The sequence below is a fragment of the Calliopsis andreniformis genome, chromosome 12 (assembly GCF_051401765.1).
Source record: "Calliopsis andreniformis isolate RMS-2024a chromosome 12, iyCalAndr_principal, whole genome shotgun sequence".
Lineage (NCBI taxonomy): Eukaryota > Metazoa > Arthropoda > Insecta > Hymenoptera > Andrenidae > Calliopsis > Calliopsis andreniformis.
The window spans coordinates 4,752,930-5,329,645 of record NC_135073.1 but is presented as its reverse complement, the minus strand read 5'-3'; the positions used below and the strand labels follow the sequence as shown (position 1 = coordinate 5,329,645).

The window sequence follows — 576,716 nt, the reverse complement described above, 5'->3', positions numbered from 1 at the left end:
ATCGAGATAAAGAAAAACATAGTACGCTTAAGTTCACTTTTATAAATTAGAATTTTCTTTGAAATTAAAAATTACAGTTCCTGTTTTTTAAATAGAAGTATATTTTATAAATATTTTTTTTATTAGAATAAACTATAACAGATTTAATGTAAAGTTTTGTTTTATACATTTTAAGGGTACAAAACATTCACATCACTAAGAAACAATAAGCAAATGTATCTCTCGCGATGCTAAGATTTTTCACATATTCCCCTTTACAGTATATTCTTTCTCTTAAACTCTAGCAAAAAAATGTTGAAATAATACCAGTGTTATTTAAAAATCAAGAACTGATATTTTTATCTTTGAAAAATGCAAGTGAAAATATTCTGGTTTACAAAACTTACATCGATCTAAATATAGTTCAACTTTGGACTAGCACAATGTTTAGTAAAGTTTTGATATTTCATGGTGACATTTACATGTTACACCATATAAGTTTCGAATGATAGCATTTATTGGAAGCGTATAAAATAACAAAACCTATTTTATCGGATGATGCATCTAAAAAAATATAACATCAGTAGATTCGACAATTTTAAATCTGATAGATCAGACGAAGGTATACGACTAACACCCACGCTAAAGTGTTCTTTTACCTTTCAGTTGTAAAAGGATCTATAAATCCTGATCGCGGACGAAGACTGAGTTTATGAAACAGGTCCAATCCAAAGTTATCGGGTCTTTGCGACAAGTCGTATTAGAAGGGCGACTCTAATTGGTTTTATTGATACGTTAATTGCTTATTGCCTGGCAGCGATCGTAAAGGAACGGTTACGACGCAGAAGGAAACACACAATCCAATAAAACATTTCGTCCGCTGCACGATTTACGATCAACAGATTCCTTCTGTCATAGTTATTTTTAACTTATTCGAACTGTTACCTTTGATTAACGTATGCACGGTACCTATTGGCCTGAAAAGCAATTTTATTGATCACAACTTGAAGTGTAATGAATTTTATGGTCATCTACATGAAGAAAATAGTGCTCATCTTTTGGTTAGTCGTTTTAATTACGTAGAATACTACACATCTTGAAAATACATGCAGAATGGATAGACAGTTTTTACACATCCCTGACAATATTTGGAAAATATTCAATTTTTTAATGAAATAGTAACTCTCAAAGATTGTATAAGAAATTTGATCTATTTATACATTTGTATAGGTAAAACTACATACTAAAACTACTAAAATCGTGGAAATGATTGTTATGTTTAGTTTTATTTTTTAAGGATAATACAATAATTTTGAATTAGTAATAAATAAAACTTAAGAAAAGTATAAACAAACAATTTTTTCACGTATTATACACAATTGTATCTCTGTCAAAATCTATCATTCTTGTAAGTTATGTAGACTTGTGATAGTCAATAAGTCGGTAGCTACAGTGGTAATAAAGAAGCCAATGATTCTTAGAATTAAATTTGATTCCTACAACGGAATATACTTTACGTTTTACCATTTCTTAGTCCTCAAAGTGATGAACACAATCCTATTATTCCCTGTGTTTCAAAAGGTTAATTTACAATGTAACATATTAAATGAACACCAAAAGTGCATATACAGAATACTTTAATAACGTATGCAATTTCTTTCACGGATAAATATGTGTTGATACTAAATATAATTCGAATTAGTTTATGAAGATGTACGTGAACAGAACATCCAGCGTGAATGCAATACAATTCCAGGTAAAAGAAGGATAAAAACAATGTATTAAAAATTGAAATCACGTTAATGAAATAAATAATAAGTGCAATAACTTCTGAGCACGTAAAGCCCGAGGCGATGGTACAACGATATTTTACGTGAAGATGGCGTTCACCGCAGGAAGAAAAATGACGGTCACTGGCAACTCCCAAGCGAAATTCATTTTGACAGATTCCATACATTGAATTGACGTTTATACGTCGCGTTTGCCAAGATAAGCCAGTTGAAAAAGTGTTCTCGATACAGGTCACTCGACTGGAACGCCGAGATTGGACAAAACTTCCACCGTCCCATAGTCTGCGATACATATAATCCGTCCAAGGGATCAAATTCTTATAAAGGACCAAAACCGGGTCCAGAACAGAGACAGTCCTTGGAAGGCCAACTTTAAGGGGTTTTCATCCCTTCCTCATTGAGCAACGTGATTCCCCAAAGAATATCGACCTTCTTATAGAAAGAACCTATCCTTTATCATACTGCGTCGGTTCTTGTCAAGACATGAGACGCTTAACTCTCCTTTGACGCGGTTTAATAATTGCAACGGGACGTAGATATATTGGAAATCGGAAGGTGAATGTGGATCAGAGGAGTACAGGCTCTTATTAGTCTCTGGAACTGATTGTACTGTAATAGTTGGAAGAAAGAGTACATACAAAGTAGGACTTCGATCTGTTTAAACCTAGATTCGAAAAAATAAGTAAAAATGTTTTTCTCGAAATACGAATTTGTTGAGTTCGTTCTTCTTACCCACAACGTCTCAATTAAGAGTATAGTTGCTGTAAAGGCGTAAGGTTATCTCAAGTTCTTTTTGCGGACATCAGTCGATATACTCTATGTTTAAAAAAACATATTTTTCCCAAGCTTCATTTCAATATCTTCAAAGTTAAAGGAAATGAAGGATTTTGAAGCACAGCTTAATCGCTCCAATTATCGTCTGAAAGTTGACTTCTGGTAATCAGGTCTTTGCGCTCATGCCCTTTTTGCAGAGAACGCTCCAATTGCAAAGTACAAAAGGACTAGACTTACATCCAGAAGCTTCAAGGAATAAATTACTTCAGACTGTCAAAGAGACTCCAACAATTGAAAAGTGATACTCCAGTGTCCAGAGTTGCTAACCCAATAACTGTGACAGGCACGATTCGAAAATATAGTGGTCCTTAAGAACTGAACACGCACGAAAGCCTTAATTCATTCAGTCGCTCAATTACGGTTTCCCCTGAAGGCAAGCCGCCATTATTCAGATCAAAATATATTTTCACCGTGTTCTCGGCTCACTTTCCCAAAGTTCATTTCCGCCCGCGGCTCCGAATTAGACGCTAACGAATCTTTACGTCCCGCCTTTCGTCGTGCGAGCTGTGTCAACGCTGCTGGGCAGATTTCTAGCGCTGCCAGCCTCTTTCTCTCTACCCAGCACGCTCGCGTGAAAATGAGAAGCATTTTCGTGGCTGCCGTGAACTACCCCCTCCCCACCACCCACCCCATCACGCGCTACTACGAATTATTGCGTTAAACCGCGTAACTAGGGGGCGAACGTGTACGGTAACTCGCAGCGTATTAACACGAGGCAGTTTCTTGCCGAGAACTTTGGAATCAATCAGCGCCCGGCGCGGATATATGCATTCGAGAGAATTAATATCAGCGTCGTCGTCGCGGGCGACATCCGCGTCGCGGCGTAATCCGTTTAGCGCCAGCCTGCTACGCTCCGCTCGAGCTCGTTCGGGAAAGGAAAAGCGATGGCGAGACTCTCATCCATTCAGACGAAACTTTACTATCGATTTAACTACTGCTTTCTTCATTTCTCCTTCGGTGGGCGCTGATATTTCCACGGTGATCATGATTTTTGGGGAATTGGAAGGAGACATTGTAAAACTAGTTGCTTTGCGTACTACGTACATGCATTTGATTGTGGTATATGAATAAGTAAAGATCGGTAGAAGGTACAGAGGCCAGCAATGAAGGGTCAACGAGTTCTTGATTACTTACATTCTATGTTACTTGGGATTTTGACTATTCTGAGTGTTGATGATAAGAGTATGATTGAACTGAAAGTAGTAGTAATAGCATACGATTTGACCTTTCAACGACGGAGCATTTTTGTCTGTAGAAACACTGTGGAAACGGGAATAAAAGTTATACTATTTAGAAGCTTGTATATTGTTAATTAAATGGTTCATACACACTGTACAATTATGAAAAAAATTATCAACAAAATAGTAGTACGGAGCATGCAATATCCCTTTGATAGCATTGTAAGAGAAAATAGGAGTTCGTATAATGGTAGAGTCCGCCACCGAAGAGTCAATTACAGTGTAACAAAATTTGTCGACTTATATTGTGATATATTATGTGTTCAATCAGGTATATAAAACTTTTTCCAATATAAATGAAAATTTAGATAAGAAATTGGAAAATGTACAATTGCCTTTGTGTCATAAACGACCCAGATTACTTGCGAAAGAATAAAATATCAACTCATTCAATTCAGTAAATTCTTTAAGACGAAATTGCAAAAAGAGACTGGTTTTTTCTTTGTTTCAAAAGACCCTATTAATTTCCATAGTATCAAACTTCATAAAAAGTAACCTAAACCATAAATAAGACTAGGATACAGAAAATTTACGATACAGACCCAAAATTTCATTCATTAGGAAACCAGCTTCGTGAATACACTTTAGAAGTTTTGTTAAATATACGTTATATCAAGGTACCGCAAAGAAAGGTAACCGCTTGCGCAAACAATAAAATATTTCACATGACTGTTATAATAAGTCGTAGTTATATTAATTTTCTATAAAGTCAACCTTTCCCAAATGAACCCTGGCCCCGTTCAATTAGCACCCTTCCTCCAGTGCATTTCTCGCTTTTGGACATCTTTTTCGTGATATTAATAGAGTAAACAGAAGGCATGTTATGAAACGGTTCCTCGGGAATCCCGTCCGTTGCATCGGAACGAGCCAACCGAGAAATGCATATAAAAATGGAGACAAACGCAGGTGGTAAAATATTGGAGTTATTTTCCGAAACCTCTCACTGCGAACGTTCCCGATTCCAAAGGTGAATATTACTCCAATCGCTTTGTCTCCGTTCACATCCAGACCTTCCATCAGCGACTTTCAAATATTGGAGGTTCAAAGGGGCGAGGAACGAGGAGATGTCGGGACATAAATGTAACTGCTAGCGGGAATGAAAATTGACAGAATGCTAGTCAGAAAATGTCGAGTGACATCGAGGAAGACAATGAAACTCCATTTTTAAATAAAAATGGCGAGCACGAATCATTTCCAATATAAAGATAAATTACATTCCTGTGCTCCTTGTTCGGTTACTATTAGCAGAGGAATTACAGGATAGGTATATGATTATTCCAGTCTGCCTGATAACAGCAAACGAATATTTCTGCGTAATAAAAAGCGGAAACGAAAAGAGGAACGGAATATGAAACTTCCGATTTTACAGCTTTCAATTTCGACACAATAAATTTCGTTACCACGTGAGCTTACGACTTTTAGTTATGCCAATTATCGTGAATGAGCCGGCAAAAAAATTCGGTCTGGTGGAATATCAAAAGGAAAAGTCCATGCTGCATCGATGTAACAGCGATCCAAAGGGAGGGCTACACTTACTCGACAGAAATCGTATGTATACGACGTGGCAATAACTACTAATACTCGTGAAGCCAATTTCGAGGTGTCAGGAGGAATGGCTTCTATATCATTCGACCGTCGCGATGTACACTTCCAATTTCCAATTTCATTGCCACGGCACGCGCGGTTCTACGTTCCTACGTAGTCTCTGTCGCGTGGTGCGAATTCGTGAACACGAGCTAAATGATCACCGCGCATCAACACCGTCCGATAAATATTTAATTAAGCGTCGCGGCAATGGCTGGGATTAACCGTTCGCGTGTAAACCGCGGTAATTCAATCAACTGCCGTCGCGTCAAACTCCTGTTCCTGGGGATCGCTGTAAAAAATGTTATTTTATACCATAACGAAGAGGACACAATGGGTTAGAGTCGAGCAAACATATTGTTAAATATTCTGGAGATAGAGAATTGATCGATCTGTTTTAACTTCGATGGTAGAGTGGGACTGTGGATATACCCCTTTGGAAACTTTGATTGGCCAATCAATCCTCCAACTGTGACGTGCTTTGAATGAAAATTGACTACTGTGTACCCTTTCATAGTTTCAGATTACTGCAATAGGAACGAAAAAATGTAAGAGTATTAGGATTGAAAACTGTATACTGTGTATACATATAGATTGAGCTGTAAAAATCGTTGCGAACTATTTTCAATAATTATTCGAGATTAAGCCTAATTTCTTTTTCATCAATGTTTAGAGACTTAATGGTGTCTTTTATGTGATAGAGAAGAGTATTTTTAAATGAGATGATTGGTAAATGTCTCTGCAATGACATATAAATATTTAAAAATTTAAGTAGTTTCTCTGGAAACAAATAATGATTGTTTAATGAACAGAAATGTTAAAATTGTCTAATAATTTTGTAATGCTGAAAGAAATCTGACTTGTCTTTTACATTACATCTGGAAGAGGTAGTCTCTGTAAAAATAATTGTTAAGTACTCAGAAAGATCCTAAAGTTTTCATTTTTTGTTTCCTTAATATTTACGAAACAAATTTTATATATTTCATGTCTTTTAAATATTTGAAGTAAAAATATAAACCTTCATATATTCTTCTAAAATAGAATATTGATGCTACATAAAAAACCTGTAATTTGGTTTAACTTTGAGGAAGAGTTGAATACGGTTTCACAATTTTCAAAAACCAGACATAAAAGCCAGCCAACGTTGCATTACGCCAAAAATTTTGTTGAACAAACTCAAATATTGACAGTATAAATACTATTATAAAAAGCAATTTTTATCCCCCGTTAGAAGTCATAAAAATTGAAGAAAATTCTCCTGTATCTAATTCCACCCTATTCTATACGCACCTTCGTACAGCAATGTTGATCATCCACTTTTGCTGAAGTACTTCTCCTAACGCACGAACAGTTTTTCCCAATAACATCTATAACCGAAGATAATGAAAGAAGAGATCAAAAGTTCCGTCTCATTGATCTTCAAGTAAAAGTAACTTGCGTCTGGGCTACTCCATACAACTTTCCTCAAACAATGTCCATCTCCCCACAGAAGCCATCGAGTAGAGGGGACAAATAGTGGTTCACACTTCAGGGAAGGGTCGCGATCACGCGGGTTTTTCCGTAGGCGTGTTCTTTCAATGGACTCTCCGGGTCAATCCGCGATTGATATAAAAGAGTTCGGTAGCCGCACCGTGCCCTCGAATCCCTCGGAAAAACCCGCTAAATCACCCGTGCCGAGGGTAAATCGGGCCAGAGATTTGTGCGCTTGTAAGCCCAGCTACCCTGATGTATCGCAAACGATTGGGCGGGATAAAAGGGATACTGCTCGTCCGCTCTACCCCTGAACCGATATCCTTTTTCTACCGATCAAGCCTCCTCTTCCTACCACGCTTTCCTCCGACTGTCTCTATTCGATTGACAGAAGTTAAGAACAACCAGTGGAGTTAAAGAGTGCAGATAAGAATGCATGAGAAAGATTTATATTCGATTCGAGTGGTATAAAGGAAGAACATTTTCTATTTTATAGTTGAAAGTGCTTATTGACAGGATTAAGAACTTGAGATCATCGGAACATTTGAGGACGATAATAATTGATTTTATTTTTACTGCGACCCTGCTGAGAATCGTGTATGAAACGATCAACAATTTTTATCGTTAATCAGTGCATGTAGATAATGCATTTTCAACGTAAGGCATAGGTCTAAAAAGAGGTGGTCACTTTTAGATAGTCTAAGGCCATAGTGATGTCGATTAATTTGAATAAAAATTTCTTTTTAACAACAGAATACAATTAGTACAGTAGATTTTTTGCATTAGTTACTACTGTATAATGAGAGTTTACAATTTTTGCTCAATCTTTAAAAAAAGATATTAGAATGACATAAAAGGAACTGTTTTCAAAGAAAGTGGCTTGAAAATATGCAAATCGTTTTTCCGATGTAGTTCTAAAGACATTATTACTTTGTAAAAATTGTTAGAGTTAATCAATTGAATTTATCCCAAGAAATACTATACCCAAGAATTGTATAGGTAATACTTATTTTAACAAATTGAGATGAAAGAAATAGCGTATCGAAAAACGAATTTAGGAATGAAACAATAATTCTCTACATTGCAGCGAAGTGTAACAATGAAGATTACAAGTTGTATCTAAATTCTAACATCAAATGATAATTATGAACCACGACTATGTGGCCTCGTCTTTAAATCAGTAGCTGAAGAAACCTCCCGTTTCATGAGACGAAGAAAGCAGGGGAGGCGGAAGTGGATTCGCGGTTCTGCGGCCAAAGATTATCCCTTGACTACTTCGGTCTAAAAGGCCAGGTAATCCTTCGATGTCTGGAACGAATTTATCAGGGGCTGTATACTTCGGCAGGAGGAACGAGAAACGCCAAAGATTTGCTTTTCCGATTGAACCTGCTAGCGTTCGCCGAGCAACAGAGACAAGAAGCTGTAAAGAGAGAGACGGACCATCGAAGGCAAAGCTGGGAGAAGGTAAAGCGTCTTTCGACGCCCGAACGATCAAAGTCGAAGGAGCTCGTAATCACCAAAGGATGCTCCCTTATGGATTTCTTATTCGGATTCAATTTGAAGTCAGCGAGCTGCGTGATCCATGAAAGAGAATTGGCATTATCACGATCAAAATCGAGGTTCCCTACCGATAGAGGTTAATTAGAAGCTCTTCGAGTCTCTGAAATCACTGCTATTCGCATTAGCTGTGAAGACTTTTTAGACACCAAAATTTTGAAGTTCCATGTATAAACAATATCAAGAAATAATTAGCTTTACTTACAGAACTTTTATTATTATTTAACATCTACTATAGTAAGACCACATTTTGGGTGTGATCTGTAATTTGATCCTCATCTTTAAAGATTTGGGAATGGTGGAAGACTTGAGAGTGTTCAACACAAATTTTCAAGAATAATCACTTTTAAATTCAAGGTTTGTATCTTTATTCAATAACATAAATATAATTCTTGGCTGTCCAGATTCGATTTGGTAACCCCTCAAAAGAAGAAGTATTTGATTAAATACGAAATTTGAACATAATGTCACTAATAACAGTATAAATAGTCCAACCAGTCCAGAAAAAGAAAATTTCTATGTTGTTTTTAGAAATCTAGGATGTAATCATTTTTTTAACATCAAAGGATGTATAACATAAACAATGATCGTATATAATAAAATAATAAATTTGAGCTATTTAGCTGTAATGTATAAATTCGAAAAGAAATAATCAGAAGAAACGCAGCACTCAGTATGTTATGAAACTAACAATAAGTGATCTGTATGTATACTGTCTTTATTGATATCGTCTTAAGCACTTTGTTTCTACGTTGCTATTGCAACGTAGTGCTCTTATTAAAGCACCTGGAACTGTTGAGAATGCAAAAAAGCTCAAGCTCAAAAATTAATATTTCGCAATATTGTTTTCTCTTGTTAAATTAAACGTACAAGCTATGGCACAGTAACTCAGCTCTAAAGGCCAACATCAGCTTAATACTATTCTCTTCAAAAGCTGGGGCATATAAGTCAATCATTACTTAATATAATTCATGCGCCCTATTCTCGTCAAAACATGCGCAACGTAGCTACAAACTAATCAAACCGTTAGTACCTGAAACTCGTTCTCTCTGAGACGTAGATCATCAAGTTCTACTGGAATGATAAACTATTGGATTTCCGCGTGTGTGTCTGTGGAAGGAGGACAATAAAGTTAGATGCAGGCAGGGAGGAGATCAGAAAACTCGAGGAAACAGAGAATATTGTCACGGTGCGCTCTCAGAAATGTATTCGTGGGCAAGGGAGAGGACAGGCGAGTAGTCATGATGGTCTTTCGTGGGGCAAGGTAATATCGACGGCAACGCCATATTGCTGATTAACATATGCATCCAATACTCTACGGTTCGCTCAAATGCAAACACATCAGACGGACAGAGCTATCTCTCCTCGTAACACTGTATAAAGCTACGATCCAAACGGCCATATTAGAGGTCGACTTATCCGGCCGTGAAGCGTTCCGCGAAACTATCGTCCCCTGCGGCAACCACCGCCCCAGAATCACCCCCATAAACGATAGATAAGGTCCAGGATTGGGTCGAGTGGTAGAGCTTGAATTGATAGCGGTTATTGTATTCGAAGTTTCTTCGACAATCGCTCTACTGTTTTTTTCTCTCGTTAATCGCATTTATCGAGTCAAGATTTATTCCCAGTAGGTGCCTTGTTTTGTTAATTCATTTACACTTCCTGCAGTGTGATTTTTCAGTTCGCTCTCCCTTTATTTAAAATACTATTTTATTAATCTGTAGCACAGAACACCCAGTTTTTGGTTACGAAAATGTAAAATATTTATCAAAATGAATGTAACGTTACTTATTTAATAGGAATGATACATAACAATTGTTACAAATTTCTGTTGAAACATACTTGATCTAGAGAGACTGAAATCTATGGTGGAAGTCACAAAAAGAAATGTATTATATCGAATCTGGAAGATTCTGTATCAATAGTTAAAGAAAATGCGAATCATGGCAGTATGGTAGATAACTAAAAATTTTAGATACAAACTAATTGCAAGTATTAGAGAGTACCTACTCTATTAGTGTCTGAAATGCGTACTTAATATACTTCCATGAATCTTTCCCTAAAAGCGAACAAGGAAACAAGGAAATATGAGATTAATCTGAAATCTGTTGAAATAGTTACAAAACAAAAATTGTCAAAACAAGCTGATAGTCTTAGAAAACGGTAGATAATAACGGATTATGAAACATTATCGATCATTAATAACAAATTGATTATTAAAAATTGAAATAATACATTCTTAATATAGTGCAAAATAAAATGCAGCTACAGAATAACAAAAATAAAGCTCAAACAAAGTAAAGAAGGATGGTGTTAAAAAGGGAGAAGAGTAGTACGTGATAATGAAGAAAACGCAAAGAAAGGGAGATTTTAATGATTCATTATTCGCTGAAATTGGACATCGCAAATGTCCCATAAAAATAAAGAATTGAAGTATGCAATGCCGAAACGAATACAGTACATACTGGCCGAATAATTATCAGAGAAAAAAGCAATTTTCGTGTGATTCGAAGCTGGCCAAGAACCACTCACAACGTATCACTGCGAAACTAGCAAAAGGAGCAAAAGTATGCGTACGATGAGATGGAAGCGTATTTAGTTCTCGCACCCACTTTGAACCAACTTCGTAGCTAGCTTTGACGCCCTGCTAATCCAGGCGTCCAGCATGCATAGAAGGCTCCCTCGGGGTAGCTTGCTTGGTTCAACGGAAAGAGAGACACAGAGAACGACGGAGAAAAAGGAAAGAGAGAAAAGGCAGAAAGAGGGAAAGAGAGGCAGCGGGTATGGACGAAAGGCAAATGAACGAGTCGCTCCATGAAAGGAACTCGTACAGAATCCGGGAAACCCCATACGAGGTCCCCCACGACATGGGCCACCCGGCGACTAATTGGAATTCGTCTGTGGTAGCCGAAGCAAGGCTTTCTATAATTGAGACGTGGCCAGACCGGCAAAAAATCCAGAAAGGGGGAAAGGATGCGCCAGGCTGCTGTCTCGCGGAGAATCCTTTTCCTCTCTTTTCAACGGAAGTCAAAACTTTCCGGGGGATGATCCGGCCTGGACCGTGCATTCGTTACTACCTGACCATATACGCGGTATCTCTCAATATCGCCCTGGATGGAAAATGCGCTGAAAAACGGGACCGGTTTCAGAGAAACTTCACCCCGGCGAATTAAATACGAGAACTTATCCCTGAACGTGGATCTACCTGATGTTAATTGCTTGTTACGTTCACCGATAGATCGCATTACCTTTACAGAAAGATAAATGCTATCGTAGCTTACGGTGTATTGGATGATTTACTCAGGGTATGACAAATATGCGATGATATATTTTGATGAATTTTAGCAAGGCCCAAGTAGAATACAAAATAGCTTATGGTACTCTGACCGCTTCTTCATATTTTCATAAATTAGTGTTAGGAAGATTCAAGCTTGTTCATTTTCCAAAACTATTGAGAAGACGAATTTAAGTTCCTAGAGTATTAATCAGATCCCAGAAATTACTTTCTTACGATTTCTAAACTTTGAAGTGATTTCAATTCGCGAAATTGTACTGGGGCAACACCCTAAGTCCTACTCATGAGTGCAACTAGCAGGCCCGGGACGAAGCGCATTTTTCATCTCTCTTGTCTGTCTTTCTCACATATTCAATGTAGCACACTTCAACATAATGTCCAATCTTCTTATATTTTTGCAGTAACAGTGTCTGAATGTTAACACGTCTGTATGCTAAAATAATAATCGTTTGATTTTGTAATTTTAGGGATTTATTGAAGAATAGCAGTAAAGTAAAAAAGTTTTAACACATTCTGTCGTATCTCTCAGAGTTTCATTATCTATAGCCTTAAAATTTATCTAAGATGTCGATAGCAGTGATCCTTGCTACTGCTTCCCTGGCTACTGATCTGAAGTACTGTCAAAATCCCTATTTACAATTAATGGTACTCTGACACGTCCAACTCAGTCAGACGCATTGTCTATGAAAATCTTAAAGGCCGTCTAGGACACGATTTTTTTCGAACAATTGGAAGACCTAAGTCAACAACAAATTTCAATGTATTAATCTCTCCCGTATACCAAGTTATTCTTCAGCCCGAAATCGTACTGTTAACTTCAATCCACTATAATTGCAAAATAGACGCAGATACGGCATTGTGTCATAGGTATTTCGTAATCTTATTTGCATTCCTTTATCATCCCTTAAAATACTTCAACCTACATTTATTATATTCTGTAAAATCAAATTCCTATTTCAAAATGAAAGTTCCTTCTTTCAAACAAACTGTTGCAAAGAAAAATAACGGATGTTTGAATATTCAGACTATGGCCGACCAAAAATACAAGGGAACACAGAAGGCTCCTAACTCTCTCTCTCTCTCTCTCTCTCTTTCTCTTTGGCGCCCCATCCCCTTTGCAACCCTTTCGCGCATTGTACTTGTTTCGTACATCCAAGGAGAGACCACGATAACAACAGGAGAGGCGAGAAAGACACAGGAGCAATTGTAAAATTAATTAAGAGACTCGGGAAAATAATTAATTTTTCTAATAATTCTTTCCATCTCGGTGCTATTTTCCCAACGCTCTGAACTCCCACCCCCGCTGGGGTGAGACGGAATAATTTCATAAGGGGCGGTCTGAGAACCGCACCTACATTTGCGAAAACATATCCCCTTTTCCGCCGCCTTCCTCGTCTCTGACCACGTCCGACCGCAACAAAGATCTCCGGACCCCTCGCGATCCACCCCCTGACACTCTGCACCACCCTCCTGCACGTGGAAAATTTCTGCATCAGTTAATCTGAGGCCTACACCGCTCGTTTCTTGTTAGAAAGTTTTCAGTATCACAAAAACGCCTTATAGTTGTATTTGTACACTAAATACAATAGCATTTTGTGAACATAGTTCTTCCAACAACATCTAGAAATATTTGAGCTATAAAGTATTATAAAATCATTTGTACAAATTGGAATCGATTTTGACAAAGACAAAAAATCTTCTGTTGCTAAATAGTTAAGGCCTTAATAATTTCCTATCAGAAGAAATTTCAAACTAATTTCTTGACAGTTTTACTTTTCTTACAATTAAGTACGTCACTTTTCTGATAAACCGACGATATGATCGTGAAGCAAGGCAAACGGAAGAAATTTCAGGTTCATCGATTTCTAGCGGCAATATTTACCGAAAGTGTAGGCTGTTGCACGTGAAAAAGCACAAATCCTTTACCTCCAGCTGGCTTTACGCATACGAGAGAAAAATATTTTACGAGCAGATCATCCCTCGACAGGCAACTTTGGACAGCCCCTACGGAGCATCCCTTGCTCACATACAAATTCAATAAGCGATAATCAATGCTAGGTGGCGCGTAGTCGACCGAGCAAAAGTCGTTCAAACAGTCAATCAAAAGGCCTCACTTCTAGTCTATTTTTTCCTTTTCCCTTCCTGCGGGACGCTCCTCTTTACCTCTTTTTTCGTCCCGTTCGAACAGCCGCTCTCTGTTTGACGTAACCGGGGTGTCAAAGAACGACAGAATAGTGACGTGTTCTCCCAATGAAAAAGGAAGAAGGTAGATCGTTCGCTCGGGTTGGGGTGGTTCGGCGCGTGAAAACGTAGAATCAGACACATACGGGTTGGGGGTCGTCGTTTCCTCGTGCCTGGATCTTCTCTACGGTGCATTCAACGTGTAAACAGCAAATTGACGCGTGTACCACTACTTCGGATTGCGTTTAACGATTTACTTTGAGATTCGAGAGACCTTCCCAGATTTTCCCCCGCGATGCTTATGTCTAAAGTAAATAGATTGGGCGATTTCGAAATTGGACTACTATTGATTTTTTTAACGATTTCTAGAGCTATTCGTAATTATCGGCAAACTTAACCTTTGGGTGGTATGATAGGGTTATAGTACTTATTCAAACTAATTCAGGATTTAATATTGACTATGAATTATCCACGAATGAGTTAGAAAGATTGATAGATTAAAAAGTTGAGAATTTTTTTGGTAGATACTATTGGATAACCAAGGAAGTTCTTCCACGTTTGAAGCTGAAATAAAATCGCTCATGCTTTTTAATTAACTCGTAGCTTATTGTACAGTAGAGTCCCAGCAATTATGCTAATTGATATAAAAGATATTGATAAATTGGAAAAATCTGTGGTTTCTGTGTACTCTTATAAAACATTTTTTCATAATAAAATAGTAATACCCCTACCATATTGCATGATAATATTAATATCATTGCATGTGAGAGTTAAAATAACTTTAATTTTCCACAAGAAATTAATTGACAAATTTCATTTTTAACATCGAAATTTGTCAATGGAATATCAGTAATTCTACATTATTACGTTATATGTATCTTTACCACTATACCAGCTGAGGATTAAGAAATATCAAGTTCCATCCGTCTCCTGTGTCTCCAATATTGTCAAAACATCCCTCTAATCGCAACATAGTCCTCTCCTCTGTCAATGAGATTTAGGCTGACAACAAAGAACCGCGACGAGGTCCAAGTGCGCGCGCGTCTGAAGACCTCGAGGGTCTGGTAATAAAGGGAGACATGCAGGTCGTGCGCAAATTAACCCGAGTAATGAAAACACAATGAAATTATAATAAACCAATTGCCAGGTTGATTCGCAGCCAGGGAAGGAGGCCATTCAATAATAAAACACGTACCTACCTACGGTTCGCGTTCGCGCTCCACACCTGTACGGCTCTCCGCGTGTGTCCACCTGTATGTACACGTGTGCGCGTACCTATGTGTCTGCAAGAGAATTAATTTCTCGAGAGCCTTTATGCTCTCTGACTGGCCAAACTACGGGTTCCTACGGTTCCGTCCACAGCTGCAGGACGTTTCCGTACATACAAAAGGGTTCCACGTGCGAACACGCACTAACGCACGCACACCTTGAGGAACCGCCCCTGACGTCGACGGCGCAGCGCGTTGCGAAAATACGTTCTCGTGGAGGTGTAGGCGGCCCTCCTACCTGCTGGCGGAAGATTATTACAACGAGCGAAATTTCAAAATACACTTATGGCAAGTGTGCGCCAGGGGAACCGTATAACACAATGATCAAACACGCGGAGGGCTGGACGTCCCGGTGCACTCGACCGATGTTACAGTCGAATTGCATCGAAATACGTTAATATCTCTGCCGTTCTTGTTGATTTTGCAGAATTAAACTCCTAATAGTTGGGTCTATAGTTTAACTATTCAATTCTGGAAGTAATCCATTAAAGGGTTACGCTATCCTCGTGGCGTTTCAATGAAGGGTATTTTTACGAATTTATACTAATGAAGTTATATATTTGATTGAAATTAATTTTTTGTAGTGAATAGGATGTTTGTTTGAAAAATATAGAGTAGGTATTATGCATATCTGTAAGTAAGAAATGAAAAGACTACATCTGTAGCTGTGTCTCCGCGCTCGACATATTCGGATCAGCAATTCTATCAGCAATAGTATACGAATATCAAAACTGAATTAATACTACTAACTGTATTGGTTGTTGTAAGAGATTGGGTATATTTTTTTTATAAATTGTAATAATGATAAGGATACAGATGTTTTGAAAAGAAGAGAGGAAATAGAACAGTACTACTTAACAGTACTACTAAATTTTATAAATCTTGGTTGATCAGTAATAGAGAGATATCTATTATCTGCTGCATGTAAATTTTCTGTATATTATTCTGGAGACTCCAAACTCTCATAGTTTTTATGAAAAAAAATTTATCCAGCTTTTTGAACTGTCATGACGTATAGTAAGGTTCAAAATGGAGATATCTATCCCCATTTTTCCTTGTTTCACGATTCTATAGTCTAATTATATTCCTTTCGCCAATATCAATAAAATTATTGAAGTTTACTATATATAACGTCACGATTCTAAAAAAATGTGCGACATCATAGGAGAAAGAAAAGCCTTCACCTGGAATGAAAATATTTTTATCCATACGTTGTTCGTCGTAAAATCATATAACTTCTGCACAATACATTTGTCTTCTGAAATATTGAAAATGGAGGAAATATTTCAGGTGATAAAATCAGACGGGACAGTCTGTATATTTTCATTCGAAGGATGAACGAACATTTCGTTCGGAACGAACCCCCTTCCCGATTTGTTTTTTCCGACGGGAAGTCCAAAAATATTTATAGAGGGAATCAATATCGTAGTTTGCGACGCATGACGAAAAATCAAGATGAATAGGACGGCGGGAGGAATCGCTCCATGCCCGTCACGCGCACTTTCCGGCAATTTGACCGGCAATATGCAATAATATTAAAATTAATGGCACAAGCCTTCGTAAAAACAGCAGCCTCGGTCGTTCTCCGAGCTTGCACGTTGATTCCACTCGATCCGGAAAGAGAGAACGCGCGCGTAACTCTCGCGCCGTGCAGAGAAAGACAAACTGAGAGTTGCAAGAGGGTGTGATGGAGCAGACGGGTTGCAGGAAGAGAGGGACACCCGCACAGGTGGAATCGAGAGGGTGATAGCACCGCGAGAGCCCACTCGTAATAATCTCCGCTAATTTAGCTTCTGGAATACGGCAACTGTATCGTTAATATTCTGAACCCAGTTAATAATAGATGTTGATGCGCCATTTGGGCCGATGAGATTTCGGGGCTGGAGTTCGAGGATGAACCGGGCCCAAACCGTTGCCTTTTGGTTCCCAACCTGGTGGACGCTGTTTCTACAATATATCCTACAGGATTCGGTCGTTTATAAATATTCCATCAACGTTTGTTAATTACTACGCACCTCGATGAAAGGATCTTCGGCGGTTCTTTGGGGATTCATTTCACTTCACGTGCAAATCCAGTTTTAAAAGATAGGTCCTCCGTTTTAGAGGGACCAAAAAATTGATCTCCTTTTATTGCACTTTCTTAAAGTATATCATTTTGAGAATGTACACCTGAAATTTTACATTCTGCGTCTGAATTTGGCAAGAAGACGAAATTACGACACCAGGCGATGACTTTGAAAACAATCTTAATGCTCGTACTCCTTAGTACTCGAATTATACATCAAAACTGCGAAATTAAAATCAAAATATATACAAGAATTTTTTTATGAAAAAAGGGTTCCTTTTTGTACAGCGAATATAAGAGATCAGAGATAAAGTCTCTAAAAAATTGGGTTTGAAAATGACAACAAATTACTTAATCGAAGTCTACAAAATAGAATTTCTGTTTCTGACAGAAGCAAATTAAAAAGAAAGAAACATTTTCTTAAAGAACGAGTTCACAATTAAATGCAAATCTATAATCAGGAATTAAGATCCGAAACTTTAAAGTAAAATGGCATACAAACTTCGTTATGCTTCCTTGAAACGTAAACAAACTTATGAAATACTCCCTTAAAAGAATTCCATTACGTCTTTCTCAATCGTACAATATCGATGTAACCCTAAACCTGTTTGTGTTAGAAATGGGTAAGCGAGGCCTTCAATTTTTCACAGCGAACGAGTGTACCAAGTTTTTCGGTCCACGGATTGAGTGATTGTATATGTAGCAGCGAAGGTCCAAATCCCTAATTTTTGAGCCAGTGATTGACGTTGTTTCGCAGAATTTAGTCGGTGCGATATCGAAGAGAGACGCTGCCTTTGGCAGGGACCCGTTTCGAGATCCGCGCTTGATCCCTGTGTCGCTCAATAATTCAGGGATACGTCGCGAGCTGGACGAGGCATGTAAGCATAAACGCGAGAGGGAGCGTTTGGTTGAAGGAAGAGAGAAAAGGGACAGAAAGGGGTTCGAGGAACAAGGAATGAGAGAGGAAGATAGGGGCCACATGGGTTACCTCTTTGGTCAAGCAAAATATTTCTCTGTGCGATTGTATCGTTGAGTCTCTCGAGGGATCAGCCTGGAGCGGCGCAATTTTCCGAAGAGTTCTATTCTAGTGAACGGTGAGCAAATGGGACGTTTATTGGCATGATGATGCCTTGGTCGATTAAAGAAGAAGCATTGTTCGTTTTCTCTGTATTGTACTTTTCATAAATACCATCATTCATGGCCACGTCCACTTTAATTATTCAATATTTTTATTGGCTTATTAAAATTAATAAATCAAATCAAAATGTGGAAAGTGAAATTTAAGTATTCAATTATTATTTAGCGTATTATCAGATTTATAGCTACAATAAACAGGAAATTGTGAAATTAAATATTTCTGTAATCTTATACCTTCTGTATATTTTAAAATTATTCCGAGGCTTGTAACTTAAAGTAACATCTCACGATCGGGAATGAAAGCTCGGCAGTATATTTGTAGAAACATTTTTCTTAATCTTGAGATATAAAATAGATCTAATATTCCGAAATATAGATATCTTTAGATTCGCCATATACGTATGTATCAATTTCAAAAAACGTTTATGTCTCAATTCTGAAAAATAAGATACCTAAATAGTTTTATTATTATTACTAACAGGATCTGTTATTAAACAAACGACATTTTAACACAAAATGCTGATACTAATCTAGTAAGAGAAATAAATATTTTCAAAAACGGTCCTTAAAAATATGTATATTTCACGGTTATCTTGCAAGTAATGTTCTCATTCATCAAGACCACTTGTTTCAACCAAGAAAGCTGCAGTTACCTATAACCAACATTCTCCAATACCCTAATACTCCGAAAAAATAACAAACAAACCTAATCGCCAGATCATAATCTCAGATCTGAAGCATCTGCCGATATTCCCAAACCGGTGCCACACAAAACTGCCCCTAAAGGATTCTCAGGCAAATCTAACAAGACGTATATCTTTTTCCCCGCGGCAGTCGATGGCGGTAGCTACCAAGTGGCTTTTTATCGAGTCAATGTGCCACCCCCGGCCAGTTATATTGGACGAAGAGGGTGGCATCGCTTTTCCCGTGTTGAATTCGGCTTTTTCATAGGGGAACGAGTCTCTCTCGGTTATACGGGAAATGCTAGGAAGTAGAAAAGAAGGACAGACGGTTGCAGGCCCCCAAGACCCCGGAAGACCAATTCCGCGATACGAATACGAGCAGGAGAAATATGGATAGTCCGCTTTAAAGGGCATAAAATGACCCGGAGATGGTGGCCTTTATAGACACGTCGGGACGCGGCACCTCTGGCGGTCCATAAACGTGATGTACGCCCGCAGATTTTGTCCTGGCATCGAGATTGGACACCGACATGGATGGGAAAGAATGTACCTATATCTTCAGAGACAGAAAATTTCAGTCGAAAATACAAGGAAAGATAATACCCAATTCTGTGATATTGCATGATTTGTCACTTTCTTGGGTCTAATAGGAACTCGTCTGTCGACCCAGCAAGAAAAAAATCTGTTTTTGTTCTCGTCCGATTCGTAGTCTCAATGCTCATAGAAATGAAATCCATTTTGTTGATTTCTTAATCAAACTACGTAGAGTAAATTTTATTATCGTTACACACTACCGACTAAAAGTTTAGGGCCACTTGCTAATCTTCATTAAAGGTATACTGTGTAACAAAGTAGTTTTGACTGAGAGTGTACACTTGTAATATGTAACATGTAAACAATTTCCTGAAGTTAAAATAAGTACTGCAACAAAAATTTTAGATTTTATAGAAATAGAATTTGTAAATTACCTTCATGCTAGAAAAGGGTAGTTCAATGTGAATGTAGTAATAGGTGAATAAAATTATTCCAATTAAGAAGAAAGAACGACCTTATTTTAACTTCAAACTCAGCAGAATTTTCTTGGATACCTAACAGAAAATAATTTCAAGTTCTTAGTCGGCAATATAGATCCAAGATTGTCAGTATTTGTTCATCGCTGAGCTTTCTTAATCAGTTGATCCACTAAAAATTCAATTAAGACACAACTCTTCCAGTTTTCTTATCACTCAGCTGATCAGAGAAAACCTGCAACTATTATAATAACCAATGACTTTTGATTATCTATAAAGGAGGTGAGTTTCAGTTCCAGCAAACGGGGTGTCGTCAACCCTTGATTTTTAGCGTCCCGCTGCGAGGCCAAGAGCGAAAGCAAGCTCAGATTTATTCCCCGTGGTTGCCTCTGGAGGCCCTCCATCTCGCTCGGCCTTCTTCACCCCAGTCAACGGTCGCTTCTCCTCCTACGTCAAGGCCTTTATTGACCCTTTATACATCTATTTGTTATGCCGTGGCCCTTTGTGCGACGGTAGACACGAATGGAGGCAGCAGCCCCCGGCGCAACTCGCTCACCCCTCCCTCCTCTCCCCTGGCTATATTTGACCAGTATTATAAAAATCAACCGACCGATTTCCTACGTAAAATATTACCCCCGTGCGTCCCTGAATATTTTATCGCTGTCCACCCCGACGATCCCTCGACTGGATGTTTCCTTCCACCCCGTTCTCGCGAGGACAAAAGGGAACGGAAGGAGAACGTTGGAGGGGAGACACGCGATTCGGTTTTGCTTCATCGCGCGCCCTTTACAACGCTCAAGAGGGAGGGATTCTTTGCGGTCGATGTGGAATTTTCTTGTGATTCGCGCGACTGGAATGCGGCATGCGAAACGAGTAAACAGATAAATTGCATTCTAAGATTCTGTCGCATGAACCATTTTCAGACGAATTAACCTCTCAGCGATGGGCTTCCATGCTTGTCTTACATCACTATCAAATGCATACAATATGCACTATACTATGGTCAGGAAAATTTTCTGAAATAATTTGTCAATACTTAGTACATATGTATTATTTAACTTGGAAAATATAAGTTTTTACAATATGCTTGACAAATAACAGATTCGACGATCTGCCAATTCAAGCAGTAATCATAGTAGAAAAAATTGTTCATTTCGTTTGAATATTGTCCCTTCAGAATTAGTACAATGTTGGCTACGATCAAGTAAAGATTTCTAGACCTATTTTCCAAAACGTCTTGAATGTCGTTATCAGGATTGCTTGTCTTGTTGGAATGTCATTGTCATGAGTTCTTTCCAGTAGAATTTAGAGTTTTAGAAATATGAAGTACTTATGGGGAGTAAAATCATAACAAGGCACCAGTTATTATGACTTCTTCTTAGAAATATAGTACTCATAGAAGAAATACGATTCAAAAAAACAGTTATTTAAATTGCACCTCTTATGTAGCATCAAGAAAATTCTCATAAATACCATATTTTCAAAGAAAATGTTAATTAGTTATCTTGAATGTCATTGATACAATATCCAATACTAACTTGTGAACAGCTTAATTCTAAGCACAAAATACAACCTAAAATATCGCATCTGGTATTTAAGCATCTTTCTAGTACACTCGTCCTGATCTATGGAGGATATTAAACAGACTATGAAATAAGATACATCTGTTTCGAATCAATTTGAGAGCATATCGTGTCAATCGTTTGATGAACATGGACGATGGTTTCACAGTTTATGGTTTTCTGAACTGTGGATGCTTCTTAATCACTCATCTCACGATACAGTCTCAGATCTCTACGCAGAAGCTTCTTATCGACAGAATCTTCCGTGAACCAGGTCATCGTGCATCTAGATTCCAATCTACCAGTCGTGTGTTGCCTACTTCAGAGAGAACAACCACACGGACTCGCGCGGAGGAGCGTATTCCTGTAGGACACCGGGGCTACTAATCTAACAGAATTATAGACGGTGACGGTAGCTAATTGTCTATCTATATCTGGCCTGACGTAGGTGTGTCTCAATGTTCCCTCTCTTGTATATGCGTATACATTGTATTGTGGCGGAGTCCGAGCGTGGCTAGGACCGTCCGTCAGCTCTCTCGGACCGACTCCCTCGCTGGCATAATGGCCAGCCCGCGTACGTGCATTCCTAATAATGAAGACAACGATAAATCAACGCGGAGAATACGGCCGCGGATGTGCGCCGAATATCCTATGCATAATATCGCGTCATTATCTGCGGCCACTGTGCTCCCTGTCTACGTGTGCACCTCTGACTTTGCCCGCGCTCCTGACAATCGGATTACGCAGGAGCGCATCGGGTTGCAATCCTACCAGCAATGTACTTCCTTCGAGAATGCAGGAATCATCCATAAGTCACACGAATTACTGCAGTGTTCTGAAGAAATGTAAATTACCACGATAAATGGTACTTTGTGCGGTGGGAGTACGGGTTGACCTTATTGCAACTGAATAATGAAGTTGAATAAAGACTTTACGGTTGAATTAGTGAATATATATGCAGAAATGCGATTAAACGTGTGATTGAATATAATGTATGGATTTATATATATATTTCTTTCAAGAGTGTTTTAATAATGTCTTTCTGATGAAGCGACTAGGAGAAGATGAAGAGCGGAAAAGAGAAGATGATAGGGAAGTGAATGTATAAATGGAAGAAGAGTTGGAAGTAGGTAAGAATAAAGAAATTTAGTAAATATGATGAGGGTGAACAAAGGGGAGAGAAACTAGACATTGTATAAAAAGAAATAGAAAGGTAAAATAAAAGAAAATGAATTCATTATTCGTCTTTTACTAGCTATTTGAGAACTTGTGAATAAAATAAAAAAATATTAGGATTAGAATAATAATATACATATAATAGTGTATCTCAATTGAATATGCAATGAACTGTTGATACATGTGTACTCAAAAAGCGACACATAAGTTTCGTTATTTGAATAGATTTAAATTATTTATCTGCAGTGTACGATACTCGCGGAACTGAATGCATACTGTTAAGACGTTTGAGATCTTCTAACGAGGATAAGAAAACGATTGCACGCAAAAAGGGCTACGTATGAGGCCATAGCTAATAGATATGGGAATGAACATGTGTTTAGAGTCATATAGATATTCTTGAATCCATTAGTATCTAATATGCTCACAAAGTTTAGTAAAAAACATAAGGATTGTAATTTGCATTAGTGAATGACATAAACATGGCAAAGAACACGTACTTAGAGACTCAGAGATTCGTTTCCGTGTATTCAGAACATTAGCTAATTGTAAAAAGTGTGATGTACTTTCTCTTCTGTTTGCCACATATCAAGCTTTTACATGTAGTTTTTGCCTAATTTCCTTATCTTTCATACAAAATGTATAATATTTGTGGAATTTGTGCGTATGAATTTAATAATCCATTGTGAAAAATTATAGTAAATTCTATTCATTCTATATATTCATTTTATATTTTTCGTTAAACGATTCTATTTTAACAAAAATACTATTACTACAATAATTATTTATGAGAAATCGTCTAACCAAGTATTCATTCGATTAGAGACCAGTCATATGGAGCATCGATCGACGGAACCTTGCAACAGGCTATCCGTGGTGCCAATACTAATCTGTCATTCTGCCAGTGTAATGACATAAACTGACGTTTGTCAACTGCTGTAGGACAGGTACCGACAGCTTTAAAACAGCACGTTAACAAGACCAAAAAGGTGACTGCTTTTTTCCATGAAGTTACTTAAAAATACATAAGAGGATAGAAAACCAGAATCACATACATAGCTGTCACTTATTCTATAACCCATGAAACAGCGATTGTAATGAATAACAATTCATGAAAATAAGCGCTTTAACACTAGGCTCGTTTTTAGAGTAGGGGAAGCTTAACCGTTCAATGCACGATTCTTTCAGAAATAGTAAAATATTTTCAAATTGTCATATTATGTGCCAAAATATGACAGAAAAAGTATGAGGAATTATCACTCTATTCTATCACTGATGTAAAAGCACGTTGCCAAGTATGTAGCTACATAATACACTTAAGAAAAAATAAATCATTTTTCCAGAACCCAGAGGCAAAAGTATCTCAACCACTGAGCATAATCCAGCACTTAAGAAGGAAGAATCAAGTTTAAAAGAAATTCAAGACCTAATCAGTGAAGCGTCATCAGGGTGATTCCCCTTCCTGAAAGTCAATCAACCATTATCGCTGTGCAACTCGACCGACCGCACATCCGATATTCACAATTAGAGTCGCGAGTCTTTTGATGGAACACGAGCCCAGGATGTGGGATCCGCGAGGCGAAATCCGGTAAGTGGAATAGGGAGTCGCGAAGAAGTGAAAGGAGCGAGAGGAGGAATAAAAGAGCAGCCTAGCAATCCGTGATTCCGTGCTCCCCAGATTGACTCGTAAGACGTGCACGCAGGTGGATATCGGTTACCAGTGATCTCTTGTTTACGCATTTCCCTTCGCAGAGGCGTTCCTTCCTCCCTTTCTGCTCATTTACCTTTCCATCATTTGTACCGGAGACACGTTCACTGTCACGCGGGATTGTTTTACTTTTAACCAGGCACGCGGATGAAAAACCATGGATACTCTTGCAATAGAACGAGTCTCGTCTTTCGTTTCCATTTTAACGCGGAATAGAGTGGTCGAGCAGCCTGTCGTCTTCCTTTGTGAGTGAACTCGAACTACCTGCAACTTCTCCGATTCCTCGCTAACATGACAATTGAAAACTGTTAGGACTCGGATGTCTTTGTGTCTAGATGCTATCTAAGATATACTTAATCCTTGGTTGGTATGATGAGATCACAATGCTTGCACTGACTTAATTTTTTGCATTTGGCATGAAGAACATCCGTGAACATACAGAAGATATTGAATTGAAAAGTTAAGAATTTTCTATATTTGATTGCAGTATCATAATATTAATACCATACCACCTAAGGGTTAAAAACCTTAATATTTATTTCATAATTACTCCTAACCAATTCATTGATACTAACAGTATTCATTTTCTTGCAAATTTCTTAATTCTCTTTTCAAAATTAATTCAGTAAGAGTTAGATATCTCTCGTGTTCAGTTTAGTTCCAATTCATTTGTTTCCTAAAAAAATGCTCCTTTTAATTTTTTACGTTGATCTGATAAAAGTAAAAATCGCTTAACTACGCATAGAACAGACACATATTAGCGTTCCACGTTATCAAGGACATGGCTATAACTTTGCCAAATGACGTGCAAACTAAAGGAACATGCATCATGATCCAATACTAACGCGCATCCAATGTGAGACGCCGTAAGCTCCTGCTGCTATCATCGATGCAATCAATCCTACTCAATTAGTCTGATCATTGATTATTCCGCTATATAACGTTACCATCTGTGTCCAGAAATGTACGAGACAGTGACTCAGATATAAAGAATTTCGATACAGAGTGTTGATAAAAAGAGAAATTTAAATCATGAGTTATGATAAAAATAGAAATCGTAAGTCAATAAAATGGTGTATGGTCCACTATGCCACAATAAAACATAACAATTAAAATTTATTATATAGTATTATTTGTATATTTAATTATGTGTAACTTTTATTCAGATTTAGATTTTAATCTAAATATTTATACAGAAAAAGTGTAGAAAAAGATGATCTGATAATAATCACTAACTAAATAACTTTCGAATCGAATTTAAGCTGATAGAACTGTATAATCGAGCAACCCCTCGCTTTAAAACAATGGCGAAGTGGGACTCGAGTGTCGTAACATATTTCACGCAGTCGGAAAAAAATTGGTGAACACGAAGTTAAATAAAATCAGACCTGAAAGTGAATCACATGCCCGCGGGAAATTCGCAGAAGTGTCGAAAAAAAGGATCGAAGACCAGCATTTGATATGTGAAAGAAGAGGAGGAGGAGAATGGGATCGAAGCAAAAACAGGATTGACCATCGGGGGTCAGGAGAGCTTTTAATAAAAAAAACCGAAGCCACAAGTGGAAAATTCGATAGAAGCGAAGTGCGTGCAAATATTTCCTCTCGCTCTCGTATCGAGCGACCGTGGCAACGTCAACACATCAAATCGAGTGTGTATCGTTGGCGGCAGCGCGCCGGTAATATCCTTTGATAACCAATTCATGCATCCAGCGAGTGCCGCTGAAATATGTATATCTATCTATAGATTAAAATGGGACACCTTGCATGTACACATGCATATATGTTTCTTCTGCATATTCGACATCAACGATCGTTTTCATATAATTCTAGATTATTTCGCTCGAAACGTTTCGCTGCTCTTTGCTGACGATTGTTCGAAATAACGCGAAGCTCGTTAGAATTATTTTAATGAGGAACTAATGTGTAAAATCACCGCGATAATAGAGAATGCGCTGCTGAATTTTTTCTATCTTTTTTGCAATTCGCAACGCGTTAGTTATTAACCATAATTGCTAACTGATCTCATGGGCAATCGCCGTCTACGTGCAAACGGTGTGATGAAAACTGGCCAGATTTATTTCATCTTCAATTTAAGTATGAGGCGATTCTATGCATAAGTCTTGAGAAATTATAAAAGTAGGTATAATTATTTGCTAGAGATACGATAAGAAAAATGTTAAAATGGCGATAAAGGGAATGGTGCATAAAGACTACTTTATAAGTAATAAGTACTGTACATATGACATTTCTATTATCCAGAAAAAATCAGCATGAATAAAATTATTTAACTATCATGACCGAACAGTAATGATGCAAATATTCCAAAAAATGTGAATGTAACTTATATTTTTAATTTTCTTCAGATGATATTCTCCAATCATCCTCTACTCAAATTTTAGGTGGCGGAAGGATCATAAATTTGGTCATTTTTTACTGTTCTTCTATAACAATGAAACACCTACCTTTCATAAACAACCTAAAGTAACTACAAATCACTCGATCAAAGAAATCCGAAGAAACTTTCGAACAAATTTTGATATAAATGTTGGCAAATTTCGTCTTCTTAATAAACGCGCTCACAATTTAGAAAACAAATCGTAAGACGATTTATCATACAAAGTGTTCAGATCGACATAAATTTATTTATCACTAGCTGTATGCAGCACGCGTCACTTCTCTGTTTCATACATATAATAGGAATACGACTCACGACCTCCACTTCTGCTCGTTCGCCCCGTCACGTTAAATCGTATTAGTCAGATAAATTGCAACGGTCGGATTTTCACGGACCTTTTTGCGTCACGAGCGATGGAATTGTCTTCTACGGTATACGGTAATTTCCTAAATGCGAGACGGCCAACCCCCGCGGGTAGAAAGGACTTTTCAACGCGGAACTCGAATATAATATAAGGACCCCGCGCTATTAAAGCCGATTTTCCGCCTGTCTGTCAATCGTTCCTTCTTTGTCTCTGCCTGACGTCATTATTTTTCCATTGACATAATGAAAATGTTCATCTGCGAGTCGCTGATATCTCGTCCGTCAATTCGCTCATACGCGAGCCCTTGTTTGGAGCTTTTAATTGACTTGAAATTCGAAAATTAATTTGGCATTAAGTCTGGAATTTAATATTTAAAGAGGATATTTGGAACCCTTAGGTAGAACGAAAGATCGAATGATATAGGCTAATATAAATACAATTACTGAAATATGATTTAGAAAAATCTCCTAAATAGTACTGCGGATGCTACATGTATACATTTAACGATGATATACCTATCATCCTATCCTATCCTATCCTATCGGAGTATCCTATCTCCGAGGTGATAAAGGAACTTCTCTTTTAAGTACAATAACACAAATAAGACGAAATCTTATCATACCGAATTCAGATACTGAACTTCGATCATCAGTATTTCGAAAATAAAAATATTAAATTTATGTTGTTTTGCCTTACAACCACAGACTCTGTATTGGCTATTAAATTTCAATGCCTAAGCAGAACAGCACGGAGTGAGGGAATGCTCGTTACATCGTCTACTGTTCGACTTGCCAACACCCTGCAACGTGGTAGAAGAGCCGTCAATCGAATCCGCTAACAGGGGTATCACTTACATGCAAATTTAGAGCTGAAATCCTGCCAGTTTCGATGAGCGTGCAAGTGGTACTGCGCGGCGGGTCGAGTGGCAGGACAGCACGGCAGAACGGGGGTAACAGGAGGAGGAGGGAGTCGAGAGGCGCGATGTATTAATTACCAGTATTGATGTCCATTTGCAGTGAATTGATGTGTGGTCAGTGTTGCATCACGCGCAGGGGTCGACCGGCCGACACGCACACCGTGTGCAAGCCATGCTCGCAGAGGGATGAGTCCGCATTGAAGCGGGGGTGAATTGCAATGGCCAAATGCATTCATGGTTGCGAATTTAACCGACGTCGATCACACGTATTGACATACACGATGGGGACAAATACGCGACGCAATCTGGAACGATTCCTTACACAAAAACAACCCGGAACAACGAATCGCAATGCCTCGATACCTTCGGATTCTAAAACCTCTAACAACTCAAACCTTTTTAGAACCTTAGATCATTATATAAATAGGTAGCGTTGTAAATATGGACCTTCTCGATATAAGGTTATTATAATTATTGCATCGTGAAAGTACTCATAGCAAAAAAGCTCTGTTCACAGCTAGTCACTTACATCTTTGAAAACATTAAAATAGGCTACATTGATCAGTTGACATCAAAAACGTGCCCCTCGCCTTTAAGTTTGTCTTTAGACTGTTTCTCACTAGCCCATATCGAAGGAAAACTGTATCTTCAGGTATAAGATTTCTTGCCGAAAATCCGGCAAGATGACCATCGCGTCGTCTGCGTTCCACAACAAGTAGAATCAGCCGCCGAGATTTATGGTCAGCCTAGGCATGGTCTCCGGTCTTTAGCCGCTTATTAGCATGCGGTATATCACGACGACTGGTCCGGCCAGGGTTCGCGACAATAATTAGATAGATACGAGACATAGACGTAGCGGGAATGGGACGTAGGTGACGCTACCTAGGTAGCTAGGTATCTACGATCCCAGAGAGGGCGAGAGGGAGACAGAGAGGGTGAGAGAGACAAAAGAGGGGGAGAGGGCAGAGGCAGTTAGGCAGAGGATGAAACTACGAGGTCGCAGAGAAGTGGGTGGTCGGGTGGTGGACTGGAAACAGCCAGAACGGGTGCGTCGTATGCAAATGATGACGTCATACAATACCACTCTCCGGTACAAGGGGTTATAGACAATGCATCTGCACAGATAGGTCTCGTTCTACAACCCTGTGGTGTATTTCAAGCTTCGTGTCCTGACCGAACTGTAACTCTAACGTAGTATCTGGCACTGTTTAGGCAGACTGTGTAGAAGAATTTGGTATCGACAAGTTAGCGGGGGTGATATAATATAGTAGTTCAGGGTCCAGCTAAGTAGGTGACAACAGACTGTACCTACAAGGAAGGACGCAATAAAATCATTCAAACACAACTTCTTTCATTTTTTATCTTAATATTCATTATCACCTATAATCCAAAGGACTTCAAATTTTGTAGGAGTTGTACTGTCACTTAAGCTCTCAGTGACCTATGTGCTCTGAACAAGATTACTTAATGACAAGCTGTGGCTGATTTTCTTGGATAAATTCTAATAAGTTTACAAGAATACTTTCATTTCTAACAGTTCCTTATTTGATAAAATATGCAAAGAATAATTTCTCAGTTCATTGTTAGACACTAATCTAGGTCTAGGATAGTGTAGATAGTATAAACTGTATTAATTGTATTAATTCATGATAGCTTATTTAGGCATCTGTACAGTCATAAAACAAAGGAGTTATAACACTGAAAATAGCCATGAAATGGTTTCAGTAAGTTAAAAAAGTAAAAGTTTTCAGTAACACAAAAAAAATTTAACAACAGTCTGTACACGTTAATTTAGGAACAAAAATGTCATAACTTTGCATATCTTAGCAACAATATTGACGTTGGCAAAATATTTGCTTATTGGTTCAAAGTATTGTTACCAACAATATCACTCCGATTAACCGGCGGCACTTTAGGATCGCCCCTATCCTTTGCGGTTTTGCGAAATTCCAGGGAATTTCGATGAAGCGCCTGGACAGAAAATCAGGCGCAATCGAAGGGGAGGGATAGGTGGAGGCGATCTTACCGCAATGACATGTGGTCGAATCGGCCCGGAATGAAATGACGGATCCTGCTAGTGGCATTCGATATCACGAGTAGCAACGGCTACCCTGGGAAACGGTGGATACGAGCTACTAGACTGTTCAAGCTTTCCATCTATCTCGCGGACACTGAAATCTGTATTAATCGTGGTCAGCATACGTGCATATCGTCCTGAATCTGCGAATTGCGGTGTATAAAAGCTAACCAACAACTATCTTGTCCATCCCCTTCGCCTTATTTAATTTTGCTGATGTATTTGCTGCAATACTACCCCTTTCCTTACGATTCTTCCTAGGATATGTGCACCAAAATTATTTAAAAAAAATGGAAATATATAAATAGTCTAATTTATAGGTAAACTATTATTACAATATAAGTAAACAAAATATTAGCTAGTTAAAAATTACTTAATTTCTTCTCTTTTTCTCCTTCTGATGATGAAGGCAATGTAAGTACTATGAATGTGACTTGTTTTTATAAGGCAAGGAGTTAAGACTCAAAGACTTCTCGCTTACTTATAAAATGAAGATACTATAGAGAATAGTATGTTAATTATTCATGCTTTTATAGTCTTTTAAGTATCTGTTCAGTGCAAGTTGTGCCCTAATTGATAAAGGAAAAACTAATTCTTTTTGCTTATTTTTTTATATGCTCTCGGTAGATTGCAACCTTTATACGTCCGGTATAGAATCACCTTGACTTAGTACATAGTTCAGGACAAGGGACGCGTGTCACGTCGTGATCGTACAATCGAATCATTAATTGATTCGATCGATAGTATCTAGGCACGTTGACGGTTGCACATGTTGAATAGGGAGCCGTATCGCTGGTTCTGCTGCGGTATGTCCGAGAGGATTCGTACGTATCCAACCGACCACACCAGCATACCACCCCTAAGCTGACTGTGTGGTACTCAAGCGCGTACACGCACGCATCAGCGTGCCCGTACAAAGCGGCTCGAGGTGAGGGCCAAGCACGGGCACACGTGTACGCCGAATGTCATTTGTCATCGCGGCTAATTTGCCACGTTCTGAGATACGGTGACGCCTCTGACGTGGTCATTATTAAGATGCGAATTAGTAACAATTTGCGCCGGATTTAGTCTGGACTTGATCTGTTTATGGCCCGCACGGATTAGGCTTCCGGACCTCGTGCGTAAATCAATATTAACCGGCATGTGAGTCCGTCGAGTCCCGTCGTTATCAAATACACGAGACCGCCGAGGTACTCTGATAAGGACACCGAACGACTGAGCATCTCATCGTACGGGTTCCAAGTAGACACTGATCTGTGACAGAAGTCTCCTTAGGAGAACAGTTCTTGCCTTGGTCAATAATGAACAGAGAATGCTCTAACCCGAACAACATCCTTGCCACGACAATAATATAACGTCTAGGTTACTGGTTTGAGAAGTTCGATGAAAGAAATGACCAAGAAAGAGTTAAGGAGACAGTTTTGAAAATCAAGATTCAGTGACTTTCATCCTGTAAACGTCTCTCTTCCCATTAAGGCACACAAAAAATACACAAAAATGATAGAAGGAAGAGCAGGGGTCTCATAAAAACCGGAAGCAGGGAGACGTGAGAGCAGGCCGATAGGAGGTGTGAGACGTGCCGCGTACCGTTGATTCCAAGGGTAGCATTATATTGCGGGTTGTCTCGCTTCAGAAACTTTGCACTGTGGTCGCAACGAGGAATTGGACTGGCGAAGGGAGAGGGAGCAAGCGTGAGCGTGGCTAACTGGAAGGGTGGAACAGGAGTGGTGGCGGACTTTGAATACGACCATTCTTTACGACCGCCCCATGCAAAGATCGCCCGCACGGTGTCGGTATTTACCCAGCGACACCGGCTCGCGGACCGTTTCGTGAATCGAAGCGAAACAGACGAAAGGAGAAAGGGGAAGATGGACATCGTCCTGGACGCGATGGAGGGGCCAGGAGAGTCGTCGAGAAGTCCAAGAGGGCGAAACGGGGGCTGGTTAGGCGAAACAGAGAGGGTTCGCGGTGAAACGGAGAGGGAAAGAGGCTGGAAAGAGGGGCTGTGGAAAAGGAAAGAGGAAATACGAGGGAACGGGATCGAGGGAGAACAGTTCGGAGTTGGCGTTTCTCGTTCGTCGACCGGCACCATCCCGCCTAACGTCGCACAATACGCTCTACCTACCTTCGCCAGCGTCCATAGACTGGACGCTGCATTGTCTCTGCTGAATGGGGTCTTGCAAGATTTATTTCGTATATTTCACTTGCCGTTTCAATAGCGCGATAGCGGCTCGCGCTGCAGCTCGAGAGTGTCGCCTTCGAGGTCGACCCCTTTCTCTCCCCTTTCCTCGTTATTAGCTTTCTCTTTATCGACCCTCCAAGAAGCAACTCTGTTGCACGTCTGACCGACCTGACGCTTTGTTGAAGGGTGATGGAGACCCCCCTCCCAAGCTGTTTTCATGAAAGGATGGTTCAAACTTTCAAATTGATATCTGTGTTTATTTGCATAAGTAACTAATAAACTGGGCTGTATGCATCATGGTAGACGGTCAGGTATATTTTAGAAAATATTTATATGTTTATTACAAGAGGTCCTATTAAAATATCACCCCGAAATTTCAGGACTCTCTTTAAACTTTAAAAGTTATTTAGCAAAAATTAAATTATACATATTCATATGACGTAAGTTTTGTAAATCGAAAGTTTTTAAGTAAATTTTGTAGGAGATAAGAATGTTAAATTTCTAAAATTCTAATTCTCCTAAATAAATAGTTCTAGTTACACCGACAAATATAGTTCAACTTTTACTTAATACACCGTTTTGTAAAGTTTAGGAAAAGTCCAAAATTTTATTAATATAAAAAAAAGGAAACCGTATTTTCTTATCCTATTCCAGAACCTCTTTTTAGATTACATACCTAATAATACATCTTACGTAAAAGAGATTGTAAAACAAAGTTTCTATTTGTTAATTTATGACACTTTGTTTAACATTTAGGCTATAAACTTTCATCTAATTACAACCATAAAGGAGCAGAACTTACACACTTTCTTGATAAAGTAATAGATCACAACCTACATCAAAAGCACTGAATATTTTACTTACCAGATGCGATGGTAATTTACAATTGCGTCTTCTGGTGTAAAAGGTCCACGTGAATTCTGTCGCGGACACTGAAAAAAAAAAGGAAAAAGAAAAGTGAGTAAAGTCATCGTTTCGGTCTACCTATGAGAAATGGTCCGTTTAAATATTTATAGTGCTTAAAAAAAATTAATGGGGATCCACGTCCTGTCGTGGAGTGTATTGTCGAGGGGTGTCGCTGTCTAGGCTGCCAAAGGGCTCTTCCGTTATATTAGCTATGCCACCGAGAAGGGCTCGTAATCCAGTCATCGCTCTCCCTCTTTGGATCTTCTTTTTCTCATTTAAAAGCTCATCCCCTGTTCTCTCGTCGTCGCTGCACGTTCTTTCTAGTTAACCGTTTGTGTTGCATCCAATTTTGTAATCGATAAAATCAAATTAGCTAACTAAAGAGTGTCAACAGCCAAACATGCGTCAATCTTCCTTTTCAACATCACATCTGTGATCCATGAGAATATTTTGTTCAGAGAACATTTGACAAAATCAACAGTGCATAAAATTGCATGACCAGCAATCATCGTCACTGTTTGGCGCTACAAATCTGATACGACATTTGTTTCCTTTGAAAGTTAGCATTTAAGATAAACATGCACCCTTGCTAACGGTTGCATGACAGAGCGCTTATAAAATACTGGGCATAAGGTGTTATGGAATTTCGAGAAGAAAATGTTGGACATTTAGGAGGAAAAGTATCGAAAATAATGAGATGAGTGGGAAGCACGAGGATCAATTTTCGTTGCCCCGCTTTATCGCCCCTTCTGCATCGGTGGAACAATAACAGTCTTATCGTGGTCACAAATTAAAAATAATTATTTTTTAAGGTTGACTCTTAATCGAGAAAGGGGTGGATACACGCAATTGCTGTTCTTTCTGAAAAGACTGCCGGTCACTATCCCTCCAATGAGATTCTTGTCAATGAGTTATAGGCGTTTTTTTACAGATGTAAGAACCTTCCCTTTATTGCCCATCAACCCCTTTCTCCCAAAGCTCCCGCTTTGTCAAACTGCTTTTATTTTTCGGGGGGATAATACCTCTTGAGCAAGTCCCGAGTTTATCTTAAGAAGAATCCCTTTTATTCAGTTCACAGTCCGCAATTCGTAATTGATAGAAATGAAAATCAATAGGTATTCTTCGATAAGAAACGCATGAAAAGAATTTGACAGATATTCGAACAATTTCTGTCAGTTTTTGCAATACTTGTGTCAATGGATACACAGAAAGGATTAATAATTAAAGATGGTCCTCCAACGGTTTGTCCTTTCCCCTAGGTAGCCATTTCCGTGGCATTAGCTTTCTTATTTATAGACTTCCATTAAGATAAAGAAAAGTTAAAGAGAAGGGTTGCGATCGCCAAACACCATGTAATTATTTTCACGACGACTAGTACTGTCTTTCTCGATTCTTTTCGAAAGGGTCGCCGAAAAGGGAACCGATGCAAATAAACCCGTCGAATAAATTTCGATATCGATCTTCCCTAGACTACCATCAAGAAAGGGGTGTTTGCAACCCTTCTTCTCACGTTTATCGACTTTTGGTCTCGAGGAGAGGCTTTGCAATCATAGATTGCTTTATGAAATTTATCTTTTGACATAGTTAAATACAATATAAACTATTACTGCCATTTTTATGTTATAGTACTACAAATTACATAGTTACTGAGAGAACATTTTTCAGTACTGTTCATGAGTAAACTGTTTTACATATTATCATCTTTAGAAATAGATATTATGTGAACATATAGAATCGTTATAGGTATATTTCCTATTAATGTACATACTACTGAAATTGCTATGCACGAAGCATAAGTACATATATTTATTTTTTCCTTCAGTGTCTTCTTTTTGATCGTCATGCATTAGCGGTCATACTCGGTAAATATTTAAGAAACTTCACTTTTTTTTACAGTCTTCGTAATGATATCAAATATTTCGCTCAAATAAGGGATTTATAAAGATATTTTTTCTTTAAACAGTATTCGACCTTACTATATCCAAATAATATCACTATAAATTGCCTTATTTTTAAGGAATTAATATTGACAATTATATTTCATTACTTACTGATACGCTGCCCATTATATTCATCTTTCAAACCTTTTCACAAACATTTCAACTTATTCAAGTCATTCTGCAAGTCTGTTCACAGACATTTCTAGTCATTTAAGACAGAAACATTACATAAGAGATGGCTTAATATTGTAGAAAATTTATGTAAACAGCACAGTATAATTTTACTACACTTTTACGGCGTCAACGTTTCAAGGAACGTTCCATCGTGACCCAAGCAAGTGTTCGAACCCTCCCGCTGCCTCTCGATGGCAAGTTTTCATTTGTCCCAAGTTACGAACAGGTTCAGCGATTGTTCTCAGGCCGGGTCAGGACGTAGGTGGCGAAATTGAATGCGAGTGGCGGAGAAGGGGTGTGGGAAAACGTTGAAACGGAGGTGACGTGAAGGCTGGCAACGCTACCGGACCCGTCAACCGTATCTTCGGACGAACATTGGTCAGCACTAGGTGTACACTCGACACATAGACGCCTTTCCCTCTCGTAGCCATCTATCTACCATCAGCCAACGAGAGAGAAATGACCAAGGGGATATACGTACGTCCATTGTCCCGTGAACTTTGGGGCAACTTTCGACGAAAGAGCCCCGCCATCGGAATGCAAGAACCGTGACCAGCCTGTCGTTGGAGGAGCTTGGCTTTTAAACAGCGTCTAGCTGAAAAAATTGGGCACACCGTCTCGAATGGCTCGGAGACAATAATATTGTCAAGTTACTAATGTAAACTTCTTTCTTCTGCATTTCCTTTTTCGTATTTGTATAAAGGTTATTCACGATCACGTTTGTGAATCGAATCTGCTTGATTTGTGGCTCTCGATTCATATGCTCGATATTTTGAATATTCAGATTTAGATACACTTTTAAATATTTAAAGGGAATGGGAATGCTACTTGTAATGTAAAATGTTTAGAGATATTTTAATTTTTGAAATTTAATGTCATGGTATTTTTCAGCATTAATTAGAATTTTTACAGTAGAAAGTTCAGAGCGATTTAAGATGAACAAAATAATGGTAATTTTATAGTTTTTTAAGTGAAGTCTTTCTTAGTGCTATTTGTGTACAAGAAAACTTGAAAATTGAGAGTTATGCTTGAGAAAAACCTAAAAGGGTATGAAAGATGATGTGTAAGTCCAGTGCTGTGGTTCAGTACAGTTCCACTAGATGGCAGCATTGCACGACGCACATCGAATTCGTTATTACTATAATACACATTTGCGTTCCTTCACTGGCTATTGTTTCAACATTGAATATTATAATCATTTTTATCGCATTTTGTACATGAAAGTGTATATCTCAATTAATTAAGTTCCTCGCTTTGCTTCCTATAGCCTCTATAAACTTCATATTGTACGAAGGAAATGGTGCAAAATGAAATATATAAAACAAAAATTTTACGTAATTAGTTTCGAAGCTATTTCATATCATAACTAGAATAACAGTTGATATTTGTTTTATTCTCCACATTATCTATTAAAGTTCACAACTGCGGTATCTTATTTTTTTTAAATTGAAGAAAACTCATTTTCCAGAGATACACGTATCTCTTCTCGCTCTACGTGCCTACTTAATTACAGTCTATATTGAAGCTGTAAATAAAATGGATGTTCTATCGTTACCATAGAGGTCTCATGCAGTTTCTGAAAGAAGTAACACTTTGAACCCGAAGTGAATGTATACGATCCTATACCAGACATCATGTATTCGTGGTCGTCACTTATGCATACAACTTCGCTAAAAATGTCATTCAATTAGAGTCAACGGCATTTTAAACTAGTATGAAAGACTTTTCGATAAAAGGGGCCAACGTTTTCAATTTCGAAAGAATCATTCTATGAGATAAATTTTTTCGCTATCTCGCATGTCGTTGTTAGAAGTATTCTAGAATATTTCTGAAGACATAGAAACATCTTTTTTAAAAAAAAGCATTCATTTGATTAACTTCCACTTTTCATGAACTCGTTCACTTATAACCACATGTAATATTGATTTATAATTATTTTTAACGCGCTTAATGTTTATAAAACTGTTCGAACAATTTTATACGCATAAAGTAGGTACTTTACACAGAATACGTTGTAATCGGATTATAACGAGATATTTTCGAAAGCCACTGTATTCCCCGCGGAAACTGGCAATTGAATGGGTACCCAGATCGGCTACCTCATAGAGTGCTGATAAGTCATTTCGAAATAATAGTGATAGGCGGGTGTTAGGCGAGTTTAAGGTCTCGGCCGGTCCTTGCACGAGGGCGAAGGTGGCGAACGACAGTTTAGGGGTGTAAGACGGGCTGACCTCGGGTCGTGACCCCCATTTATACTCTATTACCACTACATTAGTCTCTACCACAGGGATTTATGATCCTTGTTCGAGTTCCAGGTTGACCGAAACTTTACATCGATCGTGACGCGTTCGCCTATTTCCGGAAGATTTCGAAAACGTAAACATTAGAATACAAGGAGAATACCGATTATCCAAAATCGTAAGGTGATGAATTTTGTCATAATCCAATTCTCAAGCGACTAAATGAACAGTGTAAAAGTTGAAAATCAGAGAGAATCTAGTGTTTTAAATATACAGTCACATATACTAAGAAATAATATGCTTGGTATGTATAAAGAAATAGTATACCTTTTGTCTTCAATGTTAGAAGTGTTCTTAAAAGCGTATAAAACACATATTTAAAAACCAATGGGTTGGTGACATTTCAAAATCAAATGGATTTGTGATTGCAAACAATTAATTGATGAGAAGTTGTACAATAATTTACAGTTGATATTCATGAATAAAGTAGATCTAAGTGAGTTTATGTTTCAAAAATCCATTGAATACTATGAAGATTTAGATTAGGTTGTCATGCAGAGCTAGTTTGCATAATAAGTAATACAAGGCACTGCAAAAAGTATTGGACTTTTTTACAGGATCGATTATTATCGTCTACTGGCATCAAAATATGGAAAAAAGTTCCTGAATACGAGTCTCAAGTAATGTCTATTTCTTTCCATACAAGCTATACTTACACAATATTCTTCGAAATACCAATCAACCTATCGATCGGTCGTTTCTTGCTATCAAGAAGGTAATAGCAAGAATTGTAAGAATAGTAAACGGATGACTGTCTTGACAAGGATTTGTGGTCACAAACTTAAACTTTTACATGTATTGTATAGGCATACCCATGCAATATGTTACAGAAATTTCAATCTTCGATTCCGAAACCTATTTGACACCAGGAAACAATTGACTCACATTTGTTGATTGATGTCTTATGGAAAAAGGTTCTCAAGTGTAACATTTGGAGTTTAGAAAATTCAACAATTTTTTGACTTGTAAATTTCACAATCTGAATATTAAGAAATTTCCATTTACAGAAACCTACTACGAGTAGGAAAAACTATAATTTGTTAGCGATGTGTATTGTATATCAAGGATATATCAATGATATAGAAAAGAAAATATCTACTTTACTTTCCAAATTGCATTTTCTCCATTCCGATCAGAGGAAAGAAAATCACGCTACAAGATCATGCACGGCACGAAGTCGTTGCGCGAAGAAACGTTGAATTACGAGTGTTCGCGTTAACCTCGCAGCATCCTCCAAGGCATGAAGAGGGGTAGATTGCTTTTCGATAAGGAATAATTAAAAATTTTCTCGTTTAAAGTAGCTAATTCCATTTCTGCGTCGTCCTAGGGCGACTGGGGCGGGCGGAAGTGGCGGGAACCGGAAAAAATAACCGCTAAAATACTCGGGCAGATAAAGAAGATAGAGTCTCGGGCTTGCTGGCGGTAATTTACATCGGCGTGTGATTTCGGAGTGAGTAGCGGGGCAGAAATATTTCAGGGTGGCATGCCACCCTCTCAGATAACGGTAATTAAAAATTACAGAGCGGGGGAAATACGGAACACCTGCAAAATAAGGATATATCGATTTTCTTCTATGAATTATTTTCTTAAGGCTTCTGACGTGCATTGCCAAGAATTTTTCTTAATGTAACTTTAGAATTGTGATACAATCTGAGAAATTAAATATGATTTTAATGTGACCTAATTGCAGGTTTTTAATTAAGTTCTGTGATACAACAAGGATTTTACAGTTTTATTATTCATAAATTTGAAACTGAAATTAAAAGTAAAATTAATGACGACTTATACATATAAAAATAGAAAGTAATTCGAGTTATGCAGTAGATGTATACTGAAACATTTTGCACATTTTAGAAGAAATCTTAACGTCTCTTCTACCTATTTACTCTCAAACTGTTATTCAATCGAAACTCGAGTACAGTTACTGTATAATCATTTTTTTAAAAATTCTCCTGTATTATACTTCGCTTGCACGATTCAATTTTAACCAAGCTTTATTATTTCCGTAAACAGTCACTTGCTCATTCTCCTCGTTTCAATTACATCATCTAACCACGCAAACCTGCAAAAATCACCGTGTTTATCTTCAGGTCATCAGATATTGGCGCCCTAAATTTTCAATAATGTTGAACGTAAACCAGATTCAAAATTATTCTACGTTACTACAATACTACTAATTGCTCTAATAGGACTGGTCAGTTTGAACTTATGTTAGTATTTTAGTATTAAGCTGTGCGTTTTCCACTGCATGTGATCATGTAGATCGTTGTAGATGGACAATACATTTCCAAATCGTATTTCCATACTCAGCGTATAATTCTGTATAAACGTGATATTTTCTTGTTGATAAAAGGGCTCGGTCAATCTCCCTAATCTGTGTTTCGAAGAAATGCACTCAAGGGAGACTTTTATGAACGTTGGCTGATACTACATGTACAATGTACAGGCTGTTCGACTACAGGTGGCAGGTAGTTTGAAAGGTGATTTTTGAAATCAAAACTAAATGAAAATACAGAATAATGAAACTGTAGTTGAGTCTTCAGTTATTAATTGTAAACATTATGAATTAGTACAAACCGCATGAAACTTGACAAATAAAAGAAATAAAGAGCAAATAAGGGAGCAGTATTTTTATTTTACTTAGCTTATGTCCGTTTCGAGTGTCGAAGAATTTCATTGTGGTCGTGTGAAGCAAGTGCACGTCTATGTCAATGGCTGAGATAGCCACTCATTTATTTCAAAACTAATTAATAAATAAAGAGACAATAGTAATTTTATTATTATTAATTTCCGTCTTATTTTGGTGCTTAGAGTCATCCTTTAAATTTTATCCCACTTGCAGTCGAATACCTCATAAAATTAATTAATATGTCACAAGTAATCTTGTAGATTTGAATAAATATTAACTTAATTTTTAATACTGGATAGATAAAAAGATCTTCTAGCATTTTTCAAAAAAGTTTAAAGACAAGTTTCACTGTATTAAATTAAACTTTATTTAATGCATCGTCTATTTTGTTCCACAACTTTTTATCGTCTTCGAGGCAATTTCATGATATTCTCCTTGAAAAACTTCCTCACCATATACAGCGCATATCTTTTCGTACTATGGTTTGCAGTTTCGTCCTTGCGATAATAATACAACCTGAACGATCGAAAATGCAATTCATACACTTATGCACTCTTTTCTATTTCATAGTTATTACACATATTTACATTATTATTATTACATTTATTCGATTGATACGTTTTTATTTCTAAATACTACATTGTTATGTCTAGCTTCAGATATTGCTCACGTTGGTAAATTTATTCATAGATCTACTAGTTTATCGTAACAGAAATGCTATATTAAGTTAAAAAAATAAAGAGTTTTCTTGCCCAATCTCATGTTATTAGCAATAAGTAAATATTTAAAAAATTCCACGAATCTCGATGTACATTTCTTCAATCCTACACCTGATTCCTTTAATCAACACGTCTTTTCGGTGAAACTGTGTCAGCAATTATTTAGGTTACAGTTTCTCATCCACTAGAACTCGAGTTCCTCTCTGCGCGTGTTCTATTAACCACTTACGTAACAGAAAGAAACAGCAGTCGAAAAGTTTTCTCTGGAAAGTGTCGAGTATTAAAATCAACCTGGCGGAAAAGACGCGTCTGCCTTTAATAATTCAGCACGTTTGATGGAACGCGAAGAGACAAGGGGACTTATTAGTTCGAGAGAGCTATAAAAAGGAACTTATTACTTATCCAGCTCTTCCAGCATCATTCTCTTCTGCCAACGAATATTCATCAGAGTGCTTACGTACCAAGAAAGGGAGAGAAATACTGAGAGAGACAGCTCGCAATACATGACAGAGGGGAGATTGTTAATTTTCAAGTATCCGTATTGAAAGGCGCTGATAGGACAACATCAAATATTCACCACCTTTTGGGCCCCTTACAGGGTTATTCCGCCAAGTCGTTTGTATATTATCGAATAATGGAACGCATCGATACACAAAGGAGAAACACAATTCTCGTTCCTTCATTGCTGGATTGTTTTATTGAGTTCGATGCTTAAAACTTTCTAAATTTTATTATATCTACGAAAAATTGTTAAATAATCTTTCTTCTTGAAATATAAATAATATAACGATTAAGCAACTTTAAAATTGAAATAGAACAAAATATTAAATTCAATTAACTTTAGAAAAGTAAAATAAAATCGTATTTCACATAACATGTCACAGATGTATGTAGGGCAATAATATTTTCATTGCAATTTTTTTACTTTTGATTATTTTAGTTTTATAATTATATAATATGATACTATTCATACTATTTTATCCTAGCAAGGTTAATTATTAATTAATATTTAAATTACGTATTCATAACTTCACAGTATCACACAATATACAACCTTACCTAAATACTGTACAAGACAAACTATTTTCATTTCGTTGTGGCAATTCTTTACCGCCCCAGGAGGAATTATTCAGCAGAGTTCCCATCGAACTGCCGATGGAGGTTTTAAATAATGAAATACATCGCCCAAAAGGAGGAAAAGATGAGGTTGGGGGTGAGGAGGGACGTAACTCCTCTGGCAATCCATAGCCATTTAGAAGTTTTAATAACATTACGATATATAGTATGCATATAACGGTGGCTCCCCCGAGTAAGGAAGTAAAAAATCGACAAGAGAATGGAGGAGAGCTCATTCCGTTCCTAAGTCGTTCCACTTGTCCATATCCCTCTCTGTTCCGTCGTCGTCACGGCTCTCCTGAGCGATTCCTGGGGAACCGGCGGGGCCAGGACGAAGAAGAGGAAAGTTTATAAAATATTTAAAAGTACGGAAACATCTCCTATCGCCCGGGGCGATAAATTTCCACTTACATTTTATTTTCGTTTCGTTCGCAACGCTCGACAACGGAGAGTTACGCGGTGGGAAACGAGGGGGTGCAGGGAGGGCGGAAGAGGAAGAAGAGACGAGACGGTGATGCCGTAGGGAAAAATGGCAAGAGCGAGCTTTTCTTTCCACGAGAACCGCGGAAAAAGCAGTGCTGTATATTTAGGGAGCATCGCGTGCTTTGGATTTAACTATCAACAAGAAAAATCGGAGAAGGAATCACAATGTTAATTGAAGAACTAGACTTATACTGTTGAGGTTATAGTTACGCTCTTTGGGAAATTCTTCGCGAGGAAAAGACGATTCTGCACCATAAATTGTAGTCCAGTAGTTGAAATAAATGAAGTCTTTGAATATTTGAAATTTGAAAAATTTTGAATGTATGAATATTAAACAATTTGAATATTTGAATATTTAAAAGTTTGAATTACAATATATGTGAAAATGTTCGTATTAGGATATTTGAAAATTCGAATATTACTATCACATATTTTTTCTTACGTACTAGTCATAAAGAACCCCCGGTCCAAGGCAAACGAATCCGTCTTCGAGGTCTCGATGGATTTCCATCGATTTTCTTCGCAGACTGAACAACAACATTTTTCCCGCATGAGAACGAACCGGAGCCTGGCTATATGTACATTTTCCGGTTGACGATGCGAGACCTATTTAACGGATACGAGTTCGGGTAATGGGATTCGAACTTGTTGCCCCTGGGAGCCATTCAGATCCGTTTGCTTCGTCTTCTTTCACCGCGTGGTAACGAGAAAACGGGAAATTTCGATGGCAATGGCATCAGTCACGTGGGCTGTACGATCAGAATTTCAAATTTCTCGAATTTTTCTTATTTACAGTCTCCAAGCAGTCTACTCACGCTGGAGTACCAATGCTCCGAACACCCAGTCAGGAAAATGTATTTACATTGGCTCATTTTGGAAATTTATAATATTTTTGGAACTACAAGACTGTCTTTTATAATGTTACATTTTTGTCTAACTGGATCTTGTAAGTGAATTTAATTTAATATAGCTTTATCTTAAATATTTTTACCCCTAACTATTACAGGATTAAATATATTTCTTAAATTTGAATGTTTCTCTACATCTTATCTTTAGATATTTCTAAATACCTAGCTGTATATTTATGTGTACAAATTTGGTAAAATTTAATGTATCTATAAAACTTGTATTATGGATTTTGTGATATATTGTATTATGTACTTATTTTGTTCGAATCAATTTCTAGAAGATAAATTTAATACATATTATTTCTAAAGTATTATTTTAATTTTTATAATAATATCTCAATTTTGTGACTATGTAGTGAAAGAATAAGATACTCTCATATTTGAAAACGGTTAGTAATTGGAGAAAACGTACATGCAGGATTTGACGACACAGAGGCAGAATGGTTCACAATGGTTTTCAGGGACAAACTAATTCCAGATTCGCGGTTCCTTGAGACGTACAAAACAATAGGTGGCTTTCAAACGTGGAGCGACTATCCCGAGCGGTTTTGGTCACAGCTCGGTTTGTGGTTCATTTGTCAGAGATCTGTCTTTTCGTATCAGTGGTCATTTAAATCAGATTGAAACATCAAGCACATTGGATTCATCTCTATTTCGTTAAAAATTAAGTCTCTTAACATACTTGCACCATCTGTAAAGACTAAATCATAATCTTGCTTTCCACCTATGTAGAGTAAAGGATATTGTCACACAGCAATGTTTAGTAGAAAAAGATCATACAACTGCCATTATTCAGATTACCTTAAAGGAAAAATAACTGACTAGGTACATGAAATTGAAAAGATTGAAAAAATGGCAGACTAACAACACGATATGCGGAAGTACATCCAGCGATATACTTGTAACAAGAATAATATGTGATAACTTACATTTTTAATTTTCCTAACAAGAGAATAAGGAGAAGGAAGTTACTCGAGTGAACAAGGGAACGGGTGAAACTGTAGACGCAATAAGGTACCAAAGTGAAACGAACCCTTTCCTCGCAACCAGCTCTTCCTTTGGCGATAATTCAGCGGTCAGCGAAGATTTAACGGCAAATTAACTAATAATTACCGGGGAGCCGGACGTTGCCTTAACTGGAATGCGATTGTATTCCTCGAGTTCGATAATGGGAATGCAAAAGCGGCGAGCAGAACCCGTCCCGCCCTCCATTATCGAAATAGCAATTAGAATAAATCAAAAGTGCGGCAACTTGTGCAATCGAGCCACTAATTTGCAGGGAATTAGAAAGAGACTTGTTTCGGATACGACAGACGAATTAATAAACGTTTTGCGAACGACAACTCTGAGGAAAGTGAAATTTCTTCTTATTTTCACAAGGCGCAATTGAAAGAAAAGTATAATTTACATTGAGTCAAAAAAGTATTTGCTATCGAGCTTTCGTTTGACAAAATTATGGGAAAATATAGTATATTACTAGAGATTATTTAATTTAATTGAATATTGTGTATAAGCATGCTTTGTGTATCTAATATATGCTGCAGACGGTATGCATATAATAAAAAAAGAATAATACTTTTAGACTTACAAATAATTACTCTTCTTATATTATTCTTTATAATCTCTTATCATGTTGGATTGAGTTTTCTATATAGAAACATTATTTCTGTGTATACAAGATCAGGTGGTCTGGTTGACCATCGACTGGTTGGTGACTGTTGTCAGAAATTTTAAGATATAACAATTACACGCTAAAGTAAAATGAAAATCAAGACGAAAATGGGGTCAAGACGTCGTTTGAGTTATTAATTCTTAAGAAACCGCCTAAAATTCGCATAAAATGTGTCTCACCTCAGGCTCATTCCACGGCCGATGTGCACAAGCTAGATCCGACACAACTAAATCACTAAATAAGTCTCAGGTCAGACACATTTAACGTGAATATTAGATGTTTCCTCAACATCTTAATTTTATCATGCCTGATTTTGTCATGCTTGATTTTCGTTTTATTTTGACACATAGAATCATCCTTCAAAATTTCTGACACCTATATACAATAACCTACTAAACAATCCTTGCTAATATAGGTACTATATTTTTTATGCAATGCTAGTATACATAAACTAGATTAATAAATGCTTGTTTGATTCATTCTAAACATGCAAACAAGAAAAAGAAGACAGATAGACTATACTTTAGGAAGAATGCTTCCACAAGACTACTTATATGTAGCTACACAACCAATAAGGAAGTATCGACATGTGTTAGGGGCAAATATTTCCTCAACCACCCTGATAACATGAACTACTCGTCACGACATCATTTCGACGCGCTGAGTAATCACGTTTTCTTCAGAAGCTGACTACAAAATTCAGGCAGACAACCTCCATTCGATTAACCTAATCGAAACGTTGTCAACTTCGTAATCATTTATTCAACACGTTGTCGCTTTAATGTGGCGTGTCGGAGCTGAATATAGGACATCGAAGGGCTCTCCAGAGTGGTGTCCTGTTTCTCGAAATGCACTCCAAACACGATCCACGAGGCTATCCAGCCACTGTGTTTCAAAGTCGCTTCATCTTTCGTGAGAACGACATCGTGGCACGGGAACGACGGTCGCGTGACCCCGTCGAGTCATCGGGAGTAAGTTGACTGCGTCTTTCGACATCCCATGGGCAACATACTCGAAGTCGAAGAATATTGTGTTAACTTGAGGAAAACTTGCTCGTGAATCCAGGTGGTGGAAGGAAAAAGACCGAGAGAGGGATGGAGACTAATGGAAAAGGAAAGAGCAAGATTAAAAGGATAAGCGGCGAAAAGCAAGAGCATTGTTACATTGTTACAGGATGTGTCCATCGGCGTTGACCAAAGATCGTGGTAATTGGATAGAGGAAATCGAGTAGCCCTTTGCAACTCTCGTACTCCCTTGTGTGTTAGAATAAGTTTATGATCATTTGGTGCTTTTTCTGAATTACCTTTTTCGTAGATCCTTGAAACGTAAAATTAGAAGAATCTATAAACTGTTGGGAGAGAATTGCAGCAAATTGTATTTACAGTTTTTATTATTTCTAGGTTGAATTAAAATTCACATAATTTTTTTCAGTTATCAGACACATATGCCGTTTATTTAAAATTTGTTTATATGTATAGAGTGTTCGATACCAGGTGGAAGAAATTTCAGGAGACGATTCTGCACTGCAAAATAGGACGATAATGAAGAATGAAGAAATTACATTCGAGACAGACTTCGTTTCGAAGGTATTAATTGTTGAAGGTGGATACCTAAAGTGTGTGTGAAATGCGTCTAATTGTAAACTAAAACCTTATTCTACTGTCTGCCTGCATTAAGTCAGACGTAACAATGCCAATTTGGATGTATTCTTAACAATTAATACTTCAAAAATAAATCCTCAGATGCAATAAGCTTTCAAGTAAAATCATTCCTTACTAATATATGTTATCAGACACCTCCTGTTATTAGTTCCAATTCTTCTACTGCTATAAATGGCAAATGGAAACACATAGATATTTATAAATCACTAAATATCACGAAATAAATTACTCGGATTTCTGATACCTATGCAGTGTATTTTCTACAGACGAAACAAATGACAGTCTAAGAATTAAAAATTTTCAAGCAACTAGCAATTATGCTGACACGTGACATTGAAATAAGTTAAAATTCTTAAAGTCTTATATTAAAACGCTAGGTAATACTAATAGCTAATATTAGAAAAACTGTAATAAAATAAAAGCAAGTAGACTGACGAAAATAAATTTGCATTTTATTCTTCTATGTAATTTCCTAAATAGTTATTTACCTAAGGAGCCATAGTTTCCATGCATTTGTGGGAGAAGGAAGTTTAGGTTGTGTCAGTTCCATGAACTTTTCCTTCTGATCACTAGGCGTAAGTTTTCCTTTTGACAGGTGGGAAAGGATAAAGGGTCAACACAGGAAACCAGGTCGAACAGTGAGATCCACTAACTGGACTCCAATGGACAACCACAAGAATTTACCCAGTGAAGAGGGACGGGGGTGGTTGGTTTATCAGTACACCCTTTCCTGAATGAACGTTAGAGGGGTTGGCTTAGTGCTGGACAGCACTTGATCTTAGTGTAGCGGCCGCCACCGGTCGGCTCAAACTACGCCAAACCCTCGACGTTGGTGGTTTTGCTGGTGCCGAGAGGGTTAAAGGCTGTCGCGCCAACGAGTTGAATAAACGCTATTTAATAGAGGGTACTAATATCATCTACATCGTTCAAACACAATTCCATGTGATTTTGTTTCAATGTGCAAGGACAATCTTCGAATTCAATTGTTGAATTTTTGAAACAACTATTCATTCAGTTACAGAAATTTATTTTTCAATCAGAATAATTTTAACAATCTTGAGAAATCTTCACTTTTAAACTGTGCAAGAAACACAGTAATAAGTATTTAACACTTTTTATTCTGAACGTACGAGATAGTCTCTGAGAAAAGTTGTTTGAAAATTGGTTAAAAAGTATACAGAAAGTGTAAAGAAGAATGATTAAGAATGATTAAAAAATTACTCTTTGGTTATTCCTATTTTTGATACTTAGTGAAGAATATTGTTGTTACAACTTGCATGAATATTTAGGTATAAAGTAACAATATTTCAATTTTATATTTGACATTTCTATTTCTATATAACTTCTCTATTCTAGTTTAGATAGTTTTTTAACATATACCTACACATGTATATTCTAAAATAACTTTCTTCTTTAAAAAAAGATAAGATTTGCTATTTTCTGAATCAACTGAAATAGGAGTGAACACCGTCGATATTAGTGGAGCCTAAAAAAAGTAATTTCACGAGGATAACAGCACGGGGTTAAGTTTAAAAACGGAATCCGAGCAAGAAGCCGTTCAACGCCTGATTTCATCAAGCACAGACTCGTCAGTAACGCTGTGACCGCACTTAATTCATTCGATTACAAAGGGGAACGCTTGTGAATCGACTGGTGGAATCGTTGCTCAGGAGGTGGCACCCTGACGGAAATCTTTTTCTATATATATATATTGTCCGTCGGTAAATAACGAGACCACTCTGTCATTCCCTCCAATTTAAGTGTAACGAGCCACACCGATACATTCCTTTCTCATTCTTTTCCTTCGTGTCGCTTTTCCTCGACCGTCTCTCCCGATGTAATCCCACACAATCCGAACATTTTTCACCATTACACGGCCGGCCGTGGCGATGCCAGGGCAAATAATTAATTTCTCACAAAACTAACGAGCGTCGCCTTTCTTTTTCGAGATCGTGTCTCGCGCTGTAGGTGATTCAAAGAAAGGGATGAGAAGAAAAGAATATCGCTGCAGATCGGAATCGAGCTTTCGTGGGAGACTGCCAGTTTAATCAGTGAGCTGTAGGTGACGTTGTTGGTAATTCCCAGAGTATTTAAAGCTCGAAACAATGCGATGTAATTAATGTAAATGATGAAGACATCGCAGATCGCAATTACAAGTAAACAATGAATTGATACCTAAGTTTCTTTATTGACAATCTTCAATGATTTGATAAAATGTAGAATTTCCTTGCTATAATCTCACTACCTTCTTCACCAATTTCTGAAACTATTTGGAAAAAATGAATTTGAAATAAAGGGAACCATTGTTACAAGCTAGGAACTCGAAAATGCAATAAAAAATAATAATAAACTGTTATATTACTGCTCTAGTATCTAATCCCATGATGTATTTAAATGTTTATGTAAATGAATTTCAATATAAACCTGAGAATCAAGTATGGAACAGAAGACAGGAAAGTAACAAGTCTGTTAACGAAGTCTTCGCACGATAAGCTCATAGCGAAGAAAATTTTGCGCTTATTATGAACTGCTATTCAGAGGTTTGTCTTATTATCAATTAAATATGAAATACAAAGATACGAAAGAGTAATTGGGTTTGTAATAAAAAATGAAAGAAGGAATGATGCGGCCTTGGCAACCACATAAATTTGTGTGGTGTGAACGCAAGACGAACTAGTAAATCTATCTTTTCTGGTCTCTTAGCGAACTTCAGCTCATAGATCGTCTGAATTATCGTGAAATAGCTCCCTCCTTAAACTGGCACTTTAGAGCTACCCCATAGTAGTCTAGAAACATCGTAGGGGTGCTATATTCCGGTTGCTTGACTCTCAAAAAGCTTCGATTATGCAAACCGTATATTCGTAAATTTGTGGACAAACCAGAAGATAGAAAGTAAAAGAGTAAAAGATTGAACTGACGATTCACAATCGTTTATATGTTATAATTAACTATTATTTTATCTCCAAAGACTATCCGTAACGTAACATCCAAAGCTCCATAATACTGCCAAAAATATCTCCATTATATGTTTGATATTATTTTATAATCACATTGAAATGAAAATTAAAATAAAAGTTTACGTTTAGTACAAATTCTTGGTAAAGTTCAACATATAAAATTGAAGTGTTCAGATCTGTCATAGTTTCAGGTGGTTTCACCATGGCGAATTTCCTAGTAAGACAAATTAAGCTGGGAAAAATAAGCCAGCCACGTACGTACAAAGTTGCAGCAACATTCAGGGAATAAAAGTTACAATCCGTCTGGTTCGTGTGATACAGCTGGAAGAGCTGCTCCTGAGGCCCGCGTAACTCCCTGAATCCTCGATTCAAAATGTGCACTTCCAGCTCGTAAAAGCCGGCATAAAATCATCATCTAGCGACGCGGCCCGTTGCTCGACTAAAAGACCAAGTCATGGCTACGTTCGATGCGACTACGATACTTCCGGTTGAAAAATATGGGAAGAGGGATGGCAGAGGACGAAAAGAAACGATCTTGCTCCTTCGCTACGCGAATTAGCATAACTTGAAACGCCGTACGAGCATAAATGCGGCTCCTTCCGCTGACAGATACGCGAAAGAATCAAGCTTCGTGGCCTGGGAACTGGAAGTAACTATGCTGAAATTAGTTATATTTACGAGGCTCTAGTGGCATCTGTTTACCTTGAATGGGATAATAAAATGCTTTTATTGAATGTTAACTCTCAGATATGAAGGTATTATGTAAATTAGGACCTAAATAAGGCACGTGTTAGGTGTTCATTATGTGAAAAAGAACATCCACAAAGTGTTCTCCCCCAATTTTAATACAATTTTGCACATATTTTTTTGTCCCATAGTTATTGTTAAACAAGTGTTTATCTAATTAATTTTGTTTTTAAAATTGTTACATATATGAAAAGTGTTTTATTTGTTGTAGAAGATGTTTCAACAATGAGTATTATTTTTTTCTTCGTCGGCTCAACAAGGATACAGTTTCAATATTTAAGTTTGATTTATTGGAAGTGAACAAATTTATTTATTAAATTTAATATCGATTTAGTATTATATGAAAAATTTTACTACTGTGAATATGGTTAAATTTTAATAGAAAACATTACAACAGAAAATATTAATAGAAAACAAACTTCAATTTAAATGTTTTTTTCAGTGTAGTCAAATTGTCAAGAACTGGAGGTACCCCCTTATTATTGCAGTCTCTTTGATCCTTTTCCTATCCTGTTTCCCATTGTCGATACTAGAGAAGACATGAAATCAGGCTTTGAAGATCGTCATTAGAGGCTCGATTTTTCATTGCCGCTACGTTTCCTTCGCACGATCCACATCGTTCCACGTCCTTCCGCCTTCGAGATGCTAATGGGTACGTACAGATATTTCATTTCTTGCCACGAAAATACGAATACAGAGAAACCACGTCGTCCTGTCGGGGTGGTGGCAGACCGAGGGGATATTTAATGACGCGTGGCGATATTAAAATGGCATAAAAATGAGCTGTAATTTGTATCTGGCTTCAAAGCCAGCCCCTCCCCTTGTCGTAACCGACTTACACTCCCTCCATCTCCCTTGGTACGTCGTATACTATTATTGTTATTAATCTCAAAGGTCGCGAGTGCACTTAATACCCTGAGAAATAGCCGTATTCCTGTATCAGCGGTCCCACCCTCCACTGAAATAGAAATTTCCCCGGAAAAGGCACCTAAGTCACCTCTTTGGGAAATCCTTCCAACCCTGTGAAGCGCAAGACTTTTGATACGAGCCCCCTTCGACATCCTGATCATATTTTTTATGATAACGGACCTTCGGTATTTGCTTTAAAATATTTGTTATCTGAAGTAAATTACCTCACACTCCAATGAAATGTGGTGTCGTCGTAGGCCAAAGTGATTAACTCCACTTTTTGAATTCTTAAAGACCTTAGTGCCAAAACACTTGATTAATGCTTAAGTTTTTCTATTTCAAATAAATATAATTATTTCTGTTTTGTGGAATTAGTCGATTTGACAAACAAGCGACTTATATATTTATTAGCCGTAACTATGTGGACAAATTTGAGAAAACTTTACTAATTTGAACTTATCGTCACAAATGAATAACTGGAATTTCGTATATGTAGAGCTTAGATTTTAAAAGCTTTAATGTTAACTACTATGTCATATATGTATATTCTCCTCTGTTACCTTATTAATTTCACTTTAGAATTGATTACAGATTTATGTTCAATAAACATTCTACGTACATTCAGTTTAATAAGAACTGTAAACCTATACATTCCTGAACAATTTTTTTTTAACGCTGTGTATAGTAAGGCTTAAAATTGCCTGCAAATTAGCATTAGACATACAATCCTTTACGATTAGTGAAATTATTGACAGATGTCACCTCACTGGAAAGACAATCAAAACGATGTAAAAGTATTGTTTTACATTTGTATCAGCAATGACAACGTTCATCTTACTATTTCGAAGAAAAGTTTGAAAAATTTATATTCAGCAGGAATACTGTCTAAAATAAAACAACATTAGCGGGGCTTGAACGACAGTGTTCTTCTACTTCATCCAGCGATTCTCCAGGATACTTCCGCTCGGAAGGAGCCACGGATAAAACTACCATTTGAATATTTGGCGTATATCCTCAAGCATCATTTATAACGCGTGACAATAAAGTCTCCGGCTGGTAGTAATCTTTATAGAGCGATACGAAAGGCATATACAGCGTTCTTTCCTTTCCCTTAAAGGTTCTGAAACGCTTTTACGGTATGCTGAGTGTCGCCCTCTCAAAGAAATTCGAATCTTTATCGCCCCTGCTTGAATGTTTTCCAGCCCGTTGGACATCGAATTAACGATCTGTACTAACGAATAAACTACTTATGCGGCATAGTGTTTCGGATTCGCTGCATGTAGAAATTGAATCGTTTCAAACACAGTTCACGTAAAAAGGGCAGAATAATCTATTGGAAAATGGTTGTTTTTGTTACAGCCCTACAATTTAAATAACATGTGATTCGAAACTAAATCTAAACTAGAAGGGATGTAGTACATATGATCTTATGTTAAACTTAAAATGTAATTGATCTTGATTTGACCTAAATTCTGATAGTAGGATTGAGTTCGAAGATTCTACAGACAAGACATCGATGGCTAACTAATTGAGTACATGCGTCAAGGTATAAAATCAACACCATCGCCTCGTTAGAATGTTCAAATCATATTAGCTACATATTTTTAGAATAAAATCTAGAGATACAAGCTTTCTAGTTTTTACTATTCTTTTTGTACAATTTTTATTATGGTTACTGCAATTGTATCTTATGTGTCATAATCATAAGGCTGTGACTACTGTGGATGTGATGTTCTGACGACTGTGCCTGAACTTGTCTCGTTCATGCGATAAATAGTTCAGACACATTCGTCAGGAAATGCAACCAGTATAGTTGTAGCCGAAATTTTTTGAAATTGATAAATTACGAAAAATATAGTAATACTCGCATAACTCTTCGTCGAAATTTTATTTTCAATATGTGCTCTACCTTTAGAAACACAGTACCGACATCTATGTCTAGGGATTCTGACACTAGGGAATTAAATTCAGATGAAGTAGAGAATTTATGTTTGTTACTACATTTAAATACTTACGAAATAAAGTCCCTTTTCATATTTTTTATTTCTATATTTGCTAATTATAGGTAAGTAGAATAATACTGATTTCTTAGTATAATTTGCCGTAAAGTATTGAATTTTCTCCTTTTTGGTAAAAATGATCCACGTAAAGATATTCATTAATTTTGTCCAAGGGATGTCTTTTTTCAGGTTACTGTACAACAGACAGGGCATCTTGAACGACCAGTTCGTTTCGCTCCGATTATAGGTTCTGGGGTCTCGATATTAATGAAAGATCGTCCGTTATCCGAATCTCTCGGGTTTGTTTATGGCGCGGTGACGTTAGGAAGCGAAGGAAGGGGCCTGTGTTACTCAGACCCTGTGAATTGGCTTTCATTAATCCGCTAACCCTATCTGCTTCCGACTCTAACCGGAATCAACACAAGAGTCCTTGTGTGTATTCACGTACACACACTGTAAATCGTGATACAGGCCGACGGAGATTCTGAGCGCGGTGGTCGAGTCAGAACTTAAATATTTCAGCGCGGACTCGCATTAAAGCTACCCTCCTTGCGCCGCCTATTAACCTCAACACCCATTCTAGCCGGGAATCCGCCACCATCTGCGGGCCAGCATCCACCGAACCACGAATCAACTGACTTTCGACCGTCCATCACCTGTACACGCGTCTCTCTGCCTGTAATTGTGCGACTGAAACGTACAGACCGCGTTCCCTGGACCAGCAAGTCAGCATAATGACGTCCCCTGATACGCAACCGGCGGTTAACAAGCGTTCCGTCTCTTTTCCCCTTGAATGGTAATCTTTCGCTTCAGAGAGTGTTAACGATTACAGTTTTCACGTCAAGAATGTGAACTGAATCGTCTATTGTGTAAGGATTCGAAGTTTCGTAAAGCTTTGGGACTAGCAGTCGATGAATCGCGTCATAAAGTGTGTGTCAGGATCGTTTGGTAGCTTGAACCGTAAGCAAAAGTAGTTCTAAATTCTTAAATTAATCGGGATATGGCTGAAGTATCTTGGTAAGTCAATATTTTCATCAGATCGTTAAACTGGCACCCTCGGCTACCAATTGTACAAGCACCAAGAAGGTCATTCTTCAACTCTTTCTCTTGCGTTTGCCGATCGCTCTTGCGAATTAACGACTCCGTAAAAGGGGGAGAGCAAATTGCACAGTGGGTGATGCTAGAGAAATATCATCGAATAATGAATATTCATGTTGATGAGTCGCAAGACCATAGCCAAAGTTGGAAGGGAACGAAGCAGCGTTATGATGTTGCTCCGTAGAGGATCGCATCAACTGCCATATTTCGTTGGGGTGGCTCTTCGAACTGGTCTATACCCTGTGTTTCAACCCTTCGACTATACGAATTGAATAAATCACATAGGCGTATTTTGTGATTTAGTTGAAACAATCGATTTCATTCAGAGGATGTCATTGTCCAGCTGAATTTCAAACAGCCATTCTCTGTGCTGAACTACCGTGAAAACGTTCAGACATGAAATGCCCGATTGCACCAGGTCATCATGAGAATTATTCATTATTGAACTAATTAGGCCGTTATGCCAGCGACATTGTGCAATATAACAGTGTTATCGTTGTGCCGCGGCATACTAATTGCGCCAGGGAATATTTGTCAGCCTCAGAAGTGTCTGGCTCTTGGAAAAGAATTTTCTTTTTTCTTTCTCTCGAGCATATCCCTGCTGCTGCACGGTAAAACTCGAGATTTTATGGGCTAATGCCGGACGATCCGTCGTGGATCGTGATTTTATATAGAAATATGTTTTATGCATATACTGCGTCGAGGTAGTACACTCCCCTCAAACAAAAGGGGTTTAGATATGTCTATGAGCATTTCTGCAACATAGAATTTGAATTTTTTGCGTACTCCAAGAGTATCAGAAGTTGAATATGATTTCTACTTGTAATATTGGATTCTTTCTATTGGAATTTGAGAGGAGAACTGCTTTATGTGGCTCTCATAGACCTCTCATAGGTAATAGGTAAGGTCCAAGTGACCGAGACTCTAAGTATTGTATTGCACGAATTAGGATTTATGCATGTGCAGATAAACAATTGGAGAAGACTATTTTACTCACAAATAAATCGTGGACGGTACTGATGTATACATTACGTATTCAGGGAGTTTCGTAATATGTGTAAAGGGGTTGCAGGGGTGGAATCAATGTGACTTTGTTTTTGAGTTTCAGTTTGTTTTGTTTTCTGCACATAGAGAGAATATAGATACTATTGTACTGGCTCTCGGGAAAGGGGTCATTACGTCTAATACATAAACTGAGAACTAGATTATATCAAATATACATTCACATCTTTCTCTGCAATATTTTCTACACACTACAACGTACCTGGTACGAACTGTGACGATAACACCATAACTTATAAAAGACATAACTTTGAAACTCATCCACAGCTGTCAGTCACTTCCATTCCTTTTCCACTGTTTATGTTAGTAAAATAAAGATCAACCTTCCTCCTTATCCCAATTGGTAGAATTTCAAGGAAAAGAAAATACAGGAATCCAAGCATAGTCTACAAACACGACAAGCGCATAACGAAAAAGATACAGCGGTGGCACTAAGAGGACTACCCTGTACAGATAATTCCGTGTTTGCCCCGAAATAAATTTATCTCCAAAATGAAGTTCGTAAAACCCTTCCGCGGAAAAGGTAAAATATCAAAGTCACCAACATGACGCAGACGGAGCTGCGTCGATAAATCAACAAAAATCCTGTGTCCATTCTAGCGCGCGTTTCATTCGATCCCTTCCCGCTTGTGGAAACCAGAACCAGAGATCGAGGAAAGCCGGTTTCCCATCCCCAGAGGGCAGCGTGTAACCCGAGGACTCGCGTTTCACCGTTGAAGGCAAAGGCAAGGCAAAGGGTTAGCGCAAGGAGAACGAAGGGGATGAGAGAGCACGGATGGCGCCATTATCCGGCGAGAATTTCAGAAAATATTCCAAGGCAAAAAGTATAGAGCGAGGCGTTTTAATTATCATTAACAAGGCCGGCGTATAACTCAGAATTACGCGTTTATACGTAATAATACGTAGCTGGGTGGCGGTGTAGGTACGCGCGGCTCGACGCGTATATATATGTTCATATCCCGGACGGAAATGGCGCGAGGGCCACGCGTACGTTTACACACGTACGTGTGGCTGCATACCTACGGCCGGTCCGACGGAACGGACAGACGGACGGACAGACAGCAAGAGATCTGCAACGCGCTGACTCCAGTACGAAATGAGATGCGCCGCGGAGGGTTTGCGCGCGCGGGGGTGGTGCCGCGCACCGAACGAGGGTTCCAGGGGGTTTGGGATGGCCGCGGCAGTCGGGGCGAATTCCCACCTTACCAATCCTATTATTAACAATTAGCTCTAAACTACTCTTTGCATATAAAATCATCCCACGCACCTCGTAACGCCGGAATGGAAATATACATACTGCATGGTCGTCCGTCGGCCATTGCCGTGGAAAATATGTCGCGGACCGGACTCGTGGACTCGACGGGTTCGAGATCGAGGGGCTGCCACGGGATAAATCTCGCGGTTCCCTTTGTCGATATCTGAGATGGTTAGGAAGATGTTGAATGGGAAGCAGCTGCGAAGGTTGATTTGATTCTTTATCGGAATGGGACTAGGATTGTGTGTTCATGTAATTTGCGCAAACTGGCTTGAGCGTGTAAATGTAGATTTAAGGGTGATGAGGAAAACGTTGGTGACAGAATAGGATAATCAAGATTTACGGTTATTTCAATGTTGTTTATAAGGAGTATGAAAAACATTAAGGATGTAATAACTTCGGACACTATAATGATATTTCAAAGACTTTTCTACATGAAGGTACCTAAATGATGTTTTAACAGTTGAATGAATCGTACTGTATCAACGATAATTCATAGAATAGCACTTCTTGGGTCCAATTGATCTGTACAATGCATTTGCATATAAGTACTTGACGAGAATCAGAGTCCAGAAAATTCATTAATGGATTAACAGATCTGTTTAGATATATATGCTAAAAGAAATTAAGAAATAATTTGAAAGAACCAAGTCCTGAATAAATACCTAGGTATTCTTTAGCAAGACTAAAATATAAGGCTTGCCCATAAACAGGTTCAAGAATAATAATTCAGCTTGTTCAGAAGGAGCAGGAGTTACAGTATTAGAAATAAGAAACAGTTAAAAAATACGATTTTAAAACAGAGGAATTTAATTAATTTAAGAATAACAAAAAAGTTAATTTGAAAAGTGAAAAATAAACTGATGGAAATCTGACAGAATGTGGGTAGACATAAAATATAAAGTAAATAACTCAATGAATGTACTTAATGAGCAAGTTAATGAGTAACAGCTAAAATCTTAGTGAGTAGTGTAGTACATTCTTTGACCTACCTACATAGTTCTGTAAAATTCTGCTTTTGTGTTTAATACTAAAAAGTAAAAAAAGTATATCAATTCTTATAACGATATATACTTTTATAACATAAGAAGTTATAAAAGAATACTCTTTAAAAAATCGTCCTATTAAAATAAATGCAATAAGAAATTCCAGTCGAGTGCATCGAAACATTTTTGACCCAGTGTATTTAACTTGTAGAATCATTAAAAACTTTTCCAGAATAATAATAATTTACTATTCTTGTTTAAGAATATTGAGAATACATAGAAAAAATTCTTCAAAAAAGAGTCACTGGAAATGGATAATGAAGTTACAGAAAGAGTGATTAACGATGATTAGTAAAATTTCAAATAGCATTTTGACATATTTCATGATTAAAATATTAAAGCACTACCTACAAAGACTCATCAACAAATCACGCGTACAAGGAAACCCTATACCTGGTCCATCATGAATTTTAAGCGCGACGTCCAAGCATTGTCGTCAAGCAGCGAACATAAAAGGGCAATTCAGGGGGTCCAAGGAAGTCGGTGGCGAAGCCGGGAGGGGGAAGGGGACAAAAGTAATGCAATGCCGGAATATGTCACGAATTAAGCGGGGAGAAAGCGGGAGTGCTCTTCGCCGTCGTCTCGGTAGTCGTCGCTTTTATTAGAATTATCTTTGTCACTTTCCCAAGTTTATATTTACTCCTCCTGCGAACCTCTTAAAGCCGTACCCGCCCCCGCGGCATCCACCTTTCTCCCTCCTCCTCCTACTATCGCCTGTACGATCCATCCCCCGAGTCACCCCTCTCTACGTCGTCGAAGAGAGGCAACGAGAACGCGAGGAACGAACCAGCCCACTTGCTTATTATCTTTACGACCAAGAAGATGGAATTAAACTGAGTGTGCAGCCGAAATGTAATAATATTCATTACTATGCTAATATCCGCGCGGATCGCGAAGCTCAGGCTTACGGTCTCCGAAAACTTGCCTCGTATTTTTGTTATCTGCTGGTGAACAGAGAGGGGGCTTGACTTCGTCGATGCCCACAATTGACGCTGATAACTGACCGAAATGACTTTTAGAACCCCTCAGACCGAGGGTTTCACGGTGAGGATAATCTTTGGCCGGTCTGCAAACTATACTTTGGGAACAAATTTTCGGCACAGAAGTATCAGTATTCTGTTTCAAGACAGATGACTAAAGGTTCAACTAGAGTAGGTTTTTAATTTGTCGTTCTTTCAATTAGTATAAATACTTTTCGTTAATTTCGAATCTTACTTGTTTAAAATTCAACAAAGATAATCGTTCAATTAAATTTCTTTATTAATTGAACGTTTTCAGAAACTATTGCACCACATAACATCAGTTAGTGTAAAAACTGTTTCATTCGATACGGTAATTAATATTTAGCGAAGAAATATTAGAACACGTTTATGAAATGCTGTAGTAACTGTAGTCTATTCCACTAATATATGTAATATATGTATATTATATAACATACATAAATTTATACCACTTCAATGACATACATGATGTAGCTTTTGAATGAATAATGAATAGTGAATGATCCAAGGCATGGACACGTTTGGAGTCATTACTCTAGATTTCGTGTCTTTAGAATTATAAGCTTTCTTTAAAAAGTACGTTTATCTGCACTACTTTTAAAAATTGTTTATACTTACATTGCATAGATAATTAAAATTAAAGTTTTCTTACCAAGAATATGTATCCTGCCATCAAATATTTCAGCTAATAGTCAAGACACTGAGCATAGAATTCTTTCTACTCAGTAGCAAATTATTATTTACTATAGTTATACCTTCCGTACACTATTTATTTTTAAAATGACCCAATTACTTTGCATCTAAAAGATTTTGATACAATAAAAAATAAAATTAACCTCCAATTATCCTTGGGAATTGGCTAACTAAATAGCAGAATCTATAAATAATTTTCTTGCACTACATAAAGTTGTGAATACTTCAACAAAAGTTAAGCAAAGAACAAAACAATAATTATAACATTAAAGAAACCATGTAGGTTGACGTTTGAAATCCCTCTTTCGCAGAAATATTGCTTCTCAAAGTACAAAACGTTTCCTTCGAACCCCTCAAATGCACAAAGATCCATTGCAACTACTAGCTGCAAGACTTAATGATCGTAAATCAGAAATGTTGCAAACAAATATGGTCACATCAAAAGGTGACGAAATAGAGAGGAACTCTACCATTGGCCATGCAAACTTTTTTCTTAAAAAGCGTTTCACGATCAAAAGACAATACATAAAAGCGTAGAATCCATTGTGCTCAAAAAAGGTCACGGCTTTCTAAAGGTTCTTCAAAGAGTTCTAGGAAGAAAGAAAGAAAAAACAGATGCGTGCACCTTGAATAATATTGTTTCTCATTTCGCTACGACAGAACGATGATTGTGCGGTCCCTGAGAAAAAAAAAAAATAAATTTTAGCAAAGTTCGGACGTTAATTAAGGAGGGTCGCGTTCTCGCGTTTTACACGGGGAACTTCATAACGCGTGGGATATTTCTCCGCGGGCATCATGTACGACGAAAGTAAAGCCGACGGAAGAAGTATTTAATCAAGCGATCACCTCTGCCTGGTCTAAATAAACCAACCCCGTGAACGATGGGGTCGGAGATTACGGCGCAAGAAGGGAGGTGATAAGACAACACGGTGGGGGCCTTGCTGGAGAAGGGAACCCGTGAAGACAAGACGACTCTAAGAAGGGTTAAATTACTCGGCTCCTCGTTATAACTACAACAACGCGTTCCAACCACTCCCACCACCCACCTTTTCCCCCTCTTTTGCTCTCTCGTCCAAGTCGTAAACTTTCATACAATCGCCGACAATCTTCGGCCGCGATCTTTCAAATGTGACGTTTTCGATGAAGAAATTAAAAAATTCGGGAAAATATAGTTATCACATTTTCATAGAGCAAAAACAAAAGGAAAAAGTACGAAACGTTTCAGTGGTTTCCTGTGAGTAATAGTAGCTTTAACTCTTTCAACTTTATTTGAACAAGAAACAATATTACTCATTTTCTTAACATCCTATATGGCCATTTAATTAAGTTCTACTCAATTAACAAATTAAAATTGCGATTTTAGTAAAAACCACTTACCCTGTGACAGCTACTGTCCTAGGAGATCGTTATGGGTATTAATTGCAACAGGTTTGAGTTCAGTTTAAATGCAATCTAAATTAGGTCTAGATCAGATTATGGTTCAGGTTCTATTACCTGTATTTGGTTTCATTCTATTTACGTTTCTTTGATTCCTTCTTGCTGGTAAGTAAACAGAACCGTCAAGAAAATACGCAGTGTACTCGTTTGTGCGTGTGGCAGAAGATGCTACCGCTCGTAAGTTGCCTACAGATAGGGGACTTCCTCGGGTACACCCGACTCCACCTTATTACAATTAGGTTCCTTATATATCTAATTAGCGAGATTCTTGGCGCGCAGGGTTTCGCTGCATAGTGAAAGACGGCAGTTGCCACCGGAGCTCTTCGTTCCTGTCTAATATAACTCCGCCTCGCTGTTACACCCGCGTCCCCGAGACGTAATATGTCCCATGGATGTTATATGTTTGCTCGTTCTACTTCTCTACTTGGCGGCCCTGAGTGACTTAGATGGGGGCAACGTATCGACGATCGAACAGATTGGAGGACGAGAAATGTGAGTGGAGACTAAGAATGAAATTGGAAAGTTAGACAATTATATGGGACTATTTAACATGTTTGAAAAATAACAGAATTTATAATATATTAATTAGAACACTGAGCACGTTTGGAAAAATCGTTCATCTTATTTGATATAGATTCCATAGGCATTAATACGACGTTGGATACACTCAATTAATATACCTATGAATAGATTTCTACCTTTGAGATTAAGGGATTAACTTAAATATTCTTGTCGGTGCTGTTTGTGTGGAGGGAATGATTACACAATGGCCTTACGTGATGTGGCCGTATTCATCTGATTTGGCCGCTAACAATTATTTCTTATTTTCAGAATTCAAAATTCCAAGTAGATTAGTAGATTTGACATTATCAAAATCGACAAAATGAGTTATTTTTACACATATGATTAAAGCTTGAAATAATATATTATTAATTTGGTTACTTTTTGATCAAACTTTAAATAGATATGTACATGTTATGAAAGAAATGTCTTCCTTCCTTCCGTTGTCATTCATTTTCAAAGTTGTAACTGTCAAGATTGACTTCACTTTAAGACAGTACAAATTCCCATGAAGATTGTCTTCTTAAGGAAATTTAAAGAAATAATTATCAGTTAACATTAGCTACCAACTTATGCAACGAGGTCATGACTCAGAAAAATACAAACTAAACGACTTGTTAACTACAAAGGCAAGCGAAATTTCTTTCCAAGAAAAGGAAAGAACACAGTCGTAAGGGATGAAGCAAGAGGAAGGGGTTGATCTACCCCCCTTAACAGTGATTAACGTTCATTAAAATCTAATTTTTTTATTTCTGATTCATTTCTCGATCTTCCTTCGAACCATCTTTTCCGAAAGAAAGGCACCACGCCCTTTATTTGCTGTCCCCCGAGCAACAACTTGTTACGGGACGAAAGTTGCCGGTTTTTTCCTTTCCTCCCCCCTTCCCCCCCTTCCTGTAGTGGCCCGCCACGAATGACGGATTAAAATTGGAAAAGTTTTTGCTACCGGGCCATATTTTTCTGCGGCCGGGGCCCTCGTTAAAAGTAATTACGCGCTGGCAGTATCTTTGTCCCGGCTTGTTCTTCCGTTGATCCACGATCCATGCCTTCGAATTTCGAGGATGAACTCCTGTGCAGGGAAACAGGGAAGCCCTTCGACAACTGTACAAAACCGCGTCCTAATACTGTCTACCTAATAATGGCGGACTTCCAGGTACCCCCTGTTACTTCATCTACCGACATTAAACGTACCTATACAATTTCTAGTTTCCAAACTATTGCTTCTGGCTGAATTTCGAGACTTTATCTTATTTCTTAACACTAGATTGCCTAAGCAAGTCATTTTGACTGCTTTTGAATTTCAATTAAGAAAGTAATGATTTAAATAATGACACAGCTTCTTATAATTTTGTGACTTTTTCTACAACATATAAATGGGTTAATTAATCATTGTTGTTGCCCCCCCCCCCCCCCCCTCCGTCCTTCACTTCCGGAATATATATGTGTTATACCTATATTGCCGAAAAGCAGTCATTTTGACTGCTTGGAAAAGACCAGTTCGATAACATACAAGTTCATGATAAATTGTCGATTTCGACATATTCTTGATAAGTTGCAGTTGTTCAATAACTAAAGTTATTGTTATTGTCATTGTTATTCGTACTTGTTATTCGAATCTTTATGCCAGGCCTGGCCACGCGCTTTGTTCCCTTTGAACGCGCTGTAACGTCATTTAGATGGGAAGGAGGATCTCTGAGTGTGAAATACATTTTTTTTATTGTTAATACTTATTAATAACTTGTTATATGACTGTAAGGGATATAAAATATATTAAAAATTACTGTTAAACAAATTTCTTTGCGCATTAGTTATTTTTTCACAATGCAGTCATTTTGACTGCTTTCAGGCAATATAGGTATATACTAAGCTCCCGTCTTTCTAGTGTTAATTACTAGAGATCAAAATGTTTAATTGAAATAACTTTTGACCTACCACTGGAAAAATTGTTTCTATAAAAGAAGTTAAAAAGGGGACTTAAGTGCGTATGAAAAGTAAATGCTGATATTTACTTTCATTTGTCTAATTATAAATTGGTAAATTTAACATAATAGTAACATGTCTTCACGATTGATATTGATCTTGAAAACTTGGATAGAAGAAAATTTTGAGAATTATATTTATTAGTAATATTTATGATATTACAGTAGATAAACCTAATAGTAGTCAGACTGTGAGAGATCTTATTCTGTGACCCTCGTACTTCCGTACACTCGCACCCAGTCAAAATTCAAACTCAATTTTCTCTAAAACGATGGAGTCATATAAAAAGGGTATTGTTTTCATCAAGCTCTTGTAAATATATGTGTATGGATGCTGTATTCTCTCGTAATACGCTTATAACTTACTGATTAGTTTATAATGATGGAAGTGTTTCGCTTTCGTAGTGTGCTATTAAATATTAGAGATATTAGTAATAATATACTTAGTTTAAATAGACGTATACATAAATTTATATTTGAATTAAGTATAATACAATAAGCAATACTGTACTATTTAATCTATAAAATGCATTTCTACATAGCCATCCCAATGAACTGCAGCTATTCGTAAAACGAAACAATGCACGGATAAAAAAATACTGCATTCTGACTAATAAGATCGACATTACTTCAAAATACGAAACCAATTATACGTATGCAGTACCTCTTCTGTTACCTACATATCTCGAATTATAAAATATTCAGTATAAACTCTTTACATGCGCGGAAACAATCTACGCGAAACCCCATGAAACAGACTTAAACAAGAAAGAAACAGCGACCAATTAAGTTGAGAAAAATCATCGCGGTTTCTAATTTCATAATACTAGCACCGACCGAGGAGAAAGAGAAAAGAGAATGTTCCTTCTCTCGTGGAAAAGAATAATTATTCGCGTGTACGCGAATATGCGGAAGACTCCTCTGACTCTAGAACCAGAGAAGGATCGATGTGGACGTAGAGGAGAGACCGAACGAACGCGTCCACGTTGCCGGCGGGTCTGCACATTTTTAATTGTAGCTAAAATAATTACACTTTGAGGAGAACCTGGCCGCTTTGACACTATGGACGTTGCAAAGGCAACGGCGGAATAAAAAGTATGCTTCGCGCGCACGTCTCTGCGCGGCCGTTGCGAGGAATATGTAATTCCCCGCTCGGAAGAGACACGCTGCACGCCTAAATAATAATAAGTACGTCCACCCGTGTCCTTTCACCCCCTTTTGCCCAGATTTAGGGGACAATTTTGTCGTTCCTCGTCGTCCAGTATTAGTAAAGCCAGCCATCTGAGAATCAATTCGCTTGCTTTTACAGTCGTTTGATTGAAGTTCACTCACTACTTCGAATAAATCATTAAGGAAGATGTTTCTCTTGGATTTTGCTTACTTTTAATTTTGGTTTCTCCTGCGTTGCTTCAAGATTTCATTTCTTATTCAGTATGCCACTATTTCTGCGATCTGCCTTCAAACAAGTGGTTCCATAAAAAAATTTGAGTGTGTACAAATATCGTATATAATTATGTATATTTATATAAATCGTGCATAAATATTGCGAGAAATGATAGCTATGGGTCAACAAACACTTTTAATAATTTTGTTGAGTGACTGAGACCTCAGAGTTCTCCATCAAGATATTATATGTCGTATAGCTTTCGGTTGTTTGACTCTGCGATACTCAAACGAGTCTCAGCTTCATTCATCATGTATACGTAAGCATCAACGATGAAACGAGAAAGTCCTCATAGCTGCACCGTGTAATCAAGCGCCTTTGAAAAAATATTTTTCGAGGTTGGATTTTTCTAGAATTAAGCTAAACAGATTCCCCCTAATTCTTTGGCGAATGCTTCGTATTTTATTTTGATGTTTAATGATTCGTGGGATCTTGTATTTCGGGCGGAGCATAACTCGATAGGCGACGAAATTTTCCCTGAGATTTCCACAACGACCACTTAAAAGCACCGAGTTGTACTACTATACGATTTTTTCTCGGTGTTTTCCATGTGGACGGTGTCAGGGAATTGTGAGAAAAAAGGAGAAAAATCCGGGAAACTCTTAAGCTCAGTACTTGGCGGAGCTGTCTTGAAAAAGCAAGTTTTAAACCGTAGCCAGAGGATATTCAAATAGACGTGGGTAAACTATAGTTAAAACAAAATAAAGTGGACGTTCAAAAACCACTTGATGGTGTTAAAAACAATCACACGCGCATATAGAATTGAGTAAAGTGTAGCAATTAGGGTTTCTTAAATTGTAAGAAATCTGTATAACAATTACAACGAACATAATGAATCTTAAAATTTCACTAATTATACGATACCTATTAAAAGAAATGTTTTTTTCTGAGGATTTGCTTAAGAGAAGATAAAATTAATGAGCAGCTTTTGAAAAATTCAACTTCTTTTGGTTATAATGTCGCAAACATTCCTTTCTATACATAATGTGAATACCTACTCAAAAATATTAATTAGGTTCTTTAAAAACAGGCTAAGTTTTTGAATAAATATGGAAGAATTTAGAATATACATAAGAAATGAAAACTTCAAAGCCCAAGATCATTACCATCAAGTGGAAATTACTCACCTATTAATAGGCTACTCTAAACTAGCATATTCAAATTTGCAAGTACAACATTTAAGTGATATTATCGATATGATTAATATCGAAATCGTAATCGTATCTTTGAAAGATATTAACATGTAGGTACCCTGATGATGAACTTCAGAAACAATTCCATATCATAGATTATGGATAAAATAAGACGAACATTAATAAAATTCTAATGAAATATTGCTTATCTGTAGAGAAAGTATTTCTCCGAAAATATTGTTTATGTCTGAAATATTTTCAAATAGTTTAAATTATAATATTAATTAAATATTAATTAAACCACTTATGTTCTTTACATACTGTAGTCTCCATGCTAAACTTTATTAACCTAAATTGTGTCACGATACGCAATACTAAATAATTCCGAATACCATCCTCCTCTCGTTATCATTACAGCATCTTGTATATTCGTTCCCATAAAATTTCTGCAGCTGCAAGCAACAAAAATTTCATTAGACCGTGGGTGAAACTTGGTTTTCATCCCTCAAAAAGTCTGCGCAAACGATCTCTAGCCTCCGGTCACCCGGTAGACGAAAGACCGAGAGCTTAATTAAGATATGTATTTATTTTAATTCCTCTCGTAGTGTGGAGATGGCCGACTGACGACTGGCTGGCTGCACAGGATAACACGATTTGCTTACAGCCGCTGTTCCGCATACATCTCTCAGAGCAGAAAGATTTTCAATTCAGGCGTAAGGAGAGGACCGCCGCGAGTATAACATAATAAATATGGGGGATGGTGCGGACCCAGGAGCTGAATCTTGCGTTTTGTTTCGCAAGAGGGGGCCACTCGCGCGCCGACGCTTTTTTCAAAGACCGACGCTCGGAAGAAAAAGTGCTCTCCTCGAAATAAAATTAGGAAACTGTATCCTTCAACCCTTTGAGAAGACACGTTTATACTCTCCTTTTCGTTGTTTTCCTGGTTCCATCTCGTTAACCCCTTTATTTCCGTTGGAGTCGAGCGAACGGAGTCTGAAGGATTTCCCTGGCTTTTTTTTCCTCTCCTTTGTGCTTTTCACCTGAGTCGACTGCACTCGTGGGCCCTCTGTCAACGATCGTCGGCCTGTGTCGCTCGGGCTCGCAGTTTATGTCTACCTAGCCGCGATTCTAACGAGTAGTTCCTCGCGATTAATTTGCGTTACATCGAGTCAGAGCTGTAATGAACTCCTTTTAATTAATTTCCCGAACGCTAGCCCGACTTGCAGGCCGCTAGAGTAAATACAACGCTATTCAAAGGAAATTTTTTCATTTTCGCTTCTTACATTATCGACGATAACAAACAAAATAAAGTTCTAGTTATAAAATCTGAACTTTAACACCAGATTCATGGTTACATACTAGAGGTCTATTTTGCATCATATGTTCCGATTCTGTACAATTCAAGTACAAACAGATATACATTAAATATACCTTCTACGCATTATAGTAAATCATTAGAATCATTGCTAACAATTTATATACGCGGTTCACGGGCGAAGATGATTCATTTTTTAATTAAAACCGAAGCGACCATTAAGCCGTAAGAAGAACACGACCGATAAGAAGAGCGTCGAAGAAGTTTCAGTAGCAAGTGCTCATCCCGACTCCTTAATCCTGCAGTGTGAAGGACGATAATTGATACGAATGGCCACGAGACGCGGCAGAGGAAGCCTCCCTTTAAACGTGTTCCCTGGCCTATAAATTAATAAAGTATTCTAAACTTTATTACGACTTTAATGAAAATAATTATTAAATATTATGGCCCGGTAATGTCAACACGCGCTGCGTCGCGACGCCGTTAGAAACAGCGAGTAGCGAGGGCTCGTAGGAGACGCGAAGAAGAAAGGGGTGGCCCGCGGGCCACACCACCGAGCCAGCCAGCCACCAGCCAGGGGGTGGTTCTGTCCGCAGAATTAAAATACGAGCTGGCCGTACGTTCTCATTCCGCGACAACCGTGACAACGAGACTGACGAAACGGCCTTATATACTTGCCTCGACGTTTCTGCCTCTTCTCTGTGCTTCTGCCCCTTTCCCGCCCGCCTTTTTTGCCGCGAAATCGTCTCGCTAGTTTCCAGGATCGTCAGCGAGCGCTAGCGTTCTACGTGTCGTTGTAGACCAGCGTGTCCTGCCGCTCGCGCAAAAAAAAAACCAGCGACTCTTTTATGTTAACAGACCGTGTTGTTTGTCCAGGTAAAGTAGTCGTTGTTACGACCAACGTCGTTGTTCCCCGTGGACACGGATGACTATATATCGATACATGTGTTACCGAGCTTTTTGTTACACGGAGTGATGCGAACCGCTTGAAAGATGGCCGTGTTTCGGGATTTCTTGTTTTCCGAGAATTTATATCCCGAGGTGTTCGGGAGCACTGCCTAAGCTGGTTGTGGATTTAAAAAGAGCATGATGAAATAGCGAACTTTTATGCGCATGTACGAAGAAACTCGTTAGAAGTAAACGTACAGGGTTTTTTAACCATAAGGACATAATATTTATAATCATAAGGAGTATCTGTATGTGAGAAATTTATATGTAACTTTCTAATATAAAGAAATATATTACCTTCACTTCAATCCCGTCAAGGAATAACTGGCAATGAAAAATATCAACACCTCCGCTAAATGAAATAGTAGTTTTAATTTCATATGAAGACCTCATTAACCGAGGAAAAATTATTATGAGAGAAGAATGGAACAAAATATAGACTAGAACTAGGAGCACCCGAATTTATAATACCTGCATTCAAGCATTTTTATCCTGGAAACCAATGCCAGTCTGTAATGTGAATACAAAACAGGAAACAATAATGTCCCAATTAAAGCTAATCCAAAGTTACACCATTTTGAAATCCGTACTATGTAGAAAGTAATATAATTTGTAACTCGAAAGTAAAATTGCCATACATATTAGAACCTTTTCCTTAGGTCTGATTTGCAGAATACAAGCACAAATTTACCAAAATTAAGCTGTGATGGACAAGATTGATGCATTGATATATGGTACTATGATCGAATCGTCATATGCGATTAGCAAAGTTCTGGTTCAGAGATGATACAAAACTGAAGTTGATTCCAGCTAACATAACAAATGATAATAATAATATATACAGCTGTTAGAACAGTATTTTGGAACGATGATCTTCTGTAGGTGTTTGGCAACAGGTATTAGAAATTTTCGGGAGTGAATCTACATGCCAAAAATTAAAAATGACAAAAATTGCGTTCAAGGCTTTGTTTCTGAGTTATTAATTGTGAAAAAGTATATCTAAAATTAGCAAGAATTGACTGCCTTGGGACTTATTCTACTGCAAGCACACATTAACCAGGTCAGATTCAGCGGAGTAAGTAGAATAAGCCCCAAGGCAGACACATGTCACGCGTATTGTAGGTGTTTTTTCATCAATCAATAACTCAGATAGCTCAGATCAGGCATTCTTAATTTTTCTCTTAATTTAGCATACAGAACTACTTCTTAAAATGTCTGGGTCTGTTTCGAACACCTTATGTTTGTATACATATCCTACAATATGCTGAATCTTTTTCCTTTCTGATCCTTGTCTAGAAGCATATACAGGGTGCTCCTGAACCTGTAGTACAAGTGGAAAAGGGGTAATTCGACATGAAAAAATAAGTCGAAAATATAGAACAAGCTTCTTTGATATCGTGCTTTGTTTTCGAGAAAATTGAGTTTAAATTATGATCGGATACAAGCCTAGGGAAGTACAGTTTTGAGTGTTTGAAGGCTACATGGAGTAAGGGGAACACTCGGTCTGACCATTAACTATCTCTACGGTAAACTAGAAGTATTCCTCGTTTACCCCTCAAGTGTCGAAAACTGTACTTCGGTACATTTGTGCTAGGTTAAAATTCAAAGACAATTTTCCTGAAAACGAAACATTATATTAAAAAAATTTATTTTACATTTTCGTTTTATTTCTTCATGTAGAATCACCTCCTTTCCGCTTGTACCAGCAGTTCTGGGAAACCCTACATTTTATACATATTGTACACAGTATATTTTAAAATAACACAGTATTATGAGAAAGCTACCTTATCTTGAGCTACTTGACGAGGATGCAATGAAAATAGGTTTTGTTGTAGAGTGAAGATAAAATTTCAAATTATTTTTCTAAAATAAATGATGAGAACTCCAACCATGATTACGGTGTAAAAATGTTATCCTGAAAATATGATTGACTGCTAATTCGAATATCTTGTATTCACTTTTTACAATAGGTAGCTTGTTAACATTTACCTTAACGAAAATATACAAAATTTACTTTTTAAACTAAAGGTAATAAGATTCTTCTTCAGCTATCATACAACTACTGGTTCCTAATCTCTCTAATCTCCAGTTTGTGTAATCTCCAGTTAATGTGTAATTCCATATTTGGTGTGAAAATATCCATAGATACCATACAGATATCAACAAACTGAGAAGTTGTGATTTCCTGTACCTTACTACTATAATAATAATTTTTCGTAACAGGCATTATCATCGCATTGTGTCATAATACTGACACCATACCAATAGAAAGTTATACCTCGAAAAAAGTTAACATGATCGACCAAGGGAAATTAGCAGTACGAAATCAGCAATGCCGGCCATTTCCACTGAGAGCACAACTGCCCCTGGCGGATTTCGAGTAGCTAGATGGAGGATGCTGGAAGGCGTCATCGTCCGTTGAGGTATAATTTACAACACAACGTCCCCTCTCCCCCCTGCCAACTCTTTGCTGAAGAGGAGTACCTGCTAGTCCCTAGCCGCTATCGCGTACGTAGCTCCGCCGGGTACGACGTCTACTAACGCGCACTCGGGGGCGTAGAAAATTTCATTCCCGCGGTTGGTTTCGTCCCGCGAACGAGTGCGCGGGTGCCGCTTGCATGTACGCGTGGAAATAATGCAGGAGTGTGCCGCGAAACGAGTACGAATGCGAGTTACCGGTACCCCGGGTACCCAGAGCCTCTCCGCGTACGTGCTCCACAGCTCTAACACACGTTCTTCTGGCAACCTACCCCCTCCCCTAACCCCGATCCACTCGCCCTCACACCCTTATTCTCGTCAGGAGCGCACCAAGGCATTTAGAGACCTTCCCCCGCCTCGTCTCATCAGCTTTGTGCTTTTGCCGCGGCAGCATAGCGCCAGCATGCGCCAACGAGTAATAACCGGAGCTTTTGCGTGCCTCAAAAACATGAATTTTCACTTCAACTTCCCGTTAACTGTGCCCCGGCGAACAGCTAAGTAGAAAGTTAATTTTTTAATTATCCCCGCGGTATCACTGGAGGATACGCCGCGGCGTTACGGCCCGATGCGACACGTCGACCAATCGGGAACTTGTGAATCTCGCCAAGGAACGCAGCGGGCTCGGGCACCCCGATCCCCCAGCTTACGACGGTCGTTCACGGTAACTCCGCTGGCTAACGGCACATCGTAAATGCAGTCGTATTGGTCTTTCCGCAGGCAATACCGTATAGACTTTGGTTAAAGGAAAAGCTTCTTAATGCTTTTACAGGATTCAATTGTGACTTCGGCCAAGACAATTTGTACGAGTGTCCCCTTTTGTAATAAGTGTTATAAAACGTCTTTCGTAAATAGGCTACGCATCTATAAGAATTCTAATAATAACGTTGCGATTATACCAAAGATGTTTAATCCTAAACTAGTATAACGGAGCCACAGTGTTTATGCTAATTTAACTTTTAATATCTGCTATGGAATATATTCGTACATAACTAACAGAAATTAATAAATTTTAAAATTGAGAATTTCCTGTATATTGTAATAGATCTTTTTTTCTAATGAAGTAGCAGTAATCCTGCTGTACTATGTTATAATAATAACATCACACCAGCAGAGTTTACCGAAACTTAAGCAACCAATGACTAGCATGGGAGCAAAAAAGATTCTGGGTTGAAAATAATGAAAGTTGCTGACACCCCCTCTTTGAACGCTGCTAGGGTATGTCTCAGTTCGAGACACCCCTCAATTTTAACTTCAGAAACGAGACTTCGTTGTGGCCGCCTCGTCTTTGTTAGTTTTATCGTTGTTCGCGTAATAGGATCATTTGGATTCTAATACGACGTTACGGCGTCGGTACCGTCACCAGCGTCATTTCGGCATCGTTACCAACCTAGTCTTTTTGTACACTTTGCACCTACCGATCCTCAACTTGCAAAAATTAGATAAACGTGTAACGAAACAAATGATAGAGAAAATTCATATGAAACTGACGAAGCTTGAATATTCTTCAAAATCGTTTACGAAGTCCTGTAGAGGATCAAGAACACCGCTGCGGAGGAGAGTCAAAGCTAAAGCCTGGGGTCTCGGGTCGTAAACAAAGCGTAAGTGGAAAGTGGACGTCAAAGGTGACGCTTCCACTCTGTATTCTTTCCAACGGGATCTAACAATGGCGTCTCAGGGCTTGCATGAAGGAGACATCAAGCTCCCCTGGTGTCCCTTAATGCTCAGTTGACGTTTGTACGGGAACATCATGCACCACTGATAGTCCAAAGTGGTCGTAGACAAGGCAAACGTAGACCTCGCGATACGCGCGCTTTCATGACTCGAGAAGCGGTGAAAAAGGAAGAAAGCGGGATAATACTAAATGCCCAGCATTTAACGTTTAGCGTTCAAGGTTCAGGCGGGGTCCAGCACGCGGTTGCACGAGCCGCTCGTTTTCCAACAGGCGTTGAAAGCGGCCCACGCGATACACGTCGCATTACCCCTAAATGCATTTTGTGCTCCAACTCTTCGGGTCTCCGCGTTCGAAAGAGAGCGAATCCCGTTGAAGAGGAGACCGAGAGGATTGTGGGGAACTCTCGCGCGTTCTATCTTTCAGGTGGTTATGACGTAAATCGTGAAAGAAACTCGTGGCAACGACACGCTCGAGAAGCTCACAGAAGGGTGGGCTAGGGTCTGCGTAGTCTGATAATTAAGTGCTAAACGGTGACTTGCGTCGCTCAGTTTTGACGGTAAATAGTCCAAAATTTTATTCGTGGGGATTCAAGTGAGTAAAGTTGAAAGAAAAGTGTCGAATACAGTAGAACATTCATTATCTACTTTAACAAGATGGCATGATGGATAACAAAACTTTTGAATAATAGAACAATATTCCGATATTAATAAACTTGTCGCTCATGTACAAAATAATATGTATAAGTATTATAGATACATACACTGGTTACAAAAAGAAAACTTAAAAAGTAAACGAAAAATAACAACATAATTTTGTGGAGAACATTTATGAAATATTTACGTTTTATGGGGTGAAGAAACAGATTAGTATTACTATGTAAATGAAATGAAGTATATGTGTATAGCAATATAGAAGTTATTAATGCTTATATGTACAAATGCAATTCTAAACTTTCTTTTGTCTGTCACAGAACATATCAGACAATAGAATGTTCTAAACACTTGCCATACATTCAACCATGGTCATTGACCTCCTTCAAATTATCCACATATTTTATAGTTAAAGTGTGAAATCACGTCACATAGTAGTGTATGTCGGTTTCAATAAAATGTATAGACGAACAGTTTAATGAAATAATTGAAATAATTTGACACAACCAAAAATACAATAAAATATGGTTTTCAAAATTTTCAGAAGAAATGTTCAAAAACTTACTCATTTCTCGAGGGTTTCTTTTCGGATTGAATACAGTCTTACAAAATGGACATCTAAACCTGAAATACAAATAATTAAAAGTGAGAGAATGAAATCACATTAAAGGGAGAGTCACTCAAAAAGTACTAGTATTATAATTAGAACCACTTGACCTGACTAATGACGTTAACTATGCAAGAATGAACTTACCACTCGATTTAATTAATTTAATCGTTTTTCAAAATATCGTGTTCTTTCTTGTGCAACTGAGAAAGAGGGATCCTTCGTCTACTCTGAGACTCTATACTTTGAAGTTTTGTGGTCGCATGATACAGCGACGTTAGTTCACGTATAATAAGGTGTCGTCTTATCTAATGGGGTCGGCAACGCGGGCTCTGGAAGAGTGTATCGCCGTGTATAATGGTAATTACGCGTTATTAACAAGCCTCCGGGGGTGTCGAGGGGTGGCGATGGTTGCCTCTTGTCTAATTAACTGAGTTTACCGCGACACCTGCCCTCGTATCACGGCATCTTCCACAGCTCAACCAGTAACTCAAGATTTACGCTAGTTTGGGGAGCATATTCAATGAGTCTTAGCCAGTTTTAAGATCTATCAATCGATAGTATTCGATATTCCAATAAGAAATGTTCATAAACTTTTCCAAGAAAGAAAAATACGATATCTCTGAATACTTGGAAAACAAAATTATGAATCTTATTCTACGAAGTTTTCGATTTATTCAAATACAATAACTAAATACATTGCTAAGATATAGTCAGTAGATGATTTACAAATTGCAATAAAGGAAGACAGTATAACTCAAACCTCAGACACGTGCCTGCCACCTCCAGCTGAAAATGCGGCTTCGTTACCGCGATGGTTCGAAGAATACCGATAAATCAGGCACTGTTACAATGCCACAGAAAGGAAAAAAGAAAGAAACAGAGACAGAAACATCAAAGTAAGGTTAGGAGCGTCCCCGGGGTGCCAGTCCCTTCGAACAGGGTGCAAAAGGGGGTTGATCCGCAACCCTGGTTGCGGACCAACTCTCCCCGACTCATTAAGTACGATGCCCTTATCCTTCGGAAAAAAACGAAGGGAAGAGGGGGTGGTGGATAAAAAGAAGAGGGAGGTTGATGGCTACGTATATGCAGATATGTATTTTAAAGCATCGATATCACCTATACTCCGACGCTTCGTTACGCGTGGGGTGTATATTGCGTTACTTTCGATTCACAATGGCTTCTGCCACCCTAGTTGATACTCAGGAGAGGGGGAGCAATGAATCACCGAAACATTGTGCGGAATCGATAACACGTCTGGCGTCGTCTTCGATTATTACGTAGACCTTAGTGTTTGATTTCTTGGTTGACTTAAAAAAAAATAAGATTAATGCATTTTTTAAGTTCCTATATGGATCTTTAATATTTCGAATAGCAGAAGGAGTCCTTATACTCCGATAGGTTAGAAGAATATGAAAGTTGTTGCAAAATTCTATTCACTGAGTATACCTGTAGATCTGGTATCAAAGATTCATTATACACAGTTTGAAGATTTATGGAAAACTCATTTTGATTTTTGGAAGAATGCTAAGAATAAATTCTCAAATTTCAGTGGTACTCTGTGAAGTTTATGATTACTTATACATTTATCAATTCACTCATTAATCTCATTAGTTCGTCACCTTTCAGTAAATTCAAGTGTTCCTACCGAACTCTCTACATTGCCTACTCCAAATAATCGTTAAATATGTAATCAAGCTTTTTAAATTCAAAACAGGCTGGCACAATAACAGATTCGTCGTTAAAGCACTACTCGAAATTAGTACCCACCGGTGCACAAAGGCGTCGTCCTTTCAACCGTCATTTCCAACTAAGAGAGACATCCCCCCAAAGTCTCGCGTCAAACATATTCAAATACGCAATAACGTATTATGATTTATTTACCGATACTTTATACGAGGCCGCGAGTGTGCGACGCCGTGCTTCATGGCTCGTATGAATATTAACGAGCGAGCGATATACACGCGTACAAACACATACAAACACATGCCTGTCCCTCTCTCCGCGACTCTACATGCGTCGAAGCAACCCTCCTTGGACAAAGTGCGTGCGTGCATGCAAATATACATCGAGTTAAGTGTATTGCAGCCTCGTGGAAATCCAGCGGCCGTGTATCTTCTCGCTCTCCGTTCGCTGGGAATCTGTAGGCAGACCGCAGCCAATATTCGAAGTATCTAATATGGTTTTGTAGTCCCTCCGCTTTCGCTTGATATTTTGGGGAACGATGGCTGTTGTTCCCAAAACGTATTCCATTTCAACGACGGTAGGATATTATGCGGGAATTCGGTCTATGTGGAATTAGATAGGTGGTACTTTTGCCTTTTCCAATTTGAGTTAAATGCCATCCGAATGATGAAGGGATAAATATCTTTAGTACGACGTCAAGGATAATGAATGGAAAATCTTTCTACTAACCCTTAATTGGTGCAGTGAGGTTCTATACATTTGGAAATTACTTTGTTTTACGGTATAGTAATTTGTTCAAAAATAATTAATATCCAGCTACTGATTACAAGTTTGTATGTATGCAGAGATTAAGATATCAATTGTGTACAAATTTCATGAATAACCATCTCATTAATTAATTGTTAAAATTTTAAAACTATCTGTTACAACTAATGATTTAACCTCGAGTCCAAAAAATATTCATGTTCCATCTAGAATATTTAACAGCCATTCTCTCGAATAATAAAATATCGCAATGGACTCAAATAAGAAAAAGTATCGTAATCAGTTGAATCACTCTTTATCTCAAGAATGAACTAATAGTACAAAAGCCCCTAATTTTTAATTATAAAACAATCAGCGATTTCAGCTGTGATTGTAACACAAAATACGGTATCTCCTATTCGGGATCCTGAAGTACGTTCTCCATCCATTCGAGGCATCTACCTTCGGATAAGGAGTTGATCAAACGACAGGACCATTGGAATTCACCACAACGCAACGGCACGTCGCGTCGCTTTTCCGTGCAATTGCCTCCTAATTATCGCCGTCAACTAATAACTCGCATTAATTTCGGGCGATTTAGTGGGGGTGGCGCGTGCGCATTACCGATCCCCCCCTCTGATCCGGGGACCAACCTCCTCCGCGAGCGAGTCGAAGTTTAAATTGAATTGGGTTGGCATGGCGCGGCGCTAGTTCGCAAAACTATATCACCCCCCCTCGCCCCTCTATAGATATACACATAGCACGTGTAGAGCTGTGTTTCGGGGGGAGGGCACAGGCGCCATCGTATCCGAAGACCATCGACTAGGAGAATAGTGCTCCCTGTTTATGGGACAAGTAACGCTATGGAGATACAGTTGAACTGGCAACGAGCGCCAGGAACGTGCACCCAGCTAATACTCCCTTCCGAACGCTTTCGCCCTACGACACCCTCTTCTTCGACACCCGTTTCTCCACCTGCTACCGACTTCGGGGTCTGTCTAGATCCCGGGCTTCCTGTGTGTAGGTGGACGTGAACGAGCCCGAGCATCCAAGTGGACCAAAGAGGGGCTCGGAGCACGTCCCGAGCGAAAGAGAGATCGGGAAAGGAAGTGGAGAATGAAACAAAGAGGGACAGAGAGAGGGTGTATCGAGCAGCCAGCGAGAAGGTATCGGGGACTGCTTCTTGCGCGTAGGGCTGTCGCTTATCGGGATTGTATAGTGTGTTGGTCAGGTCGTTAGCAAGTTGTCGAGATTAAATGCCTTCCAGCGTATTAGAAGCTGCACTAGCTTGATTAGCCCCCCACCCCCCCCCCCCCCCCCCCCCCCCCCCGCCTCCTTACGACCCGCGATTCTCATGAAGGAGACGGGGGTGGCATCGATCTCCCCGCCGAGGTCGTTGTTGTCGCTTGGACTGCGACACACTCGATATCTGAACGGAAGTGCATTATCTGCTCTCGGTTTAAGCGGTAACCGATAGCCAGGATGGTTACGGGCATTATGGTTAAAGGGCAGCTTGACACAGAAGGTTTTTAATCTTTAACTACTGATGTGGAGCTTGACAAGCTTGACAAGCTTGACAATCTTGACAACTTTAATATATGTATTTCTTATTGTTGCTGCTATCGTAAATTGCTTTCTTTATGTAATGGAAGCATTGGTGGGTCAAAATTTCTATGTTGCACTGAATGCCATATTAATTAAGTGTATAAATATTTAGGAGCAACATATTTCAATTGAAGTCCAAAAATGTCCAAAAACTGAGTGTTAATAGTTAAGAGTAAAAGGTGTAATGCTACCTGACAGGACTTTTGAATGTCGAAGGGAACTAAAGACACACTGGCCTCCAAAAAGTTCATTGAAACTTCAAATCTGTATGAAAACATATTCCACGAAGTTAAGAAGTGTATGTAGTTGGAGTACCATTTGTGAAAGAGGACTACATTGGCTGTATAAGAATACTTCCTCCCCATTGCTATTTTAATTCCGTGCTCCTATTACTTAGCCGTCTTTTTGAGAAGCGAAACGCATGTATACACATACAAGCTTGTGCTTCATGTCTCTTAAATGCGATAAGTACAGTAAAGGGAGAAGCAGTGGGAGTAGCGAAAACATGCAACTGCGGATTTGAGAGACCAGTTAATTTTGTCCTCCTATGTACAGATTAGCAGCGAATGAAAATTTTACGAAATTTATAGGTATGATCTTATAAGAATCTATTGGTCCTTTTACTTATAGTTCAGAATTATAAAAAAAATCAAATTGGAATCATACTCAAACTTCAGAGATTATCAACCAAAAACAAAGCATTCAGATTTAATATAAAAGTGATCGTACTGAAAGTTTTCAAATAATGCAGTATTTCAAACTTATGTAAGTACTGAAAACCGTAAAAAGTTATTACCTATAAAAAGTATAAGATGCTTAAATTGATTAATCGGGACACTTTGTTAAGAATTTAAGTACCTATAAGGGTGACAAAACGTAGTCCCTCTGACTTTGTTTCTTTCACACGAGATTTCTTCCATACCTTCTACGTAGGCTTGTTACTGCCTAAATGAGTAAACCAGCTAAAACCACGTCGATGCGGACAAGAAAGCACCCTCCGAACGGTTGCTTAGCAACATATACGAGCCTTCGTATACATGATATCAGTAGGACGAGAAAAGCTCCTCGTACGAATGGTTTGATCTTGCCAAACAATCTGATCTCAACGCGTGGATCCAATAATATGCAGATTCCTACGCTGCTTGTGACTACTGCGTTCCTCCGACCAGATACTTAAGGGGTTGCACGTGGCTCTCAGGGTTAAAAAATGATCTTGTCGATGTCAGAGAATAACAGACTGTGTCAGTGGGGTGCAATAATTATGGAAAGAAATTGAAAAGTAATACCTATCACGCCTGTGAATGTTCATTTCAAGTAAAATATTAAAAAATATGTGTAACACACATTTCTTGTCCTCCCCTTTCAAGAAATTAAAATAGAGTCCTAATATTTTCGTAAAAAGCTTCCCTTCTTGCGACTGCATCGTATTTGATGCTTCGTATATTGAAAATTCGAGAGAAAGAATAAAAGTGATCGCGTATGCAAGAAGGGAGGACACGTGCGCGGTTTCATTCGTTCGAAGGGGTAGTAAACAAGCGATATAGCTCGAGCACGCTATCCAATATTGAGATTGCCGTCTTTTTGGAATATGCTAATACGATAATACATACAAATGTTCCCATAAACTATAGAATTTTCATAAAAGACATGCAAATGCTCGAGGTATCGAGTGGCGTCGCGCACGGTCGAGAGCTGGGGTTGCTGGCCCTTGAAAAAGATTGATACATCACGATCAAACGTCCCGTAGTCCGATTCGCAGACCATATAAAGAAAAAGGCGAGCAAAATTGTATGGTTCTTTCCAATGATACTACAGGATATAGAATAGAAGTAGCTAAGGGTAGCATAGATTGCTGCAACAATATCAATGAAAATGCAATAGTGGTGGATGTAATCGGAACTTGCTCAGAACTCTTGAAAGAAATGTATAAAAGGCTCGAGCATGGTATCTTTTCCCAAAACACTCTTTACAGTATTAAAATGCCATGAAAATCGTTATGAAAAAATGAACTGACAGAAAACTCGAATATATCAATGGTCCCTGAAGGCATTTGATCCTTATTAGGGGAACGAATGGTCTAAATCGGGATTCCAGAGAAGAGGGCACCGATTCCGATATAGTATAAAGCGAAAAAAATCCTTCCGTAATAGAATTACCGGACCCTGAGCGGTCGTAAACGTATTCCCAGGGCCGATAGCCATTTTTCTCGGTCAAGGGGCGAATTGGCTAAACCGCACGCGTTTACCCGAAGACAGATAGTGGAAAACACCAACACCGGCTCGTGCTCTATTCTTCGTTCTGTGCAAAGCTTACTCCCTCTTATCGTAAACGCATCAATCAAGATAATATTGAATACGCTCGATACCCTAGATAACTTCTCTCACCTTATTATCGCCGTGACATCGAATTCAAAATGAACAAAAGATTACGTCTCGAGAGTATCCTGTAAGAAAAAATTGAATGACATTTTGTTTCGAAGGAGATCAAGTTTCGAGACAAATTTCAATACTCCTGCGGGATGGCACTGTTTGTTCGCATCAGTGGGGCAGGTAAGAGCGATATATTTTCGAAGATTGTTTTCTCTCGTCAGGTAGCCACATACGTCACGAGGAATCCCTGGAGGAAGACTGGGCGGGCGGCAGGAATATACAGGGTATAGATCACAACTCGCGAAGCGCCGGCCAAGTCCCACGGCGAAACGTGGCGAATCAACTTCCGTCATTGTCCGCCGTCCCAATCCTAATGCCTGGTATTTCTCTTCGGTCTCCGAACAACCCACCAACTCTACTGCTCGCTAGTGTTAGTAAAATGCAGGTGTTTGAGTTGTGTAGATGAGGGATCAACAATGTTTGAGGGATCAAATTTGGAAGCCAGAAATTGAATTAATCAAAAAATTTGGCAGCTGAAGCTGCTGGTTTAGTGCATTTCAAAAGTTAAAAATGTTTCACAGTCGAAGACAGAACTATAAATATGCATAATTATTAATAAGTATTTATGTCCAATTCATTCACGCATAGAAAAAAGGAATAGATTAAATGGTTTGATAAACCTTAACCTGTAAGGTAGGACTATATATATTTGAAACTTACTCATCTTACAGATTATAGATACAGTCAAATCACAGTGAATCATTATCTTGTGGAAATTTGTACACTATGTGTAAAATATTTAAAGACATTATATGAAAAGATATGAAAAGATAACACTTAAATAATATCTGAGAATGTATTGGAAGTTTGAACATGCACAGAATATTTGAAAACATTGTATCCATATTTTACATACGATTTAACAACAAAATCCACATTAAACAGGTATGTACAAACACCCTTTAAAGTTGGCAATGAGAAATCTATATTTTATAGATGATAATGTGGTTTAAATAAAAATTTCATTTCTCTACATTAGTTTTACACCTAAAGGTATTGTATGTACACAAGAATGTAATTGACTCTTATAAGTGTGTCAATCCAAATAGTGGTTTAGTAGGGAAGAGGACGATGGGGTGACTGAAGAATCTACTATTCCACTCCCTAAACGCCTTAAGCACGTTACCCTGAAATACGTGGAAATAACTGATACATGATATTTAGAATCAACTACAGAATTTTTTGAGAAACTGATCACAGTAAAAAAAATAACAATTCGTTCAAACATTTAACAAGATTATTACAACGAACTATCCCTATTTTACAAATTTATTTGGTTCGTGTATTAATACGACTTCCTTGAAGTGAATCTTGATTGATAAAATCATTTGATCTCGTCATCGTGATGAATAAGTAATGAAATTACATTGTTACACTTGAGGAATATCGTTCGAGAAAGAGAGTTACTGTATAACTCGATAGCGTATCGTTTGAATTTAACGCGGCATAAATCGAATCACGGCAAATTGACCTTAATCGCGTCGCTTTAAAATCTACCGCTTCGCACTTCATCATGTTCATTCGAATGGCGTGCATCATCTCTCTTTCAGGCTAGGCGTTACGCGCTTCGAACGCGGCTACGAATTGAAGTGGCGCTTTCCGGGGCAAATGGTACGTAGGATAATTTATCGGAGTATCGGGAAACGACAGAGAGCGGATCCATATTCCAATTAAAGCTCATCCTGCCGGAACGTTGCGCTGGATATTACTTCTCCGACTGCTGCTGCCGCGCGCTCTCTCTCTCCCTCCTCCCTCTCTGTCTCCGTCTCTCTTTACCCTCCTTCCTACCCTTCCTCCGTGCTTTCCGTTCCACCCGCATTCACCCCACCAATTTCTCCATCTCTCGCACTCTCGAAGCTGTTTTTTCTCTATCGCTTCTAACTCCTCTCCTTCTCTCTTTCGCTCACCGACGATTCTCTGCCCGTTCATCCTGGTCTACTCTCCGGTCTCTTTTTCGCTCTTTCGAACACCCAGGCCGCTCATCCTTCCGCCATTGCTTCCATGCTGCGCCTCCTCGTTGCTCTCGTTTTTTGCGCATTTTGCTTTCCAGTCCATTTCGCGTTGTAAACTCGAACTTTATGGCCGCGCAAACTGGATGCGCCGCGAGAGTTCATATACGTGACTGCGTCCCACGTCCGTGAACTTTCGCACAGGATCGTTGGTTACTGTCGGTGTCAATTGGTGATGCTTAATCGGTTACGGTTGATCAAGTATGATTGATACTGAATTGAGGGGAAATGGAAGTCAGAAGTTTGGGTATATGGTAGATCGGGGTCACGAGTCTTGACACAATATCGTAAAAAGTATTTTTATGTCCCTAATCGAGGTTAGTGAACCATTTCAGTGGGCAATAATTAGGTCAATGATTGACTGCTTGTAGCCACTATTCGCTAAGAATTTATTTTTAATTCGTTTCTACTCTCCTTAACTGATTACGCTGGCTAAACTCTCGCAAGGTCTCTGAACTTCCTGGCCAGGGAATACTGACCATCCTTAAGGAAACTTAGGCTTACACATAGTATAAGCACACATTCATCGTACCTACTGAGTTCCCCTCACGCACACATTCCTTCATTTCCCTCTACCCTAGAAACTTTTCTAATTGCAATTACGACTACTAAGATAGTTCGATGTCCTAACAGACATCAAATACGAATATGATCAACACGTTAGTTACTAAACTCGGTTAAGATAGAAGTCCTATTAAATAACATAATTTTCTATATAAAATATAGAATTACGACCTAGATTCAATTAGAATCTTTCAGGATGTAAGAAACTCGTTTCTACTTGAAACATCAGTTTACGAATCCACAACTTGAATATGTAGCTCTATTCGAAAACGAAGAGTGATACATAAAGTGAAAGAATAGTTTCAAGAAACATGAATATGTCATCGAACTTATATCGAAGCCATGCCTTACATGTCCTTTTGTTCCCTGTTTCGTTTGCTCAATTTCTTAATTCGGCCAAATTTGAGTGTACAAAGAGGATAATCCCTTCAAATATCTAAATTCAACAACTAAAGATGTTAATTCCTCGAATACCTTCTTCTAAGGAGTTTGGTGTCACAGATTCGTCTTCATTCGAGTTCCGCGAAACCGAGATCGTTGATCTCCGACTCTCAGCAGTGGCAACGCTAGCTGGAAAAGGCAAAGACACACGAGGCAACGCAGTTGATTTAGGATTCGTGTATAACCGCGATCGAGCAAGGCCGAGCGCCGCTCGAATGGAATACTAATCAAAGATACACAAATTCCACTGGCTAATACTTCAAATCCCCTTTAGCCGGGATCCTGAAATTAAATTATTGGATTAGACGCAGGCGACGCCAACCCTTCTGCTTCGTGTTCGCCGCGAAATATCCACTCCCTAACGGAATAGTCGCGGAAAGCCGTTCGGATTTATTTACCGAGCACCCTTTGATCTTGACTTCTTGGCTCTAATCGTCCTGGATCAATGAGGGGGAGACATCGCGAAACAAAAAAAGTAGGCTCTAGAAGACTTCGTAAACCTCTTTCATTCTCGTCGAGAACTGACGAATTTGTGAATGATCCGAAGATAAGTGCTCACTTACTTGAGATAGATCCGACACCTATTTTCTCAAAAGCTTGTTTCGAAATTTCTTACTTGAAAGTAAGATATTTCACGATGTCGAACTACTGTTGCTACATACATAACCCTAAAGTGGGTCTGGTAGAAGAATGAATGACCCATTCCCTAGATTCCAACTAGGGAAAACATCTTTACAACCAAGGAGCTCAAAGAAGTCTGCCCATTCTTTGGCACAGTGATTTTATATTTATGTAGATGAACTTACAACTTACTCTCCTGTCTAACCCCTGTTTTTACTGATGAATATAGGGAGTTCGTAAACTTCTTAATGAGGATATGTGATCACAAACTGAGTAGTTGACAGTAGAGAAAGTTAGGAGTTTCAAAACTAAAAATGTCATGAATGGAAATATGGACGTATTTTTGTATTAAATAGTTTAGACTAAACCATTAAAGTGATTGTAACTAAATTTCTCTTGCATATCCTGTACAATACCATATTAGGATTTTGGACACCTGCTAAACCAATACCTTCAGGCTTAAGAGTTAACTATGTTTACCACTCCAGGTAATTTACAATTTCAAATTTTCTCTGTCGTCTAGTATACATTCGCGATTGAGTGGGGAAAAGGACCAGGGTCGATTTCACTTCACGAGTTCGAGGCAGAAAATCGACATTAAAAGAAAAAGACAAGTTTTCTCCCGGAAATCGTGCCTAGGGGCAACGAAACGAGGACCGCCGCTACGTCTTCCCGGTCTTCCGCTAATGGCATCGTTATTTTAAAATACCACGATCATATTTCCCCTGGCGGCCCACCAAGAATATGCCACGGCGAATCGAACTTAATCTACGCGAGGCATTTTGTCTCTTTCATCCACCGTCGAATCTCTCAACCGTTCGTTCCCGAAACGGCCCCCTGGAATCTAAATCATGCAAGGATTACGGGTGGTACGGAATTGGGTGGAGTGGGCAAGAGGTGGGCGGGAGGGGGGACGGAAAACGATCCATGCTCGGCCAACTCGCATTTTGGAAACATTTAAATTCTTATACGCGAATAAATAGCAAGAATTTTACGCGCGATAAAATATAGATTTCCTAGCGAGGGCTCTTGGTCGTGGAAGGGTGGAAGGACGCGGTCATAAAATCATTGATATGAAAATATAGCCTTTTCACCCCACTTCCTTCGTGACGAAATCGTCCAACTGAAAGACTCCAGCGAGAAAAACGGAACAAGGTAAAATTATTAACCCCTTGTACTTATTTTCCTACTTAAAGTGATATGTAACCTGAAGCATTAAAATTGGTAGTTTCGTATTTATTAATTTGACTCGTTTTGTTTTATACTCGTATACAGCAAGGTCATGAAAAGCCTAAACTTATTCAATAACACATTCTAAGAAGACTGAGTAATTTTCTAAAATTGAGATAATCATGAAGTATTGACAAGGATACGAAGGTTCTGACTGAAATACATTGTTATTAAATATTCATAACATCAATATAGCATTAATAGTTACATAAAATCAAGACATAAGGGATATTTCAAATCTTTAATAGAAAATCTTCCACAGTTAGGTTAAAAAAACAATATGTGGTGAATCTATCAAACTCCGATTATAATTACTTCAAAAACCACATTTTACACTTTTTATATAAATTGTATGAATCATATATTAGAATATGTTAATAGATTCGAAAACATTTTTTTTTAAACAATTATTGTAATACATTGAAACAATTTACTAGAAATAATTGAATTTTATCGTTAAGAATAAATTTTTGCTAGAAATATTTCATGTAAAGGTGTCTTTCATTTTGGTCAAGAAGTATCCCTTCCCAGACCACTCTACACTGTATAGACTGAAAACAGGAAGGGGTTGTCCCAATCTGGCCTCCAGCTTACATTTCACCGATTATCGTCCTCGCTGGGAAATATTGAACAAAGATTGAACCGTAAGAGACAGTGGTTTCATCCTCGCGATTTGCTAACGCCCGGAGCAGGAATTATATCGGTGAGTCGGGTTCCTTGTATAAATCATACATATTCAAGCGCCGACAACATTTCCTCGAGTAGCTACCAGTGATCCGTCTAATTTATAGTTTAACTTATCTAAATGCGCACAGCGCCTGGCTGAAGAGGGGTTTCGGGGCGGTCGCCTAAACGGTTTGGTTGATGTCGGTGTGCACTTCAACGAACTGCCGACGACACGAACGCCGTTCAACCCTTTGGCTGTTTAGCATTCTATCTTCGATTTGGTTCCCACAGGGTGGAAACATCCAGCCGTTGTGGGATTTTTACGCGTGGAAACCGAAACAGGGAGAAACCGCAGCGATAGGATTAGCGGGCGATCTCAGTACCGATAAATCATTGACGCCTCGTGTGGAACACCGTACAAAAGGGACAGAAAAAATTCCGATAATCGGGCGAACGTGACCTGGAGCACTTGTTGAGCTGATCGATCCAAGCTTACTGCACTCTTCAATAAATAATTATTTCAGCGGTTCTATTTCGTCTGTAATGTAAATATGAAAGATTGCTTTGTCTTCTATTTGCGTTATGACTAAAAAAAGGTGATGCTTCAAATTGAATTTTTTATAGGATTGTATTGGAAATCGGGTGGCTCGTTTCAAAAGAAAGTTATCAAAGTTTACTATAAAAGTATTCAGTTATAGATATAATTATAGTTGGAGTTTAGATTATAGTTACTCGTAACATCCTCACTGCTCTTTTCTTATTTCCAGAGTCAGCGATTTCTAATTTGCAAACTTTTAAATATTCAAATTCTCCATTAGAATGAAATTAATTATCGACTATAATTTACACAAAAATACTACTAATAAATAGTAAGCAGAAATTAATAACAAATAGTAGAATAGTATTTTGTTTGCATCGTGTAAATCTGTAAGGCTACGTCTGAGATGTACTCGACTTAATCACTGGATACAGTTAAAGTAGATTAGTACTATCTAACCTCAGACATGCACCTTCCTAGATTTACCAAAGATCACTAACTATAATTGGTAAAATAATTGACGGTACAGGTGACGCTATAAAGTTTACATTCCCACTGAAGATTATAATTTAACAAGTTAGTATTTATGGACTTAAATGTATACGTAGTGTATATTATATAAACACACGTAACGTTCCTACTCATTGTAATACAATCGATATAACAAATTTCTAAATATAAGACTATCTAGAAACAACAGAAGAACAAACACTTGAGAAATTGAACATTTCACTGTGATTCTATCGAAAACCCGAACTATTTAGAGGAACGATGACGAATGCTCGATAAATTTCTCTATATACGACCGGGGTACTCCATACATTTCCGCTTTCGTGTCGATGATGCAGTGGTTAGACAGCCGCTGGGGGATGCCGCGTAAAACCAGTGGTCTGTTTTACAAGGAACGGGGATGACGAATCGTTTCGGAGATCGGGGGAAGGTTTCATCCCTTGATATATCGACGCGAAACGGTGAGCGATTCCCACGAAGGATACCGCGAGCCAATCTTTCGGAAACCAGCCCCCGAGATCCAAAGGAGCGTGATATTTATAGGGCGGATTTAAAGTATAAAGTTGCAGCTCGGGGGCTGGAAAAACCTTGGTCTTGTTCCTATTTTCTGGAAGATCGCGGTTACGACTCAGAATTCCAATCATGTGCTCGGTTCGTGTCTCGAAATCCAACGTCCACGAGGAAAGAATGTCACTTGTACTCGAAACCAGAGGACAGTAATGCGAACCGGCACGACCACCCACCAACTTCTTCCCTTGCTTCTTGCCCAATGATGTTTGTTTCAACGTCCCCTCCGATCAGGATAGATTTCTTGTTTCGCCAAACGAGACAACGCTTCTCGTTTTTATCGCGCCTTATCGAGAATTTTGTAAACAACTTTCACCATTCTGGATTTACTTCCAAAGGAACGTCGCCCTTTATCGCGACGAAATAAATGTGACAACTTTTCATTCGTTTCGCCGCTCCACCCCCTCTATCTTTTCACCCCTCTGCAATAAACACCCATTTTATCACATACACGTGTCTCTTTTCTTCGTTGCCCCGTTCTCTCTCGCGTTCGCCGCTTTTGAAATCGTTGTTCCCTTTACAGCCCGCGTCATCGCCTCCCCCATACCGCGAACTGGGGTTCCCGAGGACAGGTAAGTAGTATTGGCGGATCGCGGAAATGGAGAAGCTATAAGTAAAAGCAAAGTTCAAATAAATCGCACGTGACGAGCCTGCGAAATTTCAACGGCGACGTGCTCTTCAAGGAAGGTGAACTTTGAAACGAAGTACTGTAAGAGAAACGCCAATGTGATTTTCTACTTTCGCCTCGACATTCTACGGGCCCTTTTACGAACGAACTTCTTCAATTGCTTTTGTTGCTACTTGGTGGCCATCAATGGCAGTACTGTGAAGCGTCCAAACCAGTGTTGGGTATATTTCAAATGAAAAGTATTAAAAAGTTATTGAAATAGTCTTGCTTAAACGAAATTTAAGCAAACTCCTTACTATAATCGATAAAAAAATTAATGTGTACTATTATACCATTAAATCGAAGTAGAAACAAATAACAAAGATTCACTTTTCACAAGTCACTAACTTCTATTTGATATTCATTTCTCATTCGCTTTATCGTATGTAATCATATGTTAAGACACAGTCACTGTTGCTTGACAGAATATTATGAAAATAATATCCAAATATTTCACTCCAGGTAAAATCAGAGAAATATATCTACATTTCAATTAAGAATTTCAAGTTAGTTTCAAAAATAATATAACTAAAATACATATAGCACATTCGCAAAGTCAAATAAATATTTCAAATAATATTTCAAATAATATTTCAAATAATATTTCAAATAATAAAAAAGCATATTATTATATCATATTAACCAGCTTTATTATAGTTACGGAAAATAGTTTATACAAACACTTTTATTTCTTATTTTAAATATTATTACCCAGACCAGATCGAAGCAACATGTGCAGTGTACAACCAGTGGCAGGCGTTATTTGAATAAATTGTCATTTGAATAAGTTTTTTTGAGTTAATTCTGTTTCGGATAACGTCCAAATAAAGAATACAAATAAAAGGAATTATTTGTGACTGGAGAATAATCTTGTATTTGACTGAAACTGTATGTCGATAAATATTTAGTTGATTAAGCACACAGAGAAAAGTATTAGACTTAACATAATATAACATATTCTACTGAACATAAGATTGTATGGTAGAAAATGTTCGTTTAATCTAATACTTCGATTATGTTTAGTTTAATACAAACAGTAATTGTAAAAGATGAGAAAAAATGAGGGTACATCAGAAGAAAGAAAGTAATACCTGGTTTAGTTTCAACCTGTAATAAGGCTAAGATATGCTTGTATTAACAGCTGCATTGAATTCGATTTTTGCTTCAATTAGTCTACCTGTCTAGATCTGCTACTTGATTTTAAATTCAAATCGCAACTCTTAATTCTGAAATATCGATTCACTTTTAAAATACTGTAGACTTAAGGATAAATGTCAAGCCATGAAAAATAGAGGACTGCTTCAGCGAATTTCCATAAACTTTAAAATCCCAATACGTGCACAGATATGAAGAGATCGTCGATATGTTAGGACAGTTCCCATCGCAGAGCTTGAAACGTAAGAGTGGGACTACCAGGGGAAGAGGGGCAGGGCGCTCCCAAACGGGGTGAAAATCCCATTACAAACTATCCTCGCCTCGGTCGACGTCGTCTCCTTCTGCTGGATCCTCGAACGCGAGATCTTTGCATGAATATGTAAATCCTTATTTTCGGATCGAGTGCACTCGAAACCGAAAACGGACCTCTGGAGAGGAACGTTTCGCGCCATCGTCCTCTTTCTCGTCTGGAATTGATTTATTAGCTCACTCGACTTATCCCCGCGAGGGTGGCTTCTTTCGCCAGAAGATACCCCGTAAAGATACATCCAGCACCCTCGATGAAATTTCCTAACCATGGGATTAAAAGATAGGCTCCCGTTTAAACTCGAAGAAAGGATTAACGATACAATAATAGAAAAGTATCGGGGCAACTTGAGATATTATATATACACAAACTGTATTACCCCCTTTTCCATTCGATTGTTAAATATTTATCAACTAAAAACAGTGTAGGAATCGGTGAGTCCTCTTTCAAAGCTTCATGATAGAGCCCTGATGAAATTACTGTTGCCTCGATAATGCACTTTACCGAACTCGATGGCCTCGTCGAGATACTTTCGACAAAGGGACCCTCTGTAGCGAAATCGCGTGTGGTTCGAAAATATGCAGTTAAAAATTGCATTACAAGTAACGTTACTTAAATATTGCTTTATGGTAGTCAACGAATTAACCAGAAAGCCACACAATGACATAAACGAGCAAAATACTTTAATTTATTCTAGTATGTATACTGCACTATGCTATCACTGCAACATATTGGATCGTTTATTTATAATATACTGAGCCAACAGTGAATCTAGTTTAGTGCAAATATCATTTAATAGAAAAATGATTGTTACGATAGTAATTATCATTCAACTATATAGGTAACTTGAAAAATAAAATGTACCTCATTATAGATAGATACTATTTAACTTGTAAAAATGAACAACGAATATTTACTATTAAAATTCATTGTTTACATGAAAATAAGACATCTACTTAATACTGATTGCAAACAGTACTAAAATGACAGTACTATTTCCAATTAGCCAATTACTATAGTAATTAATAATTAGTGAATTCAGGCTGTAGTGAGACTGCATTCATCTATCTAGAAAAGTGGTCAAAACATTCAGATGTTATATAAGAAGGAATCAAGAAATAGATGAAAGAAAAGACACGCGCAATGCCGGACATCGATAGCAGAAGATTCGAAAGTGGGGTTGGTGGACGAAGGACGCTCGCGGGCGTCTCGTCCTCTAAAGTTTTAATACCAGAGCAAGGGCTGGCAGACAACAGGAAAACAGAAAGAGAAAGGGAATATTTCGGATGATTGGTATTGTCGGAGCTCCGCGAGATGCGAACAGCCTGTGGGGTGGATTCGGCTGTATTCAAATGGGGTGGCCATTAGAGTTATGTTAGAATATATTGATTATTGGGGGGATCAAAGAGTAGGGGACGACGGGATGACGCCAGTGAAGGGAAAGACGAAGGTTTGAAACAACTGATCCTCTTTTCTGCTGCTTCTCTCGCACCTACGATACCCTTTCACTATTTTCTTTACGTTCTGGCAATTGACAGATACTGTCCGACTTTTTACCCGCTAATTTTCGAAAATCGTGAAAAGTAAACTTGGTACCTTACGAGCACTTTAAATAAATGCATCATCTTACATATTGCTAGACATATATCAAATTTGGTCACCTAGTTTTTACTAAAACAGCGGGTCACTTAATTTAGAGAGAATAAATAGTTTCTTTTAAATCTGTTTCTAGAAAATCTGAGAACCCGAATATATTGAATTTTGTTATATATGCAATAGAAAAATTATCTACAATTTTTATAATTCAAAATAATGTATAGTTGGTATAGGTTTGAGAAGTCTCTTATTTAAATTATTTCTACTTCTCAACTGGAACCACCGAACAGAAGCAAAAAAATGTCGATATGAAAAATTGTACTAACATAGGTATACAGTAAACAACAACAAGTAGGAAGAAATGAAAATTAAAAGAGAAATATTGTATAAATAAGCAGAAATGCATTTTCTTACATCCTTATCTCGGGCATTGTTTCTTGAAATTTCACAGCACTACCTTCAAGAGAAGTGTTTTGAGGTTTATATACACTAGAAATGTATTTTTAATATTCTTTTTAAATTTCAAGTCTATCCATTGAATCTTTCTTTATACTGTATTTGAAGAAGTATTACGAAAACGTTGTAAGAAAAGCGCATCTATAATTTTCACTGAACTTATTTTCAAAATGAATACCTAGAAGAACAAATCATTCGATTCAACAAATGTTTTTGGACAACATTTAAAAAAAGGATCCAAATGACTTTATCCTAAGTAGGTTTCATTGTTAATGTGTGATTTAATATTTTGTTAAGAAACAATTTCGAAATTATAAGAATATTAAATTCTTTTCACTAATGATAAATACCTAATATCAGCATTCAAATTGAATTCTAGTAAAATGAAAATAATCCAAACTTAATGTACAAATTTCGTAACACGATGAATCACAAACGTGACTCAAACTTCTTCCACCTTCTGACCTGCAATAAATTTACAGCACTGCAATATGTTATTAAACCCTGTAAAAAACGAATCAGCTTCTAATTACACAGCAGAATAACGAAGGTAACATACTATCAAGCAGTCAAAATTATCCGCAAAAATTGAATTCCAGTCTTCTAATTTAAAAATCTCCTTAAGATTAAAAAAATACAAGGTCTTTGGGGATCGCGAATAATCGTTGAAAACGACGGGACCACAGACGCGCGGGCCCGCATAACAAGGGAGGAAATCACAAAGACAGAAAATATAGTGAACGAGCAAATAATTTCACCGGTTCTAATTAGTTCAACGCAAATAAATGGACAGTGCGAGACCAGCGTCATTATTTATGCAAGAGCATCGCCGTGGTCGGCGTCGTGAGCAGGCAGAGACCGCTGGAAAATATTATTCGTGGATACACGTCGGTTTTCCCGCCACCCCCTGGTTCCCGGTTAGAAGAACAAAGGCATGAAAGGAAAACGCGCGGAGGCGAAAGGGTTGGGCGCGTACATTTCAAAGATACGCGAAAAGAGCGGCGAGTTCGAGTAGGAGGCGGCGATTCGTCACGACACTGGAAAGTCGAGAAAATATTCGCGTGAACAAACGCGCCGGGAATTATCGAGCATTAGTCGATGGCTGCTTTTGCCGCGCGCTGAACACCCTGTGGTAGGGGGACAGGGGGACAGGGGTGGTGGGATACGAAGCGAAGGGATAAAAGGGAGCCAGAGAAGTACAATCGATGAAAGGGTTGGACGTCAAACCCCTTCGTGTCGCGATCTTCTCCACCCTCAGTCGGTCTGCCACCGCCACCGTGCCGCGACTCACCCCCTGAACCTTCGTCCCTTCCACCTAACCACCTTCCACCACCATCCACGACCACCCACCCACTCCACCTTGCCGTCATAGCTGTAACTCACCGCCACACGGTAGCGCCCTTGCCGCGTACACATTTACATAAATTATTGATCCCTAAAACACACCGCCGCCAATGCCATTGCCACTGCGGAGAGAGCAGACCTTAAGGAAAGCCACCATGCCACTGTCTCTCCTTTCGCAGGATCGACCTAGGATTTCACTGATCATTATCCTGTTCCTGACGAGACTTTCCTCACAGCTTTTAAAACCGTATGATCGTTATAAGTGGAAAAGATCAATCCTTTTTAGAATTTTTGATTGTAGTTAATTCCCTGTTATCTTAGGAAACTTTCGTCTTACCTAAAAATACCTAACACTTTCTGAAGCTTTATTTCTTAAGAGTTTAGTCCTCTTAATAGGTTTGTAGGTCCTTTAATAGGTTTCATATGTGTCTATATTCAGTCATCTTCTAATACTTACTCTTTGCTCAAATAATTAGGCATAAACGTTGCGATTCTACGAATCCTGACTGGACTTTCAGTAGAACTCGGTTGATAAGATTCGACTTTTGTCAGTTTCAAGAGTTAAGATTAATTTAGATCGCTTGTGGATTTCTGAGGGCCTAAAATTTTAATTATAATATTTTCCACGACGAGAGAGGGGGGGAGGGTGCAATGGTATTCAGGACATTTCTGGGGGAGAGAAGGATCGAGATGCGCAGCGAATACGGGTGCTGCTACGTCATTAAGCTACGCATTGTTCGCAGAGGGCTGATTGTCTTGGCCGCTCGTTTTAGCCGTAGCTAGAGAGACAATTGTTCAATATTCCCATTGATCTGTGAGACACCCCGGAGGCTGCTTCATCTACCGTCAAATATATATATGCCTATGTGTGTGTGTAGCCTTCGAGTCTTTTGTCAATATCTCTATTTTAATGATATGAGACGTCCCTCCCCTCCTTCGCGATGCTCTCAATGGACCAAAAGCAACAGAAAAGGAGAGAGGGAAGGCGAGGGTACATGCGCGCGTGTATGAGAGAGAGAGAGAGAGAGAGAGAGAGAGAGAGAGAGAGAGAGAGAGAGAGAGAAGGTAACTGGACGGAGAACAGATAGATGTGACTTTCACACGACTTTATCTTTTACGGTTGTGCCATCGTTCGCGAAAAACGACACGCATGCAGTGACGCATTTCGTTTCGACGACGATTAGTGAGAAGGAGCCTCATTATTTTTCCCTTTTGCTTTTCCTTTTTTTCGGGAAAAAGAAAGCGCGAGGAACGAGCTGAAATGGGATCACACCGGCTGGCGAGAATCGCGCTTAGTCCCAGGATCGACAGACGACAATGCGTGCTGACGGACTGCGCGATTCTTCGTACTCGATGCGAGACTATTATATCCTCTGTTCGTATACTGGTGAAATGCTCCTGCAGCGCAGGAGCTTTTGTTCCAGTTACTGTTGTCTAACGTGCCGTACACGCTAGCACCATGCAAAAGAACCTTGCAAACAAACGACGTTTTGCTCGCTATACGCGAGTCATTATAGTACGGTCATGATTGAAAACGTGACGAACGATGGGACATCGGGTTATCGTGAAATGTTACGTTGCATCAATTGCCAAATCCTGAGAAGGGAAAATGACATATTAATTTAGAACAATATCCAGAGTTCTGTGTTCCTCAATTTTGATTTTTGTATCAACCACTATCGAAGTTCCTACTGGATTAGAGAAAATAAGAAGGTAATACAGATAAATTAAGCTCGCAAGCTCTGTTAAACTAAGATACTTCGCTATTTCTAGCGAATATGGTAGAAATTGGTAACAAGTACCTACTTACATACATACAGACTCTAAATTCTTTAATTCGTAATTCGAATAACTATAAACATCAAGGAGACCATAAAGAATCATGAGTAGCCTATTCACAATTGACATCTTCACACTCCAATCGTAAGTATAATCCGTAGTCTCGGAATCGTGATTACGCGCATGGTCAAATACCGGACGCAAGACCGCATGGTCATAATTAACAGTCATAAATTATCAATCCGAACATCAGTTAGCAGCGCAGCTTGGCGCTGGTGTGTAGCGCACGACGTTAACAAAGACAGGGAGGCACAGAAAGAGCAATAGAGAAGGGTAGGAGATGTGGATTAGGATGGATGCGGGGGTAGTAGTATGCCGTGCAGAAACAGTAGGGCGAACGAAGGGCGATAGTCGAAGGGAGGCTACGGGATAGCCAGTGACCAAGTGATTGATATAGAGCCAGCCAACTGCTACTGCTGACTCTGTGACGCGCGAATCTGCGAGCACTGCGAGCCGTCACTCTGTTGTCTCGCCAGGAAAGAAACAAATACCTTCCCAGGTCGTTCTGCAACGAGATCTTGGAACTGGTGACTAATTTCAGCCAAGATTTACTGGATTAAACTGACTGTTTGCTTTCCGAGCGTAGAAGTGGGCCTATTCCATAGTGGATCATCTTCCACCGAAGCAGAGGACTACAATCGCAGAATAATTTTTGCAAAAATCCCACAGACGAGGAAAAGCCGGAAGTAGCCGGCCGATAGCGGGGTATCTGCAGAGCAGCTCAGATCGTCCGACAGGAATACGAGAACGGATAAACTGGAGATCCAGAGAGGTAGACGGACGGACAGACACAGCTCAGAGATCCGCGCCATGGTTATACGCTTTAATTCCTTCGACGGCTTTAATTCTCATATTCGTATTCCGCCTTCCCCAGATTCCTCCTCCCTGACCCCTGAGTCTCGGTCTGTCCACCCTCCTCTTCCCCTTAGTCGTCTCTCTTCGAGCCTCAACCCTTTCGGCGCCTCTTGCTCGCTGCTTTGACGACACACGCATTTCCACACCGGCAAAACTTTATTGGTGGAATCAGCCATCCAATTTCGAATGTTGCGAATATTAGATGGTAATGAAATATCAACTGTAATCATTTGTGTATATTAAGATACCTTTCGATGCAGGAGTTTTTTTATACGTAGCGCACTAACTTGTAACGAATGATTAATTAATTATTGAAGTGAATGTTTTCATGGTATTTGATGATGTCGGTTGCCTTCGGCGTTCAACGTCCTAAATATTTGGAAGAACGATAGAAGATTGTGGGAAATATAAAAGAATAGAACAGAGTTCGAGCATTCAATGGAATTTATTCCGGAAATACGTCCTCAGCGCGCAGAGGGATAAAGATATTCTGGTTTTTGCATGGATTAGTAATGGAAGCTTTCCCTCGGGGGTGGGAGCTCTTTCAGAAGGGAGTCGTTCGGCGCCGCAGTAGCGGATGGCCAGTATTTCGTTTGCAAAGCCTTTTCCTTCCTTTTCCTTTATACTGGAAAAGTTATCATCGGTGCCTGCAATTGGCCATCTATGACTTACATAAATGAACAAAGAGAGCAATCTTACAATCAAAAAGTACCCATAAACACCATTTTGACGTCCAGAAATAAGTATGTACAGGTAAGCAAGGTTTACTAAAACGTACATTGACTGACTTAAGAAATTCAGAAAATGATTGAGAGAGGAAAATATCCAAGTACAAAAGGAAGTACCATGAGTCGCAGAGGCAAATGAATTTTTTTAATCCAAAATCCATCGAATCTCAGTTCGGAGATACTCTGGTTCTGGAACTGGGTGTGGTCGTATAGAGAAGGGTTGATGTAAGCTTATACGCATGCAGAAAGAGATGCCCACGGGCGGAGGCGCGGGAGACGCGAGGATGGCGTGGAAGAAGGGTCGAAAGGATAACGAATATGACGTCAATTTTAAGGCAGGCTTGGGGGAGAAGCAATCACCGTCGGCTGGGATCGACCATCCCCTAGTTCCACCCCTACCCGCGACTCTCACACCATGCACCCCCGCGGACTTTGAACTTTGACTTTATCAGAGGTACAAGAGAGGGCCTTCAGCCAGGTGGAAACGCATGTATTATGTTACACGAGCCAGCCTCCTTTGACTGGGCCTCGATTCTTCCGTTCCGTGCGGAATTCGACGGGAAAACGGGCAAAAAATCGAGGGATTCATCGCATTAACCAGACAACGCTAATTAGCGGATACTAATTATCGAGGATGAAAGTTGCCCGCGTAAGCATTCCCAATACCTGTGCTCATTTAAGGTACACAATTGGGCTTCTTCCCTTCAGCAACCGAATCGTGCAATTGGTTTTCAATGACTGGGGTTCGATGTTCGTGCGTTAAAAGCCTCTCGCGTGTCAGCCAAACTCGCGATTTAAAAAACCAGTCGCAAAGAGGGGAAAACAGATGGCTCGGCGAGCCAGAGTGTCCTATTATGCCTCGATGCGATAACGAGAGGCGACGAGAGAACGCGTAACGATGTAATGATGCGGGGACGATGGAAAAGTTCACTTCCTTATAACAATTACGTCATTAATAATGATCGTAATGCTAACGACTCGCCCCTCTCTCTTTCCCTCTAGCTCATTCGCTTTCTCTCTCTCTTGTCGGAGGCAGAGACTGTCGCGATAAAAGCTCGGAAGTACGTATAGGCGCCCGAAGCCACGGATATAGAAACGCTTAAGTGGTGCATTGGAATCCCCCAACCCCGTTGAGCTACTACTACCATCATCCCCACACCCCCCATCCCTCTGTAGCCCCATCAGTCCCATCGGGCGGCCGACGACAGCCTATTGTTTCAACGTATTAGTCATTCGACGTATCGTAAAGTGTGCTGGCGAGGTACTCGCGGTTCTCCACCTCCTCACAAATCCAGCCTCCACCATCATCACTAACACACAAGGGACGCTTGCTTTAATATATATACGTACACACACACCTTTCGACCCCGAACGATAACGTTGATTGCGAAGCTCGCCGCTGTGTGTCGCTATCGGACGGATGGTGCAAACTACGCTCAAGACAAGTTTTAAAATCCTTGAAATTTTTAAATAAATTCGAACCATATGAGCTCGAAAGCCTAATATTATCATACTGAACAATAAAAAGATATATACTCTTAGGACATGCTTTATATATTTTTTTCTTTCTACTTATTTCTTTTTCTTTTCATTTTTCACTGATATAAGAATATTTTTTATTTCTAATAAGGAGGTGTATCTATCTAGGTTGTAATAGCGATGTGACTATTCAAGAAAAAGAATATATTTTATCTCTTCTTACTAATAGCAGCATATGTCAGTTTTGCTGCGAGGGGCAATCTACTTTAACGTTTCGCCAGGAAACTCACATTTGGGCATTTGGTAGCTCGTAGCATGCGTTTTTCGTACCAAATCATACAACTGCGCTTTTCTTTGCGGAGGAAAACGAACATGATATTTTGAACCACTTCGAAGACAAAAATGTGTACTTTTTCGTAAGAAACTACTTTTTATTTTTGTAACACACGTCGATGTATAATATACGTATACCTACTTATATAATGTGTAATATTCATAAGAGTGATATATGTCGGTTATTATGAATGTGGTGTAAGCCTACAATTTTTTATGAAATTTATATTTTCATTTCTTATCATTTCGCTCATTTCAATGTAATTCAATTAATAAAATAACTTTTTAAATGTTGGATTTACATCACTTTCATAATAAATTTCAAGTAAAATAAGACAGGTGATGGAGTAATTCGCGACTTCGTATTAATACATAGTAGGAAGGCGATAAACTATGAAACTTGAACAATATGATATAGAGTACACAATAACGTCAATTCATTAAAATTTCAACTCCAATAATTATACACTCATTCCAGAAACATGTATCGCGTGACCCAATTAAGCAAAAAGGACATGATGAATTTATTTATGTAAAGTTTCAACAAGAAAAATCCACGTTGCAGTTAAATTAAACTGAAATTTGTACCCGTCTGGTTTACAATGCACTTTATCACGGACGCGATACCAAGATTTATTGAAAGAAACCAGTACCGTCATACAGGAAGCAATCTTTTGTTATACGTCACTCTGTAGCCTATCATTTTCAATACAAGTCTTTCCATATCAGTCAGCCGATTCTTGTACGCTCGTTACTTTACACGCACGCTAAAAATATGAATGCACTTTGCCGCGGGGCAGATTACCCCGAAACCGGAACCACGTGCAAAGTGCAAAGTTCACGTCGATAACCAGTGTATCGTGTCACGCCATCGCGATACCTTCCCTGGTTGAGAATTTTTCGAGGCAGCGTAATTATCGAACCAGTATATAAACGGCATGTGAGCTCATTTCTAGGACGTGAAATGAGATTTCTACGAGCGAGAACACGCAAAATCCTTCCTGCACCGAAGGCAATTCATCTATGATCTGCTTTCATAGCCGTAACTGCATCGGCATTCGACTTTTAACTTCAGTGTTCCAAGAGGAACTTGAACGCGGAATACCTGCAACAGTAAAATCAATTTCCTTTCCACTGTAGATCTGTTTGCAATCAATTCACGGGACGATAAGTCAATGCAAGTATCAAAACATAGGTTTCACAGACATTTACAGCGATGTTTCGTGTCTATTCGGATGGCCGACTAATCGAACGTGTAAACAGCCGCTGAAAAATGCGTAGAATGTTGGAGACAGCGAACAGGCATAGAAGAGAAACTCTTGCACGTAACGAGCATTTCCGTGGGTTCGGTTTCTTAGACGGCAAGTCGCGTTCCAGGCTACCATCGATCGGTTGATCACCGCATATCGTGACCCGCCGATCGTACTTTAATCCGACGATGCAATCGAGCACCGCATTGCGCCCCTTGTCGTGCGACTGCGACACTAGAAACAGTTACACACGATTGCCTCGCGGATTTCACCACTGATATTGATTGGACGAAGTTTAGCCGCATGTACAACGATGTAATCGTGATCTTTCTAATAAGAAAAGTACATACGGGCACTATAAACTATCGCTGAAATTTTTTCCTCGTAATATTAAAAGAACCTATAGTTCCTTACAAAAGTATTCGAACATGCGTTACTAAAACCCTAAAGAATGAAAATCTGCAGGTATGTTAGACCTAAGTCTAGAAAATAACATTATAAATATTGAACATAAAAATCAAATTTATATATTAGTATATGTGTACGTATGAAAGTTTAAGTCAGTCACGTAATGTCTGCAAAAGTCATGAAATGTTCATTGTAAAGCTAAAGCTTTTTGTAAATGTTTAAATATTTCATGGAATTTTTATTTATAATTTCAATATTAATTTTACACTTTCGAAAGAGACTGTATATTTTTACAATGTTCTTATTATAGCACGCTTGAGTACTGCTAACAACGTACGTAACATGTACCTATTTCTGATCAACAACTTTACTCATTGATCATTAATTTCAATCCGTGTACTTTAACAACGTCAACTGCTTATAAAAATGAGATATTATCATTAAGACTTAAACAGGGACTCGAAAAACTATCAATTCCACAAGAAAATTCGCAATAGGTACAAATGCAATTTTATTTATCAGGTAAATCAGTTTTCAAAAGCGTAACAAAAGGGGCATAAAAATGTGCAATTCAATTTACTAAAATAAAGCTGACATTCACATTTTTATGAATAACAGTTACATGAAACATTTATGTCATGAAACAAACAACTATTGTCTAAACAATCCTGCTGTGCTATGAAGAACTGGAGAAATAAATAAATAGGGATAACTAGGCTGAAACTGGACATACTAAATATTTCTTCCGAAATCGACTTTTTCTAAAACTTAATTTTGTAGAACACAGATGACTGCTTTTCGGCGCAGTAGATACGGTGCCAATGAGAAATTAAAGTCGACGATCGGTCATGGGGGTGGGAGCGCCCCCTTCCCAGTGGTAAAGTTGGACTACGTACGGGCGAAAGGAATATGGCTTATTCGCGTGCCGCCAAAAAGTTTCTACGAGCAGGACGGCATTGCATGCCCCGGCATTAATAATTACTTTACAACTGATTCCTCCTTTTTTGTGGATTTTATTTCATTTTTCAACGGGGTTAGAGTCCCCATGTACGTGCGTACGCGATCACCTTTTAGCTTCCCATTAATATCGTCCGTGTTTGTTGGTTGTTAGTTGTTCCGGCTCTGATAAGAATCGCATCGTCTTTCGCTTTGCTTAGCCAATGGGAAAAGCTCGTCGTAATTTTAACGGCGAGGTTGCACGCACTAACGAAGTAACCATGTAATTATTTATGCAATATCGTTGCGAGCTTTCGAAGCGAATTTTGTACCCTTAGGCCGTGTTCTCACATACGCGACACATGCCGTGAAGTACACGAATAACGTTGCTTCCGACAAATATATCATTGGGAACGAGAACATATTTTGGAGAACACATTCTTAAATTCCTGCACCGGTTCTGATACACTGTGTAACAACTAAAATTTACTAAATATATTTTCGAAGTTTAATAGTTCTTTACGTGATATATTTTGCAGCAATGGTAGATTCAACTGTATCAAAAGAATTACATAAACTGATGAGAATAGGTACTGTTTCATGAAATCATAGTTATGCATAAACTCGACCATAAAATCAAAAATCGAAGAAATTAACAATTTTAATAAATATGTCTCGTCCGATTACCAATTAACGCTTAAAAGGATATACCTACGGCAGTAAAGTAGTAATCTTCAAGATAAGATTTTATAGATTTGTACTTAACGTTGATTTAAATGGTGTGAAAATTAATAGGTAATGTTACAATATTATAATACAAATTTATATTGTGTTAAAATTACAAGTATAGGAAAAGGAATTTTGAGAACATAAAACTAGATGTAGAGTAATCACCTGTCTCATTGCTTAACTTGAGCCATCATTAAAGAACAAGTGTTTCATAAAACACGAAAAGCAAGGGTTAAGGTCAGTGCAAGGGGAAGAGGAGCAAGGGTTTCGGTGCGAAAACCAAAAGACTTGAAACACCGTCAGGTATGGGCGGTAGATTTAGTCACGGTGGTGATTTCCTCAGATTTTCCGCTCGCATTATTTGTTCGACATTGGATCGGCGGAAGAAAGCGGCCGGGGACAGAGGGAGTTCCGTTTCTTTACACTGCGAAGAATATCAATTGTTAGAAATACAAAGGGTACGAGACCGGAGGGAGAAACAGTGGCGAGATAGAGCGACGAAGATGGCCAGAAAAAAACTAAGAGAGCGGGAAAGAGAGGAGGAGAGGCCCGTCGCGTCGTTTGGGGTAAGGAAGAACTACCGTTACGTTCTATGTAGAGCAACGTGGGGTAGCGAAAGGAGGGTGCCGCCTGTGGCACACCGCCCCTGTACAAACTAAATTCTTAAGAGAATTTAACCGTTTGAATAGCTCGCAAATCCATTGCAAATGTTTACATGGGATTTGCACAGCCGCCCCTCCTTTGGCCCGCGAGCTACCTGACTCTTCAGCTTCGTTTTGTTCGAAGAAATCTCGAAGGAGCCAATCATTCTTCAATATTTTAAATTCTCGCGATACGAATAAAATACCAACGCGTGGAAATGATTTGATCAGAGAAACGGGATTCACGATCAATACTGTCAGAATTAGAGATCAGCAAACCGAGGATAGGGTCTGGAACAAAGATTCCTTCGCAGAGGGAATCGATTTACAGGCGCATATCAAACTAGCAGAAGGTAGCTCCCCAAGGCGGTCGCGATGCAGGAACTTTACTAGGAAACTTCTATCAAGAACAGAGCCGAGACCGCAACGATCAGTAGTCCTTCCCGGTAGCAGTTCGTCTCCGGTTTACGGACGTATGTAAAGTACCGACCGAAACAGCCCCCAAGACCTCCGCGCGACCGCTCCCTTACCTGCTCCTCAAGACAAACAGTGGCGGTGTCTTAACAAGTGGACCAAGCTGTGCCCAAGACAAAGGGTAATTGAGGGCAGGGATTAATACCCCTATACACCCAGAAATCCAGCTTGTCTGCCGTTGCTCCGAGTTCCTCAGACTATATCTCTCCTTTCTGGAAGGAGGACACATTCTCTACGGGTGTCTCTTACTCGCTTTCTCTGTTTGTTTCTGTCCCTCGATCTGACCGTATCTCCTTCTGGTTCTTCGATTCCCTCGTACCCTCTTGCCATGTCTCAGCGTAGACACTCGCGTTCGCTCGCCTTAAGTTCTCCAAGTCCAAACCCAGGTCCTCCGAGACAGTCCGGTCATCTTGCTAATTAAACAATCAAATACGGGCAGCCACTGGTTTCCCATTTCCTTGACCAGTTCTCACGAGTCTTTCCCAATCGATTGATTAAGCTCGGTGGCAGTCCGATTGTCCCGCGTGGGAATATACACGTTTCATGACGAGATACGCTTGATGTTCAAATAACAATAGAACTATGAAGAACTTCTTTACGTCGCTATCAATGAGACATTTGAAGAATTGTTTATCTTCAAGAAAATTAATTAATAGCATGATTAAATATAAAAACTGTTATTTTTGGAATAATAGTTATTGTTATTTAAAAGATAGATATTCAAAAAGATGAAAGGGATAAAAGGAGTATTCTTACTCCTAGTAAGAGTATATAATAGTATTCTTAGGCAAAAAAAAGAAGTAGTCGATATCATCATGGTTAAGTACAATCAGAAAATGATTTATACTTCTTTTTCTGTGAAATACTATGATTTATATTCATTTATTAACGATTGTTAAACATTCTTACATTATTCAAACTGAGGTTGAAGAGAACTTATGTTTGGAGATGTATCGGTTCCCAGTGAAATAAGTAAATCACTACACAGGCACGCTCAAAATTCAATCTGTTCTGTCCTCTATGATTGAAGTTTCCGTTACATAATACAACTCCGTTCGTTCACAAATTAAAAGATAAATATTACTATCATGCAATAATATTAACAACTCAATGAAACTGAATGTTTCTTTCTGCAAAACTTTCTAAATATCCAGTAACTTAGAATGCTGATAAATACATCAAGATACGTGTCCACAAATTCTTCATGTTTCCGTAATCAAAAATTTGTCCTGACCTTAAGAACTGTTTAGGGAATTTTAAACAGAGTCAAAGACACGGTAGAAAAGGTAAGAAAGTAAAATGGGGGTTCGAAACGGGAAAACGAAAGGGAGGAGAATGAGAGAAAGTGAAGGCGAGACTCTACCCTCGCATGGAATTATAATACAAAATGTCATAACTATCTTCCTAATCACACTTTATTCTAACTAGTCCCTCCGTAACGAGGTGGCATAGTCCTTTGTGTCGACTGCAAAGCACGTGGACAAGCGGATCGTAAAGTAGAACCACCCCAACGAAGGACTCACGGGGGATGTTCAACGTTCTTAGAAGCACGGAACTCGAAAGGACGCATTTGGAAGGCGTACGAATATTACGATTACCCTCCTAAGCGCAGTTCATTATCATCATTTGCAAGGGGGGCGAAGGGAGATACAGATAGAGTCGAGAAGTTCGTGTCGCACGATACCGCTGTTCGTTCGCCTTGCGATAACGATAACAATGTTTCGAGGAGTATCGTAAGTATTTAGTCACTATCTTTCGGGTATGTACAGGGGCATAGTTGGAAGTTGCTGATGCATCAGAATCCATGGAGAACTTTCCGCCAATGCTGAACAGAGGTGTTATTCGATCTCAAAGTGTATTTGAATTCATCCTCGTTTATTGTAATGTAAAAGAATAACATTTTTTAAACTGAACAAAACCAGTTCTAAAACTAGTTAACTGGTCAAATGTAGGACATCGAAGACGTGTCATTTTAATTAGAAAATCATGAAATTTTCTATGTTGTAAAATTAAATCAATAAGTTAGAGAACAGTACAAATCCAAAATTAGTCATTTTCAAATAATCTCAAAACTACCTCAATGTAAAATACATAGAACTACATTTTATTGTAAATTGTGCAGAAATTTCCATTCACCAAAAGAACATGAAAATTAAATGCAATTTCACTCAACTGAAGTTTATTTCTGTCTTCAATAATATGATTAATTTCGAAAAAAGCGTAAGAAATTTGAAGGACTCATAAGGGATTTACTGGTGGATTAAATTTTCAAAGTTGTAGGACAAAGATACCAGGTACTTAGTGTGTCAATCGCCTGCCAATGATAAACTGTCGCCAATATATTAATTATTGAACTGCTGGGGACAGTCACCCGTAAAATAGTACGTAGAGGGGCAGCAAAGAACTAGATCTGACGGCAACGTCACTCAGATACACGACATGAGATAATTGCTCTGTTAAATTTTACATTTCATTGCCGATCGACCGTAGGCGATAGGCGTTATTGCGTGCGTTCGATTGTAAAACATTATCCTCCACTACCTAACTCTGGATCGTGCACCTCACATTCTATCGTTCGATCAGACTTTACAACGAACGACAGCTGGCGGCCTACAAACATGCGTACGTTTATTAGAGAGAGACACTTCTCATGATGATTTCCAATGATAGACTAAGTACTTGTTGAGGAACAGTTAGATACCCCACTACTGATACACGCACATATGTATAGAGAACTGTACTATCAGCCAACGTTATTAATTCACGATACTAAGAAGCTGTAGATCTAGATCTGCAATTGTTCGCCTAGTAAATAGTTTGCTTGGATTAGTTTTTAAAATAAAAAAAAAAAAAAGGGAAATACAACATACCTGAAATATTCGCTGAACACAATTTAAAGGACACATAGCGCTCAACACGTTCATTCGAATAACACACTTAACCTTAACTTTACCGTACGATAATTTACGAAGTAGTTAGCTGTGCAACCTTTGACCTACGAGCGTCTTGCATGCAGTCGTTGGGCGGTTGTGGGTGGCTGAAAGGCAAGACTACCCACCGATGCAACTTCTACGGAGGGTGGCGAGGCGCGCAGGGGTGTAAAGGTCTTTTCGAGACCGTACTTATGTACATGTACCTGGCTGCGTACCTGGCAATGCCACTATCGATTATTAGTTGTTATCTTGGTGAAGTATTGTAACCCCGCCGACCAAGTAACGACCACCAACGCGACGAGGAACACCGTTGAGCACGGTCAACGGGTGAACACAGTACCTCCCTTCCATCGTGGCACTGGGCTCGGCCACTTGCATACATCACTCGACACCGAGATAAGACTCGGATGGATCGTTATACTGCCCGGTCTATGATTAATAATTACTCGCGAGCCATTATCAGATGCCAGACGACGCTAGAGTTACCCCGATAACGAGTAATCAAACCCCGACACTAGCAGGCTTCGCGCTCACCAGCAATGAGTCCTACGGGTAGTGTCGACGTTGCCTAAAAGACGTCTATCCGTATTCGCACGAGTGAATCGTCGGGCTCTTATCAAAGGTTTCGCCTTTGAATAATTTATAGCGTTGGTTATGGGAACATTTCAAAGTTCTGAGATCAAAGAATATAATCGTTAATTCATTTCACAGAAATGTCAACTTTATAACCTCATACCGTTACTGTTATATTATTTAATTAATATACAGTTGGATATAGGTATGTCTTAACATTCAGGAGAAGATTAGTACTATTTCATCTGAACTGAATGTTACGTATAAAAAGATCTCTAACTCGGTAAAACTAAAAGTTAATGCTAAAGTATTTCAAATAACATAAAATTGTAGAACAGCCAAGTCAGGGGAATTGTCGGTTATGGATTGGCTAGCGTAATCACGGAAATCCTATTTAAACGTGCCGACGCGGTCTTTCGTCCCGCATGTCGTGCCGCGACACTTTCTCGCCCTTGTAAATGCAAATTTTATTAATAACGAGGCGGTTATATTTCAAATTGGCTCGAGTTTCGCGCCAGCCCAGTAATCGCATACCGTAGGGTCACGCACTAGCTATCGTCCATTACCATTCTTCTATAATAAAACAGCAAATTCGCCAAAATATCTGGAACAAATTTCTTAAGCGACATTTCGCGAAAACGTCCGTGTTTCAATAAGACTACAATACCTAAACTATTCGCTAGCCAATTCTTCCGCGCGAACGTAAAATGCACAGCGGTCGTACAAAAGGATCTCTCATGTATTATATTTGCAGACCAGTCGGGCCATGGGGCGTATTGAATTAACCGCAGTAATAATAGAAAGTTGGAATACCATTTATTCTCCGTTCGTTCAAGCACGGTGCAGAGCTCGATAAATCTACCGGTACGTATAATTTCTAAAACACGTACGTTTGATAAAAGGCTGTTGCGTAGAGTCAACGGGGGTCGCGTTCTGTGTTTCGAATTCTCAGAGGAGGATGGAGGTAGCGGTGTGCATACATTAATCGTGAACTACCCTGCCGTGTTCTCGTTTAAAGTTCGAACACTCGACCAATTGAAATAACCATTCGAATGGCATCGTCCAATCGGAGCTGACGACTGGTCACGCGGCTATGTCACGTATAGTCTGGTCAATTTACCGCTAACCACGGCTAGCAGGACGTGTACATTCCGTGCGCTATCATCAACCGCGATCGGATATCAATAAATTTGCATAAAAATCTATAAACGTCGCCTGCAGCGAGTCCAGTGCATTCGCAGAACTATGACGATAAAATTCTGAACTCATAATATCAATTAAATACTTCACCTAGGAGTTGATCTTGCGTAACAAGAAAGGAGAGATTTCTTAGACTCCCAAATAAACAAGAGATACATGAAACTTTCAGCAAGATTAAGTTTTGAAAGTCTTCTTGTAATCAGGATTTAGTATTTTCATTTTAATTCAATCGGTGAGTTGAAAAACAGTAAAAGTCCAAAAACTATATTTTGAAACATTTGATCCCAATGAGTAGTTCTATGCGTTTTACATGTCTGGACACTAGAGCTAGAGTGTATTAGGTAAATCCCGTTTTTCCGTATGATACACTTTGAGTCTGAGGTCCAAATATACTTTTACAATTTTTTAAAAATGATTGAGTTTGAATTTGTACTGTTCTTCAACTCACCGAATTCTGTTGAGATCAGAAGCTAAAAGCAGGTACTGTTATATTTTCCATCGCAGTGAACGAGGCATTAAACCTTCAATACTAGTTTTTATTCTAATATTAGGACACTAATTTATGTATTGCTTTGAATGAAAATACCTAACTAGAGGAAGGCATACAATGCATGAACAAGGATCCCGAATTGCTCCCATCACGTTCGGTGCATGTGTTTTGAAGACCCCATCTAAGCGTCTTCCATTCCCTCTTTGCGCCGACACGCGTGTCGACACACTCGGAATCGAGGCTCTCATACAATTTTAAAGTGTAACGCCAAAGTGGGAGTACGGCACGAGAAGTGTTTCTAACGTATATAAACGAGCACCTTAAAGACTAGTTCGCGTGGCCCTTTCTATATTTTTCGACCTAAAAAACGCAATAAAAGGAATGTTAATTTCTCAAATCAACTGTTGTTTTAAAATCTATAGGTCTTTACAATCCTATTGATCGATCCACTAATCAAAATTCACAGTTAATTTCTTATTACAAAACGTGAACGCGATACTCTCACCACTTCGACGGCAGTTAACCAACTTCCTTTTACGATTTCGAACTATGTGATTATCTATAATCGAAGTCTATAATTGAAATCTTCAATATTCGTTCAGAACTTTGCCATCTCACCTCTGCAACGAGCGAATCTCTACGAAAACGGTGTATCGTCTATCCTAGTAATTAATCCCAGTATCCGAATGGGAAAAAGAATGAAACGAATACGTATTTACGTCGAATGCACAGAGCAAGGAAACGAAACCTCAATCAAATGGGAGGTGATGAAAAAAAACTAAAAAAATGCATGCTTTCGATTCGTTACATTGGTGAAGTGAGCGTGAGCACAGAGACTGGGGGCACACGGGGGGCCTACTATGAAAACGTAAAATCGTTCGGAACGAGTAGTCTGCAGAGCGATGCGGGAAAAGAAAAAGATCCAAGAGACTACCACGCCACGACCTTTTTCTCTTCCAAGCCAGCAGCTTGCGAGGGGTTCGGTTTAAAGGCCGTTTTCGGCGGAAAAAAACACTGGCCGCCTCGGCGGTGCACGCGCCGCGGCTGATTTCGATTGAATAATTTATGTTTCATTACGGCTGCCCGTGGCTTATAGACGCCTTGCAAACGGCCGCCGTTCCGTACAGGCACAGAAAGGCCCTGAGCCAACACTGGACCGTCTGAATCAGACGGGCTTTCACCATATTTCCTATAGGCATTCAGGGCATACGGTGAAAAGAATTTTGTATCGAGGTTATTGAAGGGACGGCCGATACCCGCGCGATGCCCTGCCGTCGTTGGTCCCTTTATCAATATAAGAAGGCTTCTTTCAATGGGTACCTTGCATCCAAGAGATACTATTTCCTCGACAAACAACCTAATTATCAAGTTTCTACATGATAAATGTCATGCTTGAACCGAAATGTTTGAGTGTTAACATAGAATTTCTTTATTGAAATAAAAAATACTTGTATTATCAAGATAATAATAATAATTCTTGTTTTTCACTGCTTCCAAGAATTACTGCATAAAGTCGATGCATTTGTTCGTATTTCTTGAATGCCTTCATTCAGAACAAAATATGTTACATATTTATTTTTCTTTAACCCATTAAGTATTTTTCACCGTCAAGAAATAAAAAGTCTACTAATTACTCCTAAAGTTAACTTCAACTTCAGTACCCTGCCCGATTCCTTTTCAACCTAATCATAGTTTTAATTCTTTTAACAACTTGTTCAATCAATCACATTATATCCACATTTTTGGTACCTTGATATATATTAAAAGTTCATTAACTGAACAGAAATGTAACTATATATTAATATTTTCTCTGTATCTGCCTATTATAATCTTTCTACTTCCAACTAAAAAGTGAAACATATTTTTTAAAGTCGTCTAAAAACTTTCAGTAGTTATATTAAAGTTGAAGAAAATAAAAAGATATGAGCTCAAGTTAATGTCAAATCACTGATAAAAATATTATGCTTGACATTTTAAGAAATATTTCTTGATATAAAAGAACATAATAATTAATAGAAACAAAATCTCATTTATATTTCGTAACTGTAGATACTTATAAACATGAAACTGTAAAACATCGTAAATGTTTTAGAGGCTTAATTGTAAAATATAGTATATTTATCACTTTTTTCTTGCAAGAATCAATCATTTCAGTTGTGTGCATAACATTTGAGGTCAGTTTTCATTTAAGAAAAAGAAAACTATATTTCACATTTTGACAAAATAAATATAGCAGTCCATGTCATTCAATAATTAAAAGGAATGAAACAATAATCGAAAAATATCTCCTCGAAAAGAAAGAAAGCTGAAATGAAAAAAATTCCAGGAAAACCTGAAAATTGTCTGTTATATTATTAAAGTTGCCCTCCCATTGAGCTCGTCGTAGAGTTTTGCGTCATCTAAAATATCCACGCTGAACGAAGTATGCATGTCAATATTTTATAATACGACAAGACACATAAGGGATCCCGCCCCTTTCCTCCTAGGCACTCGATATCTTCCCGTTTGCCAGATATTGTTCGAGGGTGGAAATTGATAGGGTGGTGCTGATATAATCTACGATACACGCGAGCGTAACAGTGGTTCCCGTTTTTCTTTTTTAATTTCACTGGAATCAATAACCTACAATTCGAACCTTTCCAAACCATTGAACTGAAGCAAACGGCTAAGAAATAAAAAAAGGGGTGTACATCCCTTTGAATAGTCAAAAGGTAAACATTAATGAGAATTTATTCAGAAGAGAGCCTAACTTGATTTGGGGAAACATCATGAGGTTTAGCAAACAGTATTCCGTTTCCACACTCGTATCGAGACATCGCCAACTCCTGTTGGCCCTTTCGAAGCCGAAACGAATAAAACAGCAATGATTTACCGGGTGAAATTTGAGTATCGCGAAGCACGCGAAATGCGTATCGCGAATCCAATATACGGTTCGTGGGGTCTCCCCCTATTGGATGGCCATAACTCACAGTGGGATTCCATAACAAAAGAAATATGCGTGTGCAAGCATTTATCTTTGAGCAACTGAAACCGATTCGGAGATCCTCAGACAATCGAGGTGAGATCGAAGACAATCTTCAGGAATGTATCGCACAAATGTCTAACAATATTTAGATAAGTTTATTACTCCTAGTACAAATAATCTACTTCAAGTATAAATGATGGATATAAAATAGGGACTTTATAGGTTACCGTTCTTTCGAACGAAGTCGAAACGACATCCGCCTGCTGTACAAATCATACTTTTCAGCGAACAACGGAATAGTCTCGGAAACAATGGTCACGCTAAACTGCAATCTCGCACGAGAAGCAATGAAATTCCTACGATTCCTTTAACATTAACAAACATAAAATAAGACACAACTGCTACTTAAACCGTCTAAGTGTAAGGAGGCTTTTCAAGCCTCTGGGAACGATATTTCAATACTTCGTCGATACTATATATGTCTAACTTTACTAGGTTTCTGTTTCGTAAGATCATTATAAAGTTGTTCTTGACACCTATTTCTCACACTGTCTTTGTGTCGTAAATTTGCAATTCTCAATAAAAAGTTCCATTGATTAGCAACACTAGCTAAAAAAGGAGAGAGTATTGCATACGTGTACACAATCAATATTCTTAAAGCGAATCTCAAATTTTTATTTGGATTTCTGAATTCTGTATTTCTCTCAACTTTTTAAATAAAAAACTTAGATTTTTGTTACTTCAAATTTAATCTGTGAAGAATCATTTCTACTGTTTCTTTACCTATAATAAAATTACAATGACTTAGAATACCTACATATTCAGGGAGCAATAAATAGGCTCCTTAAATATAATAAGCAAATAGGATTTACTTCTCTCGTACTCATATTAAAGATGCATCAGAATTTACACAAAAGAGTTAACAGCATAGACTTTTAAATAACTCATTCTATCAATAATAAGAAGAAAAAATTGCGACACAAATCATACATAATTACTATTAATTACAAATGTTTGATCAAAGAGAATAGTTTTAGATTCCTTTCAGAAACAGTAACAGTATTCAAAGATACACATGCGTTGGTAGCGCTTATACGAGAATTCCTCAAAGAGGGTTGAAGGCTCGGGAAAGACGCTACACCAGTTTGCAGCTACCCCTTTCTATCGGGGATTCAGGGAGCCGTTTTGCGTGGTACTTCCAGTCGATAAGAAGACGGTCGGCTAGCGACCCTTAACCTGCCATCGGCGATATCTACCGTACCGACTCAAGCACGGGCTAGTCCTTCGTTTGATCAAAGTAAAGACGCTAATATTATACAGCCTATGATGATACAATACGTATCAGCACCTTTGCAAATTGGTCAGACACTTGTTATCCTAACATCAAAGGCACACTGCTACCATCTTTCGCTTTCACAATTAGTCTGCTGCTTCAAGCAGGAAAAAACACGAACATGGTTATCAGTGTCTTAGATATTGGAAAGGAATTTATCAATGAGATTATAATTACTAACTGTAAATACTTTCGAGGTAGCTGGTACAAAATGTTGTCCATGTAAAATGAATCGGTAGGCACAGTAACCTAGTAATTAAACACGTATCGTTTTATACATATGTATAAGTACATTTAATCTTAACTTTTAAAGATCCGTCAGCTTTTCAAAAATTGCAGGTTGTTATTTTATAAAGCCACCCTTCCTCTACAGATATTACATTTGTAGAAAATAGCGAATCTCCAAGTTTTAATTCAGTTGAGAGAATAGCAGTCAGGTGAGAGAAGAAACAGAATACTATAAAAAGTCGTTGAAATTGTTATTTAATTAGAGTTGTGTTTTTTTCTTTATAGGCAAAATATAATAAATAGTCAATGTAATAAATAATATTTACTGTAGTAATGGTACCATATTTCAAGTAATTATTTCTCATCCATTATCAATTTCTTGCAAATTTACAATCCTTTTCAGGTTTGTTTTATTTACGAAATATTTCGTAGTTCCAAATTGAGATTGAATATAAAAACAAAAATATGTGACTCCTATTTTTTTTAATTAACAATAAAATTTAAATAGAACAAATCAAACGATGGATATCTCGAAAGTATTCCTTGCTAGTATTAATATTAGTTGATCTCTATTTACCCTAGACATCTAATTGTAAGTAAGTAAACTTAATTTTTGAAATGTTAACACTGATTTCCTAGAATCCACTTTGTATTGGCAAATTACCCTACGAACCGTATTACTCATTACATGCCAGCAAGATACTATGCGATCATTATGCAAATTGTACCAAGTAATGTAATCAGCTGCCTCACTAGATCGCTATCACATCGCCCTTTCGCTCTAGATGTCACTTTTCCTTCGACACGCATATTATTCAAAGTATACCAGAAATGATGTATCCCATTAAGATTCAATCGATGAAGGACTTCAGAACGGTAAATCATTAGATAAACGTATAACTTGAAATAAAATGAAGTAATTTTCTTTTTCTAAGTGAATCGTCAAAAATGATTGATGATATCTTTTATGTAGTATTTTATTTTATATACTATATTCTTCTACTCTTTGGATGGCACAAAAAGTGATAGACTTTTTAAAGCTCATATATAATTTAGCTATAAATATGCATAGTATATTATTTAGTATCTTTTAACAAAGCAAAAGATCATTAGATCCGTCTGTTTAAATTCTAACGCTATTTTACTTTTTTATTAAAAGTAAGAAATGGGTAACAGTAAGAGGAAAAACAAAAGGAAAAAGTATAGCACAATAGCTTTCATAATTATCCAATGAATGCATGTGAATGAATTCTTAGCTTCTTAGTTCTTTGTTTCAGCGTGAACAGAAGAGCTTTAAAGCTTAATAATTACTACTGAAGACTAAATTTATAACTGATAAATCAGTAAATCTGGACTATTTAAAGCTTTAACAATAACTAACTTTAGTTTTAAGCTTTAGCCAACTGAATTCCGTTTCACAAAACATAACTTCAACTTCTTGGTATTAAGCAAAAAAGATGTTAAATCTTTCACTAACAATGAAACTACATAAAAGTAATATTTAGAACTCTGTTACGTAAGAATCGTCAACTAATTGCTTCACTAACTCAAAACTAAACGAAAGCTACCTATATAAAGTGTTCGACAATAAGTATCAGAGATGATTCTACGTATCAAAACAGAACAAAATTGCGTTTAAAACTTCGTTTCAAAGTTATTAATTATTGTAAACATCGCCTAAACTTCGAGCGAAAGGTGTCTGATTTGGGACTTACCTATTCTACTGACAGCGTGCATTAGTTCAGATTCAACCAGCGAGTAGAATAAATCCCAACTCAGGCACATTTCACGCGAATTGTAGGCACTTTCTTAACAATAAAGAACTCGAAAACAAAGCCTCAAATGCAATTTCACAATTTTTCTTTTTTGCCTCACTTTGACACATAGAATCACTTTTTAGAATTTCTGATATATATCGCCGAATACCCTCTATAACTAGGAAAAAAAGTTTATACGACTAATCTGATGATAGATTAATCTTCTACATATAAATATACTTTTCCAAATCCTTCGCTTTCCCCACTATGAACCGAGGAAGAATAGAAAAACTGTGCTCACTTCAGATCATCCATCAACTCCAAAAATCAATTACAAAAATACCTCCTACGACGTCTTCTTACAAGGTCCTCCCAATAATTCCCCGAATACGTGTCTTTCCTGTGCCCAACGGTGACAGAATCGTTCTGGTCGGAAATAAATCGACAGACAGCCAGAGACCATTCGTTTCCGTTGGCGGAAATGCATCTGTCCATTAATGTTTCGTATTTCCCGGATAAGATAGGCGTCCCGGGAACGCGATTCATTTATATTGCTCACTGCGTGCCAATAGTCGATCGACCCTCCTCGGATCATTTGTCATACGTACGCGTGCGTTAAGTATATTCCTTCAACTTGCACGCTATTCCTGCATTCGTCATAGAATCGCACGACAACGGTTCGCGATCGGTGTAATTACCAGCGAATGTAATTACTTCAGACATAGAAGAGTAGTGCATAGTCATTTGGAAAATTACTATGTCAAACGCTGCAAAATTTTAGCATATTTGACACAAAGTTTATAAACATTTTCCTGGATTCTTCTTCGAAATTGTAGTCTCAAAAGGTTTCACAGGGAGGTCTGTGAAACTACTAGATTTTAATTAGTCTTTAGTTCCTTAATTCTATTCACGAGTATTCAATTACGTTTACAGTAAATTAGTATATCTTATTAAAGTCAATGTATGTAGAATTCAATATAAGACAATAACTAAAATTATGTATCTATCTTAGAGCCAAAAGACTTGCCTGTAAACTTGTAAATGGAGGTATATTTTATGTCTAGGCTAAAGGATATTTTAATAATTTTGGATGTACCACTGTTTTATACACTAGGTGTAAAAAATAATGATCCAAATTTCTAAGATGTAGAACTTGAAAACGGAATCAATTAGAATCTTTTTAGTTAAAATATGAGAAGATTGTATTGTGATATGAAATATCGTAATTTGGAATAACTTCGAGAAAAAAATCATAAATTAATAAATTAATCATTTTGAAGACAGTTTTTATTCGGTTTTAGAAATCATGAATAATAAAAAAAAAGTTCTACCTTTATACATATATGTACATTTTGCTCTACCCTACACAATATACTAAAAACATATGCTGAATTATGCAAACTTCTATATTACAGTCTATGAATTACATATTCTCTACATTCCTTTCTAATTAGTAATGTGACATTTGTATCTTTTCAAGATTCTCTCTAATAACGTTTAATTCAATTTCCACAGAATCTTAGCTACCTACGCTTTGTTTAACGCGCAAGTCGGCCTGTTTCATGTAACAGTAACTGAATTACAGCTCACGTTAACTGTATTAGCACTGTTTCAGTAACGACCGTTACAAAATCTCGAGGAACAGTAGGGAAATAAATTCTCGGTCGTAAAAGGCGAGCAAAGACGAGCCCGAAGGGCCACTAACAGCACGCCGGTGACGTATGCACAATATTTTTAATTGTTGACATTAAAATGTGCCCCCATGCTTTTTCCTCCGGTTAATATGACATGCCTACAGTCGAGGGTAGGAAATCCTGTCACGTTTTCGGTCGAGCCCTCCGAGTTATTTATTTTACGCTTAAAGAATTACTTGGCGTCCATACGCTACTGTTTTATCCGCCATTGTACGCGGATGACTTTTAGCGAACTGTCTTCTGCAAGCATGAAGCTGTCAGAATGAGATTATGAATTACATAAATATGAATTTGCAACGGCTTGAAACAGGAATTCTAATTTCGGAAGAATGAAAAAGACGCTTATTATATGCATTACCCCAATCAGTCTATTCTACAAACAAAATATTGTAAAACTGTTTTACAAAATTTTATTTAGGACTAGATGTTCATGTCACCTTAACGTCTGACTCTAGGATGTTGTTATCTTGCTGGCTTTGCAGAAGATATTTAATAAACTTATTATTAGACATTAATAGGTATTTTAATTTATATAACCCTGATAGAAAAATATAATCTTAGTGTAGCAAATTTGGAAATATGAGTAGTTTGAGAATTCACAAGATTGTCCACATCGTACCTATACATAAATTGCACAAGTATGTCTAGAAAAAGCATATGCAGAAATTTGATGCGTTTTAAACACCAGTTTATTTAAAAATATTTCTATATCTAATAGTGTATGCATAACAGAATGCTATCAAATTAGTATTAATTTATATGTAACACATAGAATCCACGTGTTTTGAATATTTAAGAAATACCTACTATTACTGTCGTTACAGCTTTACTTTTTACTAATACTTTCTTTGAGAAAATAAGAATCATTACAAAATTAGTAGTTGAAGATATATAAATACTTTTTGTTCAATCCTTTTTTATATATTTTAATAAACACAAGATTAATCTATAGACATTAATTATATGATAGAAATAAAAGTTGATAGAAAAAAAATTACATAAGCAAGCCTGTATGTCATCATCATTTACTACATTTCCTTATACTATTAGCCTATAGTCAGTTATTTTCTTGAAAATGATAAACCGAAACAGAATATTGTTTTTTAAAAACTAAACATTGAGAAACTTTAATAAATTGTAACGAATAACATTTTACGATACGAAAATTCTTTTCCGCCATCAATGAAAATTAAAGTCGTTCGAAAGAATCTGAGTTCAGGAAACACCATGTCACAAGAGTTCGTGTCTCATTTTTATACATACAATTTATGCGCGACTTATGCACAATACGGTCCATCGGAAGTCGTCGTATACCGCTTCCGCTATCTGGCCGTGGCACGTCTGTCTGACGATATATACTCCCCTTCATGTTTCGTCTCAACGATATTTATATTCAGCCTTATGGAAACGTACGGCAGTCTTTTTCTGCGAGAAAGTGTCGCATGGGAAAAAGGAGTTCCATTCGTAAAGGAAAAGGGAACTAATCATTTCTTGTATACTCGAATCGAATAGAAGACGTTGAGTAGTGTGATCTCCTTTTAACTTATTCAAATTTAAAAGTTCGAAGGGCTATAGAACGGCACGATAAATTCAATTTTAATTTTTAATATGATCGCCTAACATAGATATTGTAGGATAGACCCCTTTATATTTTTAAATTAAATCTGTATTAATATACTCTTTCAGGAATATAATGAAAATTTTGTGGATGCATGTTCTCAAATCAGTAAAATGGAAAATGAAAGAATTAAAGTTAAAGTTTGTATTTTGATAGCAGATAAATTAGAAAAATTCGTATAAAAACAAATAGTGAAACAGCGCCACAGCATATCGTCCGATTGAATAGAAATCTCTTTTCATTCTATTAATGACAATCGCTGGTCTGAATAATATTTTAAGAACATCATCTACTGAAAATATATACATTACATGTGCATAGAGTAAAACATTAGAATGTAGAATTAATAGACATCCAAATAACTTTTTTGATTTTCTGGTTGCTTTTTGATTCTCAATTTTCCTATTTCATACTTTTATTCTTTAACCCTCGAAAGACAAATATTTTTGAACGGGCGTGGAAAACGAATGCAGGGTCATTTTGACCCATAATAGAACATCCATTGCAAGCTAGATTTGAGAAAGAATTATATAGAAAACCGCATTTTTCTTGTTTTTTAGTTTTCTGTACACCTGACACATGAAATAAATGTATTCTTTATAAGATCCTTATAAATAAATTTATTATACCTTTCACATCTTATACTGTATTTGAGATCAAATATGTAATTGCTTGATTTCGTGTACTAGAGAAAATGTCTCAGGAAAGTTATTAATGTCTAAGCAATTTGCCATTTTTTGTTTCTATAGATAAGTTTCTATCATGGTAATGTTTTAGCAAGTAAATGTAGTGTAATGTATAGAAAAATTATCACATAAAAGAAAAAGGAGATGAAGATGAAATTCGTGCTGGAAACCTGGTCTATCATATGTGATATATTGCCTAATTTTCTTCAATGTAGCACCACCTTAACGAATGCTGATAAACGATAAAAAAAAGGAAGAGATAAGACGAATTTACGGTGAATCAAATTGATCGTTCCTAAAGCGAATAAAGGGAACATTGCATGTACATTAAGTAGAAACGAAATCGTGGCAATAATTAGACCCAGGCATTTGTCTTATGCTTATCTGCTGCATTTCATTAGGCACGAGTGCTTTTACTGAATCACTGATCAGAATCAACAGAATCAATTATAGCCAACACCTAACGAATTTTAGGCTAATTACCTTATTGCGAATGCATTGCTGAACGCACTGATCGTGATTCAATATTTGTGATCACGCAGCACATTATCATGCCCTATGTCGCGGCGAAATTTGTTTTCTTTAGGAATTTATCTAAATAGTTGATCACATAAAAAATTAATATCATTCCATATATCACAGAGATGTTTTAAAAGCATCGAGTAAAATCTTAAAAATATTCAAAAATTGTCTTTGAAGCATCCCAAGTTACAAATCAGTATATCTTTAGGATGTCTTAAAAGACATTTATAAAACGTCTTAAAGACGTCTAAATTGCGTCTATAAATTATACGTTCACACCACAAATGGACGTCTTTAAGACGTCTTTGAGATGTCTCATGGACGAAAATTGCGAAATTGTCTTAAAACATATGTTGCCGGATGTTTTTAAAAAGTCCAAATTAATAAAATAGCCATAAAACAAACGTCTTCAAGACATCATGCGTTATCTGGGATCATTGTATTTAGAACTAGGTCTAGAAATATTGCTTTTAAGCCATATAAATAATATAGAGAAGTAACTAAAAGCAACTAAAAGCAATTCCTGCGATCAAGCAATAAGCAATGTGTTAATCCTACCTTCACTCAGGAACAGTTTCGGAAGCCGAGAAAAGATGAGATGGCGTGGCTTTGACGTATGGAAGATGTCCAACGCGGTTTCGTATGTCGGTGTCGTCGATTCGTCTTCCCTTGCCTTCCACCATCGCCGAATCCTTTTACTTCTAGAATTCTCCGGCACATCGTATAAATGGTGCACGTCCGTTGGCCACGATACATCGTTCTTGCACAGTAGATTGCTCTACCGCTTTCAATTTATCAATTGACTTCTTCAGTCTTTTCGTCCTTTTATCGTCACAGAGGAAATTCGATCTTCTCTTGGATAGAATTCAGCACACCTGAAGTAGAACAAGATAAAAGTTTTGCTAAATGTTCGCTCTTATATTAACATTAGGTAATAAATGTCTGTTAGTCAAAAGTAGATTGGTTGAATATTTCTCAAGATGATTATCTAATATATCATAAGGTATCTTTTATCTATTCTTTTATATCTATTCTTCTTCTTCTATTCTTTTATAAGCTCATTATTGTATTCCAAAGTCATAATCTATTTCAGTTACTATTGAAGTAATTTGGATATTTCTTTAAATATATGTATAGTAAATCTATTGGTATACCAAGCAAGTTTGAGGCCTGGACATAGTGCAAAATTTATGTGCCCAAGCCTCAAGTTTGCTCGGTATACTTACACAAATCTTAATTATTATTATCTCTCTTTATTCACAGATGTTCCCAAATTCTTAATTGTTTAGGATGTAGGTAGGTTTTCTAGAGAATTTTTTATAAGGAAATTCGAAACATATTAAAAATGATAGAATTTATGAGTCTTATTTTCACAAAAATTTGCTAAGCTTGAGGTTAACATGCCTGATTTTTCAATTGCAAATGTCGATCCAATCACTCGAGGTGGTATTATTAACGCAAATTACATCTTTCGAGCAAAATCATTTCAGGGAATCCTGATTGCTACCGCATGCGGGCGCGTTTAAAGTTGTACTAATTAACACGGTAGCGATTCAAGATGTCGGCACCTTACGGCGGAATGGGTCGAAAACGGTGGAAGTCTTAAGGCGGCGTGTTCTCTCCGGGGAGCCAAGTGTTAGGAGAATTAACAGCAACCCCTGATCTTGGCCCTCTATGCTATCTCCCTAATAATAAACTGGTAATTCCCAATGCCCCTATAAGTTACTCCCTTTCAACGCCACAATAACCTACGAGTGTTAAGACGTATTGTCTAACGGGTGCTCGCTGTTTGTTCTGACGTGTGCACTGGTCTAACAATGATTAGTTGATTGATAGAGGAAGAGGACCTGTCTCTGATGCAAGTTCGAGGACTTGTCTCGAAGAGTAAATCCCAACCTTAGTAAATACTTGATTAGGCTCTGAATCAACTAAAAATAAGAAGTTCTATAAAAATCGCAGCGAATCGCAGCGGGATATAAACTTCACTGGAGTTTATATCACCTATATGCGAAAATTATTTTATGAATACAAAATACAATATGAATATGCAAAGCGTAATTTCTGAGAAAGTAACATTTTTCATAGAACTTCCTATGTCATTAACACTACAAAAATATTGAATTTATATCTTTAGACATTGTTTTCATCAGAAATCTACATAAACCATGAATACAGATTATAATAATGTTTAAAATATTTCTTCATTTACTTTGTAAAATTATACGGTTCAAAATTACCCGAAAATACAGTTATCTAACACAAATTCCACGTATTTTGGAAAAAGCTAGCAATACTTGCGAACACTATATGTATAGAATATGTGATAGAAAATCGGGATACAGATGTGAAGGATATAATACATCAGTGAAACATACGTCAAAGTAACGAAGAAGCGAGGTAACTCGCGACTAACGAACCGGAATTGTTGATTAATCGACGGTTTCTAATTTATCCCATGAAGTAAGCAAACATACCATGGAAGGAGGCAAGACAGAATTTCCAGATTTCTGAGCGGGGTTTGCCGCGATAGAATATTGATGATCAAGCGTTTTGCATATGTACCCTCTCTTCCGGACATTTAGCGAAACTCCGTCGACCGGAAGGTAATTTGCAGTTCGAATGAATTCGTCATGATTCCGTGAGGAACGTTCACCCGTTACATCGTTACAGGCCCGTGTTCGCACCTTCGTTATAGACATCTACCGTGGCTTACAAAGTACCCCGTTTTCAAGGCGAAAACGACAGAAAGAGCAAAACAGAGGGTGGTAGAGAATCAGAGTGAAAGGGAGGGAACGTGGAGCAGTAAACTTTCGGGGTGCAACGCTCGAACTCTCAACGGAAACCGCTTAGATTTATGGGCGTAAATTTCTATCCAATAAGAAGCAAGATCTGTACAGCTTCTGAACATAGTATTACAAGACCCTTTCGCTTAACATACCTAATATCCGAAAGTTAAGTACAGAGCTGTCTTAATTTGTAAACATATGTGTGTTGATATCTATCAACATTGGCATTATTTCCTGACATAGTATGACAATATCTATACCAATTTCTTCAATTCTCAAGGATAAATGTTATACAATACTTTTTTTCCAGAAACGAATAACATTTTTTATTTCATTATGAAGTATTATAAATATTTGGAAATTTTAACTTCGACTAACTAATTTTTATTAGAAACAATTACTTATTTGGAACGACTAATACCTACTCATTAACGTTCAGTGATAAGAACTTTATCAGTTGTAAAAATTGACGAGCCCTTATGTTTTAGTATTAATGACAGGATTCGGCATTATTGGAATAAAATCTTTAAAAAATTATTATTTCACTAACATATAATTTTATTTATCTCGAAATTATTCTAAAAAATAATTAAGTTTAATGTATTTAAATAAACAAATGAAAAGATTTTCTATTTTATTTTATGTTTGAATAAATGCTTCGTGAAATAGTTTCTCAAATAATTTCGGATTCTATGTCAACTGCGTCTCAAATACAGACTTCCACGTAGTGGTTCATACGCGCAAGTTAATATATTACTATTATTTTATTTATAAGAGTTAACTATAATAAAAAAGTGTTTGAAACTGGTTTATTGGATTATGACATGATACAAAGTGACTTTGATTTAATGTAAGCCATTGTTACTTATGCATTTTTGGTTAATAATCAGCCATCAAGTAGCAAATAAGTTACGAGATCAATTATGTACATATTGCTAACTAATATGTAACTATCGAAATGTTTAAAAATAAATACTTGAATACTTTATTTACACCTCTTATCTGTTGAAGTAACAAAGTACGAAGTAATTATCTTAAGTTCTTAATGGGGCTAATCAAAGATAGGACACACAAGTTTCTGATGAATTCAGCTCCTAGTTCGAGAATAGGCACCAAAAAGGAAGGCGTCTCATTGCGGGCGAAGGAGTTGCTCACCCGTGTTTAGATACGAATACCTGCTTCGTAGACTAGAAACGAAGGGGATAGTAACGGTCACCGATAAATTTCGCGGCGACTCTCTCTTACTTGTAATTAAACGCACTATTTAAACGCGCCGTTAACGTCAGCACGACCAAACCGAAGTGTCTTCTCCTGAGTACGTGTTCTTAGAATCTTAGCCTAATGCTGGCATCAATTGGATCAGCTTACATAACATCTAAACAAGAAGGAAACCGCCATTTAAGAAACTATCCATTCTATCTTTGAGGTAGAAAATTTCCTATGAAACCGACAAATCATCTTTCTAGGGAATTTACAAACTTTAAAATATATTTCAAAAAATTTAAGAGAGATTTGTACAGTTAGAAACTGAAACTAATTAAAAATTAAGTTTCTTATATACTTCCTACTATATATTTTGTGCTATCATAAAATTAGATCTATTAGGAACTGTGTTTGTTTCATAAATTATCTAACATTCCAAATGAACAATCATATCTTCACTCGTATATTCCAATTCAAACGCTTCTAATTTTCTACTTAATAACACATTTATGTCAATCTTGAAAAAATGAGCTCAACTTTCAATAAAATCGTTAGAAATGACTTCGTGATGTGTATCATCAAAATAGAAGAACTAAAACAAGAAAACATTCACGCAACGGAGTTATAGGTCCTCAAATGGAAGATACCATGGACGTTGCGTGGCAATAATAGGAATTATCGGCGATCTATCATTGAGGAAATAAAAAGAAGGGCAAATGATTTCATTATGCATGCATATAAATGAAATAACGCTCCTAATTACAGCATTGTGGCGACCCACGCCATGTACCAGTCAAACATCTGCGATCCATCGTGACGGATAAATCACCTTGGGACCACCCTCCAATCGCGTCTCGGCCATCGCCTTGCATATAGACAGTTACTAATGAGCCAACCCCATTTAATTAACCCTATATAGCTTCGACACAACTGCCAGACTATTTCCCAGTTAGTACGCCATACGCGTTATCGTCCTCTTCCAATAGCAATACTTCTTTATGGAACCAATATCTCTCTACCAATAAGCTTCTACGTTAGAATATCGTACCCTTGTATTAGATACCCTTGTGTTAGATTTTTCAGGAAATCTCACGCAGAAAATAGCTGAAGAATTGATGTTTGAAATAAAAATTCTAGAGAGCCTTTATATAACTTCAAACCTTCTTACAAGTTACGATATGCCGAAATTATTGTATACTTTTACGAAGAACAGGCTTTCGTTCTTTTTTATACAAACAGATATATTATTTTAATGTTAATAACGATAAGAATCTCAAGATTGAAAAGCAATAGTCACTTATGCTGTAAATATAAGTGTTCAAAATGCATAGAGTAATGACTACTCTATTTTTACTACGTAATGTTAAGTCTCCGAAAAACTAAAAAGTAATCTCATTTGCGAATTGTACTGAAATACCTATAAAATACAGATATCTTAAATTTTCTTTTTTGGCTATGACCCATAAATTATTAAATTTAAAACACATGTAACCAAGGTAAATACACAAATATATTATATGTATTAAACTAAAAAAGTAAAATAAAAAGTAGATAATAATTACTGTCATGTAGTACAGATCAGAATTAACAAGAAAAGTTAGAAATTCTCTTTAACTTCTTTAAAAAAAAAAAAAAAAAAAATACTTATTGTATGTAATCAACTATGAATCTGTACTATAAGATAAAAATTCAAAAATGTTTCCAATTAAAGAATTCAAAACCTTTCTCGTTAGGTAAACTAACACAAATAAAAATAAATAACTGTATTTCTGCATTACTATTGAAAGAAAAAATAGCGCAATTATCGCTAAAAGTATGAATTCCCAATCAGAACCAATTTTATTACACAGTGCCGATTTATAATACTTATAATATTATAACTAGAACTGATGACAACGTACTATTTCACAATAAATTTAGAAATACTAAAGTTTCAATATTTAGAAATAAATTAGATTTATGTAGTCTATATATTGGAATATTAGAATATTAATTAATTTCAAAATTTCTATCAGTACTATTTTAAAAAATCGATTAAGGCACATTCGAAAATCAGAACATTACATTAAGTTTATTAAAATAATGTTTTAAATGTCATTAAATATAATTATTGTAACAAATACAATAATGATATTAAGTAACATATTATAATAGACATAATCGTAAATCAATAAAAGTTATCAAAGGTATTGTCATAATAGAAATATTTGTTTAAATTTATATTTCAATTAATATATGAAATACTTGCATTCACACATTACATTTCTTTCTGAATGATAAATATTTACTGTAAATTACACAAAATTATGAACTATAGCATGTAGTATAAAAATACATAAATACTGTCCCATTTTAAACCACCATTGAAAGAAGATGCCTCCGTGGCGCAATCGGCTAGCGCGTTCGGCTGTTAACCGAAAGGTTGGTGGTTCGAGCCCACCCGGGGGCGGTTTTACTTTTGTTTTTTGAACACTTGAAAAATGTTGATAAAATCTTTTTATGGCAAAAACAATTACATTTCATGCAATTTTTATTAAGTTTAAAGAATTTATAAAGGAAATCCTTTTTGTTTTTAAAAACTAATGAAAGTTGAAATTCTATTATTCAATATTACATTCGTATAGTTAATAGAATGAAACGTGCACATTACTATTTATACTTTACATTAACAAATACCATATATTAACCAATCTTATTTCATAATATTTAAACAGAAATCGTTCTAAATACCTTTAGTTACGTTTATATGATTAATTCAAATTAGTAATACATTTGTGGTCATACCTTACGATGCTTTTAAACCAAATACACATAAAAAAATATACATTTAATGGTTTAATCTGTGACAAACAATTAGAATATTACAAATGTACATCCAACGTATATTTTAACGAACGTATATTAAAATTAATAAACCTACCGAGTTATTTAATGATTTAATGTTTCGAAATATAAAATTACTCTAGTATGCAATAAACTTTTTATTTTTAACTTCAACATTTCCAATTATATTTGCACCTTATAAAAAAATTAGAACAATCTGTTATCCTTTATCCATTACACATTCATAATATTCATCTATAAAACTATAAAAACTGTCCAATTGTTAAGCATTCTTTAAATTGCACTTTCAAGCAACGACATAATAGTATTAAGAATTAAATGTGTATAAAAAACGTGAAAAATCGAAAGTACTTGTGAATGAAAGTATGTCTTTAAAAGGTAATTACAAAAATATTAAATAAGAAATGATAGCTTTTTAATGATTTAAATAAATTAAAATTATAGATAATAGGTCAATGAAAAACATAAATAATGTTTATAATTAGTAAATACAAATTATTAAATTAGAGTATACGACTGAAAATATGTTTGTAGAAGGAGAAATTTCAACGGCGCCGTGGCTTAGTTGGTTAAAGCGCCTGTCTAGTAAACAGGAGATCGAGGGTTCGAATCCCTCCGGGGCCTAAAGTGGTTAATTTTTTGATAATTGCTTTCACGATTTTATTTTTTCCTTAATAAAAATCTGAATTTAAATTAACAAATCGATATAAACGTTATCATATAATTTTGTAATATTATTTCCTGAATTAACTGAAATTTTACTGTTTACATGTTCCAATAAATTTATATTAAAAATTATTGAATTCGTAACATGAATATTTCTGATCATTTGAATCTTTCAAATAATTAGATTTAAATCATTTAGATAATTAAATTTAGTCATTTAAAGTCGTTACTTCCGTTAATAATAAGTGAAATAGCAAATAAAATATATTTTTAAAGTTGCACGGGGCATTAAGAAATGACTATTTTTGTAAAAGAGGTAATACTGTTACTCATTAGGATGTACCATGTTCTTGAACAAAAGTGTAATACAGTAAAAATTATTGAACATACGATGTTATGCACATAAAAAAATTAATTTTCTAAAGTCTTTGTTAAAAAATGAACTATTGACAGTCTTTATAGGTTCAGTCAAATTTAATTTATTTAATCTTACTTTTACATTAGTCATGTATTCATCTATTAAATATTAAAGATATCAGCAAAATTTACTAAAAAACTTACTAAAAACTGATGCTCCTCGATGAAATATACTCCTTTTTCACGTCTTGTGACAGCAGTTTCGAAAGACCAAAGGCGAATACCGCAGATTCGCAGATTTTTCAAAAAGTAACAAGCTGAAACAGAACTGAACTCTCTTACCGTATCAGTGTCGCCATCCGTTTTCAATGTTACGATGGTGGCTGCCTTGTGCATCACGTTTTCGAGTCGCGGAACTTCGTTGTTGTTGTTGAGTATTTAAGTGTGCTGTTTATAACCTTGTTTCGGTGAAAAATGAATTCATCCACAGATCCGTTGCGCTTAAACGAAAATAGTTTATTTCGCGAACTAAAAAATAACTTACCGAAAAACATCAAGGACACGCGTAATATCTTGGAAATACGTGACAACGTGTTGTATGTATGGAATGCCAAGGATTTTTGTGTAGTTACTTTGAATCTTGCGGTAGCGAGCGGGAAAAATGAAGAAGATACTCCTTATCAGGTAAGAAATTAATTATTCGTTAATTATAAAAAGTACTCATGTATCAGTAAATACATTGGAGATGACGTTACAATATAATATTTCGGCTCATGGAAACATAACCTCAACGCTGCTTTCTTAAAGCCGTATTTACGTTTTGCCGCGTTATTTTCCTCACTTTTGTATATGCTCAGTTACAAAATATATGGAATTAGGAAAATGAGCAAAATTGCTTGTACAATTTATTCTATAAATAGTGTTTATGTGCATTTATTTATAGTGGTAAATAAGAATACATGTTTGTTTAACGTTATTTTGAGTACTTTAAGTTAGTACTGTACTAAATGATCTTTTATATAGATATGACTCATGATTAATTTTATGCCCATAAAGTGTCATATTATTTATTGATATTTGATGCGAGTTTTGATATTATTGAATATTTGACAAATGTGTTGTATACTATTACCAATGTATTTGAAAACTAATCATACGGGTAATGCAATATATTAAAATCTATTGCAAACACAAATAAAATAGAATAGAATTATATAGTATTGCAATATTAATGTATAGCTTAATAATAAATGTATTATGTGTAAAGCCTTACAACTTTGGGAATAGTAATTTGGCGTAATATTCAGTCTAGGTTTTATATGGACACTCTCATAATATTATTATCCGAGATTCAAATTTTGTGTACACATGGCAAACGTATATACACAAAGTAATACATACTAATTAAGTTAAAGTTATTCAAAATATAGGGACTACCAATGCCATATACAATATATATTTCAAAATTAATGTTTTTGCATGTACGTTCAAACTCAGTCACATATTATTAAGAACTAGAGTATTTCTGTCATTGTTCATGCTTCTTACCAATAGCAGTAGTTCACGTAATTTATAAAGAACATTTTTCAATAACAATTTCAAATATTAAAATGATTCCATAGATATGTTTTATGCAATGTTTATTGTTTATTTTATCTTGTAATAGTCTTGATAAATTAATTTAATTTCTATATTGGAATCAATAATTAAAATTAAATCTTTTAGAAGTTTTTATTTTTTACTTCGCATAATTTTTCGTATAATTTTTTATTAATTGTATTAATATAATAGAAATAATTGAAAATATGATTAATAACAAGTATCTTCTAAATAATTTATTTTTATATTAAGTTTGATAAAAAGAAATAAAAGAAGAACTTAATATTTCAAGAAACGAAAATAACTTTTAGTTACAATTAACATAGAATCGTAATGTAATATTTCAGTATAAATATCTTAATGATACAAGGAGCAGTAGAAAAAATTAATAAAATAACAAATCAATCTTTTATACAAGAAATATTTTCAGTTTTTGTTGAATACGTGTTTATTCATTTATATTTCGATTGTATAGACTTTAAAATAGATTTTAGTGTAGACTGGCATCACTCCAATACTGTAGAAAAGTTTGACAGCACTACTTGATAGGCTTATAAATACGATCTGTATCATAACTTATGTATCTGAATCAAACCTATTGTCTTTTGCTATTAATATAAGCTCTTAGTAAGTTTGCGTTGTATTGTCTCTACGTATACGAACAGACGATGCATGTATTATGTGTATGTACCTGTAACGTTTCTGTCGCATTTAATTATGACAAAGACCAACATCCTGATGCAAAATAACTTTCGAAATTATATGTCTATCCTAGGTATTTTGTAACCGATGGTAAAAGGGGAAAGATGATGGTTCTACGTGAAAAAATAAGTCACAAATATAAAATAAATTTTTTGGGAATTTTAGATGATGAATTTTAGATTCTTACGGTTGCACTAAAGTACAATTTTAGAACGTTTGAAAAGTACGTACATAGGCAGAGGAGAACAATAATTGTATGGAGAGAATTATTCTCCTTTACAGTAGATAAAATCAGTAGACTAAGAGTATTCCACCTACTCCGCATATACCCAAAACATCTAAAATCGTACTTCTATACATTTTTACTCGATCAAAATTCGAACTCAATGTTCTCGACAATGAAGTGCAGAATCAAAAAATTATATAAGTACTATGTGTATCTAAATATATTTTGGAATTAGATACTTTTTCGTATAGAATCACTACCTTCCCGTTAGTACCACCAGTTCTCGGATACCTTATAAATTTATTGAACTATATATTTAATGAGTCTCAAATATTATTCACGAGGAGCTTTAATATTTAATAATTTTGTAGATATTTACATACCTAAGCTTTAAATATAGTAGGTACATATCTAATCAATGTCAAACGTTCCACAATTGGAGATCATACAACACGTAATTATTTATTTCTATACTAGTTAATGCTAAATTTTATAGTAGTCAATCTTGTTACTCAAATTAATTACCTACTAAAAATAAACCAACTCTATTCTACTTCGTTCGTTCACTTCGTTACTTTTAATTTTGCACGGAATGGGTGGATACAAAGAAACATCTTTACACAAAGAACAACTCGAAAAGTCTGTCCTTGTATAAGGTGTTAACAGTCACGATAAAAACGACAATGGAATTCCGACCTTCGTCAAGTAGAAGTTGCTCGATAATCGGGACCATTACCTCGACACGGCGCGTTCGCTTAACGACGATTACCGCGAAAGCGTTTTCTCCGGCGAACTTTTGATTCGTGGCGATTAAGCTACGGTTAAATTATGGTCCACGATACCGATATACACGGTCACAGAAGCGTGGGTGTGTGCCGCGTCCCGCGAGTTCATCGGTGCAAGCCCCTACACATACAAGCGTGCCAGTGGAAAATGAATACGTGGTAAATGAAAGGGAAGCGGGATGGTAGGATTGCGCGCGCGCGCTCGTCGCGAGAATGGGCAGAACGTTTCGTTCTCCTGCCTGTGCTTTTATTTCATTTCAATGGCACCGTGGGATCAGCGGGTACATTAATGCCTGGCCGCGTGAGCGCGCGCGGGCGCACACCAGAGACCAAAAGACCGGTGAGGGGATAATTTATAGGAAATGGGTTGTTCGACGCTCCGGAGTAATTTAATTAAAATAAATGTCCGTGCCGCGGAGGAACGTTACCCACGGACCCGTGGTCCACAACGGCGAATAAAATGCAAATTCAGACCCTTCACCGGGTTACGTATGGGTACTCGTAGCTACGTAGATAAAGAGTACGCGACCAGGGGAAGCAGAGGACTCTTCAGCTCCTCCCTCCCTTTGGGGACCGATCATCGCTCGCTCACCCGTTGATTTGATAAGGGAAAATCCTGAGAAGTCCCTCACTTGTTCTATTCGCCACTTTTTCTCCAATTTTACTGCCTTTCTGCATTAGCTTGCTGAATTCTAAGCCATTATTCAAATGACTGAAAGCATGAAAGGTTATTAGCGAACATGCTAATTGAAGTGCGGGCATTAGAAGTCTCTTGTTCAAAAATTATTTGGATAGTAGCTCATTAATTGCAACAATGAAAGATCATCGCAGTTTTAAATGGTAATCATACCACCTATAATCAACGATGGAGAAAATTCGAGCTGGGCCATAAATAGAAGCAAAGTTTTCTTTTTGGGTTAAGTGTTAAAACAATGCTGGTTATTGTTTCTTCTGTTTATACAATCTTGGGATCTAATAAGCCAATTCTAATAAGCCAATCTCTTAAAAGATAATTCTGTTTAGCACCTTGAGTACTTTACGACTCCAAATTTGCTCTACCATCGACTATATTTAATTTACTGCTACACATTAAGTGCTACCATTTTCATCTCTTGAATTATGCCTCGTGCATCTAGTTCCTGTTCGTCCAGGTGATCTCTCATATCTTAACGCTGACAATACAAGTTGTATGCATAGTCGCCAATATGATTTAGGAATCCGTTTCTTCCTGGCAGTATCCCACTGAAAGAAACGTCGAAGGATGTCCCCCATTTTCTCGGGCTCGGTCTAAGGGGGACAGAGAATAATCAATTGAAGGTTCACAATCGCCGTGGCTCCCAAGGGCCACTTTTACGGCCGCTACGTGCACGCGCGCGTTGCCCGACTGAAATATCGGTCGTAAATAATAAAAGTTAGCGAGGTTCCTCCCTGGCGCGCACGCCGGGACTTTAAACCGGAAGATAGGTGTCGCAGGATACGGACGAGGCACGAGGTAGAAGAGGGGGGTGGTGGGCGATGAGGAGAGCGAAAGAGGCGACGGGGATAGCGTTTGGGGGTGTGGGGCGGAGACAAAGACGCGCTATTGTCAACCGCTCCGCCATCGGAACCACCATCCGCCGCGGGAAACTTTGAATCATTTTTATTGCATAGAGTTATCTTTGTTACCAGCGGAACGAACGTCTAAACGCGTCCTCTCTGTCCCTTTTCTCCTACCCCCCATCTTCCTTCCCCCGTTCGTACAGGTTATTCCCTCCCCGTGGCTCGTCCTGGCCTTTCTGCCAGCCATCCCATCCCAACCCTCCACCTGCACACCCTTTTTGTTCTTCTCGCTCGACGCGAGATAATACGAACGAGGAAGCGTTCACACCCCTTTGGTTGCCCAAATGGAATAAGTTCTTTAATTCGCGAATTTACCGCCGCTCTAACGAATCGCTACCCCTGTCGCAAAGATAACGGGAGCTACTTCTGTCTAGCTGTGCAACTCGCGAGTCTTCTTTCTACTGTCTTGAAAGGACCAACTTTGACGATGATCTGAAGAAAAAATTGGATCCTCTTGGCTGACGTTTCAGGTTCAGTCGAGTTCTGTCCCTTGATTAATTTTCTTTGGGAAAATTCTTTCTGTATTCTTCTGTGTCATTGTTCGAACATAAGCATTCTATAAAAAGAATATTTTCGCAAAATGATAGTATCTTCCGTCCTTAAATAAGGTTGAAAATCCTTTTAATTTATGGTACAGCAGCAATTCGGTCAGTCTACGTGAGCTTTTCTATATGCCGTCCAGTGTGAAGGGACTGTCTTATCTAAATTAAAAGCACAGTACGCAGGACCGTTTCCCAAGGTCAGAACAAAACGGGAAATCCCGTCTCAGGCAACTGGAAGAATGGAATATCGCGTAATAAGCAAAATCCTCCCGACGATAATTAAAAAGCAATTTTACGGTCACATTTGTACCTACCACGCTACTTTCTTTGCTGGGGGTAAATACTACGACGGGTCCTCTGAGTTTGTGTAGATATTTGAACACAGAAGGTGCAGAAAACATCTCTTGCAATTTCATTACGTTATTCTCACTTTGTAATTTGAAATTTTTCTTAAAAATTGTAGAAATATTTTTAATATGGAATTCCAATCACTTCTTTCCAATTGCAAGCAAATGTTTTGTGAACTCGTGTCATTTAAAAACGGGTAAAACTGAGCTAAGATCCACTTTGAAGCCAATGTTACTAAATTACTCGTTCGTCTTGTGTGCTTGATCCAGTGTCCAAAATCCCATAAGTAAACTTAGGGACACAGAGTGGATTCGTCAGTTGTTGGGGGTAGGTTAGGTGGCTCTGCACGTGAAAGAGCAATAAAATTTACGGGAAGTGTTTTACATCGGTAACGCGGGGGTTTCTGCGTTGTGGACAGGGGTGCCAGGAAGGGGAAGTGAGAGGAAGCCTCGACGAATTCAGTAAGTGGCGGACAATGGCTTTTGTGGTAGACATGAGCCAACTCGTACCCTTTTCTTCTCTTTCCCTCTCCTGGCACGTGTGTTTCGTTCTAGCACTAGGCGCGCCAATACATTCTCCCTTGTGTCGGGCTTTCTTTCTCTTTTCATTGGGGACACTATAGTCTCACGTGGCTAGTGATGAACAGAAACGAAAAATGCAACCGCTGAAACATGAAAAAGGAGAAGAATGTATGTAAGGTTTCTTTTAACAACGAATGTTGTTTGATATTATCTATTAATATTAGAAATTTGAGTGTTGATTAGAGAAAGTTTTAATACATTATGGGTAGGATCAAGGCTTTTCTAGAAAAAAATTGAAAGTCTGATTTTGTTTAAATTGCACTAGTTGATGTGCAAAATGATATTTAGTAATATATGAAAAATTCGGAACTTTCGATTTGTCAATCTCTATAAATTATTTAAGTCGTCAATATTTTCTCTACTAAATATTACAAATTGAAGTAACATAAAGACTGTAACTTTATCATACTTGCTAAGGTAAAATATCAGTTGTGGTTGAACTTGGTTTGAGACAGAACGACGTGACATGATCAGTCAACATAACTACACATGTTCATTGCAATTTAAGGACCCTTCAGATTTTATTGTCATCATTACGGATAGGGGAAAGGGAATCCCAGGTTTTGGTACAACTTATAAACTGTAAGAGTGTGTAAACGTAATCCTCGTCCAAGATCCAGTGCCTTTATCTCCCTGTGGAAGTCGTATAGTCGAGAACAACGCAGCCCATTGTCAAACCAGCTCGTTAAAATACAGAACGCCCTTCGCCTTGTAAGAAACTAGGCGTCTACGCAGTCTCTCCTTCCTTTGATATTCTCTATTATCTAGCTTGTGTAGTCTATGAACGACGAATAGGGCTGCAACTCCCACAATGACGATAATTCCTAATAGCCCCTTGGGCAGGCTTTTTAGGTCCCTGTCTTATCCTTTGCATATCATCGCATTTTTTAAACTAAAAATAATTGTTCAACATCTTTTTTCAACCTATTTGTGCCCTAAAATTAGTTTCAGTTTTCCCCTTTTGTTTCTGGTATTAGTTTCCTCTACATGTTCTTTCCTGCTTCTCTTTTCTTGATCGTAACTTTTAGCATTAATAACATTCATTTTGTGCCCTAATTTCACCTAAAATATAATCTGTTTGTAAGATATTTGATCGTTATAGGATCCAAAAGAAGACCAAGTCATCTGAACTGTTTTCACGAATAACTGTAAGAGATTCTGTTGCTTAATTAAATCATAGCAGTATGAGATAGAATATTTGCACAAAATATCGAATGGTCTTCAATAAAGATGAGAATGCAAGCAAAGTGATTCGCATTTCGCAGGGAGTGGCTTTGTCAGCTCCTGGAATACCTTGCCAGGCTAATGCATTTCCTTTACAGTTTTAATGGGCATTCATAACTAAGTTTAGTAATGCTGGTAGGAGGCCGGCCGTCGTGGTTGCATATCTAATAATTCCACGGCGTTGGCTTGCGCAGGAAGTGGCACACAGCGTGGATTTTAGTGGTGGTTCTTCGAGTTCATCCCCCTGCTGTTCTCTTCTCAGAGCAGTGTTCGACCTTTTTTTCTCTTTCACACCCACTGTTCTATCGCTTCCGACTCTCGTTGGAGTGAATTGAACTGATGCATTTATCTTTTTATGATTCAAGGTAATGGATGTTTATGAGTAATAATTCTGTGGACCCTTATATATAGGATCTTGCGACTTCTTGTCGCTTAAGCCTATGTTCCGATCGATTAGAACCAACTAAATAAAGTGGACTAACTTAATCACGGCGAATCAAGTACAAGGGAAGTCCTCGAAACTGGGATCCTTACGGCGAGAACGGGTTTCCGGCCCAACCAGGATATAATGGCGTTTTGGTCGTGGACCGAGATATAAATCCCGACACCGTGGTGTGGCATAGAGCACCATCTTAGCTTGGTCTTCAGCGGCTCCGTCTCCTAATAAATAACCTCGAGACAATGGACATTGTCCAAAACACGGTGGATCTTACGCCTTTAACTTGCCTCGACGAAGTCTTAACCCTTGCCCGTTCCTACCGAAAGCGCCCGCCTCCCTGCTTTTCTTCGCTTGCTGCCACCTCTGCGGACAGCCCCTTCCTCTTCAGCCAAAGAGCCACGACTCCCACCTTCGCCTCCTGGAATTATAATGTTTGTTTCTAACAAATTACCATGATAATGCCCGGCGTCGCGCGGCGAAACCGTGTCTTCGGTGGCACACTTAAATTACGCAAGAGTAGGAGAGTACGATCTACCAAGAACGCGACCGGAACATCAGCAATGCTGCCTCGACAGAGGGAGATTCCTGGCGAGTAGTTGTAATGTTAATTAGCCACTTACCTTAACTACGCATCCGTAGACAATCGGACGCCTTCACCGATGTATTCGCAAGTTTCTCGTCTTTCAAGGGAAGTCTGTTCAGAATGGAAGAAAAGAGAAAGTCCAGCGGTACAGTTGGAGCCGTTGTTTATGAATTCGTGGACATTTATTATTATTATTATTATAAACGGATGAACAGTCTTCAGCTATATACATAGTTGAAATTGTAAGGTGCAAATACTTCCTTCTTTTCTTCTCTTTGTGTGTTTATATTGCATAAACGTCAAGATTATTAGCCACATCATGGAAACACCATGAGAGACTCACCACTGGTTGTATTTAGTTATATTAAGTTATACAATTTTGTTGAACAGTCTGGTTTCTTTAAAAAATCGAATGACTATCGAAAATAAGATATCCATTTGCGAAAAGAAGGTTGCGTTAAAGATTATTAATTTTCTTCCGAGTAGTACACACAGTTCTGGTAGCTGAAAACTAGCATAGACGAATCGATTCGAAGGCCAAGATTCTGTCGAAACGTAGCGGACACCTCTTGTTTTCCCCTAGGGTCCGTTTGGGTGATAAATCGTTCTAAAGAGCTGTAGATTTCCATTCCCCGGAAACGTGCCTGCCATCATTGTATTCGCGGACACGTTAAGCTGGCGCGGCTCCATAAAAATTACGCCGAAAATCTACGAGCAACGACGTAATACTTTTCACATTTTCGAGCGCGACAAGCCATTATGCGGAGTGCTGGGAGGGCCGCGAAGGCGATAAACTTTATTTTCCAAAATCGTCGGGACCGAGCGAGCACACGTGTCGTTACGATCGCGATAACGTGCGTCCGTAGAAACGTACGAGGGATGCCAGAGGATTCCGAAAAAAACACGCGCGCACACACACGCGCAAAATGTCGCGCACGTATTTTTATCTTTTTTTCCGCTGTACGAGGGGGATGCAGCTTTCGTCGCTCTTTGTAAAAACCGTGCTCGCGACCCGCAGCAATGGAACGCATAATGACGGGACATAATTCACGCATTCGACGAGCACCATTCACCGTAGCAGCAATTTAAATACATATCCTCGTTGCTTTCCTAATAAATTGAGTGTCCTGTTGAACGACGCGTCGTCATAATGTTTATGAATCAAATTGCGACGGGATTGTTTATCACGAATTTTGTCGAATGCGCTCAGCAAAGGTACTTGTAAAGTTGATAGCTTTCGTCTGTATCTAAACAATTTATAAAATATAAAGTGATACGATATGTACTGAAAATTATTATAGTCTACGATCTTGATAGTTTGTAGCAACTGGATCGACGTAACTTGACTGTCTTAAAGACCATTACATATTCTATCGTCAAAAGTTGTTTAAATAAATACATAATTTAAGCAGTAATACAAAATACTGTAATTATTGTTGAAAATAGTAACTTTAAGAAAGAATTTTACGGTATAATATAATTTTAATAAGAATTAACGATACATTTAACGAGGATAATGAATTAATATTGCTAATGAATAGATTAAAATTTAGATCATAAATTTGAGAAAAAATTTGAGATTCAATAGTCATTTAGTTTTCCACTTTTGTGCTAGTTCATTATAAAATATTATATAAGGAAAACCTCTAGATTACCTTATGCTGCCATTCTTGTACGAAATACCTACTCATTTTGGTTTCACTTGAGATTCTTGTGTATTGAGATCTTCATTTAAAATTTTTTACATAAAAATTTCTAATTAAAGTGTCTTCTAAATTTGATTAAATTAAGCCTAAATGATTAAGTGACTTCTTCAGATTCATACTGCATCCATCGTGTTTCGTTACTAAATTCTGTAAAGAACAGCGTCATCTAACCCATAACGCTTTTATATCGCATACTTTGACAGTCGTAAAAGTCAGGTTAAAGTCGAGCGGCTTGTGTAACTGCCGTAACTGGAAAAAAGTCGACAAAGTTGGTTACTTTATCGGTAGCGTTTTATTGAGGAGGCAATGTTGCTGTGTAGTGGTACCTTTATTAGAAATCCACCACATTACAAGGAACTTTTTCAATACCACCCTTCATCACGCTTACGAGAAGTTGTACACTAATGTAGGAAGATTAAAGAAAATACCGAAACGTCATCTTAGTTCCTTAAGTCGTACTTCAAAATAATAACATGGAAATAAATTTGAAAAGCTCGTTTTGATCGAAAATGTAATCTCAGGTGGACAAAATTTAAAGCAGAGTCATCTTTAAAATATTTATTCTTTTCATTACGTATTTGTACGATATGTACAATTAATTTCTCTAAATTAATAACTTTATGTTTTAAACATGTGAAATTTTCAAACGCTTTGAATGGGAAAATATACATTATTATATTATAGTATACATTGACTACCAACATTCTGCATCTGCTCTAAGATATAATCTGTCTCGTATTAGTAGACTGATGTTTTTATATTAACTAATGTATTTGATTTGTTAGCTATTGAATGACTTAATACTACCCAAACTTTATATGAAAAAAGCAGTTGACATAGGATTATAAAAATTACAATTGGGTAATAAAGTTTTGGGGCGCGTTGATCTCTGTCGGACCAAACTGGTTCTCGTTCCACTTGCAAAACAATCTCTAGAGACCATCACCACTACCATTATCAACTATCAGCGTTCACTTTTTCAAACATTTTTTAGATCATGATAGGCATTAAAAAAAATTGTACTAATGATAAAAAAACTAATAATATAAAGATTCATTTATTAAATAATTACAGTATCATTCTATTGTTTCAACGTTCCAAATAATTATAAAATGTGAAACGACTGATTCTATTTAATTTCTCATAGAAGTTTTTTTCATGTATTTACAGATTTGAAAAATTATAGTCTAAATATAAAAGTTAACATCATAAATATCTAACATATAGTGACTAATGAAATTTATCTTATGCATAATTATTCAATACAAAATAATAGTTATTCAATACAAAATAATAGTAGATCCAATAAGCTATTCAAGCTATTCAATCGCTTTTAAAAAAATGCATGTTTCTCAGAAAAAAAGTGAAAATTTTACAAATAAAAGAAAAAGAGCTGTACAATGAAGAACGTTATTATTATGAATATAAATTTATTGTATACTGAAAATTGAAATTGATCATATAAGTAATTTCTAAAGTTTACTATATTTTACCGCAGTATTCATCGGAAATAAAACTGTCGTTAAGCAGATAAGCGCTCTTTAGAATTTCAGTAATCAAATAAAAAGCGGAAAAAATTGAAATCACCACAGATTTAGCTGGACTGTTACAGTATTTAACATTGAAACACCATAAAAGTCGAGATAAACAAATATCTGAACGTGATTATTTTATCACATTAAAACCAATAAATTCGTAATAAATATTTGATTCAAGATTTAATACCATAAAACGTAAAAATAATTTTGTCCACTGGAATTGATTGATCACCTCAAAGAAATTAAGCTATTTAAATAATTTTCTACGAATTAAAAAATAATGAAAAACGACTTGCAACTGAATTTTGGTAAATTGTGTAATTATTAAGAATAATTTATTAACTTCATTGTCTAGTTATAATAAGAGTGTTTATTATATGACTTTCCATCTTCATTTAAGTTGAATTTTTTGGACTTCGATTACAGAAGACACTTTTAGTATTTATTGAAAAATTTCCTTTTTTCTGTCTCTTATCACCGAGAAAGAAAACATTTTCAAAACTATATTTATAAATAAGTATATATATGCAATTTTTCTTGATTCTGACCATAAAACTCAAAAGGTCGACCTTTTTAATATGTATATGCTATAGGTACTACACTTTGTCCATTACCGAATATCTCGTTTCAAGGTTTGATCCCTTTTCACAAGAAACATTGTGCGTACTGTATTACTGAATTTCACCGTAGTATTTTAAGAAATATTCTTTGAATTCGAAACATTAATAAAATATTAAAGTTTGATGCAATGTTTTCTCATAAACCATTAAGTAGGTGGAATGCATGATGAGCAGGTGTGCTAGGAAAGTTGGAAAAGGAAAAGATGAAATTATAAGAAAACGAAGGAAAAATGACGCGAGGAAGGAACGAACGAGCTGGTGAGGAACGTCTGGCACGGCCATGAAGCAGTAAATCCAGAAACGGTGTTACCCCCGGGAGATAATGCGCAATCATTTCGGAATGGAAATTAAAATCAGATGATGAATCCTAACGATGCCGTTTATTATTTTAATTTTCCGCGAGGACCGCCGCGCGGCAACGCGCTCGCTCCTGCAGACGTCTACGCTGGTAACTCGAGTTCGAGACACTAAATTACCTTCCTATTAGCCGTATAATTACAAGATGGCCCCGGTAATTTCCGTTTATTCCGACTTCGTCTGCGCCGAACGGGGCTTTATATTACGCCGCTATGAGCTACGGGTTTTCCTTATCACCGTTACGTCGTTAAGCGCGATTTTTCTCGCTAAGAATTACCAGCAGCATCGATATTACAAATATAGGGCACATAAGTCATCTTCTTGGTGGTTGTTAAGAAAATACTACATCGAATACTACATCGAAGCCAACAATTGGTGTTTCAGCATCATATTGGAGACCCAAATTTTAGGAATGTTTACTGAGAATATTAAGATGAAATCTGATAATAGTGTAAATAAGTAAAATGGAAAAATTCAAGCCTCAAGTATGATATTCAATAATAGACTAAACATATGAATATACCAAAAGGGCTGGTCCAAATTTCAGATCAAGTTCTGTGGATTAAAATAAAAAAAGGAACTCGTATGAATGTACGTCCAAAAATATTTCTTCTCTACATTATAATTGCAAGAAGACGGAAGACAATCAATTCTAGGAATATCTTTTAAAATTATTTCGTATATTACAAGTACAGAATAACCTTCATTAACAGTAATAATTTTCCTGTGTTTTTGATACAGGCATTGCATAGAAAAACGGAACATACACTAAATTGAATGTAACATGCTTACCTTATCAGTGACTTCCATATCTAACCAACGAGTTAGGACATATAAATATAGCTGCAAACGTATTTACCAGCACAGGTATAGAAATTAAAGAAAAAGAGAATGGTATAGCAAGAGAGTAATTATTCATATTTAAAGAATTAAGAAGGATTAGTTATTTATGTAAGAGAAGAAGAGAGAAATTAAGATAAGTCCAAACTGCTCTCAGCTGATGCTTTTTATCATAAAACAAAACGTTCTCGTCAAACTGTTCCCCGAGGATCAGAAACCACAACTTTCGTGAGGTTTTCACCCCAACACGTTACGAGCCCTTAAACACGCCAATAATCAGGACTTTCCCCTTTACGTCGCGATAAATCGTTGACTTCTGCCGCCTTTTTGCACGCTTCGAGGGAATTTACATCCGCTTTGATGCGTATAAACACGAGGTTCGGTCGTTTTCGACGTTCAGTTTCCTTCGTTTTTTCCTCCGCCAGCTTCCCCACAGCTTATTATAATGTAACTATAACCTTTTACGATGCTCGTAACGCCGATACAACTCGACATCGTATTCACGAAACCGTAGCCATCGGCTTCAACGACGTTCGACACATCTGGCGGTTCCGCGGAATCCGAATAGAGCCGTTTCAAAATGTTTCTACGATCTCTTTATGCGATCGTTAAGCGCAATTCGTGTATCTGGTTAGCTCTTAACACTTTCGCTGCGAATACCATCAGCTTTTGATACTGCTTTCCTTTACTGTTTTAGAAATATGTTAGTGCACTGAGGCCACGTCAATTGATACAATTTTAGTTAGTAATCAGTAAATACTTAAGTAAGCCAAGTAATTTTGAAAAAATATAATTTGGCAAGATAATAACAGAAAATATAAACATTTTAATTTTAGAAATTATGCCTTATAAAATTGTAGGAATTTTAAGATATTTGTAAATTCAGTAATTCGATATAATTTAGGATCTTGTTAATTTTCATAACTTACATGGAACATCACTTTAGTATCATCTTCCGATTTTGGTGAAACTTTATATACGAGTGGAGCAGCGAAAAGTATTAGACACGTTTTTTTTTACTTGCTGATATTCATGTTTAGGGGCTGAAAATGACATTCAAAGTTGGAGTAGAAAATATATTTGCGTAAATATCTCGAACACTAATGCAGGTGGAAAAAAATGCTAAATCTACAAAATGCCTGGGTTTTTGTAAGTAATAAGATGACGTAAACGAAATCTGAGATATTTACAAAAATGTACTTTCTACCCAACTGTAGGGGTGGTTTTCACTCTCTAAACACGAATATCACCAGCTAAAAAGAATAAGAGTCTAATATTTTTCGATGTACCACTCATATACCATTTTTCACCAAAATCGGAAGATGACACTAAAGTGACGTTCCTTGATAGGTAAAAGATAACATATTAGAAGATGCTCTCATATTTGAAATACATTTTGATTCAAAGGTTATTAGGTCTAACTTTTTAACCGTTTTCTAATGTTTTATTAAATACTAGAATTATTTTCTTGTATTCTGTATTTTTTGCACAGAATTAACATAATTTAAAGGAACCTAATTAAATCTTAAAGAAGTATGCTGATGCAAGTATTTTATTCCACCATCTTCAGTAACATAAGAACGTTTACTCCCCTGCTTCGAATATATACAATTCATATAAAAAATGTGATTTAATTTTCTATTATTATAGATATTAACAAATTAACTTTACTACGTTTCTTTGAAAAACTTTTTATAAAAGTATGTCATTATGAGTGCATGAGTTGTTAACAAGAATAAAAGCCATGATTGAGTTAAAACAGATCCGTGTAACGTACTAGCATTAAGATATTTTCAGAACTTTGTTTCAACCCTACACTGTGATCTTTACTTCGACTCAACTGTAAGAAGTGGCTGAATGATCGAGGTTTCTGGTAATTGACGAATTCTTAGCATTCGCTTACACCAGGAGGAGAAACTCACTTCCACGGAATCGCCGTACAATGTTCCGGTTTATAAGCATCCAGGGCCATTTTCCTTTCCACGCGGTCCGTCCCCTTCGAGGTCAGAAAATCCACGTTCCAGCGAGCAAGAGGTGCGGCATTATAACGAATCCTCGCGGAAATTAAAGGAAGGACCTTTATGTATTCTCTTGGGAATTCATACGTAGCCGGTTAATTACGAAATTCAAATTAACACAAAAAATGGGTGGTAGATCTGGAGGAGAAGGGGACCGTGGAGATGTGGGGGTGTGGGTGGCGGACGTTTTTTAAGGATCTCCCTTTTTAAGGCTCGCCTACTTATTACGTTTCTCGGTAGTTCTCCGCTGGCGGTCTGGCAGTCGGTTATTTACCTACTCGAGGTTTTAATTACCTACCCCCTAGCTCCACCAGCCGGACAGAAAAGTAATCTTGGAAGTATGTGAAAGCGAGCACGGAATTTACGTAACGGACGTTAGGAACAAAGTGGGTATATATTGGCCTTAGCCAAGCACTTTTCTTCGTTACCGTGAAATAACGTCTGCGAGAATAATAATAACAATTTCATCCTCCGCCCGTATTACAGCGTTGCGAAGTAACCCTTGAGTCTTTTCAGACGAATGCGATTCCGTGTGGTTTTTAAGCTCGAGGTACCTTTCCTTACGTACTATCGACATTGAGACCATTTTAGAAAATCCTGACAAAGAGCTCCACGTACTGTCGGATGGAATTCGTCTGAAAATGTAGAAATCTCCTTCATGGTGTAATTCTTATTTATACTTAGGACTGCCACACGCTCTGTCTATAAATGTATGAGGTGATCGTGAAGAACATAAGAAACGTTATAATCTCTAACGAATCAGAATTTATTAACATATGATATAACGAACAAGATTTAAGACTCCATAATAACTGAGAACCCATATGAACGTGCATCCGATATGACCCTATTTTTTAGTTAAAACTAGTTTTATGTTATAATCTGTTTACGTATGTCTACAAAAATTGAACACTTTATTTCACTGAACAAAATTTGTCTGCTAACTTTCCTGTTAAGAATAATACGTTATAGAGTTTTAAAAAAATATTCAGATATTATGGCAGTTGTTCATAATTTTTTATTAAAAATGCCATGTTTTATACTTCTCTGGTCGATTAACTGCATCGAATCTGGTTGAGAGTAAAACTGCTTCTTCTGAAAAATTGTACCTTCTTATTCTTAATGGAATGGGGATTTAAAAAGAAATCGAAATCTCCGTCTAGAAAAGTAATCGAGAGTAGAATGATTGGGGTGGTCCGCCAGTAAAAGGAGTTTGTCGTAATTACTGGGTATTTTTCTCGCCCGTTTCTCCCCTGAAGCTGATTGATATTTTGTATTCAGGAGCTACTGCCTCCAACCAGTACTCCAGGGGTGATTTCTTTGAGTAGACTACGTGGGAAAGGAGCATGAATTTCTGTCTTCCAATGAGAATTAACTTTCGACTTTTTTGGTATTCATAAAAAGTTAACAATCAACGACTTCACTAACAGTTAAAATAATTTCGTTTACTTCTGAAGATAAGAATTCAAATTGAAAGGTGCTTAAAAAAATTGGTAGTCAATTTGAATAAATTATTGCTGAGAATCACGAAGTTTAGGATGAATAATAATTTTATTCAAATTTTTGCAATTTGAATAAATCACGAATTATTTTTGCTAACAAAGTAAACATTAATAGTTAAGGTTCTGCATATCTGAAAATCGCTTCTTTGTCAAATCTTAGGGTCCAACTAGATTTTACTGTGGTTATTAGAAGGAAATTGGAATGAGTACCAATCAGTAATCACTAGTTTCTTATGTAGACACGTGAAGATTAAATTGCTATTTGTTAATAAACTTTGGAGGACCCTGGAACCTCACCTCAATAGTTAAGAGTTGATAACAAAGTGAAAGACAGAACGTGTAATAAAGCTAGTAAAACACAAAACAGCAATGCATTTAAGTATTCCACAGTGTACAATTACCAAAGTGATTATTTCTAGCGTCCCCAAGTTGGTAAATACGACAGTCAATCGCACACATGCGATTCCTGTCTCCCCGTTTAAATTGAAACCGAAATTGATACAGCGTCCCCTAAAATCGAAAGCGCGCCTCATCCCCGATGCTTAAATCGTCTTTCATTCGTATCGTCGCTTCCTTAATTCGATTTCCACCAGAAACTAGAGAGAACGGCCAGTGCAATCTCCCTTCTGCGACTTTTGCTTCTCCTCCTCCTTCTCGATCGCGTATCCGATTCGTTCGAATATTGAATTCCGTATTGTGTTCTCTCTCCCTCTCTCTTTCTCAGGCATGAATGACACGCTAGGGTGGTATTACAGCAAAATATGCTCGTTTTTTTCCGTGCAAACGCAATCTGCACTTTGTATTCGCAACCCTTGGGACAGGGACAATATTCAAACGGTTGCATTCGATTCAGATTGAAGGAATTTTCATTTCAATAAGTAAATGATTCATAGATTTCAGGGGGACTCGAAGTCTTTCGTTTAAGTCGTAAGTACATATTTGCAACCTCTAATCTATTGAAGACATGTGCTTGAATATATAATGTGGTTGAAAATGTGCTGTTTTGTGCTATTTTATTTTTCATGTTTCCGAGAAACTTGGGGATGAAAAATTATGTGGATTATCCCTGGAACTATCTTTCAGCTATAGTGATCTTGAAAGAAACTAGTAGAAGCTCACATGTAGTGAAAGGGATTTATTATTAGAGATTTATGGATCAGCACTTTCTGAGAAAAGCTAATTAATCCTTAATTAGTAGGTATTATCGACATCATTTAATAGTTAATAATATTAGGTACTATAGAATATTCAGAACTATTCTGTTTATTAATTTTTACATGTTATTTGAGACTTTGATATTTTTTATACTAAATAGGTAAATGTAGAAACTGGAACAGTAAAAGTTGAATTTGGGGATAACTTTGATCTCAATTGTAGAATTTAAACCTTAACTACTGAATTCCTGATTTTGTATATTTAATATCTGGTGGTGTCACGACGTCTTGATTTTATATTTAAATTTTATTAACAACGATATTGCTTAGAGTAGGTACTGATCAATTCCACAGTTATTATATTCATTGTTATGTTGTTATGTAGTTGCATTTAGTACTTCATTTGGCATCGTGAATTTTGTTGAAACTAATAAAGTCTTTAAAAATTACGTTACTAATGCACAAGATATCACCAAGATCATCAAACGACATTTGCACTTCACAGCTTCCATGGCTGCGAATGTCAGGGCTTTTCTACGACCATGATGAGCAGGAATGCGACTTGAGGGTGGAAAGGCCTGACAGAAGGCTGACAGTCAGATTTGTACGTTTTAAGTAGCGAACTTTCTCCCTTCGGTCCCTCGTTTCGCACGATAAATAAGGTTGTAACTTTGTCGTGGGAGTGATAATTAAATCGAGATGCTTCAAGCCCAGTTTTTGTTCTGAGTGACATTGAATTGTCTTGAAGTTCCTTAAAAAATTAGAGACACAGATTACGATACAGGAAAGTCCTGAGTGTTGGAAAAGATACATCAACTTTGTACTACAATCTAGAAGATTCAGTGACGCCAATAAGTACAAAAAGCTATTTCTACATTAATAAATGTTAAATCTTAAGGCAACTACCATAAACAATCGTGTATATCAAGTTCATATTCCCCAAATAAACGCAATATCCGGTAAAAGTGATGTGTAGGTATAGAGAGCAAGTTTACACTTTCTTCTCCTTATCTATTAAATATGAAAATTGCGAAATTTTTGTAACAAAATACAAATGGATTTCTCGTAGTGTTTTCAGCTGTAAGTGAAGAAAACTTAACGAACCAACTCTAGACGTTAAAGTTGAAACTCAAAAATAAATAATAGAAATTTAAAATTTTATAGAATTCGTCTTAAGCTTGGCAAACTCTGCCACCACCAGTAGCACAAAGCTCATGGTAGAGAATAGGCTATGACAGAGCAATGACTGTCACATCGTAGTCACTGTCCAGGTCAAGAGTCATATAATCTCGAATTCTAGGCACTTATAATTAACAAATGAACTGAACCATAATTTCCAAATTCACGATTTCTATCTTCTTTTTAAATTTGGAATCACATTTGCAGTCATGACATTCTACATGCATAATATGTATGAATTTCACTAATTTCGAAGTTCTTTCGTCATTGCGTATCTACGTAAAAAATTCCAAGAGCATAATCATCGTTTCCCCAAAGGCAATAAGTCGACTCTGAAATCGTTGTCGTTAAACGAGTAAAGAGTATTCCACGTTCCACTGGTCGTGCTAGAAGATCACGTTCGTTCGTCGGAAGGCAGGAACTGTAAAAATAAAGAAAATTTATTCGCGTAATTTGAGTAGGCACCCTACCTGGCCCGAACGCAGACCAGCAGCACTGATGCGCTAGACCCACGGGGTTTGCATCCGCAGACAATATAGCCTCCCTAATGGGGCTTAAAAGAAATTTTAAAAAGACGATATTAAGAATGTGACTACACCGGAAAGTAGTCGAGAGAGAAGGAACTCGAGGCTGGAGAGGCTGGCTACCGGTGGACGAGGAGAAGGAAAAGTACATGCCAGAGGGTGAGACCACGTCCCACGGAGGGGGTGAGTAGGTCGAGAGAGGTACTCCTCGGTGGTAGTACGAGCTTGGTTAATCGCCGTGAGACAACCGGAGAAATGAGCGAACAGTTACGCGGGGGGTTGAGTCGGTTCCTTCTTTGCCTCCTGAGGGGCAAAGGAGAGGGGGCCGGGTTACGGGGGAATTTAAAGGAGTGTCGAGTGTCGAGTGTCGTGGCGCAGTACGGGGGGGAAAAACGCGAAGAAATTAAAGATGAACCTTCAGCGAAATGGGGCGTGAGTTTATAAGTACCCTCCGTTTTCGAGACACCCGCTTCGCTTCCTTTGCAAGCATTTTATGGTCTGCCTTGATCGGCACGACATGAAAATGGAGCGCCTTTATATCGTCGCAAACACGGAAGCATATTATTGGGGAATTAAGTTTTGAGAAGTTGGCAAATTGAAAGAAGGGTTTTTGATTTATTCTCTCTTTATTTAACATAATGGTAGAGCATGTAGGTAAAACCATTGAATCGAAAAATATCTTTTATTTGAGTTCTATGATAATTAGATTATTATCTTCTTCATTCGGTAGGATATCAAACTGTAAAGTAAATTGTAAATTACTTTCAACTTTTAAAACGTTTAAAATAATCAATTTTTATTCAATTTTATGCATAAAGTTTTATTCGAATAATGATTTGGTCAAAGAAGCATATGAACAAATATATCAGGTTAAACATGTAATTTATACTACTAAACGATTTTGTAATCAGTAAGATATGTATGTTTATTCTAAATAATTGTTTGTTAGTCAATAATAATTAATTTCAGTCGAATATTACTTGAAGCAGAATCTGTGTGAAGAAATTTTTTCGAAACTTTTTCCAAATAAGGATTTATTAGAATAACGTTTAATCCTTGCGATGAGTTCTTACAAAAATTACCTAGAAATAATATTTTTTAAAACACGATTTCTGGAATCAAGTAAAGTTACAGATATCTCACTGAAGAGATATTTTACTTTTATGGAGTAAATAATGATATCTAATCATTAATGAATTAAGTATTGTTTAATAAGGTAAAAGAAAAACTACTATTGAAGGTAAACTATCAAGTGTATAACCTTTATTAGTTTGTGGATGCGATTGGCTTTTTTGATGTACATTTTTACGACAAAATTTTAGTGAAAAGTATCCATTCTTCCCTTCCTTCTTACATCTACTTGCCATCGATTACATTTTACGTTTTTTTAAATCTTCCATCTGAAATTTGCTGATTAATATTTGTATTCTATTCTATAATTACATTTTGCATAATTTTATTGTTACACTTTCCCGTAATTACACCAAGCTAAGATAATAATATTAAATATTTAGAAAAACTAAGTTGCTCTTAATAGATACAGTATTTATTTTATATCTCATCTCACTTCTATAAACAATTGCAAGTTGTGAATGAATGAACTTCTAAACATGAACTGAACTTCTAAAATATTAACTTCTAAAACGTGTATTTTACACTCTAAATGTTTATTGCCGACAAAAAGTCACAAGAATATAGCGAATGAAGATTATAATAGGCTTATTATTGTCACTGATATATTCATTATATATATGTATATAGTTTTATTACGAAAAAGACTTCATTTCTCAAAGTATTTTTTTAGTTTAGATAAAGTTTGTTAGGGAGGAATTAATACAACATCAATTGGTAACTATAACAGAAAGTAGGCAGAGTTTAGTTATAATGCAATTAGAATTTTTGACAATGCCTTTTTCATAACAGTAAATATAGCTAACATTTTTAAATAAAGTACTAGTTTTAACCTAGTAGATATTAGAAATTACATTACTCATTTTTGATGGTGTTACATTATCAAAACAGTGCATATGCCAAGATTTTGAATATTATCAGCTTTGGTTCACCTCATGCATTTCTTCATATTTTTTATTTTTCTCACACTTTCTAATTGAATCATTTACGAGTTCATGCTTACCTATCTTTTTTATTCAGTGTGACACAACATTTAATAAATTATGAAGCATTTAACAAATAAATAAAAGCAACTAGCTGATTCGTAATAGAAACATTTACTTAAAAGAAATCGATAAAAGCCTTAAGGTCCACAACAACGACCACTTCCAATTAGACTTTTTAATTTTTATTAGCAACACCCGGCGTCCGCCTAAGCGTATGCATAATGCCATGAATATTTTCGTCGTAACTCTGCCAACTTGTCTCCTAAGGAATTAACCCTTAAATTAGCAGTTAGCTTCACTCGCGGACGCAAAGTCCCTGCATCCTGGTAAATTAGAGCCCCTCTTAGGATACTTCTTCCTTGCTCATCTTTTCCACTGTTTCTCTTCCTCTTCCAGTCCGCGCTGAAACTTTTACCCGTCTCGGCGACATCGAATCAACCCTAGACTACATTTACTGGTCACGCAGTTCCCTTAAAATCGTTGCCACTCCTCAATCATTAATCTCTTAAACGTAAATCTCAACGTATATAGAGATCACATTAATATAAAGTTTATGAGATTCAAACAATCTAAGAAGAATCTCGAGTATCTCAATTAAGAGCCAATAAGGTTATCTTCTTTGTTGTATTTTCATTCTTATTAATAATAACTTATATCATAAAATTGCCAAGGGAAATTAATCTTGGTTTTCTCTGCCAACATCTTAAATCTGTTTTTTAAAATTTCTTTTGAAGGAGGTCTTTTTATGAACCTTAACAAAACTGACTGATATTCGACAAGAGGGAAAATTCGGAGCATTTGAGGCTCCAAATGCATCGATCGGATTGTTCAGAGAAAGAAGGGGAAATCACCGAGACAGATCAGAGACTTCAATGCCAGAATCGAACGGCAATGGCAAGGGATCGCTCGCGATGCACGGGCTCTTCGAACTATATATTTTCTCTACTCATGACCAGAAGGTTTTCTTAATCATTGATTAGTCGAGTACTAGGGATATATACGTAGAAAATCGCGAAAATATGAATAGTTCAATGTTTTCGCAGAAATATGACGCACATTTCGCGTACAGTTCTGCAGTAGCAGAACTTATTAGACTTCGTGCTCTCGGCGCTTCCTGGAGGTCCCAGGGCTTATTTAAGACAGCTTCCTAAGCGCGCATACTAAATATGATAATATTGCAACGGCAAAAAACGTCAGCGGTATTTAGCCGCCTAATTAGGGGTTCGTGACTCGTTTGCGAACGTTCCACTTTTCGTTGGTTTTTGGTCTTTTTCCCCGTCTCTTACGCTGATTCCTCCTGGCCTTTTATTGCACTTCCTTTCGTTTCCTTTTTCCCGTCTGACAATAAGTCGTGTAACAAATGGTCGACGTGACACTGAGAACTCGCGAAATTACGGACAGTTTGCTTCGCTTGTTTCGTTGCGTCGTCCGCTTGCACTTTTGCTAAGGAAGTAATTAGATGCCTGAAATAGTTTCCGGCAGGCGTGTTTGAAATTTCGGGAGTTTATGGCAGGCCAGTTTTGCATATAACTCGTTGCGAGAACGGTACCGATTGATTATAATATGCTTTAGATATCACTGTTATCTCTCGTGATTTCATGTTGCAACATCATTGTATCTTGCTAACAAAATATTATATAATCAATTGAAAAAAGGTGTGCTGTAATAAATACAAATGCATCCTCAAGTTAATCGATTAAACACCTAACTGAAACGTGTTGAGTAGTCTGTAGGTTTTACTAGTAGTGGCATATTTACATTAAATTGTTTTTACCATTGGTACCATCAATTACATCTATAGTAATATGCTTAAAATTTATAATGTAATAAGCTTCTTGTACAGGGTATTCGACGATGTATACCAGAAATTTTAAGAGGCAATTCCACACGCTAAAACAGAACGAAAATCAAAAATGACAAAAATGTGTTTAGATCTTTGTTTCGGAGTCATTAGTTGTTGAGAAAACGCCTAAAATTCACGTGAAGTGTGCCTGATTTGTGACTTACTCTACTCATTACATTATGTCTGACCTGGCAGTGCACGTCGGCAGTAGAGTAAGTTGCAAAACAGACATTTCACGAGAATTTTAGACATTTTCTCAGCAATTGATAGCTGTAAAACGAAACCTTGAACGAATTTTGTGATTCTTGATTTGTGTCCTATTTTGATATGAAGAATCGCCCCTTAAAGTTGTTGACATCTGTTGTCGAACACCCTGTATAGTATAAGCTTCTTATATGGCAAGCTGTAATGTTACTTTGCTTGTTTCCTTTTGTCTACTTCCTTAATCCTAAGGCCCTAAGAGATATAATGTAAACAATTTTTTTTCTAATATCTTTTGTATTATTTATTAATACAAAGGTAATTATTTCTTCTAGTAATCTCGCAAAATTTTTCCCTTGTATGTATTTTTCATTCTTCCTCATACCCTGTATTATTCAAAATTGTATTGTGATATTTTATTCATTATTTCAGAAAGCTATTCTAAATGAGAGCATTACTACAGCGAATAAAAAATATCCAAAGTAAAATGCACGTTCTACATTATGTAATATGTAGAAAGTGAAGTAGATCTTTAGTTAACTTTTATTTCATTAATTATGCTTATAAAGACATGACTTTTTAAAAATACCTGCGGTCTAATTATTATATTGTCATAGGGTATTTAGATATGAATGCATATGATAAATCTTTGAATGATTCAGTACTGTCATTAAGGTTTAGTAAAATTTATATCCTGTATGTATTTTAATTTAGTTTATTTGTTTATTTAGCTAATTACTATAAGTGAGATTTTCTCTTTATTGATTGAAATGAATATATATTTTGTTATGGTAGTTGGATTATTGAGAAATCAATTAATAGATCATTAGTTGAATCAATAATCATTATACGAAGCCTATCATTGATCCTCCATATTTCTCACTCTGCATAATTATTCAAATTAACAATATATTTGCAACAGTAGAAGACTATATCGTTCGGCTAAATGTAGAATTAATTTAATCTCAACAACGAAACTGAGTCACAATTTTCTTAAAAGCTAAATTTAATTTGAATTGCAATTGGACATGATTTAGGTACTCTTACCGATTTCAAAACTGAAAAAGTACAAGATTTGAACAGTTTTCCAAATAGACGAGTAAGATATGCATAATAAAATATAAACAAAAGGAGAGACAGGCTGCAAGAAATCATCTCTCGGTAATCCAATTTAGAGTGATACAATAGAGCATTCCCTTGTTACATACTGAGTGCTATATTTATTGTAGCTTGAAATTATTTAGAATTATGTGAAACTACTTCTGCTTGTGTATAGCGTTACTCTTGAATAACACCCAAGATTTTTATTAGGAGTTGAATGGAGTATCAGGGTCCAATGTGCTTTCAAAAACGTGTCCTGCTCTAAGAACTTCTCAGTTAATCTATATCAAAGTGAAGCCTCATTTAAATAAGGCAAAATTATTGAAATAAGGAATACACGAACTTTTGGATCTGATACGAAGCATTCGTTATAGAGGAGAATATTCAGCTATTACAAACGAGTTCATTATATCAGAGCAATCTCTGTAACAGCTAGTGCGAAGATCCGCATAATATCGATATATCATTCGCATACAAACAACGCGCAACAAAGAATGGCCAGGTATCCGCAATGCTGACCATCCTCCAGCAGGCTCAGTACCAAAGTCGCTGCGCATGGTATCCTTGATTCCTTAACGAATCCACAGGAGCCACTCGATGACTGGCCGATCCCGCCGTAGGAGGACGATGTTGAAGGGTGGAGGGAGGATTTCACTCGAGTTATAGCTGGTATGAGAAAATAGGAAAAGCTCGTTGCTGGGCGGCCGGACCGGCGCGATGGACTCTGTGGGTGGAACCAGTTCGAATCCCGCGATGCCTCGGTAGGTTCGCATGCCCACCGCCCCCATCCTCCGACACTGGGAGGTGTGCAGAACTAGCTTCCACCCTCTGAGAGAGTACCTCCACCACCAACAGTGTCCTCCGTTTCTCTTCGATCCTCACCGTGGCAGAGACACTCGTTCCGTAGCGGTGCTCGACATTTTCTACGACCCGCTGAATCCACTTGCACCGACAGCCACGTGAGCAGGTCATATGAATGTCGCGAAGGAAAAAGGTTTGCCATTGAGAAACTTACTTTTCGTATTGACTTTATCTATCAATGCGATGTAAAGTAAACTAATAAGAAGTTATGTATCTCACGTCTGTAAGAGTAAATTGAGGAGTTTAATTTTTGAATTTAATTGTACCGAGAAACTCAATATAGATATGATTCTTCAAATAATTTGTCCAGTGTCTGTAATGGATTTCTCGGACGGTACAGAAAATAAGCTGTCAGTTTGTTAGTACAAAATTTAGTTGATCAATGATTAGTTCAATTTAGCGTTTTAGATCCGAGACTAACCCAGACCTATAACGAAGTTTCATTGAATAATTTTGAAACTGATATTGCTTTGACTCTTCTGTTCTACAGTTTAAAAATTTAGATCCTGGAAATAATGTTGCATTGATCTAGGATAAGTCTAGAACTAAATCCAAAGAAAGTGTAACAACATTGTAAAGCCAATTTTAAGTTCCTTTATTTAATTCAAAATTAATTCCAAATTTATTAAGACCATATCAGGTCCAATGACGCAGTAGTTAAAATGATCCAAGGTACAATAATACAGATATTTATCTAAAATATAGTTATTTATACTTACCCAACCCGTACATGTCTAAAATTCGTATCACCTTCAGGCCAATTAGCTAGCATTCTAAAGTCAGTGACCATAGCTTTATATAGGTCAGGCATCAAATTGGATTCACAACTGGAAACTCCGTCCCCTCTGTAGCTACAGAACGATAACTTCACTCCGTCAGCGACACAGCCAAAAAGGAACAAGTAGTAATACACACATTCATGTTGACCGCTTTCCGAAAAGGCTATCCACATAAAATTGTACAAGTACACGAAATGCGCGAGATTCCTTGAGCGCAATCCTTATCGTCATACACGGTCACATAAGTACGTATTTATCACGAATTGAAAAACCGAGGTTGGAGCAAGGTGAAGAACATCGACGATCCCCTCCTCAATGTCTCTTCCCCCCTTTCCCGTCATTCTTCTCGTTCACCTACGGACGCGAAAAACATCAAGGTGGTGTGCAGGCCGAGAAGGAGAGAGAAGGAGAAATAGAGACAGGCGATAAGGGGATGAGCGTAAAGAGGACCGGGGGTGGAAGCCGCCCCGAGTCGACACAGCCGTAATGATTTTGTTTTAAGGGCGTGTTTAATTATGAATCCGCATCCGGTTGAGGCTCCACCCCCCTTTGCACGGCACCACCAACTCTGCAAGAGGCTCGGGGTAGTGGGAAGCAGCGAAACCGGGGAGTGGAGAGTGGGTAAGGCTGCTTTTGCGGCAACTAGGTGGCCCTCTTTCGGCCTTAATTGCAGCGTATATTATCCATGCGGTATTTCTAATTACTTATTTTTGCTCGACCGGCCACTCGCTCGGATGACTCTAATATCTTTGGCAGCCAGGCTGCATACATTTAATTGGTGCGTAACGAGCCGGCAGTGACTCTCTTCACTCCACACACGCGCGTGCTTACTCATTTATAACCGGCAACAATTCCGCGGGGATTCTACTTTGAGAGTTTGACACGAAAGGCGAGGTGATTTCGTTTGGGGGCGAATATTGACATTACGGTATCTGAAGAAGGTAAATGAGGAATCTGGATGCCGAATGGGAAAAGAGTTGCAATGTTTTCGCCCATTCTGCGGATCTTTCATTTAAAGGACAATTGTTTCAGTCAATTTAAAATTGTTATGGAATTTATCCTTTTACTTTGAATTGATATTTCATGCATAGTTTATTTAAAATGTTTATCGTCTCTGAAAAAATCTGAAATTTATGCGTGCCTATCTTAAGCTTTTATTTCAATGTAATTTAAACTGCGGTACACAGCTTCATATAACGGAATTTCTCTAGCATTGATTAAGCATAGAATCCTTAATTTTCCATTTTTTGTGCGCTGTAGAATCTTTTTCATTCTCTTCTAAATCTTTCATATTAGACTGAAATTTTAAATCTAGCAGGTAAAATTCCATTATTGAACCAGTAATTCCAAAAGGCATCCCCATTATTGCCTTTTTAGAATTAACAGTCTCTAAATCTGATGTTTTGCTTAGCGTAATGACGAACCCCAAGAAAGCTGGTAACTTAGCAGAACGATTGCTCCGACGATTACGGGCTCATTCTGCGAAAGGCACGAGCCATTATGTTCACGCCACGCGACAACGGGAGCCCAAGAACCAGACTGTCGTCTCCTTTCGTGGTTGTCACCGCAGAAAGATCCTCTCGCGTCGGAAATCACGCTCTTCTTTCGACCCAAAGAAGCCACTGAATGCCGAGCCGAGGCTGCTGCACACCGGCATAATTCCAGCTGGCTTCATCTTCTCTCTCTCTCTTCTCCAACGCGCGACACACAAGGAGAAGGGCAGCGCTTCGTTGATCACGCCAGAAGACGAAGAAACGTCGAGGAACGATGCACTCCGCGATGATTCCGACGAGAGCAAGGTTTGGTGAATGAAACGCGCTCCGTTGTAAAACGTGAACCACCGTTTGCGGTAGCTTTTGACGAGGTTAACCGAGAGCTCCGCTTGGATTAATCTCAACCATGGCTGGGTGTTCGTAACAGCCGTCTGAGCGATAAACCTTTCGCGCATCGCTCAACTTAGTCTATGGGAGCCTGGCAGCGAGACCGACGTCTCCTGTTCATACTTCTTTCGCGTCCAGGTTGCTCTTTTCAGGTGCCGTTGTCTCGTTTCTGCAGGGAAACGTTCCTTGGAAATAAAATTCATGATGGTGCTTTGAGACTCACCGGTTGCCCCCGCCAATTTGTCTACCTAGTTTAAACTGTTACTAATGGAGTTAACATGAGTTCCACCGCGAGTCAAGCGATTCATCAAAAGGAGCACGTGCTCGGTGTTTCGCCACTTACTTTCTTTGTGTGATTCTTTGCGCAAACGGACGTATCTACTTATTTTGTTGAAAGTTTATATGTATACTTATTTATTGAAAAGTATCGGATTTTACTCATTCAGCAGCATACAGAAACCATTAAACTTCATAAAATTATTGCTTAAGAATCAAAATTACGCAAATCCTAGCTACAACATCACACAGAGTACAAGGTGTCCAAAATCCTCTTTTCTTCCTGGTCAGGAAAATTACACTAGCCTCTTTCATTGTTCACTTCCTCCCCTGATGCAATCACCCCCTGGCCGGTAGTAATTCTCGTGAGCAAAGCATAGTAACGTGGCCACATACTCGAGGTTTTCGAGCCGTGGACTGGTCATCCTACGGGAGGACGACACAATTAAAATAGCTATGCTTACCAGAGCTACCAGCATGGGTAGTGGTCGGGGGTAGAAGCAAGAGAATAAGAGGAAGTGGATGCTGGGTGCAGGAAGAAAGAGGAAGAGGGTAGCACCCCTGGGGTACCCGCGAGAGGGTGCTGGTAAGTTCTTTCCGCTCGGCTGCAAGCAGAAAGGGAATTATTTTAATTGCGGACAGCCTCGGTCGACCAACCCCTCCACCCTGTGTCTGATTCCCGCTCTTTCTTTGGACCATGCATGGTGACTCTCGGCCATCTCTCTCCTGATGCTTTCTCTTTCTCTCTCACATTCGTTCCACAGAACAAATTCCACCCCCCCACCCCCTACGTGTGCTTTAGAGTTCTACATGCATTTACGAACGGGCTTAAGCTTACACCCTACTGGCTAGGTGGCAGGATCTGCCTGGACACAGCTCTGATGGAAAAATTCCCCCTTTTTCTCTCATGAATCGACAATTATATGAAGGCCATTGCTTCATGTCACCGTCAATGATTCATTATTTCTGGTTTATACTTGTTGAATTTACTTTTGTAGAGCAAAAATCTGAGTTGGAGAGAATATTCTTCCTCTGTGACAAGGTTTGTTTCAACGAAATCCGTTCACTCAATATTTACCTAAGGAGAAAGACTGAATTTTAGAATGTAGCTCTAATGGTCTAGATTGTCTAGCTTCTTACAAGCTTAGAAAATTGAAGACAGAGCTTTGTATTGTTTATGTTCTTTGTACCACTATAGACTCTGTTAAGGAGTTCAGAAATTACTAGTATTCCTAAATAGAGATATTAACACAATTTATAAAAATTGTTTGAAGTTCAGTTCAACTTTTTCTGATCAACTTATAACTGGTATCGCTATTAAGTGAGCGAGATTCCATTAAAGTTCAGGGGAAAGCCACTGTCCACATAATGTACACCATACCACCATACGATACCCCAAGTACTCTTAAATTTGTCCTTCATGGTCCCTTTACGACAATGTAGTACTCAGTAGGTACAGCAATTCACCGAAGAATGTGCCCAAGATATGGTACCCGATTCAGTCGCAAATAACACAAACCCTCCCTGTTCCGTCTGACGTTCTTGTCCTACGCTTCCGTTCCCTTGGAAGCCATGTCCTACCGAAGTTAACAAAAGTACCGGCATTGCAATTCCTTCCTAGCTGAACGATGCTGCAGACGATTAGTGTGTAACGAATGTTTGCCTCTGTGGTGTCTTAACCGTGTACAGTAGCTTCTGCCTCTCTATTGAAATCGATTCGCCAACGTGTGATTTCTAACTAGTAGAAATCCATCTTTGCGCTAGTTTGTTGGCGGAGTAATTCTCAGTACTAGAATCGTATTAATTTTGTTTTCGGAAATGGAATAATCATAGATCACGACTCATTTTGTTAAAATGGAAAAAAGAAAATTTAATGCAATTTTTTGTAGTGAGATCTAAGAAGATACGGAATATACTAGGTAAATGAATTTTTAAAATAATGCCTACTTATGCAGTACAAAAGTAACTATTCATAACTTTTTGAAATTATGAATTTCTATTTATTGATGATTATGTAACTGTTCTTTCTTTAATTTATAAAGAAAACGTATATTCAACTTATCTAAGAGAAAATGGGTCATAGAGTCCAACAATTTTCCGTATAGATAAAACTGACTTTAGGGTTCCTTTAATCGGAATCTGCAGAACTCCTTACCTATATTAGCTTTCAAAAAGTGGCTGTCAGTATTCAAGAGTTGAAGTTCAGTACTCTCATCAAGCGAGCCAGCGATTATCCCTAAATGAAATCTCACGGCTAAGCTAGCGATTAATGGACAGAGAGGCCTGAAATAAGATGAAAAACAAGGGTTCGAGCAAAGAGTGCTGGCGCTGAAAGAATCTAAGCGGAAGCGCGCGGTGTTGGGAGCGTGCAGGCCGGCGCGGGTCGCAGTTTTCAAGCGTCCGCTTCCGGCCAGGCCTGAAAAGGACGCGGTTGGCTTCATTGTTAAACGGCGAAGCCGACGTCGTTGCTAGTTACCAGCAGTCGGGGGGCCAGCGGCGATGACGCAATTACCCGCCGCGGGAAAATAATTAATAACAATTAATCTCTCGTGTATGGCAGCGGCTGGTCTGGCGGTCCTCTCCGCTGATGGTAGGTAGACGATGATGACGGTGTGGTGGTAGGAACGCGGAGGAGGCGCTATACTGCCCGCCCAGTAATTATGCTCGGATTATAAAGGTCGAGAGCCACGGCGAGCACTGAAGGGCTGTTCACTCGAACTGTTCACTTGGCATTTACACTTGCGGAACACCCTGAATCGCTCGAGGCCCCTTTCGTGTGTTTCACCCTCTCTCTCCCCCTTTTTTAACCCGCCCTCCTACCTACCCCACTAGCCAGTGCTTGTTGGCTTCCTATTCCAGGACCAGAACTGTTAGCTGTTAGCCCACCTTTTACACCGTAGAAACAATGAAGTTTACCCCCCTTTTCTGTTCTCCCGGCCCCTTTTCCATCGAGAGCCTTCCGGTCTTCGAGAGCGAACTTTTTGAGAATCGAGCACCGTACCCTTTGTCTCTCGGCCAAATTATGGGGTAGAGAAATATTGCTTGATCGTGATAACTCCCGTTTGATCCCTTTACGTGTTCGTGACAAGGTAGTTGTCGCCATAAAGGGAAGATTCGTAGAGACCAGTTTGATCATTCTATTTAGTGACCTATAAAAAAAAAGCGAACTTAGAATATAATATTATTCAGTATTACAAAATTGGTACATTGTGGTCTGGTAAATTTGACAGTCAGCGTTGCGGGTTTGAAATTAATTGCAAAGTACATTACGATGTTAACGTGCAACATCGCAAGTGTAGAGAATATCGAGCTGATCGTAAACAGCGTCAACATTTCGCGGTTGCGTTAATTCTTGGCAAATATGCAAGCTCTCCCTATCTATCTCACTCTCTAGATATTGTCGTAACCTCCGTATAGTCTGTACATGCGCTGCTTGTGGCTCGTAATGATCATCGCGCTCATGTAACTCATGTCCGTCACCTTCGTCCTCAGCCCCATCCCCATTCTCAGATATTGCTACATGGTGTCTGTGCAAGCATTGCTTCCGTGTGAGAACAAAAATTTATGTGTGTAGCAGCACGTGAGCTCTCAGAATCTCGTACTTGACACTTTATACCAAACACTTGTAGACGTACTTTTTGGTTAGGGTTGTTAAAATCAGAAATTTATGAACAAAATAGAATTCTTTACAAGAAAAAATGGTTGATTAATCCTTGAACCCTTAACTTTTCATAATTTATGGAACAGAATATTTGGATTTTCTTAGTCTGATCTAAATTTTTCTCACGCATCACAATTTTTCGAATCATTTGAAATAAATAAACTGAGAACACATAAGTATGCCAATGTAAATAATTTTATTGATTTTTGATCTCAGTTATTTTTTAATCCCCTGTTTCTTATGTAATTTCTTCTGTACTGTTTTTAGTATATTTTTAGTTATGTCTGACTGACTTTCTTTTTAATATGCTTGATTCGGTGATAAGTCAAACGTCCAAGGACGAACAAATATTTCATCAACATTTTTAATTTCTTAAAACTTTTTTCAATAATTTTACATGCCACCAAGTAAGAAAAGAATTTTCAAATTTGAAGAGTACACGAAGTATATCAAACTTGTAATAAAAGAAAGTAAATGTGGCTAAATAAGTACGCCACCTGAAATGTTATACTCTTACTAGACAAAATGAATCAAGTTATGGGATTAAAAAGAATCTTGCTATCATAATTAAAATTTAAAAGAGACAGTAACACACTAACAAACTTCTACTGAGCATAAACATTATACCATAGAAGTCCATAATCCATTGATAAGTGTTCATGGCAATTCATCGCTAATCATGGAGAAGCTTAAAGACCAGGGGGCTAGCTTATTTATCCAGATAAATAATAGGAAATAAAAACGGGTCGGGTGCCTCGGGACGGAATGAACCTCGTGGAGTCGAGCCTCGGTAACAAATGTCCGCCACTCGATCTAAATTGAGTTACCTACGTATGGAAGAGAGCTGGTCCCCCTGGTCGTTCCTCCAACCAACCCCTCGCTTCCTCCTTGGACCCTGGGGCGACTATCCCTCTCGCGAAGACAGGATATCGCGAGAGATCCGAGTCAGGACAACGGCCATATTGCTGGCTTTCTTTTTCCGACCTCCTCGAACACTCGGGAGAGGTTGGATAGATTTTTCTTAGCGGACTTAATCTAAGCCTCGAGTATAAAGCGACGATTGGGGAAGCTTCCCCTGCCAGAGTCTTTTTTTATTTTGGATACCTTTGTCGGAATGTTTCGTGAGATTGCTGGGGTCGAATGATATTTTGTCATTTTCGATACTGTGTAGGATTGGTTCTTTTTTAAAACTATTGACCAGCGTTCAAGAAGAATTGAAGGACGTAGAAGTCTGAAATTTAATTCATAATTCTTTGCACTTAATTGGCGCTACTACGAGTGATCAAATCCTCAGACACACGAATTACACGAAGCTGGAAGTTGCTGGTTAAAAAATGCTCAAAGTGTAAAAAATTAGCTATTTACTTAACAGAGTTGTTATAATATATTTCTTACCGCTACTTCTATTATACTACAAATTGTAACTGTTACTACGCTACCAATTGCGTAACTATGCAATATTTCCTATTGCATAATGCTTATTATGGATAAACGAAGTGTATTTGTCCAAAATTTGGCTATCAGTAGCTAAAGATTAAATTAAATCTAGACACATCGTAGTAGATACTCTAGAATTACCACGTTCAACATAAAAAAAGTATACAACGTTTACCTGAAGAAGAAAGAAGACCTATCCATGATGTAGATGACTTTTCTGACTAAGAATGACTCGCTAAATTCAATGGCAAAGTTTGCTGGTTGCCTTGTAAGACACCCTTTATTTAGAGGCTCGGATCTTTGATAAGAAACTGCATTGTGATTCTAGTCGCATGCCAGCAGCTAACGATCCTCCGCAAGCGTCGAACGAACAGACCCTTTTCCTTCTCTTTCTCTACATCCCTATTCGGTCGTAAAACTCTCTTTCTCTAGAACCCTCGTTCTCATTTCTCTCGACTTCTTAGCCAATAGGCCACAATTAGCTTATCCTATTAAACTCCGACCTCTCTTGCCTCGTTGAATTCGTTAAAATTAACCTTTCTAGCAGACAGCAGGTTCGACGCAAACCGTAACGACGTTCCTGCCTCTTATTTCGTTTTCTCTCGCGTCGAGAAAGAGTGCTAAATAACGAGAAGGATCGCTAAGTGAAAAGGGTTGTCCACCCAAAGTCCCATCGGGTGAAGATCGCTTTTTCCACTTTCCATTCCACTTGCTGAGCGAAGACAGTTTTTGCATAAAATTCTGGGTGGTCACGGAGACCAAATAAGCCCAAGGAATGACAACCCGCCGAGTCATTTTTCTTCCTGACGAATCCGGGAATCGATAATTCAAAGCTAGAGAGACACACAGATGCGGATCGTGTCGAATCGCGTGTATACGCACACACACGTGAATATCCATGCTTTTCTGGGCGATGGCTCGCCAAATCCCTATAGAGTTTCGCCAGGCAACGTTGGCTTTCACGTAGGAGGCCATTATCAAAATGGGCTCATTTCTTTCACGGCCTTGTCTCCACCCTCTTATTGGAATTTCTTTCCTGTCCGCAGTTATTCTCTGTTCGTTCCTGCCGCGCGCGAATCTCCAAAGAATTAGGTTGATCAATCGTCCTATTAATATCGGAGGCAAGAGGAAGCTTCTTTCAGTGATCGTTGGCGATAATGGACGCCAGTGAATTTTCTTTTTCCATGGGATAGGAATTGCTTCACGAAACGATAAACTTTCGAAGCGCAGGCACAGGAAATATTCAGTGGACAATGAAAGATAGAATAGGCGTGACAGAGACGTTAGTCGTGGTCTTCGTGGATGGATTTCCGTGTCTGCATTCATTATAAAACGTAGAATACATAGAATATTTTAAGTACTAAGATTTTATCTTTGTAAATACTTAAAACGAAAAATTAGATAATTTTTAATTTACTTCTATTCATTTTATTGGAAAATACTGAATATGAGCAGATTCACTGCTACCACAATCACCGATGATCAATACTTTGTACTTACTTCAATGTTTTCTGAATCTATTTGTAATAATTAAATTTTAAAATTTATCAATCAATATAACTAAATGTTTATGAAAGATGATGGGTGGTTTTCCTGTTTTTAGTAATATGAAATTTGCATAAATGGAACTCGAAAAATATGGAAGAAGAATGGCTTAGCGATAAACATACTTTCTAAATGCATTATGTAATACTTTCTTTTTAATGTAAGAAAATAAAATTGAAAATTGATTGCTTGAGACAGAAATAAATGATTCTTCTATTATAGTAACAATTTACTATTTTTATTATTATTGTTGAAATTGAAGAAATTTCATTTACTATACTTTCTTCATAATTCTGAATAACAAGAACAATACAATACAAGTCTATAATATATTAGGTACAAAATATAGAACTAACTGGTTGATGTTTGTTGAATGTTTAATTTTTAATTCTAGTTGAGTATTTCAAGAAAACAGTTCACGTTGTGCAGTCCGCGGAAACAAAAAACTTCAAATTGTATATATAACTGGTTTCTATTAGTGAAAAACCTATTTTAATCTCCTAAATTAATAGACTATCGCCTTAATACAATTAATAGGCTTTTATGCGAAATTTGGTTTCTATGAAAATAACTTTTGCAGTGCAGAAAAACGATGAATTTTTAATTTTTGTTTCCTTGATACATATATTTCTTGAAAGTGTTATATTTGTATTTATTTCAGTATACTCTTAAGGTAAAAAGTCAGTTTTCTTCTTTTCTTTTAAAACAGAATTTATATAGGAAGACAATTAAAATTTTTTTAATATCATATTCTTTAAAATTTTTTATCTTATTTCATACTTTGCAAAAAGATTATATCGTGTGACGAAAATTGTAAAAATTTGGAGTCACTTTAAAAGAGAGTTCATAAAATTTTATAAATAAAAAAACAAAATAAGAAATGTTCACCAAATCAAGAAATAAGATCATTGTTTAGTAGCTTGTGAGATCTTAAAAAATTTGTTGATCAATTGTAGATTTAAATAATTTAAATATCATTATAATAAAAACTGTTGGTCATTCTTAGATGTCACTAAATACTAAAAAATAATTGTACCCCGATACTTCATTCCTCTCTAGTGTTCAGTCCATTGTCTTCGCGATCGTGTATTCCGTCGCATCGAGCTTCTATTCCTCCTCAATTTTTCTCTTTCATTCAAACATAAAGAACACTAATGGTTTAATTGAATTCCGATTATCTGAAGAGACGATTTTCTCGTTCCCCTATGCCTCCAGGCATCCTGTTGTGCTATGAATCAAAAGCAGGGTGCGTCTGCGACTGACGTAATTATTGAAATCTCGATTTCGCGAGGATATCTCGCTTCTCTTCCACCGTTCCGCGACCGCATTAAAATATTAATGACTCCCCGTATCGGAAACAGACTTCGGAAAGAGCGACCCTCGAGACACGGCGGACATAAATCACTTCCAGAAGCTCGATTTCTTCCTCCTTTCGTTTTCTAATCGTTGGAAAAACCTTTTGACGTCTCGTACCAAATTATTCTTATTCTCTCCACCGATTTATCGTTTCCTTAATTCAAACGCGTTCTCGATTCTATTCCTGAATCGAAAAGGCAGCAAAAAATTTTGTTTTCGACGTAGACTGATGATTCCACTGATCAGAAATAATCAAGACGAAGGAAGGGTCAAGAAATGAAACGATTCAATAGTTAAAATAATATTAAGTTATCCCATAAATAATGTCAATGATGATTATTTTATTTTAATGAAAATTACTTATAGTACCTATAGTATTATTTTGTACGATAATCTTTTATCTTCCAGTAAACTTATTAACTATTATTTAGTTTTGAGCCAAAATGTGAACTGAAAAACAACACTAGTTTTAGAATGACCTAATGCATTTTTCGACAGTTGAGCTTCAGAACTGCGTACATCCTGTTTAAAAGCACATAGCACTGTCCATGAGTGAAGTCCCTTACGCAGCTTTGCTCCCCTCTGTACACAGTATTTCGTTTTTGTAGGGCACACGCACAACGCATCGTCAGCTGGCATTTATGTGAGTAGTAGTGGATACAAAGTAGGAATGGAAGCTGTTTTATTTGCAAGTGAAAGTTGGACAGCATTGATATGAAATGAACAAATAAAAACTGTAAATATTTAATATTTTTGATATTGTAGAATTTACTTAAAAAGAAGGATATAGAAATATTAAAAAAGAACCACTTCAATACCATCCACTTTGCAATATCTATGAAATAAGAAATTCCAGGATTAAAGTGCACTTATGAACTCTTGAGTAATTCCTACAAATCTTTTTGTTAATATTCAAAATCTCAGCTCAATACCCACTCTAATTGTTTAATCCTTGGTTTTCCTGAAATTACAAATTGTTTAAGACATCTCAGTTTATGAAATAGAAACGCATAGAAAAGATATTTAGAAATATACATAGGTATATTATCAGTTGGTTAAACTATTTACGCATTTACAAATTTATTCCTTCATTTAAAAAACAGAATTTCTTAAAAAGTTTCCATCGATAAATCGTTTATTTATCTTTCAAAATACCATACACGGGTTTCTTTACTGAATATTGTAGTGCTTTTATACTCTGTTACAATGCAGCGATAAAGAACTCGATTTGAGGCTCAAAACCAGCCCCTTCTCGTGTGTAAAAAGTGAATTATTCTCGCGAATCAGGGAAATGCAGGGGTGCGAATTGGTCCTGGCTGAGAGCTATCGAGCAGACACGATGCAACACGGCATATGGGGCCGATATCGAGAAAGGATCACCTGTTGCATCAGGAACGATGGGGTTGGGAGCCGCGAGGGTTACGGTTCGAAGGCTATTCAGGAGTTCAGGGGGTGGAAACGACCCTCGATCGCTGGTGTAGTGGCCAGCGAGTGGCTATATCTCCTCGAACGTCCCGTAATAGAGCTACCTTCGCCTCGTGCTTTCTGTCAAGACACCGCAATCGTTTTAAAGGGGAACTCTCGTAGTTCCTATGAACTCGATTCCTCTATGTCTCATATTTCCTTCTCCTCTAATAGAAAAACGAAACGTATGTGAAAAAAATATTGGGGAGATATTAACGAAACAATATATTAATTTTTCCTAGGAATTTTCTAATTTTTTTAATTCTTATCTGGTATAGGAGAATCTCGGTATTTGTATTAATTTACCTTTCTGTGTCTGCTATGAAAAATACAGAAATTTACAGAAATTAATAAATCGGAAACTCGTGAATTTTCTGTATCTTACTACTGTAAATAATTTTTCATGGTGAAATGGCAGTATCTCCATCGCGTTCTGTTACACATAGACATATGCCATACCAACTAGGTGAACCTGGTATAATTTTTTCGTAAACACTAATAATAAAATTCAATTACATATCTAAAATCTTTAAAGTTTACAATTTAACAACCCTCCAATTTAGATTTTTCTGTTCAATATTATAACACTACACTATTACCTGAGAATATTCCAATTTGAAAAGTGACTTCCACTAACAACAGTTCTACAATTTACTAAATGTTTGTACAGATGATAAGCATTCATCTTTCAACAGCACGTTCCAATGCTGTCAAAGTGGTTTGTCTTAGAACCCAGACAATTTAATTATTGATATTACGGTATGAGAGAAGGGTTTACTTGCCACCCTTCAACTATGTGAAACGCAATTTTATGCGTGGAAGGTTTAATCGTACGATTTTCAAGCGGTCAAAGTAGAGGAAAATGCCAGAAGAGAAAAAGGATTCGGGCGAAATGGAGCATTCGAGGCTCGTCCATCCCCAACCAGGTCTTTTGTCGACGCAGGGGCTACCAGCCACGAAGCGTAGCAGCAGCTAGATTCCTGTGGGATTGTCGGAACGATGCTGGAATGTTTTATGAGGGAGTGACCGGCGCCTTACAGCCTGGCCAATGATCCATTATTCCGCAAACTGAATTACCACACTGCGTCAAACGATCCTCTTTCTTCGCCTCCACTGGTTCTTCTTTTATCGCGATCTTTCGACGCGAATCATACATCACGTATATGTCTGTTCTGTTTTAATCCAGTAGTTATTTTAAATGCTTAATCCTGATACGGTACTTTTAAAAAACTTCTATATGTATAGTAGCATAGTATACTGTGTTTAACATTGCAGACGAATAGTATTCAATCTCTTAATACACGTCATTGCTATTTTACAACATAGTTATGTTGAGTCACCCTATAAGTTGTGCAAATATTATTTTTACTTGAAAGACGTGAAGTAAAATTATTTATAGTGTATCATCTGTCTGTTAGTTTCGAATTACTTTGTTACAAAAATATATATGTTTTATGATATCTACATAGGTATACCTTTGTTACCTGGCAGATATACAGGATATTTGAAAATCGGTGATACAAATAAAAAGCTAATCATTCTACATGAAAAAATAACTCGGAAATATGGAATAAAATTCTGTGACATCGCACTTCGTTTTCAAAAAACTTGGCTTTAAATTTGACCTCATGCGAATGTACGATAGCGAGGGAAAAAGTTTTGGTTCGCAGTAGATGTGTACAGTTGGCAACCAGACTAGTTTCTAAAAACAGTATTTCGGTGCATTCGTACTCGGCTAAAATCCTGAGTCAATTTTTTAAAACACGAAGCAAAATATTAAAACATTGTAATCCACATTTTTAACTTATTTTTTCAGTTAGAATCACTACTTTTCCGTTTGTGATATCAATTCTCAGACATTTTCTATTTCTTTAGAATCTTTGGTAAACAAAGTTATCTTTAATTCGTCAAGCATAGTTATGTATGCAGCAAAGAGAAAATTTCCAATTGTACATGTAAAGTAATAAAATGAAAGTATAAACTTCAAATTCGGTTTTCTCAAAAACAAAGCTTCGGATGAATATAATTGAATACCAAAATTTGTCCTTATTTTTTTACGTAAAATTACCTCCTGGCCAGTTGTACTATGATTTTCCTCCCACTTTGTACAAGGTTTACAAATATGAATGAAAACAATTTCTAACATCAGTTATTATAAATAAAAAACTGTACTTCATACGTTTTCAATAATGTCAAAATATTTATGCGTAATAGTGTACCACGACCCCATAACTACAGTGTATTATGTCCACTTATTTTCTGTGAAATTTAATACACTTTGGTTCTAAGATCCAGATATAGTTTCAAGATTATTTGGAAGTGGTTAATTTTGAACTTATACTGTTCTTCATCTCACTCGTTCGATTCAGGTTTCAGAAAATCTTTAATAGCCCCCTAGCTATCCCCAGCAAACTGGGCTCGACTAGCTAAGACTCGACATCAGTGTCAAGCTTTCTTGCGGTTCTCTGCAATCTACCGTTCCTCGGAATCCCAGATTAAGTGACAGCGTCTCGATTTCTTCGATTCGTCAAATGACATTTGGTGATCCAACGAAATGCCTCCTTAAGGGATCTCAGCTTAAGTCAGCCCCAGGAACATTTTCCTGCAGCCACGCGCACGTGTTTATACGTGTTTCTCCATGTGGCTAGGGGAGCAACGGTTTGGCAAGCATCAATATACGAAGCACGGAATTCCAGGGAGAGGAAAAGACGACGAGACAAATAGAACGAGACGGATGCCGAAAGCTAATACAAAGAAAGGCAAAGGAGGGGTAAGGAGAGGAGACGAAAGAGAAGGACGTCCTCGAGGAGGGTGTATCTCGCCGTCCACCATACATCATGCCTGATGTCGGATCCGATTCTCATATTGTACCTTCCAACGTGGATAGATAGATTTCTGTCGTCTCTGACGGGTCATAGAACCGCATTCATGCATTCAGCACAGGTCTCCTTGGGCGATATAATAGATTGGCAGGACGCAAATCGAACCTGGTTTTTGCTGTCATTTCACTCGACCGAGCTGCTTACTGTTTTGATCAAAACTTGGATGATCTATAGGATGTTCCATATGAATGTTGCTATAAAATTTTAGGACTTTCCTCGAACGTTAAACAAGATTGCGTTGAACAAAGCTTGAATCAGATATATTAAAATTTATGTAATTTTCATAAATTTGAGTTCTTTTATCTCCAGCTTTTTAGGGATAAGAATATCAATTTGCATTTTCAGTGAAACTGTAATACTTTCTAAATAGATATTTGTTATCAAAACAAATTGTAATAAATTTAGAAACCATGCATATAGACAAAAAAAAGTAAATAATATATGAAAATTTAAAACTAGTGGTCCATTTGCAAAGATTTTTAAGTTTTGTAGACATCAATAACATTCACTGATGACAATCTATTTAAAATCATTTTGTTTAAAACGGAGATATGAACGTTTTAATCAAGCTTTACCAATGGCAGTGTCCAAGTGTACTGTACTAATGTGAAATTTCCTGCATTTCTTCCTGAATCGCGTAGGAAAATGGCTCGTAAAGAATTCAGGATTGCTTACTTCTCTGCGATCAGTTTCGATAAAATAGTACGTCGCCTACTTTACTGAGAGCTATTCAGAACGCAAAGTGATTTGAATTTTACGACGCGTATGAAAACAGCTTCGAAATTGAGATATCGGAGCTAGGAGGGGTTGCAATTTAAATTACGCCGTCTATCTGTACATAATTTATGTCCTTGTTTTCTTGGCGCGTACCGCGGAAAATCCGCGTCCCGCTAGAACGAGCGTCTCAATTTAAATTATCCTGAATAATTCTCGCAATATCCGATCTTTATGGGTTGGAAAATGCGGCCTATAACGTCACGATTTCCGCCATGGCGTAATAGTTCTCGCAGTACCTTACCATTCCCTGTACCACAAATCGACATTCCAAATGAGTTACTGTGCTACTTAAAAACGATGAGCGTTTAAATTTTACGCCAAAAGTTCCTGAACGAGGTGAAAAATGTTGAAGATGTGTAAAAATTTGAGGTCGTTCTTCTTAAGTCTTATTTGAAGTTTAATGTAGGGAAAAAATTATTAAAACTGAGAAATTTTTCAATTATTTATCTGACTCTTATTTTGTTATTATAAAGTAAGAAAGTGAGGTAGAAATATCTGTAAAATAGTTCCTTCTATTTGTGTATTAGTAACCAACTGGTTTAGTAAACATTTAATAGTATCAACTAGTATCTTCTTTTTAAGTACATAATATTAAGTTGAATGGCAGCATTAGTTTTAACAGTAACTGTTGTGGGCTTGATCTTATTAACAGTCTTAATAGATAAATTTACAGGTAGTGACTACTAATAATGATGGTACTACAGACAGATAAAACGTCAATGTGCGACATTCGTGTTGTCTCTCATGGTTGCCAAATAGTTTTTTTAAATTTAAGAAGCTCTGTGTATTATTTCATGGAATATAATCAGGAATTACATTAGAACATAGAACATCATTATAAAGTAGAATGCAAATACTTAACAATCAAATATCAACTTAAACCATCAGAGGTCCATAAATTGCCTGCATGAATCAGAAAATAATCATTCACTGATCAATACTTCAGCTTCCATCAGAAGAAGGAATGAATTTCAGTTTCAATTTATGAACATAAACCGGGATTGCACCGAATCTCTTTTGGATCTCTTTTATTCATAAAGTTATTAAGAGAAAAGAAACGAGGAAACAATAAAATTGTGTCTCTCAGAACTCCAAGATTCCAATAATACTGCATGAACACATGTTAAATGTTTAAGCTCATCAGGTCCATAGATAAGATTAGATACGACCTCGCGAATCGATGCGTGTTTACTCGAAGATAAAAAAGGAGAGGCCACGATGGTCCACAAGAAGACAGAGAAGGGGTAGTAAAGTCCGCCACAGGAGAGTAGTTTGCGAACCCCCCGATGGTGCAGCCGAAGCAGACCGAAGTTAGGATGTGTCTTTGATTAACGACCGCGACACTGGATATATATACACTGGGAAGGCCAAGAGGCAGAGGGAAGGGAATGTACGTACCGATCAAAGCCCTCAGACGCACTCGGTAGCACCCCGCTAACAATAAGAAATATCGCGACGGGGTAATTTATTATCCATAGCAAAAAGCGTCAGTAGCGCATCCGCCGGGACGCAGGGCGCCGCTGTCTGCAGCCGAACGGTATCACCGGCCACGATATTACGAATGGCTCCTATTTATTAGGTCTATGACGATCTTCTGAGTCCTCGTCTGCCTTCTTTTCCTATAACCAGTTCGCTGTTCCAGCATCGGCTACTTGGTTGTTGCTCGAATGTTCACCCATTTGCGTGCACAGTCGTCCAGTAGCTAAACAAGGATAGAAAGCTTATTAATAATCATAATTATAAACGGTAACAAGTGTAGCGAGGTTCCTACTAAATTTTAAAAGAGAAGTTATTTTGTTTGGACAAACCTCGAAGTTGCAACGTTAGCTTGCTTTTTGCACGGTAGAAACACAATCACGAGAAGAATAGAGAATAAAATGCAACTGGGTTAACTTGATTTAGCTAGAATTTTTGTAAAATCAAACATTTAAATTTTCCTTGACTTTCTTAATATTTTATTTGCGTGCGTCTTGTGTTTATTTCTACCGTTACCTATGGACAGCTTCTGTATTCTGCGTATGTCTTTTCAGAGTATTGTTTAAGAAATGTATTCGTTGGCTTGAAGTATCTGGAATTACGTATAATTTAGTAACCGATATTTAAAAATTTGAATTTAATACTTTAACAAATTTTTATAACTACGCTTTGGCGTCGATATTTTCTTGTGAAGTTTGCTATGTACACCATGATGGTTTTTTTGTCAGTATTTCCATGAATCTATTTAGTAATGCACACATAACTCGCAAAAGTAAAAAACAGTATTAAAGAAAATCTCTCTGTAAAAAAGAGTAAAGTTATTATTACACAGAATAACCACGTATTAATAATTCCTTGGTACAAAAAGAAGGTCTGGAGGTTACTCTATGATATGCTGTACCACAGATAGTAGAAATCTACTTAATATAATATGAATGGAGATAAAAAATCTTGTTCTTTCTTATTTCAGTGCTTTGGCTCAATCATGAGAACTCTCGTTTTAAATATGATAAAAAAGAGTTTATATATTCATAACAATCCTTCTGGTACTAGTTTCTCCTTACTTAGTTACTGCTACCAATTGTTAAAAGCCGGACTAACTAAGCTTAAGAATTTCTTAGTACAGAAGAATTTTGAATTATATTCAAAATTAGAAATATTCACAATTAATGTAATGTCAAGAATACAGTAGAATATCGATTGAGATATGAATTTAATAGTAGTCTACTAAAGCTATTTAATTTAAGTATCAAGGAAGTGTGAAAAGTCTGAATTTTGTGTTAACCTAATTAATCAAGACCCTCCTGAAATCGTCACTTCTATTTATCGATGAAAATCTCTTACTATTCAAACAATGAGAGTAAATATTTATCATAATTGCATATTTGGGGCAGTATTGTACTCGCATAATCACCTGCAATCCATTGATAGAATGAAATTCAAAGCACGAAATGTGCAATGATACAGAAATAAAATGTTAAGCGATAGAAGAAAAGAAGACAATTTTTCTGTACATTTCACATAAATTACAAATCTATTAATATAAATAGAGATTTATTTCAATCTCCAAATATTATAACATATATTTACTTTAGATATTTTGTACATTTTCATATAGTATATGCTTTCCCAATTTTTTGCACATTAAAATTTCCCATAATTGCGTAAACATCCGCAATCTGGTTATTTGTTTGCTCTTGAAAAAACTTCTCGTGTCGCGGTAATTTTTGCTCCAACCGCGAGAGCGAACTGTCGTTTCAGGAGCTGGAGACGACACTCGAATTCGCCTCGAATTTAAATAAATCCAGTGTGCGGCATTCGGTCTTCCGATAAGGTTCCATCCGTCAACGGATATTACGTTTCCCGGTAAACCAATGATATATCAGTTTCCCCTGGCACAACGAACCCGCAGAAAAGACACCCTTGCCATGGTAAACGCGTCTTCCTCTGGAATTCTCGAAGAAAACGACCCCGCACGAGATTACATATCGTCGGGAATTTATATTTTAAATCGAGTCGCATTAGGTAGCCCCGTTCAGACCGTTTTAGAGCTGAAGAGAATGTAGGCGCGCGCGCGCAAGTATGCTTGGTCTTCACGTATCCACATCAAACGTAATAACGTAATAAATAGACACTTTAAGCGACGACCACCGCTGGGACATTCTTGTCGAGGGGCATTATGCTTAATGTTTGACGTCGTTTCTCTTTAACGCCTCTGACACATCCCGCACCACCTACCGGCACACACGCGCGCAAGCTTTTAGCCTCTGTTCTCGCTGTGTCTCTACCACGTTACCCCTTTGTGTTTGGATTTCGGATTATGGGAGCAAAGGATGAGACGTTGCCTGGTGAATCGTTTAATCGTGTTCTTTTCGATGGGGCCAGGGTTTTGCCGCAAATTTTTAAGGAACTCTCGAATGTATAGGGTGCTCGAAAGATGTAAATGGAAGCTTTGTCAATTTAAAAATGCAAAATTCAGACAAAAGTAGGAATTAGTTTGTAATTAAATGATATTTATGTGAGGATTGAATATATAAATAATTCAAATTCATAACCTTTCCGATATGTGGAATTTGATATAAGAATTGGTGAAAGCAAGTAACTAAAATATGACTTCAGAATCCCTAAAAATTTATAAAAATTTTTTTTATTTTAATCTACTTCGTAAGAATCAGAAAATAAATCGTTTTCTGTCGTTCTTATTTTCCTTTTTTATTAGTTCTAAACAATTATCACGATAAAATAGATTATTATTTAGAATAAGATCTAGAAAGTATGGTTCAGTAAACCATTATAACATTCTATCTCTAAAAAAGAATTAAAAAGGACATCATAAAGTTGTCCCTCAATTAATTACAAATTCACCCGTATTTTTACTACCTTTATAAGACTGAATTCATAGATTTTTCTTCCCATAAAAAGTCATCATGTATCATGTACATATATCAATCTCATATCTCGACATAAACGAAGTACAAAACTGACAATCTTACAAACAGTATCTTTGATCAGCTAATTTACTCTTTGGTCGATGGCGCCAAATTGCAGCTGCAATCTAACCACTAAACGGAGGCAACGGAGGTTAACTGTGTTACTTCGCCCCCCACCTAATTGACCAGCCTGGAGTTTTCCTATGTAAATGTTTGCAAAACTTGTTCTCAAGCAGCTTATACCGGTGACAACTTTTAATCAGTTCCGGTAACGAATTCCACTGTGCTGTGGCCCCGCTAAAACTCTTATAACCAAGATAAAAAAAAAATAAGATGGAAGTTAAAGTTACGGGACGTAGAGTATATCGAGAAAGTCAAAACAAAGAAAAATCTACGAAACACATTCAAAGACTGGGGCTACTTGAGGTAAGCCATCATAAATGTTTCATAAGAATCAAGAAACAGACAAAAAGCTACTTGTCTGAAATCTCAGCGTGAAACTTGGAATCAGAGGAGAGAAATAAGTCGTTAATCATTTTTGACCCATGGAATTGTCCGTATACAAGCAAAAATGGAACAATTTTGCGAGATGTAGTGAGAAGAAATCAATCTTAGAATTGATGTTTTTTAAATAAAATGAGATATGAAATATAAGAAACAATTTATTAAATAAGATTGCGTTTATAGGAATTGGTTAACACGAATAGGATACTGACTAACTATTTGTATAGAAAATAGTTTCCAATGTTTATGTCTCTTGAATTTTATTAAAATTCTAGAAATTCTTAATTACCATAGTAACCGAGATATAGGGGTAATTATGGTAAAATATTTTTATTGTCTTGTACATATTACTTTACACATATTTATCGAATTCTAAAAAAATCATCCAGTTTCTAGACCTGTTATCTTGTTAATTTTAGACGCAAAATTTTAGAATATACTCAAACATATAATACATAAAAAACTGAACTAATAATAGAAAAAAATTCTGTAACAGAATAAGAAAGACTCCCAAGAAAAATCAAATCAAAAAACTCATCAGATATGTATTAATTCAGTGCTGTTATGTCTCATATATTATAATTTCTAGCAAGTGAACAAAAGTGATTTGAACTTCAACAAATTTGAGAACACATACACCGGTACATGTATGATTAAAGCCATTTTTCAATCGGTCTCCCCAACCCTTGCGCAATCTGGTTCAAAAAACTGAAGAATTTGAAGTGCAAGGCTTCAATCGCCACTGACAATAAGCTCGTATTTTTTCACTCATAAAAGCCGTACGGCTCGTCTGTAAAAGCTCTGAAGCGCGGAATGGTGACAAGTACAATGTCTCGTCGTCGGGAGCCTCGCCGAATTTTTATTCCTACCATCAGAACTCACCCTTTTCACATCGTCTGCCCTATCTCCCTTCCCTATCCCCTTTGCCCTCGCCTCCATTCAATTTGCGGAGTTATTTTACAGCGTAGACTGTACTTAACGGGGGCGTGCCTCCATGTGGACAACTTTTTAGTGACGCAATATACGTATTACGTGAATTCGCATTGCTTGAACAAGGAGAACGTTGCAGAAAAAATCATTTTTCGTACTAAATTGAGGAAATTGACTAACAATTAATAACTCTGGATAAATGGAACTTGTAATGGGTCATTCTACCACAAATCGATCATCTTCTCTATCAGTGTTTGGGAATTTAATTAAAATAAGATATGATATACTCGATAAATAAAAATTTATAATATAAATGTATTTTTAAGAAAACTGAGGAAATAGCTGGAAAATTTAAAGTTAACTTATCAAAAATGGCAAGTTAATTTTTAGAAGATCGTTGTAAAAGGCAGGCTTCCTCCTACAAATTCAATATAAAAAAGTCGCAAAAGAATTATTAAGGTTCGTACAGTCGTTAGATTTATAAAATTCATAGGAAAAAAACACCTTCAGTGTCTCACTTCGTCTCCTAACATAAAAAGTCTTTGAGAAAATTCACAAAATTGCAGCAATTCAAATAAAATTGATTGATTCTTTAATTTTGTGAAATATAAAATAATTCATGCATACTTTTTATTTCTTCTATTTTATTTTTACTGCCTTGTTTTCTACTCTGTATACTAGTACCTACTAAGGCTGTTTAGTTTTTCTTTATTTCAATAAATACCATTACCATTTACAGTTTCTGTCTGTATTTTTGGAAGACCCTATACAGTGTCTCGCTGACACACGAAATTTAAAGCGTTTCGAATCAGAATGGCGGACAACGCATGGAAGCGTCTCTTTTCAGCTTCTCTTCGAGTAAGCTGTCAGCGACACAGCTCACGGAAAACTTGCCCTGAAATTAACGCTGGTGTAGCGTTAAGGATATGCGCGCGCGTGTCCGCCAGCGAATGCACACGTTCGCGCGCGCGGAACTCGCGAGATATTTTACAATTACCGCGAAATCCATTAAGGCAAACCGAAACACTGAGTGTACGTGTGAGTACGCGCAGAAATTCAGAACGCGACGAGAAGTTCCCGCGAAGTTATACGAGGCTTCCTCTTCGTCCTGGTGTAAGTCCCGCCTCGGGATACTCGGGGTAAACACGCCCCATGTGTTATTTATTTATTTGTTTCGTGCTGCGATGAACGCCCCAGCGAATCCTATCTTGCGGCTGCTGCCTTCTTGTCTCATTTGTTTTGCCCCAGTTGCAGTGTTAATATGATTACTCTTTACTTTTATATTCGCTAATTGGACAGAAAAAGTTTTGATACGTGTTGATCTATTTAAATTCAGAAATTCAAGCACCTGGCATTGCTGTATCAGTTGTTACTCCCAAAAAATTGGTTAGGGTTCCTGAGTTTAAAAAGTGAACTACAGTTTATAGAATATAGATTTTATACTTTAGGATTGGGAAGTCTTCACAGTATTTATTTTTGGCTCATTTGAGATTCATTGAATTTTGCAAAATTAAAATCACTGTTGTTTATTAGATATTCATTCGTTTTTAGAACTGCTAATAAACAAGGTACTTTACTCAAGCTAAGACAATGAGCTCATTACATTTAAAACTTAAAAGCCATGAATATTTAATTAATTCAATTGAGAGGCTTAACAACTCTTGGCAACTTCTGTGTTTTTCCAGCAAAACAAGGAACTACTCTAACTTCAACATTTTTTTAACAAAATATTCAGTATATTACGCGTATTATATTTTTCATGGCATAGGTTCGTCCGTGTTGTGAGTCTCACCTCTGAACACTAGAATGTGTTTTTATAAAAAATGATGTTAAAATGTGATAAGAGTTTGTTATATTATGAGCCCCCAATTTGTATTAATATACTTTCGTCTAAAGCTAATTTCACAGTGTACTACTCATTTGGAAACTGGCAGTTCCATCGCAATTACCCTACACAGCGACCTGTTCCTTAAATATTTATACTTCCATAACTATCACCCTGTGCAACGTCTCACAAAATCAGAGCTTTAACGAACATAGTCGAAAGGAGTCCCTCCTACTCTCTCATTTTGAGAAACGAAACTTAGACTGATAATAATATCCAACGTGGCCCGGAAAACGAGAGAAAGTTTCGAGAGTGGGGGTCTAGAGGCCGCCTAAGATACGACACTCGTGCTGTGGTTTTAACTCCCAGTTATGAGATTGCCAGATTCAAGGAAATTCTATCCTACACCCCCGTGTACGTGTACACGTTGCTGAAAAGCGAGACCATACTTGTGCGTACTTGTACGCCTACCTGAGCATGTATTACAAGGAATACATGGCACTGGGCATGGAACTCCGCGCACCCTTCGAAATCACACGGAGTCGCTCCCTGGGAAACTAAACTGCAGGAAATACCGAGGGTCGTCTAACATCCGAAAGATACAGAGATAAACTCGTTGCGTGCGGGAGGAGACTATGGTTACAAAATGTGTGTCTGACTACAATTCTCCCGTTGCTTGCAGATGAATGCTACGTTAGCTAGATAGCGTATACTTCGTTTGAATCCCGACGAAGGAAATTCAGCAATGCTCGAAGAACTTCAGCTGTTTTTCCTTTTATCCTTTCGTGATTTTACAATGATTATAACTTTAGTGGTCCCATAAAAACTAGAGAAGGTTTCACATAGGTCAAAGTTGTTAGGATATGCATATGATGTCACACCCTCGTAGGAGAGGTGTTACAGATTAAATATTCTCTATTTTCATTGAATTAAGTGGAGTGTCTTCTAATAGATGGATTTGATAATTGGGTTATTTGGCTAACTTTCTTTCTTCTTTTATACATATTTATGAAAATATAAAAGCATTTGAAAAAGTTCGTGGAAGTACTAATGCAATTTATCGTTGCTTTGCAAAATTTAAGACTAGGAATTTTTAAAAATTCAACACGACTTAAATAGGAAAATGAATAAATGGGTTCTTTATAAGTCGAGGAAATAAAACTAGGAATCTCAAAAATGACACAAATTGAAATATGAAATTTTCTAATATTTTCTTATTATCATGATTTTATACTTACTGACTATTATATTTAGATCTATAAAATGTATAGAATTACATAAAAATTATTTTGATAAAATATACCGTATTCTGAAGAAACTACGTACATATGTTAGAAGTCCTGTTTAGGAATCCAACATTCTATACAAATCAACTTAATAATATAGACATTCAAATACTTTCCGCCAATATGTGATCTGAAGCTTCTAGGCTTCGTCATTTTCTAAATTAAGAAAACCAAAGGTTACCGTATTAAACAATTATATTAAACGAATTAAAGTGTCAATAAAATTGATATAAATAACATTATAAATAGATATTATTAAAAGTACTTACTTCAAGTAAAAAATTCTTTACTATATAGTACAACTTTAATAACTACTTGTAGACTTCAAACTTTTAATTTGTAATGTATGGAAATATATCCCTCCACTTAAAATTCTTATAATTATTTTATTTCAATTCCATAACAGAAGATTAACTCTCGTAATACTGTCCATTCGATCATTTGCATAGTTAGTATTACGCCTAGAACCACTTGGACTCAGACACTAGTCGACGAGGGTTAAGCTAGCTCGGAAACAGAATTTTAAAGGTATCGTCTGCTGCAAACGTGGTACCATCGATTGGTCAGTGACAGTAATTCGAATAATTGCTCACGTCACATCGCAGATCCGTAACTCTGGCCGCAAAAGAAAGATGGAGATTAGTTGAGGTCCAAGGGAAGCCACAGGAATAAATGTATGGGAAGGAAAGATCTAATTTGTTCCTGTCGGGTCTGTTTTCGGTTGGGGATGGCCACGTTGGCGGGGGTAACGAGGCGAAATTAATATTCATAAGCGTCCAGAGGTCTCGAGGGCGGGGTCAACTTACATGTATCTTTCGCTACTGACCCTGGCTACCGGGGCGATAACGGTCACGAATTAAAATACTACCCAGCCTAGGTTTTAGCCCTTCTTCTTCGTGGTTCGAGATACGCGTATGGATGCGGTTGAACCCCTCTGTGTAGCTGCCTGATCTCATTTCTTGAAACTCCGCGGGTCTAACCCGCTATACTCGTTGGTTGTTCCTCGAAATGTAAATCCAGACTAACTGCGCCCCGGGGGGAATAATTGTGGCCGTTGCGAATTTGTTTCGAAAAACTGAATTTGTACTTTTTAACTGTGCTGGAGGAAATAGTAACACTTTTCCCTTTCGAAAAACCTAAGTGGAGCAAACTTTGCGTGCCATAAAGATTTGTGAGCATTACCTATATACTATCAACAAAGTGAATGGATGTCATTGTCTATGTACAACAGACGCAATGAAGGATACTCAAGAATGTACACTTCTGGACCGAATTGTAAGATCATCCACCTTTCAGCTTTTTTTGTAATTTATAACCAAATCTCTTCATTCCCTCTTTGTAACATTATATAAAAATACGAGCAAATGATTATAGCTATTTTAGAAACTGTTTTTCTGTTGAACTCCAGGATATTTATAGAAAATAATTTATATAATACTAAATTAGAGGCGGAAAGCATATATTGATCCATCTCTATTAGTTAATTTGAAAAATTTTTGTTTTCATATTGTTACCCTGTTTCTCCTATCTCACATAGTCTTACTCTATTAAAGTCCATTAAAACTTTTTTCTATTCGTAAATCGTACCAATATGTACTTATGGCATGTGGAAGACAACAGGAGGATAAATAGTTTCAGTGATAAATAACAAAAGAGACTAATAAATGGACTGAACTTATCACTCTCAAGCAGTGTATTAGTCCTAAGAACACGAATTCTGGAAGTCGTAGAAATCGTAGCCTATAATTTATTCATTTAATTATGTTCTATCCATATTATGTGTTATGTCTAAGGAAACGTAACATTGAAATGAAACAAGTGTGAAGAAAATCTCGTGCCAAAGATTACTTTTTAAGCAAGATTAACTCTGGAGTACCTACCTCTGAAGCAAACGCAATGACATCAGCCATGCAAGAAATCCGAGAATGACCAACCGATCGCTAAAGCAATTAATCCTGTTCAATACGTCAGTAACTATGACGCGTACGACAGCAAATATCATTAATCGAGTGAGTCATTAGACGTAAAGTGACACAGCATAGGCAGACCACGAGGATGTCTCGAAGACAGAGGCGAAGGTGGATGAGCTGGCAGTTCCTGGCGGTATACAATTAGTCGTCGGGTATTAATCCTGCCCGGTAGCCGTTACCCGACAGGATATTATGGTCCCGCAGGCAGTAACAATGAGGATTATATGGGGAAAACGCTTCGATAGCGTTTCTAATACAAGCTGGATGGCGGTGCGGCGGTTAGAGGGCGAGGCGTTCTCGTAAACGTTCGCCCACCGACTGACTTAACTTGGCTGGCAATAATAAAATGATATAGGAGGCGAAATATGCATTTAAATTATCGCCCCGCGATAATAATTTGCATACCGCCGCGGCACCTCTCCGCCACTTCGATGCCGCCGCCGGTTCGCTTAGTTTAGCCCCGTTTAATTTAAATAATACTTCTCAGCGCGGGGGGAGCCACGGCTCTGCGCCGAGATATACATAAAATCGCCATAACATTGTAAATTATAACTGATACGGCTTATATCGTGAGAGAAAGGTGCCCCTACTCCTTCTTCTTTATCCCCTTTCTCTCATCCTTCGAATTTCTCACGATCTCCTTCGCTTCCTCTTGTTGACCCTTGAGCCACTCGTGTGCCGCCTAATTACGAAAGCCCGCAGAGTTCGTCGGTTGCAGAACAATCTACACGAAACGGGTCCTATCAATTTTCTATCAATTATTTAGGATACTATACGAAAGCTTTTATCGAAATTATTTTTATTCCCTGCTGTACTTTATTCGTGTATTTGTAACTCTGATCTTTGACTTCTAAGAACTGAGAAGAATCACAAGAACACTAACATAAATTAGTGATATAACAAATTGATTTGTCACGCGATTTGTTGGCCTGATTTAGCAATCTTAAAAATTAGTTATTACTGATTCTACTTTCATATGAAAGAGAAATAAAAGTGCAAAGACACTAATCATGGTACTACTGTATCTATTATCGGTTAATTTACATGAGACTAGATTTTATATTGAATACCATAAGCAAATTTGTCATCAAATTATATGTACGTTTGCAAAAAAGAAATAAATATAGCATGTTCTATAAACAAAATAATTAACCGTTAATTAGTCGTATGAAGTTTCGGAGATCCAATGAAATTTTTAAATAAATAGAAGAATTTTTTAATAGAAATTAAAACTATGAACTTTTAACCAGTATTTATTTATTAAAATTACCGTTCAATAACCACCATAAAATGGTAATCATCTTCCCAGTTAAAAGATAGTAAATTTCTACGTCGATAAATTACCCCCGTTATCAAGTTAATATAAGATAATGCACGCAGCAAAGATTAGCAAAAAAATGTTTCTATAAATTGCACAATAAAGTGTCATGAGTACGTGATAAGTCTATCACGATGAATCTAATAAGTTAACGAAGGGAATTCTGAATTTAAATATAACCATAATTCCGGTGAAAACGACGCAATAAAATGCCACGTATCTGGTATCAATAAAGAGAGCATATTCGTCATCTGGCCGCGCTCACGCCGACATTTATCTCGCGAGGGTAATGACAGCCGTAAGTCACTTTCCCGCGTTCGAACCGATTACACATAAGCGACTGCAAATTCGAGAAACGTGTCGTGGAAAAATTAATAATCCTCCATCGGGTGGCCGAAACTGAAATTCTATGGTAATCAAATGGGGACTCTGGCAAGCCTGGAAGGGGCGTGATACGAATTCCGTCTTCCTTCTATTGCATCGTTATCAATATATTCTCCTCGTGCATGCACCCCGCGACCACCATGTCTCAAAGGCTTCGCGCTATTATTATTTCATTAAATCGTTATACAGTGCGAGCGCCGAGATGTTTGAAGCGTGCAAGCTGCTACAAACGGCGGAAACGGCATGAGAAACTGCGCGATCGTTGATGAAGCTGGCTGGCCATCGTCGTGCCAGCCGGACTCACGCAATTCCGCAAAGTATGCAGATCTAAGAATTCAAATGGCCGCCCTATAGCGGCCATAAAATGGCGGACAATCGCGCTCGTAAACCACTATATTAAAATTCTATATCGTCCCTCCCCCCTACAGTGGCCAGACACCACCGATGATATCATTCTCATCTCTCCTGCTGCACTTCATCCTTTCGTTCCTCTCATCGTCCAGACCTTCCCTCCTACTGATCTTTACATTGTACGGCGTTTGCGAGCGTTTATGTACGTGGACATTGGCGCCTCGAGGTATAAACCATGGACACCATTTACTTTTCGAAATACAGTTAACCCTGGAGAGGGGAAAGACTGAGGAGTTTGAGGGCAATACGTTCATATAACTATGATTACCCTTTCACGACTCCACTGATTCTGTTTCGTCCCTGCGAACAGTCTTGCATTGAAATCACTTTCGTTTATTGATCATCGTAAAAGAATATTTTCATCTCTACTGGATGTCCTGCTGTACGTAAGAAGTATATTATATAAATTGATTTAGAGTATAAAAATAATACACAAACTTTATACAGATATGTGTCACATGTGACCTTATTTCGGAGTTACAGCTAATTTGTTTGACTAGTCATCTTGAAGATCTATGAGCCATTAAATCTGGCTAATCGATAAATTCTCCTATCGGTACACGAACTATGTTTAGTAAAGCAAGATATTCAATTTCTGTAAAAATAGATCAACTGCTCATATCAGACGTCCACGTCTGACGTTAAATACAGAATCATGTCAGACATATGGTTTTCAATAATTTTCAATATTCAGAAATCTAGAAAATCACTTATTTTGCTCGAAGATGAATGTGTGATCTCGAAAGTTTTTATTGGTTTCTTGTCTACCGACTTTAATAGTCTTCACGAGATTCGTCACTATTTACCGGATGTGGACATTCTCGTTTATACACACCCCCTGTCCGTGCATATGAACATCGGCGCCAAGGATCCTAGTACTTGGACAGCAGCATAAAATGAACTATTATCTCTTGTGGAAGTATTGTTGTACGCTTACAGCGATGTTTGAAAAAAATTCGGTTTTAATGTGTGACACTTGATGGCCATGACTATAATAAATTCTGTTGTAACAGAATCGATGCACAAAGGAAATAACTAGAATAGCACGTTGAAGTATAAAGTAGCTTTTAATAGGCCTAATATACCTCCATCGGGAAATTAATACAATAGTAATATTTTCAATTAATTGTTTCAATCTCTTGTTTGACTTTAAAATATAAATATATCTGCTACCTTTTCTTCTAACTTTTAAGTTACTTCGAGCATAAGAAGGAATGGTGACAATCAGTTCAAAAGAATAAGTATGTAGTGAAATCAGGTATCCATGAATAAAAATTGAAATTTTGATCTTTCGTTAGATTTTCATAGAGAAGAATTATTGCATTGCCTATAACTGATTATTTACATCGTATGTTAATTATTTAATAGAATCAGAGAAATTAATGTAATTGATCGGGAGTAGAGACTCCCGAATCCGAATTAACAGGGAGACAAAAGTTGCCGGATAATAGAACAATCATTCTCTTTTATAATAAACTTCATTTATTGAAGTAGAAATGAACAAAATTGATAATTTAATTCAATATTTAAGGATTCCATATCTTTATTGTTGCTAAATCACATAAACCTGCAATTGTCATTATTACGCTTTGATTTTTTAATGTCTGAGATTGCAAATTTCTCAGCACCATGTATTCTTCCCAATTTCGTTGTACTTTCACCACTTCGAGGTTTTTCAACAGTTAGAACTAGACATTTCGGTTGCTTGTCATTATAATACATACTCTGTCAGTTTCATATTGTATTTCAGATAGCAGAATACCCAGATAATAGAACGTTCGAATATTAAGCTATTTGTATAATAGGTGTTCGGATATGGGTGTCTCTACTGTACAAAGAAACGAAGATCATCTGCGGTTCAAACTTTCCTACTAGTCTTGAAAATCGATATCAATCAACTAAAAGCGAAGTGTTAAGTCACGACAAGTGTCCTAACCGATTATTCAAACGACATCGAGTTTGGCTCAACTGTCCCGTGTAATTATCTGCGAAAGTCGTGAAAACAGTTACGACACCTTTGACGATGAGAAAGGGGAAACTGTCATGAGCGTTTAATTAGAAAGCAGCCGAACGGCCTGCGCCCAAATGATTCGTTGAAAAGAGTATGGTAACGCGACAGGTGGGTAAACGGAGAGAAACGAAGCAGCGGGAAAGGAAGTGGCCAGATAGAGAGCCCGTAATGGGTATTGCGTTCCCGTATCGCTGATTCGTGTCTCACGTGCACGGAATGACGGGAATACGCAATAAGTTAATCGCGTTAGCGGCTCGGTTGATTAAACGAACGATCAGCCTGATGGTGGATGTCGTACGCGCCGCGCTGGGACCATGGGCGCGGCATGCACGGGACGCATTAATACAAAACTCGATTGTCATTCGTCGCTTGACCCCTGCGCCTCTGATTACCGTCGATTCATTAACCGACAGCCACCCCAAAAACGAACTGCTATTTCATAGGAAACCATGTTAGCTTTGAACGTTGCCCTACCCAATTGATCCCGCAAGGCTTTGTTTACATACTCGCGCGCCTTAAAGGATTGCATAACAGCGTGAAACGAAAGAATAAAAATTGTGAGACTATTTTATAATAGTGAAAGAAGATTACCTGGAAGACTTTAGGTAGTCTTTTAAATTAAGCCTGGAAAAGCTGATTTTTGCGAAGATACTTTTTTTCAGGGCTGCAAAAGTCTTGAAGTTTTCATTTTTTTTGTTCCCTTGAATATATTTTAAGAATTTCAAATCTTCTCATTTATTATACTCTAAATGTCAAAAACTTCCTGTCTCCTTTTAAAACAAAATTCATATAGGAAGATGATCAATTTTATTTTTTGAGTATCTGCATGCTTCTAAAATTTCCATCTTTTCTTAAATCTTCTAAAAGAATCATTGTAAAATATCATTACAATTTGAAGTGACTAGAAAAAAATTTGCAAAATTCATTCAGTTAAATAAATGAATACTCTTTGAAAGTCAGTTTTTTTTTAGAAAATCGGTCTTATATTTTGTGTAGTAGAAAATTAGTAATTACTCAACCATTAAGAAGTTCAAACATTGTTTTTCTTTTATAATTTAACTAATACTCTTTGAGTCTTCAAGGTTTCTAATAAAATATCGATACAGTAATACTAACTTCTATTATAATATTAAATTAAACATTAAAGTCTTTCAAAATTATAGTTATTTCTTATAGATATCTCAGGATTGGCGATCTTTTAGATGTGCCACTTCTCTAACGCATTGAAATAACATACATGAAACCTTTTGGTAGCTAATCGTTTTCTAATCAATATGTAATGCCATTTCTGATACAGAACAATTCGTACGCTATCATATTTACTTTGTACATTGTCTGAAAAGAGCGAATTCAAATTAATAAAATTATAAATTGAGATTCATATAAGGAAATTAAGCTCTGGCCTATATCGTATATATTATCTTACGAAGCATCACTGTCACAATCATTTTACCCTTCTTTCTTATCTACCAATATACATAATTACTAAACCGATATCTCCATCTATCGAACTTTCATAAATTAATCTGAATAAAAGCAAAATACAAAACGTCGCCAAGCGACATTTATAACATGTCTCTTCGACGAGAAACGTGCCAAAATTTCCGTGAAATAGGAAGAGAGAGAGTGAGTATAAAGGGACGATAAAGGGTGTCGGAGGACGACGTGCGATGTAGGAGGATGGGAAAGCGAGCACGAGGAGCGAAAAGAGGGGCGGGGGCACGGGATTCCCTAGTACCGATGCCGACAGCGGCGGCAGGCTGTAATGCGTTATTAATGAACACCAAGAATTTCATTAAAGATTGTTTGTATATCAAACTGTCCACTAAATTATGCCCTATAACCCCCGTGGCGCCTTCCCGTGCCTGGAAACTATTGGCTGTGGCCGCGGTAGGCACCGCCATTCGCACCTACTGTTTGCACGCGATTCTTGAGCCCTGCAGCATCGAATTTTATTTTCTAAAAAGAGGACGCTATAAGCAGATAAAAACAATCACGAAATCTCACCGTGAGCTATTAACGAACACAGAGAAATCAATTAGTCGACGACTCGGCGAACAAAGTCAGTTATTTCGCGACCTTTGCAGCACACGTTATCGGAAGGGGCGATATAGGTAAGCGCGACGAGGAGAAGAATGCATGGAAGAGAGAAGGAATGGCAGGAAAGGGTGAAAGGGACAGAACGAAGAGGCATGACGCGTCGAATGAACGGCCAGGGGAGAAAGACAGGAAGAGGCTGGGTAAACGTGGTGGGTGGGGAGATACAGTTAATCGTTGGGAAGCTATTAACTTCGGACTGGAATGCCCCATAGCGCCTCATTTCGTTCAATGCAAATTTACGCCCGACGTCGCCCACCTAACGGGCCCTACCTCCACCTCTTTCTCCCTGAAAACGACGCGTATACCGGGTGTATCCAGTCCTCTAGTAGAGTCTGTTCTGAATTTGGCTAGACCAATGAAGACTTCCTGAGATTACTAGATAACATAAGAGCATTCATTACAAGAGACTTATTGTGATCGAAGTCCAGGAAGGTCAAGATCAAGTGTAGATCAAGGTTTGAGTCCACAAGTATATCAAATGGTATTTTCTCTGTACTTCTGTAAGCTGTTAAATTAGTGATCATTACGTTTTCTTTATCAGTAGTGACCTAGTATGCAACACAGTTCGATTCCATAAAACAGAAAAATTTGAATAGGAAAGAGCTCCACAGACGATAGGATGCAGGTAGTGAAGGACTACTTGTCGTGAAACCAATGAATGAAATAAATACCTATATGTAAATTAAGCACAAGTGTAATAAGAACATAAAGTGATGAATCATAGTCTGATCAATGACTCTATCTACTGTAAAGCAGACACGTTCCCCTCATTCTATGTACCCATTAAACACCTAGAACTGAATCGGTAAGTTGAGGAACAATTCAAATCCAAAAATCACATTTTAATGTATTTGACTAGAATTATACACTAGAATTATAGTGTATTAAGTCTACTTGTTTTCTATGTGACTTAATACGCTTTGGCTTTGGGGTCCAGATATTGTTTTAGGAATATTTGAAAATTGTTATTATTTTGGATTATTTTGGATAATTTGCAGAATTAGAAACTTTTCTATATTTTGAACTTGTGTTTACATATACAGAATCAACAATGTTCCACTTATACCATCAGTTCTAAAACATTCTTTATAGTATACTGTAATCTTCTTATTCTTAGAAAATTTCTATTTGTCGAAAAAAATATTACCATGATACAAATTAACAGGTAACAAGTGAATAAGTTTATTTGATTGAATTGAAGTGAATTGTACCTATTAGATGACAATGATTATTTATTCGTTTCTCAAAAACTTCCTCTGAAGTATTCATGAATTTGAGAATCATACCTAATTGAAATTCCTAGAGGGTAATGATGTAAGTAGTCAGTGAAGAAGCTGCTCCAACTTATCCAATTTGGTTGTTTCTCGTAAACGATCAACGTCGTAATCGGGTGACCCGTTTTGTAGCTGTAGAGCGAAACTTGGACCGTATCCATGGCTGTTGTCTTATTAGTTTAGAACTTAGGCTTAATATAAAGTTGCGTGTGTCGCTGGCGATGGAAGCCTGCCTCTTAGACTGCAAGCAGGAATTTCCCTTCTTGGACAAATATGCAATTACTCTTCTCTAGCTGAAATTTTACGTACCAGTAATCAATAAAATCCCTTTTTTGTGCTGAAAAGTTACTAAACAAATTGAGAGATAATGTGACAGCTTTCGTTGACAATGAGACGTTAGAAACGAGACCAGTACGTCTTAAGACATGTGGAGAATCTCGTTGACAAATAATCGGATAACGAGTGCTCAAGGTACACATAGTTAACGCAGGAACGTTGACTAACGACGACTGATGTCCTCGCTATGTAATTTCAAAAGCACATACCTGGATATACGCGTGAAATGAAAGTGCAGGCTGTTAAACATCTTAATATGGACAAATGCTGGACTATATCTCAGATGAGGTTTGCTTTGCATTATTCGGCTAACGTCCTCGTTTACTATCTTTGCGAGATTTGCATTGTAGTCACCTAGAACTACTGCAGTTCCCTTTTTCACTCCACCGAAATCTGACAGTTTCCTATTGTCAGAGGTTGTAGTTTGGATATTAAACAGTTCTACATTACACAGAAGTATTGCTTTAAAATGTTTTGAATGTATGGGCACAGTAGTAGACGAATGAAGGTTTAGAAAGTAGACGAAGTGAAAAAGTGTTATAATTTTGCAAGAAAATTGAATACTGAAAATTGCAACTATGGAACATCTATGACATATTGGACAAAATGAAAAAATATCCTAGAATAAATACGTTGAAAAAATAAAGTAAAATGTGCTATACCTATACAATTGTTTTTGTCCGCCACTGTATATGTATAATAATTTTAAATATAGAGGGTATTCAACAGCAGGTATTAGAAATGTCAAAGGGAGGGTTCCATGGGCCAAAATAAAACGAAAATGAAAAATACCATAAATAAATTGCGTTTGAAAGTTTCGTTTCGAGAATATTAATTATTAAAGGTACACCTAAAGTGTCCGTGAAACATGTCTGACTTGGGGTCTTATTCTACTGCTTACGTGTACTCATTAAGTCAGACATAGCGATATCAGTATTTTTCACAATTAATAATTAAGAAATGAAGCGTTAATTGCAATTTTGTCATCTTTGATCTTCATTTTAGTTAATGACCTAGAATTATCCCTTAAATTTTCTGACACTTGTCGAACGTTCTAAATTTCAAGCTATCCCAATAATGTCACTAAAGATTGTCTTACCTCTAAGAAAATTATAGATCATCTTATAGATCAGTTTTTAACCTCTTTTTCAAGAAACTTCTATTCTTTTTTTTCACTTGCTGTCCAAAAGACAGCAGTGAAACTGACAAGCAGTGATAGTACTTCAAGCAACTTCATACTTAAAAACAACGAAATGATATCTTTATTAAACTCATGTAACAAGAAAATCCCGCAAGTCATTGGAGTATACCGTCCCATTACCTCAGATTCGGTCTTAGCGTAGATTTTGAGAGAATCTCGTCTTGAAGCTCGCATTAAACACGAAACCTAACAGAACTGGTAACCCCCAACAAGGAGGAAGAGCGAAAACAAAGACTGGGGAGAAAATAAATGTGTACGTCGGATTTTAAGAAACCGTGACAGGACTGGAGACGTCCAACTGACTGACATTTAGCAAAAGCAGCGTGAAACGGTAAAGCTAATGGTGCCGAGTCGGCAACGAGTACGATGGGAAGAGCCTCTGGAAATGTGAGAGAGGGTAGCGGGCGAAGAAAGAGGGTCACGGAATGGATGTGTTCACATTATACCCTCTGTTCTTTTAATTTCTTCAAAGGGTCTCTCTCCGCGACACCTTCCACCTTCTATCCTCTACTACCGGATTAATAAGGCGTCGACGATGTGACGTCTTTTTTCTTTCACCCCCCGGCCGGGACAGCAGACAACCGGCAAAGTGAATGAGAGAACTCTCGGCAAGAGAATAACAGAGGGAGAGAGCACTCTCTTACCGGTACTTAACGGCGGGATGAGATGAGCTGCCGTTAATAAATGTGTTTCTAACTGTGCGAGAGAGAGAGGGGATGATAGTTGCATGGTGTCGAGATCCCAGGAGAATGAGACTTAATGAGAAGAAAACTTTTAAACGCACCTAAACCTTCCTTCCTTCCTTCCTCGGTGCCAAGGCAAGCTTAGCTTTGCGCTTTTTCCCTGTAAATCGAATATAACGGAAGAAGGGCATGTCAGTGAAGAAGACAACTGGATTTTATCGATGGACTTCGGGGTGAGGTGGGGTGCAGATGATCAAGCTTATAAATAAACGAATTATTAAAGGTTATAGTTCAAGTATAAATTTTAATCAGTTGTTATTGTCTTTCAATACAGTTTGTTATTACCTTTCTATTACAGTTTATTAAGTGAACATAATTATTTCTGCTTGTAATCCATTTTAGTCAAACCAATAGTACCAACTATACAAAATTTTATAAATTTACATTTAGGATGCACTACTGACCAGAAGCTTGAACTCATTTTCTAAATTAAACAAAACGAAAGTTACCTTGTTAAACATACAATGTATGTAACAATTAATAATTGTATACATTTTTTACATTGTACGAAAACAAAAAAGGTTGTAAATATTATTATTACTATCTTACTAGCTTCAAGCCAAAAATACTTTGCCATACAGGGTGGGAGGAAAATCGTAGTACAATCGTAGTACAACTGGCCAGGGGGTAATTCTACATAAAATTACCCCCTGGCCAATTGTACTACAATTTTCCACCCACCCTATATAGTATAAGCGATAAGTGTAACAAGTGATTTCAAACTTTTGGTCCGTAGTGTATCTACATAGGTATATTTCACTACCTGCTAACACTTTAAATGCCGCTATCTTTTGATGTATCTGATCCGTTGCAATCAGCCAGGATCCTCACATCCTTCGATCTTTCGTCTTTGAAGATTTACAAAGGAAAAGGTACATTCGATATCATCCAGAGTTCGTCAGGCTGTTGGAAGAACTACCCTCCGGTGTAAAAAAATAATTGCCCCTTGATACGCGCCGATACCACCCCACCTGTCGGGGGATGCCGAGCTACAATGATGTTCGCATTCGCGAACTTAGTCCGAAATTAAATATCGAGGCAAAAGAGGGTGGCCAGGGACCCGTGGCGAGGGAATGCTAAAGAATCCCTCACTGGAAAAGGAGGGAAGGGAAAGGAAGCTCGTGGTGCACCTGCCTTTTTCCCGGGACCACCGTCGTGATAAAAATCAAACTGGAAAACAAACGAGGAGCAGGATCGTATTATAAAGTTTATTAATCGATAGATGATGCGCGGCGAGGGTGAAAGTGGAAGTCGAGGGGCTGGGAATATCTCGTTACGGAACTGGAAAATTAAAATTACAATGCTGGAGGAACGAACGATAGAACTTTTCTTTAATCCTACTTGTCTGTTCAGGGAATTAATGAATTAATGCTCCTTTTCGCTCGTTCACTTTATATTTGGGCCTATTATGTGCTAAAACAATGTGAAACTACCGCTCGCAAATATGGTCAACAGCAGATCTCCCATAAACTTAGGAGCTATACAGGCTGCAGCACTATACAATCTCAGATAACAATACCTTACTCAAGATACGAACTAAAATACTATTATGTAAAACACTTTGAACCTACACATTGTGTATTTTTTATTTTCTGATACCTTTGAACACTGCCTACTCTATCGTTATTGCTAACATTGTCATACTTTTTTAACCCTTTGCGGACAGCATATATGTGAAAGCACATGTTAATGTGTCGCCATTGTGGCGAAATTCGGCCGCAAGAAGATTGATGCAGCTCTTCATATCCATTGTTTTTTATATAAACATTTTGGTAGATCATTTCTGACTGTAGTTACAAATAAAAAGTTCAGCACCTACTCCAGTTTCTTATCTTTTAAACTTAAGTGCTTACTTCCTCCAGATTCGTAAATGTTTTACGACACAATCAAATTAAACGCTATAATAATATATGGTAATTTGCATTTCAGAAACTCCGACCAACCGATCCTCCGATCTTCGAAATCAAGAATTTGGAGATCAACGAAACTGGAACGCAATTGGCACTATGGGGCAATATGGGCATAGTTCTGATGGAGCTGCCCAAGCGTTGGGGCAAGGAGGGCATGTTCCAAGGTGGAAAAAAGGAGATTCTTTGCGTGTAAGTAGAACTCACTCTCGTGTGCATAATTCTCGACCAGCAAATGACGAAAGAATGTTGGTTTTGGACACCTGAAATCAATTTCCAAGATATGGAGCGACGAGTTTACGGGTCATTACAAGAAATCCTGCCGCTAAAAAGCGAGATAAGGCAGGCCGCGGATAATAAATCGCGCTATCTGGCTTGCAGCACCTCCGCGGCTCTTGCGGCCGCGTCCTAATATCCTGTAATTAAGAGGGTGTTACGATGACGCCCGAACCCCTTTGGCCTCCCTCTCTTATGGAATTAAGGTGGCTTTACACCGGTTAGTTTTCAAAAGTTCCTGGGGGCCTGGAGGCACTGTTGAATACTAACCGCCTCATCAACGACACACGCCACCGCAGGACTCGCGTAACATTATCCTTCGCGGCTCCGTCACGGCGTCTCTTCGTACTCGCGGCTAATCTTTCGGGTGATTAGAAGCTGCCGCAATTAGCCTCGCGATTGGAGGGATTATTGCCCGATGCTTCCACACGTTTTTCTGGCGAACTCTTCTCTGCCGCCCGTTGCCAACAATTCTATAGCGTCTCGTTCACGTGATATAAATACTAAATCACTTTGAAAGATATTGGTAGGTTTCTATATTTCGTACAAATTGAGTTGCTATAGCTGTAGATAAATACTTTATACGATTTTAGGGGCAACGTTTTTTACAAAGGAACCCTTTGCTTTATGAATTTTGTTGGACTACTTAAATTAAAGATGATTTCAATAAGAAAAAAGTATATAAATTAACTAATGTTTAGGTTACTAATTATTACAAGATGAACGATTTGTTACCTTATCAAATATTCTAGAATTCTTTATTTTTTATTAAGTTCTGTCACATAAGAATGCTACTTCAATATTTAGAATATAAGATATAATCGCGAGTGTAATTAGCCGCTATGAGATTAATGCATATTTAGACTTGTTTTTCTTAGTCCCTTGTTGCATCTTTTCTTACAAATTATAATACTTTTTCCATCAGCATTTATGTATATATTTATTTATATTTCATTAGTATTCAACAATTTTTCTAAGAAAAAATTAAAATCGAGGGCAAAGTAACAGTTCGAATACAGGCACCTAAAAGGAAGCTCTTTTTAGAAAATGATAGGAAGACTATCATGATTTTAACTGTTCTGCTCATGTGAGAGAAAATCAATAGCATTCTTAATATAGATAAATTTGACCATCAAGAAGACAACATTTAAGGCCTTACGACTTCTTTTAAAATCTGTCCACAATCCATCAAATACAGAGTTTTTATCCTTCCACTTCCTTTAAATGTGAACGATGTGAAAGAACATCACAGTAGCTGTTGCAAGTATTGACAGAGACATGCTTTACTGTAATTGAGAGTTTTAAATTCTTAATCTATATCTATAATGTATTGGTTTCTATAAAATACTCAGACTGTCTATTTCTTTCATGGCAATGGCAGCTGTAAACAGTATTGAATGAGACATATTGATCCTACATCTGCAGTTTTACTTCCGACATCAAGTCCAAGTCAACGGACACATGCTATGTGTTAATAAGTAGAAAAAGTACAATGTAATACTTAGGGTGCTCACAAAAGTACAAAAGTACAAAAGTGACTAATACTAAATTTAACAAGGAAATTATATTAAATTTCAAACAAAATTACAAACCATAAAGTGGAAGCTAAGAACGAGGCAGAATTTTTGCCTAATATTTGCTTCAAAGAAAAGTATACAAATAGCAAAAATAAGTGCAATTAATTACTTGAAGTTCTAGTACTCTCGGAAAAATAGAAAATTATCTTTTCTTCAGTTGTGGATTATATACATCATCAGAAGCAACCAGCTACTATTTTGCAACGCATTAGGTACCATTTCATGAGAAGCATCATTTTCAAAGACACAGACAGTAAATAAAAGGGGAATACTAATTAATTTGAATATCACGATGAACGACAAGATGCCACTTAATTCGCCGCGGTAAAAGGGTGCACCGGTTCGTTCCAAGTTGTGTCCCTCGCATTATAATTTCATAAATAAGTAGAGTCCGACTTCCTACCGACTTCCCGCTAATTCATAATTCCGCAAGTTTTTCCGGAAACGAACGAAACGTTTAGCTCCGGCGGGCGCGAGACCCGAACAAACTGGTCAAATTAAGAGCGGCAGTTTACCGCCAAAGTTTTTTCGTTATTTCACTTAAGCAATTTCAGTTCGCTTCCGACGACCGCACCGTCGCGGCTAGAAATTGAAGGAATTTATAAGAACGCGCGTACTCGACCGTGCACTAAAGACTCGGATACAAAAGGCCATGAAACAGTTTGTAAGGGAGATCATTAGAACGAATCGCAGAGATTCAGCGGCTCCTTTCTTCCGACTCAAACAAGTCTAAAGGGAGTTTATGTATTATTTTCCGCAAAATATCCTACTTCGCAATACGTATCTTGTATTCGTGAAAAGTTAGAATTTCACGAACGAATCGTGATTCATGCATACTCTCTGCTTATACGATTAATTCAATACCTCGTAACAGCAATTTGCTAGTACGTCTCAAGTGGTATTCTAACAGCACTATGGAAACAGTTTCGATACAGTACCTAGCTTTCACATCGGCCAGCAGATCTAGAACCTCGAAGCGTGGAAAAGCGAGCGGCCGAGCATCGGATTAAGCAAATGGCGGCAATAATAGTGATTATTCGGATTATGATATCAGAGCGCGAAGTGGGTTCGCTTGGACTTACCAGCACAGCCACTAACTGCTGCGCCACCAAATCCCGACTTCAAGACACCGGATTAAAACTATTACCACTTCGCGCCGCCTCTGCCCACCCTACATACCCCAAAATCTGCCTCTTTCTCTCATCCTCGTAAGAAACTCCTTCAACCTTCTCTAAAAACTTGGTTATTTTAAATGCCAACGAGAATCTGAAACTGTATTAGTCTCTCCAGCTGCATTACCAATGCAAACGTTGTTCTCTTAATTCATAGAGAAACATAGACTTTCATTGGGATTTATGTCACATTATTTGACTGAATTAGCTCAGTTCGAACAATGCTATATTTTTCTTGGAATTTCTTTCTTAATTTCCGAAAAAATGAATGATGATGCGGACCTACTTTGTTCAAGTCCCCACGTGACGCAGTAAATGCTAATCTACAAGTGGATAATGAGTTAGCATCAACAGAAAACGCGGGATAACATTAGAAGCATCTATTTCGTCAGCCTTCCTACGCAACTGTTTGCCATTACTTGGTGCAAATATTCCGGTGGATAATCGTTATAGGAAGAAGGTGTAACTTGGAGGTAATAACTTGGATTGGAGCGTAGACAAGTCGTGGTATTAATTCGGTAACGGACCACGAAACCGGCGTTATTTCGTTGCACCACCGGAAGATCGTTGCCTCTTAGTTGGCCCTCGCGGCTAATTATTGTTTTAAGGATTACCGTTATGTGTTTATTATGCGGCCCGGGAAGACCTTTCCTACCTTAATATTCGGTAGATTTCAGCTTCGGTCTCTGTACGTGGCATGCCACCAGAGAGGCCCCTGCACTCACCCCTACCTTCTCACCCCTCATACCTCACGTCGCAGGCCGGTCTACGTTTATGAATAATTTTCACCACTCGCGTTACCTAGCTACCCATGCCGTTCTGCTTCCAGCAAACGTTCCTACGAATTGTCCCCGGAGTATTCACCTTGTAAACCCGCGTAATGCTGTGTCCTCGTTCGAGGGGTGACTTCGGTTTCTGATCTCTGCCGTTTGAAAGAGAAAAGAATACGGATGTGCAGCCCAACATGTCTTTTCTTACACTGAGATTGTTTCTTTGAGGATATGCATGCCGTGGCAATTGATTCTTTTAGAAATAGGGTGAACTATTTGATACACTTGCATTTTTAGCAAGGTGCATCTTTGCACTTATGACAGCGATAAAGTTGTAAGAGAATAGATCTTTCTGTCATTTGATCTTTTTTTTGACAACTTCTTTTGATCTCTAATTACAGTCGAGATATAATCTGGCTTATTTATGTGACCTATCCCATAAGAATATAACAACCCTGGAATAATCTCGACAGTCTTGAGAATTTTTTTTAGTAGTTGTTTATTTACAATTACTACAGACTATTAGGTATTTATCAGTCAGTCCATTATGTAAAAAATAGAATATATATCAAGAAAACACTCACTCGTATAATAACTTTTTTTTCTGTGTGTAATTCTGTGAATTTTATACGTTTTTTGTTAAGTCATATGGTTTAAGTCTCTTAAATCTTTAACGTTGAGTTGCTTGTTTGCAGCGACTATTATTCTGACTGCTTTATTGTAAGAACCTATTATACCAATATTCCACTTTTTGGCACCGCTCAGTAATTAGCTCGCGCTCCAAATGGCTATTATTGCGACTTTGCATAATAATCATTTATTATACATATAGTGATTTTCACAAAATTTCTGACAATTCTGAGAAAGATTTCTTTTGTCCACTATCACGTTTATCTCTTCCAAAATAATTAGATCTCAGATTAGACATAATGTTCCCACACGAAGCTAAGTGTAAGAAGCAAAGCGGTGAATCAATAGGTAGTACCGATGTTCTTCGTTAAGGAAAATTTACACTAGCTGAACATTTGCAATGTTCCGGGGTTATCCAAACCAGATTCGGTAGAGTACGAAGGAGCGAGGCAAGGGTGACAGAAAGTGGCTAACAAAACCGTCGACCAGAGTGGGAGCGAGAAGGACCAGGACAGAAAGGGGGAGGCACGAAGAGGTAAAAGGGAGAAGGAAGGAAAATATAAGGTTCATGGCAGGGTGGTCCGTGGCCTAGCACACGTACCGCGGTAATTAAAAGAACCGACAGATGTCCCTCTTTTACCTCTCGGGTTTTATTTCGTTACGACACGACAACGACGATGTCCAGGACAATGACGGCCCGGTCTCGCGTATTTAAATTCTCCTCCGGCGACGGCCACTGCCGGAATTCTTTGATTAGAAGAACCCGTTGCAGGTGCCTACAAGCGCTACGCGATTACCCAAGTGCGTGCTTTTCTATGTATGCTGCATCAAGCTCTCTTCTTCTCTTTAGCCTTTCCACGTTACTGCACATTTGTACACAGAGAATGTCGTCTCTCTCGCGCCTCGCCGGTCCAGAAAGGATGTTAGGACCACAAAAAGAACCTGGAAAGGCATTTGGAATCCGTATTATTCACGCTTGCGATCTTCGACATTGGTCCTTGGGTACACTCGTGCTTCGTTGCGCTCAGGACAAGGAGACGACGGTGCAAAGTGTTGGTCGCAAAACTCCTGTGTAACTGAATGCATAGTACATTACTGCATATCGTTATTAACGCTTGATTAATATGATTAGGTCACAGTATTTCTACTAACTCATATTTCAAGAACTCATCATTTATTGTTAGAGAAATTCATTAACTGGAAAGTTGGGAATTTTCTATATACAATTGTATTGGATAGATTGGAAAGCTCCTAACGATTTCACGTAGATAGTATCTAAGTTTACCGAAACAAATGAAGTTGTTAAACGCTGATGATTTTTATACATATTTCAAAAGTAACTTTTCCGTGCTTATATAATAAAGAAATAGTAATTACACTATGATATAGGTATTCCTTATTTATTTAATAACTAAGGTACTAATAAGATAAGATACTGGTTTAGAACTTTCTAGACATTCCAAAACATTATTTTTGGTAACGAAATCACAATGATCTCATCACATAATACGCGTATGTTGCAATACTAACACTATACCATGTAAAGTTCAATAAACTTCACAATCGTAAAATTATCAAGATTTTAACAATTAACGGATATGATGACAGTATTATAATATATTTGCTTCAGTATAAATATGGTGAAATATTTAAAAGAATGCAATTACACTTTCTGTATGCATTGAGACATTTATGACGTTTCTATATCATTCAATTTGTGCATAAATAGCTCACTGCGATTTTTTAATAAAAATTTGTTAATAGTAGTAGGTATGCAGAAAATTTCTAACTTTTCATTTTATTAGTACCAGTTAGTTGTCCATGAATATTTCTTGTATACTTTAATACACATGTTAATATAGGTAAATACTAGGATTCTTCTCCAGCTTCTAGGATTTATTGCATAACTTTTTAAAAATAAAAAACAGTGAATATTAACCACGGCCAAAATACTCAAAGAACACTAAACAACTCTTGAAACATCCCTACTCATTGATTCTCTATTTTCATTCATCTCCTTCGCTTCAGCTCTTGTTAACTACTGCTTCTATAAAACATATTCAACCGGCAATAAAGTTTTCCTGCAGGCTGATAAACACAGTACACATACAGGGCTAGCTAGTCGTAGCTTCTATATTTTTCTCCTCGCGTTGGCGACATTTTTCAAAAGGCGCGGATATCATCGGGAACCATCTAAATCATGCGTCGCTCGAGCACAACGCACCCTATGCTTCTCGCTTCGCAAATACACTCCCCTTACCGATCTCCCTCCTCGAAAGCATCAGGACGAGACTGGTGATTTTCGTTAGTGCTTGCTCATCGAAAAAAGGTTGGAAAAAGGGAGGCCGGGAACGTTGGACAGGTCCAGCCAGGAAGGTGAACGGAGCAGAGGGATGAGAATGGTGGTCGTGTGCAGAGACACTTGGTATGGGTGGGCGCGTATGTGGATTAGTGGACCGAGAACGGCTACGAGAGTGCCACGTGTGGTTTTCCGAGATTAGCCTTGGGTTTATATCGGGATTACATATGTAAAACCATTAGGTTAAATCATTTTTTAAATAAACGCATCCTATCCCCCTTCACTGCGGCTCAGGACAGATACGAGAGCGGTTGCAGCAGTCCTTCCTGCCTCATGGGGTGAGATCGGGGGCTGGTGCATGCTAGTGAAATATTTTGTGATACATGCGGTACGTGCTTCTCGTTCGTCGGTAATCTCTCGTTGGAGATCCTTAGCCATTCGGTAGCCGTAACTTCACAACTTAAATTTGATCGAAAGAAATATTGTCAGCCTATGATCTTGATAACGACAGAGATTTATGTGTTCATTTGTGGAGAATAGGATTGCGGTAAGTTTTTGTCAATTTAGTTAGGACCGAATTCGAAAACGAAGTACGCTTTTCATATTAAATTTTCAAAATTTCGCTAGACTCTTATCATTAACTATCATTAACATACTGAATAATTGAAACCCTGAGTAACAGGAAATATAAAGAATAGGTGTTCTACTGTATTTAAGTATCCAAATTAACCACTTAAGAACTGCATTTTTTCGAAAACACATTGGGTTACATTGCATCAAAACCAAATTAACAAAAATTATTATTCTGAAGTGGTTAAGTGCGTAACTTTATTTTCTAAATTATACTTACAGGTTAGTTCGCAAATATTCCTTGCAATTCCGTGATATCTAATTGATGTAGCTAATCTTTCAATGGTGGAACACTTTCACATACAAAAGCGCTGTGTTACATTTAGAAAGTCTCAAAAACCTTCTGTCCTCCTTTAGCACTTTAATAAGAGCAGCCAGGACATCTAAGCTTCGCATGAATACCAAATGAATTAGTTAGATTTAAGAAGTCCTGCTGTTTACCATTTCCTTGTGTCTGCTGGACCATCAGAATGAGCGCTTCCCAGGGTTTAAATCGAGAATATTTACGATTCAAGTGTGACTGCCTGGTCCAAGACGTGCCCTGTCGCTTAAGGAAGATCGAGAACCAAGGCACGCAGGACGCGGAGCTGCAAAGTAGCAGCAAGGAGGCGCTCCTTGGAAACCGATGGCCGCGATGAAAGTGCGACGCAACCTCGAGAATTAACGGGCTTAGTTGCCGACGCAGGTGTCGTCGGGAAGGCGAACGTAAGCGAGAGCCGGATGAATTACGACAGGAGCGTCAGCCAGCCCAGCAGAACGTTGCTCGTTATATTTTGCGTAACATCCCGATTTTATGGGCCACCCCTCACACCATCGGTCGCGTACTCCTCGCTCCTGGCCCATCCATCTGCCTTAACAGAGATGCCAACTATCGTTCTCCAAGAATCTCACTTCCGCTCATCTAAATATCATTAAAATTCAATGTATTAACCCTCCAGCGGTGGATCACAAAAGGTGGCGTCTTGGCCATTTGTGACCCGTACTAGCACGGTTTAATTGTTTTCGAGTTACTTCTTAAGTCTTTCCCAACCACGTATCTCTCGATTCAACTTCGCGGTGATCCAGTTTGCTTCAACCTGATTTAATCTGTATCTCCAATCTCGCTTCAATCCGTTCCAACCCGCGACCTGCTCTAATCTGCGTACAGGGATGTCGAGTAATTCAGGTATCTTTGGCTGACGTTCAAAGTTGCATGGTTATTAATGAGCAATACAGTCTGAAGAATCCTCTAATGAGATCGTATAACATTATTCAGACTACTTATTGAATTTATTCTTAATTTTCCAATGATTTTCGAACTTTTTTGTTACTTTGTTCTTGTTCCTTAATTGAATATATGGGAATAATTACAATATTAGTGTAATATATAGGATACCAGGGTAAATAAACACGATAGCAATGTGTAGATGCTGAGTGTCCCATTATAAGCACCATTGAATTATACTTACAGTGATAATGCAATGGAAAAATAGTGTAGAAGAAATCTGTATGTACTATTTTAAATATAGCTTCTATTGGAATAAAAACTAAGTTTTTTATTGTAAATTTCATGTCATTTAAAAATCAACTTGTTTTTCTTAATCTTCGTCATATGAAGCTTGACCTAGATGCAGGTGGATCCAGATATAGCTAGTCACACATAGATCTTGAACCTATTAGAATTGGAAAGGTTAATTGGGAATTAGATGAATTACAATATGTACTCTAATGTCGCTATTTTGTTCGATAAAAAAAGATGAATAGAAACTGTAATATCTTAAAAAATAATAGGGATGCGTTTTACATAAGAAACTTGTACATCAAAGTATTATACATCAGTTCTGATTCTGATTGACTCACACGGTTACATCTATTTCCTACAGCATTATACAAATTGTTCAAAAATCAGAAATTTTTCTTTAGGGGTGAAAGGGTGGTAATTGTACGTAGAAAAACTAGTCTAAAATATAGCTAAAATTAAAAAATATAGAACGGAATCAAAATTGTGTAAAACCGCTTTTCACTTATTGTAGACATAATTCTGTCTAACTAAAAATGTTATCCTTATCCTAATATGTCTCGATTATATTAAAACTTTCGATCCTATTATTCAAATCTGCCTACTCTTTTTTAGTCAAAATATGAGATGAATATTAAAAACAATACTAGTTGTAAAATAACAAAATTAAAATATCTACTATATAATACTTAAAATAGTATAGTAAAAATATTTTATTTATAAAATAGTAGCAGTAAAAATATTTGCAATAAAGAGAGAAAAAACCTAATTCTCTGTCAAACAAAGATATCTGTGACCTCTTGATACATTGTCTTTCATCGTAGACCTCGAGTACAGCCCGTTTAACGAGTTATATCTAATCTATGCATCCGCTTATCATAATGGTTCTCGTTATACTGTGAGCATAGCTTCCTAAGGCCGAAGAACCACCCCCTCAACTACCAGTATCACCAAACCACCCTTCTTCGCGTGCCATGCTGCCGCGGCAAAGTAATAAAAATACTCCGAGTTACTGAACGATATTACGTCGTTACAGGGTCACCAAGCGGAATTAAGTGCAATGGGTTCGTTCTGAATATTTACGTCGATTAAGTACCTGTCGTAGATGGGTTTCTTTGTTGAATCTCACATAAAACCTCAAACTCGAAGCACGACAACTTTGGCATTAATCTCGAACGTATTCAATTAGGTATAATTTTCTGCATATTTTTAAACATGAACAGTTTGATGAAAATAATCTTGTTTTAACAGAGGAAGAACTCTTGAGCAAGAAAGTCACTTCTTTTATCTCCTTTAAGCATAAATTTTTAATTACTTATAATTTCACTCTCCTCAATAATAGATTATATTAGCAACATACAAGCTATCTGTCTCACGAGTTAAAACTTCGTTCTGGAATTCTCCATAAAGAAATTTTAAATCAACTCGCTTGTTCAATTGAACAGCTTAGATAAGTACACAGATGTGTTTAAGTAATCAGTCAAATCCCAGCAGTGATTCAAAAATCCAAATGTAATTAAAGTTTTACCACGGCGGCCTATCGACCCGACTCTGAATTCGGCTAACCGGAAGAGAAATCCTATCACGCGGATGAGCATTAATGGCTTTATGATCTAATGAATTTTTAGGTTAAGCGGCGAGAAGACCAGCGGGAGATCCGGATAGGTTTTTTCTCCGGGATTTATTGCCGAGAAGGAGGAGTTGAAACCGAGAGAGGCCGCTTATCTGTCGTTTGGCGTTACTTTTAAAACCAATGTATTCCTCTAGAGTAGACTCTTCGTTTATTTTCATAGGAAACGAGATTTTTTGTTCCTTACTTGTATAGCAGATTATTTCAGTATGCAGAACGAAACATTGTCTATCCCATTTCCTCAATATGTTTCTTTTCTTCTAAGATACGTTATATCTTCATTTCCCTATAAACCTCTACCTTCACCTTATCATTGAGAGTTACTTATTTTATATTTAAATTTTCTTTTACCTTATTTTAGTGTTCCTCTGCTTTTAAAGCAACTTTAGCAGAAACTAAAAAGGTTATTTCATTTACGTTGGTGTAGATTCGTTCGTTACAAGAATATAAATTTTTAAAGTGAGCGTTATTTAATATCATAATAAAATCATTATGCTACCTAAGGTAACTTCCCACTATTAGTAATCATAAGTAATAAAAGTAATTTCTGTCTGTAGAGTTCCATTGGAAGGCCACTTGTACTTGATTCGCATCAATCAAGTACCTAATCTTCCTCGACATTAATAATAATCTTCTTACACAACCTTGAAGTATATATACTTACCTACTAGGTATACTACTAAATCAATTCTTCTGTTTGCATTGAATGTGCTATAAAGTGACTCACTTCCTATATTAATCGCTCGCTAAACATTTTTTACTTCTCTCGACGAATAGCATAAACCGCTAAAGTTCCAGGCCCTGTTTTAAGCACCCTATGTTACTCTGATTTATTCATAAATTGTCAGAACACATACGTAAGGGATTAAGAACTTGGTAGGGTTTCCTTCCCTATCAGACAAATTTGAAGACAACATCATTGACGGGGCCTAGAAAAAGGCAGGTAGTGGACAAACAGGCCGCATAAAATTATCAAGGAAAACGAAAGGTTAAGGGTTGGTGAAAAGCCACGACGAAAGCATGGGAAACTTTAAGCGCAACGGGAAGGGAAATTCGCGATGGGGAAGGTCTTTCTGGAACAAAATGATACGACACCGCGTAAGATCCGCTTTGAAGTCAGGCTCCGCGCGCCATTCTTTGTACAAATTGGAAGAAAAGCGCCGCGTAAAAAGCTCCCCGTGTTCCGTCCGCTCCGCCCGAGGGTTAATACATTTACGTAGGAAAAATTATTTTTAATTTTTTCTAGACTGCTTCCGACCAGAGAGTGAGGTGGCACGAGGGTGTGCCAGAATGCGCTGCACCGCCGTGTAAGAATTTCTTAATTAGATTCGAGCAGCCGGCTCCGCCGCTTTTTCTTTCGTTTCGCCAAGAAATTCCCCGTAGCGTGGCTCGAGTCAAAAAAATTTGAGCGTTATTAGAGATTTTCTCCCCCTTTGAGACAATACAGACTGCCAGATTCATAGTTTATACCTTGCAGAGCCACGCACGTGAGACTATAGCCTCCAGTTTCACGTCCTGAAATCTGTTTTAAACGTTCAGCAAGTGTGAAGTGTTTAATACACATTAATTCATTGAAAAATTGCTGTAAATTAACAGCTAATATTAATAGGTAATTTTACTTACCCAATTATTTAATTTGTACTATACATATACATACCTACTACATTGGTAAAATTAAAAATTATATGCATTTTATTTCTATACCACATTTCTTGTATATTATTTGATATTTAAATCTTCACTCATCCTGAGAAAAATATAGGCTACCATGAAATTTGTAGTCTCCCTACTGTTACTCCCTAATTTCATCCTCTTGACACTGTGAGAATTTATTTGCATAAATGTTCATATTCTAGACATAAAAAACCATAGAAGTGTCATACAGTTTAACCTAATTAAACAAAGTTTATTTAAAAATCAGGACTACAAGCATAAAAAGAGTAATTTTATACGAAGTAATAAATTAAAAATACAGAATAAAAGTTGTTGATACCGCGTTTTGTTGTTGAGTAACTCAACGTTGAATTTTTACCGAATATCGAAATACAGTGTCACTAGTAAAGAGTACACAAGTGAGAAAGAACGCTTGTAATTGAAGTAGATAGAGTCAATGCTCAGATCATGAGAGTATCCCTCATTTGCTTGAAAATATTCTCGGATATTAATTTTATTATATATTTTCGACTCATTTATTCATACAAAGTCATCATTTTTTCGTTTATATCCCCAAACGTGGGACGGATACTGTATACATATACATGTCTATAAAATTTGCATAAATTTAACTATTCATCATTGACTGTAAATATCAATATAAAAGACTACCTATTAAAGTTACTAATATGAAGAAATCATCTAAACATCATTCGACTGTAACTATAAGCACAAAATCATCAAAAAAAGTCGATGCATCTACTGTTCTACTAACGTAATACTTTTGTAACCAAAGTCTCTAGCCATCTGCCCTCTAGTTTCCCAAATTTGATTAAAACCGTCTGGACAATCACGATGAAATTCAGTAACTAGAAACACGCAAACCGGTTACTTGTTGGTGGGAACACAGGACGCGCGTACGGTCCAGCGTAGTGCGCAGAGGTGGTCATAAATTTTGATAATTCCGAAATTGTGACAGAACGAAGAAAAATCCCCGCGAGGCTGTGGTGCAAAGTGCGAATAAATCGTTGCGTGTGCCTTTGTCAACGAAGCATGAAAGGTCGGGCAGTACAAAGGGAAAAAGAGAGGAGTCCAGCCACCCACAGACAGAGCGAGGAAGAGAGAGATCGAGAGGGAGTAAGAGAGGACTAGGAGGTAGGGGGTCAGAGGCGCTGGGGGTTGCCCACGTCGTCTGGCTTTCGACCGGCTCTCTCTACTGGTGCGTGCATGCGTACATTTTTATCAATTATTAAGAACTCGTGGCGTGCTTTTGCAGCGCGGCCGCTGGCGATAGTAAAGTTACCTTCGTCGTTGGTGTAACCAGTCGTTGCCGGCGATACCCTGTGCCCACCGACCTTTTTTTGTACCTCCTCCAACCCTTCTCCCTCTCTCGTTCTCCCTATTTTGCGTCACTGGCCTCTCCCTCTCGCTCTTTCCACGCGACTCTCTCTCTTCTCCTTGCCTCCTCACCCCCTTCTCGTTCCCGGTGCCGCGGACATTAATAACGGCCACGGGCTAACCACCGTCAACCCCCTTTTGCCAGCGTTACTGTGTCCAGCCGCGGAAAGTGTGAGAGTAATAATAAAATATACGAAATGTAGGCGACCATCGTCGGCCGCCAGACCAGCCTCGTCCCGCTGAAAAACAAACACCGCGACACGCTTTGGTGTGTTCCTTCGTTATTCGTAGGGTTGCTACGATCGTGAAAGATTACGGTAATTGGCGTTAAATAACGACACGTCGCGGGAAGTAAATAGCTCAGGAATCGAGGGACACGAACAATGTTTTCAGTGCTTTAACGTTCGAATGACTGGTAATGCTCTTCTGAGAACTGCACTCGGTTTTTGTCTTATGTTAACCCTAGGGCAACACCCTCGGGTCGCTGACGATCCCACCAAACTTTAACCACTTGGAGATTGACACATATGTGCACGTTTGGTTTTTCTTTAATTCATGCATAGTCACGAAAGGTACAATGAGAACTCTTGGGGATAGATGTTCCCCAGGAAATTCTCTATTGCCTGTTGTCTCTAATTTGTTTGAGTCTATTTTAAACGAATCCTTTTTCAAAGTAAAATACAACTGTTCTATTTGACTTATAAAAAAATTCCTCTCTCAAGAAGGAAGATCTTGAACTTGAAGATCTATTTATCATGCACTTCGAAGTAACCTAAACGTAAAGTTTCTCTTGCATAATGTAATATGAACAATAATTGTAAATTAATTGTGACATAGACGTGGTAAATTAAATGAAGTTTACTTTAATTTCTTTGTTTGAGGACCTTTTGTTCTTTTATACTATTTCAAGGTATAGGGTAAATTTACTAAACTTATATTCAGAACGACACAACCCTCTTAAGCATAAGATTTCCATGTGTCATCTTAATATTAACATCTTTTAAACTAAGGTAGGGGATCCCAATTTTTCCAGTGCTCTCAAATTCGTCACTCATGAGGAATTCATTACATCATAATGAAAATCGAAATATAACACTAGTGTAGGATTTATAAAAAGAATGAACTTCATTTTATAGCATTTCAACCAAAAATTACATTATGCTGATGAATAATAAACATTTTTGTAAAAACGCGACATGACCGTGTAAGGGGTTCAAGATTACTTACACGAAGCTCTCTGTTTAGTAAGACTTGTCTTGTTTGCGAATTTGGTACTAGGGCAGACAATTCTTTCAATTTGACTAGTAAACTCTGAAAAAAGAATTCTCTTAGACCAAGTTGACAGCATTTTCCGCTACGATATGGCGAAATTGTGCACCCCGAATATGGCAATTTCGCCAGTTGCAGTCTTTCACTATTTCGTTGTAAACTATAATTAAAAATCCCTTTTATGGCAAATAATTTATTGTAGGTGTCAGATAAGACCCTAAGCTTTATGAAATATTCAATAATTTTACTATATGTTTATTTAGAAATATTATAAAGCGCTTCGACATTCTAAGAAATGAAAAAATGTAAATCTTTTAGTATCTTATACTTTCTTAATAATACTTTAAAGGCGAAACGTGTTCTCAAGATTCTATTGAAGTAAGTGTAATTTGAAAACTTTATCTTATTCCTTTCCAGAGTCTACAAACTCGATCACTTCAACACAAACGTGGAAATTAGAAAAACAAGATGGCATCCTGGTTCCACGAACGATTCTCACCTTCTAGTTCTCACATCCGAAAATACATTTCGGTAATTTAAATTCAAATTATCTTCTTCGACTCTAGTAAAACCGAGCCATTTAAAGCTCATAAAAAAAACTATTATAAGCAACAATAAGATCATAATACACATAATACACATTAAGTGAACCCTTATAAATTTAATATTTCAAAGATTTGCACCATGTATAAACTGCATGTTCTTTTTACCTAGTCTATACGAGTGTGACCTCGGTAGTCCACCAAAATTACTTAAATCCTGGAAAGTCGGTCGTATGCCGTATGGTTCACCCTCAAAAATACCAGATTTCTCTTCCCTTGGCGATACTGCAGTGGATTTTGATTTCGCCACTCCTACGCTTCGCAAACCAGAAATGTTTGCTGACAAAGACATCAATAAGGTATCATAACAAGATCATTAACAATTCGTGAAAAAGATTCATAAAATTTTATGGGTGATCATTTTCAGAACAGCCTAGTGGATTGGAGCCAAATTGAATGGCCCATTCTAGTTCTTCGAGGTAACGGAGAGGTACTCATTGTTCGTGGCAACGTTATACTCGATACGTATGTAAAAGCAAATTTTATTTATAAACTTAATTGATTTTGAATTTCAATGAGAACTGTGTGCATGTTTGCCGTAATCTTATATGCTGAAAAATTAACTTAAATTTTCAGTAGAACCTGAAATTGTCTAAACTCTTTCGATTACAGTTTGATTAGAAAATCAAACTTTCTTTGTAGAAACAAAGAGCGAGCAAAATGCCCCATAAATGTATAAAATAAAAATGCTACTTGTAAATAGTTTAACTTAAACTATTCTCTCTTTAAAGATCAAATAATCTATGTAATCAATTTATACAATTAATCTATAGAAAATTAGAAAAGAAAGTCTTTATTATATAATATGTACAAAGATGCAACCAGTTTTACATAATGTTTACACGATAGAAAAACAAAGCAAATCAAATGTTTGAATTTTCGTTATTATTCATTTTGATTTGTATTCGCTTCGTTACAATTTTATACAGGATATTTCCAGATAGACGATACAATCAAATAGAAAATGGTTCTAAAAGCCAAAATAAGATGGAAATAAAAAATGAAAAAATTACATCTAAGATTTCGTTCCTGAATTATTAATTATTATTGGAAATGTCATTAGGAATCATTAAAGGCCTAAAATGCACGTACAACATGTCTGACTTAGAAATCTATTTTCCTGCTATCGCTGCAACTGAATTCACTAATGTGCCACGACAGTAGAACAAGACAACGTATTTTACGTCCATTTTAAACATATTTTAACAATTAACAACTCAAAAACGAAATGTCAAACGCAATTTCGTCCTGCTTGATTTTTCTTTTACGTAAGATCATAGAATCACCTTCTATACAGTGATACCACCTATTTTGAAATATCCCGCGTGTTATTATCGTGAAAGCAGCAACAAAAATACCCACTGCTATTACTACTATAATAATTAATTATTTTTGCACGTGTCTGTTAATATCAAGTCATGAGAACCCAGTTGTATCAGGATCACTGTCGATGTATCCTCCAACGGACGACAATTACGGGATAGATTCTTGTTCTATTATGTGTTTGCAAACCACCCCACCAATAGTGGTTATCGCCATGTGCAGCGGAAAGATTTACCATGCGATATTATTGAAAGAAGAGTTTCAGGATGATGACGACGAAGACAGAAGAGTAAGTTTCTGAACCATTCTTCTCATTTGAATAATTCAAGCAACATACAAATCTTCAGCAAAATAATTGCAAACTTCAGTTTAATAATACCAAGATTTACGACATCGATTTTTGTTTCAACTACATTCAGCTTATATTATCCGACTTTTGCACTCTATACAAAACTTACTTATATGAGCAAACATATTTCACGTAACTACTTTTTTCACATTTTTCGGATACCTATTATTTCTAGACATGGTCACAATACGGTTCCACTTACAGTCTCCATACACCAGATGAAGCATTGTACGTCTACGAATGCGTGGAGATAGAATTGGGACTCTTCTTTACGAACACTGATGAAAAGTACAGTTGTCCCATACACCTGCGTTATGATAAAGGAAACAAATCCAGGTAAATAGTAAGAATTCTTTCTAGATAAACTGCATTGTGATTGGTTTCATATTTTTCTTTGTAGATATTTCTGTTCACATAATGCTGGAATCCACATGGTTAGTCTACCGATGGTCTCTCAATTAGAAGACTACATCAACACACCAGAAGGTAGGAAAAATAAACACCCCTTACTTCTGTCTAGTTAGAATCTTATAATTACGAAAGATCAAAATATTTCATACTTTCATTTGTTGAAAATGAATTACAAATTTGATATGTAAAAATATCTCCCAAATTCAGATATGATATATATTCTTGAAAAATAACTTTGAAGCTAACTCTACTATTACCGATCACTCTGTCGATCTTACCTTACAATAGATACTCAATTTACGAATAGGACAAATTTTATTTTTCTTATCAATTTTTTTTTTTAAAGTTCAATGAAAATCGCACTACAATTTTGTTCTATTCAAATTAAAAGCTCTTTCTGGGGGTAAATTTTTTCAGAAAACGATGACACCCGATTACCATTATTATCGAACCAGTCCAGTTCACAGTATTTAATTTGTCGGAGAACCAAGCACACGGGAACAAATGAAGCCACGCCAATCTTAGGTTTTGGACTTCTTCAAGAACCATGTGTCCTAATTGCTCTATTACACACTGGCGACGTCGTCACTCGGTCTGTTATTGATCTTCACTATTTTGCAAAAATCGAACTTCCAGAGCCCATAGTTAGTGAAGAAAAGAAAGTGAGTAGCCTTCTTAGAATTAATTCACTCTCTTCGTTACCTTAAATAGTATCACGTATTATTTTAAATAATGTTATTTCACTGCTTTCGGTATACAAATTTAAATAATAAGCGTCTCACTATATTATATTAATCAATGTTTAAATTACACATATATATTTAAGGTCAACAAAGAAGCATTTGATGTGTATATAAAAAGGTTGCTCAAACGTGAAACTTCGCAGCCAATCATTAAATTTGGATCAAAATCAATGTCACCTCAAGAATGTTTGCAGGTATCCCATCTTTCAAACGTATAACAATGACCAAAAGAAACATTTTGGTATTAGAATTCAGTATTCTCTACATGTTTAGATAAAAAACTTTAATGTTAGGCTTTACACTTTTTGTTAATATCCCTGATCTCTCTAAGAAACTCCGTTTTATATTATGGAAATTACAGAATATGATTACATTTATGTACTTAAATCATTGTTCATATTTACTTTTAATTACATTAATTTATGTGCATAAAAATAACAGAAATGCCTTTTTTATTAGCTTTTGTATCATGCAACCGACATATTCCGCAAAGAACATTTCGTCAGGCACGATACCGTAAGGGAGGAAATCGGTAAAAAGGTACGCGCATTGAAAGTGATGAAGATGCATTTACTTAAAGAGCTGGATACTCTAATAGAAACGAAGAAAGAATTAAAGCAGACTGCTGAACGTTTAGCTGAACGTTATGAGGATATCAAAGATGAACAAGAGAAACTAGCACAGAGGTAAAAAAGACATCACAATACATGTATATGAAAAGTAACACATTTAGCGGCATTTATTTTCTTTCCTATCAGTAATTAAAGTTATTTTTAAACGAAAGTATCACAAAAAATCATTATCATTTATTTATAGAGCAAAAGAAGTGTTACGGCTAGTAAACTACAAAGAACCTTCCATGACTCCTATTGAAAGAGCAGAAGCCGAGGAATTAAGGAAAATGGAGATAAAAATAGAAGAAATGAAAATTAGGCTGTTAGAGCTTAAAAAGAGATCGACTCAACAAACTAAGCTTGCAGAAACCATCGAAAACAATGAGAGGAAACAAGAAATCGTTTTCAAAGGTGATCAAGAAAATACCATCAGAAATAGCCTCGGACAAATGTATGTACTCCTACCGCTATTTTATAAAAGTATATGCAGTCAGTCTTTAACAATGTTTTCATACTGTTCTGCTTTTTACAGGTCAAGAGATATAAAAGCATTAATCACAGAAGTTAAAAGGCTTGAAGAGGAAGTGAGTATTTAGTTAATGACTGTTAAAGTATTGTTAATATTACTTCTAAGTGATTGTAATTTTGTATTTTACTTCAAAGCATAGGATTTGCTTACAATAAAAAATGATTTTATTTGCAAAATAATTTATTACACTAGCTACACTCATATCCATGTTCAACCACATTGCTCACTCAAAGAATACTTACAATATTTTCTTATCTTTAGTGACTTTTATAATCATTAATGTACAAATCATACAAAACATACATTCTTCAATTCCAATGAAAATTACATTTGTGAGGAGATTATTAAACAACAATAAGAATGATTTTCTGATTACTTTAGTTACAAAAGAAATTTGTAAAATTTTTACAAAAATAAGAGAAGCATCCTAATAAATTACAAAAGGATTCTTGTATAACGATCATTACATAACGTAAAGAAATTGAGTTATTGCTTTCGAACATGATTTGACTAATAATTTTGGTTTAAACAAAAACAAGACCCAACACTTGTGTAGTACTTGTGTTTTACGGTAATACAGTCCTGTTGTAAGAGTGGGTTTAGACTTGAGCACAATCACGAATGATGCAAGCCGAGATTGATGACATGAATAGAGATGCAAATGTGGACACTAATCCAAGACGTAGCAAACTGTCGCGGGTTGTTCACCGCACGATTTCGTATGGCCTTGGGTTGATCCATGAACTGTCAGTGCATCTCACCTAAAGAAAAATTAACTGCCACTTTACGCTTTCTTACGCCTGGTGATTTCTTTACCGATTTCAGGATATCACAGCAACTGATATCGACAATAATTCCTGAAGTGCACCAAGCTCCCAATGGCCACGAACGACTGAAGCTCTGTCGAACAGTTGCCTTGCCTTGTCTCGTATATGTATTCGTGCGGAGACTCCATAACCAGGTACAGACTAGAGCACTAACACGATTGAAACGAATCGAGGCTGAGCCGAATGTCTCGGCTCGCCTTACTCGCGTTTACGCTCAAGTCTGTACTCGGCCTAACATGATGCTCAAGGCACAAAAATATAATGAGAAACATCATTGGAATCTTCCATAACCTTCGACTGTAATAATTTTATTTCAAGTCTTAATTTCTCTTTTTCCATTTCCTGCTTTCGTATCTCATTTGAGTAACAATTTATCTGTAACTTTAACTTGTCCTTTTTCAGTTTCAACATTTCAGTCTCATGATACAATTTTCCCTTTTCTGCGCGCAGCACTGCCAACTGTTCCTGAAGCAACTGATGACTAGCCTCATCCGATAATATAACTTCGGGTGCGTCGATATCGGCTTTTGTAGTTGTTGCAGATTTTGAACCATTTGCTTCACTCTCTGGTCCACTATCAGGTTCTAACTCCGCATTTGTAGCTTCTTTCATAATCCAAATTCTGGAGTCTGCAGATTCATGAAAAGCATTTGGTGACTTGACAGGTTGTTGAGATTGTGGTGTAAGAGACCTATTCTGTTGCTTAGGTGAAGATGTTCCTTTTATTTTTTCAATCTCGGTAGTAGGCGTGATTGTTTCGATATCTAAGACTAATATAAATTTGCATGATAAATAACAATATAATACAGTAAATAAAAATATATTCTCATAAAATTAATAGAACAAAATTACCTCTTGCATTAGGTGATTGACTACTGTCCACTGTATGGGACAAATGATTATTGCAATAAGTATTGAATTCCCTTTCATCCACGAAAACAGAACCGTCAGCATTCACAATGGATTCAACAATTACAGATGGATCTCCGTCTTGCATTACTAATTCTCCTACAATTTCACCGTTCGCTGCTATTATATCACCATCGTTATTTGTTCTCAAAAGTTCGCCACCTGTTGTATCAATTTCGTCTACTACTTCTTCTTGCGCTAATTGACCACTATAAGAGTCGTCGCCATCGTTCCCTTCGCTCACTTCTAATTCAGCTGGTAATCTCTAATAAAACATAATTCATTTAAATATACTACAAAATTATACAGCGTGAAAGTGAATATCTTACATCTTGACCCCAGGGAGATTCTTGCTCTTTCTTCATTCTCTTTATTGTTTGAGCAATTTCATCTTCAGACTCTGAATATGTCTTCTTGTCATCTCTGCCTTGCATCTTCTCAATATCATGTATTTTTTTAAACAACTGATATGCTCTCTCTGGTGTTATATTCCGCTTTTGTTTATTGGCTGCTGCTATGTTAAATAAATCTTTGGACCTAAGTATCTTATTTGTTCTTAATCGTACATACTCTTTCAATCTCTTGCGATCAATGTGTAATTGCATAAGATCTTGTACTTCCTGCTTAATTTCACCACATAGTTTTCTTTCTTGTGGAAGATTCTTAAATAGTTCCTAGCAGAAATTTAAAAATGGAATTAAGTTGAACATTAAACTTTTGGTGTTGCTTTGGATTATTTACCTCTGAAATTTCATGATTATGTTCATTATTAACACTAGTTACTTCTAACTTTGTACCATCTTTTGATGCTCTTAGCATAATATGAGCAGGACAATTTGTTCTTATTGATCTAAACAAAACAGTAACAGATATGAAATGATATATTCTGAAATAAATTTTATTATATAAATTTTACTATATAAATTTATTTAAGATATAACTCTGTAACAATCTAATGACAACAATACATAATCTTATGAACTAACTGAGACTGTCTCCTGCCGGCTCCACGTGGTAAGAATTTTTGACCACCATAAATACAAGCATATTTGACAGAATAATATTTCAATCTCTCACTAATTGGACGAGCAGTTTTCATATGAGCCCCGCTAACTGTCCTGCTGTCTCTTCGCCAGTAATGGACTAAACTATGCTTTGAAAATTTCTCCAATTTATGTTCTAATTCTTCATAACTGTCAAACATTTCTCCCAAATGGAAAGATACATCTTCATCCTCCACTGTATTAACGTCCATTATAAAAGTAATGGCTAACAGTCTATTTTGTAATTAAATACATATTACTCATTAATTAAATATTGCATGAAACATCAATAAAAATTGTAATATACATAAAATTACTTTTGCATCATGTTACATGACATTAACATTACAAAAGTAGAAAATATGCAGCAGTTCTAAAATGTTTTTATACATTTTATTAAAATATTTCTAATGCTATCTAATTTTAACTGTAATAGAGGCGACTCGTAATAATTGAATTACGAAGTCAGAACTATTTATTATTCCAATTCGCAATTAAAATGACGTGATGTTAAAAAATATTCCTATAAAATGTATGAAAACTAAATATATTGCAAGTGGAATGTTAATGTCAATAATAGTAATGTTTATAGTATATGTATAATGTGCAATAATACATTTAAAAAAAGACGAAAGGTTATGTCAGGATAAATTAAATAATATCGTTGCAACTACTGTCAGCATTTTTCTTTAATTTTCCATCAATTTTCTACTTGTTGAGGAAGTTTCTAAATAGCAATTAAATTTAAGAATCAAGCATTGTTCTCATCGGCTAATATTTCGAGGTTAGTTTTCGATTTGATTGGCGTGGTAGAAGCCAAAGGCGAAGAAACCGTGAATACAGCCAGATAGAATAATTCAGAGACGGGACGAAGTCGGGCGGGATTTTCTGTTCTCTATTAATTTCCAGTGTTTGCGACAGTAACTTACATTCTGTCATATTTTTTGTGGCATTCCTCCTTTTCATCGATGTTTTATTATACCCAATTGTCACAAAAACACGTACTGCGATTTTGCGCCATTTCTGAAAGAGGACAAATGACTGAACGGTGGAACTATTTTAATTTATCTTGTATGCAAAAGCTTTTATACTTCGAACACTTTAATTGAAACAGGAACTATTTAACTCTCTTTTTGCACTGATGATTTCATAATTTCAGATCTTGAATGACGACTCTGTCTATATATGTGTGTGTGTGTGTGTGTGTGCATGTGTGTGTATAGTATATATAAATATATATACATATATATATCATGTATATCATGAATCAGTAAATCATGAATCTACAATAGAATACATAAATTAAAAACATAATAACCTATCTTTCATCTTTACCATAAGTTGAAGATAAAAACAGTAAATCAGTGTCGTAAATAAAATGATATATATTTTTTACGCAATAATTAATTTTATATCAAATTCATTTATATGGGGGTATAAATATATTTGCAACAAATGTGTGAAAAATTATTAAAATCCTTAATTTTATGAATAAGTTTTTGTTTGCATTACAAAATATTTCTATGAATCGTAACATACAATTACCAGGATAACCAATCACTATCATCTTCTGTATCGATAGGAGGAATGGGTGGTGGTTCATCTCGTAGTAATACTGGTGATATCTGTTAACAATGGAAATTTAAAATTATAATATTTAAAATATATGTCAGCTACATAAATATAGAAAGCAAATATTACATTAATATTTTCAGCTTGTTTTGGCAATTGGCCCGCAGTATTATTTGAATCAGAAGTTGACTCTGCAGTGATAGCTTTTGGAGCATTGATTTCTGCAGTTTTAAGAGACTCTGACTCCATTTTTTTACTGCTTTCTCCACTGGTATTATGAAGAACTTGTAAAGTGATATTCTAAAAATGATTAATATCATTGTAGTATTCATCATTACAAAAAATTGATTTGCTAAAATTTTACCTTTATTGTACTTGCTATTGTAGATTTAATATAACTAGTAGGGTAAGACTCATTTACAAACTTATCCATTAGAATATGATAAGTTTTGTTCATTATGTGTTTGATTTCTCTGTTTCTATGATCATCCTAAAAACAATAATATTAACAGTAATATGTACAACAAAATTGAAGATATGTAAATAGATCATAAAATTATTTTTTTTACCATTTTGGAAGGTAAAGTATTACATTTTTCACGAAGATCAGAGAGTCTGTTTTCCAATGTCAGTTTTTGTTCCTCATGTTTACTATTAAGGTTCTTAGCTTCTTCTAAATCTTGTTTTGTTGTAAGGAGTACACTATTTACATCTGTTAAAGATACTTTTAATTCTTGAATATTTTTACGTAGGTTTTCGTTTTCTTCTGTTAAAGATTTATTTTGAGCTTCAAGGTTTTTCATATCCTCCAAAGTAGCACTTAATGCTTCTACAAATTAATGAAATTAGTATACTAAATATAGAGTGAGACACATAATTTGAACTGCTTTAATAACTGTATAAATAGTGATTTTGGAGAAAAAAAAAGAAGAAATACATAATGTACTATTCAATTTTTTTATTACTTGTGCTTTTCAAGATCTCAAGATTACCTTTAATTTTTGAAATAGACATCAGATTTATTATCATAATCAAAGTTATAAGTAATATTAAAACAACTTTAATTATGTTAAAAAAAAAACTAGGTATTAGCAAGATTAGTTAGGAATTAATATTGAAGAAGAATGTGACTGATTAATCCTCGGACAGCATACCTTAAGCGGAGATTCGTATAAGGTGGTCTCAAACTCCGAGGACTAGCAGTGAATTAAAATTAACCTGGAAAATTTGAAAAATCCAAATAATAAAAATAATTGAAGAGTGCATTATATAACCCTCTTTAAAGTATGTAACATTAACTTGATTCAATTTTTGCTAAGATCATTGTTCGCAAATGTATTGAACTAATTTCAATTATATGTCCCATCCTATACAATTAATGAGCCATATATGAAAATTCGTATTACTTTTCGCTTCTTGGCATTCCTTCTTCATTGTGCTTATTATGCTTTTCATTTGATTCTCTGGAGAATCATCAGTAATTTTATTGTCAGTACTTGTCTGAGGTTGACTATCCTTTTCTCCACTCTGAGATATATTCATAGATAGTAACATTTTCAAAGCCGCATCCAAAGCTGTCTTATCTTTTATAGGAGATGTAGCATTTTGAAGTTCAAGAACATGAAACTGTATATGATACATAATGGCATCTTTGTAAACAACGTATGATTTCTTCTGTATGTAACTACCTTATCAAGCAATTTCTGCACATTGTCAGCTATCTTAGACATTCCCATTCTGAGCTCTGCATTTGTCATTCTACTTTCCGACAAAAACATATTTAATCCAGGATCTATTATTGATGATATTGTAGGAGTTACACTTTGTGGTTGTAATGAATACACTTGACCGTCCAGTGTGACAAAGTTTGGCTACAATAAATGCAATTATGAATACATTAACTATAATTAAGTAACTAAGTTTGTGTACCTGCATTTGTGTAGGAGACCATTGAGAAGCAAATATAGGTGCAGGAACAAAGGATTTACAAGTGGTATTTGTTACAGGTACATTGCTTTTTGGTTTCAATATTTTGTTCGTATTTCTTGACGTTTCATCCACAGATTCTTGTGAAGAATGTTTGTTTTGAAGTCCTCCTTCCAGTGGTTCTATCTGAGGTATACAATACAACTACATTATAATCTCTAGCAATGGCTAACTAGCAATGTATATATAACATTACAATGTGTATAATAGAATTGTTAGTAACAAACCAAAATAGTCAACAAATGCAATGATTTACAGATATCCTTCATTATCCAGTTAAATATAATTTTGAAGATTTTTCTATCTGATTTTTGAAGTTATATAATATACTTGTATATTTCTTTTGGTAGATTTAATAATATTTTCTATGTAATTACATTTTTACTTACCTTTTTATGATGAGGTGACTTATGAGGTAAATCATCCTGAAAATAAATATAGTTCATAAATTACTTATATTATTTCATATAAGTCAAGACAAGTTTTGAGTACCTCTGTATCTTCAGAGTCGGTTGTAGTAGGAATTCTTGGTAGCATAGATTGGCCCATTTTTGCCATTCGCGATATAATAGAAGCTTTACCGCTTGCAGTTTTATGAGAATAACTGGTTTCTTCAGGTGCTTGTATGTCTATTATTTCTATGTCCAATACAATATCCGTTTCTTTAGGAAATCCAGGACCTAAACTAATCTAAAGAATAATTATATTCATGGCTTTTACACTTATTTGATATGTTTAAGTTATCAATTAAAATTATATAAGACGTGCAAGATATGTAAATTATTCAATTTGAACCTGTTTACTAGGAGGCAAGAATAAAATTCTTTTCAATCCTTTACTGCTTCCTATAAGTGTTTTCTCCCAATTGTCGTCAGTAGATATTTCCACTACCATTGTTTGCAATGTTGCAAAATTGCATTTAAACGGCTGTGTTATTTCTGAAGCAATAAAATATTTAATAGATACATTATTTCCTTCTTTTGCTACTGTGTCTTTATTGATTGGTGACAAATCTTGATAAAGCACATTTTCTAGTTTTTTGTCTTTCGAAAAATATCTAGCCAATCCTATTTCTTTTGCAAACTCTACACAAACGTCATTATTTTCAAACAAAATTGACCAATTATCTTTATTGCTGTCATAATAACTTGAATAATTGTTTGCTTGCACTATGTATAAAAAATCATAGGTCACAGTAACAGTTGAAACATGTTCTTGTTTGCTTTTGTACAAAATAATCTGATATACTCTTGTTCCAATATTTCCTGTAAGTGCCATACCCAGTTTGCCGACTGGTACATATGTTCCATTTTGCCTACAAATAATTTATTAGTCAATCTTTATGTAGAAACACGAGTATTCAAACTAATAAAGTTATGAGATTCACAATTTAAATGCGTGCACTGCTTTAGCTATTATGACTTCTGTTTTACTTGAAACTGTTTGGCTCACATTACGAGGACTACTTGGTTTCTTGGAAACTTGTTTTGATAAAGAATGACTATCAGGAGGTTTTACTTGTAATCCAAAAATAGCAGCCAAGTTGGACCTAAAAATACTTACACATTACTTTGCATTGCATTACATAATTCATTAAATACTACAATAAAATTAAAATCATAAAAACAGTTGAAGAAAATACAGTGGTGTAAAGAAAGAGCTTAAGGTATAACCTTGTATGATGTTACATAACTTTTTTGCTTAAAAATAATTGTTGGTATAAGCACACGATACAATATATATTATACATATAATACATTTAAAGTCAAAATTTATTTAAAAAAGTAAAACAGACGCACCCTCCCGATGGTAAAAAATCCGGTTCATCGTCGTCTCGAAAAATTTTATCTAGATTCGGTAATTGATTTCCCGAATTCATATTTATAAGTAAAATATTTTAAGTGAAAGTGATTTATTAACATAAAAAGCCGGTGAAAATCTCAACTTAAGCTACCTGCACATAACATCACTGACATTTTGTCAGATTCTGTCACTTGATAGATACTTACACTAGACTAGATATTATCTAGATAAAAAAAGTATCTAAATAATCTTTTACTTGACATTGGAGATTCTGATCTAAATGTAATCAACCTCTTTTTTAAACACCCTCTCTTTCTAATATAGTTCAAAGAAGAAATTAATAACACAGAAATATTAGATTTTCAGCTCTTTGAATATTTAATTAAATGTTTTATACAGTGCTTGATACTAGAATTTTTGAATAATCCCTCGTATTTGCCTCGTTTGGTTACAAGTATAATATATTAATTATTCTTGCAACAGATGTTCAACATAAATAAAAATAAGTGTACAATCCTTAGTATAATTTATTACGCCTATTTATAACTATACATTGTTGATACGTTTAATGTGCTGGTTCAAAGGTGTAATGCACTCCTTTCCCTGGCCATTGTTTCTCTGTCTGAAATAAAATACACAACATTAAAATGATGAATTTCACATATTCTTCATATTATAAATTAAAAATGAATAATTACTTTCAATATTACAGTGTGCTTGAACGAAGTAAGAAAGAAATAAGAACCAACAAAAAATATTACAAAGATTGCAGCACATTTGTATCCATTAAGAAATTGTCTGACACCATAATCATAGCGATCCTCCCCCATCATGTCAAATTGATAATGTATCTATAACATAGAATGTACTATGAGTATTTAATCAAACATTTAATAATATTATAATCTTACAGGTTCTCCATAATTTCTTCTTATAGCAGGCATATCCCAAGGGTAATAGGGATCTCGTGCTTCTACACTTATCCATGGCAAATCTGGATAATCTCCAGCACCAGTTTCATCATGTGGAAGAGGTTTATATTCATCTGGATGCATACCATACTTTTCCGCAGCAGCACGTCTCTCTTCTTCTGTTGTTGGATAAGGACCGGGCATCATCTTCCTTATTTCAAGAGCTATAGGAAATAACAAAAGTTGTAATTAATTTATTCAAGACAATGCATCGAACAACTTAAACATTGTTTTCGAACAATTCTTACATAATAGAATCTAACCTATTACAGAAAATAATACTAGTCATTTTTATACTGATATATGATACTCACGTTTCATTTCTTGTAAGAATAAATCATACTCTGATGCATATCCTCTGTTAAGGCAAATGATCGGTCCATTCTTTGATAATAATTTTCTTGTTAGACTTCCAATATTTTTCAGGACAGCCATTTTTACAAAGCGCATCTATAGCGCGTTCGAATCAGTTCGAATCAATGACAACGTGTGGAATACAGGAAGAATCGATGTCAGTGACTGATTCTTCTTAGTGTAATCTAGAAATATAGAAACTTTTGTATATTAATAATCATGCAAATTGTAAGCAATATTCATTATTATACATATTTCTTTTCCATTTTGTATCATTGAATTTAACTATAAATTAAGGGAGTTAAAACATAGACGTAGGACACAGTTTTAAGACGACGGCCATGTTAACATTTCGCACGGTAGAACTAGGGACAACGGGACAAGAGGAAAATGGCCGGTAGCGTGTATTCATCGATGCTGTTAAGTTTAGTGTAATTTTCGATCAATTTTTGTTCGAATACATGGCTACAAGGAAATTTGCTTTGAAAATAGAGTGAATATTGAATCGGTAAGTAATAATACATCATTTTCAAATATGAATCAAAATTTTGAACCTTCATATTTGCCTAAAAGCCAGAATGAGTTGTCAGATTTTTCGTCCTAAGCGACTACCCTTTAACAAACACTGTGTAGCATGCTTTTAAAAAAAAATTATACTATGTAAAGGATGGATTCATGAGCAGTTCTATGATTTAAGTACGTGTAACCATGAGTTCCCCTATACATATTAACAGGATGTATACTATATGTATTGCTGTAATATTTATATAAGCATTATTTACTATGTTTTGCTATTATCGGTTGTGAGTTTACTTCCAATAATAATAGTCTAAATTAGTTGTACAAACAAATGATAAATTAAACCTTTTATAATTGTAATTATAGAATGTGTTAAAGTATTGGAAAACTATTTGTCATTTTACAATGTGATACATATACAAATATACAGGTTATTTCCAAATGTGGGACATTTATGGAGGATAGGTTCTAAGACAAAAAGCAATGGAAAAAGTTATGTGTACACATGCTCAGAAATGTATAGTTCTTTAGTTATGTTATATTTAATATTACCTGAAACGTTAGTCAATTAATTGTCTTCACAGTGTGCTATCCTATTTAGGGTCATACTAAGCCCAAAAATATTCCAGCCCCATGAATGAGTGGCTCACAGCCATGGATTTTAAAGAAAGTGTTGTACCATACACAATATGAAACAACTTATAACTAAAAAACTGAATGTTTCCAGCATATGTGCACACGAACGTTTTTTATTGGCTATGTATGTAGAACCTATCCTCCAAAAATGTCCCACATATTTGGAAATACCCTGTATTTAGATAAAGAAACATAATATCTTTTTGTTATTGAAAGTACTTTTCATAGAATAAATGGTATTAGTTTCTAATCTGTATCTATTTCAGAAGGGAACTTTTATATATATAGAAGTTCTAACATAACAGGATGGCAAGCCCTTCACCACAATCATCTCCAATGCCTCCACCACAAGCTCCAAGTCCTATGGGACCTCCTCAACAGGCACCATCGCCATCTAACCCACAAGGTAGTCCAATGGGTCCACCTCAGCATCATCCTCATAGTCCTACACAAGCATATCAAGGTGGTCCACCAATTCCACCTGGTGGCCCACCTATGTCTCAACCACCTCAACAGCCTCCGCCACAGCAGCAGAATTATCCATCGCATTCGCAACAAGTGCAGCCAAACATGGGTCCGCAGGTAATTAAAATTTGAAAAATATTATTTTTATTAATATGCATACAAGGCTCGGGTTATTTTAATATTAAATTAGTAAAACAATACTCCAGTAAAAGCAATCTGATGAGGTAAAGTAAGAATTTAAAATTTAGTTATAAAAATATTTTTCATAAACATAAATGTTTAAGATTTCTGTTACTTTTTGACAAACACATTTTGGTCTGCTTTTGTCTGTCAAGCTTATACAACCTTTTTTTATATTATATAACTATACTATAAACATAAATTTGCATAGTCTCTATTCTGTTTAAAGCTAATTGGTAAGAAATGAGACTTCTTTATTACTAGTTAGGTTTATTTGTGTATTATACAAAATAAGCTTTATAAAATGTTTTCATGTACTTTATTCCTTTGTGGACATATTGTATAAGTGTCAGTCTTAATAAGAGGTTTTAGGAGTATGTTATAGTGAAATGGCATATATTTAAACATTGCATTATAAAAATTATGAACTTTATTTTATATCTACATATCTATTTATAAAAGAAGAAATTTTGTATAACTTAATCTTAAAGATATGTACATCTGTACTTTGTGGTATTTGCAAAACAATCATTTATATGCAGTTCTAGTTTATACAGACATATGTTATGATAGCATATTGTAATTTCTAAAATAAATATAACAAACTTCATTATAATACATAAAGTTTACAAAAGTACAAATTAATTTTGAAGCAAAGCTTTTCATTTGATACATTTTATATGAAACTGATATATTTCATCAAAAATATACTTTAGGATGTACATTATCTGATTAAAGAATCAATGTTGATAACAGGTACAGTTTGTGTGACAAATGTATCTTGACTTGTCTCAAAAAGTGTATAAATATCAGGAATTAATTTGAAACGAATTATGCATCTATATCTATTTTAAAAATATTTCACATATCTGGACAGGTTCTTGCAGAGATCTCTTCTCAAAGGATTAACAATATTATACGAATTGAGAATATTTATCTTAAATTTCTATCAACTGCTTTTAAATCTGCACTTTTGAAAAGATCAACTAGCTGATCGGCAATTTGATGATTACAGGCTGCTATAACTCTTGGTGTTATTAAATCTAATTCTCCACCTAAAATTATACAATTTTATTATACAAAGCTATAATTAGTTTATGTAAAATGTGATGTTTAGGGTATACATACCAGCTGTATCTATTACTATTCCTCCTGCTTCTTCTATTATCAGTTTTCCAGCAGCAACATCCCAAGCTTCTATACTTTCAACATGATAAGCTTCTATAGCACCCATTGCAACGTAACACAATGTAAGCGCTGCAGTACCCAATGATCTTATCCTACACACAAAATATTATTTTTAGTAATTATCATTTTTTCATTATTTGGTCATTATGCATAAAATAAACAAATGAATTCAAAGTAGAAACAGAAGATTACCCATGAGTCCCTTGAATTAATGCGTGCATTCTACTATATATAGTGACTAGATAATTTGAATCTTTGGCAATCCAAGGTTCCATAGCAATCAATGTTTGAGACAGGTCTGAAAAAGATTTTAATTATACACCTTAATATACATAATAAGAAATGACATATTGGAAAAATTTATGACGAAATTAGTATTCTTTATTTAATACATTTTTCAATTTACCTGTTATATCTGATGTCTTTATAGGACGTCCATTTAAAAATGCTCCTTTACGCCTTTTTGCAGAAAAAAATTGTTTCATTATAGGATTATACACCATTCCAATTTCTATCTTTTTATTTATGAGTAGTGCTAAAGAAATACAAGTGTGTGGGAATCTATGAACAAAATTTGTTGTTCCATCTATAGGATCTATGATCCATGTAGGATCATCAGTTAACTTTGGTAAACAATTCACTTCTGCAGTTGCTTCTTCACCAATAAATCTGCAAATTAATATTTCTTAATTCCTTCATTCAATTTCCTGATTTTTTCTTTTCTATGTTACATATACATACTTGTGGTGTGGATACATTTCTGATAACTGTTTCTGTAAATCATCCTCTATCTTACGATCATATTCTGTGACAAGATCCCAATCAATTCCTTTGCTTTTTACATTTTTATTCAAATTAATAGCATTTTCTATTATCTGAAACATAACAATGCACATTAATTTTGAAAATACAAATATGATAAGCCTTTTGATGAATTACATTGAATGATATAAATGTTTTTTAGATTACTCCAGATAACAATTTTTTGGAACAGGTATTGCTTAAATTGTAGAGAAGTTTTGTAGTTAAAATGTATCTAATTTATTTTGATTAAGTTTAATAAAACATTTATTTATGCAGAAAATATTTTATATTTAAACTTCATTTTTAATTTTAACATAAGATCATAGTAATGCTATTTCAAGATATTAGGTATTGTAAGTTATAACTTCTTCAAATTATTGATTTTGATTTTACATATTTTATTAGAATACTACTCAATAATATTAAGAAAATAAAATAAAAATCTTATAAGTGCTTCATATTATTACTTCCTTTATTCCATTTTAAGTATATGAGCATTCTTTTGTTTAAACTTTTATAAATATTAATCAAATTTTTTTATGTATTGAATTTTAAATCTAATACAAAGAAATTTTTCTTGTACATGTCTCTTTACAGTTGTGTGAAACCAAAGCTAATCTTAAAATGTTTAAAATCGAAATCATGCTTTGGAAAATTTCACTATTTCTTAAGATAAAGAAACCATCTTGTAAAGCACACAGCAACAATAGCCTTGAAAAAACAACTAATTTCTATATTTAAAGTTTATTTCAAATAAAATATGCACTCGTACTTTTCCCGCGCTTAAGACCAGTTCTTCAGCAACGTTGTAGTACTCTTCGAGATTATGCGATTCGATCATCCTTTCCTCCTAGGATTTGCACTGTTATAGTTAGATAACTCAATTAAAGATAACTCCGTTTCGCGCGCGTCAATTCGAGATTTCTTACAGACTGAACTGACACTGCAACGATGCATTAGCTAGCCTATATACCGATCAGAATGGAAGAAAGAAAAGAGCGGGGCAAACGAGAAATAGGTGGGGTAAAAATCCGTAGTGTTTGATTTAACGAATGCATGTATCGTTGCTTCTAATATCGCAGTCGTGTGACGCAAGCAATTTCTTCAGATGGAGTATCAGAGTCTTGATGGGGCTTCACAGAATTTCCCAATATTTTCCATCTCACGTCACTAATACTGCGTGAATTTCAAAACAAATTTTCTCGATTTGTCATATGTTCGCGTACTTTTGTCTTAAGGTTTCCATTTTTTAGTATTTTAACTTTATCAAGAAACTAACACTTAATTTGATAAGAAAATAAGATGAACAATTGTATCGATTTTGCTTTTCTAAGTTGACGAAATATTTTATATTTTAATCTTTGAGTTTTAATATCGATATAAATTCGAGATAAGATGGGTTTTTTGGAATGTGTTATAAGGTGAGCGAGGCTTGAAGTATTTTAATTTCTATGAATTGCAATCTACAGATATTCTGTTTGAATTGCAATCTATGGCAGATTTTGCTTTTTGCCTAGAATTTTTAAAGTAATGATATATAAATTCTATTTATTATTTTTTCAAAATCTGTCTGTTATGATTTTATGGTTTCTTAATTTTGTATTAGGTATATTATATTTAGAGGTAGAAATAAGGTTTTTTGATAGAAATTAAGTACTTTATTTAACTTCAATATCATTATTACAATAACAATTGCTTATTTAGTACTTTGATCTACTCTTTGATCAGCCTCACGAATAAGTCCAACAATTTCCTTTGCAATTTTTTCATTACATGCGGCAACTGCCCGCGGTTTCATTATGTCGATCGTTTCCCCTACAATTTAAAAGAGATTAATATAAATATGAGATAACGGAAACCTGAAGGGAGGTTTTATATACAAAATAATCTACCTGTTTCTCGATCGAGAACGACACCACCAGCTTCAGAAATTATTAGTGACGCTGCAGCGATGTCCCATGTTGAGATTCCTGGCCCCTCAATGTAATAGGCTTCTATGATTCCTAATGCAACGTAGCACAAAGATAATGCTGCTACGCCAAGTGTACGTATACTAGCAAGAAAAAGAGCATGAAGAACTTGTACTAGAATATGAATAAATTAAAAAGAGAATAAAATGAATATCCGATCAGAATCACTTATTTAAGTGATGTTACTTAAATAATTACGGTTTGAAAAACCAAGTTGAGTCCTTTTTCAGTTTAAGCGGTCTTAAAGCAGTCACCCATTGACTAGAAATTCGAAATGCAGTGCTGGCGTAAATATGATAAATTAGCTAACGAAAGAATCATCTTGACAAGAAAAGCATATACTCTTCCAAACTTTACATTTTGAAGAAATTGAAATATAATAATGTACAGAATATTCGAAAGCTAGAGTACAAATAAAAAAAGAATTACACATTAAGGAATAAGTCCAAAATATAGTATAAAACGTTTTGATACTTTATATGTCACTCTGAAAGAGTAACATCGAATTTTAACTGTATACGCCTGGACTACACTACAGTTTTGAACATTTGAGGGTTACATAGAGAAAAGAAAGCTTCTACTTTTGTATTTCTACACGTTTACATTTTACAGTAAATAGGGCCAATAATTGTGGAGTTCTAGGAAAAGAAAAAAAAATAGTTTACAAAAAGCTTACCCTTGAGTCCTCTGAATAATTGCTCGCAATCTCTCGACAGTCTTTTCCCTCAAGTAATCTATCTTCATGAAGTTAGTTTCCAGGCAGATTAAAGATTTCGACAGGTCTATCGGACATGAAAACCCTCTCTCACACGTTTGTCTTTCAAGTTTTCTAATCTCTTCTTACATTCGAAAAAGAATGTTAAACTACGTCATCTTACCTTGAATTTCAGATACTCTGATGGGCTTTTCGTTCAGAAACGCTCCGCGTCCCTTTCTCGCAGTGAATAGTTGTTCGAGAACAGGATTATAAACAATACCAATCACCATTTCCTTTTTAATCGCCAGACCGATGACGATGCAAATTTGTGGAAATCCGTGGATAAAGTTTGTGGTACCGTCGATAGGGTCTATGATCCATGTGGGATCATCCGTTAATTCTGGAAGCTCCTTCCCAGTCGACTCTTCGGCTATGAATCTAGCAATATTTTTTGGAATAATGTTTCTTTTTTTGTTGTACGAAGATTCTTGTTTTACACTTATGAGAAGTTTGAATTCTTATTGATTTCTGGTTTAATAACACTCTCATGGAAAATTATCGTTGGAGAAAAGGTATTTACCTATGACTTGGAAACTTCGCTTTCAGTTTGCCGATGATGACATCCTCTATTTGACGATCGTATTCCGTTACTAAGTCCCAGTTGCCTAGTTTCTCATCAACTTTCTTTAAACCGTTGATGGCCTTTTTGAGAATCTTTGGTGGGAAATCATATAATAAATTTACTAGTTATCCCGTGACTTAGGTACTTAATAAAGGAAAAGTTCTTGTGAATGTACAAGCAGTTTTTTGTACTATGAGTTGCTTTCGTCAAAAGTCTCGGAAATTTTGTTGTGATAAGAGTTACAAACAGATATATAAATTAAAATCTCCTTGAAAGAAAGGAGATTTTGTTACTTAAAAATTTGCCTTTCTTCAGATTATGTGACCTTCAGAAACCGCAGTCTCATTATCTGTTCATTTCTTAAAGAATTACTGTGAATTATGCAAAATGGAATATTTAACGAGTTTTTTTTAAATATTCATCGCATTAAATGAAGGGAGGTTTGGGGATATCCAACGAAATTTCGTGCTCTTGCAACTTAAAAGTTATTAGATACGTGGTTACACCTTCTAAACGTAACCTGGGGAAACCTGGATGACAGAAACCTACGCAAACGACGACTACGTCACTACGATTCATAGTGTTTTCCCGTACTGTCAGTGAATCCTGTTTCTTCCATTCCTCATTCTTTTATATCTTCAGCAGCTAATAATAGAATTCTAAATTTTTCTGACATTACGATGTTGAAATTATCGATAGTTAAGTATTTCTTGAAAAAGTAATTGAGCTTTCTGGATGATATTAAATATAGGTATTTTATATTAATCTGTGATTGGATTTTCATCAAATTCTCAATTTATTATAGCACAAAATTACTTAAAATGTCAAATTTTTATTGAAAAATGATCTCGATTATGAACATTTCTTTTTTCCATAATAAAGGTGTATTGTTATTTTAATTGTCTGAATGACATTTTTAAAACATTATTTGGAAGTGAATTCAAAAGAATGGATAATTTAATATTACCAAATACGCCGTAAATAGTAAGGATTATATAAATAATCGTTAATTGTGTTTTGTACGTCACTCAAGAGTAATCGCCTGAAAATCTAGAAGTTCTTCAGTTCTTATTGAAGAAATTCATTAGTTTCTGGTTGATGATATAATTAGATGTTTTGACACTAAACGTTTTTCTTATCTACTAGTAGGGATTCATTCTTTTATCTAGATGTAACAGTTGTTCAGCATTTTAGGAATAAAGTTTTTTTTATGCAAACAAGCTTAAATTATGGAAAGCTTGAGCACATACTTTTTATCTTTTTTTCTGATAAATGACTTAAGGGATATAAACACTTTTTAAATTCAATTGAAACTGGTATTTGTAAAATCAAAAATTCTTTTGAAGAAAAGTGATCCAATGTTAAATGTAAAACATAATATGGAAATGAAGAATTTCATACTTGTGAATGTAAACTTTTTAATATAAATGTTACTTATTTACTTATGTAAGTAATATCTAAACTTATATTCATAGTGTAAAACATTTTTTAATTATCATTTTTTTTTTATTTCTTTCTAACTCTAATTAAATTGCTTTAAGTAATAGTGTTTGTAGAAGTGAAATAAAATAGACATTTTTACATCAGACACGTATTATAAACATTGCCTCGCAAAGTATGCATATTTCACGTTCCAAAAATTCCCCACTTGTTACTGGTTTTATCAAGTCAAAATAAATTATATCAAAAAGGAATATTGTTTAAATATTATATTTAGTGTGTTATTGGTATTAAGCATTAGTTTATTTTGTGATATTATTAAATACTTCCTTACATAATTAAAAATGTTTCACTCACTGTGCAATATATCAGTATACTTTTTTAGTTAGTTGTAAAGTGATAAATGAATATTTTATAAACTATCAAAAGTGAAGTATGTTTTTAAACAAAATTTCTTTCGTTACTACAAATAATTTATGATTAAGCACTTATTACACGAATTATTTCTACTGGCAAACTATGACAGGCTGTTACACTTTTTTGAACTGTTTATTAGTGAACACAAAAAGTCTCAGTACTATTATCTAGTAATATTATTCAGATTTTCATCAAATTGAATGAAAACAAATTTACATTTTCACAATGTTTCCTCGTGAATAAGTAGAAAAACCACAGGAGATGTTCTTCGACTCTGTTTGTACTGCATACTTAATTCTTACAATATTTTAATTTATATCCATTCTTTAAATAACCAAGAAAGTTAGATTTCATCAAATTAATGAAAATCGATGTTTCATCTCAGTTTATGAAGTTAACAGTATAATAATTTGAAACTATCTTGTGCAGAAGTAGTCTACATATGTAGTTGCTTACTTGTGCCGCATCATGGGTCAGTCTGATGGCAAAATCATAATAGACGTCTTCAGCGTAGCGTGCCATGTCCTCAGAGTCTTCTGATAAACGACCAACGCGAGATCCTCGACGCGGAAACGCATCAACGGTTACTGCGTTCAACAAACCAGCACCGTATACTTTTTATTCGAATTGGCTTGAAATCATGTAAGAATGACTCAAGGTTGGCTCAATCCATCGATATTTGCTTTCTCCAACGCTACACGCAAATGTTTTCGGTTGCACTTTTCGGCTCGTCTGTTTTGCCTAGATGGGATGAAGTCTCTTTCACTCATCTGTGATATTATGCTTCGATACCACAAGGTCGGTACACGATCATATGATTTGACGTCGCGATTAATTTAGCAAACAGACGAATCTTGGTGAAGACATGGGACAGGTATAATTTATTCGAGATAAAGAGGTCTGACTGATAGAGCTGTTATTCCCCTTGTTTCTCAACCGATCCTTGAGTAATGTATTATGTTTCGAAATTATTAGAATGCGGGTTTGATAACACGGTTTTGGAATCGAATGTATAGATAAGTAGACACTAAAATAGAAGGTATGTGTAGGAAGATTCTGATTGCATGCTTTTATTGCTTCGTTTTCATTTTTATTTTACATTAATTCTGTGTTGACTCTGTGTAATTAATGTTCGGCTCTAAGGAGAATTAAAGCATCGAAAATTCAATTTATGGGTTTGGTATTAGGTCTATGTCCTTGTTAATAAATGTTATAAACTGATCAACATTGTCGCAATTAGAGAACCGAGACAGAGACAATTCATCGTTCATTTCTACTTCCTCAAGTTGTCGTAGATAAGACATTCTAGGATTCCAATCTTTTTCATGTGAAATTTTGCTTCTTGAGTTGCAATTTTTCATGAATTTTCTTGATACGAATCTATGAACATAGTGTATAATTATTTACTGACGTTCATATGTCAATCTTCGGATGTGTTGCAATATTTTTATCAAATTTATTCTTAATATTAACACAGCAGTTTTTCAATTTATTAGCATCTACATAAAATTTATTACCATTCTACATAAAAAGAAAAGGAAATAACTTAACTTCAAAACATACATAAGTTTTCTATACTATTATAATTGTAAAAAGTCATCTGATTATGAAGTCAAATGAAGTCTATTGAGTGGAATTCGACCTTAATCAACTAAGTTACTAAATTGCTAAAATACATTGTACCAAAGTACATGAAATTATTCTTCAGTAATTTTCTATAAATATTGTTAGCTCATGTATAGTAGTTCTAATGCAAAAAATATATTTTAATGTTTCTTATTTATTTATTCTACCATAGTACCTTATTCGCTTTAGTAGCCTCAAATAGTTCTCATTAGTATTATTCGCAACAGGTGTTAATTTATTATGTCCATTGCTAACACAGCAGTAAAGTATTAATACATTCATTTATTCGAAATTGACATTATTTCACGAGAATGGTGTCTTTTAACATTTTAGATTACATCTTCACTTTTATTAATGTATGATATATAAGACCATAAGTCTTTGTCGCAGAATATTTCACAAAAATTACTCTTACCATAATAGTATTTTCCTAAATATCGTTTCTTCGCAATAAGACTATTATGAAAGCATCAAGATCATTATCAACGTGTTCATTAAATTGCCAAGGAGGTTTTATTCAGCAACCGATGTCTAAGGGTACGCGGTTAAAAGACTGTGCCAAGGTAAATCACTGAGACTCGAGCGCACTTTCACACCGTTGATCGACTGCACCACACGTTTATTTAAATTACTGTATTGGTTGTTTCTACTTCAGTCTGTGGATACTCGTAAAATGGTTAAGTAATACGGAACTACCTGATAACATCTGAATGGAAAATCTAGGATTAGATATACCGATATTTATTTGCATCAATTGATATTGCACACAGAGAAATCGTAGGCGTTGCTACTTATTATACATCCGCGATTTATCGATAGGCCTTAGCCTGATTTACTTACATTTAAAACATTGTATTTCCTGAAAATATAGAATCTAGAAAATTTTCTTACTAAAAAGTATAGAAGGTATAGAGTCAACTTAAATGACGTTAAGTGGATGACAATTTTTAATTTACAAAACAAGATTATAGCATTATTTTATAATTTTTATAGATGTAATTAGCAAAAAGGAGTGTAGAATAAAAGCATCACAATAAAGATACCTATAACCTGCAATAAAGAGACTAAAACAGAGCAACAAAATGAAAAAAATTAAAATTATAATTAGTTCAGTTAATCATTTTTTTAATATTTCTTGTTTTATAGTATCTCAAACATTAAAAGCAACGTCTCTCGAATGCTATACTTTAAAACTTAGCTATTTTATAACGTAATCCCTTCATTAGTCACTTCATGTATAACGTAACCCCTTCAGTCGTTAAAAGATTTGATCTCCTAATTATCTCAGGCAGTGCATTAACTAATAGAAACGTAAGCCTTCATTCACTCATTGCGTAAGATTTAGGTATATTTACCAAGTTTTTATCGAACCTTTAGAATCGCCTGTGATTCTTATTCAACCGTAAAATTTCGCAATAACAATTTAAGATACACCTTGAGAATTATTTCACTTCCTTAAAGAATCTTTGATCGCGCGTTCATCGTGTTTATTTGTCATTGTTCCTGTAAACTTTTGTTCGATGTATTTTCCTTCGAACTTACGTTGGTCGAATTAGATGACTCATTCTCTACATGTATATCAAGCACGGAGGCTCGACTCGATTCATACTCGTGGGACTTTTTCCGGATCTAATACCGAATGTTAATTAGCCATTACAAGTTCCAAGATGTTGCCTTACGTTTCTTGAAATCTATTCTTCTAGTTACAAAGTTATGCAATGGAAATATTGAATATTCATTTATTCGAGTGCAAAAATAATACCAGTTGCAATATACATGATTATGTTGTTTAAGAAGTAAATTTTTATTATTCAAATTATCGACAGGTATTGTAATTAGTTTCTGTAAAAGATGCTCACAGCTGTAATTATTCTATTTTGAATTTGATTGTATTTAAATAATACTTATACCAATTGAAGTACCTACATAATATTTCTTTGTTAACAGTTTGCTTGAATTAATTCTAGAAAACTTGTTTGACACATTCATAATAAGTGACTAGATTTTTTATAAACTATTTGGACTTGTAAGACTCACTCACGACTTATGTAGATCAGTTGCATTTATGTGTAATCTAGATCTTTCATTCCCAACTAGGCTATAGTCGGAACAAAGTCGAGCGGCTGTTCAAGGTTGTTTAATAGTGCTATCCTCGACACTCCACTTCTTATTTTTTGTAGAAAATAGATAATAAAATCTTATATAATAGATAATAAAAGATTAATTCTTAGTAAGAATTTGTATCAGTGTTTTTTTATTAATTAAAATTGAACTGGAAATCTTTATATACTCATATCAGTAATGATTCTGTATAAAAACATGTAACATATAAAAGTTGCTTCAAGTAAGTTTTCCCCTGTTTTCGAAAATACAGAAAATAATTGAAATCCATTATTAAACAATATTATTAAAAATGTAATAGTATTTTTATTTTTGTATAATATTACAGTCGGACATTGAATATTGCCTTTTGTTTGTTTAATCACAAAATTCGATTCTTTTCACCTTCAATTCTTTTCATTTCTTTATGTCAGTCTCGAGGATCAGGTCCTTGTCAATCGTTTTCTCAATACTTTAAGATCAGTATCAATAATTAACTGTTTTATTTCTGTGGCTAGTTTGTCGTTTGCTGCTGCAATTGTGTTTGGTTTCATGACATCATATTCCTCTCCTGGTAAAATAAATATAAAAAATGACAATTTATATTTGTTAAGAGTAGATTTTACAACATAAATTGTCTTTCTTTCAGTACTATATTACTTGTAAGAGCTCTATGGTAATTCGAAGAAGAGTACATTTTTCAGAAATGTTCTCTTTTTATTTTTCCTTCGTTCGCTTTTATGTACCTTTTGTGTCGATCACAGTGCCTCCTGCTTCTCGAACAATTAATACTCCTGCAGCAACATCCCAAGGCTGAAGGTTGTCCATATGCAAGCAGTCCAGTGCGCCTTTCGCTACATATGCTAGAGCCATTGTCGCTGATCCTATAAACCTAATCCTTAAAACGTAAAAAAGAAAGAATAATTTCATGATACTTTATCCTTACTAAATTTTACAGATTCAACTTTTCATCTCTTTAAAAATAGCCTTCAGAAAATTATGTTATTCCCTAGGATACCCTAAGATAAATATTTTGTAAGTGCAAAAAACAAGTTCTTACCCTCGTGCAACATTAAGAATTGCCTCGAATCTGCCCATTCTGATATCCCGATTTTTCCATTGTAACCTCAAAGAAAATAGTTCGAGTTCTATCAAAGCCTTCTTCAGTTCTGCAAAAGGAATAATCGATGTGAAAAAGGTCGATTGATTTCGTTGATCTTTAATAAGATTATCGTGCTTGTTTTTCCACGCGGTATGAATAATGAAAATTACGAAAGGAAGCTCGTAATTAGTCTTAACTGCTCTAAAACAATTAGAAACTACGATTTAGAAATAGACAATTAATTCTACGTCGCGTCATTCAATAGCGCTGCGTTATAAATGTCTATGTAGTCTGTAAATATTATCGACTTTTAATTTCCTTTCCTAAAATCATTCTGTTGCTTCAACAATTACTCAAGTTCCATACAATGAAATTTCAATTAAATCATGTGAAATGAAAAATTACCAGTAACACAAGTGGTTCTGATAGGTTCGCCATTCAGAAACGCGCCTTGTCCTTTGATTGCCGTGTATAATTCCGAAGACAGCGGACAGTAAATGATTCCTATTACGATTTCTTTAGAAATAGCCAGAGCGACAGAGATACAGGCGTGTGGATATGAATTTATGTAATTTGTAGTTCCATCAATAGGATCTATGATCCAGGTTGGTTTGTCTGTGAGTACTGGCTTCTTTTTCGTCTCAGCAAAAGTCTCTTCACCAATGAATCTGCAATTGAACTTTTCATCTGTAGCATGTTTTATTTATATAAATAGCGATAGAACTTTCAACAAAATTATGGAATATTAAAGAAAATTTAAAGTAATAGACACATTTACTTTATATATAAAAGTTATTATTAAATTTTGAAATGTGTTAACGTATTTTCATTAATATTGTATTTGGCTATTTTGAAGGCACAATACTGAAAAGGTTTGAATTCAATTTTTTTTAAAGATGATTCCTAAATATCGTATGTTTTCATTAGCAGGGAAGTCATTATCATGTTTTCTTAGATGCCTTTCAGTTTTCGTGTAAAGTATTTTGTAATACAAGATATGTGTACAAGATGTAATACTAATGAGTACTAGTTTTACTAAATAGCTTTATTATGAACCAATTTTTTTGTCTGAAATTTCGATTTAGAGAAAAGTAATTTTTAAAATTTATCAAATATACGTGTATGTAACTGAATTTTTAATTTATAATCGTCCTTTACAAAACATAATGAATGTTGAAGATTTTAAAAAGAACTTGGGTATACTGTGTCAATAATAAAATATACATTAGATTTAGTAAAAAAACTTTATATCATTTTATTGAACTGGGTACAGTATTGTATATTGTTAAAAGGCCATTTTGAGTAATTTATAACACAATGAAATAAATTTTAAAAAACAAATATTTTAAGTTATACTCTACTTTTACTTAGATTAATGTTAAGATGGAAGGACTTGAAAAACCAATACTATGTATATTCAAATTGTGCCCTTATCAATTTTTATACATACAAAAAGAAGGAGTACACGATTTATGAAATTAAAACTTAATTAAGTGCGTGTATATTAAACTAATTTTCAAAATTAATTTTCTCGGATATAAAGTCTTGAACAAAAAATCTTATTGTCTTGTATTTTACATTTTTAATTTAATTCAATTTATCTGTTAATATTACATTTTGCGCACGTCCTATATAACTAATATTTTTCTCATACTACCATTAAGTGACTACCATTGAAAATTTTATTCGATTAGAATGAAATTAACTGGTTACTCAAGGTTACGTTATGACGCTAGACCCATCACTCGATCTCTTGGCATATATTAACAGACAAAGCTAGAATAGGGGAGGGAAGTAACATTGAATTATCTAGTCAAAGGAAGCTCGTGACTTACTCATGGTCGGGGAACTTTGCTTTAAGACCCTTAGTCAGCAGTACTTCAATTTTTCTGTCGTACTCCGTTACCAAATCCCATTCATTCATCTTCGACTCCACGAGTTTCTGTCCTTCGAAGCCGCATTTAAATATCTGGCGGGAAAAGGAAAACAGATGGAACACACGATTGCTAAGATCACCGTCACTTATCTCCCTTCGTTTTGTCCGATAAGAACTTGATAATGGATCAAGTAAAATGATTAACGTGTAACAGATTCTATTTTATGTTATATTTAATTCATTTCATGTCGTATTTGTATTGTCACCACTGTTTTTTACGTCTATTTGTTTTTGATAGTATTACCTACATTTTGTTTTCTTCTCTGTGTCAGAAGAATCACGTTCTAATGAAAAATTCCCCGACTTATTGTCGGTACACAATATATAAATTCCCCATATTGTCTACACAAGGAATCAACTAACTGAGAATAGAATTATTTAAATAAGATATGTAGACTATAAATATTTATGAAAATGTTCTACTATTGAACTTAATTGAACATTCGTTTTGCTCCTCAAGTATCATAAACTGTATTTAACTTTCAATGTTTTGTACATTTTGATATTATACTATTGCTTTTTTGCATATTGAAATTTCCTATAAATGCCTAAAGATCCACAATTTCTAGGTAAGTACCGCTCATACACAAGAAACACATTTTAGAAGTCATCTGTTTAAATTGATATATCACACAGCGTATAAAAAACCTGTAATCACTCTGTCATCAAGCTAATCATGATAGACTGAACCAGAAATACTCGATACAAATGCCCACTTCCATCCTTTTTTTTTTTTGGTTCCACGAAGCCTAAAGCTTTCCCTCTCTTGTTCAATTTTTCACGCAGTAGCACTAAAAGGCGACTCACCTTACCAGCCTCCAAGGTTAACTCCTTGGAGACCTCAAAGTAGTGTTTGATGTTCAGCTCTCTCGACATGATCACTGATGTCGCGGCTCTCGACCGCACGACTGATCGATTGAACGCGCAGTCTGTCTGACGGGATCCTTTTATCTTTGTGACGAGTGATACAAAATCACGCAAACTACGTAGGTAGCTGAACCTAAACATTCGAGGAGGAAAACCGGCTTATCTGAGACCCCACATTACACGAATGAACGAATTCCCATGAATATTTCGGAGCTCTTCCGCGAAAGTTTACGACTACATAACACTACTGTCTGAAGCTGCATTCAATGTTTCGAGCAGCTTGGGACATCGAGGTTAGATCGAGAATAAGTTTGAAACGATTTCTTGTGTATGATGTGACGATATGAAATGTCATTGCCCAGTCATTGCCTCGAAAACGTTGATTGAGTTGTACCTATTTCGTTTTTCTTGGGTTGGATACTTCTTTTAGAAGGAAATAGGCTTACATTGACTTGTTTCTACATATGAAATGTATTCTTCTTATTGTTTCTGTAATATTGATTTCTAGATTATACTTAACCTTCGTTTACTATTGGACCCAACTTAACCCAAAATGGAATCTCCACTTTGAATGAAACTTACATTTTACTATGTTTGGAGCTGAGGTTCTTGACCGCTACAAGAGGTTCGACTTTAGCGAATTTAGGTGATCGTTCAGAAGTTTATTTCGTCTATTTTGGGTGTGAGTTTGTTAATTGATTTACACAACACTTATGCAACTACCGACATAGTTTATCCTGGGATCTAGTAATTAACGTAATTAACGTTCATAAGGTGGTAAGTAACACCTGTTGAGCGTCATAAGTGCATGTTCGTTACATGAGTCAGAATTTTTTAACAATTCTATACTGACCAAATATAATAGAATATTGTAAAGTTTTAGCACTTTAGACTAGCACTTTTAGACTATTTCTTTGGGTCCGATTTTTATTGAACTACTGCTACTACTAAATGAGAAAAATACTGTTATGAAAAACTAATCACATTGTTGTTGACATTCATAAATGTTGGCATCGTTTGATGGCACAACTATTCTACTCATTGTCTTGTTGATAATTAGTCTATATTCAACCACACGAAGTAGGTATTGGATAGATCTATTATTAGGAGCGAGATAGAAAGATGGTAATTTAAATGTGTTTTCGTGACCTAATTTTTTGAAGTTGTAGAGTCCTATTCTCGTTTTCATGTTGTTCGAAGTGGTATCATTGAACTATAAAAACAAATCGTAAAGCTTAAAAAGTTTCACCGATAAAATATAGTTAAATGCCAAATATTCTTTTTGAACATATTTAGAAATTACACTACAAATTCCTAAAATTAATCTTAATTTTTTAATTTTGAAGGTAGTCAATGTTTCGATAGGATGTATGTATTTTTGCATGTTGTCTGTGCTATCATTGTATACAATTTCGTATTACAACAAATTTTTATGAAATACCGCTTTTATGGAAATTATAGAAATCATTTAGTCCGACCACAGATAACAATGAGATTAGGGAATGTAAAATTTATTTTCTAATACCATATTAATGAAGATCTAAAAAGCTCTTTTCTCAATTTCTGTATTGTCATATTTAGTTTTAATTCCGGCCGCTGATAGCATTGTTATCTTATTCCGCATTGAAGCGGTAATTATAAGATAGTTTGCGAATCCTTCTGCCACGTGATAGAAAATTGCATTAGACGATTAATTTATCTGATACGCTGTCTATAATCCCATAAAAGCATATTTCTTTCATTTACTAAAGATTATTCATCATACATGTCTGAATGACAATACACTAACAGTTCGTTAACTGTTAATTTTAACTTGTTCACACTTGATTACGTTTTTCACTAAAAAAGAATAAGGTCATAAAGAAATAATTAGAATGCATCATTCACTACTTAAAATTAAAATTTTATTTTGATTATTATACAAATATCGCCTTTGTGACAATGTTACTTACTTAGTGGTATTTATACTATTTTTAATTCTAATTAACATCAGACTGATTTGTAGAATTTAAAAATTATTCGAATTATTTCGTCGATTATTTCGTTTTTGTAAATAGGAAGGATGATGAAAGAAGAATTAAAATATTTAATTTTAATAGTAAACAATTCTTTTTGTTTGCCATTTTTGGTACAAGTTGTTTGTTAGGTATAATGAGAAGTTAACAGTAACGAGGAACTATTAAATATACATATCTTTACACACACTAGCAACAATATAAAGTGGAAATAAATTTAAATTATTATTTTTATTTGTATTATAGGGAAAATTAAAATTTATATTTAGAAGGTATAAATTAAATGTTTACTATCTATAATAATTATAATTGATCCCCTATTGATTAACATTTATTTTCTTTACTTATGTTAATGATTTTAAAAGAGGGCCCTTTGTAACGTTTTAGCATCAGCTTTTTTAATTAATTTTACTAATTCGGTAGCTAATTTATGATTATTGGCTGCTACTAGTTTTGGCGACATAACGTTAAATTCTCCACCTGAAACATAACATCCCTTTATCTTTACTGTGCATAGCATTGGAGTGGATATTCATATTAAAGAAGTACAGTAAGTTTACAGTAACATTAATAATTGTTACTGTTTTTCATCCTCCTCCCCGTTGTGCTTCTGAACAATTCACTGTGTTGATTGAGATTTTCCAGAAGTAATATACTTTGTCTACCAATCAAATTATAATTTTCTTTTAGAATTAAAGTTTTCCTTGCTTTTATATTTTCGAATCAGAGAATAAAGACAGCAACCACACATTACCGATAATGCTCAAAGGTCTCAAAAGTTTAAACTGAACTGTCGTACCGTTTGTGTCTATTACTGTGCCACCAGCCTCCCTAATGATAAGTACACCAGCAGCTACATCCCAAGGCATCAGATTGTCACTGTGATAAGCGTCTGCTGCTCCCATTGCCACGTAACAGAGAGTCATCGCAGCTGATCCCATTGTTCGTATTCCATGAGCAACCGAAACAAAAGCTTCCATTCTTCCAAGAACAGTAGGTCTGATATCTTCAATCGTTGCATAGGATGCTTCAAAACACAGCAGTGACTGCTCCAACTCTAAAAACAAACATAGTAAGTGATTATACTGATCGATTCTTAAAGGTGATTGTATTAAATCGTTGCTCTTCTGAGCACTTTTCAACGAACAGAAGCAGGAACTGACCAAGAGTATTCAAGCTACTCATTCATAAGTAACAGCCCCATGTTAGGTACAATTTCTAAAATTAAAGACTTAGGATGCTTAAAGTAATTTCCCTGCCTTATTGCAGTTGACTGCAATCATCACTCGTTCTTAGCGTTACTCTTATCTACTGATGTTCTACTCATGAACAATTAAGCGTTCTTGCTTTGGGAATTGTAGTTGCACAGATCTGTTTAAGGGGGTCTTATGTTTCTTTCAGATTGGTCAAGTAACTCGAATTCAAGCGGCTTGAATTGTAATAATTCGACTTCTTTTGAGATATTAGGCAAGTTGCTTGGCTTCAACCACTTAATTGAATAACTAAATTGCAAACTTTGCACAAAAATACTTAAAGCATTCAGTAAAATTTTTCTAAATTATTCTAGAAAATACTTCTAGGGATTACGTACTTTCAATTGTGGAGCTTTTAATAGATTTTCCGTTGAGAAAGGCTCCGCAACCTTTCCTGGCTGTGAACAACTGTTCTAGAATGGGATTGTAAACGATTCCAATCTCTAATTCTTTCTTTATCACCAATGCAATCGATATACAAGTAAAAGGGAAAGAGTGGACAAAATTCGTGGTTCCGTCGATGGGATCGATAATCCACGTAGGATCGTCTGTGAGTTGTGGAAGATAGTTCATGGACGAAACTGTTTCTTCTCCAATAAATCTAGGAATTTGTATGAATATAGGCGATTTTCATGTATAACTGTTTCATTCTTTTTCTGTTTGTTCTGAATTTGAAGAAACTCACTTGTGTTTTGGGAATTCCTTCGATATACCATTTATTAGAATCTCTTCCACTTTTTTGTCGTACTGTGTCACTAAGTCCCAGTCTCCAGCTTTAGTCTCGATATTTTTGCATCCGTAAATGGCTTCTTGAATTACCTGGAAAATATTATAACCCTTTTTTATAACTCACTAATAAGCTTGGTTTTTCTAATCTTAGTTCGAAGATGTTTTAAAATCTATTCAAATTAAACCATTAACATGTTGATTTTTCTTGTATGTAATTTTGAGTAGAATAATGTAAGAAGCTTTTTAACATGTATATAGTTAAGTTAAAAGTTTGAAATTCCAATTTTACAATTTGATAGACTATTGGGAAGTTTAGTATTTTTCATGAGTAAAATTTGTAAAAAGGAGACAAAAAGTATTTTTCTTAATATTAAAAGTTTATGGACTACATACATATAGGATTCAAGATAGATACATAGGTATTTGAAGTTTGCAGTATCCTAAATTTCAGTATATAATAGAATGCGAATTTTTAACTTTTCAACTCTAATAGTTTTGAGATACTTACATCAAAGGAAATATCTAAATTTGCAGTTGCATTTGTATGTTCAGATAATTCAATTTTATTTGACCATGTAACAGAATTTGACATTAACAGTGCAATGAATTTCAGATAAAATAGAGAATTTTTTACGTCACAAGGTGACAGTCATAGTCGAGTTGATTTATGAGAATACAAACAAAACATTCAGTTGTGATAATCGTACAGATAACAGTTTGTATGAAACTATTAATAGTTAATATCATAATAATGTTAAACTTATCTAAAATAAATAGAGTATAATCTTTTTCTTACATATGTATTTTCAAATAGAAAAAAACCAAACTTTCAAAATGCAATTGTGGAATAATTTATTTACTTATTATTATTATAAGAATGTCCAAAGTGTAGATTTTGTTTTAATTTCTTATCGATCCTAAGTTTAGAACAAAATTAAAATTATAGAAGAAAAAGAGTTGATCTGTATTCTAAATGACTTCATAAAATACAACAAAAGTTATATTTTTTACCCTTATAAAAATATAAAAATAATAAAATACATAAATTCAAATAAATGCTTACATACAGTAACAAAACATCATACAGACTTAAGGTTGAGTCATGAGGTACTAAAGAGATCGAGACAAAGAAATTAATAAAAACACAAAGTGTATAAAGGAGATAAGCGTAATTTAATTACATTTGCAATAAAACGTTTAAACGATCCATCTGAATTGATAGAAATGTCAACGATGTCACAGATCTGACCTAACGTCTCGAACAGAGTCGAGGACAACTATTGTCACTTTTTCACATAGTCGCATTGACATACTGACGCACCATAAGCTTAAGTTTATAGTTAACTGATAGTGTAATGTCAGGAAATGACAAAGGCTGTCATGGTGGAAATGATAGAGGCTGTTTATGATAATGTGCATTGTATTCAAAAAAGAAATTTTCTTCAAATACAACTCCATGAGAATGATACACATTTATTAATTATTCGAAAAATTCAAAACGGCAGTAGTGAATACATATGAAGTTCACAAAATATGTATATATAATTTTTAGACATCAGTTAATTTAATTTAGTTAGCAGTGATCAATTTTATCGAGCTAGGAAAACAATTAAAAAGATCAAAATGAACATTCTTACAGAGTGAGATATAGATTGAATGTGCATTGTAATTTACAAATAAGCTTCAAATTGATCAATAAACGTGGACGGGTCATATGGTTCAAGTGTACGATTACTAATTGGATATTGATAAAGCTTTTGTAATTTATGAAATCTTAGGAAACTCCAATGTTATGATCATTACACTGCATTATCGACAATGAGAGTATGTGAAGTGTAATTTCAATCTATGTAATAGAAATAATGATTAGTATACGTAGTTAATCATTACAGTATCTGTACTACAAATTGTACCTTTATGAAAATTTCATGGAACGGGGTCCTAGAAAAATTGACTATAAATTTACTAGATGTTTCTATTTCCTAATTATTGATTCTTCGTCATTTCTTTTGAGGAAGTGTGCACTAAATAGTAAAACAGGAGGAAGTATTCAGTGGACGAATTTTGAATTGTTTCGGGATTATTCGTTAAAAAGACACACCACCTGTTTTTACATTCATTCGTATATTCTTAAGATATTAAAAAAATAAATGTCAATTTTTTTATGATGTCTAGATATGTAGAATGTTTTAACTTTTTACAATTCACGTATTTTGTGGAATGAGTCTGCCAGCAAACTAAACTCTTTTCTAGTTACTTTATTTAGAAGCATATTTTATTCTATTTATGTATTACTTAAACAGAATTACATGTATCAATTAGTGGTACATTTATTGTCGACGCTCGCACCATTTCTTATTAAATCACAGTTTGAAATATTATTGTGTACACAATAACGTCACAATAAGAGATTTTATCAGTATTATTAACATTCTTCACACATTTGCATAATTAACCCTCTATGGGCACGTGTAACTTTCAGGTCACATGTTAACTTATCAACATCTTATCAAATAATTTCAGTTTTTTTTCATGAGAATTTCGGAAAAATTCTATAATTTCTTCGAGACAACCAACACCAATATTCATGACGGTTGCTAGGACTAAAATAAAAAAAATACCAAAACAAAGGCTGTGCAAACTGTCTATATTTAAAACAAAAATTCGGTCCATAGAGGGTTAATAAGGGCTTATATTAAGTAAGAATTACATAACTCATAAGTACCGTCAGATATGAAGGCGCTCAATTGAAGGGAACAAAGAATCAATTATGCAAAAAGATAACATGATAACACAAAAGTGTGCAAGTACTCGTTTTTTACTGAAGCAGGAAATATTTCGATTATAAGATATTGCATTAGTTGAAGCTATAATACACGTGGACTTAAAATCAAATTTATGGCATAAATGAGTAAATGTAAAGAGTTATAATAATGGCAAAAAATTTTACAATGATAAAATTTGAAGATTCTGTATCTTCTAAACCTGCCATTGAATAAAAAATCAATTTTTTTTATCATTGTACTAGAAATGTATTACCTCAATTAAATATGTTCTTTAAAAAAGTCCACTGAGTAAAGGGTAGATTTAGCAAAATAATCGAAACTACCTTCCCCGATTCCATTGTCAGCTTCAAGACGAAGTCGTAATAATGGTCAAGCTCTTGTTTGGTAACCATAGTTGAACGTTGTTTGTCACTCCGTTGTGTCAACTTGCTTCTCTCAGAATAATAGTAGCACTCGCGAAAGCTCTGTTCTTAACTCTGTTCTGAGTTCTGTTCAATGGTTAGTCCCCACTATTAGAGTCCACTTAGTCTAGTATGGGACGTTCTAAAAGTCACTGCGTACTTTAATAAGATAAGATTGGTTCTTAGGCTGAGGATTTATTGTAAAGTTTAATTCCTGTAACCATCATGATTTTACTCGAGCAATTAAAATTTTTTAAATTATTTAGTATTTATCAATATTGGCAAATAAAGATTGCAATAAATGTGGAGAACCCACTGATTGAAGATATGCTTTCGAAACGTAACTTTAATAACTTCCTATCTTGGTAAATCTCTATGCAATAAAAAAAAGTAACTGAATGCACTGCTTCCATACTTGGACCACGTGCACAGTACACGATCAGAAATCTTCGTTTCTATTTCTATGGATCGAAATAATCTTCCACAATGCGTCACTGCATCAGTCGAAATTGATGAAAGTGTGTATCAACCATTATTGATAGACGTCATGATGTGTATGTACAATCCTACGTCATAAACGATTTTCTGAGTGCAAACTGTGCAATTGCCATTGCAATTGAATCACATGTTTTGAAACGCTAGTTTCGTTTCAGTCGTCTGTTAAAGTTATTTGAATAGGTAATAAAAGCGTTTAAAGCTTACGTTGACCTGACAAAAAAAAATAATTTACTGGAATGACTTTATCATATCTCTTTAATGTTTATTGTTATATTGCTGCAATATTTTGTTAAAAAATCTATAAAAGAGACAAATCTACTAAGAGGCGATAATAAATTACACCTTTTTTCCCTTTTTAGTTTGTTCTTAAAATAGATAATCATAATTTTTTAAGTGTGTAGATCCTCTTTAGATAAAGATTTGGTTAGATAGAATAAACTATATTTGCTCTAAGTCAGTATCTTATGATACAATAAATAATAGTATACTTATGAAGTGCAGTATAACATTATTATATAAACGTATTACATACGTAAATGAGATTTTGTAAGTAACAATTATATAAAATATTATCGTGAATCAAATTTCAAAAATCATTGTGATTAGATAAAATTTTCATATTTTAATCATTCAAAAAATTTAATATACAATATATAAGAGTAAACAATCTTCCTGGGTCATTCTCTTGGACCCAAGTTCCTTTGCCCAAACAAGGATCTCAGACAAAACACCACTTTTCTGGGACAATTGAGTTTCACGATAACGAAAGTAATATTGAATCCATTTGGATGTTACAGAATCAAGGTGGACCTGGTGGCCCTGTCGGTCAAAACTCTAGTTCCCAACAAGGCCCAGGGGGACCCATGGTTCCAGGTCAAATAGGACCAAATGGTCCTCAAGGAACGTCTCATATGATACAGTCTGGTCCTAACCAAATGGGTTCAAATGGACCAGGGCAAATGGGCGCAGGCGGTCCTGGTCAAATGGGTCCTGGAGGTCCTGGTCAGATGGGTCCAGGAGGTCCAGGGCCGATAGGACCTAGCCACATGGGACAGGGAAGCGGTGGACCACCTGGAGGTCCTCATATGGGTCAAGGGCCGACGCAAATGGGTCCAGGTAGTGGCCCTGTACCAGGTCCTCCAATGGGCCCCGGTGGCCCTCCAAACTCACAAATGGTTTCTGGAGGTCCAGGCCACATGAGTGGTCCACCTGGACCAGGTCACATGAACGCAACTGGCCCACCTGGCCCAGGACATATGAGCTCAAGCGGTCCCCCAGGGCCAGGACATATGAATACAAATGGACCACCTGGGTCAGGACATGTGAACACAAGTGGTCCTCCGGGCACGGGACATATGAACGCCAGCGGACCTCCAGGATCTACACATATGAATACTAGTATGAATACCAGTGGACCTGGAAGTCATTTGAGTACTGGACCGCCTATGCCCAGTCATATGAACGCTAGTGGTCCTCCAGGATCTGGACACATGAACACCAGTGGACCCGGAGGCCACATGGGTCCTGGGGGACCTGGCCAAATGCAACCTGGCGGACCTGGAGCACACAATATGCCACCAGGAGGTCCAAATCAAATGGGACCAGGCGGTCCGAATCAAATGGTACCTAGCAGTCAATCTCCTATGGGTCCCAATCCAATGGGACCAATCGGCCCAGGAGGGCAAATGGGTCATAATGGGCCCTCGCAAATGGGTCCTAATGGACCTGGGCAGATGAATATGGGAGGAGGTCCATCATCGCAGATGGGAATAGGACCTGGCGGACCTGGAAATCAGATGGGACCTGGAGGACCAGGTGGTCAAATGGGTCCAGGAGGTGGACCTGGTGGACAAATGGGACCAAATGGTCTCGGGCAAATGGGTCCCGGAAGTGGTCCTGGAGGACAAATACCTCCAGGTAATGGCCCTGGAGTTCCTATGGGGCCTGGAAGCGGTCCTGGAGGACAAATGGGATCAAATAGTGGGCCTGGAGGGCAAATGGGGCCTGGAAGTGGACAAATGGGTTCTGGAAGTGGACAAATGGGTCCTGGAAGTGGACCTGGAAGTGGACAAATGGGATCGGGTGGTGGACCTGGAGGACAAATGGGGCCAGGAAATCCTCCTGGAAATTCTGGATTACCGCCTGGAAGCGGTCCTGGTGGACAAATGGGACCAGGCAGTGGACCTAGTGGACAAATGGGACCAGGAACTGGACCTAGTGGACAAATGGGACCTGGTAATGTACCTGGTGGACAAATTGGACCTGGAAATGGTCCTAGTAGTCAGATGGGGCCAGGAGGTGGTCCAGGTTCGCAGATGGGACCTAGCAGTCAAATGGGACCTAGCGGTCCTGGAGGACAAATAATTCCTGGTGGCCCAGGTGGACAGATGGGACCTAATGGCCCTGGAAATCAAATGGGACCTGGTGGACCTGGTGGACCTGGTGGACCTAATAGTCAGATGGGACCAAGTGGTCCTAATAATCAGTTAGGTCATAGTGGTACAAGTAATCAAATGGGACCTAATGGACCTAGTGGGCAACCACCTTCTAGCCAAATGGGTTCTGGTTCACAGAATCAACAAATTGTTCCTGGAGGTTCAACACCAATGGGACCTGGCACACCTGTAAATCAAATGAGCCAAACTGGACCTGGACAAGTTAGTCCTGGTGGTCCTGGTGGTTTACCTGGTGCTGGACAGGAGAATTTAAATGCTTTGCAAAAAGCGATAGATTCGATGGAAGAAAGAGGACTTCAAGAAGATCCTCGTTATTCTCAGCTATTAGCTTTAAGAGCTCGCCAAGGGAATATGGGCGAGAAACAAGCTTTCAGTTCCCAACAGTTGCAGCAGTTACGGTAAGTTATACGTAGTAAAATATACATTAGCTTGCAGATACTTCTTAAAACTTGATAAATCATGTTCACGTTCACAGTGTACAAATAATGGCATATCGTTTGCTAGCAAGAAATCAACCACTGACGCAGCAACTAGCGCTTGCTCTTCAAAGTAAGTCAAATAATCAAATTTATGGCATGCTTTGTTTGATTAGGTGACTACTCTATCTTTTGTATCGCTTTATGTTTATCTGATATTTTTATTGCTTGTTACTTCATACTTTCAACTGCTATTCTATTTACTTTATTTTATTTGTTATTATTATTGTTATATAGTATCGCTTCTATTTGTAATGTGTTTATGTGAATATTTATAACAATTCAATAGCATAATATATCGATGGTTAGTATAAAGATAATTTTCGTTCTTGGATGAATACTATTGAAAGTCTCTAACAAAGACATGTAATCGAATTTTATTCAAACTTAAGTATAAAAATACAAAAGTAGAGTAGAATGATCCACGCCCTGGGGGTTGATGTAAGATTAATGTAAATAGGTGGAGCACCTCCTCCTCCAGGTATGGGGCCACGTCCCCCTATAGATCCATCTCAAGGAACTACTACTACTACAGGACCACAGATCTCTGGACCAAATGTAATCGGTCCTGCTGTACCACCAAGACCAGGATGCCAGACACCACAGCAGCAGCAACCTCCTCAACCAGGCGCAAAAACTAATAGGGTGACAAGTGTAGCAAAACCAGCTGGTTTAGATCCGTTATTGATATTGCAGGAACGTGAAAATAGGTATTTGTTCAGTTGATTAGAATTTTACATTTCAACAATGTTAATAAATGCTGTTTACTGTTTGTTTATAACAGTGCAAAATGCATAACATCATTTACAGTTGCATATTTAAATATAAATATGTAATAACAGGGTAGCAGCACGAATAGCATTACGCATGGAGCAATTGAGTAATTTGCCAACCAACATGCCAGAAGATCTTCGTATCCAAGCACAGATTGAATTACGAATGCTTCGAGTTTTGAACTTCCAAAGACAGTTACGATCGGAGGTAGTTATACAAAAAACATTGAATAAATTTATGGTACATATTTATTGCAATTATTCTTTATAATCATTTTTAGATCTTAGCCTGTACTCGAAAAGATACGACATTAGAAACTGCAGTGAACGTAAAGGCTTACAAACGTACGAAGAAGCAGGGTCTTCGAGAAGCTAGAGCTACGGAAAAGCTTGAGAAACAACAAAAGTTGGAGGCAGAACGTAAACGCAGACAAAAACATCAAGTAAGTACATCCGTTTCTTATATTATATCTTGTACAATTCACATAAATAATATTGTGTAAATTATAAGTCATAGGATTTAAATTTTCATATTCTTTTCTTTCAAAGGAATTCCTCAGTTCAGTGCTTCAACATGGTAAAGACTTCAAAGAATTCCATCGAAACAACGTGGCCAAGCTGGCTAGGCTTAACAAAGCGGTTCTCAATTATCACGCTAATGCAGAACGAGAGCAAAAGAAAGAACAGGAACGTATCGAAAAGGAACGTATGAGACGTCTCATGGCTGAAGATGAAGAAGGATATAGGAAACTGATCGATCAGAAGAAAGATAAACGGTTGGCGTTCTTATTATCTCAGACTGACGAATACATCAGCAATCTTACTGAAATGGTGAAGCAGCATAAGATAGAACAGAAAAGAAAACAAGTGGAGGAGCAGAAACGCAAGAAGAAGAAAAAGAAGTTGCAAGATGGCGAAGGAGGTGAAGATGGTGGTGCAAACGAAGATGCTCGCGTTGGGGTGATCGAAACAGCTACTGGTCGTACATTAACTGGTGAAGAAGCACCTTTAATGAGTCAACTTTCAGCATTTTTGGAATCTCACCCAGGTTGGGAACCTATTGAATCGGAAAGCGAAGATGATGATGATGATGACGACGATGACAACGAAGGTGAAGAGAAGAGTGAACACAAAGACAAATCTACCGGTGACTCTGAAGAAGAGAAAGTAAAGAAGACGATACACAAGGCTAAGGTGGAAGATGATGAATATAAAACTGAAGAGCAAACATATTATAGTATTGCTCATACGGTTCACGAAGTAGTAACGGAGCAAGCATCGATTATGGTCAATGGAAAATTGAAAGAATATCAGATAAAGGGCTTAGAATGGTTAGTTTCACTATTTAATAACAATCTCAATGGTATACTTGCTGATGAGATGGGTCTTGGTAAAACAATCCAAACAATAGCACTAGTTACTTACTTGATGGAGAAAAAGAAAGTTAATGGACCATTCCTTATAATTGTTCCATTATCCACTCTGTCAAATTGGGTTTTAGAATTTGAAAAATGGGCTCCTAGTGTAGTAGTAGTATCTTATAAAGGTTCACCAGCTGGTAGAAGAGCTATCCAATCTCAAATGAGAGCCACTAAATTCAACGTTCTTCTCACTACGTACGAGTATGTGATTAAAGACAAAGGTGTCTTGGCTAAGTTGCAATGGAAATACATGATCATCGATGAGGGTCACAGGATGAAAAATCACCATTGCAAATTAACACAAGTACTGAACACACATTACTTAGCTCCCCATCGATTACTTTTAACAGGAACACCATTACAAAATAAATTACCCGAATTGTGGGCGCTACTGAACTTCCTGCTTCCATCAATCTTTAAATCCTGTAGCACATTCGAACAATGGTTCAATGCTCCTTTCGCAACTACTGGTGAAAAAGTCGAGTTGAATGAAGAAGAAACCATTCTTATTATTCGTCGATTGCATAAAGTATTGCGTCCCTTCCTCTTAAGACGTTTGAAAAAAGAAGTAGAATCACAGTTACCTGACAAAGTTGAATATATTATCAAGTGTGACATGTCAGGTTTACAAAAAGTTCTCTATAAACATATGCAAAGTAAGGGTGTCTTGTTAACTGATGGTTCAGAAAAGGGAAAACAAGGTAAAGGTGGTACTAAGGCGCTAATGAACACCATTGTACAATTGAGAAAACTATGCAACCATCCCTTCATGTTCCAAGCTATCGAAGAGAAGTACTGCGAACACGTTGGCACCCAAGGTTCTGGAGTTATCACTGGCCCAGACTTATACCGTGCGTCTGGTAAATTTGAGCTACTAGATCGTATTCTTCCAAAGCTGAAGGCAACGAACCACAGAGTACTACTATTTTGTCAAATGACACAGCTAATGACGATCATGGAAGACTATTTAAGTTGGAGAGGATTTATGTACTTGCGATTGGATGGTACTACAAAAGCCGAGGACAGAGGAGACCTATTAAAGAAATTCAACGACCCCGGTTCAGAATATTTCCTATTCTTACTGTCAACGCGTGCTGGTGGTCTAGGATTGAATCTTCAGGCAGCAGATACCGTAATCATTTTCGATTCTGATTGGAATCCACATCAGGATCTGCAAGCTCAAGACAGAGCACACAGAATTGGTCAAAAGAACGAAGTACGTGTTCTTCGACTTATGACAGTTAATTCTGTTGAAGAAAGAATATTGGCTGCTGCCAGGTATAAATTGAATATGGACGAAAAGGTTATACAGGCAGGAATGTTCGATCAAAAATCCACAGGTACCGAACGTCAACAGTTCTTGCAAAGTATTTTACACCAAGATGACGCTGAAGATGAAGAGGAGAACGAGGTGCCTGACGACGAAACGGTGAACCAGATGATCGCTCGAACCGAAGGTGAATTTGAAATATTCCAGAAACTAGATTTAGAAAGAAGAAGAGAAGAAGCAAAGTTAGGCCCTAATAGAAAGTCTAGATTGTTGGAGGAAGCTGAGTTGCCAGATTGGTTAGTAAAAGACGACGATGAAGTTGAAAGGTGGACATACGAAGAAGACGAAGATAGATTCCTTGGAAGAGGCTCGAGGCAACGAAAAGAAGTAGACTATACCGATAGTCTGACAGAGAAAGAATGGTTAAAGGCAATCGATGATGATGGCGCAGAATATGAAGAAGAAGAAGAGGATGACAAGAAAAAGAAAAAGACTAGAAAACGAAAGAAAAAGGGCGAAGAGGACGACGAACCTATACCAAAGAAGCGAAGAGGCGGCGGCTCTTCTATTGACCCTAAAATGAAACGAGCTATGAAAAAGTTGCTGATGGTGGTTGTTAATTATACCGACAACTCAGATGGTAGATTGCTGAGTGAGCCTTTTATGAAATTACCTTCTAGGAGAGAATTACCAGATTACTACGAAATTATTAAAAAACCTTTAACTATTAATAAGTTACTTCAAAAAATTGAAGAAGGAAAGGTAAATATGAATTGTAAAAAATAGTTTTAACATTAATGAAAAATTTGTTTCCAAAATGATATATCTAACAACTCATTTATTATTTTTCTAGTATGCTGACTTCGACGATCTTGAGAAAGATTTCATGCAACTCTGTAAAAATGCACAGATTTACAACGAGGAAGCTTCTCTTATACACGAAGATTCCATCGTATTGCAATCAGTTTTTACGAATGCACGGCAACGCATTGAAGAGGAGGGCAATAATTCTGATATAGATGATAAAGGTATTGTACATCATTATAATTCATTTTCAACATAAATAATAATTCAAAAACACAAGTTATTTTATCTCTGATGGTTTTAAGGTGATGGTGAAGAAGGTTCAGATGCTGAATCCAGCGTCAGAATGAAAATTAAATTCAAAGGAAGGAAGGGCGAAGGTAGAGGAGGTCGAAGAAAAAGAGTCACAAAGAAATATATATCTGATGATGATGACGATGCCGATGATAATTGATAACTACATGTGATTTTTTAGAATAAACGATAATAAGTAAGATACATTTATAACTAGCTATCTCGAAAAACTACTATTATCTATTGTGCACAATTGTCATTATTATGAGTAAAAGAATGTGTATAATGCTGTCATGATGCGACTGAGTGTTATAACTTGACTATAGTATAATGATACTATTAAACAATCAAGTTATAAATCTGAGAAATTGAGTCGCTGTTAAAAATTGAAATTCTGGAATCAGATAAACACAATCGAGTCCTATAGATTTAATATATATGAATTATAAATAGGGGAGAAATCATCTTATTTCATTTTATATTTTTAGCGAGTATTCGTGCAAATTGTAGGATGTACAGTAAAAAATTTATCATTAAGTGTAATACAAATGTGAATTTTATTTTAATTCTTATGTGACTATATTCGGAATGTCTAATCACATTACGTTCAAACGCGACTTTTTCCCAATTGAACTTTATTTTTATTTCTATGTAACGCCAAGACTAAACAGATCTGTATATCATACATAATTTCATAAAAGTACATGAATAAGTAATAGTAAAATTTTGAATTAGAAAGTCCTTTTGTATTTTCCATGATGTCAAAATCTCATTATTAGGCATTCAAATATTTGAAATATTTTTGACACTTTAACTAATAAAGATATGAGCATATTATTTAATATATTTTATTGCGTTTGAAGTTCAACATTCAATTCTTAAATTTTAATTAGCTTTTCCTTCCTATTTAAATATTACTTTTTTTTCACGTCCATAGGAAGCGAAAAGCATAAAGCATATTTTTCTTCTAGAATTAGTAATATTATTTTACCAATCATTGCTTTTCGAATTATTCTACACATAATTGTATGATCTTCGTGTAAACTTCGTATTGAATTATTGAAGTATTGAGTTGGAGTATTAAAAAAAGAAAAATATTTTATTTACATTATATTGTAATTCGTTATGTATAGGTAAATAAATCTTGAAAAATACCCCAAACTAATATCAAATACCTCTACTTAAATAGTAAATGTAGCATTAAAAACTTTTTAAAACGAAGCACTAACTCACGATAATACAGTCTTAAATTACACTATTATTGCCAACTAGTGGTGATACTCATGAATTAATAACTAATTATTTAACAGTTTATATTTCCAAACGCGTTACTCACAAATTTACAAATCCCTTTTTGTTGCTATAATTATGTATTTCTATTCAAAATTGTTACATAATCAATTATTAGGTCTTAATAAATATTCTGAATGCACAAATTGCAAGTAAATTCGTACAAAAACAAGATTAATCGTAATATTCGTTAAATGAGTAAATACTTATAAAAAGATTTAGCTAAACTCTGTATTTCCTACAAAATATTCATACTCAGATCGCAAATGATTAAACAAATAGATTGTTGATAATTACAGTAGTTTCTAGCTGAAGATTGCTAAATTCAAATTTTAGGATAGTCAAATCTATGATTACAACATTACAAGCATATATCATCTATTGTTATAGACAAATTTTTGTATACATTATTACAATTATTTCTTAAACCTACATATGAATATTTCGAAAACGAGGAATTTTGTTCATTTCATATTTATAACAGAATTATATTACCTACTACAAGGAGCTTTTAATTGATTATGGAATACGAGCTAGATAATTTATATAGATAACTGTCATCTATATACAAGTTGTCAATTACAAATGAAGTTTCTATTACATTCTGATTATAATTCGAATGAAAATATGTTGCAATACTTGTGTCAATCTTCATTTTAAGTATTCGATTGTTAATTATATTATATACTTTGCAACAAACAACTTATAATTATTAAATTATTATTTGAAATACAATTTCAAGTTACATTTTGTACGGAATATCACATATAAGTCAATGATATTTTCTTAAATATTGCATTAATGATTAATTAGTGATAGCATTTACTTTTATAGTTGCATCACTCATTGCATTGCATATCTTCCTATCTTACCTGCAGTGAACATCACCACGTGTTTATTACCTGGACATCACCGCTTATTACATTTATTTAGTTTATAGTACAGTTCCTATTAACGAAATGGTGAGTTTTGATATCGTTTCATTTTTATATAGAATAATTTTTCAATACTTATGTTTTTATTGAAAATTACAGTTATAAAGTCATAAAATTAGTATAAATAACCTCCATACCGGTTAATATACCAACTGTGATAAAGTTTAAACGTTTTCAACAGCTTATTTTTAATATTCATTATACAAGTAGAAACATATTGTATTATACATTTTTCTACGACATTTTGAAACAATATTATAATAATTATAAAATTAAATACTGTACCAATAATTGTAACATATGTATGAAAGAAATTAATTTGTTTTTAATAGACGACAGAAAGAAAAGGAACATTTAAAGTAGAATATCTTCAAAAAATTGAAAAAGATGTACAAACAAAATGGGAAGCGGAGAAAGTTTATGAGGAAGATGCTCCTCTGGAACCTAGAAAAAGTTCAGATGAGAAATTTTTCGCAACATTTCCTTTTCCCTATATGAATGGAAGGTTACATCTTGGGCATACATTTTCATTATCAAAATGTGAAGTAAATATTTAATGAACTGTATGAAGAATTAAAAATTATCTTAAATTTAATATATTTTATAATTTTGTAGTTTGCTGTACGTTATAATCGTCTTATGGGAAAGAAAGTTCTTTTCCCATTTGGCTTTCACTGTACTGGCATGCCCATTAAAGCTTGTGCTGATAAGTTGAAAAGAGAAATGGAGGTATATGGTTATCCACCACAATTTCCTGAGGAAAAAGAAGAATTAAAAGCAATAGTTTTAGATGATATAATAATGAAAGATAAAAGTAAAGGAACAAAGGTAATATGATAGTATATGAGGTATTTATATATTTTATAATTTAGTATATAATTGATTTTAGAGTAAAGCAGTTGCAAAATCTGCTACTGCAAAATATCAATGGCAAATTATGCAAACACTTGGGCTAGAACATGAAGAGATAAAGAAATTTGCAGATGCTGCGCATTGGTTAGATTATTTCCCCCCTCTTGCTGTGCAAGATTTAAAATCAATTGGACTACATGTAATATAAAAATTTATTTATTATCTTTTCAAAATTTGCACAAATAATAATGTTCAATATGTAAATATGAATAACATTACTTATAGGTGGATTGGCGCAGGACATTTATCACCACTGATGCAAATCCATTTTTCGATTCATTTGTGCGGTGGCAATTTCAACATTTAAAAGCTAGAAATAAAGTGAAATATGGAAAAAGGTATACAGTCTATTCACCAAAGGATGGTCAACCATGTATGGATCATGATAGATCATCTGGAGAAGGTGTTGGACCTCAAGAATATACATTGGTTAAACTGAAATTACAAGAACCTTACCCAAAAACTTTAGAGTATGTATCATATGAAATTTACGAAATTTGTTTTTTAATGAATATAATATTTAATTTATTTCTCCAGGTCTCTTTCTGGTAAAGCAGTTTATTTAGTAGCTGCAACTTTGAGGCCAGAAACAATGTATGGTCAAACAAATTGTTGGATTCATCCAGATATAAATTATATTGCGTATACTCTGTTAAATGGAGATGTTTATATATCAACAGAACGTGCAGCACGGAATATGTCCTATCAAGGATTTTTTAAAGAAGAGGGAAAAATATCAATTGTGTTGAAGCTTACTGGGAAGGTACTTTCATCTATTTAAATTGTATAATATGTATTTACAGCATTATTTGAATTTTCATGAATTTTGAAGGATATATTAGGATTACCATTAGAAGGACCTCTTACATTTAACAAAGTAATCTATACTTTGCCAATGTTAACCATTAAAGAAGATAAAGGTACAGGAGTTGTGACTTCTGTACCTAGTGATTCTCCTGATGATTATGCAGCTTTAATGGATCTAAAAAAGAAACAAGCTTTTAGGGAAAAATATAATATAACTGATGAAATGGTACTCCCTTATAATCCTGTAAGTAAATACAATTTTCACAATAATACAAATATGGTATTACATGTAATATATACGTGAACTTTTATATTTTTAGATACCTATTCTTGAAATACCAGAATTTGGTAATTTGTCGGCAGTAACTGTATATGATAAATTAAAAATTCAGTCTCAAAACGATAAAGCTAAATTATTGGAAGCAAAAGAAATGGTCTATCTAAAAGGTTTTTACGATGGCGTATTATTAGTTGGTAAATATAAAGGAAAGAAGATTCATGATGTCAAAAAGCAAATACAAAAAGAATTGATAGATGAAGGAAAAGCAGTCCTATATTATGAACCAGAAAAAACTGTTATGTCTAGATCAAATGACGAATGTGTAGTAGCTTTATGCAATCAATGGTATCTGGATTATGGAGAGGAAACTTGGAAAAAAGAAGCAACGGATGCCTTAAAAAATCTGAATACCTTTCATGATGAAGTGAGAAAAAATTTTATGGCATGTCTTGATTGGTTACACGAGTATGCATGTTCAAGAACTTATGGACTTGGTAAATCTTTGTACCATTTTTAAGTAGAAGAACTAAACAATTCTTATTATGCAAATATTTACAATGTCAATTTTAGGTACTAAATTGCCATGGGACGAAGCTTGGTTAATAGAATCTCTTTCGGATTCAACAATTTACATGGCTTATTACACAGTAGCACATATACTACAAGGAGGAACGTTTAAAGGCGATAGTACAAATACATATAACATAAAGTAAAGTTTTAGATCTTTAACTAATTCTCACAGAAAGTATTTCAAGTTATTTTAAGAATTTAAGAAATTATTACAAATGATATTTTTCATGTTTTAATTTTTATAAAATCTTGTGAGATCTTTATAATTATTTTATTCTACACTTAGAGTAGTTACAAAAGCATTAGACAATATTTTTGAGGAAAAAAGACAAGTAATTTTAAACATAGAAAGATGATTTGTTAATAACTTTAATAATTTAAAGCATCTCAAGAAAAACTTGTAATACTTTACATGAAATACTTCGTATTAGGTTCTCCCGTAAGTTCTTTTCTTTTTTTTACTAAGCCGAGTACGAAAATTATGAAAAGGATATATGACAAAACCTAACATATGGATAAGTATTTGAAACATCTTATAAAATTTTATGTTTAGAGCTAATGAAATGACTCCAGATGTCTGGGATTATATTTTCTTCAAAGATGCCAAGTTCCCAAAAACAAATATAAAGAAAGAGGCGTTAGAACATATGCGACGTGAATTCCATTATTGGTATCCCGTCGATTTAAGAGTATCTGGGAAGGATCTAGTACAGAATCATCTTACTTTCTTTATATACAACCATACTGCAATATGGCCAAAACAACCTGAGTTATGGCCGAAAGGAATAAGAGCGAATGGTCACTTACTATTAAATTCAGCTAAGGTATGTTGAAACCATTTCTATATTTTTTATTGCATGTTATCAAAGCTTTTTTTAGATGTCAAAATCGGAGGGAAACTTCTTGACACTCACGGAAGCAGTAGAAAAATTTTCAGCAGACGGTATGCGACTATGTCTGGCTGATTCTGGTGATTCAGTAGAAGATGCTAATTTTGTAGAAAGTATGGCAGATGCTGGAATTCTTAGACTATATAATTTCATTGAATGGGTAAAAGAAATGTTAGCTTCTAAACATACATTTAGACAAGGAAAACCACATACATTCAACGATAAAGTTTTTGAAAGGTATCAAAATACTAAGATATTTTATATACAATTCTATTTATAAAATCTGATAAAATTGAATTTATTTAATTAAACTAGTGAAATGAATCTAAAAATACAAGAGACCGGGGATAATTATGCAAAGATGCTATATAAAGAAGCGTTAAAAACAGGATTTTTTGAATTGCAAGCTGCAAGAGATAAATACATACAATTAAGTGCACTGGATGGTATTAATTGGTTGTTGATTATGAGATTCATAGAACTTCAAATTGTTCTTTTATCTCCTATCTGCCCTCATGTAGCAGAGTTTGTGTGGAATCTGATTGGTAAAGTAAGTTTACATCTTTAATGTATGATTAAATAGAGTTCTTAATAATAGAATACTTGGTATCTTGAGATGATTTTTTTTAATAGGAAGGTAGCATATTAAACACTAAATGGCCTCAAATAGGAGAGATAGATGAAATCCTTATAAAATCCTCACAATATCTTATGGACGCTGCACATTCCTTCAGACTGCTTTTGAAATCCTACATGACACCAAAGAAGGGACAAAAAGAGAAAAATGAAGCAACAGTTATAGAGAAACCAACCGAAGGCACAATTTGGGTAGCAAAAACCTATCCTTTTTGGCAAAGCACTATTTTAACTGTAATGAAGGATCTGTATCTGGTAAGTGATTATGACAAAACAGTTTGTATATTTACACTAAAATATATACAATACGTTACTTTACAGAAAAATAATAATAAACTGCCGGAAAATAAAGTTATTGCAACGGAACTAGGAAAAATACAAGAATTGAAAAAATATATGAAACGAGTAATGCCGTTTGTGCAAGTTATGAGAGAAAAAATGGATCTCATTGGATTGAGTGCGCTTAATCTAACTTTAGATTTTGACGAATTTACTGTTCTCCAAGATAACAAAAAGTATCTTGAAAATACGTTAGATGTAAGGATTGAATTTTTCTTTTGTATTTTTATCTACGCTTACTACACTTATTAAATTGTCTGTTTATTTAAACGTAGCTAGAAAATATAGTGATAAAGTTTACTGATGAAGCTTCAGAGAAAACGAAAGAAGCATGCTGTCCAGGTTCACCTTATATGAACTTTTATAATAAAGCTGGGATCTCAGTATGCATCATAAATCCACAGAGGTGTAGTGGACTATTCAGAATGTCCGTAAAAATCATGGACGCAGATAGTGTTGTAGATATTATTTCACGAATATCGAAAGAAAATAAAAATATAAAAAGTATGTATTTATCAATATTAAAATTACTACTTCTAATCTGAATTATCGAATCAAATTTTTTTTTAGATCCATCGTTAGTTTCCTTGTATCGTTATAATGATCCTGTTCTGGGACCCAGAAGTAGGCCAGTTGTTGATGATATTCTAAAAGGTAAAACTCAGATTCCTCTTGATTCTGTATTCAATGTTGATTTAGAAAAGAATAATATTAAAGTAAACATAGATGGGAATTTATATGACATTGGTGATGAACTAGTGTATATAGTTCATTCTGTGAAAAATTAATATTATGTACGTGAGTATATATATTTATACTCAGCATAAATTATTTAAAACTCATCTTTATAAATAACTTTTTATAATGTTAATAAAACTATTTCACATAAAATTTTAGATATTTTTATAGGCATAAAATGATAGAATGGTAGAAAAAGTTTTCAGTTCCTTGTGTTCAAATTATATTTATTATTTATAAAACTTCCATTATATTGAACAATTAAAATTTGTTAACGACACGTTTTTTTTCTTTGCTGTGTAACATCATTACTTTTAGATATTTATTATTAGTTTAATTCATATTTATAGAAATAAAAGTTCTGTATAAAAATCGACTTTATTACACGTTTTCCATAATTCTTATGTTTTCATGATACTTTTACAAAAAGTATTACATAAAATATATATAGTATACTTATTTTCAATCTTGATGTATATCTTTTCATGTGTATATACAACCATATTGTGAAAAATGATGTTGTCACTGAACGCATTAAAAAATATTTTGACATTTATGGCATTAAGGATACTATTTTGTATTGTCATTTGCACCTAAATACGATTTCTCTTTATATTTGACACGCACACACAATGTGCAATCATTTTTAGGTACATTTTATTTATTCTTCCAAGCTACCACTTCTTCTCGTATTTTTTGTACATCCATAGCACCTGTTCTACAACATCCACCTATGTATCGAACTCCCAAGTCAAGCCATTCGTGTATAAATTGATGTAAAGAATAGCCTTCTTCGTTTTTCTTCCAACCATTTTCTACTGTGTATTTCTCACCACTGTTGGGGTACACCACCAATGGAATAAATTCTTGGTTGGGATTTTCATTAATTCCTTTCAGTAAACTGCTCACATGTTGGGGTGCAATGCAATTGGTACCAACCGCTACAATCTGTCCTGGTAAAGCCTTTTTGTAACAGTGTATTGCAACATCTTGAAAATTGGAACCATCAGCTATACTTTTGCTGTCACTGCGACAAGAAAATGACATCCAAGCTTTAATGTTTGGAAACTCCTTTAACAACTGGACCAGTGCTTCTGCTTCTAGTTTGCATGGTATTGTCTCTATTGCTAACATAGTTATACCACTGTCTATTAATTTAGTAATACGAGGCCTATGCCAGTCCATAAGAATTTCCCTTGACAGAGTTGAACAGTATTTACCAGTGTATTCTGAAGCATCGTGTAAGCAGGCACCATATGGTCCAACAGATCCAACAATTAATGGATTTGAATTTGGAACACATTTTCCATTTTCTATACTTTTCTTGTATAAACTCACAGCTTCTTTGGCATAATTAACAGCTTTGCAAAATAAGTTAAGACTTTCTTCTTTTGTCAAGTTCATATATTTTGAGAAACTATCGATAGATGTTTGATATGTGTTTGTTAAGATTATGTCAGCTCCAGCTTTTAGAAAATCTAGGTGTGTAGCAATGACAGCTTCTGGATTTGTAACAAGAAATTTTGCTGTCCATAATGGATCACCATCTATTATATCACCCACATGAGTGGCTAATTGTGTAGAAAATCCACCATCTAACACTTTAATTTCTTGCATTTTTTTCTTTTCAGATTACTATACTTTTTAATTATGTAAGTTTTCTTAATAGTGTCACGTACTCTTCAACGCAGAAACTACACCCAAGAGGAAGCAACTTTTACAGTTATACACACGTCTTAATTGTTTAAATGTTTCTGAAAGGCTGAGGCAATAATTTCTATAATTGCTCTCAGAAGCACTCTCATGCACAGAATGCACTTAATCCAAAGTCCATGAAGATGTGAGATACTTATTGAAAAGAAAATGAAGTTTTAAGAAAGGTTCCCAGATTATTCAATAAAAGATTACTTTTTTTTAATACCTATGTCGTGAAGATCCCTTGTGTCAACAAGATCAAATCATATCACGTGTTTACACATGTTCTGATAAATTATGTGCTTGTGATCTGAATGTCTATATGTAGGTGCAATGTTTCCAAGTGTTACAATCTGTATGTAACGTGTGCTTGATAATATTAATCAACATTTATTAATATGTTGTATTATATAATTTTTGAATTGTTACATTGATATTTTGAACTTTAATAATGGAGTACATTTATTTTCTTATAATGATAGTTGGATTAACGAGATATAAAAAATGATTGAAGTATACGAATTTTTTCAAGCTTTAGAAGATTCATTAGTTTTTTTGGAAATTAATAGTACATAAAAATCCTTGAGATATAAAAGGCTTATCATCAATTTAATTTCTTAAATATAATCATTAATTTACTTTATAGAAAACTTAGTGAATATTTAGTTATTTGGAATAAGAAACTTAATCAAATTTTAATAAATCTTGTATCATTGACCTTTTATATTTATAGCTTGGTTACTTTAGTATTACTTATTTTTGTTTTAAGGTGTTTATTTCCCTTCTGATTGATTTGATGTTTTCTGCATACATTCTACAGCAACCTCCAATATATTGAACTCCAACTTCTAACCATTCAGCAATAAAACTTTCAAACACAGGACAACTTTCATCTTTTATCCATCCTTCAGTTGGTGAATATATTTCTCCACTATTAGGATACGCTATCAATGGTATTAATTCTTCTTTATGAATTCCTTTGAGCAAGGGAGATACATCTTTTGGAGCAAGACAATTCACTCCAACAGCAATTATTTGACCAGGTGAAGCCATTTTATAGCAACGTGTAGCTACTTCTTGAAAATTGCTACCATCTACTATATTTTGACTGTTCCTTTTACAAGAAAATGAAAGCCATGCTTTAACATTTGGATATTCTTTCAAAAGATCAACCAGTAGCTCTGCCTCTTGATAGCAAGGTATAGTTTCTAATGCTAACAACTCTATGCCAGCATCTACAAGAGCATCAATACGTGATTTATGCCATTGTATCATAGTTTCACGAGGTGTGTTTTTGCCATAAGCTCCATTATATTCAGAACCATCGTGCAAACTAGCTCCATAAGGTCCACAGGAACCAGCTATTATTGGATTCTTATTTTCAATTTCATCGTTTTCACTGATTTCTTTCGTGTAATCATTAACTGCTTTTTTGGCCAGATTAACAGCTTTATATAATAATTTTACACTCTCTTCTTCATTTATGGATAAATGTTTCATTAAGCTAGACACTGAAGCTTGATATGTATTTGTTTCAATAATATCTGCACCTGCTCTGAGAAAATCTAAGTGTGTAGCATAAACAGCATCAGGATTTGTTGCTAAAAATCGTGATGTCCACAAAGGATCACCGTCAATTTTTGCACCAACATGTGTGGACAATTGCGCACCAAATCCTCCGTCTAAGATTTTAATGTTTGACATCTTTTTTAAATGCGTAAATTTGTTGGAATATGAACTTATTTTTCTTTGCGAAGTCAGCGTCTAAATATGTATATTGTAAATAATTTTAAATAATTTCCACGTACGACGTAAGAAACTCGATCTCTTTAAACGACTTAAGATATAGCGGATTTCGCCGGCTATTCAGTAATTTTATCTCTTGTCGACGTTGTAAATTACTTTCGATAACCTTTCAACGTCGTTTCTAGACAGTCTGAAGCGTTATCATTCTGTCAAAAAGATGTTGTTTTTTGTTACTTTATTTGTAAATTGCTTGCATCCAGACATACATTTTATAAAAAAACATTTTACTACGTGATTGCATCTACATATGTATTCAGATTATAATATGCATACGTATCACATGTTATTCAAATATATGCGCGCGTAAAATGGTTGATACATCGCTCAACTTTGAAATTTTAAATAATTTTTTATAATTTTCAATATGTTATCAAATGTTAATAATAATAATAAATATCTATTTAGTATGTAAACATGTATTTATATTATTTGTATTATAGTGAATTTTTATACAACTGATGATATAACATATTCATTACATCTTTAAATTCTTTTGTGGGTATGAAACAGAATTAACAGAATTAAAGAACATTATATCTATACAATAAATTTCAGTTGAAAAAACAAATCTCTCTTCATAGTTTCATTTTGTTCTTAAATATGTAAATATTAGCGATCGCGGCAAGAATTTAGTACCTGTTGCGTATGGAAGAATTATATTCTAAACGCGTCGGTTGATTACAGATAATCTTATGAACTTTGTGCATGCTTTTCACTCATGAAGTTTAGAGATATTTAAGTCTTGAAAAAGAGACGGGACAATACTTATAAATAGTAAGTGATTTCATACTATTTTTTATTTACTGTTGTTTTATATCTAAAATTGACGCGTATATAAATATTACTTTTAAAAATAAATAGAAACATAACAAAGTGATATCGCCACTTTATACAAAAATATATTTATATAACTAATAGTTTCTGGATTATTTACTTAATTTTAATAATTTCAGGTAAGTGTTTGAGAAATAAAATCAAATTTTAAACTGTAAATTTATTTAAGTAGTTATGTATTCTGGTGGGATTCTAAGTATATCAGAAGTAAATGCCTTATGTTCTGAACAATTTGAATGGCTTTTTGGAAATGTCATAGAGCATTATCCAGATGCTACACAGCACATAGCATTTATGAGACCATTTCCATCAGTTAAAAATCTTAAAATGTGTTTTTATGAATACTTAGAAAATTTAGATGTTTCAGGTAAAAATAAAGTACTTTATTATTATTGTAGTAATTGTTCATATTATTAGTATTATTTCAGTCACAAATAATCCTTTTCTAACTCAGTTTTTAAAATATTTTGAACTTTTTTAATACCTTTTAGAAAAGGAAAATGTATTACTTCGATATCCAGATTTATCAGAAAAATTAAATGAAAATGAATTGATCAATGCTGGATCTGAATTTGAGCAGGAATATGCAGAACTTCATACTATGTCAAAAGAAGAAAAACAATTATTTGCTACTTACAATAATTTGTGAGTGATATAATTAAGATCTTACTCTACAAACAATTGTTTACAAATAAAATTTTTAGGAGTAAAACATAGGATTACTGTTTTAGGTACAAGGAAAAATTCCGTTTTCCATTTGTAATATGTATGTATAAAAATAATGTACAAACGATTCTTGCATCCATTCAAACACGTTTGCGAAGTACAAGAGAGAATGAGTTACAGATAGGAATTCAAGAAGTTAAAAAAATATGTAGCAATAGAATAGATGATCTTGTATGGTCAGATGCATAAGAGAATAAATATTGTTTGTTTATTTCTGCTGGGACTGTCTACTAAGATAAAAATTGCACCAATATTTGTTATTGTTATATAATAAAAATATAAAAATCCAGTTATTATTTGAAGTGCTTAAATAGAGTAATTATGATTTATTATTTAATGTATTTAACAATACAAAGCCAGTAAATTATAAGTAAAAATTTTAATGATTACAATATTCCAAGATTTTTTTCAATAATAGCATGAGGTTGACCCATTTGTTCTCTGAATTCTGCAGTATTTAATATGTCTTCAAATCTAAATAATACAAAGGAATTCAAATATTATATATTAACGTTCTAACGATCTAAAAATTTATTATTTTAAAAGAAATATAGAATAATTTACCCCAGCTCTTCATCCCGGCCAAGTAGAACATCTTTCATCATGTTTGATGATGGCAGAAACGGAAGTCTGCCAATTTTTTCAGCTGCTTTTAATTCCATTGCTATACGCATGGGAGCATGTAATCCTTGTATGTTTCTGAGCAATGCCATATTCATACGATCACGATTTTGTTGATACTGAAATACATTATAAGTATACAAAATATTCAATAATTATTATAATTCCTGAACTTATTATCTTACATTTCTTTCAGATGCTTCCAATGGATGTGAATAACCTATATTTTGTCTGGTAGCTGATAGTCTAAAAGACAAAAATTAAATAAAATTGGAAGATTAAAAAATTATTATGAACACTTTAATTCAATGCAAAACCATTTCATGAAATATTTATTCATACCCAGAAACCATGGGATTAGCTACACCATAATTGTCATCAGGAATGTTAAACTGTTCACTGACAGTAGGTTTTGGAACAAGCGATGGCAACCCGAAACTCTAAAATTACAAAATTTCGTTGAGTATTTTACGACTAATGTTTTATAAAGAAGTATTATATTTCAATTTTCATGTTTTTCCTTCTGCAGAAAAACAATTTGTAAACATTTCTTATAACCTCAATCTTAAACAAAGTAATATTTTCCTAATGCATATTAAGATAATTTTTATACTCCCATCATTACTATAAAATAGCTGAAACTAATATCGTTTATTACCATTGTTTTATGTATATAATTGAATTCTTTTCAAGTAAATTTTATTCTTAAAAACGAAAGTCACTTTACATGAGATCACAAAATGTACTTTATAATGAGTTCACAAACTCATCGAAATACAACTTGACGTTTCACATGTGCAAGTCAGTGGTAGAAGCATGAATCATACATAATATAGAATCTTTGACTACAGAAGTATGGACTATTAGCACACCCCACTTTTCCCATAAGAAACTTCTGTTTAACATCTGGAGCGCCCCTAGAGACTAAAATGGCGCAAAATTTGAAATATGAAAATCGAATTAATATTAACTGAAGTTCGAAGACTTAAAAATAAGTAGGAAAAGTAAGGAAAAATATGCTCCAATTAAAAAAAATTTACCAAATTCTAATACATTTTTTAAATTGTATTAAAACAAAATTTTGTGTATCAATCTTTTAATCTTTGGAAAGGGCAGAATAAATGACCAAAATGTAAATAATACATTTATTTATTATTTATTTATCATTGCCCATAGAACAAAATGGAAGAAATATATTCCAACACCTATTTGCTAAGAAGTAAAAAACTGATCGGTGCTACAGAGGCATAACGTCCAACAATTAGTTCTCGCTATTGAAACTTAGTGTCTGAGGGCGCTGACGACTTTGACAGGCAACATGAAGTTGGTGTTAGTAGTCTATACTTCTATAGGTAGTCAAAGCATAGAATTGTGCCATTTCGAACGACATATTTAAAGTCCTTACTTGACTTCGCTGTTTTAAATTCGTAAGGAATAAGCGAGCTATTCGAATGAATTAAATTTAATGTGTTTCCTTTATCGCTGTATATAACAATTTAAAAAAAAAACATTTGTATCTAATATATTTTTGTGATTCTATTACCATTTCCATGTCATTTCCAACATTATCTACAATTTGTAGAAAGCAATCATAGCGCTCATGAAGGCAAGAATCCAAATTTAATTCTGTTATTAATGCCGAATTTATTCAACGTATTTTTACATAATTTCGTTCGTACATATGTTGAGGATGATATGTGTATTTATATCTCTCATCATGTTAAACGTGTCTAATTTCATTTCTGAAGGTTTCCCACATTTATATGAATTAAGGTATACATTCGTCATTTTAACATTGTACCACATTTTATTTTATTTTATTTTAGTAATTTTCTATGGATTTAGCGAATTCTCAATTTCATTTCTATTATTATACCTTCTGTAATGAAGTGTAATTATAGCATTGTTTATTTTGTTAAATTTCGTATCAATTTATATTGCATAGGAAAAATATTGATAAAAAAGATACAAGAGTAAGCCATGTAAAACACGAGGGCGCTGCAATTTGAATAACGTTTCTGGTATTTTTACAGAAATTAATATAATTCATTAATTTTATTTTAATTTTTCGATAATCGATTATAATTATATTTTTGTAATTTATAAAATGAAATGGAGGTGCTTTCGTATGTATTTTATTTATTTTTATAGTACCTAATTGTGTTGTTTGTAATAGGTGGATTATAAAAGAGCTGAAGTGAGCGATATTCGATACTATCGAAACTCAAGTCTATTCTTTGAATTCTCGAAGCTGCGCGCGCAGTTTATTTCGAACGAAAAGCCATGCCGGACTACAGAACTCATCGCGAAGGTATATTTTTTGAATATTTTCGTTAATATAATCGTAGAAATAGTTGGATCTTCGTTCGTTTCAGGAATATATAATACTTGTGTGTTATTACATAGTAAAATTATATGTATATGTATATATCTTTCAATATGCTTTGAAATTACTCGAGTTTGACTTCCAAATGAAAAGAATGTATATGTTTACAAGACAAATAATATTGGAAATGTGCCAAGAAATAGATTACAAGGGAATTAGTTTGTTATGCTTGAGTCACTTTTATGATTTTATTGTTCTAGCTTCTATTTGGTTAGAGGACTTCGGAATTTTTAAGATAATTTCATTTTACAGCTATGGCTAGTACATATTTCTCCAATCAGAGGCGACTTTACAAGTTACCCGATAGAACGAAGGCTCATCATTACATCGACGTATATCCAAGAGATAAGATGTCTCGACAGATTTGAGGATCTAAAGTAAGTATAACGTACTTAGTGACATCTAATTACTTCTAATTACTACAGTGCTTTAATTTTTACTTTGTTAATATTCCTATTTAGTATTAGTTTTCTTTTTCTATTAAAATTCATTTGATATTTTGAAAAAATTTGTATGCGTTTTCGTGGTCGTATTCTGTTTACTATTTGCAATTAGTTGATATACATATATATTCATATTTACATTTTTTCAAATGAAATTAATAATATATTTCGAGTTTTCACAATACGTTTCACAATACGAAAAATCGTCAGAAAACAAAATGGAGTTCTATATCACCACTTTCTCCCCTAACATTGTAAAATCTAAAATCTCTATTTTTAATAGCTCCATATCAATTAAGTACGTTGTTATAATGTGTTTTAAAAAATTAAGTCTTTAAATTTATTTATTTTAAATTTATTTTACCATGGACTTGTTATTGTATTTGATATGCCAATGGAAGGGATTTCCTGCTTTGGCTATTTAAAGCGGTGCAATGTGAGGATTATTATTTTGTTGATTGAACTTCGAAATTAGATTTCAGATTAGACTGTAATGTTTAGAGTTCAGAATTCGAAAATTTAACACATTAATAATTTGGAAACTCATTTTTTAATGTTTCATTTTTCTTTCAGTTTCACTTCCAGTCCAGCAAGCACCCTGAAAGTATGTAATTCGTCGAGTTGTCTTCATACAATGGCTTTTACGGTAACGTACATTTCTGTTTTGATTTTTTACAATGTTGTAAAACGCAAAGACCTAAAGCGATAGGTACATATGGATAGCTGATTGTATTGTTTGTTGTGTTACAAGCATAATTACCACAGGTGTATTTTTATACCTACTCATGAGGAGTAACATCTTTTTTTTAGTATATGTATTAGCTTAAGTTGGGATTTTTTATACGCCGCGTCTTTCTATGAAATATTTATTTTCTTTCTACTTTAAAATATATTAACCTAGGGTGATACAATAAAAATGACACTAAAACAAATGCCAATAGAATAATATAAAACAAGATATGTTATGGTATGAAGGTAATTATCATGTAGTGAGGAAGTAGGAAATTTTCAGTCTTTACCACTTTAAAAACTATAAAATGAAAATATAATGCAATTATATTTGTAACACAACAATTTTATTTACTCTATTATATCTTTCAATTACAAAGTGTTGATTTTGTTATTATCGTTGGCTTCAAATTGTTTCTAAATATTTTTTGGAGTATTTACATTATGCTCCAATTAAATTAATAGTCATTATTAAACTTAAATCAGGAAAACATTTATTAATGAAGTGAAAAATGGGGCTTCGTCTTTGGTGCATTCAGCGAGTATTGCAAACGGACGAAAGTCCCACCGATCAGAGATTATTTGATCACGACCGATGCAGACTTCATCCGGACGCATCGCTCGTGACAAGTCCATCTTTTGAATGTTCATTTCTGTTTCTTTTAATTGCTCTTAAGTATCTTCTCGTGGTTAGTGCTGTAAGGTGGCCTAAAAACAGAAAAATGATTTCTAAATACTTTTTCTAAAAGGCATATCATCTTCTGTACATATATTGTACAAAATTAGTTTTAAATAAGGAACATGTCAATGTACAAGGTGACAGATATGTCAACTGCTTTTATATTACCTTCAATTACGTAACAATACCTGTTTCAATGCATGGAACATAATTTGCACTGTAAACGCGATCTATTGTTTTAAGACGAGGTATTAAGAAAATCCAGTTCTGCGTCCCGTTATGACATAAGTCATAAGTAACGCATAAATTAACTGAAAAACAAACAATAGTTTCCATTTTTACTTATGATTCATCCCATGAAAGCGAAAAGACTGATTCATTTTTGAAACGATTATGTAGTAAATAATGATTCAACAGGCTAGTTTAATTCAGGGGAAGTTATATTCTACACTGTTGGTTTTACATATCAACTCTTTACCAATAATTAAATCATTATTGAGAGGAAATATTATTTAGAGCTAGATCATTTGAAACTGACCATAAAGAACATCCGGTATGAAAGTGAAGGTGTTATTCTCCATAATGATAATGTCTGACTAAGTGTGTTTTTAAGTCTCTGTAGACCAATTATTGAGATTAGGTTTAGAGCGTTTTATACTATCCACAATATTTACCAGTCATTTGTGCTTTCAATCTGTCCTTTGTTTTGCATCCTTCAAACTTACTTGAACGGAGAAATCTTGAAAACCTGTAAGCCATAAAAAATAGCTTGATCATCCCATTCACGTATATTACGTATTCGAACCGATTTTGTGCCTAGGGAATTGTGTAGCTATTTCAAATCTGGTCTGAAATTAAACAAAATAATGTTTCTTACATCAGTGTTTAGAAATGTATAACAAAATAATAAGTTCCCTCCTTTTAAAGGGAACGATGTACCTGTCTTTACCGCAAACTATGCGTGAAAACGTTTTACTTTATAATCACAAATATCTATGACTTTGAACGAATCTTTATGCTAGTATAATAGTAAAGTGTAGATATGAAAGACCATGGAAAAGTTTATAACGGGAGATTGCCACACCTCGTTGTTCGAGTAAAGCATCTCAAAAATGAAGATCCGCAAACCTTTTTTCTGTAGAGAAGTATTTATTCTATTTTTCTTTTAAATGTTATTTATTTTGCAAATTGACTATTAAATTTGAAAGCATACAATCTTTTTCATTGAAGTATGCATTGTTAATAAACAAATATATTTGTAATTTAACGAAACAAAGTAGTATCTCTTTTAGTGCTTTGTTTCTGTAAAACTGTTATAATAGACGTATATACATAATTAGAATAACGAAATGTAATTAAGGATTATTAAAGCAATTACACTACAAATCGTGAAAGGCGGTTGCTAATTATTGGTATATAGTTAGACACTTCCAATATCATTTTGAAAGGAATATGGATCATCTACAAGAAACCGTTATATAACTGTTTAGTTAATCACTTAGTTTATTTTTAATTATTTTTGGATTTAATTGTTTTACCTCAATCAGTTGATGAAATAATTCATATAGTATTTCATTATGCTCTATTATTCATTCAGTCTGTACTTATTCTATCGGCATTTATCTTTATCAATATTCGAAACATCATAAAAAGATTGTTTACTGTCCTTGAAAGGGAAATGTTTATATAAATGCTCTGAGTAACTCAATATAAAAAAAGAAATGGAATTTAGAAAAATAGTTTTTTATTATTGCGATATAAAATATTTAATACATATAATATTTTATTAAATCACATTTATTATATTTATAATCGTCACGAAATAACGGATAAATACGCATTTATTTTATGGTTCATGATTCTATTTCTTTACGAAATAATATTGATTAATGTACATGTACACTCATAGTCAGAAATTTGGAATTATTTTGTAAATTAAAAGAAGTAATTGTATTAAAACAAAAGATATTACTATCATCTTCAAAAGAACGAAACTCGAATCAGGAAGAGTGTGATACATAGCAAGAAATTATAAATTACTTTCGTATTGGCTACATAATTCACTTGTTAATTTAAACAGTTTTTATTCCAATCAAACACTTCTAGTACCCTTTAGTTTACTATTACTACTTAAAAAGTTCAAATACTATTTTATTTGAAAACAATATTAACATTCAAGGCGTTTGAAAAGTCCATAGCGTTATGCGTTATTCCAGTTCAAAAGCTAAATCTCTAGAAAAATGATACCAATAAAAAGGAGACAATACAAAGAAAACCTATTAAATAAAGTAAGAACAGTATATAATTCGCAATTAGAAATATACCAATGTTAAATTTAATTTAACAGAACACTTATCTGAAGGAACTTTTCCAATGACTAGATAGCGGTTTCCACTTTTCATTCAAACGCAAGCTCCGTTGAAACCGATGCCGCAATAGCTGCCGTGCAATTCATAATAGATTCTACTGTACCTCCGATCAAACAGATTCCATCTTCAAGAAACTACCCAACTCCTTTACGTTTCCAGTTTCCTTCTGTTTCCCGTCTATAGTCACGCGGAATGCGATGCGGTTCACAGTTCTCGGAACGTTGCTGAGGAAGCCGCGAATACAGGTGTCACGCGTGACGTAGTTCGCAGAATTCTCAGCCAGCGACCGATACAGTATCATAGCGAATCTCCCTGCTCCTTGTTCTCTCTCCAGCTCCATCAACGAACGCGTACGAGGATGTTCTACTTTTTACACGTCACACGGTCGAGCTTGCTCACGAGTTTCGTGAACTTGCTCGCTTCTTCCTGCCGTTTATTCCGGATGTAACGATAGTCTGGAGCGCCTCCACGATTTCCAGCGAGACGTCTCGGTCCCCGGCGTTCTCGTTATCGTAACTGGCGAATTCACGTGTTACGTAAAGCTCAGCGCGCTCTCGGCATCTTTGGCCAATTGGCGGGCGTCGTTTTTATCGTATCGTCACGGTTCACGAAAAATGTTATAACGACAGAAATTCGAAAACCGTACGCATCGTTTCATGTGTACACCTTCTAATTCAATTAAATGATAAGACTGTAAGAAGCTGTTATTTATTATATAACGTTATATTTATAAAGTGGGAATTAATTGTTTGAATTCGGCTCTTCAATATTAGCTGCAATTTAATACATTCTTTCTTTATTTTATATCTGTATGGACGGACAATTTATCTTCAAAAGTGTTTTTGAAGTTTGAGGTTTTTTAATGATTTGTTTTAGAATTTTTATGTAATATCAGTATTTTCGTTTTCTTAAAACAGTGTTGTTTTTTTCTTGCAGAGTATTAGTAAACTAGTACCTTTTGAGACAATTAGGACGATTTTATTATCGAATATCAAGTTTTATCATATGTATACCTACTAGAACATACTGTGGTTTCTTTCTCATCCTCCGAAGTAACGTCATTTGTTACTCTGATTATTAGTGATTCTTGGAGAAAAATAATAATACTTGTTACGTAAAATATTATAGATTGTTCCCTTTCCGAAATGACATTATAACGCAAAAGCATGTCGATACGAATTGTTACGTAATACTGAAAGAACTTGACACAACCTAAAATTGATATTCAATTCAATAAAGAGAGAAATTAAGATTATCGCACGTGTTCCCTTAATTGAAATAACTGATTAAGCAGAAACTTGTAATTACATTTCTTCGTAAGAAGTGATTTTCACAAATTTGATACATACGATTGGAGTGTCTGACTGCTATTTACTATCACTACTTTCATATTAGCAATTGGATTGAAACTACAAAAGCAGTTAACATTTTCACTAGAGATGTTGATTTATTCCTCTTTCAGTTTTTTAGAATATTCACTTTATTTTCAATTAATTTGAAAATGATTGTTTTCTCGAATTTGTATTATCTTTGGAAATCTGTTCAATTTATCCAATCGTTTTATTTAATCCTCCTAGAAAAATTGTACATGCAATACTGATCTTATGTTCATAAACAATTGGGTTTGTTTAACTATCAAGTATTTTTTTGGAAATATTTGTACACTGACATAATTTTGAATTTCAATTTAAAAAGTTACAAACTTATTCTTTTCAAGCGATTGTTCCTATGGTTGACATGAATTATGTTCGCAAAAAATGTTTAGTGATAAGCGTGTATTTTTCATTTTTTTCTACGATATAAATAGGTTGATTTAGGTAATTTTATGATAGAAATGAGTGATATTTTGATAAATTTATATTAATCTTAATAGAATTAAGGTAATCAGGTTTCGTAGTTCGAAATTCGGGGCAATTTGATTCAGGAGTAGGGAAATCATTTTGTATAAATGTATATACGAAGTAATGATATTATATATATAATAAATAGAAATAAATGTTTTCTTTTGGTTTTAAAATCATAGTTTCATAATTTCATAAAAATAGGAAATTTGTTTATTTATCAATTTACAAATTCGTTTATGCATATAAAGGCATTTTTTATAATTTAGAATAAATACATGTTACGAATTATCTGTTGAAAAACTTAAAGACGAAGTGAACAGAACAGTGAGGGACTTTATATAAATTTAACCACTGACAATTTTAAAAAGGTTGAAAATAAGGATTTTGATAGATAATTTCTCTTCTACTACATTTTAAATCCTCTCAAATAATATTTATTAGTAACTATTAAAATGATAAATATTATTTATAAGAGTACTTATATATTGAAATCACTGAAGGTAGAAAACATATTTTAGCTTTAAAGTTGGCTGAGACATCTTACATAAGTGTTATTATAGGCATATATCTTACACAACACTTTTGTACATTTACAATTAGAGCAAATGTGAGTACTTATATACGAGAGAATATCAACCAATGGAAAAGTCAATTATAATGATAAAATTATTGTATGTATTCAACTCAAATACAAAACATGGAAGAAATACATATTTATATAGATTATATATGAATGTATTTGCGTCCAAAAAATAGTCAGATTTACGTTAATGATTATATAATTTTGCTTTAAACTTATTTCTCGTATAAGAACTTACTCCGATTCAATGACATATCTTTCTTTGCTACAATATTTCCTTTTAAGATCCCTAGATTATGGAACAATTGGTATATTGGATATGCCTTTTCTTCTTGCTATTTTAGGTAATCGACTTTGGGTTATATCATATCGGATCCTATCAGGACAGCCACAACATAAATTTTTGCGTTTTACTTTTAATCAATTGGATTCTGTCGTACATACATATAACTATCTATTCCGCCATGTTGAATCTATTATTCACTTTATTTTGCTATCTTGAACTCATTTAGTTCAACTTCTTCAAAGTTATTGATAAAGTCTAAAGGTAGATTGACAAAATCGGTTACAATATTAATACAACTTTGGAGTAATCTTTTAGCAGTATATTCTAAGACCACTAACACTAGAATTCTAGTGTACATAGATTGAATATTGCAACAAAGAATATCAGCATGCTATATTTCTGATTTCCATTTAATTTTACTATCTATAATAAGTATTATGCATGATACCAATTCAGCGATGCTGGAATTTTGCAATAAAAAGGGAATAAAGCGTTTCAAAATGAGATGGGTAAAATCTTCAATTATTCTAGATCCTTTTTGGTGCATAAATTGTTTTTAGAATTTTACCTACGAGCAACTGCATCGTATTTCCGCATTCCTGGATCACACTCGATTCTCCCGTAACAAGATAAGAGAATGCTTCGCATTCCAAGCATGGCCGCGTTGCGAAGTTATTCTATTGTTAATACAGTTGCTTCTAAGTCAATTCTACGGTCTATAGTTCTACAGTCTCTGCCAGTTTAAAGCAGGTTTAATATTCAAATCGAAAGAGTTGGAAAAATACCGTTTCGATTGCCATACTTCTTATCTTTAAGCTGAACAAATTTCAGTTCCACTGTTTTTTCGTGAATTTAAATACGAAAAAAATATTCAAGTGTACCTATAGATGTTCTTAGATGACTGCTATGATTTATAGAATGATGAACACAGTGATAAACGCTGGAACTAGTGTTAATGTAATTAAAATATTAACTGATGTTATCATTTGTTGTATATCATTCATTTTTTTAAAATATTGCGATTATTTTTAATTAATAGCAAATGAAACTAGAAAAAAATATAATTCAAGATTATTTTCTTAAATTGTGCAGATATGTATCTTTTTAACAGTGTTATTGCGATCGTTCCAATTGAAATAGGCATGCAATAATTGTTTAAGAGTTATCTATAAATTTTTATACTTTAGAATTTAAATTTTATACTTTAGAATTTTTTCTTATTTATATAAATAATTTATATAAATAATTTATATAAATATATATAAATAATTATATAAATAATTTATATAAATAATTTATATAAATATATAACACTAAAAATATTATATTTTACTAGAAATGTACGGGTTTTAATAGATGTTTTTCGTTGACTTTGAATTATCTTACATTTAATAATGAGTTTTTTTTAAAAAATGTTTGTAACCTTCTGTTAATTTGTCGTAAAACAGCTCATTTTACGAGCTAAAAATAGCTTGAAATGTTATATTAGGATACATATAAATATTAATTTTAAAGTTCTCTTTCAACGAAACGTTTATATAATGTATTTTGTATTCTTTCTACTAGAAACTTATATATTTATTTTTAGTCGTTTCGGAAAAATAAGTGATCTTTTTGTATTTGTAAAACTAACTGTTATATGATATTTCGACTATCGTGTCTTTCATACTGAAGTAGAAGACTTATTTGTACAACTGTAGATAACATTAACTTACTATGAATAATATGTGAATTAAATTCATAAAAATTTCTGATACAATCCCAAAAAATTATGAAACTTCTAAAATACTGATGAGCTAATTGATTACAAATAGTTCTTATTTGGAATTAGAATCTCTATGGAAAGTGTAATACAAATTTTGAGGAATGCTGTATCATCAATATACGTTAAGTAAATTTTTTAAATATTCTTTCTTTATTTTAGGAACTTGTAAACATTCATTTTATTATAACATTTTATCAATCTCTAGAGTCAATCGTAGATAGTTTTATATTAGTATATCGCGAAAACAAAGCAATAGTGAATCTTGTTTTGTACGAAGATTTTTTTGTACATATTATGATTCTCTTATTTTCAAAGTTTGTCCATTAAAAGTTGCAACAATAAATACAGGTTTTATGTTATTACATGTGTTATAAAAAATGTTGAAGTAACCGAGGCCACTAAAGTTACGACGACCTTGGTCGTTTAATGTTTCATATAGATTCTGCAAGGTGAACGCAGAGGTATCACTCCACCTAAGCGTGTCACGAGCTTCGTCTACTATTCTTGAGTGACGTTGAATGAACTTTTATGGTTGGTCCTTGAATTTTTCTCTTTTATCATTTAACAAGACATAGATGCAAGAGTATAGTATGTATTTAGCTAATAAAATCAATTGCAACTTCAAATAATTTTTATCATTTTTGAGTAGAAGTAAAAGAACCTTGAATTTTAAATTATTTCATTCGATCATCTGTATACATGAAAATTCCAACCCATTTTTTCTTTTTCGAATGGTGCAACATAAATAAAGGAAAGTTTTGATATGAGAATTAACAAAATTTATGTGGATATACATATTTCTACATTTTACTAGATCTGTGTACAGTAATGTACTGTACCTCACAATCAGTTTGAATATTTTGATATTACTAATTTTAATTAAATGTACCTATAAAATTTGCAAATCTAAGATTCGAAACTAACGAGGAATAAAGTTCCTTACATGCATCCTAACAACATACATTATGCTGTTACGTATGGTAATGTAGAAGTTTTATCATATATCCCTCATTTATTATGAATCGTCAAGTATAGATAGGTACGTCTAAAATGAATAGTGATCTTCTCACAAACTCGTTTTAGATTACTCCTTTAACTCCAGAATTGATGCAGTGTAATTTCTTCCTAGTCTTTAAATTAAACAAATCATGTGGGAAAATAATTATAATTTTCTCGTCTACAAAATTTTGAAGCATACAACCGAATGAAGTTATAAAATGCTCTAGAATTTATTTCATCCATTTCTCTGGAAATCTAAATGTAGACATACACATGTCGTGTATTACATTAGATTTACTATTTTCTTCATTCTTCACTTCTTCAACCTGATTATTTTTCTCATTACGAAATTCTCTAACTACTATAAGCATTACACACATTAATTTAGCTATTGCTATCAACAAAAGCAAAATTCCCATGAACTTTTGCCTATATTCTATACTCTATACCTTCGTGGCATCAAACATAAAGACTATGCAGTTCTTTTGAAGCATTTCAAGGAATGATAAAATAGTTTTATATTTGCTAAAATTAGCCAATGAGTTGAGGACGAACAGTGAACTTTGTCCTCCTGGCTCTCTCATGCATCGCTCATAGAGTATCCTCAAGCCCGAAGGTGTTGCGTAGCGGTAATCAACTTACATAGGTTGAACGCGAAGAGGACGCGGAATAACCGATATAGAACGCGTCAACGGAAGCAACTGGCATCAGTTTCGATTACGTTGCAATTCCACGAGAATTGCACTGGAACAGCCGACCAATAACTCGCACGATTTGCCAGGCACGAGGGGCACCGCTGGCTAGGAGGAACGGAGGCGCACGAGGAGGCTCCGGATTATAAATAACGTCAGCGTAAAAATCAGAATTAGCGGCTGACGTAGACTTTATTGAAACAAGTGTTCTTGCCGAATCTGGCACGTCGCGGTTGCGATAATCAGTTGAATAAATTTCTGCCGTCTGTTGTGCATACTATTAAGAACTTATTACAAGTAATTCGAACTAATTTTTATCTAAACTATGAGAAACTCCTTACTTCTTCGTTCCACTTGTCCAATTCAAATTTTCGCTTATGTAGCGTCGATATAGATCGCGAATAAGGCGTTACGAAAATTCTTATCTCTATTACTGCACAGATCAGTGGTGTCGGGCGTTTAGCGAGTACCGAGAACAACGAAAGATCATCGTAGAAGAGATACTTAGCTCGTCCCTTTGGACACATTGCAGGGAATCCATCCACGTGGGTGCAGTGTTCGATCGTTGCCATGGCCAAGGCTTCGCGCACGATTTCCCTCAGTTTTTCCATAGATACTGCGAACCAACGATTGCACAGAAACGATCCAAAGGAGAGTCACGTGATGGAGGAGGCAGTAACTGATAGAGGTCGTCGCGTAAGAGGAATTTCGCGTGTTGCACGCGGTCGCCTCTGTTATTCCCCGCGGACGATTGGCAAAGAGGAAGTCGCGAGCCTACACTGTCTGCCAACGATGGCTGGTAGCGCAGTTGATAGGCCGCGCGCGCGAAGTCGACGTCGCGAGCCGCTGGAAAGAACTGGTCGACCCAGGAGCCAACGAAACGAGATTCCTGTTATTCCTTCCTCCTCTTGGAGCCGCCGTTGCCTTACCTTGCCTTGGCCTGCCTTCCTCTGCCAACGTCATCGTACGCGATCATAGCTGTGGCTCCGTCATCTGACTCTGTACCGCGTCTGACGTCATCCCAGGAACTCGAACGCACTGTCAATAGTGCTGCGTCCCCGAGATCCTGGTCACACGTCGTGACCAGGGATTCTCAGAGTGTCTTCGTCGGACGAACTCGTATCAAGGGGTGAAATTGCGGAAGACTAATTTCATTCATTGAACATGTGGATGGTTCATAGAATTAACCTGGGTTTTCTAATTTGTACTTGGATACTTATGTCTCGTAAAGACTCAAAAAACCAATACGAATTAAGGAATTTTTTATATTAACACGCGTCTTTTGCATACTATTGGTAGAGAGCGGGAGGCGCGCGATTCATGGAATTAGGGTTGGGTGACAGACTGTGAATAGTTCCGACGTTATAGCCATTCTACGTGAAATGTAATTTCGCGCACGAATATGAAAAAATTGCCCGCTTTACGGGTGGATTGATGAAAAAATCGCCCGAAAATAATGTGTTGAGAGATGTATTTGTTAGTTAGGGTTTTTTAATTTTGGTTGAAAAATATTAATGAGTATGGGAAATATTCAAATTTCTGAATATTTGAGTGCTTATGATATGAATTGTGAATTATTTGATTTTTTAAACTTCTGATTTTTTTCTTTCAAAGTAACCTGTAGAAGTTTCATGGCTTCTAAGCTTTTAAAGTTTTCGATATTATTATTTAAGACGGAATTATACAGTTAAAACAGATCCCAATTAAGCATAAACTATTTTCTTTAGTTCTGACACGATACAATAAATATTAATATCTAGTGTATTCAAAGTCAGATCAGGATTTTAGTGAAAAAAATTATAGCTGAAATTCGGGAAGAATTTTTTACGATCTCTCTGTCGACTGTTTCCTTTTCAGATAAGACGAGTAAGTAGAAACGTCCGGTATGCAATCAGACAGTCATAAAAGTACACTCATACTGTAGAAAAGTTAAACGTTACATTTTGAATACTACTATATTACCTGAAATAAAATTGTGTGAGATAACATTAACATTGTCGAAATATGAGATATAACAATAGACTAACAGATCTTACAATAAGTATTTTACCATAACAGGTATATTATTTAGATTTAGATTATACTATAATATCAATTGCTCTACTATAAGAAGTAATTTAACAAAAACAAAGGAAATACTTTTTAAAGAAACTACTTTTTTCAAAACTGTAAAATTTAATTGATTGTTTTCATTAACGATTGATACCTTATTTCAAGTAAAAATGATGATAAATAATAACAACCTTTCGCTTTACATCTTTCCTTAATATATCTACATACGTACATATATGAACAGTAAATACATTTCAATTTTAATTCCACGGGTTTTTATATACTTTTTGTTCATATTTACCAAGAGAAATAATGTTCCATTAAACAAGTTTTTATTAATTTCATGTTAAGACTTTGGTTTGTCATCAATGGTGATGTTGATGTTATTCTCAACATCTACGTAACTGATTACGAACGAGGAATAACTTAGAGCAGTATGATTCATATATTCATAAGCAAAATGGTTGCTTATTTACCTAGTGCTTGTTATCTGGCCTGTAAGAGAAAAAAATACGCTTTACTAAGTTTGTGAAAAAAATTGCCTAGTATGCCACACCGTATCAGTGGAACTGAAAAGAATTGCTTGTGTAAAGTAAAATCTGTAATTTAAAAATAGTAGTTTTAAAAATAGTAGTGTCGAAATTTTTGAAACATTTTCTAGATTCCAATCGATACTGAAATCTGTGCAAGAATATCTAAAAATAAAGAAAGCCAGCACGTACGATACAGTAATTGCTATTTGGCACAGCGATTGTCCCGAACTGGGTTTTCTGTGATTTCTCACTGGGTCATTGTATCCTTTCATCCACTTACCAATGGTAATTCCTTTTCTCCGATGTACTCTTTCTTCGTTGTACAGTTTCCTGGACGAGGACAGAAAACGAGAGGAGGAGGTTGACGCTTACGACCTCCTCAAGGTGAATTCGAACATCCTCAAAAACAATAGCAATATAATAAACCATAGAATCCTTGGAAAATATATTTTGACTTCTTGCCTAATATTAGGCTATGTGGTCTTATATCCTACTATATTACTTCTTATAATAGGAAAAAATCCTTTTAATTTGTTCTTCATTTGCTAGAAACGTAAATTCCACCTTTCAAACTTAAATGAAATAAGCTTAAATTCCTTGATACGACTAATGTTGTTTGCCATAGACTCAGAAAAATTTTTCGTTTTATAATACAGGGCGTCCAAGCTGATGCAGGTCACCTAAATATCTCATCTGTTTTTAATAATATGAAATTTTAAAAAAATACAAAAAATGATCCAACCACTCAAAATATGATATGGATGATTTTCGTGTCATTAGAAATAGAGAAGATATTTAAGTGGCCTACTTCACCGTGGACACCCTGTATAGTAAAATAATTTTTTATTTTTATATGCCTACGTTTTCTTAAAGTATGATTTTTCTCGATTACTATAAAATTTGTATAGTTTCTTTTAATGTTTCTTGAGTTTTATTTAAACATGAATCTGTGATGTAGATGAACCAAGATATAAATAAATTACTTTATCTATAACATGTACCTATAGACTCTAGCAAGGTTTACATTTGATAGGTGCAATCTTGGCGCAAATTTGGATTTATTACATTGACATTTCCAAAGAGTATTTTAAAAATCTATCAGCAATATTTATCATTAATAAAAGTGAATAACATACTAGAAAAATAATTTAAAATTTGCTGCTGTCGTCAGACCTGTTAAGTGCACGCAAACCCCCACTGTCTCTGAAAGAAATGGGAAATAGAACAATGGGTAGCGGAACAAGTGAAGACAATTTGTGAACACAAATCGGAAAGTGCAATTGCGTATGGGACCTCAGTCTAGTTACTCGATTGTGTCTGGCTGTTCAGTTGTTGAGTGTCCGAATACTCGTATCGAGATGTGTCGGCGTCACGGTTGGCGATGGTATTCCGGTCGCTCTGCTAGGTCGGTCAACCTGGCCCAGAAACTAAGCCGGAACTGGCGTAGGAATCAATGACCTTGGCACGAGTAATGCCAGGACACACGATCGTCTGCGAGGAAGAAAGTTCTATTCGCGTTTCGTTTGCGCCGCGAAGCGGAATCAAACATTCCACACACTCCCAACCAGATTTACCAGATGCTTTTCATTCTAGATAGGAGCAATGAGAACTATGACAATCTTTTTAAATTTTATCGTGAACTTAACTGAATTTGATGACGCAATTCATATAATGTCTGTATAAATTTATTGTGTATAATGTTTAGATTATATATACCTAAATAACATAAAGTCGTTTTAGAGGCCAAAGGTGTAAATTTTTGTGGCTTTCTTTTACAATTTAAAATGTTAATATTTAAATAGATAAATACGAGGCAAACATTTTCGGTCGTTGGCTAAAGAAAATTGTACAAATACTATAATTAAATTTCAGTACAGTATTTCTTTGTAATTTCATCACGAAATTATACGTGTATATATTTGAGAAAAATGTTTTAATTTTGTACTCTAATTCACATTTTACTAATCATTCAATTCACATAGCCAATATGAGGAAAGTGTTTCCCCATATAAATTCGTTACCACAGAACCATGGAATTAGTTTCAAAATGAAAACAGTAACTTTTCTTCAATCCCTCTTTTCATCGATTTATAAGCATCTGTAGACTTTATTCATGTATGATAAACGATTATTATACAGTACAATACATAGCACAGATTATAGTATGTAATAGGTTATAATCAATATTATTTGATATACAGGGTGTTTCATATAACTGAGATACATTAGTTTTTAAACGGCTGCAAGTGCGAAAAATGTCATAAGATAGAATCAAATAGTAGATATCAAATGAAACATATTTAGGAATTAATTGGATGCTTTTTTTCATCTGTAAACATTTTAAAAATACAATTTGCACCAGGTACGTGGGGTACTATGTGTAGTAATTAATCGTATTGCTACGGATCGTATGATATAATAAATATGTTGAATACATTGTAAATCGAATCAATTGACTGCGATCTATGAAGATATTATCATTATCTTCAGTGCAATTTAAGAACGGGCTTAAGTATAAGAACAGACATATCACTCAATGTCTTCTTGCGGATCTAGAAGCTATAAAATGATTATCTACATAAATGCAACATGTTGCAATAGAGGGAGATAAAATAATACAAAATATTCCAATCGCGGGTAGGTGACACTGGTCGAAAGCTATTTGGAGTTTCCTTGATACATCATGAAAGTACTTAACTTTTTCTTTTGCTACTTTTGTATATTGTTAAAACCAAGCGCGCACAACCGACAGTCGGTGAACTACAGCATTGTCGGTTGTGTGTGTTTGGTCTTAACGCAATGAATTTTGCTTTTTTGTTGGTCATGTACGTAGTCTCATTCAAATTCATTGTCTATATTAAAACCGATAAAATTATCGTTTGTGTGTACTTGGTCTAACTATATAAGAAATACTTGTATTAATTACTTAATATAAATGAAACAATAACAAAACATTTAGGAAATACTACACTTTTGTGTTAGCCATCGATGACATATATGATAGATGTAACATCCAATGTATTTTTCTGTCACACGCTCGAAGAGCACGTGAACTGCAAAATTCATTACATACCCGACGTTACCGATTCAGTGTAAAAATAAGATTATAGCGCTACTCGTAGTAGGAATTAAAATTAGATATTGCCGGAAACATTTCAAATCCAACAAAATAGGGGAACGAGAGATTATTGACAAAATAATACAAAACTATCCAATTCTTAGATCTAGACTACAGACTTCTGTGATATAAACACGGATTGCAGCTATTAGTTCGAACAAAACCGATTACTCGGATTTCATCACGATGAGGTTGTTGTGAGTGGAGATCCATAAGGAGATAAGTGGAATCAAATTCCATCTCCCTGGATCCGACCTCCCTTTACAAAAGTCTTAAAACTTAACCTTAAACTAAATAGTAAATCAAAGACATAAATGGAAGCTAAGTTCTATCCATGTCACGCTTAAATAAAAGCATTGGAGAACTAAGTTCTCCGATTGAAGAACGATCGCTCCTTGTAACCCCCTGTTTTATAGTTTTATTTAGTAATACGGGGAACGATTCAGCTCAGGGAAGCTTTTACATAGACCTTTTCTCTGACTTGGAGACAAGGTGCAATACAAACTTCGCGCGCGATGTGCAGACCTGTTCTGTGTGCATGTGCTTACATCTAGGTTTACACCTTATAACTATTACCTTCTACAGCTCTTACGGTAATAAACTCAAACGTCGGTGGTCGACAATATACTGGCAATGGAACAGACGGTTGAAATGTTGATCACGAACGTATAGCCATTTTGTACCTGTTTTTGCTTGGCAACATCCTCCTATTGCTTTCAATATTAATTCCATTAATTACGAAAAGGAGAATTAGAATAGTTTATCCTATAACACCTGACACATTCAGTTGTGCCTATACTTTTGAAGACCGAGGGCTGGAGCAAAGACGTTAGAACATTTGAGCATTTTTGAGTGAACTACAAAAATTTTGATCATTCGGAAACTGTATTTTTCAATAAAACAAACACTTATACATAAACTCAGACGTTAAATCTAGGCCTGGAACTACAAACTGAAGCCAAATTGCTCATAAAATCACTACAAAGGAAATTGGTGACAACAAAATGTCAAAATTATTGATGAAATATTTGAAATTGTCGTAGTGACATAAAAATACTTAAACAAGAAACTTTATTAACCCGTGATCGTATGTTAGGAATATAGACGTGATATCAAGACTCTTATAAACGTCCGTCGAGTAAAAATTCACGGCGACTACTGTTGCCGATTGTATATAACAATTATATACATTTGAATTTATTTTGTAAATTGTGGTATTACTTTGAACGGATAAAGAAAGGGATTACGATCCAAGAAATTCAATGACACTTATAGGATAAGGATCAACGGGAACAAATTGGGTCATTCGCATGAAGATTAATATATAACAATAATAGTAATAGTAATAATACTTGTCACTTCATTTATATGTTAAAAACCGCCATTCATTCATAAATACGAGAAGGCTACTTCGAGTAATAGTACTTTCGAAATTGAAGATTTAGCAGTAGAATCACCCAAAATAGAAGCTTCTACGTCGCAATCAAATGGATTCACTCCTTCGATTGACATTGTCATTCCACAAACTACAGAAACACCTATTAATAAATAGATAAAATTTCATACATGCCTTTAGAGTGAGCCATAGACTTAATTCTACGGTTCGATGGCGAATTGTGTTCAGTAATTCATTTCATTAGGCAATGCAAGCTCACTGATTCTCACGTTAGCCCTGAGGATAAGATAAATTTGCTTCACGTGATACTCTGCCTTAAAATCGAAGGGCGAGCCAGTCGTCTGCTGCCTAATCACCTCGAACCAGAAACTTTAGCTGAATTAATTAATTTACTAGAATTTATTTTTGCGCAAAAATCTGATATTGATAGTGTGCGTGACGAATTAAAAATACTGCAACAAGAAGATGAGGCTGTCACTATGTTTGGAGCCAAACTGTCTAAGATCGCTGAAACACTAAAGTTCAGCCTTAAGTTATGGTTCAATGATACGACAATAGCGACTTTTATAAAAGGATTGCAAAATCAGACATTTCGCATGCTATTTTGCACGAAAGAATTCCATAATTTAGGCGACGCTTTTATATCAGCCTCTAAGTTAGAATCTGTGTTTAGAGGTTGTAACTAACGTAACTTATAAGATTTTACAATTAGAGTTAATGCGAGCGAACACAAATGTTTTAAATATAAACAGACAGGTCATTTGCAGAGAAATTGTGCTCTAAATTCTGATAATCAGTTAATGACATCGGCTCGTAAGAAAAATTGGTGTAATTATTGTAGGAAAATGGGGCATATAGAAGCGCGATACTCTAAGAAAAGCACTCTTTATAAATGGAGTGAACCATGATCTGAGGTCGCAGTGTTGCAGGAAACACTGACGATGAAAACTGGCAGAGCAAACCCCTAATTGCAGGCGGTAAATATATCAAATTTGCTACTGCTTTAACATAAGAAATGCTTAAAACGTATATCGTATGAACTTTTATGATGAGTACACTATACATGTATACATAAATATATACAATTAGAATAGAATTCAGGTTAATAATAATATAAATGTATGTTTTATTAAAGATATAGTATATTCAGTCGCTTAAAAGACTCGTAAAATGGTTTATTATGAATATCGAATAACTAATGAATATCCGTTATATTATCGTTTAAATACCTAGTTATGGTTAACCACGTGATAGGACAGAGTAAACATACGCAGTCCTGATCATTTAATGTTATCAATGACTATAATTTAATTATTTCTTGACATAGTTAACGTATAAGACTTCAATTATTATGACGAAAATTTGTTGTGTATGCACTCGAATAGAATGTTCATATAAATGTCCTGTGTGCAAAGAATTTTAGTAAGTACGTCGAAGAGGTTAAGTTTGTTTGTATTGCATTGCTGACATATCTTAACATGTGATTGTTAAGAGTAATACAATTCAGTAGTAAACGAATTGTTTTTTAATCTTTAGATGAAATCTCTACTAGATGATAATAGATGAATCTCTACTGATTTACATTTAAAAACATATTAAATGATATATTATGATATATTATGAATTCTATGTATTGTATGTTAATTTACCAATTTTAGTCAGTAGATTACTATTTGCAGAAGTTGTTTTATTTCTAGTAATTCACTTGTTTTATTTCTAGTAATTCTAGATAGTTCAGATAATATGACAGTTTAGATATTTCATTTGTTTGAAAAGTATTTTTATTGTCTGTTCTATTATAGAGTTGATATAATAACAAATTTGTACTATACTTTGTCAGCAATGTATGTTCTTAATATGTAGTTAAATATTGACCAAAATGTTTCATTTTTTTGTGTTAGTTGTTCTGTAGCTTGTTGCAAAATACATAAAGAAAGTAGTTGTGAACCACCAAAGCTTCAGCATAATGAAATTAATGATAATAAAAAGGTAAATGCCAAGTATGAATTCCCTACTGAGGATACAGTTCCTATTGAGAAATTAGAACGATTACATGATAGTCAAGAATTAAAGAATTGTTTAAAAAATCCACATGTACGTGATATAATGCGTGCCATTCTGACTGATGAAAATCCCACAAAGGCTATTGCTTTAGCCATGACTGAACCAGTATTTGTGGAAATGGCAGATGCTTGTTTAAAGATTGTGGAACCAACAGCTGATAAACAACCATGTTAATTTGTATAATATTATATAAAACTTCAGTGTGATATGTTAATGTATATTATACTATTGCCATTGGGAACTGGAATATGTGACAACCTGTTAATAAAACATTTGTAAAAATGATAGATAATAGCAACAATGATTTTCTACCCAAATTGATTATGATATGGAGGGAAATAAAATGAAATATCTTTTATGCAACGTTTATATATAGACAAACAACAAACAATTTTATTTAAAAATGCATTAAGAAAAGTTGCAGTGTAATAAAAAAGATATCAAAGCTCTGAATGCTGAGAATAACGAAGTGAAATATAATTTTCGAGATCTGATGGTATTGCCATCTCATCTAGTTCTTTTTGTAGAGCATGATATCTTTTCCTGACATGGTAAGCTGCCATTTTTGGTTGCCTTTCTCTTGTGAATAATCCTTTCTTATTACCACCTACTCGTATAAATGCTAAAAATTACCAATTATTAGTTACTAAAGGATATTTATTTCTATTTTTTAAAATATTTTACTTCATTTACATACTTTGAGCTGTTCGGAAATCAGCAAAGTTCCAGATAAATTCACCAATGAAAAAACCTTCAGCTCTTAATTTATCAAATGCTATAAAATGTTTAGATAATAATTCTTTTTGATATTCTTCGCTCCACACATACTCTGGCAGCTATAAAGTTATAATAATGGCATTAAATAATATCAGTGTAAAAAGAAATAATATTTTTAAGAATGAAATATTATATCATTCATAGTGTAAAAAGTAAAAAGACATTGCTCTTAAATAAAAAATTTGTAATTATTAAATGGTTAATTTACCTCATGCAAACCAGGCATAGTGTCAGCACCATACTCTGACATAAGCACAGGTTTATTGTATTTTCTGTACCATGCTCTGGCTTCTCCTATGACTCTGTTAGTAATTGTATCAAGTTGACCAGGGTTATTGTACCAAGCATTATAACGATTAAAACTAATCACATCAAGATATTCACCAGCTTGATCATCCTATAAATAAATTCATATTCCATAAATATGTATTTTCTGTTTACATATACAATATGATCAAGTGGTCTATGTGACCTAATTAAAAATATGTGTATTGTTTTTTATAATGCTAGGAAATATCTGAAAATAACAATTGTGTAACTTAAAAGAATAAATACTACAATTTAAGAAATCACTTTTTAGAAATTTTAATTTTTATATTATTGAAAGATATAAACTTTGTTATTCAAGAAATAAGAAAATTCTATTTTTAGTATAAAAGTATTGAAATTAATTTTTATATAATAATTCATATTACTTTACACTTATATTAGACTTAAAACTTGTGACTCATGCTTGTACTGTTTTCTGAATGTATGCCTGTGCATTGATTATTCAATAGGTTAACTAAGGACCTCCAACATAATGATTAATAACAGTATGGTTTATCAGCATTATGGTATTTAACCAGTTGTGAAACTAAGATTCTTAGTTGATTCAGTTATTAATTATATCTTCAATATATGCATACTCTAGTCTGTGTATGAGTCCTATTTTTCAACTTCTGCTATTTTGAATTATGTAACTTATAATAAGAGGAAGTATTATGGAAGATATGTACAGTTGAGTGAATTACTTTGAACAGAATCGTATAAAATTTTATAAAAGTAGTATGAGGTACCTGGACTGTCTGTGCCATGGCTAGAGTGATTGGTCTAGTAGGGTCAAGTGCTTTAGTATGATGAGCAATTTGTTTAAAGTACTCTCCAGCTTCTGGAAGTTGTGTCCTAGGTTCGTTAGCAATAGACCACATGATCACTGAAGGACGATTCTTGTCTCGCCTTATAAGTTCTGATAACGAATCCTTGTGGCGTGCGAGCAGAATCGGTGAAAAATTCTCAGTGTCCACAGACGGGCATTCGTCAATGATGAGGAAACCCAATCTTTTAAAAATAAAAATATAATAGCATGTTAAATTATATATGAGCACAATAAAAGAATTGCTCAGTAGAACAAAATTTAAATTTACACTATCATAAATTATTAGACCTATTAATTTTATCAGAAATTTAAAAACTTGTATTCAAATTTGATTTTTTGGAAGTCCATTCTTCCATTGGTTGATCAATTTTTACATAGAAATAAATATGTTAGCTAAAAGTGGCGGACTTACTTGTCAGCTAAATCAAGTACTTCATCACTGTAAGGATAGTGGCTGGTCCTGTAGGCATTGGCACCAACCCATTCTAACAATTCATGGTCTCTAGTCACGGTGACCAAATCTAAACCTCGTCCTCTTAGGATCGCGTCCTCGTGTCTTCCAAATCCTCGCATATACAGAGGTTTGTCGTTAAGTAGCAAACTTGTGTTAGTCCACGTTAATTTTCTGATACCAACTGACAATCTGTAAACGTCTATTTTGGTACTGTTCACTGTGGACAATGTAACCTTGGAATTGAAATATTAAATTAAGTATGTAGTATTTTTGTCATAAAAAGTGTAGTTTAGTTTTTGAAACTTTATTGTATCATTATATTGTAATTAATATACATATTATACCTCCAAGGTGTATAAATATCCAGGATTAGTACTCATACCCCTGGGCCACCAAAGTTTGGCCTGTGGTACCACAAGCGTACCAGAGAATCCGTAAACCGGTTCTTTTGTAGCTAAAGTGTCCTCAGCTTCAAGCAAAGTCACTTTGCATATAGGAATTTCTTGTTCGCGTAAACCAGCTGGTTCAATGATGTATTTCACGATACCTCGATCACCGGCTACGCTTGTCCTTATCGTAATATCTTCGATATACACACGTGGTCTTGTATGCAGTAAGACAGGTCTGCAAGTCAAGAAATCTATATCAGGAATTTTGATAGAGTTTGATTGTAAAATTTAAAATAACTTCTGCTATTAGTAAAATTAGTAATATTTACTTTTGTTCATCACAAAAGTAAGTATAATCTGCCGATAATTATTTAGAAATTCGCAATGGTTCAGAGAACATCATATATTTTGTGGAAGCTGTATAAAAAGGATTAGTTACTGTGAATCATACGAATAATAGAAAATAAAATGTCTTGTTGTATGTTGACTTATTTATAAGACTGGAGAGGAGTTTAAATTGGATAGAGTACAATATTGGAAAAAACTATAACATCTTGTTCATAATAATTTCTTAAAGTTTATCACTTTGTCAAATGAAGAAAGAAAAGAATAAGTCATCTTCATTAATTCAATGTAGTTTTTGTGAGAAACAAAACTGCTGTGCAACAGATTATAACAGACGCAACAGATTTTAGTAAATAAATTAAACGATAAATTTGTAACTTCTTCATCATTTAAAATACCATAAATTGTTATTAACGCTTAACTACTGACATCGAATATTTTAATATTAATACGTATACAAAGTCTGTCATATTCTAATAAAAACAAATTATTCTTAAATTATTCTGAGTTAAAGATTCCAATAAAAACAAATTATTCATAGCATATAAAAGTAGTATAATATTTATTATACAAAGAACTAAGGTACAACATGTGTACTTATGTGGAGTCGAAAATAATAAATGTATTGCTCCAAGTTTGCAACTCGTCAGTAGTTAAGGGTTAGAAAGAAGGTTTTAGTGATAATTGATCTGAAAATTAACGTGGACATTTACTTGCCTGTGTATGCCGGCATAGTTGAAAAAATCGAAAGTGTAAGTCTGCTTGTGCATTGTTCCATTATCAACGGTAGTATCGACAACTTTTCCCTGCGGTATGCTTGTTTGAAGTAAAGTATTGTCTACCGCCACTGTAATACGATTTTTACCACCGTACACCAAATACGAAGATATTTCTGCCTCGAATGGCAGATGACCTATTTCATGGTTCGTTACGAGTCCACCATTTATCCACTAAAATTTACAAGTGACATAAATTTCGTATATTGCATATTTTTTATATCTTTACGAGTGTTCAGTGGTTTTAAATATGGTCCAGAGTAGTCCCATAAATTCTGAATGTAATCAACAATTATATCATATTTTATATTGTATTTTATAAATCCTCTCCGAAAACATGAAAAATGCGAAGTGTGCGCCAAGTACTCTTAAAGTGCTTTTAAACCTTTTAAAGATTGTCATAGAAAGAAATGAACTTTCCAAAAACTTTGCGCCATTTAAATTCATGAAATCATAGTTAAGAATAAATAAGAACATAGCAGCAGTGAAGTGATGATAAGAAATTGGTTAAATATAGTCAATAATGAGAAGAAGAATAAATTAAGATGAAGAAGTAATTGGTTGTGGACATTGCTAATTTTAAAATTTTGCCGAAAAATCTTTTCTACATAGTTTTTTACATGCCCAAATTGGTCGATTGTTCGTAGCAGAAAAAAGACTTTGTCCCGCGTGGATTTTTACTTAAGCACTCGGCGCGAGTCTACCGAGTCTCCTGATCATCGTAGTCTTTTCCTTCTCTTTCTTTCAATGTATCATATAATCGATAAAAATGTTTGTAAATGTTTATTTAGACATTTTGATTTTTATTTTTGTCATAATATTCTTCTACTGAAGAATTCCATAATTCTATATAGAGTACAATGTGCTGAATCAATCTATATACGTACAGGGATCCCATGTTTTTTGCGCTAAAGATTGTTAAGCAGATAAATAAACATAGGCTCAGAAGTGTTTTATTAAAAGATCATTTAAAAAATATGAAATGATAACAAACTGGTTTTGTATGATATATGTGGGAATAAGACAACAACATTTATCTAATCTGTTACGCGGGATGTATTTAGCGCTTGCAAATAATATTACATTTTTAAAGTGTTGACTATCTAATGCCCAACTGATACTATTGAAAGATTAATCTAAAGATTAAAAACTAAACAAAACTAAAAATTACAAATTCTGTTTAATTTCTTTATTTCAGTAAACGAGGTATAAGTTTCTATTATAACTTGTAAAACTTTGATAACTTAGGAACTAAAGAACCAGCCTGTTACTAAATCATATTTGTATTTTTATTATTATATAATAATACTATATTTATAAGCTTAATTTTGTAAAAATTTGTTTATTTTCGTCGGTGAAAAGCGTTGATAAACTTATTAGAAAAGCTTGTGATATTTTTCATCGTGTCTCTTATGAGCATGATTGCATAAATAAAGAGGGTGGACGATACTTTTTGTGAGTGATTGTAAATTGTCAGCAGTGAGGATAATGGAGAGAAGAAAAGAATATTGAATTTACTGTAGAGTACTTACCACCTGCGCAAGGTAGTTAACCGATCCAAATCTGATGAAGACTCTTTGTTCTCGCCAAGAAGAAGGCACATAGAACATGCGCTGATACCAGACAGCGCCCATGTGATCTCGAATTGCTCTCGAAGTTGTAATGTCATTGTAGGACGAAGGAACTGGCATTTGCATCACTTTCCCCGCCTGCATAAAACAGTATGTGTGCGTATGCAGCCTTTTAGTAACAATATTTAAGAAATACCTATATTCTTAGTTGAAAATACAACTTATACTATTTCATCTGATAGAATTTAATTCCAATATGCTTGTACGTAATAGTTACTTAAATAGTTAAGAAGAGTTAAATCGTGACGCGTTTTAGTCATTTTTTAATCGTACCTTTGACAAGTCTTTGGTAAACCATGCCTCTTTGTATCCTTTAAATTTATCTTCGAATGGCGAAACTAAAAAATCCCACATACCGTCGAGAATTTTTACCTAAAGAAAAGTAACATATCATTTACAAATTGGGATTTTAATTGCAGAGTAATTGTTATGAATTTCCGTATGAATTATTCTCGCTCTGAGCCCGTTTTCGTCCTGTGAGACGAAATATCGTATGGCATTACATTTTATTCATTATATAAATATGAGAAAATAAGTTGATATGATTTGTTTACCTCTCGTGACTCGCTTTCTCGCGGATAAAGCATGCCAGGAAGAGGCGATGGCACTTCTTCTGGTGGTAAATGTGGGTATTCTAGGGGCATTTCAGGATAGTCAATTTCGGGACCCGATTCCCCCGCCATTACGGCGCTGATTGAAAGGAGAATTAAATACCACATCTTTCTTCGATTTTCCTGCCATGAACAGAATCAATTAATTATGTCAATTAATTAATTGTGAGGAGAGAATTTCTTCACGAATGTATTGAACCACATTATTTACATCAAAACTGGAGTAATTTTGATGATGCCCTCCCTGGAAAAATTTCTTTTTCTCTTGGCAAAAAACTTTTTTTTTTTAAAGTTCTTTAAGATTTTTGATTAAAAAAATTATATGGTAAATTATTTTCAGATTTTCTGTACGTTTTTCTTATACACAGTATTAAAAAAGGTATTTCATCAGAGATATTTCAATTATAAAAGGTATTTCAAGACTTTTATTGTCTACGTATATTTGATACCGTAAATGAGTTTCTCCACGACATATTGAATGTAAATAGAGGAATTGATTTAGAACTACCTGACAGGTTGTCAAAACAAGATTAAACTAGCAGCAACAAAGATTACTTCATAGCTTCAAACGTAGTACAAATTTTCAGTTTTTATTTAGTATTGAACATAGTTGTGAGCATAGAAGTGAGTCTAGTAGATGGGAGTTTTACACTGCAACAGAAGGAAGTCAAATCGAACATTTACTGTACAAGGTTTGTACTAAATTTGCAGTTATTTATGAACTAATCCTTCTTGATGCTACAACTTCTGACAAAAAGTTCCCAATCATATACATTAATACAAAATTGAAGAAAATATTCGCGTTTTAGAGTTATAAAACATTCTCATATACAGATAAGACGAATAGGGAATGTAGGTGGAATTTTATTAGAATAAATAAGTACAAAATAATGCATTTTCAATATTTTATGTACTATATCAATGTTTTATAGAAAATAGGTTTTTACCAACGTTCAAATCACGTTTCGAATCTACCGGCTCTTGTCTGATCACCGAAGTCAAACAACGTTGAGCACGGTTAGTACTTGGATGGGTGACCGCCTGGGAATACCGTGTAATGTTGGTATTACTTTTTTGTGCTCTTTTCCTTTTTACTAGCTTTACAAAATATAATTATTTTGCAGTATGTATATTTATAATTATTAAAACAAATTTGTATGCAAAACCGAGCCGTTAGAGCCAGTGCATCTAAAGAAGATTTTACTTCCGATAAGAGAAATATGAGGCGAAGATTTGTATTCACCTCACGATGAGATATCGTGGCTCGTCTTTTTGTTCTTTTACCATAGTTTGAGATGGAAATCTTTTGGGCATATTGATTACGTGACTCAGAAATGTTGATCCATTGATCTGTTTGGCAAGTCTTAAGACTCTTAAATTGTTTGAGAAATTGTGGAAGGAAGTGCTGATTGCTTATCACTGTAGACCTAAGATTAGTAGACTCTTTTCTCAATTTCGAGTTATACACGATTCATTTGGAAATTTTTTAATAGAGGTTTCGATACACTCTGTATAGCGACTTGTTGATTCCTGATGGAAACAGAGATGTTTGATGCGTGCCCCGCAGGGTCTCATGTACAGCAATATCGGCTTCCTGGCACGGTGCCCTCCTACGAGAGCAGACTTCCCTTCCCAAAGCATCAAATTGTTTCCTCGTGTCGCACGTACATATGTGCATCACTGCTGTCCCTAATTCTTCGAATAGACACCACGAGAATTTAACAATTGGTGCTATCTATAGTGATGGGAACGATGTTCTCGCGAGCTGCATCGATTGTTTCGCGGAAAACACGCGGTCCCCATGCCAAGCAAGTTAACGCTTTGATTACCTGATTACAGTATCTTTTCGTTATAAATTCATCGATGTCTCCCTCATTTCTTGAAGGCATTCTCCCTTATTCTCTTGTCAAGTATGTTAGTTCAATTGACTACAAACATATTATGAGTAAATAACATTTATATACGAGTGATAAGTCTAAATATGTCTTAATAAAGATTTCTTTGGATTCTATTAGGATGGAATATAATATGAACTTAAATATTTAATTAAAAATTACTTTACTCAAAATAACAGTCATTGTACAAAGGTTAACAGAAATTTTGGTAAATGTAATATGATAGTCAATATACTATCATGACTATACATCCTAGAGAGTTTTAGAACTTTTAATATTTCTGTTATCACTAAACATTTTGGAAATCAGTAACTACGTATTTGTGTGTATTTTAAGTAGTTTTGATTGAATAAGGTATTAAGTTATAATACGTACGTTACCTAATCACAATATTCTAAAGAAGCAGATTACTGGATGAATAAATTAGATATCAATAATGGTATCAACATCAACAAGATAAGTATTTATATCACACTAGTAAATTGATATCAAAATATTCAGAGTTCAAAATTTATTGTGAAGTGGTAAATGGCAGATACTCTATATTAATGTTTTTAATATGAGCACTTATTTGCATTTATAATCCGTAAATGATGTTATTATAAATGCATCAAATATAAATAAGGTCTATAATTGAAATAAAGTATTCACATAACAATAAAATTGACCGATACAGAATGTTAATAAAATTATAAAATATTTTCACAAGACCGGTTGTAGATGGCAGAAGAATGAAAGAATGTTTACAAGGAGTGGTCCCCAATATATTAAGATTTGATATTGTTTTATCGTTAACTCAGGATTTAAACTGTGCAAATGCATCGCAATTACATAATTTTCAAGCTCTCTTTGCAGTGAAATGATAGAAAGCAATATCAGAATATGATTAAGAAAAATAAGGAAAATTAAATTACCGCAACAATTTCGATTGTAACTGGCTCAAAAGTCCTTTCAACTATCTTTCTTGGAAAAAAATCGGTGTTTTATCTTTCTGTAGTTTGCAAATTACTGAATAGTTTAATTTGAAAATTTTAGTTACACGCTATATATTTTTATTGCCTAAAACAGGACTTAGTCCAGAACGCATGCAGAAGATAAATCGCTGACTGCATCAGCTGATCGAATCTAGTCAACATGTGTGACATGTTTCATATTCTATTTCTCTCAAATATTATTATATAAAATAAAATTATAGAAACAAACTGTAATTATTTAAGCAATGCAAAACCTATAAATTTTTCTTTATAAACGTTAAAAAATAAGAAGCCTTACTTTTTGTTTGCGATAGTGTAATGACAGATAAAATGAACAGAAAAAGTTTAGAACTAATTTTAAGGAACAATGAATGCAATATACTTTTTTTAGCAAAGTTTGGAAAGTGAGTACTTGTGAAAATTGTGAAAGAATTGTTTCTTTAAATATTTTTATTTAAAGTGTGTTCACTATAGATTATCTCAGATGTCATCTCTTCCATGGCAGTTTGTGTATCACTGACATACTTTATTGATTATACACATATTCGTCAATTTTTCCTTTATGTATCAAACATCATACGTCAATTGAACTGATATGTGTACACATATAACTTCTTATCTCATTGAAGCTTATTTAGTTCACGTAATATTCGTATCCGTTAGTATTTATTTCTTTGTTAAAGATAGTATTATTAAACAATAATTAGTAAGATTTAACGACACATTTCAAATTATGCACATCACCCTCAAATAAGCATATATCCAACAAATCCAATCACTCCTCTGACTAACGTGAGCATTATCCGCGTACAGTTAATCGATTTTCCTCGATAAGTTCCGCGCCAAAGTTTGAACCGACACACGTTCTAAACCGGCTCTCATAAAAGCACAAAATGTAGAAAAGGCTCTACAGAGGCACACGAAAGAACAAAAACAAAACTTAGACTTCACGATCTTACCTGCGTACCCAGAGATCACGATTCACCACAGGACACTAAACGCAGGAAAGGAAAAGAGAAAAACCCACAGTGCGCATCGAAATCCCGTTCCTGTTCCGCGCTAGGGATCTAAACACCTATCGAACCGCACAATCTCGAGGTCAACGAAACTCCATAGTCAAACAGGCGTGTTCTCACAAACATCAGTTCCTCTGACCAGCAAAAACCGACCGCTCCAATGGGGTCCTCTACCCTCCAAAAAATTCATCACTCACCTCTGCAGCTTTTAGACCCGATAATCGCTCGGATAGGTCTCTGGCATCACGAACAAATTGTCACAGTGTAGTCCCGCCAGTCGTTGCTCTAGGAGTGTGCAAACGGAAATTTCGTGGCGGTTTCCTTTGTGGTTGATCGCGGTTAACGCGGCATTGTAGCACACCGCGTCGTCGTTGGAACTTGGCACGTTCTCCTCTGCCGAGATCTTGCACGCCACTAAACCAGAGGACCGGGCTATACCTATCCCATCGAGCCTTGACGGCCGTCTGTTCTTCTCATATATACCGGGTGTTCCCCGACTCAACTACTGGCCCACGTTGACAACGCGTCAATCGGATCGACGATCTACTCGCAATGCTTTGACGAGTTAGCTGCAAGTGCGGCAGAAAGGTTATCAGGAGATTTGATGCATATGTAAAATTCTTTCTTTTTATTGCTTTCTATAATATCTTGGTCATATGAAAACGGAGAAGTAAGTAAAAATATGAGATACCTGTTATGTTTTTCGACTTGAGTGTTCTCAGCATAGCTATAGGATATGAAACTATCATGACAAATTCTGGAGAAATTCATGTGATCTGAGCTGGATAGACAAATGTTAGAAACTTTATGGAACTTTTAAATTTTTTGGTGTTTTTTTTTTAACTACGTCAAATTTTAGTATCTAATGGGATCTAGTGGGACAGTGTCATTTTAAGAAAGAGTAAGTTATGAATTTGCATTGGAGTGTTAATAAAAGAATTTTATTGACGTAAAAGTTAGCAACATTATCAGAATCTATTTACTTTTACAAGTTTTCAACACTCTTTATATATATGTAAAGTTGCTTGTTACTATTTAGGAGAAAGTATCTTTTGATTTCGAAATAGATTTAACAGCAGTAAATCGTTGCTGAATCTTGCTAATTACATCATGTCATTAGGTGTGAATCATTTCGTTTTGTTGCATTTTCCTATACAGTGTATCTGTTTTAACTAAATGAAGTAAAATATGTTTTAAGGAAGCGATATTATGAAAGAAATGTTTTTACAAATGTTTTTTTATATGAAGAGAGACATTACATGGCATGAATATTTTGTTTTTGTACATATATAAGATATAAATAACATATGTAGTAATATTTTAAAAAGTGGTAAGAATGCTTAAATGGAACACAAAATGTTAATTTTAAGATATTACTGCAAAATAGAGACAGATCGAACATATGTTGTAGAACATTTTGTGTTATATTTGAGTTCCTCCTCAACCTCCTTTTCAATTATTACCACGTATTTTGTTTATACCCTGTATACGATAGTATTTATTATGACAAATTCATTGAATTATTTTGTTTCATGGGTAAATTGTGTTTGATTAAAACAGGTATCCTGTATGTTACTAAAAATAACGAATTGTGAGAATATGAAGCATGAAATATAAACCAAATTAAAGTAATAGAAGTATAATATTATCACTGGTGTGAAAACTTATGCAACAACTTTACTGTTATTTAACTAAAGTTGGGATCAGAATTAATCGGACGACTATTGTCATTTCTAGAGTTGCGTCAATATCAGGTAACTTTTGGTCGACCGATTAAGTCTTTCAACCAAAAGTAGGCAAATGAGCTACTTCCATTTGAACTATTAAGCTGCGTTTACATTAGGCAATTTTTGGTCGGGAAATCGACTTGATCAACCTGGAGTCGAATAAAGTGGCCCATGTAAGCACCATTTGTACAAAGTTAAAACGATTTCTAAACATTCAACTGAAAACAGCCCATTCGTATATTTTTTATTGAACAACTTGATTAGCCGATCAAAAGTTGCTTTTAAAATAAACTTTAGAAATCGTTTCAACTTGGTTAAAATCATGTTTACATTAACAGCTTTGATGAACTTCATGTTTATCAAATGGGTTACCTGACCAAAAGTTGCCTAATGGAAACGTAACTTTATGAATCGTTTCATTCTAGGGGGTGTCCAAATAAAGTGTTACAGGATGATATTTCCGAAACCACTGCAAAAATTGACTTAAATTTATTTTAATTCAAAGAACTCAGGCGCTAATGTTTTAGAATGCGAAACATTTGGGGAATAACTTTCTAGCCTGTGAAAAGGGCTGTACCCCTATCTTTTTGTAGTTATTACATAGTTGTATATTTTAATAGTTACTATCCAAGCTAGCAACTTTTACTTGAAACATTTTTTTTATTTGGTATAGTTAAATTATAGCGAAGAATGCGTTTCTCAAGAGTAGCTTAAGAGAGGATGAAAAGCTGACAAAATAAACGTTACTTACAATTAAAATTGATTTTATGCACGCTGGTCACGAAATGCTGGTCATTCATTTCCAAATATTTATGAGACATGAGAGATGTAGAAAAGAATAAAAACCGTTGTGACTTGATATCGTCAAGAATGTTATCAGAAGCATGTAAAAATATCGTCAATAGAATAAATAAATGTTTGGAAATGAATGGACAGCATTTCGAATACGTAATAAAGTAAATTTGAGTCGTAAGTTACGTTTACCTTGATATCTTTCTAACTTCCCTTAAGCTTTTCTTGAGAAATGTATTCTTCGTTGTAGTGTTTTAACTATACAAATTAAAAAAAATGTATCAAGTAAAAGTTGTTAGCTTGGATAATAACTATTAAAATGTATAACTATATAATAACTACAAAAAAATAGTAGTACAGCCTAGAAAATTATTACACAGCCTAGAAAATTATTCCTCAAATGTTTTGTATCCTAAAACGTTAACCCTTCTGAGTCATTTGAATTAAAATAAAAAGTCAATACTTGCAGTTGTTTCGGAAATACCACCTCATAATACTTTATCTGAGACACCTTGTGTACAAAAGAAACTGCAGATAGCATTCTTTCAAAATTCGAAAATAGTAGGTTAGTAAAGTATGAAAGGTAATCCAGGAAGCTACAATTTTGTAAAACTATATCATTAAAGCGACTCTCATATATTTCATGTTTTGTGTAATGCATCTTCTACGTAAATTCTACCTGATGTTATTTGCATTTCTATCTCTCGGGTATGTTCTTTGACACTCAAATGCATTCTAGTGCAATTTTCGGATTAACCGCAAGCATAAAGTCAGCAAATCGCGGTTGTCACGTTTCAGTCGGCCCTATTAACTCTAATTACTCGAAATTCACGCGACAATAGTTTGCACAGCGATTTCGACGGAATTAGCGTGAGATATACCCAGCCGCAGGTAGTTTAACTTTCTCTCACACCTGAAATTAGTATTCCGCGCAAATGAAGATCAGTTCGTTGACACTCGCGGGCATTCGTACCTACTAAACCGTTTCCGGACTTCTTGCTCGACGCTCGGTCTTCCTGTCGTGCGCGCCAGATTATCTTATCGCAATGACACTGTTTGAATTCTTCATATGCAAGTATTCGCATGTCTTATTTGTTCCCTTAAAAGTTTTCTTATCCGACCGTGAGACTGAGTTAACGCGAGGTAAAAGATTCTGTTTTGTTGTAAAAATATGTATCTCTCTGTTAGTATTTTGAATATTTATTGCAAGGAAGTTGGGAATTTTGTAATTTGTTTTTACAAAACTTTGTTCTTTGTTTATTTCTAACGAGCAGATTATTGGAAAGATATGTGTTCTTATTGAAACTGAAGTTTAAGCATTTTACATATTTTAACTAATGTAAACTAAAGTATGTAGTTACTTGGTTTTATCTTTTGATAAGGTTTTACGTAATGATTTGTCTATTTTTATTATTGGAGCTAATATTTGTAGATGCATTTCTCTAGTACAAAATTTATCTGTTTTATAATTTATATTATAAATTGATTGGGAGTTTTAGGAAGGTGTTGTTTTGATAAACTGTCAAAAACTGATACATTGGATTTTGAACTACGTACAGTAAAACGATTAAAACATTCTAATTTGTACCTTTTTAATCTTATCATTATACATGATGGCAGAGTTTTAACAATTGTTTTCAGTATGTGGTATCTTGCATATTTTTTTACTATTTGAAATTTTTTAACGTTGATTCAGACAGTTGATAAGTGATAAATTCTTATTTCAGATAAAGAATCTTGTCAATAATTTGATTCTACCTATAGTCTAAATATTTCATTTTTCATCCTGTTAGTTTTTCAATTTTACCTTTAGTCAACAGTTTCAGTGCCTTTAATACCTTTTTTTCTTTCCAACTTCAACAGATAGCCAATACTTCTTATTAAAATATCCTATAGTTAATTCTTTTCTTCATCAATAAAATTATTTCTATAAATAAAAAAAGTTAACATCAGTTCCAACTAATTGCAACTTGAAAGAAGATTCTTCACTGCCCAAGAGGATGGTCAGTTTTACATCTTCGTGTATTCATGCGTTTAAAATATTTTACAGAAAGATAACAAGCGATTCAGTTGAGCTATTGGTTGAGAATCTGACCAATCGTGAAATAAATCATTTAATCACGACTAGAAAGAAAAGCGAAAGGGAAGGTATACAAATAGATATGCAACCAGCGCGAGATCCTCGAGGCAATTGCAAGCAGTTGATTTAACGATCATTCGATAAGATGGCAAAGTTTGACCACTGATAAAACTTTGCGATAGTGTGGTTGCCATCAGTAGAATGTTTTTATGAAAACAGCGTTCATTTTATCCGATTTTTCACCCTTATTATATATACACATAGGATTTGGGATCAATAGACTCTGGAAGTATTATTTAAGTCAGTTTGAGAAATGTTACTAATATGCATTCAACTTTTATTGTGTCTTCATTTAAATTTCCAATTTATTTTTTGTTTTTCTTTTTCACTGCTTTTGTTAATTTTTCAAATGCAGTCCATTATCATGACACTATAAATGTACAGTCTATAAAAGTACAGTCTTTCAATAAAACTGAAATATCTTAAAATTCTGAAAATAAACAGCTAAATACTGAAATAAGCTTATGTTTGTAATTTTGTTTGCAAGATTATTAATTTAAAAAGTGTATCGGAGTATATAGAAATATTGATAAGATTATGACTTGTCTGCTTCATCTTGTTATTGTAACATCGATAGTAATACAGGGTGGTCCATGCAATTCACATATCTCTATAATTTCTAAGGTATACGTTGTACAAAACAAATTTTATACAAAAGCTGCACCATTTGGACGATTGCATTATGTACAATGCAATTTTCCAGAGTTGAGTCCTGGGTGTGCCAGCGGCTAGCACATGGCCACATGGCCCAGCAGGGACCCAACACTGGATGCGTATTTCAAGCAATGTTGTCAAATTGTATAGCCAATCAGATCTCTCTTTCTATTCGAGGAACAAGTGCGTCTTTCTCAGTGACTCGATAAAGCAGATTCCTACATCTGTAAGCACCCCATGCTAAATTGATTACTTTTTTCGTATTCGTTTATCAATGTAAGAGCTTCTGATACCGATTTAATATTATATGAGCCTGCAAGAAATTACGGGATAGGTTAAAATCTTAAAATAATGAGATCAAGCAGACAAGGCATAATCTTATCAATATTTCTGTGTATTTCGATACACTTTTTAAATTAATAATCCTGCAAACAAAATTACGAACATAAGTTTTCGCTCACATAATAATACTTATTGTAGAATATTTTATATTTTTAACTATTTTAATAACTTTTGATGTATCTTATTTATAGCTTATTTAAAAATTTTATACTCTGTCGGAGAAAACCAATCGAACTTAATCGGAGAAGTACTTCAGGTGATAGAAATTTCGAGATTGATCTAACAAACAATATTTTGCGAAAAATTGATATTTTCCATAAAATGATAATTTCAGCGACAATTTCTATATATATGTTCTGATTTACAATCGCACACATTCAACGAATCTGTTAGTTAATAAATGTGGAAAATATTCACTGCTCGTATATTATTTTTCGTACGATTAATCTCGCAGTTTAGTAATTGGTTCCTGTTTTTCCGGTCACTCGTTTCAGACTCTCCAGACTCGTTCCAAACTCCCTTCGACTATTCTGAGCTACCCTCGACCACCCCGGCCAGTGAACAGCTTGACCGTTGGTCAGATGTCTTTGGCTTACTAGTTTAAGTTTTCGACTGTAAGATTTTTATAAGGGAAAACCGATGGGACTTTGATTACATCTACATATCTCCCTGTCGTTCTCTGTAAAATGTGTACTACCTATCCTTTGAAGTTCTTAATCAGTTTTTTTTTTACCAGCTGTATTAAGCGATTCTTATTCATCACTAGAATTTATTATTCACGCATTTGTTGGTATTTCTATTTTTCGGATGTACTAACTAATTCAAAGAATATTATGTAGAATTCCTTATTCCACTGTATTTAACCATAAAAAATTAGGTATCTCATTTAGAGTAACTATTGTCACTCTGGTATAAGCTTTCTGCAGCAATATATCTTTCGTAAATAGCATTCGCTTATTACTTGAAATTATAAGAATGAATAAGGATAGTTTAGTAGGATACCTTGTATATTGGGTGATGGTATGATAGGAATATTTTCTCGTTTGCCTGCACTATCAGCGTGAAAAGAATACGTTTCCTACATCCACCGCTCAAAAATCGCAGAGGACGCTCGAAAACCAGTGGTTTCTCGAGCCGTCGGTATTTCAGAACGTGAGGACACGGAAGTCCATTGAATGTCCAGTCTATCCTGTATACTTGTCTGTCCTTGTATACTCGCCTGTGTCCGAGCTTAGTTTTTCAATTTTATTAAAGTCGATAATGATGAAAACTGTATTCTTAATACTTACAGTTGATAAAGTCGAAAATCTGAATTATGATTTTAAATGAAAGTATTTATTTATGAGGTAATGTAACTGCTCTATTTTTTATTCTTTTCGTGTCAGACGTTATTATCCTCATCAAATTTTGAAATATTACATTATTAATATTATATACTACATGCATAGTCGAATTTTTCTCTTGTCACTTATAATATTGTAATGATAGAAACATGAACTTTGTAAGATACGGTCAATTTAAAAATATCGTGCTGTATTATCATGAATACCCAGATAGCACACAATGTCTTGAAGACATCTATTTTATGTCTACTTTATGCTTAAACGTCTTACGGCATAATTTGGATATCTTAAAAACATCCGTCAGTACACGTTTTAAAGACTTCTGAAATTTATGTTTATAAGGCGTCTTAAAGATACGCTAGATGAACATCTTAAAGACGTCTGATTTTTTGTCGAAGTGTCTTATAGACGTAATCTGGACGTTTTTAAAACGTCTTATGAATATCATTTAAGACGTCCTAAAGGCATACTGATTTATAACTTCGTAGGTTTCAAAGACGTCTTTTGGACATTTTTAGAACTTTACTCGATATCTTTAAGAAGTGTTTAAGACGTCTCTGTGCTATATGGGTACATTACCGATTTTTTCAGTTACACGCAGTTAGAAACGCATAAGTCTAGTCATAGCATTTACATTGATGTTATCAATTACGTACATTTGGTTCAATTGATGATATGCAATAATATACACAATATGACCTTTAAATCAATACTATTAATCACTGCAAAAAAAAAAAAAATAAATAAGGCTAACAATAAGTTAAATCATAACGAATATTCTTTGTTCATGATAAAATTAATAGTTATTCACTTTTTAATGTCATTCGGGTTCACTATGATGAATGTCAGATAATAATCGAATTAAACTTCAAATTAAAAGGCAATGACTTATTTTTTAAATGTGTGCATTAAAATGTTTTGGATTTTTGTATGGGCTGAATTGAGGCGTTGAGGGTAATAAAGGTGAACTCAACAATTTCAAAAATATTTCTTATTTTATTCACCTTTATAAAAAACAAATAAAAAACAATTTTTTCGAAATACGTTCTTGTTGAATGAAAATCTGTTCAATGAATAGATTAGCAGTGAACACTATTTAATTATTTATAAGAAATTCAACTTGGTCATCGTGATGTGTCGAATAGTCCCATTCGGCCACTGAATTTTCTGGCTTACCGGGGCTTCGTTAATAGAAGTTTCTGCCTAATTTACAACGGCAGAGGGATCGAGTTAATTGGCAAAAAGGCGATTGACCCTCGGCAGACAGGGACACAGAGGTCACCATCCTTCGGAACAATCAGTGACTTCCGGCGTGCCGCGTCTGCCGGTGAATCATTTTGATACTCCTGTATCAATGCTTTTTATCCGTCTCTTTTTGTTTAGATTATTCTCCATTTTTTTACGTAAGTATAACGTCCGATGACGATTCCTTTATATCATCGGAGTTCACACCCATGCCATGCAAAGGATAAAGTATCATTTGGAATAAGACTGTACCAAATTCGACAGTACGTAATCAACAGATAGCTCATCTCATTGTTTTCGATTACGTATACAGAATGTTTCGAAACTGTAAATAAAACCAAGGTTGGGATTATGCGAGTAATTTTAATCTCGAATATTTCATAAATATTCAATTACTGTGAATGTTTTTCAAGTATTGTATTGTTTATATTATATTCGAATATTTGTGTCTTATTTCAGCATTACTATATTTGTATCTTTGCATTACCCGAATTTCTCGAGTTACTATTAAACATTCATAGTGCACTGATTCATAGAAGATGTAAAAATTAATATTACATAATATTAAATAGTATTAAATAATATTAAATAATATTATATAGTATTATTTTATTAATAATAAAAAATCTGAAAAAGAAGTACCATCAAGGACCCATTTGCTGATTAGAACCCAATTCCTGATCGGTTTAGTATTTAAATACATGTATGAAATTTATTTTGATAAAAATTCATGTCAAAAGATTCGTAAATAATGGTTACCTATTTTGATATTTAGTAATGATATTTAGTTGATATTTAGATATTTAGTAGATTAAATAATTGTCCAATAGGAGACTCAAAGACAGTGCTCCCATAAAAACATTGCAGCGGAAAAGCACATAAGAGCAGTGTGGGCCCCTTACGTGGCAATGTTTTCACGACGGCACTGCTTTGAATCTCCTAGCGAGAAAATCTCCTTGTATATTGCTCATTTATTGTTAAATGGAGAAAAGTTTCTTTGCTTTTAATTTTATTTTCCTTTTTAATGATATAGAGTAATTATTTTATAACGCTAATGTCTGTTGTCCTAATTTGAAATTTTCTATTTGGCTAATTTTACAGTTTCGTAAACATTTCTATTTTTGGTCTTTCATTTCACATTTCTTGATTTCCTGGTTTCAGTGAGAGTAATTTCGTTTGGTAATTTATGCAATATTCTGTGAAGAGCATGTCCCTTGTATTCAATATCATGCTAATTTTTTGCAGCCCTTGCTGCTAGACGATACGTTGGTCATACGAATTGTCATCATGTCTAAGTCTTTAAGAAACGAACAATGTTTTGAATATTACTTTTTTTTATAGTTTTGTACATTTTGGGTAAGAATACATTTTTATGACATATGACATTGATTAGAAATATTATTTCTGAAAAGTGATTGATATTTAAATACTCTGCATTCATACATATGTATTTTACTTGAAGCAAAAGATTTTCTTATAAAGAATTCTAACTGTCCTATTTTTTTAATAAAGCGTTATTGATGTTTTAATATATAATAATGAATTAGTGACACAGTAATACGTAAATATTCCAAATAAAAAGGAACTAATGGCAAATAATACCATACTGTAATGGATATTTCGGCAAAATTTTATTTTGCGCGAAGGAAAATTTGATACATCCAAATAATACAAAAATTTAGAATATAAAAATTGCAATTGAACTTTCGATTGGTAATGGAATTAGTGAAATCAGAAACAGTATGTACAAGTAAATTTTCTTTTAAAATTGAATTATGTACTAAATCATTTTGTCTATAATTAAGTATGTCAAATGAGTGTAAAAACAGTACAATTATTAAGAGTAACTTATGCTATGTCAGATCTTACCGATTTAATTACAAGCGTTTAAGATAGCAGTAATTGTTATACTACTGATGTAAGGAGACGCTCGTCCCACACTGTTGGGGTAAAATTCTGCATACATTCTACGACACTCGAACCGAATAGTGGCAATGGTAATTACATACTACGGTAATTACATACTATGGTAATTCCACACTTACGTTCTCCCATGACTTAACCCCTGTCAGAAGCTTGGTGTTGGCTATTCAATTTGTCAAGTTTCAGACAGATTCTATTACTTAATATTCCAATGTTCATAATTATCAAACGAAAGCTTAACTGTGGCATCGTTATTCATAATTTTTGTTTTGTTTTGTTTATTCATAATTTTGTTAATCAAACATTTTTTGTAACATGCTTATCTCGTAAAAGTTAAATAATATGTGCTAGAATAAAAATCGTCGTGATGTATTTAAATCCATTGCTTCTTTCCCTACATAGTATGTAGCTGAAGGTACATGTAGAGGACATCGACTTATGTGCAGATGAGGGGAAGAAGTGTTCCACTCATCAAGGTGAACGACGGAAGGTTCCCCTAATCGACTACTTCAACAGTACGCTATATCAGTCGTACAGCTCCATTTGGACAAAAATGTCAGCATATAAGGCAATTTAGTGAAAGCTAAATATAAGGATGATTTATTGAGATAATGTGAAAAGTAAAGGAATATATTGTAGTATTGATAAAAAGATACAAAGATATCTAGTTACACCATAAACTTGTCAATTTTGTGAAATAAGACATGTTTCAGATAATGTTCATTTTGAATTAGACATCTGCTTTCTTCTTCTGTGAATGTTATTCTTACGCCTTGTTATTTTAGTGACGTCTCTGTTCTAATATTTAGTCATCGTTAGGTTTAGCTTTGCTGCTGCTAGTCATAGTATAACAATATGACTACTTTGTTTATAGTAAATAATATATCTAAACAATGTTTCGTTTGTAACTACTAAATACTGCATTTAGTACCTATCCATATTATTTTTCAGATGCTAGATAATTATACGATACGTAACTACAGCGTCATTGTAATCGATCATAATTATATCTAGCATATTGTATACATAATATAGATTGATATGAAGAATGTCTACTATGTAATTTACTATCATTTAGTGGTATCTGATGAATTGAGTAGACCTACCTTAGTAGTTGGTATTGCATTAAGCTTCATTATTTTCAATTTATTCTTTCAAACCATTGTATTTAGAATTCCGTAAATTAACATGGTAGAAGGAGATAAAAATACCAGAACAAACAATTCAGTATCGCTTTGTTTTTGTATTTATGTATGTATGTCTCAAGCTTGTAGTAAAGCTATACAAATCCTAAAATGAATACTTACATGATTAAAAATAAAAATGTACTGTAAAGTAGATAAATGCAGATTCGAACATAAAAACATTTAATTTTTTTAGAAATGTGAAATGAAACTTTTATAGTAAAATAGATTAGCATAGATACATTAACTAAACGGCTAGACATAAAATAGTCATAGAAGGCCCCAAACAATTCTATAAGGATTCAATTTTACTTCAAAGTATAGTATTTCTTTACTATAAATTCATAATCCACTCACAACGAATTTACAGCAAAGAACACATTCCTAACATAAATCTCTTTAAATAATTGTAATATATAGTGCATGTAGCAACAAGCTTACAACGAGGAAATTCCGATTTAATTTTTATCGAGTATTTATGGATTATCCCAACCTTTCTTCCTTAAGTTCGATTCTATCTACCTAAAATTATTGCTTTTGGCCCATAAAATATTTGTGGATGGTTCCAAACTATTTAATTATATTCAAACCTCTTCTTATAACATACTTAACTCGATTTCTACAAGTTATTATCGTAACTTTCCTCCGAAAGGAAAATGGAAAGACAAACAAAGCGTGTTCCATGAGCGACCGCGTGAAAGACGACGATTGTTGGATCAATATCAGAAAGAGTAACATGGGCCAACGACCAGCCATTTCCCCCGAGATAAAAGTGCGTTAGGCTAAGAGATACGCGATGAATTCATCCTGCCGAAGACGAGTGGGTGTTCTGCCGGAAGTATAGCGTCGGAACTATGGCCAGTTCAGCTGCTAACGCGGCCGCTGCTCCAATATGACGATCACCTTTCGCAAAATAATTACTACTTCGTGAAAAATTACCGTCATCGAGCTGTCACAGCATGGCATGCGCCTGGTAGCAAATATCATTTGTCAACAGTCACGTACAGCGTTCTCGTCATGTTGCAGCTGAAAAATATAAAATAGATATTCCAGTTGCTGAGGGAGGCCGCGATGGGAAAGTATTTTATGAATGAGATAAGGTGCAAGTTGTGGCAATTGATAACTATTACATAGTAATTTATGGAAGTTACTATTTCAAGTAATGGTTTCTTTGACTAAAAGAAGTGGGGACTAATTATATAGCAATTTGGCTTTTACTCGCACCTAATGGGGTGGCTTTTTTATTATTGTGTTTTTTTTTATTATATATTGATTTATTACTAATGTTAAGTAACATTGATACTCTTACTAAGTTATGATCTTATATTTTTGGCCAATAGTATGTACATATGTATAAACACTTTATCCAGTGTTTTCTATTCAAAACACGCGCCATAATTCTTTGACAAACTGTTGATATATCCTCATAAAGGATTCGCAATTTCTCGAGAAATGAGAAGAATTTTATTCGACTATGACATTATTCTGATAACGGGGTTTCTTGGGTGAGAAGGAAATGAAAGGACAAGTAGGAATGTGCCACGGCGCGTCATTAAATTTATTCTTAGGCAGGCAGGAACCTTATGAATTTTCCACGAATACTCATCTGGCATTCAGACGAGTGAAACGTAGTGAACTCATACTGGAGATGGCTTAGAAATGACCACCATGAATAATTTAATATTTTGTAGCGTTTTTCTCAGGTCAACGCGTGACCCTTTCGTCGTGAACTGTTTGGGCTGATGTTACAAATTTGAGCTTGATCTATGCGTTGTTTTACTCGTTCTTTCACATTCAATAATATAATTTCGTAAATTCGTAATCATCATTGTTATTTCAATTATTGATAACCTAATATGTAGTATCGACGTTGGTTTCGGTTAGCCTCGACTTTCCTTATACACTTGCTTTTGATGTATGCAAAGAACAGATCATAAATTTCGATGCTGTTTTCAAGCGTAATACGCGAGAGGAAAAATAAATTGGACGTGTTATTTCTAATTATGCAAAGGTTATTAATATAATAAATCACTGTTGCCATTTTTGACAATGTCGCGAGAAAGTTGGATGACCAAATACCCGTTCGCCGACGCAAGAAGACGTGTCCAGGTTGCTAGTGGGACGTCTGACTAGTAAGGATAGGTTCAACCACAGCTCGATCGAATTTTTTGTAGAAATGCTTATGACGATAAGTTGAGAAAATAGAATAAATATTGGATACGATAACTATTAATGTAGTTATATAATGAAAAAGATGAATACACATATTGTATTGTTACACAGTATTTGGCGTATATTTATTGCATATGCCACTTTGCGGACGAACGAAAGCTATGGAGTTCGAAATACTAATATCCTTTGATATTGTCATAGTTATGGGAACATGGGTATGGGCTTATTACCTTTTTGCTGTAAGTAATCCTGTTGATAGCTCCTTTATAAACTTTACAGTTTATCAAACATTTTACTACAATCTATTTATTTAACTCGTTATAAAGCTGAATAAAAAATTATGTATATATTATTTTGACTACAGTGTATTATGTAATTATAATGATATAATCATATAGTCCTGCTATAATTATAATTGAAACAATTATAAAACAGTTTAAACCCTACTTATTTATGATACTAATATAGTATTTAATATTGAACAAAAGAAACTGTTAGTTCTTTATTTGTATTCATTTCTGAGCAAAAATTACGCAGGGCTAGATAGGAAATTTTTTGTCTGAATATAGTTCCATTGTAAGTGGAGCGCTTTAGATATGTCCTAATGTAAAATATACGTATTTCCTTTATCGATAAGACAAGAGGTTAAGGAAAATAGCGTCACGAATAGCGGAACTCTATGTTCCTAGGAATGTCGAATACTGTGCAATGTGCCTATACATGTATGCATACAATGATACAATGCAGAGAATAAGGAAACAAGAAAGACAGCTCCCAATATGACGTATTTTAAAATTTTTTGGAACTATGCTAACGTCACGAAGGCTATCATATTATAGCGATTTTATAGTTTTCAAGAACATTCAAAGTAGAACCAACACTAAATAATGTTACGAATTGCATAGCGGTTAAATACGAATATCAGAATATGAAGAACTGAATATTTATTTGAGAAAGCATAGATTTCTTTTTAAATGACTGATTGAGTAGACAATTAAAATTAATATTCGCAAGTTGTTTTAAATACAAACATGAAAGTGGATTTATAATGGGAACTATAAATTGCTAATGGAATTATATCTAATGCTAAATTGTTGTAAGTTGATCATATGAATAAAGGAAACTGTATGATTTTTCAGAGATAGATTTATATTAATCATTCGTGATAAAAGAAAAATATTCATTTCTAACTAATCATATTATGCACGAAATATTTATTAACTTCAGGATATCAATCATAATTTAATTGTAATACGTAATCACATTATTTACTAAATATTAATACTTCTATCGATATTTATTTCATATTATTGGATACAGAAATAGAACTGTGTATAATTGTTGTTGAACTTGATACTTGAAATGTTCCACTTACTTAATTGTCTCATACAATGAGATTAGAGTAAAATTGATGTACTCATGTTTCAACCTCTTTCCGGCCGACTATTTTAGTTAATTGAAAAGTCACTAAGCTTTTAAAAATACAATATTTATGTCGCTGCATCTCACAATGATAATTTTGTAGGACAGCCTTATTTAATTAAATCAGAAAATGAATTGTGTTTTGAACTTTAATGTATATGTAGCTTTGTTCGACATTGACAACTTCTCATTTGGAGGGAAAACAACTCTATCAACACATGATTCGAACTGTGCAAAAATAATGTTGAAAGCAGTGAATGCAAGACATTCAAATACTATATAAAACTATTTTACTTCATTCTAAATAATAAAAAATACAAATAACAAAAATGACACTAAGCACAACAAAGATTGTGATTACAATTCAAAATTGTAATTAATTCAAAACACTCGAATGGTATTGAATAAACTCCAACAGAAAGAATGCTTCTTGCAGATTGAATTTCATATATTTTAATATGAAAAATCTATTGAATATTAATTTCAAATTATTCCTAAAAGGCTTGTCAAAGTTTTCATGTACCCGAATATAATCTTCTTTAAGTATAATTACATGTTATCAAACTTATAATAGCTCGTTAAACGGTTTAGGAACACTGTCCTCTACTTTATAAATTACTTTTAGAGGATCAATTTACGACATAATATTTCAATAAAATTATTACAGTATATGCAATATTAGTAATCAAATATTTTATTAATTCGAAGAATCCGTGGAATGCTCAAGCTCGATATGGGGTTAGAGGTATGATAAAGTTTGCCTGGCTCAACGAGAAAAGGTCCATTTATGCAACCGACAAGCCGAGCACGAACCGAGCTGAACGATTACTCCGACGAAACACGTATGGATAGTGTTTTATCATTTGTAATTGTGATTTGTGATTTTTCGCTAGTATCTATAATATTTGCTCGGCTCACGTTCGGCTCGTCGTTTGCTTAAATGGACCCTAAAGGATCCTAACCTAACCCAGACCTTAAAGGTCCATTTATAACTTTTTAACAAAGAGTGAGCGACAGTTAAACTCTTTTGGGGGTTATTCAGAAAACTGTCCTTAATAATATATTCTTCAAGATCAAGATCATTGAAGCTGATTCTGCTCCATTTTGAATCTGAATAGTATTGAATATGTTTGTGCTAACATCTCGAAAAGTAATTGTAAGACTAAGGAATTATTCAGAATGATGATCTTGACAACATACTTCATTGTCATCGAAATCGGCGAAGAGACTACTTTTCGAGAAGTATTTCTAAGATATAGGGTAGATGCTTCAAGCATGTATATTTATTCATTACTCCATTGATGAATCGCAAATTTTTTGGACACACCAACAAATATGCGTACCACACTAGGATGTCAGTACCCATATAGTCCAAAAATGTCTTAAAAACGTGTTAAAGACATCCAATAAAGTCCTAAAACTATCCAAAAGACGTCTTAAAGGTGTCCAAATAACGTTTATAAGACGTTCAGACGAGAAATAGATGAGTTCAAAATGTCGTCTGCTATCTGAACAACATCAGAGGCGGATCTAGAAGCCTTGGGGGGAGGGGGGGTGGAATTGTATAAAATTATATACCTGTTTAAACATTTTTTTACACGATTTGAATCTTGTTTGTAATTTATATTTTAACATTTGAGTCGCCCTTCTCTGAATCCGCCATTGACCCCCATTGTATTTTATTACAGTCATAACCTTCATCTTGAATGCTTGTATAATTTCTATAAACACCTAGTATTAATATAAACAAACTTTATGCCACTTAAACTAAGTTTTACGTAGTACATCCTGTGTTCACGCTCACGCGAGATGGCAAGCGGGGCGTCACAGGAGTCAGGAGGGGGCCGTTTATCCCCACCTCTGACCACTATCTGTCTCGCTTTCAACACGATATGTTGTTGATCTTCGTCACCTGTTTCAGCCAATACGAAGAATACGTGTGGCAGCAGATCGATGTGTAGGACTCCTGAACAGAGGTGGGGACCTACACGCCAATCAGACCCGCATTCCTTTGCCTAGCCTTCTTCTCGCGTGAGCGCTGTACATGAATACGACCGTTTTCAAATACCATATATTAACCCACAAGCACTTCATTTCCTCACGACGCAATTAAGCCAGCACTCCAACGCGCTGTTTATTGCACAATGCAAGAAGCAGAGAAACATTGCGGTGCCAGGTATATTAAAAGGAGCGTGTGTACGTAAGAGCGTCTAATCCTGTAGAGAAGCAACAAAACGCAACGAAATGGGACAATACGTATCTGTCGTACGGTGTCCCATTGCCGAACGAGTGAAAGAGAAAGCAGATAAGGGCAAAAGGTGGGGGATGTGTGGTTGGCGGGTTCTCGAAGCAAAGTAGCGTCAGTCGCGCGGCACGCGGCGCACCGTATGCGCGAGGGTTTTTCGTCCCGTCTTTCGCAAAAACGAAACACTGTTTTCCCGGCTTAATCTGCAACAGTGAACACGGATTGGTCGCCGTGAATAGTGGCTCGAAACGGAACGTCGCGGTCATCCGGTAAGGAACGAGCGTCTTTGCGCGACATTCAAGGAGCGTTCGCCCTGCGAGTCGCGCACTGTCCGTCGAAAGCGTGCCACGATCGAGAGTGTTTCCTCGGAGACGCGTCAGTGACGTTGGTTTTTGTGTATCGCTTTGGAATATACACTAGTGACAAGAATTTCGATCATTTGTGACCCCTTGACGGCGAGTGATCGTGAGATTAGTACAGCTCGTTTCACGGGAGCCCTGCTGAAACCGTAGAAGAGGTTTCGAGCTCTTGTAGAAATAAGTTACCTCTGCGAATTACGAAAGGTTTCGCGCTTAATGAGATGGAACGCGTCCGTCGCGCACCCCCGCTCGCGTTTTGTATTTGTTCGACGTATAGTGGAGGAACTCCGTGTCCTTTGTGACGCACGTGCTTCCATTTCGGTGTGACAGAGGGCCCAGCTGGGCTGCCAGGAAAAAAATTACCCGACTGCTCCCTCTAGGGACCTTTTATTTCTTCCCCCTGACTTTAAGGTTGCTGTGCGCGAATAGTTTTTGAGAACTTGAATGCTCCTTTTTCGTATGTTTTAATTATGCATTGGTCCTGAAACTTGAAGACATGTTATGTAAATTTTATGTGCGTCGAAGTTTAAAAAGTTGAGACTGATGGTTATTTAATCTGAGGAGCTGGAATTCAGGGTAATTATGTAAAATTTTAAATTTAATTATACAGGGTGTCCCACGCAACTGAGAAAAGCAATATCTGTAAAACGGTTGGAGATAAAAAAACACGTCGTCAGACAAAATTAAACAGTTTTAACTGATGTACAAATGCAACTGCACCCTTTTTTTAAACGGAACTTTATAGTTTTTATTGTACTTTTCGATGTAATGTTTTGATCTCTCCAAAAGGTATTAGAGTACTTATGGCCTAAAACAAACAGTCCAGAAGTTGTAATAGTTAAAAGTTTATCAAATTTCTTTGGTGAAGCTTTCAAATGTCGTGAGATACTCACACTACAACAAATGTTGAAGGGTTCCTCCATTACAGTTTAAACATTGTTTCATTACTTTCATTACGTCTCTTTCAGTAATTTTCGATACACAGGAACATCTCAATGAAGGTAAAGCTGTAAGTTAATAAAATTTTAATTATTATAACTCCAAAACTGTTTATTTCAGGACATAAGTACCTTAATACTTTTTTGTGGGGATTAAAAGATTGCATCGAAAAGTGTAATCAGAACTATAAAGTTCAGTTCACCAAGAGGATGCAGTTACAGTTTTCAGATGCACCGATGCATAATGACATATAAGATTACATTTAGATTGTGTATCATTTAAAATTGTTTAATTTTGTCTCGTGACATTTTTTTCTATTTCTAACCGTTCTAGAGATATAGCTTTTCCCAGTTAAATGGGATTTGTGTAATTAAGGTGTATTGTATAGGTAGTCCTATATGGAGCAGGGTATTGTAAAATTTTGGAGTTAAAATTGTTCGTACGTGAGAATTGGTCTTAATGTATTCAAATTTTAACTTCTTGTTTACCTTCGGAAATATATAGATTTAAAATTAGAGAATCTGAAGGTTTGGGAGATATTAGTGTTCAGAAAAGATAATAAATGGTACTTGTATTTTGCTCGACCATTTTTGTAAGTTATTTTTACAGAACAAATACAATAAATTTACAAATTTACTATTTCTACTATAAAAATAAATTTTACAATACCTAATTTGTTTAATGAAAGGTAAATATGTTATTACTCATATATATTTTTAGTTTCTAAATGTAAAAGTTTGCGATAAATAATAGCAAATATTCAAGATTTACATCCAGCAAAATTAGATTAAATAGCCGAGATTTTATTGTAAAATAAACCCGTGTACAAGTTCTAAAACCTCTAAAATGAAAATTGGAAAGTAGTGATAGTAAAACATCACAATGAATATTAAACTTGCATCTACATACATAAAAATGCAAGTAAAAAGCATTTAAATAAAAAAATTTATCACAAAAATACCTATCTATTTTCAAATTGGAGTATTACAAAAAAGTATATTCAAAAACACAAGCAATAATACAAACTGATGATGAAGTCTATCGTAAAAAAATTTCACATTTTAATTACAAAAAATACAACATAGATTTCCATTTATGCTAATAGACATAAACAAGTAATGTCAACATATAATGAAATAATCAGTTTCATAATTTTCATAGTTTGTATAGAGTGATAGTCAGAATAATCAATGTTCTACTGCATAATTAAAGTAAAAAAGTACGAAGATTTGGCTCTGTTTGCCAATGCCGATGTAAATCGTGTCCCAGCATCCTCATTTTGCTCAAGTACTCCAACATGAACATCACAAGCTGAACTAAAATGACGCTGCAGATATTTCTACTAATATATTTCACGGAACAGTTTGTCCAACCAGGTCAACGATTTTATCCAATTTTTCTTCGATGAATATCAATTTAATTCCGTGTGATCGTGTAACTTATTTTCAGAGCAACGATAAGAGTGGCCTGTTTAATGACTTGGAACGTGTCCCGTGTGCCGTAACTCGAAGCGCACGAAAAGATAATTTGTTGTTCTTCGACATCAGTGCTGTTCCTCAGCAGCCATTTCCATTTGCTCGGCGCGCCGCGTCGCCGATCTACAAAATTGCTCCTAATTACCATGTTACCGTGAATCGTGTCTGCATCCACCAGTGCAACGAATCCTTTCAGGCGTGCTGCACGACCCATTCAAATTCGAAGATATTTCACCGTGATCGTAGACGCATGCATTTCTTATCCTATTGTTAAATTAACCGTAAAGGCGCGCATAAATATGCACGTGTAGTTCGCAATTAACGACAGACGTGGCGGAGAAAAAATAAATGCCCACAAAGCTGCTCCTAAGAAATTCCTGGAATATTATTCGCTATGTCGAAAAAAAGGAAGCGTTCTCTTCTCGATGGTTAATTTTAGCCTTGTGGAGCTAAAGAAAAATTGAGCGTGCTGCGTCTGCGGACGGGCTTCTTACGAATTCTACGGCCTCCCGACTCCCACGGGATTTGGGACCCGTGATTCGAGTGAAAATGTTTGTTATCGTTTGTTAATCTTAACCTTCGGTCCTACCAAACATGTGGTCAACACCTGTCATATATCTGTGAAAGTGATACGCATTTAGTCCTTCTTGTTAGAGATAACAAGGTAGGGAGATAATGATTTAAAAAATTTGAGTTCTTTTAAAAGTAGGATTAAAAAAATTCGTACGATCATTATAGAAAAAAACCTTTCAAAATTTTACATATGTACATGAAAAACAATCTATGTACGCTCTAATAAGTATTAAATTGAAGAAAACTATCTAGTTTTTATAATACTATAAGTACTAGCATATTTACTGACTGTACTTAAAAGTAGTTACTTAGACAACTTAACAATATTTATTCATGTTTAAGAAAATAATTAAAATAAAATATAATATTATTAAAATTGTACAACAATATCATAAATGCAGTAAAAGTCTAAATGCACTCTATAGCTTTTGCAGCATTTTAGAAAATGCGAAAATTTCGACAAAAATATAGATATTACGTTTTTATCGAATTATTTGTGCCAGTTAAGATTACAAATACTGTGAAGAAATGACAATATCGTATAAACATTAATATACATGCTGTGCAATATTAGAAAAATTGAAAATTTATAGGCTGTATGCTGACTTGAGCGACAAACTGTACATAGTCCTAGGCGCCAATTATCTTCTGTTTTTATTGCTTTCTTAATCTCTATTATAATAGTCAAGGAGAAACTGAAAAAATGCGTAGTGGAGTGCGAGGGTTATCTCTGAGCAGTGCACTAACCGAACTAACTGTAAACTCTACTTTGGAGTTATGCATTCAGGTTTAAGAATTATCTTTAGACTTACGCTAATCGCAAGCTTTTATAAAGAAGAATATTTTAATCTATAATTCCACAATTTTTTCTGTAAATTGCAATATATAATCATTGTAAACAAAATGACATATATCTACAGTGAGATATAAAGTTACAGGTCAGCCATAGATTCTTTGAATCGAATTGTTCGTTTAAGCTTCTTCTATATTTTTAAAACGTTTAAATTTATTTCATTCTTTTGTTAGCATGTATATTTATTTGGTCGATTTCAATATACTACGAATTTCTTAATTTTTTCGTTACGACATTTCGCACTTATAATCGTTGCCTCTTATCGAGTTCCAAGCAGTGGCTCGTTCACGGGACAAAGAATCTTTTCATTGAAGGCGACAGTTTCTTGTGGAACGATTACTCGTAAAGGAGACTTTCGTTTTCATTGACAGTATTATAAACATTCCAGTCTGGGTATTCTGGCTATCAGTAGCACTTAATGAGACGGTATTGTAATCACTCGCGTTCATTTTAGTCGCCTTTCAGTCGAATCAGTGACGTTCGAGATTTAACGCTCTCGTTGGCGATGTAACCTTGCAGGCCCTCTTTAACTACATCAACGGTCATTGAATTAAGCTGCATTGATCACAGCGAAATTGAGTTTCTCACCGCGAAAACATGAGGCACAAGCATAAAACGTTTCCCTTACAAATTTTAATGTATCTGTATCAATATAATAGCAAGGTACCTATATTTAATTTAGATTATTGGACGCAGAATGTTTTTTTACTAATGTTTCGGTATGCTGTTTCCAAATTTTAATTTATTAAATAGTATGAAACGAAATTGACGTCATAAAAATTGGTTGTATAAAAATGTTCTTCAATGTTCTGTATAATTTTAAATTGCATAAAAATATTGGAATATTTCATGACCTCTAGTATCTTAATATTTATATCTTATTTAGAAGATACGAAAGAAGAATAAGATAACTGTATTTATTATAAAGAAAGGTTACCATCTTTATCAGAATTAGATAAAGGTAACAAATTACATAAAGTAATGGAAACTTTGTTTCTTCACATTGATAGAAGAAATGAGTTATCTAAAGGAACATTGGATTTGCTTCTTGAAAATCTTACATAAAATGCTTTGTTTAAATGTAAATGTATAGATTAAATGTATTAGATATTTTCTTAATGCATACTGGGGATAGTATGCAACATGTTGTTTGGTGACGTCACGGTGAAAGAGGGAACTTTTTGAATGAGGTTGAGACTCTTAACAATTACTGGTTGGTGGTGCAATCCCCACTCTATTCAAAAAGTTCCCTTTCTACCTTGTAATGTCACTGGACAGCACGTTCAGACTGTTCCTGAATTGCATACTGTTAACGATTCAAAAGAGGTATTAATCTAAACATATATTTAGCATTTAACTGTCAATTGAGAGATCTTTAAAAAAGTACCCAATGTTTAAAAATTAAGAAAAAATCGACGCTTAAGGCGCTAACTTTATATTAATTTCGTTTCTTCGTGCAATATTCAACATGGAAGTATGAAGAAATGCATACACAATAGTGAGCTTCTATTTATAACATGACCCATTAAAACGATTATATAAACTACATATTTCTTTTAATACGCACAAAGAAACTCTCACTGTCAGCTTTAGTACAAAGTGAAAAGAGAAATGGCCGAAACGGCATTCGATTCAGATCGAGCAAAAACCAACGTCTAATCTCGTCGAGCGTATGTACTCTTTTACGAGAGTTCTGACTGTGCATCCTACGCTTTTATCTGCTGTGTTTACCGCGGCAAGAAATGTGTCAATGCCCTGACGTGTTCAAATGAAGCCTTTCTTCAGTTTGTGCAACGGTGATTCTTCTTTTTTCAGGAACCCTGCGAAAAGTGTCCACAAAATCGTTGATCACGGTAAAATCTGCGAAAAAAGAACGGACGAAAGGCATACGTGTCGAGGATCGTCCAAGGTTCATTCGAGCAGCGTAACAGCGAAAAGAGGCAAGCGAGGAACAAAAAGGGGACGAGGAACGTTTGAAACGTTGACGCGCGGACGTCAAACGCACAGGCAATCCGAACGTGCGTGAGATTCTACGATTTGTCCTTGGATCGTCTCGGAATTACGGGAACGACAGCCATGATGCAGCACAGGATCGTACGACAGACACATTGCCTCGAACCGGAAATGCATGAGGTTTTTTTCTTGGCTGTACGAGTGTCCTATCGATCGCCGATTTGAAAAGTAAGTTTACTGATGACACATGTTCATTCTTGTCAGTCATAAACCGAGATCCCATGGCTCGCCCATGGCTCGCGGCTCATCTTGACTCGACGAAAAATTCGGGATCAATTTGTAAAAGAGACGAGCTATGCTATTCCCATGGCGTGTGGCTTGCCATTCCTCGTGGCTCCTTCTGACGCGGCGCGAGACTCGAGATGGCTCGTGAAAAAGACGAGCCATGGCTTATTTCTTGCTCATCGCGTATTCCTCGATCATCATTTGATTTGAAACATGGATTCAAAATATTATACATGACGTTTAAAATACATCATAATGTACTTTTGTTTGAAGTGTAACTTCACACAGCAAATACTTTAAGTGGCCTCATTTGATATGCCATATCAGACTTATTGTGTTTGAATATTCTCGACCAGTTTTCCATGACATCGCAGGTGTTTTGTAACGTTACTACAATTTTTTGTATAAAATGTTCAAGCTTTTTCTTGAACCGAACTATTTTCTTTAACATTTCTCCATATTTTTATTAGTACAAGGAAGAATTGAAAACTTTAGAGGACGTTGAAGTTAAGCGACATTTTTATGAAAATTAAATTTTCTTATGGAATGAAAGCGGGATATATTCTTCCACAGAGTACGTTATTCCGCTTTGTCCTAGCACGAAATAAGGAAATACAAAGAGTACAAAGGTCGTATGTTGCTAAGGAAAAATGCAGGAAGAATGGCTTTTAAACTTGCTTATATGCTTAACACTTAACTGGAATACAAACGGTTATAGTATTTATTCTATAAATAACTTATAAACATATAGAAAATGTTTATGAATAAACAACATAAATTAATAGAGTAAGAAAAGAAAATGTAACATAGAAAAATTATGATACTGTTACAGTCAATTACAGTAATTCCATTACACTATATTGAATACCGACATTGTATCAGTTGAGGATTAAATATTTGTTAATCCTTAATTGATATAGTGAAGTCATAGCATTTATACTAGCTTACTGTTAATACTTATTGTGTGAAATATCAGTGAATTACTTATAGATAATCATAACCTGAAAAGCTGTGACTTTTCTGTGTACTATTGTTAATTATTTTGGATAAAGAAGTTAGAGCTACTATAATTCTACTATATTATATTATATTATATAATTTTACTATATTATATTATACGTAATTAGACATCATACCAATTTATCGTTAATATTTGACATAACACGTCCCCCTTTTGAAGACTTTAATATAAGCTCACTGAGAACGATATACTGCATTAATATAATAATTTTCGATCATATATCCCTGTGATATTAATTAGCCCCTAGTTACATAAAATTACGTTCTTACAAAGTGGACGTTATACAGACAGCGAAGTCACGTTAGAGAGAACAGAATCTCCAGTTATCGGCACAAAGAACGAGGTCAGCCAGCGTTGGCACGTTTATTGAGATAACGATTCTTATTTCTTTGGCCGAGTTTGATCATCTTCCGGTATCCGGTCCGCTCTAGTGCAAGCTTCCGTTTTTCTTTCGCAATTTGCAGTACTTTCTTTGTCGCCTTCCTTTACATTTCGTCGATCATAAGCAGAGCCTATCTCTGCACCATATCCTCTGTGTCCTCTTCGTACTTCTCCTCGGCTCATTGCCTGAGGGCGTACCGCTTTTCCAGCCTGTTGATTGCGAATGCTTTGTACCCGTCACATTATTTCCCAGGACAAACGGGGGCTACTTGCCCTTTGAGCTTGTTCTTTGATTTTCGGTTTCTCCGAGCCATTAGCAGTGAGCTATTTTAGGTGGCGTTATCTGGCTTAGAGGTGTACATAGCATTGCTTACTATTATGTGATACTCTGTTGACCAACATTTTCTTGTATTCACATATTCTGGTGTGGGTTGAATAAGGTAGGAAAGGTTAAAGTTTGTCTACTTTTTCCTTGGTACTTCTAATAAGATAATTAAGGACGTTATAGATATAATATATTTATATTGTAATGTTAGTTTTTATTGGAAAATCTACATCCATTTATGAGTAAAACACAGAACCTGTGTTTTCGTCAGATATGCATGTATTTTTCTATTTTATCATTTATTAGAGGCCTGAGGAAGTTATGGCTCGCGAGCCACATGAGATCTTTTCCCCGATTTGCCTGCTTCGTTGAGTAGCCACTATCTCAGTAGATTCTATCATATGTATAGAAGTCAACTGGATATGGTGGGGGTCGCTCAACAAAGCAGCAAGTCGGGCAAAGAGTCTTGTGTAGTGATGGCAACTGAAACATTTCGAATCGCTTCGAATCTATATATATATAACGAAAAATTCGAATCACTTTGAACATGTTTCGAAGCTTAGAGCTGTTGAATGTCTTAATAGTTTTAGAATTTTTTGGAGTTTCAATAGGTCTAGAGAAATGGGTAATAATTCAATATTTAAGAAGTATTTTCAGCATGTATTTTTGTTCAAGCAGTACTGTTACCATAAAGTATTAAAGTCTTTCAAGACTTTCAAGAATTTTAGGCTTCGAATCATGTTCAAAGTGATTTGAATTTTCATAGCTTGAATAACTTTAAATTGTTTCAAAGTTGAGATTCAAACTCCCATCACTACTCTCGTGTGGCTCGTATAGTAGATTTCTATACGTATAGTAGAATCGACTGGGTATGGTGAGAGTCGCTCAACGTATTGACAAATATGAACTTTGAAAACAATTTACATCTTAAACAATATCTTTTAGATAACAAATAAGGTACTTATAACTTCAAATTTTAGAAAACGGGATACGTCACTTTGCTTTATGTATACAAATATACATACATACATTTATAACGAGAGAAGTTATGGTTGGCGCTAAAGTAACGAAAGATATAATTTTAAATATAATTATTGTTTACTAAAATGTCAAATTGCTAAAATGCCAATATTGCAAATATAATTTAAACAAAGATAGAGACAAATTTTTGCAAAGTTTTTGAAATATTTGTTTATCTATCATAAAACCAGAATTTTAGAGTTTAAAATAAAATTCAAAGATCTGGTTTACTTTGAATTAGTTATGAAAGATTCTTTGCAAATCTGAATTCTATAGAGACCATAACATTACGAGAAGAATGAGATCGTTATTATAGCACAGTTCATTAATCCTTTGGAAGCGACCTATAATGTGACTTAATACACTGTTAGCTCGAAGCTGTTTTAGCAATAATGCCGCACTGTTCGCGAGCATGCATATGGGGATGAATAAAAAACAGAATAGATGTCTACGGAGAAAATTATTTACGTCACTGTGTGATGCCCATCAATTATAAAGGATTATTGCAGAGTTCTCATTTGGTGCCAACTAAAGGTCTCGAACTGTGATTTATATCGTAGGTTCATATTTTAAAAATGGTTTTAGTTTTATTGTATATTTAGACAGAAGGAAAAATATTATTCATAATTTATTGATTTCGTAATGAATATGATCTCTGGCTATAATCTGAAGTTTGAAGTCATTGTTAATCTTTAGAGTTCAAATACTTTGTAGATTTTAGGAAGTTTATTTCAAAATGTATAAATACTATGTAATACTCTTTGAATGATATTTTATGAAATTATGAACATTAAACTTTTTTTATATCTATTGCCAGATGGTATAAGATTATGATAAAATTAGGTTTTTCATTTTATGTCAAGCAATCTCAGAATTTGGGGGAACGAGGAAAATACGAAGTTGAATGAATAAGAAATAAACTATTTAAACTCTACTATTAATCTGGTCTGTAGCTCAAGGTAGTCAACTTCTCTAAGTAATTTGCATTAGTCACTGAAAATTAAGTGTGTTTAATGTACACACATATGTGAATATTAGTATAATGAGTATGTTTCAAATGATTCATTAGAGAGAAAACATGTTTCAATGTCAAAATAGTTCTAAATAAATTCTTTCTAAAACGAAATGAAATAAATCCTATTCATTTTTTGAAATTATATTTTTTAATACACTTATAAATTGTATTAGTACAAAATGGTCAGAGTTTGCATCAATATGTACATATATATTGATGTAATAACAAAGAACAGACTATCGCCTGGAATAAGCAAAAATTCTAATATTTAAAACATGTGTCAATGGTAATTCCTCGATTCTCACGTTTTTTTGTAACGTGATAAATCATCGTGAAACCGCAGAACTATAAAAATTCACACGATGATTGAAATGACGTCAAAGATGACGAACATTCGTAGTAGGGTGTGCTATATAAAGTCTTTGGAAATTTGGCAGCACTTGGATGCTTCAACTTTTGTCGTTTTGAAAACTTTCTACAAGTTCGTGTACTTAAAATATTCCAAACTTTGAAATATATCAAATAGTAGTGGCATCTTGAATTGTTATTTTCAAAAATACGACGAAAAGCATTTACTCGTATGCGGAAAATATTTCTGCAACAGTAAACTGTTGTGAATGGAATTTATTACGTTGCATCAGTATCTTATTTCTACTTCTATATTTTTTACTTCGTTTACTTTCATTCTCTTGAAATTTCTGTCTCGTTCTCTTGAAATTGGCGATCAAAAGTTGCCCAATTTTATTTAACTTTGAAATTGTAACACACAATTATTTATCGTGAATACAATAGAGAAGTTCCAAAAACATCAGATAAAGTAGAAGGCGTTCAGAATAAAAAACTGTAAATATTTGACTTTACATCTTATCTTTAGACACTGAAAAAAGGTTATATGCACATATGTCCAAAAACGCCTTTTTAGTTATACATTATTTTATATTACGTACAGTGTGATACATTCCTAAAGATCTACCACTGTGCGCCACTCATCTAAACGCTCAGAATGTAGCACCTCTCGGAAATGTAGCGACTTCGTAAAAATAGAAGGGGGTCAAGTTCTTCACGATTCTGACAATTAACGTTTTGGTGGTCGGTTAAATGCTACGGAACGACTCAAATACGTTACTAGTTCTTTGGAACACTAGAGTAAGCCCTGTTCAAACGAGGGCTTGAAACCTTGTGGGGATTTACAAAGTAAATGTGACCAACTAAGATATAGCCCTGAACCAAGTATGCAGTAGAGAGCACATTTGGCGTCTTGCGCCCACAAGGGTATTGCACAGCACGCCACTTTAGTGGGTCCCATCTCATAAGTCATTATATTGTCGAGGGGTACTATACCTCTGGGCCTAGCATGATTTTAAAGGGGATAACACACCATGCAGGCGTGAAATGGGCTAGCTTTTTACACAATATAAAATAGTATCTAATTAAAGAATTATGTATGCGTTTTCAGGCATATGTGCATTTGAACATTTTTCATTGTCTTTCTGACAAGAACCTATTCTCTAAAAATGCCTCACATGTTTGGAAACACTTTGTGTAGTCGACAACGAGACACAGTAACTCCAGTAAAGCAGCAAATTATCGACCCTTCACACTTCTAACAATCGACGTTATCTCTTTTGGTACTTCTAGGACTCCAAATTGACAGAAATCAGGCAAAGTATGTTGGTTCATTCTTAGGTCTTCGGCTGGCTATCAAAATGCCAATTTAGAAGTGTGAAGGATCGATAACTTGCTGTTTCATTGGAATTGCTATATCTCGTCGTTGACTAACTTTGTACACCTAACTCTGAAGTATTTGTCAACCCGCCTTTGGTAATCAGCAAGCTCATCGTACTACTAAAAATTGTTGCAGGTCGGCGGATGGACGTGGTAACCGCCGGGAAGTCCGAACACGGAGGAAAGTACGCACTGGGAAACCTTCGTCCTCGTCATCGGCGTCGGCGACGAAGGAGCGCAGTATTGACAGAAGTCGGTAGGTTTGCGCGAAGGAAACGAGAGCGGAAGAAGAGAGAAAGGGGATCGTTTAAGCAGCAAGAGAATAAAAGTGTCCATCTAGTGGTATTAAGTAAACCGTGGGCCTCCTGGGAAGTTCGCCCCGAGCAACGATCCCACCTGCTACACTTTGGTCTTATCAACTATACGGTTGGGAGCCAGTTAAAAAAATAGAAGAAGAAGGAAGAAGACCCCACCTGTGCAACCCTATCACTGTCACTGCTACTATTCGAATTCCCCACCGTCCATTTACTCCTTTGTGCCGAAACAAGGCGTTTTCGTGGTCCAGCTGCCTGTCCCTCGCGAAGTGACACCTCGTGCCGCGTGTCTCGCGAAGAAGAGAAGGGAAAAGCGTGCTTCCGTCAGTAGCGTTTCGCGCGACGATTCTGTAACGGTAACGCTTGTGTGCGGCACAGTGCAGCGTGCACCCTGGTGATCCAATCAGTCGCGGTGCATTTTTAAGTCGCTCGTGGATCGTTCGTTCATTCATTTCTTCAGTCGTTCGGCCGTTCGGTAAGACTTGTTCGTGAACGGTGGTGTTATTCATAGGTGGTGTAAGTGAAAATATTGGTGAATTTTGCAGCGAAGAATAGACAGTTGCAACGATGGTGTCCCTGTGGATGGTGCTGATGGTGGTGTTTGCTGGCTTTGCTACCGGATCAGCGCGATCTTCGGTCATCTATGCGGACGACAAAGTGGTGAGTCAATGAATTCTGAGATTTTCTTGTGGCCTTCGAGGGCACTTAGGATTATTAGTTCGTTGACTAACGAGTTCGCTACTGGAAGCACAGGGTCTAACGTGGTGTGAGAATTTATATATTTGAGAAATAGATTTAGTGCTTAAAAAGATACGATAAGCTATAATCATTGTTTGTTCCCTATTTAATCGTATTTACGAGTTAAGGTGGCAGGGAATAAGGTACAATTTTTTAAATTATTTATTACTTCTAATAACGGAGTAAAAATGGTATACTTACAAGCGGACAGAAGATGATTCCTTATAAAGAATTAAGAAAAATATAAGGAATAAATTATTTATTTTTTAAATTTATCTTATTTTTTCATAAGGAATCACCTCCTACCCGCTTGTACATCTTATTCGAGAACACCCTGTATAAAGTAGCTATCAAAGGTTGAGCTTGGTCAATACACTTTTTGAGGTGTCAAATCACTCAGAAGTAATTAGTTTTATTATTTTTATGAACCTTTTCTATACTTATTTTTTTATTCTATGAAATTTATGAACTATCTCTCAATGTAGTTTCAAATTGATTACATTTTATTGTACAACACGGCTTTTTTTACAAACTTAGGGAAAAATGAAAAATTTTAAAAAGATGTTAATCTTCTTTCTGGATGAATTCCGTTTTAAAAGGAAACATGAAGACTCGTTTTTGGTTTGATTAAAACTTTAACGTTCTTGCTGCATCTCAACATTTATTTTGGCAAAAACTAGCTTTTCGCAGTTTTAATCTGGAAGATTAAAAGCAGGTTTATTTCAGTATTACAAGACGATCACACCATTTTCTTTTTTGTTCTTCGATTCACTTTATTGTACATAGTCCTGTCTTCCCTAATGACATAAAATGATGCTCAAATGATAGCTGCTAATTAAATGTACTAAATTAACAAATGTTTTTGTATAATTCGTATACTTCAAGCATTGAATCATATTTTTCTAATATGTATATATAGATATGAAATTGTACAACATTTTAACGTAGGTAATGTACTAACTTTTAGGGACGAACATTTCTTTTCTCTTTCTTGGGTCATTCCATGCGAAATCGAAGACTTTTAGGGATAACATCTCGAATGATGTACAAATTTGGATATGTTGTAGTTTTTAGCAATGTTTAAGCGTATATGAAAGGGTTTTCCAGAATTTTAAAAATCATGGATTTTGACGCAACGTTAACTTTAACAAATTTTCACAGAGCCAATTTCAAAGTGTTCGTATTTTTTAAAAGATGGCCATTAAAAAAACAAATGTAGTTATATTTTCATTTTTTTTCAGATTTTTAAATATTTCCCCTCTACAAAACGTATTTGTTTAAAACAATTGTAAAAGAAAATAGTTAAAAAAGAGTCTGTTCCTAATGGTATCATTTCTATTTAATCCTCTAATGTTTTCACTGTAAGCATGCTCAAGCTGATTCTCGTGCGTATATTATTTTAGGAGTTATACATTTTTGAAAAAAAGTTAGTGCTCTAACAGCTTCAAACAGCTGTAATATCCATAATTTAACAAATTTTGAAGAACCTTATGAAATACGTTTAGACATAGATTAAGGCTACATATATCTAAATTTCGATAACATCTGAGATGTTACTCCGAAAAGATTTCGCATGAAATGATGATCGTACGAAATTGTCTAGAAAATTTTTCCAACATATTTTCACATTTTTCTGAATAGAAAACTTATTACCTCTGAGAGAAGTAAACAAGATGTAACGCAGACTGTTGAATTTACAAACAGAAACAATACCTATCAATCTGTACGAGAAATACAATATTTATTTTCCTTTCTAAAGCAATATGTCTCGAAAAATTGAACATTCTAAAATGCAGTATTTGGTTATTTGATTATTTAGTGATTGAACATAAGGTTAATTCTGAATCTGTTCTACTTGTTGAAACACAAAACAAGTTGAAACTCTGAAACAAGATCACATAGGGTCTGTGTTTACATGAATCCCTCTTGTTGTTTTAGTATTTCGAAATTGCAATTGCAATGCTTTCCACATCGTCCACGCGCGTGAGGAGAAAATACAACTTAAAAATGTTCAGCATTCGATTTATCACATGGAGTATAATAAATAAAATACTAATAATATTGCAATGATTATTCAGTATTACTATTAGTATGCTGCAAATAAAACACGTTCTTCTTTTTTCAAAAATTTATCTATATATACATTCACCATTTAACCGAATTCTAATGGAACGTAATCTAATAATTCACAAAAGCAAAGTAAATTAATATGGTAAACTATAAATGGCTGTTCCAAAAATTCGTAGCCTTCATTGAAATCATACTCAGCATAGAGTATCTTAAACAATGGTTCATTTCAATCAATCATATTCTATTTTGTTATCTTTTATTTTTAGAAGTGGAACACCATGATATGTTAACGAAACTTTCAAATGATCTAATATTAAAAATGATTATAAGGTTCAATTACGACATGCATTACTACGCTCATTTCACAATAACACTTTTCTGAATTACACTAGATTTCATTAAAGCTATTTGTCACTTTGATTCACAATCGTGCAAATTGGAATCTAGGTACGATTTATAATCACGCGAGAAAACCTGTTTTTAAGTGATGAGGTAGTAAAGAAAAATGTCACAGGCATGAATTACTGAAAGCAGTAATGCAGCGAACGTAATATCTCATAACCTTTATAGTGGTCTGTAATCCATCAAATAATTCAAATGAAGTGGTCCAAAGAAAGGGTCACGCGGACGGAGATAGTACCGAGATCGGAGCAGACGCGTCATAATTTAAATCCGGGTCAGTGAAGTCGCTAATTAATTATTTCACGAATAATAGCGCGCCTCTTACGGTTTTCGTAGAATACCTAGGAAGCTTGAGCGTGTCTCTGAAGTCCTCTCCTGATTTAGTGGACTGACGAGAATCTCGAACCTGCTGGGAATTAATTTCACTATACACCTCCGTTCGAGTCAGTTTTTACTAACGAGGAGGACCTGTAACAGCATCTATTTATATAAGGTATTGAAATCGGAATAAAGTTTACCTGTTTGAAATGTATGCATTGATCTGGTATCAAATCCGAGATATTAAAAGTTTTGGGAATGTTGACACGTGTTTATTTCTATCGTTTATAAATTCCTATTTTTAAATGAATATTATGCTAAGTACGTATTCATCAATTCTATAACGTATTTGCAAAAAGGATTGAACCAATTTTGTTCAATGAACTTCTCTCTCAAACGGGGTAAATTATCTTATTCGGTAAATTATCTTATTATCTTATCAGTAAATAAGCGAGATTAGTGAGTGTACATGGATGAATTCGTACGTGTTTCTTATTTAATTTGATTAAAAGTGGAAAATAACGTATTTAACTTCAGTTCAATGGGTTTTTTCAGATTACTTAATGTCCGACTGTGCATTTCCTATGAATCATTTCTCAGTTTTTATAGTTTTCTTATTCGTGATATTTCGCTATTTTATTACACTGAACATTCCACTTTTTCTCTTGTAAAAGAACGTTGCAGATACTGCGTGTACAAGGTTCTTTTTGAACGTAAAATAGGTTCATACACGTTTTATTAAAAAAGTTACATCCAAAATCCGATACTGTAACGGTCTTGTTCCCTGTCTCCAACATTATCAAGTATATATTAAATTTTTACTTGCTGGGAACATTAATGGAAAAAGTTCACGTTGCATTTATCAGGAATACGTATGACAAATTCTTACTGTAATTGGATGAATTTGCATTGCATGCAAATGCTGTTTCTATTTTTGTTTTCATGCATGGAATATACTCACGTATTTTAACTATCTATGGTATATTCAAAATTAGCATTGTCGATTGCTTCACAATATTTATTCATGTATTGTTATGAAACGGAGTAAGAAATTTGATAATTAAATTATGATTTTTGTCTTAAATTTTAAACTAATCCGTCATATGCAAGAGAAAAGATTCTGTATAAATAGCTAAACTTGTGTTTTCTCACAAGAAAGGAAGTGTGACTAAAGTAACATGTTGAATATCGAACGCTGTTGTTACATGCATGTGATTTTTAGCAACATTCGTGTCACGTTCAAGTAAACTCGATCGCAGCTGTTGTGTGATTATATTTAACCCCACGGTTGCAGAAACCCTGAGTAAAATTATTTTTGAATGCAATATTAAAAAAGTTTGAAATACGATCTAGAGAAATTGCATTTTTAACGATTTCAGCTGTTATTGCTTAATAGAGATTAAATATTTAAAAATTTGCTTTGAACTTCTTCTTTCTAGTGCTCATAAATTCTCCGAAATATTGTTTCATTGCAAACATTTTCAAAGTTCCTTCAAATTTCTTTTTTATTTTAGGACTTTGTTTTCGTAGCTAAATTAATTGTGATATGGATCTTTTTTTGCAATTGGATATTGCAAGGTATTCAAATCATTTTTCAATTTAGTAAATGTCGTTAGATTAGGAATAAGATGATAGTTAACACTATTTCATTTTGGTCGAGTACTCTATGTAGAAAACGGTGAGAAGAATAGTGAAAATATATAATTTTAAAACTAAACTATTTTTGTACAATGAAAAGTGTTAAAACATAACTTCAGGTTCTTTTAAAAGCATTTTTTTCATGGAAGATATATGGCTTTCAAAGATTTTACTAGATGCTAAGGGGTAAGGGGAATCACACCCTTTTTACATTTTTTTAAAGTAAGAAGCATGTATGCCTGACATGAAATGCATCACGCTGAAGCTGTTTGCTTGTTGGAGAATCTTAGATAACAATATTAATCAAATTTTTCAAATTGATTTCAAAGAAACTACTTTTCCTACTTAAAGTATTAAGCATTTACAATTAAAGCTTTGTTATATATCTTCCTTATTCACATTGTCTTTTAGCTTCATCATAAGATTGAATTGGAATACCAATATAATGATTTTCAAACAAAGGAAGTATTAGCTTTCACCCTTCAGTCACGTTTTGCATTTTTGTGCATCAACTGTGTGTGACATCGTGGTCTTTAAGCTCATCGTATTGATAGGAAAATATGACACATATTGTTCGGTGACTCACACTAATCACATTTTGGTCACTTGGTAATTCTCACAAATGTTTGAAAATTTATTGTATTTTTAATATCTAATAAAAAAAGTGGAGTTAATGTCATTCCATTTGAAGAACAGAAAATTAAATTTTTCACCGATAATTTACATTTGTTTATGTCTTAAGAAATTTCTTTTCCAAGAAAATTTATTTATGTATTCTGAGATTCTCCCACACTAGTTGAGTCACTCCTTCAAGTTCAACTTTCCTTTATTTTTATCTTAAAACTTCGATTAATGCATGGTACGTACTTACAGCATTATGTTTCGTAAAATTAAATAAATTTCTAAATAAATAATTCAATATAAATTATGTGGAGTACGACTAGATCTAGTTGTTACATCTCTCTATTTTTTAATGTTTTTTTGCATTTCATATTCAATACCAATAAAAATTTCCACTTAAAGTATACATTTTTTCTACCAATAATTACTATTTCATGCAGCATATCAAACAACCAGTGACAACAATTTTAAGGTGTGATATTAAAATAAAACGAAATTGAAGATAGGTAAAATTGCGTTTTACGCATTGTTTCCGAGTTATTAATTATTGAGAAAATAATTCTAAAATATGCATGAAATATGTCTAGCTTGGGTCTCATTCTACTTGCTTCGCCGCGCCTGGCCTGAAGTCGACAGTAGATTAAGTCTCAAGTCAGTTACACCTTATGCGAATTTTGAATGGTTTTGTAACAATTGATAACTCTGGAACACAGTGTTAAACACAGTTTTGTTAAAATGTCCAACTTTTGTTTTGGACACTCTGTAGGTTAATACTAAGCCAAACCTATGATTTTAAAAGAATTCTTTCAAAGAGATTATCTTATATCAAGGTGCTCCGACAGTACGTATAATTTTCTGTTTCTCTGAAGAAACCTATAATTTTCTTCTGAAAGATTTCGTTGATTACTAATCAATTTCTCTATTTTATTTGGTGCTTCTTAAACACTTTTGCAAATAGTTTCCAATATCTATCTTTATTGATATGGTCCTACCACAAAGTTACTATTTCTAAGTCGTTTTTAAAATAGAAATAGTATGTATATTGCTTCGCTGATAAGTTGATCCCTGGCAACAATATAGATCTATTTGTTTCGGAGTTCATCTCGTCAGCGGAGATCTAAATATTCTTCTTATTCAAACCAAATTTTGTTCACATCTGATTGAGATCAGACTCAGCGCATATTTCTTTAGTCTGAGGGATTTAGGAATTTATGGTCTCGACGTAAACTTATGAGAAGGTAGTACATATTAATTCGTAGCTTTACTCGCAACGTTACTCTACATTCACAGGAATTGCTTTTGGGTCCACTGTTTCTCCATGGATCTATAAGATACTTAATACCATGCTGGTTCTCGTAAACCCTCGTAACATATGGGAGTCTGCGGAGAACGTCTCTTCACAGTAATGTGTCTTGCCCGTTAGTTTTGCAGTAAGACGATGTCAGAACGTCACCATTTCTCGTGGTGAAATTCCCTTGCCCTACTAAAACGTCTTGTGCAAAACACATACATATTTTCATTAAAATTAATTGGAAACTGTTTATTCAGTATTCATGATATGTACTTTGCCTGGATAGAAGACGGATTAGTAAATGATAATGATATGAAACAGGCTGGATGCATCTCTAAAGCTTGCCTCTCTTTACGAGTAATTATATTCAAGCTGTGTACGTGATAAGACAGGATTTTATCTCGTTTTTAGTGCAACTATTTCGTTAATTTCGTAGCCGCTTGAAGAGCAAGTATACACATAAACTTAGGCATATACTTGCTTTAACGTACTTGATGGTTATATTATTTGTGTACATATATAAGAATATTAGTGGAACGAAATATAGAGGTACAATTTTTGAGTGAAGGTTTTTACGAGTAATTTTTATTATCTATTTGCTTGTTAATCATCTCTTCTGAAAAGATACAATTTTAGATTGTTCACTTTGTCCAGTATAAAATCTCAGTTGAAATAAAAGATATTTTGGTGGTACATACTTTACTGTTATCAGTAAGAGAGAATATTTTATTAAGATAGTGTATTAAATTAATTACTTGAATTAAAATTAATTTTATGAATAGTAAAACCTTGATAGTTGTTTGCGAATATCGCCTGTTGCATTTCAGTAAAAGAGGGTAGAAATAATATTAAGAACAGACAAGGTAAAGAGTGAAAATAGTAGGAGGTAGAAAAAGTAACTTTCGACTTAAAAGGATTTGATTATTTATTTTCATCATTTTATAATAGTAGATCGTCCCTTAATTTTTATTTAACATTATCATTTTGTTCCAGAAAAGTAGGAATATTCTAAACAATATTTGAACAAATTTCTGAAAGATGAAAAATGATTTTGAATAATACGTTTCTTGCATTTAATATAACCCTAACCATTTATTTTTATAGAACTGAAATAATTTTCAGTGACTTTATGAAATGACCTAGTATTTCTATATTTCTATAAATCTGTATATAAAATTCTTCAGTATTACCTTTGTTTACAGAAATTAATGCCGTGGTTAATACTTTAAATGAACATGATTTAATTCTTGAAAATATCGGTAACAAATTAATTTCCATATTTAATAGGATTGCAAAACGCTGTGGCTCAACTTATACAGAGCTTCTGTACCCAATGTGACAATTACGAGTTTCATGTCCTACTTTACGTAGTTCTCGCTCGCCTCTGACTCTAAACGCGTATACGCGGCATTATTTCAGCGTATGTCACAAACAGAACCGATTCGCGAATGTGTGGCAGGATGACTAAGGCACCCACGGTCGATTCCGCGTGCGAAAGTCGCTTATATCGACTGTATGCTTTCAGACGTGGCGCCTGCGTCGTCGTAACCCTATTTGATGTGAAACGATTTGTTCCTTTCCTGTGGAAATTACGTTCTCGTACGATAGAAGCGAAATGCAAGAGGTCTCGTTCCTGATGTTTTAGTCTATAATTGTGTGACAAAAAACATGTTAAACATTTTTATTTACTATGGCATTTGTAATATGCAAGATATTTAGTAAGAGAAATTGTCTCAGTGGAACCCACATCAGCTCTGGATTAAAGCACGAAAAGGATGAAAACAGATCAGAAGAAAATTTGTTCTATTTGATCGTGTTCATGCGTTCTAGTTTAGACATTGATATTGATGCTTTAGGGAACAGTCACGCTCAACCATTACCACAAATTGTCAGCCACCGATCAAATTTCAAACATAGAAATTACAGGTTCAATACAGTAATTACATTTAAGAAATAGCTAGTACATAATTTGCAAGTAACATTATTATGTTTCAAATATAATTGCTATATTGAATCGTCGCTTCTACATTTGAAATTTGGTCGGTGGCTGTTGATCCGTGATGGTTAAGCGTGACCGCTCCCATAATATGCAGCTCCTTATTTTGATAGACACTACTTGAAATGGCTAACTTAAATTTAAATACTAGCCTGCAATTATCACAAAGTTTCTGAATCGTTCAAAAAGTTTGTTTTTCTTGTCGAGTTGAATACTGCAAGCTGTATAGCAAAATCAATCCTATGTTTAGTCTATGAAAATTTGTCATTACTTACTTGTAAAGAATGTTTATGTATTTATATTTTATTATAGCTACGATTAATCATTACCAGAATATTTTAGACTAGTTGACTACTTGACGTTATCTTTTAAGCAACTAGATTGATTTCGTGGCAGAAACAGGATTTTTGGATTGAAACAATGTTTTTCACTTTTAGTTTGAAACGGTTGAAGTTATAACTATATTTTTTTCGTACGTCTTCATTTTTAACGATTTAACGACGAACGATCAAAATAATTAATGATCTAACAGAATCTGAAATCAATTATGAAAGAATTTCTTTATTTTCAAAAACTAAATCTATAGTGCTCATTGTATCATCGATTCATAAGTGATGTTTTGCATATGTAGATTTAATACTAGCTCGCTTTGTCTTGAAAAGTTATGGAAATAAAAAAATGACTATAATCTTGTGAATAAGAAGAAATAGTACATAGAAACTGTTTTCATTGTTTTTGTATCTTTCGTCCACTGGAGATCATGTATATTACAGAACACCTTATAGTACAAATATGTACTGAATGCTAATAGTATCTTTCGAAAAAGTTCCCTGTCAATAGTATGCACTAGATTCAAGTCTTTTGCCACTTTTGTAAACATTACTGAAAGTCTTCTGACAAGAATATGTCCAGTTTTCCTGTTACACTCGCTTTATTTGTGTAAACGTCATTAAATCTCTCGTTTAGGAAGAACAATCCCAAGAATACTGACAATAAGAGAGCAGGCATTGTGAAGGAATAGCTATCCATCATTTCAAAACACTTGATGTTTTTTTGTAATTCTTTCATGTAAAATTGTAGAATTTTAATGTTTGATTCTAAAAATTACACTGAGTAACTATGCAGTGTTACCTGAATAACTGAAGATAGTTGAAAGCTAAAATCGGATTACTTATAATCTGAACTTGCAGCGCACCATGAGATAAAGGGAACACTTCTCAACTTGCATAGTTGAGTGGTTTCTGGCAGAATTTTGTATTACATACGCAGTTTCCGTGCTCACAAGTGTCGTATGTATGTGTATGTCGCGCGTTGTAAAATTATGCACGCATTAGGGCCAATGCACACGAGCGATATTTTAATGCACGATCTGGTTACGATCATATGTTTTTCTTCGTTTTTCCAATCACAAACAACAAAGACAGACATACGATAGCCACGAGATCGTGCGTCAAAATATCGCTCGTGTGCATCAGGCTTTAATAACAGATATTATACATCAGATTTTATTTACCTAATAGTATCAGATATTATTTATCCATCTTCAACGCAAAGCACGCATAAACGTTAGTCTTTGTGAAGGGAGAGGAGTTTTCAGCATTTTTCATCAAACCTTTTCTATACAATACACGTTTAAAGCGTAACATGATTTGGAAATGCCAAAGTAGATACACATGACTGGTTTAATGATTATCTCTGGTAACCTATTTCCATTAATCTCGTTAAAGATGTCCCTAAGGTGCAGCGTACAGCAATATATCCTTTATCCTGAACGCGATAACAGAAATGACGCTATCTCAGGTCGCGAAACGATAACCTTTTCACTTGCGAACGATTTATTGGACACTTAGGAATGAATTATGATATAATTGTAATGAGAGAGCGGTTGCATGAAATTTATTCTACGATTTTTGTTTCAGCAGATTTTTTATCAATTTTTTGTGTTTACATATATGTTGTAGTTTGAGATTATTGCAAACACAAGTGAAAGATATAAAAAAAACCATTACTGGTTAGCACCTTGACCCCTCAAAGAGAAATATAAACAATAAAATTCAATTTGTAAAGACTACAAGAAAATTTCTCAAAACCAGTACATATTACTATAGGTGATAGTATCGTAAACTCGAGTATCGAGACTCTGAAATAACGATAAATGGGCGGGCAATTATCCTCGTCCTTGTAGCAAAGTTATAACGAGGAAATACTGTGTTTGCACAGACCGATAAATTGAAACGAGACAGCTTATACGATTACACATCCACGCTTCTGTTCATCACCATGCTAATTACCGAAAAGCTTCACTTATCGTTAGATACTCCGCAATTGCACCGCTGGGTAGCATGATTATCTCCGATAGAGTGATTTGTGTGAAACAGCCTCTATCGGCAGTAGTAGCGAGCTCACTGGGAGAGAGTAGATTTTATTAGGTGGGGTCTTCGGCCTTACTTCGAAACCATTAAGCAAGCATTTATATGCAATCGAGGTCGTTAACTGCAGGAAGCGCCGGCGCATATACAGAATGCCTTGGCTGTGTGTCGACGACGTGACACACGCACTTGCGCCCTCGTCGCACACACGTGTGGTTAGTACGCGCAACGTGCGTGCTGAACATACGCTGTCGTCGAGGCTCATACTCGCCTAGTTAATAATATCTAATTACTTGTCGACGATTGCAACTATCCTTCTTTGGGTGGAGAAAAACTAGCGCTTTCAGTGTTCGTTGGGAATGGAGCAATGGTGAAAGAAGTGTGGTAGGATTTTCCTGCCACTATTTTTCAGACGCATGTGATGGAGTGTTAGCTATCTTGAACTTGTGCAGTGCTTTGCAGGGATATAGCGATATGACAAAAACAGCGGGGCTGAAATTGATGGTATCCTTGAGTGCTTCATTGTTAAAAAACCTGGGACTGAGTCTAGTGTAGCTTTTAAAGAGTAAGGTTCTTTAGATTTGTATTGAGTGTTGTAGTAAAAACGAAAAAAAAAGTAAATATAAAAAGTTGGTAATGTCTAGGATTAATATACCTAAATTTATTATTTGACTCTTTCTTATTCTTAAATAATTTTGATAGATATGTATGTATAATATAGTAAGATAAATGTTATACTTTTAAATGGGGAAGTCACTTTTGGGCTTTTCTATATAATGAGTTTTATTGAAGAATTGTGTATATATGAAATGTTATTAAAACAGCATTTTCGCAATCGAGGGACAATGTTAAGTCTCTAAGGTGTGAACAGATCCAAAACTGCGTGTAGTAAGATATATACATCATCGGAAAGATCTCGTCAAAATAAATCGATTTTTATCATTTCTATCTTTAAAGTCGCATAGAAACACTGAGACAAATGGCCTCCTTTTGACACATGAAAGCATCTTCACGTGGTTTTCATGTAAACCTCCCACATACTCAAAATAACAGCTGATGCTTATCTGGCTTCTGATACTTCATTATTACTCTTTCTAAACTATTGCTTCAAGAAATATTTAAATTATGAAGGAGTACATGAAAGTAGTTTTTGAAGTTATTATTACTTACTGTTCTTAATCTACCAAAGTTTTCAGCTCGTGAAAAGTTTGTATTGAGTCTCATAATTTGCTTAATTATTTACTTGAATAGACTTTATCCTTAACCAAACTCGATGTTAAAGGTTAATTAGCCAAAGCTTGGACTTCACAGATCACGTGTTTTAGTTCCTTCGTGCTCAATAGTGATTGACATGTTAAAAACTCGCGACATGATACGCTCACAATCAGTCAATCAATTTGATCGAGTCGCAACCTTTAGGTCCAGGTGTCCTCCAACGCTTTTATGCTGCAATTTCGCAAGTCATATACGACACAATGGATGGGTGTTGTATAGGAGAAACCAGTCCAATAGAAAACAGTGTTCATGGATTTGCCAATGATATTATTCTCCTTGAACACAATAGCATATTTAAGAATACAAACTTAGAATATGAATAAGAACACAAGTAATATATACTTCAATTAAGGAGATAGATATAGCTTACTTTACTTAATATGGATACTACCAGTGTTACCTTATAAACAACCTGGTTGAGGAAAATCAACTGTTTTAGATCTATAGTTATATCACAAGGTTATAAACATGTTTTTTTATTGGATCAGGTGGTCAAGGAAGAAACATACTTTGTTATTTCAAATTAAAACATTGTAAATGTTTTCATCTTCAAATATAATACAAATCAATTTTGAGAATATTTTCAATAGCGTTCAAAAAGTTTCTGTCTCTTTACTGCTCTATTAAAATTAAACCAATCAAGGACTACTGTAATTCTGATTGTCATAAAGAGTATACAGATATTTATTATTTAAGGAAAAATAATTTACGAAGTTTTAATAATTAATTTAGGTAAATACTAAATATAAGTTAGTTCGTATCTATTATTAATGACAGAATGCAAGCTGTTAAGAAATTCGTTGCAGTTTGTCTTTATTGCTGCAAAGTAATTTGCGCGCGCAAATTGTCGCAACCCACTGTATTTACGAGCTAACATTAATGACCCACAACTTATCCCTTTTTTCCATAACACCAGACAGTCTTAGTGACGTCATTAATTGCGGTCGACCATTGTTAACGACAACGGAATTGTGCGATGTGTTGTGTATGTTAAGCTTTCTCGGCTTCTGTTTGCTTGTCCTACTCGTAATAATTAAAGGCTGACTTTACAAGATATGAACTGCAAAATATCATAAATAAATACATTTAAAGCTGTAAACTATAAAAAGATAATTGTTGATTGAAATTGCATTTTAAGAAACAACAAAAATACCTACTGTTATCTATAACTATACATATTTAGCAGCACTGTGTATTTTTAATTAGTGTTATCAATGGAGTTCAATTATTTAAATCAAATGGAGTAAATTTAGATTGTAAAATTGATTAAAATCTTTTTCTCCAAATGCTTATGATTTTTAAAGCACTTAAAGTTCATTTTTCCTAAATTTTGTAAACATGTCTATAGCTTTTAACAATGTATTTTATAAAATTATCATATTTTATGTTTTTGTTTCAATCATTCTGTGATGAAGGATTCGTATGCAGTAGATTTTCTTTCTTATTTAAAAACTGAAAACGCTTGATTCAACTTTTAAAGGTGAAACTTTTTTATGTAGACAAAATTTTAAATGTAAAAAAATGTATGGATATGCTGTAACTCTAATTCAAGTATAAATATTCAGTTCACAATTATGAGTTAATGACTTCTAGTTGAATTTCAATTAAAACTGTCTCTTTGGAAATGTTAGGAAACTGGACTGACTTTGTCGCATATCTTCGCTTCCTCATCGTTTTCCGAGTATAGGGAGGAGGAAATTACTCAGCTTCACAAGAACTTTTTTATGGAACTAGAAAAAATTGAGTTCCGTGAAACAACTGAGAACACCTTTTAACATGGCAACTTTCTCAAGAATGGACTTACATTCTTTACGCGTCTTTACATTCTTAACACCACTTGATAAGCTCATAAAAATTTATTGAAAAGTCTTCAAACTTTTACTTCATATTCTGCTAAAACATCTTTAAGTGAAATTACTGGTAGTATAAAGAGTAACTCTGTGAGCCTTCTATTCCATGAATCCCCATTTCTGAGATCAGCATATATTTTATTAAAAAACTTGTTCAATAAAATTTCTCTACTTTAATACATATAAATATACATTTTATGTTAGTCAGTGAGTTTAGAGTACATGTATACCTAACAGATGACAGAAGCACTCGATTACAGTTATGAATTTTATCCCGCAATACATGTATAGTTATGTGTGATATTTTCACCTTTTGTTTCCTCAATGCAAGCGGTTTTCGATTTTCAAATTGTTAAATGCTTACTCACGTGTTGGAATTTAAAAATTTTCAAATATATTCAAATTTTTTAATTCCTAAATTTTCGAATATATTCAAACATTCAAATTCCTAAATTTTTAAATATATTTAAATTTTTTAATTTTCGGTTTTCAAGCTCTCAAAAATTTCAGTATACAGATTTTCTAATATTGAAATTGTCAAATGTTTCTAATTTTCTAAATTTTCCTTTCATTACATTAGACATCCACCTAGTTTTGTAACTAATTCTGTGTGGTTTTCTGCAACTCCATCATTAAGTTCAGAAATAATAAATTAGAAACAATGACATTTCCAAGAAACCTGATACTTGTATACTTTTACGTAGTTCTCTTATTATCATTACAAAAGCATAGCTGGGTGTACGAACTATACATGTATGGGTACCAAGGTTAAACTATTTATAACAAAAAGAAGATGCCTGATACTTCTTAGTACCGTGTAAATCTATACCAGTTTGGAAATAAAATCGCCCACAGTATGTTTGTCTGCAAGAGGTTGGAGAAAAAGAATCCGATAAAGCATGCTATACAGAATGACGAAGACCTAAAATAAGGGGTAACGAGTTGGTCATAAGAGGCGAATCTTGAAGAGGATAGTAGCTCCTGGCATGATCAGGGGAAGAGAAAAAAGCGCAAAAGCAAAGTTTAGAATGAAAGGGCACGCAGAACCGCGTGGGAGGGAACAGAAAAAACTGACGAGAACTATGCAAGGCAGGATGAGAGGCAGAGCACGGCGAAATTGGAGTCGCGATAAAGTCCGCACTCCCCATGAGCTCGTTAGGTTTGAGGATTTCGGAGAGAAGCATTATGGGAGTTTGTTCGTTCAATCGCTGCGTTATTTAATAACGACCCTCTGTCTGTGAATGCTGGAACAGAACTGCTTAGTTAAAACAAACAGAGTAAGAGACTTAATCCAAAGTTAACTGGGAATTCAGACTATTGATCTTACGCGAAATGTTACTAAATATAGAAGTATGCATCATTGATAACAAAAATCTACTGCATACTCTACAAATTGAATTTGCTGCTGCTGGTAATTCTTAAATCGGTGTGTTTCTAATTGAGAAACTATTTATTATAGATATGTACCTATAAATTAAAGTCAATTATTAATTCTTCAATTAAAACCATTGAATAAATTGTACTATTTTTTACAGAAATTTAGTTCAGGAAATTCTTAAACTGAACAATTTGACTCTAAATTTATTTAATTTTAAATCTACTTAATTCTAAAACTTGAGAATTACTTACTATGCTAACGTATTTAACGTTAAAACGTGGTCTGCAAATGAAATATTTACTGCAGTAATAAAGCAGGATGCACAGACCATGCTTTATAACAAGGCACGAATAGACTTTGACATTGTCATGGTTCGTAAGTGCCGAAAATAAAGATCTCGGCGAGGAATTACAGCGAATTAACGATTGGGGTCTTTTTAGTAAAACAAACTTCTCCTGCAGTTAAACTCGACCCTGGAAACTTAATATAATTTCCTCTGGCGAGTGCAGTTCGTGCAGTTTGCACGAGACTTTCGCACGTATGTGTACATACACTTTTGGAGCTCTACGTGCTTTGAACCTTTTCATTGAGACACGAGGGCGGTCAAAGACACTTCATTTCGCTTGGTCTTATTAGATTCGCAATTTTCATATTTTCTGGCTATTTTCACAAAATATTTTTTCTTTGAGTTTGTTCCATTATTACTGTCCCCAATAATATACAGTAACAAAAATGTGAATATAAAAATATTTAGGAATTAATTTCGAGAAACTAGGAATAACCAGATCAGATTCTGATAGAAGAATTTGATAAGAAGATAAAAAAGATTAATCGTTGCAAAAAGATTAAAATATTAATTGGAATTTAAGAAGAGACTTCATTCTGTGAAATATCAATTTTATAAGTACTTAGAAAATTTATAAGTTAAATTTACTTTACAAGTATTATAAATAGTAACTCTATTGTATATAGACATTCCTGTTTTCACTTCAAAGCTTACACGCCACTATAAAATACGAATTTTTTAAATACATTTCATATTCATTCGATTCTTTCAAATATAAAATAAATTTTTCCAATACGTTTTATATTAACACCAGTACATTGAAAGAAAACACAAAAATGCCACTTCGACAACCGAATCTGATTTTGTTCTACGAAAACATGAAATTCCATTTATCGAACCAACAACTAGCGAGTTTTTTCAAACAGTTCTACCCAACTGGGAATTTTTCCAAATGTATTTTGATTGTGTCGACGCAGCACTTTTTAAAGTTGACAGTATTCTAGACGCGTTCTTTCCTTTCGATGACCGATGAATTGCGTGAGATCGAGATACGGTTGCGCGTGAGTCGATGACGAACCAGCCAGCCGAAGAATAGCCCTGAATCTCTTTACATTCGATCCGTGCGAAACGACTGGTCTGGCGTAATTAGTAACACATGTGATAGACGCCGAACGAACCCCACCCATCGATAGACTGTGCCAATGGGAGAAACTTTCCCGATATACAGGATGTTACAGAAAATGTGGGTGGTTTATGGAAGTTAAATTTTAGACCTAAGCAATGAAAAGAATTCATGTATACATATTACACCTGTAGGACAGAACGATTAGAAGTTAAAACTTTCCAATTTTTATTTTACTGCTTACAGTATTTTCAAATACATAGACATAACAGAGTTGTTATTTGTAAGAGTCAGATATCGAGTATATTTTAGCTGTTGCATGTTTCATGATACTGTTGTTAAATCATTTTTCACAGAGGAATTTTCTTTTCATTTTTCTCAAAAATTTCATGTTTTCGGCTTATAACAGTTTTCACATGAGGATGCAGTTTGTCCGATGATGTTCCCATTTTTAATTTCACGTACGCTATTTTCTTTGGAGCAAAATACTCGCACATAATCTATAAAAAGTAATAAAAGTATAGCACATTTTTGACAAGCATATTCTATACATAAAAATAATGAAAAAAGTTCATGTATGTATGCGTCTAGAAATGTTTCTTTTATCAATTGTACATTATTTTGTATTTTGTAAAATACTCACTTGTATGGAGTTATCCCCTTTAAGGTGCTGCGACCATATTCCAGCCTTTTAAGATATTTCGGGCACATGGCTGGTCCACTACATCTGAACTTCTACATTATACATACGTACCCAGACATAAATATGTAGATGTCATGTAACAAAAAGAGTACGCCATTAGGATTTCGAGAAATTCAAAACGTTTTCACTATTGTCTTTACATACGTATTGTTTTTTTGTACTCTGTACTTTTTATTGTTACTGTTCCATCGCACTGTTATAATTCTTGCAACGGCTGTGTTACTTCTGATGCTTTAACTGACTTTAGTGGATACTATTAAACCAGAAATGTTATTCAGTTTTACTGTGAATGAGTTACTTTTTTCAAAATGAACAATTTTGTGCCATGTTGGTTATTATGTTGTCTCTGAATTACGCTACTAGTGTGACATGTGATTCCCCTCGGAAAAATCAATAAGTATATATTGTACCTCCCCATTACTATCCCTGTGAGTCACAAATATTATATTTAATTATACAATTAACTTATACTACTTTGTTCCATCTAACATATGTATAAGGAAAAGAAACTTAAATAATTGTAGGAAGAAAGAAGTAATAATTAAAGGCTTAATGTGAATATCTCTATACAAAATAGGGCAGCGCTAAAAAACTAAGCATTTACCTAATTTAAAGTAGGTAAAAGCATTCACCTATCTTATAACCTAAACTTTTTCTGTTATTTTTGTGCTTAGAACTTACTCTTAAAGGAAGACTTTTGTTTTCTGTAGCACTCTATATGTATAGGATATTTTATAACATGGGAAGTGTGCCAAGAAAATAAATAGGCTACATTTTTTTCTCAAAAACTAACAGCACTGTAAAAATAAAAGTGCATCAAACCGAAAACTTTGTCTCCGTTCTACTTTCACAACTTTCATCTCATCAGCTTGAATAAGTACGATCCTATATTTTTTGTAGGTGCGTGGTTTAAAGATTTATACATGTATAGCGCAGTTGGCTTTTATATCGTCAGTGTAAATACTGTCGACAATAAATAATTTAGCATGATGTCGTCACTGGAATTTGATTACGAGATTTCTAATAGTGTACAGAAAATTCAAACTTTTCCAGTTTATTGATCTCTGTAAGTTTTTCACCAATGTTTCATACAGCAAACATAAAAAGGTGAATTACTGTAAATATTGTGATATCGTGCACCAACTAGGGATTAAGAAAAGTGGGAACCTTTTAGTGAAGTAAACAATATGTAAACAAATTTACTCACCCTTTTAGTTGTACTATCGATTGTAGCAATTTTTATACAATAGTCAATATTGGACATACATAAAAAATCAGTGCTAAGCTTGGACAAAGGGACCTCATTAAATATTTCCATTCTTAATGCATTTATGTATAGGACTCACTAGATCGATTGTAATTGTTATTAGATTAAATTTCCAGAAAGGGTTTAGCACTTTTTGCCTAAATTGACTTTATATCACTTTGGGTGATTTAATCGATCCGTATGCGGTCAACCGAAGGAATGCACTGTTGTTTCGTTTGTATCAGTGGGAAAAGTAGCTTCCGACCGTAAATTTAACGTTTGATGACGTAGTACTCTATGTACACGATGGAAACAAATATCTATGGAAATCAACGAGCAGAGTTACGATGGAAGTTGCTCTCTCGGCGAGCTGCCGGAACTCGCGGGGGTCGAAACTTTTCCATCGTTGAAGGCTTTCGTTCAGTTCAAAATACCGCGTCCTGCCTCTATGGAAATTGCCAGGATCCCGCGACCGACAGTTTTGCCACGGATTTTCTTGAATTTCCACTCTTCAAATAAGATTTCAGATCGCTTTATTTACTTTACGACCAAATCACTTCCGATTACGTTCTTCGTGTATGAAGTCCTTGATATAAGATTCAGCTAGCGAATCCTTTCTTATGTTTATGTTCCATCGTAAGGGAATCGACATCCAAATCTTTTGGAAAAAGTGCCTATTACACTTTATGACCCATTTTCTTTCAGAGCTTCTTCTAAATTTTCTGAATTATTATCCAAATTTCTTGATTCAATATGTTTAGTAATATTTTAGAATTCAACAGAAATATTCTATTAAATTTGTTTTTTTGGTTCCTGAAAAAATGAGTGAAAATGGTTGAAAAACATAATTTTATGGAGTAGTCATTTTTTTGAAAAATAGCGATAATTCATTTATTTATCCTTCAATTTGTGAAACAAAAAATGTATGCAGATATAGGTAGAGTTTAGAATTAAACAAAATTTTGCCAAACTATGCAAAAAGATGTATGCAACATATTGCTCATATGAGATTAAAGTGACACAGTTCAGAAAAGAACATTTACCAAAAGACATTTTACATTAACCAGCTTTATAGTCGTAATTTATTAATCATGTTTCCTGAGTTGTGTCATTTTTATCGTATATGAACTATATGTATATTATTTCAATTGGCAATTAAGGGCAAATTTTTTTACAATTTTTGGGCTGAGAGTCTACATAAATGGTTAACAAAATGAATTATTTTCTAAGTACAATAAAGTATTTCATCTTACTGTGGGGTAGATGTAATAGTTTAATATAATATTGGGTTACTGTAGTATGGAAATATTATTATTAAAATATGAAATATCTCTGCCGTTACATAATTCAATACTATAGTCATCAATAGCAATGAACATTTCACTTAACATTCCTATTTTATGATTAAACCTTCAGTAGCTTGAATGCATCTGATTACTTGTCATGTATAATATTTACCTTTCCATATCTCGAAAATGAAGATAAATTGACCCATAGTGTGTACAACACCTTTTTCTCAGAATGTCGGTTGAGTTCGAAAGCAATCTGTATATGCATAATACACATTCGAGTAAAATATTAAAAAATTCAAGTTATTGTACATAATTATGATGATACATATTTAAGTGGCTACTAAGTATAAAGCTTATAAAATATAAGCTTAGGAAATGTTGATCACTCATTAAAAATAATCCAAAAAAAACCAAGCTTATTTTACATCGTTATACAAAGTTAATGTTAGGTTCAGTTCCACATATTTCTACAGTTAATCTCTATTTCTAAATACAATTTATAGCACTTTAAACAAACCCAAAAAGGGATAAAGGTAATCATCCCCCGTAGCAATGTTGGGCCACCATGCGGGTGGTTTATAATTGCATAATCTAATAGACGTGAAAATTATCTCGATCTTTTCTAGTTATTTTAACTTCTATAAAATTCTGATGCAGTTATTGGCAGAGGTTCTCGACCGAAAATATTGTGCTTCATATACGCACTTGCATTCTAATTTAATTTGGGTCTATTTTTCGTTTAATCGGTTGTAAGAATTTCATATCCGCTTTAATTTCCTAACGAGTAGGTCCACATGTCTTTTAATTAAAATCAGTCAATTCCTGAATTAATTAAATTTTTTTATACATATGTATATCTTTGAAACACAAACGTGATGGTAAATTTTATAATTAATTCATCAGGTTTTACCGATTCAATTAAAGAGATATTCAGATCATTCTGTGACCTATATCAACTTTCAACTTAATTATCTTTTATTAACCGAGTATTTTAATTTCGTAACGTTATTTGTCATGTATGTGTACGCCAATCGATAAAGTTTCCTTTATTTCAGAATAAATAAATCTTGCATGTAAATTAGATAAGTGGACAAGAACACAGCTCAATTTAGTACATAAGAACAGTAAAATTCCATTACCTTGTGCATCCATTATTCTTACCTCCACCTACGTGAATCAATTATGACACGAGTAAATTCATTCGTTTTGATTATTCTATACCCATTACAGATGACGTTGCTTCTGTTCCATGCAGACTTGACGTCGCTTCCCTTCCCCTAGATGATTAACGAACAGTCAGTGCATGTTTTTTCGGTACTCGATGACGTCACTTTCCTGCCGCCCTCCACGGCGCCACCAATACATTCATCCTGGGCAACACATTGTATTGGAAGGCTGGGGGCCACTTCATATTTACGGGATGTGAGGGCAAATAGAATAGGGGGTGTCCGTGGAGCGAGCCTTTCAGAGAGTCGATAAATGTAGTCAATTCATTTCCTTGGTTTTGTGAAAGATGGCTGATCTTTCATAAAATACTTTCCCAATCATCCGTGTTGTTGAAAGTTCTCGCGGTTTCAATCTTGTACTCTTGTAGAAAAATTTCATTCATTGTAGTAGGTGTCGAATTTAGCACTAAAGTATTTCGTGTCTGTCCTCTCTTAAGGTGTGTATTGTTCAGTTTTTCTTTTATCTATATTATCTTCGATGGAACAGACAATTCTTTTTAAAAATGTGCACAATTTTTACCACTGAAAGATTAATTTATACCTTTGTTACTAATTAATTTTAGGTGCAATAGGAATTCTTCATGTGTCAGATGTATTTGTAGGGCAGATAGCAACTGTTGAAATTGAAAAATTGTTAATAGTGATTAAACAAACGGAGTTTTGAAGAAGTGCACATAATATTGCTTATCTGCGAAACATTAATTAGTCTAAGAATTCATGGGCTCCTAAAATTATATCTGTGTGTTTTTATTGTTTTTGACTCTATGAATATTTTGGTGATATTTTATTGATATTTTTTAATTAAAATTGTTTAAGAAATGTCTTCATTATAAAAATAATAAAACACAATTTTAAATTAATTATACATACTAATTTATATCACTAGCAACAGATATCATCATTTACTTAACGAAATATCACACGTGAGGATATTCCATGTTAAATGGGGTATATGTACGTATATATCTCTTGAGTGCAATTTAATTTAAAGTACATATAGAGGCTGATTAGATTGAATGAGTTCTAAAATATTAGCGGTCGTTTGATGCTAATATGTAGAAATAGCTTTTAATATTTTAGTCTTGCTTTCGGTTAGTCGATTTTGTTGTTCTAATACAGGAACAGTTTTAGGCGAAATGAATAAAAACGTTTTGTTTCACATTAATTTTAATTTAGGACAAGTATTTACTTGTGAATATGGATACATGTTAACATTCATGCAAGAGAAGACTAATTAAGTAGAGTGAAGCAAGTAATTCATAGAGAGTTTAGGAACATTCGTTGTGCAGATATTGTCTGTAGAAAAAATGGTAGAAGAAATAATGAATAAATGGTTCAATTATTACCTATTTATGATACATTGTCTTTCTTCAAGTTGAATTAATTAGATAAACAATAGAAAGTCCAGAATATATTGTAATTTGTTCTTAGTGTTATAACCTTGAATATAGATTGTTTAGGACTACAAGTTTTTGACGTGTCATTTGAAAAAGTAAACGTTGTAGATCAATAGGTGTGGTGCTCAATTTTCTTCTTTGCGTGACCTACGTAACTATATGATTTTTCATACTTATTTTGTATGTAATTCACCTTGCTTGTAATAATACAGTATGACTTGGTTTGTAATTTTCGTTTGAAAACAAAATATTAAGATCTGAGCTCCAGATTGATATAATAATGCGTTTCGGCTAGTTTTATGAATAAACTGAAAGAAGGAAAAGTTGTAGATAGGGGGATATTTAAATTCAAATACCCAGGTAAATCTTTCATTGTAAACTTGAAACTAAATTAAAAAGGCACATATTTGAGTCTTCTTTGTCGAGAAACATTAGAAAGACGAGCAAACACTAGATTCAAGAGATAAAACAAGAAGACATGTAGATGTTATTTTTTATTGAATTTCTTAATTTTATTACCTGAACTCATGATTAATATTTACTGTATTAAAAAAAAAAAAACAAAAGATGTTGTTATATAATTATACACGTACCGTTTCTAAATACATATTGGTGACATGACATTTAGAATTGAATCACACTATCGACACACTCACGGCCGTCTCACTCTCCACTCTCAGTTCGATCAAATATTACTTCATTGTACTTTATTATTTTTAAATGTACGCGATCACAGATTATAAGCAACGCTCCAATCTCAGTTCGACTGTGGTTAGAAGCGTGTAGCTTTAAGAATTGAGCGTGAGCGGATCGTGAGCGTATCGATAGTGTAGTTTGACCTTTAAAGTGATTTTGATTAATCTTTCATTTATAGGTAAGGATTGAACCACTAAAAAGTAGAACTTATAAACCAATTGATAATTAAATAATTTATCTTAAATAATTTAATTTCTTCGTGTTTTCCACGAATATTGTATTCGTCTATTTTTCATGTATTCCAAGCTAAATTTCAAAATATGCTATCTGTAATAATATTAATATTCTTCATTTTTTTGTTTCATAAAAATGATCAATTTGATGGAAAAAGTACTTTTACGCATCCACTGTAAAATAGCACAATTATAATTAATTAGTTGGACACAGGCTTAAAACCTAAAATTCACTAAATACACATGTAACACTTATCTTATAATTTTATGAAAAAAAGTTTTTCCACCATTCCTGGTGGAATATTTGCTAGTTTCATAAACCCATATTTTAAATGTTTTTGTTCCATCTATCAGTCAAGGAACTTAAATGTATTTTTGTTTATGTCTTTTGAGCAATAGACGTTTATTTTTATTATTTGACCCATAAGTTACATTTTCCAACTTAGACACATGCTTTACCGTATGTAGTACGAAAAATGGGTAGCTGTACCAGAAAGATAAAAAGATACTAATCGTGCTAGGATTTATTCTATTTTCCTGTTTATTATATACATATATGACAAGTATATATTTGAGCAACAGTGTGTATATAATCGGCTAAAAATGTTTTGTACTATCACCAAATCGATTAACCGAACGACCGAAAGAAAGGTGCAAAATCAATTAGGTATATATATAGATTATTACTAACAAAGCATTTATATTAGATCTTAAGATACGGTTAGCCAATTGTAGTTGAAGACAATAAATTCGTCGGCTCTCACAGTTTCCATCACAGAACTGAAGACGGACATCACCCTCTTTGTTTCTAAATTGTTTTCCCTGTTACTCATGTTTTATTACTCGCTACCCGACATTCATCTCGTTCCTTTGTTTCACCTTATTGCCTGTTATCACTTGCAGCTTGATTACCTCTGGTGATATTCTATTATATTTACTCTTCCTTTGGTTAGTCCTGCGCACCCCCTTCTTCCGCCACTAGCTCCCCCGTTTTTGGTAATCTTCTCGTAACCTTGCACATACTTATATATTCCTCTATGTGCGCATTTGTGTTTATATACAATTTGTCGTTTCCTTGGTCTCATTTTCTCGCATTTACCTCTGTAATCTCGTTTTTTCCCCATCTCTCTCTTGTTCTTTATCACCTATTTTTTTGCCCTTTTTTCTACCGGCTATTATTAGTTTTCTTTAGTGTTTCTTCTTTTTCGTAAAGTTACGCTCTTGTTGTTCTTACTTTGTTTCTTTTGTACCTTTCATTCTGCATCGTTTTATTCAATCTGTTGTTTCTTTCACGTCATTTTCCCTTCATTCAGGTCATTTACATTTTTCGTCTTTACAATTTCTACCTTTTGTTCTCTTTGTTTTTAGTGTTTAAAAATGGAAAGAAACACTTTTAAGGTATTTAATATCCAAAAATAATTAGGGGAATTAATTTACCTTACCTGTAGCAACCTTAACAATGTTCTGTTCGATGTGGATGAATCTTTAATATAACGAAGTCTCCTTTTCTCCTATCATCAGATTACTACTTTTATGTCTTTCCATACCCCCATAAGTTCTCCCCATCCAAGGGACAAGCTAATAACGAGGCATGTGCGTCTAAAATCAACTCGTGTGTTGATAGCTCGCTTTAAACGTCACATTTACCTAGTCAAAGGTACAAACGAGATTTTCTGACAACAAAATTTGGTTACTCCAAATCCTTATACAATACGGCGAATACAACAATGAACTTATATCCAGGGATACGTTCTGTATTTTGTACTATTTCATTTTTTACTTCTCGTTGGCCCTACCTTTTCGCTACTTCCCAGTGTCCTTTTTTCATTCACACGTTCATTTTTCTAGGGACTCGTACGTGGGTGTACAGTGTACATAAAATATACGTGCTAACTAACAGTTTCATCCTCAGCGTGTGCACATTATTTCATTGAATCACCCTTGCGCATCGCGTTTAGCGCAACAAATATTTACACAGCGGACGAAACCGGGCCACGAAGTTGTCACAGCCGCCTCGAGCTCGAGTGCAAACGCGTTTCAGTCGCCCCTCACAAGGATACATTTTGGTACGAGGAGATATCAGCTGAAAGATCTCGTGTACCAAGAGAGTTTGTTAGGTAGTTGGGTTAAGTGATGGAGAAAATTGAGAGATTCCTCGACAATTTTTTTTATTGCGTTACAATCTTAAAGAAACGTGTAGATTTCGAAGACATTGGCTGCCACGTCACCCTCATATAAGAAACAGTTTTATTTGTATGATTATGAGTAATATTACACTCTTCATTGGTAAGATGACTGATAGCTGACATACTCGAGTTATCGATTAAAAAGATTATATAGGTAATTCAGTTATGAGAAATAACAGTTCACATTGGGTGGACCTCGAAGAACATAAACATGTTTCTCTCTCAATCAGTGATTCACGTACATGTTTAATATTGAATGATATTCTTTTTCATATAAAAAAGATAATTATGTAACCATGTTTTCTTCTAATATACACATTGACTTTATTTTCAGTAAATTCTTTAGTAGTAACTAGATTTACATTTATTTTAATAAACTGCTACAAATTATGCATAAGGATAACACTATGAGTGCACATATTCTATCTTAAAACGTACCAAGTGCAAAGGAATAAATTCTTATGAATTAATTTTTTTTCTGTTGGTAGACTCTCATCCGAGGTTGTGCTAGTTATGAGCAATCCTATCAAGAACTTTTAACGAATCTAATAAGATTAATAAAATTCAAGTAAATAAGTAGTAAAACATATTTAAGCAGATGAAATCAGGATCATTATATCTACATAAACTGTATATCATAATTTTATCCATTGTAGTCATATTTTTATAAAAAAATTAATACCTTCATTAACAAGAGTATTAAGTACTGAATGTAGTCTACGTGAAACACTACAATTTAATAACTTTTTACTTTTGAATAACATTAACAACATGATTTGCATAAGTTAACGGGATAAATAAGATGCAACAGGAATGTTTTCCGCAAACTAATGTGTAATATTTTTTAAGTTATCCTTGAAATTCGTTTTCTGTGCAATGAAAACTAAAACAACCAAAGTGACAGGTGTTTAGAGAAATACGCCATTAAAAAAATAATGTATAAACGAGTATATAGTTTCAAAACACTTTAACCATTACATATTTTATAGCATGGATGCTCAATTTTTTCCGCTGTTACAATTTTTACTAATTTCGGTGTTATATACATACATTAACATATAATTTACATGTTTGACTTGTAGTTGCCTGCATCGATCTTTCGACATTTTATTAAACATTCTTCAGAAATTCGTTTACGTGAAACGATCCTTGAATATTTTAAGAGGAACTGTTAAATAACACACTAATTTGAGTATTCGTACTTGTCAAAGACTTACAATAAAAGGGTTAGATGAGGACAATTAATTCATGTTTCTATTTATATCTATAGTGTTTAATAATTACAGTTCATTTATAGATTTCAATTTATTAGTTTCAAATATGTAATACTAAATTAAACCTCTTTAATGAGTATACGGATTACTGGGATTACTTATTGGGGGTTACAATTTATAGAGACAATAAAATTTATTATTACAGTAAGTTATGCAATGTCAAATATGGCCCATGCAGACAGATATAAAGGTTGAATTATTTCAGTTTTGAGATGCATTAGAGCTTTAAGGGAGAAAAATGAAATATTCAAATAATACTTGTACATATTAAGTGTAATAGATAACAAGTTTTTGAATATTAACTATTCTATTGATCCTGCAGATCATTATCAACTAGAGAAACAAAACTCTGTAAATATTATGAACATTATAACAAATTTATTAAGAAATTATTGTCGTGTATATGGAAACCTGTTGTATTTAATGTGTTATATTGAATATGCTTAGATATAAAAAGTAAGTGACGTGTGTGATGACTTGTTACTTGATTTTTCTATAATTAAGGAATTTGAAATTCTCAGAGTTGAAGGCAGTCGAATTAATTTCTTCCCAAAGGAGTCACTGTAGCAGAAGTTATTCGCGAAATAAAACTAACAATATTCTTCTCCCATCACGTTTCCCATGAAAAAGAACTTTGCAAGGACTCGGCAATAAATCTTCCGTTCACGCAATTTCACAGAGTTCCTTAATCGTCTTGCAATCACAGTTTCGTAATACGAAACAGAAACGAAGAAACAAAGCGTACCTAGTAGTTCAAGCTGTTATTTTTATGGTCTATCGTATAATGAAAGCCATTTTCGTATTATCGATGACTGAGCATTGCTGCGTTTTAAGTTCAGCAGTGATTGTTGTTGCAATTCCCTAGCCTAAGAGGGTATGAGAATAGTCTAGCTTAGGAAAGGTCGCGCTTACAAAGATGTGCCTTGGAGTGTTGCCATTTTTGTGTCACTGTTCTTCGAGCGATATTGCTGTCTTTAAGAATGTAGGTATTAAAGCGTGAATGCAGGTCTATTATGAGAAATAAGATTTTCTTACAATTGAGTGTAACAGAAAGTTGAGAAAATCTAAGTAAGTAGGTCATTCAACAGATAGTATAAATAATATTTTCTTTAAGCATTAATTGTTTGCATTATTTCTAATAGATAGTCTCTGAAATAATTTTTCATTTGGTATTTATTTTGCAGTCACCTTTTTAGAAAAATGTTCATTACCTGCCTATCTGTGTGTTTTTGAAATTTTAATACTTACAATTAGAAAGAGTTTTTGCATCTACAATAAATAAATGGTAGTTAATATTCTGAAGTATATTGATACTCATTTTCTCAACTCTATTTTATGGCGTTCTAGATAATTTTCTATCAGTCATGAATTAACAATAGCAGGAAATTTAATTTTTTATTATACATACCTTCGTAATTATAAATATTCTTGTGAATGCATATCTGTATGAAAACCGAGATCAAAAGATGACTATATGTATAGCATTTCACTTTTTAATTCAATACAAAGTAATCAAATATTATTCTTCATTTGTGAAAGGACAATTGTTTGATTTTTTATAATACGATAATGAGTACTGAATGTTTATTAATGGGAATAATAAAATTATTACGTCTATAGTTTACATTATATTTTCAATAGTATGGAAGCAATTTATTTATATATGTAATTTTAGTTTCCTTATAGGTAGGTACATATAGATAATTGAAGTACATCCTATATAAAGGAATATTCATAGGTATAGCAATTTGTGATCTTCAATTAAAGATCAAAAAACGGAAATTTGGGAAAATATATGCATGTCGAAAACATTATTTTTCAAAGTCCTTTTTATAAAGTATAAAGTAAGTAAAACTCTTCGAAATGTACAAAATCATGGTGATGCAGTGGAGATACAGCTGTTAGACGTAAACGAAGCCGGACGTTTTCTGAGTCATGGTTACTCATCTATACATATACTTGCCACTTCCTGGTTCTGTATTTTTCCTTTCTAGAATTCTATCGATTTTGCTCTTCCTGTAACTATAATATCTAAGAAATTTGTTACTTATGAAATGCGTTACTTGTCTCTAGTACCAACTAGAGCTACTGGAAACCATTATTTCTTACTTTAATTGAGATTATATTTCATAAAAAAAATTTAAATAGCGATGTTTCCATTGATATATTTTTTAATGAAAATTGCGTCAGTCGATTTGAAATGATTTCTATTATTTTTATCAGTCTCAAGTTTTATGTTGTTATGTATTGAATTTGATGGAAAATAAGGTTAGCAATCAATTTATTTATGAATAAACCTACACAACCTAGTATAATTTTCTAATACAAAAATCTAATTTTCATCTACTTATGTAATATAACAGATATCCACAAATACTTTCAATTTATTCTTCTTTTTTTTCTATTTTTATTCGACCTCCGCGATTTACTGGTCAACAATTATGGTCCTCAATTATTTTTTTCCCTTCGTCAATGAACTGCATGGGCTGTTTTACTTTTTCCACTGGTTCTTGCACCCTGTCTCGTCAAGAAGGCGAAGTAAGATTATGAATCGATCAATCTGTCGTAGTCAGTACTCCGAATCTCGTAAAAACGGTCTGAAGCAGTTCGAGTCGCGTTTCGAGTGCCAGAAAAGTCCATGTTCGTGAAAAGAGACTGTCTGAGGAACAAGGCGTTCCCTTGTATATGGAAAGGCTTCGTATTTTTCAGTGACGTTCGTAAAAGTCGCGCCATGGAGCTAATAAACGCTCTTGACAGTCACGTGACCACTTGAACGCCACTGGAAGATCGTTCGCTTAAAAAACAATTGAGTCGTTTGTATTCTAGTTGCTGCCATTAAAAGGAAAATGGATGTATGAGTAGCTTTCATTTCTGACATCAAGTAAATTTTAAAAAAATATCGCTCATTTAATAATATAACTCAAAGTTTGTTGTTTTTAGAGTTATTGTTACAGAAAGAATGGTTTTTACCCTAAATGGTATCTCATTTCACTGAAAATAATAATTTTTTGGGGAAAAATATTTCTTTTTAAATAATTTACTATGAATGCAACTAGTAAGCTTTTGACATCAGACCAAGAAATTAGAACTGTAGACACCAACAGAAATTGTTTCATATTTTTCTTGAAATGAAGAAAATTGTTAAAAGATGTAATGGCCACGATTAGGTTATGAAGGCCTAAGGTACTATTCGTGTCTCATGAGAAGTTCCATAGAAAGCATTGTCCTTAATGCTTTTCAAGGAACTTCTCATAGAATGTGATATATTTTATTTAAAAAAGGACAAAAGGTTATGAAGCAAATTTAGTTATACAATCATATCTTAAAAATGTACGAAATGAAACGTTGAAAGTAGTGAAGTCTTTAATGTACCTATTTAAACGTTCAAAGATTCTATCTTGAATACTATTACTATGTTCACAGGTACGAAAGATAACCCAAACTAAATACAATGTCTCGAAAGTTACATTAATTTGCAATGTTTGAAACCGTGTCAAGTGTACAAGTTTCTTCGAGAGATCCTTCCGGCTAAGATGCATTCCAAGGCAGGATGTTCCCTTCTCTAAAATAGTTTCGATCTCATGTGAATCATTGAATTCCCTAGTCGACTCGAAGGCCCAAGATGACGAAGCACTCTTTTGTTAACTTGTATCTCGCTTGATTATTCATAAGTTTCATTGCTATTTATGCACTTATTCATTGAAAATGTTCGTGGAATGTGTTTGTCATTGCCCGTGAATTCGTGGTGTTTAATTCTCGATACCAAGAAATTCATTTAGAAAGTTGTGGTGATTCGTTGAACTGTCGCCTGAGTCGTTGCTCCAGAAATAAGAAATTTATCTTGCTTTGTGATTTTGCTGCCTTTGTCTTCCATTGTTATTCAAACAATTGTGCTTCCAAGTGAATAGCATTGTTATAAGTTACGTTAGACACTTTACATGCTCGTTAACCTGTAATTGATTACTTAAATGTTTTCCATATAAATTTGTTATTTTTGTGTATTTGTTTGAAACACTTTATTTTGTTGTTTGTTATTGTATTTGTCTACTGCACCATTCGATATTGCGCATAGAATCCTAAATTCATTGTCAGACCTAATCCAAGCTGGTCATTAACTAATATCCATACCATTTGTAGTTCAATTCTCAACTATCGATACAAAGTTTTTCTGAAGTATTTCTTATGGCTAGGCTCATCATAAATTTTATTAAGGAGATGCCAGTGGTCTTTAGAAAAGCAAGGCAGATTCGAAGAGGCGTTCCTAGCGGTCAACTATCGAACTACACGCACATGAGGAAGAGACCGCACGTGAAGGATAGAGAAATGTGCGTACGAATGGAAAATAAATTGCGGCGAGGACTGTTTAAACAATTTCGTATGCACATTTTTCTATTCTTCAGCGTATAGTTCGACAGCTGATAATGACCATTGGCAATCTACTTACTTATCTTTGGTTATACAATTTTTAAATATTTCCTAAGAACCTATCATACAGATTGTGGCTTATTTCTACATATCTAATAATATTATTAATTTTAATGAAAATATATCTTAATCGGAGTCTCCGTTTCCAAAAAGACAGTGCTGGTAGATACTTAACGAATAATCACACTCAAACCTAATAGTATATATCCAGTTATTTGCTTAGTATATTTTCTTAATTTCAGTACATCTTGATAGAAAATCCTTCTGAATATTTTGCAGATTGCTTCTTAAGTCCATTTGCTACGAAATGTCGTCTGTTAACAAATAGTCTGATGGAACGTGTAATCAGAATTTATAATAGTATCTACATGGAGAACACTTTTTAAACCGAATTATAGCTCAGGACTTAAACTCGTGAACCTTGGTTGCTGAATCATAACTAGTGTATGACAAATGATGGTTAATTGTGACGATAGACTTTGATCTATACAGGACTGTTCGTGAAGATGAATTCTGATCAAATTATGAATGTGAAATATACTTTAGAACCGTTGGAAAATTCTGTTTTTGTGCACCTTGTGGATGAATATTCCATAAATATTAATGTAGTCTATTGAGATGTAATACAAAAATTCAAATAGCAAAAGTGATCTACTGTTAGGTCATATGTATTATTCAAAATTTTGGACAAATTTGAAAACATTTTAGAGTAGAATTGACAATATTAAGTAACATTTCGGAGGTACAAAACTGGGACAGAAAAATAAGTGATAGTACATATGTATAGACATTGCTGAGTTGACCTGGTCTTTTATCGATGGTCTTCAAATACTACTTTATTTACAAACCTCCTGACTAGATTTAGTCACCTGTAACTTTCTAAAAATCTATCCAATAATAAAATGATAAGTAATAATTTCGTCGATTTGTTTAGTCGAGTGTCCAAATGTTAATTGATAGTTAGGGTTGGGGTGAATTTTTTCTTTATTTCGTTACGGACAAGTCTTAGGTCTTCAAAAATATGTATAGTGCAAAAGTATTAATAATCCTCTAAGAATTAGTACAAAACAATCTTTCTTACTATCTTTCCTTACAGACTAGAGAACAGTAGAGTAAGCCCAAAAATACGAGGAGAGAGTAATTAATTCGAAGTAACATATATCATCTCGCAGTACGGAACAAAAGTACGCTAAACAGTCTCGTCATAAAGACAATGACGGGACACTTGACTCGGAGCAGTCGGTGACTCGATCGAGCCCAACGATTACTCACTGAGTTCCGAGTTAACGGTGAATTAAAAGGTCCAGGTCTTATTGGCGACAGTAATCGTCTCGGTAGGAATGCATTTGACCCAGGAAGACACAATGCTTAATTCTGTTGTCTGACGGCGTCTGGAAACAGGGGAACAGACGATTCCCAAGCTCTGCTACTGCATCATAGACTGAACAGTATGTTTGTTGGTCTCCTTAAAGTACCGTGATGCTATCAAATACTTTTTAAAACTTCTGAGGGAAAATCGAAAATGCTTTGAAGGAAACTTTAAATTGCTTTAGCTTATCTTAACTTAATGGTTGTTTCGTCATGATCGTGATTTTTTTCATTTTGCATTAGATCGTTTTGTTGTACATATAATGAGAAAGGATTAACTAAAAAATTGTTATATTTATTAATAATTTAAGCAGTAGTGCTTAGTGGGGTTATAAGTAAAATATTAAAGGTAGAAAGTGCATTATTTGTATCAAAATAATAATAATATTATAATTAATAATAGTATTATAACATTGGTGGATATGGTGCATTGACAAAATTTTGGAATTACGTACTCATATGTATAGAACGTTATCCTATTTCAAAATTTAAAGTAAAGTTTACAGTTATTATACTTTTGCAAGCATCTATTTACTATCAGATTATTACAAAAATTAATTTTTTAATACCTATACCTACAGTAAATTTGAAAAGTCTGATCAGCTTTCATACGGTTGATTTCAAGCATTAGCATATGGAAGAAAAATTCTATCTAAGTACATCTTCTTAGTTCATTAGATTCTAATCACACAACTAACAATAAGTATTACAAATGTATCAAATCAGTTCTACATGCCTCTAGACGTACGATTGATTTGATTAGTGACGTATTTATGTATGCGTAGTCAGAATCAATTGAGCTGAGTATGTATGGTAACAGAACCTTTCTAGTATACGTTACTTCATAATCTGAAAAATCCTGTAAGAGACACCTGTAGCGGAACATTCCACTTGCAGAACTATGCCGATATTATTTCATTTCCTTGAAGGTGGGATTTCCTAAATACCTCTGACGCTGCTGCCAAGCGAACACTTCATAAAAACAACGAAACAACATATGCAGCAGATCATACGCTTATTATGGTTGACCGCAGCATCAGTCGCGTGCAATAAATTCCATCTTGAAAATCATAATTTTAGACTTATATCATTGTTGCAGCAAATGAGCAATATATGGGTTGATCTAATATTCTCACAGGGAGAGGAAAGAGTATTTTCTTGTTAAAAATTTCTTCACGGTCATCTTACAATTGAACAAGAAAGAAATGCACAAATTGAGATTAAAAGAAAGCTTCTTATTGTTTTTACAATATTCCCATAATATAAGCTCAAAATTATCACCAACATTTCTTGTTTATGTTCAACTTCTTATCACACAGAACGAGCTACTAAAGGAGGAGTCGCTTTCAGAAAAATAACTCTTTCGTTTCATAAGTTGTTTACTAGTAATTTATCGGGAACTTATACCAAGTTAAGTTTTCTTTGATTTCGCAAATTTGATCGTTTTTTCCCTATCTCCTGTAGCTCTTGAAGTTCCTCCGCAGAGTTTGGACTCCGAAGTCCAGACAGGCTTTCCCTGTCCTACCTTAGAGTCCGTCGCCGTATCGAGATATCGCGTTCGTGAAAGAGAAGCACGATGAGCCAGTGCACGCTGCTGCTGGAATAAGTTTCGTCTAAATATAGGTCGCTTTAAAATTAGATTCCTCCGTCGGGGTTGACGACTAGCACGGTCTACAAGTTCTGGATGTTTGAGGAGGAAGGAACCCGTTGGATCGGTTCCCTTCTGAGGCTTCAATGAATCGTGACTCCGTCGAACCTTTGCGTTCGTCGAATTTTTCACCGTGACCCTTCAGTGAATCAAAAGTGGACGTTCCGCAGCGACGTCCTGACTATTGGCCTTCGCTTACTCACACGGTGGATGATCATTTTTCTTTTTTTGGCTAGCGTCTGTAGTAGATACGCGAGTTACAAGTCTTCTATGTAGTGGTTAATCCTTACAGTATCAAAGAGCTCAAAGGTACTTGTAAAATTACTTCTTATAGAGATTTTATCGGTTAAAAACATTATGCCTTTTCTTCCGTAATATTAAGTATAATTAAGAAAATATGTAATTTATTATTGTTTCTTTGAATTATTCAATTTTTTGATAACCTGTAACTTTGGCATTCCGATAAAAAATAGAAATATGTTGTCTTTGGTACTTACTAGTTCTACATAGCATTCATGATTTGACATGATTATTATGGTCATATAGTGTAATAAGAAGACAACAAGATATGGTGTAATTAAAATACAAAGACTTAAATTGATTTAAAACAGTAAATTGATCTTTAATTTCTTGAGTTTTAAACGAGGAATAATTATCTGCATATATTTCTATGTATGCAGAATTTCTATACATATATACATGTATATATGTGTCTCTAAATAAAAAAAAAACTAGTGGATTCAGTGATAACTGTCATTTGTTTCCAGAATACAAGGATGTGCTGGAAAGTTTTATCTTCTGTATCACATTTTTTGCTCGATTGATAGCAGAAACTGAATGAAACTAGTTCCATGCTGTGCCAGAATGGTTATAACTTCTACATTCATAAGTTTTTCCTCAGTTCGTGTGACATAAATAAGGGAGCTTTTTTATCCCAAAGGATCATAGCAGGGTCCAACTTTTCTTTTCAATTTTTATAAATCGTACATATATCAGAAAGTTGTGTCATTTATGTCAGCTATAAACGTTTTCTTCATCGACAATATGGTTGGTACATGTTGTAAATCGAAAAGTAGTACGCTTTAAACAATTAATCTTCGCTCAACGAGTGTTGGTGGAAAATTTACATTGGTTTCAGCGGTCCGAGATAGGACACAGATGGAAAGATGGTGTAATCGTCGCGTAAACGCGTACCAACTCGTACGTGTCATCTTTCGAAGAGATCTCCGCCTCATTCGCGATTGTTTGCAAGAATTGTAGATATACTCTGTGATTGCTTAATTCGGGAACTGTGAACATCAGAGTTAGAAGATCCACGATGTTTACTTAGAACTGGCTGAAACTGAATTGGAATAACTTAGGTATGGGTTATGAAGAGACTACATTCAATCTTGAACCGTAAACCTTCTATGTAGATCTTCGGTTTCACGAGATGGTTTCAGACTTTAGGATACAACTGAATATTATCATAGAATTTATAGATTAAATTCATAGCTTATGTATATGTATGCAATAGAAATCTAATTCAGTAAATGTATGCAGTACTTCCTCATTACAGTTTCATTATTGTGTTCCCTATAGTTTGTAATTACTTAGAGTGAAACAATTTTATTTGTGAGTATACTCACACAGAATTTTTGGTAGGTCCTAAGTGGGATGTCATGAGTTGACCTCGAAAACGTGTCCCATGCTGTAAACTCGTCAGTGAGCAGTGAGTTTATATCGACGAAACACTGTACACTTGCTAGTAGGTAATTATATACTAATTTGGTAATTAATTGTATTTACAAGCGGCGAAATTTAAACTTTCATTAGCAGAAGTAGGTATACATTTTTATAGTTAATTTAGTGAAAGTGGGCACAAACACAAATGCATCAATTTGAGTTAACTCAAACTCAACCTAGATCTAGTTTAACGAAAAGTTTTATATTTTAAATATGTACTTCCATTATGTCAGCCTATTCCATCTAGATATAAGGTCTTATTGTAATTTCACCATTTTAGAAATCATAGATTATATTAGTCAGTATTCATTAATAAGAGAATATATTATATTTCAGGATAGTCTCAACAATTTAAAATAGGACCTTTTACTGTACAAAACTAGTCACTGCAATAGTTTATTCGCCTTATTCATCTTATGTAAATTATAAGTTTAAATTTTCACTTGTAGAGTGTCGAAGAACCTTGTTTTCATTAATAAAAATCAGTAGGAATTGGAGTCTCACGTGTGAAAGTGTAGCATTAGTAAAATGCTGCCTGATGCTACATTTAGTTAAATCAGCGTTTAAATGTGAATAAGATCTAATATAGAAATATCTCTAGATGCACTCTGACTTCTTGATAAAATTTTACATAGTGATAGATCTTGAAATACATACTTCAATTACTTGTAATGTAGCTAATAATACATGTTTATCTACTTCGTTTAAAAGATAGCTGTTTAATAGTTCGTGAGATATTTGAATGAAGTAAAATGAAGTTTATTAAGATTATTTCTGGAGATTGAGTATGTTTCATATCATTAAATAATCTATAAAAATTGTAGGCATATTAAATGGAAATATCGCTACGAGGTTTGGACTATAACAAAAAGAGTAACTTAAACGTATACGAACATAATACAATACTAAAATACATTGAGCTAACTATTGTCAAACATTGTCAAATTTCGAGGAATAATGGAGGATTGTAAACTTTGATATTATATATTTGGTGGGTTATTAGTCGACTGTCTCCGAAACTAACAGTTGTATCATTAGCTTTAGTATTTTAAGCTCTATGATTCTACAGAGCTTCATCTATTAGGTACCTTTACTTGCCAGAGTGTAACTTATCTACAAATGACTAAAGTTCAATATTGTTACACATATCATACGTACCTCTATATTTCTCTGTCTTTGATATTTTGGGACATCTCATAGATAATATCATTAAAGTTTATTTTATTTCTATGAAAAGTAATGTTTATAGTTGAATATATTAATAGATCGTTACCTTGAGCCTAAAATATTTAATCACTGACATATTATTATTCTCTGTGACCAACTTTTGTTTTTCAGATAATTTTCCAATCCATGCTACAAAAAACTCTTAAGTAGACTGCACACTTAAAATGTGTCTCTTGACTTCCAGTTCTTTTTCTTCATCGTTTCTATCTTTTTGATTAGATATCTAATTGTAAGTAATTTTATTAAATAAATTTCAGTGTGTATAGGTTTACTCTTTTAAGACGAATTATCAAGCAAGAAACAATATCTTTTAACGTATATGTTTTAACGTTATTTAATGCATAACTTGGAACTTGAAATTAAAAGTTTAAATTTCTATACAGTCCTCATAACTTTATTCCACCCTAAAAGAATTAAAAATTTAACGAGGGAAATTCATGTTCAAATACTTAAAGTACTTTGTTAGTCAAAACTTCAAGTAATAGGAATAGTGCTTTAAAGAAAGGGGCACAATTCAATATTGTCTTTGTATTCTGCAACAAAATATAGAGTTGCGATTTCAAAGAAACTCACTAATCAATGGGAAGAAGGAGATCTTTGACATTAGATCGGTGTTCTTGAAACACTTTGTTTGTTATCAACTCACTGAGTTTGCCACGAGAAAACTTCCAGATCTGATTAGCGTTTTAGCGCTTCCATCTACTTTGCAATGAACTACAGCACTCCTAAATTATTTACGCGATTTAAAGGTGATTTAATTATACTTTTCCGCTGCTTGAATGTCCTACGGGATATTACTACTTCACAGAAAATAATTTAATTACTTTTATAAGTTACTTATTTTGTTAAGCATATCAGTGCCACTTAGTTATATAGTTTCACAACTTATCATCGAGTTTATAGCAAGGGACGTATTTTTAAAGTCAGTTCTTGCGTTAGTAGCCCAATGTGGTTTTGTTAGAGATGATAGATCGATAACACGACGAGTGTAAGCTTGTCTTCAAATGCAAGATGGTTATTTTGAGCATCTTCTGTAAAGATAATTAAAACAGAAAATTCATTATATCTCCTAAACGAAGACAGGTAGGACACATGTTTATATGATTTTTTTCCATTGTTTTTAAGCATACAATCAACTCCTGAAATGGGTCCCATATGATATAAAACACCCTGTATAATGCCTAGAAAACGATTTGGAATGAAAAATAAAAATATGTTTTAATTATTAATATTTTTGCATCAGGGGAAGGGACGTTTTTCAGATGTTTTATAAAAAAACATTTTGAACCATAAGAGTATACTTTGGATAATTAATAATGATAGAATATTTTTGGTCGTATTGGAATTTATCATAACAGAATGTTGCTTATTTAACTTTAATGAAAATATTTAATTAAAATGTAAATTCTATCTAATATACTGCATTATTTAAGCTATGTCAAAATTTGCATTTTAATTAATTACTAAGGTATTCACCAACTGACATCCGATACGAGGAAACTGCCACCCCTTATGAGTGGTTATTGGAGTAAAAAATTAATGCGTTCGTTCATCGGGGGTCGAAAGTGGATGAAAATCGGCTGAGTCATTCGGGGAATTACGTACTTTTTGTGGTAGACGAATTGATTTTCGATTGTCTGGACATTGTGTCTGATTGCGTACACGCAACTTTGCATGTCACCATTCCGTTGACTGTTTATTCTAATCTTTGTTGCTATGAGAAGTCTATTCGACAACAAAGGAACCATCAAAATTAGAAGACCTTTACTTTTTTCATATACTTACATTCTATCATTTAGTTTAACTATGTAAAATAAAATCTACGTTTTGAAAAATATAAAATAATTAGAAATGCTTACTTGTTTATTCAAATTAAAAGTTAAACAATTCGAGTCATAAAGTCAAACCTCTAACATTTAAAAAATATGAGTACCTACATAAAGTAAACTTTTTATAATTGATTTTACATTACTTTGAAAATTACAATAATTTATAAAAAACCACTGTTGCACTTTCTGAAAATTGTAATAATGAGATATAACAATACTAATTCTCCATGATTTATCAAATACAAATTGAAGAAACTACACAGGTAATAAAAAAATAGCTAAAACGACTAACACTTTGACACCAATATGGAAGAAAATAATATTGGACTTGCAGATAAAATTGTAAAAGTAAAGAACAGAATAAAGCAATATGTCTCAATATAACAGAACAGAAGAAAGAAGCATCAGCTTCTTGATAAGAATCATAGATCATCCCGAATGACAGGAAACAGTTTAGAAAATACTCCGTCGTGTTTTTCCTTCATCGAGGACCTTCCGCGTCATTAAAGCAAGACAGAAGGGCGCAGAGGAGAGAAGCGGAAAGGCAACGGAAATTTCTTGCCGAATGAACTAGTACATACATAGGAAAATTACGCTTACCTACTGCCCCGTGAGCTTATTTATGCGTGCTGAGCGAGAGGGTGTGGCCACGAGTGTAGTTGTGGTCGTAATTGATGCACCCCTCGTCCGTGGATTTCCTCCCGCGACGATTCTCGGCATCACCAATCTCCTTTATCTGTCCCCACATCTCTTGCGCCTTACTTCTTCCATGCATTATCTCCTCCACCAGCCCTTACAAACTGCCACTGAGTCGACTTTATCTCAGCTAATAGGGTGACGTAGCTAGTTGGATAAAAACTTTCGAGATAGTCGGATGCATACATTTCTGGTAATACGTAGATAAAATAAGGGAATAGGGACGAAATATATACATGAAATACGTTTTTTATCATTCAAGGTACTACAGGAACTTTTAATTAACTTTATAGCACGTTATATAACGTTAACGTATAATTTTATATAATGTTAAGTAAGGTCATTAAACAACATTTTTTTACTTATTCTTGCAAGGGTTTTTCTACAACTTACCCAAATGTAAAGGTACACTCATACAGATAGGTGTACTATATAATACGGATTGGTATCCTAGTTAAATAATACTTTCCTAATAATAATGTTACATGGTCTATAAATCTTGTCAAATATCCATAAATACCTATTTCCAGTAACGCATTTCCTTCGCGATTTCATTCTAATTGTTCAAAAAACGAGCGAGCAATTGAACCAGAATCTCGGAACGAACTGTCCATTCGGAGCGACTATTTTTCACAGCGTGTTCCTTCCATTCTACGAACCCTCGACAAACGTCCACCGCGACGATGTGTATAAATTTCAGTGGCGTCGTCCGTTGAATGTAAAATTTAAACAAATAAGCACCCGGAAATAAATGTCCCGAGAATGGTCCCCTGTTCAGGGTACCTGGCATGGGTATTTTTCATTCCCTTGTGACGTCGTAAATTCAGTTGAATAAATCTACTGGCTCGTTTTTTTTCGCCCCTCTGAGCGTCGATTGAAAGGCTTCCACTATTTTCCCCGTCTTATTGCGTTCTCAATGAAGCGTGTCACGTGATAAATTAGCGCGTTGCATCCAAACTAACGGTATAGACGCTAATCGATACTTATCTTTCATCGTACCGACGGAAATTTCTCATTTCATTCCGGATACGTTGCCGTCGAACATTACCAAACCCAGTACAGCGACCGATGGAAATGAATAGCCGACAATAAATCTTGCATCGTTGCTCCGTTACGTTGTATCTACAGCGTGCACGCAAGTTCGATGCTTTACTTTTGCATTTGCTCAATTTCGGGGCTCGTAGAGGCGGGATGTCAAACGAACTCGAACGTTATTGGCTGATATATTATTTGTGGAACTGTTCCAAATAACTCTTTTCGGCGTGTCAAATTTGGGAATTGGCGTTGAAAGGAGTTTTCGGTTTGCGTACTGAACCGATTGGTGTTCGTTTGACTTTTGATGCTTTACATTCTGCGAATACTATTGAAAATGTATCATTTACGATATATAGGTAGCTATGTAGTCCTTGATTGTTCATACACACATGTTGGGATTCAATGTACATTTCTTAGTCTTGATCTTATTGTTAGTCAGTTCTTATTGATTGCCTTTATTATTTTCTCATATTTCTTAGCACCAAATTAATGTGCATTATTGAAATATAGAATACAGAAAATAGGAACACTGATGCATTTTTCTTGTTTCTTGAATCGTAAACTGGTTTTATCATTGACATATTTTTCTCCAAGGAAATGGATAATGAGTGATTTTTGGAAAATCGTGTATTCACTTTCAGCAAGACGGAAAAATTTATATGTACCTTGACTGCTTGAATTTAGCCCAGTATATTTAAAATCAGAAACAAAATGCCTATTATTCCATTGTACATCCGTTCGTATACATATTAATGACATTTTACTTTCCTACGAAACTCTAATAAATGATAGACACTTTTAATTAAATAACAATATCAAGAGCAAATATTGTTTATATGTATTTTGTTAAAATACTTGTAAAATACTCACGTTTTGCAGAATCAAAAGAATTCATACAATATTAAGTTCCTTTCTCGAGAAAATCTTTTACCTAGTTATTTTATTCTTTAAAATGAACGAATGTTGTTCAAAAATTTTCAAGTCACCTAATGCGAGATAGTCAAAATATGATGATCGTTATGAACAATTAGAATGAAAATATGACGTCATAGCCGAAAACTGTTCATTTCATGGTCCCCAGGAACGACAGGCCCTGGAGGCAACCGGAAGTTCTGTGGAATTCCGGAAGAACCGACACGGCGGCACGTGATTAGAATTCTACTTTTTTTTTTACTTCCGAACTGTGAACAGGGTTGACAGTCGCATATTTTTAATATCATTGATCATTGAAAAGAGAAGTTCTGAATATAAAGTATCTGTATTTACAACGTATTCTATCTTTTTACGTGAGTACTTTTTGTGTGCTTTTCAGAACATTATACCGTATAAGTAACAGAGCAGACATTGCTATTTTTAACAGTTACATATAATTTTTTACTGCTACTATTTAATATTATTTTATATCCAAAATTCATTTTGGAATATAAAAAAATTTATACAGATATGTACATTCTTGAAGATTAATAGAAAAAAGAGCTGAATTTTGTGTCTTCAATAATTTGGGAAGTACAAATTCAAATGTGAAGATAGTTGTCGTAAAAATCGGCAAAGACTGTAAATTTTGGGGGATTGTATTCCTTAAATAATTTCGAAATTATCAAAATGATGACTTAATCCCCTCTTAATTGCACATGGACTATAGTATATTTCAGTATCATCAAATTCCCTGACAGGGGATACAAAAGTGATCCAGTTGGCATGGAATGACCCTTACACTGGACGTAGTTTCAGAAAATCGCGAAGTTCAAGGCGAACTTTGAAGATCTGTGAAATCATTAAAGTAATCTTAATCGTTCATCATTTTGCATTAAATACCTACACCGAAAACTTATAGGACACTAAAGGATTAAGAAATTTAATGGATAACTATGTTTAAATAGACTTCAATTTTCAATTAAAAAGATTAAACAACAATTACATTTTTCTGTGACACAGTGCAAAAAGACCATATCATTCAAACAATTCGCAACTTTATTTTTTTTCTTTCAATTTTCTTTTTGTGTCTTTCCTTCAAAACAAAGAAATTGACTTGCAGGCAGTAGGTACACATACAATTTCTTTATAGAGTATTGTTTTAGTTAACACAACTAATCATCATAATAAATATTATTTTTCAGTCTACATATTCAATATGTGTTCTTCTATGCTTTTCGGTATGTTTCTTTTATATCGAAACTACTGTACAATTACCCAATTTGCAGACATTATCGAAACCGCAGAGAGATGCAAATTGTTTGTAGAATTGCCATGGATTTGCATTGCGGTCATGGCTGTCGATTTCCGCCGTCAATTCCGCTGATTTCCGGTTACGTAAGACGTTTGGGATATCGTCGAATGGTCAGCGGAAAACGAGACGTGTACAGAATAACACGAACGCGAAGAGAAAGAAGATTCGATTTGAACGTTTTCACGCAGACTCTCCTTTTCCGTTGGTTACACCCTAATGTTATTTCCAAGTAGATTTCGAACGCAGCCAGAATAACTTGATTTTATGTACAGAGTGGTTCCTCTGTTTTATCAATTCATACTTTATCTGACGATTTTCAATCCCTTTAATCGGCGAAAAATCTTTTCTGTTTTCTTCCTGTTGATGAATAATTACCTACTTGCTCGGAAATTGTTGTGCATTAAGTTGAATATGAACATCATTGGATCTTAATATATTAAATACACGGGTAATAAATTTATTAATTTTTCTAAATATGTAGATCAGTGGTTAAAGCTTTTTGTAATTTTTTAAAGAAATAGTTCTTAAATGTTGTATACAAAAATTAAAAACGGTAGAAACATTTGTCACATTTAAATACATAGAATTTAATCAAGGGTAATAAATAAAAAGTTTTCTTTTTAATTACAAAAAGGGGTTAATATCAGCACTTGTATGTACTAATTATCAACATGACTCTCAATAAGTTGGTAAATCTAATCTTTATTTGACATAATTCCTTTGAAAGGCGTCATAAGTTCAATATACTTATCTAACAGTAATCAACATGTTATTAACTTCATGGAATGATGGACCACAATTACAACACATATCTCATTTCCATTTCATTTATTATTGCATCTTGTACTCTTCTTAAATGCGCCTACAATTTCAGAATTGCACAAATTCCAGGGAGTATCAGACAGACTAGAATACTTTGTGAGTATGCTCAATCTCTCACAATGCACATGTCCACTGGACGGTTCCAGTTTCGGTTGTTAATTACCATTTAACTCTGACGTACACGTGTCCAGGCACAGTATACCTAAGTTCGTCTCAGGGCTGCAACTAACAGCCGCTAATGAGAAAGGAAGGACGGCCAGTAGGCTAAGGCAAATGGCCAGGGGTGAAAGGCCAACAGGAGCGTTCTCATGGGAGCTCTTTGAGTACTCTAGACAGAGCACAATGGTCCCGTCGCATTGTCTTTCGGTTAGCTGTTGGCCGCTTTTCAGTTAAACCGAGTTTCGACCAGTCTAATTATCCTTCATCTTTAGCGTGTGGTAATGGGATTCGCACTTTCATTCTTCCACGTTAAGTCCCGTCTATGGAATTAACAGAACTTTTGAAAGACGACTGAATATCTTGATGAAGAAATACTGGAAAAATTTATTCTTTGCTATTATTTTTTTTAAAGATAATGTGAAATTATTTACAGGTAAATTGAAATTGTTGAGGCTGTGGAAAATTAACGGTTAGTTGGTATGATAGGTTACAGTTTAAGTACGTACCTAAACCTATAGACATGTATCGCATCCTTGCTTCAAAAGTGATACAACTCAAAAAGGTTTACGCAAATACACCTTATATTAAAGTACTTTATGGTTGTAATTTGTAAACCACGTTTCCAGGGTTGTGTCACTTTGAAGCGAGGATGCCATATACTGATATGAAAAATATCAGTAGATAACTTACAGGGATTAATAAATTGAAAAAATGTGAATTTTATTTAATAGAAATGACTGTTATCATTGTTTTATAATAGAATCGCAACGATCCCTCTACATTACGTTGTAATACAGAAATTGAATTGTGCATTATGATGGAACATTTTAGAGATTAATTTTGGAAAGTGATACAGGGAGGAAGATATTGTTTAAAGAGTGTCAAATAAAATAAAAGTTTAAAAAAGTTTTGTTTCATTTCCTGGCAAAGGTAAATGGTAGATGTCGGCAAGGACGCGAGCGAACCGGAAACCGGGTCAATGAGTTCAAGTGTCCAGTCTATCGGAGTGACCCTCGTTAAAAGACTTTAATTCGAGAAGCTAAGCTTGCTGATACGACAGAGGAGAACGTGTTCAATTGTAGTTGGAGTTAAATGTCTTTCTCTAGCACCCTCTCATGCTTCATTCCAACGCACTGTATCTGATTCCATGATTTTTTGCGGAGTTGGGCTTCAGTTTAATAAAAACTGGTGACCATTATTTTATTCAAATAGTTTCTTACCGAATATTAAATTAGAAATGAGATAATTTAATATTCATTAATAGTTAGAAAAGGACAACATTAACTCTGTCGACTGATTTGTCACTCAACAATGTGAATGAAGGGGATGAAGGGAAATATGTACGATCAGAAATAAACATAAATTTGATAACTTTTAAATTGCTGGAGAAAGGGACTAATAATAAAATCATATCTTAATAAATAGGTAATGATTAATACCACTCATTGTCAGATGTGCGTTAACAATATTCTTCGAAAATCAGTTTTTAGTCACTCGATAGTCAAGCACAATAATGATTTGCTTATAAAAATACAGCAGCTTCCAGTTATACTTAACACTCTACTTATTCTTTTTCACAAAGTAACAAACTAAAATAAAAACTGATTGGTCCGATTTCCAACGACTCAAGAACTACAGTCCCATCACCAGTCTTGATTGTAGTCATTTATCATCACTTGGCTTCACTTTAACCACCCATTAGACATGGCTACACTTTGCAAAGAATGGCACAACGAAACACTCAAACGCACAAAAAAGTTTTAATTCATAATTCACCAAATGCACTAGAATTATCAACACTCTATCACAAGAAAGCCAAATAACGGTAATTCGTCTTTAAGGAGAACTCAATTGGATGGCAGTAGAGTCGCTACTATCTCCCTGCATCGGCGAAAGAGAAGCAATTCTGTATCCGTTGGCGAAAGGATTCACGTGTTGGCATTTGAAAGTGCAAGGTCGTCGGCTTTCCTCTGGCAAGCTGCTCAGTGTCCTGGATCGAGGTAAAACAAAAAACTCGCGAAAAGAAACTCGGTCACGGCTACGCGGGGACACGTTAGCGCGATTGTGTTCAACGTAATTAGTCACGGAGCGGAATAGTCGAATGCTGCGGCACGTGCACAAAGGAAATCTTCGCTCTTGATAAACGCATTTGGAAGTTGCGAGCGTGTGTATTTGGTTTGGAAGGGATGTCTCCCTTCTATTTTGTCCACCTTTTTCTCGCTGAATCGCTTCTCTTTTTGCTGCAACGATGGACACTGCCTCTAAACGTAGGAAGGTCGCCGTTAGGTGGTCCTGCGACAGAAGGCAGACGAAGATGAATGGGTTGATTGTTCTTAAGAGTGGTTGGTAGCATTCTTTAGTTTGTTCTGTCTTCTTGCATTTTGTTTGCTTTGGATCGTTGTCGCTGGATAGTCCTCTTCGATAAAGTAGAGAATTTTATGATTGGTTTTCCAGGAGAAGGCGTGGAATTTGTGATAAACAATTATAACTGAGGTGGGAATTACGTATTTATTAGATTCTTCTAGGCTTGCGTAATCATAAATTATGTTAAAAATCTGGACACTATTTGAACGCAATTCCTTAACCTTTTAAATACTCATTAAAATAAAAGTGTGATACCACAAGAAGATCTACTTATATTATTATTCCTTCCTTAGTTTTCAACACTTATTCGACTGATTTAATAATAAATTATATGATTTAATTTTATATTAGAGGAGGAGGTGTCCATATTTCTGTGGCTATGAGGCAAAACAACATACGTCACGTTTTAAAAAAATTCTAATGGAAGCTGTAATCGGGATCTAGGATGTTAAAATAACATTTCTTTGAAGTTGAAGAAGTCAAAATCTCGAAGACAAAAGCATGTGACTTATTAGGTCATTTTACTTTACAATCAAAGATTTGAAAATTAATGTACAAAAGAAAAACAGAAGAAAATAAAACATGGAGATTGTTCTGCAGTCCAGCGTTTCACTCCATCCAGTGTTGAAACTTTGCACGTGAAACAAAGATGGACCGTTCCTTTGATCTGTTCACAGCATGCGCTTTAACTGTTAACGACTTGCGTCACTTTTGCGCAAAGCACCTGATTTACAAACGAAAAGTACAATCTGCCTACAATCAAGAAACCTGGCTGAATTTCTGCCGAGAACCCATTTCCTGTTTCTCTTTTCCTCGTCAAAAGTTTTCCTCTTCAAGCTTCCTTTGGCAAACCAGGCTTCGAAGGCTTTATTACGAATGCGGTCAGTTTGGAACGTCCAACGATAGTAATCCTGACGCGATGCAGCTCCTTTTCAAGTAATGAATGAACTTTAAAGAGCTTCGAGATCTTTCATGGAAGTACTATGAACTCTTTGACACCGTTGTAACAACTCTAACCTTCGGTCCTTGCCACAGAATAGGGATTTTAGAGACACAGCTGGCTTTCTTTAGTAGTCTTTAATAGGAGTTTTCACTTTTAGTACTTCGTTTCTGGTTTGACATTAATCGTTTGGAGAATATTGCATAATATGCAAGGTATGGAAATAATATGCAAGATTTCCTACTGGAGATTCTTTTTCATGGAATATTGTAAAGCAATTTTCCGCAATTTATATACAGGTATATCATTCCTTTCCTTTAACGTCTCGAGTGAGTCGCATTTCTCTGTCATAACTGTGTCACGAGAAAAATGTTATATTCGTCGCGAGTTCTGTTTGGCAGACTTTTCAATCTTATTTCATCCCACGAATACATAAACCCGTTGCTCAGAATTCAGTGCACACACGAACCAATAAGATGCAGAAGAAGAGAAGGTGTAACCTTTTTTTTTGACTCCTTTGACTACACAACGTTTTATCTTTGTTGTATTTCGTCTCCTTTATAGGTGTCTTTTAATGTCTCTAATATCTATTTTCATACGTTTTCAAATCTTTATTAAAGGTATAGTTCAAAGAAAAGTAATTAATTCTTAAGTTTCTGAATAGGAGCTCCTTAGCTTATTAAGTATGAATCTACTTACTATACGTATTCGAATATTGTGTGATCATTACTGTAGCTGATAAATGTTAGAAGTAATTTTAAAGTTAGAACATCCTGTGCTTACTTATTAAGAATTTTAGCTTATACTTTTTTGTCAATTTTTGCATCAATTACGAACACTGAGATTTTAACGCACGTTTTATTTTTCTTGTTTTAGCAAAATTATCTCATGAAATTTGGATACCTACCCCAGTCGGATTTAGAGACCGGAAACCTTAGGACGGACGATCAGCTCAGAACCGCCATTAAAACTTTACAGGTGAGTGAAGAATATGGTGGAAGGTCACGTACCTCAAATAGTCGATAATGAAGTAGTATTGGATATGAAGTGTGACATTTTTGACTGTCGTTAATTAAAATTGCGCGAAATACATCGTGAAGAGTATAGCATGCTGAAAGAAATATTTCAATTTCATGTCACATTAACTTTTATGGTTTAATTCTTTTACCTTTTGCATACGCGTAACAAAAAATACAGTAAAATTTGAAAATTTGACATTAGAGAGAGAAATCATAAAAATTATGTATTCAAAAAATAATGAATTTAACATTTCACGTGTTATCATATGCACTTTAAAATGTATACAAATATATAGGTTCAGGGTAACTGTAAACAAAAAAATATATATTTAAAATTGAAATCTATATTTTAAATCCAAATTTAAAGTTTAAAATTGGAAGATATTCTACACCTAAAATTATTACAGAATAATTATTCTTATCTATTTCTTTGAAAATCATAAAATAAGCTGACAAATTTTACTGCAATATGAGGACGCAAAAACTTTTCGCTGTAACATTAACAAAAAACAGTCTCTAATAAGAGAAAACTTTAACGAACCTGGCCAGTTGTAGTGGAACAGTGTTGTAATCTACACAACACCTAATTTACATTTTTAAAACTGTTAATATTGAGTTGAAATAAAAATGTTGGCATATTATGTCAAAAAACATGTTTCGAATTATAATCACGAAACAGTTTGGTATAAAGTATATTTTGATAAACGTACTTTTTTAAGTTGTGTCATATTTAAAGTAAGTTTTCGATACACTATTAAACGTTCCTACGTCCTCCTCTATTACCGCCATTTAAGTATGATTAGGAAAATCACTGCCTCGCTTCGAAGACGAATAGAATATAAAACTGTAACTGATAATTGTTAACGAAACATGTGCAGTCGATAGGAAGCTCAGGTTTAACGCGTGATCCATTCGTTGGTGAAATGTTAATATTTTGATTCTGCCGAACAGACGAGGTAGGCAAATCTATGCGAGCGTTGAATACAAGATTAGAGCAGGTAAAACGCTCGAATGCAGCTCAGCCGACGCGTTTTTATTTCGTTTGGTTGATCCTGCTGATCGATATACCAGGACAGTGTGACAGAAAGCGCGGAAACGAGGGAAAAACGAGCGCGTACGTGCAATTGGAAAAAGGGTCGCGTCGCTCGTCTATCATGGATTTACATGAAAATGGAGCTTGTTAATGACAAACGCCTAGAAACGTTCGCCAAGATCAATAATCTTGTCAATATTTCTAACAAAGTGACATCAGAATATAAAACTTAAATTAATTTTGATTAAAATTGATATATTATTTTCTCAATGTTTCGATCATTTAAAATATTCCTTTAAAAAATTAGTCAACTGTTATAGCTTTTAATAATTACATAAATACTCATTGACAGAGCTGTAAAGAAAAGAAAAGTTAATATTAAAGTTCGGTTTCTGAAATATATTAATAAACAGTTATTTACAACTATTAGAGTTGATTAGTGGAAAATTAAAATAAAATCAAAAGAAGAGATTTGAATATGCAGGATTTTAATTTCTTAATAATTTAAAAGTATGTAGATTTATTATTAATAGTACATAGAAGAAATTTTAATTTAATAGTTCATGATATTTCACTACCTTTGGTTTCCACACTTCAATTTATTATTAACAATAATTGTACTATGTGCAAACTTGTTTACAATTCTTCCTGGCACGATGTTTGCTATATGTTACAAAACATGGGCTCTTCAAGATTGTATTTTCGAGCTTCAATTGGAATAATTAATTTTTAATAATGTTATAAAATATGAATATAAATAAAAATTAGTATCTGTTAATGTTCATTATACAGAAATATCGTCGCTGACATTGCGCATGGAGAGGTACGATAAGATTTATGCATGCTTCAATTGAAAAGCTGGTGGGTTCTGGTCGCAAATAAAAATTAGTTCCACCGTCTGGGAAGTGACTCGTGGAAGTTCCAATGCTCTTTCTCGATAGAGATGTCTGAGAGGAAGGATGAAATTTCTGTCGTCTGTTGAGACTAAAAAAAAGAACTCCTCGACGAAGCACGATTCCTTATAAGTTTTACTTGAGGATCACGGAAACTTCTACTTTCCAATCATGTCCTTGCAACAACATACTTATCATCTCATCTTTTAAAGTTTCTGCAATATTCCAATTTCTTTGTTTTTCTCATTCAGTCGTATACAACTTACTTTTTCGATGCAACCTTCTAGAATGACGTTAATAATCTTCATTTATTTATAAATGTATACATTCATGTATTGTAATATTATCAATGATAAATTTACCTATTCTTAGTTTCATGTTCAAAATAATAGGATACTGGAAAAATACGCATGTATTTCAAAGAAACTGAAGACTCAATTTAAATGTCAATTATGAATCAAAATGTTTTAGATATCTCTTTAAAATAAAAATAATATTCTAACAGATCATTGACTGTAGCATTAATGTCAAAAAATCATCATAAATTTAACGAATTGTAATAAAATAAAATAAAGAAAACTAAATAAGTAGCAAGATTAGAGTAATACATTTGTAGGAATATTTCTTTCGTAAATCTCTATCGATATAGAATATCGATGTGTTACATGTTCATACATTCATTCATGATGGTTTCCTATAAAGAATCTAGTATTCGTTATAGTCAACGATACAATAATAAATACAAGTGGACAACATACATTGATCGTATTTATAACAACAGTATTATGTTGAGGCATCAATTTTCTAAGTTAAGTAATATAAATAAGACAGAGCTTATTGCTCTCATAACAATACTCTATTTGAAATAGCGCGGCAAAACAGTTCTATATAGATAGGTTGACTAATTAGAGTTCGATCACGTGACAATTGCGCGCGCAGTACTGTTTATATCTATTCCACACGCGAAGGAATCGTAACATTGCGCATGGCTTTCTTTGCCGTTAGAAATTTGGCGGTATTCCTGTGACTGGTAACATCGACGCAGCTACGAAGAAGCTTATGAGACTTCCACGATGCGGACTTCCAGACAAGCCAGATCCCAGATACACCAGGATAAGGCATAAACGTTACGCGATCCATGGGCAACAGTGGCCGCATAGGAATCTGACTTGGAGGTAAGTGACTTAACAACAACTTTATATTTTTGTTACTCTTATGTGAGTAAGGTAATTAAAGCGAACGAATCAAAAACCTTTTTTTTTTTTGGTTCGTTATCCAATTTAGACGTTTTAAACATTTCATGTTTTTCATTTAAGTAAACGGTGTTTAATTAATAAAGGTTAAGAGCCTTTTATCTCGAAAAGTTTGGCTTTTAACAGTAGATATGTACATAGTAAATATGTTTAGTACATGTATAAAATATAACACATATTTCTTGGATAAGTGAATGTTTTTACAAGCAATGAAATTGAACCTCTTTTTATAAAGAGCAATATTTAATGACACAAACATTAAAGAAGCAGTAAATGTATATTTAGAAATGGGTTAAATATACAATGGAAGAAAAGATTTTACTGTTTTAAAAATTGTTATGCATTAAATTAAGGGGGTTAGACTATACTGTCTTTTAATAATTTACTTAGAAACTGGGAGAATACAGATTTTTAGGTCACTTCTTTATTACTCTTTAGGAAGTATTGAGTTATACTTGATTATCCAAAGTTTTACAAAATTAATTATTCAAATTTTGACTTCAGTAAAATAAAGGAGGTAGAATAAAATGAAAAAAATATAGAGTTTAATTTCAAAGTGAAATTTAAGAGAACAAAAATATAGCAGTCATTCGTTACAGTTTTTGGTACCATTAATTCGTAAGAAAAATTCTCAATTTTAAAAAAGATCTGTCATAAGTAAACATTTTTTAGTTAACTCTAAATTGCCTAACATCATCTTTAATTATAAATCATAGATATTTTAAAATTAGTTTTTTTTAAATTTTGACCAATATTTATTTCATAATGTTTTAATTTAGTAATTATGTAAATAGAAAAATTTCTTTCCACATTTCTTAAAAATTGTATATTTTTTACAAAAAGAATATCAGTAAAAGAATATCAGTAAAAACAACAATTCGAACTCGTGAAAATGGAAATGACTAAATCCTAAGAAGTGCTAAAATCCTCCAAAAATAGGATAACAATAATGAACCTTCATCCATTTCCCCAAATTTCAGTACCACTAGTTCATTTTTAGTTTCTGCATAACTTTTACTTCAAATTGGAGCTCTCACGTATAAAAGAATATCTTTTTCAAACTTTTAAAATATGTAAAATTACACCGTAACGAGTGTTGGATGGTGCAAGAGTGTTCCTTGTTCTGAGTCAGCGGGGAGACCAGGAATTTGATTATCAGAACGCGAGCAAAGGTTTTTCTCGTTTAGACACTTTTTCACGTCCAGTTTTCACGTAATCAATACCACTTAACGAAAAAGCGCGACCGATATTGCGACCACGTAAGCAAGTTGCGCATCCGTCGTTGAAACTTGAAAGCTTGCGCGTCAGCAGGAACGATTCCAGGATAATAACACTCGTGGACGCGTTGCAATTACTTGTTCAAGGAACAGGTCGTTCAGCCTTCTAATTGCCAGCCGCTGCGTGGAGGTCGAGACACCAGGGTCTAGTGGATAAAATTCTGTTGCGAACGCAGCGTTAACTTGATGGAAATGCCACTGGCGTTGTTGGTCGATGGCCAACGGCGAGTCTGCACTCCTGTGGATTCGTTTGCTTGGCAGCTGGATTGCGTCCCCTTTACTCTGTCCCATGGGAAATGACGTAACTACGGCTATTCGAACGTACAAACGTGAAAATTCTGCTGATTTGTGACGCGAGCAAAAATTGCAAGTTTCACTGCTGCCTTTGTTGTTTATTTTTCGATAAAGCTGGCGAAAGCTAGATTGACCACTAACTACTGCACTAGGGAGATAACTCGGAAGTAAGTTAAGGATTGTGTAGTTCTTGAATTACGGGATAAATATTTGTCGATTGAATGTTTTATACAGTCAGTGGTAATGGCTTAAAAAAGTATTTAATAGTAATATGTAGTTAGACTATTTATTTATGTAAATCATATTTTTACTGACATAACTAAAGGAATGGGATTTCATTAGAGTATATACTAAAATCTGCAAAATTTGTTTTTGACTATATTTAATGAATGGGCCATTTATTATGAAAGTGATGTTAATCTATTTTTGGAGAAAATTGTGGGAGTGAATAATAATTTATATATAATATAGTTAAAAAAGATTTCAAAGAATTGTAAAAGAAACAGAAAAGTTATTTAAAGAAACTTCAAACTGTACACAAAACATTATCTTGTATAGAAAGATTTTTATATAAATGTTTTATGTAAGATGAAGGAAGAATGGAAGGTAATAGAAAATAACGTATGGTATAGTTTTAGCTGTTATAAATATTTTATTATACTTTAATAAGTATTTATTATTAATATTATTCATTAAAAGTCTTGCTATAGATTACGTTTAGTAAAACACAAACGGTCTAGTCTTTGAATAAATTCATCATCTTCATAATCGTTCTGTCAAAACTTAAATATCGGCGGGAAACACTATATCAGTCGATAGAGTAGATTCCCTATGTTAATTATCTGTTGTCGGTATTTCAGTGATACCGATCATGCAGCATAACGTTTTGTGGTGCCCTCTACTAGCATATTTCATTTCATTACCTCTCAGTATTTAATTTAAGTCTTCTGCATAGTGTCTTACAGGGTATGTGAGCCTTATCTAAGCTGATAGGGATATAATATAACGTGGTGTATAACGAATAAATAATTACCATTTTTTCTTTAAAGAAAACTTCATCAATTTTCAACTCCTTTTTTTTATTGTAAATACAATTAAAAACGTGAGATACTATTCCTTTTTTGCTTTGCTGATACCTCCAACTGCTATTAGTGAAATTGGTTTACGAGTTATTGTTAATTTGAGATTCCCAATTTTTAAACAGGAGACTCTCCTTATTCGTACAATCAACAAGTTCATGCTTGTACAAATAAACTTAACGAAACATGCTGCCAGTCATTAGTCATTAACAGAACGCAAATGCATTTATTTGATGATGGTCGTCAAAGTTTCAAGTGTACATTCGACTTATGCACAGTTAATGAAGTAATTTGATCTTAGTTAGTTTTTTAAGGTTTAGGGTAAACCTCAGGATAGGCATTGGAATCCTAGTCACTTCACCTATACCGCAACCTAGGAAATTGGTAGCACTGACACGCTTTTAGCGTGAATTTTGCAAAGACTAAACCAAAACTTAATCACTAGTGAGCATGTCGAAAGGCGTCAATGAAGTTCTCTTTGCAACCTTAGGGGAAGTAGTGAAACAGTCGAATTCGTACTGTTTTCCTTCCCAAGTTAAACTAGGATTTTGTTTTCTTTCTTCCCAAACTTGGACAGGTACTTCTTTGTTTTTCTTTCAAAGTCTGGTTCATGTTTCTTCTTTCCTAGCTCATTCTGAAGTAACAAATTACGTTTTAGACAGTTACCAACCATGTTCCAGTCACTCACCAATTGCATTTTCATTCCTGTAGATAATTGTAGGCACTGGCTATGTTACAAAGAAAATGATATTCCAACCAAAATTCAATCCAATTCTAATGTTTATTAAAAACAGAAATAGAATCTGTATCGTATTCTGTGTAGCAGCTTCAGATACCTTTACTACAAGATGAACTATAGACTTCAGCAGTTAATAGAAGAAAACTAAGAGCTCATGGTCAAGGAGTCCTGGATCTTATATTTACAAGAAGTGTCTTCGTGAAAGGTGTCCAACTTAAAAGCGAGTTTGCATCTTGTCCAAACTTCATCCGATGGCCTCTATAACATGACAATCCTTGGCAACCTTAGAAGGCGTTGTTTGCTGTATTATAACAGAACAGTCATTGCTAACATTAAGAAAACTTCATCTGCGCACATAACTACAAACTTGACCTGGTTGAAATAATAAACGAAAGCCTGAGGAACTCGTAAGCGCTTCGACGTAGAACAACTTAACTGTTGCTGTGCCCGGAGGCATCCTTGAGAATTCGGGTCTGAGAAGCGTAAGCTGTGCAAGCCTTCCGTAAGAAACCGACAACGAGCTTAAGATGATGGATAGATTAGTCGTGGTAGGCTCGAAAACGCAAACGAAAATTAAGTTAAAACGTTCGTGGTTGCGGTGTCGGCGGCCGATAAATTCGTGTACGTTTCCCGCGCAGTAATCGAGGCAAGAGATAAACAATATGGGGTTCATTAGTATTTAGGAGTTCTAATTAGCGAGCGCAAGGGGCGAGTCATCGTTCGCCTTAATTGCATGCCTTAACGACCAGGTACACCCGCATCGGGGTGTCGCACGAAAATTTCGTGGTAATTTCGTCGGGATGCCGAGCTGACACGATGATGGTCCTCGAAAATTTAAGGTTCTCCAGGCGTTGAGAGAAGGAGAAGAGAGTTAATCAAGCTCTGTCAACAAAATGTCGGAGTGAAATTAGCCTCGTTAGTTGAATCTGCAAATAGCGCCCTGATCAATGGAAAAGAAACGCGCGGAATATGTGAGATTTCGAAACGTTTTTCTCTGTCGGTAATTTTTCATAAGTTTTTTATAGTATCTATAGCATTTTCTGGTTGTAAGCTGGTTATTGCGTTTCTTGATCTTCAGAAGTAGTCTCCCCTTTTTTCTTTTCATTTTCGTCTTTGATAAGACAAAAATGAAGCGAATTTAGAGTTTAATTGCTTAAGTTCGTTGCTTGCCATCTCTGATTTCGTCAAGTCACTTTCTCTTTCTACTGTATAAGCTATAAGTGGTACTAATTACATCGTATATTTTATTTTGAATAAGCTTATTGTTTACATCGAATAACGAGTTTATAGTAAGTAATTACTGAATTGCGTAATTTAAGTTGTTTTTGAAGTAAGAACATACACTATTGAGAAAAGAACTTTTGGTTCCATGTTTGGGTGTTCAAGAGCAGGTGTCAAAAATATTAAGAAATGATTCTACCTGTCAAAATAGTACAAAAATCAAAAGTGACGAAATTGCGTTTGGAGCTTCGTTCCAGAGCTATTAATTGCTATAAAAATGTCTAAAATTCGCATGAAATTGTATTTGACTTGGGACTTATTCTATTGCTAACATACAGTAAATAAATCTTAAGTCAGATATAATAAAGCTAGTAGAATAAATCACAAGCTAGGCACAGTAAAGTCAGTAGAATAAGTCCCAAGCCAGCCACAGTGAAGTTACTAGAATAAGTTCTAAGCCAGGCACAGTAAAGTCAGTAGAATAAGTACCAAGCCAGCCACAGTGAAGTTACTAGAATAAGTTCCAAGCCAGGCACATTGAAATCAGTAGAATAAGCCCCAAGTTGGACACATTTCACGCGTATTTTAGGCATTTTAATAACTTAGAAATGAAGCCTAAAATGCAATTTTGTCTATGTTTATTTTCGCCTCATTTTAGTTTGTAGAATTATCCCTTACAATTTTTGCTACCTGTTGTCGAGCACGCTCTATATTTTAGAAATATTGTAGGTATAATCTCCCTTGTGTACTACATATTGTTTCTATTGTAAATATTCTTTGACGCATATGACAATTTTATTACATCACTCGAATCATGCATTATCTGAAAGTACATTGTCTCAGTTTCCGTGTTATCCAGGTACTATGTAATCTATTTCCTGCGTCATCGATTTTGTTCCATTCACTAAAAGCTACATTTCCAGCTTTTATGCTTTGTGCTGTTACTACTACTACAGATTCTTTTATACCTTTATTTGCATGTTTCCGGTACGAATTTAGCTTTACTTTCACTTTAGTTTAATTCCGTTTCTTATTTTAGTGGTACTCTCATTGTAGTTGTGCGTTGAGATAAGTATCTCTCACAATCAACTCAGAACACCTGGAACTAAATTAATTGTAAGAAACAAGGACTTTCGATTTTCCTTTTTATCTGTACTAGGAATAGCACAGTAATTGTATAGAGTCGAATTTTATGAACTTTCCGTTCCATTCACAAAGTTATTTTACTTTTAAAAATTTGGAAATTTAAAGAAACTTTATAAATTGCTTCTCATATTTTTATTCAAATTTTACAATTTTATGCGATAGCCATAAAACTCAAAAAATAAGCACGGGGTAGTGAAAAATGTTTCGAAAATTGAATTCGAATTGGTTTTAACATACATTGAAAACATGAATCTGTGAGCAAAATTGGTATACTGTAAATTATTGTTTTCCACGTTAAAATTAAAATATTTAGTTTTTTTTCTAATGACAAAAAACGAGGATTTCTTTAAACAAATCTTTTTACCTTGTGCTACATTTAAACAATGCATTGATATTGGGTATCATGTAAATAATATTTTCGAAAAATATTTTACTAGTATGCAGATTACTACCTTTTATAGTCTCTATTCATTCTTCAAATAACTTTTTACTTCCTTCTTCAAAAATTATTTTTCTTACTGTGAAAAGAGAACTATTTATTATAAGATGAAATAAGAATAATCTTAAAACAATTTCGACATTAGTCTTTCCATTTTAAAATTGTTTACAGATTATAGTCCTGAATTTGAAATGAAATCAGTAATATCGACGAATTAATCTACGATACCTACTCAATTAAATTTCTCATATCAAAGACCGAGTGTTTTTGCAAACCAGAATATGCAAATATCCTTCGAAAGGACGAAGGAATTAGTACGAGGGAAATGGAGGAACGGGGTTGACGAGGTTGCTTCCGTAAAAACGGGTTTCCGCTAATTTTGAAAGATAGCAAGGAATGGAGAGGAAAAAGGTTCGGGCATTGTTCCGAGAGGGAAGTGAGAAACTGGCTGTGGTTTCAGAAGTCAAGAAAGAAAGGTTGCAGAATTCTCTTTCCCCTGAGTTTCACCCTTCGGCGGCCAAAGTGCGATCTTTAATATTAAGCTGGAGAAGTAATCTCTGCCAGTAATTTAGGTCAGTCTCTTCTAATTTTCCATGACGGTTCTTGTAATTCGTAAATCTTTTTGAGAGGTTATTTGCGCAAAGAATTAATGGCACGAAGAGACCGAAAATATTTAAAATATGAAATAAGTAATGTTAAAATCAATAATTTATTCATTTATGTTTCTATTTAATATCTATCATATATACGTATTTAATTTCAATACTTTTTTAGTATCTATACTTTCTAGAATATTGACTTATATTAGTTTGAGATATTCTTAGGCTGAGATTAATTTGAATTGTCTAAAACGTAAAACAAAGCCTCAAAGTTCTTTACAAATTTTACGTTTCTCATAGCCTTAATAATCTCATTGTTTTATACATTTAAGAGATCAATTACGATTAAATCATACATAGATCTCCTTTTTCTTAAAAGAAAATTTGATTTTTATTAGACCATTTTTTGTAATATTTTGTTGTATAAAATGAAAAGCGAATGCAATGAAAAAAAATTTCTCTAAGAATAGCATAAAATATTGAAAATGGAATACGTAATATAAAAATTTCAATAGAATGCAAAGAGACATGAATGCTTGAAGGGATGAGAGAAATAATTGGATTGACACTTTCGTTTATTCAAGTAGCTACGAGATAAATAACGCTTGGAACGAAATTTAATTGAAAAGTATTCCAGCTCTCTATCAGTCGACGCTCTGCGCGTCGATGTCTTAATTTGATAATTCTGTCGATTCCCATGACGCAGCAGTGCGGCGTGGCGTCTACGATCAAAGAAACGGGTATCCCTGATTGAATCTCTTCGCCATTACGCCGATCGACGATTGCCTCGTTAAGTTAATGGATGCATTAAATATGTAACACAATTGTCGGGAATAATTTCAGCATATTTATACCGCGACAACGCTCTATTAATTAATTGACTAATGGAGACTTATCACCTGTATTTTTAATGTTGGAACCCTTTTAACGATCACAGAATATTAGACATAAAATTATGTATTAATGTAGTGATATTATTAATTACCTTCTTTATTCAATCCCTGTTTTATATGCATAGGTATATTTTATTTTATATCTTATTTTGGGATTAAGCATTAGACGTTATTTTAAACATTATTATATTTTGGTTCATTTTATTATTAAAGTTAAGCACATATAATTAATTGCCTATTTACTGAGTAACGTTAGAAATTAATGGATGAATTTAACTCAATTTATTACCTTTAAAACATTATGTGAAAATTGAATGTTGGTATCTTTAATAAAGTAAATCTTAAAGTAGTAAATCAATTAAGCCAAGTAATTAAAGATGAGTCTTATATCCCATACAATCATCTAGGGATACCAGTAACTGCCACTTTACAATTTGGCCAGTTTCCACTTCTGGTTTTACTTCCTGTAATAGATATGCTGTCTTGTACACTATTACTATCGTCTTATCAGTATTTCTGTTCAATACAGTTTCATGCAGAAAGTGAGCCACTGTAACATAAAATTTTTAATAAATCATTTCGTATTTAGTATTACAAAAAATGTTCATGAAAAATACACAATTTTTGATAAATGTCGCGGTTTCGAAAATCACCTTTATGTTTATAGATAAAACTATTGAGATAACCTTTGACTTTAAGGTAACTTTAAAGTTACAGAAGTTTTAAAAAGGACAAGACTTGCCATAAATTAATTTCGATTGTTTCATGTGCTTTGTTTAATACAACATGTTTTTTTGTTATTGACATTCGTCTTGTATGTCGAGTTAGAAATTATAACGACTCACCCTGTACACGACTACAATATATATTTAAATTTAGAAATATAATCTTATATTTAGAAATACAAGAAATATAAGAATTACAATATAAATATAAATTTAAAAAAGTACATAATTCTAAATTACATTTCAAGGAACAAAAAATTAAAACTTCAAAAGCAACATTTTTCACTTATTAAAAAATTATAACATAATTTTGATCTTTTTGTTTTTCCTCAGTCACTCTTAAAAATTAAGATGAAGAGTGTCAGTAATCTTGTTTCTTCTGAGGAACAACGTCTCGATCTTTCTTTGCCAAAATATTCAAATGACATTTCTCGCTTTATGCCTTTGAAGGCCTTTGACTGAGCTCCTTCCCATCGAACGACTCGAGGGAAAACTAATCCATAGGCTTGAGAAAGGTCAATCCTCTCGGGAAGAAGAAGAAAATCGATAGGATATCGTGTCTCGCATCTCGGCTTCGTTTCTGGCATTCCTTGTTGTAAGACAGGACACGGTATCGATCCTGGCTCTCGCTGGAATTTCGATAACCCTTAATCCTTTGTAGCTTAGCGCTTCATCCAATAGAACGAGCGTCATTTAGGAACACTTGAACATGGCAGAATTCTGTTAATAATCGAGGGATATTTCTCTTGCCCACTAACAGGATCAGACATGAAACCTAACGCGTTATTACGAATTTAATTCAATTCGATAGTTCTCTAATGCTTTATTACAATTTAGTCTGTTCAATATCTACATATGTATAAAGTCATGTATATGCATATAGATATTCAAATACTAATCCTAATGAAAGCTTTATACAATTTCGTTTATTAATATTGATGAAATGGTTTATGAATAAAGCATCATATATAGATATTTTAATTATAATATATTTTAATCTTATTCTAATCGTGTAGTTATCTTTTAAATCATTCGGGCAGGGTAGTGAACTAGAGTGTTAACATAGAACCAAATGGAGTCTTTTTAGAGTTTATTTAAAGATGTCTAAATCACTAATTTCTAGTATTTCGAATTTAAAAATGTATTAATATTCTATTATTCATTATTCCTCGACACAGAATAAAATTACAAGTAATCTTCGTATAAATATGTAAGTATCGTTTAATTTTATTAAATGGCAATACACATAATGATCAAAACGAGTACAATTTGTATTATCTTAAAATTAAAGTATTACAATAAATACGATTAATTAAATTTGATTTAACTCATAGGTTCAAATACACATGAAACAATGTAACATATTTACCGTAAATTACTATAATGTTTTGCGAATGAAATAACGTATTTATAGTTTTTACTTTATTCTCTTATAACCATATAATAATAACACTTAATGCATTAACGCCTGTATAATTATGAAGAGAAAGATTTAACCCTCCAATTTGCATAATTCAAATTGTGACCTTAATATGGGTAATTGCAATTTCTACGTATCTTAAATCTCAACTAACACAAACAAATGATTCAAAAAAAGGGGTATGATATAAATTATGGATCAAAACAAAGCTCCTCGCGATCATTTTATGAGATAAAATGTTGAAACAAAACAATAAGAATACTATGTAATCCTCGCCCAGCGAGCCCGTGGCCATTGTAATTCAAGTAATGTTTATGCCACAGCTGCAGAACAGCGGCAACCGCAGTCGTTGACTTATTCACATTCTCAAATTACGCAGAATTAAAAAAAACTACTATTAATCAGCGGAAACATGCAAGATGTAGTTCTTGTGTCGACAATAGTAATAAATGTGGACAAAAAATACTTTCAGTAAATCACAGATGTATTTTATGTAAGGTCTGCGTTGATAGGTAACAGTAATAATAATAATAATAGAAAATGAACTTGTGAAAATAAGCAATTGTATAAAAGAAAAGTATCTATATTTCGATCAGAACGAACCTGGACTGCATCGTTCGATGGTTCAAAAAACTAATTTGGTTATTACAGACGTCATACATTAGCCTTGTGTACTTTGAATTTCTTGATGTCACCTTCTAAATAAAAGGTGGTACCTGCTGGTGTCTATAGCAGCTATAGGACTAAAGATGGCGATAAAGAACTCTAGTAGAAAATCTCTTCTCGTTTTCAAACTTTCCACTATTCGTATACATATACTCCCACCGAGTAACGCAAACAAACTGGAAGACAATGGGGCACCATGACAGCTAACCGACCGACAGTTCCTTTGTTCAGAATCATGGAGATCACCGGCAGCACAATAGCGGCCAATCATGTGTCCCGATCGAGAGACGCGATCCCGTGTCCCCGGACACGAGACCATTTTGCACCAGGTCCTCCTGGTGTCCTACCTCCACTACCGCCACCCCTGAACCCTTGGACTCGTGTCTCCTGTCGCTTAATTGCCAGAAACAATGGAATTATTGTGCCAGCTCGAGAATAAAAGGGACCGAGAGCGAGAAAGGCAGTCGACGGAAGGACAGAGAAGGAAATTGGGGTCGTGTCGATTTTCATCCCCCTTTCGCGCCCTCCGCCTGAAAGGGTTGTATCAATGGCAAGATCGTCGCGCGTTGCATAATACCGTGATCGCTTTTTGATTACTATTAGGCTGGGAAACCGGGTGACCAGTGTGCACCCCATCGGGACCGAGTAACACCCTCCAACCTGCGCCCTCCATTGTGCCTTGCTGTTTTCAGACGCTAACATTATGCAGTACGTTAGGACAATTTTATGTGTACTAGCGCGGGAAAATTTATAATATAACATAATATATCATCATAAGTAAATGAAAAACTGAAAATGTCATTACTCTTATGTAGGATGCATTGCACTTGGATAGAAGAATCTTCTGAAGAAATATTCACTAGATTATGAAAAATTAAGAATTTTTTTCTAAAATGAAAAGGTTAATCTTCCAAAACTCATAATTTTACCAATAATAAACAGTTGTATTAATCTACTTCACTACATTAGAATAACAAATGTACGCAATTATTATCATAGTACAATTATTTATGCATTATTTAAGAAACTTATGCCCTACTTGTCGTATTAAAAAAAAAGAAGTGTACTTTCAATTATTTTATTTTATAAAACGAATACAATTATCATTCAAAACATATTGACTACTAAAATTCAATCATTTTGTATATCGTCTGTTTTAAATTTTTCTAGACAAACTGTAAGAGCAGAATTTAGATATAAATGTTATATGACGTTTGTCTGTAAATGCTTTGTTACCAAGTTATAGCAAATATTGAACGTAGTTTCAAAGATGTGTGTAACAGTCGATTCTACATTACAAAATACAAAGGCTCAATCGTGTTTACTTCATTTACTGTCAATCATACAGCACTTCGACTATTTCCCTTACATAAACAATATTAATATCAACGTGTTCTTTATTTGAAAATACTCTTGGCATTTTGACATTCTACTTCACGCGATATCGGTGTATACGTGTGACAATTGAAAGTCAACTGTGTCTGTTTCAGGACAATACAGGTAAATAGTAATAATAGAAATAAATGAAGTAAAAACAATTGATCTTATGTATTTTGTAATGTAGAATCGGTTACTACGAACACGTGTCAGTCTACGTTCAATATTTATATTGAACAGACTACAATAAACTTCATATCAAATTTTTGTAGATTATGCTCCTATAATTCGGAAAAATTAGAAACATTCTACACAAAAGGTTATTTTACAAAGTTACTTGAAATGTTATTATTGAAATCTATATAAAGGATATAAAGAAATTCTTTTATTATGCGGAAGCAAAAAAATCTACAATTGAAGTCTCAAAAAATTAATTTATCTCTTAATAGCTATCTAGTATTATAGTATAGACTGCAATAGTTAGACAATTTTTGAATTGCCTAATTTATGAATGTTCATGGAGATCCTATTGCATGGTCTACTCGTTCTCCAGATTTGAATCCATTAAATTTTCATTTGTGGGGAAATTTAAAATCTATTACTAACGCAACATCGATTGAAAATGCTGAAATATTACGAAACAGAACAGAGCAAAGCTTACAAGAAATTCGAGAGACACCAAGAATGATAGAGAGAGACCTAACCCAGAACAATGACAAGACGAGTGGAGGCTTGTCTTCAAATGCAAGGTGGTCATTTTGAGCATCTTCTGTAAACGTAATTAAAGCAGAAAATTCATTATATCTCATAAACTAAGACAGATGGGACATGTATTCATACATGATCCGAAACACCCTGTATAGGTGTCATAGTTAAAATATACAAATAATATATAGCGTTATAATTCAGTTCAAATATTACAGTTAATAGCACTACCTGATCAAGGAAATGCTAAAAACTATCTCTATTTCTATCATCTTCATAACTATTTCTTTCCCAGAGAAGAAACTTTCGCATAGCTGGTGTTAGTATTTTTATTTTTCACTCTTTTTTGGGTCCTTCGATCCTCCGTAGATTCTCGAAGGCCATCTCCATCAAAAATCATCAAGACTGAAATAGTTTATTGCTCTCAAGGCGCCGTTCCTCGTCGAACCAGTTTGCCACTTTGGCGCTTTCCACCAGTCGGCCGTTTTCGCTTTTTCTTGTGTTACCGCGATCGATGTTTCTTCTTGGGAAAGAACCATATTCTCGGATCCTTGAAAACTAGACGAAAAAGATGAATATATAGCTAGAGGATGAACTACACGATAGATGGTAAAAAAATATTACATAAATGTTTCTATTTAAAAACGAAATGTTTCTATTCAAACGAAGAAATACTGATTCTAGATAAAAAGGAAGTCGACAGTAGAGTATGTTTTGTAATATGTAGAAAATATTGCAGAAATAGATTTAGAATACAAAAATAACAAAAACAGTTCATATAAATGCATGTGACCTGCCATTGTTGTAGCAATATTTTCTACGTACAAGCATACATGTTATCATATTTCAATATTGTTTGTTTATATGGAAGCTATGAGCGTTAACAGGTTTGACTACTTTGAAAACACAAGCAAGTGTTGCTTGCATTGTCAACAGAGCAGTTCGTGCACGAAGTTTGGTTAGTTAAACAAGATATTCAATTTCTGTGGAGATGGGTAAACGACTGATAGAACAAGAAAATGTTTGAGTAATTTGAAAACACTGCCGAGTATTGCTTGTATTGTCAATAAAGCAGTTAGTACATAGACTATTTTTTAATGAACACTTTATGTTTAGTGAAGTGAGATATCTACTCACTTTCAGTGTTGGTTGTACGTTTTCAGATATCGATTCTTTTTATGTTTTAATCCGTCTTTGCAATACTTTCCATGTAATATAAAACAGCCTGTATATGTATAATAAAATATATTTTGATCTTGAATTTGATCCAGCTCAAAATATAAACGTCTCTGCATAATGTCAATGCTACCGTGGGGAAAGAAATAAAGTTCTTATTGCTCTTTTATTGAAGTTTGTATGGAGTTTCTTTACTCACTACTTTTGACTTCATAGGACAAGCTGAAATATATAAATTTCTAACACTAAAAGAACATTAAAGTTACTACAATACTTTACAAGGATTTATACTTGACCTCGACTCCTCCAGTAATATACGTGTACATACATTATATGAAACATACTAAATATAATATCTTTTGTGCCCAAGTTTATAACTCTGAGTGATCACTGACTATTATACTGTGAAATTCACAATATATGTACCTATATTTCGGTACTTATATGTATAGCACTTACAAAGAAGTCTTTTTTGTCGTAATCTTTCTTATGCAAGTACACGTTCTGTATACCGTACCTTCACTTCAAAAGTGACACCATTCAGGAAACGTGTTTTACAAATTACGACCATAAAGCAGTTTAAACGTTCTTTTTTTACTTGCGTCACTTTTGAAGCGAAGGTGCGACATATTTATACGTCCGTAAAGTGAAATGAGTAGCAAGTTTGCCAGGCGAAGAAAATATTGCACATCTTCGAAGAGCATCTATTCTAATGAATAGATATTAATGACTTTTAAAACTACTAATCAAATTCAATATTCGATTTTGAGTTGAGATATGTGTACTCTGTGTACTCTTATTCTACAAAAACACATACAAAATAAGTCCTAAAACATAAAAATAAATATCGATCATTTTTTTGTAAATAAATTCATAGAAAATATCTCTTTTATATGAAAATTTTTTAAGTTTAACTACGCCAGAATAATCAAACAAATTTTGTGACATTAAAATTTATCAGATAAATTGGATAGATATTCCACAGAATTGTTCAAAAATTATTTCCCTAATGACATGGTTAATATTGGACATTTAATAACAGTAACGGGGCATTTAATTGCAAATATACGACGAATTAGGGAAACTTCACGTTATCAGGTGTCCAAACGGTTCACCATTTCATTTATCTCAATTTTTCAACTCTTTTCCAGTGACGAGTATAAAATTTCACGTTTCTCTTTCTGCTGCGTTATTTTATTTATAAACAGAAGAGGTCGCGCTTTAATCCGATCCTCGGATCACTCCCAGTCCAATAATTATTTCACGATTAAATAAACAAGACTCTCTGCGTAAATCCCCTGCACTCTTTCGGAAAGGTGGTAATGATAAAAATTTCAAGACTGGCTGAAATTCTAAAAGATAGTTAATGCCTGCCATTGTTATCGTTCTACTGATTGAAGAAACAATTTTCGCGAAAGTATTCCTCATCTCTGGTAGGTAGAAAATGATTGTCGCTCGTTGGTCTTGTCACGAAAAGTCAGACATTTGAGAAGAAAATGACATGCTAGCACTGCTGACAAGCAAAGTGAACACTTTCATAGATGGATGCAAATCATCATCAGAGGTACCAGATGAGCAAATTGAGACATTCATCGTTTAGAGAATTTTAAGTTTATCTGGACCGCGGGCGTAATCTTTAAGATACGTTCTCAGTTTTTGGTAAATTAAAGCAATATTCTTATAAAAAATAATAAGAGAATTTTTTGAAATCCTTTTTCAAATCGTAATGCCTGTTACCTAATATTCTACCACGTAGATATAATCATATTTATACTACAACCTGAAGTTTGTTTATTGTATTGTATTGTATTAATATTATATTAATAATAGATTTAATATTGTTTTCTAGTTTTTTACCTATGAATAAGTTTAGTTATTTTGATCCAGAAAAGTTTGAATACTTTAATTGTTAAATACTATTATTGGCTAAAAAAGGTTCTAGAAGATACTTAAACTTAAAAGAAATTTATATACAATGATTTTTAAATACTATATATTATGATTTTCTCTAAAAAAACGAATTTCTAAAACTTCCTGTACTATTGAAGTTTTGCAAAAATATTTCCTTAAATTTATATTGCTTCATGCTTTTTCCTTGACTAAACGATAGTTTTAGTGAAAGCCTATAAAAAATCTAGATATACGAAAAAGCAACCATAAGAACTCTTACAAACTTCAAAGACCTTTTATTCTTTGAGACGCACGAGATTCTTAAACGTGTTTTCAGCATCCAAGAAAGTCTCAAAGGTGAAGCAGATTTTAGGAGAATGTTACGAAGTGAACACAGATGGAATAAGAAATGAGTAATGGGGAATTGAAAAGAGCGAATGTGTTGCTAACAATACTCAATGTATATACTGCATTCACGATCTCTTGACGCCCTCGATATTGCGACGAGTACTGATTAAAAATTAACTCGTCAAAGTAAAAAGCCCCGTTCAGCATCACCTGCCTAGCGAGTTTTATGTTTTCCAACGTTTTCAGAGTGCCTCTTGAAACAGTGTTTGACAAATGCAATATCGGTTTAGCACAAGGCATCAAGTATGATCTGCCTCTCAATCAAATCGTAAACACGCTGCAACTGTGTCGCTGATACGCATTATTTGCAACACATCCTTCATCGAAGGATGAAGGCTTTATTTTTATCAATGTAAACATTCTTCATAATATTTTCCTGCTTTTCATAATAAAATTGATTTTTTTCTATGTTTAACTGTAAATTTGATAAGTAATATCTATATTTTAAAGAAAGTACATTTACTTGCCTGGACTGTCTAAAAAAGCGTACAAATTATAACATGTTTTTCTAGGAGTGAACCTTTTTCACTTAAAGCGAAAACTAACTCAGATTTTGCCTATAAATAGAGATTTATTGATTAGATTTTTCCAGATTTTGATTAATACATATTAATGAAAAAGAGAAGTAAAATAGAAATTCTTGATAGACTTTGGAGTATACTGTAATAAAAACAAATAATAATAACAATAATAAGTCAGTACAAAAATTTTGTTTTTTCATTTCTTTATCAGACTCTGATATGTTTGACGTACTTCATATTGTACGTATCTACGCACATTTCAACCACGAAACGCAAGCTATTACACACGACAAAGTAAATCACTAATTTAAAAAAATTAAACATACCTAATGACTAATACACTTGCTTACGTCACACATAAATACAATAATTATTTTCTGTTACAAAAGCAGATTATTGTCGACTTTCACAAGTTATTCTATGGCAAAAGAAGTAAAGTTTAAAAGTTTGTAGATATTTACTTGTCTGTCCATAACTTTATGTGTTTCCTGGAGTTAAATACAAAATCAATAATTTTGCAGAGTTTACTAGATATATTCACTGTACTATCAAACTGATAATTTTTATTCAATTTATGTTCATTAATTGAAAGTCTATCTCCTGATACAATTTTGGATTATTACTGTACTTACTTACTATACTCATACTTCTAAGCTACAAATTCCAGTTTGATAGAAACATTAATTTCATATAGACAAAAGTATGCTCAAAGTGCGACTGTAATGTATTTCACTTAACACATTTATTAATTACTTTACATACCAAATGAAAAATTGAATTCCCATGGAAATGTTCCACGAACGAAGGTCAATTTGCTCGTCTTCTTCGAGCTTGTAGGTAGATGTAATCCCTTAAGACCTCTGAAGATTTTCGGCACATTAAAGTGTAAGGCTTTGCATATCAGCAACTACATTAAGTCGGTGCTTGAAGCGTACGATAAACATTTGTCCGAAAATTACAATGTACGGTCAATTACCTTGCACCGTTCCACAGCAGAGGCGACTTTAAAATAATGAGGTCGTTCGAGTCCCATGTACCTCTCTTGTGTAGCGACCCAGGTGAACGTTAAAGAGCGTGAAAACAATTTGTGTACCAAGTGATCAGCGAGGAATAAAGGCGGCCAGTTCCATATTTTAAGGGTAGAAGCTAGGGATGATAGTTGATGATTTCTGTTTCTTACCGAAGGGTGGATTGATCACCTTCAGCATAATTACATAAGTGGCGATCCATAACGAGCTGCTTTAAATGCATGCCAAGACTCGACTGTACTCTTTGCCGTTTTAATTATTCATTCCGCTCAGTAACGAGCCCTGCAAAGTGCTTGTCCGTCTAACGTCCATTTAATTTCGTTTAACCCTGCAAGTTCGCGCAAACGAAGGACCCTAATCCCTTTGCGCCCACGTTCGATCGATCTCTTCCTTCGTTATCGTTCATTCTTCCATGTCTGTTCTGCCTTCCTCGGAGAGATATTATTTGAGGATCCTCAAATTGGTTGAAGGAGCGAGTTGATATCGGGGTAAACATAAGTATCTATACGTTGACTTCTTGCTGTATAGTAGGGCAATATTGCTATTGGAAGCGTAGAATTTCACAACAGGCAGCAGTATTTGTTAGTTGAAGTTAATGTTAATGAGGATGGCTCGGGTTGTAATGTTTGCAGAATATTGAAACATGAGGGATTTACTGTAATATTTAAAGATATATTTTATTTAATAGTTAGATATGAATCTGTTTCATCTACTACATTATCGATATCCATACGACTTGGAATGCAAATTTCATTTTTCTTGATACATTTGAATACTATACTAGTTATATTAACGATAGATACATAAAAGAACAAAAAATAATAGGAATTAGTAAAAACTCATTGATGTTACTACCAGTAAATACCAGTGATGGTATATCATTATTGGTAGTAAGATCAATAGTGACAAGTTCGTTAAAATAAAATATTGCAAATAATAGTTTTCAGTCGAAAAATGTGGCAATATTTTTGAATTAATCTAATACAAACAACTGAATTCATTTTTTAATTCATTAAACACTTAATTTAAGTAACAATAAACAATTGTGTTAATTTATTCCATTAGTATTGAAACTTAATATTGAATCAAAAGTATAATAGATAAAAGTATAATAGACCTTTTTATATAAAATATATGTGCACAATTTCGTCTATGTTTTCAAATTTACCATCTGTAAAAAATTCATAAAGTGGTACGTATGCACTGTGCATAGAAACTTCGTTATATATAATCTTTCGCTGTGTTCATTCTAAATTACTTAAAAATAATTTTCTTAGATACTTATTTATTTCAAGTGTCGTGGAAAAACCTTTAGATGAGAAATTTAGAAAATTCATTGAATGAACATATAGAAGAATTAGAATTATATAACATTCCAAAAATTAGTATAGCAAAATTGTATATACACGCAAAAAATGTTAAGCCGAAGTTACTGAAGTCTCTTACAGAATTTACAAAAGTATTCTAACAGGTCTGAATTTAATAGAATCATCTCGAGTCGACTTTGTAGATTTAACAAAGCTGTTTTATTATAACCTAGCTACCTTTGTGAATTTTACAAAGGTCCATAACAGATCTTACACAAGAGTACTCTGTTTAAATCTACATACTTAGAAGATTTTTGCAAGATCTCTATGACTATTCTTTCCCTATACCTTTATACAACTTTAATGAGTGTTAGCAAGTAATTTCAAACGTTTTATCAGTAGTATAGGTGTAACGCCTTCCATAATTTTGATTATGAAACTCTGAAGAGGGTTAGAGGAAAGCAAACAAATTTGCATCATCGAAACCTGAAAATAACAGAACGTTTAAACTACGTCACTCCTTCATGCTCCAGAAAGATGAATACATGCGAATTTACATCGTTCAATTTTCCGAGGACGATGCAGGGGCGTAATAAATTCCGTTCTTCCTTCCCCACGCCGTTCCTTCTAGCTGTGACAGTTACGGTGTAGGGCTCCTTTACCCAATGATTTATTAACTTCACCGCATGACCCGTCAGAAACTGGAAGTGTTCTTCCTCCTCTTCGTATTGGACACACCACTGACACTGACATCGTTCATTCGTAAAGCTTTTCCACGACGAGCGAAGCCAATTAAAATGAAAATCGTTTTCCTCTCTTTCTTGAAAAGATACAACGACGTCTTATCTGCTTTGTGTTCCGTGACAAGAATGAACACGGAATTCGTAACAAGGGATGTTACTGTTCCGATTCCTTCGGATGTTACTGTTCGGATTCTTTCAAGATTTGTATTGAATATCAGACAATGTCATAAATGATTTATAATTATAAATATTTTTTTTCTTGATTGATTTAACTTAAAAAAATTTTTAGAAGGATATAATGTAATTTTGATCCAAATTGTTTTTCTTCCTTTTTTGTTTTGTTGTTGTTGCTAATTCTGTTGTATGTGATCGCATCGATCGCTTGCACGAGTTATTAGTAACACAGAAAGAAATGAAGGAGATTTAAAGTTTATTATGTAATTTATTGTATTTTAAATAACTGATTCTTAATATATCTTTATATCAAGATTATATTATCTTGATTTGTGCTCTTTAAATTGTCTTTTAATATGAATGATTAGTAGTACTTTTGGTTTTATTCGATAAAGAATAGAACATAGTTGAAATTCCAATTTATCTATTCTCATGCCATCATATGATAGTACTATTGATTTTTCATTATTATGCATATAATAAATAGTATTATATTTAGGGAGAATAAAGTAAGATGTAATGAAAGGTATGTAGATCAATAATACAAGACTTCTTTTATGTACCTAAGTGATTATATAATTATAGTGAAATATGACAATTTTGTTGATAGTATTTTTGGTGGACATCCAAAGAACTAATATTTCTAATAGGAACTCACCCTTTGCAGCTTTGTCACGCTTTAAAGTGAAAAAGGGTTCGTCGTTGTATATTAACTCTTTGCAACTTGACTAGTGCCTCTTAGGGGATATTTGAAGGCAAGACGTAAATCTCTGAGTGGAAAGAATTAACCTAGTCTGTTGTCTATCCAAAAGGGAATGGTGTGATAAGAGAGAGTCTTCAATAAGTAATTGAGTTAATAAGAAGTTATTAATATTCAGGAACTGGGTCATAACTAGATTTTTAAAAACAAACCCTTTGCTGTCTTGATATCCCTTCTTATATTCCTTGAGATTAGCCTTGATAGTGACTTAAATTACCACTTTGTTGGTCCACACAAAACAGCTGTAGAACGTCGAAGCTTTTCCACCAGCGATTTGCCATAGTGCGTTATACCAACAAAGACAATTCCCAATTTTTAAGAGTAGAAAACAGAGGAAGACATACGGCAATTTGGCGGCACATTTGTGACAAGTTGTACCGGCAAATCTACGTTTTTTTGAAAACACACAAACGTGCCGCCAAGTTGCCATGTCTTTCCTTGTTTTCCACAATTAAAAATTGGGAATTGTCTATGTTGCTATAACGCACTGCAGCAGAAAACGCTCGTCTACAGCATGCCTAAATCGTTGGAGGATCATTATGTTCAGTTAAACTTAATTCGCAACATGAGCCCACTAAGAGTTATTCGCGAAATCCGTAACAGAAAAGTAGATAGCATTTTCGAGGGAAGGAAAGCTCCGGCAAAGGGCGCCGAAAATCCTTGAAAGAACTCGAGGAGGATCGAGCAACGCCTTAATTAATCTTACTTCGTTCTGCCTACTCTTTCTCCAGCTCGTCTCTGCTCTGGCAGGAGGACCGACCTACATTGCAACCCTGGTGCAATTGCGACAAAAGCCTCGTTGGGCGAGAGGCTAGAGGGCCTCTTTCAAAACCTTCAGCCTACACCTGGCCTCGAGTGTTCTCGAACTAGAAACCCGTGAACATAATGCGCCGCGATGTATCGCGCGCGGACCTGCTAGTTGTAACGCGTGCACTCGCTGCATCTGCCTTTTCCTCGTAATTACGTTGTAGCTAGATGCGCACTTATCGTCGACTGAAAACTGGCTGAATCGCGTTTGCCGTCGGGATTTTTTTCTCGCGGACGACTTACATCGTCGCTCGCGAGGGAAATGAGGCGGAGGACAATGCACGGGCTGTGAAGGGATTGTGACCTGAGGGGCTGGAACGCTGGGAAGCTTGCGTTAGAAGGAATTGAGCAATACTCAACTCTCTTCAAAGTGGTAACTGTGGAAAGAAGGCAATCGAGATTGTTGGGAAAATATACAATTCTATATGTTTGTGTGTATGTATAGTAATACTGGAAGTTACGTTCTAATTTATTCTAGAATAATCGAAGTGAATCGGTAAAGACGTAGGTCAAGATAAAATTGATATGGATACTACAAATTAACAGATTTTGTTAAATATAGTATTTAGATTCTATACGGTTTTACTTTCATTAAACATTAAATTAATGACGTAGTAAACGTTCATTGAATACAATTTTCTACAACCCATTCTTGGATTGTTAATTTACATATCGAACTAATGTTTCACAGCTTACAAGATTTCTTTGTTATAAAATTTCTTTGTGAAAAGATTGTAATCTCATCGCGCACAGTATGCCAGGAGACTATCCGTTGAAAGGTTCGTACTTCCTGCATTATCGAAAAGTACTATTGAGAAGATCTCTACGAGAAGGTCATGGTTCTGTTATAAGAGTTTCCATCCCACATTTTTCTGCCCCGCAAAAAGTCCGTCTCGAAGTCTTTTCTTAGCAAATACCAGAGGGAACGATTTCGCTAAACCTCGCGATCAGGATTGCATCGATCCGAGGAGAACGGATTGTCAAAGGAAAGTCCTACTTCTATTCGATTTCTATCCTAAAATTCGAGAGATTGGCAGACGCGAAGCTGCGTCTTTTACTCCATGGAAAAAGAGAAACTGAAATAATTCGACCAAGCTGAACTTGTGCCTCGTATCGTACTCTGCTTTGCATACTTTAAAGCTCTCGATAACGCCTGCTTAATTCGTTTTTCTTCATTCTCGTTTGTTCTTTCATTACTTGGGTATCAGAGATAGGTGTTGTATGAGTAAATTTTAATTTGAATAAATTTTTTTGAATGAACTACTTTAAATAATTTCGAACAAAAATTCGTTTTAACTAAAGGCTTTTTAGCACCAATATTCTGACACAAAAGAACGAAATTGACCTTTCATGTATGTATATTTACATACTTGCCCTGTATCTGCAAGCAGAGAATGAAATTTATATGAGATTACGACTCTGTGCAAGTCTGTTTAAGATATATTTGTAGAACTTTTATATAATGAAAGAATATTACCCTTGTAAAAACAAAAAAGTTCATAATTTGTTTTTTGTTTACAAAATAATTAATTTTTAAATTTTCCTTACTTACTAACAGGGAACACCTATTGCGAAGGTGCATTTATTCATTATCATCTCATTTTACCTTTAGTTATTGCGTTCACATAGTAGATCAATTCTGTTTCATGTATGGCATCTATATTTCCTATATTGACGCACTCTTAAAAGGCAATTTCCGTCGCCAATCGAGCACGGTTAAAAGGCAATTTTAGTCAGCGAGGTTAACTCGATTAATGTTTAAATTTCAAGCAGCAAGGATTTTATCGAGCCAAAGGATAAACTTGTTTAATGGCTTCGCGTTGTAATATCGTGTCAAAGACGTACTTTTTCCTCGAAGTACACTGCAAACGCAATATTGTCCCAATGGACGATACTTTAATCCTTTGCAATTTATTAGATTGCTTCTTTATTTGATGATGCTGCTCATTCGCGTAAGCTGAAAATTAAGAAGTCTTTTACATAAGAGTAAATGAAGAATTGAATTTTTTAATAGCTTTTGGAATATTACGGTACTGAGGAAATTTATAGTTTAAATTCGAATAATAAATTTTATTGTACACCACGAAAAACCCAACGCAGGTGAGACATATTCAGAAAGTTTCAAACTTTAGTTTTCTACATAAAGTAACTTGTAAAATTCGATAATCAGATTTTGCATAGAAAAATAATTGTATTTGTTGGTTCGAAGTGAAAGAGTTAGTTACTATGTTTATTGTTTGTTAATTAGCAATTAATTTTAATACATTCAAGCGTTTGTGCTTTTTATAATTAAGTCTTAAATTATGACAATCTGATAAAGAGTGAAATAAATATATGTGGGTTCTTTAATTGGTAACTGGAGTTTAGAGCGTGTTCAGAATTTTTGGAAAGAAGTTTATTGTCAAATACTAAATCTTAAAAATCGTTTGTTATTTGATAAGGTTCCCAATCCTTAAATTACATCAAATTTTGAAAATGACTTTAAGTAACAGTGGTTATCAGTAAAATTTATTACATTTTTTTGTACAAATGCATACATTATTTCTTCACTGAGAAATTATTCAAAAATTATTCAAACAACTTCAGTTGCAAGTGCTGCCCATTTGCATCAACGAATCAGTTACAGCTTTGTCCCTTTACATTTCAAGCCTCGTGCGGGATTTCGTAATTAATTCATGTTTGAGAGGAATTCCCATTGTCATTGTAAAATTTATTTGTGTAGTTGGATGAATGAAACTTATCAGGATTAAATGTCATGAACTTTTAACACTGTTTTCAATAATAGATGCATTTTCTCTCTGAAATTTTGAAGAATGTAAATTTTAATCTACTTCAATCTAAAATGATTGGCACATTCGAGTCACTATGAATTATAAATTGATTACTATTATTATTACATATTACATATTTTAATAGTATTTAGTTAGTCCAGTTTTACACGTTTATTTTGTAAGACTGCTTCCTTAAGTTCCACTATATGTATAATCAGTTATTAGCTTAGTTGCTCGAATAGGAAATAGAAATAACTTTCATTTTCATACTTTGCATTTTCTTTCATTTTATGTACATGGATTCAGGAAAACATAATTAATCGCAAATAAAGTCTAATTCATATGAAAAAGTATTCAATTAATTTTCGTCGCATGAAACAATTACACGTTGCAGGTAAGCTTCACAAGTTGCGGGAGTATAAAAACAAGAGATATTAAACTGAAGTTTGTACGTTTTGCTGTATGTTATAAATGTTCAGTGTATAAAAACATGATGACAAATTGAAGAAAAAGTTAGCCAGTATTTACGTTTACTAGACACGAATTCCTGTTGACATAGCATGTCCACGGTGGTGCGTCAGGAAAGCGGATGTCAAGACATGCAGTGTTTCCTGGCGATAACTAATGGGTCTAAAACAATATGACAAACTAGTGTCTCCTTTAAATAGCCTGAATCTCTTGTTTATACTGTGTCTCATTTCTATTCCGATATTATTAGACCGTTCCTTTCTTTAATATTAGGTTATTCCATAAATAATGTCCCTGAAGATTATTTTGTTTCTAATGTGTAACTACAGTTATATTTAGTTAGTAATATGAGTAGTATTTTTTATAACAATTTTGCATGTTTCGTGCAATTTTTGAATTCCATTTTTAAACAAATTTGTACTGTGCTGAATTAAAACTGTGATGAAAAACAGCATAACTTATGGGATGACTTAACATTGTGCATAGGTGCTTATAACTATTAACGTTTTAACTATTCAAATTATCGTACGTTTTAAGCAAGCCAATTTGTATAACCTGAGCCTGAGACTAGTTTTCAATCTTTTTTTTCATTCGAATTCGAATTCGAATTTAGTCATTTGTTTTCTGTTTAAATTCATCAGTATTCTGGTAAATATTGAACATAATTTATATTGTCGAATATTCAAGTACTAACTCTGAATAAATTTTCTGTTTAATTAGGAATGAAATAATTACGAATAAAGGTTTCAAATTCATCATGCTTCTCAATCTGTTTTCATTTCATATTTTTCATATAATTTATTACAACATAAAAAGTTTAAGTGGAAACGAATCCCAGTTTTAAATATTTGAAACGTTTTTAGTATTTGTTATAGAAAATATATACACGTATAAAATAGATAGATGTAAATTCGTAAAAAAAATGTACAGTATAAAGTGATTTTTATGGACATAGTTGTAACGTCAACCAATTTATCTAAAAATTGCAAAAATACAAAAAAAAAGAATATTTTAATAGTTTTGAAACGGAAATACATATGTATGTAACTAAACTCTGGCAATCAATATTGATTTCATAAATGTCGATTTAACATTCAGTTTAAAAGCGTCTATTTGAATATTCCATCATTTCATTTTGAAATCTTTTTTGAGAAACACTTTCTCTGGTGAACGTTCCAGATATTTTTTATTTTGCGGTACATTTTTATCGAGCATTGCAAAAATAAGCAAAAAGTAATTGCCATTATGAAGAGGACGAACTGAATAATATTAGACATTTTGTAATTGGGGATTCTTTGCTCACACGATAGATGCCTTTCTAGACGAACCTTACATTATATCTTTATAAGTCTACTCCCTTAGGACTTGTACATATAGTGAACGCTACTCATTCTTGTGACTTCTTTCTATATTAAGCTATTATATAACGTTGTATTTGTAATGTTAATACGCGCAGAGATGTGCACATTACTAATAACTAATAACACTGTTTGGGGTTCAATAGCGTAAATAAAAAACATTGAACAATATTAAACTTGTTTTAGTCTATGGTGGGTATGTATTCTATTTAAAATTTAATGTACCTAGCATTTAAGAGAATGATACTACAATATTGAAAATAATTTTAATAATAATTTTGAAAAAATATTATACTTAGTGTGATATTATCTTATTCGTATATTTATTCATATATCGCATTTGTATATTATATTCATGTATTTTCCTTTCAAGTTTACACTATACCATACTATACCGTGGAATCCATATTCAATAATTATGCTGACCATGAGCTTTCATCCTCCATTGCATTCTGTAATATAGATTGTTGAGCATGCATTTCACATAAACGGAGGTTTGTAATGTAATCATGCTAAATTAACTCTATTCGCACACAGAATTCAAAAGATTCAGTATTTATTCATTTTTGGGATTTTTTTGGAACAACCAAATTCTACTATGAATAAACGTGATTATGATTTCAATATTTTTAAAATTTATTATCTCCAAAATTATTAATTGCAAGTGATTATCGGAAGAAACTTTTGCTATTAAAATTAGCTTGTGATCCCAAACGTCTGTTCATACTATTAAATTTAACCTTTTATGGTAATTTTGTACCACTGATACAACATATTGTGACATATGTCCTACTTCTGTTACTCAATATTGATTAATAGAAGAATCAATAAAATCAATTCTGGGTTATAAGTTTTTTATATTCAATTCAATTTCATCATTAGTCTTGCATTATCAGCAGTCGAACAGGCCTCGTAAATAAAACAGATAATGGCGGTGGCTTTTCATTTATCGTTGTAGAATTGATAAGAAACGCATATGGCAAAGTCATTTGTTAAAAGGCACACCCCCTCATCCTTTTCTGCGGTGATAATTTTCCATTCGTCGACACATTTTTCCCGCCTTCTTTCACGTTACTTCCTTCCTTTTTACATTATTTATTCTGTCGTGACAAGAATACATTCGCAATCTTATGTAATACAGGTAGATCATCTACAGTCGTCCTTCATTTCTGCCCTTCCTTACTGTACTTCCTTGACCCTGCAATGTATAATATAGTCACAATTTTTATGTTTTAAAGTATGAAAACACATAAAAAATGTATTATAAATTTATATAAACTACTTGCAAGATAATTATGTTAAGTTGAATAATTGATAATAATTAATACTATCAGTAACATACTTTTTATTCTCGTATTGTAAGTATTTTGTATTAGCCCGAAAATCTATTCTTTAATAAGGAGACAGAATATTTATTAAAAATTATTTAAATCGATTTCTTTCATAAAAAGTTCGTTCATTATTATTACAATCAACGTATGTTTTAATCGCCGAGAAACTATGCACAATTTTTTCGTTTTATTAAAAGTAAGATTGAGAAATAATAAAACCATAATCCCAAGAAATAATGAGAACAGCGATGAGCGTATAATGAAAATGTGCCGTACTTTTCACGACTAGCCTTAGTTGAAGGAAGTATTTTTACGAAATGGAAGTTAATAATTCGAATCAGATTTATCATTTGTTATATGTTCATACAATCATTTATTTATTAATTTTCTTTCATCTTCATCGAATTGGAACATTTTTCCTTACTCTAGATATTAAAATACCTACAAATTCAAAATCTGATTTATAATGCTTTAATAATAACAACTCCCAAATTTGCCTCCTTATAAACTCATTATTATCTTCTTCCTTGATCCATTAATCAACCATTACCATTAATCTCTCCTTTACCTACTTCGCATTCGATACATCAAAAATCAGTTACGACCGTACGAACAATCCACAAGAAGGTGCTTCTTACTCTCTATTAGCTCCCAGTTCGCAGCAGCTCAGAAGCACACAGCGTATAAAGTATAAACACTGCATCCACACATTCCACCCTAGCTTCTTATTCAAATTTCTCTCGAGAAAATTCCACGCAATTTCCCTGATCTTTCAATCGGTCTAATAAAACATGCAATGTCGACGTTCACAGCCTCGATTTAAATTCAAATTAATTCGCCCCTAGCAACGGAATCACGCCCCCATGGGTTCTCGAAAAATCCCTAGGATGGATGCATTGAATATCGCAAGGTGGAACACGGCTCGGGATCGTGCCAGTTTTTAATGGCTGCGTGTCGTGGCTCGCATATGGTCGACGCCCGTTTCGTTCCCCTTTGATAAGGAACAATTATTGGCGATAATCGGAGAGACGCCCCTCGCGGGACATACCGGGTGTCTCGAGTACTGGGCGCGTGGCGTCGGACGAAAAACAATAGGCCCTCTTATTCGCCCGTGCTGCCCCGTTTGGCTCTTTGTGCCCTAAAAAAACAGGCGAAATGCACCCGTTGCGTCACCAACGTTTACAAGGCTCAGGGATGCCGACTCTCTTTCCTCCTCCCTCCTTTCGAGCTTTTGAGGAAAATTTTCTCGCCTCGGATTTTATTTCTCTCGCGGAAGCGTGTTAATGTTGTTATGGAGTTTGAGATAACGACGCTGCAGTTTATATTGGGTTGAGTAATAAGCTCATTTGCATTTTGATAACGTGATATTTTGAAGGATGCTTTGTTAGGATAGAACCAAATAAGGGCAGAATTTTTGTATTATTTATGTCTAACGCTTGTAACGGTATCGGGTTCTGTACTTAATTAAGAGATTTCGAAATGCTGCAAGACATTCAAGAATTATTTTTATTGATTTTTTGAACTCACTGATGTTTTTGGGATTTTATACCAATTTATGAATTAATTCTTATTTTCAATTGCAATTATATTTTCTTACGCGATACAATTATTTTACGGAGTAAACAGTGAAAGATTTTTAGAGAAGTAAATACTCAGAAAATTGTAAGTATTTTCTTGTTATAAATTCTCACTTCAAAAGATCATTTCTTAAAAATATAGGAAGGCTAGAATATAAAGGGTTAGTTTTTACTCTAAAATATATGCATGAAAGAAAATGAAAAATTAAGATTTCAAGACTCTTACTGGGTCTCGAAAGCTGTTTTAACAGAAATGGATTTTTCTAGACATAATCTCAAAGACTATATGCAAGTGATTAAGGTTTTTGTCGTTTATTTTTCCAGAATTATACAAAATTTGTGCACAAAGCTTTTGAATTTTTATTAGTATTAAGGATCATATTATTATAATTGTTATTAAAAAAGTTATATTGAACTATAAATAAGGTAGTGTTTTCACATATTACTGTATGTATTCTCAATCTTCTTCCTTATTTTCTTATGTGTATCTATACATGGATATGATATAATATACATATAAGGCAAGATATCCTTTCCTGAACTCAAGTGTACATTAAAATAATAATATAACTGGTATAAATATAACTAATAAGGTTATAAATCTATTAAACTGGATGGGATTCATATTGCCCTCTAATGTTGCATGTAAGTATGCTGAAATTCAAATTACAATTAAATGTAGTAATTATTACAATTCTATCTAACAGATAACATTGTTACACAAATAATAACTACCCTGTAGCTTGTGGATCATTTATTGGTAGTCATATTTCATGCATATTGTTTATTAAGAGATTGTTCTCATTGTTACATATATACAAAATAAGATTAAATTGCATAATACCAATATCAACAATATGGAATAACTCACATTAATATTCAAATATAATGGTTACTTTTAAATGTATTGCAATGTATAATAAAGGAATAGTGCAATATTGGATTATCTACTATGAATAATTTGTTTTAATATATAAAAATGTAGAAAACATGTAAAGTCCCATTCTACGTAATAGGAATTATAAATAATTGTCCATGATATACTCCCACAGCTCGTTCACAGCTTGTCATGGTTTTAAAAATAACGCAGAGCAATTTCGTCTATGTAGTTTATTCTCTTTATTTTCGCTTTAAAACTCCCTAAAACATATCGGTATTTACAGTTATGAATTATTTTGTATTTATAATGAAAAATTCTGTTCAGATCAATAAATAAATGAAAATAAAAATGAAACTTCCGATGATTATAATTCTATGAAAGCATAAGGTTTCTGAGTCATTTATATAATAATTTACACCGTTTTATATTTTTATCTACATAATAAAGGACACGTCATAACAAAAAATGTTCATTTACACATGACTGCTTATAAAAAGAGGGATGTATGTAGTATGAATGGTTTACACAGAATTTTTAATTAAAATTTGAGTTTGCTCGATAAAAATGGCCGAATTAAGGATGTTCCAAAAACTTATATACAATTGAAGAGATTTTTTTACAAAGATTTTCTTATGTGTCATTGTTTTGCTTAGCAACAAATGATGCCTTAGAAATCCCTTTCATTTTCATTTTTAATTTTATTTACTTTGCAAAAGGATATTTTGATTTAATAAAATTTAATTCATGACTTTAGGTTAACTTAGTACTGGTGTATTGATTTATTTCAATACAATACAATGTTTGATTGATTTATTTCAATACAATTGTTTGTTTTAGTATTGTTTTATTGTAATTAAGTAATATGTATGAAGATATATATTTCCCTTAATGCATCTCTGATAAAAATGAAAAAAATTGGTCAATAAATTCACTGTTGTTAAAATTTTTGGAGATAATTTTTATACTTATCTATCATATAAAAAATTAATCGAATTAATATAAATATATATAGATCACACATGAAATGGTATGAATTAATACTGCAAGAAAACCTTGCGATTAAAAGTTCCTATTAATTTATTTCAACGAATTAATGAAGCTGGATAAGAAATCAATATCACCGATAATAAATTTACTTTTTTCTGAATTTTCTCAATACTATAAGTAGAGAAGAAGTATCAGTTAGTTTCGACAGTAATTTTTAACGATTTTAAATATCTGCATATTACATTAATTAAATTGCAACAGCATTGAGTATAAGTACAATTGTATTATGCATCCTTAAGAATAAGTTGAAGTAACGAATAACAGGTAGACGTTTCACAACTACTTAACGTTTTACCATCCACTCTTGCATTTGCATAAATTCACTTATCCGCAATTCCAAAATGTATGTCAGCCCTTTAAATGATCTTCCATCCTTCACTATGTAATGGAGTAGAATAAAAATTGAATTAAACCGGATTTTGAGTATGAAATGTGGAGTCAATTAAATGTTAATCGTACGTAAAACTCGTCCTTTTTCAAAACCAATTTCCTCGAAAGCGGGCTAATAAAATCTCTGCAACGTAAATTTATAACACTTAATTTTGTTAAGCAATTAATGCAGCCAGAAAAAATCGGTAGATATTAATGACAATAAATTTCCTTTCCTACATGCATATTCCATCGTTGAATATTATACGGAGATATAATATGCAGAGAACACCGCTCCGCGTAGAGATATTTTACATCCCGAAAATTGTAGTTTCCGAGAATAAAATCTTGAAAATTTGCGGATGTACCTACCACGTAAAATGCAGAATAAAAACATAACGAGGTTCAAAAAATTTCCGTTTCTGGGATAGAACTGGCGGCAGAATCGCAGTTCTCGCCTAAAACTCTTGAAAGTGTCGGGATTTACGGTGACAAAATAGGACCGCATGGAAATTCTGGGGTTGTCAGGCTATAAATCCAAGATACTCGATGGAATTCCAGGAACAGTCAATAAACGAAATTTTAACAAGATTTCTAATTTCGAAATAAATGCGACGAGTAGCATATGAGCTGTTTACAGGTAAAAATGGTAACTCCAATTTTTTAATTTTTTAAAATTTTAGTGCTATAGCACTTGATTGATGCTTAACTTTTTATTGTTTAAAATAAATACGAATATTTTGTAGACGTTAATCGATTTGGCAAATGAGCGACTCATATATGCTTTCTGTGATTGAGAAAGGAAGATTGTTTAAGTATTCCTATGATTTGTTCGTTGATTTAGTTATATGCATTTGTTATATGTTTGTTACAACACATATGTTATTAGACTTGTATGAATGGTAGGAATAAGTTGTTTTTGGGTAAAAGAGTTTTAGTATCATTTTTTTATTTCTTAACAGAAAGGGAGAGGAAAATGCAAGGATTCTTTTTCGGGTGGTGAAAACAGATAATTATATAACGAATGGTATTTTTGTACATGGACTGTTCGAAAGAGGCAGTTTTAGAAGTTAAAATTAATGTATTACGGAATGTTGTGTATTTTATACATGTATGTTTATGTTTCAAAAAAGCACAGTGAAATTTTTAACTAGGTTATTATATGTTGCTTGTTATAATTAATTAAGTTACATGTTGTTTTGAAAAATGAAGGATATTCTTAATTACTGCATACGAGTATGGTTATCACCAGTACCAAAATAAAATAGAAAAATTCTTTTTTGCGAAACTAGATTCCATCTGAACAAAAGTATCGATTTTATTATATAAATATGTGCTAACTTTCTCATGCGATAAAAAAGACTACATATTATAAATATAGACATAAGTAATTTTAGTAGAGACTATAAAAAAGCATCCATTTTTCATTTGTGTAAAATTTGAAATATAGATTAATTAGTTGATTATGTGCTCAGAAATCATGATAGCTAATTTGGAAAACATGTTTAAAAATTTGTATGGAATTTCATTTACTTTCGTTTCATTTGCTATCCTTGTTGAATAAAGTCTTCCTATTTCACGAAGAATTGCTATGTTTCATTTGGTTTTAATTAATTTGCAATTCTGGTGTATAATTTCAGATCATTCGTTTTTGTTAAAATTGTTGTAAATTTATCTGTATGGAGTTATTTTTGGTACTATTAGATGTAGTTCGATTCAATAATGAGTGAAAATATAAAATGTTTCAGCAGATATTATTTCCCTGATCAATTACGTGTCTTTGCAAACTTTGATCTTAAATTATCTTAATCATCAAATGTCATTTCTATCTAACTAAATTATTGCAGAAAGTGTACAGAACGAAGTTTAGTAGAAAAAAATCTATGGTTTTAGCGATCTTTTTAAGCCTTTTTCACTCAAAGTTTTTTCTGATTGTGTTAAAAGGAAACAGATAATAAGATACCTAACTTTAACAGAAGCAAATTAAATGTTTCTTTGTGATTTTAATGCTTTATTGATTTTATATTTCATAAATATCGTAAAGTAGAAAGTTTACTACTCCCTAGAATTAAATTACTTATATACAGTTTCAAAATAAAACGAAGATATACTTTCATAAACTATTATAATTCTCAGTAATACAAATATCTCATAAAATTTGATTTTATTTCATTAATTAATAAGTTTACACACCATTATATGTAACTAATATTATAAACAAAAATACATCATCAATGTAATAGTTCTCCTACATTTTCCAAACAAAAATACACACTATGTTATAAAAACAAAAAATGAATTAAAAACAGAGAGTTAGACTCAAAAAATCCCTCTGTAGAACATTGCAGTTACATGAAACCATAGGATAAAAAATATCCTACTAAACTGTCATTAAGGGTAAGTATATTCTCTAAATCGTTCTAGTCGTCTATTCGATCATAAAAAGGGCAATCGACGTTTATTTCATCCCTTCAGCTCTGCTCAGAAGAATCCCATAAAAATATTCAATTTGAAGAAAGTTAAACGATATGGGCAGATTCGACGACAGTAAAAATTTGGGGGATGCTTTTTCAAAATTCTTTTTTCCTATAGTAACTCGTCTCGCAAATTTACGCGCTTGCGCGGACCTCTACCCCCACCATCTCACCAGCGAGCGTAGGCAGCCACAGTAAAGACAGATAGTCGAGCTTTGCCTCAGTTCATATCCCGCCGCGTTTCGTCGCGTTTCGACTTTGTCGAAGTTCAAATTCGTTCAGTTTCCCTCCGTTCGCGTCGTTCGGAATTAATTGTTCTGTTTCATCTCGAAGGCTGCACACAGAGGATGCAGAAGGAACACTTGGATCGACACAAAGATTTTCAACAAAATATGGCAAGTTTTACATATTTATAGTTTCCTTTACGAGGACCTCGGTCCTTGCTTTGAAACGCGACACGAAGACACCCGAGCTTGCCCGACAGGCTGTCGCTGGGATGTGACTACTATTTGTGTCGGGCGAAACATTCGCGCGGGCGATTACGAAACGTTTTATTGAAACAATTTCTATTGTATTGCTAAATACTCGTAATTACATAATTATACATGTGTTGGAAGTTTATAGGTTTCTTGGAAGGTTTAGTTTGTATTAGTTCTTTGTTCGGAGTAGATGGGACCAACTCTATGAGGTAATTTGAATTTATGGAAAACGTGTCACATCTTTTGGTGGGACTGAGAACTTCTATGGATATTTTTTATATTCGAATGTGGAGGTGTCGGAGTATTCTTGAGAGTGATTGACTTCTCTAATGCATCCCCTTGATTAGACTTCTAAATTTTTGGAATTGACAATTATTCGGTGTCTGATTTTATTTACTATTTTGGAGATTGCTTTCGAAATTGACTATAATGGTTGTAATGGTTTGAAATGAAGTTTATAGGTTTCTTGGAAGGTTTAGTTTGTATTAGTTCTTTGTTCGGAGTAGCTGGGACCAACTCTATGAGGTAATTTGAATTTATGGAAAACATGTCACATCTTTTGGTGGGACTGAGAACTTCTATGGATATTTTTTATATTCGAATGTGGAGGTGTCGGAGTATTCTTGGGAGTGATTGACTTCTCTAATGCATCCTCTTGATTAGACTTCTAAATTTTTGGAATTGACAATTATTCGGTGTCTGATTGTATTTACTATTTTGGAGATTGCTTTCGAAATTGACTGTAATGGTGGGTTTGTCGCATATAATACTGTCATCTTCGAAAAGTGTTACTGGAGTGATGAATATTCAAGAAATGTTGAAAAAAAAACTTTACTCTTTTGACAGTAAGTTTTTTCGAATATTTATCTAATGTGTGTTTTATAATACTATAATGAAGTAATTGTGCAAATACAAATTTTCTTTTCGCTCAAGAATTTTATGGTTTAGAATGGTTTGCTTGTGAGAGTGCGATATATCTAAATTGTTTTAAAAATTATTTTTATTAGTAATGGAGTAAAATGTTAATTTCATATTTTTGACAAGGCAATATTTTGTTGCTCTTTGTATTTTTGAAAGAATTCGAAAAGACGGTTAATATTGAAATAGATATTGATAGACATTATTGCAATTAGTCAGCTATATCTATATTATGTAATCATTTTCAAGAGTTTTTTAGTTCATAAATTAACAAAATGAGGACGTATTATTTCTGGATATATAGGTATTATATTTAAAAGTCAAGACTTTTTTTGTTATAAGCAGGATAAATATCTAAGTAAATTCGTAGGTGTCTATTAAAATTTTGATTAACTAGATTCATTTTTGTAAAAAAAACACGTTTTTAGATTTCTCGATTTTTACATTTTTTAAACTAAATTTACATACATGTAACATAACAGTTCAGAATTTTGAAACTGATTGGGTTACACGAGGAAATATTAATACGCTATACAACGTCACATATTACATTTCCTGATACATAGCTTTTCCAAATATTAGCAGATTGCAATGTTAATAATTGTTGATGCTCCTTTTCACTGTAAAAGCAATGTCGTTTGTATAAAATAATACAGTGATTATTGAACATCGTAATTTTACTAAATGCGTACTTGGCGATGTAGTTTTTCGCAAAATTTTAATTCTTATCCTTCTAAGATTTATAGATGAAATAAAAAATCGGGTGATTTATAAATTGTAACTTATTACTCGATTACCTGTTTCAAGCATATTCATGAGTTCAATAAAGGGAGACACGTACTTTATAAATTAACATTTCTTATTTATCTATCGATTGAAACATTTCAAAAATTCATACCATTCCATTGATCAACTTTAAGTTATCCATGGATATTTTTGATACCAAATATGCAAGATTAAGTTGAGATAAGCACTGTCATCTGCTATACCATCTACTTGTTAGGTCCTTATGTATTTAAGTTACATTGCCATTTGCTAAAATGATAGCTAAAATAGTTTTTCATGTTTATATTTCAGTAAACAAAAGTCATCATTATAGATTATTGGTTACATTTCGCATTATTTAAATAACTCTTACGATAGTAAGGTAAATATAAATTATAATTTGCTTTAAAAGACCTAGTTGGTAAGAAATCGTATATGCTTAGTTCAAGATAAAATTTTTAAAATGTTAAGCATTTTAAGTTATGCAAACGTTGTCCCACGTAAATGCTACCTCAAAAAAAAAAAAACAAAATTCTCATTTAAGTTTAAAGTAAAAAGTGACTCTAGATAAAAGTTCAGGTATTTCTTAATCTACGTAATATAAAAATCGAAATTCCTATCTACATTATTATTTCTTCCAACAAGCGGAAGTTACTCTTATTATTAGTTCCTTACATTGAACTAAATACTATTTATCTTATGAATTCTATTCTCTTCTAATACTAATTTTGGTAGTAGTTTTTCCGTATAAATGTTCGAAGCGCTTGAAACTTGAGTGTTGAAGTTTCGTAATAGTAACAGGCTTATTGTTAGTGTCACGTGTACTGTTTTCAGTACACACTGACCTATCCTATTTAAAGTAATTGTTATCATGATCACCCAAATAAAGTTACTTGTTTTGGTCGACTATATTTCTTGGAATCCTCTGACAGTTGTTATTCTCGTGACTGAAGGTCACGTCTTCAAAGAAAAAATATGCATAGAACCAAAATTTCCAAACACATTTTACGCGATATAATACTGAAACGTGTCAACTGATAGTGTAATAATACTGCAGTCTAAATGTCTGAGAACTTTTTTCTTTTCTTCTTTAGAACGGGCTCCGATTCACTTACCAAGGGTTAGATTCTTTGGTAAACTTGTTGGAAGGCTTTGAGTAATCGAGAGGATGTGATCTCTTAGCACTTTTTTTCTTCCTTTCGAAAATTCGTACTTCAATTCTGTCCACAAAAAGTGAACTGTCTCGGGTGGGTATAATCTTTTGACGAAAGTTTGGTGGAAGTTAAAGGCGAAATCTCTTTAGTCAGTTGCTACTACCTTTAGTTTCCTTCACAGCCAGACGCTGCGCTGCTTCGTCGGACTGAAACACTTGAATATTGCGTAAATTAAGGAAGTTTGTTAGAAAATTATATTATTATCTTAATATACGTGAAGCAATACAGAAAAATGATTTAAAATTAAAAAATCATAGTAATATGAGATCGTCGATTTTTATTTAATCACTACAATTACTTACAAGTATTGAAGGAAAATGTTTGTGTATCTTCTTAAAATATCATTTTGTTAATTATATATCTGTAATAATTACTTATTTCCAGAAAGAGAACCTTTAATACAGATCATTTTTTATACATCTGATATAAAACAGAATATTCACTCAGTGAATTTCACTGAATTTATTTGTTTAAAAGAAAGCAAATAATGTATATCTACCTTTCATATGTAGTACACGATTCACAAACTCATTTGCTTGGTAGTAATATTTTCGACTATGATGTTAGCATGCAACATCACCTTGCAGTACGTATACTGTTTCAGATTCAGTTATTCTTTTAAAACAACCAGCACAGTAAAGGATTCTGTTAACAAGCGGTGTTTTACAATTGCAATCTTCAAATCCTGGCGAAATGTTGTAGAAACATGTACAGTGCGTTGAAGTACACGGGGAACTATTTTCTTGCCTGTGGAATTTTATTTCAAGAGAATAAAACTGTCGTTGAAAGACCGGATAATCTTTGTGTTCCATGTTTGATGAAAGAATACGTTTGTGGTACAAAAATGAAATAATTATTTCGGTGTGTACCTATACTGTACTAATGAAAGTATTATATTGTATTATAGCTGGCGATAGGACGATTCTCTGTGTAGATACAAAGTTAAAATGCAAAATGAAATTTCTGATATAAAAAAACAAGATCTGGTACAAAGTGTCTTATACTTGTGTGTTATTTATTACTTTCGTTTGTGTGTTTGTATTTTGAAATACTGGCGATTATATTGATCGAACCGCGCATTAGTAGAATCATGTACACATTAATAGAATATTCATCTTCTATTAATTGTCATTTTCATTAATTAAGAAATTATTGGAATAAATTGACTTAAACAGATTGGAGCAATATTGTAAATTATGTATAGAAATACACAGAGGAAACATCGTTTCTTTGTTTACCTCTAATCTTGTACTTTTTTGTACAAGTTTTATTCAATATTTTGACTTCAAATACTCGCTTTGAAGATCTCGGAGGTAATAATTTTGAAAATGATAGGAGACAAATAAGGTATTCTCTTTATGTGACCTTCAACGTTATCAAACAATATCTTATACGTTTGCTACTTCATAAGTACAAACAGCAGTTAATAAACAATCATTTGCAATCGAGTATATTATGCGTTCGTTAAACGTTTGATCTTTCTTATCTCTACTTTTATTGTACGTAGGTATTGCTGTGCACTTTATATGATCGTGTATGATTGGCACTATTGTGATGAATCTGAAAAACTACGACTGTAAACTTTATGGAGAACTATTGTATTTGAAAAAGATAGGTTTTATGTCACGCTTGAATGAAGTCTGAACGTTATTAATTACTTGGTCTAATCGCAAAGCTGGTAATGAGACATCTCATTGAAAAGGACTACTGAATTAATTCGCAATCAGTTAGATAAATATCTTAAAAATCCGTCGTTCTTGGCTTGAGTCTAATTTCTGGCACTGAAACACGAGCAAGTAAAAAGGTTGTCCGAAGAAGTTGTTCCTGATTAAAAAGTATCCTAGTTTTTTTTCTATCTCCAGTGATTCGATCTAGCGGTTTTTACATAAAACCGCTCTCGCCCAACTCTGCACATTCTGTAGAGGATCTCTTTCCTGGCTTCTTTCCAGAGTTGAGTAAAAATGTTCCATCACGTCTGTTATTCATTCTTCTCGTTTTTATTTATCTTACTGACACGCATGCTCACGCTACGTTCCTGTTAGTAATATAAACTATCCATCGTTCTTTTATGCTATTCTACTTTGCTGAGTCGCATCCTAACCCTCGGTTTATTTAGCTTTGGTAGTATACCATATTACTGCAATTCTAGTATGTGAAAAGATTTATAGTAGAGGATAGAAAACAATTTCTTAATTTATTAGTACATTTGTACGTATATGTATCAGTGATTATGAAACTGCTGTAACTCCAAAATTTTTTCTACAATTTGTTTTGTCTTTTGTGATTTGACTGATTTACATGCAATTCGGTTAGTAAAATAACTTTTTTTAAACTTTGGACTTACATCACTTTCATAATAACCGGCACATGTATACTAATAGTTTTTCATCTCAGGAATACTAAAACAAATGCACTCTGGTCTTTATATTTTTATAAATAGAAGTCTATCATTTTTTTGCCTAAAAGCAGAAAAAGTAAAATATTACGCTCTGAATTTTTTTCCAATCTGCCATTTGCAAACATTAATTTTACTAAGTTACCAATGAATATTTTTCATACTGAAACGTGAAAAATTAAGGTAGTATAACTTTTGACCGCATCATACGAACTGGAAGTTCATTTTCTTTCGAAGAAAAAGAAAAAAAACGCTGTTGCAATTGCAATCTTCGTTGGAACGTCGTTGATCGTCTGTACGAAGCTGAAATTACTTTGAACAGAAATCGTGTCTCGGCTTATTTTTCTGAAAAATGAGTCCGTTTATGGTTCCGTGCGTTGGCAAACGTTCCACACACGTTTGTTAAGGCTACAAAGTTCTCGGGCGCTTGCACGCTTCGCGAAAGATTCGCCGTCTAGCAGTTCGAGCACGTGCTTTCGAAACATTTAGAGTTCAAACATGCTTCTAGCAATTCTATAAAGTTTTTACGAGTTTTTTTATCTTTTAATGTAGTTTTAATGTACTTCCTGTTTCGAAGCATCTAGCAGTGCACATGTAAGTTCCTTTTCGTACCGAAGTAAACATGGCAGCTTATGTACTAGGCGTTTGTATCTGGAATGACATGAACGATTTAAGTTGGTATAGCTAGTTGAAAGCAGTTGTGCTCGAGTTCGAATCTGATCCTATCGTAATTACAGTTTAACGAATCTAGTTTTACCGATCAACTTTGTCAACTGTTGTTGATTTTTAATAACGTATCGGTTATATTTCTATCCTCTCACAGATGAAGTATCCACTACGCAGTAGATTATCTGTTAGAATATAAAAGTAAAACAATTGACAAGGTATCAGTAATTGGCGACAATCGATAAGTGTGATCTGTAGAACTAGCTTTGTTAATCACTTCATCTACAATTTTCTTTCATAATGTTATCATCCTTCGCTGTTGATTTGAAACGTTGACTACATCGACTGCCAACGTAACACACTTCCGTTTACTTTTCATCTTAATTTAGCATGTAGAATCATTCTTTAAAATTTCTGACGACTGTTATCGAATACCCTCTATAAGAGCAATGTATTCTGTAAAAATTTTTCACAATAAACACGGGGAAGCGTTCTTCTTAATTAATTATATCTTTCGTTCAAACTTATCTACTTAAATTATTTTGCTTCGTTTTCACATTCACTTTAGTCGTTCGCTTTCACTCAATTTAGTTCAATATCCGACTTGTATTAGGGCTATATAGAAGTATACATTACTTGAAAATTAAAATCACTTACAATTATTATAGATTCGTATCTTATTTAAATTATTAGGATTGGTATGTGCAACGATTCTTTAGTTAATTTGATGTATTACAAATTGTATCTAAAAATATTAGAAATAAAAATATTAAAAATATTAGACCTATTAAAATTTTATATACGTATATAATATTTCGAAAAGTTGATATTTTTACTTGATTTTCGGCATTCTTTTTAGTTTTACCATGTAAATTAGAATACTTAAAGCAAATGTAACTTTTAAGTCTCCGAAACGCCTTCGCCTACCAGAAAATTGCATATGTTACGCAATGTTCCTCTCAAGAACATGCAACTTCCACGTAACCATATTAAAGCTACGTCATCCCGTGTAATAAAATTTGTCTGGCTACAAACGTGAGAATTGCAAATAATACAAGGAAGACCCATGCAAATTGTACGGTACAAAAAAGATTACTTCAGAGCAGTGGAAGAAATTCTATTTCCGTTATAAGTTTAATCAGTTTTGTCAAGGTTTCTGAAATTTATTCCAAAATATAGCCAAGCATTATTTAACATTTATCTAAATAAATAGTCTTAATTTATTATTTCGGAATAACCTAATAACCAAGATACAAAAAAACTTTAAAAACGATGAATCAAATAAATGATTCTCAAATAACGAATCAGGATGATCGTAAATATATTGAAATGAACATACGATATATTCCAATGTATCATCTTGTTATCAGTAGAATATGTTCCACATTCAGTCTGTTAGCGACAATGTATCTTGGAAGAGAATTTGAAGGAGGATAACTGAACGGTACTTGGTTTTTTATGGATTTATGATAGGGTCTTAGGATGCGTATGGCTCGAAGGATGAATGAGTGAGACTATACAGTCGTGGCAGTAGGCGATGGCTGATGACCACGTTGGGTCACTCAGCTATTGAGTGTCGTTACATTGATTATTTATGTTTGGAAAGTGTACCTAGAGATGGCAAGCGACCCGATGTTTTATTGCTAAAGAATAGGAACTCTGTTCTTGAAGAATCTGTTTTTTTTTTTTTTTTAAATCAGAAGTTTGTTATCCTTAATACAGTTCAGTCTTGTCTTTTTGGTGATTAACAAACTTATAAAATAAAACAACCATCATATATGCTATTAATCAACATGTGATCATTCACAAAATGGTTCTCATGTTGAGATGCGTATTCATGAACATTTATAAAATACATTCTTAGCTTTTAATAGACTTAAGGTAATATTATACCTCACGAAATTGCACAAACACATGGGAAAAAACTTGAAAGATCTGTCCACGGAGTGAGGAAGGCTATGCCTTTTGATAAGGAGATTGTGATGAACTTACCCCAGAACTGTCGATTGGGAATGCATTCAAAAAACATTTCTAACAAGCCTGATACTTTTATTCTTATGTTTATTCAAATAAAACATCATTTATTATTCACAAAAAATTCATTGTGTTTCTTCAAATTCAATTTGTACATTCGATCATCATTCGAAGCGAAATTTATTGAGGAAGATTTATTCAACATTTTATTCAAATAAAAACAAAGTCGAAGTGTGCCTAACTTTGTGACTAAATCTGAAATTATAAAAAATTGATAAAAATTGATTCATAGAAATTCTTTGATTCTTTTCAAACACCTATTTTGTCATGAAAGACCATTCTATGAAATGATAACGGATAGAACATCCGTCAATGTCTTCTTCAACGATACTCGAAACTTTCAGTCGGATACAAGTATTTATCATTTACACTACGCTGGCTTGGAAAACGATTCATTATTCTGAATACATTTCCATTCTTCACAACTCATCATCCCGCTTTTTGCATATTGCCATTCATTTTTCTTCAGAACTTGGTTCCATGTTTTCTACCCCGTCATCGAGTGAGGAACAGTTTCATTTGTCGCTGCAGATTGAGATCGTAATCTTGGTTATTCGACCCTCGCGACGACGGACGTCTTTATGATGACAAACTGTTCCCAGTTTATGGTTCATGAATTCGCCTTTCTGAATCGTATCTTGCTCTTCATTCTACGTATCCTAACATTTACTTCTGCATGAATTACAGAGACACCATATGTTTCTTGCAATTAATTCATATGAATTCTCAGTTCTGCTTAATCTCTTCTCTCGTTGTATCATATCTTCAGATGAAAAAGAAGAATTTTTTCCATTAAGCTCGTTGAGTTTATCTGAAAATTCGTTGATAGGCAGCGAAAAGTTCGTTTATGTGCAAAAAATTACAGACGACCTAGAAAATACAAAGACGTTACTTTTGTTACGTAGGATACGTTACGTTAATTACTATTGTTATTATTAAAAATATCGAATGTTTTTTGTCATTGAAGGTGTTTAATCTTTGGCGAATAAAATGTTTAATTTCCCAGTTCCATCACCAGCAATGAAATATCTGATATAAATATGATAGAAAAATGTTGCAGGCAACGTGAACACTAATCTCGCGGTTTAAAGTCGCAGAGACATTCGCTATACCGTGGCAAGATACTTCTATTTGCTTGTGCTGCAGCAAGAGATAGTCGTTATCTAGATTAAATAATATTCCTCTCATTATGACCGTTATTTTGCGCGACTGATAACAATTTGCTACTTATTTGAACCTACTGTATATTTAGTCAGACTTGTATGAAATACAATTGTTTCAGTTTCTACGGACCTGTTCTACTTCCATTCTATTTGCTTGTACAATAGGCATATACAATATACAATAGGAAATCAGGGTAGAAATCTTTTCATAAGAGAATAATAGTTAAATTATATAATAGAATAATAGTTAATTATAGAGATTTAATAGTGAATCTACTTTGTTATATATTTTTAATTTTAAAGTAATATGTTACTGGTTAATCTTGAGGATGAATTTGCACAAAAATTATACCAATTTATAAATTCTAATAATTTTAAATCTTAGGTACTATTCGTACGTACACACTGCAAAGAAAATCACGATCAAATTTTTTGCGAAGATGATTAGCTATTTCATTCTTCTCTATTTATTAGTTTTAGAGTTATTCAAGTAATCAAAAAGATTGATTTGAAATTCTGATAAAATGTATTCGGTGCACTAAGATATTTGATATCTTATTTTTCTAAATTTTCTTTTTTAGATTATGTTTAAAATAATTAAAATAAAATCCTGTATTAAATTTTCTGTAAATTCCTTAGTAACTTCAATTCACGATAACGTACATAAGTATACAGTAGATTTATGATAGAAAATTGACGTCGTTAATAGGTTTAATCTCATTATATTCTATTTTCGAAAAATGTTTCGTCTCGTGGTGAATATTTATTTCGATTCGCAGAGGTACACGTGCATATTAGCCATATATTGGTGTCCGTGAGTGCACTCGGTGCATCGTTCTTTGAGGAAACACGATGAAAGGCGTCGAGTAGCGCTTTCGCGAACGAAAATCGTATTTTTCCAGCGTCGGTTCAGTTGTGGCTTGGAAAGCGGGCGCCGTTACGAGGCGTTGTTTCACGAGAAAAGACGATAAAGAGCTGTCGTAATAGGGAACGCCACGTCCACTAAGAAATCTGAACGAAATCAGAGTATCGCGATGAAAAAGAAAAATTACACCATCGAATTTTCTTTTTTGTCTACCTTCGTAATGGAAGTGCTTAAGTTTGTTGAACGGTTCATCGAGTTCATTCATTGCAGTAATTAATTCCGTTGACTAATGAAAAATGAATTCTTTCTTTTTCCAGGTAAGTGATGAAGCTGGAATGGTCATCAATGTTCTCTAGGATAATGAAGCGTTTTAGAATGCCTTGGGGTGAGTGAATCGAGATCAAATTATGAACATTTAACTTATTTTAATGAAAGAGCGAGGAAACTTATGTAGAGGTTCTAGGTATCAAGTATCAGTCTCCTACTAATTTAAAAATCGGGTTTTTAGTAGAATAATTGCACGTTTAAACGGTGAAGGTATATTCAGTTTCGTACTTCTATTCTATTCTATTAATATTTTAATTTCTATTTAGTTATATTTATAAATTGTAGTAGTAAACAAAATTTCTTTAAATTTCAGTAAATTTATCAGTCAATATTTAAAAATAAAATAGCCTTCAGTTTTTTAAATTTATAAGTAGATTACTTAGTGTTTTACCATTAAGAAATAATTAGTTTATATTTTATACTGACATTGACGTTAGTAATTTTTCACTAAAATTTTGAAACTTAACGCGGTATGTACATTAGAATAATAGAAAGTAGCCTAATAATAAGCTAGTAATAAAATCTTTAAGATTAAAGTAAAAAAGGGTTCTTACACGACACAAATGTTAAGAAAAACTGCACGTGTATTGTATAAAGCGTGAAAAACCGAAAAAAGAATATCAAAATACTTCTTAATTTTGAACTCAAAAGTATCCTTCATATTTTCTTATAAAACGAGATTCACTTAGAAAGAGTGTTCAAATTTTTTTAATTCTCATACATTTTCAAATTCTATTTGCATTTTTAGAAGATCTGTATGTCGTTGGACACCTTGGGTGAAAGTTGTATGAGGTTTCAAATTTCACAACTCCACTAAAAACAAAAGCTTATAAAATCTATAAAAATAAATTTTCAATGCTTTCTACGACATTCCAAAAAATTGATTAATTAAATTTCGATTTTGACAAATTAAATACTACTAGATAAGCTAACATCTGTTCATAATTAGGAGACATAAGGAATTTAAAAAGTTCTATATTTCGCTTATCCCTACTCTTCTACTCTTCTCTCTACTTTCTCCTATTCTTAGTAAAATAATTCAAGAGTGGCATAATAATATAATATGAAAAGTCGATAGATCCTTAAATAGAAAGTTATTGAATCGAAATGTAGGGATTGACGATCAGGCATCACTTTAAATCCGCGAATCGAACAGAAACGGATACTGAAAAGATACATGGCTACTTTCGCGATGGATATCGCGCCATTTTGGTGCACGTCGCTCTTACGAACCTACAGCAATATGATTGCGAAACGTGCCTATAATGAGCCATTCAGATGCAATCGATTGGCATTGGTTGACCCAAATACCGTGAATTCCTAATGCTGTGCAGATGCATCGGTGAATCCAGCGTTATTTTTTGAAGTTCATAGTGAAGCCAAAAGAATACACGATTCTTCGGAGGTTTTCATTCCACGATCACTTTTCTTAGTATTCGGGTGATTTTCTCGAAATGTTCTAACCGAATCCTTTCCAATTTGATTGTCGTCACGAATTCGAAATTAAACACACCTTAGTGGTATCCTATATAAGATATTTACTTCAGTGTTTGCCATTTTTTTGAAGATTACATGAGAAATTATCTTTGTAATGTCTATTAGTCCGTGTTTATAGTTGGAAAAGATGTAACATAGTTTGAAAAAAAAAATTAAATTAGACTAGGTTGATGAATGATTACAACTCGTCACTGTATCACATACTTGAATCTAGAAATGTATAACTTTATTCTCGTTGCTGATGACGAGTCACGAGATTACGAAGAGTAAAGGCTGCATTTCGCCATTTGTTCAGAAATTAATCGTCTTCAACTGGGAGAAGTTCCTAAGTGCAAGCGTTCGATTCTAACGAGCTCAAATACGAGTTAATAAAGTGAATACAATAGGAAAGAAATTGAGCGATGGAAGGAAAAAGAGACGAAAGGGGAAAATTTCCTCGCTTGAATTCCACACCAGGAGCACAAAAAAGCTAATCTTTGACCCATTGTTTCCTTTCCCTCTGTCGTTTCTGTTGCACAGTTGTGGAGTCACGCAAATAAGGATTTCTCGTTTCTTGTTTGTGATTCGTGATCTTAGGTTGCTGCAACCTTTCCAACAATGCGAATCGTAAACTTGTAGCAAAATCTGCAGAATAAAATGATTCTTCATATTAATGAATCTGGACATAGATTTCTTTGTGTAATAGAAACATTAAATTAAATCTATAGGGTGTCTCGCAACTAGTAATATATACAGGTGGGAAAATAGCGATCCTACATGAATAAATAATTTGAAAATGTACATTAAAGTGTTTTTATCTGTACTTTGTTTGTGTTCAAGGTCTTGTTTCTGAGTTATTAGTTATTGAAAAATTATTTAAAATACGTTTGGCAATGAAATATTGTAACATTACTTATTCTACTAGTATTTTTGCATCTGACACGTATAATAGGCGTCGACAGTAGAATAAGTCCAAGTCAGACACACTTTGCACGTATTTTAAGTATGTTTTTAGAAACAAAACCTAAAAGATAATTTCGTTACATTATATTTTCATCTTATTTTAACATGTAGAACATCTCTTGAACATTTTAACACCTTTTGTCGAACACCTTGTACGTACGTTTACATTTATGTATGTACAGTATTTATTCGCTATAACAATTTTGAGAATACTTCATGCGTTGGGTATTGATTTAATTTTGTCAAAAGAAAGGGAAAATAAAAAATAAACAGAAGATGAGAGTAGTAATTAATTTACAACGATATAGAACTACTATATTATTGTTTTCTAGAGAACGAACTAATCGTCTTTTTTTGAGCAAAACTTTGAATTCAAGTGAGGCTTCTGAGATTCTGCGTTTCGAAGAAAATTATCGAAAGCTCGACGAAGTGCGAAGACGATCGGTAAAATGTCATAAAAAGCTTTCACAGTTTGATGTATGTTTTGTAATTTCAAATTACCATCAGACTTTTATTTAGACTTCTCCTGGTAGTTGAAGATAGTTGAACCAATACCGCGGCGCGAGACTTTGGCGTGAAAGTACAAAAGTCAACGTCAAGAGGGAATTCCATTAAAAGTTGTCAGGTATCGGTGAGAAAGGAAAATTTCGAACACCCCTAGATAATCCTATAGGGGATCAAGAGACTAGGATCCTTGGAATCTTCTCGATTGTTTCACGATCTTTACATTTGCGCGTGCTGATTTACGTTGATGAAATTGTAGAAATAATCTTCTTACTCCTAAAATTCATGCGTTAAATCTTGTTAGACATATAATTAACGAAGTGAATACCTCTTACCTTGACATAACGAGTTAAATTTGTCATAGAAAAATACTTCAAACATTGGAGCAGACATTGCTGTATCCTCAAACTTAGCATAAAGTGGTTTAGCTCCTAATCAACTAATTTTATCAATTAAAGTATTGAAAATTTATATATTTCCAATTTTGTATAAGTTAACTCTTATTTGTACAACTTAAGAGAAATCATAAGGCATGGGGTTAAGAGGGTGAGACAGACATTTTAGAGTTTTCCGAATTACAAATTGACTAAAGAAAGTTTTTCATACATCTTTGTTCACGTTTGAAAAAAGTACGATTGAAATAAAAGAATCAAAGATAATTTTACTTCATACGAGTGTAGTTTTCGTCTGTACTAGATTACATATAGTAAAAAATTTGAATTTTTATACAATGGCCTTCCTGTAAAGAAGAAATACCGATATTATAACATAAATTTGAATTTTCTCTGTGATGCAAAGATTATTGCCTATATCGATATAATTCTAGTAAAAAACGGTAAAAGAGTATCTGTATTTATGTAACTGTGTTTTTGTGCTTAATATAAAATGTGAATATACTTTAATTTCAGTATAAAGTTATATTTTCTGTTTCATTCTTAACTAGATTAAACATGAACAAATTCATTTACATTAAATATAACTATAATTTAACACATATTTTCAGAAAAGATTAATTCACAATCTACAATTGTAAAATCGTAATATTTTATTTGTTCTGTCAATGCTTAAATTCTCTGTTTTAAATAGAAGTATGTATATTACTAGCCACATCGTCTAGTGGAGTATGTATTATATTATTCGCCATAATTTTGAAAATTATCTAACGACGGCCAACTTATTCAAGCATCCCGTGCTTCTTCTGTTCGACCGCAAATTCACTTGCGAAACTATTATAAAGTAGCGAGCTTCCGCGAGATAATGTTCCAGTTTCGGCGGGAACGGTATCGAGGTTGTTCGGATCCTGGAATCCATCCAGAATTGAAGGGAGTCTTTTTTCGGACGTGATTTCCGCTTCGATGGAAGTCCCAATTTAAAATGACTGCTATGAATACTATGAATTGAAAAATCAGTTCTTATACTGTATAGGTATATTTATTTCACTACTCACACTAACGATCAATTTCGCGCCATTTTTGCAAAACGTAGCTCTCTATTGCGTACTCGTTAATAACTGTTTAATTAAATTGTTTCGATATTTTACCATTTTCTGTACACCAAATATTTCAAGAGAAATATTTTGCAACCGAAAGTAATTGTAATGTTGCAAAATACACAGTGGTTCCCCAGTAAAAGAGAATATTGGAATGTTTTTATACTACGGCTAACTAGTTAAACGAACGACAATTAAGCTGTTAAATTGCCTGGCGATTTTGATTGGTTAAACGTTTCGATCGTTCCAATGCTTTCGTTTCAACCAAGCGTTTTTTCTTTGATTAATTGACGGTTAATTGAATTAACTGTCTGAAACATCGTCTGTAACATCGATTTATACAATTGTAATTGGTCCAAAGAGCTTTATTATTTTGAATCGTTGCGAGAAAACATTACAAATTTATTGACCTTTTAAGTATAGATGTCAGTGTTTAAGTGTAGATAACCACTGATTGGTAAAAAAACTTACATGTGTAGTGTAAAAGTAAGAAAACAAAGCAATTAGAAAACAACTTACTACGACAACGTATGCAGTGGTTAATTTCCATTTATAACACTGCAGTGAAAGTTCGAATGGTGAAACGATGAAAAGGATTAAAATACTGATAGAAAGAGTTCATAACAAAAAAACTGAAATTTATAAAAATAGTCAACATCATTTTCTTTTTAGTTTTAATTAGAATTTAGTTTTCAGTGTTGTAGGCAGATCTTTTCCAGTGTCATGTTTCGCTGCTATTCGATAGAGGAACTCCAGGTCGTTCCTTAAGTACTGCAAAATAACATGCTATTAAACGACCTAGTATTATCAGACATGTACACTGTACATAATGGAAATATTTATTGTACTGCTTTTCTATGTTTAGATTTATTGTGTAATTATAATAAATATTTGTAGCAGTACAATGTACCTTCATTATAGGCTTACTGTTCGCTGACAGATTTATATTGAGGGGCATGTTTTTGAGGTCAACCTATGCACACATACATATCTTGGTAATCGAATGTGGTCTTACTAAAAATGTGTGTACCAGGAACAAATACATATAATTTATCCTAAATAATTTTAAAATATAGCGAATACACTAATGAGCTTATAATAAGACAATACTTTGTACATGACGTAGTACATAAACTTTTCTCATTATTTTGATATCTAGGATGGCTCTTATAAAAGTGTCTCATCAACTTATTAATATCTTACACAGAAACTCATAGATTTTTAGTAACCAGCATAATTTTAGTTAAAAAGATAGAAGGAGCCATTTTATCTCGAATTCATCAATTAATCTGCTTCCGTTTGTGTCACAATGCGACAAAGCTCGATACTTCCAAGTCTGCTTGGGAACTGGAATGTGATTTGTAACGATGCCAAAAGAATCCTGGCTTGTCTTCTAAAAATTACAGTTCCCGAGCCCTCGATTTCCCTTTCCATCCTTTTGGAGCCAGAGGAAGGGTGGTTTCTTACGTACGGCTGCCAGTAGTAGAGATAATTTTGGCAACCTGAGCGAATTTTTCAAAAATTATTTTCTGTTAAACTCGTTCCATTTCAAGTTTACGATACGTCATTTAAAAGTTAGGAAGAAGTTCGAAATTCTGAAATAATAAATCTTCCTGTCTCACATGTCCTGTTCTCTCTACGTTCATGATCATCAGTCTTTATCCATCTAATCGAAGTCCTTATTAACTTCACGTACCTACTCCATTTTTGACGTTGATCCATTACTTAAATTACAGTCAGTTGTAAAGATCTACGTGCACCCCACAAACTGTATTTTAGAAAATAGGAAACTGATTATGGATATTAATTGACAGTTACTTCAGTTATTTCTTATAATTATTTCAGGATTCTTCTAAGAATTGTTAATGATTTTTTTCCCCGTGATATTTTATCTTCATTTTCGTAGGTATACTTTTCTGCATATTTTATATCAATAAAAATCTATTTCCTTCGACGAGAACATTGCACTGTTTTACCTTGGAAAAAATTACGAAACTTTTGTTTCCGTTCTATGATAAGAAGAAGAGAATTATAAAGCACTTAAGCTGAAGGGTTACGTGAAAATTGTGCCAGGCGATACATTAAGTTCGAAGTTTCATCAATTACTCTATCCAATCAATCTCAGCTCATTTTTTTATCGACGATTTGCCGACCTAGTGCTATTAATCTTTCTCAGGCGGAGGAACAAGCATGGTGAAAGCGAAATTAGATCTATCGTCCAGTTATTGCAATTTTATGGAGTTTATTTACCTCTTTTAGGTACCATAAATTACACAAATGTAAACGACAACAGTATTTTCATTGTGTTCGTGTCATTAAATAGTGCAATAATTTAAACAGTCCGACAATAATTGCTACTTTTAGTAATAGGTGTTATAAAATAATTGAGTTATAAAAGATTTATGCTCAATTGTATGTTTATAAATCAGTGTATAGGTGTTTTAATTCATATTTTATAACAAATTTGATTAATTTTTTACCATAACTTTTATGAGCCAGAGATTTTCATAAATCAGCTACGGCTTTAATATAGCTTTCCTCTAAATAAATCAGAGCTTTAAAAGATTAGTAAACGTGATAAGTAATTAATACATTGGGTGAGATGTTCGATAATATTGTTTCCTTACGATTCAGTAATAATTGTTCAAGTGGTATCTAATAGTATTACAGTGAAGTAAATTCCAAAAGCAATTTGGTGCCTGTTATCAACCGTTTCGTAGATTCTAGTTCTTGATAAGGACTGCTTGAGAATTATGTATTTATGTAAATGCAACGTGAACTGTTCTTCCCGATTGGAATCGGTAGCTAACTTCCTCTTTCCACTCACGTTCAGCCTGTTTTGTCTTACTTTTCGAATTATTTACAATAATTAATTCCTCGCGCTGGGGAAACTTCTCTTCTTTGGATGATCTAAACTTAACAACGTGTTCGTAAGGTAATTTCTGAAAATTAACGACATATTTGCCGAAGAAATAATAAACACTCATCAGTGCTTTATACTGCAATACTGATATATTATTATTTAATTATTGATATCAAACAAACGATATTATTTTATTCACCGGAAAATTATGATTTCTGAGTTATATTATCGTCACAGGAAGTAGATTATATACACATTGGTCCACCAAATCGAATCATCAGTATATGCATAAACTAATCTCAACAGGATAGTACTTATTCTCTACAAGCTTGTTACTAATTGGAAGTTACCAAATAACGAATAGATAATACATACAGTAGATTGATAACGTATGTGGTCAAACGATCGAGTTAACGAATTAATTAAAAATTTTTAACAATGTACTCGCTTTGCAAACATCATATACCAGTGTTCTATAGACATAAATGAAGTACTCATAAATACGCATTGCTTTACACAATATTTTCTTTTCAAATTTCATTCATCCACGATTGGAATTAGAAGCTTTAAACACATCTGTAACGTATTTGTAGTACTACATTTTCGCTCCGAAAATTAGTTCAGTAAGGTAGTAGCGCACGTAACAGCACATAAACAACACGTAAACTGCGCTAGATCAACGTCAACGTATTCAGGTTATTACATGTAATTCAAATGTACGTGAGATATTTTGTAAGACATGAACAGTACTTAATTCTCGCTGAATAATGTCTGGATTCAAATGGACCCAAATGTGCTAGATAATAACTTTGCAGATGCTTAAATAGTCACTATTGCTGAGTTAAATATTAGGATCCATAAATTAAAAAATACTTGAATTACAAAACCTTATAGCGAAATTACAAATCTTGCATGTTCCTTAAATATACATGTGAGATATTACACGTGTATTTAAATAGCAAAATACGGGAAGCGATATTTATATGTACATTGAATGTTCGACAGCAAGTGTCAGAAATTTTGAAAGGTGATTCTACGTGTCAAAATAGGACAAAAATCAAGGATTGCGATATTACATTTTACAGACCTTCGTTTCAAAGTTATTAAATTGTTTCAAAAGTGTTTAAAATTCACATTAAATATGTCTGACTTGGAACTTATTCTATTGTCAGTGTGCATTAGCCAGACACAGCGAAATTAGTAAAATAAGTCTCAAGTCAGACACATTTCCCCTGTATTTCAAGTATTTTCTCAAGAATGAATAACTCGACTACGAAGCCAGGAATGCAATTTAGTCTATCTTCATTTTTGTCTTATTTCACCATATAAAATCACCCCTTAAAATTTCTAACGTCTGTCGTAGAGCACCCTATACATTCATGTTAAAACATCGGTAGCTATATAAAAAAAAAAAAAAAAAATACACAGAGTCGAGCACGAATACATTTAACCCTTTGCACTCGGAGATCCTGATTTTCCATACATTTTGTCCCCTTAGAAGGAATAACCGTGTGCAAGGAGTTAACAGACACATACGCATGCACACGTGTCATTTAATGGACGTTCCAAGACGTGTCCATTTGCAAAGATTCCAAATTACGATTTTCACCATGGATTGCGTGATACACGCTTCATCGTAGAACAGACGACAATCGCGTGAAAGGAAACCGAACGTCCTTTGTGTGCAAATCTTATTATGGCTCTGTGCGCGACGTATTTGATGTAATCGTTATCAAAGAGAGGACAAACGAGCCATAAATTGAAATCAAACACCATAGGAATATCGTGGAACGAATAGGAATCTCTAGGGCAGATACGAGCCTCGAAAGAAAGGAAAAGCAATCTTATTTCGTTCGATAAACGATACCCGATATCGAGCGTCAAACGGGTGGGACAAAGAGAAAGAGATAGGAGGGCAGAGACAGGAAGCTCGACTGTTTGTTAATCTCTTCTTTCCACAACGGCGTAGCGCAATCGTAATTATTTCTCCCTCGGAGGGAAAGAGAGACCGTGAAAAGCACGACGGGCATTTTATCCGACGGTAATACGTCCTTTGTGAGTTGAAACGGCTGAAAGAGACGAGCGGCTCTCAGGCGATTCACGGCGGGTGAAAAAGTATTCGTACTTGAACGGCGTCTGATTTCAGATGGCAACTTTTCCACGTATATCTGTGGCTGTAAGGCAAATTGGCAGAGGTATTATATTTTTATTTTCGAGGATGGACGAGCGAAATTTTAAATCTCAATTCCGTATTATGCAGATGCCTTATTATATTCCTGGCTTTTGAAGGAGAAGTTCTTTGAATCCAATCTTCTATTGTTAAAAATTAAAATTCTGCTTTGTAAACTTTGCCTAAGACTTAAGACATAAACTCAAATTTATTCGAAGCTTAACATCTGTGGGTTTGACTTATAGCTACAAGTGTTGTTGGATGTAATAGGGAACTTGGGTTTATAAGTTCAGAATTATCTTTTACATTTTTGTCCAAACCCATAGGGTATTTCAGAACTGATGGTATAAGTAGGGAAGTCATGATTTTTACATAATAAAATAAGATAGAAAATTTAGTCTAGAATTTTTCGATATTCTACTTCATTTTCGAGAAAATTGAGTTTGAATTTTGCTTGAGGGATTCACGAGGTAAGAGGAATTCACAGTCTGATCATCGATTCTATCTACTGTAAAGTAGAAGCGTTACTTTCAGTCCGTGTATCCCTTAGGCGACTAAAATTATACGTACTTCGGTGAACTTGTACCTTATCAAAATTCGAACTCAATTTTCTAGAAAACGAAACTTGAGACAAAAAAATTTATTCCACATTTTCTACCTTTTTTGAGCTACCTTTCTTTTGGTGGTAGAATCAGCATTGTTAAGGATTCTAGTAACGACGACAGTGCATGGCAGGTAAAGAAAGGGAATGTCATAGTTTATTATTTAATTTTTAATATATTATCATGAACATTTAAACATAGTTTCACGATACAATCTGACTTGTCTAAGGCAGCTTAGTGCAAAAGATTGATGTTTTTAAACGACTTTTTAGAAATTTTAAATTTCACCCCTTAGCTTATAATAACGAGTTATACTTATAATACAGATTATTTTTAAAATATTGGACTGAATATCGCTACATCGTTAAACTTATTAAAGAAGATGAAATTACAGAATCTTTGAGTACATAGCTGGTTTATTTCCTAATTAAATTAACTCTAATCCATATACCTTAAGAAGAATCATAAAGCAAGTGGTTAAGCCCCTTAACTTAACGAATTCCAAAGTAACTTAACTAGCAGTAACTAACAACTTGGAATATAACTTAATTTAAAAAATATTTCATATTATATAAATTCATTTTAAATTAATGTAAATACCATTTACTATTAATAAATATACACTTATAAAGTGAAAGGGAACAATAAAATACTATTTCTTTACCTAGCTCCATAAATGACTAATTCTGAAATACCTCATGTAGTATTTACCAAGAATATTCTGTCGTAAGACAGTAAAACTCATACGTATGTATCGTACAACATTTTTCTCTACAATTTTTTTCTATCTGCATTTAAAACAGAGCTATAACTCGGTCTCGTTACTAGAATCACGCCGCGCAGGCATTCAACGAAGAAAATTTCATGGAACGACACCCATGATTTTCTTATGGAACGAAGTCATAGCTTTCGATTATCGTAATGGCATTAATCCACCGCGAATTTCTACCTAGAAAATAATCTTTCTAACAAGAATTTAAAATCCTGTTGTCCGTCTGAATTCCCTCGCAAATTTTCCCTGGCGCTCTCTCGTTTTTCTTTTCATCCAACCAATTCGAATTCAGCCTGGGTAATTCTGTTAAGCGCAATTTTCGCGCTTGACAAGCGCCGTTTCGGAGCCTGTTAATTGTTTTATTAAGGCCATTATGTACTATTTAGAGCCGCAGTTTCCGCGCACCCGTTCGCAGCCTGGGAATCGTCAGCGATTAGAGAAACAGTTTTAGCTAGAGGACCATCTTTCATTACAAATTTTTTATTACACCGATGCGTGAAAGTACCCTTTCGTGCATTCGTTTTACTATTTTACATATTATTTGGTTCATTACCAGATTATGAAAAAAAAAATGGTAACGAGCAAGTATAAACGTATTCGTTATCACAATATGTTTATATATAGGTACACCTATATTGTTTTAAAATTTTATTTCGCAATATTTAACATAATTCTATGAATAGATATCATCAAGCATGTTACTTCATGACATTAACAATCGCAGTTGTTATAAAATGGAATTCACTGTATCTTGAAAGTCATACGTTTTTGCTCAAAATGTGAACATACAAAATACTACATATTACATTTAAAGAAACTAAGTATGTAGATTTAAAAGGACATAAAGAGAAACTGAAAATGTAATGTTTGTTCCATTAGATTTATGGTTGTATAAATTATGTAGTTACTTTTTTAGCAGTAGCCAATTTTGCTACATTGTATAATTTATCCTTTACTGTGTTTTCAGTATATGTTAGTAGCATATGCATTATTTTAAACTCATTTATAACTGTGTGCATGTATAGTATCCTTTGTAAGCATAAATCTAAAGAAGATAAGAAAGCACGAAAAGGAAGATCAAGAAAATAGCGAGAGAATACAAGAGCAGGTATTATGTTAAAAGGGGATAAGGAATGGCAGGAAATGAGTTTCATACATCAGGAAAAGAATTATGATAACAGGACAAAAGATGAACGTTGTGACTTTGATACGATAATATAAAAGTACTATTAAAAAAATCGTTTATCAAATTATGCCATCCCCTATTATGTTAACAAAATTGGTATATAATAATAAAATATTGCATGAAAATGCAATGATACTTTTGAAATATGGCAATTAGAAGAAATATATACATATAAAAAGATTTATATAAAATAGAGGTCACATACACTATTTCTTATCTAGAAGAAATTAATATATTTTATATTACAAGCTGTAATTTGTAAACTGATACCTATATGGTAATTTAATTTGTATGTAAGTTAAGATATCTCCTATTTCAAATTTATTCTTTATGTAGAAATTCTTTTAAAATTTTACCTATATAACTATTAGAATGTAAAAGATCAATCTATATGTATATATATATTGCAATGCAATGTATCCTTAGAATTTGCTACTCCATCACATGCACTAGAAAAGGATTGCACATCGGGGGCCTTTAAAAAGCTCTAGAATGGCATTGTGGACAAAAATCCCACAACACATTAAGAAAGTTTCTGAGCGCGAGATCAGAGCTTCAGAAAAAGCAAAGAAATTTATATTTTTCTTTCGAGTTATACCCCCATGAACAAACCTTCAGAGCATAGAATCAACCAATTAACAAACATGAATACTGACTTCATAAATTCAAAGCACAGAAAATGTACAACTCAGGCAACCGTTGAATAAATACACAACACTTTTCTCAAACACATTATTATAACAATAGAATATAAGTAAGGTTCGTTATAACTGTTAAAATAAAGTAGGATCGTGTCATAGGTTCAATACCCAGTATACGCTATGCAGCTACAAGAAATATTCCCGATAACCCGAACGCAGGTGGCATCGATTTCCAGCGAATCACCGAAACCGTACCATATTCTCGCGCTCCTGAAGGAGTCTTAAAATAATTGAAGCCGTCGAGGCAAAATGCTTCGCGTGTCCTCGAGGCTAGCGCAAGGGAAGGCGTCGCACACGTGTCAGATGACAAGGAGTATCTTCTTGCGGGTAGACGACCTAATTAGTTGAAAGCCTACGTTAGCCGCGGAGCTGCGAAGGGTCGTCTGTCGGCGAGGGCTTTCAATTTAATTTAGTCGTTCGTTATTGCGTGCCTTTGGCGGGCTACGGCTGCGAACGGTCCGCTCTAGCCTCTTCCTCGACCAGGTGAATACGCTTTGGCGTGATGTCTCTCGCGTCATCTGCGTGCTCCTGCGGCCATCAATTTAGGCGCCTCTCATGTGTCACTTCGCGCCGCGCTTTCAGTCTTGCACGTCCATTAGAGCTGCTCTTTGCCCGTTTTCTGATTCGGTTAGGAACCAGCTGGGCCACTGGGCGCCAGTCGAAGTCGAGTTAACACGGTCGCGTTAATTGTGCGGTAGCGTCTCGCACTTTGATCACTTTTATAAGGTCGAGTGCTATTACGCAGGTCGCTTTTTGCGCGGTGGTAAACTCGCAAAGTGGACGAATGCAAGTGTTCGCCAGTTTGAGTAAGGGAGACTTCGTTTGTGACTGGTAGGCATGCTTTCGGGCGAACCTAGGAGTAAGGTAACGTGGGGGGCAGGTAATGATGGTACTAATTAAATATTTACTGGATAAATCAAATACAGTGACGTGGAGCTCGTATAGCATGTCCATCTCCAATCACAGGATTAATTAGCGCTCATTTTGGTATCAATCAACATGCATGCGAAGTAATGCAGGTGTGAATATTGGAGTGTATACAGTCATTTCATTTTGGTGAATTACAAACGTATTTAGCAGCGATGTGACATTAGAATAATACGTTTAATGTAATTATGTTTAATAGTGGTATAATAAACATGCTTTATGAAGAAATTGAGAACAGTTTATCTGTGAATCCTGTTGGATTGAAAACAGGTAGAATGTTCAATAAATTTTTTCATTAAGTAAAGTTAGATTTATTTGAAATTATAGAATTAGTTGAACAAAAGATATGTTTAAGAAGATATAACAATATCTGTTTCAGAATTGAAATTCATTTGAAGGGAAAATTACAATATACAACTTTTAAATTTATATTTGACATTTTCGAATTATATTTATATATTAGTTTTTTTCATATCACTTGGCAGATTGGTAAATTTTTAGTTTTTAAGTTGATCTGATTCTTCTAGTTTCCTCTGGCTTTTCCAAGCTTCTTCACGTTATCTAGGTTTCCTAATCTTTCTACTGTCTCCAGACTCCAGATCGTACATGCTCCCCCTAACTTTTCTGGTTTGTTTAGCCTCTCTAGTTTATCTAACTCATGTGGTTTATCTAGCTTCCTCACTTATCTGCTTTATCGGAGTTCTGCAGTTCCTCTAGCTTTTCTAGCTTTAAATAGTTCCTTTGATCTTTGCATTATCTTTATATGTAGTACACATGTAATCTCGCACTGATATCTTACCTGCGTCGATAAGATAATTACTTACTTCCGCAACCAAGAACGAATAAACATAATTTATCTCCCTTGACTCCCTGGCAAAAGGCAACTGGATTGTTTGATTTTACAAAACTAAACTAGTTACCTTTCATAAAAGGAATGACTCTTTGGCGCATTAGATTCTTTTTCTTTCTCGGTATTAGAATATAGTCATGTTATTATAGTATTTGCATTCTACCCCAACATATGTACTTAAAACAATCAGTTACGGGTGATTAGTTTTATCAAAGTTCGATATTCGGAATCATGTATATGATTTTTAGAGTACTTTTCTTATCGAAGATGGAGAGATACAAGGCGTTGGACAGGAAAACCGATTGTTGGCATGTTGGAACGCCAGCCATTCCGGAATAATGGTTCAAATAATGGCGGTCCTAGCGTGTCTCTGATGCAATGAAAGAAAAACGACGCGTTTTGCCGTCACCCCGTAATTTCTGCCCTCCCTTTTGATCGTTAGTCGCGTCTAGATATTTTCCAAGCACTCGAAAGAGCGGCCGCGTGTGTTCTAAGACCGACGGGGCTCTCTTTAACGATTATTACGTTAATTACAGCCGCTGCCATGGCGGTCATTAAACTCTTCTGTGCCGATGCAAGCCGATTCCGCGTGACTAACGAATTCTTTGCTTCTTCTTGTGTCTGGGACGACTATCGTGCTGCTTATCCCGTCCGTTTTCTCCAATTACCGATAAAAGGAGTTTCCGTGCCATTGATAGGTCACTGATGCACGTGGCGCTAGATTCCTTGGAACAGAGATTCATCCTTGAAGTAAAAGAGAAGAGTCGCCTGCATTTCAGGGAGATATGCTCATCGAAATTCGACAGTTTTAGAAATAAATGATAGAATACATGTTACATCTAAATTCTGGATGTTTATGTATTTATGAATAATTCAGATACCTGTGCAAAGAAATACAGAATGCATATAAAGTTTTCGAAGTAATGAAAAAAATATTTGAAAGGTGAAATAACTTCGTGTTTAGGTAACTACTATTTTTTTATTTGACTTTCGAAAACTATGAATTTGTATAAACATTCCCCCTTGTTAAATCTATCGAATCTTTCAAAGCCACGTAAATCCAATTTTAAGTGTTTGTAGTTAGTAATCATGATGTCTTATGCATGGATGTTAATAATTACAGATTATTAATATTTTATTATAAATAAAATAAGTATGTTTCATAATAAATGATGGTATAAAATATTCGTATTGTGCCATATGTAACGTAACTTTATTAGTAATGAGCAGAGCTGGGGAAAATAGGTATTTGAAATAGACACAGGAAATAAATATTTCCATTTCATTAATTAGTAAAGAACATTGGAAATAAAATATTTAATTTGAGAGTAGTTCATCAGTGAAATAGTATTCCAAACGCATGCTTCAGTTGAAACCGATCGAAATACTATTTCGAAATAGTATTTAGTATTTCTTCTAAAGTATAATGGAAATGAAATATTTCACACTGCACGAAACAGTTTATTTCTAGTAGATACATTACATACATCAACTAAGTGAGAATTGAAGCATGTTCAAGGTGTAGATACAAATGTGAAACATTTATTTATAGTATGAAGTAGTGCAAAAATTTCCGTATCATTTGACATTTAACTTGAAATAGAATTTAAAATAATATTAGGCACATCATAATTATCGTTATAAATAGTTATACTCTGTATACTTGACCGCGATGGTCATAATTATGAAAAATTTTATTACCAAAAAGAAAAAAGAGATACAAATCTTGGCAACAAAGACGACGTAAATGTCACTTTCTAAAAATTTCGGTTTTTATCTTAATTAAAATCTGCAAGATATAACTTGTACTTTCAGCAGAAAATTGAATTCAAAGACCTTGTCCCTTAAAAAAGAACATATAAAAAGACATAATTAAGACACTAAATACAGAATTAAGATTGAAAAAACCTTGAATGTTAAAATAACGTCATTAATTTCTGAAAAATGAAAACATGTACCTTACGCCACATTACCTTTTGACCATAGAACAAAAAATACTTAACTTCTCGTTTTTTACAATTCTGAGGCTGATTAACTTGTTACTCTGAATCACCCAATTTGCTGATAAAGGGAGTGAAAACCTTAAGCTATGCTGACCCATAAGAAGTAAAGACTCGAGGATAATGTGAGCCATAAAAGCCCCCTTAACGATATACCGTCAAATAGATGAAAGAATACGAAAGCGAAGAAACAGTCACGCGACCGTATCTGAGCCATAGCTACTGCCGTCGTGAGTACATTTAAATTGCTCGTGTGATTCAACACATTGCCGGGGCCCCCAAGCTAAAAGGCTTAACTTAAAGAAGCGTGAAAAGAATTGCGAAGGAACGTCGTTAATTAAAATTCGTCCGTCTGTAACGGGATTGAAAACAGCGTTGTCGCGGTGAAACGAGCCAACGCACCGGCTTCGCGATCCCTACACTGACATTTCTAAGGGTTCTAGACAGGAGTCTCCTTTCCTTGCTCCCCTTTCTTTCCCCTTCTCTGGTGTTGCGTTTCGTGATCAACGAGGAGCACTTTCGGTTCTCGAAGGGAGACACCGGGAGTACCCTTTCAGTCGGGTCCTTGGTCTAGAGGGCGTTGAAATCGTGCTGGAGGAGGGAACACCCTCGGCCGATGAAAGTCGACACCTCCTGTCGAGGTGAGGCGGACTTGTGGGGCTTTTGTACGATAGTACGCGGAAACCCCGTCCGTTTTCGGGAATTCGTGTGGTTAATTGAGAAAAGTGTTTCCGATAGATGAGACGTTTCCTTTTGTGTTTCCACGCATCAGTTCGCACGTGACCGTCCCTAGAGCTGAAAAATATCTTACGCGCTAACATAGATGGGGTGCCAGTTGGAAGAATCGCTGATCTAAAAGAAATGCATAGGACATTCGTAGACTATATTACTATATAGGGTGTTAAAAAAGGGATTTGATGTTCTAGAGACTTTCAGAACTCACCGAGAAGAGTAGAGATGTGTCACCAACGTAGGTCCTACAATCAGTTCCTTTAATAAAAAATACATAAGTTTGTTTTCGTATTTATTAGAGATATTTAGTATGTTTTTCTCATTTTGATTGCGACATGTAGTTTCTATTTATTATAGTAGTTTCAGTATTGTTGATGATTGTATAAGTATTTTTCATTTTTGGTTAACGTTAAAATAATATTTCAGTTTAAATACATTCGCTATACAATTTTAGCAAAAATAATATTTTTAAAATGCTTTGCTAACATGAGACGATTTTATATAATTATGAAATATTCGAGTTTTGTTTGAATTTTAATAATAAAAAATATACACTTTTTTAATGTTTAGAAGTTTTATTTTTAGCAAATATACAAACAAATAAATGATCTAATTAGAAAGATTGTTTTATGAACTTATGATACTAAGTATTTTAACATAATTTTTAATGTTACATAGTTATTTCAATTAATAAATAGGAGATACTACTGGAATCACAGGCATTAAAAAAGCTAACAGAAATGAAATAATTACTGCACAAATAAATTTATTTACAAAAGACGTAATGATCATTTCTTGCTTATAACAGGCTCAGAAAAGTTAACATAAAAAGAAAGCTTTCTATGCATCGCGAAGTAGGCTCGGAAAATTGCAAAATCCAGAAATTGTTAGAAGGAACGCCATTGCAAGGGCGATACTAAAAGCGAAATTATACCACGATTAAATATTTCTTTTGCAACTTTCAAAGAGGAACAAGTCGCCTGACCCTTGTAATCCATTTTAACCGTGCCTTTTAGAGAGGCATCTCTTCAACGAGACGCCCTTCTGCAGCTTCTATAAAACTCAGTCTTGTTATCTTCGGGCAAAACGTGGACAAATACATACGCGTTGACCTTTTTCTTCTGTGGCTCTTGTCCTCCTTTTAGCAGTTGTGTTTTCCCCAGTTATCGAGCTCTGACCTCGTTTGTCTGTCATCAATCCATCCTATTTTGTTTTAATTGTAAAAGTGATTCTTTTCATTCCTCCTCGCGCTTTCTGTTCACTCTATAGCGCTCGTATTCAGTCAATTCGTTTGCCATTTTTTAGGTTTAACATTGACGAATATTTTGAGGTTTGTTTATGAAATTAAGTGCTAGTGATTACTAGTTTTATCAGGTCGATTTTATATAGAGGAATAACTTGAAGTATTTAGAACATTAAGGTTTGGTATTTCTCATAGACGTCATAGGTTTCGTTTTTGATAAGGCTATAGAGGAATAGGGTTCCTACTTTCCAGCTAATGCGAGATTGCTTGCTTCCTCTAAACAAGAGGTGTCCAAAAAAGCGTTTCAGGATCAGAAACGCTCTTTTGGCTTTCAGATCCTATCAAAGAACCACCGCCAAAGGAGATGTAGCAGTGTACATGCCAGGCCCCTAGTTATCCATTAGGGCTCCTGAAGTTTCTACATGCATTGGCTACAGACGAATTGCTTCTATCATTGAGAGTGGCTTTGATTTTTTAGAGCGATCCTTCTGGCTCTCGACAGCTGAGGCGGTTCTGATGCAAGGAAAGAACACTCTTGCGGAAATCTTCAGTCCTTTACCATTTGATAACTACCCAACTTCGACATTAACATTTGTAATTTTATAAATGTAAAATTAGAGAAATTAGAGAAAATTGTAGGAATAAATTAAATTTATAAAGATATTTTTTAAGAAATATTGATGATAGGAACACTAAATTCGAAGCTACTGTACGATAGAAGGCTACACACAAATCTATACAAATATAATCATATAATTATTGGAATACAGACATCAGATACTTTAGTTTTGAACTAAATTAAAGATTATGCTCTTAAAACATTGTAGAGAAAATCCAATATTTAGTTTATTTATTAAATGCATGCTTTTCCTACAAGATGTGAAAATCTTGTATACTTCCCCTGAAAATGAAGTACACTTTTCACAATTAAAATACATGGTCTTCAGATTGAGTTTAAAATCTATACGTTATTTTTACAACTTCTTGTTGGACAAATTGCCTAACCGAGTATTTTCCAGAAAGTCAAATTCTTTTGTTATTCGGTCAGTATAATCCTTAACTGTTAAGTCACTTAGGTTACGATTACATGAACCTTTGACCAACGCAGGTCAGTTTTACGATTGTAATCGTAGCATGTGGCGAAATTCGTTTGTCATTAACGTAACTCGTACAATTATTTATACGTATTAAAATTTAACGCTCAGAGAAGCGTTACGATGTCGTAACGTTTATTTTAGCACTCACATAATTACAGCCTTAGATATAGCACTTACAAAGTGTTCGATGCTTTCTCTTGAAACTTGGCAGGACCATAAAGAAGTTAAAAGCAAAGGAAGTTGCTATGTCAGTGGAAATAATTATTTCAAAAAGTTTACATTCATCATACCACGAGAAGTGTCTTTGAAACCGAGGGTATGGAAGAATTCTGCAATCCTAAGTGAAAGCTCTCCCCAATTAACTTCCTCGATTGTATATTCGTCCATAAAGAACCTTAGCCAATCAATTCCACTTAGCTGGCAATCCCAGAAATCTCATCTCCCTGTTTCCGTAATCCAACTGCTCTCAGCGTCATTGTCTCTGCGGCTCCATTTCGTTCCATCGTCTTCTGGTAGCCTTCGATTACGTTCTTCTCCTGGGATTTGCAGTTAGATAATCTCCTTACTTCTCTTCCTCGTAAGGACTTCCGCTATTGTCTTTGCAAAATGACCGGCCAAAGAATAGTATCAAATATATAGTGACCTTTTATAACATTTTTCAAATACTATAATGTTGGATAATAAGTTAGCTTTATGCAAACTTTCTAAGTAAAACTCCAAAATTCGCAAGACTGATGTACTTATGTAGTTAGCGATTAAGAGCCAAAGTCGTCTCCTTATTAAATACTGAACATTGACAACAGAGACAACAGGTTAGTTCAGTTTACAGTAGAAAGTCGATTAATTGGGCTTCATTTATTTTCAGTCTTTTTTGTTCAGAATTACATTTACTCGATCACTATACGAGTAGGTACAAATGATAGAACATAAATTGAGACTTGTATCATGATTTTATGATAGTCGATTTAAAACAATAATAAAATTAGCCTCATGTAAAACTGATTAATCAAGGACCTGTCATCCAAACGCGGTCATCCAAATACAGACTTTTACCCAAAATGTGTGTTACTGTCTATAACTTTCAAGACAATGGGCTTATTGTACGAAAAGTTGTAAAATATGTCGGGAAAGTTGTTTATCAGAGTGTTGGAGAAGTATTAGTAATTTTTTATTCGTTACTCTGTCTGGCAGAAAACCAATTGGTCAATGGAAAAAATAAAAAACAGTAATAACTAATCTAATACGTGGTAGAATTCTTTTCGTGTTGACTTTACTTCGAAAGATTTGTTTTCGATAAAAAATGGTAAAAGTATAAAGTTGAAATTCCACCTTATGAAGTATTTCAAAACAATACTACAATATCGTTCCCTATTAAAAAGATATTAAAAAGATTGCATCGGATCTAATCATTGAGTGACAGCGTTAATTACCAGACATTTAGAAACACCTTGTACTTCCCCCGAGTGGAAATTACAAACGAATTTCTGGTCCATTTGGTGGTTCGGCGAGCGTCCGTACGTTAAGTGGCAACTAGAGATCCGTGGTCCTTCGAAAGTACTCCTGAATTCACAGGATAGCCTCTCCAAGCGAGAATTGGCGGTCCATCGGATGAATAAGCCGTTGAAACGCGCTGGCATTCAGGCATTCTCGCGAAGTTACTCGTCTTACTGCACCGACGTTACCTCTCCTATGGTCCTTTTGCGGACATTGTCGTGGATTGCTCGATTTTAGACGCATTCCGTCACATCATTGCTTCGAAATTTCTGATAGCATGGCCACCATTACAGTATCTGGGGTGAATCGCCCTCCAGATTCAACGTGTGAAGCTTCACAGTTATTTTATTTAGTTCTTCATTATTATTGTGCGTGTAAGGGAGATCGCACAAGTTGATACAGTTTTTCAATTTTTCATTTTTGCAATTTTCGTTTGTGTTAATTACTTGATAAGAAGTATGCCAAAAGTATAAGAAATCCTATTTTAATAGCTGGAGGATCACAGTAATTATACTAGTTCAATTTTGTACTTTTAGTATAGATAACGCACAGAAATTAATAAACTGAGAAATTGTGGATTTCCTGTTACTAGGAATTGTTCCTCATAGTAGAATTGCAATAATGATGTCATAGTATGTTAGTGTTACAACACCATAGTAGTTGAGAGCTAAAATTTTTCTCAAGTTAAGGTTAATTGATGGCCAAATTTCTTATGTTAGATATACGATAGGTTGGTACTGCTGAAAGTTAAAGACTTTCAAATACAATAGAAACACAAGGCATAATCTAAGCCTAAAGATTATATCCTAATTAACCCTCAATTAACCCTTTATGGCAGAAGTACATGGGAGTCATACGAGCAACATGCATATGTGTTTTGTCTTTTATAGTTAATGATCAAATCCTGACCTAGGAAATTTCTCACCACTGTCAGAAACAGTACACTTTTAGTACTGATAACACTTTACCTATGAGAAGCCTGCTAATAGTTAGATAAAGTGTTAATAGTATGTATCTCAAGACCAAAGCCAGCGATAAAGCATTAATACCGCCTATATTTTGACACCGCCTTGAAAGGGTTAATTATGTGTACACAGATTATAACCGAAGTTATTATGCTTCTCAAAGCCAGAAGTGAAGGAAGCGGTAAACTTATACAATGATTACGTTTTGCAAGTGATAGCGCCCAGTTTCGGAGATATAACATAGCCCTTTTGTACGAGAGTGCCACAAAGGGCTGTGCTTTTTGGCGAACAGTGTTAGCAAACAAAGAGTTAATATATCGGCCATCGTATTTCATGAGACTGCTTTCTCCTCCCCAAAGTAACGGGAAAATGTGCCCACGAACACGATATTTTATGGTCAGCATTCATTCTTTGAATTTACAGCATTCATCGCATATTTCCTGGTCACCCTTTTCCATTTCCAACTACGTTTCGAAGATCCGTGAAAACAGTCTCTTCGACACATTAGTACCTTCGGATCCTCTAACAGCGCATAATTGGAATTTCACATGATACAAAGTATCGCTTTGGTATAACGATGCTGAGTAACTAGTATACAAGGTGGACCACGTAAATGGTAGTACCTAATTCTACTACATAAGCTTACAATTAGATAACTATGTGTGATACAAGATGTGTCATGATTTTCCTGCTAAACTGGGTCGAACATGTCTCGTAAATAGGGAGAATAGGGTGTTGTTTATGAAGGATGTTTCATGCAAGTATTGCTATGTTTCAAAGCTTTTCTTAAATTTTAGAAAAGACATTATTAAACAGAAGTTTAGCATAATTTGTATTGAATTTGTATGCTATTTGTGCTTTGTTTGTAACATATACGTGCTTTCATAGAAAATATGTAGAGAATCTTATAGTTCCATTTAAAAAATTTTCGAAAAGAAGAAAACGAAAAAGACAAAATCGAAAATAAAAACATTCTGATTTAAGAAGGTAATGTCCACTTAAATATAGTTTTGTTTTTGTTTAACAGACATTCCCATTTTTAAAATATCGTCTGAAATCTTATGGTGATACTTTGTAACAATACTGTAAAATAAGAAACTGATTGTTCATATAGTTAATGATATTTATCAAATCTGTTTGCGAAATGTCTATGTGTCTATGTTTTCATTATGAATTGTTCAATATTTCCTTAATATTTTTTAGATATTAGTACTAATACTCTTCTACCAATTTTCAATAATGTAAGAACGATTTCTTACATAATATGTAGGGTGAATCTGCTATAAAATGACTACTGCCTACTTATAGTAAATTTTGTGTTAACTACTTCTCGGCAAACATTTTCTGTCAAGATTCTACATAAATAAAAATTCCATTTTATTTTGTATTTCTATATATGTATATTTAACTTTCGATATATGTCTATAAGCTAGACTTTTTAAATAGTATTATAGAACGACAGAAACTTCTTTGGTTGTCTGTTATCAGAAATTGACATTATTCTAATAATTTTTATTCGAATAAAATTTCAAATGAATTTTTCTTAAATATCATATTCGAATAAAAATTATAGATACATTAAATTAACAAATTTTCTTCTTATTAATCGTTCATTTATGAATAATTAATTTTATTCGAGTTGTGTTCGAAAACAAATTTATCCAAATAACGTCCAACTCTGCCCTATATTAACATGCACTATATGTGTAGAAACGTATTTCATCGAAGTTCTTATTCAAAGTCAATTTATCTTGAGGGCATAATAACTTTCAAATTCTAAGACAAGGTACTCAAGTTCTCAGGAACACTATAACTGATCCACATGTTAACACAAACACAACTTTCTTGAAGAGGATAATGTTGAAAGTCTCACGCACGAAAGTATAGATTAATTTGGGCAGAACTTTTGACTCTGTAACTACAAAAGACCCTTGAACTTAGTTACACAAGATGTTCTGTACATTAGCCGACAAACTGCTCTAGCTTACTTGCGAACTTGTTACGAATCAAAAAGGTCATAGCATTAGAGAATTCCTTCCATGTCTTTTCAAGATAAACATTATTTAGCTTTCTGACGTCAAACACGCTATTAACAAACACAAAGCATTCGACTGTTGTTTCAAGTTATATGTTCATTATATATCAATACCAGAAACCATGCTGCCACGTTTTGTAAGGATCTTCGATTGTCCAGCTTCATCAGTGAAAATTGTGGTTATTGTTCATACCGTTTAAACGAGGCTATGAAAAGAATATAAAGTGAGCATCTAACAGTGTGCGTCAGTCTACGAATTTCGCTGAATATTGTGATAGGAACCTATTTACTTCAAAATTCTATGTGCGTTGCGGAATATGAAATAATAAGGATCTCAGGCTCGGGATGTAACCGTCGATATTGAGTTGCAATACGTCTGCTACCGCCATTGCAATAACTGCACGAAAGTACATATTGCTGGATACTGCTTTCAAAAATATGCGGGAGATAAGAGTGGATGCAGATAGAATGTCAATAAGTAGAAGTATACTGTGCAATACAGACATTCTGTGTTCATCGATAGATGAAGGACTGACTTGTGAATTTTAAGATCAAAGGTTCCTTTACGGTATATAGTTAATGAACATACATTTATAATACGCGTATGACCTGTTTGGTTCAAAGTGATATAGGAAATGTACCAAAAAAGTTTTCTTTTAATATGCAGTAATCAAATGTCAGCCTTGAAAATGATTATCTACATAATAATTGTATAAACCACGTGATAATATAAATGAGTTACACTGATTACGTGTTTCGGATATTGAAGATAGATATTTTTTCTATCATTTATACAACATGTAATCAGGTCGTAAAATTCAAGATTAATAGAAATATGACATTGAAATGAAATAGGAATATAGGGTTATATACTACAAGAAAAGAAGAGACTTTTAATCAAACAAGAGCAATAAAAGTGATGGTCTACAGCCTGGTAATAAGGATGGAAAACCTGAAGAGTTCAACGCTGGATTGAAAGCACTTCGACAAAATTGTTTCTGTCAACTCAGCAACGTCTATTAACCTTTTTAAATCAATTTTACTACCCGAAGGAACACCAACGGCAACAAAAGTACCAGGATTCTTGCAACAGTGCAACTCAGGGGACATGAAATAACGGAGATTGGAACGCGCAGAGGATATTGAAGGAAGCATCGTAAGAAAATAGCGGTCACGTGGACTCACTCAACCTGGGTGTGATGCTTGCTTGTACACCAGGCCCCAGTGGTCATCACAACCTTTTTGAGTGAGCGAACGCGATCGTTTCATCGACCGTGTAATCCATGAAAGGGCAGTTGCACCAACGAAATTGACATCTAGATTGTTCTGAAGTCGTTCAGGGTACATTCAGACTGGAGCACGAGAAAGCATTGCGATTTCGTGAGCCATGACGTTTATGTCCACCATCTCTTAGTGGTCTAAGGTTCCAAAAGAGAACTTCACTGGCGCCGTTTATCTCGCAAGTCGTCGCTCGTTTCAGACTTTCATATTCTCTTTGCACTACAAAATAATTCCGTAAATCATTATATTATGATAAATCGCTTAATACGTTTTTGAAAGTATTTTAGGAATAAATAAGCACAGTATACGTATAATACAGTAGGACATAGAGTAAAACTCAAATTTTAATTTAATAATATTCTATCGAAAAAAAAGGATTCGTCACTAGAAAACTGCTTGAGTTTTGAATCTAGACTTAACTTGGTTAATCAAAGACTCTACAGTACTTTATACACACAGTACTAGATTTTTCAAAGACACTTTATTGTTTCTTAGAATATCGAAATGTTATATGCAAACTAATGATTTTATAGAATATAGATAGTTATGTAAAAATATTATGACGTATGTAGCTATTACCGAGTGCAAATATAATGAAAAGCAACTGAAGTGTCAGTTCATGGAGCCCATTTTTTACTAGCACTATATCTTAATCTATCATATTAGAGAAAAAAGTTTAAAACATTCTTCTTAAAGAAAGCTTATTTCAAATTCGTGTCAACAATTACTTTCACATTTCAAATTACTTGGTCTCAAATTTAATTACCCAAGTTAATCGTTGCAAGACTCTGTTCTTAATAGCAAAAAATAAGTTCAACACTTTGTACCCTCAAAGATATTGCTTAATAGGCTACTCCAGTAGATCTCGAGTACCTTGCTATATTTCTTCCGCGACTAAAGACAGATTTTTAAGGAAGAGAGGAGAAAGATTGTCCATAAAAGAACAGTGAAAGTATTCTATTGTTAGCAGTTTCTAGTAGCTCGTTTCACGTAACATATTTTCGCGAGAATATCGCGTGTAACGTCAGAGGATGAAAAAGAGAGGAAAATGAAGTTATGGGGTAGTTAACGGAAAAAGTCACGTTGGATCTTAAAGCGAAGCACCGAGAAGACGAATGTAGAAGCACGAACGGGATTGTACTGGTGTTCCTTCTTGCAGTCAGAAGTTTCTGTCCAATGGGGTCGCGACCTGATTTGTTCAGCCGACTGGGAGACACTTCAGCCTTGGACGCGGAGCAATTAAGCTCTTGTTTTTCTCCCTGCCCGCACTTGCCGCCGATTGGACATCGTTGAAGCCAATTTGGCCACATGGAAGGACGTTATCCGTGATCGTAATAGACTTTAATGAGATTATATCGACCGGGGTGATCAGACGACGATATCCCCTAACTCTGTTTTTTAGCAAACTATGAATTCTCTGAGATTCGGGAACATCCATCTTGAAATTACAGGCAATTAAGACCATTGCGAATACTCCTTCGATTGCTGTTCTTTTTTGGTTAATTTCTTCCGTTAGTATTACTTTATTGTTTTATTTTCATTAGAGTACTCGTATAAGAATTAAATTCGGATATCCGATTATTCCAATACATGCTTAATTTAGATTCTATTATTCAAATAGTCTCTTAATTATAGTGAAAAGTATAAATTGCTTCATAATTGTTTTTAAATTATATGCAAAAGAGTGTATTTAAGCAAAATCTAATTATCGATTGAGTAATTATTAAGAAATAAATTAATGGATCAATGATTATTGAACCGTTTTTGTTTGGCAATTTAACGATCTGAAAATGTCTATTTTAATATTTGAAATACAATAGGGTAATTGTTTTATCGAACGTGTGTAGAAAGACTATAAGGCTAGAAATTGACGTCGAACTTTTTGAAGTTATTATCCTTACTGTTACCTTTGAAAGAATCTGTAATTATGTGACTCAATTTTTTTATATACGATGTCTCACAACAGATGTTAGAAACTTGAAGGGATTGCCATACATGTCAACAGAAGATACAGTTCAAGAGTAGGGAAATTACGTTTGAGGCTTCGTTTCCCAATTATTAATTCCTGCAAATATTTTACAGACTAAAGTCCTACAGACTTCTTCTACTGAGATTGCTATATCTGACCTGCCTAATGCACGCAGGCAGTAAGAGAAGGGCGTAGTCAGACACATTTCAAGCACACTTTAGGTGTATCTTCAATAACCAATTTCTTCGAGTCAAAGCCTCAAACGTAATTTCTTCATTTTTTATTTTTCTCTTTTTGACACGTGAAATTACCCTTCCAAATTTCTGACACTTATGGTTGAACACTAGGTATTTACTTATAAAATGTTATTTCAAATGTATTTATATACTTATGTATTATATTTTCTACTCTTAAAGTGATGAGAGAATTTGAATGCATAGAATGTTTCATAACAGACGATACTATCGACAGAATGTGATCGGTAGTTTTATTGTTATGATATTGCGCTTCGTTTGTAAGGAACTTGACTTTCCATTTTAGCCAAGTATTCGTGCACAGTAGTTTCAGGTTTTCAAAGGGTAGCTATACGGAATATATATAGGAAACGTTTCAAGTACCTACTATACAGTAGATAAAGTTAATGGTCACATTGTGTTCTACTTTCTATGCGTGCCCTTCAAAAACCTTACATTGTATTTCCATGCAACTGTATTAGTTTTAGAATTTAAACTCGGTTTTGTCAAAAACTGAGCGTAATATCAAACAATTTTACTCTACATTTTTTCTTTAGTTCTTTTTTACGTAATATCACCACATTTTCACTCATATCACCGATTTTCAACCATTCTCCCCAAAACAATAATTATTCCAGATACAGTTACGTATTGAAATTAAGTCTGTATATTACACTTATAATATAAGAGGACAAAGTATAAGAAAAAAGCATAGATGCAATAAATAAGTTTCTCGATTTCTGAAGATACAAAGCTTAATTGACGCAGAAGTATCAAAGCTTCCAGTCACGAGAACTCGTTCGACTTTCTTGCTACATTGAATTAGCAATCTCGCAAGGCTCGAGATGAGGTCGTCGCAATAGTACTCGACAGCCAAGAATTCTCGTCAGACCGTCGATTGTCCTGCTCTCGACTTAAAATCAATGGAGGACATTCAGAATTCATAACCCGTAATATCGCTGCACCGTGAGCCAAGGGTCGAAAAGTGCAGAGGAGGAACAGGAATCACGTGTTCGAGTGAATTGTCAATTGCAGTAGCCGATTGGCAGCCAAACGTTTACGAGCCAAGGGTTCGAGGCCGATCGATCGAGCCAATTGACGGTACCCTATTCGATGACGGCCGACGATGACTTACGACATTGATCAAAGCTCGTTTCGACGACCAATCACTATTGGTCTCAATTGCGATGGATATCTTGTTCCTCCGAGACGATTGCATCGATGACCTGAAAATTTTCGAGGGTTCGTTGTTGACTGTCTTCGGGCAATCACTATTATTGCTTCGTGGAGAAAACCTTTTATTCAAGTCACTAACTTATCATTTTCATCACGCCTGATTTTTCTTCACTGGCATATTGAATGTTTTGGAACAACGAATTCTTTGCACAAGGTATGGCAAAAGTTTCGTATATCGAACTTTCGTAATTTATTCTTTTTGTATTTTCTATCTTTGTTACAAGTTGGATATTTTGACTAAATAGAAAATTAAATGGTTATCACAATGCACTACAGGTCGAAAGTTTGGACCCATTTGTTCATACTATTAAAATTATATTTACTACACTGATTTTAGGTAGCCTAATTTTCATTCGCTTGAGTTATACCATCATTCAAAGTACTGAGTAGAATATTTAAAACTGAAGATAACATTCCTAAAAATATTATAGTAAAAAAATATAGAAGTAGTTTTTTCACCGATTTAGTATTTATAAATAAATAGAAATCAAGTCAGGTCAAATAAATTGTACAATGCAGCACTGGTTGTCGTTTTTATTTATCAACGCAAATCATCTGTGAGCCGTCAAAAGCAACACAGTCCCTGTCAAAAACAAAATAAACCAATTTTTTCGTCAGTGATAGTAAGCACAATATTTATAAATCGATACTAAGCTGAAAATAGTCTTTGAACAACGTGACAAGGACATTCGTTTGCAAAAAGAGCGCATATTTGGAACGCATTATTGTTTAATAGCATGTCAGTCAATGTTCTATATTACAAGAATATGAACAATAAGTAAAATGATGTGAAATATACATTACAAAGGAGAAAAGATTAAATAGACTTGTTATTTCACTAACGAATCACTGAATAGCTGTTATTGATTAATAGGGATGAATAAATAAATATCATAAACCGGAAACATGTTTATTCCATCAAAATGCATTACAAAGCTGGAAACAGTTCATGGAATACAGTGCAAGTTCAATTTGTTCTCCATCTATGGAATAGTTAGAGCTCTGCAATAAAATATAACGATGAAGATAATACCGTTTTGATTCGATTTTCGTTCCCATAAATAACGTCGCGCCAGTTTATAAAGCGCTAAAAGCGTTCCGTTTTGCAGCGTTGCGCAACGCAATTGACATTTATTCCGATCACTTGATCCCGCGGTGTACTCTGCTCAGCTGATCTATCAAACTTTCCACTTCGAGAAATCATAAATGTTTAATGTATTTTCGTCTTTATAAATTGATTGCTCTCAAGAAACTTCGCGTCTTCCGCGCTAGAAGATCGAAAAATAACAGTTCCAGTGAAAATTCGACATTTTTTGTATACTGTGTTTTGTAGTTATTGCAGAGATGCGTGTCGAGAAAGAAATATTTATTTTCGACTTTAATTGTTATGTTTTACATCCTGTAGATATTTTTTATAGGTGATTGCAATTAGAAGTAACACTTCTTATTTTACTTCTATATTTATTTTGTAGTAATTCTTTTTTTATAGTAATCTCAGGTACGAATTTTTATTTGAATTTTTTTGTTATCTTTCAAATTAAAGTTTAAATCAAATTTGCATTTTTAATGAAGATTTTAAATATTTTTCGCTGAACTCTAAATTCATTTGACATGTAAATATAGACACTAAAAGGAACATAAATTATTTTCTTATTGCAAGCTCAAAATACAAAATCAATAACAAGCTTAGAGGAAACAATGGACATACCTAGCTGTAAATATTAAATGCTGATGTCTTTCTTTTCTGTGCAGATAGCACAAAGCATAAGCTAAAAAACATAATTCATTTTCTATTGGTTTTACATTTTTCACTGTTCCCAGTATAAACACATTGATATTTCCTACATTTCTTGTAATTGTTCTACGTCTCTTCATTCTTGTCTTTAATATAGCAAAACTGAACTATTAATACATAAATGAATCTATTATCGAAAATTTCACGAGATTGTAACTTTATTATTTTTACCATAATTCTACGTTTCAAACTTTTGAATTTTTTATCGCTTAATAATTCAGCTGCAAGTTTGATAAGAAAACGTGACTAATCTAAATTACACGACACAAATTTCTTTTCGATCAAAGAACGCTGTACTTTTCTAGCTCTAGACAATTTGAAGATTCGATCCTGAACAGTACACAACTGGCTTCAATTACAGAGTCATCTGTTAACTTGGCCTGGCTATTCTATTGCTTAATTTGTGCACCGATACGTTATCAGATCGTCTCCACCCCGCTGAAATTAGATTACACACACTAGCTCTGCATTGATGTGATTACAGGAGAAATTGGATGCAATAGAGAATAATGACTATGTTGTTAAATACCGTGCAGGGAATTTATGCGTTCATCTCAAATGATCGATAATTTAAATTAATTATGGTTAGTGTCAGTGATCCGTGGTAATACCCTTTTGATAATACGGGATTCACCACTGTAAAGAGCTGTCATAAGATGAAAATTGCTAAATGTTAATTATCTGCGATACTTTCTATATGGGTCATTCCATACGAAATTCGATACTTTTTGAAGTAACGTCTCACATTTTGTTCAAATGTAGATATGTTGTAGTTTTTAGCGATATTTAAACGTGTGTCAAAGGATTTTCCAAAATTTCGAAAATTATGGATTTTATAGCTGCTTGAAGTAGAGTACTAACTTTCTTCTAAAAACTCATAGCTCTGGAACTAATAACAGCACGAAAATCAACTCGTGCATGCTTTTAGTAAAGACACTAAAGTACTGAATAAAAATTATTTTATACTAAAAAAGTTGTTTTAGACTATATTTTTTGCAATTGTTTTAAACAAATGCGATTTTTTTGTAGTGTGGAAATATTTAGAAATCTGAAAAATGAGAATACAGTCCCATTTGTCCTCTTTACGGATAGCTTTTCAAAAATATGGATATCTTAAAATTGGTTCTATGAAATATTTTTATAGCTGATAGACTAATGAAAATACTATAAAGAGTACCAACAATAACAAATTTAAAATTGCTATATTTTTATTTTATGCATGTCTCATGAATGATTTAAAATATCAGTGCAAAATTTTGTGTGATGAGCATATAATAAATTTAATAGTGCATATATAGAAAACTATCTTTCAGGATATTTTATATTTTGATTTTTTTACAAAAAGAGATGCATAAATTCCCCATGTAACTTCAAGAAAGTAGAGGCATCTATATGCATAGTCTTGAACATAAGAACATACTTTGAAGCCAGAACTAAGAATGAAGTTTGAAATTATGTGCATTCGAAAGGATACTAGATGAGTAACCGTGAAGTTTTCACGAAGTCTGACGAACTTCAAGAAAAGTAAAGATTAATCATGAACATTACATTGAAGGCGCACTTTCCTCTTATCGAAAAATTGCAGACGGATACAGTCTGTCACGAACATTTACATGCAATGTAACGTGCCGCAGTTTGTCGTCTCTAAACTTTCCTATGCCTGCAAACTACCAATTCTCAGTTCCTCAGTAGCTACGTGACTTCGAGCTGGCTATCACCGTCACTAAACATGCAGTTCCTGCAGCCACGTGAACACTATCAGGATCCTCATTCACTTTAACGATAACTCCGTACTACAAATCCTATCTGCTTTCGATTCTACTGACAATAGATACTACAATGGAAGTGGGCTGAACTGGTCCATATCCCAATTAAAATTCATCCATCATCTCTTTGTATGAATTACATAAAATTCGTAGTGAAACATAGTCTAAAATATTAAAGGGATATAAAAGTTTCCATTACTTATTTATGGAAAATGTGTATCTATATTTTATTATATATATAGTTATTCATCATCAATTTTCCCTAGCTTTCAAATTTCTTTAGGTAATCAAGCAATTGATTAATTTCATAACGACGAAAGAATTCCTGTTTTCAAACAGTCAAGTTGCTATTGTAAAAAATCGCTATAGAATGGTAACATATTATCTGCAATAAATGTTTCTTTTCTTGACATTATTCAGATAATTTATATTCTATATTAAAAGAGTTCTGTAAATAGACCTAGAAAGTGTAGCGATCTGTTTATTAAGCTGCTTCATGATCGTGCTTTAAAAACCGCGTCTTTTGAGTTGTGTCATTTTTTAATCATATATTTGCTATGTATGAGGTTTTAAAAAAAGTTGAAAAATATCTCTGGTAGTAGTTAATGCATTAATTACAGGTATTCCTCAAGTACTGACAATGATAATTTAAAAAAGGGTAAAAGTAATTACTACTCAAATCTGTAATACCTATCCTTTCAAATTATTAATATAAAATCTATGAAAATTATTGAATAGATCTAATGTATTACGCAACTAATTTCGCCGAATTGAGCTTATCTATTATCAGTAATCTACGCAGTACTGTAACATTGATGCACATACTAAGGGATTCACTCATCATTAACAGCATTCATTGAATAACGTCCAAAGACGCGAATTTCAGTGAACGTAGCGATGATTTCGGTCATTTGAAGCGAGGATGAATGAGAATTAACCTTATTTCTGAAATTTCGCGGCCCTTAATCACGCGAAATTCGCACGCACTGCGGTGGGCATAAAACTAGCAGAAGTAACGGTAAACGTCGACGCAAGTTAGGTGCAATTTCGCCTCGTTCCAAGGACTCTCTGGTATCGTGGAGATTCCCCGAATTTACAATATTATCTCCGCGAAAATTCCGAATATTCATCGCACCCGTTTTCCTCGGTGCGACTCAAGCGCATCCATAACGCTCGTTGAAAATGTTGCGAAGGAGCCAGCGTTTGTCGCCCACAAGGAAAGCTTCCTCTCGACAGAATTTCTCTCTTAAGCTACATTTTGACGCCCACCAAGTCTTACTGTCATGTGAAAAATCACCCTCCATCTGTAATATAAAAGGGATTATTAGGGTCCTGCTAAACAAATCTTACATTTTCATGGGGCACTTTCGTGATTGTAGAAGATTGACTTGGTTTAATTCGAAAGTTTTTGTATTACGTAGTATATTTGATGGGGAAGGTTTTGCAATTTTTTGGAATATTCACAATTCATCGCCGAATAAACATCATTTGTAGAATAACAAAATATACTTTTGAAGGCATTGCTGAGATTTCAGGAATTCCATTTTATCGATCTAGATTCTTAGTTATTCCAACAGAATTCATTCATCGTTTTTTGTACAGTTAGTTATAAGGATATTCGAACCAAGTGAGTTAAACTCTACATTTAACTAGCCCATAATTTTGGGACAGTAAGCCATTTTTTGTAGTTGTCTCTTTAGAAAACATTTTCTTTTCTCAAACACTTACTTTTCGAGGTTATTTGACCATTGCCATTTGCTATTTATATTAAGCTTCATCGCTATCTTCGTTTGTTAAAGTATGCAATCGTTAAATAAAGTCTTTTTGCTTGGTGACCCTCCTTTAGCGGACTGATCCCACAAACACACATATTCATGTATAAGTAAGACTGAATCATCCTTCAAATCCATGGGTTAAAAGCAGCTTGCATTAGCTTTCCGACTTTGTTTCATTATGTTACTTGTTGTTTACCCTCTGAATCCTTTCAGGCTTACCGCGCAATGGAGTACAAGCAATAACTTCTCCTTTAATCCTTTCATACCTGCTGCACATTACAATGTACACTGCTTTATCACTCCAATATTTGGCTTAAAATATTTAAAGTATGACTGCAATCATGTATACGCCTTTCCTTTATTTTTTTTTATTTTTAAAAAATCAGATTTGAAGGAGTTAAGTATACTGCTCTCAAGGATTTAGGAACTTAATGACATCAAAATGTAAAACAGTCGAAAATGATCAAAATTCAAATTTTTTCACGACTAGACAACGGTTTTAGAACACTATGCCACAATATCTCAACTTCATATACTGATGTGTTTATTAACCCTTTTAGTGCCTAAGGTATCGATCTATCGGTATTGAGACAAGTAAATTTTTCAGTTGGCAAGAAGGATTAAAAACCTATTAAAAGACAGGAACTGCTGTAACTCTAAAAGAAAGATGCGACATACGTTTATATAAAATCTGTTTTTATTATTTTTGTGTTCTGGTCCACCCGAGCAATATTACGACCTCATATACTGTTTTCAAATTGACACTAATATTTAGGGCTACGGTATTCAGTCACACATATTTGACAATGATATGTCTTTATTGTCTATCACACAATGCTACAACAGCGAGTGAATTCACAGTATCGAACCACAGAACGGTTCAACGAATTCGTCGAATGAATACGGGAGAGTGGTCTAATAAAATATAGACAGCGACGCGACGTCTTTCAGGGTGCCTCAGGAAATTCGAACGGCGCCGCAATTTCCCCCATTCGTCGTTCAAACCCTCAGGCACTCGTCTCGATAATCAGAATTCGTCGATTACCCAAGACCTCGTCAATCTCCGCAAATTCAGCACGCTTAAACATATTCTCAGCCAACATCCGATCAATTTTACAGTCTCGTCTGAAAATATCAGTGGAAGTTACTGAAGAAAGTACACCGTGAAAATTTTACTATTTCCGTTGGCAGATAACTAACAGTGTTATCTGTCGAACAGACTTTTTCCTAGATAACCGAAGTTACGGTAAAAGCTAATTATTAAGTCATGCTTTACAGCTTTTGTCTCTTGAATCACATGGTTTTTAGATTTTACTGCTATTTTTATTCTAAACAATTCAAGACTCAACACATATGCCAAGTGTAGATAAATATTATTGATTATTAATATTAATTGCTAAATCAAAATAGCTGATTTAGACTTACATATTCTTAAACTATTGAATTTACATGTGTAACGTGTATGTATGAATTTACATCGTGTGTTGATGCAATAACCTGACGTAAATTCAGTCCTTGGTTAAGAATAACCTAAATTATCGAGCATTATGTCCTCATATTTCAGATAACGAATTCACTGTCAAAGAAAAACTTTAATAACCCAAACTTTTCTCCACTAATAATATGTATTATCTGTTTATCCTTTAAATTTTCCATTGCTGCACACGTCAGGCAGAGTTCTTGCTTTGTATTGCATTCGGACTAAAGCTGAACGCGTAACTAGCGTGGTGGGATTATTGAAATTTATTGTTCACACTTCACGTACTTATGAAACAGTTGAATTAACAGTGATATGAGAATCTACTACAGAAATTGATGAACTGAAATACTATAGAATCTATAAAAGATTCTTCTTAAAGAATATCATTAATCATATTATAATATTTTTATTATATGATTGTCAATTCGCCAGATGGAGGATAAGAAATTGATGTAAAAGTGAGAGTCGTAGATTAGAGCAATAAATTAAAATAAGGTAGACCCTAGTATTAAGATAGTATAAGGAGCTAAGGTAGTACATATAGTATTCTGTCAGCGCAGATTCGAGTGGATGTAGTAAAAGTTTTGGGAACAAGTGCCACATAAAAGAAAGCTTCACCTGTGGATAATCAGTTTTAGCAAAATTTTTAAGACACAGTAAATCTGCTCATAATCACGTAATTATTTTCCATATAGAGTTGACTTAAATTTTCAAATTTCTTGTTTCTATTTACTATCTACCTTAAATATGCGCGATGTCCAATAACAAATGTTAGAAATTTTAAGTGATTCTATTTGCCAAAATTAGAGGAAAATCAAAAATATTGGAATTGCGTTTGAGGATTCGTTTTTAAGTTGTTGAGGAAACACCTAAAATACACGTAACATGTGCCTGACTTGAGGACCTCTCCTACTGATATCGCTGCATCTGATCTGGTTAATGCATGCCTGTAGTAGTATAAGTCCCAAGTTAGACACAATTCCGTGCAGTTTAGGTGTATTTTCCACAATCAATAACTCAAAAATGAAACCTTAAACACAGTTTCATCATTCTTCATTGTCGTTTTAGTTTAACATGGAGAATCACTCCTGAAAATTTCTGATACCTGTTATTGAACGCCCTGTTTGTACGGAGTAGGTTTATATCTACACTCTGAGATAAAATGATACATTTTAATGTTACTAATTTATCAATGATGTACTTATAATTATAAGCCAACTTTTTACATTAGTGGAAACAATGACTACCTACATTGCGTTTAATTATCACAAATTTGTTCATATGTACATACCTAGCGCATAAATTAATTGTTCCAACTATGTATAATGATATATTTCCTTTTTTATTTGGTTTATCTTTAGTTTCTATGTTAAACTCTTATCCAGTAACTGGATAATACACAATTATAATACAAAAAGGAAAACGTATTTACAATTGTTAAATACGTGAGTTGCAGTTACTTGTTTATGTTATACAAAAAAATGTAATTGTTGAGTTATAATCATGAAACACTTTGATAAATACACTCCTATTCATCGTAAAAGTTTCCCCAATTAAGCTTCGAAACTGTAGAGCTTATTCAAAGAACTCTTCGCGTACAAACTACAAATTATTTGTACACGAACGACAAAACAGATTATTGCAAAAAACGAGTAACTATTCTACAGACGAATCATTGAAGTAAAACAACTCTCGTTAGATAACTATTTTTTGTTAATATTAGGTATCTGGTGAACATTGAATAATTTTTCCATCCTTAAATAACTTTCTTTTATGCTCATAAACAGCTTTTTACCTTTCCTGGAAAACATAGCTTTCCCAGTTGTATCACTTTTGAAATACGCATGTGACATGCATTTGTGATACTTTTCATCTTTGATATCCAACAATAAGTATGATGCTATACGAACGTTCCCTAAAGCCCGAGCAAAAGCTGCTATGAATATAATGGTAGCAAGCTTCACAGCGTTCGTAGATACACAGCTCTTTTTGGAAGACCGAAAGGAATTCGCAGTCATTCCAATCCGTCAGAAGAAGAGAACGAAATCGAGCCATGCGTAGTATTTCGAAGGTTTGCATGCGCCGTCTTACCACGCGTCCGCGAGCTTCTGTCATCCCTTTCCTCTTGCATCTTCCATCTATCTCACCGCGTCTCCAGTTGCACGTTCTTTATTCAAGAGTCTCAATGGCGTTCTCCCTTTGATATCTTTTGTTTGGGTGCCCTTGCCCTTGCCCAGGCGCACCCTCCGGCACCGTCTCCACGAGAACTCTCTCTCTTTCTCTCGAGAAGTGCCTACGCGATCCTCTCGACGACGGGGACACATTCACCGTGCGACGCAGCCAGCCTGCGTGCATACAGATGGAACGTCTTGCATTTCCACGAGTGCATTCGAGAGTGCAGCTCGTAGCGACAGGGGAGAACGAGAGGCTCTCTCGCGGCCAAAAAGCAGACGGAAGCCGACGGAGAAGAGAGGAGTGTTATTGTAAAGCCATGACACAGCAAGTTTCTGATAAACGAGAAAGCTTGTGAGCCTTCTTTTCGCTCGTTTCTCGGAGAATTTCTGCCTTGCATGTGATACGAGACCGAGGCGTGTCAGATGTGATTAGCGTGAAGAGTACACGACAGCGACAACGTATTTTCGAGTAAAGATTACATTGTTGCTGAAGGATTTACAATTCACAGTGAAACTGTAGGCAGTGGTAGTTTTGGATTGAGACAACATTTTAGCTACTCGGAAAGGAGACAGATTGTGTTCAATGGGAGAGTTGGCGCAATTTAAAAGTTACTAGTGTGTGATTTCGTGTACAGAACAATGTACCGTATTCTAGGTATCTACCACATTGTCAGGATACAAGCTCGCGGTTTAGAATCAGAAGCTCTTTGAAATTTCAGTTGATCGCTATCATTTGTGTATACATACACTTCAGAGTATTTTAAAAAATCTCGATAAACCTTCGTTGTGCTGTATATTTGCGATCGAGCAAATTGAAACAACAGTACGCAACAAGAACAAAAGTATTGTTTTTAGAAGGTTCGAGCACGCAGTGGTGAAAACAATACCTTCTAGTGAGAGGACTGTGATGAATCGCAGAGCACTTAACACAGAATCAGAGTAGTTCGAAAATTTGTAATTTAAAAGAATTTTCGAACATACAATTCAATGGGTGGTGAGGAACAATCGTTAGTAAAGTGTATGAAATTATCTTGTGGAAAAATATCTTTGACAGTTTATCTCGAATGAGACTTGACGTAACAAAATATCGATAAAAATAAGATAAAAAATGAAACATGTTTTTTTACATTTGTTACAATATATTTACAATATATTAGTATTTCAAAGAATAAAAAAATTATATTTCTACCAAAATTTGTAATTTTATAAAACTGTTACAGAATTAAAGTAGTTTTAACGAGATGAATAATTACAGTCATATGTTCTGGAAATACAGTGTAAATGAAAGTACTTCTTAATTGAAGTGACTATGATTTAAGAAGAGAATTTCAATTAAAGTAACTATGATCAAGTCTCAGAATTTGTTTGCTTAATCATATTTGTAATGACCACGTGTAATTCTAAAAAGGTATCATATATGCTACAAGCATAGATAATGTCGTTATGAAAGAAACATAATGAAAGCATTTTATAAATAATTACTAATAAAGTTAATTATGCTACATACAGGACTGTGTCATCTCTTGTCACTGTAATATTAACAGGTTTCAAATTACTAATTTGAAAAAGAATGATCCGCATTTGCGATATGTCACCAAAGTAGATTTGAATGATTCGTCTCCTTAAAATTACTATATGTTTACATACATATGTATACCTAGCAGTTTATGGATAGAAATATAGATCAGTGAGCTAATATTTTTCAAGGGTACATCAAAACTAGAGAGGAACAAGTTTTGGGTGTTTCCGTTGTGAGTGTTCATAGCACCGTCCTTATGATTCGAATTTGTGGGCAGAGACTGGGTAAGACAATCGTCTTTATAGCTGCTTCAAGTTGAACTAGAACTACTTCTTAAGTGTTCTCAGAAGTTTCCTTATAATTCAAGTGCCTGTATTAATGGAAATGATGGTTACCATACAAAAGTTCGTTTAAACAATTTAGCTTGTGGACAGGAATTAATTTTTAACAAACTATAAAATGTAACTAACGTAACACTGACTTACAAAAGTGACAAAGGGCTTAACCCAAAGCTGCTCTGAAACATACCTAAGGATTCAAATTGTAACAAAGTGAAATATAATTAAAATGAGATTAACCTCAATTAGCTAAGAAACTTTATATCTTTCAAAAGATTTCGAATCAGAACATTGACAATAATAATATGGGGAAATGTTTAGAAATTACTCGATTATTTTACAATTTTATTTTGTACAAATAGATTGAATTTCTACCTTATCATTAAATTGTTTCTGTCTCTTTTTCTTTCAACAGTCATTAAGTATAGATATTATACAATTTCTGCTTTATTGATCCAAAATAAAAATAATTTATTCTCATCGTTTTCCATCGAGTAATCCATCAAGAGTTGATTAAGGAATTCAGTCTTCCTTTTGAGTGTGCTCGTGGCTTTTACAGTTCTCTTAAGATATTTGGAAAGTGTAAGTCTCAGGACTTTAAGGAATGAGACAGGAAAGAGTACCAAGATCGCTTGAAATAAGCTTACGAAAGGATCGTATCAACGATGATGGTAGAAAAATCAAAGAAGTCGAGGTGTGAAATTGGATTTGTCCGACGACCAAAAGACGAATCTCCCGTCGACATCATCGTTGGATTTTCCTCGACGAGAAGATACCATGTCCCGACATTGCTTACTCAAGGGCTTACAGGCTTTTACATGCGTTTACATAGGTAGCCAACTACACACAAATCGAACAAGGTTGCATACCTCTCTTTTACACCCTGTATTTGCTTTCCCAACGATCTCTTTATCCTCAGATACCTTCATTATTCTATCGGAGATGCAGACACATACCTTTTATCAGACAAATCGATTGGAACCAACGGCCATCGATTATGCCTTTTTGGTCTCGAAGTGAAAGATGCCTCGATAGAAAAATCACTTTTGATGAGCATTTATCAAGCTATATTGAATGAGAAAATAAATGAAATACATTTATGCATATGATTGTGGCAGGGGACATAAAATAGCTTAAAATTAATAGATTGTATTGTTTAACCCTCGGCTTCTTTCTTAACCAATCGTTGTTTTCACTTTTTTAGCAACTTTCTTAGCTTTGAGAAAAATAGAAATTGAAAAATGTAATATTCACGTACGGTTCCAAGAGTAACGTAGTATAATTGAGTTATGAAATATGTTAATTTTTCTACCGTATGATCTTAGAATTTGAATACCTGAACCAAACATTTATTAGTCCATTTAAGTAGGGTTACAATTATTATCCAATATCTTCATTTAATTATGTTATACTAATTTTAATAAAATAAAATATTCTCTTCCCCATAGTATGACTTATTTAGAGAATACATTCAACTTGCATGTAATGTGTAGACAACTATATTTAACAAAATAGTGTGGAAAATTGTATAACAATCAGAAATAATTTCAATATTTTCTAATCCTTTAGATACACAAAACTTTCGAATTTATAATCAATTCTCAATAATAATTATAATTATTTTCAAATAAATCGACAAACATTTATAGTACACTTGTCAAGCTTTGTTTAATTTTTAACGTGACATGGTACTAATAGCTGAAAAGATCATGTATCTAGATATAGTCGGTAGTACACGTTTATTGTAAATCGATACTGTAAACTACAATTCTGCATCACATCATTCTGCAGTCGTCTAGTGAAAATTGTGACTATTGTTAATATTGAATAAACTAAAGTTCGTCCATGAAATTAGAATTTTTATAGCCGTTGCAAAATGTGAAGCAATAAGAAAGTCTACATTTTGGATATAGCTATTGATACTATACTGTAACAGCTCCACTGTCATTATCGTAAAAATGGTACACGAATACTATGTATATCCATGTAAGTATTTGGTGCTTCATAAAATAAGGGACACCATGAATTGAATAAACCAGAGAAAACAGTATGGAATATACTATACATTGATATAGTGTAACAAGATTTATTAAAACCAATTTTTTCCCCATTATTGCAACAATAATGCAGAGAAAATGTTTCTCTTTCTCTCACGCATAATCACTAACACACACGTATTTTAATTACATCTTTTGATACTGTTTGTAAATACTTTTAACACTATCAATGATAAGTATATACAATTTTTTATATTATTCTTTTGTTTAATTTCAGGTAAGTCAACAATTCCCATTCAAAAGAATAATGGTAAACTAGAACGAAACTATTTCTCCATGGTGGTACTATAAGTAAGTAACATTTTTTGAAAAATTTTATCCATGATTAGAAAAAGTATTTTTACAGTTAAGTCGTAATAGTTTGTAAAAAATATAAAAATAATATACTTATTGTTAGTCCATGAAGTTAGATATGCCAAAATATAAATTTCAATACGTACATATAGCACGCTATATAAAATTGTACAAAAGAATTAATACTCGCAGGACTACAGACACAAAAAGGAATTATTCGATAAAAGTTATACAGTATAGAAGTGAAAGAGGGATTTAAAAAATCACTAACCATTAGTTCACTCTGTGTATCGTACAAAAATGGTGCATCGTTCAAAGTGCCGCGAGAAAATCAAGTTTAAAGTTTTGGCTACGATTGAAATTGGTAGCACCTAGTGCAGCCATTTTCCAGGCACCTTTCCCAGCCGCGTGTCCTAATACTGTCGTCAACTTTTAATATTTCCCCCTAATGACTCTTTCGCCGCCGCTTAATCCGATTTCGCGTTTTTTATGCGACGCTTGGGTCTCATCTACACTCTCGAACAGTTAAGTGCGCTAATTGAACAGGATTCCATAGGACACGGTGTACATGGGTGTCGAGTGTCGAATCGTCGCGTTTTTAGCCTTTCATCCGCCGTAAAACCGATTAAAATTGTACCTTTCGTCGAAATTCCAGCGAGAATGGGCCATGTATGTAATGGCCGGTTGGAATCGATTCACAACGTTTTTTCGATGAGAACTAATTGTTGGACATTTTAACTCTTGGTAATAATATTCTTTTTATGCTTATGTAAATTACACTAGCATGGTAATCTCGAAAAATAGTGAAGTGTGATCGTTGTAGTAAAATAAATTTAAAGATACGTATTTTTTCAGTAAAATACTTATAGTTCATACTTCTAGATTTTGTTTTGTTACGTATCAGTTACGCAAAAAAGCAAACAAGATAAAATGTGGTTAGTTTTTTAGTGATAAAGTATCGTAAATTAAACAGGACATTATAATTGAAAAACAGATCATTAGAAATTTCTACAATTGTTTTTAATTTAATGAATTAAAATTTCTCTTCTTGACGTAACTTCAAAACCGAATAATTTTTACTTAAAACATTTCCTAAATTCTTTCTTAAACAAATATATCATAATCCCAATAATTATAATTTCATGAGTTAAATTTCTTTACATCAATTTGAACAAAAAAGAAAATTATAGAATATATAAAAAAAAATTGTCCTTTACATAACAAATGTACATATCTCTATATAGATCAAAAATAATAATTTTAAACGAAATACTTTTTATCCTAATAATTAAAAATTACTGTTTCTTTAGTTACTTTATTATTCCACCAAATGAGCGACGTCTACTTCGTTTACTTTTCACGGGCAACTTCTTCAAAGAAGAAAATATTGAAGGTATGGGCATAAGAATTTAAAGAACGTTCGACCTCCTGCTGATAAAATACAACACCCTTACTTTATTGCCAATATTAGTACATGATCGTTCGTGCTTAACAGTTTACACATGAAACATTAACGGTTTTTAGTGATCCTGTTAGTTGGCAGACCACGTGTAAAGGCTAACTTTGTACGATCGGATGATCATTTGTCTGTAGTAACGTAGGACCTTTCAATCGGATAAAGCAAGTCATGAAGAAGGTAATCACTTGAGGGTACTCAGTAATCTGACTGCGATTGAAATGCTCCGCAGAACCTCCAATGACCTGAACACAAAGTCGAGTCAATTTGATTCTGATAGCGTATGGTCAGCTGGTCTTGACAAGTAGATATAGCAATCGAGTGAGCATCCAGGGTGGTGACAGCGCGCGTCATCTTCGAAGGACGTCAACTCCTTAAACGAGATAGAATGGTTTGCTACATCACATCAGTGGTATCAGCTGCGTGTTTGGATAAGACATGACAGCAACGCAGTTATCATTTCTAATCTATTTCACGAGCATTAACAGAGTTAGGACGAAGTTACTATTCAGGCAATAACACTCATCTTTAGACATACTAGTCAGGATCGTCCTGCTTTGGAATTTCAGCTAGTATAATATGCAAGCTACAGGTATTTCGGGACGAACTATTATCTTCGAACAATAATCGTTTCCTGATTCTATCCAGGTTTCTAGTTAATTACACTTCAGATGTTTTAAGCGAAGCTAGCACCGTAATGCTGACAGTATTCAGAAGAAAGCTCCGAAGAAAGTAAAAGGACCTTTTCTTTCTGAGGAGTCTCTTCGTCTGAACATTAAACTGAATATTAGATTGAAAAACTTAATCGTTGAATTTATAATAGCTATTATTTTCTATTATGCTTACGGCTTTTTACTGTGCTCATAGCTTAAATATTACGATTCTAAGCTTTTCATTTGTATTTTCTTTTCCACTAAATGGTAAGGAAATTGTCGTTTCTACTATTCCAGTTAATTTAAAATTTGTACACTCTACAAGGAAGGGTAAAGAACCGTCCCTCACTGTCTTCTATAATAAGGGTAGCAAAGTTAATGTCTCCCAAATCCACGAAAGAACATAATCCTCTTCTCAGTTGAAAGTAAGAAATATTTTCCCTAACACCCAACTCTTAAACATTCACTCAAGCAAGTTCAAAAAAGTTTCATCTGGTACGATTGCAGGCAAATCGCAGAAAAAAGGTACACTGCTAGCGTCGCGCGCCACTCAACTACTTTGCATGAGACGCTGCCGCGTCTCCTGATATCAACAAACAGAACAGCAAAACACATTTTCTCAAAATTCGTATTATTATAATTCAGGAATCTCATTATCGGACTTCCACACGCAATCAAATTTTTCTAATTGTATGGAGAAACCAGTGCAATAAACTTTCGTAGATTTTATCGAGCACGGATACGTTACTGGATTTAATCGAAAGTTCGTTGCACATTTCGCGTGGCTGAGCACACGCGTGCTTATTTTAACGGATCCACAATCGCTCAGAAAGTTCCGTAGCCATTAATTTCGCACATTCGTTGTTTTCTTCGATGGAAACTTCATCAAATGAAACTAGACTCTCGCATCGGCGCCGTTGAATTAATCCCGCTCATGGAATTTAATAGTCAAAGTTTTCGGATGAGCGTCACACCAGTGAGAAGACCGATTTTCGTGATCCTTTCATACTCCCCGCGCTCACTTAATCCAGTAACGTTGAAGCTGATGAATGAGAAAGGACACCTACTATACTTTTTGACCGCTCTTAAGCAAACATAACGGAGTCGTGTGGACTTGGACGGCTTCCATAATTCCCAAATAGTTATCTAACTGTCCAGATATAGTTATGTCCTCTTAGCTATGACGATTTTAGCCTTGTTAAATAGGGTGTCCAGGATATCTGGGAAGCACTTTAGGGATGAATTCAATACGTTTAAAGAATGAAAAATGTATACTGTTAGAAAAGAGGGATATTTTTCTAATAAAAAAATGAGTAAGTGTTTTATTCATGTACGTTTAATCCAGAACCACACGACAGTATTTTTTTTAAAAAGCTTTCTTTGTAAGGAACAACTCACGAAACGTTGCTTCTGTGCGGGTAAAGGGTCCAACTAGAGTGGCGTGTCCTAGGTGCAAAGGCGGGACTGAACTCTCCCTTGGGTTTACCCAAGAAAACTTTAATTCTTGTTACGTTGTGGGATACCAGATCAATACCTATAAAAAATTCAATTTTTCTTGGAATAGAAACATGTGTTCTATTTATCCGTGTTTTCGAGTTGTAGTACCTATATTTTTTAACAGAATGTATCTACTTACTTTTACAAAAGGTGTTTAAAATGACCTATCTGAACACAAATCAATATACATTTTACCATTTACTGCCTTACTACCGCCATTTGTTTAGCTGTTGCTTGGCTTTGCTGAAAATCTTCAGTTGTCTTCTTCATTCTCATTTTCTATACGTATGTATTTGAAAAATATTAGTCTGTCTGTTGGAATTAATAACATTAATTTGAATTGTTAATAAAATATTATAGCGAAATTTATTGAATGAATGAGACCAGTATAAAATAAACATGAAAAGTACTAATTATAATTATTGTACTTTAAATTAGATTCACTGTGTATATTACAGAATTTTAAAGAAGTGCAGCATGGTGATAGAGCGGTAATACAAAGTGATATAGCGTGGCTCAAAGTGTTAGGTAATTACAACTCTATATTTCCACTAATTTGTGAAACTTGCGTCACACATCGTTCACTCACTTTGAGCCTCTATGTTACATTACTAATTTAAATAAACTGATCTTAGACCCACTCAATGCTTCCCACTCTAACTCTCAATCTATTTAGTAAGATTCAAACGAACCAGGAAAAGAACTTCGTAGAATATACATTTCCGGATAGTTACAACGATAAGGTTACAAGTTGTTGGCACCTACATACAATCAAGCACCTCTGTGTTCGATTATTTTTGGAAAATCTCTTAGCTGCAGTGATAAGCTATCTATAAAACGAGAATCAGCTAAACAAATATGTCCCACTGTATTTCCAAGTGTCTTTGGTGTAATTAGTAAAATAAATATAATATACACTTATTGGCGGGACACTACTTGTTTGCTTCTCAGGATATAGAAACACTATATTAAATCTGTTCACTCTTTCGAAGAGCTAAAACGAAAATCTGTCTTCAGATTATATTTGACATGATTCATTCGACTCAGAAATATTACGTTTTCGTTATCAATTTAAAATACTGAAGGTGGTTAAAAAGAATATCTGAAAAAAGGTATCTCTATAAACTTTCAAAGAAGAATATGGAATCTTTCGATTCCTTTAAGAATTCCTGGGATGGAGTTATCTAGGAATTGTTGTTTGTCATTTGAGGTTCACAAGTCATATAATAACACCTGTGGTTAAACAAGTGTGTGACAGACTCTAGATGCAACACTTAGACATTGACAATTATAAGCATTCGTAATCCTTTGGATACAATATTTTCATGGAAATATCTTTTTTTAGGTATTCGTGAAGAGTGATTTCTGTAATACTACATCGTAAGGTTGAAAATGATCGCATATTAAAATTGTTATTTTAACACTACAAGACATGTTTAATAGTATTAGCACTCTTAAACTTTCTAGATGTCAAAGAGTGGATCTGCCACTTTTTTAAAACGCTTTTATAAGCCCCATTCAAATTTTTTTTATAGAATTCTTTTTCAAGTCCTTACTTAAATTAAATATTGAAACACGCCATCATCCAGTTGCAGATATTCCATAAAAAAAGAAATTTAATAATTAAATTTCTAAAGAAAGTCAGTCGATGTTCAGATTTGTAAAATGAGACAACCAGATGAAACTACATAACGAAATCGAAATCAGACAGCGTAACAGTGATTCCTACACATTGTCCTTTGAATTTCGCGAAACGTAAAGCCAGGTGGTTAAACGTTGAACTACGAACACTCGTGAACATGTCCTCTAAATATTACGTTGAAATCTAATTAAGAGAGGCATGAAATTTTCAGCAAGCTAACTGCTGAGTGCACTACTTGTACAGCATCTCTGCTTGCATCGGGTCAATAGTCAGTTGTCTCGGCAGGATTTCAGATTCTATTATGTAATTTGAATAGTTTCCTTTCAGTTGTCATTCTACATATGGTTTCTTAGGATGTACGGAACAGAAATTACTAATTAAGTTTCTCCCTTCAAAGGAACTTTCCACTGAATTTATGATCGTCAAAGGATTGCAGTCAAAGTCCATGCATAACTAAAAAGTTTTCCCTGTGAAACTGGGTGAAGAGAAACGTGAAGCATAATTACAATTTAATAAGTCAACTTATCATGTAAATTTAATTTAAACAATGTTTCATTTAAATCTACTTATTGTGGAAATGTAAAACATTAACACGAAGATTAAAATATAAATTTTGAATTAACCTATCAAATGTGCAATATAGATGTAGGCGATATTAAAAATAAGTGGTTAAAAAATTATCACTCTTTTTGATCTGAATAAAGAATACTAAGTTATTGTAAATTCGAGAATGAATAATCTAATAATAAATAGCAGTTCCTGATTTTGATAATATAGACTATATTTACTTTTTATATTTTGATGTTATAGATAACTATAAAAATTAAAAAATTTAGGCAGATGAGACTGTGATTAAAAATTATGTTTTGATACACTCATACTCGCTCATAATTCAAATTCAAATTTTATTAAAGACGAAATAGGTTACAAAAAGTTTTTATTGTGTATATTTAATTGATTTTGCTGAATCAACTGTTCAACAGTTGCTTAACCAACCTGTATACATAGACACCTTCTTGAAATATGTTTATGAAATATCTATCCTACTTTCACTGAATTTATCATTATAATTTTTTAAAAAATCGTTCTTCTGAAAATAATATACACTTTGATTTACTTCGGATACATACCAATTTATTTCTTTTTCTTCCCATAAATTTTATTATTTATTTTTGTATAGGTAGCAGAAAACCAACAATATCTAAAAATTGATATTTATGATTACATGGGTTTCTGTTTTATTTTAAAATTTGAACTCTAGATTAATCGTTTCAGATTGTATCTGACTACACAGTCGTAATTTAACCGCAAAATGTAATAATGGCTAAATCTTTGACACGTTTCCAATAACATTTTATCAAATTTTATATAAAGTTTTCCAATACATGTACACTTAAAATAATTCAAAATTGATGAACGAAATTGAACTATTTTTCACCTTCTCTCCTGATAATTTCTTTGCAATTTGAATTTAAAAATGCGTTGTTTAATTACTCTGATAGCGGTTATCACAAAGTTCTTAGTGTACTTTAAGCGATCATTGTAAATGGGCATGAAAATTAATGAACGCTGTGTTTTGATGATGAATGAGACCATTATATAATTCATTGTTCACGCTACTAACTTGTAATGAAGAAAAACGTAAATCACATAAGCTATTAAAACAGTAAATAAAACTTGCAAATATATGTATAATAAACAGAAAAGGGGTAGGCAATAGTTGACATATAAAAGAAACGGAAAAATGCATACACACTTTTTCCCTTAACTTGTTTCGTCTGATGTAGATTAACTCCAAAAGTCAAAGTATTAGCTATAAGAAAAAAGTCTTTTTTCTTTCTGTGCATTATTAATTTATCCATAAAATCTCTGATAATAAAATGTTAAATAGAATAAGGCCTGAGATTGTAGAACTTCAATTGAATAATAACAGTTTACATAATCCATGTCCCGATGGTTCAGTACGGAACAAACTTCCAGAGAACTTAGACGAGCTACTTTATTATCAAAATTTTCTAAAGTTTTGGTTCCCTTCGCTGTGAATTGCAAATGAGGGAAGGAATGTTAGAAAAATTCTTATTTACGATGAGAATTTATTTTACACCCCTTCACTTCACGAATATATTAACTTATTTTTGTATTATGACAACCACTATTCAAATATCAAACACAGTAATCAAGTAATCTTAATGATTGAATTTTATTGCTCAGATAATATTTCGAAATATAAAAATATGGTATTAACATAAGGAATTGAATTAGCTGAAACTTCTTGGTAACTGAGCACATGAATTTAAAATGGAGTACAAAGAAAACATCAAAACTTAAAACATATCGTTATTCAGTAGCAAGAAGTACTTGCCTTTAATCCTTCAGATTAAACCCGCGAAAACAAGTTTCTGTTAGAATAATTTCTGAACTACCTTAAGCGCACTGAAGTTTTAATTTTTGGATCCTTACAGTATATTTTATGAATTTTGTATTTTTCAATTTCTATTAGTTTTAATTTTAGATTTCAACTTTTTTACTATTTTATACTCTTAAGATTAAACTTGATATTTCATATTTCCTTTTGAAATAGAAATCATGTATGGAAACAGTTAAAATTCTTCGAGTAGCTAGTTTTTTTAAAAATATTTTTCACTTTTTCTATAATCTGTTAGAAGACCATCATATAAAATTTAATTGTAATTTGGAGTGACTTTGAGCGAAATTACAGTAAAATTTCATAATTACATGAAAAACAGCTTATGAAAGTAACAAAAATAATAATTGAAACAATGTCATGCTTTGATAAACTGAATACCCTCGTAGAAAGAAAACTTTTATTCACTACTATAAGTCATTAACAATATCACAAATTGTATATCCATATTTCGTTCCACCTCAGTCCTATTTCACTCTCATACCTTCACTCACATGCAACAAGGCTAATCATATGTCTCTCTGTAGAGTAAACACTGACAAGTTAGTTTGGTTTAATACGTATAATGAACTGTCCTCACATTGTACATCAAAGATAGACTATGCAACGTCAGGAACATCGTCGAGAAATAAGTTTGAATTACAAGAAAATTGAAATAACATGAAATTTAAGAAAGTTGACAGATTGTTGGCGCGTTCAGTCGCTGTTGTCCAAGAAAAGGGCACAGCTGTCACGACAACTTTGTCGTTGGACAACGTGTTTGTTCCCTTGGCTTTTCCATCGAGCTTTTCTTTCGTCTGAGTAAACTTGTTTATTTCCTTCACTGAGAAACATGTACGAGTATTTGAAGCTCTCCTAGCTTCAGGACATCGCGCGACATCGTATCCATCTCAGCTTACAATATTTTTCTCGGTAGAAAACTGCTGCAGCGGTTCCAAAAGAGATCAATAATGAGATTAACTCTGTAACTAATAGGAAACTAATTTTTCATGTGATTTTACGCTCAGACAACTACTTACTGTTTGAGTAGAATCAAACGTGCATTCTAGAGGTCCATAAGTACCTACATAAAATCTTGTCACTTTAAGGCCTGATGTAGTGAGCGAAATTTTAGCGCACGATTTTATTGTGATCACATGTTTTTTTTTGTTTTCCCAATTACAAACAACGAAAACAAATATATGATCATAACGAACTCGTGCGTCAAAATATTGATCGTGTGAGTGACAAATCACAAATCTTACGATATGCATCCTGTTTATTTAGAATATTCCAAAAAACGAGGCTGCCTTTTTGTCATTTTGTGATATTTTTTATTCTTCTTAATATTTTCTGCCAAAGGTAGTTCAATATAATATTGTTATTTTCTTAAGTATTTTCTCAACTGAAGAATGTAAGCAATCAAATTTCTTAAATATTTTTCGAACTGAAGAATTTAAACAATCAAATACTAATTTAAAATAAATAAAATTTGAATATAATTTTTCTTTTAGAATACAATATAATACAATACATAGAACGTAAATTTTCTACAAGAATAATTAAAAATTGAGCATAAAAGGAGATTACACATACATATCCATCAAAAATGAAAATTTGAAGGAAATCATTTTAATTACCAAAATGTTTGTAAAAAACTATATCAGTAATTTATTTTTTATATGTGTATGTCGTATTTAGTGGTACATAATAATTGTACAATATTTATTATATACCATTATATTTAGACAATTGCAATGTTTTAAAGAAATCACACTTACATGTGATGCCCCTTTTTATATTCACTCTTCAATTTATCAACTCAATATTCAAAGAAATCTTTTAGGAAATTATATTTGAAAAATGGGTATATGTACAGAAAGAGCGTTAATCGTGATACCAAATAGTATTTGATGTTTTTTATATTAAAATTCGGTTCTCAATTATCACATACCTAATATTCTACGTGATTGATCGTGACGTGGATTTATGCACTATTACATATTCGTGTCGTCTTCATTCCTTCGATTAAAGTTTCAAAACTGATAACAAGGCATTGGAAACTTTGATAGAGAACTTCCGTGACTACATAGTGTAAAGAGCGATGTTTCTCGTAATGAGAGTCAGGCGAAAATTACCCCGAAGAAAATGGAAACATCAACGATGTGGAAGATCTTGGAAGATGTTCCAAGGAAAGTTTTAAATAATGATAAGACAAGAATAGAATCTTGCGTTCTACAGTTAATGTTCAAAAGACAAAAATTTTTAATAGACAGTAATCTTCCATCATAAGCTGCTTAATATTCACTACATAATCACATTTTTGAATTATTTGAGGATAAGTTTGAACGAAGAATGAAAAATTTAAGTCCTTTCTTATTATGTTAGTATTTTAATATGAGTATAGTTAAACTGTAACAAATATCAACTTTCCTCAAAACCTGAATTTAGAATTTTCATGGAAAAAACAATTTTTTATTTCCATTGAAAAACTAATTTCTATTCTTCTAGAAAAAAGCTTCTATTTTTAACAACCCGTCAGCACCGTTGGGTCAGTTCATTAGTTCGCACATCGATCACTTTATCTGCTTGTCCAACCATTCCACTTACTCATTTGATTGTCTGCCCATCACTCACGACCAATTTTTCCTTCGATTTGTCGAATGAGAGCTGTCTGTTATCTTGGCTCGTGAACACGTCTCTTTGAAGTGACAGGGTTGGAACTTATATACCCTTTCATTTGGTGAAAGAATTTATTTTCTAAAGTGAAAATGGATCAGAGGTGAAGAGCACAAATTGTGAATCTTTAAAACATTAAGGTACAAATCCCTAAGAAATTACACATTCTATGTCAGGACCCCAGAGGGAGAGATACCGCATGAAATATTCACCTTACAAGTCACTTCATGGGAATTTCATATGAAATAATAAGTCGAAAGAATAAAATGAAATGTACGCATGTAGTGAAATTTCTTTCTTTGATGCTTGAGAAGTTGATGGGATATAATGAAGCATTCTGACTGGCGATTGATTTATCTACTGAAAATTAAAAGCGAGTGAGAGGAACCCACTACTCTGCAGTAGAAAGAGTCAGTGGTGTTTCGTCCAATGATACTATAATTCTTGCCAAAAAGAAGCAGATTTCCTTTTAGCACTTTTAAACATTTCAATTCAAAATTTTCTACTTGCCTATACTAAAAGATACTAATTTTCAAAGGTCTTTGAAGACTTTCTTGTTCAAAGAATAAAAAAGGGACGTTCGTTGAGGACAGTATGTTCCCCTCCATAAACTATCGGTGCATCTAGAATCTAGAGTCTTGACTCTAGACATTTGAGGGACTGCAGGCTACAGCCAAAGTTTAGGCTCTAACCTAAACGAATATTTAGAACGAGAACATATTAATTTTTGACACGGTCCACTGTCGCTTTAAGCAAGTTGCTTACATTTTCCTAAGGATAAGATTTCCTCCTCTACCAGTTCATTAACCGAGAGGAGGTTCCTTATTTCTTCGAGAAGAAATCAGCCAATAGAATTTAGAAACGCCCAAACCTCCTCTCTCATTCAGAAACACATATCCTCTATGAGGGTTACGAAAAAGGTGCGAGGGTTGGAGGGAGTTAGTCACATGAATCTTTCCTACTTCGTAGCATCTCGTTTTGCCTCATAACCAATGTCATTCATGAGTTTCGCAGGCTGTTCATATAGTTACAAACAAGATACAAACAAATATATTGGGTCATTCGAATAATCAATCAATTTAGAAGTTCTTACATTCAAATAAAATTGATCTAACGAGATTCATACATTTGTTTTGAATTAAATATCCAAATTTCAACAATCAAATCAAGGTTCCAGCAGTCGAACTAATTTCAAAACAAACTTAAACGTTAGAATTAATCATTCACATAATTCGTGTATTTGAATCGAATTTACTATTAAATTAAACCTTTAATTCTCTTTAAATTGATTCATACATTACGATTAAATTGAACTAGTCAACCTGAAATTAATTTGACAGGTGACGATCGAACAAGTGGTCAGACTATGAATGTTTCTTAGCTCGTGACCCAACCAGTTCAACGTCCAAATATCTACTGTAATGCACACATGTTGGGATAAAATTTGAATTTCAAATTTTAAGCAGATATGAAGCTCCAAGATATCACATCAGCTTTTTAATTTCCAAAACAACAGAACAATCTTTAAAGCATCTTACTATTTCATATTTCTGTAAGGGAACCATTCTAAAATCATTTCAATATGTTTTTTATTTTAAATCTTCGCATCCAGTCTATTCTAAAACAGCAATAAATTCTCAACACCGGATGAGATAACGCGTTGCAACAGAAATTATCAAATGTCATGGCAACGGAGGTCTACTTCCGGTCTGTTAAACTGGTCACAAAGCGGCAACATCGATTCGATTTTCACCGTGGTCATCGCGCGGCTATTTCAGCGAGGGTCAGCCCCGGATTCTATAAACCAAGTTCGTCATTTGCCGCGATCAAATCGCTTGGATCGGATAGTTCCCACGTAACGCCCTCCGCTCAGGTTGACTAGCAAACCTGCTGGGAAATTCTGCTGGAGGAGCAGCGGATTTATGGCCAGTGCGTGCCTCTGAATTCGGTTTTCAGTAGAATTTTATGGACAAAGGAGGACGGGTCAAAAGCGATAAACAAGTATTGAACGCTTTCGTAGACAGAAATGAAAAATCAAAAATTGGGGTCGTTTATTTAATTGAATCAAGTGCAAGCTTCTAATAAGAAATAACTATGTGTCACTTTTTGCTTTAAGGAGGGAAATATTGTACAAGATTCTTCAGAATCCTCTTACTGAAAGACATTACGTCTTGCTTGTTCTGCGTCCATATCTTCAGCAAACTATTATTTTGAGGGTTAAGTGGTATTAATATCGGGTGATCCATCACCTATCTGAAACCTTTTAATAATGGCTCCATTTTTTCGAGAGACAGGCATCCTTGAAATAATGGCTAAACTGATGACAGTAAGCTGCCATCGTAGGTATATGTTAAGGTTTAAACCTTAAGTACTGATACGATGTCTGGCAAATTCCGTGCGATATATCTACGGTTGTAAAGTAAATCGACGCAACTCGCAGAGTTTCATTTTCGTGAAAAAGACGTTGGAAGTTATGAACTTCAACTCTGTATTCTGGAGTTGTATTTTCATTGTAGTTTCTGTTTTAAAACAAAAGTTCCTCGAATCCAATTTTCTTTTGTTAAAAATACAAATTTTTCATGGAAACTTCAGTTAAAGCAAAAGCTCAAATTTTTCAGAAATGTTACTTTTGCAATTTTGTCTTATAACCGCAGGTATTTCTTATTCTCCTATCACTAATTATTTTTACTAATTTATGCAATATTTTCTAATCAAAATTTAGAATACCTATTAGCTATTATTTGTATATAACAATTCAGACCAAAGTAATTTTATAAATACTAAATAATATTATAAATTAATTGTACTCTCCATGTTTAAAGGCTGGGTATCTGTAGTTAAAGATTCTAGCAAGGCTGCAATTTAAAATGTATTATTGTGAATGTACTCCTCATTAATCCAAACAACGCCACCACATATTGTTTTAAGGATAATGTTTCTGGACTCCACTTAATTTTCACAAACGCCTGTTTAGTAAATTTTGTCATTACACTGTTCCTGCTTATTATTCGTACAACTATCTAGTTAGCCTCAGAGGGGTTCATCTCCGCAAGGGGTTCGTGTCTTCATTACATACATATACAGGGAATTTTGTGCTCTGTTGAATCTCTGACTCAGTGTTAAGTAATACAGGCAGACTGATATTTAATTACCTAATCCTATTAAAATATTAATCTTAACAGCAATATAATGTTCAATGGTACTCAGCCTTCTGCTATAAGCCTCTACTGTTAAGCTACCACCAGCAATTTTCATACTGCCTTGTTGAATTTGGAGTATTTATAAATAACATTTAAGATATGGATGTATTTCATTATAATTCTGAGTTTTATTTCGTTACCAGCTATACTTACGCAAAACAACTCTGTTACTATTTTTTATTTCCTCTTGAAATGTTTCCTCATTTCCTGAACCACAATTGCCCCTCTGTTATAAATTCACGTGGAATCTTCACAGACAAAGAAAAAGACAAATTATGGAAAGCTGTTTTTGAACACATTGAATCTCTTTTACACTAAACCTACGGGAGCTTCAAATTAATTCGAACGATTATCTCTTATGCATATGTTATTCTTTATAAACGTTACTTTTTTCTCAGTTAATGCTAAATAAAATTAAAAATATACAATGTGACCCATTTGAAGTTTCGCAAGTAATTCCTTCTTTACTATAGCTCGTTTCAATAAATATTTTAAATAAAACTTACCTTGTTTCCGGGAAGACATCTTGATGGTCACAAATTTTCTCTAGGTAGACGTCTCGTTTAAAATATTTTTTGAAACGAGCTATAGTTTCGAAGATACTTACATGCGAAACTTCAAATTAGTCATCCTGTGAATGAACGTTATCTCACTTATGTACTTTTCATAATTTTGTTAACGAGTAATTGTATACACGTATCCTTTAAAAGTATAATGTGATCTATTAGCCTCTCCATCATCAATGTCTTCGATAACGCCGTTTCTTTGCACTTCTAACCCCTAACATTCTTGTTAAACATAGTGGCATATGTTATTCGTGGACTCAGTCGCACTGTCGACTCCCAGTCTGTTCAGGTCAGCCAAGCTAAGGCAATAAAGTTACCGTGGAAAGGGGGAATGGAGTAAAAAGGAAACGCGTGCACGTGGCACCAACGTGTCCGAGTTCTCCGATCTCAGTCGAGCAAGACCGAAAGATTAATTCTGGAGGTCAGGAAAACGTCTCTGATAGGATCACCGATTGACTCGAACGGAGGACGGAAGCTGCCTCTGGACTTTTCGAGGATTTATTTACTGGTGACAATGGAAACGCGAAAGGGGCTATCTCCGGAGAGAAACAGTTCGTCGGTTTTATCTTCTCCCGATTGAATGTGCTCCTGAAGGAAAGGACAATACTCTTTATTGGAGATAGTACGGTTTTCGATGTGGTACTCTCTAGCTAGAAGGATTCTCGAGGTGTCTGACAAATGTGTCGAACTTATTGCAGTTCGTTAGTAAATTTGATATCATTTTGTCGATATACAATAAGAGTGTTTGCAAACCGTGAAAAATATAACGAGCTGATAAAATGGAACGAAATAGAGGGATAGAATTCTTTTTACAATTTATGATTTCCGCTAGGGAGCATAAGGTTGCATTTTACAGTGATATTGAAGCAGTCAAGACTTGAATTTGATGAACAAATTTTTTGAGATGCTACCAGGCATAAAAAATGACTATTTTTATATTTCTTTTTCAATCCTATAAAACGTTAGAAACCCTTCCACAGTTTGTATAAAATATTACAAAATTGGCATACATTAAAAAATATAAATACTCTAGAAATTTCCAGGCAAATATGAGCTCAACGTGTAAAAAATATTGTCAGTAACATTAGCTGCATAATAGACTTCAGAGAAATGCATTGGCACGAACTAATGTGCTAATTAATTCTGCACGTTTCTCCATTCGCAATTCGTGACCAGCATACACCAACGCGTTCAATTATGAGGCCCAATGGAAACGTAAACGAGTTTTCCTGTCGTATAAACAGAAAATATCGGAAAACGTTTTACAAATAAGAAGTACTGAAACGTGAGGAAACTCAGACTATGTAATAATTGTTTAAATATAAAAATTGGAAAGCGCATAAGTGAAATACCTAATACTTCTTGTGGGTCAAAATTAAGTTAAACAAATTAACACAATTGCGATTAGTGGTCAATGCTAATAATTCGAAATAAAACTTTCATGAAATAGGTAACTGATACTTAGTAATTAAAAATTGAAATGAAGTAAAAACAGAAAATTGAAATTACGAAGAATGTAAAACAGTTGTTGATTCTCTATGATTGTAGGAGGCAACTTTACCTTTTAAAGAGTTTTTAAAAAAAAACGTTGGCAAAATTTGAAATTTCATTCGTTGCATACTAAGTGTTAAAACCAACAACAAAAACAGGATTTATGATAAGAACGAAGCCCCTTTACTATTCTTAAAATTATCATTTTTGTACGTCTAAGTGAGAGTAACTATAGCTTACACGTTTATAGTTAAGGAGACTCCAAGACTCTAATTAGGATATTGAGAACCTACAATCTACAAGACAATTTACAAAAACGTCATTTGGATGCGTATTTTGACATACAGATTAAAGGTTAACATTCTTTTTTTTCCTTTCTCCAATATAACTTTATCTTTACATCTTAACTTCAATTGATAGCCCCCTAGGGTTGTACTGAAGAGAAAAATCGAGGGTTTCTTGTACAAAAGAGAACTGAACGAAACTAGTACCTAACAAGAATACATGAACTTTCGACCTCCTGAAACTTGTAAGTAGAGTGTGAACCTTTAAACCCCTATACAATTTAACCTACCGAACTCCTGAACGCTAGTCCAATGTTTCTTTTATTTTTGATCTTTACTTCGATCAATTTTCCTGTTTAGCAAACAGGAAGCTATTCGCTGTGTAACGGGTCCAACGAATGTAATTATGTGTCAATGTAATTATCATTGAATTATCTGTATTGAAAGGGATAATAGTTCCATTTCGCTCGTTGCGTAAACCGAAAACGATGGATTATCTCTATGCATGACAAACGGTCTTTGTCAAGAACAGGCTTTGTCGAAAACAGAGTTCCCGACACTCGCTATTTCGGTCTGTGGCCTGTCACAGACCGGTTCACTCGATCTCTGGGATTTTCCCACTATCGAAACTCATTGACACCGAAGGCACAGTGTGTTGAATGCCACTCGACCACAGGACGACTCTCTATAATCTGTCGATCACACGGCTTCCGGGGCAAAGCGTCGAGAGCTTTTTAGCCGTGACTCAAGTGATTGGATTTGCGATCGAGAGAGGTAGAAGAGTGCGGAAGGATCTTCATTGGACAGAGCATCGTTGCCGCGATCGTAAAAGCATCTGAATATAATAAGACGGAACACGTTACGGCGACCACTTGTCACAGGATCAAACGTTACGAGTAGAGTGTTTGGAACAGTTGTGGGAATTGGGTTTGGGGTTAACCATAATGTCAAGCGCAATGTATACAATTGAAGAGACGTCCAGAGTGTACAAACTGAAACGTTACAAACGGTTTTCTCAAGGACTATTGAATGAAACTGACATAAAATTTCGTTTTTTTTTATATAGATACTCGTTATATCATACTTTCTTATAACACTGTTCCTGATGCTTTTAGAGAGGAGAAAAAGTGGCTTTCTCTATTTTTTAAATGGAATATGTATTAATTGTTTGTATTTTTGAGAAATGTTTCAATTGTAATAACTATATAAATCATTTCTTTTTGACTTTGTAGAATTAGGAATTTCACGAGAAATTATTTTAGAGAGCAATTTAACACTAGGAGACACGGGATATGTTTTTGGAGGTTTAAAATCAGTTATAATTCTAAAAATTAAAATTTTTACGTTAAGTGTAATTAGTTTTTTATTCAAAACAAATGATTATAAGTTTACCTACTAGAGTGTTGTCTCAATATAAGTTCGATGGATAATCAAGTTCTCTTGGAACTATTCTATTAATTCACCTTATCCTCGACTTCGGGAAAGTGAACTTAAGCTGCTAAGGCGTAACCTTATTTTAGAAACGAGTTTCTTGTTCCTAAATGTTCCTCTTGTATGTAATTAATTACAAGTGGTGAACTTCTACCGAGGCAATAATTTTTTAATTTCATTTTATACATGTACAGGTTAGCAATCCTTTAGTATACAATAATAATAGCGAAAGTAACAAAAATAACAGCGTTACACATCTAAGAATTCAATAAAATACGACATATATCCCGCCTAATGGTATGATGTGAACCGAAAAAGTTAAGAAGTATTGTATATTAAATACATTTATATTTATAAAAACACAATTGAGAGAGTTAATTATCGAGGCAATACTGTACACAAAGTACTTTACCAGGAATTATAAAAAGCTATTTAAAAATTTGTGAAGACTCTTTTCTTTTGGGCTTCCTAGGCTTAATACTGAAAACTATTTATTTATTCAACATAACGGTTGAAATGAAATAAAAACTGAAAGTTAAAGTTTTACATGTACACTATATGTTTGTCCATTATTTTGTATCAATAATTTTACAGTGTTCGAAATCTTTTAACTAAACTAAAGTAAAGGATATTTTACAACTTTACTACTTTTCTATAAATTTTAGGAAATAACACTTTAAAAAGCATTCCTTCTACTTATTGCTATCCATAGTTTTAAAGAAAGTAAATTTCTTTTTCCTTGAAACAATAGATTAAAAATAGTATAATTGAAACATAGAAATAGACCACGTAGATCATTAAAAATTTATGAATTGATACTGAAACACAATTCAGAAGAATAGTTATAAAGATAAGAATTATCTCAAAGTCCATATTTTTCTATTGTTCTTAATCGATCGTTGCTCGGGCCAAGATGTATTTTATAATTTTTTTTTAAATCTACATATAGAATTATTGGTTATATGTAGCAGATATCCATGCTTATTTTTTGCTTTTCACATTTGGTAAGTGGCAAAGTAATCATCATAGAGTCACTTCAGGAAGTAATCATCACATTTATCACTGGTTAATGTTCGTCAGAAAGTATTAGTAGAATTAACGATAAGCATGAACATTCGTGAATGCAGGTGCGTTAATTAACGCCCCGCTGATGCATGTAATCTAGTACACTGCCGTGATTTATGACACGATATCGTGGGACAGTCAGATTGAAAATTCGAATGATAAGTACGCCGTGGGGAAACGTAATTATTACAAGTTATCAACCTTAATTACTCGAGCAAGCGATGTAGAAGTCTTGGAACGTGAGTCCCATGAATGAACTTCCGCGAGCAGCTTTGTAATGCAGATATAGAAGTTATAAATTATGCTCTTTCAATATTTTAGCTTGCATAATTAAGGGAGAAGTTTAGGTTTTATTGTACCATATTTAATTATTGCAATAAAACAATAGTAGCGTCTTAACTCTTAATTATGTTTAAAAGAAGATTCGAAATTAGAGTAAGACTAGACAATATGTACTCATTGACAAAATACCACATTATTGAGTTACGTATTTTAATAAGGACATGACAGTGCAAATGCAAATTTAAATCTGCTTTAACCCTCGAAAGGCGGACTCATATACTGACGTCCGTAAATGATACTAGAGTATGTTCATCTTCGAGAAATATATAAAAAATGTATTTTTGAGCTTTAAAAAATTTGAATAGAATACCAAACGAAATAATTAAATACTTTATAAACTACTATATGATTTGTGCAAAACTGAAGCAATGTTCGAAAACTAGAAAAAGTAATCTTTTTAAATCGATATTTCTTACATCTCTTGACGTGCACATACTGCCTAGTTTTATTTAATATTTGCTTCTTATACTTGTTGCCTACTACTTACAGATAAAGCGGATCGTTCGATAAATTAATTTCGATTTAAATTTTGTTCGATTTCAAATAAGTTATATACCCTGAAGCGTGATTAAAACATTTTACTTTATATTTTAATTTTATTGTGTCGTTAGAAGTTATTGTCTTTAAAACTAATATTTATTAAATTGAAAAGTGTTTTAAGTAAAACTTAGTATTCGGTTATAATTCTAAAACTATGTGGCGCTAACAAAATTTTATACTTTACAGGATAATTCAAAATTATTTCTAAAGTATATCTCTTAGTTCATTGCAACCCTTTATTATGATACAACAAACTAATACTCATAGAACAATAACTATGACAATAGATATGTAGACCTTTTATTTCGGACATTATCTTTCTATCTGCAATTCATTCTTTACATACACGGAGTTTAATACGAATAATCGAAAATACAGAGGCATATAAATTATTAAACTGAAGCTTCGAACAATAAAAAAAACCCGACTGGACATCTGTTAATTATAATCAATATCTTATTTAAACTTTGTACGTGCATATTGTAAGAAAAACGCATATTCTAAATCTAAGAAAAACCTCTCAAGTTGGTAAAAGTAAATTTTCAGAAAAATAAGTTTCTTTGACAGTGATGATAAATTATTGGACCTACAGAATGACAGCATATCTGCCACAGAAATATAAATGAGTTTATAGTCTTGAAGGGTTTTCAATTTAAAGTGGGTAGATCACAGTTGCGAACTTAATGATGGTAAAATATGAATTGCAGAAGAAATAAAATTGTTTTATTACATGAATTCCTTATAATTAAACTTTTGCAAACTGCCTTAATTTCATCGTCGTGGTGTTTGAAGTAGATTAGGCTGTTGTTGGTAATGAGTTTCAATTGAAGTAACGAAAGTAAGTAACATTCTAACAAATATCTTTGCAAATATTCTATGCGTGAGTAACTCTGCCGCTGACGTTTGAATACCGCGATTTTCGGAAGTGAAAGTAAGTTGTTTAAAGATTTGCCAGTTAATATATAATAATTGAAATACAACAAAACAGGTACCACGTATCTTACTTTCCACGTATTGACGTCTAAAATCTTGAATACCAATTGTAGGAGAGTATAGCGACAAATATAACAATATGCGTTTTAGACTCTGTAACTTCTGTTTTTTAGAACTTTTAAAAATATTCGTACATGACAGCATCTTACATTATTAGATAACATAATGAAATAAAAAAACTAAGAAAATATTATGTCAGTTTTTTTATATAAACTTTTCTTCAAAGCATGTCATTCGAGGCTTTTGTCCCTGTACTTATCTTCAGGGATGAAAGTAAATGAAGGGTCTTTAATAAAGACGGAAGCAGACGACTGTTGGTCGATTGGTATTTGTTTTATAACATTTGATGTATTCGTCCCGTGTTACGTTTATTTCTTATCTCCCTTAAGCTATATACATATGTCTTCCCTGTAGCAAGAGCGAGAACTTTCTGTTTCTGTTCTATGTATCTTGAAAAAGTTGTCGTTTGTGGTTGAATATTTCTCCAGATTTCTTCGTGTTTCAGTGTGAACCAACTGAAACTTGAAACTTGTAGTAACAAGAGACGTTAAGACATTCCTCGTTTTTATTTCAGTGAAGACATTGTAGCTTTATATTATGGACTTATATCTTACACACATTCTTACATGAAAAATAAAAGGTCCCTTAATTCACTCTCCTTCAGCAAAACAGTAACAGTTTTGTTTTACTACAGACTTATACTTTCATTAAAATAAATATAAAAGATATCTTACATGTCTATTTGTTCTTATTTTTGTTTGATGTATAACTTTTTCTATAAAAATTGTAAAATAAAACGAAATTTATGCTTAAATGTGCTGCTATGACAGAACCTTGTATTTCGTAATTGAAACAGTAAGGAAGAACAGACTGTAGTGAGTACAATGTCAGCACCACGAATTGTACCTGTTTGAGAAAGAAGAAAACATAATTAAAAAGTCAATTATTTGAATTTAAATTTGAATTTTTTAAGTTTAGACATGCCGGTGAGAAGTGAAAATAGTATACATTGTGTGATGATTCGATCTGACCTCTGTTAACTATTAAGAGATTCTCTTCTATTAGATTGATTGGAAAATTCTGTAGAATTTTTTAATAAAACATAAAAAATAAATGTGTCTTTTTGATTAATCGAGTACATATATAGTGGCGATCACACTAAAATTAAAAAATAATAGTTTTAATTTATTTAGTTAACAAAGAATGTCGTGAACAAGATATTTTATAAGATACTAATTGCTAATTTACGTAGTATTTTAAATACCTGTCATATACTCTACACGGAAACTCCTAAATAAAAAACATATTACAAAGAACAAATTCTCAATTTTCATTTGGTTCAAATCTCGGACTATACATATGCCATTTATTTTTCATTTAAATTTGGAAAGTACATTACGGAGTAAATTTGAAGCAACTAGCGTTTTATAATACTATAATTTGTTTATGCTTTCGGCGAAGAAAGCCTTGTTTTTTCACTCTTTCGAAGTTTTTACATATTTTCAACTCGTGTTCCTTCTCAGAAGTGTGATATCTCAGTTGCAAGTCACACAAATAAGATTAAACAATTATTATACACTTTGAATTTTCCTCAGCTCTGTTATATTTATTAATTTTCAAAACCAATTTTTCTTTGATTGCCACTGCTAATGTTCTCTCTTATATTAGAAATTGACACATTCAACAATTTTGGAACAGCTCCAAATGATGCCATTGTATTTCGTTTAAGTGAATGATGTTTAATATTTATCAGTTATTTTACTTACCATTTGCGCAAAGGTAATTATTGGTTTCAACGGTTGTAAATATGGCTGTATTTGTGGACCAAAGGATGCCAATAAATAATAAGTATACATTATAACATGTATGCTACAGTTAACAATTACAACTGTTAGCGATGGTCCATTGGACCAGTATTTTGTATTCAGCCATGCTATGACGAATGTCATGACGTGATGATACAAATGCAAGAATGTTATTTGTCGATATTTCTTTCGAAGCACAAACATAAACGTCTCACTAAGATCGATAAGCTTCAGGAGCATCACGTACCACATAATTGTAGCTATCTGCAACAAAACTGTTCGTTAGTTTACTGACATAACGCCACAAATAGATTTTGCATTTACACACTTTCTAATACATAAAATTTAATTATTTTTATTAATCTTCATCAAACGTTTCTCAGTACGATTTGTCACTGAATTTGAATTTTATTTGATAAGTATCATCTCCCACGTAACGCATGTTGCATTTTTTCGTTGCAAACTCAGATTACTATTCTCCTTGCACATTTGTCTGTATACCCTCAGACCACTGCTCTCTTTATTCTCAATTGCTGATAAATAAATTTTTTGTTAATAAGAAATAACTAAATCATTAACAAAAGAATACCCCATGTGCTGTATAAGACCGTTACTAATATCGAAGCATGGACTTTTAATGAGTAAATATAAAAAGTATTCCAGGTTTGGGACATTTTAGAAGTTAAGTTCTAGATACAAAGGCAATAAACATGATTCATATGCACATAATGTCCAATAAGAGTTTATTCTTCAGTTATACGTGGATTACTTTGCGCTCTCTGATATATTGGCCGAGAATGCATACAAAATGATAAAAATTTGGAACATTTTTTGTATATATGTTCTAGTATAAAAAGAATGTAATAATATAGAAACACTTATTTCTTTAGTTTATACTATTTTGCATTTTATGAAAGACTAGATTTTTTATATTATGTGAAGTATTTTCTTGTTTTAATGTAACTCCTGTGAAGTGCAATGATCACACTCCCACTTATCCAAAAGTTTTGAACCCATTATTGTCTACTAACAAGGGACATCATTCACATATCGAATTCGAAATAGTTTCGGAGAAATCCTGAAAAGTGTCTGAAATTTATGTTTAAGCATCACGCGGAAACAAAACGGTCAAAGAGATTCTAAGGAATTTCAGCCAAGAACTGAGCAATTAGTTGACACTTTTAGCGCAAAATGTCATACCTTGTATCTTACACTTAAGTCATATCCATTGTATGTTTTTCGAAGTATTGTGCAGAGCTGGTAAGATTGTACCCTAAACACATTTTGACATAGTAGTAATTTTCCGTGTATAAGGGATACATCGATTCAGTTAGTAGTTAGGATTAGTTTAGCCAGTAATAGGCTACGTCTGAAACTGTGTGTGAAATTAGGAAGTTCTATCTACTGTAATTATATGGATCCAAATTTTTTCCAATTACAACCTTACCAGCCCTGAACAGGAGATATACATGTGAAGCGTTGTGGATAGTAAGGGCGAATACAACACTTTCGAAAATACTTTTCATTTGCCTTCCCCTTATAGAAAATAAATAAAAAGTATTTTTCTCGAAATTCGGACATGTTTGAATTTGCTCTTACTACCCGCAACACCTCATATGTAGAAACAGGAATCTTATTTATTATTTATGTGACCAGAACTTGTTTTCCAAGAATAACACTCATTTTTTTTGTAACACTTAGTACATGATACAACTTCATTATCATGTCTGAGGTGATGGTAAATATCAGTGAAATTTTTTTCGCAAATACCTTGTACGGTTTTGGATTTGTAGAGTAATCGGGAGGAACGCAATAGAAAAAATAATCCTCGTACCATCCAGCATCTAATATGTGGTACACTAATAAGGCGTTTGCCACTATTTGACAGATATCATAAAACCGAATGAACATTTTGAAAGAGTATGGCGGTTTATCCTTCATATACCTAGGTCCGCAACGTTGCACGAAGTATAAATACCCCAACGATATGAGAATAATAGCTACAGGAGAACCCACCAGAAACCAATCATTCGTTCTTTTGTCTGTAAAATATTTCAAATGAATTAGTTTTTATTGCAACACAACAGATCCAAAAATTGAGACATTTAGGACTTGTAAGTGGATTTCTTTGTTGAACACATTTTTAAAATATGCTTATCACAAGATCATATCAATCAATATCAAGATAGTATATTGAACGACACGTTTACTTTTATATTTCTATCTCTACTCTGGACAGTAAAATAGTTAATGTCAATGTGAATTGAAATTGCGAAACCACTAGATTTCTCTTCACAAGTACAGAATCAAGTTCGACAACTTGTAAAATACTAATACTAACAAGTATTGTTGGTGAGAACATAGTATTCTAACACACAATTCGTTTATGTGGGAAAAAACAGTGGATGAAATTTCATTACTCACCAGCAATTTCCACTGTGTAATAGTGGTACGTTTCCAGTAGACCCATTATAATTCTTCTGCGATTTCGTCAAAATTATGGGATTGTATCCAAAATATACAAAACTTGGTATCGGATTTAACAGTTTCCAGTACGTACTTACTTTATCGCAGATAGAGTTAAAACAATGGCCTTTCTGCTAATGCGCATACATTTTACTGATCTATAATATAATTTATTTAGATGGTTACTTGTTTACCTTTGAATTGTTCCTTACCTTTGATAACACCTATACTAAGCAACATTTTGTAAACTGGCTTTCAATGCTTCTCCTAATTTTGGAAATTATGCGTGCTCTTTTTACAGACACAACTAATCAAATCATTTACTAATCTTTTTTTATCAAATCTTCATTAAAGTATTATTTAATTTACGCGGTTTTGGTGGAAAAAATATTTCTAAAGAAGATTAAAAATTGATGTTCCTAAATAACTCATTCAGAATACGATTTATCATCATTCTTGATTACATATGCTATATTCCTTTTTCTCAAAGATCAATCACCGAAGCACTACTTGGAAAGCTTTTAATGATTTATAGTATCGTCCATAAACATGTAAATTAATATCATTCATAATAATATTAAAAATTTCACGCATGTATAGGTAGCATTACGAGTGTTAAAACGATAAGCGTATAGAACAGTCCCGCATAACTAGACTACAGAAGCAAGGACACGAATAGGAGCAGAATCAGGAATGACGTGAAAAGTAATTTGTATCGTTAGTTATGAAATAAGGTGTAAGAACTGTTTTAAAAATTCTAAGTCTAGATACACATACTAAGATACTCCTACCATGGAAATGATTACGGTTAATTTAGTGCCCATTAATATTATCTCTTCTTGCTTTCAATAATAACCTCGAGAAGTAGCTGACTTGTAGAGATTTAGAGTAAACAATACTACTTATACGTGAAATATAGAATATTGCAAACCAACTGTCCTATTCAATATTAATCAATCAAGCTCTTTATAGTATTTACGTAACTCCTCATATGCTGTGTAGTATTGAAATAATAAGATCTCGATCTCTGCCATGCTTAAAGTAAAACGTATACTATTAAATAATTAATTACTATGAACTGTAATAATTACTTTGTCAATGGACTTTCATCTGTATAAATAAATTCAAGTTTCAGTTTTGAAATTCTTTATATTATTTTACAATTGTGAAATTATTATATTTATAATAGCACTTTTCTTAATTGTTTTGATAGGTGCAATTTTATTTAACATCTATACAACAAGGATTCTATTTGAGATCAATAACAGTAAATGAGATCTGTCAAAGTTGCTCCTCAAAGTTTGTTAGACCAAGGTTCAGACACTCAGTATACGTAAATAAAACGATTATACATCATGCATATTAAGTAACTGTTGGTAATTGGAATTCTAACAGGTATGTCAATATGTTTTACGCATCTCAGCTTTACAAAATGTTTCCTTCTATAGTCCCTAAAATGACCACTTTTATTCATCATTCTAACGTACTCGTCCTCAAAAAGGAAAAAAAGAAAAAGGACCACTTAATTTTCATTAATCCGTTCGCCTTGTTTGACAAGCTGAGCTTATGATGTTGTGATATAAAAACATGTGCACTTCTTATAAATAATTTCGATTTTGCGTGTAATTATAGAGCATCAACATCTGTAGGAAATGGGTTAATGAAAATACTTTCAATTACATTTTTGTCACCTTTTCTCTACCGTGAGGTTTATATATTAGAGACAGTATCATTGAATTCAATCTTGACTTTGATAGTCCCTTCCCTCTAGTTATGTGTGTGTTACATCTTTTGTATACATAGTACGCACTTGTGACAATAGTATTGTGACAATTATACTTCAATCAGGTAAACCGAAAAACGTGTCGCAAGAAATATAACATGTGGTTAGGTTGTCACTACATTACCAGAAAGTAATGCTTGAATATAACATAATTAAACGAAGATCGTTATCTGTAGTGTTACCATTCATCCTACTCTTTACTTCGTGTTAGTACTTTACTAGTTTATGTTAATGTGACAATGCTATATGAGAAGTTTGCCAACGAATGACAAAAAATGACCGAATTGCACTGGAAGTTTCGTTTTCGAGTTATTATATTATTCAGAGTACTCTAAAAAGCACCTGACACTTGGGATTCGTGGTCGCGAGACTAGTTTCATAGTCGCTAGATACCTAAATCAACTCTTGGCAACTACTTGCATAATCGCCTGATACAACTGACAAGCTTCCCACTTCCAGACTACGTGCCACCATCAGGAGACTATTAACCCAAACTAACAACTTAACAATTTACAAACTAAAAATTGACTACAAATGGATAAGATCGGTTTAATCGGAAAAGAGCGCTTACCACAACTGTTATCTGCCAGTTCCAAGAAAAGAGATAAACAAAAACTCTACGCTCGCGTATTTATCGTCTAGACACGCTTTTTTCTGAACCACTCGATTGGTTTTCACTCGGATCGCGATTAATCCGCTACAACTATCAACGGACTCTTTATAGTAATGTGGGGACGACTGTAATTACCGATAGGCGTAGTTCCGCGGCTAGGATCCTGGGACAGCGTGGATGAGAGCTCAAGATCCAAGCTTCCTTTTTCAACATCTTCTTTCAGCCAGGCATCCAATATGAAACGCGTATTTAGCTTGTTCCTTTCGTTGGGGACTCTCCCTAAACAGGGAGTGAACTAACTCGCTCATGACCGAGTACCTTGTTGGTTGCTATCATAATCATTGACTGGCTCTTTAACCTCCTTCCTCTGGTATTTAACCCCCAAATAGAGGTTTTTTATTGCTCAAGCAGAGTGATTCCAAACAGAACGGGTACCATCAGTTGCTTCTGAAGTCAAGAATACGTGAAGAAGAATGCACTAGGGTGCAAACACATTAGTTGCACGTTACGTGAAATCACGTTACGTATAGCAAATTTGTTTCATGTTATAGCAAAATAGATTTAAGGGGACCACCGCTCTGACGTGTTAAACAATAAGGTTTGAGAATTTTCTTATAGGTAATTGTTGAAAGGGAAGCATAGTCTTTCTTAAAAAATATAAATGTAAGTTTCGACTTTATTTTTTTATTTTTTAAAAATAAAAATGGTACAAAATAGCGAAGTTATTCGCTATTGCCGAAGTTTCAACAGGTAGAACATTGATTGCTGACCGTTTCACTGGGCAAGAACTGGGACGTTTGAAATAAAACACTTTTGTTTATTCATAAACTAGAAACTATTATATAAAATGTAACGTACGGGTTTTCGAAAATTTTAATAATTGTCGAGATGGTAGGATTTTGAAGGAAAAAGCAATGATTTTTAACCCTAAAAATTAAGTTTAATCATCTATAAGAGATCAAATAATTAAGATATTAAGAAAGTCATTACCACTGAAAATATGTAAAACATTTGAAAATCATGGCTTTTCATGTGATGGGATAATAGTGTGATCGAACCTTAAATATCTCACTTTCTGAAGCTTAGTATATACACATCATTCAAATATTTATTACTGATACTGAAATCAAATGATATTTTGGATTTAACATGCTGTTTTATCGAAAGTTATTCATCTTGATTGCTGTAATAAAAGTAGGAATGTTAATCATCAGTTTTAATATTAGTATAGTTGGAAAAGTTTGTAGCTTCTGAAAGCATAACGTTGAAATTGTTTCTTTTTGTAATGTTTTCTCGAAGTTGATTCAATTTCTTATAGTGTTACTTTAGCTCTTGCGCATGCATATAAGTTTCATTTTCCGACGTCCCCGACTGTGATTATACAAGTTTTTCCACAAACAACATTAGATGACAAGACTAGGTATTTCACAAAAACGAAATTAACTGAAGTTAAGGAAAATTGTTTCTATTTATTCTAATTCTATTTCTTTCATACAACATATATTATTATAGCTTTCCTTATTTTCTTATTAACGTATTTTATAGGAAATATTCATACATAGTAGTTGATTATATCTTCGTTATATTATTATAACATTTAAATATGAAAGAAAACTATTCATCGTATGCACCTTTCAAAATATTACTAATTCCTGATAATATCACGTAATTACCTCATTTCCTGTATTTTTATAATAGACTCAGGTGACAATGCATTTTTAATGTATTCTTTAATATCTTTGAGAATATTCCATGGTTGAACATTGAAACACATTTTCTCAACGCAGATCATATTAGTTTCCTAATTAGCATGAATTTGTTTGGACTTGGTATTACTTTGGATCATGTCCGAAGGATAAATTATTAATGGTGTATCTAACTAATATGCAATATCATAAATATGTACGACATACACAATGATTTTCTGACTGGAAAATAAAGCAACACGCTAATTTCCGAATTATTAACATGTAAAATCTTGAACACGAATTGTATACCATACATATATATATTCTTGAAGAATTTTTTAAATTGGTGTCTTTTCTTGGAAAATCGCAGTTCTATCTTACTCAACTACGTGGCGCGTGTCCACTGTACTGCCGCTCAACATCAAGAGACAGAATCACTTAACGCGCTTGGTTTTTACCATGCTACGGTATTGTATTATGCATTTACAGCAATGTAAGTATGCAAAGAAGTTACGAAGCGGTTAACACATGCCGTAATATATAACATATCAACAGTATTATTCAAGTTAAAATGTTGGAACATTAAATATACTGTTTTTGAAATTCCAATTCCCTATTTGTGCTTGTAATAGTTAATAATTGTATATTAAATGTCTTATACACAATAAATACAACATGGATCACGGTGATAGTCCCGCGTGATACTCTGACGCTGAGTGCAAGTGCAGTGGACACGCGACCTACCACGCCGCACAGTTGAGTACCGCTGACGACGCCGTACGTTTTACCAAACTATTTCGTTTCTGTATTGAAAACAAAACGGGACTTACAACTTCTGTCGATGCTTTCAGAAGGAAAAATGTCTGCTGAATCGCGTAGCGGGGTCAGATTTTCTTCTAGATCCTTAGTTTTTTAAATAAATTGAAAAATATCTGCCAAAATTGGCGTATTTAGGGTGTCCTTTTGCATTTGATCTTTGTTTAAACATATTTAAATGTTTATAACCCAGTAATAATGTAGATCATTTTACTCAGGAATGTTCATAGAATAATTTGACACAAAAATTAACTGAATAACTATTACCGTTTAAACACAATAATTATTCAAAGTTTAAAAATTGCGTTTATTTTCAAAATCAATTTTTCGAAAACTGAGGGTGATAGACCAATTCCGTTTTCGGATTCGTATTTAGAACAGAATACTCTACAAGGATCACCCAATGGATATTGAAAGACAAAAATCGTTTTGGACAGTGTAATCTAGTGCTTAAAAATACAGTATGCGCAATACACAAAATCCTTAAAATAACATACCCGTTTATTTAGTTCTAAGTATATTCAGCAACTTATACCATCAAGATTTTGTCGAGAAAATATTTTATTTCACAAAATGTTTAAGAAAAACACTGAACACATTACCCTAAATAACCGTTTTATATTTTCCACAATAATTTTAGCACCTTTTATCCTGTTCCCTGGCTTTCCATTCTTTTTTTATATTTACAATGGTTTGTAATCTTTATAACTAGAGCGCAAGCAGGATACGCGAGAGTAGCGGAAAGAGAAATAGTAACTGCGAAACCAAGGGTAGAAAATTAATATCGCAGCGTGATGTATTGTTTCATTTTACACTTTATTTGCCCCGTTCCAGTTCGCACGAACTCATGAACAGATCACCATTTTAATTCTCGACGCGATTTCAATTCGACCTTTCATTTCGGTCATTATCGTTCTATTTGCAATTCATTCTTCACATACACGGAGTTTAATTCGAATAATCGAAAATACAGAGGCATATCAATTATTAAACTGAAGCTATGAACAATTAAAAAAACCTGACTGGACAACTGTTAATTATAATCAATATTTTATTTAAACTTTGTACGTGCATATTGTAAGAAAAACGCATATTGTAAATGTAAGAAAAACCTTTTAAGTTGGTAAAAGTAAATTTTCAGAAAAATAAGTTTCTCTGACAGTGATGATAAATTATTGGACCTACAGAATGACAGCATCTCTGCCACAGAAATATAAATGAGTTTATAGTCTTGAAGGGTTTTCAATTTAAAGTGGGTAGATCACAGTTGCGAACTTAATGATGGTAAAATATGAACTGTAGAAGAAATAAAATTGGTTTATTACATGAATTGCTTATAATTAAACTTTTGCAAACTGTCTTAATTTCGTCGTCGTAGTGTTTGAAGTAAATTAGGCTGTCGTTAGCAATGAGTTTCAATTGAAGTAACGAAAGTAAATAATATTCTAACAAATATGTTTGCAAATATTCTATGCGTGAGTAACTCTGCCGCTGACGTTTGAATACCGCGATTTTTGGAAATGAAAGTAAGTTGTTTAAAGATTTGCCAGTTAATATATAATAATTGAAATACAAAAAACAAGTACCACGTATCTTACTTTCAACGTATTGACGTCTAAAATCTTGAATACCAGTTGTAGAAGAGTCTAGGGACAAATGTAACAATATGCGTTTTAGACTCTGTAACATCTGTTTTTTAGAATTTTTAAAAATATTCATACATGACAGCATCTTACATTATCAGACAACATAATTAAATCAAAAACTAAGAGATATTATGTCAATTTTTTTAAATAAACCTTTATTTAAAGCATATCATTCGAGGCTTTTGTCCCTGTACTTATCTTCAGAGATGAAAGTACATGAAGGGTCTTTAATAAAGACGGAAGCAGACGACTGTTGGTCGATTGGTATTTGTTATAACATTTGATGTATTCGTCCCGTGTTACGTTTATTTCTTATCTCCCTTAAGCTATATACATATGTCTTCCCTGTAGCAAGAGCGAGAACTTTCTGTTTCTGTTCTATGTATCTTGAAAAAGTTGTCGTTTGTGGTTGAATATTTCTCCAGATTTCTTCGTGTTTCAGTGTGAACCAACTGAAACTTGAAACTTGTAGTAACAAGAGACGTTAAGACATTCCTCGTTTTTATTTCAGTGAAGACATTGTAGCTTTATATTATGGACTTATATCTTACATACATTCTTACATAAAAAATAAAAGGTCCTTTAATTCACTCTCCTTCAACAAAACAGTAACAGTTTTGTTTTACTACAGACTTATACTTTCATTAAAATAAATATAAAAGATATTTTATATGTTTATTTGTTCTTACTTTTGTTTGATTTATAACTTTTTCGATAAAAATTGTAAAATAAAATGAAATTTATGCTTAAATGTGCCACTATGATAGAAGCTTGTATTTGGCAATTTGAACAGTGAGGAAGAGGATACTGTAGTGCAAACAATATCAACACCACGAATTGTACCTGTTTGAGAAAGAAGAAAACATAATTAAAAAGTCAATTATTTGAATTTAAATTTGAATTTTTTAAGTTTAGACATGCCGGTGAGAAGTGAAAATAGTATACATTGTGTGATGATTCGATCTGACCTCTGTTAACTATTAAGAGATTCTCTTCTATTAGATTGATTGGAAAATTCTGTAGAATTTTTTAATAAAACATAAAAAATAAATGTGTCTTTTTGATTAATCGAGTACATATATAGTGGCGATCACACTAAAATTAAAAAATAATAGTTTTAATTTATTTAGTTAACAAAGAATGTCGTGAACAAGATATTTTATAAGACACTAATTGCTAATTTACGTAGTATTTTAAATACCTGTCATACACTCTACACGGAAACTCCTAAATAAAAAACATATTACAAAGAACAAATTCTCAATTTTCATTTGGTTCAAATCTCAGACTATACATATGCCATTTATTTTTCATTTAAATTTGGAAAGTACATTATGGAGTAAATTTGAAGCAACTGGCGTTTTATAATACTATAATTTGTTTATGCTTTCGGCGAAGAAAGCCTTGTTTTTTCACTCTTTCGAAGTTTTTGCATATTTACAACTCGTGTTCCTTCTCAGAAGTGTGATATCTCACTTGCAAGTTACATAAATAAAATTAAACAATTATTATACACTTTGAATTTTCCTCAGCTCTGTTATATTTATTAATTTTCAAAACCAATTTTTCTTTGATTGCCACTGCAAATGTTCTCTCATATATTAGAAATTCGCTCATTCAAGAATTTTGGAAGAATGATGTTCATTATTTATCAGTTATTTTACTTACCATTTGCGCAAAGGTAATCATTGGTTTTAACGGTTGTAAATATGGCTGTATTCTTGGACCAAAGGATGCCAATAAATAATAAGTATACATTATAACATGTATGCCAGAATTAACAATTATAACTGTTATCGATGGTCCATGGGCTCAATATTTTGTACTCAGCCATATTATGACGAATGTCATGACGTGATGATACACATGCAAGAATGTTATTTGTTGGTATTTCTTGCGAAGTACAAACATAAACGTCTCAATAAAGTCAATAAGCCTCACGACCATCGCGTACCACATAATTGTAGCTATCTGCAATAAAACTGTTCGTTAGTTTATTGACATAGCGCTAAAAATAGATTTTGCATTTACACACTTTCTAATACATAAAATTTAATTATTTTTATTAATCTTCATCAAACGTTTCTCAATACGATTTGTCACTGAATTTGAATTTTATTTGATAAGTATCATCTCCCACGTAACGCATGTTGCATTTTATCGTTGCAAACTCAGATTACTATTCTCCTTGCACATTTGTCTGTGTACCCTCAGACCACTACTCTCTTTATTCTCAATTGCTGATAAATAAATTTTTTGTTAATAAGAAAGAACTAAATCATTAACAAAAGAATACCCCATGTACTGTATAAGACCGTTTCTAATATCGAACCATAGACTTGTAATAAGTACATATAAAAGGTATTCCAGATGTGGGACATTTTAAAAGTTAAGTTCTAGATACAAAGACAATAAACATGATTCATATGCACATAATGTTCAATAAGAGTTTATTTTTCAATTATACGTGGATTACCTTGTGCTCTCTAAACTATTGGCCGAGAATGCATACAAAATGATAAAAATTTGGAACATTTTTAATATATATCTTCTAGTATAAAAAGAATGTAAAAATTTAGAAACATTTATTTTTTTAGTTTATACTATTTTGTATTTTATTAAAAACTAGATTTTTTATATTATGTGAAGTATTTTCTTGTTTTAATGTAACTCCTGTGAAGTGCAATGATCACACTCCCACTTATCCAAAAGTTTTGAACCCATTATTGTCTACTAACAAATGACATCATTCACATATCGAATTCGAAATAGTTTCGGAGAAATCCTGGAAAGTATCTGAAATTTATATTTAAGCATCACACGGAAACAAAGCGGTGTAAAAATATATTAAAGTACTCAAAGAGATTTTAATGAATTTCAGCCAAGAACTGGGCAATTAGTTGACACTTTTAGCGCAAAATGCCATACCTTGTATCTTACACATAAGTCATATCCATTGTATGCTTTCCGAAGTATTGTGCAGAGCTGGTAAGATTGTACCCTAAACACATTTTGACATAGTAGTAATTTTCCGTGTATAAGGGATACATCGATTCAGTTAGTAGTTAGGATTAGTTTAGCCAGTAATACGCTACGTCTGAAACTGTGTGTGAAATTAGGAAGTTCTATCTACTGTAATTATATGGATCCAAATTTTTTCCAATTACAACCTTACCAGCCCTGAACAGGAGATATACATGTGAAGCGTTGTGGACAGTAAGGGCGAATACAACAATTTCGAAAATACTTTTCACTTGCCTTCCCCTTATAGGAAATAAATAAAAAATGTTTTTCTCGAAATTCGGACATGTTTGAATTTGCTCTTACTACCCGCAACGCCTCATATGTAGAAACATGAATCTTATTCATTACTTTTGTGACCAGAACTTATTTTCCAAGAATAGAACTCAAGTTTTCTGTAAATATCAATGAAATTTTTTTTGCAAATACCTTGTACGGCTTTGGATTCATAGAGTAATCGGGAGGAACGCAATAGAAGAAATAATCCTCGTACCATCCAGCATCTAATGTGTGGTACACTATTAAGGCGTTTGCCACTATTTGACAGAAATCATAAAACTGAATGAACTTTTTGAAAGAGTATGGCGGTTTATCCTTCATATACCTAGGTCCGCAGCGTAGCACGAAGTATAAATACCCCAACGATAAGAGAATAATAGGTACAGGAGAACCGACCAGAAACCAATCATTCGTTCTTTTGTCTGTAAAATATTTCAAATGAATTAGTTTTTATTGCAACACAGCTGATCCAAAAATTGAGACATTTAGCACTTGTAAGTGGATTTCTTTGTTGAACACATTTTTAAAATATGCTTATCACAAGATCATATCAATCAATATCAAGAAAATATATTGAACGACACATTTACTTTTATATTTCTATCTCTACTATGGACAGTAAAATAGTTGATGTCAATGTGAATTGAAATTGCGAAACCACCAGATTTTTCTTCATAAGTACATAATCAAATTCGACAACATGTAAAATACGAACAAGTATTGTTGGTGAAAACACAGTATTGTAACACACAATTCATTTAGGTGGGAAAAGACAATCGGTGAAATTTCATTACTCACCAGCCATTTCCACTGTGTAATAATGGTATGTTTCCAGTAGACCCATTATTATTGTTCTTTTGCGCTGTCGTCAAAATTATGGGATTGTTTCCAAAATATACAAAACTTAGTATCGGATTTGACAATTTCTAGTACGTACTTACTTTATCGCAGATAGCGTTAAAACAATGGCCCTTCTGCTACTGCGCATACATTTTACTGATCTATAATATAATTTATTTAGATGATTACTTGTTTACCTTTGAATTGTTCCTTACCTTTGATAACATCTATACTAAGCAACATTTTGTAAACTGGCTTTCAACGCTTCTCATAATTTTGAAAACTATGCGTACTCTTTTTACAGACACAACTAATCAAATCGTTTACTAATATTTTTTTATAAAATCTTTATTAAAGTATTATTTAATTTACGCGGTTTTGGTGGAAAAAATATTTCTAAACAACATTAAAAATTGATGTTCCTAAATAACTCATTCAGAATACGATTTATCATCATTCTTGATTACATATGCTATATTACCTTTTCTCAAAGATCAATTAGCGAAGCACTACTTGGAAAGATTATAATGATTTGTACTATCGTCCATAAACATGTAAATTAATATTATTCATAATAATATAAAAAATTTCACTCATGTATATGTATATAGCATTACGAATGTTAAAACGATAAGCGTATAGAACAGTCCCGCATAACTAGACTTGCAGAAGCAAGGACACGAATAGGAGCAGAATCAGGAATGACGTGAAAAGTAATTTGTATCGTTAGTTGTGAAATATCTGTAAGAACTGTTTTAAAAATTCTAAGTCTAGATACACATACTAAGATACTCCTACCATGGAAATGATTACGGTTAATTTAGTGCCCATTAATATTATCTCTTCTTGCTTTCAATAATAACCTCGAGAAGTAGCTGATTTGTAGAGATTTAGAGTAAACAATACTAATTATACGTGAAATATAGGATATTGCATACAAACTGTCCTGTTGAATATTAATCAGTCAAGCTCTTTGTAGTATTTACGTAATTCCTGATATGCTATGTACTATTGAAATAATAAGATCTCGATCTCTGCCATGCTTAAAGTAAGACATGTACTATTAAATAATTAATTACTATGAACTGTAATAATTACTTTGTCAATGGACTTTCATCTATATAAATAAGTTCAAGTTTCAGTTTTGAAATTCTTTATATTATTTTACAATTGTGAAATTATTATATGTATAATAGCACTTTTCTTAATTGTCTTGATAGGTGCAATTTTATTTAACATCTATACAACAAGGATTCTGTTTGAGATCAATAACAATAAATGAGATCTGTCAAAGTTGCTCCTCAAAGTTTGTTAGACCAAGATTCAGATACTCAGTATATGTAAATAAAACGGTTATACATTCTGCATATTAAAAATCTGTTGGTAATTAGAATTCTAACAGGTATGTTAATATGTTTTACGCAACTCAACTTTACAAAATGATTTCTTCTATAGTCCCAAAAATTACAACTTTTATTCATCATTCTAGCGTACTCGTCCTCAAAAAGGAAAAAAAGAAAAAGGACCAATTAATTTTCATTAATCCGTTCGCCTTGTTTGACAAGCTGAGCTTATGATGTTGTGATATAACAACATGTGCACTTCTTATAAATAATTTCGATTTTGCGTGTAATTATAGAGGATCAACATCTGTAGGAAATGGGTTAATGAAAATACTTTCAATTACATTTGTGTCACCTTATCTGTACTGTAAGATTTATTTATTAGAGACAGTATCATTGAACTCAATCTTGTCTTTGATAGTCCCTTCTCTCTAGTTATATGTGTGTTACATCTTTTGTATACATAGTATGCACTTGTGACAATAGTCTCGTAGGATTAATTATACTTCGATCAGGTAAACCGCAAGACGTATCGGAAAAAATATTACATGTGGTTAGGTTGTCACTACATTGCCAGAAAGTAATGCTTAAATATAATATAATCAAACGAAGATCGTTATTTGTAGTGTTACCATTCATCCCACCGTTTACTTTGTGTTAGTACTTGCTTTATGTTAATGGGACAATGCTATATGTGAAGTTCGCTAACAAATGACAAAAAATGAGAAAATTGCAGTTGAAGGTTCATTTTTGACTTATTATATCATTCAGAATACGCTAAAACAGCACCTGACACTGGGGATTCGTAGTCGCGTGACTAGTTTCATAGTTGCTAGATACCTAAATCAACTCTTGACATCTACTTGCATAGTCGCCTGATACAACTGACAAGCTTCCTACTTCCAGGCTACGTACTACCATGAGGAGACTATTAACCCAAACTAACAGTTTAACAATTTGCAAACTAAAAATTGACTACAAATGGATAAGATCGGTTTAATCGGAAAAGAGCGCTTACCACAACTGTTATCTGCCAGTTCCAAGAAAAGAGATAAACAAAAACTCTACGCTCGCGTATTTATCGTCTAGACACGCTTTCTTCTGAACCACTCGATTGGTTTTCACTCGGATCGCGATTAATCCGCTACAACTATCATCGGACTCTTTATAGTAATGTGGGGACGACTGTAATTACCGATAGGCGTAGTTCCGCGGCTAGGATCCTGGGACAGCGTGGATGAGAGCTGAAGATCCAAGCTTCCTTCTTCAACGTCTTCTTTCAGCCAGGCATCCAATATGAAACGCGTATTTAGCTTGTTCTTTTTGTTGGGGACTCTTCCTAAACAGGGAGTGAACTAACTCGCTCATGACCGAGTACCTTGTTGGTTGCTATCATAATCATTGACTGGCTCTTTAACCTCCTTCCTCTGGTATTTAACCCCCAAATAGAGGTTTTTTATTGCTCAGGCAGAGTGATTCCAAACAGAACGGGTACCATGAGTTGCTTCTGAAGTCAAGAATACGTGAAGAAGAATGCACTAGGGTGCAAACACATTAGTTGCACGTTACGTGAAATGACGTTACATATAGCAAATTTGTTTCATGTTATAGCAAAATAGATTTAAGGGGACCACCGCTCTGACGTGTTAAACAATAAGGTTTGAGAATTTTCTTATAGGTAATTGTTGAAAGGGAAGCATAGTCTTTCTTAAAAAATATAAATGTAAGTTTCGACTTTATTTTTTTATTTTTTAAAAATAAAAATGGTACAAAATAGCGAAGTTATTCGCTATTGCCGAAGTTTCAACAGGTAGAACATTGATTGCTGACCGTTTCACTGGGCAAGAACTGGGACGTTTGAAATAAAACACTTTTGTTTATTCATAATCTAGAAACTATTATATAAAATGTAACGTACGGGTTTTCGAAAATTTTAATAATTGTCGAGATGGTAGGATTTTGAAGGAAAAAGCAATGATTTTTAACCCTAAAAATTAAGTTTAATCATCTATAAGAGATCAAATAATTAAGATATTAAGAAAGTCATTACCACTGAAAATATGTAAAACATTTGAAAATCATGGCTTTTCATGTGATGGGATAATAGTATGATCGAACCTTAAATATCTCACTTTCTGAAGTTTAGTATATACACATCATTCTAATATTTATTACTGACACTGAAACCAAATGATATTTTGGATTTAACATGCTGTTTTATCGAAAGTTATTCATCTTCATTGCTGTAATAGAAGTAGGACTGTTAGTCATTAGTTTTAATATTAGTATAGTTGGAAAAGTTTGTAGCTTCTGATAGCATAACGTTGAAATTGTTTCTTTTTGTAATGTTTCCTCGAAGTTGATTCAATTTCTTATAGTGTTACTTTAGCTCTTGCGCATGCATATATGTTTCATTTTCCGACGTCCCCGACTGTGATTATACAGGTTTTTCCACAAACAACATTAGATGACAAGACTAGGTATTTCACAAAAACGAAATTAACTGAAGTTAAAGAAAATTGTTTCTATTTATTCTAATTCTATTTCTTTCATACAACATATATTATTATAGCTTTCCTTATTTTCTTATTAACGTATTTTATAGGAAATATTCATACATAGTAGTTGATTATATCTTCGTTATATTATTATAACATTTAAATATGAAAGAAAACTATTCATCGTATGCACCTTTCAAAATATTACTAATTCCTGATAATATCACGTAATTACCTCATTTCCTGTATTTTTATAATAGACTCAGGTGACAATGCATTTTTAATGTATTCTTTAATATCTTTGAGAATATTCCATGGTTGAACATTGAAACACATTTTCTCAACGCAGATCATATTAGTTTCCTAATTAGCATGAATTTGTTTGGACTTGGTATTACTTTGGATCTTGTCCGAAGGATAAATTATTAATGGTGTATCTAACTAATATGCAATATCATAAATATGTACGACATACACAATGATTTTCTGACTGGAAAATAAAGCAACACGCTAATTTCCGAATTATTAACATGTAAAATCTTGAACACGAATTGTATACCATACATATATATATTCTTGAAGAATTTTTTAAATTGGTGTCTTTTCTTGGAAGATCGCAGTTCTATCTTACTCAAGTACGTGGCGCGGTAGGCCCGCGTGTCCACTGTACTGCCGCTCAACATCAAGAGAGAGAATCACTTAACGCGCTTGGTTTTTACCATGCTACGGTATTGTATTATGCATTTACAGCAATGTAAGTATGCAAAGAAGTTACGAAGCGGTTAACACATGCCGTAATATATAAAATATCAACAGTATTATTCAAGTTAAAATGTTGGAACATTAAATATACTGTTTTTGAAATTCCAATTCCCTATTTGTGCTTGTAATAGTTAATAATTGTATATTAAATGTCTTATACACAAAAATACAACATGGATCACGGTGATAGTCCCGCGTGATACTCTGACGCTGAGTGCAAGTGCAGTGGACGCGACCTACCACGCCGCCTAGTTGAGTACCGCTGACGACGCCGTACGTTTTACCAAACAATTTCGTTTCTGTATTGAAAACAAAACGGGACTTACAACTTCTGTCGATGCTTTCAGAAGGAAAAATGTCTGCTGAATCGCGTAGCGGGGTCAGATTTTCTTCTAGATCCTTAGTTTTTTAAATAAATTGAAAAATATCTGCCAAAATTGGTGTATTTAGGGTGTCCTTTTGCATTTGATCTTTGTTTAAACATATTTAAATGTTTATAACCCAGTAATAATGTAGATCATTTTACTCAGGAATGTTCATAGAATAATCTGACACAAAAATTAACTGAATAACTATTACCGTTTAAACACAATAATTGTTCAAAGTTTAAAAATTGCGTTTATTTTGAAAATCAATTTTTCGAAAACTGAGGGTGATAGACCAATTCCGTTTTCGGATTCGTATTTAGAACAGAATACTCTACAAGGATCACCCAATGGATATTGAAAGACAAAAATCGTGTTGGACAGTGTAATCTAGTGCTTAAAAATACAGTATGCGCAATACACAAAATCCTTAAAATAACATACCCGTTTATTTAGTTCTAAGTATATTCAGCAACTTATACCATCAAGATTTTGTCGAGAAAATATTTTATTTCACAAAATGTTTAAGAAAAACACTGAACACATTACCCTAAATAACCGTTTTATATCTTCCACAATAATTTTAGCACCTTTTATCCTGTTCCCTGGCTTTCCATTCTTTTTTTATATTTACAATGGTTTGTAATCTTTATAACTAGAGCGCAAGCAGGATACGCCAGAGTAGCGGAAAGAGAAATAGTAACTGCGAAACCAAGGGTAGAAAATTAATATCGCAGCGTGATGTATTGTTTCATTTTGCACTTTATTTGCCCCGTTCCAGTTCGCACGAACTCATGAACAGATCACCATTTTAATTCTCGACGCGATTTCAATTCGACCTTTCATTTCGGTCATTATCGTTCTATTTGCAATTCATTCTTCACATACACGGAGTTTAATTCGAATAATCGAAAATACAGAGGCATATCAATTATTAAACTGAAGCTATGAACAATTAAAAAAACCTGACTGGACAACTGTTAATTATAATCAATATTTTATTTAAACTTTGTACGTGCATATTGTAAGAAAAACGCATATTGTAAATGTAAGAAAAACCTTTTAAGTTGGTAAAAGTAAATTTTCAGAAAAATAAGTTTCTCTGACAGTGATGATAAATTATTGGACCTACAGAATGACAGCATCTCTGCCACAGAAATATAAATGAGTTTATAGTCTTGAAGGGTTTTCAATTTAAAGTGGGTAGATCACAGTTGCGAACTTAATGATGGTAAAATATGAACTGTAGAAGAAATAAAATTGGTTTATTACATGAATTGCTTATAATTAAACTTTTGCAAACTGTCTTAATTTCGTCGTCGTAGTGTTTGAAGTAAATTAGGCTGTCGTTAGCAATGAGTTTCAATTGAAGTAACGAAAGTAAATAATATTCTAACAAATATGTTTGCAAATATTCTATGCGTGAGTAACTCTGCCGCTGACGTTTGAATACCGCGATTTTTGGAAATGAAAGTAAGTTGTTTAAAGATTTGCCAGTTAATATATAATAATTGAAATACAAAAAACAAGTACCACGTATCTTACTTTCAACGTATTGACGTCTAAAATCTTGAATACCAGTTGTAGAAGAGTCTAGGGACAAATGTAACAATATGCGTTTTAGACTCTGTAACATCTGTTTTTTAGAATTTTTAAAAATATTCATACATGACAGCATCTTACATTATCAGACAACATAATTAAATCAAAAACTAAGAGATATTATGTCAATTTTTTTAAATAAACCTTTATTTAAAGCATATCATTCGAGGCTTTTGTCCCTGTACTTATCTTCAGAGATGAAAGTACATGAAGGGTCTTTAATAAAGACGGAAGCAGACGACTGTTGGTCGATTGGTATTTGTTATAACATTTGATGTATTCGTCCCGTGTTACGTTTATTTCTTATCTCCCTTAAGCTATATACATATGTCTTCCCTGTAGCAAGAGCGAGAACTTTCTGTTTCTGTTCTATGTATCTTGAAAAAGTTGTCGTTTGTGGTTGAATATTTCTCCAGATTTCTTCGTGTTTCAGTGTGAACCAACTGAAACTTGAAACTTGTAGTAACAAGAGACGTTAAGACATTCCTCGTTTTTATTTCAGTGAAGACATTGTAGCTTTATATTATGGACTTATATCTTACATACATTCTTACATAAAAAATAAAAGGTCCTTTAATTCACTCTCCTTCAACAAAACAGTAACAGTTTTGTTTTACTACAGACTTATACTTTCATTAAAATAAATATAAAAGATATTTTATATGTTTATTTGTTCTTACTTTTGTTTGATTTATAACTTTTTCGATAAAAATTGTAAAATAAAATGAAATTTATGCTTAAATGTGCCACTATGATAGAAGCTTGTATTTGGCAATTTGAACAGTGAGGAAGAGGATACTGTAGTGCAAACAATATCAACACCACGAATTGTACCTGTTTGAAAAAGAAGAAAACATAATTAAAAAGTCAATTATTTGAATTTAAATTTGAATTTTTTAAGTTTAGACATGCCGGTGAGAAGTGAAAATAGTATACATTGTGTGATGATTCGATCTGACCTCTGTTAACTATTAAGAGATTCTCTTCTATTAGATTGATTGGAAAATTCTGTAGAATTTTTTAATAAAATATGAAAAATAAATGTGTCTTTTTGATTAATCCAGTATATATGTATATAGTGGCGATCACACTAAAATTCAAAAATAATAGTTTTAATTTATTTAGTTAACAACGAATGTCGTGAACAAGATATTCTATAAGATACTAATTGCTAATTTACGTAGTATTTTAAATACCTGTCATACACTCTACACGGAAACACCTAAATAAAAAACATATTACAAAGAACAAATTCTCAATTTTCATTTGGTTCAAATCTCGTACTATACATATACAGGGTGTTCCGCATAAGGAAGCGAAGCCATTTATTTTTCATTCAAATTTTCAAAAGTACATTATGCAGTAAATTTGAAGCAACTGGCGTTTTATAATACTATAATTTGTTTATGCTTTCTGCGAAGAAAGCCTTGTTTTTTCACTCCTTTGAAGTTTTTGCATATTTTCAACTCGTCTTCCTTCTCAGAAGTGTGATATCTCACTTGCAAGTTACATAAACAAAATTAAACAATTATTATACACTTTGAATTTTCCTCAGCTCTGTTATATTTATTAATTTTCAAAACCAATTCTTCTTTGATTGCCACTGCAAATGTTCTCTCATATATTAGAAATTCGCTCATTCAAGAATTTTGGAAGATCTCCAAATGATGCCATTGTATTTCGTTTAAGTGAATGATGTTCATTATTTATCAGTTATTTTACTTACCATTTGCGCAAAGGTAATCATTGGTTTTAACGGTTGTAAATATGGCTGTATTCTTGGACCAAAGGATGCCAATAAATAATAAGTATACATTATAACATGTATGCCAGAATTAACAATTATAACTGTTATCGATGGTCCATGGGCTCAATATTTTGTACTCAGCCATATTATGACGAATGTCATGACGTGATGATACACATGCAAGAATGTTATTTGTTGGTATTTCTTGCGAAGTACAAACATAAACGTCTCAATAAAGTCAATAAGCCTGACGACCATCGCGTACCACATAATTGTAGCTATCTGCAATAAAACTGTTCGTTAGTTTATTGACATAGCGCTAAAAATAGATTTTGCATTTACACACTTTCTAATACATAAAATTTAATTATTTTTATTAATCTTCATCAAACGTTTCTCAATACGATTTGTCACTGAATTTGAATTTTATTTGAAAAGTATCATCTCCCACGTAACGCATGTTGCATTTTATCGTTGCAAACTCAGATTACTATTCTCCTTGCACATTTGTCTGTGTACCCTCAGACCACTACTCTCTTTATTCTCAATTGCTGATAAATAAATTTTTTGTTAATAAGAAAGAACTAAATCATTAACAAAAGAATACCCCATGTACTGTATAAGACCGTTTCTAATATCGAACCATAGACTTGTAATAAGTACATATAAAAGGTATTCCAGATGTGGGACATTTTAAAAGTTAAGTTCTAGATACAAAGACAATAAACATGATTCATATGCACATAATGTTCAATAAGAGTTTATTTTTCAATTATACGTGGATTACCTTGTGCTCTCTAAACTATTGGCCGAGAATGCATACAAAATGATAAAAATTTGGAACATTTTTAATATATATCTTCTAGTATAAAAAGAATGTAAAAATTTAGAAACATTTATTTTTTTAGTTTATACTATTTTGTATTTTATTAAAAACTAGATTTTTTATATTATGTGAAGTATTTTCTTGTTTTAATGTAACTCCTGTGAAGTGCAATGATCACACTCCCACTTATCCAAAAGTTTTGAACCCATTATTGTCTACTAACAAATGACATCATTCACATATCGAATTCGAAATAGTTTCGGAGAAATCCTGGAAAGTATCTGAAATTTATATTTAAGCATCACACGGAAACAAAGCGGTGTAAAAATATATTAAAGTACTCAAAGAGATTTTAATGAATTTCAGCCAAGAACTGGGCAATTAGTTGACACTTTTAGCGCAAAATGCCATACCTTGTATCTTACACATAAGTCATATCCATTGTATGCTTTCCGAAGTATTGTGCAGAGCTGGTAAGATTGTACCCGAAACACATTTTGACATAGTAGTAATTTTCCGTGTATAAGGGATACATCGATTCAGTTAGTAGTTAGGATTAGTTTAGCCAGTAATGCGCTACGTCTGAAACTGTGTGTGAAATTAGGAAGTTCTATCTACTGTAATTATATGGATCCAAATTTTTTCCAATTACAACCTTACCAGCCCTGAACAGGAGATATACATGTGAAGCGTTGTGGACAGTAAGGGCGAATACAACAATTTCGAAAATACTTTTCATTTGCCTTCCCCTTATAGGAAATAAATAAAAAATGTTTTTCTCGAAATTCGGACATGTTTGAATTTGCTCTTACTACCCGCAACGCCTCATATGTAGAAACATGAATCTTATTCATTACTTTTGTGACCAGAACTTATTTTCCAAGAATAGAACTCATGTTTTCTGTAAATATCAATGAAATTTTTTTTGCAAATACCTTGTACGGCTTTGGATTCATAGAGTAATCGGGAGGAACGCAATAGAAGAAATAATCCTCGTACCATCCAGCATCTAATGTGTGGTACACTATTAAGGCGTTTGCCACTATTTGACAGAAATCATAAAACTGAATGAACTTTTTGAAAGAGTATGGCGGTTTATCCTTTATATACCTAGGTCCGCAGCGTAGCACGAAGTATAAATACCCCAACGATAAGAGAATAATAGGTACAGGAGAACCGACCAGAAACCAATCATTCGTTCTTTTGTCTGTAAAATATTTCAAATGAATTAGTTTTTATTGCAACACAACTGATCCAAAAATTGAGACATTTAGCACTTGTAAGTAGATTTCTTTGTTGAACACATTTTTAAAATATGCTTATCACAAGATCATATCAATCAATATCATGAAAATATATTGAACGACACATTTACTTTTATATTTCTATCTCTACTATGGACAGTAAAATAGTTGATGTCAATGTGAATTGAAATTGCGAAACCACCAGATTTTTCTTCATAAGTACATAATCAAATTCGACAACATGTAAAATACGAACAAGTATTGTTGGTGAAAACACAGTATTCTAACACACAATTCATTTAGGTGGGAAAAGACAGTCGGTGAAATTTCATTACTCACCAGCCATTTCCACTGTGTAGTAGTGGTATGTTTCCAGTAGACCCATTATTATTGTTCTTTTGCGCTGTCGTCAAAATTATGGGATTGTTTCCAAAATATACAAAACTTAGTATCGGATTTGACAATTTCCAGTACGTACTTACTTTATCGCAGATAGCGTTAAAACAATGGGCCTTCTGCTACTGCGCATACATTTTACTGATCTATAACATAATTTATTTAGATGATTACTTGTTTACCTGTGAATTGTTCCTTGCCTTTGATAACATCTATACTAAGCAACATTTTGTAAACTGGCTTTCAACGCTTCTCATAATTTTGAAAACTATGTGTACTCTTTTTACAGACACAACTAATCAAATCGTTTACTAATATTTTTTTATAAAATCTTTATTAAAGTATTATTTAATTTACGCGGTTTTGGTGGAAAAAATATTTCTAAACAAGATTAAAAATTGATGTTCCTAAATAACTCATTCAGAATACGATTTATCATCATTCTTGATTACATATGCTATATTACCTTTTCTCAAAGATCAATTAGCGAAGCACTACTTGGAAAGATTATAATGATTTGTACTATCGTCCATAAACATGTAAATTAATATCATTCATAATAATATAAAAAATTTCACTCATGTATATGTATATAGCATTACGAATGTTAAAACGATAAGCGTATAGAACAGTCCCGCATAACTAGACTTGCAGAAGCAAGGACACGAATAGGAGCAGATTCAGGAATGACGTGAAAAGTAATTTGTATCGTTAGTTGTGAAATATCTGTAAGAACTGTTTTAAAAATTCTAAGTCTAGATACACATACTAAGATACTCCTACCATGGAAATGATTACGGTTAATTTAGTGCCCATTAATATTATCTCTTCTTGCTTTCAATAATAACCTCGAGAAGTAGCTGATTTGTAGAGATTTAGAGTAAACAATACTAATTATACGTGAAATATAGGATATTGCATACAAACTGTCCTGTTGAATATTAATCAGTCAAGCTCTTTGTAGTATTTACGTAATTCCTGATATGCTATGTACTATTGAAATAATAAGATCTCGATCTCTGCCATGCTTAAAGTAAAACGTATACTATTAAATAATTAATTACTATGAACTGTAATAATTACTTTGTCAATGGACTTTCATCTGTATAAATAAATTCAAGTTTCAGTTTTGAAATTCTTTATATTATTTTACAATTGTGAAACTATTATATTTATAATGGCACTTTTCTTAATTGTCTTAAGAGGTGCAATTTTATTTAACATCTATACAACAAGGATTCTGTTTGAGATCAATAACAATAAATGAGATCTGTCAAAGTTGCTCCTCAAAGTTTGTTAGACCAAGATTCAGATACTCAGTATATGTAAAGAAAACGATTATACATTCTGCATATTAAACATCTGTTGGTAATTAGAATTCTAACAGGTATGTTAATATGTTTTACACAATTCAACTTTACAAAATGATTTCTTCTATAGTCCCAAAAATTACCACTTTTATTCATCATTCTAGCGTACTCGTCCTCGAAAAGGAAAAAAAGAAAAAGGACCACTTAATTTTCATTAATCCGTTCGCCTTGTTTGACAAGCTGAGCTTATGATGTTGGGATATAAAAACATGTGCACTTCTGACTTCTTATAAATAATTTCGATTTTGCGTGTAATTATAGAGCATCAACATCTGTAGCGAATAGGTTAATGAAAATACTTTCAATTACATTTTTGTCACCTTATCTCTTCCGTGAAGTTTATTTATTAGAGACAGTATCATTGAACTCAGTCTTGACTTTGATAGTCCCTCCCTTTTAGTTATGTGTGTTATATCTTTTGTATACATAGTCTGCACTTGTGACAATAGTCTCGTAGGATTCCGAACAGAACGGGTACCATCAGTTGCTTTTAAAGTCAAGAATACGTGAAGAAGAATGCACTAGGGTGCGAACACATTAGTTGCACGTTACGTGAAATCACGTTACATATAGCAAATTTGTTTCATGTTATAGCAAAATAGATTTAAGGGGACCACCGCTCTGACGTGTTAAACAATATGGTTTGAGAATTTTCTTATAGGTAATTGTTTAAAGGGAAGCATAGTCTTTCTTAAAAAATATAAATGTAAGTTTCAACTTTATTTTTTTATTTTTTAAAAATAAAAATGGTACAAAATAGGGAAGTTATTCGCTATTGCCGAAGTTTCAACAGGTAGAACATTGATTGCTGACCGTTTCACTGGGCAAGAACTGGGACGTTTGAAACAAAACACTTTTGTTGATTCATAAGCTAGAAACTATTATATAAAATGTAACGTACAGGTTTTCGAAAATTTTAATAATTGTCGAGATGGTAGGGTTTTGAAGGAAAAAGCAATGTTTTTTACCCCTAAATATTAAGTTTAATCATCTATAAGAGATCAAATAATTGAGATACTAAGAAAATCATTGCCACTGAAAAATTGTAAAAAATTTGAAAATCATGGCTTTTCATGTGATGGGATAATAGTGTGATCGAACCTTAAATATCTCACTTTCTGAAGCTTAGTATATACACATCATTCAAATATTTATTACTGACACTGAAACCAAATGATATTTTGGATTTAACATGCTGTTTTATCGAAAGTTATTCATCTTCATTGCTGTAATAGAAGTAGGACTGTTAGTCATTAGTTTTAATATTAGTATAGTTGGAAAAGTTTGTAGCTTCTGATAGCATAACGTTGAAATTGTTTCTTTTTGTAATGTTTCCTCGAAGTTGATTCAATTTCTTATAGTGTTACTTTAGCTCTTGCGCATGCATATATGTTTCATTTTCCGACGTCCCCGACTGTGATTATACAGGTTTTTCCACAAACAACATTAGATGACAAGACTAGGTATTTCACAAAAACGAAATTAACTGAAGTTAAAGAAAATTGTTTCTATTTATTCTAATTCTATTTCTTTTAGACGACATATATTGTTATAGCTTTCCTCATTTTCTTATTAACAAATTTCATAGGAAATATTCATACATAGTAGTTGATTATATCTTCGTTATATTATTATAACATTTAAATATGAAAGAAAACTATTCATCGTATGCATCTTCCAAAATATTACTAATTCCTGATAATATCACGTAACTACCTCATTTCCTGTATTTTTATAATAGACTCAGGTGACAATGCATTTTTAATGTATTCTTTAATGTCTTTGAGAATATTCCATGGTTGAACATTGAAACACATTTTCTCAACGCAGATCATATTAGTTTCCTAATTAGCATGAATTTGTTTGGACTTGGTATTACTTTGGATCGTGTCCGAAGGATAAATTATTAATGGCGTATCTAACTAATACGCAGTATCATAAATATGTATGATATACACAATGATTTTCTGACTGCAAAATAAAACAACACGCTAATTTCCGAATTATTAACATGTAAAATCTTGAACACGAATTGTGTACTATACACATGTATATTCTTGAAGAATTTTTTATTGGTATATGGTTCTTGGAAAATCGCAGTTCTATCTTAGCACAACCATGAACTTTTTTGATAATGTAAGGTATCTAACATTGCATTTCCATAAATGTCTGCTCTACTCTAATAGTATGCAAGGTATCTTCAGAATGCATTCAGAACAAAAGCAAAATAGCCTGCACATTTATTTATTTTTCTTTTTCTTTGATATATAACTTTTTCTATGACAGTTTCTAAAATAAGACGAAGTACATTATTAAGTTTATTATTATAAGATAAACTGACACTATTAGATTGTTGAAGAACATAAACCTTGCAGCGTATATCGCTTATTTGCTGCAACATAATTTAAATATTTCCTCTGTTTGAATTATTAGTATTAAAAAATGGTTTTTGTGTGAAATGGCTATACTATAATATTTCTTTAAAAATCCTGACATTTAAGTCATGTTATTGTTGTAGCAAATGATCAGTGGGAGTATAATGGCAACAGAATAAATTGCACTGATTTATAACAATACTTATTTTTTGCAGGAGGTATTAATTACTAAGAAAAATGTAGAAATGAATCATATTACTAATTGAAAAATAGTGTTCACGTCTTTATTAATAAAAACATTTTCGGTTAGTTGTTGCCACTGCTTCTCTATCATAGGGTTTATTTTTCAATTATAGAGACCTTGAAGTTCTGTCTTTTATTCTGACTCAAAGTTCTCTCCGCCATAAATCCCTCCATTTATGTAGTGTGCATTGTGCACTTGAAACAGCGTCCAAGATTGAAAGTAGTCTCGTAAAATCAGTTATACTTGGATCGTGGGAAATGGAAGACACGATACAAAAAATATTTCGTATAGTTAGAGTGTTATAGCACTGACGAAAATGAAAGTTTGAGTATAAAATAATAATCACAGAAGATTTTTACTCGTAGCATTCCCATTTTGTATCATTTTCTGTGTGTTAAAATGTGTCCACGTACTAGAATTCTTTGTGCCACGAAATGGAAACGATTTTTGAATTTCTAAAAATACTTATTTCACTTGCTTTACTAATAATTTCAAACTGTTAAAATACGTCTGACGCTGGGACTTTTACTAACAGTACGTATTTATACGATCATTGAAATATTACTGAGAGAAGAAAAAGGTCGTGAAAATTGCTCCATAGGGAACAGTTACTCACCTTCTTTCTTCGTTCCGTGATCAAAGTCCAATCGAATGTTTTAGTCACAGCTGTAACAGGGAACGTCGATCGCTATTTCCATGTAACGAAATTTTAAACTGTGCTTGGTAAAATAATGTAAGACACTGAGAATGTTATTAAATCTGATACGAAACGAGAATGATATTAGAGACACAAGAAAAACGAGTGCTCTTGGGAAAAGAAATTACATACTGTAGCTTGAATGTACGTACAATAATTACACCTAGGTCTCTTTTTACACGGTAAATCTATATCGTCTAAATAGAGTCGTGTAAAAATAGACTTGCAAGTAATAAAACGACAAGCTGCAAATTGTAAATTAATTTTGAAACAACTCCGTTTACACAGTTTTTTTATAAGGTATAAAAAGAGACCCAGGCGTAGGAACTTGTTTTTTCTCTTACTTAACCAAAGCCATAATAAGATCATTAGATTCTTTGACAATCATTAACCCTCGAAAAGCCAACTATCTGGAACCACACCGCCAGCTAACACGGGGTCAAAAATGACCTAGCGTTGGCTAGGCGAATGTAACAGCAAAATGATTGTAGTTCAAGAAGAAATAAAAAATTTGGAAGACCTTCAAAAAGCTTTTTACCCATTCTTTACTCAGGTTTAGATAGCATTTAATTCAGTTAAAGATGAAATCAAATGTCGAGTGACCTCTGACAGCATCTTTATTCTTATGAATTCCAACATGAAAGCAAAATATCAATGTTCCTCTTTAAAGGTCTGCACACGATCAATTTTAATGACAATAATATTGTTGATTCAATTTGATAATAATTTTGTCAATCCACATCAATCTAAGCGCTTGACGTATAAAATATCGAAATTCCGTAAATATTCAATCTTCATTTCTTCAATATAGACCGTACTCGATCAATAACATTGTCAATACTTTTTGATATTATCTGCGGGCCCTTTTTAATTATTAAACTGATCATTCAAAAGTATTTAATTGGTAATCTATGATCCATGATGTTACCACATCCAAAGCAGTAAACGGTTATCAAATACATACCAGCATTAATCTAACTCGACCTGCACTGCTGGCGAAGCATTGTATAATTCGAGGAACATAATTTACATCCAGATATTTCAAGTAATAATAGCAACATTAATAAATTATTAGCACTAGTATTCGTATTAGTCTTTTCCATTCGATTTCGTTCACGAAAAGTATTTTAATTTGTTTTAAGCGTTTTTCATTTTTAAGCTGCTAAGCTAAAATTGTGAATTCAAATTTTGTTTAAGCACAAGAAATTTGTTTTTAAACTAAATTGGAACCTCTTGACCCTGTTTATTACTTAAAAGCAGTACTATTTAATTTACTGTCCTTACTTTCCTAGTATACAACTGTTCATGCCATGGATTAAAACAATATCTGAGTCATGATTTATTTATATTAATGTTCACAAAAGAATATTTCGCAGATTAATGACTGCAAGAGATGCTACAAAGTTGAAGTAAAATTGTGCGAATTAGAATCGAACCGAAATAGGAACTAGGTACATTTGGCATAAAATTAATGGACTCCCCAGAGTTATTAAGAAGAATACCTCAGGTTGTAGGTTTCATGAGTATTCGATCGACCCTATTGTTTGTTTCGAAGACAAATAGTTCGAAACGAAGAAAAACTAGAGGTATTAAACCAAGGGGATCACCATTCATGAGAAAGGCTATTAGTTATGATTAGTGACATTGCGAGCGAAGTGTACGTCTAAAATTACGATATCTGACGGTGGTAGAGGAGTAAAAATCGTCTCTTTTTCCCCATTATTCATCGTTTGCCCATCAAAATGCATGTGAGTTCACCTCAAGCTGTAGTTCTACGTCACGTGTGCCATAGTTCTAGATTAGTCTATCTATCGAAAAACCGTCTGTGCGATCGTTGGTCAGTTTGTGTACAACCGACGAATTGTGAAATACAACCTGTGATAAAAACTGAACAGTTGAAAATATAAAATAAAAATTTTTGTTTCGCCATTTCGTTTTCGATAAATTCACCCTTGAATTTTGATCGAGTGTGAATACGTCGCAATAAAAATTTTGTTTCTTGGAACGTATTCAGACTGAGGAGAATGTTTCTACTTTACAATAAGTAGAATCAGTGGTCAGAGCGTTTGCCCTCTTTATCTCATATCTTTAAGTGTGTAAATCTTTTTCGAGACACACGTACTTGATCACAGTTCCAATACAATTTTCACGAAAACGATACGCAATGACAAAAAATTCTATTCTACATTTTCGACCTTCTTTACCATGAAAAATGAGCACGTTTCCACTTGTACTACTGATTCTAAAATATATTGTATATATATACTTTTCATTTATTTTCATTTACTTTTCATTTACTTTTCATTACAATTTCATTTATACCAATCTGTGTGATAGTGTGAAGTTGTGATTTATGAAAAGACAAGTTAATTATTTCAATTAGGGTCAGGACGAGAAAAGCGCCTGTCTAAAGTTGAACCGTGATAAAATTCCTTCTACTGTAAAAATAAAAAAAAAAAAAAAAAACAAATAACTCGTCAGGAAAAGACGTTGCTTGTAAGTAACTCATAATTAAGAAAATGAGCAGTACATTGAAGATGTGAACATCTAAAACAAATAAATCAGGAATCTTAAGATTTCATTGCCCAAGTTTTTTACTGTTAAAGACATTTAGGTATAAAGTGTGTCCAAAAGTTGATTGAATTTGACGTTTTTCTAAAATAGCTAGTAGATAGTTTTATTAAGAGTTAGATGGCTTGTTGTGACTCTCATAGATGATGGAAATAATTTTGATAAACTTTGTCTAAAATGTGTTGCATAAACATAAATGATGTAGACTGTATACAACTTTTGAATTTTTTCTTATTTCTAAAAAGGACTAAATTCTAACTAAAATTCTGGTTATATAAAATTGAAGAGGTAACATGAAATACTATTTTAGAAAAAATAAGTTGTAAAATTATATTAAAATGTCAACAAGTATTAAAAGATTTTAATGTTAATAAGTTTCAAAGGTAACAGTATTTACTTATTAATTTTACAATAATATCATACATATGTATATCTATCTACATTTCTGTAAACCCTCTTTCGACCTGCACAACCATTAAGGGATTACAATTGGCAAAGCAAGCAACTGCATTCACAGTTCATCCTTAGAGTCCTCCAACAATTTGCATTCATAAAATATGCACGCTACATCGTTTAGTCCTAGTTGACGTTATACAGAATTATTAATATCAAGTATTTCGTCTTTTATGAGCAAACAATTCAGCACTTTAGCTTCTTTCATTATATTATATTCAAAAACGCAATGTACTGAAAGTCCTCACTGATGTTCCAATACTGATACAATTATTTTGAAATAGCGTAATTTTTTTGTTTATTTGAAAACCATTAAATTCCAATGTTAATATGCACATGTAGCTTTTCCAAAGCAGCATTAATATAATTTCGTATCCACTGAACAAAATAATTTCAACAAATACGAACGACTATTTTGGGAGAGTCTTATAATCTTCATAACAACTAATCTTCAAACATTGTTAAACACCTTAATGCAACGATCAAAATCCTGGTATTTCATACGTCTATCCCTATCCTATCTTATATTCCTTCCCTCCCTTCAAATCTAACTCTAAACAAATTTTTATTGAGAAATAGTACCCCCACTCGGAAAGTTCAATCAATGGAACAAACAAGTATTTGAAAGTACTAAACTCCTTTGGTCCTTTCGCTAGCATTGAATTTATTTGGCTATGTGCACTCACAAAGTATTCCTTTACGCACCATTCGAGCGTGTCCTAAGCACGCTGTTACGTTTGTCCTCATGAACAGTGCGTATGGAGATAGAGAAAGATGGCATAGGCAACTGTTTCCCTGCGTGACTGCAAGAGCCGCAGAGCCGCATAACACCCGTGTATCCGCATAGCCTGCGGCCCTCCGCGTCACTCTTTTTAGTCTTTCAGCTTGATCCTGGTACGTAGAAAAAGCGACAACACGACCTTTCGAAATTCACGAACGTTTAGACAAGGAAAGCGAGTGAAGCTAGTTTACTTTGGTGAACGCGAAATCTTTTCACTTCAATAGATTCTTTCTTGTCCTCTCTCTTGTTATTTCTCTTTTCTCTAACTCCTTCCGCTAATTTCTTCTAATTAGGCTTTAATGAAGCCATTCTGATGGGTTTTAATTAGCAATGACGTTGCACGTTTATTGTGCTCTGGTACTACTCTTATTGTGCAGTCGAAAAAGATGCAGCGGATACGAATCTGGGTGATTTCCTAATAAGGACCTGGGCTTAATTTGTGCCTGGAATGAGGACTAATCAGTACGTTGCGCGTTTCCTTGGATCTTGACCTAGTCTTTTTAATGGATTGTTTCAAACGATTTTTTATTCAACGTCGTTGAAAAGAATAGCTATGAAGGAAATGGTGACATAGTGTCTGACATTGGTAATCAATTTTTATTGATCGTAATCTTAGAAGGTTCGTTGGATACTTTTTTACTCTAATGTGACGTTTACCTATTTTAATAAAGCTGTTCAATTTAAAAAAAAAATATAATATCTATAGTTTTTGGAAAAGCCATAATTTTCAAGTTACTGCTGATTCCACATAAGTTGTAATCTCTGTTGTATTATAATGACATATCAATACCAAACATATTTTTACGTAGGGTTTTAAAGAAGAACATTGGAGAGTTTAATTTTTAGTTTAATTTTTAGACTGTATTAGATTTCTTTCGTAATTATAAGTTTTTATAATTATATTTAATTATAAGTATTACTTTTTATATTTAGAAATTTATAATTACTATTATAAAGTAAGAGATATTACATTTGTTATATAACAAAATATTACGAGGCTTGTTTATGTTTAGAGTTTTTGTTATGTGTTTATTAAATGCTTCCTGAAGAACTCTTATGTTGTATTGCATTGCATCATCCCTTTATTACTCGTTAATTCATTTACATTCGTAATGCATACAATTCCAGACAAAATTTTGAAATCACTTGTTAATTCTCATTAAAATTATGATCTGTGGCACAATACTTTTTACTCAAATCTAATATTTTCAATAATTACTACAGCTCTTATTTCACAACAATAAATTAATTTAATATAACTGTTTATTGTTATCTAATTAAAACCAATACAAAAAAAAGATATCCTAACATTGAATCGCGTGTGTATATTTAATTTTGATAATATAATTATGAAAGTCATTAAAAAAATTGTCGAAAGTCTATAACGTTCTCGACCATTACTTGAATTATCAGTATGTCACGCGAAACGCGACATGAAAGGCACTTTTTCACGGACGTCGTATCAGTCAGAAAAATAGCCGTAAATACACGCGACGCATGTACTCAGCCTGTTGAAAAATGCAGTGTGCAATTAGCAGGCTTTTTAATGTGTCTGGAGTGGCCTCTGCAAATATGTGCTCTGTTCGGTATTGAATAAAACGAGTCAATTGTATAGCTATGTTTGTTTTCCGTGCCGAGATGCAGATGTACTGTTACAATTTACATGTGTCAATAGTACTGCCAATTAATTTATAAACGTTGCACAGTGCTTTTAAGCAGCCAATTGTTCACGAAAAAACTATTACTTTAATTAGCTTCTATTTGCTAATTCTTAGTTTCATCAAGCTTCTAAATCTAAATTTTTATCTGCAAGAATTGTACAAACAAAATAATATGGATATAAAAAGCAATAATTACAATACTTTTAAGAGTACTATTTAACTTTTGGTCTTTCTTTTTCTTTTCAATACTGATATTAATATTAAATTATTTTGTATGTTTTTAATAAAGTTCCAATGAACTATTTATCTTTTCTATGTTGGAAGACACAAAAAATTTGTGAAGAAAAATATTTGCATCATTGACTTTATTTCTGCCATATTCTAGACCATATCTTAGACGTGAAACTCTAGTTCTCCTAAATTAGTAAAATTAATAAAACAAATTCATGTATATGTATATAATACACGTTTCAAGTAAATATTAATTAAAATAAATTACAACATAATACAGTTTGCGGAGATTATACATACGTAAATAAGACACCTTTATCGTTGATTTCATTACGAGAACAAGTTCTCAAAGTTCTCAAACTTTATAAATTATTATTCTTTCTCCCGTCGCTGAAAACGAATATTCATTACAATTGTTCATAAAAATGCAATCGATTAAAAAAAGTTAAAAAGTGAACATTTTTAAAATCTTTTAGAATTAGGTATATTTCTTCTACATACGTGTCATCCTATCTGTATGTTATAGACCAGATCTTTGAAATTATTTTCTTCTTAGGAAATAATAAAAACCTTACCTCATTTAATACACATTTAAATGACAGTATGCAATATTAAAATGAACGATATCGTATTTAATGATTATTGGAGAGAGATACGTATTACCTTCAGACGAAAAAATAAAAATTTAGAATTCAAAAATGATTCCAAGAAAAATTTTAATTAACGAAAATTTGTACAAAAGTACTTCCAACAAGTTCTAAAATAAGAAAGGAAGTAATTCGAAAAATTTAACTGGAACAGTAATATCGACTCCTTTTAGAGCTTATCGGAAAACGCATTGCTCGCCGCTTCCTTATTTTCCACGGGAACATAATTTCAGCAATTCCACGGAATTTCCGTCTTCCAACGCGCGACAACATTTCCTTTATTATTTTCCTCTCCACTCGGAAATAATTTACCTAATTTCCTACAGGCACTCGCGCCCTTCGTCCATCGTTCGAATCGTTTTCCTTTCAGTGTCTCCCGCCGGAAATATTTGCCTTTCGATTCGCCCTCTCTGCTGGTTACCCAGTCGAAGCACTCAAAGGAGCGAAAGCGTCGTTGCTCGTCGAAAAATTGATTTTCAGTGGAATCCCTAATGATATCTCTTCCTTTCTGTTGCAGCTTGAGAACCGAGCAGCCGAGCGGCCTCGACACAGGCGGCGTTCGCCTAGAGCTGAGCAAAGCTCTCGACCTGTGGGCAAGGAACTCGAGGCTCACCTTTCACGAGGTTAACAGCAACCGAGCGGACATTCTGGTGTACTTCCATCGGTGGGTATTGCTTTCGTTATTTTGAAATGAAATTGTTAGGCCTGTTGTGGGCGCATAACTCTTACTATTAGGATCTGGTTGTACATTTGATACATAATGCTAAAGCACTAAAGTGCATAATGATGCAGATATGCATGATCCAAGTTGTTTCTTAATATTTTCGTATTGGAAGATTGAAAATAACGAAATTACGAGCTGCTTCATATACAGGATGAGGCAACTAAAACAGATCATTTGAATAACTGTTTACTGTTGATGGTAGAAAACAAGTTTGTAAAAAACTTGGTCGTTTTCAACAGGGACTGGTTTGTCAATCATTTTTTATAGGTGAATGTGTAGAAAAGATATGAAGCTCAACATTGTTTTTCAAATAAAAATCGCGCATTTTGAGTTGCATCAATCGATCTGACATGTCACTTTCTCCAGAAAGTACTAAAAGTCACTTATTATATCAAAAAATCTGTAGTGTAGGAGATATTTTTATTTAAAAATGACAAATTGATAATTTGTACATCTACCTGAACCTCGGTTTTTTCTAATAATAAGTAATATTTTCTTGTACAAAATAGGACAGAGTAATAAAATTAATTATTTTTCAACATGATTGGTTTAGTTCTTTTTTGCCGAAAGTGACGAACTGTATCGATTTATGTGTCTAAAAATATATGTTTCTGTTTACATAAGGAAAGTTAATTTTCATATCTCCTCTATAACTCCATTTATAAAAAAATGATTGACTCAAGAGTATGTCCTCTTTGAAACCAAAGAAGTTGGTTTTTATAAATTTCGTTCTATCGACAGCAAACGATTTATTAAATGGACCTATTTTAATTGACTCACCCTGTATCTATGGGTTTCAGAAAAGTTAATGTTTGCAAAAAATGTAATACTGATTAAACAAACCACTGCTGCAAACGTATCATAATAAAGTTAAAGAATGTAACTATATGTCAAGAATAGAAAAAGGATATATATATTACACTATTATTGGAATCATAATCCCGCTAAAAAGATAAAGTCTTTCTCTCTGTTCATAATAATTTTATCATCTATTGTACCTTCATTTCTATGTTCAAGTAAAGAAAATAGGTCATAGATTTATGTACACCTGAGTTTAGTAGAAAATGAAAAGATTTATGTCAATGTGTAATTTAAACCTCTACGTTATACGTATCAAGTACCTGTTTAGCTGTTAGAAAGAATTACCATTATTAGGTAATCCTTATTAAGGAAACGGCCATTGGACATTTCTACTGTATCCTTTTGATCTTTAATCTTTGGAACGTTGAGTAGTCATTTGCTTAATAGGCAAATTGATCGTAATAACCTGTATCTACTTAAATATGTACATATTAATCAGCCGTATCGTATGTTAATCACTGTACGCTCAGTTAAATATGGAATAGTAATGTACAATAATAATACAGGTGTTTTTACCCAGCATGAATTCCTGTCTATCTTGGAGATAATTGAAATTTTACGTGATAAATGTTTTTATAATTGAGTCAATAGTGCAATGACTGCGTTCCCTAATTCAATTATCTTCGTCAGAACGATCTTGGCACGTATTTAGCACCCAGTACACATGCGTACATACACATAATGGGAACCAGTTCCAGAATTTCTCGAAATATTCCTCTAATGAATTTTTCAAATATTTCATACCTATAGTTTTAAGTCTTATCCAATGCTAGGAATAAAGGAATACCTAAACAAGGTACTATTTAGGTAATACCTAAACGAGTGATATTTAACAAGATTGCAGCAACAGTAGTAAATCTATGCAATTGACGAAATTGCCATACACGGTATATGCAACATCACTATGACGTAACGAAATTGCATACAAGGTTTACTGCAAGCATGAACTGAGTTATGCTCTACAAAAAAGATGTAGTACATAATAAAGCCTATGTACTTACAGTTTATGATTATACTTGGTTTTTAGTAGAGAAAATAATGAAATTCAAATTGAATAAAAACTAGAAAGTTACTTATAGGGAAAACTGATACATAGAAAAAAATGTTCTGCAATTATACCTGCAATGTATTATAGTTTCATATATCTCGTATATAGAATATATTTTATAGGGCATATTATATTTCACTAGTGACAAAACTATAAACAATGGAGCAGTTACCCGTTTACAACAAATAATAAATTACACAGACGATAAAACAAAAAATTAGCTACGGTTGAAAATATAATAGATAATATAATGTTCACTGATATATTAATATCAAAGTTATTATTTCATAAATTATAGAATAGTGTGCCAAAATTCCATTTTTCCACAGGTTTTACACTAATACTTTTTAGTAATTCTACTTTCTACTTCATGAATTTCCCATGAGGTAGCAAATCTGAAAAATCTGTTAAAATTCTGAATTCTTAACTTTTAACTAAATTGAAGGTAAAAGTGGGAAATAGAGACGTATTTTATAGCAACGTTGTGAATTTCTTTTGTTGGAGCAGCCTTTCACATTCCGATTGCAATTTCGCAAACTTGTCGGAATTCCTCTACTCCCATTCAGTTGCGTTTTTTTCCCCATAGAAAACGCATTTGAGCCTTGGGAAACGCTCGTGATGCATATTTTCTCTTTTGAACGTGTTCGCGAACGAATGGCGCGAAACTGTGGATGATTCCGCAACTTTTCACGTCTACCGAGTAATTCGCGCAAACAGTGGACATTATACAGGCGTCCCGTTTGACCATACTCTCGTTTCCAACTGCGTCGTTGTGGTAAATTTCCCAGTAACAAGCTGCGCCATAAATCGTGCTATTGATTTTCTCTTTATCTGCTTTCGTCGTTCTCCTCCCCTCTGCATTTAATCGTTCGCGTATTATTCTCCTCTGGCTTTTTATTTTTTCGAGAATGTTCGAAATTTGGTCCGAGTTGGAACAACCACGTTGAATCGGGAAAAGAGAGCGCGGAAATTCGGTGAATCCAGTTCTCAGTGGAGTTCAAGTGACGCACACAGCTCGAAACTCTGACAAGGGAACTAGACCTAAATGAGGGTTGGTTTATCGTGAAAATATTGGTGTTGTTGGAGCATAATTAGCTTTAATGAGAAAATCATGTGCGATGTATTAGCTGGTAATGGATTACGGTATGATGACGCAGAATAAAGCGATTACAGCTGGATTCATTTTAAACGTTCGTGGTCGTTCTTTATATATTTTCTATAACAGTGATTTGTAGATTAATTGTTTCTATCTGACAGTGTGTGAACATGATCCCTAATTAACAACACCGAGATATTTTTAAATTACTGTTGAAAATTAGAAATGTCGGTTTATTCAATTTAGGTATGTCGAAGGAACAACTAGCTTATAGACAGTTAATCATCTCGTTGAGAATGTATATGTTTAATTAATGCATTTTGTTTGTATAAACTGTGACATAGATTGCAGATTACACTAAAAGTGGATAAATTACATTCGCTACTATTTACTATTTTCATTCATTATGTCAGTATTGTCTGTACAAATGTGAAAAATATCAAATAAGTTTATTAAAAGTAGTAACAATTTGCAGCGATTTAGAGTGATCTTTGGAATGACTTATGCAATCAATAAGAATAACAATTTTCGAATGAGTTGCGACACTTCAAACAGTTTGTTGTGTTAGTTTCTAAAAAAAGTACATAAGTCCCAGGAAAAATTTATATTTATACAGGATTATTGACAACTGGTATCAGACAATGGAAAAGGATATTCTATATACAACAATTAGCTGAAAATCGAAAAGGATAAATTGCATTGAAAGCTTAATTGTAAAGTTATTAATTGCTGAAAATATCCCTTAAATGTGCTTAAAATGTGTCTGACATTACGTGGACTTATACTACTGCGTTTTACGTGGCTAATGCATGTCAGCAGTAGAATAAATCCCCATATCAGGCACTTTTCAGGTTCAAGTCAGGCGTATTTCAGGTATACTTATATGTAACAAGTAATAATTTAAAAGTAAGGCTTTAAATGCAATATTTTTATTCTCGATTTTCGTTTTATTTTACTACATATCATGGACATATTCAATTATGTCCACTTGCTGAAATATCATATTGTGCTGCGTAGAAAATACTCTATGACATGAATTTAGGTAATGATCCAAATTCATAAAATCACATTATAAATCAATAATAGAATATCCGTTTCATTAGAAAGTATAGTCTTATTTGAAGAAATATCCTTAATAATCTATGGACATTGATTTAAAATGTAGCAAAGAACAAAAAGTAGCCCTCGAGGAAAGAAATGTTTTCGAATAGTGCAGTAAAGGCTAACTAAGTCCAGTGCCATAAATCGAAGTGAACACAAATACAGATTTATTAAGCAGACTGTGTATTAATTAGTTTACATTTAATCATTGTGAAAATACATACATAGTATTACATACATCTCCAAAAATTATTCCGAGAAATACTAAATAAAATTATTATTCCTTTACTGCAATAATTTTATTACATACAACTTTACATACAACCAATTGTTTGTGTGTTACCCAACTGTCTTAACTCACAAACAGAGCAACCATCACGCTTTAACAATTGTGCAAAAGTTAGAAGAAGGGGAAAGCTCGGCAAACTGGATCCTCTCACACGATTAGTCACCCGAATGCCGCGGTTATCAATGGCATATTAGCTGTCTAGATAATTGACGGCTGCTCGCGAGTGGAATTTAATTACGGTGACCAGGGCAGCTGGTCTCTTTCCAAAGTAGGGAAAGGTCGAATTAAACGGAGTACCAGAATCGTGGGGATGGATTGCACATCGCGGAGCGAAAATGCCGCGAGAACTTTGTAGCTGTCGTAACGTCTGAATAAACAGCACGCTGGTGTAGAGTTGTTAACACGGGAACACGTACGTACATGTATAGACGCCGTGGGTGTGTCCTGTTCCCAAATGAAACCACCGCTACTTTCAAACGTCTGGCACGAAAGTTCATTTGCACAGGTGTCTGTTTGACGAACGAGGAGGGCGGGATCTGACCTAAAGAAGTGAATGACTGTTTTGTTCACGGAGGTTCTACGAACGTTTGAGCAGCTTAATTATAGACGGCTTCAAACACCGAGATATCATCCAAAAATTAAAACTTTCACTAGGGGTTTACTGTTTTATGGGATTAACAACGCAACGTTTTCCCAAGTGCACTCGTATTTTCTAAAAAGTTTTTATGCAGATGCACAGTGCTAGTCATAAGGAAGATTAAAAGCTGAATTAATAGTAATATGTGCATGTTACAAGAAAGAACCTGTTTCATGTTACATCTATCAAAACTGGAAATTATTTGGAATCAATTAATTGTGTTTTCTTTAAATTTTAGTCCAGTTTTCAGGAAAAAGGTGAATTTTTTTTTCATTGAGTGATTTCAAAAATCTATTCCACGCTGATAGCTAGTCACCAGAAAGCCACAAAAAGACTGTGAATATTTATACAGATATATGTTTTTATAATATATAGAAAAAAGTTATTGTAAAAAATGTAACTGACGCTTGAAAATTCTTTAGAAAATGATTGAGAACTTTCTTTTCTATTCTTCCATTTTACATAGTCAACTCTATGAACATATGTATATTTCATTATTACTATTTTTACTACAGCTACTTCAAGATTTATCCAGCTCGAAATTCCTACACCTATTCTCCAATTATTGTACACAAACAGTTTAAACTTAATTTAATAGTTTCCACTTTATATGTATAGTTAGTTACAGAATATAGCCATTAATTATAACAGTTCAACTTTTAATTGGGCCACTCATATTTCTCTTGTGTTTCAGTGGTTATCATGGTGATGGATATCCTTTCGATGGCAGGGGCCAGATCCTGGCGCACGCCTTCTTTCCAGGTAAAGATCGCGGTGGAGACGTTCATTTTGACGAAGAAGAAATATGGCTGCTGCAAGACGACGACAATGAAGAAGGTAAGACAAGATGACGAAAAACGTTCCTTTTTCTTTTCATGTCTTTCCACTCGTTAAGACACTGACAGTCACCAAATTGCTTTTGATGTTAGCTACAGGAGCCTAGTCACAGAACTAAACTACTTTACAAAAATGCTTGTTTAAAATTAAAGGTTATAAGGATTTAAGATAAAAGGATACTAATAATTATTATATTATTTAAAGTAAGTATTTTGCTTCTTTAAGAAAACTTCTTTGAAAGCTTCTTTATATTATGAAAAGCATCAGAATGGTTTAGAGCAATGTTGCAATGGACATCCCAAGAATTGAGGAGTTACATTTAGATGTTGGGCTAAAAACTGAGGCAATTATTCAAATCCTTGTTTTAACAATGAGTTCACAGTGCTATTAAGATTTACGTTTATTTAAAAACTACGAAGACTTTAATGCAAATGTACTTAATGTTATTGGAAAATATTGGCTAAATTACAATTGAGTTAATTTTGTATACTAGAAGATTTCAATTCGTGAAAACTTCAGAACCTGCTGTGTGAAACGTGTCGAAAATGTCTTACAGACAGTAGTTTGTAGAAAGTTATTTCATTGATTCGTCGCTTCATCGAAAAAGAATGACTTTTTTAATTTCTATCATTGTAGTGTGATTACGTGTACACATATACAGGATGTTCCAGAAGTAGGGAATCAAATTTTGGCATCATATTCTACTCTTCTTAAGGATAAAAAAAAATCATGTAAACATAGGTCTGAAAATTCTTCCTTTTCAAGATTACACGCTTGGCATCGACATTTCAGAAATTGTCGAAGGTGTTCAAAAGTTCTAGTATATTTCGAATTCCGTCACATGCAGCATTGCGAATGAGAAGAGTTTTTGGAACAATGTTTGTATGACCTTTATCCTCGGAAAGAATATAATACGATGATAAAATTTGGTCACCTATTTCTGTGACACCTTGTATAATATAATATCTTCGTTTCAAAAGGCCTTTCAGAACCTACTTTCATTTATAAACAGTTATCGAGACCCGAAAACATTGTACAACTTCTCTGGTTTTTTATTCCAGACGACAGAGTATTCAAACATTTTTCTACCTACAGATTAAACTTTTCTGAAACGTTCCATGAAATTAATTATAACTTTTACGAGATCCAAACTTTATTAAAGTTTGGTAGATTTATCGTTTAATACATGCGCTTTCAGGTTTTACACAAAACTTTGTTGGCATTCCGTACTTGTCCTCAAAAAAGTTTCTAAAAGTTGCCCCACTTTTTAATCCGTCACCCTGGGATCAACCCCTGTCAAAGGCCTCTTTTAATTGAGAGTCACTCACGTAGCACAATACTCGAACTCATTACTCAGCCCCTATGATTCCAGATATCGGCCGAGATCCGCATATTAATACCACCAATTACGTTTTAAAGTAACGACGCGGTCTCGCTAGAATACTAGAGCAAAAGAACACTACAGAGTTCCAGGTTACATTTACCCGGCTCAGCGGTTTGAAATCCTCAAATTCGAGAGGAGATTTGCGGGAATAGCGAGAAAAAGGCATAACGAAAAGTAAGTTTACAGATTCTCTCATAGCTCGAGGAAATGACCTCCGAACCGTGGAATTTTTGCGAAAGACGACAGAGTTCTTTCCTCTCCTTGGCGATCCGCCAATTCGGTCGCCCTGGAACCGTGGAGAAATAACGAAGTGACGAGAAAAGCATACCTTCGCTTCCACCATTGCCATATCGTTACTCTCCATCGATAGGAACCGTTTGATAACGTCTGAGAACGAATGTGTTGGCTGCATCTGTACTTTGAGCAGAATAACATCCAACGTTACTGAACTTTATCGCCAATTCCCTCGTTTTATTTGGCACGCTGCTACGTTAGAACCAAAGGTCGAAACGTTACAAATTGCACACTGATATACGGCCTCTTAAACGATAGGTGCAAGAAATTTTAAGGAATGATTGTAAATGCTAAAATAAGACGAAAGACAAAAATAACGAAATTCTGTTTTAGAATTAGTTTCCAAGGTATTAATTGTTGAGAAAATGTCTAAAATGCATGCAAACTGTATCTGATTTTAGACTTATTTTACTGATTTCATTCTGTCTGATAAGTCACCAGTCAAACACATTTCAAGCGAATTTTAGATGTTTGTGCAACAATTAATAACTCTGAACCGAAGCTCTAAATGCAATTTTATCATTCTCAATTCTTCTCTTCTTTCAACATGTAGAGTCACCTCTTAAAAATTTCTGACCATTATTATCGTCCACTCTGTGCATATGTATATTATCGTTCATAAATATTTGGACATTTAATGGAACCTGACTAAAACGTTTCCGCTTCATTGTAATATTATAAAACTTTCTCTGAATAGATTGTCAGTAATGCATGTTGCTGTTCTGGAAGAGCTAATCCGCGTTAAGTATGTGCTAAAAATCTTACTCGCAAAAGAACGAAAATTCGAGGTAATCTAAAATTAACTTTTTTAACGTTAGGTACTTCTTGGATCTCCTACCAAGCATCCTGTAAATAAGTCTAGAGCTGTTTTAATTAGAGCACTTCTCTCGCATTTTAAGATCAATTTCGTCTCACATTTTCTTTAATGGATATAAATGGGGCAAATGTGGAAACCATTGCGTAAATTTAAATTCTTTACAAGTTATTTACTAGCTGATAAAATTTTCAACGTGTGTTTCGTATCTGTTAGAGGCCACTGCACACGAGCGATATTTTGATGCACGGTTTCGTTGCAATGATATGTTTTCGTTTATTTTCTCAATTAGAAACAACGAAGAGAGACATATGATCGCAGCGAAATCGTGCATCAAAATATCGCTCTTGTGCATCGAGCTTAATTCTAAATGTCAACAATATTCACTAATGGCAATATATTCAAAGAGACTAACGAAAGGACACTCCAAAGTGGTAATAATCGATTTCGATGAAACTTTAGTAGCAAATAGTTCTTATAAATACATTCGATATATCAATAAGTTAAATTCGATCTTAAAGCAGAAGTATTTCGAATGGAAATTTAAATGAAGAACTCTTTATAATACGATATTTTAAGTACTTAGTTGCAATGCAATATTAAATAATGAGCACTTTTGTTTAATTAAAGTAGGAATTGGTTTCCAACAAATTTGAAAGTGGCTTAGTCTGGAAACAACAATCGCAAACTATCAGTGAAGGTGAAAATCGGAGTTCCCATTTAGAATCGCCCATTAGAATTTCCTTCGATAATTAAAGCGAAGTGCAGTTTGGATATTGGCTCGTTTACCAAGAACCTCAGACTCTTGTCTTGGTCTGAGACTTAATCCACGCTAAAGATCCGAGTTCTAAGATCAGACCGAAACGTGAAACTTGGTCTGAGGTTGACTGAATTCTCGACCAAATTTGGTATCTAATACCAAACTTAATACCTAAGTTAAGTTGATCACTAACATCATAACTATGTGAACAACACTACTTGGTTTAAGGTAGTTTAAAGTTTACTGTATAGAGAGAGTATCGAATTACGAACTGGAAAATAATACTGGTCAGTTAGTTTAAATTTAGAACTGAAATACAAAAGTATCTTTTCTAGGTATAAACCTATCTTTCAATAATTCTTAATTGACAGGATGGACTTCTACACATCTCAAAACCATTTTGCTTGTAATATTTTCTCCATACAAGTTCTATTTCTTGAAATTGTTGTTATATTATTGACCTTTACTTTTAACTTATTTAAAAATGTTTAGAAATGTTTTGCCTTTTATCTGCTATCTAAACTAACAAGTATGCTTTTCTCAAAAAACATAGGTACGTCTTCTATTAGTATCAGTCTATTTTGAGTATTAACATACATTAACAAAGGTATAGGAAATCTAATCAATAAATATATTCTTTACTAGATGGAGTTAGGTATAATTTCTATTTATACGTTTTTTCAATCAAATTCTCCATTTCTGCCTCTCTTCATGCTCTTTGATAAATGTTTCTCATGAAATCATTGGTTATACTTCAATTCTTGGGTCGAAGAATTCCAGAAGATGAATAAATTTAAAATTAAATTTTTAATTAATTAATTAAAATTAAATTTAAAATGACTAAAACCTGTCAGAATACCCAATTTTACTATTCGAATATAACGATTAGTAATCATTACCGAACTCTTGACAATATCGGTTATCGCGGAACAATTATGACTATGCTAATGGAGACTGTTCAACGCTCGCTGAGAATGAAAACTAAGCTGGAATTATTAATGAGGTCGATCGGAAATGCTTCCAGAAACCCTATCGAAATTAGTTCCCGAGCAATATCATTCTCAATATAAGGAAACAATTCCAGACTGTTTGTGATTACCCAGTTGGATTCCTTGCCCTCTGTTCTTCGCGACCATAGTTGACGATCGTGACTCGTCTGGATCGAATTTCAATCGCACAGAATCGTTTCCAGGACATAATAACGCATGAAATTCTAAAGTTTATTGTTGTGGAGCCAACGTAAAACCAGTAATGTTAATAGTATTAGACAAAGTACTGATGCTGATCAAGCACGATCGATATCAGTACAGTAAACGAACTATTTTCTTGTACACTCACAACCGAAAATTAATACGCAAACATTTATAGCAATTAGAAATTTGAAACTACTTCGTGATACAAGGTCAATAGAATTATTTCGTTAAATAAATATATTATAACTTATACCCTTTGCATACAATTTTTTTTTAACTGCACAAATCAGAGTTGATTCAAGGAAAAGAAAAATAAATTGATAAGTAAACAATTATTACGATATTTCGTAATTTATTATTATGAATCATTAGGTTTTTAAAGATTCTACGATTTTTACTTCTTCTCCAGTTCAACAACGTAACAATGCCTACTCCATTATATGGAACATAATTGGTGTCACGAATGTGATCCATTGTTGTAAGGCAAGGGGTTAACGAGGCATTGCAAACTTTGCCAACAGTGTAAACGTTACTCTGTTAGATTTTACACGTCAGTGACCTAACAATAGATGCTGCTAAAGCTTAAAAGTACATAAAAGAATAAGAAATGCAATACGAACAATATTTAATATGAAATGTAGATATGTATATTTAATACAAAAATATGAATGTAACGTAAAGTAATTTATTTTTAATAATATGTATGACTGCGCTTTTAGCATCTGAATTATTAATTTTAGCAAAAATTTATATAAGTCTTGAATTTTATTTTATATTAAGGTTTAATTTGTGACACTGAGACAAATTTTTAATGTCAAATGTTTAAACTAGTTTTAATTATATCTTTATAATCTACTTGTAGAAATATTCTAAGAGTCTAAAGCAAGCTTCAAAATTAGCCAAAGTTTGTTGTACGAAAACAATTTTCTCAGGTTAAATAGCAATCTATTCAATTCATTTTCGAATTAATCTACTATATTACTTTAATTATTTAACGTAGTTAAGCTCTGAATCAAATTCTATTGCGTACTATTTCATTACTTAAACCGAAAACAGTTTCGCCGAACTGTAGATTGTTTGCTCGCGAAATCTGATATCGTGTATCAGAATTTAAGATGAGCAAGGCGAGACCAATCTCGGTGAATGCTAATTTTCCAATGGATTTACAAACCTCGGTATCTCATGTAGTTCGCCACCATTTGCAAGCGTTCCATGGCTCCTAACAGGAATGTGTCAACGGTGATATTAATAATTCATAACAGATACTGCCGCTGAGGAATATCGCTTATAAATATGCTTTCAGAGAGTCATATTTTTCGAGATTAATAACGCTAATGTTTTAGTGACGATTTAAAGCGGAAAAGTGACTAAGTGAAAATATACTGTACCTTTGACGCGATGAGTCGCTCCAATCACACATTCCCTTTGCTGTACACGGAGGGAAGGTACATAAAATGTGACATCTCAGTATTTTTAACAGAGTTAATGGTACCAAGCACAATTGAAAAGTAGAGGAAATTATTCAGGAAACAATAGGAATTGAATTCCTCGCGAGGGTGCTACCAACTTTAAGGAATATGCGCTCATTTTGCAATTGCCTGATTTAAAATTCCTTATCTGCATTAGCTGTGTAATCCTTCATATTCTTGTGTATTATACTGAAATGTCTCATTTCGAAGATAAACGGCAGATCGACAATCAGTGTTTTTTAAATATTAAAATACAAATACTATTTATGGCCAGTCCGAGCAAAAAACAATTATAGTTCATTTTAAATTAAAATTGAGATGTTATAATCGTGTGTTAAAGTTTAAGAAAGTCAATATCAAACTGTATTATAAGGGAAAAAGATACACAAAGGTCAAGAAAATTAACCTCTTGCCTTATAAGAGCAAGGCACATTTGAAACACTAATTTTCTCATAATGGGATAGAGACCTTTACATCCTCGAATTTGAGAAAGAAGAAAAAGTCATAGAATCTTTGAAAAGCTAGTAGTTCATTTATTTATTCTATAATAATTATTTATTTACCTATCCGTTGGTTATGCCATACATTTTCCTTTAATTATTACAATGTAAATAACTACTCCATAAGATTTAAAAAAATTCTACAAGTTTCCTTTCTTTCCTAGGTTCAACAATGTAGCAATACTTAGGTATTCCATTGTATGAAGAAACTTGTATTATGTATTTAACTCATTGTAACAAGGCAAACAATAATTAACAAAAGAATATTGGTTAAAATAACTTCCCTTTAAAAAACGAATATACATTAAAACAGAAATTCACAGTACAAAACTGAAATTTAAAACGCAGAACGTAAATTTCTCGAAGACATACCTTCGACTTGACTTTCAACTAAAGAAATTTTTGAGTCAGAATGTACATACAAGATGGAGGATGGAATGGCAGGGCTTTCAAAAAAATGTATACGAATGTAATGAAAAGATGAAAATGTAGTTCCTTCTGACGATATTCAGAGTTCAGCAAATGATCTGGAATCTAGAATGATTTAGATTTCATTAAATAACAATAAGACCAAATTGCTCATCTTTTCAGGAGAATCAGGAACTTAAAAGCTTGCAATGATTTCATAGGAGTATCGAAACTCGTCGATTTGAAGTGGCCTTCGAAGTCGGCCGTAATCCGTTCCACTTATTTTCGTACTTGTCCTCGAGCGGGCTTTTGATTAAAGAGCACTCGACTCACCAGTATATTGCAGTTGGTTGCTGTTAACACGTTTTGTGTTACGGTAAAATTTTGTAGGTCTCATGATACATTAAGAATTAATTGAAAAGTGAGACTGTAAAATTCAATTATGCAAAGCGTTTCCGAACTAGTGGTACAAGCACAAAGGTAATGACTCACCATGGAAAAATAAGTTGAAAATATAGCAAATTAAAAAATATATAAAATAAAATAATATATTATTTTATATTAATATATAAAATATTATTTTATATTAATATATAACCTTAATATATATATAATATATATTAATATATAACCTATACTAACCGATATAAATATTTTATATTAATATATAAAATAATAAAATAAAATATAGCAAATTTTCGAAAATATATTAAATTTCGCATTTTATTTTCAAAAAAATTTATTTCGAATTTCAGCTAACAATTTGTACCTACATATACACCTTGCAGGTGACGGTATTGTATAATCTAAAGAGTTGGCAACAACTGATTGTGTTCCTGCAAGAAGCTGGAATTCTTATCTTCCAATATTTTTGTCGCTTTGCTTATTTCAATGACAGAAGCATTTATTTATTATTACTATACAGATCTAGATACGTGGAAGACAGGTACAGCGATGTCCTCTGATTTATACAAGGTAGCTCAAACAAGATGCTACAAGCTGTTTTCTCAGAAAATAATAAAGATATCGACTTTACTTTTTTTAAATTAAATGGTTCAGAGGAATAAATTAGCAATTATTCTTATGATTGTGTGAGTAACTTTAAAAAAAATAATTCAAGTTACTGTTAATTGCTGCAAAATTGGCAAAAAAATAATGAAGAAGATGTTAACATATTATATGTTGGAACGTGTCAAATAGCACTTCTCAGTCATAAAATGTTCACATTATTTTTATATTTACATTCTTAAATTTTACATAGTTTATGGTTTATGCGATAAAAACATTGTTTCACAACCTAAGAAAGATACAACGTGACCACGAGTTAATCTAGAGTAACGTGAACTTTATGCACCAAGAGCATGACTGCTTTGGATGAGGAATTTTGAAACAAATTTTATCCTTAAAAAAGGTATTTCCAAGTACTGGCTTCTTTATGCACCAAATTGAATTCGTGCTAATGACGCCCGCATTACACTCATCAAAATTGGTCTGTCGTTGTGGCAAAAGTACTTATGTAATTTTTCTGCCTCGAGAGAACCTTTTTCTCGTAAATTCTCATGCATATTTGGTGCTCTTGTAATCGTCTTTTTTCCCTCAACCTTTCCTATGAAAATTTCAACTGCAGTTATCTGTTATTATCTCTAAAGATGAGTACTTCTGAAGAAATTCAGAAATGCCGAAAAATTACTACCAAATTGTAATCACTTATTAGTGATAAAAAAGCTTGTAAAAATTCAATTGAAATGAAATTGTTTCGCTATCAAATTTAATATTTAAATTTCACATGTACGACAAACTACAATATGCAGGCACTTTAATTGTTAGAAGACTTCCTATGAGTGCAGATGATTCAAAAATAAAATTAATCTTTAAGTACTTTATATGTATACGTTATTGCCAGCGCATGCGTGAGTCCGTTGTCTCCGTTTATCTACTGTTTATCTACTGTTTCTATAAACACGTCGCAATAGTCGGTAGGCAACTTCTATAACTGGTAAACTCAAAGATTAAACTAGGACAATTTCAATATTGAATTTCAACCAAATGTTCATTCCATATTTTCCATAATGTTTCCATATATGTATTATATGTATACATATAAGTTACAATTTAGTTGTATAGTATAAAAAGTTTTTTACAAATACCTCAGAAACTAATGCCCACTGCCTATTATCTGCAAAGGAAAAGTTGTTAAAAATTGCCTCCTTTGTGACATATTTGAAAATCATCGCAATCGGTGAGGAACTAGTATATCGAGAACTTCATCCGTTAATGCGCTTATAAATTCAAATATGGGAAACTCTAAACCAATAGGTACATGGGAATGTTAACAACAAATCAGAGTATGTATTTAACGTATATACTTAATTAAGAGTATGTATGTCGACACTCTCGTCAGAAAATGACGAATGTTCGATAATTGAAATTGTGATCTAACGTACAAAGTTCACTAAGTTCGTTCAGATCTATTTTGAGTTCGAAAACAGGAACAACTAACTTAATTGCAACTATTTCTCTTCGATTCGATGCTGCTCGATCAACTAAACTGATCCAAGCTATTTTTGATCTGACTCGGTTCAAGAAAGTTTCCAACTAGTTTAATCTCTCTAGAGACTTGGGGGGCGAATGACATTTTCTCGTAACCAGTTATCGACATCGTACCGACGTTGTTTCGACGTTTTGCTAGTGGCTTGCGCACATAAAAGGATGAAATCTCATCAAGTTTTGAGTAATAATACATTTTGTTACCCTTCCGAATCAAGTGGCTGTAAACTCAGTCTGTCCTGAAAGGAAATTGTTAATTATTCTCTTATATAAAATTAGTATAATTTTATAGGAGTAACATGAATTTTCGAAGTATTTCACATTTTTGGGAGCCCCAGATTTTCCCTTTTGTTTGGTTCTTCTTTCCTTCATTAAAATTTTATTTTCATAGGCTGATGTAGTATTTCTATAATATTTAGATAGCAATAAATAATATTATTGAAACAATATCTAACAATAATAGGTATATATATACCTGAATATGATGATTTACATCTTAGCAGGTAGATTACTTTAGTATGATATATACTTATAATTCATATTATTTATCCTGTGGCAGCATCTCCTGAAAGCAGTCATCTAGCTATCCTGTCCTACAAATACAATTTTTGGCCTAATGTAACCGCGTCTAAGGCAGGGATGGTCTAAGGCTAACTGGGTAAACTTAGTCTTACTGACTGATGAGTCCATTAGCAGGCCCAACCAATAGGTTAGAGAAACATACTTAACCGAGAACGAAATAGAAAGCTGCCTATTTAAGAAAAATATTTGTTTCTTTGAACATAAAACGTTCTTACTTATCTCAGATGGAAGCTCCATTAGACGGGGAAATAAAAAAGTTAATGTAGATCATTTCGATGATAGCTGGAGGGAATGAAAACGATAGCGTTTATCCGCTTTCCGCAGCAACGGAACGTTTTTCTTTGAAACGTCGGGTCTGGGTAGCTTTAATTTTATGACTCTGACCCACATCTCAAACAGGCGTCCCCGATGCAAAGCGAAATGGAACGGGAAAAGTATCACTGAGCGAAAGAAAAAACATATACAGTCGCGAACAGATCCGAGTGAAATTGCTGTGGAATAAATATTTGCGAGGCAAGCGGTATAAATGATCGCGAGCTTGATGCTTGCTTGTTTCAATTTCATTTGTGCCTCGCGTCGTGAAATTATGTATTGCTTAGAAATTATGGTTTCGTTTAGGAAATTGTCGAATGAATTTTAATTTGAGAATTGATATTTTAGAAGCTTTCAATAGATTGAGAAAAATAGAAATGTCTGTGCTATTACAATTAATTTTAGAGTGAGGAGGGGGAGGAAGAAGAAGATGCAACTATGTTTAATCGTGCAATTATAAATACAATGGAGAGCAGTAAGGTTGGAGCAGTAAAAATCGAGTAAATGCAATTAGCCATCTACCGATACGATTTGAGATATAAAAAATCAATAAGAAATCGATTGTAATTACAAAGGAGTTGAAATTATTGTTGTATTGCTTTAATTAGAATATATGTATAATAAAAACATAACGCATGCATGCCTTTTAATTAATAATGTAATTGCCATGCTAATGTACTGAAGTTTTTGTAGAAATGTTGGTAATATAGGAAATATATAATGTCGGTTTCATAAAAACAGATATTCAATTAAAAATTGCCAAAGAAATTTCAACATTTACTCTGACAGTAAGAACTTTATGAATAATTCTACGTGCTACGTGAAGATAGAAGAAACTGCGTTTCAGGCTCCATTTCGGAATTACTAATTATTAAGAAAACGTCTACAATACCTACGTCTGAAATGTATCTGGCTTGTCTTATTCTACTGACATAGTCATTTGACGCTGCGTCTGACTTGGCCAATGCACACTGACAGTAGAATAAGTTCCTAAGCTAGACACATTCTGTACTTATTTTGCGTACATTTTTTAACAATTAATAATTCCAAAAATTTCGTCATTCTTAATGTCTCATTTCGACATATACAATCACCTTTTTAAACACTTCTGACACTTCTAATCGAACGCCTATGTATAACTAAAAATATTTTTATCTTAACATTTCTCGAGGCTTTCATAATTTAAAACGAAAGTTTACTATCAAATTGTTACAAATTCTTCTAATTGCAAATACATTTTAAAATGCTAATAAAATTCGTTTTGCGAAATTATAGTAGATAATTTTTAAGTAAACGCCATTGAGGAATTTCGAAACCCAAGACTGTCGAGGCAGTTGCTGCAATTCCTGAAGTAATTGCCTGGAAAAGCCGACGCGCGGTCGTGGAAAACTCCGATACGGTTTCCTCGAGAGAATTACTAGAGCTTGGAGAAACATTCAACCTCGCGATCAGGCCTTCTTCCTTACAGAACTGTTTTCTGAAAGTGTGGTGTGTTCTCGACAGAATTATAATTGTAATTTGTCTTACATGTGTTGTTTATGCTTTAATTTCGTTCTGTTTGATCAACAACTACTACCATGAGAAGAATAACAGTAAAAACAAACGAAATCTGAATTATCTGCTGAAATTGTACATATTGAACAATTTTGTTTATTCGATGCGCCCGCGTTTCTACTTTATGTTATGAACACGAAACGTGAATTACTAACTGTTGTTTGTGACAGTACAAGAGAGTTTTTTAACTAGAATATTTTATCAAGAGAAAGGCCGCTGTGACAAGTTAAATACACTTTTTTTTTTTTTTTCATTTTTGAGGTTATCATTTACGAATTTATTTGACAGTTGAGGTTTTCATTTAGGTATTTATTTGACAGTTGAGATTTTCATTTAGGTATTTATTTGACCGTATTTGACAAATGTATTCATGCTTTTTATGTATAGGGGATGTTTAATTCGATATGTACAACGTCAGGCCTTATGTTGTTAAACTTTTTATCTAATTGACTTCAAATATGGTAGATACAGTAGGATATTGACTAATCGATTAAAGGCCAAACCAGAATCTAAGTGCTCCCTTGATGTCTAATTCTATAAATTTGATTATATTATCATTAATGAATGACTCGAGTCTTACTAACAGTTCTACTATACTTTTAGTATTAGTACAGCAAATAGCTGAGGCACTAAATAACAATGTTCGAAAGTGTTTCACCTCCAACTTACAATTTTCTTATTGAACGATATTTTTCATTGTATCGTTATAATCACGAAACCTTTGGAAATCAGATCTGATTTATCACTGAGAAAGCTATTCAAAATTACAAAAACTTTGTATGTAATTATAGAAAGTGAGAGAACTAATAAAAAGAGATTAAATGCAATTCTTAATTATTCTATTAATTATTTTAAGATCATTTATTTAGGCGTCACATAAATCTTATGTTTATTATATTTAAACTGTTTGAAACCAGAATACGATTAATAGGTCCACAGAAAAATTTCGCTAAGTTTCGAATAACGCATGCACAGAATTCACATTGCTATTCAAGATACGAAAAAAAATGACTTCACATGTTCCAAAGCGATCCTTTGGAACTTTAAGCTTTGCGTTCAATCGTTCATAATTCACAGAAAAACCATGTGTCATTCAATAAACGTAAAGACAGCTAACACTTTAACGCAAGTGTACCCCTGTGAAGAGGTCTCAAAGTCGATCACACTCTCCCCTTTTTTATTTTCCTTCTAAAGCAAAAGTCCTCAAGCTATCGCGGACTATTTACCGCAACTTCTTCCATCCTTTAGAAAAGAATCTCGAAGAAGATCCGAATCGCGCGAATAGAAACGAGCAGGGGCAGACCGAACACTCGGATAAAACAACGAATTTCGAACGTATTTCTTGGTTTTCAGGGACCAGTCTTTTCGCGGTGGCCGCGCATGAATTTGGCCACTCTCTCGGCCTGGCGCACAGCTCAGCCCCTGGAGCGCTCATGTACCCGTGGTATCAGGGATTCAGCTCTAATAACGAACTACCGGAAGACGACCGACATGGAATTCAGCAGATGTACGGTGAGTGGCTTTGCCTGTTCGATAATTACGCTCGAAAGTATTGGGTAACTAAAACGGTTCGCGCGGTTGTTTTTGGAACAAAAATTAAACAAGTACAGAAATGTTCGTGAAATGGTTTTTTTCGTGAGAATAAATAACTTACAAATTTACAACTTTTTCCCGATGAATTATGCATGCACAAATTTTAAAATCTCGTTTTCACAAAATGTTACGACTTTGGAGAGAAAAGTCCTAACAAGCTTCGCTACAGTGTTTGTGTTTATTGATAAATGGTCTATTTTCCATGTGATTGTTTATTTTATTGTAAAACACAAGCCAAAGTTAGTCCTTTAAAAACCTCATAGTAGATGCAACGTAAAAAGCATTATTAAAAAAATATTAAATGTAATGGAAAATTTCTAATCGAATAAAAAGAGTTGAAAATTAATAAAACGGTGGCACTTCAGAAATACAAACGCTTTTCCTCTTCTTTTTGGTTTAGTATTCCACAAAGCGAAAAAAGTTCAACAATTTTGAAACTTGACGCATGTAGAAGGCTATCAAAAAATACAAAAGGGATCGATATTATTTACTCCCTAAAATTGATGATTTAAAAAAAAGAAATTAAACAAAATAAGTATAAAATAGGAATTAAACAACATAGATGAACGTTGCTGACATGGAATGCAATGTCTAGTTTAGAAGATAGATTTTAATCCTTCTTATTTCAAGAATATAGAACGCAGACTTACACATACATTAGACGCACTGACTCTATATTCTCATTCCATTACAAATAGCATTAGTGTAACAATGATTAGATTATATATCTTCTGTGTAGAGTTCCATAGAAAGAAATTATGACTTAGGATTCTAAAAGCCGACACCTGTCCCTTCCTCTCACCTATGATGATATCACAACCTACAGTACATTGAATTATCCAGCAGGGAAACTTCCCCTCGGTCCTGTGTAGTGCGAGCAAAATAGAAGCCCCTTGTTCGAAAAAAGATCTGGAAAAGCCAGGAGCAGAGGGTCAGGGCAGATAATTGAAATTTGAAAAATACATAGCTTGTCCCACGAATTTCACGATACATCGGAAAAACAATTTCACGAAATAATCGCACTGTCTAGGTTGCTGGAAGACATCCCCAGTTAGCAACGAGTGGATGAAATGAGGCGTGAATAAAATATAAAGGACTGGTGTGTTCCCTTTGCTTCCAGCAGGATGTGTTGTATGTACGTTCGAGTGATTTAGCGTACTGGAAAGCTTTGCGTGTTCCGTGGGATCGCAAACGCATCTCGCACGCTCCACCCCCTCTGTTGTTCGCCTCTTTCTTTCAACGTTTCACGTCCCCTTTCCCCCTCGGCGTACTTCATCCCCTTCGTGGAAAGAGTTCCTCTTGTTGCACCTCTTTAGTTTGTCTAGCTCAATTTTATTCAACCCCTGTGATTTTGCTCCCCCAGTATCACTCGAACCTCCTCCAGTTCTTCGCGTTAACTTCTTTTCCTCTTTTTCCTTGCATTTCTCGTCCGTATTATTTCGCTAATTTTGTATACATCATTCGTGATTTCTTTCGAACACGTCCTGAACGATCCCACGTTTTCTGCTGTGTGCGGTAATGCACAGTTTTTAAATCGTTTCTTTTTCAGCATAGATTTGTGGAATTAACGATCGTAGAGTAGATTTTTTTTATACGTACATATATCTTTATCTTAAGAGGCTTATAATTTTTATGATTAAGAAAGTAGGGAGATCATATAATACGTAGAGTGACATTAAAAAAGAATCAAGCAATTTGGAAATTTGTAGCTTTCATCGAGTAGAGTCAAAACTACTACTTAGTTATGAAGTTTTAGACCTGTTTTATTCGGATTAAAATTTACTTGAGTCATTATTAAAAGCAAGTCATTACTGGTTATAATTTCGCGTCTCGTGCCTAGAAACATTCTTATTAAACATGAAATTATGTGTTTTATATCATAAAAATAAGATATAAGATTATTTTCTCCTAAAAGTAAATTTTCTACACATCTTTCTGTTGTATTAAAAGTATTGAGGTAAAATATTTGAGAAATTTGTATGCGACCAAGTTTTCTCATGGCGAGTTTTTTCGTCAAACAATTTGGTGCAGATTCCTGACGTAAGGAAAATCCACAGATTCTTGACGTAAACCTGCAATTTTGTTTGCCTATCCCTTAAGCCCTTCATCTCAGTCTCTAAAATTTTTGCGTAGCTCGATATTAACGAAATCCCATAGTTGCTGACATTTTTCGTATTCGTGTACTATTTGTATCTTTCTTTTGGATCTCTCCTACTGACATCATACATTTTCGTTCGAATAAATTAATAGCAATTAATTCACGCTGATATTATATTGTAGATATAAAATAATTTAAAATCTACATGTTACTTGTCATAATGATATTACTAATATGATTTTAAGAATTTCGTAATCGCGTGATAGTGAATATTAGCTTTTTGTATTGGAGTATAGCATGGACAAATATGATTTTTCAAATCTTCGCCATATTTTAACTCATAAATATAATTTTAACATAAACATAGCTAATCTCTGATATAAATTTAATCTAGACCTAACCCACTTCTAATAGAGGTTTAACGCTGATTAAATCCATAGTCACTGCAGTCACATTACTCACACCTAATCTACATTCAATGTAACCTTGATCCAGACCTAATTTGAGCTTAACCTAGTAAATTTAATATCCTACATATCAATAGAATATGATTCATAAAAATTTATAAAAAGTAGATAAAAAGAGGTACATTGAACATATACATACGTGTCCTATATTAATTGTTTAATTATAACCAAAATATAAAAGGCTTTTAAGTGTTTAACAAAGAAAAAAATGTTTTAAATGATTTAATTCATCTTTTCACAAAAAGAAGAACAGCATTAGCTTAAACATTTACGAATAACTTATCTTCAGAAGATATTTTATGTCACTGTTTTTGTATGCTCCTTTTCAACAATATAATTATACATGTCAGTAGGTATTTATAAGCAATGCATAGAAATGTATTTCTTTAAAGCTCTATGAATATTTAACATCTCACACTTATAACAAGAAGCAGATAAATTGTTGACTTATGTTCGCTCTGTAAATTTCGTGGTCCTTCGCTCAAATACATTTCATTGAAGGCATCCTCCTTTTCTTTTTGCCCTCTGTTCCTGCCCAACGCTCCCTGGTTGGGACGCAAGAGCGAAGGGAAGAAAAACAAAAATGCAAATCGCCCGAATTATTCACGTTTCTTTTTCTTGTTCCGTTGGATCTCATTTATTTGCATCGCGACGCGATGTTTAACAAATGCTCCTCTCAAGACACTTTGCTCTCTACTTTAATTACCCCGCTCTTCCGGTTACCCTTTTCTTTTCCGGAAGAACCAAAGTCTTCTTCTCCCGGCGCGCCGTTTAATCGAAAGTTCCACTCGAGTTTCGCCACGGCAACGCTCCTGTTTCTTTTGTTGCTGCTTCGCCGACATGTTCACTCCCGGTTTTCTATTCGTCGCACGACACAGGAGCTCCTCTCCTGCTGCAACAAATCCAAGGGTTTCGCTTACTCCGACAGTGAATAAGGTAAAACGTCAGGATCGCGTTTGCAAACGAAAATTTCTTGTGCGAAATTCATGCGAGCAAAATAAAAACTGCGAAAGCTGGAAAGAGAAAAAAATCATCTAAGGGAATGGAACCTATAAAACATATTTTTATCGTTCTACGCAAATCGGATTTTTTTATTCCCGAGTTTTTGTAGAAAACACAGAGCAAGTATTTCTTTTTTGGCACTTGGGAATGGAATCGTTTTAAAAATATCGGTAGTTTACAGTACAAATATTATATGTTCATTTTTAATGTTTCTCGATAAATAATTTTTCAGATTGGTAAAGATTGTTTATTATAAGTAATTAGAATACTTTATAATTAAATAATTTAATAAATATAAATAAATAATAGGGGAGAGTTGAGGTGTACTATGTTTGGACGTGTGTCTTGCTAATAATAGAAGACACTAACTATTGTTAGTATAATAAGAGTAATATTAGCAATGTTATATGATATTTAGTATAATAACAATTATGAGACAGAATTCATATGCTAAAAATAAATTGTGGATTTATTGCTTTTTGCGTTACTTGTGGGATCATAATGATTGTAGAGATCTAAAGAACAAAATTTATATAATTATTGTAAAACTAAATAAATTGTGATCTTGTTATTATATTTGACACTCATTAGAATGTGTTTATTAACTGTTTAACTTAGTTTTATAGTTTACTTTTGTCAAAAGAATACTGTCAGAATATCTACTTGTCCCATTTTGTCTCAATTTAGAAAAAGGAAAAAATTCAAAAATTTTAGAAGCTCCACATCTAATATGAAATTGCTTGAAATTAGTCGTCTTATTTCTTATTTATTCTAACACTAAGTTCTAAGTCAAACAAAAACATAAATATCTCATACTTCTATCACCTTCATATCCCATAGGATTGCACAAAGTACAAACATGAATTTTAGAAACCTTTATTGAACATTTTCAAAATGATAAATATCTAAAGCAGTATGGTTTGACAACCTCGTCTCGAGACAAAGACATATATAGCATAAAATAAACTTCTAGAATAGACCCCAGTTGCAATAACTTCTTTCACTGACTAATATCTTACCCATAATTACACTGATCAAATCTTCCCGCCAATTTCTCTCGCCAGGCCACCACTGAAACCAGAACAATCATTTGCAAGCAAAACCTGGACTAGTTTTGGCGAAAAGAGGGCGGTAAGACTTTCCAGCAAACCTAATATTTGTATGAGATCGAGAAGCTCCCAGAAAGGAGAGTCTGAAGTCTCTTCATCAGGCACAAAGAGGAACAACTCCTTCGTTCGATGCTTAGCGAGAACGATTTAAAGGACTCGGTGCTTGGAAGAAGTGCCTCCTTCTTCCTTTCAATTGCTCCGGTTCTTTATCATGTCCACACAAAGCGCTTCGGCTCTGAAATCTCATTATCCAAAAGAAAGTCGGTTATAGCTGCTCTTAAACCGCGCCCCAGACCTGCAACCTCTACCCTGTCACTGTTTCAAACTTCTTATGATCAGCAGCTTCTTGCAACCTTCGTTTGTTCCTCCCTCGAATCTCTGAGAAAACCAGTAATTCTCTCCTGTCTAACGAGATATTCGCCCAGATAAATTATATCACTAAGGAAAACGCTAAATTGAGCTTGAACTTTGACCGCCGTCTCGTACCTAGTCGTTTGCATTTAAATCTTGCGAGTCAAGCAGGAGGTGGAAACTGACGGCTTAGAAAGGCAAGAACGATTTTAGGATATCGATCCAACCTGGAAAAGTTTCTATTTATTCGAGTGAAACTCGACCCTCTCGTTTTCGGGAAATTTCAGAAATAAAAAAAACGTAAAAAAACTTTCTTATTTCTTAAAGTTTTTTAAAAAGAGGGATTTCGTATACGATGAGCAGATTTTTATCGCAATTATTGTTAAAATATTAAAATAAATACTAGGGAGGAAACTGATGGAGGGAAATGCACAGTTACGAATTATGCAAAGAGGAAATTCTAATAGAGCTTGTTTAGTATAAGAAGATAACTATAGCGTGACTAAAAAAATAATTAAAAGCGACACTGTTTAAAATTAAAATGACTACAAATTTAGATAGAATTTACAAAATGCAATATAATTTACTTTAAACGAGATTGTTAAATATACAGGGTGTTCGCGATAATCTGTACCAACGTGTTTTTCGTAAACAATAAACATTAGAAAGAATTAGAAGAAGAGAAAGTTGTAGTATATTTTACTGGCAACATGATAACCTATATCAATTTTTTGTGTTTTTAATATTCTTCGAAAAATGACCTGTATTTTATTAAATGAAATACTACATATTTTTTTATATCATATGAAAGTATGCATTAAAATGAGTTCAACCATGTAGTACACTATGGATTTCAGGATTATACAAAGTCAGAAATAAAAGAAATAAATTTAACATCTCGTAATATTGTAATTACTAGTATGTTACATTGATAAGACTACATAGCGTGTTCAACGCGACTTTCATTAACACGAATGCATTTCTAAGTTCTGCTGACCACACTCCTGGTAACTTGTACCAATATTCCACTGGATATACATACACACGCTTCTTTTATTTTAGTTTTCAAGTCGTCCAAATTTCTCGGCGGTATAGTATAAACAATATCTTTAAGATATCTACACACAAAAAAATGTAACGGTGAAAAATCAGAGAGTATTGCATTTATTATCACATTTGTTCACTTAAAAAACTTTAAAGCTTTTACTTCGAAAGACAAATAATTTATATACATATATATAATTTAAACACTCGCAAAAGATAAATATCTATAATAACAAAAGGGTTTTAATACCACATTTCTGTGTATATTCATATAATATATTTTCATGGAATATTTTCCAAACATATTCTTTTTAATTAAATGATATAATTTCCAGCATGTTATAACTAAAACTATGGTGTTCATTTAAACATTTATTTAAATGGCAGTAACACTTTAAGTATTTACATTTATCAAAATATTAAAAACAAATAACATAATATATTTAGATTATCACTAAAAATGTAATATATATGCATAAGAATCATTGGTGGTACGCCAAGATTTCCAATTATTCGAGGAAAAGTTCCAATGCAAGGGAGTCGTGCTCTTCCATCGCCATCAGAGACACCTTTACGGTACAGAAGGAGAAATACGATGATTACAGGAGCGCGGTGATGTTTTTCCACGAACAATTTACATCAGCGTGGAGTTTGTTGCTGTGTAAGAAACTACTATCACAGCAGTTGCGAAAGAACGATGGAAATTGCATTGTTGAGACGATGAGAGGAAAGGAAACTTCAGTTGTGGCTGCTCGAAGGCAAACATACGCGAAGACCCATCTGCGATGAATATATGTATAATCAATCAAAAGTTTCTATATACCTTCAACGTATGTATTTCAGCAAAATGTGAAATGAAGCTCGGTATACAAATTATTCTTAAAAACTGAAAAGTACTTATTACAAACCTATTTACTATGTGAGTTCTAAATATCTAAAATCTGGAAATCGTAAGAGTTTCATTTTAATATTCGAAAGCACTAATATATATCTCAATTTTAATTCACAATTTGATTCAAGACAGAGTGCAGTCGCTTTTATCAGGATATATAATTCCTCTCATAAGATTGTAAAATAACAATTATTACCTTAAAAATTTGAGTATGATTTTTTCTATGGTTTATTATCAACGCAGAGAGAAGTAGTATAAAAGGTTTAAACTTTATTGTATAATTGTATTATAAGTTCTTCTATAAATTATTTGTCCTTTAGATTATCCATTTAAATTTATTTTAGCGTTCAATCGATTGAAATATCTTTTTCAAAAATAATACATACACTTTGTCAGTTTATCGAAAATACGATATAAAGCCATTAACAATTACAAAATTAACAGTCACAAAAACGAAACGTAAACACTCGTCGATTTCAACGCTATTAATCATACACAAGCAGCGTACACATTATAAATGTGAAAAGTAAAAACATAAAGATTTTAACAATCGCTTCCGAGTCTGTTTCAACATCCCTGTTATAAAATTAATAAAGCAGAGGAATTGTGAAACGAGGTCCATACCATACTTTGCAATTAGAATTTCCAAGCGCATACTCGAATGCACATATTTCTCGTGGCGAAACAGAGAAACGTCAATAATTAATAGAAGATAGAGGTATGGTTGATCCGTGTTGGACGTTGCTTTATTGAGGAACCCTGCGATGGGCGTACGTAATGGAGAACATAGCGCTCTCTCGTTTAGAAGAGAGGCGGCCATTTGAAAATACGTTCATTAACCACTCGCCAGAGTTTACTGCTTAATCCTTAATCCTTCCTCGCTCTTGGAAGAAGATGCCTCTCCATCGAAACCATCAACGTAATGGATCACATCGATCCTACATCGATGCGCTTCACACGACTAAACGGTGAGCTTCCCTGATTCCTCGCATTCCTTTCTGATCTTCGAGAGTATACGATTTTTCCGTGAAACTGCGCGAGTTTCTAAGTTAAGAATCATAACGGACAGTGATAGAATTTGGAGAGAACTTGGAAGATTATTGGAAAAACTTTGTGGACAGGATATGAGCAATTTGAAGAGTACAAGATACGGAGAAACAGTGTGCAGAAATTCTGGGGTCGAAGGAGGGGTCAAGACAAGCATTTAGAGGTCTATCATTCGAAAATTGGAAATGCAGAATTACTTTTATAGCAACGTTTTTTAAACTTTTTCATGACATCATCTCTGCACTTTAATTCTGTTAATCCTTCAAAGATGAAGCATCAAAGTGGGTCATTAACACATAACTTCTCTGGTGGAATATTTTTCCAAACTTTATTATCAATACACTTCATTAATAACAATTCATAATACTAGTTGCAAAATGACACACTAAATAATGTGATTTAACTGAATGATTATTAGTATTCTAAAGGAAGTAATTGTTAGTAGATAAGAAAACTACCAACAAATATGTAATACCTGAGGTTTTGCAGAATCCCACAAGGGCAATTAAAGATTAAAATGATCAAGTACAAAGTTATTTATTATATTAATGTGCAAAATTAAAATGTTCTAGAATACTCTGCTTTTATTTAATTTCCTTTCTTCTACAATAAGATATTAATTATCTATTTCGAATAATCTTGAATATAGAAACCAAGAATTGTATTTAAAATGCGTTTTAAATACAAAGAAATTAAATTCGACCAATTTTGCAATGCTACTTCTTAAATTTCTTAAGAAAATAATAAATGGATATATTATATCGTTTTTAGGGTTCAGTTACTCATACGATACAACTGAATTTACCAATCTTTATGAACCATTCATTTTCAAGTCTTGCTGACTGAATAAATGCAATTAAACATCTTCTACTTTTTCCTGTCAATCACTGAGGTTCGATCTGCTAACGTGGCAACGACGACGTGAGAAATTCATTAGCATCAAGAAGAGCGGCTGCTTAATTGGAATCACTTTATCGCTCGCTCCCTCTGTGCTGGAAAGGAGGCTCGACGTGGCGATGAAAACCGGAAAGCAGAATGCTTCAAGTGAAGTGACTCGTATAGGCTGATTCATGAATGTGTGTCCATAACTTGAGGGAGTGAGACTATAAATTAGAATAAGCGAAAAGTATTGAGCAAGATTATAAAAGATTTTGGGATTCACATTATATATGTATAATATTCATGTAATTATAATATATGCCAAGTTTTGAACAAAACAAAAATCAAGAAGCACACAATTTCTGCCCTCAAAAATTTCAAAATTCTTATACGTAGATACTTCAATCACTTCAGTGGACTTCTGTTAAATACTATATTATTACGTGCAAAGTATCCATCACTAGCACTACCTACGTTAACTTAGATTCGTATGATAATTAGAATTGAACGATAATATAATTAATATTCGTCAGTAAACCAACCAATTGGCGAGATCTTCAGCCGACTGTGAAACCATAACCAGAGCCTAGAAACGGATAAATAGACAGAGGAACGCGGACTCGACTCCTCTCCCTGGCCGTCGAATTTGATCTCGTCTCTCAAACGTTGACGTAATTACAAACGTAACTGTCAATAATTACCTGTATCATTATCCTAGGATTTCAAGCAGCTCTTTTCTCCCTCTAATGCTAATAACAGCGATACTCGTCTGCGTAGATTTGTTTGACGTAATTACTGCAATCGCGACAAGCAAATTATCAAGGGTGCCTTGAGGCATTCTGTAAAAGCCTTGTCGACTTGGAGATGATGAGAACATCAAACTAATTGCACGATATTGAGATCCAGTCGATCACGTAGTCAATCAGTGTAATACGAGATTTGATTACACTAAAAGAGAGACAGATTAATTTGTTTGTCATATGAGGTTTTATAGTTACAGAAATTTGCAGCAATTTTGACGGATAGAGAGTGGGTAAAAAATAATTATGTTGACTAGAGAATTGTGAATTTAAAATTTAATATAGTAGGACGTCGACTATCAAAATTAACATTAACTTCAGAATTCACTGTCAATTTTTTGTACTTTGGATAAACTAATACTAGCAAGGGAAGTTTCCCAGATGAGCAACTAGTTTAAAAGGAATAACGATTAAAAGCTATAGTACTACAACTCCTACTAACAAATGAATGTCGTTCGCTCGGAAAATTTGGTATTCGTTAGAAAAATGGCATCAAAGTCCACCATAAGCTGCTCCGAAACTGGATATAAATGACATTTTTTGTTCATTTTTGTAAATTTTGTTCACATTTTGGGGTTTTCAATTTACAATCGTTGTTTTTTTAAACTAATTACCCATCTGGGAAACTTCCCCTTGTAATTGATAATGTAAGGTTTACTTGAGGTCCTTGTGTAGTTTCCTCGTTAGTACTCTACATACCGAAAATTCTAATTAACAAAGATCGAAGAAAATCGAGTTCAGATAATCGATGCTCTACTACATTCCTTCGTAATCTATTCATTTAAATATTCATTACTATCAACGAGTTTATCAAAAGTTAATAGGAAAGTACTGTGAGCGACAGGAAAGTTTTAGGTGCATATATGAATATTTCGTGCAAAATTGTTTTTAAGTGACGAAATTTGATTTTGCAATGTAATTTAATAAGTAATTTAATAAATAACGATGTCTATATTTCTCTGTTAAATTACATTTTTACCAGAATAGTGCAATTACAATTCCCTTACAGTAGAATCTTGATTAACCAATTCTCAATTACTCGCAGTCTCTTTTCTTCACGGTTATTTTCAGTTAGTGAATATCTATTGAAACTTGACCTATGATTTAACAGTAGTCTCCTGCAGGTAATATAATTAATCATTGGGAAAGTATTTAAAATGTGATTGTCCTGGTAAATTGATTAAACGAGATTTTACTGTGTACCGTTTTATACATTTCTGTGTTTAACTAAAGAGTTATTTGTTCGCAAAAATCAGTCGAATTAATTTTCGTTGATTTTTACACAATTTACTCGTTCTATAATACATTAACACCAATTCATAATGTATCATTCACAAAAATCATAGAGAAAGGATAAATGTTATTGTTATAGAAATTGTTCCTTTTGTTATTTTTCTTTTCTCTTGTGCCATTGATTGAGTAGTTTCTATTCTTCATTTACCAAGTACATATAATACATTTAACTGTTACGCATTCATGTCCTCACTGCTACGTGAATATTAACTGTTTGCTAAAAATAAATTAATATGTTACACATCTTCTTATAACATTTAAGTAAAAGCTTCAAAAAATTAAGCTGGTGCTTTAAAAAGTAAAAAATTATGAAATGAAATAAAAGAAATAAGATTTGTACAAAATATATTTCTAAATACCAATTTCTGTAATATATTTGCTATTAAAAAAAAAACAACACTGTATTTCTTGAACTTTCTTTTAAAAGAATTAAAAATAATGTTAAAAGAATCAAAATTAAAGAAATATTTCTGATTTATTCTTGTAAAAAATTGAAAGCAAACCTGATCTATTCACGATTCCCTTTAACGGACACTCTTAACTTTGCTCAAAGGAACATCTGCAGAGATAAGGTTCGTCTGGTTTTGCATAAATTGTGACCAGTACCAGCGACGCGAATAAGGTTTCCTTTTAAAAAGAGATTCGAGTGAAAGGCGACATGATAAATTGATTTTGTCATTGAGCATAAAATAAATTTTTCCCCTATCTGGCTTTCGTCGTATTGGAAACGAATTTAACGTCGAACCATCTATCGAGGGCGAATAATAGACCTTCAGATTTCTAAATAAGTTCCCCCCTATCGCTCCTCTCATTTCAGTTACAGCATATTATACGAGTCGATTCATCGATTCGTGTTGGTTCGTTCGTTCTAAAGGTCTCCGAGTTGAAGCCGTTCCAAATCCAACTCAGCATTTCTTCCTCTTTATTTCAAACACCGATAAAATTGTATACACATAACAAACGAACGGAAACAAAATGATTTGTACCTCTGAGTTTTATAATTGACGAGTACGAAATTATTATTATATATGATGTCCCAGAACAAGTGGACAGACAATGATTCTACATGAAAAAATAAGTCGAAAATATAGAATAATCTTTTTTGATATCGTGTTTCGTTTTCAAGAGAATTAAATTTGAATTATGATGGGGTGCAAGCGTACAAAAGTAGAGTTTTGAGCATTTAAAAGGTACACAGGGAAAAGGAAACACTCTTGGTCTTACCACTGAGTGTCTCTACGGTACGCTGGGAGCATTCTTCTTTTTCCATTTACCTCTCAAACGCCTAAAACTGAGGTTTGGAACATTTATACTCGGTCAAAATTCAAAATCAGTTTTCTCAAAAGCGAAGCGCAATATCGGAAATTTGTATTCTACATTTTCCTCTTATTTTTTCGTGTAGAATCACGCCCTATCTGCTTATACTACCAGTTCTGGATATTCTGTATGAATACCTGTATGATACCAGTTTCCGGAATATCCTGTATGAATTAGAGCTGACACAAATTCACTTCGTTAATTTCAATATTATTTCACAAATTCGATATTTTTCATTTACATAAACTACTTTTTGAAACGTTATTCAAATAAGCAATATTTTTATAGCTCACTTAGAAGTGTTTAATTATTCGAGAGGATAAGTTCCACTTCTGCAGCTTTGGAAATATGAATTCCCATAATATACATGTACATCCAAATTAAACGATTCTGGCTGTATCGACATTTTCTATCTCCCTCTGTCTTATTCAATGACTCCCTCGTAGGAAGAGGTAAATAGTATCGATACGACCAGATTCGCCTGAGCTGAGTGTACTAACTATTGTGATTGACTTCACACGATTCGTATTTTCTCATTATCACTGTAGACGCTACTCTTATCAGAAAAATTTGAAAATTTCAGAAATAGTATTTGATTATTCCAGACATATGCAGTACCTACACAAATGGATGTTTGAAAAGCAAAAACTAAGCTACTATTACAACTTCGAATTTTATTAATACAAACTTAATTTTCTTCTAAAATTAAGCTGGATCGTATGATCTATCTTGTGACTCTTATTATTAAACTTCTTATGTTTATCCAATTAAGTTAAGGTCATTACTTTCAATAATTATCTCCTTATATCGAAAGAACAGTGTAACTTGTATTATATGTTGATTATAAACTGAAACAGCGTATTTAACAAAACTAATTTACATTTTCCTTACTTTAGAAAATGATGCCAAACTTTTAATAGTGTATCTACTGTATCAAAATAAGTTAAGATTTGCAAAGCAATATATATCTTAGGTAACTGACAATGGATAAGATCAATGAATAAGACGTAATCATGTTGCAGGTGCTCCCGAGGAGAAGCTTTGGGGAAACTTGCCAGGTGGTCCATTACCTCCGGAGCGCCCTACAACAGCCAGGACAACGACGACAAGCGTTGGGACGACCTACAGACCTTCGAAACCGCGACCTACGAGGCCGAATCACTATCCAAACGACGACAGGCCCCGGCACCCTGATCGTTACCCTCAAAAGCCGGATTACAGGACAGAGAGGCCGGATGATCGACCTCAGAGGCCTCATAAACCCCACAGACATCACACCACTGCGACTACCACCACCACCACCACTACGACCATGAGGACCACAACGAGTACTCAGAGGCCAAGGCATCGATGGACACCGACACCCAGGAATGACGTGCCAGATAAATGTGACACCACTTACGACGCAATCAGCATTATTCGGAGAGAGGTTTTTGTGTTCAAAGGACGGGTGAGTGTTAATTACGTAATTATATGCACAAGCTGCCCAGCTACAGGTGGGAGAAAATTTAAGGAGCGATGTTGGATGAAAAATTGACTAAATTATTGTTGGATGACCAACTTTCTCTTGATCCTGATCTGAACCATTTAAAGGAACTATCTGATAAATGTAGATAGAGAATCTCTCTCTTGTCGTATTCAGAATATGTAACTTGATTTATATCATGTACATTTTCCGTATGAAATTCGGATATGTTTAGTTAGTCAGCTTGTAACTGAAGACTTTGGTTACCTTCAGCTACCAGAGACCGAGAATATAAAACCTTTGAAACTTTATATAGACCAGCAGATTTTTCCCTCGTTCACGTTAGTACTCTTTGTTACCAACTAGCCGTAATTTGTTTTCAAGAGTGGTACAGTTCTTGATTACCGAAATATATTGTTAATTAATACAATCGATCTTTCAATCATTCCGAGATTTAACATTATTTTTGAGTCTTCGTCTACTAATTACAAGCATTTCAAGGAGGCAAGGGCTATCATAATCACTTGTTGTTTATGGTTTGCGACATTACTTACTCTTGCAGCTTGTTTGCAAAGAAACAAGATGAGTGATTCTATTAGCAGTACTGTTAATAGAAGAACCCTTGATTTTCTTCACTTTGTAGTTCGGTACTTTAAGAACAATGCTCTCATTCTTCAATTAGTAGAACTACTTCAAGTCGTCTGCTATGGTTTAATATTCTTAACACGTAAACAGTGTTATCTGATACATCCTCGATAGTTAAATGACCGCGTCACCAATAGTCGTCTGGTTACTCTACAGTAAATAGTTAAATAGTTATTCTAATACTTTGTGTTAATGTAATAATTACATAGTAATGTATAATTATAAATAAATACGCGAACACGCGCCATTCACATAATACAATTGAAACCTAACACATTTCGATGTATATTCTTTTATACTAATACAAATAATAGTAAAAAGAATAAATTACTGTTTATGATATTATAGTGGATCCAAGCATACAGGACGATCGATAATAGGTGTCAGGATTTTTAAAGTAGATATTTTAAGAGTGGAGAGGGGTGATTCTACATACCAAAATTGAACTAAAATCAAGAATGACTATTTGCGTGAAATATGTTTGACTCGAGACGATTCTATCGATTTCAATGTGTCTGACCTATCTAGTGCACGTCAGCAGTAAAATAAGTCCTAAATCAGACATATTTCGCGCGAATTTTAGGCTTTTTCTCGACAATTAATAATTCTGAAATGTAACTGTATATGCATTTTCGTCATTCTTGACGTTTTTGTAATTAAAATTTCCTGGTTCTTTAAAATTTCTGACACCTGTTGTTAGACACCCTATAAATCCCACACGTTATGACTATACTTCAGCTGAAAATTCAAAGATAAAGCATAAATTAAAGTACGTTCATTAATTGTCTTTCCAGTACTTGTGGAGGATCGGAGACCAAGGATTATACGAAGGATATCCGGCGGAAATCACACGTTTGTTCAACCTACCCGAGGATATCGACCACGTGGATGCAGTTTATGAAAGACCAAATAAGAAAATAGTCTTTTTCATCGGCAAGAAATATTACGTTTTTAACGCAAACAATCTTGAACCTGGTTATCCAAGGCCATTAACTACACTAGGACTTCCGGAGACATTAGATAGAGTTGATGGTGCGATGATCTGGGGACACAATGGGAAAACTTACTTTTTCAGCGGATCTATGTACTGGAGGTAAGAAGAAGTAATTTTATTTCAGATTCTTACTGACAAGGAGAGAAATATGGTAAAAAATAATGTTTGCAGTTTGGAACGAACTTGCCAGATTCTCAAATAAATTATTTAGGTTCAAAATAATAATCAATTATCTATTCAAATTCATAAATGTATTTATAAAAATTATGAGTATCACAGTCTTCATACATTTTTCATTACTCTGAATCACAATTTTAATTGTCATTAAAAGCCTATCCGTAATTATATGCATTAACACTTTCACGTCTGCATGGTTCACAAAAATTGTCTTCTCTGTCGCCGGAACTTGGCGCCAATGGCATCACGTTAATGTCACCGGCAAATAACGACCAGCTTGTCAATGGCACCACGTTGGTGTCACCGGACGTAAAAGTGTTAAGGACATTCTGTATCTTTTTAAATTTGTAATTTTACTGATAATTCATGAGAAAAAGTGCCATAATATTTATAAAATTTGTTTCAACAACTATATATTTTCGCCTAATGCAAATATATTTCTTTTATTAATAATCTATTAATTGTCTTTAAAATTACTTTCATAAAATATTGTTACAGGTTCGACGAATCCGTAAACTATGTGGAACTCGATTATCCAAGAGACATAAGCATGTTTGCCGGTGTTGGGAATGATATCGACGCCGTTTTTCAATGGAAAAATGGTAAGTAATTTATGTACTATAAATGAAATAAATAAAATACTAAAAATGTACAAATATCAACTTTATTTTTTGAAATAAAAAATTTTAATTCATGAAAGAATTAATATCAATGTAATAAAAAACATATTGACATTACATGGGTTGAGTACACTATTTAATAGTAGATTATTTTATGACTCCTAAAATTGTACATAAGATTAAAATTAACTTCCAAACTTTTATTTTATAAATATAAATACTGTATGTTTTTTTTTAGGCAAAACGTACTTCTTCAAAGGAAAAGGATTCTGGGAATTCGACGATCTGAGAATGAAAGTTGCCCACGAAAAACAGAAACTATCAGCACCTTTCTGGATGGGTTGTCCTCGGGAGTTGGAGACTAATGACGTTGAGAATTATCCAAGAAAATCGAAAATTGTAGCCACGAGTGATGCATCAAAACTGCCAACTCTTTCTCTTGGGATATTTTTTATAGCATATTTTAGCAAATATTTGTAAACTGTGATATTTATGTAAAGCCGTGTGCAAGAGCGAGTCACACGACACGCTTACGTGCCTCCAGTCTGTACACGACTAAATTTTAACGCACTTCCCTTATAATGATTATGTATAATTATAAAGTAATTTTTAAATAATTTTAATAAAGAATTTTAATAATAAATGATTCATACTGTTCCCTTTGTTTTTTATTCCTATTCAAAACTAACTTTCTTAATTAAATATAAAATTCACAAACAGTTTGTGACTTAACAATATATAATTTTAACATATATATAACAATATATAAGCAAATATAATTTGCTTCGCTTTCCTTACATGTGTATTAAGGAAAGAAATAAAAATTCAGGTATCGTTTAACTCATATATTTAACAAAAACATGTACATGTTTAGTTGATGGATCATTTTAAACGATATGTCAACAGAATTTTTTTACAGTTTTTACATTTCGTATTCGGCGAATGAACTCCATTCCACTTACTTTTCTTGGCATGATTATTTTAAGAAATAGTTTTCAATTGAGCAACAAAACTTCGCGCTATTAGTGCACTCAGGAAAGCCTAACTATACAAGTCCAAACTTGGTCTTGAACTCGATCGCGTGCGCAAATTATTTGAATTTCATCCTAATACATATTACATAAACCCTCTATCTTTCAATTCTCTTTTTTAGAATGTATTTTGCATTCAGCCTGTGTTATGATAAAGTTTCGTTGAACATTGCATTACTTCATTCTATGCTAGAGACGAAGGTCTGCTGGTGAATATGGGTCCCAAGGATTAAGCAATCTTAATGTAGTTTGAACGATAGTGTCCACTTCTGCCATTCCACCCACTCCAACATCACCACACATAAGAGTCTTTGAAATGCAAGTAACTTCCTTGTATCCCCAAGATTTAAGTAAAGCTATCTAAACAGTGTAAGAATATTCAAGATTAGATACTACTACAATAATAACTTACTGCACTAAAAAGTACTAAGTGAATACTATAAACTAAATCTGTCTAATGTTTTTTCTTACTGAGAAATCTGCTAAGACCTAATAAATAAATACTTACAATGAAAACTCACGACAGTTAGACAGATTTAGCTTAGATCATTACTCCGTTTAGTTAATTACACAGATTTTAGTGAAATTTGCAAAATTTAATTTCTTATTGGTTAACCTTTGAATACATTAAGATTTATATGGATCTTTAGTACAATAAAGAAAGTTCTAAAAAATTTATCAGAATTTCTTTTTACTATATTTTTATAATTTACGAATGAATTTGTCATATAAATTCATTTCATTATATTTAATTCACTTTACTATTAATATTGCATAAAGTTATTAATGCTATACTTATAATGACATTCATTCAAACTGATTTGAATCTTTGGATTTAAAAATAAAAAAGTACATTGAATATTATTTCAATAGTAATTTATACCTGTGGTGCAGTAACAGGATGTTCCCACATTTTTGTGTTCATAGCAGGACAGAAAACCAAAGGTTTCATAGGATCCCAAGCACGTGCAACACAAGTTAATATATTATCACATATACCGCTAGACATTTTGCCAAGTGTGTTAGCATCTAAAGGAGCAATCAAGAATAAATCTGCCCATTTAACTAAATCGATATGTAAGACAGGGTCACCTCTATCTTGCCAGGCAGCCCATTCTACAGTGTCAGATAAAACTTGAATTCCTGAGGGCAGTTCTGCTTCTTTTAAAAAATGTTTGGCTTTCTCGGTAACGACTACTCTTATTTCCAAATTATTGTGACATAATTTCTCTATTAACAATGGCAATTTAATTGTGGCTACACTACCGGTACATCCAATTAGAACTTTCTTCCTAGAAATACATGCCATTTTTATAGTGTTATATTTGTTTTTCTCAATAATTCGTTGTTCGCTATTTATTACAATATAAAATGTGGTTCTAAGCTATGAACAATATCAACAGACAATATGTAACCAGTTATTTTTTTAGGCCACCCTATATAAGAGTCAACTTTTTGAATCGATCGAGATCTATGACAGAGCTCTTAGCTCAATGATAACATATTTCTTCCTCAGATTTCTACAACGTACACACTATTGTTTCTATGCAATGGGTTGTCTCTAAATGCTCTTTTAATTTGTCCCAACGTCTTTCCACTGCACTGTTACTATTTGTCACTTTGACTCGGCTGAGAATTGAAAGAAATCCACTACAAAAGCTGTTGATCCATCATCCACTGATCCTTTTACATACACCCATACATTTAATACATGTACATATATGTTACTACCTATAGATCCTCATATATTTTCGGGAACCTGCAGATTCTCTCTTCGAGATAAAATGAAAATGACACAGCAGAATAGTTCGTAAATACTGGTCACGTGATAAGAGCGATCTACGAGCTCGCGAGAATCGATTAACAATAAATCGCTGCTGTTATGGCTCTTTAACTTGGTCAGCGTAACCAAGGGTGGACCATTCCTCTCGCGACATCAGTTGATTATCCATTCGACAAGCAAGATAATCCTTTGCGAACTTTCTACACCTTGTATTTTGGTTCTTATTTTCAGTCAAACAGCGCATATACTCGATCATGATCTCTTTGCAGACACCCTCATGGTCGAGCGGAAAACTACCCTTCTCCGGCGGTACGGGCGTGAACGTCTTCTGCGAGAACGTGTACGAGGACATCACTACACCTCGTTGATGTTCATACAGAAAAGTTATACACAGACGTTACAAATAATATGCACGGATATCTTTTTTATACGGACATCCAGACCGCACGACCAACTACATCCGCCATTACGATACAATGCGATCGGCAGCGCCATACATACGATCATATTTTAACTTCACTTTGCGCACAAGCAAAGATTCACGATGATTCATCTCTTAATTTGAGAATGTTCGAAGAGTAGCAAAGAAGACACTTTTCTCTATGTTCTTGTTACAATTAACAGTACTGATATCGATCACCTGAGCGTTCAGATCAAAGTGGTTCGGGCGCGCATTGCTCTGTTGATAACTATTTAGGTCATAGAACCATGAACGAGATGTGGGGTAGATCTATAACCTAATTAATTTTTTTGTTACATGCTCGGAAGGCTCGTGAGGCTTCTTACCGTTTTTATGTCATCCCTTACGTTATTAATTCAGTTTAAAATTGTATTATAACGCAGTGGTGGCCAAACCTTGTTATGATAGGAGCCATAGTTCGCCTATCAGAAATACTCGAGAACTGCAATCTCCATAGAACTGATTTCATGCAATAGTACAGGTTGTTCAATAACAAATGTTAAATTTTCTAAAGGATTATTCTACTTGTCAAAATAGAACAAACATCAAGGACGACGAAATTGCTTTTGAGGCTTCGTTTCAGAGTTATTAATCGTTTTACAAATATCTGAAATTTGGGTGAAATGTATTTGACTCTGATTCGAGACTTATTCTACTAGCTTTGCTGTAGAATAGAAAAATTATCTTTTAAGAAAGATTCTAAGGAAAGTAGGTGTACATATTATCAATCAATTTTAATAATGCAAATGCTGGAGACGCAGCAGATATTTAAAAGAGGCGCATGGCTGCGAGCTGCTGTTTGACCACTATTCTTATAACGGTTCGAATAGTAAGAACGAAAACTGTCGAAAAAATTTGAAGTGTGTACAGGCAAGTGAACTACTATAATCATTTATTTTCCTATAGAATATTGGTGATCCTCAAGGAAGTGATCGGACAAGATGATGATTGTTGATTGGTTAAGAATTATTCGCGCCTAAAGCGGAAGTAGATAGACAAAAAAATGTAAAAAAGAATGGGTGTAATATTCCCATGAATTTGAAGCTTTTGACTGTGTTACATACGTATGTATTTACTTCCGATTTAGAAGCAGTTTGCCGTGGTTGGCTAATAACCCCTTACCCTCACTACAGAATATGCTCTAGAAATCTATGTAAATTTTGTTACATATACAAGGTGATCGATAACAGGTGAGAGAAAATTGAAGAGGTGATTCCGTCATTTTGTCAAAACGAAACAAAAATGAAAAATAATGAAATTGAGGTAGAGAACTGACGAACAGCATTGTTCATATGAAGTTCATAATAAGGATCAAATATGTGGAAAATATAATTTTGGCACTTGGTTAGTGGTAGTCGATGATACTTGATGGTGATCGATGGCAGTGCGTGACTCCCTAAAAGACGACACTTCAAGCGGCATATTTGAAGTCTTTTTAAATAGTTGGAACTTAACTTAAAAAACAAAATCTTTCTAATACTAGAGAATATGTTCGTCGACCAAACCGTTTTATCGTTGAGTAATTAAACGCTAATTAAAAGTTATCAAACGAAGGCTCTAACATAATTTAAGTCTTCTTGATCCCCGTCTTACTTTTATATGTAGATGAAACTCATAAGTCCTCTCTCGCCTATTATCAAAAAACCTGTATATTAATAAAGTCAATAAAACAAATATAAATATAGATTAGCCTCCTAAAATTACAAAATCTGAAAACTCGTTGTGATCCTATTTTTGTGTGCGAGTAGTAGCCAATAAGTGAATAATTTTTGAAACTCCTGGAATTTTGCCTCCACGGTAAACAGAACGAAGCAACGAGAGCTGCGTTTGTATGTAAATTTATTTAAATAAATTACTAGTCGAATAAACAAGATGCCTTTTTTTAGCCAGTATTACGCTAGGTACTCGCAATTATACATATTAATATTAGTATTGTTACTTAAAATCAATTGTTTGACAATTGGAAAGTGTTATATATTATTCTGAAAATTCTTGTTATTTTTATTATTCGATTTTTATCGACAAGAATATTTCATACGTAACGATAAATCGAATTTAATTAACTGAATATTACTGTAACTTTCGTTATATTTTTGTTATTCACGAAATAAAGGAATAATAATTAGTCCATCATGCTATAATTGCATAAAGTAGTCTAATAAGTATTCTTTCAAACAAGTGTACTGCTACCTATAATGTTGATTTAGTGTGAAATATTTGAAACAATGTGAAAGCGTCATATTTTGAAACAATAGTAAATAAATAAATACACAATACATGAATAAAAATATGTGTGAATATTTACTTATGAAATAAATATAACCTGGTCAAATGTGCACTTGCAGTATCGTAAGATTCCTATTAACCAAAATGCTATCATGAACCATTAAATAAGATACGTCTAGGAAGGGAATCCCACCCGCTTTATTTCTTTACAGTAATATACATATATAACAAGATATCGTTTGAGCATGCATAAAAGTAAAATCATTCTTGCTCTTACTTGCCATTGACCTTTACACCTACATACATATTAACAGAACTAACCTTTGCCTGTGAACAAAAATGTATCAGCCACGGATACGTTTTGTGAAGATGTTTTTTGAAATCGACTTTACGAATGTATATTATATAGCTAGCTTCGTTATTTAATTTAACTGGCAACACGACTTGTACGTGTTCCAAGAAGGATTTCGGTGCATTAGATTTTATTATTGTACAATGCACGAATGACAATATGTGTGAGTTCAGAGTGTCAAAACACTTATCCGACTCGTCATAAACATTTTTCTCTTATCGGCTCTTGATGTGCTTTTCCACTATTCTTCATATTGACAGCTATGTTACTCCGAAAATGTTTTTTTGGTAAATTGTTCAGCATATTCGACGTATAGATTAGTTTCCATTCTTTCGTGAATAATCGTTACGAAATATGGATAACGTGACAGTAAGTAATGGGCTTTGTTTCGAATGAAAAAACAATGTTTTTATTCTAACCTTATACTATACCAGTAGTCTGTTATTTTTTTATTTTCTTTTCCTCTGCTGTAAAGACAGATTGATCCACAAGAACCTGTAGAATGAATCTTTTATATAATGACATTGGCATGTACAATTTTATAATTTTAGGGAATCATACGTGCCATATATAGGGGGTTTATAGATAGTTTAAGAGGAGCTGTGGTCCTATTTTACATGGATAAACATGTAAATGAAAAATTATATAAACAGTCTCCTTCTAGAATGGAGATATATGGAAAAGATACTGCAGTTCCACACAGTTCCACAAAACATTACAATCAATTTCGGTATGCTATATTATAAAGACTATTGTTCATAAATCTTTAGACACTTGATAAGCTTATATGCATAAGAAATCAAAGTTGTGATCAATATTTAAAGTTGAAATATTAGGCAGATTGTAAAGTTTATTATGCATTTATAGAGAATCAAAAGTATTAAAAAGAACAATTCAATGTTGCGCATTAAATGGAGGCGTATTCTGGGCAAGCATATTAATCTTTGAACGTGGTCTGCTTCCATTTCTTAAGTACTTATTGACCATCATATTTGGTCACTCACCGGGTATGGGTATGACTGTATGGTCATGGACAAAGCCATTTCTATCGTTGACATTTGGCACTGTATGGGTATTACCATTATTTCTGCTCAGTAAGATAGTCAACAGTTTATGGTTTCAGGTATGAGTTATTCATTCTCAAATCAAGATATTTTGACCAGTAACTATTGACAAAGTTAATATCATATACTACACCCACTTATAAAATATGTAGGACATAGCGGACAGTGCTTATAGGTATAGACAAGGAAGGCCATTACTTTTATCCAGTGTCAGCAAATTAGTAGCAGACACACTTTTCAGCATATTGGTTCAAGCATTATTTCTGGGTCAAGGAATGTTGGTATCCAGGATTCCATTGCCTCCCATAGGTGACATTCTTGCTCTTGTACATATGTGCCTTTTATATGCTCTCTATGCTTTTGAATACAAATGGTTTAATATGGGTTGGGAGCTACATAGACGATTAAGTTTTATTGAGAGTAACTGGCCATATTTTGTGGGTTTTGGTCTGCCATTAGCAGTATTTACCCAATTACCCAATTCATATGTAGTAAGGTAATAAATTATTATTATATATTTTATTCTTGTTTCTTTTAAAATGATGTTCTAAATATATTACTTTCATTTTAGTGGCTGTGTATTTTCTATATTGTTTCCATTATTTATTGTAAGTGGCAATGAGGCAGAACCTGTGACTGGAGTATGGTATGTATCTTGGTACTTTATATAGTGTGTCAATTGAGTAATGAATTGAATTACTATTTCAGTGACTGTCCATTAAAATTGTTTTCACCAGTAATTGCTATTGCAAATACCCTTTTCAACAAAACAATTGGACCAGCAAATAGACGATGACAGTGCAAACTACAATTTGAAAATTCATTTGGAACATCAAAGATGTAACAATAAACTGTTTTCAGGTTTTTGCACATTTCTATTATTTTGTACGTAGGCATATATTTAGTTTGTTCTATTGTGTTAACAAAATGATTCAAAATATGCTGTTCATGTGTAAATATACAGTTTACAAATTACAAATGCGAAACATAAAATTACAAATTATTCTAAGGAGTACTTTTAAATTTATCATAACAATTGAAATGCTGCTGAAACTAGAAGTTTACATTTTATAATGTACAATTAAGATATTTTATATTTTTGTCAATTATTAAAATATGGACAAACAACATGCTTTTATTGAATGGCTACACAGAATATCAAGTACCTTCTACAAATTACATAATTAGAAATTATCATTATGTACAACATTGCACAAGTACTAAAAACAGTAATTTTTTCATTGACATGTATACTTTTTATTGCGATAAAATGTATATTTATATGAAAAATTGTTTTTTATGCAATTGAATTTTCACGAAAATTACGAAAATGTATAATACGATACTTCTAAGTTTATCAATGATTGTAAAAATGTGAGTGTTATTATATCGATTTGATTCTTACATTTTGATAAAATGACTATGAAATCTAAAAGTAAAGGAGAGTTGTTACATCAGTTTTAGGCCTGTATTTGATATGTTTTTATTAAATTTGCTAATTGTATTATGAAAACGAATTTATTGTTGTATCCTATTAATTTTGAAACGTAAAATTTTATTTTACCGTAACTAGTCAATTTTGAGACTCTTAAATTGTAATATGTGATGATTATATTTGTATTATAAAAAAATATAAAGCTAAAAAGGAGTCATTTTATTTAATTATATAGTTTATAGAATATTCCAGTGTGTTGTATAAAATAACAATTATGAATTACTTACATAAATTATGATACTTTTTAAGCGAAATTTGTTGAAAGTATATTGTTTTATGATAGGACAATTCAACTTATAATATGCCAATATACTTTTAAGGTTACTTCCTGAAAGTAATTCTTATATTACTGATTACTATGCCTTTATTTGTACATTATTAAAATAAGTAAATGTTATGCCAATGAAAAATAAATCATTTTATATAACATTGATCGACGAATAATATTTGAAATAAATGTCTATTTTAATATTGTTTTTCTGTTTTATATATGAACAACTTAACATATTCTTATATTACAATATTTCTATATGTATGAATCAAGTATTACTACCCAATAATAATAAAATTTACGTCCAATTACTACACCAAATAATTATATTATCTTTTACTGCAAATATATATTTTCTACTTAATAGAGTAATAATCATGCAAGAAGTTCTTGAAGAGCTAAAAGGTCGTGATCGGAAGGTTCTTCTTTGATTCTATAGGAATTTGTTAAAGCATAATGCCTATGCAGTGCAGCAAATCCAAGGCCTGGATCTGTTTCCTCTTCCATCACTGGGCTTGTACCTCTTTCTACTGTCTGACTTTTACTCACCTTAAAAGCGAAAAAATAGTTAGATTCTATCAATGAACTTAAGCACAAATAATGTTTTTTGATCACATACTTCAAATCGCTGTTGCTTGTACATAGCTAATTTACGTGTTCCAGGTGTACTTTGTATAAGATTTTGAATAGTGGGATGTGAAATCCCAAAGAAGTCAGCACCTTTTGGTGTTATTGAACGAAGAGCAGGAGAAATGGCTAATAATAGTTTTGAATGACACTCATCAGGGCTAGATCCCACTAAAGGCTGATCAAGATCATTATCTGATACTATTTCAAATCTGAAAATAGTTTATACTCTATATCTGTTTAAAACAAGACGCTTGTTACTTATTTATGTGATTATATACCTTGGTTTTGGTCCACCATCTAATATCTTACAAGTATATAAACTTTTTGTTCTTACATCTCTTAAATTGGCATATACACGTGTACTGCAATATCCTACTGGATAAATGAGATCTTCTGTATGATATGCTATTCTATCAGATACTACTTCACCAAGAGAATAAACAGTGAGATCGCCCAAAGCAATAGGAAAAATAGGTCTTCCATGCATGTCCAATGGTATGAGTTGAACTACTTTTCGCATTGTCTTATTGTAACGCTTAGTTTTATTTTTTGTTTCTGCAAAAGATATGTTTAAAGGTGGAAGCGGTAACTGGTCTAATGCTATTTTAGTTAGTATTTCATATAATTACCTGAACAATCAGTTGAAACTCTTTTCTTTGCAGTTTTCTTAGGTGTTGAACACTCTGGATTAAATTGGGTACAATTAATGTTATTTGACTGAGATCGAGCCATTACAGTGGAAGGGTCTGTTTCCCCTTGTTGTTGACATAATTTACGCAAGAGAAATAACCTCTCTTCTTTCACTAGCATAAGATTTTCTTGCATTTGTGCAACTTGATCACATAGTGCCGCATTTTCCTAAAATTATAAATTTAATGCTAATTCAAAAACAAAATTAATTTTATTATATTTGAAGGTAGATATTTTTAAAAAAAGAAAGCAACATTAACTATTATTGACAAATGGAATCTTACAAAAACTGTGTCCTTTATGATCCTCTTTAATCTCCGATACTTTTTCTTATACTTCAAGTTTTGCTGTAACTCGACGTTTTTTTGAAATTCGTTGTAGTAATTATCATAAGCTCGAGTCATTTTAAATGCATTATATTCTACACAAGATCTTTAAAAGAGGTTATGTTCGTTGTTTGTAATCTTCGATTATCTATTTAGGTTATGATGGAAGGTTCACACAGAGCCATATAAAAATACGGAATGATAATGTATTATGTTGTATGTAAGTACACAGATAATGAGAAAAGTTTCTTTTCTTTACTTAAAATATTTTTTTTATATACCATAATAACAATAAAAGTAATTTTAGAATTAGTTAATGTTATTAATACATTGACTACGATTCTATGTTTGAAAATTCAATAACATTTATAAAATAATAACAGTTACATCCTTTAAAATTATATTTGTTTGTAATTTGTGAGTTTAGAACTAATACACATAAAATTTTTACATATAGTTCGTTATGCAATATCAAGAAATAGAAGTATTCCTCAATTATTGTTTTATAAATATCTTAAAAATATGTAATGGCATTGTTTGGTTTTGACAAACTGTATACATTTCGAAGTAAAACTTCTAGTAAGGCTTTTGTAATATTCGTACAATATTTTTGGAAAAATATCTTAGAAATATTAATATCGATTGTCGATTAGAAACGGGTAAAAATTCTTATCTTGTACTGACTTCAACAAAAGCTAGCTGGAATGAAACGCGAGGTCAAATTAAACTCGACATACACCACAAAAATGGCTACAATTCTTTGAGAAATTAATGTAATAAACGATAAGTCAAGGGGAAATCCCTGTTTCAAATTGGTCCAGCTTTAAGTGATTACGGTATTGCCTCTACTGTAAACCAGACAATTGCGCGCCAACAGTAGAATGAATCCTTCATATCAAACTTTAGGCGTTCTATTAGCAACTAATAACTTGAAAACAAAGCCTTAAACGTAATTTTGTATTTTGTTATTTTTGTCTTATTTTGGTATGTAGAAGAATTAAAAAAAAAGTTTAAAGTTTCTAGCACCTGTTGTCGAACATTTTGTATACTGCATATCTTCCTTTGATTCTAATAGCATATTTGCAGGAACCTAAACTCTTTGGTTACTATTAAAAAATTTATGTTATTGCCGCACATTGTCATTATCATGTAACCTAATATTGAATAATCCATAACGAGTTGAAACAAAGTACAGAATTCGTCAAAATAAAAGAATAAGTACACAGAGTGTTTGACAGCAAGTATCAGAAATTTTGATAGGTGATTCTACATGTTAAAATAAGCCGAAAAGCAGGAATGACGAAATTGCGTTTGGAACACCGTTTCAAATTTATTAATGAATACAAAAACATTGCGATTTTCGAAAAATCTGCTTAATCTGAAACTTAATCTATTACCAATGTGTATTAGCCAGACCAGGCGCAGTGTAGTCAATAGAATAATTCTCAAGTTAGACATATTACACTCATATTATTTTAGACGTTTTCTCAACAATAAATAACTCATAGGAACGAAGCAATTTCGTCTATTTTCATTTTGGTTTTATTTTAGCATACAGAATTACACCTTAAAATCCCTGATTTATAATTATAACGAAATTATAAATAAAAAGGAAATTGTAATTCTTTAATTTTTATTCAAATTACATAGAAGGTTTTTTAAAAAAATTTTTGTTCTACAGTTTTACAAATAAAATCATCATTAAAATCATTAAGAAGAAATTTTACTATAATTCCTAATAATTCCTCAGAGAGCTCAATGTAATCTATCGGATGCAGAATATTTCAAAATCTGTAGTAAAACTCAAGAATCAAAATTATTTTATTTAGATAAGTATAGAACGCTAAAGTATTTGATTGGAATATAACATGGAAACTGTGAGCTTTTTCAAATTAAAGAAAATTCTATAGTCTACGCAATACGTACTTTTCTAAATACAAAATAATAGTACTGTCGGAACATTTATTACATTCAATTATTTTACTGTATTCAAACATTTAAAAACGAAATAAAATGTCGAAAATAACTTCATCTTTGCTCATAACTCAATCTTTAGAGATGCGATTTAAGTATACACTTTATCGCATCTTGTAAGTACACAATTTAGACTTGCAAAAAGGTTCAGAAGTAAGAGGGGAAATAAAATAACTTTATTTTATTTCGAAAATACGATTTTATTAACCTGTCAAATGGTCAATTCTGCAACACACGCTTGCATGAACTATCTTCTGTCACGCTCGTTTCTACATTTATCACGCATTTGGTATACAAAATCTATATCATTGCTATACTTAAGAGATATCATGATTTGTAGCTTATCCGCATTAAACGTACATTATCATAGAGCAGTCATGTGCAACTCGCTGCTCCTTGGAGCATTTTTCGGTGAGCAAGAGCAGAGAGTCATCAAGAGCACGCAAGCCACCCCTTCAAGAGTTCCGTGGTGGAAGCAATCTGTGGCTGCAATGACTCATACCCTTCAAAGTTAGTAAAAAGCTTTGCCACATAAGTCTGTTATCACATTCTGGCAGTTCCTCCATGTTATTTTATGGCTTGTGATATCACTTGCTCTTAGTATTACAACTAGTTCAGACGATACGATTTTTGATCGATTCGGTAAGTTTGTCGAATCGATAATAAGACAGTATTCACACAATTGTGTTAATATAATACATATTTCTAATTTTTTGTCTCACATAGACGACCTTTGCTCCCCACAGAAGTTATTAATAACTCTGTATTTATTTCCTTTATTTCGCACAGATAGGTCGCACTCTCCATTAGATGCGATGAATGAATAGTAAAATGAATTGGCTGATTGATTGACCCCACTACTAGACACCGATTCGGTTTTATTATCGAATCATTTCAATGCAATACTAATACGGATGTTGTTCTGATCATTGACAAAACCGAATGTCAAAGAGTGATTGAGTCAGTGATTTTACCGTATGTACACATACATAAAGTCTATGTGTCATTGCTTAAGACCGTGAAACAGTTTAGTCGGTAAATGATAGATTCATCCTAGCGTGAATAAGCGAATGAGAGAATGTAAAAGTAAAAGCTCATTCATGTTAAACTGAATCGGTTGATTCATTTATTTAGGAGCTGAATAAGGGGTCGAAAAAACAAAAATATGTGAACACTGCCTTTCGGTTATTACCGATTCGACAGAATTATCGAATCGATCAGAAACTCACATCGTTTGAACTAGCTGTTAATTACTCTGCGCTCTGCTCGCGAACAGTTGAGAGCATTCTTGCTCTTGGGAACCCAGTTGAACAGGTCTGATCTAGAGATCCGCGTTGATTACTATGACATTTCCAATTATCCAAAGATCGCCCAACAATCCAATATCCTCTAATAAGGATTCATACAAGAATTTTAAATACGTGGTTAGGTACACCCAAGTTATCTCTTCCCATCCCCTAACTCTTTTGGCATTTTTAAACCTTTTTCGTTTACTTTAGTTTTTAGTTGAAAATTTTCTGTTTGAGAAATCATATTTAAATATATTTATCGTTTGTCACATTGGAGGAGAAATCATTATTCGAAAAGAATCCTTTTTATATTTTCGGAAAATTATAAGTTAATGTATTAACTTTTAAATATCTGTGCATTAGGTAGTCACATTTTGAATATTCCAGTTCATCTATGAAACTTTAATTTCACATTTTAAACTTGTCTGTTTAGTTTTCGCCAAAGAAATCTTTTAAACGAAACTGAATACATTATGTATAATTAACAAATTTAAATTTTGAAGATAATTTTTCATTTTTTAAAGTTTTATTACGAAACAGATATTCCTTTGTTCCATCTTGTTTTTTTTGTCTTCAGTTCAGCAAAGAAGGTTGAACAAATTTAATAGATTAAATTGAGAATTTACTTATCAATAAAAGAATACAATGTGTGTATTAAATATGTAATTCAAAGTAATTAATTATAGCAAGAATTTGTTTGCTTTGCTTTGTATAATTTTTGGATGAAAATGAATTTTATGATTTTTTTGTTATATTGATACCATTGACCTATTCTAGAATATCCATTGCCATATTTTCGTTGAAACATACATGTAATAAAATATTTGAGACTAATGATTTCAATAAAAACATATTGAGATTCTAAAATTTATGTTCGAATTTTCATTTTTTTCTGGGATTTAACATGAATCTAATTTTGTTATGTTTTTACATTTACAAAAATCGATTTATATTTCGGACAAAACTGAGAAAAGATAAAAATCTTATCTTTGAATAAAAACAATTTGATACAGTTCTACGTAGTATGTTCCATTGGTATCCATATTTTCTCGATTTTAACGAATGATGTTTAAATATTATTAATAAAAAATTACGAATAATTTGAGACCTCAAGCACGAAGTGAGTATATCGCGCTATATGTCGACATTGTCGACCGATGATGGTATGTGCTACGGACACACATGCTTTCTGTAGGTATTTACTTCGTGTATGATAGATTAAAAAGTAATATAAAATGATTAACGCCAATTCGTCTTATCAATGAAATAATTGGGGGGCTTATAATAAGAATAAACCTTGTCAAATTTCATGATTTCTTTGACAAGAACATCTTCTAGTGCTCAGACATAAGACTCGCAACACAGTGCAAATTACAACATCAAAAACTATAACGTTAGCAAAAATTTTAATCTATTGAACAAGAATTAATAATGCTAGAGTACAATACGACAAGGGTTGTCTTCGTTATAAGCCCCTGAATTATCCATTTCGTACCCAATTCTGTTCACTGATTATAATATTTGAAGTTAAAATCTTACCAATTAAATTGCAATTGGTTAATTTCCTCAGAATTTTCTTCTTGAAAGAGAGAGGGAGAGAAAGACGGAAATTGTTGACATTTTAAGACGCGAAAACAAAAGGGAAATCGCTCATTTTTCAGCTTTCCCCTAATTCCACTTCCGGTATTGATCATGCATTGGTTACGCAGGTATGTATATATAGCAATCATCGTGATACGAATTAATTGGATATACAATACATGTACGACAGAGAGCAGTTTTACTTCATTTCAAATATTCGGCTACGTACAAAAAATATCCTTATGAGTTACATAATCGACTTATATACAGAGTGTACCTACGTGTGTTCGTCAGATGATTGTGGTTGGGGTGTGTGTGCTTTCTGTACAACTCGGTTGCCTGACATTTAAAGAAGAAAGATCACAATGTTTTTTCTTTTTACAATAGACTTGGAATTTGCATAGATTTTCGTTAATTATGGGGTAATTATGGGGGTCTTGATGTCAGTGAATCGCGATACTAACTTCGAGTGATTATTATTGAAAGTTTTAATAAACAAACTAGAAATTATTTTTGAATTTAATATTAGAAATTAAAATAAAGTTTGGAAAATTTCAGAACAAAGCTACTTTGACAATTTTGTGCAAATATTTCAAAATTTATGGGAAAATAAGAATATGACAGTCCACTCACATGTATTATCAGTCGTACTTATCTGTCTTTGACAATATTTAAATAGGTTATCACGTACAACATGTCAATCTCAGAAACATGTTCCTTGCTATAAACTTGTCAGTGAACCGTAAATCTATAGCGAAGAAGCTTTCTTTACAGATATCACATCTCCATAAGAAATTTGTTATTAGTGGAAAACATACAAATTTTGAGAAGGGTGAAATGGAAATTTTTATTTGCATAATTACTTAACTATTATTTGAAATCACCCAAATCATTGGAGACTTATGTATTAAAAGATACGTTGTGCAGTTAAATAAAAGTTGAGAATGTTTGGCTTGTGACTTGTGACAGTGACGGAAATTAAGAGCGAATGAGTTGTATCAAGAACAAGTGAAACAAGTCAATGTTTTTCGATCATATTCGCTCTTATCGGAATATCTTGTGTAACTATAATTGAGTATCCACTTTTTATTTAAAATATTTGTTGATCTATCTCCTGTCACTTGTTGTTCACAAATACGATGTCAGAAAAATGTTATACAGTATTTACTCATTATTAGCTTGCTTCTTGGTATAAGCATTAAGTTCAGAAATGAGAATAAGTAAAATCTTTCCTACATCAATTTAATATATCGATGGCACATTTTCGAAAAATGAAATTGGAAGAGTTTATTTGAGAAAGTAAGAGGAAAACCAATGAGTTTATAGTGAGAAAATATTTTATTGTATTAGTAACAGACTGTCGACTTCCTTAACTGATATTTTCCAAACTTTTAGCACAAAATCCAAACAACAGTGCTGTAACTACAATGTTATGCAGTAACATGCATACATATTTTGTTTATTAAAATCTTCTATATAACATTCAAATATTTTCGCGATTCACTGTACTCATAGATTTAACTTCGTTTTACAGGTTACACTTTCTTCCTTATTCATTCAATGTATACCAGCGAACGGTTTCAGTTTTTGGCCTTAGTAATTCAACAAGAAGGATACGACGAAACGAGTTTCCCAAGGTTTTGCCTCTTTGCCCTTTTTCGCTTGAAAATATCACGATTAATGTTCGCATCTTTTGTACATTCGACCAGGTCCTTTTGTCCTATAGATTTCTGGTCATCGATAATATTCAGTCCTACTGTACACTATCGAGAGCAACCTTGTTTACTTTTTCTTACCGGGTCTCGTTATTTAAAGGGCGCGAGAGAAGGCGGATGTCTCGTCTTGATGAAGAGCGAATTAGGCCGAACACAGAATGAACATTCATAGAGAGATAGTTATTAAAGTTGTCGAACAGTCAATCCATGCTCTTTTATGTACAAAATCTATACAATATATAAAAATTGTAGGTTCGTGTTTAGAAAACCCGTGTTTTTCGTTTTAAACATTAACTCGCCTTTCTCCACGAATGATGTCTTATTAATTTCTCCAGCAAGATATCATTCGAATACTGTACTATCTCTAGAGTGGTTTTGCTCCATAAAGGTAGAGTTTCCTGTGACCCTATAGATGGACGCAGCGACCAACGGATATACCATAAAAATAATGAAAGAATAAATGCAGTAGGTCACATGCATATTAAAATATGTTTTGTGTGGTTGATCATTACGTCCAGCCGTAGTGTCTGTTGTGTATAAAAAATTCTATATTAAATTTGCTTCTCCTTAGTTTCCTCAATCGTTGTGATAAAGAACAAAGAACAATGAATAGACTACCACATTTGAAAAGTGATCGCTATTCGTCTAGGGGATACAAAACTGTATTATATTACATATATTTAAATTTTGTACGTTTCGTGCTGCTTCGTAATAAATGATTTATAGAAATTTTTAATGAATATCAATTAAGTATTTAAGACACACGTCCATGACATATACTGACATGGCGGACACAGGATGTTTGACAACAGGCGTCAGAAATTAGAAGGGTTAATTCTACATTCTAAAATGAGACGAAAATTAAAAAATGATGAACCTGCGTCTGAGCCTTCGTTTCTATGTTATTAATTGTTGTAGAAACGTCTAAAATATGCGTAAAATGTGTCTGACTTGTCTTAGACTACCGACTTATCCGCCTGTCGCTGTGTCGGACCCAGCCAGTGCACGCTGACAGTAGAATAAATTTCTAAGATCAATTTCGTTTTATTTTTGCATGTAGAATTACTCCTAGAAGTTTGATGTCGAACACCCTGTATTTGAGTCCGATATTTATTTATTTATTAATTTATTTTTGCTAAAAATAAAAAGACACCAAAATTCTCAAATTTTAATTTTGTGTTATATAAATTCTTTGAAGTGAAAATAATTCATGCATTGACAACCTAATTTCAAAAAATCCTCTTAACAAATGTGTAGATATACTGTGAATAAAGAAGATATTTTTAATATGCTATCACTGATAATTCCAGGTTTTCATTTTCTATTACTTGTTTACGTTTTAAAAG

The 576,716-nt window shown here is 34.2% G+C and overlaps 22 protein-coding genes, 2 non-coding genes and 1 pseudogene across 33 annotated transcripts; 10 read left to right on the top strand and 15 right to left on the bottom strand.

The window, feature by feature from the left end:
- The first annotated feature begins 125,141 nt into the window (after positions 1-125,141).
- Positions 125,142-125,215, top strand: Trnan-guu (transfer RNA asparagine (anticodon GUU)). The gene has a single exon. It is a non-coding gene; the product is annotated as a tRNA-Asn (tRNA).
- A 945-nt stretch (positions 125,216-126,160) lies between these two features.
- Trnat-agu (transfer RNA threonine (anticodon AGU)) lies at positions 126,161-126,234 on the top strand. Its single transcript has one exon. It is a non-coding gene; the product is annotated as a tRNA-Thr (tRNA).
- An 850-nt stretch (positions 126,235-127,084) lies between these two features.
- On the top strand, positions 127,085-211,051 carry Mbo (nuclear pore complex protein Nup88). The gene is made up of 13 exons (XM_076389651.1): positions 127,085-127,317; positions 191,508-191,677; positions 206,705-206,818; positions 207,002-207,188; positions 207,257-207,354; positions 208,306-208,501; positions 208,737-208,897; positions 208,962-209,047; positions 209,390-209,634; positions 209,799-209,909; positions 210,175-210,401; positions 210,532-210,780; positions 210,862-211,051. Exons 1-13 carry the CDS (start codon positions 127,108-127,110, stop codon positions 210,923-210,925), a joined length of 2,118 nt encoding a protein of 705 aa, XP_076245766.1. The 5' UTR covers positions 127,085-127,107; the 3' UTR covers positions 210,926-211,051.
- Positions 211,052-211,141: 90 nt separating this feature from the next.
- Positions 211,142-214,779, bottom strand: LOC143186167 (uncharacterized). 4 transcript variants are annotated; one of them, XM_076389654.1, is made up of 6 exons: positions 214,567-214,779; positions 213,581-213,871; positions 213,336-213,480; positions 212,924-213,268; positions 212,538-212,859; positions 211,142-212,455 (listed from the first exon to the last, which is right to left on the bottom strand). In XM_076389654.1, exons 2-6 carry the CDS (start codon positions 213,847-213,849, stop codon positions 211,929-211,931), a joined length of 1,608 nt encoding a protein of 535 aa, XP_076245769.1. In that variant the 5' UTR covers positions 213,850-213,871; positions 214,567-214,779; the 3' UTR covers positions 211,142-211,928. The 4 variants fall into 4 exon arrangements, with proteins under 4 accessions (XP_076245769.1, XP_076245770.1, XP_076245768.1 ...); XM_076389655.1 differs by having other exon boundaries at positions 213,336-213,444; positions 213,581-213,833; XM_076389653.1 differs by lacking the exon at positions 214,567-214,779 and adding an exon at positions 214,254-214,393.
- Positions 214,309-219,362, bottom strand: LOC143186165 (FK506-binding protein 15). Of its 3 annotated transcripts, none has more exons than XM_076389649.1 (13): positions 218,995-219,362; positions 218,583-218,744; positions 217,991-218,510; positions 217,688-217,885; positions 217,585-217,620; positions 217,139-217,321; positions 216,898-217,080; positions 216,616-216,835; positions 215,779-216,038; positions 215,574-215,699; positions 215,339-215,509; positions 215,183-215,262; positions 214,309-214,660 (listed from the first exon to the last, which is right to left on the bottom strand). In XM_076389649.1, coding segments are annotated over exons 1-13 (2,220 nt in total). In that variant the 5' UTR covers positions 219,075-219,362; the 3' UTR covers positions 214,309-214,659. The 3 variants fall into 3 exon arrangements, with proteins under 3 accessions (XP_076245764.1, XP_076245765.1, XP_076245763.1); XM_076389650.1 differs by lacking the exon at positions 214,309-214,660 and having other exon boundaries at positions 215,057-215,262; positions 217,991-218,133; positions 218,476-218,510; XM_076389648.1 differs by lacking the exon at positions 214,309-214,660 and having other exon boundaries at positions 215,057-215,262.
- A 145-nt stretch (positions 219,363-219,507) lies between these two features.
- Positions 219,508-220,419, bottom strand: Nd-ashi (NADH:ubiquinone oxidoreductase subunit ASHI). Its single transcript, XM_076389657.1, has 4 exons — positions 220,284-220,419; positions 219,910-220,133; positions 219,697-219,849; positions 219,508-219,620 (listed from the first exon to the last, which is right to left on the bottom strand). The coding sequence occupies exons 1-4, from the start codon at positions 220,417-220,419 to the stop codon at positions 219,564-219,566; spliced, it is 570 nt and encodes a 189-aa protein (XP_076245772.1). The 3' UTR covers positions 219,508-219,563.
- Positions 220,420-220,501: 82 nt separating this feature from the next.
- Brm (ATP-dependent helicase brm) lies at positions 220,502-253,223 on the top strand. 3 transcript variants are annotated; one of them, XM_076389646.1, is made up of 12 exons: positions 220,502-220,551; positions 220,636-220,831; positions 221,745-222,060; positions 245,372-245,552; positions 245,952-247,428; positions 247,506-247,579; positions 247,967-248,216; positions 248,349-248,487; positions 248,561-248,722; positions 248,829-251,732; positions 251,824-251,998; positions 252,080-253,223. In XM_076389646.1, exons 3-12 carry the CDS (start codon positions 221,785-221,787, stop codon positions 252,226-252,228), a joined length of 5,787 nt encoding a protein of 1,928 aa, XP_076245761.1. In that variant the 5' UTR covers positions 220,502-220,551; positions 220,636-220,831; positions 221,745-221,784; the 3' UTR covers positions 252,229-253,223. The 3 variants fall into 3 exon arrangements, with proteins under 3 accessions (XP_076245761.1, XP_076245760.1, XP_076245759.1); XM_076389645.1 differs by having other exon boundaries at positions 245,372-247,428; positions 247,988-248,216; XM_076389644.1 differs by having other exon boundaries at positions 245,372-247,428.
- LOC143185533 (uncharacterized) lies at positions 222,648-225,029 on the bottom strand. The gene is made up of 6 exons (XM_076388618.1): positions 224,888-225,029; positions 224,053-224,186; positions 223,718-223,980; positions 223,504-223,609; positions 223,252-223,403; positions 222,648-223,178 (listed from the first exon to the last, which is right to left on the bottom strand). The coding sequence occupies exons 1-6, from the start codon at positions 224,954-224,956 to the stop codon at positions 223,057-223,059; spliced, it is 846 nt and encodes a 281-aa protein (XP_076244733.1). The 5' UTR covers positions 224,957-225,029; the 3' UTR covers positions 222,648-223,056.
- Positions 225,812-229,783, bottom strand: LOC143185534 (uncharacterized). The gene is made up of 6 exons (XM_076388619.1): positions 229,718-229,783; positions 227,363-227,496; positions 226,964-227,220; positions 226,762-226,867; positions 226,008-226,168; positions 225,812-225,930 (listed from the first exon to the last, which is right to left on the bottom strand). The coding sequence occupies exons 1-6, from the start codon at positions 229,781-229,783 to the stop codon at positions 225,812-225,814; spliced, it is 843 nt and encodes a 280-aa protein (XP_076244734.1).
- LOC143185760 (uncharacterized) lies at positions 233,233-236,923 on the bottom strand. The gene is made up of 6 exons (XM_076389002.1): positions 236,833-236,923; positions 235,925-236,058; positions 234,495-234,757; positions 234,048-234,156; positions 233,734-233,885; positions 233,233-233,558 (listed from the first exon to the last, which is right to left on the bottom strand). Exons 1-6 carry the CDS (start codon positions 236,899-236,901, stop codon positions 233,431-233,433), a joined length of 855 nt encoding a protein of 284 aa, XP_076245117.1. The 5' UTR covers positions 236,902-236,923; the 3' UTR covers positions 233,233-233,430.
- Positions 238,906-244,237, bottom strand: LOC143185568 (uncharacterized). The gene is made up of 5 exons (XM_076388688.1): positions 243,999-244,237; positions 240,846-240,979; positions 240,499-240,761; positions 239,707-239,964; positions 238,906-239,387 (listed from the first exon to the last, which is right to left on the bottom strand). Exons 1-5 carry the CDS (start codon positions 244,065-244,067, stop codon positions 239,266-239,268), a joined length of 846 nt encoding a protein of 281 aa, XP_076244803.1. The 5' UTR covers positions 244,068-244,237; the 3' UTR covers positions 238,906-239,265.
- A 1,042-nt stretch (positions 253,224-254,265) lies between the features above and the next one.
- Leurs (Leucyl-tRNA synthetase) lies at positions 254,266-259,618 on the top strand. Of its 2 annotated transcripts, XM_076388446.1 has the most exons (16): positions 254,266-254,320; positions 254,626-254,838; positions 254,909-255,121; positions 255,183-255,344; positions 255,431-255,675; positions 255,743-255,968; positions 256,038-256,256; positions 256,333-256,786; positions 256,863-257,001; positions 257,416-257,686; positions 257,742-257,989; positions 258,068-258,302; positions 258,386-258,643; positions 258,710-258,925; positions 259,003-259,231; positions 259,298-259,618. In XM_076388446.1, exons 1-16 carry the CDS (start codon positions 254,318-254,320, stop codon positions 259,513-259,515), a joined length of 3,549 nt encoding a protein of 1,182 aa, XP_076244561.1. In that variant the 5' UTR covers positions 254,266-254,317; the 3' UTR covers positions 259,516-259,618. The 2 variants fall into 2 exon arrangements, with proteins under 2 accessions (XP_076244561.1, XP_076244562.1); XM_076388447.1 differs by lacking the exon at positions 254,266-254,320 and having other exon boundaries at positions 254,672-254,833.
- A 194-nt stretch (positions 259,619-259,812) lies between these two features.
- Positions 259,813-261,668, bottom strand: LOC143185632 (betaine-homocysteine S-methyltransferase). The gene has a single exon (XM_076388802.1). It carries the CDS (start codon positions 261,080-261,082, stop codon positions 260,123-260,125), a length of 960 nt encoding a protein of 319 aa, XP_076244917.1. The 5' UTR covers positions 261,083-261,668; the 3' UTR covers positions 259,813-260,122.
- Positions 261,669-261,888: 220 nt separating this feature from the next.
- LOC143185699 (betaine-homocysteine S-methyltransferase) lies at positions 261,889-263,283 on the bottom strand. Its single transcript, XM_076388896.1, has one exon. It carries the CDS (start codon positions 262,862-262,864, stop codon positions 261,914-261,916), a length of 951 nt encoding a protein of 316 aa, XP_076245011.1. The 5' UTR covers positions 262,865-263,283; the 3' UTR covers positions 261,889-261,913.
- Positions 263,284-263,953: 670 nt separating this feature from the next.
- LOC143185999 (2-oxo-4-hydroxy-4-carboxy-5-ureidoimidazoline decarboxylase-like) lies at positions 263,954-264,715 on the top strand. The gene is made up of 3 exons (XM_076389352.1): positions 263,954-264,167; positions 264,292-264,445; positions 264,532-264,715. Exons 1-3 carry the CDS (start codon positions 263,975-263,977, stop codon positions 264,713-264,715), a joined length of 531 nt encoding a protein of 176 aa, XP_076245467.1. The 5' UTR covers positions 263,954-263,974.
- A 101-nt stretch (positions 264,716-264,816) lies between these two features.
- Positions 264,817-265,956, bottom strand: Pomp (proteasome maturation protein). The gene is made up of 5 exons (XM_076388884.1): positions 265,806-265,956; positions 265,490-265,587; positions 265,333-265,393; positions 265,091-265,266; positions 264,817-265,000 (listed from the first exon to the last, which is right to left on the bottom strand). The coding sequence occupies exons 1-5, from the start codon at positions 265,806-265,808 to the stop codon at positions 264,913-264,915; spliced, it is 426 nt and encodes a 141-aa protein (XP_076244999.1). The 5' UTR covers positions 265,809-265,956; the 3' UTR covers positions 264,817-264,912.
- A 20,328-nt stretch (positions 265,957-286,284) lies between these two features.
- Positions 286,285-287,466, top strand: LOC143185445 (zinc finger HIT domain-containing protein 3). Its single transcript, XM_076388448.1, has 2 exons — positions 286,285-286,440; positions 286,920-287,466. Exons 1-2 carry the CDS (start codon positions 286,370-286,372, stop codon positions 287,254-287,256), a joined length of 408 nt encoding a protein of 135 aa, XP_076244563.1. The 5' UTR covers positions 286,285-286,369; the 3' UTR covers positions 287,257-287,466.
- A 56-nt stretch (positions 287,467-287,522) lies between these two features.
- LOC143185446 (beta-glucuronidase) lies at positions 287,523-297,464 on the bottom strand. Its single transcript, XM_076388450.1, has 11 exons — positions 297,286-297,464; positions 293,147-293,326; positions 292,866-292,964; positions 292,494-292,670; positions 290,903-291,135; positions 289,796-290,075; positions 289,410-289,684; positions 288,918-289,179; positions 288,068-288,256; positions 287,780-287,918; positions 287,523-287,704 (listed from the first exon to the last, which is right to left on the bottom strand). Exons 2-11 carry the CDS (start codon positions 293,309-293,311, stop codon positions 287,523-287,525), a joined length of 2,001 nt encoding a protein of 666 aa, XP_076244565.1. The 5' UTR covers positions 293,312-293,326; positions 297,286-297,464.
- Positions 294,149-294,269, top strand: LOC143186405 (5S ribosomal RNA; annotated as a pseudogene).
- Positions 297,465-314,473: 17,009 nt separating the features above from the next.
- On the top strand, positions 314,474-559,126 carry Mmp2 (Matrix metalloproteinase 2). 2 transcript variants are annotated; one of them, XM_076390052.1, is made up of 13 exons: positions 314,474-314,546; positions 320,292-320,657; positions 326,338-326,990; positions 327,061-327,175; positions 375,465-375,566; positions 378,539-378,708; positions 522,798-522,944; positions 528,731-528,873; positions 542,044-542,202; positions 555,605-556,032; positions 557,487-557,785; positions 558,362-558,465; positions 558,722-559,126. In XM_076390052.1, the coding sequence occupies exons 4-13, from the start codon at positions 327,083-327,085 to the stop codon at positions 558,961-558,963; spliced, it is 1,887 nt and encodes a 628-aa protein (XP_076246167.1). In that variant the 5' UTR covers positions 314,474-314,546; positions 320,292-320,657; positions 326,338-326,990; positions 327,061-327,082; the 3' UTR covers positions 558,964-559,126. The 2 variants fall into 2 exon arrangements, with proteins under 2 accessions (XP_076246167.1, XP_076246166.1); XM_076390051.1 differs by having other exon boundaries at positions 326,338-327,175.
- Positions 484,666-519,786, bottom strand: LOC143185917 (very long chain fatty acid elongase 1-like). Its single transcript, XM_076389246.1, has 9 exons — positions 519,666-519,786; positions 512,334-512,352; positions 511,337-511,396; positions 500,569-500,628; positions 489,880-489,939; positions 489,740-489,795; positions 489,086-489,357; positions 487,277-487,579; positions 484,666-486,416 (listed from the first exon to the last, which is right to left on the bottom strand). The coding sequence occupies exons 1-9, from the start codon at positions 519,784-519,786 to the stop codon at positions 486,249-486,251; spliced, it is 1,119 nt and encodes a 372-aa protein (XP_076245361.1). The 3' UTR covers positions 484,666-486,248.
- A 187-nt stretch (positions 559,127-559,313) lies between the features above and the next one.
- On the bottom strand, positions 559,314-560,839 carry Ppcdc (phosphopantothenoylcysteine decarboxylase). The gene is made up of 2 exons (XM_076390053.1): positions 560,398-560,839; positions 559,314-559,874 (listed from the first exon to the last, which is right to left on the bottom strand). Exons 1-2 carry the CDS (start codon positions 560,821-560,823, stop codon positions 559,704-559,706), a joined length of 597 nt encoding a protein of 198 aa, XP_076246168.1. The 5' UTR covers positions 560,824-560,839; the 3' UTR covers positions 559,314-559,703.
- Positions 560,840-561,390: 551 nt separating this feature from the next.
- On the bottom strand, positions 561,391-561,921 carry LOC143186390 (uncharacterized). Its single transcript, XM_076390054.1, has one exon. The coding sequence runs from the start codon at positions 561,647-561,649 to the stop codon at positions 561,395-561,397; it is 255 nt and encodes an 84-aa protein (XP_076246169.1). The 5' UTR covers positions 561,650-561,921; the 3' UTR covers positions 561,391-561,394.
- A 2,381-nt stretch (positions 561,922-564,302) lies between these two features.
- Tank (EI24 domain-containing protein tank) lies at positions 564,303-566,583 on the top strand. Its single transcript, XM_076388859.1, has 6 exons — positions 564,303-564,704; positions 564,887-565,065; positions 565,203-565,458; positions 565,552-565,895; positions 565,971-566,045; positions 566,108-566,583. Exons 1-6 carry the CDS (start codon positions 564,690-564,692, stop codon positions 566,193-566,195), a joined length of 957 nt encoding a protein of 318 aa, XP_076244974.1. The 5' UTR covers positions 564,303-564,689; the 3' UTR covers positions 566,196-566,583.
- A 663-nt stretch (positions 566,584-567,246) lies between these two features.
- On the bottom strand, positions 567,247-568,969 carry LOC143185703 (transforming growth factor beta regulator 1). The gene is made up of 5 exons (XM_076388902.1): positions 568,770-568,969; positions 568,425-568,653; positions 568,074-568,350; positions 567,785-568,004; positions 567,247-567,714 (listed from the first exon to the last, which is right to left on the bottom strand). Exons 1-5 carry the CDS (start codon positions 568,887-568,889, stop codon positions 567,541-567,543), a joined length of 1,020 nt encoding a protein of 339 aa, XP_076245017.1. The 5' UTR covers positions 568,890-568,969; the 3' UTR covers positions 567,247-567,540.
- Positions 568,970-576,716: the final 7,747 nt, after the last annotated feature.

Coding starts and splice junctions, on each gene's coding strand:
- LOC143185999 (XM_076389352.1), top strand. CDS start 263,975: ATGTATTCTGGTGGGATTCTAAGTATATCAGAAGTAAATGCCTTATGT. Junction 264,168..264,291: donor AGAAAATTTAGATGTTTCAG/GTAAAAATAAAG, acceptor AATACCTTTTAG/AAAAGGAAAATGTATTACTT. Junction 264,446..264,531: donor TTTGCTACTTACAATAATTT/GTGAGTGATATA, acceptor TTACTGTTTTAG/GTACAAGGAAAAATTCCGTT.
- Mbo (XM_076389651.1), top strand. CDS start 127,108: ATGAATTCATCCACAGATCCGTTGCGCTTAAACGAAAATAGTTTATTT. Junction 127,318..191,507: donor AAGAAGATACTCCTTATCAG/GTAAGAAATTAA, acceptor TTTGCATTTCAG/AAACTCCGACCAACCGATCC. Junction 209,635..209,798: donor TAGTTAGTGAAGAAAAGAAA/GTGAGTAGCCTT, acceptor TATATATTTAAG/GTCAACAAAGAAGCATTTGA.
- Brm (XM_076389644.1), top strand. CDS start 221,785: ATGGCAAGCCCTTCACCACAATCATCTCCAATGCCTCCACCACAAGCT. Junction 248,217..248,348: donor TTGCAGGAACGTGAAAATAG/GTATTTGTTCAG, acceptor ATGTAATAACAG/GGTAGCAGCACGAATAGCAT. Junction 251,999..252,079: donor TTCTGATATAGATGATAAAG/GTATTGTACATC, acceptor GATGGTTTTAAG/GTGATGGTGAAGAAGGTTCA.
- Ppcdc (XM_076390053.1), bottom strand. CDS start 560,823: ATGGCATGTATTTCTAGGAAGAAAGTTCTAATTGGATGTACCGGTAGT. Junction 559,875..560,397: donor ATCCTGTTACTGCACCACAG/GTATAAATTACT, acceptor TACACTGTTTAG/ATAGCTTTACTTAAATCTTG.
- LOC143185632 (XM_076388802.1), bottom strand. CDS start 261,082: ATGCAAGAAATTAAAGTGTTAGATGGTGGATTTTCTACACAATTAGCC.
- LOC143185703 (XM_076388902.1), bottom strand. CDS start 568,889: ATGACTCGAGCTTATGATAATTACTACAACGAATTTCAAAAAAACGTC. Junction 568,654..568,769: donor TCATAAAGGACACAGTTTTT/GTAAGATTCCAT, acceptor TTATAATTTTAG/GAAAATGCGGCACTATGTGA. Junction 568,351..568,424: donor AGTTTCAACTGATTGTTCAG/GTAATTATATGA, acceptor TATCTTTTGCAG/AAACAAAAAATAAAACTAAG.
- Nd-ashi (XM_076389657.1), bottom strand. CDS start 220,419: ATGCGCTTTGTAAAAATGGCTGTCCTGAAAAATATTGGAAGTCTAACA. Junction 219,850..219,909: donor GAAGAAATTATGGAGAACCT/GTAAGATTATAA, acceptor TCTATGTTATAG/ATACATTATCAATTTGACAT. Junction 219,621..219,696: donor AGCACACTGTAATATTGAAA/GTAATTATTCAT, acceptor ATTTTATTTCAG/ACAGAGAAACAATGGCCAGG.
- Mmp2 (XM_076390052.1), top strand. CDS start 327,083: ATGGTGTCCCTGTGGATGGTGCTGATGGTGGTGTTTGCTGGCTTTGCT. Junction 528,874..542,043: donor AGACGACGACAATGAAGAAG/GTAAGACAAGAT, acceptor CTTGGTTTTCAG/GGACCAGTCTTTTCGCGGTG. Junction 556,033..557,486: donor TTTTTGTGTTCAAAGGACGG/GTGAGTGTTAAT, acceptor TTGTCTTTCCAG/TACTTGTGGAGGATCGGAGA.
- LOC143185699 (XM_076388896.1), bottom strand. CDS start 262,864: ATGTCAAACATTAAAATCTTAGACGGAGGATTTGGTGCGCAATTGTCC.
- LOC143185445 (XM_076388448.1), top strand. CDS start 286,370: ATGACGAAAATTTGTTGTGTATGCACTCGAATAGAATGTTCATATAAA. Junction 286,441..286,919: donor CCTGTGTGCAAAGAATTTTA/GTAAGTACGTCG, acceptor TTTTTGTGTTAG/TTGTTCTGTAGCTTGTTGCA.
- LOC143185917 (XM_076389246.1), bottom strand. CDS start 519,786: ATGCGGCTCTGCGGCTCTTGCAGTCACGCAGGGAAACAGTTGCCTATG. Junction 489,940..500,568: donor TTAACGCTATCTGCGATAAA/GTAAGTACGTAC, acceptor ATTATATTATAG/ATCAGTAAAATGTATGCGCA. Junction 486,417..487,276: donor TAATTACCTTTGCGCAAATG/GTAAGTAAAATA, acceptor TTTCTCAAACAG/GTACAATTCGTGGTGCTGAC.
- LOC143186165 (XM_076389648.1), bottom strand. CDS start 219,074: ATGAATTCGGGAAATCAATTACCGAATCTAGATAAAATTTTTCGAGAC. Junction 216,039..216,615: donor GGAATGCCAAGAAGCGAAAA/GTAATACGAATT, acceptor ATTAATTTGTAG/AAGCATTAAGTGCTACTTTG. Junction 215,700..215,778: donor ATACTTTACCTTCCAAAATG/GTAAAAAAAATA, acceptor TATTGTTTTTAG/GATGATCATAGAAACAGAGA.
- Leurs (XM_076388446.1), top strand. Junction 255,345..255,430: donor TAAAATCAATTGGACTACAT/GTAATATAAAAA, acceptor CATTACTTATAG/GTGGATTGGCGCAGGACATT. Junction 258,644..258,709: donor TAATGAAGGATCTGTATCTG/GTAAGTGATTAT, acceptor GTTACTTTACAG/AAAAATAATAATAAACTGCC.
- LOC143185568 (XM_076388688.1), bottom strand. CDS start 244,067: ATGGTTACCAAACAAGAGCTTGACCATTATTACGACTTCGTCTTGAAG. Junction 240,762..240,845: donor AAGGAATTCCCAAAACACAA/GTGAGTTTCTTC, acceptor ACAAATTCCTAG/ATTTATTGGAGAAGAAACAG. Junction 239,965..240,498: donor TAAAAGCTCCACAATTGAAA/GTACGTAATCCC, acceptor GTTTGTTTTTAG/AGTTGGAGCAGTCACTGCTG.
- LOC143185533 (XM_076388618.1), bottom strand. CDS start 224,956: ATGATCGAATCGCATAATCTCGAAGAGTACTACAACGTTGCTGAAGAA. Junction 223,610..223,717: donor AAAGACATCAGATATAACAG/GTAAATTGAAAA, acceptor AATCTTTTTCAG/ACCTGTCTCAAACATTGATT. Junction 223,404..223,503: donor TTAATTCAAGGGACTCATGG/GTAATCTTCTGT, acceptor TTTTGTGTGTAG/GATAAGATCATTGGGTACTG.
- Tank (XM_076388859.1), top strand. Junction 565,459..565,551: donor TCAACAGTTTATGGTTTCAG/GTATGAGTTATT, acceptor TAAAATATGTAG/GACATAGCGGACAGTGCTTA. Junction 566,046..566,107: donor GAACCTGTGACTGGAGTATG/GTATGTATCTTG, acceptor TTACTATTTCAG/TGACTGTCCATTAAAATTGT.
- LOC143185534 (XM_076388619.1), bottom strand. CDS start 229,783: ATGGCACGCTACGCTGAAGACGTCTATTATGATTTTGCCATCAGACTG. Junction 227,497..229,717: donor TGACCCATGATGCGGCACAA/GTAAGCAACTAC, acceptor TTCCCACCAAAG/ATTCTCAAAAAGGCCATCAA. Junction 226,169..226,761: donor ATTATTCAGAGGACTCAAGG/GTAAGCTTTTTG, acceptor TTTTCTTGCTAG/TATACGTACACTTGGCGTAG.
- LOC143186167 (XM_076389654.1), bottom strand. CDS start 213,849: ATGGACGTTAATACAGTGGAGGATGAAGATGTATCTTTCCATTTGGGA. Junction 213,481..213,580: donor GCCGGCAGGAGACAGTCTCA/GTTAGTTCATAA, acceptor AATTTATTTCAG/AATATATCATTTCATATCTG. Junction 213,269..213,335: donor ATAATCATGAAATTTCAGAG/GTAAATAATCCA, acceptor AATTTCTGCTAG/GAACTATTTAAGAATCTTCC.
- LOC143185760 (XM_076389002.1), bottom strand. CDS start 236,901: ATGTCGAGAGAGCTGAACATCAAACACTACTTTGAGGTCTCCAAGGAG. Junction 234,157..234,494: donor CAGAACCACTTGTGTTACTG/GTAATTTTTCAT, acceptor TTCCTTTTGCAG/AACTGAAGAAGGCTTTGATA. Junction 233,886..234,047: donor ATTCTTAATGTTGCACGAGG/GTAAGAACTTGT, acceptor TTACGTTTTAAG/GATTAGGTTTATAGGATCAG.
- LOC143185446 (XM_076388450.1), bottom strand. CDS start 293,311: ATGTGGTATTTAATTCTCCTTTCAATCAGCGCCGTAATGGCGGGGGAA. Junction 292,965..293,146: donor GAGAAAGCGAGTCACGAGAG/GTAAACAAATCA, acceptor ACTTTTCTTTAG/GTAAAAATTCTCGACGGTAT. Junction 289,180..289,409: donor GTACTTGATTTAGCTGACAA/GTAAGTCCGCCA, acceptor TATTTTTAAAAG/ATTGGGTTTCCTCATCATTG.
- LOC143186390 (XM_076390054.1), bottom strand. CDS start 561,649: ATGTCCTCGTACACGTTCTCGCAGAAGACGTTCACGCCCGTACCGCCG.
- Pomp (XM_076388884.1), bottom strand. Junction 265,267..265,332: donor TGGAAGCATCTGAAAGAAAT/GTAAGATAATAA, acceptor AATGTATTTCAG/TATCAACAAAATCGTGATCG. Junction 265,001..265,090: donor GGCCGGGATGAAGAGCTGGG/GTAAATTATTCT, acceptor TGTATTATTTAG/ATTTGAAGACATATTAAATA.